This window comes from Typopeltis vanoorti, chromosome 3, assembly GCF_054136105.1.
Source record: "Typopeltis vanoorti isolate ZY-2024b chromosome 3, IOZ_Tvanoo_1.0, whole genome shotgun sequence".
In the NCBI taxonomy this organism is placed as follows: domain Eukaryota; kingdom Metazoa; phylum Arthropoda; class Arachnida; order Uropygi; family Thelyphonidae; genus Typopeltis; species Typopeltis vanoorti.
Genome location: NC_143551.1, coordinates 2,035,271 through 2,520,308, shown reverse-complemented (window position 1 = coordinate 2,520,308; position 485,038 = coordinate 2,035,271). Strand labels below are relative to the sequence as shown.

The window sequence follows — 485,038 nt, the reverse complement described above, 5'->3', positions numbered from 1 at the left end:
TCAGGAGTGGAGTCTAAAAGACGGCTTGTGACCAGTGGAGTGCCACAGGGCTCTGTTCTTGGACCACTGCTTTTCAATTTATTCATCAATGATATAGGAAAGGATTTGAGAGGAAGTGTTCACTTGTTTGCTGATGATGCAAAGTTGGGTAGAGCAATTATGAGTGCACAGGATGTCAAAATTTTACAGGATGATTTGGATAGTTTGGAGGACTGGGCTAGTAAAAATGTATGTCAATTTAATGTGCCAAAGTGAGTGTAAGGTTATGCACTTTGGGGTGAAAAGAATAGCAGCAGTATATCGCATTGGTGGAACTGTACTCCAGGAGATTGATGAGGCCAAGGATTTGGGAGTGTTGGTGGATAGGGAATTGAAGTTTAGGGGGCACATTGCAAAAGTGACTAAAACAGCTCACCAAATCACTTGGCTTCTGTAAAATACTTTAACATGCAGAGACAAACAAGTTGTTGTTCCTCTGTATCGAGCCTTGATAAAACCCCATCTGGACTACTGTGCCCAGTTATGGACACCGGGGTTTCTTCGTGATGGGGAGGAAGTGGAGAGGATCCAGAGATGAGTGACCAAGATGATAGCAGGTCTGTGGAATGAACCTTATGAGAATAGGTTGAAGATTTGTGGGTTGCAGAAATTGGTCGATAGTCAAAGAAGGGGTGATATGATTGAGACATGCAAATCACTGAAGGGTTTCTATAAGATTGATCCAGAAGATATTTTTGAAAATATGACTGGTGGTGGTGGGAGGACTAGGGGCCATGAATGGAAGAGTGTGGTTGACAAGGGTGTTAGAGCTAGGTTTTTACTTGGAGAGTGGTGAATGAGTGGAATAAGCTTCCAGAGTCTGTTGTAGGTGTTACGACCGTGAATGAGTTCAAGGCAAGGTATGATAGATACTGTGTGAATGTCGAATAGTTGTTCTTGACATGATGTTAGGGCCTCCCTCGATGAGTCTATCGACTCCTTGGAGTTGCCCGGAACAATAATAATAATAATAATACTCTATTTCAGTGGTGTTCAACCTGTCGATTGCGGAGCGATTTTTGGTCGATCTCTTGTTTATTCCTCCTTACTTACAAATTTAATTAAAGCTGAAAACATGATATTTTATTTATCATTATTTTGTATTATTTTTTAATTCTCTTTAAGTGTATTGCTATTGTTTATTTATTTTTCGTTAAAATTGGCAAATCAGTAATTTTCTTATAAGTCCGGGTAAATGAATTAATTTGGATCAGTAGAAGTCAAACAGCGAGCCGAGTGAATATGATTATAAGCAAAGCACATCGTATGCGTTTCGTTTATAATCTTGTTTACTCGTAACTACATCACACACTTCCCACTACCCACTGTTAGAATTTCAGTTGTTTCAGTTGCTCTAAATTTATGGTTGGATTTACCATTATTTTGTTTACTAATTGATAAGTTATAAACATTTTTTTATTTTAATAAAATATTTAAAAGTTATTTTTTTTTAATTTAAGGATAATATGGGAAAATTTGAAACAAATTCTCACAAAAGCAGCAACAGAAACCTTAGTAATAAAGCACAAATGGATTAGAAAAAGAGGACTACGAGACTGGAACAAAGAAATAGAAAATATAATAAAAACCAAAAAGGAAAATTACCAGAAATGGCTAAATTCCAAAACAATAGAAGTGGAAATAGAGTATAAAAGAGACAGTGCAATTGCAAAACGAGAAGTAAGGAAAAAAACATACAGAAAAATGGAACAATTTCGTAACAGAACTAGAAAAGGATTTATTTAAGCCAAAACCTATAAAGTAATAAAATACATGAATAAAGAAATAAAAGAAAAGATAAAAATAGAAACAATAGATTTAGAAAAATGGGTGACCTATTTCCAAAATCTCTGGACAGATGAGAACAATGAAATAAAATTTTATAAGACAAAGAATGACGTAATAGAAAATATCACAATGTTAGAACTGAAAAATATAATAAAGAAGATGAAAAATAGGAAAACACCAGGAGAAGACAATATAAATATAGAACTATACAAAAATGCAGGTGAAAAATTTAATGAAAGACTTCTGAAATTTTTTAATATGGTTTGGATGTCTGTAAAAAAGCACTGGTTATCCCAATCTATAAAAAAGGAAATAGACAATTGCAATAATTATAGGGGAATTAGCCTGCTGAATACAGGATATATAAAATATATGCAGGAATATTAAAAGAGAAACTAAGCAGCATTGTAGAAGACAAACTACTAGAAGAACAATGGTTTCTGAAAAGGGTGATCCTGCATAGATCCAATTTTTACTTTAAAATTATTAATGGAAAAGAGAAGAGAATTTCAAAAAGAAACGCACGTGGCCTTTATTGATTATGAAAAAGCCTTTGACAAAATTAGTAGACAAAAATTGTTTAAAATATTAACCGATTTAAACATACCAAACCAACTTTTACAATCTATTCAAGAAATATATACAGGAAATAAAATAGCAGTTAAATTAGAACACATCTCAGAATGGAAAGATGTATCAAGAGGAGTACAACAAGGATGTACCCTCTCACCTCTGCTTTTCAATATATATATAAATGAAATATTAAAAATCTGGAAACAGCATAACCCATTTGGTATACAAATGACCCCGCAAATGAAGATAGATACACTACTATTTGCAGATGATCAAATAGTATTAGCTACATCAGAAGATGACTTACAAAGATCATTAAAAAATCATTAAATGATATCTCAAAGCAATATAATATGACAATATCAATAATGGCATTCACAGGAGAAAACCCAGTAAGAAGTAAGATAGTGATAGATAATAAAATATTTGAACAAGTAAACACTTTCAGATACTTGGGATATGGTCTATCATACAAAGAAGAAAAAGACATAGACACTAAAATATCAAACTTTGTCAAAGTAAATGCCATAATAAATAATATATTTAAGCCATCCCTAGTTCAAAAACACTAGAATCAGGCTATATAATGTCTTCTCAAAACCAACTTTACTATACGGAAGCGAAACATGGACCATGAAAAGGAAAGATGAAAAAAGAATTCAAACAGCAGAAATGAAGTTCCTCCGAAAAGCAGTTGGATATACCAAGTGGGACCACAAAACAAATGAAGAAATCTTACAATCCCTGAAAATAAAACCAATTAATTACTACCTAAGACAGTATAAACAAAAATGGCTAGAACATTTAGATCGAATGGATAACAGTAAACTACCAAAAATATTATACAGATTCAAAATAAGTGGAAAAAGAAGAATCGGTAGACCAAAAAAGAGATGGCATGAGACCAGAACAGGCTACTTGGCCTAAATTCCATGTTAGGAAGAAGAGAAGAAGGATAATCATGAGTGGATCAAAGAAATCTAAGACGTATAATTTTCACAAGGAATGGGAAATGGATTATTTCTTTACTATGGTAAGTGGGAAGTCTTGTTTGATTTGTAATTCATCTGTAGCAATTCCAAAAAAAAAGGTATTGAGAGACATTTTCGATTGCTACATGCAAAATATGATGAAGATTTTCCCCAAAATTCCGAAATATGTGAATCAAAAATTATAAATTTCAAGGCAGTACTTTCTGGACAACAAAATATGATTTCGAAAGTAATAAATAAACCAATATCAGCCACTATTGCATCTTTGATAGTGTGTCATTTATTAGCAAAAGCAAAAAAGCCTTTTACTGATGGAGAGTTAATAAAAGAATCGTTTCTTGCAGCAGCAGAATCTTTATTTTCTGATTTTAAAAATAAATGACATTTCGAATGTTAAAGATTTACAACTTTCCAGAACAACTGTTATGAGAAGAGTTGAAATTTTAAGTGCCGATCTGAATACTCAGTTAATGTCAGACAGTCACCACTGGGTTGTGTTTTCATTACAATTTGATGAATCAAACGACTTCACTGATACTGCTCAGTTAATGGTATTTCAAGATTATTCAAGTAAAGAAGAACTTTTGAAAATTGTACCATTATTGGGAAGGACTAGGGGAGAAGACATTTTTTCGGCATTTGATGAATTTGTGAAATAACAAACTTCCACTTTTTAAAATTGTGTCTATTACTACTGATGGTTCTGCAATGATAGGTAATAAATCAGGCTTCGCTTCATTTCATTATGTAAAAACAACAAATATCCAGATTTTTTAACGTACCACTATTATTCACCAACAAGTACTGTAAACACAAAAGATGTTTTGGATATTGCATTTAAAATTGTAATTTCTGTTCGAGGAAAAGTCCTGCAACTGGTTATTTAAATTACAGGCAGATGATGATAGGGAACTTGTACAATAATGTTCGCTGACTCAGCAGAAGTCAATTTTTAGAAAGATTTGTTGTATTAATTAACGATATAAAAATTTTCATGATGAAAAAGGAGATATTTATCCACAATTGAGTGATAAAAGATGGTTGTTACACTTTATCATTTTTAGTAGATTTCTGTACGAAATTAAGCAATTTAAATTTAGAGTTACAGGGTAGAGATAAAAATTTATTTGACATGTTAAGTTCAATAAAACGTTTCCAACAATACTTACTTTTATTAAAGAAACTGCGAATTATGACATCTCCCATATTAAAATTTTTTGAACAAAATCAAGAAATGCTTCGCTGTGATTTAAAAGAATTTATTCGTGAAATAGAATTAGTTGAGGTAGAAATAAATTCAAGATTTAAAGATTTTAATAAAACTGAAATGATTGTATCTTTTATCAATAATCCATTTCAAGAAAACTTGAACATCACAGAAATTTCAAATAAAATTAGTGGGCTTTTGATATCATGCTGAAGTAGAACTTGAGATAATACACATTCAGAATAGTTTACATTTAAAATCAATAATGAAGTCATTTGGACGTATACACATGAAAAATTTCCAGGGGCGAATGCTGGTCTTGAAATTCATGCTTGCTCTTGTTATCATTCAGGGAGTGAGAGGTATGATTGAAGTCTCACTCCCTGAATGATAACAGGGAGTGAGACTTCAATCATACCTCTCACTCCCTGAATGATAACAAGAGCAGGGAGTGAGAGGTATGATTGAAGTCTCACTCCCTGAATCATACCTCTCACTCCCTGCTCTTGTTATCATTCAGGGAGTGAGAGGTATGATTGAAGTCTCACTCCCTGTTATCATTCAGGGAGTGAGACTTCAATCATACCTCTCACTCCCTGAATGATAACAAGAGCAAGCAGGGAGTGAGAGGTATGATTGAAGTCTGATTAGCAGAATAATGAATTACTGACCATTTAAAACTATATATTTAGATAAGTATGTACATTTAATCATACAAATACAACATTTATTTTACAAATGATATTCTATCTTTTTCAGTTTAGTTGAATACAAATTCTAGCCTGTGGTTCTTTATGAACTGGTCAATAACATCATCCTAAAACGTTGGTGGTAATAACTTAAATTTCCCAAGCAACACGCACACTTGTAAAGGCTGGCTGAAGCTCACTGGCCAGAGCTACTTTGACTGCGTATGGCCTTGTGTTTAAGATGACGTGAAGGGAGCGGAAATGGCTATGCGCATGCATGAAATCACTGCTGCAGCGAGGACCTGGAAGCTCCTACAACCGAGCAAGCCAAGGTAGCTTTTACTGGTTGAGCAAGCATCGGCCTTCGATATACAATGCAAAGCTCAATTATTGCCGTGCAAGCTTAAGACGTCTTCTGTCTACAAAAATAAAAGCCTAAATGGAATGCTTGTAAATGCATGCATATATTAACAAATAAATATTACTTCTTTCTCAATTAATGAGCTTGCACAGCAAGCATGGAGAATTCGCCCCTGAAAATTTCCAGTATTAACAGATATTGCTCGAAAAATTCTGTCGTGTTTCGGATCGACATACTTGTCAGAATCTGCTTTTTCAGGTATGAACTTCATAAAAAATAAATTAAGAAACCAAATTACAAATGATCATTTGGATAACTGTCTGCGATTGGCCACTTCATATCAACCTGACCATGAAAATGCGACATCCAAACAATGCCAAATTTCACATTAACTTTTTTTTTAATCAACCAGCATTTCCTGTAACTTGTGAGTTTGTAATCAATCTGATGTTTTTTCCAACTTTGGTTTTCCAAAATAGAGAAATATTTTATTCCAATATATTTGTTTTATTTGTTCTATTAAAATAATTAAAAGTGATAAATTTTTAAATAAACCAAGTTTTTAGTTTCTTTAAAGTTTTTGGGCTGGGAGAGTGGCTCCTCCGAAGTGAGTGAGTGCATTTAACTGCATAGTTGTGCGTAATCAGATATCAGGTTGGGGGAACGTGATCTATATAAGAGAGTAGATCGCCGAATAACAGTATAGAAAAGTAGCTCGCATAGTAAAAAACGTTGAACACCACTGCTCTATTTGATCACAAAAGAAATGAAGAAATTTGGAAAGAATTAAACCAAGAACCAGTAATAGAAAAAATTAAAAAATATAAACATAAATGGATGGAACACATTCAATGAATGAAAATAGAAAGATTACCAAAACAAGCCATTAGGAAAAAAAAAACCAGGACGTCCTCTTAAATGATTCAACAATGACTTCTAAGGCAGAACAGGCCACGTTAAGCCTAAATCCTTGATATGCATGATGATGAATTTAATTTATATATTTTAGTAACAGGGAGGCTCACGGTGGACAGGAGGACAGTGAGAAAGGTGGATGCTCCAAAAGAATGAATGCATGTGTAGAGAGGAAAGGAAGGAGATGACCTGGAATCAAGAAGAAACAGTTGGTTTTGAAGAGGGTTCTGAAATGAATTAAGGAGAAAGAAATGGTTTGAGTTGAGCATGGAGAAATCACGTAGAATGAGTGGTATCAGTGTGTTACATTCAAAATGGCAACCTCACTTGCAATGAAGTCACCCATCCAGAATCTAACAAAATATACCCCACTAAGAGAGCATACTTGTCCTTTTAACAATTAAGTTCATGTCATAGAAGAATTAATATGATCAATAAGATGAAAGAAATATTTAGTATAAGTTTTGATGGATCTAAAAATTAGAATTGTAAATGCAAAATAAAGAGTATGTGTAAAGACAATTACTAGTGATTTATAACTACACATGTAAGAATGTCAGTACACTGCCTAAGAAAGGGCAAAGGTCGGTCAAATGCCACTCTAGTATTGTAAGCACCTGTGGGTGTTAGTTCGTGGAGAATATCTAGAGGCATGTGTTCCCGAAAATGGAAAGCCCCGTATGGTGGTGTGATGAGGTCACCCAGTCGGGGACGAATCAAAAGGCCGAATATGCAAAATGTAACTCGAAAAGAGGGCACTGGAAAGGGAGAATATATGCAGCAACATAGGTCTGGAACCCCCCCCCCCCCCGATTTGTTTGTTCCGGTTTTTCTCTCCGTGTCCTCCTCTGCTGCCAAATGGGAATCACTATGTGATTCCCACGTGGCAGCAGACCTTGAACAACAGTTTTCCACTACGAAGGATGGAAGGAACCCCGAAAACCTGTGCAGTGTATACAAGTACCTAACATATTCTTTGTCCCTTAAACGTTAGGATGATTGTGAACAGAAGAAATTTTGTGTTTCAGAATGAAAAATGAACTTTGAAGATTAAGCAAATTATAGAACATTTTGAATCTCATTAGACTGACACTCCGAAAATCGTGAATTTGTTAAGAACCAATGTTTTAACCCATACGAAAAGGAAACGATATGTTTTGTGTCTAACGAGACCTGATCAACTGTATATAGTATTTTAACCATTTGAAGGAAACATTCTATGTAATGAGAAATTTGTATATTTGAGAGAGTGAATCCTTAGATGATGTTAACTTATTATTGCTTATATTATATCTGTGTCTTGTATTACTTATGAGTTCATTAAATATGTTTCATTGTTTCATATGTGTGTGTGATCTGACCATGTAGACTGACTCTTGCCACTCAAAAATTACGAACCTGTTTATCTGTATATGCACACGGGGATACCCAAAGTCAGTTAAGAAGAAAGGGCTATGACTGCAAGATAAGAACACCTATGGCCTCTGATTTAGTTGTAACCACATTAGTGGCATCTAATTTCTGTGACCCTTCCTAGGTTAAGATAAGATATACTCTGTACCCTAAGCTCAGGCTGGCGCAGTATATAAATTCGTCTGAGAAAAAAGGGGATGCCTCACACAAGTTAGAGAGTAGGTAATCTAAGGGCCCTACATAGTAATTGATAGACAAAGTTTAGAAAGAAAAAAATAGAATAGCAACATAGAAAAAGCATACATAACAAATGGCGCAGCCAACAGGATGTATTTGATCTTTGAAAGGGAAAGAATTTAATCAGATACAGTGAGTTGGTGTCAGTCACATGCGAACAACAAAAAAAATATATTTTTTTGGATGGGAAATTTTGAAATGTATATTTTGTAGTGTAAGCTAAAAGGATAAATATGTCTCCCAACTAGTACAGAACCAAGTGATCCAGAATTCTTTATGAGCATTAACCGGCAGTGGATTTTTCCTCAGTTTTTGGGGAAAGAAACCAACGAAGTGAGGACCTTTTTTGAGTACATTGAGGAACTTAGAAGGATAGGGTGATGGAGTGACTTCCAGTTGCTTATACTGCTTCGCAGTAAGTTAACTGGAAGTGCGAAAAGCTTTTTCTACTCCTCGCCCCTCCTCAAAGAAACGTTGGATTACCAGAGATTCAAAGGGATCCTTATATGCCAAGGCCAAGAAAGGACCTAATCTCTGGAAACTCCAAAAGATGAACCAGAAGGAAAAAGAAAGCGTCCTAGAATATTACAACAGGTTGCTCACTTTTGCAAATACACTGAGTGTACCTGACGACGAAAAACGCCATCTAGATTGGGCCGTTTTTCAGCACTTCAGGGTCGGTCTGAGACAGGAATTAAGGGAGGAAGCCTTTGCAAAGGGAATAACAAATCTAAAAGAATGTTATGATGCTGTTATTGTAAGAGAACAACTGCTTGGGGACATCTGTCCCTCAGTTGCTATAAGCCATGTGAATGCTGTAAGAAATAATGGAGAGGATGATAGAACCCCCAAGCCTAACCAAAGAAGGAAAAATGTCAGAAGATGCAAGGGAGTACTGGAGAAAATAAAACTGAACAGTATGCAGAGTCACTGTCAATGCCAGCAAATTTGGAGAAGTCTGCTCCTTGGTCAGGCAAGAGGTCAAGAGATTACAACAGGCTGTTATGGAACGACTCGATTCTGTCGACAGTCTAACGCTAGATTGTTCCAGTGACGAGAAACCTCCTGAGTTACAAGAGAGTAATATTACTAATCTCATTCATAAGGAAGTAGAGAAATTATAACTGCTGCTGCTGGACAGAATGGAATCCCTAATGGAAAAACTAACAGAATTGTCAGCCAAATGTGGATCGAACTCTCCTTTGTCTTCGGATGGAGAGGTTAAAAGAGGCTAATAAGGTAGTTGTGAAATTGATGAATGAAGAAATTAATCATGCGATGCAGAGTAAAAAAGGTATTATGGAGGCATCATAAGAGAATTGGTAATAACCAGTTCCATGAGGATTACAAATAACAGGCAAGGCGGGTGACTTGGTTGGTAATGGTAGCAAAAGTGAGGTATGAGCAGCAGTTAGCTAAGGAAGCCAAAAAGAATCCTGCGGAGTTTTTTGATATGTAGCTAGCAAAAAATGATTATGGAAGGATGACATTGATTGGAGAAAATGATATAAAGACCGTTGTTGCAGAAGATATAGTGGAAAATACTTAATGAGCAGTTCGTCAAGGTCTTAAATTCTTGTGAATGTGATTAGTGGAGAGATTGAGAACTGCTGATGATGTTGAGGAGAGACTGACTGTAAGTGAGCAAGGTGTGTGGTGAGTTGAGGAAACTTGATGTTAATAAGGTGGGACTTGATGATATATCACCATGTATTCTGAAGGAATGTGCTAGGGAGTTGATGCTGGCCTTGACATATTTGTTTAATACGAGTCTTGCACTGGGTCAAGTTCCTAAGGAGTGGAAGGAGGGCAAGATTGAGCCTCTTCATAAGGGAGGTAATAGAACTCAAGCATCAAATTATAAACCTATCTGTGTGTGTGTGTGTCAGGTGTTGTGGTTAATGTTGTTGGAGAAGCTTTTGAGAACTAGGATCCAGAATTGGGTTGACAACAATAAGGTGACTGCTTCCTTCGACAAAGGAGAGGGATACACAGTGATTTATAGATTTCGCAAAGTTTTGATGGATTACTGCATGATAAGTTGATGGTCAAACTGGAGCTGATGGGGTTGGATATTGGAATGGTGCATTGGATTTGAGACTGGTTGTCTGATAGGTATCAGCAAGTTGTGTATGGGGGAGCAATATCCAGGAAGGGGAAAGTCACCAGTGGTGTGCCTCAGGGATCTGTTTTGGAACCATACAAACACTTATTGAATTCAAATCTTGACATCACTGCGATGGCAGAACTATTTAATAGTCAGATTCTTCCATCACTCACATATGGATTAGAAACATGGAACATGACAGGAAAGGAAGAAGAGACTCAGAATAACTCAGCTTGCAATAGAACATAGAATTTGTAACATCAGCAGAATGGAACATGTTAAAAACACGTAACTAAAAAAGAGATCAGGCATAAAATATGTGGTAACTGCAGTATACGAAAGCAAGATGAGATGGGCAGGTCACATAGCCAGACTCAGGGATAACAGATGGACATATAGAATACTCAACTGGCAACCAAGAATAAAGAGAAAACCAGGAAGACCATCTACAAGGTGGGAAGATCCATTAGTGAAATCTGTGGGTATAACATGGAAGAGACAGGATCAAGATCGTTGGAGGCATCTTTGTGACCTGCATTCATGGAGAAATCCTGAGTGAAACACAGGCCCATCAAGGTTAATGATATTAGCAAAGATTTGGATGGGGATATTCAGTTGTTTGCAAATGATACAGGGTTGGGATGAACTATGAGAATAGAGAGGATGTTGTGGCCTTACAGGAAGACTTTAATAAATTGAGTGATTGGGCATGAAAATGGGGAATGCAAGTTCAATGTTACAGAGTTGAAGGTTTTAAAATTTGGGAAACAAAGATGGGATGTAGAATTTATGCTTGGTGGGGGTATATTGGCGGAGGAGGAAATAAGAGATTTTGGAGTGATGGTGGATAGGGATCAGAAATTAGGGGGGGACACATTGCCAAAAGTGTGAAGACAACACAGTGACTTCTGGGAATGATGCAGAGGACCCTGACTTGTAGAGGTGGAGATATTCATGTTACATTGTATAGGACTTTGATTGAGTCACACATGGACTACTCTGCCCAGATTTGGTCACGTGGTTTTCAATAGGACAAGGAGATGTTGGAAAGGGTACAGAGGTGACTGACTAAGGTGTTTTTGACCTCTGGAATGTCTAATATGAGAAAAGATTTAGAAGATGCAATTTACAGTCTAGTGGATAGGAGGAAGAGGGAAGATGCAATAGAGACATACAGGTTGGTAGGAGGTTGTTTTTGGGATCAATGTTGGAGAGATTCTACAGAAAACAGTGGGAGATCGGGGGAGAACCAGAGGTCATCCTAGGAAACTATAAAGAAGGTGTGAGAAGCAGGTGTTTTGCATGCAGAGTTGTGAATGATTGGGGTGCCTTGCCTGAGAGTGTGGTGTCTGCAGAGAATTTAAGTATGTTTAAGGTGTAGTATGGTTAGTATGGAAGGCACTCTGAACCAGATCAAAATAAGGTAAATTTCGTGCCATTATTGGCTGCTCAGATCATTGACGTCATTGTGTGATTCGATGAGTATGGAATGTTTGGAATTTTGCTGGGGAACTCATGTCATTGATGTCACATCATGTGTTTTGGTTTGCGTATGGAATTGTGGGTTATTGTTAGAGATATAGGTGTTTGCTAAGATCAGTGACGTCATTGTGTGATTCGGTGATTGACGTCATGAGTATGGATTGTTTGGAATTTCTCTGGGGCTACATCTCTCATTGACGTCATGTTGCATGTTTTTGTTCACATATGGAATTGTGGGTGATGGTTAGAGATAAGATAGAGTATGGAATCCTTGGAATTTCACAGGATGACATCCGTAATTGATGTCACATATGTTTTTCTTCGCATATGGCATTGTGGGTGATATTTAGAGATAAGATAGAGTATGGAATGCTTGGAATTTCGCTGGCAGACATGTCAGTGAGGTGAGATGAGCTTTTTGTTTGCGTGTGGTATTATGGGTAATGATTGAAATTCTGGGAGGATATTTGGTCAAGTGTTGGGGTCTTTGGGTCGAATGTGAAACTATGTGAGAATATTTGGTATAGGTGGCAGCACGAATTTTCCAATATAAGTGTGGTATTTCATTCCTGTTATTGACTATGGAATTTTTAGTTTAGTCAAGAGATACCGTCAGCTATTAGACATTTTCTTAATAATTAATTACAGGCTATCATTGGTATCTCCATCCTGGTTTTTCCCTCAAAGCCCCGTACATTTTTTTTCTTTCATGTTCACATTCTAAAATAATTACTGGCTATCAATGGTGTCCCCTCATCCCCCCCCAAGCACACATTTTTCATATACATAACTCATCCGAATATTTTGATTTGTCTAAAAATTTAGGATCTTAAAGTTCATTACTTTTTTCTAATTAATGTTATGTTTATTACAAAGCAGAATAACTGAGCAAAAAAATAAATAAATTGTGTGAATTCACTGTGACTTCAAAAAAAAAGTGGTCTTACTTAAATTTGCATAACACATCAACGACACCATAAGTTGTTCATTTAAGTTTACACATTTTATTTGATAGAAATATTATTTACAATATTGTGTTTTCTGAATCTAACAGAAAGTAAATAAAGTGAAAAACGAACTCTATTTTTGTTCCTTACTCTTCTTATTGTAACATTTGCACTGTTGTTCAAAGGGGATATTTTCCCACGGTTACAGAAGTGACATTCACGTTATTTTCTACATTGTGATACTCATCTGCGAAAGTTTATTCATTTGCGATCGTGGGATATTGTTACTGTAGTAAAATTAAGGCTTACATTTTTATTTTTTTTAAACCAATATATATATATATTTTTGAGCATTGATATAAGCACAAAATCTTTTGTTATGTTTCCAATAACATGTATAAGTACACAGTATGTTTTCACATATTGGGCAACCAATATCGTTTAAATGAAGAACAGGTCTGCCTATTAACTTCGTTAATGTTTTTGATTTTTCTCTTCCTTTGGTGAACAATATTTGATATTTGCATGTTGATTCTATCATCCAATCTCTTAGTTTGTGCAGAGATAGTGAACCATTGTCCCATTTCAGCTGATGAATATAATTAACCATGAATTCTGCTTTTTAACTTTTTCAGGTGATTCTTTCCAACTACATGGTATTGCCAATGCATGTCTTAAAATAAATCCATCAGAAATACAAATTTCTGTAGGAAATAAACTTGAGCATTCATCCAAAAGGAATTGAGTGTCAATAACACCAGTGATATCTCAAACTTCGTATTTCCCCCTCCACTGTAGATTTATCATTTTTTTTCTTCATACTTCTTACGTTACTTCTTTTGCCAGCACGAATAAATCATTATTTATTATGATTATTATTATTTCACTGGATATTAACTCTGGTAGTATAATTTATGTTAACTTTCTGTTACAAAGTTCCAAACATTTAGAAATTGACACTATAGTGTTATCCTTCATCATGACTCATTTCCACTCTTTTGATCTCTTTGTGGCAGCCGTCTGTGGTGGTAATGAGATATGCATACAAAATGAGATTATAAGCAGTCTTAACTATTTCTTTTGGTTTTTCTGTTCTAATCTGTTGGGCACATCTAATATAGTAACAAATGTGTCACTATTTAAATCATTTTGCACTTTATCCATTAAAAAACCCACAATTAAGTTATTTGCTACGTTCTTTATACATTTCTGTCCAAAGTGACACCATTGAGTTGATGTGGAAATGCGACGTTTTTGTCGTGGGTATGTGTGACTTCCTGTGTGTAGAATTCTGGGTGATGGCTAGAGTATGGAATTCTGACAAGTGAGATGAGGTTTTTTTCCCCCATTCATAACTAAGCAAATTAAGACTTTAACTTAACCACGCTATCGGCCAAGACGTCTGTAGATGTCAAGGTAAATATGGATGCGAAGTGCATATTAAAATTGTAACACCATTGATATTACAATGAAATATATGATGCATAGATGCATACGAAGCATATGAGGATGCCTATTTGATCCATAATAGCCGTAAAGTGGTGCTAGATCCTGAAGGAAGGAATCTTGCAAAGAAATCATTCATTCAGGGTCTAACATACTAAACTACACTGACAAAGAGAAATACCTGCACATCAGCTGAAATTAAAGTGAAACTTCTTCACATATGTATAAAATTGCATTAATTTTATGTACCATGTATCTATTGTGATCTATGTGACCATGTATCTATTGTGATCATACGAAGATCGAATTAGAGATTGTCTTAAAAGAGGAATTTGTTAATATTATTTAAGTCTCACTTTAGCTGTATAGAGTGATTGTGAGTCACCAGATAGAGAGATTAAGTAACAATTCTTAGAAGGTATACAACTGCACGTGTCCAGCGTAACGCCGGAGGCAGTAGTTAATGCTGAAAATACGTCGACGCGAATTCCGTGAATACAAGAGTATAACAGCAAAGGGGAGAGCAAGGGATGAACCCAAAGGGAGAAAAGATACAGGTCGTGTGCAAAGGGAACTCGAACGAAGAATATAAAGGCATGAGCACCATATCGGCACTCTCTCTCTCTTGTCTTATCGTTTTTCCTGGTTCCTGGTTCGGAAGTTAGCCAGTGGTTCGAGTAAGGGGGATGAAGCGTCAGTGCTACGATGTCAGATGGCGAGCTTTCCTGAGAATGTTGTAGGATACCATGCAGAGCTGAAGGTGAAATTTTCCAGTCCTAGCAGAATCGGGCCTCGCTGAGGAGTCCCATCGAGAGGAATAGAGATGTTTCCTGAGATGCAAAGAATCGAGTCCGTGTTTGGCTGTAATTATGAAGATAGCATAGCCCTATGCTGGCGTAAGGACAGCCAAATGACAAGAAGTAACCAGACATATACTGTACGTGGTGCTGAAAGACATCGGAAAAAGTTTAGTAAAGTAGAATTACTCCATTTAGTGTTTAGAATTCCTTAGAAGAGAGAAAATTACTTGTGAATGTAAATTATGAACATTATTCTAAAGAACTTTGTGGACAGACTCTAATTAGATAGTTAGCTTCCTTTTGAGAATAAGAAGAATTGTTTGGAAGAGGTCTTTTGTGTTGTATGTGATTGAGTTGACATAACGAGATTAGGACTGTAGACTAATAGTAACTGAATAACATTAGAATATATGTTTAAATTATCTTATGAATAGCTTGTAGAAGGGAATTTTAGCTTAACACCATATCATTTGCTATCTATTCCCAATTATCAGTCACTGTGTCTTACATGCTTTATAACCTTTGATTTAATTTTAAAGTGTGTTGATCTTTTAACTCGAGTTTCCTTATTTAGCATTGAAACAAAAATTGTATGCCTGAATTTCTTTAGTGTATTTTGCTGATATTCCAATAAACATGATTCATTTGCCTATACCTGAGTCATGCCTGATTACGATTCCGAATTACCACTCATAAAAAATAGAACCTCTTTTGGCGGGAAGGAATTAGAAAGTGTATATAATCATAGATTTAGGTCACGACTGCAGTCTGAATCTATACAGCCATATTAAAGTAAAATATAGTGTAAGAACGCCTCAGAATCTAGTATTGTCTCCCTGAGTAAGGATCTTTTCTGCTATAGGATACTGGCTGGCACAGCATGATATAAATTTCCAGTATCCGAAGAGGAAACAATCCTAGATGTAAGTATATTAGGCCCGATAACTGAAAAAGTAAAATAGCGATTAAAAGATAGAAAGGGAAGATAAAAAATAAGAAAAACAATGACGTAACTGTGGTTAACAAGAAACTTAACAAGTGTCTGAAAGTAGGGTATATTGTTTAAGAAATATGATAACCCTACTTTCGGACAGTTAACTTTAAAGTCATCATAATCATCATCAAATTCCTGCCATGTACCCTCAAGGGTGTACAGGATATGATAGTACTACATGAAAAAAATTACATAATTATTAATTTCCTATCCACAATTTTCCTCCAAATCAGTCTGTTACTTGTCAAGACTCCAACATTATCAGATATTATATTTCTATCGTCTAAAGCACTTTGTATCGTATCAATCCACCTATATCTTGGCCTTCCTCTGGGTCGTTTTGCTGCCACCCTGGCAGAGAACACTTGTTTTGCTAATCTTTCCTCGCCCATTCTGTTTAAGTGACCATACCACCTGAGATTAGCTCAGCTAACGCATTCCTGGATGCTGACAATGTCAAGTTCTTTCCTAATGTCCTCGTTTTTAATATGATATTGCCATTGATGCCATCTGTTCACGCCTATAATCTTTCTCAGGACTCTCATATCTGTGGTCTCTAGTCTTTGGTCAAGTGTTTTACTTCTGACCCAGCTCAGAGATCCATAAGTTAAAACTGGTTTGAACACTGCCTTGTATACAGCTAATTTAGTGTTCCGACTAATTTCTCTCTTATTCCATATGAATTTATTCAATTGACTTCCCACCATACCAGCTTTGCTGATTCTGTTGTCTATTTCTATATTGAATTTACCATCTTCAGTAAAAATCGTGCCTAAATAGCTGAAATGTTTTACTTGTTCCACAGGTTCTCCATTCACAACACAGTTGACATTTTCAATGATTCTGCCTATTTTCATTCTCTTTGTCTTTTTATTACTGACCTTCATACCATATCTATTACAACAGCTATTCAATTTAGTCAGAGAATCTTGCAGACTTGATAGCAGATTTATTTAGAAGTATAACATCATCCGCATAAAGCAAAGAGCTGACATTAACATCTCCAATTTTGATATCATGTTTAATACCACTTTCCTTCATAATGTGATCCATATAGATAATGAATAACAGAGGGGATAATGTACATCCTTGTCTCACACCAGATTTAACATTAAACCATCTTCCTGTACTTCCTTCAATTCTGACTGCTGACTTACAACTCAAATAAAGACTAGGTATTGCTTGGTATAATGCTCCATTCACACCATATAACTGCAGCGTATTGAATAGCTTCTCTCTTGGCACCTTGTCATATGCCTTTTCCAGATCGACAAAACTTAAATACAGATCTTTGTTATATTCCCATGCTTTCTCGACTATTTGTCGTAAAGTGAAGATCTGATCCTGACAGCCTCTATTTGGCCTGAATCCAGCTTGTTCTTCACCAAGCTTTTCTTCCACAATTCTTCTCAACCGTTTCTCAAGTATACTTGCATAGATCTTGCCAGGAACACTCAGTAGAGAAATACCTCTGTAAGTCTCACATTCAGTTTTATTTCCCTTTTTATGTATGGGTACTATGAGAGCTCTACTCCAATCATCGGGAATTCGTCCCTCTGTCCAGGCTTTCTGAACTATGCAGTGCAGCCACTGTAATACTCTTATACCACCATACTTCAGCATTTCTGGTCGAATATCATCTACTCCTGCTGCCTTTCCACATTTCAAGCCTTTGATGGCTTTTTCTACTTTAAGTATGGATATGTATTCCTGACTGCATGCCTGGTCAGTGTTTTTTACCACTGTGCTGTCATCACTGCTTGTTTAATTTAGCAGTTTTTCAAAGTAATTACTCCATACTTCAAGGATATCTTTTTCTCCTGTTTTCATGTCACCTTTTTCATCTCTAATTCCTTTTACAGCACTCTTTCCTCCATTCTTAAGTTTCTTCAACAACCTCCAGAATATTTTGCCACATTCTTGATATTTATTTTCTATATTCTTGCCAAAGTCCTCCCATGACTTTTGTTTAGCTGGTTTTACACAGTGTTTAGCATTCTTGCATTTGTCTCTATATTCTCTAAGAGCCAAAGCTGACTTATTTGCTAGGAACTTTTGGTATGCTTTCTTCTTTTCCTTCACTGCCTCTTTAACTTCCTGTGTCCACCAGGGAGTTCTGATTTTTTTATCCTTACAAACAACCTCACCACATGCCTCTCTGGCAGAATCAATCAATGTTTTCTTCAGAGTTTGCCACTGAATCTCCAAGGTTTGATTCCTGTTCTCAAACTCTTTCATTTTTTCTTCAATAATCTTTGTGTATTTTAGTCTACAGTTCACATCTGAGAGCTGCTCAACTTTTATTCGCTTTAAAACTTTCTTACATGTTATTCTTTTCAATATGAAATTCAATTTTATCCTGCTCAAGATAAATAGTGATCACTTCCAATTTCAAATCCTCTGTACACTCTGGTGTCCTGCACCAGGGAGAAAACATCACTTTCAACAATAACATAGTCAAGGAGACTTTTCTTATTCCTAGCCTCTTCTCTCCATGTGAATTTGTGCACATTTTTATGTTGGAACATGGTGTTAGTAATGACCAGTCCATGTCCTGAGCAGAAATCCAACAGATATTTGCCATTATTATTAGCTTTGCTCTTTTCTCCAAATTTTCCCAAAATATTTTTGTATGTCTGACAATCATTTCCTACTCTGCTATTTAGATCCCCAACAAGGACCAACTTTTCATTTTTCATTGTGTCAGTTGCTTTTTCTAAAGCCTCAAAAAATTCCTCCACTTCTACCTTAGTAGAACCTTCTGTGGTACCATAGGCACAAATAAGTCTCATTGTCCAGTTCCCCATTCTCATATTTGCCCACATTACTCTACTTGAGACTGCCTGCCATTCAAGAAGATTAGCCTCGTATTTTTTGTTGAATACTATGGCTACTCCTTCTTTTCCTTGATTGTCATTGCCTGAATATATCATTTTGTATTTATTGCTCAGAAAGAGCTCACCAGTTTTGGTCTTTTTTTTGTTTCAGTCACCCCTATTATGTCGATCTGGTACTTATCTAATTCCTCAGCTATCTCCATTTCTTTGCCATTCAGGCTTCTTACGTTGATAGTAAGAAGTTGTAGTTTATTTTCAGATTTGTTCCAGTAGCTGACTTTTCGCTGTTCGCCCTGGTTCCCTGGCGAAAACAACGGGGGCCTTGTTTAACCGGGCGACGCCCCAGCCGGCATGAAATGTTGTCATGTTGTACCATCATTCTATATTTTGGTTTAACCAATAAGAATACAATTTGTTCGGCTAAATCCCAAATTGCCAGCCCATCCTCGGTATCCAAGTAGATACCCAACAGGGTGCACCACGAGAAGGTGAGGATTGGACATTAGGTCAGAAGCCCTGGTCGGTTCTCCGCATTCCTTTAAAGTCTATGTGGAGGTCTGCTCTCAGTTATACTGACAGGAGACCTCCACCTAGCCTTTAAAGGAATGCGGAACTTTAAAGTGTTAACCGATTATTAGATATAAAAATAATGGAGTTATATATCAACTTCTAAACAGAATAACAGTAAAAATTTCACTGTAGTGTAATTTAAATATGGAAAACATTCAACACCAAACATTGTCCATTTAAGTTTACAATTTACATATTTTATTTTGCTGAAACATTATTTACAAGTATATTCACAGAAAAATTCGACATTGTGACCTAAATTATCTAGAAATATTTCACAAGATTTAGCTATACTCTTAACATTTTCCAGTAAGTTCAATAAAGAAAATGTTTGTTACTCACTGTTTCTTGATTACATTACATCAAAATATCTGGTGACACAAAAGAGTTTTAAGATCGGACACCATAGGAAGCAGATCCATACATCTGATAAAGTGTTAGCCTAGATATGACACCTGACACCACGTAAATATCCCAAAATAAAGAATCTTTATCGAATTGAATAAAGTCTTGAAAGTCTTTAACAATTGATGAATTTAGATGGTTAGCGATAATTTTCCCATGATACGAATACATGGTAATTCAGTTTCCAAAAATAGTAAATGATTATCAATGTCGTACATTTTTGGTGAAAGTCTCTCAGCTTCTTCACAACTAATAGAGAAAACTTTACTTCCACCAGCTCCTGTGTCATCGACCATTAGTTCCCCATCTTGTCATTTGAGAATATAATGGTTTCCCAGGTCCATTTCATAGTCTACTCTTCTTTATAAATAGGCGAATATATCAGACCACTTCCTTCGTAATTTTTCCCAAGTGGTCCTGGATAACCACTCACAATGTACCAGGGGCGAAAGCTGGTCTGGAAATTCACGCTAGCTCTTGTTATCATTCAGGGAGTGAGAGGTGCGATTGAAGTCTGATTAGCAGAATAATGATTTATTACTTTAAAAATATATATTAAAATATATAGTTTTAAATGGTTTTAAAACTATATATATAGAAATTAATGTAAATTTAATCATACAAATATAACATTTATTTTACAAATGATATTCTATCATTATTTAAGTTTTGGGGATATTAAATCCCACATTGATTTAAAACCGAATAAGAAACTCAAAGATTGGAATCAGAGAGTTTCATGCCGAATATAATATAGTAAACTATAAAAGTATCGGCGACTACTAGCGTAAGCTAAAGCACGTAGTTCAAGTATGTAGTACAAACTAGGGCAACTCATAGCAAAGGTGAAAGTTCTGATCGCTATTCTTAGTATTTCACATAATGTAACACTCATCCCCTAGGAGATGTATGATGTTATATATTATGGTGGGAGGTCACTACCCAGACCGGTTTCCATCTTTATTCAGATCTCATCAGTGAGTAGCTAGACCAAATATAATACTAAGGGTATAGCGAAAAGAAGTTATATACTCTGCTATACGAGTTGTCAAAAAGGTGCACCCATAAATTATTTAAAATAAAGTGCTAATAGGCTTCATTTTGGCGATGTAAAACATTATTTAAATTTAGGGAATATTAAATCCCACATTGTTTTAAAACCGAATAAGAAACACAAAGATTGGAATCAAAAGAGTTTCATGCTGAATAAAGTAACTAAAAAAGTATTGGCGACTACTAGCATAAGCCAAAGCTAAATTCGGTTTTAAAATAATGTGGGATTTAATATCTCCTAAATTTAAATAATGTTTTACATCGCCTAAATGAAGCCTATTGCCTCTTTATTTTAAGTGATATTCTATCTTTTCAAATTTAGCTACTTGAACACAAATTCTACCCTATGGGTCTTTATGAACTCAATAACATCGTTATAAAAAGTTGATTGTAACTTAAATTTCCCAAGCAAGACACACACTTGTAAAGGCTGGCTGAAGCTTACTGGCTAGAGCTACGTTGCCTGCGCATGACCTGTGTTTAAGCAACAGAGTGATATGAAGTGAAATGGCTATGTGCTCACATGAAATCATAGTGCTGCTGTGAGGATGTGGAAGCTTCTACAACTGAGCAAGCCAAGGTAGCTTTGACTAGACGAGCAAGCATCGGCGTGCGATATACAATGCAAAGCTCAATTATTGCCGTGCAAGCTTAAGCCGTCTTCTGTCTACAAAAATAAAAGCCTAAATGGAATGCTTATAAATGCATGCATTTATTAACAAATAAATATTATCTCTTTCTCAATTAATGAGCTTGTGCAGCAAGCATGGAGAATTTGCCACTGCAATGTATGTATCTTCTAAAATAATAATCGGTTTCCATCCTTTTTGAGTTATATGAAGCATTTTGCCTTGTGCTATTTTCCTGAAGAAAGAAAATTTCAAAGACTTTTGTGGCTCACGCATTATTTTATTTTGCCGGACACAAAACACCACAACAAAATACGATAGCTACAGTGGATGAACGATTGCAGTAAGTGAAAAGACACTCAACTGGATTGTTTTTCCTTATAGTACTGTTTAACTTGACCGTTTCTTCAAAAATGTAACGTTTGCACAGGTGACTCATTGACATGTTTTGCGCATGCAGGTGGATATGATGTTCATGTGATTTTATCTTACTTTGTGACATCATAGGGCAAAGATTATCTGGCTCGAATGGTTTTCTATATTATTTGTCCTTATTATGTTAAGTATTTTTTTCCAACAAAAATAAAGTAATTATTTATCATTGTTTCAACTGAACATTAGGTCTGATACTATACTCTTCATATTAAATCTTCACCACTAAAAATTCTGGCTATTAATTTAACATCCTAAGTTTGGGGAAAGAAATTCCACACTGAAAGGATGTAGGATTTCATTCCTATCCAAATCAAAAGAATACTTTGCAGACCACCTACCAGATTTAAACATCCTAGAGTACTGTGTGCGACTACATTTTTTTGTACTCATTGTCTGAAACTTGCAAATTTCTTTTGGTTTTTCTTCTCTTAATGTGGAAATGTAAGACCCAATTCCTAAAGTTTTTTCTGTCCATTTCTTGTTTTTACTTTGTATGAACATTAGGTTAACCTGTCTTCTCATTCTCCAAAATTTGTATTTGTTATCTGCAGAGATCGTTTTTTTTTTCAATACCAAACTTTTTAAGAGTTTAAGTCACGTTTTCGGGTTCAATTATCGGCTGTCTCTCTGTAAAATCACCATATTCTTAGTCGTACTTTACCTCCAAACTAATAAACAAATATACTAGTCTATTGGAGACATCTACAGATATAGCAATAAAATTGTCTCCCTATTTAATTCATTTTGTACTTTATTCATTTCAAAAGACACAATTACATTATTAGCTATCACTTCTGTCTTTTGTTTTGATTCTCCTTGAAGCCTGAATGGTAAAGAAATGGATGAGTACCAGATCGACATAATAGGAGTAGCTAAAACAAAACAAGACAAAAACTGGTACGATTTTTTGAGCAATAAATACAAAATGTTATATTCATGCGATAACAATCAGAAAAAGGACTGGCCATAGTATTCAACACTAAATGCGGTTAATCTTCTTGGATGGCAGGCAATATCAAGTAGAGCAGGAAACTAGGCAGTGAGACTTATTTGTGCCTATCATCCATACATAGATACAAGCCCTTCTATCTTAGTAGAACCTTCTGAGGCTCTATAGAAGAACTGACGCAATGAAAAAAAGAAAAGTTGGTCCTTGTTGGGGGAGCTAATTATCAGAGTAGAAAATGATTGTCAGACATACAATATATTTTGGAAAATATTGGAGCTAAAGAGCAATATTAATAATAATGGCAAATACCTGTTGGTTTTCTGCTGAGGACATGGACTGGCTATTATGAACACAATGTTCCACATTAAAATGTGCATAAATTTACATGGAGAGAAGAGTCAAGGAATAAGAAAAGCCTCATTGATTATGTCATTGTTGAGAGTGATATCTTCCCACTGGTGTAGGATACCAGAGTGTACAGAGGATTTAAAATCGGAAGTGATCACAATTTAGTCTTGAGCATGTTAAAATTGAATTTTAGAAAATTCAATTGAACAAAAATTGAGCAGCTCTCAGATGTGAACTGTAAACTAAAATATACAACCATTATTCAAGAAAAAATTAAAGAGTTTGAGAACCAAACCTTGGAGATTCGGTGGCAAGCCCTTAAGGAAACATTGATTGATTCAGCCAGAGAGGCATGTGGCAAGGTGTCTGCAAGAATAGGAAAATCAGAACTCCATGGTGGACACGGAGTTAAAGAGGCAGTGAAGAGAAAGAAGAAAGCATATCGAAAGTATCAAAATTCATTGGAAGACTTTGGCAAGAACATGGAGAAGAAATATCAGGAAGGTGGTAAAATATTCTGGAGGCTGTTGAAAAACCTTGGAAATGGAGGAAACAGTGTGTAAAAGGAATTAGAGATGATAAAGGTGACATTAAAACTGGTGATAAAGATATCCTTGATGTATGGAGTAATTATTTCGAAAAATTGCTAAATGGAACACAATGACAGCAGAGTCGTAAAACTCCACTGGCAGACAATCAGGAATGCATATCCATACTTGTAGTAGGAATGCCATCAAAAGCCTGAAATGTAGAAAGGCCACTGGAGTAGATGATATTTGATCAGAAAACTGAAGTATGGATGTCTAAACGTTTAACAGTGGCTGCAATGCATAGTTCAGAAGACCTGGACAGAGGGACGAATTCCAGATGATTGGAGGAGAGCTCTCATAGTATCCATATATAAAAAGGGAAATAAAATTGAATGTTAGAATTACAGAGGTATTTACCTACTGAGTTCCTGGTAAGATTTATGCAAGTATACTTGAGAAATGGTTGAAAATGAAGAACAACCTGGATTCAAGACAAATAGAGGGTGTCAGGATCAGATTTTCACTTTACAACAATTAGTTGAGAAATCATGGGAATATAACAAAAAATCTGCATATCTAAGTTTTGTAGACCTTAAAAAGGCATATGACCAAGTGCCAAGAGAAAAGTTATTAAAAATACCAGTTATATATAGGTGTCAATGGGCATTTTATCAAGCAATACTTTGTCTTTATTTCAGTTGTAAGTCATCATCCCCTATGTTATTCATATTTATATGGACCACATCATGAAGGAAAGCAGTATTAAAAGTAATATAAAATTGGAGATATTAATCTCAGCTCTTTCCTTTATGTGGATGGTATTATACTTTAAATTTCAGTAGAACTATTCAATAACTTGTTTGAAGCTGTTGTTGATAACAGAATCAAAAAAGCTGGTAAGGAAAGAACTTGACATTGTTAGCATACAGGAATGAGTTAGCACAGATAATCTCAGGTGGTATGGTCACTTATACAGAATGGGAAAGAAAAGATTAGCAAAGCAAGTGTTTTCTGTCAGGTTGGCAAGAAAAAGACCCAGAGGAAGACCAAGATATAGGTGTAAATTTGAATTGATACAGTAAATATGCTGTCGTAGACAGAAGTATAAGATCTGATAATGTTGAAGTCTTGACATAAACAGATCTATGTCTAAAATAAATTTAACAACATAAAAAACATATATTACTATTACTATTACTATTATTATGGGCAATTCCAGGGAGTCATTAGACTCATCGAGGGAGGCCCCAAATCATATTCATCACAACTATTCGACATTCATACAGTATCTATCATATCTCGCCTTAAACCTCATTCACTGCCACAGCATCCACCAGAGACTCAGGGAGCGCATTCCACTCATTCACTACTCTAAAAGTAAACAACCCAGCTCTAACACCTTTACTAACCACACTTTTGCCCAGTTTCCATGGATGTCCCCTAGTCCTCCCAGAACCACCCTTGTTCTCAAAAATATCCTCTGAATTAATTTTATAGAAACCCTTCAGTAATTTGAATGTCTCAATCATATCTCCCCTCCTCCGCCTATCAACCAATTTTTGCAACCCACAAATCCTCAACCTGTTCTCATTAGGTTCATTCCACAGACCTGCTATCATCTTGGTCACTCGCCTCTGGATCCTCTCCACCTCCACCCGATCAAGAAGAAACCTAGGTGACCAAATCTGAGCACAGTAGTCGAGACGGGGTCTTATCAAGGCTCGATACAGAGGAACAATAACCTGCTTGTCTCTGCATGTCAACGTATTCTTCAGCAACCAAGTGATTTGATGAGCTGATTTGGCCACTTTTGCAATGTGTCCCCTAAATTTCAATTCCTTATCCACCAAGACTCCTAAATCTCGTGCCTCATCAATTTCCTGGAGCAGGGTTCCACCAATGCAGTAAACTGCCGCCAATCTTTTCACCCCAAAATGCATAACCTTACACTTTGCCACATTAAATTGACATCCATTTTCCTTAGCCCAGACCTCCAATCTATCCAAATCATCCTGCAAAGTTTTGACGTCATCTGCATTCACTATTGCCCTACCCAACTTCGCATCATCCGCAAACAAATGAACTGTTCCTCTCAGATCCTTTCCTATATCATTTATGAACAAATTAAATAGCAGTGGTCCAAGAATAGATCCTTGTGGCACACCACTAGTCACAGGCCGTCTTGTGGACTCTACTCCTGAGTAAACCACTCTCTGATATCTCTACATCAACCACCCTCCTATCCATCTCACCAACCCTATGTCCATCCCCATAAGCTGCAATTTACTGATTAGAATTCCATGTGGTATCCTGTCAAAGGCCTTAGCAAGGTCCAGCAGAATCACTAAACCCATACACTTATCCAGTTCAGCTGTCACTGTGTTATAAGACGTGAGCATTCTCGTAGACAGGCTTATACGTTGGTTATGCATTTCTAAATCACTTAGGGAATTGAAACAACGTAGATCCGAATATAAATTAAATTATACTTTAATAAATATTTCCGATATTTTGGCTATGTCACATTGCCATTTTCAAAAGGAACTTACAAAAAGGCAGTTGCACACAGGCACTAACAATAGAGTAACTGAGAATGAAGATATGAAGCTATTGTTCTCCTTGAAGTCCTGATGGTGCCCTCTGGCGAGCTAAGTAGGCGTTCTTGGCCGTTGGGCTGAAGGTCTGCTGATGTATGCCTCACAAATTTGGGGCAGTCGCATACAACCAAATTTGTTGAGGTTTGGAGAGTTTCTTAGGGCAGAGGCTGATTCCATAAATAATCTTTCGTATTTATATTTGCTCTGGTGTATTACTGTAGCTTCCTTCCACCGTATTCTGTGGCGTGTATCCAGAGCATGGTCTGCAATACCAGAATGGCTATACTTGTAAAACCGGATGTAGTCCTTGTGTTCAGAAATTCTGATATTCGCTGTCCTGCCTCTTTGGCCAAAGTACGACAGTTTACAACTGCAAGGGACCTGGTATACACCAGGTAGGTTTAGGGGAAGTGGTTGGTCTCTGGTAGAGCGGATAAGGGATGCCAATTTTTGTAAGGCCTGTAAAAGGAGGTGAGGTCATGTTTTTTTAGAATTTTGGTAATTTTTTCTGAGGTGCCTCGGATGTAGGGAATGGTGATGGATTTAGAGTAATCTTTTTTGTGGAGGGGAGGAGGGGGCTGTGGTTTGTAGGTTTTAATATTTTTTGGATTTTTTTGGGGGGTAGCCATTGGCTGAGAAAGTGTTGAGGATGTGATTTAGTTCAGTGTTAAGGGCTATGTCGTTAGAACAGATTAGTTTAGCCCTGTTGTATAGTGTTTTTACCACTCCATATTGTTGTGAGGGGAAGGGGATTGTTGGTGGATGTATCTGCCTGTATGGGTGGGTTTTCCGTAAACTGAGAAAACCAAAGTTCCATCAGGCTGGCGGGTGACTAGTGTGTCTAGGAAAGGGAGGCAGTTGTTTTCCTCTTTTTCCAGGGTGAACTTGATTCTAGGGTGTTGGTTGTTTAAGTGTGTTAGGAAGGAGAGGAGTGAATCCGGGCCATGTGGCCAAATAGCTAACACATCATCAACGTAGCGAAGCCATATGGTTGGTTTTTGTGGGGCAGAGGCTAAGGCTTTTTCCTCAAAGGTCTCCATAAAGAAATTGGCCAAGGGTGGGGAGAGTGGTGAGCCCATGGCTTTTCCCTCTATTTGTTTGTAGAAGTAAGGTTTTCTATGCTGGCTTTGAAGTGGGCTGAGTTTTTTATGTGTGATGGTGTGTTGCCAGTATAGTGTGTGAGCTCTTTGGCCAAATGTTTAGCTAATTTGTATGTGGGGGAATCAATGCCATCCACTATGGGACGTAATGGCACATTTTCTTTATGTATTTTTGGGAGTCCGTAAATACGGGGGGGGGGTATAGAGTTAAACGGTTTTAATCTGTTGGTAACTTCTACAAGCCAAGAAGTGACTTTCTTAAGGAGCCTGTGAAGTTTTCTAATTTGTGAGTTGGTGGGGTTGTAATTGATATGGAGGTAAGTAGCCCGATCTAATAGAAGAGCATTCAGCTTACTTTTGTAGTTCTTTTGGTTAAGTACTACAGTTGCATTTCCCTTATCCGCTTTGGTGATAACTAAATCTTTATTATTTCTCAATTCCTGTAGGGCTTTAAATTCCTTCTTGGATATATTGATTTTGGGTGGTTTTGCTATGGAAAGGACACATGCTACATCCAGTCTTACACTGTTGGCGATTTGATGTGGAAGGTGGCGGATACCTCTTTCAATCTGGATCATAATATCCTCACTTGGTATTTTTCTAGGAGCAATGGCGAAGTTGTGGCCACGTGAAAGCACGTTGAGAGCTTCAGGCTTCAGGGTGACTGAAGAAAGGTTGATTACGGTGTTGGTAGCAAGTTTTGGATTGACGGTAGAACTTCGTTTCTAATTTATCGAATTTCTTCATCTGTCGGCCTAGTATCTTTTCAAAATCTTTGTCTGCAGCAGTACACGAGATGTCATGTAAAATTGACCACAGTTCGTGATTTAAAGTGCACGAAAGTTCATCTTCGAGGGTACGAATAGCTTCGTTAATTTCGGCTAAGCCTAACCGCGTGGCGGTGATTTGTTCGCGAAGTAACGCGTAGCTAGCGCGGTTGTATATACGGAGCGCTTTTTGCGAAACAAAACGGTGCTTCAATTTTACACAGTTCGGGATTACCTTGTTATACCGGCAGCGTTTCAGGAAAGTCAGACGATTTAATTGTGTAGACAGCTTCAACTTCATTTTACCATATTGGCGGGCCTTCCGTGCGATCGTATCTCCGTGGATGATGTTGATTCTCGTAGACAGGCTTATACGTTGGTTATGCATTTCTAAATCACTTAAGGAATCGAAACAACGTAGATCCGAATATAAATTAAATTATACTTTAATAAATATATCCGATATTTCGGCAATGTCACATTGCCATTTTCAAATGGTCTGCAAGACCATTCTGGTTTTGCAGACCATGCTCTGCATATACGCCACAGAATACGGTGGAAGAAAACTACAGTAATACACCGGAGCAAATATAAATACGAAAGATTATTTATGGAATCAGCCTCTGCCCTAAGAAACTCTCCAAACCTCAACAAATTTGGTTGTATGCGACTGCCCCAAATTTGTGAGGCATACATCAGCAGACCTTCAGCCCAACGGCCAAGATCGCCTACTTAGCCCGCCAGAGGGCACCATCAGGACTTCAAGGAGAACGATAGCTTCATATCTTCATTCTCAGTTACTGTATTGTTAGTGCCTGTGTGCAACTGCCTTTTTGTAAGTTCCTTTTGAAAATGGCAATGGCTTAAATTAAACAAAATGGTCAAGGGCACTGACAATTCTTTAGCTGCTTCACGTACGACATGAGCTGGTATACCATCCAATCCCACAGATGTATTGACTTTGAGGTTCTGTAATAGACTAGTTACCTCTACTTCATTCATCACAATTCCAGTATGAGCATCCAACCGTTGCAGTTTCACATGCCATGGCATTGAGCCAAGCACACACCTAAGCTTGTCATATTTTCCAGCCCGGTAATTCCACATGTACCCTGTTTTAATTGTAAATTCGACTCCTTTAGTCACCTCCCAAGTCATGACCTTATGGTCACTCTCTTCAATTGGTGGCAACATGGTCATGTTGGTTACAGCCACATTATCAGTTGCAATTACTAGGTCCAGCACTCTCTGCCCCCTGTATTTTACACTACATGTTGCCGTAGATAGTTGTCCATTAATAACCGCATAAAATCCAATTCCTTCCTCCCATGTGCCCTCTCCTCTTTCCAGTCAATGTTACCATAATCGAAATCACCCATAATAATTACCCTCCTTCCACTCATTTCTTCTATTTGCTTATGCATACTATCCCCACTATCTATTCCATCACCTGGTCTATAGCAGCACCCAATTGTATATTTTGTTCTGCTAGATTCTATCTCACACCAAACAGCCTCAAATGTGCTTTTTTACCCATCCTGCAGTTCAACTTCTATACTCCTTGGCTGAAGCTCATCAGCTATCATCAATAACACTCCTCCCCCCCTTTTTATTCATCCTGTCACTCCTGAACACGCTATACCAGTCGCATTCAATCCCACTAGCTTTATCAATTTCTGTCAGCCATGTTTCTTGATACCAACAACCTGTGGCCTGGAAGTGCCAACCATGGCCAAAAACTCTTCCTTCTTGTTCCTAATACTCCTGGCATTAGTGTAGATGAATTGCAGAAGCCCATTTGTCCCATTCCTACTTTGATGCCTTATACTAGCTATCCCATTTTGATTTGTTGTCCGTCGTACTCGCTCGGGCATAATATACTCATTCATACACTTAACTGCCTCCCTAAAGTCTGCATATCTACTCCCCCCCCTCTTAATAAATCTAGTTTCCCTGAGTCTGTACATCCACTTCCACATCATTCATCAACACTTTTTCAAGCCTCCGTACACCAATTCCATTCAAATGTAACCCATCCATCTTATATAAGTCCTTTCGCCCATCGAACTCATTCCACACATCCACAAATTTCACACCACTCTCCATGCATAACCCACGCATAAAGTCATTGGCAATTATGGCCCTCCTTCTAAACACTTCGCTGTCATACCGCGATAAGATACTCACCATCCTAACTCTCTCACTCTTCTCTTTTGCTACCTCAAATAACACCCTCACATCCTCTATCATTTCCATTTTGTCCTCTTTCAAATCATTCGTTCCTGCCACGATTATCATCTCTTTCACCCTCTGTTTTTGCAGTCGAATAGATTCGCTGACGTCCTTTATGTTCGCACCCGGCTGGTACGACTTCGTTAAACTCTCAATTATTACACCTCTTAATAGCGAATCCGTATACAGCACTCGCTCCTTCATTTTATTGACGTTTACGAACATTCTATTATTTGCTGTCACAGACTTCCGCCGGTTATTTGTCGGTACGTTCAACACACATTTTTCCATACGCTCCAGTTGTCTTTTAGCTCTGTGTATCGCACCGTTCAAACGGGCAATTTCGCTACTTGCATTTATCTCACCATTTTCATTATCGATCAAATCATCCATTCTTTCTGTATTTCTACACTCATTTACACTTTCAGCTACGCTCTCACACCTATCTGGCACCACTATGCAATTCTCTAGCACACCACCATTATCTACATTCTGACTATCGTTAACGATGTCACTCTCGACACACGAAACGCGCTTGAAATCCTCATTCTCTTTACACTTTCTGCACATATTAACTCCACTATCACTTTCTAACCAGACTCCCACCGCTCTTCGCAAGGCATACACTCACAGACAGAACATTGATAAATTTGTTTATATCAAAACTCTTAAACAAACATGGCGACCTGGCCGCCATTTATTTCTTTATCGGTGCCATGTGTACGCTATCTTATCTTAAAAATAATAATTAAAATAACAGAAAACACGCACAAATTTCACAGACACACCAAGAAACAAAAAGCAAACAATACTACTTAAAATTCTAGTAAAATATCTAATGTTAACACAAAATACTACTAATCTTGGATATTGGTGTCGAGGCTAGCTGGTGAACGCACGTGCAATCGGAGAGTTCCTGAGAGATTTGTGTTTTTTGTTGATTTATTGGTGTTTTGTATTCAATTTAATGGACTTAAGTGTTTAATTTTGGTATATTATTGGAGCTTTATTAGCGTGGTTAGTGTACTAAAGTGTTTTATAACATAATCTATGTCGGGAAGTCGCCGCTAGATGAATTCGTAATGTGTAGTGTTAGTGCAAGCTCCAGATAAGATAAGTATCATTTTCAGTTATCGATACAAATTACTTAATATTGTGTAGTTTTGTTCTGTTTGCCTTGCGTATTTTAGTGCGTCTATTTTTGATGTGTTATAACGTATAATTTGACAAAACACGTTACAGATAAGTATGCCACCTGTGCGAAGGAAAATGGCGGCCAGTAATGAAGGTTCGCCATCGTTATCAAAGAACGGTAGCATAAAAGAAATGAGTCAGTGTACTAGCTGTGAAATGTACGCTTTGCGGAGTGCGGTCGGAGTGTGGTTAGATGATAATAAAGGATTGAATGTGTGTAGAAAATGTAGGGAGAATGCGGAATTGAAGTGTATTTCGGTTCGTGAGTGTGATATTTTTGTCAACCTTCAGAATGAAGGAAATAGGGATATGACAAGAAACGGCAAGGTTGTACATGAAAATTGTGAGCGTGTGAATGTAGAAAGTGTGAATGATAGTATAAATGGTTTCTCAGAGAACAAAAAAGATGAGATAGATGCATTGAGTGAGATCGCGTTGTTGAATAGTGCGATAGAAAGAGCAAAACAGAAGCTAGAGTGCATGAACAAAAGTAGACTGAATGAACCAACCAATAATAAAAGGTATGACAGGAAAAATAGACGTATGAATGTGAACATGAACAAAATGAAGGATAGAGTGCTGTATGGAGACTCGTTAGTACGAGGTGTGTTAGTAGAGGATTTGACAAAATCGTACCAACCTGGTGCGACCATAAAGGACGTAACTGCGTCTATTAGAGAGCAAAAGGAAAGATTGAAAGAAATGATTGTTGTGGCAGGTACGAATGATTTGAAAGGAGATAAAATGGAAATGATAGAAGACTTGAATGAATTGTTTGAGGTAGCAAAAGAAAAGAGTGAGAGAGTTAGAATGATTAGTCTTTTGCCACGGTATGACAGTGAAATGTTTAAAAGGAGGGCTATAATTGCGAATGACTTTATGCGTGGGTTATGTATGACGCGTGGTGTGGAATTTGTGGATGTGTGGAGTGAGTTTGATGGGCGAAAGGATCTATATAAGATGGATGGCTTGCATTTGAATGGTTATGGTGTAAGAAGACTTGAGAAAGTGTTGCTGAATGTAGTGGATGTGCAAATTCAGGGAAACTAGATTTGTTAGGGGGGGGGGAGTAGAGATACAGTCCTTATGGAGGCAGTCGAATGTAAGTGAATATAATATGCCAGAGCAAATAAGGACAACAAATCTGAGTGGGATAGTTAATATAAGGCATCAAGGTAGAGTTGGGGCTAATGGGGGGTCTTAAATTCATGTACACTAATACTAGGAGTATTAGGAACAAGAAGGAAGAGTTTTTGGCCATGGTTGGCACTTCCAGACCACAGGTTATAGGTATTAGTGAAACATGGCTGACTGTAGATGATATAACTAGTGGGATTGAATGTGATGGGTATAGTGTGTTCAGGAATGACAGAGAGAATAAAATGGGGGAGGAGTATTATTGATGATAGCTGATGAGCTCCAGTCAAGGAGAATAGAAGTTGAATTGCAGGATAGAGAAAAGAGCACATTTGAGGCCATTTGGTGTGAGATTGTGGCTAGCAGAACTAAATATACAATTGGGTGCTGCTATAGACCAGGTGTTGGAAAAGATGGTGGCGACAGTATGCACAAGCAAATAGAAGAAATGGGTGGAAGGAGGGTGATTATTATGGGAGATTTCAACTATGGTAGCATTGATTGGAGTGAGGAGATGACACACGGGAGGAAGGAACTGGATTTTATGCGGTTATTAAGGGATAACTATCTGCGACAGCATGTAATGGAAAATACTAGGGGTCAGAGAGTGCTTGACCTAGTAACTACATCTGAGGATTTGGCTGTAACAAATATGACCACATTGCCACCAATCGATGAGAGTGATCATAGGGTCTTAACTTGGGAGGTGGCTAAAGGTGTAGAATTTTCAATTAAGACAGGGTACATGTGGAATTATCGGGCCGGAAAGTATGACAAACTTAGAAGTTTGATTGGTTCAGTGCCATGGCATGTACACCTGCAAGGACTAGAAGTTGATAGTGCATGGGAGGTAGTTAAGAAGTGCTTGCATGAAGCAATGGCTGACTGTATACCTAGAGTCCGAATAATAAATCAAGTAGGGGTTAAATGGATGAATAACACCATTAAGCTTGAGTTGCAAAAAAAGAAACAACTATGGAGGGAATTTAATGAGAATGGTGACCGGCAGGCACATGAATGGTATAACGCGCAGGCCAGAAGGGTGACGAGTGTGGTAAGAAAAGCAAAAAAGGATTACGAAAGAACATTGGCCATGCAGGCTAAAGAGAATCCTAAACAGTTTTTTAGATATGTAGCAAGTAAAAGGAAAAATGTACATGGCAGATTGATTTTAAAGAATGGCGATGGTAGGGAGGTAATTGAATCAGTTGATATAGTTGAGTTACTGAGTGAGCACTTTGCAAAAGTATATCATCCAGGTGGTAACATTGCAGAAACGAATAAACCAGTAGATTATACGGGAATTGTGGTTAATGAAGTGGAGGTGAGTAGACTATTGCATAACCTCAATGTCAATACATCTGTGGGATTGGATGGTATACCAGCTCGTGTTGTACGAGAAGCAGCTAAAGAATTATCAGTACCCTTGACCATTTTGTTTAATTTGAGTCTCGGGTCTGGGTTAGTCCCGAGCGGGTGGAAAGAGGGGAAAATAGTTCCACTGCATAAAGGTGGTTCCAAGACTGCTGTTGTAAATTACCGACCGATTAGCATATCAGGAATCATTGTCAAGGTCTTAGAGAAAATAGTCAAGAGGAAAATACAAGATTGGATAGAAGAAAATGGGATACTGTATCGGGGACAGCATGGTTTTGTGAAGGGTAGGTCATGCCTAAGTAACTTGCTCACGTATTATAACACAGTGACTGCTGAACTGGATAAGGGTAATGGGTTTACGGTGATTCTACTGGACCTTGCCAAGACCGTTGACAGGATTCCACATGGAATTCTAATCAATAAATTGCAGCATATGGGAATGGACATAGGGTTGGTGAGATGGATAGGAGGGTGGTTGACGGAGAGATATCAGAGAGTGGTTTACTCGGGAGTAGAGTCACACAAGACGGCCTGTGACTAGTGGTGTGCCACAAGGATCTGTTCTTGGACCACTGCTGTTTAATTTGTTCATAAATGATATAGGAAATGATCTGAGAGGAACAGTTCATTTGTTTGCGGATGATGCGAAGTTGGGTAGGGCAATAGTGAATGCAGATGACGTCAAAATTTTGCAGGATGATTTGGATAGATTGGAGGTCTGGGCTAAGGAGAATGGATGTCAGTTTAATGTGGCAAAATGTAAGGTTATGCATTTTGGGGTGAAAAGATTGGCGGCAGTTTACTGCATTGGTGGAACCCTGCTCCAGGAAATTGATGAGGCACGAGATTTAGGAGTGTTGGTAGATAAAGGATTGAAATTTAGGGGACACATTGCAAAAGTGACCAAAACAGCTCATCAAATCACTTGGTTGCTGAAGAATACGTTGACAAGCAGAGACAAGCAGGTTATTGTTCCTCTGTATCGAGCCTTGATAAGACCCCATCTAGACTACTGTGCTCAGATTTGGTCACCTAGGTTTCTTCTTGATGGGGAGGAGGTGGAGAGGATCCAGAGGCGAGTGACCAAGATGATAGCAGGTCTGTGGAATGAACCGTATGAGAACAGGTTGAGGATTTGTGGGTTGCAAAAATTGGTTGATAGGCGGAGGAGGGGAGATATGACTGAGACATTCAAATTACTGAAGGGTTTCTATAAAATTAATTCAGAAGATATTTTTGAGAACAGGGCTGGTTGTGGGAGGACTAGGGGATATCCATGGAAACTGGGCAAAAGTGTTGTTAGTAAAGGTGTTAGAGCTGGGTTCTTTACTTTTAGAGTAGTGAATGAGTGGAATGCGCTCGCTGAGTCTGTGGTGGATGCTGTGACAGTGAATGAGTTTAAGGCGAGATATGATAGATACTGTATGAATGTCAAATAGTTGTGATGAATATGATTTGGGGCCTCCCTCGATGAGTCTAATGACTCCCTGGAGTTGCCCGTAATAATAGTAATAATAATAATAATAATCTTTTCAGGAGCTCTCGACAAGCCGACGATCTAATCATTGCGACACCAAGCGACATATCATCATCATCAGATTCCTGCTATGTACCTTCAAGGGATGTACAGGATATGATAGTACTACATGAAAAATTTACATAATTATTCACTTCCTATCTACAATTTTCCTCCAAATTAGACTGTTGCCTGTGAAGACTCCAACATTATCAGTCCTTACATTTCTGTCCTGTAAGGCACTTTTTACCATATCAATCCACCTATATCTTGGTCTTCCTCTGGGTCTTTTTCCTTCCAACCTGACAGAGAACACTTGTTTGGCTAATCTTTCCTCGCCCATTCTGTTTAAATGACCATGCCACCTGAGATTAGCTCTGATAACGCATTCCTGGATGATGACAATATGAAGTTCTTTCGTAATATCCTCGTTTTTAATATTATATTGCCATTGATGCCATCTGTTCATGCCCTAGTTTTTTTTCAGAACCCTTGTATCTGCGGCCTCTAGTCTTTGGTCAACTGTTTTACTTCTAACCCTACTCTCAGATCCATAAGTTAAAATTTCTTTGATCACTGCATTGTATATAACTAATTTAGTGTTTTCACTAATTTCTCTCTTATTCCGTATAAATTTATTCAGTTGACTTTCTACCATACTAGCTTTGTTGATTATTATTATTATTCGACACCTCCTGGGAGCCCAAGGACTCCAACCACTCAATCCAAGAGCGACCCGCAACTACCCCAACACCATCTACCGTCCACAACCACCACCACTGCTACTCGTATTTTCACCATCACAAACATCCATGCCCACAGCGGAACCCGAACCCCCATATCCCCCCCCCCTGTCTGGAGAGCAGACAAGCGAACCACTCGGCCAACCAACTCGGCAGCAGGAATAACAGGATTCTAAATTCCTGTTTCATAACAGGTATAAGTATTCTACACAATTAAGTGCAGAATACTTATACCTTTATACTGTTTAGGGTCATCTCTGTTATCTTTTTTAAAAACTGGGATCACTATTGCTTTTACCCATTCTATTGGCGGATAGAATTATTGTCTATTTCCATGATTAATTTACCATCTTCACTAAAAATTGTGCCGAAGTAGCTGAAATGTTTTATTTGTTCTCTAAATTCTCTATTCACAATGGAGTTGATATTTCCAGTGTTTCTGTCTATTTTCATCGTCTTTGTCTTGTTATTACTGACATTCTTATCTATTACAACAGTTATTCAATTTAGTCAAGGAATCTTGTAGTCTTGTAGCAGATTTATTTGAAGTATACCCACTGAAATATCTAGGAATCGGAATGTTCTTTTCTATTTGCATGAAGAAATAGAATATACAGAATTTTTGGAACAATTGCAACCAGATAAACAAAAGTGTGCGACATAGTAGCGGGAATCAGCTGTTGTGTAGTGCTCTGGAGTATCTTTGGAGATTTTGTGCTCTCTAATTTTAGTGCTATGTATGAATGCCCCTGTTTTAAGTATCAAAGATTAGTGCAGTAGTAGATATAAAGGAATTGGTGATCTCAAGACAGCTGTAAGTACTGTGAATGAAGTTTCCAACGTAAGGATTTTTCTACTTTAAGCAAGCACCCGTGCACTGTGTATTGATATGTCTGCAGCAGAAAGCAAAGATAGTGGTAAAAAATCCGAACAGTAACAGAGTGCTATGAATGTTCATAACTGACAAGCCAACTGAAGTTCAGCAATGTTGTAGCTGCAAGCTGGATGTTATGGGGAAAGAAAAAAGAGACACACAGAGAGAGAGCATTCAGTGCAAGTTTTGCTGCCAGTTGCGCAAAGATTGACATCTTAGCAGTAAAACTTATGATCAACCTCAGCCAGCCATTCTTTTGTCTCCTGTGCCTCCTTCTGTGAAAGTTTCTAAATCTTGGAAAGTGCATGTGCAGCCTAGAATGGCAACTTGTTATGCCTGATAATACTTTCTCACATAAAATCGGTGCACTAGGTAATACTGAGATAGGAGTGTTGGTAGCTTGCTCCACCTTTGCAAGGAGTGCTCTGGTGTTGTACCACTTTACCCCAGTCCTTAAGATACTTTCAGGCGCAAACTTTGTTTGCTCGCACTTGGATAAAGGATTAAACTAAATTTATTATACAAGCTGACTATTGCAAATTTCACCCTACAAAAATCCTCAGGTGTCATCGCTTCAGGCTCATGAATGCATGAAGTGACGGAACAAATCTACTGCACCTAGTCAAAGTGACTGCAATATGCCAGCAAGCAGATCAGCATTCATAATTGGTATGAACATGTCAGAAGGAGGCACTGCCATATCGTGTTTATGAGTACAGCTCGAACTCGCCTAATGTGCAGCGGGAATGAAGAAGAAAATTATGACAACACCTGTAAGAAAAGCGATAGATTAGAGATGACACACGTACAACTAACCATAAAAACGCAGTAGTAATGCAAAAATCAAGGCCTGCTACCAGGCAACTCAGAAATCTAAACAACCATGCGGTCAACAGTAAGCCTTTGCAGAACCTTTGTAGTATGGTAGGCGCTTTGAACAAGATCAAGATAAGATAAGGAACCGTGACGTGATTGGTTGTTCAGATGATGACGTCATTGTGTGTGACGTCATGGCTTCAGTTGTTGTGTTTTGTTTGCGTATAGAATTATGGGTGATGGTAGAGAAAAGGATTCGTGTCGTGATTGGTGGGGCAGTTTGAACAAGATCAAGATAAGATAAGGAATCGTGTCGTGATTGTTTGTTATTATCAGAAGTAGATAAGTGACATCATTTGTTAGTTGTAAATAAGTGACATTATTGTTTTGAATGGAAAAGGGAGATATATTAGTGGATAAGGATTCGTGTCGTGATTGGTGGGGAACTTTGAACAAGATAAAAATAAGATAAGGAATCGTGATGTGTATTTGTGTGTTGTTTTCAGATAAAGATAAGTGACGTAATTTGTTAGTTGTAAATAAGTGATGTAATTGTTATTTGTAAATAAGTGACGTTATTGTTTTGAATGGAAATGGAAAACGAAGATATTAGTGGATACGGATTCGTGTCGTGATTGGTGGGACACTATGAGCAAAATAGGGATAGGGTGAATGGGGGGAAACAACGTCAGTGTCTCGGATGTGTATTGTTATGAGTTGTAGATAAGTAAATGGTTTGCATATAGGTGACATGGGGGATGGATAGTGATAAGATAAATTTTGGAATGTTTAGAATTTTGCTGGGCCCTCCCCTTCTGTCCGGGACATCACACGGTGTGTTGGGTTCGCATAAAGCATTGTGGGTGTATTTTTAGAGATAAGCAATCGTGGCGTTGTGTTTGGAAATTTCTGGGGAACATATGTCTCTCTGTGATATCACATGGTGTTTTGGTTTGCCTATGGAATTGTGGGCAATGTTTTTGAGATAAGATATCTTGGAATTTTCCCAGGGTCACACACATCCTTCATTGTCATCATGTTTTGTCTTTGGTTGTCTATAGATGGCTGTACTAATTTTCCAATACATTTTGGGGTAGTCCTTTCCTGTTAATGAGTGGGAATTCTTAGAGTATAGAGTCGCGATGGCGGCAGTGAATGAATAATTTAATTATATGCTGGAGTCCCTCAAACACACTTTTTTTTTGCTCCAAAGTTTTCACTATGAGTTGGAGGTGACATCACTAAAAGATTATTGCATATGACAACCTCTTTTTCGAATTAACGTTATCATGTTTACAAATGTTTGGGTATTGGTGTTTTTTTTTAGTTTACATGAAGGGAAAAAAACAAACAGCATTTTTAAAAAAATAAATTCAAAATAAACGGAAACGTAAAGGCTTACAATAACTTTTTGTATGTAGTCTAGAAATTCTAACGATAATTTAAATTTACTTAGTTTTTCTTGAATGACTCTTCTTAATGGAAATAGATATTCCAAAATAGTTGAAATTTTATCCACACCACAACACACAAAAACACAAGCTTGAAAGAACGAAATTTCTGTAATAACCTGAAAAGCTATTTGACTTTTATTCCCTTAGATTTTCTGTCCGTTTGGTACACTGTTAATTCCTTCGCATTGGGTCATACTATGTTTTTATTCGCAAGGTGGTGAGTGTAAGCTCAAACTGTCTTTTCCTGACTAATATATCCGCCAGCGATTGGTAATTACCCATCTCTCAATGCATATCTTTTCTGATATCGTTCTTTTTTTTTCAAATGATTGGTTATTTTCTATTTTATTTTTAAAATTCAGTTAACTGCATGTTATAACCAGAATAACTGAGTAAAATAAATAAATAAACTGTGTGTGAATTATTTTCCCACATTGTTAATTTTCATCAGACTTGTTTGTAGATAACTGAGTGACTCATATCTGGTCAGTCCTCGTTCAGAGCTTGGGAACATTAGTTAGACATTTGTAGATAAATAATCACTTCCTTTCATAGACTTATCGCGGTTTCTTCAAAGGTAAATTTTTCCCAGGGTTGTGCATTACTCATGATTTGTGATGTGACTAAATGTTTACACTAGTGTTGGGTAGCAAAGGATTGTAATTTGATCTCATGTGATCGACGAAAACTAAGTCATTCGAATCACTTGCTTTCATAGACGTATCGCGGTTTCTTCAAAGGTAAACTTTTTCCCAGGGTTGTACATGATTTCTGATATGATTAATTGTTTTCAAGGTGATACAGGAATTGATTACACTATTGTTAAGTAGCAAAGGTTTGCAATTTGACCTCATGTGATCGATGAGAACTAAGTTATTCGATGTCACACGTTGTAGTTATTGGTTTTCCGTTGGTTCTCTATTTTTATAAATAGACTAATGGGCTCGGTGCCTCCCATTGTCTTTCTAGCATCTCGAATATCTCTATGCATTCAGAAGTTCGTAGTTCCAAAATGAGTTTTTCTGGAGAAAATGTAAGTTAAATTTATGTCATTTTTATGGCAGTCATTAGAAAATATTAACATTAGTTGAATTTTATTTTTTTTAGTGACTATATTGAGCGAATTTTTTCTATAAGTTTATAAGGTGTTTTTTGCAATGGAAATTAAAAATCATGTTCATGATTTTCAATTTGTTTTGTGTTAAGTGAAATACCATAAGTCATTATATATATATATATATATATATATATATACATAATGATTTATGGTACATTATATATATATATATATATATATATATTTTGCTTGTTATTGATTGGGAAAGATATTGAGGGTGGTTATTTAAGTGAAAGCATTGCATAGTGTCGAAATTGCAAAAACACATTATGATGAGTAACATTTATCTAGAAATTAATTTTTTTTAAGGTCTAAGTTTTTAATATATAAGTTTATAAGGTGGTTTTGCAATGGAATTAAAAACATGTTCATGAAAATACTTCAAACTGGTTTTGTGTTAAGTGAAATGTCCATAAGTCATTATTATTATTATTTTGTTTGTTAGGGTTTTTTGGAAAGATTTTGAGGGCTGATGTTTAATAAAATTGTGTTAGTGAAAGGATCACGTAGTGTCACAAATGCAAAATCACTTTATCATGATTAACATTTATTTATAAAAGAGATTTCTGAATCTAGAAAGTATTTTTTTTATACAGCGATCATCAGTCATTCAGTTTGTTAGTGGCGGCATTGTGCATAATCATACACCGGTTATCGGCGAAGGTGATTTAAAAGATTCATCTCTAAGTGAAAATGAACAACACACACTGGTCATGGCATTAATCCACGTGTTTCTCTTGCTGGTGTGGCTGGAAGCTCTCGTGATCCCCACAATTTTTACATTCTGAATGTGAAACTAAAAGCTCTTCTATCATTACTGACCCCTCACTCTACAGGGATTTTTATACTGTTTCGGTGGGCTGATCATGTAATTCTATCAAATATCAAACTCGTCAAATGGAGTATCAAATTCGATTTTGTGATCTTGAACTCCTCTCACCAGAGTGATTTTTAGAAATGTTGTGATATGCTTAATGAGATCATTCAGCGTTTATCGAGTTTAGGAACTTTTTCTCACATTCGGTTGGGCGTTAGTGCATCCAGTTTAGAAAGCAATATTAACTTACCATTCATGTTGCTTTCTGAATTAACTATCCAAAGGATACTTGATACATTTTATGCTGTCGTCCAATCGAAATGCGAGTTTCTTTTGGCAAATTATCTTACTATTCATATTGTACTTATTAACATTAGTAACAATGGTGGTGGTAGAAAAACAATGTAAAAAGAAGAACGCCGCTTAGCCTGGATGAATTTGTGAAAATTAAAAAGCTATTCTGGAAATTAACAACAAAGACATCTTTGCATGGCCCGAGCACTTGTTTGGGCATCATCAGTCTGTTTCTGCACACACTGATGATGCCCAAACATATAGACAACTGCAGCTAGATTGTAAAAAGATACAAACAAAGAGGGCTTTAACTCTCCGCAAAATTGCAGGGGTTCCGCTCACTTCTTGCAGTATTCTAGAAGCAGGTCTCTTTCAAAAGCATTTGACTCCAGAATACCAAATCGTAATTTTTTCAGCAGATGCTGATTTTTTTGTGGTGTTTCATGGACCAAATGCAAGTAAACAGATCTGTCTTTTATACCACAAGTCTCATTATGATTTTGTGCGTAGTGTGCCAGCTCTGTTTGGGGATAGTTATTATTACCCCAGTTGTTTGAAAAACATACAAACATTCTATCAAATTGCAAATGCATAAATGTAAAAATGTGTGTACCCGCTGCTGCACAAACGCCAGTCATAGTGTGATGGACCTTCTTTTGTGTGAGTCATGCAATAGATTTTTATACGGCAACAAATGTCTGAATTTGCACGTACAAAATAATATTTGTTCAAAAATCCATCATCGCAGACAGTTTCGCCACTTTCTCTACAGATAAAAGCCACATCTTTCCACCTGAAAATTTGTCCCCCACTGCAAATCAGAACACCCAAAACAGATGTGCTTTGTGCAAAAATTGGAGGTTTCAAATAAGCAGGTTACTATGATTTATTTCGGCATTGCTAAAAATTATCGTCATGCTCCAGTATTATGTATAGCTGATTTCGGTAATCATGAATACAAGTTCTAGGATGAAAACTGTGTGGGTCAGTTGCTAGCTGAGTTGTTTTCTGTCAAGAATATCATGAAAAGGGGTCAAGACGGTAGGATCCTGTGGACTGTCAAACTAAAATACGAAAATGTTTGTGTGATTGCACACAATTTTTGTGCTTATGACGGGTATTTTATTTTATTATTATTATTATTATTATTAAACAAGACCTCATGGAGTCAAAGACTCATCTAGGAGGTCCTTTTATCTTACACACACATCTCATCATACCGGGTCTTAAACACATTCAAACTATTTGCAGACACCATGCTCTCAGGCAAGGCATTCCAATCACTCACAACTCTGCACGAAAAAAACCTGCCTCTCACTCCCTTACTCACACCCTCCTTATACAGTTTCCAGGGATGACCTCTGGTTCTCCCCTGATCTCCCACTATTCTCTGTAGAACTTCTCCACCATTGATCCTATAACAACCCCTTACCAACTTGTAGGTCTCTATCATATCTCCCCTCTTCCTTCTCTCCACGAGACTCAAAATAACAGGCGCCTCCGCACCGCCCCAATCAGGGCGAGCCGAGCGCTCGCCAACCCCCAAAACAAGTCTTCTTCACACCGATGACGGGATCAGAATCCACGGGATTGACATCCATCAAATGGTTTTGGAATATCTTTTTTTTTTCAAACAATTTCCAACCCCGTGTAGTGTTTGACAGATGGAAAATACTTGCTATCTATTATGACCCTTTAAACATCATATTTCTTGATAGTTTTTCCTACATTAGTGTCCCTCTAAAAAACTACAGCCATGTTTGATCTCCCAGAAGTTTGTAAGGGTTTCTCTTTCCTCATAAGTTTCACACACCCGATTCTCTGGATTATCGTGGAGTCAATCCCGAAAAATCATATTTCCAGCTGGACTTTATGAACAAAGAAACTCGTACAGAGTTCAAGACTTGGTATGAAAATCGGCTAGACAGTGAATACTGTTTGAAAATGGAACTTTTAGCTTATACGAAGGATGACGTGCATGACAGCTGCAACACTTTTCGCACTCTCTTCATACAGCTCACTCAGATCGATCCGTTTCTCCATGACATTACAATTGCAGGAGTATGTTTGAGAGTATTTCTCCAAAACTTTATAAAACCTAACACTTTGGCCATACTTCCTTCTCAGGGTGACAGGGGGGGAAATGTGCAAAGTCAAAAGGCTTTGGCTTGGCTCAAATGGCAAGAACAACATAACCATACAACATGCACGTTCTGTGTGTGTGGGGGGGTCCACATAGGACCTTATTTTGCCGATGGGAAATGTGGAAGCATTTTATATGAATACTATAGTTGCTTCTACCATGGATGTCAGGAATGCTATAGGCCAATACTTACCAACCATATAGAAATACAAACATGATCACCCTTTTTGAGCAAATAAAGGATTGCAAAAACTATTTTCGTAGCAAAGGATTCAATGTGATCTCAATTTGGGAATGCCAATTTAATACAGAAATTTCTGAAAACACAGCCTTGAAAAACTTTATTGATGCTCTTAATATTCCAGATCCCATTTGACCTCGTAGTGCTCTGCATGATGGCAGAACCGACTGCTACAAAATTCAGTCAGAATGGGAAGTTATTCGCTATTTGGACTTCAATAGCCTTTATCCAAGGGTAATGAAGTACCAGGTATTTCCTATGGGGCATCCCGAAGTTATTCTCGATAATTTCGACTATTCTCCTGGGGTATACTTTGGTATTTGCCATGCAAAAGTGGAAGCACCTACCAATCTCTTTTTACAGCGAACAAAAAATTAATCTTCCCCCTGTGTAGAAAGTGTGCTTCTGAAAAATGGCCCCATTATGCTCTAATACAGATAGATTTAGCACATGCTCACTGTTATAATATAGAATTTTATGGGGTGTGGCATTTTTCTCAAAAATTTGAAGGTGAAGAAAACGTCTTTGCTCACTACATTGATACCTTTCTGAAGCTGAACAGGAAGCATCTGGATGGCCTGAAGGTCAAAACCGACAGTCTTATCTGGATGAGTTTTTGCTAAGAGAAGGTGTTATGTTAAATAGTGAACACATTAGTAAAAATCCTGGTAAACATTCACTTGCTAAGCTTTGTTTGAATTCCCTATGGGGAAGGCTTGGCATGAGAATGTTAAGAACTCAGACCCAGGTGATTTCCTCTTATGAAAATCTCGTAGAATTTTTTTAGATAACAGTCAAGTTATCAAAGATGCAGGTTAGTTTCAGAAGAGCAGAGGATGGTTGCCTACTCTCCTATTGAAGGCACTGAGCCTGAAAATAGGAAAGGGAATGTCGTCATCTCCTCATTTGTAGCTGCCTACAGTAGAATAAAGTTATATGAGGTCATGGAACCTTTGCAAAGATGACTTTTATACACAGATTCGGGTTCTGTCATTTTCAGTGAAAAACCAGGCAAATACTCGCCATCCACTGGTCATTTGGGGAGCTAAGCGACGAACTCAATGGTGACTTTATAGTTGACTTTGTTACCACAGGCCCCAAATCTTATTCCTACAGAATGCAGGGGGGGGGTAAGATTGTGACCAAATGCAAAGGCATTACTTTAAATTCTCGCGCGGCCACTGAGATTAATCTAGAATCTATGATAGCAGCAGTAAGGGGTGAGCCACAAAACATCCAAATTCCTGTACCATTTTCTGTCCATAGAGACAAATGGAACTGTCAACTCAAAATGACATCTGTAACAAAAAGATTTGGATACACTTTTGTGAAGCGCATAGTGTCAACAGACACATGCACTTTTCCCTATGAGTATTTTAAAGGATAATTCCTTACACTCAAATACCCCATAAGCAAAAGATGACATCTATTGGACAGAAAACCAAACAACATTCTACCTGGTAGGTAAAAATCCGTTTCCCAACACGATAATTTGCAGTGTCACCCTTCTCTGGTGCAGTTTTCACATCACTATTATTCCACAATAGCTTTTTTTTTATTTGAATTTAAAAAGAAAAAATTCGTCTTGGTATGATTATATAGTGACTGTGATAAAAAAAAAAATCTTGATGGGGAGATTTTTTGATATTAAAACAAGTATCTATCTGTTTTCACATGATCTTTGATTATATAAAAATAATCATAGTCTAATTATGGTATCATTTTCGCTATTCATACATCCATTTACATGCATTATTTCCGGAGCTACTCAGTCAGGAAAAACAACATTCGTGTTGTCTCTCATAGAACATTGTAATCAACTAATTAAACCACCGGCAGAGTGAATCATTTACTGTTACAGTGAAAATCAGGATAAATTAAAAAAAATTACCAACATAGAATTCGTGAATGGTTTGAAGTTACCTGAATTTGATTCTAATGTGAGAAATTTACTCGTAATCGATGATTTGGTTCACCAGAAGGACAGCACGGAAATAGTTGATGTTTTCAAAAAAAGGTTCACATCACCGTAACCTCAGTGTCATTCTACTGACACAAAATTTATTCTGTAAAGGAACACATTTTCGGACAATATCTCTCAATAGCCATTATGTTATTGCTTTTAAAAATTCCCGAGAGTTAAGTTACTACAATATCATATGTTCAGATTTATAAAGATGCAACATGGGAACCCTGCTCATATTTAATTTTAGACTTTAGACAGGAAACACCTGATATTTTATGCTTAAGGTCATGGATTTTGCCAGGAGAAGAACTCAACAGTGTTTATACCTGAATGGCTGATAGACTCAAATGCTATGAATATCTCATCAAGTACTTATCTCATTCCTCTCCAAAACAAGCAAATGATGCTTTAAAACACTGTACTTCCAGCCAAATCATTACACTCTGTGAAATCTGCAAAAATGTTTTATCTGGAAATATTCCACTAAAAAACCATCAGAAGTTACGCCTACGAAGCAAAAAAAAAAATTATAAGAGCATTAAGCAATAAATCGCTTCCCTTCATTACTAGAAGAAAACTGGTTTTACAGCATGGGGGAGCACTGTTCCCATTATTAGGGAGTATCATTGTTCCTTTATTGAGTTCACTTATTAGGAAATTAATCATATGTTTAAAAAATTTACACTCCTCCAATCACCAGAGGAGCATGAACTGTACACACTAGATGATGAAATGAGTGCCATTTTAAAAATGAGAAATCAAAATCCAGATGAAAAAGTAAAAGCATATTTAGTTGTTTTGCAGAAGTATTTAGGTTTGAAAAACCAATTGGCTCACACAGAAGTAGAGCAACATAGACTGTCACATCGAGAACTTACCCCGAACAAACCGAATACCCAGAACCATTCCTGTCAACCATCAACATCAGCGAGTCCCAGTGGGGAAAATGCTTCCAGTCCACTCCCTGCCCGCAGGAGAGCTTAATGAGCGAGTACCAAATTCGTCTTTTTATCTCCCAGAAAGCTGCTTGGGAATAAGAAACTGGTGTGGAAAAGATGGAAAAAAAAAAATTAAAGAGCTCAGAGTGGTTGATGGCATTAGGAGAGCGATAGAGACAGTAGATGTATTTGACTAAGTGGGGAAGGGATATTTTCAATAAAAGAAGGTCAAAGTTGGGTGATTCTAGGTAAGGTGCTCCTGGCTGGGTGTCAGAGTGGATATATGTGCAAATGCCACCCTTGGTTCAAAAGGAGCTAAACAGTATAGTTTGGAAGGTTGAGATGGATAGTGCTTGGGGGGGGGGTGAGATTTGAGTTTCTGCTAAAAAGAGTAAGTGGGGTTGGTGTACTACAGATGGTAGTGGACACTATTAAGTTTGGAGCTGAGGCCATGGATGTTGGCGATGTGGATATGCAAGGTTCTGTGAGGCATGTATTTGATCATAAGGGTCTTGCATGTTTCCTATGCAGTGCTACTTCAGCAAATTAGCTTCAACATATACTAAACAAGTTTTCTTTATTTTCTGCTGGTGTGCAGGTCACTTTCAGATGTGAAAAGTTCGTCCGTCCTTTATTTTGTTTATGTGTTCGAAACAATGGCATTTGACGATGTTTCTGGGATCAAAGTTGCATTCTCTTGCTAATTTGCTGAAGTATTCATTTAACGATTTACCGTTTTTCTGACGGAAAGTTCAGAATAACAGTTGAGACTCTTGTTTTCTGTGTTGATCAACTCGTGTACTGTTAATGCGATTAGGTTGTGGAGTTCGTCAACGGGCAAGGGTGCACTTGCGATTGGGCACTTGTCGTCGAAAAACTTGAACTTAGTTACGAGTGCTTGGATTTTGGAAGAGAAAGTTTTGATCATCATATTAAGGTGTTTGAGATTTTCAACGTGTTTGCCTAAGATCAGTAGCTGTTTTATAGAAGAAAGGCTGGTTGAGTTCGATCAAACAGAAGAAAGGCTGGTTGAGTTCTATAAAAAGAAATTACATAATATACTTTTTTTTCCTTCGCAACTTTGGTTTTACAACTGTGATACTTCAGGCACTTCATATTGTTATTCGGTTTGTTGACGATCGACGGAGCTGTTCTGATGGGACTCGAAGTACTCTTTCGTTGTTGGCCTTTGGTCCCACCATCTTTACTTCGTATGGTAGGCATAGCATGTACTTTCACGTATTCGTTTTTTCATTGTAAAGAAGATAACTGATTTGATGGACTAAGGGTAATGCTAGATCCTGAATGGAAATTTTGCAAGGAAATTGTTCATTCAGGATTTAACATGCAAAATCTAACTACTTAAGGATATACCTGCACACCAGCAGAAAATAAAGAAAACTTGTTTAGTATATATGAGAATATGTATTCCTTATATGTGATGTATAGAAATTTATTGCTGTCTAAAGGAAAATCAAATTAGAAAATTTATATGAGAGAAATGTTGGCATATTATTGGTCCCATTAAGCTATCTAGTATACTGTAAATCACCAGACAGGTAATAAGTAGCAGTAAAAAGGTCGCATGTGAACCGTACAAGTCGAAAGTAGCACCGGAGGCAATGGCTAATGCGGAAGGTGACAGTAGCACATTTTCCATGAAATCAGCAACCCAAGAGCAAAGGGAGAGTAAGGAATCGACTTAAGGGTCTTGTGGAAAAGACCCAGCAAAAAAGGGGGGGCGCACGAGAGGAGAATATAAGGTGATGAAGCTCTCTTCTTTCTTTTTCCTGGTTCCTGCTTGGTGATGTTTAAAGGGTGGTTCATGAGAGTGAGGAGCGTAGGTGCTGCGATGTCGGACAGCAGGCCTTTTCGGATGCCTAAGAGATTCCACGCAGAGCCGTTCGTGAATTATCGGCCTTCGCAGAATCGTGCCATCGCTGAATGTCCCACCGGAAGGAGCGGAGAAAGTCCCCTTAGACGCGCCAGAAACATGTTCATGTCCGGCAGTAGTTCAAGGACCATGTAGCCACAATGCCAGGTGCAGAGACAGCCTAATTGGTAACCAGAACCAATATGTGATGCGACTAGACCTCCAGAAAGGAATTGGTAACGTAGAGAACTTGATTATGTTTTGGAAGTATTAGAAGAAAGAAAATTGTGTGTAATTATAAGATGTGGACAATTTATTAGAGAACTTTAGTGAGAATACTTATTGAATAGCTAGTTTCCACTGAACAAAAGAGTTGTTCGGAAGCTATTCTCACATTTGAGTATGACTGAGTTTGATAAGGAAATTAAGACTGCAGATAGCCTTTAATTGAATAACACCAGAATGTATAATATGTAATTAATGAGTGGCATGTGGAAAGGATTATAAGCTTACGTGGTATTGGGATTGCTTTCTACCTTATCTAGTTTGATTAATAATTTGGAAACTAAGTGTGTTTGACTAACTTAGAATGTATTAACTTCCTTAGCATGAACTTTATTATGAAAGTGAGATTTTTTTTGAATATATGATTCATCTTAGTTGTACATGTCTTAATATTCCAATAAACATGTTTTATTACTTATGTAATAAAATCAAGCCTGATTCATGCTTGATTACAATATCAAATGACCACTTACAAAACAGAACCTTAGCAGGAATTTAGAAGGAATATAAAGATAGATTACAGGTCACGACTGCCAGTACCAGAAATCTATGCGACCGTAACAAAGTGCATAATGATGTGTGCATGCCTTAAGATCTAGGATTGTTTCCCTGAGCAAGAATCTCTTGTTATAGGATACTGGCTGGCACAGCATAATATAAATTTTGCCAGTATCTGAAAAGGAAATAACCCTAGATAGAAATTTCTTAGGCTAGACAGTAGAATAGATAATAGCGATTATTGAGATAATAAAGATAGAAAAATAGTATAAAGTAATGACATAACAGTACTTCAAGGAATGACATTACAAGTTGTGCAGAAGTAATTGGCTATTTAGTACCCTCTGTTAGTTTTCTGTTTACTACTTATTTTGCACGAATAACACTTACAATAACGATAAGATGTGGGAACGCAAGTTTAATGTAGTTTATTCACCAATGTAGATGATGTAATTGTCATTTAACATCATTCTAAAAATGAACTATCACCTCTGTATATTCTGCATTACTACAGATGCTTCTCTCAATTGGAATCAAATGGCTATAACAGTCTTCACATACAGAAAAATCACATCTCATGATAATTAACTACATTTATTTAGCTAATTAACTTATTTTGCCAATATTTCACATCTAAAGGTGTTATTATAGTTTAGAATTCTAGAAACTTCCACAGCACTTCTCTGAGATTTATAAATGTGAGAGACTATTTCTGGAATCCACCAGAGCACTACAGCATTCTCAAAATCTTAACAAATTTGGCTGCCTCACTTTACTAAAAATCTGGGAGTCTCAATATTAGTAATCTATTATCACTCAACATGATAAATAATCTATGTCTAGGCATCCATATCAGATTAGTGACGATGCTGCACCGGAATGGAGGGTTCCCATCCATGTATTTTGGGAATTGCCAAGCCTTTCAGTAGAATCTTGAAGAGGTTTCACATGATACCCATACATTTTCTTTCCTATCAAAAATATTTCTAATTTCTTACCAATTAAAAAGACATTTGCCTCAATCTCTTGGTGGTGTTTGCTAGACTCCTTGTGAATGTTAATGTAACATACTTTTGAGACATTTTGTGGAAGGAAAAAATTAGTGAACATGTACTACAATAGGTACCTTAAACCTCAAAAGTTAATCTCATATAACAGAGTATCCTGTGGAACAATGCTCACCTTCACCATAGAAGCAGTTTTTCATACATTTTCTATTTCATAATGAAATAGAAAATACATTTCTATGTATTTTCAATGAAAGTTCAGTGGCCCTGGGTATACGTGTCCAAGTTTAAATTTGAATGATCACATCTCTATCCCCTCAAGTTTAGAAGTTCTCATCCTACATAAATAACAGAAATTATCTATTTGATATGTGTAATCCAGTGGTGGACAGTGAAAATTTTAAGTCGGTGCTGCATATAAAAAAAAACACTTTTTTTCCTAATCAGTAACGAATTTATTAATAAATAAATTTACATATTAAAAATTGCTTCATTAAAAATATTTCATCCTCACCACGAACAAACACCAATTATAAAAGTTTCTTATCAATAGCAATGACAAGTGCAAACGAATATCGGCGTTAGATCGCAGTGTGTTTGTTTTGTGTAACGATAATTGAAAAAATATAATTCTTTTCATATTTTCAACAGTGACACTCATCATAATTCAGCCTTGTATCTATAATAAATAAATAATTATATGTTATTTTAACAAAATAAAATAGGATTTGCAAAAAAATAGTTCATCATGAACACGCGTTAATAATAAACATTTCATATCTCACAGAAATAACGAGTGCAGGCATAAGATACACTGCCTAAGCGGCAGTGTATCTAATGACGTAACGTGCAACGACAGCAAACGAATATCAGTGTTAGATCACACTGCATTTGTTTCGTGTAACAATAATTGAAAAAATATTATTATTATTCGTGACACCTCCAAGGAGTCCAAAGAATCATCGTGGGAGGACACCTACTGTAGAACTCTCCGTTTCCACTACTACACAGAACCTCTACTACCAATCACGTACATCAACGCTATCTACTGCCCACAACTACTACCACCACAGCTAGTATTTTTTTTGTCTGTAAATTGAGTGTGTTTCTGAAGGGCTGATTTGTCTGTATGTGGGATGAAAAACCCGAGTTTCCAGGAAAAAAAAAAAACCCTGCTACTTCCATACGAGATCGGCTAAATCACCTTCGATTGAAAAAGTCCATATAAAGATTCCTCCCGTCATGACTAGAATCGAACTAGTCATGACGGGAGGAATTTTGAAAATTTAACAAAATAAAATAAGATTTACAAAAAATAGTTCACCAGGCACACACACACACTAATAATAAACGTTTCATATCTCACAGAAATAAGGTGCGTAAACATTATTTTATTATTATTATTATTATTACGGGCAACTCCAATGAGTCGATGGAGGGAGGCCCTAACATCATGTCAAGAACAACTATTCGACATTCACACAGTATCTATCATACCTAGCCTTGAACTCATTCACGGTCGTAGCACCCACAACAGACTCTGGCAGCTTATTCCACTCATTCACCACTCTCCAAGTAAAAAACCTAGCTCTAACACCCTTGTCAACCACATTCTTACCCAGCTTCCATGCACGGCCCCTAGTCCTCCCACCACCAGTCCTATTTTCAAAAATATCTTCTGGATTAATCTTATAGAAACCCTTCAGTAATTTGAATGTCTCAATCATATCACCTCTCTTCTCCCTATCGACCAATTTCTGTAACCCACAAATCTTCAACCTATTCTCATAAGGTTCATTCCACAGACCTGCTATCATCTTGGTCACTCGTCTCTGGATCCTCTCCACTTCCTCCCCATCACGAAGAAACCCTGGTGCCCATAACCTGGCACAGTAGTCCAGATGGGGTCTTATCAAGGCTCGATACAGAGGAACAACAACTTGTTTGTCTCTGCATGTTAAAGTATTTTTCAGAAGCCAAGTGATTTGATGAGCTGATTTAGCCACTTTTGCAATGTGCCCCCCTAAACTTCAATTCCCTATCCACCAACACTCCCAAATCCCTGGCCTCATCAATCTCCTGGAGTACGGTTCCACCAATGTAATATACTGTTGCTATTCTTTTCACCCCAAAGTGCATAACCTTACACTTTGCTACATTAAATTGACATCCATTTTTCCTAGCCCAGTCCTCCAAACAATCCAAATCATCCTGTAAAATTTTGACATCCTGTGCACTCACAATTGCTCTACCCAATTTTGCATCATCAGCAAACAAGTGAACACTTCCTCTCAGATCCTTACCTATATCATTGATGAATAAATTGAAAAGCAGTGGTCCAAGAACAGAGTCCTGCGGCACACCACTAGTCACAAGCCGTCTTTTAGACTCCACTCCTGAATAAACCATTCTCTGGTATCTCTCCATCAACCACCCTCCTATCCATCTCACCAACCCTATATCCATCCCCATCTGCTCCAGTTTACTGATTAGGGGTTCCATGTGGTATCCTGTCAAAGACCTTGGCAAGGTCCAGTAGAATCACTGTAAACCCATTACCCTTATCCAGTTCAGCAGTCACTGTGTTATAAAACGTGAGCAAGTTACTGAGGCATGATCTACCCTTCACAAAACCATGTTGTCCCCCATACAATATCTCATTTTCATCTATCCAATCCTGTATTCTTTCCATGACTAATTTCTCTAAGACCTTGACAATGATTCCTGATATGCTAATCGGTCGGTAATTTACAACAGCAGTCTTAGAACCAACCTTTATGCAGTGGAACTATTTTCCCCTCTTTCCATCCCCTCGGGACTAACCCAGACCCAAGACTCAAATTAAACAAAATGGTCAAGGTTAGTGACAATTCTTTAGCCGCTTCTTGTATGACACGAGCTGCCATCAAATCCCACAGATGTATTGACATTGAGGTTATGCAATAGACTACTCACCTCCACTTCATTCACCACAATTCCCATATAATCAACCGTTTCATTCGTTTCTGCAATGTCACCACCTGGATGATATATTCTTGCAAAGTGCTCACTCAGTAACTCAACTATATCAACTAATTCAGTTACCTCCCTACCATCGGCATTCTTTAAAATCATTCTGCCATATACATTTTTCCTTTTACTTGCAACATATCGAAAAACTGTTTAGGATTCTCTTTAGCCAATGTTCTTTCGTAATCCTTTTTTGCTTTTCTTACCACACTCGTTACCCTTCTGGCCTGCGCTTTATACCGTTTATGTGCCTGACGGTCACCTTCCTCCTTAAATTCCCTCCATAGTTGTTTCTTTTTTTGCAGCTCAAGCTAAATGGTGTTATTCATCCATTTAATCCCTACTTGATTTATTATTCGGACTCTAGGTATACAGTCAGCCATTGCTTCATGCAAACACTTCTTAACTGCCTCCCATGCACTATCAACTTCTAGTCCTTGCAGTTGTACATGCCATGGCACTGAACCAATCAAACTCCTAAGTTTATCATACTTTCCAGCCTGATAATTCCACATGTACCCTGTCTTAATTGTAAATTCCACACCTTTAGCCACCTCCCAAATCAAGACCCTATGATCACTCTCACCGATTGGTGGCAATGTGGTCATATTTGTTACAGCGAAATCCTCAGATGTAATTACTAGGTCAAGCACTCTCTGATCCCTAGTATTTTTCATTACATGTTGTCGCAGATAGTTATCCCTTAATAACTACATAAAATCCAATTCCTTCCTCCCATGTGTCCTCTCCTCCTTCCAATCAATGTTACCATAGTTGAAATCTCCCATAATAATTATCCTCCTTCCACTCATTTCTTCTATTTGCTTGTGCATACTATCTCCACCATCTCTTCCATCACCTGGTCTATAGCAGCACACAATTGTATATTTTGTTCTGCTAGCCACAATCTCACACCAAATGGCCTCAAATGTGCGCTTTTCTCTATCCTGCAATTCAACTTCTATTCTCCTTGGCTGCAGCTCATCAGCTATCATCAACAATACTCCTCCCCTATTTTATTCTCCCTGTCATTCCTGAACACACTATACCCATCACATTTAATCCCACTAGCTATATCATCTACAGTCAGCCATGATTCACTAATACCAATAACCTGTGGTCTGGAAGTGCCAACCATGGCCAAAAACTCTTCCTTCTTGTTCCTAATACTCCTAGCATTAGTGTACATGAATTTAAGACCCCCATTAGCCCCAACCCTACCTTGATGCCTTATATTAACTATTCCATTCTGATTTGTTGTCCTTATTCGCTCGGGCATATTATACTCATTCATACATTCAACTGCCTCCCTAAGGACTGTATATATACTCCCCCCCCCCTTAATAAATCTAGTTTATCTGATTTTGCGCATCCACTACATTCAGCAACACTTTTTCAAGTCTCCTTACACCGTACCCATTCAAATGCAAGCCATCCATCTTATATAGATCCTTTCGCCCATCGAACGTCCACAAATTCCACACCACTTGTCATACATAACCCATGCATAAAGTCATTTGCAATTATGGCCCTCCTTTTAAACATTTCACTGTCATACCGTGGCAAAAGACTAATCATTCTAACTCTCTCACTCTTTTTTTTTGCTACCTCAAACAATTCATTCAGGTCCTGTATCATTTCCATTTTATCTCCTTTCAAATCATTCGTACCTGGCACAACAATAATTTCTTTCACCCTTTCCTTTTGCTCTCTAATAGACTCAGTTACATCCTTTATGGTTGCACCAGATTGGTACGATTTTGTCAAATCCTCTACTAACGAGTCTCCATACAGCACTCTATCCTTCATTTTGTTCATGTTCACACTCATACGCTTATTTTTCTTATCATACTTTTTATTATTGGCTGGTTCATTCAGTCGACTTTTGCTCATACGCTCTAGCGGCTGTTTTGCCCTTTGTATCGCACCACTCAACAACGTGATCTTACTCATTGCATCTATCTCATCTTTTTTATTCTCTGTAAAACCATTAATTATGCTCTGAATTAATACTATCATTCACACCCCCACAGTTCTCTGGTACAACCTCGCCATTTCTTGTCATATCACTATTTTCTTCATTCTGAAGTTTGACAAATATATCACACTGACGACCCGAAATACACTTTAATTCCTCATTCTTCCTACATTTTCTATACACATTCACTCCTTTATTATCATCTAACCACACTCCGAATGCACTCCACAAAGCGTACATCTCGCAGATAGTACACTGAATCATCTCCTTTATATTACCGTTCTTGAATAAAGATGGCAAACCATCGTTACTGGCCGCTATTTTCCTTCATACGGGAGCCATACTTACTTCTAACGTATTTTATCAAATTATAAAATGAAACGCCAAAAACACACAAACAGACGCACTAAGATAAGCAAGGCAAACAAAACTACGTAATATTCAAGTAATTTTATCAACGATAACTTAAAATAACACTTATCTTATCAGGAGCTTTCAACACACACATACGACTACGAATCCCTCTTGCGGCCTAATACACTGCCGCTTGAGCAGTTACAGTTGGGAATGACGTAACGTGCAATGACAAGAGCAAACGAATATTGGCGTTAGATCGCAGTGCATTTGTTTTGTAATCTAAAGCGTTAATCAAACAATTCCAATTAACTATTCAATCAATGTCAAAACATAAGCTGTAACCTTTAACATGTTGTACTGCATTTATATAATGTTGTAAGCATTGTTATTATTTATAAACACAAACAAAATTGAATTCTTTCATTTTTTCCTTAGGGGTGTTGCAGTGCTTATGTACAGGCTGCCACTGGTGTAATCAAATATGAAATAGTTTAATTTAATTTAGCAACAGTGAAAATAGATGTATCAGTCAGTTGCTGAAGTAGTACATTTTTTGGAGAAAAAGAAATACAAAGATTCATTTCAGATAATTAAAATATTTTATTATTTATATAATTTTATTATATCAAAATTGAATTTTTTATGTGTTTTATAAGAAATAATTTTTTGGATATATGTACAATTTAAATATATAGAAAGGTTTATTTACAATGTGATATCAAATTAGAACTAATCATAATATAGTTAAGAAATTTAAAAACTTAAAAAAAATATTTATAGGCTTGAATGCTTTTTTAACTTTAAAATACTTTAACTGTGCTGACTGAATCAAAGTAGTACATTTTTTGGAGAAAAAGAAATACAAAGATTCATTTCAGATAATTAAAATATTTTATTATTTATATAATTTTATTATATCAAAATTGAATTTTTTGTGTGTTTTATAAGAAATAATTTTTTGGATATATGTACAATTTAAATATATAGAAAGGTTTATTTACAATGTGATATCAAATTAGAACTAATCATAATATAGTTAAGAAATTTAAAAACTTAAAAAAAATATTTATAGGCTTGAATGCTTTTTTAACTTTAAAATACTTTAACTGTGCTGACTGAATCATGCAGCATGGCAAAGAATAGGAAATATCTTTCAGTTGGTGTTAAAATGTCTGTCCACTGTTTCCTGTAAAAAAATAAATAAATAGTTTGAGGAAACAAAGTATAAATTTACTATGCTATATATGTAATTCTATGCCAATGTTTATTTATAATTGTAATACATATTTAATTACCATTATAATTTATACCATTTGGAGATTTCATCATAAAGAACAAAATAATATACAGTGTTTAAACTTATCTATCCAGGATCGAGAAATAATTCTCTGAGTCTGCAGACAAAGTAATTATAAAGGACTAGTGAATATCAATTTGAAAAGGTAATAGACAATATTAACTAGTGGGAAATTGTTTCAGCAAAATGCAGAGATGTGTCTTGTACCTTAATTAGCAAGCAAGAGTTACTAATCAAAAGAAATCAGAGTGGACTGACAGCTATGGGATTTAGCCATCTAAACTGTGTTCCCTAACAGCTAGCCTTATAAGTTATTCACAAAGCAATGCAAAAACTAATTAGGATATGTATCCAGAACATCCTTGACAGGAAGTATTTATTAAGCAAATAGAGCAAGCTTGTTGATATCTGTCAATTCTTTTTATTTTTTTAAGCACTACAAGAAAAAGATTATGTGATTTAGTTAGATTTTAGCATAACACTGGTTAGTTAATATTTCACATATGGGCCTACTGATTTAAAATGCTTGAAATCAATACTGATAACAGGTAGATAAAAAAAAAATAGCATTCAGAGTAAATGAAGGAGTGAAGTGTGACAAGATTCAGGTTTAGAATCCTTGTTATTTAATGTATCAAAATTGGAGATGTTAATGTCAGCTCCTTGCTTTATGCGGATGATGTTATACTTCTAAATAAATCCGCTACAAGTTTGCAAGATTCTCTGACTAAATTGAATAACTGTTGTGATAGATATGGTATGAAGCTAAATAATATATATGAAGCTGTGATAGATATAATGAAAATAGGCAGAAGCATTGAAAATATCAGCTGCATTATGAATGGAGAACCTATAGAACAAGTAAAACATTTCAGCTACTTAGGCACGATTTTTAGTGAAGATGGCAAATTAAATATGGAAATGACAACAGAATCAACAAAGCTGGTATGGTAGGAAGTCAACTGAATAAATTTATATGGAATAAGAGAGAAATTAGTCAAAACACTAAATTAGCTGTATACAAGACAGTGTTCAAACCAATTTTAACTTATGGATCTGAGAAGTGGGTCAGAAGTAAAACACTTGACCAAAGACTAGAGACCACAGATATGAGAGTCCTGAGAAAGATTATAGGCGTGAACAGATGGCATCAATGGCAATATCATATTAAAAACGAGGATATTAGGAAAGAACTTGACATTGGCAGCATCCAGGAACGCGTTAGCAGAGCTAATCTCAGGTGGTATGGTCACTTAAACAGAATGGGCGAGGAAAGATTAGCCAAAAAAGTGTTCTCTGTCAGGTTGGTAGGAAAAAGACCCAGAGGAAGACCAAGATATAGGTGGATTGATACGGTAAAAAGTGCCTTAGAAGATAGATATATAAATATAAGATCAGACAATGTTGTAGCTTTGACAGGTAACAGATTGATTTGGCAGAAAATTGTAGGTAGGAAGTTGGTAATGATGTAAATTTTTCATGTAGTACCATCATATCCTGTACACCCCTTGAGGGTAAATGTCAGGAATTTGATGATGATGATGTTATTTAATGTATTCATCAATTTTCTTTTCCCTTCTGCAGCTTGTCCCACTTAAGTAGGGTCACTGTTTTTAGTGAGTATCCTCCACATCCTCCTATCTTGGGCTGTAACCACATCCAAGTTCATCATCTTCAAGTCCTTTTCCACCAGCTCCCTCCATAAGAGATGGAGGGAGCTGGTGGCTGCCTGCACTTCCTCCTCCCCTGCTCATCCATTTGCATGACCTTTATTCCCACACACTCGTCCTCCCTCCTCATCACATGACCAAACCATCTCAACCTTGCCTCCTGTATCTTCGCTCCTAAGTTTGTAACTTTCACTGTTCTCCCTTATATAGTCATTTCTCAGACAATCCTTTCTGGTCACACTGCACATCCACCTAAGCATTTTCATCTCTGCTACCTCCATCCTGCTGATGTTATTTTTCCTCGAAGCCACATTTTCCACAGCATATGTCATAGCTGGTCTCACTACTGTCCTGTAGATTTTGCCTTTTTATATATATTATATATATATAACCCGATGCCCAACCCAGCAATATGAAAAAACTTCCTACAAAGAGTCTTTGCCCATATTACCATAGAGAATACTTGTGAACAGCATTATACATTATTACAAATATGATATTTTTGCTGCAGTGATGGGGTGGGAAGGAAACAACTAAAGTCATGAAATAATTATATCTTGATACACTGAGAATCTACACTTCTGAATTGTGAAGGTAAGGTTCAAATATAATACAGGCCTGCGATGGAAAAGTTGTCTGAGAAGTAATAATTGATTCTTATAGATTTTTAGGTACTGAATTCAGAAAAAATAGTAAAAAATTCCATCACCCACCAATTTTACCCAATTTCAAATTTTATTGTTTTATTAGTAGTATTTGGATTTAAATTTAGCTCATTGGTATTTATTTGCCTCCATCGGTAGCTCAGATGGCAGAGTGGTGGACTGTAATTAGGGAATTCAGTAATCCATAGGTCGGTGGTTCAAATCTGCCTCGATGGAGGTTTCCCCTTTATAAAGCTTTGGTACTTCCACATTTGGATTACTGTGCTCAGGTCTGGTCACCTGGATTCCTTGGAGATGAGGAGGTTGTGGAAAGGGTTCAGAGGAGAGTGACTAAGTTGGTGAATGATGTAAAAAATGCTCCCTACATTGATAGATTGTGGATTGCAGAGGTTGGTTGATAGGAGGAGAAGAAGGGATATGATAGAAATATTTAAATTACTAAAAGGTTTTTATAAGATTGATGCAGGGGAAATGTTTCAGTTGTGTGATAGTGATGGAAGAACAAGAGGTCATCCCTGGAAAGGAAAAGTGTGGTTAACAAGGGTGTGAGAACGAGGTTTTTCACTTGGAGGGCGGTGAATGAGTGGAATGCATTGCCTGACTCAGTTGTGAGTTCTTCGTCTGTAAATGAATTCAAGAAGAGATATGTTAGATATTGTTTTGATAGTTTGGGTCTCCCGCGATGAGTGTACTGACTCCATGGAGATACCCGTAGTAATAATAATAATAATTTTCATTCTTCTTTATTTACGGCTAATTAGTTGTATAAATGCTTTTTTGAAGTGCCTTTTTATGGTAACTTCTCATTCTTAAGATAGGAGAGGGAGGGAGGAAGGAATGCAGATAAAAGTGCAGGTGGCTACTTTTAATGGCTCTGACCCAAGTATTGTGCGTTTTATCTAGAATGGTAATGCTGAATAGTGATCTTTCCATTTCCTCTGGGTAATCTTCAGCTTGCTGGTCAATTTTTCACTTCCATACATATACAATGATCAAATATTTTTCTTTTAAAGCTGATTGCAATGCTTCATGGTGTGGGTGCTTCACTTTATTTCTTCTTCACGGCCTTCCTCTACAGTGATCTTTTGTCCTAGGTAAACATAGGAGGTTACTATATCAGTTTCCGTTTGTACTGGCTTTTCGGTGATAAATTTATTATACATTTTTTTTAATTGTTTTTATTTTATTTTTATTTTATGAATTTATTATTTATTATAAATATTTATTTTGTCTTGGTTTGTATTTAAACCTTTCTGCATTCAATGCACTGATCATTTGCTGAAGTTCTTCTAAGAGAGCAATGTTATCAGCAAATTGTCGGTGATTTAGTTCTTCCCCCATTAAGCATAATTCCTCTGTTTTTCCAATCCATATTTTAAAAAAAAATTCTTCTAGGGATGCTGTAAATAGTTTAGGTGAAATGGCACATCCCTGTCTAATTCTCTCTTCTTTTTTACATATAGGAAATATCATATTTTTCATATCACTTATCTCCCAGATGAGTCTTTTGGCTCCATGAGGTCTTGGGGTGATAATAATAATAATAATATTTGTTCCTGATTTTGTAGATACAGTTGTATTTTTATATATATGATGACTAAGTATACCAATATAAGTTTTGTCAATTCCTTGAGTTTTAAGGGCTTCGGATACAGCTAACACTGATATTCAATCAAATGCCTTTTCAAAAATGCCAGACCTAAAAGTTTTTGGTATTCATTTGTCTTGTGATAATTAGTGAGATAGAACTCCATTTAATTTTAAAAGGAGAATGCACGAAAACCATACAATTCTGATGATGCCTTTCCCGAAATGGCCTTACTTCACCCCATAAATGGATTTACTTTTCTGGAAAGTCTTACAAACCCAAGGAGTTTGCAAGGCTTGTCCAGAGCTGCTTTTACCTATCCATGCCCACAAATAGTATTTGAACCCAATCTGTTGATTGGAGAGCACATATGCTCACAACTCAGCCAACCAGGCTGCGTTTTCTATAATTTTTTTTTAGAAAAATTAAAGTATAAATATTTAAAATAAAATAGTGATTGGTAAATTTTCATATTTATGTTCCAGTGATGATACCCATGTTCATCGTCCCATAGTGACGCTAGTCTGTAAACGACTAGATTCATTTGGGTAGCATATATAGACCACTAAAAGTGCACCATGATAATATTTAAGTGCTTAATTTTTCTTTAAACCTAATTACAATGGACTACTGGCTAATTTCCTACCCTAGGGTCTGTCGGGCAGTTCCATTCCTTGCATTAAATAAAAATTTGTTCATCATCAAATTCCTGAGATGTACCCTACAAGAAAAAGTTACATTATTACTAACTTCTATCAACAATTTTCCTCAAAATGAATCTGTTATGTCAAGACTCCAATATCAGATCTTATGTTTCTATCTACTAAGGCACTTTTTACTGCATCGATCCTCCTCTGGGTCTTCTTCCTGTCATTCTTGCAAACCTTTTCTCTTTCCTAATATCCTAATTTTAATGACACACTGCCACTGATTACTCCTCTAATCTTTCTCAGAACTCTCATATCTGGTCTCTAGTCTTTGATCAATTTTTATTTCTAACCCAGCTTTCAGATCAATGAGTTAAAATTGGTTTGAATACCGTCTTTATATACAACTTGTGTCTTTCCATAGAAATTTATTCAGGCAACTCCTACCAAATCAATTTTGTTAATTCTCTTGTCGATTTCCATGTTTATTATGTTATCATCACTAAAATTGTGTCTATATAGCTGAAATGCTTTACCGGATCCATAGATTCTCCCATTCAGGATGCAGTTGTATTTCTGTCTTTTTTAATTGCTGATTTTCATACCAATTTTATTACATCAATTTAGTTTAGTAATACTGTAGACCTGTACTGGATTTATTTAGGAGTATAACACCCATTTGCATAAATAAATAACTGAGGTTAATTCTAATTTTGATATCAGGTGTAATACCACTTTCCTTCCTAATGTGATCCATAAAGATAATGAATAACAGTGGAGATAATGTGCATCCATCTCTCTCTCACTCTTTTAACCTTCATTTAATCCATAACAATGATGAAAATTATAAAGTGCAAGCCAGAAGAGTTATAATTGTTGTACAGAAAGCAAAGTCTGAGTACAAAAAGAAATGCAATCTAAAGACAAGACAAAAGAATTCTATCATTATGCTGCAAATAAAAGAAAATGAATGTGAAAGAATAACTACTTACTGCAGATGGTATGTGAATGACAGGTGGAGAAGACATGTGCTATCATCCTGGTGTATGCAACATTGCAACCTCCTCCTCAGGTGTATGAGGAGAAGGTATCAGAGCTGTTGCAATAAGTATTTGGCAATAGGAACTGATGGGATATCAGCACAAATGCTAAAAGATAATTCAGCTGAACTGGCTATTCCTTTGACTACGCTATATAATTTGAGTCTCAGAACAAGAAAGATCCCACCAGAGTGGAAAACAATTTATCATTATCCCATTGCACAAGGGTAGTGCAAAGACTGATGTATCCAGCTGTCAACTTATCGGGATCTTTAAACTTGAGGTGAAGCCAAAGAATCTATACATTGCAATGAACAGCATGGGTTTATTAAGGGAAGGTCATGTTTGTGCGAGTTGCTCACATTATATAATGAAGTTATCATTCAGGGGGAATGGATATACCACGGTACTTTTGGACCTTGGACAGAATACAGCATGGAAGAGTATTGCATAAATTGGAGAATATAGGATTGGATTATAATATATTAGTAGGGATAAGTGGATGGCCAACTGTCATATCAAAAAATAGTATGTAGGGATGTAAGTCTGCAAGATTTAGTGTGAACGGCATACCACAAGGATTAGTTCTAGGGCCACTGTTATTCAATTTATACATTAAGGATATTGGGAAGGATTTGAAATAGACATACAGCTATCTGCTGCTGATGATGAAGATGATACAAAGATATACAGGGTATCAGAAACGTGGCTAATACAGAAGCACCAACAACCACTTATGGCAACCCATTCACTACCATCCAAGCAAAAAAAATCTAGTTCTGACACCCTTGCTAACAATGCTCTTACACAACTTCCACTAGTGATTTCTTGTTCTCTCCCTTCCATCAATATAGTACACGGCTTCAGATCTCATTCCAAAATGCATCACCTTAAACTTAGGCACATTAAATTGACAGCCATTTACATTTGTCCATACTGCTAACTTGTTTAAGTATTCCTGCAGGATCTCTGAATCATCATCATTTACCTTTCCTCTTCCCAGTTTAGTGTCACCAGCAAACAACTGAATATTTTCTGTATTACTGATATACAAATTAAACAACAGAGGACAATGTACTGAGCCCTGTGCTGCACCACTGCTCACTTGTCTACTGGACTGAATCACTCCATAAACCACTCTCTAATCCAAATCACCAGATTCATATCCATCCCTATTTGCTCCAATTGACGCAATAGAGTTCTACACCCTCTGTCCAAAAAGAAACTGAACTTTTCGAAAATAGAAGAAACTAGTGGCGCCACCTGTTGTATCTTTTTGTTGTCGAAAGTGGCAACCTTCATTAGTGTTGTGCCAACTGTTTATGACATTTGTTTCATTAGAAGCCAAGTTATAGTGCCAAGAGTGACAGTGTGTTTTGACGAACAGTCGGAAAATGAGTTTCAAACAGAGAGCTGCCACTGGCTTTTGTGTTAAACTTGGTATAAAAGTTTTACTAAAATGCATCAAATGCTTCAAAAAGCATATGGTGATGAATGCTTATCCCATACAAGTTTATCAGTGGTTTAAGCGATTTTAAAGTGTTTCTGAGACTCTTGAGGATGACAAAATGCGGTGTCCAAAAACTGGACTGAGCGAAGTTAACATCCAAAGAGTGCATGATTTCATTAAAGAAAACCCAAAATCGTCCATGAGATTGATTGAAGATGAATTGGGGATTCCAAAATCAGCTGTGCACAACATTTTGACCAAGAGTTTCGGCCTTCGTAAATTGAATTCGCAATTTGTTCCCCACAAGTTCACCGACGACCAAAAAATGTATCGAATTGAACACTGCAAAAACCTCATTAAACCCCTCGTAAGGGCTCAAACTTTCTTGAAACGATCGTTACTGGTGATGAAATGTGGTGTTTTGAGTATGAGCCCGAAACAAAGCACCAGAAGAGGGGCATCCGAAAAAAAGTCTCCTGGAGAAGTCAAAAGTAAAGACAATGCTGATTTGTTCTATGATTCCAAGGACATTATCCCCAAAGAATTTGTTCTGCCTGGCCAAACGGTCAATGGTGAGTTTTATCTCGAAGTTTTTAAGCGATTGATAGCAAGAATTCGTTGCGTACGGCATGAATATCGTGATGAGGGCTGGTCACTTCTGCACGATAATGCACCATCTCATCGTTCAAACGTGAGACAGTTTTTGAGCAAAAACCAAGTTTGTGTGTTGGATCACTCGTTGATTCACCTGATTTAGCACCCTGTAACTTCTTTCTCTTAACCCTAACTTCATTTGCCAATGAAAGGAAAGCGATAAGACACCATTGAAAACGTTCAAGCAGCAGTAACCACGACCCTCGACAAAAAACGATATAAAAAACTCATTTAACAAATTAATTGACTGTGCCAAATGCTGTATCAAAGATGAGGGAGAGTATACTGATTGAAATAAATGATTTGAATAATTATGGCCTGTGCTTTATTTTCTATCAAAAATTCAGTTTCTTTTTGGACAGAGGGTGTATGTGGAATCTTTTTAACTGTTTTTGCAAAGTCTAGCTATACAACTGAGTAGCCTTATCCAACTCCATTGTCACTTGATTATAAAAAAAATTAAGCAAATTACTAAAGGAAGACCTACCCTTCACACAACCATGCTGTCCCTTATAGACTATCATATTCCTATCCACCCAGTCCTGAATTCTGTCTTTCACCAATTTCTCCAATACCTTAACCACCACCACCCACTCCTGAGATGCTGAATGGCCTATAATTTGCTACTTCTGTCTTGGAGCTTCCTTTATGCAAGAGCTATTTTGCTTTCATTCCATAGGTACCTTCTCAGTACTGAGACTTAAATTGACAAAACTTGGTCAGAGGAGCTGACAATTCCCTTCTACATTCTTGTAATATATGGGCCAATATGCCATCTGTAATATTTTAAGCTCCTCCTCCTTTTAACTTCCATTTCATTTCTTCAACCTCTATTCATGGGCCAATATGCCATGTGCAATGTTTTAAGCTGCTCCTCCTTTTTAATCTCCATTCTGTCAGTCAGTGATTCCAATATTTGGTTTGGTTCTCTGTTCATCAGTAATTCCAATATTTGGTTTGGTTCTGTTAACTCCTCCATCATCATCAACTTTTAAAGTTATCCGTCCAGATTTTTCTAGCGACTTCTATCCAGATGTTGGCTGTTCTTGAAAGGATCACTTCAAACACATTGCTATTATTAATTTTGGGGCATTAATAATAATAATGTTATCTTCACTCACACTACCTGCACTCACCACCTCCAATGGCCATCCATTCCAATCATGGACAACTCTATGAGAGAAAAATTTAGCTTCCCCCTCTTCTTGATGACATTATTAACTTCTGAGGATGTCCTTTCATTCTTTCTCCACCCTCCATAAAATGAAATTTTCCATCTACTGATGTCCTATAGAAACCTTTGAAAAGCTTGTCAGTCTCAGTCATATCAAATCAAATTATATCATCTTTAACACTCTCCAATGTATCAAAATAACACCAGGAGACCAGACCTGTGTACAATAGTCCATATGAGGCCATGTAAAAAGGAAAAATGACTTTCTTATCTTTACATCTCAAGATGTAAAATTAAGGAAGTCATTTTGCCTCATTCCAGCATTGCAATTATCATCTGAGTTGCATTTGTTTGCAATCTTTACTAGACGGCCCTTGTACTTCAACTTCCTATCTAAGTTTCCTAGCCTGATCATTTTCTTCTAGCATAATCCCACCAATATATAGGGTGATTCAAAAAGATGGACTCAATTTCATACGGCAATATTCCCTGAACTATACATCGTATGTAAACGATCTAGATAACTTTAGGACCTCCTCTTTTAAATGTTATGTAGATCATTCACGTACAATGCATAGTTCAGGAAATACAACCGTACGAAATTGAGTCCATCTTTTTAAATCACCCTGTATATTGGTGGGATTATGCCAGAAGAAAATGATCAGGCTAGGAAACTAAGAGTTTTAATAGATAGGAAGTTGAAGTACAAGGGCCATATAGTGAAGACTGCAAATGCAACTCAGATGATCATTGCAATGCTGGAAATATTAGCGTTAGAGAGCTTGCCCAGCACACAGCCGTGCAGCACGTCAGTTGTGAGCAAAATGGCTACTATACAGCATAAAATTTTTTGTGTTCGTGAGCTCATTAAAACTAAGTTGGAGGCTGCGGTGCAGCATGCGTTTCGTCATCATTTCAATATTAAACCTCCAACAAAGAAGCGCATTTGTCATTGGAATTATCAATTGAAGCAAACAGGTTGTATGTGTAAGGGGAAAAGCTCGGGCAGACCACATGCATTAGAGGAGAACATGAGACGAATTCAACAGACTTTTGAGCATAGCCCAAGCAAGTCAACCTGTAGAGTGAGCAGAGAACTTGCAATGCTGCAACCAACTGCCTGGCAAGTGTTGAAGCGCAGTTTACTGTTTAAACCATACCACTTACAGCTGATTCATGCTCTTTGTGCAACCAACATGGTAAAGCGTGTCAAATTTTGTAACTGTATGCTCCAAAACATGGAAGATGACACTTTTCTGCTGCGTTTAATTTTCAGTGACGAGGCGAAGTTCCACCTAAGTGGGAAAGTAAACCGACACAATGTTTGCATATGGGGACTACAAAATCCTTGTGAAACATTGCAACATGAGAGGAACTTCCTGAAAGTTAATGTGTTTTGCGCTTTTATTGAGAACAAAGGTTTATTGACCTTTCTTTTTTTGCTGAAGAGACCGTTACTGGGGTAACATATCTGGACATGCTTGAAAACTGGCTTCTTCCTCAAATGAATGAAGATTCAGAGGACTTCATTTTCGAACAGGATGGAGCTCTACCCCATTGGCACTAGGATGTTCGAGATTTTTTCAATGAATCTCTACCTCAACGATGGATAGGTCGCATCAGGAATGAAGACCTTGTGCTTCACTTCTGGCCCCCAAGATCTCCTGATCTCACACCCTGCGGCTTTTTCTTGTGGGGATGGATTCGTAAAAGAAGCAGTTTATGTATGACCTCTGCCAACAACTTTGGTTGACCTAAAAAACCATATCACAACTGTGGTGAACTCAGTAACGCAGGACATCATTCTTTGGGTATGGGATGAATTCAGCTACTGTCTTGATGTTATCCATGCGGCCAGGGGGGGGGGCACATTGAACATCTATAAACTTTATTGTGAGTATAATCAAATATACTTGACATCATATTTGTCGCTAGTTCTATGTTTGATATATAGACTTACAAAATTGAGTCCATCTTTTTGAATCACCCTGTAATATGATATTGGATATTTCATTACACCAAAGTGCATGTCTTTATATTTACTGACATTGAAATGACAGCCATTTTCACATGCCCACAATTCCAGCTTCAAATCTTTCTGCAGTGTATCAACTGCATTTTCCTGATTGTACTGTTTATGTTTGCATCATGCAAATAGCTGTATGTTGTCAGATCTTTCCCAATATGCAAGTACATCTTGGATAAAAACAAAGAAAAACTTAAGCCAAATTACAAAGCTGTTGTTAGACATTGCAATATGGCTATCTATTGTAAACCTGCACACCATGAGGGTAATACACACATACTCATAACACCTTCAAAAATGGAGCTCTAACAAATTGTTATGAGTAAATAAGAAAATTTCTAAAGAATGGCTGCAAGAAGTAAATGATAAATGACTGAATTTTTATTATTTACTTCACACTTTCATGACAGAATTCTTCACAAGAATATAAGCGCCTCCGTAGCACAATTGGAAGAACGACAGTATGTTGCGCCTTTTGATTGGAAAAGGCCTAAGTTTGATTGTCGTTGTGATGGGAGGAATCTATATATGAATTTTTTTTTTTTCAATCGAAAGTGAGTTAGCCGATCTCATGCGAAGGTAACAAGGTTTTTTCTCCTGGAAACTGGAGAAAAAACCCTGTTTCATTCCGCATACAGATAAATCAGCCCTTCAGAACACATGCAATTTACAGACAAAAAAATACTAGCTGTGGTGGTAGTGGCCAGTAGATGGCGCTGATGTTGATGATTGGTAGTAGAGGTTTGGTGTAGTGGTGGAGATGGAGAGTTGAACAATAGGTGTTCTCCCGCGATGAGTCTTCGGACTCCTTGGAGGTGTCACGAATAATAATAATAAAAAGAATACACCCCACCCCCTCAAAAAAATTATCAAAAAACATTAGGTTAATTTCTGAGCAAATGGACAAAATATTGAAAAGGATACATTTGAACCACTTGCAAAATTATAAATTATGCTCAGCTCCTCTAACAATCTTCATTCAGGTGTATGCCAAATTCAGTGCACAGGAATAAAATAAGTACTCACATAATACCAAGTTTTGGTATGTTGTAAATACTGGATGGATTCAAATTCAAAATCATTTTGAAGGTCCATCCACATACCAGGGAAGCTGGGAAGTTCTGATAAACACCTAGAATAAAAATGAAATTAAAGAAACTGATATAACCACAAGAAAGAACATATATTAAAACTCTTTAACCCCCATGTTTCATCAAATTGTAATAATCTGTTCTTTTTCTTTTAGGATATATAAGAAGACATAAAATTAATTAATTTTTGCTCTTGGTATTTATCAGAACCTTCTCGCACTGCCCCCCCCCACCTCCCGTAATATCAGAAAGGATAACAGAAGAACCCGAATACAGAACTTCAACAATCTCCAAACATAAAAAACCTGGAAAAATAGAAATAAAGATCAATATTTAACCAGTGGTCCAGGGATAATAAACAGAACTTAAAAATAACAGGACTCTAACACTAGGGGTTCTGGCACCACGATGCAATTTTAAGTTGAGCGCCCTTTACTTTTTTTTAAAAATGTACTTAAAACTAAAAGGTTAAAAAAAATCAAAACACATATATTAACCTCCCAAATGGCAAGAGTGTATACATACATCCAGCAAAATCTGGATACGATGTATGCTATCTGTTGAAAGAACATGGATAAGAAATGCAATTTGGCCATCATGTCCAACAGAAAGTACGATAATCCTTCACAAGAAACACAGTTCCTTGTTCTATGCTGGGGAACTGGACCTTTAGTTATATTCGATAGATTAAAAATATAGAAATTATTTTTATTTTTGTTTTCTCCTTTTATTGTACAATTCTTAATGACAGGACAAAATAAGAGATCCTTGCATACTTTCTTGACATAAATTTGCATTACATTGGTGAACCAATTTCATTTTTAATTTTTTGGTGCTAATTTTGTCTAATTGCTTAGTCGACAGTACATTTTACGGTGTTCTGAAAAGTTCTCGTCCCCAACCATAAATGTGAACAGTATTGGCAAGATTTTTTTTTCTAGGTTGGTACATCTGTCATTAGCATCCATGTGAAATTTCAAGTCATTCTATCAATTAGTTTGTTTTATACAGCTGTCTGAAGCAAAAGTGTTGTCTGTATCCCTTGAAATGGATAAAATTGAGTATCATGTTATTATAAAATTCTTTGTAAAAGAAGGTTTCATGCCAAAATAATTCATTTTGGCGTTAAACCAAAGTTTTTCCGAACTTCATAAAAGTTTATGGGCACTCTTCTCCTTCGCTTTCGACAATTAAGAAATGGGCTGCTGAGTTTAAACATGGCCGTACCAGCCTTGAAGATGACTCACGTGAAGGATGTCCAAAAAGTGTAACAACACCAGAAATCATTGATCAAGTACACGATATGGTAATGGATGACTGGCAAGTCAAAGTGCATGAAATTGCTGAGACTATGGCATTTCAAAAGAACATGTAGGATATATTTTGCATGAAGAATTGCAAATGAAAAAGCTTTGTTCAAGATGGGTGCTGTGCTTGCTCGCAGATCAAAAATGCACTCGCATGAAAATCTCTAAACAGTGCTCTTGTTTATTCTTGTTTAAACGAGGAGCATTTTAACAATAATAAAACTGATTTTGTGCATCTATTTATTACTATGGATGAGACTTGGATTCACCATTACACACTAGAATCAAAACAGTGGACAGAAGCCGGTTGTTCAGCGCCAAAGACGGTTCCATCAGTAGGAAAGGTCATGACATCGTGCTTTGTTTATTAATTATCTTGAAAAGGGTAAAACAATAACCGGGGAATATTATTCCGATCTTTTAACCAGACTAGATGAAAAAATTCATGAGAAAAGACCCGGTTTGCAGAAGAAAAAAAATCATCTTTCATCAGGACAATGCACCAGCCCACAAAGGCATTTTGGTAATGGGAAAATTAAGGGATCTGCACTATGAATTGTTGGAACATCCACCCTGTTCCCCAGATTTGGCTCCCTCTGACTTCTGTCTCTTCCCAAAACTAAAACTCTTCCTCGCTGGTCAGTATTTTTCTTCGAATCAAGAGGTGATTGCAGCTGTAGAGGAGTATTTTGTAGATCTTGCTGAGAACCACTACACGGAAGGGATATCAGCACTGGAGCATCGCTGGAATAAATGTATTAGTCTTAAGGCAGATTATGCTGAAAAATAAAAATAAATTTGAAATTATAAATTTGTTTTTTTCCTTGTTAGGCTGAGGACTTTTCAGACCACCCACTTCTTTCTTCTTGAAGAATATAATTTAAGATAATTATTTGAAATATTTTGAAAAAAAAAAAAAAAAAATGGGCTGTCGACGTTCCAAATTATGTTATTTTTATTTTCGTTCAAAATTAAATTTCATAGACTACTTCACATGTTGCCTGAAGTATGCGCTTTTATGACTTTGTTTTATAGATAATAATATGAAAATCTTTAATCATGTCAAATGTGAAGTGTGCATACTGTGAAAAGTATGAAATTAGAAGAAAGTAGATATTTATAACTCGGTTACCATGAGCGGTAGTGGCAGCAGGAGGGGATGGGGGTTAGAATACTTCAAAACAAACATAAAATTGTAATCAATTCCATATAGGACTGTGTGTCAGATAATTTCATCATATATATATATTTGGTAAATAAACACTGGCAAATAAACTAACAACTCAAAGAAAAATGGAGAGGATGATGCTAGGCATCACATTAAAAGATAAGAAACACCTGGATAAGAATTCAGACTCACATCACTGACATCATTCTTCACCATAAGCGACTAAAATGGAAATGGGCCGGACATCTATCCAGGAGAGAAGATGCACGATGGACCACTATAGTAACGAACTGGATTCCAAAAGAAGTTAAACGAGGCCGAGGACGTCCTAAAAGAAGGTGGAGTGATGAACTATCAAAACTTGTTGGGGAAAATTGGTCGACCATTACCAAGAACAGAGAAAGGTGGAAAGAACTGGAGGAGAACTTCGTCCAGCAGTGGACAGAAAAAAGCTGAAGAGAAGAAGAAGATATATTTTATGTTGCTTCCACCAACGAAAGATTATTTTACAACTGGAAAGAAACAGCATTATTATTATTACTGAAATGAGCACCCTACAATAATAATTTGTTTCGTTTTACAACTGCAGGTTCATTTGAAATAGTACTGAATATTATTTTGCGATATTTTAAAATTAGCCTTGAAATTATTATTATTATTATTATTATTATTACGGGTATCTCCATGGAGTCAGTAGACTCATCGCGGGAGACCCAAGCTAGCAAAACAATATCTGTCATATCTCTTCTTGAATTCATTTACAGATGAAGAGCTCACAACAAAGTCAGGCAATGAATTCCACTCATTCACCACCCTCCAGGCAAAAAACCTTGTTCTGACACCTTTGTTAACCACACTCTTCTTTAATTTCCAGAGATGATCTCTTGTTCTTCCATCACTATCACACAGCTGAAACATTTCCCCTGCATCAATCCTATAAAAACCTTTTAGTAATTTGAATGTTTCTATCATATCCCCCTCTTCTTCGCCTATCAACCAATCTCTGCAATCCACAAGCTCTCAATCTATCAATGTAGGGAGCATTTTTTATATCACTCACCAACTTGGTCACTCTTCTCTGAACCCTCTCCACAGCCTCCTCATCTCCAAGGAATCCAGGTGACCAGACCTGAGCACAGTAATCCAAATGTGGAAGTATCAATGCTTTATAAAGGGGAATAATAACCTCTTTATCTCTGGATGTCAGTGTGTTCCTCAACAACAAGTAATCCTATGTGCAATCTTGGACACCTTAGCAATGTGTCCTCTGAACTTCATCTCCTTATCTACCAATACCCCTAAGTCCCTAGCCTCATCAATCTCTTGGAGTACCTTTCCATCGATGTAGTACACAGCTGGTAATCTTTTAATCCCAAAATGCAAGACTTTACACTTTTCCACATTGAACTGACATCCATTTTCTTTTGCCTATTTTACCAGCTTATTTAAATCCTCCTGCAAACTTTCAACATCAGCTTGATTTTTTATTGCACTACACAACTTTGCATCATCAGCAAACAACTGAATATCTCCCTTTAAGCCGTTTCCTATATCATTTATATACAAATTAAACAACATTGGCCCAAGCACAGAGCCCTGAGGCACACCACTGGTCACCTGCCTCATTCTGGACTCGGCTCCTCCATACACCACCTTATGGTATCTCTCCCTGAGCCATTCTCCTATCCATATCACCAATTTAATATCCATTCCCATCTGCTCCAATTTGCGTAACAGTGTTCTATGGGGTATCCTGTCAAAAGCCTTAGCAAAATCCAGAAGTACCACTGTGTAGCCAGTTCCTTTGTCCAACTCTGATGTTATTCTATTATGGATAGTTAATAGATTGCTAAGGCAGGATCTACCTTTAACAAAACCATGTTGGCCTCTATAGAGTATCATATCCTGATCCACCCATTCTTGAATTTTGTCTTTAACCAACTTTTCCAATACTTTTACCACTACTCCTGAGATGGTGATTGGTCTGTAATTCAATACTGCAGTTTTAGAGCCACCCTTATGCAAAGGAACCACTTTGCCTAACTTCCACTCCCTAGGGACCATACCAGAGTTCAAACTTAAATTAAATATCCAGGTAAGAGGGGTTGACAATTCATTTGCACATTCACGCAACACCCGAGCTGATATTCCATCTAAGCCTACCGCAGTGTTTGCATTTAAGTTTCGCAATATATTTAATACCTCTGATTCTTTAGCTTCAATTCTCACATTAGGTATTGCTATAGGTATAGAGATATCCTCACTTGGGTGATAGACTTTTGAGAAGTGATCACTCAGTAACTCGACTATTACATCTGATTTTGTCACCTCAATACCATCAGCACCCACTAAGGTTATCCTTCCGAAGTCATTCTTCCTCTTACTTGCCACATAGCGGAAGAACTCTTTGGGATTACCCTTGATCTCTTTGGCTAAGGTCTTCTCATAATCCGATTTAGCTTTTCTTACTATGCTGGTAACCTTCCTAGCTTGAGCCTTGTACTGCTCATGGGTGTCCTGATCGCCCTTCTCCTTGTAAATTCTCCATAACATTTTCTTTTTTTGTAGTTCAAGCTTGATACTACTGCTCATCCATCTAATGCCTGCCTTGTTTGACCTCCTGACCATGGGGACACAATCTGATATTGCTTTCCTCAGATACCCGCTGATCTTATCCCAAGCACTGCTAACATCTTTCCCTTGCAATATGTTCTGCCATGGGATGGCTGCAAGCTCACTCCGAAGCTTGTTATAATTGCCTATATTGCTAATAATAATATATAAGAATGTAATGCAATTTACCATGTCTTGTTCATATTTCCATACATCATAGTAGTGCAAGGTAAAATAAAAAATAATGTTCAAACCTTATTTATTGCAATAAATTTTATTTCATAGCATTTTTTTTTTCAGAATTGTTTAACACAAGCATGGATATTAATACAAAAATAATTTACACAATATTTTCTGTAACACATCTTCCAAAATGAATATATATATAGACATGCGTATACAACTTGGAATCAACCAAAATGTTGACTTGGAAATGTTTTCCTAATGGAGGAAACTTCAGGTAGTACAACTTCACTCTTCTAAGTCAAGAGGTCATAAACGTTACAAACCCGCTACAGTTAGTCATTCTCATTATTTTTGACGTTCAGCTGATAAAAATAGCAAGAAAATAATCACGTGCATTTTCTTTTCAAAAAAGCACACAAAGTATATTATCAATTGCAACTTCATTCTGAAATCTCCACTCAATGAAAAAGAAAATACTACAAATTTTACTTTTCAAATTGGAAAAGACATTTACCTTTAGTTTAGATATGTAGCAAAGTAGCTATAATTATACTACAATTTTACACTAAAATGTCGAAGTATGCTCCCCAAGTGGTGATTTGCATTTGTAACAATTGTCATGTGAACAGTTTAGAAAATAAATTATTTCAAACATCAGCACGATGAATAGGTGGCACCCCCCCACAAAAAAAAGTGTTTGGCTTTTGGAAGGGGGGGGGGAGACACATCCACTTTTTTTTAATTCAAATTTTTCTTTCTTTCTTAAAATAACTGCATCAAATAATTTCATCATCATCATTAAATTCCTGATATATACCCTCAAGATGTGTACAGGATATGACAGTACTACATGAAAAATTACATCATTACTAACTTCCAATCTACAATTTTCCTCCAAATCGGTCTGTTATCTGTCAAGACTCCAACATTATCAGATCTTATATTTCTATCTTCTAAGGCACTTTTTATTGTATCAATCCACTTATATCTTGGTCTTCCTGTGGGTCTTTTTCCTACCAACCTGGCAGAGAACACTTGTTTTTCTAATCTTTCTTCTCCCATTCTGTTTAATTGACCATACCACCTGAGATTAGCTCTGCTAATGCATTCCTGGATGCTGACAATATCAAGTTCTTTCATAATATCCTCGTTTTAATATGATATTGCCATTGATGCCATCTATTCATGCCCTAATCTTTCTCAGAACTCTCATATCTGTGATCTCTAGTCTTTGGAAATGTTTTACTTCTGACCCAGCTCTCAGATCCAGAAGTTAAAATTGCTTTGAATAATGTCTTCTATACAGCTAATTTAGTGTTGATTTAGTGCTAATTTAGTCAAATAATTTCTAATTTTCAATAATAAAAGTGAAATTTTGATTATTATAAATTAAGAAATTATTTTGACATAAATATTATATCAGATTGTAAAAGAAATACAGGTATCCCTTGATTAATGCGATTAATTAATCCCTCGATGTTACCTTCTATATCAAATATAATGATCAATGGCAAAAATTACAATTCATCCAGATTGATTACTCTATTAATAATTGGTTTTATATGGTACTCTTTTAGGAAAGATAAAAAAATGAATGTACAGTAAATGTTTAATAAATGTTTGTACCAAATTAGTTACGTAATTTTTTATCAAAAAAAGTTATCAAGAGTCATTTGAACAGTTTAGGGTTTTTCTTATCAGCGTAAATTCTACGATAATAAGCAAAATAACTTTCTAGACCTCAGCAAATGAGCATTCTTCAATTAACATCTAGATCCATATCCATTACTTGCTGCTTAAGCGATTCTAAACTGCAAAATATTCCATCCAGTTCTTTGATTGTTATCTCCTTTGGAACCTCATCTTCCCATTCCATTTATTCTTTGTCTTCATATGCACATTGTTGTTCCCTTTCAAGAAGATCGTTGTCAGTGAAACCTTTTGAATTTAAATCCAATAACTCTTTAACATCTTCTGTATTAACACCATCAAAACCAAGGTCTTCAACCACGTTGTTCACAGGATTTTGAAAACCTCCAAAGTCATTAGTGCATTCTGCCAAAGATTTTTCCAAACAGCTCTCATGCAGCTAGAAGACACTTGCTCCTACGAGTCATGAATGTTTTGAATTAAGTGTTTAATGTCAAAAATTTTCCAAAATTCTTGGAGCGTAATCACATTTTCTCCCATTGTTGTTTCTACTGCCTTTGAGAATGTCTTTTTAAGAAAATAGGCTTTTAAAGTTGCAATGATGCCCATGTCCATGGGTTGTAGCAATGATGTCGTATCTGTGTCTCACACAGATCATTAAGAGAATTTGGATGACCAGGTGTGTTGCCTAAAAGCAAAAGTTATTTCTCTTGCAATAAGCTTCAGCTGCTGGACAAAAATAAAAACTTAAACCAATCTTCAACAATTGGAGCTTGTAATACACCCACTCTTAACGCTTAATGGGAAGAATGACGTCATCATGCTCATGACTTTCTTTCTCTTGGCTAGGAAACACTCCTTGAGGCTTACATGTTTTTTCATTGTAAATTTAAAGGCGCATTAATTAAAACTCTTACCACGTATATATATAAAGGGATTGTCGCAATTAATCAAATTCTGCATTAAGCAAGGGATACCTGTATTGGTATTTCTATTTAGGATATAATTGAAAACAAAATAAGACATTGCTGATGTATTATGTACTACTGCTTGAGGCTCTTTAGTGTGACTTCTAAAGAAATGGTCTTTCTTTCTCATTAGCATTGAGAGTAATCTAAGTTTTTAGCCTTTACTTCCAGCTGAGATTATTATCTAGTATTTTTAAGACAAAAGATATTTCCAGCAGCAGTAAAAGTCATCATATTTTGAATTTTTTAAGAAGAAAAAACTAACACTACTTAACTTTATTTTTTTGTTGCATACATGTAAACAGTGTTTATATGGTGAAAATATAGGATAGAATTTCTAAAAATTAGAATAATGTTAACAGACCACTGAACAAATTATTGTAGAGCGCAAAGAAATAGTCCAGAATTAGAAGTATCTGCTTCGGAGGATTTTATTGGCTTACTTCTTTTATCAAATGGTAAAATGAATAGATATTGAATACTGTCAGTGAAAACTTTCAAACCAGTATAAAATTAGATAGACTAGTTATTGATAATTCAGTTCAGGAGTTCCATTCTGAAATAAAAAATTTAGTAAGGCATAAAAATATAAATGTAAATAAACAATAAAAATAAATACTTAAAGAAATGCATAAATTTTTCTTTGATTTGTAAATCCATAGATTAAATTTTGAATTTACTTACCTCAGTGTGAATTAACTACACATTCGCTGTGTGTTTAGCAATCAACAATTCGACGATTTACAAAGTAGAGTTTAAATAAACGTGAGTACCTCACATCCTAACTGGCAAATGCAGGCTGCATGTAAAAAAAAGAAAGTCAGTGGTGTAAGGGTGCCCCTGTAATGCGATGCCCAGGGCAAACAGTCAGTTTGTCTAGTGCTTTCGCCAGCTCTATACTACACATAGCGAAAAACAACTTGCAGTTTTTGCTAAATGTTATTAAAAAGGTGCAGTATTTATTACAATATATTTAGTGCATATCCACATTTAATAAAAGCTAATATTAATATGTGTTTTTATTTAATTTTTTTTCCCTGCTCACTTCAGTGCCCCGATGCGACGCATTGCCTGCTTACCGTGTTAAGCCGGCCCAGTCAGCAGTGACCCATATAATTCTACTTATGTAGTTTTTAAGCTTTCCTTTTCTTTTTAAGTTCTGCAATTTAAGTAGTTCTGATGATGATTCTATATAATGCATGCCAATCATCATGTGACAATGAAAGAAAGTGCAACAATATTGTGTTTTAGTAAACTTGAGTTGCAAAAAAAGAAACAACTGTGGAGGGAATTTAAGGAGAATGGTGACCTGCAGGCACATGAATGGTATAAAGCGCAGGCCAGAAGGGTAACGAGTGTGGTAAGAAAAGCAAAAGCGGATTACAAAAGAAAATTAGCCATGCAAGCTAAAGAGAATCCCAAACAGTTCTTTCAATATGCTGCAAGTAAAAGAAAAACTGTACATGGCAGAATGATTTTAAGGAATGCCGATGGTAGGGAGGTCACTGAATCAGTCGGTATAGCGGAATTACTGAGTGAGCACTTTGCAAGAGTATATCATCCAGGTGGTGACATTGAAAGAATGAAGGAACCATTAGTTTATATGAGAATTGTGATGAATGAAGTGGAGGTGAATAGTCTATTACAGAACCTTAATGCGAATACATCTGTGGGATTTATTGGCACGGGTCTTACGTGAGGCGGCTAAAGAATTATCAGAGCCCTTGACTATGTTGTTTAATCTGAGTCTCGGGTATGGTTTAATCCCAAAGGGGTTGAAAGAGGGGAAATAGTTCAACTGCATAAAGGAGGATCCAAGACTACTGTTGCAAATTACCGACTGACAGATCAGCATATCAGGAGTCACTGTCAAGGTCTTGGAGAAAGCAGTCAAGGGAAAAATACAGGAATGGATTAATGAAAATGGGTTACTGTATGGGGGACAGCATGGTTTTGTGAAGGGTAGATCATGCCTTAGTAACTTGCTCACGTTTTATAACACAGTGACGGCTGAACTGGATAAGGGTAATGGGTTTAGAGTGATACTGCTGGACCTGGCTAAGGCCTTTGACAGGATACCACATGGGATTCTAATCCATAAACTGCAACATATGGGAATGGATATAGAGTTGGTGAGATGGATAGGATTGTGGTTGATGGAGAGATACCAGAGATTAGTTTACTCAGGAGTAGAGTCCAAAAGACAGCCTGTGACTAGTGGTGTGCCACAGGGTTCTGTTCTTGGACCACTGCTGTTTATTTTGTTCATTAATGATATAGGGAAGGATCTGGGAGGAATGGTTCATTTGTTCGCTGATGATGATGCAAAGTTGGGTAGGGCAATATTGAATGCAAAAGATGTCAAAATTTTCCAGGATGATTTGGATAGATTGGAGGTCTGGGCTAAGGAGAATGGATGTCAATTTAATGTGGCAAAATGTAAGGTTATGCATTTTGGGGGGAAAAGATTAGCAGCAGTATATCACATTGGTGGATGGAACTGTACTCCAGGAGATTGATGAGGCCAGGGACTTGGGAGTATTGGTGAATAGGGAGTTGAAGTTTAGGGGGCACATTGCAAAAGTGGCTAATCAGTTCATCAAATCACTTGGATGCTGAAGAATACTTTGACGAACAGAGATAAGCAAGTTATTGTTCCTCTGTATCGAGCCTTGATAAGACCCCATCTTGACTACTGCGCCCAGATTTGGTCACCTAGGTTTCTTCTTGATGGGGAGGAGGTTGAGAGGATCCAGAGGCGAGTGACCCAGATGATAGCAGGTCTATGAAATGAACCTTATGTAAACAGGTTGAAGATTTGTGGGTTGCAGAAATTGGTTGATAGGGGGAAAAGGGGAGATATGATTGAGACATTCAAATTGCCGAAGGGTTTCAATTGGATTAATTCAGGGGATATTTTTGAGAACAGGACTGGTGGTGGAAGAAGGACTAGGGGACATCCATGGAAGTTGGGCAAGAGTGTGGTTAGTAAGGGTGTTAGAGCTGGGTTTTTTTTACTTTTAGAGTGGTGAATGAGTGGAATAAGCTGCCAGAGTCTGTTGTGGGTGCTATGACGGTGAATGAGTTCAAGGCAAAGTATGATAAATACTGTGTGAATGTCGAATAGTTGTGATGGACATGATGTTTAGTGCCTCACTCGATCAGTCTAAGGACTCATTGGAGTCGCCCGTAGTGGTAATAATAATAATAATAAGTAATATTAATAATAATTTAACAAATGCCACAACTGACATGCTAAACTTTGGTCTTCAGTATTTCTTTGATCTTACTAAATGTTTCTTTGACAAACAGTTTTTCTGCCTACTGCATGGTTCGAGTATTTAACCAATGATTTCTGGATAATAAGCAGAACTGCAGAAAACTAAACTCTTAACCTGTAGTAACTGGTGTAGTTCCATTTATTTATGTAGTTCATCATCATCATCATCATCATCAAATTCCTGCCATGTACCCTTAAGGGGTGTACAGGATATGACAGTACTACATGAAAAAATTACATCATTACTAACTTCCTATCTACAATTTTCCTCCAAATCAGTCTTTTACTTATCAAGACTCCAACATTATCAGATCTTATATTTCTATCGTCTAAGGCACTTCGTACCATATCAATCCACCTATATCTTGGTCTTCCTCTGGGTCGTTTTCCTGCCAACCTGGCAGAGAACACTTGTTTTGCTAATCTTTCCTCTCCCATTCTATTTAAGTGACCATACCACCTGAGATTAGCTTTGCTAACGCATTCCTGGATGCTGACAATGTCAAGTTCTTTCCTTCACTGCCCCTTTAACTTCCTGTGTCCACCAGGGAGTTCTGATTTTTTTATCTTTGCACACAACCTCACCACATGCCTCTCTGGCAGAATCAATCAATGTTTCCTTCAGAGTTTGCCACTGAATCTCCAAGGTTTGATTCCTGTTCTCAAACTCTTTCATTTTCTTTTCAATAATCTTTCTGTATTTTAGTCTACAGTTCACATCTGAGAGCTGCTCAACTTTTATTTGCTTTAATACTTTCTTACATGTTATTCTTTTCAATATGAAATTCAATTTTATCCTGCTCAAGACTAAAAAGTGATCACTTCCAATTTCAAATCCTCTGTACACTCTGGTGTCCTGCACCAGGGAGAAAACATTACTATCAATAACATAGTCAATGAGACTTTTCTTATTCCTAGCCTCTTCTCTCCATGTGAATTTGTGCACATTTTTATGTTGGAACATGGTGTTAGTAATAACCAGTCCATCTCCTGAGCAGAAATCCAACAGATATTTACCATTATTATTAGCTTTGCTCTTTTCTCCAAATTTTCCCAAAATATTTTTGTATGTCTCTTAATCATTTCCCACTCTGCTATTTAGATCCCCAACAAGGATCAACTTTTCCTTTTTCATTGTGTCAGTTGCTTTATCTAAAGCCTCAAAAAATTCCTCCACTTCTACCTTAGTAGAACCTTCTGTGGGACCATAGGCACAAGTAAGTCTCATTGTCCAGTTCCCCATTCTCATATTTGCCCACATTACTCTACTTGAGACTGACTGCCATTCAAGAAGATTAGCCTCGTATTTTGTGTTGAATACTATGGCTACTCCTTCTTTTCCTTGATTGTCATTGCCTGAATATAACATTTTGTATTTATTGCTCAGAAAGATCTCACCAGTTTTGGTTTTTTTTGTTTCAGTCACCCCTATTATGTCGATCTGGTACTTATCTAATTCCTCAGCTAGCTCCATTTCTTTGCCATTCAGGCTTCTTACGTTGATAGTACCGATCTTTAACTCTGGTGATGTTGAGTTGGGGTTTGTTTTCAGATTTGTTCCAGTAGCTGACTTTTCGCTGTTCGCCCTGGTTCCCTGGCGAAAACAACGGGGGCCTTGTTTAACCGGGCGACGCCCCAGCCGGCATGAAATTTTGTCATGTTGTACCATCGTTTTTTATTTTGGTTCATTATTATGTAGTTCATTATTATTTAATTTCCATCTTTTCCATCATATTGCACAATCATTTTCAGTTATCGTTTAAGCCAATAAGTATACAATTTGGTTGGCTAAATCGCAGATTGCCAGCCCATCTTCATTTGTTTAGTGTCCAGGTAGATACCCAACAATGGACACCACAAGAAGGTAAGGACTGGACATCAGGTGAGAAGCCCTGGTTGGGTCTCCACATTCCCAAAAGGCCATGTGGAGGGCTCCTCCCAGTTATTAAGCCTTGATGTCAGGTATTTGATATGATAATTATCTTTTCTTCTCCAACAGACCAGGATAGGGTTGACAATAATAGAGCAGCAACTATTGTGCCTCAGTAGATATACATATGTATTTCTGATGACCTTTATATAAAGGTCAAAATGTTAATTGTTATTCTATTTTAAAGTAAGTGCTCTCACAGAAGTTTGTCTCCATAATTCTATACTCTACACAGTGAAAATATTGTGCTGAAGAATCTGGGCTACAAAAATTAACAGTATATGCATTATTAGAAACCCACCTATATATTATTAAACATTTTTTATTTTTTTGTAAAGATTATCATTAGCATAAGAGTTAGCATAATACTAATTAAAACAATCACATTAATGAAAGGATCAAAAATACCTTCAACAGAATGTGAGCAAGCTTTCATCTTAACAGTTAACTTGTAAATACTGCCTGGATTTAATGTCAGCCTATAAGAATAATTAATGTGAAATGTCAGATTTAACGTAAATTAATATAATTATCATAAAACTGTCTTTTTTTTTATTGATAATAAAAAAGACAGTTTTATATCTGTATGAATTTAGATATCACTAGAGGTCTAGTTCATCCTTGTATTTTTTCAAGTTTTATTTTTTATTTTTTAAAAAAAACTTTTAATTTATACCAACTAGTTTGAGAAAGCATTTCATTTTCAACTAAATTATGAAGTCAATAAACACTTTGCATCCAATTTGTAATTTTATTTTCTGCAGAAATTTTTTCTTCTTGTCCTATCTCACACAACATATTAAAAGGATATAACAAATATTAGTATGGATAAAGGAGTATACTAATTTCTGTATGTAATCTTTGAGTCAGTTCCCAGTTTCACTGCTCAAGCACTCTGAAGTTATTACCAAAGGGAGCGAGTCTGAATTATAAGTTTCTCTTATGAATGCCTGGCTTGGTATCTTAAGTTTTATTTTGATTTTTGTAATCACTGGGTATGGGGTGTATGGAGAGGTAGCACCTTAGTATCGACGTCAGCTGCTGATCTCAAGGTCAGGATATTGGGCTCTGGTCCTCACATACACTCAACTCTCACTTATGGCTCCAAGAAGTTGGTAGTGTACACCAGCAGCCACACCCCGGTAAACCGCCTCGGCTGGCAGGCTAAACTAAGTGAGGGTATCAGCAAAATAAAATGCTGTAAATAGGGAATGTCAACCTTTATGTGCACGAAGTCTGGAATGGCCAAGATGGCAGAAGAATCAACATTGACTGATCAAGGGCATGACAGCCAAATGTGCAGCACATTGAGGACACGCTCCTGACATCTAAGGGACTTGTGGCCAGCTGTCGTGAAAGAGATTGGAGCCTCACCATGTATTTATCTGTTGTCAACCATGAAACACATCATGTCACAATATGAAGTTAAAGATGTGATTGAGACCCCTGCAACCATCAGCTCTTATAGCTACAGGGAAGAAGAGCTTGAAACCGGAAATTGCAAGACAAGAACTACCAAGGTAGTGTATGAAGATGATATCCCAAATCCTTTCCAGTGGGTTTTCAGACAAGGGACATCTGAGAACCAGGAGCAATCTCTTGAAAATAGTAACATGGAACGTCAGAACACTCTATGATGCAGGCAAATTAGACAGCTTAATCCAGAAATTAGAAGTGATGAAGGCTGATATTGCAGGTATCAGTGAAGTGAGGTGGACAGATACAGGAATAATAATAAGCAAAAATCACACTATAATCTACTCTGGCAGTGACTTACACCTTAACGGAGTAGTGCTGGTCCTAAGTAATACAATTGCAAAATCTCTACATGGTTATTGGCCCATGAATGACAGAATCATAACAGCAAAAATAACTGCACAACCGTTCAACTTGTATATTATCCAAGCATATGCACCAACCCAAGACCACCCAGATGAAGAGTTGGAACAATTTTATGAAGACATCCAAATTGCAATCTCTAGTGCTAAGTCAGATGATATTATTATAATGATGGGCGACCTAAAGCGGGCTCAGAAAAAATCTTATTTTGCATGGGAAACCAAGGGATTGGAATCAGAAATGAAAGAGGTGAAAGATTAATGCAATTCTGTGAGACTTGTGATGACCTAATAATTGCCAACACACTATTAAACATCCTCCCAGAAGACCATATACATGAAAAAGACTTGGGGACATCTATAGAAATCAAATTGATTAAATAATAATAACCAAAAGATTCTGAAATTCGATAACACAAACAAAAACATATCCTGGAGCAGACATAGAATCGGACCACAACCCAGTGATTGCAAAAATCAAAATAAAACTGAAGATACCAAGCCAACCATTCATAAGAGAAACTTATAATTCAAACTCTCTTAACAATCAAGAAGTTAAAGACTGCTTTATAAAAGAATTCACAAAATCCCTTAACAAGGCTGACATCACAACTCACACAGAAAATAGAATACCAATTGATGAAATTAACATGAACTGGCAAACATTCAAGAATAGCATCAACAAAGCAGCTAAAAATATGCTCCCACAATTGAAAAGGAATAAACCTTGTACATACATACATACATACATCTTCAAGGCCACCTTTCCTAATTGGGTTGTGGGGGAAAAAACAGCTACAAGAGGAACTTCCAATGGTCACGATCCTCTGCCACCAAGCTCCGGTGTTCTGGTGGGATTCCCAAACGTGTCCGCCCAAGGTTTTGGACATAATCTATCCAGCGAGTCCTTGGCCTTCCACATGGCCTCCCACCCTCTGGCTTGGCAAAGAGGGCCTGCTGAGGGAGCCACTCTTGTGGCATTTTGACCAGGTGCCCGTACCAATGTAACTGATCTCTCAACACAGAGAAGCAGCGGTTGAGTATTGAGGGTGTCCTGAATTGCAGAGCTTCTGACTCTGTCGAGTCTTGTCAGTCCCGCAACCCCCTCGAAGGAACCTCATTTCAGCCGCTTGGATTCGTGTCTGCATTCTTTCGGTCATTACCCAACTCTCATGACCATAGGTGAGGATCGGGACATAGACTGTATTGAAGACAGCTAGCTTTGCCTTCTGGCTTAACTCCTGCTTCAATACTACCGAATGGCCAAGCTCCCGCAATATTGAGCTTGCTAAGCCAATTCAAGTATCTAGCTCTACATCCCATTTTCCATCATTCGTGAATATGGACACAAGGTATTTAAACTTCTCCACCTGCCTCATTGGGACTCCACTTACATGTAGAGTGCACTGGGATGGCTGTCTTGAGACCACAAATGTTTCAGTTTTGGCCACACTGATCTTCATTCCGGCGTCAGCACAAACAGCTACAAACCTATCCAGGGCCCGCTGGAGGTCATCTGTCGAAGAGCTAAGCAGAACTAGGTCATCTGCAAAAAGCAGACATCCAATGCTACATCTTCCAATTCTGACACACTCACTGCCTCGGCTGTGCCTATCAATCTTCTTCTTCTTCTGCAGCTTCTCCCACTTAAATGGGGTCACTGTTGATGATGAGTCTCCTCCACATCCTCCCGTCTTGGGCTGTCACCACATCCAAGTTCTTCATCCTCAAATCCTCTTCTACCAGCTCCCTCCATCTCTTCTTTGGCCGCCCACACTTCCTCGTTCCTTGCACATCCATCTGCATGACCCTTCTTCCCACATATTCGTCCTCCCTCCTCATCACATGACCAAACCATCTCAACCGTGCCTCCTGTATCTTCGCTCCTAAGTTCATAACCTTAACTGTTCTCCTCACTTAGTCATTTCTCAGACGATCCTTTCTGGTCACACTGCACATCCACCTAAGCATTCTCATCTCTGCTACTTCCATCCTACTGATATTATTTTTCCTCAGGGCCACAGTTTCTATAGCATACGTCATAGCTGGCCTCACTACTGTCCTATAGATTTTGCCTTTCAGATTGATCGGCACCCTCTTTTCGCATAACACTAAAGCCATCTCTCTCCAGTTCCTCTAACCCGCTTGTATCCTGCATCTGACTTCCTTCTCAGATCCTCCATCTTCTTCCACTTTTGAACCTAAGTATCTAAAGTCCCTCACGTTCCTGATGACATTTCCTTTCAGCTCCAGATCTGTCTCCTGGCTGCCGCCCACTGTGCAACACATATACTCTGTCTTACTTCTGCTCAGTCTCATACTTCTCTCTTCCAGTACTTTTCTCCATCTTTCCAGTTTAGTTCCTGCTTCTTCTCTTGAATCTGCACAGCAAGATGTCATCTGCATACAACACTGTCCAAGGCGCATCTTCTCTCACCTCCTCTGTTACCACCTCCATCACAATATTAAACAGAAACGGAGTTAACGCTGATCCTTGATGCAAGCCAACTGTTACTTGAAACTTTCTGTCTGTCCAAGACAGGTCCGAACACGTCTTCACATTTCTGTACATCTCCTGCACCAACCTGATATATTTCTCCGGAACCTTCTTCTCCCTCAGACACCTCCAGACTTTTTGCCTTGGCACTCTATCGTATGCTTTCTCCAGATCAATAAATGCCAGATGTAGCTCTCGTTGTTTCTCTCAAAACTTTTCCATCATCCACCGTAACCCAAAAATAGCATCTGTTGTTGATCTACCAGGCATGAAGCCAAATTGTTCCTTTGCAATCTCCACCTCGTTCCTCAATCTTCCATCAAGAACCCTTTCTAGGATTTTCATTGTGTGGGACATCAACTTTATTCGACTGTAATTTTTACAGTCTTGTGCATCCCCTTTACCCTTGTAGATGGGGACAAGAGTACTCTCCCTCCATTCCTCGGGTATATTTTCCTGTTGGCAAACTTTCACAAACGGGTCCCACAGCAGGTCAATTCCCTCTTCCCCCAGTGCCTTCCATGCCTCCACTGGAATCCTGTCGGGGTCCACTGATTTTCCATTTCTCATCCTCTTCATGGCCTCCATCACTTCCACTCTACTGATGTTCTGCACCATCCCCTCAGAAGACTGCCCATCTTCTCTGTGAGTCCTTGCATTTTCCTCATTCAAAAGTCCTTCAAAGTATATTCTCCATCTGTTTCTTATGTCCACATCCCTCCATAATACTCTTCCTTCAGCGTCTTTGATCTGCCTCACATGTAAGATGTCCTTTGCTGCTTTATTTCTACATTTCGCTAGTTGGTAAATTTTTCTCTGTCCTTCCTTTGTTTCTAATTGATCATGCAGATCTTGATATGCCATGGCCTGTGCAACAACTTTCTTGGCTTCTTGCTTTCTCTCTCTGTAAACCTCTCTGTCCTCTTCCACTCTTGACTCATCCCACTTCTGCTTTGTCTTCCTCTTAGCTGTCACTGCTTCTTGTACATTATTATTCCACCACCAACCCTCCTTCTGCTCTCTAATCTTTCCAGATGTCTCACCAAGCACCTCGATTGCACAGCTCAGGATTACTTTTGAATTATGTTTCCACCAATCTTGTACACTTTCCAGTCCATTCGAAATCCTCTCTAACACCCTCTCCCTAAAATGATTCCTCACACGCTCTTCTTTTAAGCGAAACCACTTATTTGTCTTCATCCCATGGCTTCCAGAGGTTCTTATCTTTGATCTTATTTTAAAGTCTGCGCACAGCAGTCGGTGTTGCTGTACCACTTGATCTGTTGGAATTACTTTACAATTTGTCACAACCTTTGGATGTTTTCTTCTAGTCAAAATGTAGTCAATTTGTGAACTGTTGTTACCACTCCTAAATGTTATTATTATTATTATTATTAAACAAGACCTCATGGAGTCAAAGACTCATCTAGGAGGTCCTTTTATCTCACACACATCTCATCATACCGGGTCTTAAACACATTCAAACTCCTTGCAGACACCACACTCTCAGGCAAGGCATTCCAATCATTCACAACTCTGCACGAAAAAAACCTGCCTCTCACTCCCCTACTCACACCCTCTTTATACAGTTTCCAGGGATGACCTCTGGTTCTCCCCTGATCTCCCACTATTCGCTGTAGAACTTCTCCACCACTGATCCTATAACAACCCCTTACCAACTTGTAGGTCTCTATCATATCTCCCCTCTTCCTTCTCTCCACTAGACTCTGCAAATTACATCTTTTCAATCTTTCCCCATACTCGACATTCCAGAGGTCAGAAACTACCTTAGTCAGTCGCCTTTGGACCCTTTCCAACATCTCTTCATCCTTCTGAAAACCAGGTGACCAAATCTGGGCACAATAGTCCATGTGTGGCCTAATCAAAGCCTTATACAATGGAACAAGAATCTCCCTACTTCTACACGTCAGTGTCCTCCTCATCATTCCCAGAAGTCTTTGTGTTGTCTTCACAATTTTGGCGATGTGTCCCCTAAATTTTAGATCCTTATCCACTATCACTCCCAGATCTCTTATTTCCTCTACTTTCAACAATATATTCTCACCAAGCATAAATTCTGCATCCCATCTTTGTTTTCCAAATTTTAAAACCTTACATTTTGCAACATTGAACTCACATCCCCATTCCCGTGCCCAATCACTCAATTTATTCAAGTCTTCTTGCAAGGCCACAATATCTTCACTACTCTTTATCGTTCGTCCCAACTTTGCATCATCTGCAAACAATTGAATATCTCCATCCAAATCTTCGCCAATATCATTAATATACAAGTTAAATAGTAATGGCCCTAAAACAGATCCCTGAGGCACTCCACTAGTGACTTTCCTTTTCCTGGATATTGCACCACCATACACAACTTGTTGATACCTATCAGATAGCCAGTCTCCAATCCAATGCACTAATCTAATATCCAACCCCATCTGCTCTAGTTTGACTGTCAACTTATCATGAGGTACTCTATCAAAAGCTTTTGCGAAATCCAAGTATATTACTGTGTATCCTTCTCCTCTGTCCAAGGAAGCAGTCACTTTATTGTAATAAGTAAGTAGATTACTAAAACACGACCTCCCTTTAGCAAATCCATGCTGTCCATCAAAGATTATACCATTGTTGTCAACCCAACTCTGGATCCTAGTTCTCACAAGCTTCTCCAACAACTTAACCACAACACCTGACACACAGATAGGCCTATAGTTTGATGCTTGAGTTCAATCACCTCCTTTATGAAGTGGCACAATCTTGCCCTCCTTCCACTCTTTAGGGACTTGACCAAGTGCAAGACTCAATTATGAAACTCAGTTATGAAATGTTCTTCCCTCTTGTAGAAAAACGAGTTCACAATTGCCAGATCTACTGCAAAGTCCACAACCCTCTCTCCTTCCTGGTTCATCATTCCCACTCCATGGCCACCATGCACCCTTTCACAGTCTCTATTCTGTCTCCCTATGTGTCTGTTCAAGTCTCCTCCAACAATCACCATCTCGTTTTCTTCCAGTTCCCTCATTTCTTCATCTAACACATTCCTGAACTCATCTTTCTCCTCTGCTGTACAGCCAACTTGCGGGACATATAAACATTATACGACCACCCACTCTTCTCCAAGATCCAATTTCATTCGCATGATCCTGTCGTTCCTTCTACCCACTTCCAGTACTTCGCCCTTCATTCTGCCACACACCACAATTCCTACACCATTTCTTCCCTCGTTATTTGCTCCAGAGTAGAACAATTTATATCCATCTCTCAGTTCCTTTGCCTTTATCCCCCTTCCACCTTGTCTCCTGCACACACAAAATGTCCAACTTCCTCATCATGTCTCCCACCTCTCTTCCCCTTCCAGTCATGCTTCCAACATTCAGTGTTCCCACTCGCAACATCCTCTCCACCTGCTGGGATCGCTTCTTTAACCGCACCCGCCCTTGATGCGGAAGCCCTCGTCCACTTCTCGGAGCTGTAGGGCAATGTGGCTGCACGTCACTTAAGAGGTACGCCCTAGCCCTTATATCATTTTCTCTTTGACTGATATCATAGCTAGAGCTGGCAGCGAAGTTTTACGACCGGATGCCCTTCCTGACATCAACCCTCGCCATTTATCCAGGCTTGGGACTGGTACCTATTGAGGCTAGCTTGCCTCCTTCGGTGGCTGCATAAGACGAAATGACTTAGCAAGATAGGAAAGATTCACCCCTAGCCCTCGAATACTCTAATAGCATCAGGGAAAGAATAACATAACAGATGTATATTACATGAAGTAACACATGCTCTCAAAGTATTCCCTCCATCTGTGGAGGATATCCTTCTCGGTTGTTAAAAGTGCACCATCAGAGGCCTTAATTGCCCTTTTTGTGCACGATTTCCTTCCTTGAAGGTGGTGGATGGTCTTCCAGAATACTTTGTTTGCATTTGCATAGGATGAGTCTAATCTTTCTCCAAAGGAATCCCAAGCCTTCTGCTTTGCTGTCTATACTGCCTCAGCATACCGCAAACGCATCTCAGGTGACCTGACCCTAAGCCATGTTAGGTAGGACTCCTTTTTTGCCCAGACAGTTTTTTGGACTTCTTGGTTCCACCAAAGTGTCCTTTTTCTCACTGCCTGTTGCCATGCCAAGCTACTTTCTGCCACAGCATGAGAGTGAAGAGGCAGTGACAGCTGTTCTGAACAGCTTCCACTCCTCCTCAACATCTGCAGTATGCTTGGGAATCTCTTTGAACCTGGAGGAAATAAACCTTGTATAAATAAAAAAATATTAAAGTTGATGGAACAAAGAAAAAGAACAAACCTGAATATAAAAGCATGAATAAAGAAATAAAAAAAGAATGCAGGAAAGTCAAAGAGGAATGGATTAAGAATAAATGCACAGACATAGAAAACCTTGATAGAAAATATACAGAAGCAGAGAAATGTATGAAAAGATCACAGCAATGACAAGCAAGACAAATGCAGTAAATCATGCAAGTGTCATTAGAGACTCAAGAGACCATATTCTAATGGATAAAAAAAGAAATCATGTAAAGATGGATTGAATACACAAGGAAATTATATGAGAAACAAAGAAATAATATTCCCAAACAGATGATTTAGAAGGACCACCCATTTTACTTTGTGAAGCTGAAAATGTCGTCAGAAAACTAAACTCACATAAAGCTGCAGGAATAGATAATATCTTGGCAGAATGGTTGAAGGCTCTCGATGAAGTAGGACTGAAATTTCTAACAAATGATGCAATTAGATATACGAGACTGGATTTCTACCCAAAGATATTAATCACTTGATTTTCGTTCCAATTCCCAAGAAAACAAAAGCTATAAGATGTGAAGAGTTCAGGACAATCAGCCTCATCAGTCAAGTATCAAAAGTCTCCTATATGTTATTCTTGAAAGAAATAAAAGAAAAATAAACATAGAAATAAATGATACACAAAGTGGCTTCAAGGAAAATGTAGGTACAAGAGAAGGTATTTTCAACTTCAGAAACATCATAGAAAGATATCTAGAAAAACAAAAAGATGTACACCTCTGCTTCATAGATTACAAAAAGGCATTCAACAATGTTCAACATGAGCAATTAATTGAAATCCTTTCAAAAATAGGCATGGATGGAAAAGACATTAGGCTAATAACTAATCTTTAATGGGAACAGACTGTATCTCTGAGAATAAATAGAGAGACCTCAGAAGAATTCCCAGTTCAGAAAGGTGTGAGACAAAGCTGTGTCTTGTCTCCAATTCTCTTTAACTTACACAGAAGAAATATTTAATAAAATTCGTAACCTCAAAGGAATCACTATAGGGGCAGAAATATTAATAACCTAAGATATGCATTACAGCTAATACAGCTAGTATTAGCAAACCTAAGAATAAAGTTAAAATCTGAAAGCACTTTTAGAGTCAAAAGGAGATTGAATGTAAAAAACTACAATACAACAATATTCTAAGAAAATATCAACTAGAACTAGATAAAAACCTGAAGGAACTACCAAAACAGAATATAAACATCGAAGAACATTGGTGCAAATTAAAGGAAATAATATTAAAATCAGAAGAAAATACATTAGGGTACAGAGAAAGAGAAAGTAAAAAGGATTGGATCTCGAATGAAGTAAAAAGGTTAAGCAATCAAAGGAAAACCATGAAACTAAAATAGAAATGAATGTAATAGATTAACCAAAGAAACGAGAAAACTAGTTAAAAGAGACAAGAATAACTGGTTAGATGAAAAATGCAAAATGGCAGAGAAGCTATCAAAAGAAAATAACCTCCATGGATTATATAAACAAATAGACTAAATTAGCAAGACACAGACAACAAAAATGATAATGATCAAAAACAAAGAGCGACAACTAATTGAAAGTAAAACAAAAAGAATAGCCAGATGGTAAGAATACTTTAGAGACTTATATAATAAAAACAGCTCCCAGGATATTACTATTCCAGCCAATGAAATGGAAGCGGAAACAGATATCTTTACCAAAGAAATAATAGCACATAGCATATAGAACCTTAAAACTAGGAGAGCCCTGGTATTGATCAAATACATGCAGAGTTCTTAAAAGCAGGAAAGGAACAACTTTTGGAACAATTAAAAACATTATTTGAAAGGATCTACAAAAATGAAGCAGTGCCTACTGATTAGACCAAATCAGTTATAACTCCTAATATACATAAAAGGAGATAAAACGCAATGTGATAATTACAGAGGCATTAGCCTCCTCAATATTCCAAGTAAGGTTTTTACGAAAGTATTCCAAAACCAAATTAAGCCATATATAGAACTAGCACTAGGAGAACAAGCAGGTTTCAAACAGTGGCAGCCGGTAAAAATTTTAAGTAGGGGGCACTGCATATACAAAAAAAAAAAAAAAATTTTTTTTTTTTCCAATTTACATATTAAAAATTGCTTTATTAAAAATATTTCATCCTCACCATGAACAAACACCAATAATAAAAGTTTTGTATCAATAGCAATGACAAGTGCAAACAAATATCAGCGTTAGATCACAGTGCATTTGTTTTATGTAACAATAATTGAAAAAATATAATTCTTTTCATATTTTCAGTAGTGACACTCGTCATAATTCAGCCTTGTATCTATAATAAATAAATAATTATACGTTATTTTAACAAAATAAAATAAGATTTACAAAAAAATAGTTCACCACAAACATGCGCCAATAATAAACATTTCATATCTCACAGAAATAAGGCACGTAAACATACTAAAAATACACTGCCGTTTGAGCGGTTACAGTTGAGAATGACGTAACTTGCAATGACAAGAGCAAACGAATATTGGCGCTAGATCACAGTGCATTTGTTTCGTAATCTAAAGCATTAATCGAACAATTCCAATTATTAACTATTCAATGTCAAAACATAAGCTGTAACCTTTAACATGTTGTACTGCATTTATATAATGTTGTAAGCATTGTTATTATTTATAAACACAAACAAAATTTCATTTTTTCATTTTTTCCTTGGGTGCTGCAGTGTCGCAGTGCTTATGTACGGGCTGCCACTCGTTTCAGACCAGGATGAAGCACAATTGATCAATTATTCACCTTAAGACAGCTAATAGAAAAGACACTAGAGTACAACCAAAGTTGCTACATAAATTTCATCAGGCATTTGATTCAATCCATAGAAGAGAACTATGAAAAACTATGGAAGAATTTGGAATTCCCAACAAAACTATAAGAATAATAAAGAATCTGTATGAGAAATCTGAAAGTGGAATACGAATGGAGGACACCTTAACCAACTGGTTTCACACAGAGAGCGAAGTAAGACAGGGGTGCAATGTGTCCCCAGACCTGTTCAGTCTTACGCCTTAAAAAATGAAGACTCCGGAATTAAAATATATGGGAAAAATGTAACAAATTTAAAATTTGTTGACGACACTGCATTACTTGCAAGCACAGAAGAAAATCTACAGTGAATTTCTGATAAAATAAAGGAAGAATGCATAAAATTTGGATTAAATATAAATACAGACAAAACAAAGATTATGCAAATAGGAAAAAGAAGCACCAATCTGAAAACTGAAATTGATAGTAAGAATCTAGAGCAGGTAGAAAACTTCACCTACCTTGGAGGAGTTATTGAGAACAATGGTGAAATTACAAAAGATATAAACAGACGAATCAGCCAAGCATCCCAAACTTTTGGACGACTTAATAAAATATGGAAGTCAAGACAAACAAGTAACAAAAGTAAGAATCAATGAAACAATGGTCCTCCCAATACTCTTCTATGGAAGTGAATGCTGGAATCTTAAAACGGCTGAAGAGAAAAAAATTATTAACTACTGAAATGGGTTGGCTAAGAAGATTACTTGGAGTTTCTCTGCTGGATAGACAAAGAAACGAAGACATAAGGAAACAACTAAAACAAGAAATAACAATAATAGACAAAATCCAAGAAAGAAGACTGCGATGGTTTGGCCATGTGACCAGAATGGGAACAGAAGGACTACCAGCTAAAGCCCTGAATACAATGATAGAAGGTAAAAGATCTAAAGGGCGATCCAGAATTAGATGGATAGACAAAATAAAAGAGGACCTGAAAACCAACAACAAATCACAACAAGCGACACCAAACTGGACAGAATTATTCAGACTCTCCAGGGACAGACAGATTTCATTCGGCCTCATCATCATCCACATAGATGATGGAAGAGAGACAGAGGAGATATGCATATGACAATTTTCTTCTAGCTGAAAACAAATATGACCTCAAGACTCTTATAAAGGTCCTACCCTCAATGATGAAATTAGAAAAAGATTGAAATTGCAAGGTCAACTTTCAACAATATGAAAAATCTACTGACATCTAGAGAATTAAATCTGTAAACAAGACTAAGAATCTCCAAATGTTACATATGGCCCACGTTATTATACGGAGTAGAGACATGGACACTCTCCAATCTAAGTGCGAAAAACTGGAGGCCTTTGAAATGCTGCGAAGAATTATGAGGATAACATGGAAAGGCAAAAAGACAAAATGAAGCGTTACTAGAGATGATAGGTGTAAACAGGAGCCTGATAAAAGAAATTAAAAAGAGAAAAGTCAGCTATTTTTGACATATTCTGAGATATAACTGCCTACAAAGGATACTTCTCGAAGGAACTGTTCAGGGAAAGAGGAGAGGAAGACAGACTGGAGTGGGTGAAAAATATAGAAGACTGGACCTGTCTCTCATATGAGGAATGCAGCAGAGGTGCAGAAGAGGACATGGTGGAGACACATGATAGTCAATCTCCTGGAGGGAGAAGACACCTGACAGGAGGTCTAGTTCATCCTTGTATTTTTCAAGTTTTCTTTTTTTGAAAAAACCTTTAACTTATACCAGCTAGTTTGAGAGAGCATTTCATTTTCAACTAAATTATGAAGTCAATAAACACTTTGCATCCAATTTATAATTTATTTTCTGCATAAATTTTTTTCTTCTTGTCCTATCTTACACAACATACAAAAAGCTATAACAAATATTAGTATGGATAAAGGAGTATACTAATTTCTGTATGTAGTCTTTGAGTCAGTTCCCAGTTTCACTGCTCAAGCACTCCATAGTTATTACCCAAGGGAGGTCATGTCTGAGCAATTTTCTCATATTTTATAATAATGTTATGGCTGAGTTGGATAAAGGGAATGTATACCACATAAAAGGCTGCTGCATAAACTAAAGAATATGGGATTGGAATATAAATAGCTTGGATAAGTGGGCGGCTGATGGACAGGTATCAGAAAGTGGCATATGGGGAATGTGAATCTGCCAGATTTAAGGTGACTAGTCCTTGGACTATTGTTGTTTAATCTATATTAATGACATTGGAAAGGGACTGACAGATCAGGTTTTTGCTGATGATGCAAAGATAGACAGGGCGATCAGATATGCTACTGATAAACAATATTTACAAGGTGATTTGAATAAGTTGGAAGTGCAGGCAAAGAAGAATTGTTGTCAATTCAATGTCAGTAAATGTAAAGTTATGCACAAAAAAATTTTGCATAATGTGATATCCAAGAGCATATTTTATTGGTTATTATGCTTAGAGGCTAGAGATGTTGGAGTTATTGTTCATGGAAAGTTGAAGTTCAAAAGTCATAACAAAAATTGCAAATACAACCCAGAGTATAATTGGAATGTTGAAATAACTATTGACATGTAAGGATGTGGAAGTCATTTTCCCTCTTTACATGGTATTGATATGAATGCACCCAGATGACTGTGTGCAAATTTGGCCTTCTGGGTAGACAGAAGAAAGAGAGATAATATGATATGAGAAGGTTATGTTCTCATAAACTCTGGTAAATATTCGAAAACTGAACTTTCCTTCTATGTTTGGATATAAAATCTAGATGGATCCATAATATTCCTTATTTCAACATTTCACTTATGCCAAATTGAAGCCTCCCAAACTCTATATTTTAATATTTCAGTTATTATTTAGGGAAAGAAAAAATTTTATTTTCTCCTTCTATTCAAAAAACAGCCTTAAAATCTTCATTTTGGCAATTTAAAATCCATGTTTATTTCTTAGCCGAATATACATATAGAAACTTGGAAAGTTTCAAATAAAGACTACAGAGTTTATTAGAATACAGACTTTGGCACTGAAGGTATTTTTAATGGAAAACCTATGAGAGGTCGGTAAACCTATAGTACACTAGTATTGTGGGTAGGGCAAAGGTTGGTCGATTGGTAGAGCCTCTGCTACTGTTATTTTTTTATGCTTATTTTAAATGTTATCAAATGTCTTCAATTATATCTTGTCTTCTGTGACTTTGTAAAAACTATAGTTATGTCATTTAAACCTTTCCTCTTAACCTTTACTATACTTCTGACTTATGGCCACAAATAATAAAGCTCACGTGTGCAAAACTTACAGAACAAAGAAATCGCCTCTGGCTGGAGCCAATCTCTTTGTCTGAGCTACTGATTTTCCAAATTCTCAACTGAATTTGGAAAATTTATTTAGTTTCTAGCTGCGTCACCAAATTCGTGGGTGGGAGGTAAATCTCCCTCCAAAGAATAACACACAGTAAACCACACGGAACTTTTCTCTCTTAATTCTAAGTAAATCTATCAACTTAAATTTCCTGTTATTCAGTGACAATATCTATTTTTAAGCGTGTGGACAGACTTATGTGTTCATCATACATGTTGTTTATTTTTTAACGGTATAAATTAGAACACAGAATAATAAGTAAATAATTATTTATTAACTTATTGCTGATATTTCACTGGTGTTATAACCAGCATCTTAAGAACACAAAAACACAGTTTGTCACAATACGCGAGACTATAACAACATGGTGTAATCAACGGACTAGTTAAACAAAATTGTAGCAGCAACACAGACTTAGAGTCCTGATCTTGGCGCCCTCTATCTCAAACAAAAAAAAAAAATTGCAGCTATCACACAAGACTAGAGTCCTAAACAGAGAAAAAAACTGGTACTAGTTTTTTCTTAAGATGCCTGTCTCCCAGATTCTAGGCAAATTTACACAGCCATATTTGTTGATTTGAAGTGTGTTTCAGGGCTTCTGTTGCCTCTAAGAACAATCTCTCAGACTTGTAAGAGCTTCTGTACAGTACTTTTGTGGTCTTCCAGTTGATCATGTGTGCAGGGGTATCCAGAGCATGGTCTGCTAGGCACAACTTGCCATAGTGATAATGCCGAATGTATCTTTTGTGTTCGCTGATGCGAATGTTCACAGTTCTTCCCATTTGACCGTAGTAGGCTTGATTACATGAGCAGGGTATTTCATAGACTCCTGGATGTGATAAAGGGGGAATGCTGTCCTTGGGTAAGTGGATAAGGGTTGCTAATTTGCCACACAGTCTGAATGCGGTGCGTAGTTCATGTTTATTAAGAATTCTAGAATTTTTTTCGGATGTGCTTTAATGTATAGGATGGTGACTGTTTTGTTGTAGTTCTCTGTGGTGGATAGTGGGAGGGATTTCTTAGGAGCATTTAGTATTCTGTTTATCTTATGGGGATTATAGCCATTTTTCAATAAGATGTGGCGTAAGTGAGCCAGTGCAGCAGCAAGAGCATTGTCATCGGAACAGATTGCTCTCGCTCTGTGGGTTAGCATTTTTAAAATGCCATATTGTTGAGAAGGGTAATGGTGTGATTGTAATGGTAATGGTGTAAATATCTCCCTGTATGTGGGGGTTTTCTAAAAACTGAAAATGATAAGGAACCATCTGGAAGATATGTGATAAGTGTATCCAGGAAGGGCAGACAGTTATTAGCTTCCAGTTCCATTGTAAAGTGGATTTTTGGATGTTGGCTATTTAAATGCGCTAAGAATGTTTCCAATGTCTCTGGGCCATGTGGCCAAATAGCAAGCACATTGTCAACATAGCGTAGCCAAAGTGTTGGTTTGAGAGTGGCTGTATTGATTGCCAATTTTTCCATGTGTTCTATGTAAAAGTTGGCTGGGGGGGGAGCCAATGGCTGTCCCATCTATTTGTTTGTATATATTTTCCCCTTTCCATGTGAAATATCCTGGATGTATTGTGAATTTGAATAGTTCAAATATATCAGGAGGGAAGTGTGATTTCAGTAGATTGAGGGTGTCTATTAGTGGTACATTTGTGAATAGTGAGGTGATATCAAAGCTTACCATTAAGTCTGAGCTTTTTAGGGTATGGTGTTGTAAGATGCTTTTTATGTGGGCTGAATTTTTGACAAAGGAGGAAGAATTGTTTGTGAGAGTGGCTAGTAGCTTAGCTAAATGTCCAGCCAGTTTGTATGTGGGACTATTTATACTGTCCACAATTGGGCATAAGGGTGTACCTTGTTTGTGAATTTTTGGTGCTCCATAAATCCTAGGTGTTTTAACATGAAAGGGCTTGAGTTTGTTTACTGTGTCTTTGGGCCAGGAAGTGACATTTTTCAATAATTTACGTATCTTATTCTTTTGTGTGTTGGTGGGATTGCGATCTATAATTTTGTATGTTGACTGATCTTGTAACAGTGTGTGAATTTTGTTTTCATATTCTGTTGTGTCCATCACCACGGTTGCATTCCATTTGTCTGCTTTTGTTATGATAATCTGGCTATTATTCTGTAGCTCTTTTACAGCAATGATTTCCTTATGCGGGATATTATTTTTGGGAGGCTTAGACTTGATTAGGATGTTGGCCACATCTAAACGTATGTTGCTGGCTATTGCTGGAGGCAGGTCGTATATTCCCCATTCGATGGACGCCATTATTTCGGCTTTTGGAACTGTTTGGGAGTCATGGCAAAATTGTGCCCTTGACTTAAAGTACTAGTGGCTTTTTTGCTTAAGGTGAGCGATGATAAATTCACGTAGACAAGATCTTGTTGTAATTGCGGATTGGAGATTTTCAAACTTATTTTGGTGCCGGTTTTCGACTATGTTGAATTCTTTTTCCGTTGTGTCAGTGATGTTATCTAGGATCTCCCATAGTTCCGTATTCAGAATATTATATAGTGATTCACATAGTGCGTTGATGGTTGAATTTGATTTTGCTAATTCCAGATGAGTGGCATTAATCTATTCTTGTAATAGTGTTACACTCGCTCGTTTATAAATGCATTGGGCTTTGGCCGAGTGGAACTTGTTTTTGATTATAACACAGTTCGGTATTAAATTGGTGTCTTGGCACCTCTTTAAGAAGGCTAACCTGCAGTTGCTGTGCCAATTTTAACTTCCACTTACCATATTGTCGTGTCTTGCATATGATATCATCTCCGTGAAGAATCCTTAAATGTGTGGACAGACTTATGTGTTCGTCGTACATGTTGTTTATTTTTTAATGGTATAAATTAGTAAACAGAATAATAAGTAAATAATTATTTATTAACTTATTGCTGATATTTCGCTGGTGTTATAACCAGCATCTTCAGAGCACAAAAACACAGTCTGTCACAATATGTGAGATTATAACAATATGGTGTAATCAACGGACTAGTTAAACAAAATTGTAGCAGCAACACAAAGACTTAGAGTCCTGATTTTGGGTCTGTCCATCTGAAAAAAAAAAAAAGTATCAGTTTTTTTCTCTGTTTAGGACTCTAGTCTTATGTGATAGCTGCAATTTTTTTTTTTTTTTTTTTCAGATCGAGGGCGCCAAAATCAGGATTGTGTTTGTGTTGCTGCTACAATTTTGTTTAACTAGTCCGTTGCTTACACCATATTGTTATAGTCTCGCGTATTGTGACAAACTGTGTTTTTGTGCTCTGAAGATGCTGGTTATAACACCAGTGAAATATCAGCAATAAGTTAATAAATAATTATTTACTTATTATTCCGTGTTCTAATTTATACAGTTAAAAAATAAACAACATCTATTTTTAAGGCTCACACAGATTCGAGTTTAATGAGCAGTGCATTGGATTAGAAATCAGGCAAGTCATTTAAACAAGAAAACAATTCATTTAACATCAATGAAATGTACAATGGGTCAATTTTAAGTACTAAGTAAATTAGCTTCTATGCTTCAAATCACAACTAATGACTATGTTTACAATTTAGTTCTTTATCATAATCAATTCTAGTAAGACCACGTGTCTAAAATTTTCTCTCGTTAAACTTGGTTATACTCAGATCAATTTTACATAACATTCTGCAGGTTTAGGCAATAGCTATAACATTAAATACGTGATATGTTTCACCTTAAATTTTAGCCAGACCTTCTCTCACATATAACAAAATACTTCAGATATCAGCATAAGGCCTGAAGTCCTCAAGTATCACTATAAAACAAGTCCCTTAATTAAATCACCATCACAATCTTCTTATTTCTAGCTAAACAAAGGAAAAATCTTACTTTGAACATGTTTGGCCTTTTCTGAATGATCCCTGAAATTACTTCCTTCTATTACCGTCCGACTTTAGTACTGCACTTAGATATCATCTCCGGATTTCAAGAGATCTCCTCTTAATATCGGTGAACATTTGGATCTTGGCAGCATGAAAACTCAACATCTAATTTCTTCTAAAACTTTCTCGGCATTTTCTATCTGGAACACAGGTCTCCGATTGCGATTACAAATTATCTCCCACGATAGTAGCAAAACTCCGTTGCCATAGCGTACATCGTAACTTCAGGTCGGAACCCCACGTGACCTCGAAACTTCTCGCTGCCCTGGGAACGGGATCGACTCAAACTCGTACTCCAAGAAAAAGGCAAGACAAGACCCAGTTTCGACATAGCAAACTGCTATTTATACAGTCCCGATGACCTTCGTTTTTGCTTTTGTCATCGTTCACTGGGTACCGTAATTTTCTGCACCTGACACCCACATCTATCGGTGAAATTAGATGGGAGACTGCCGTGTAATATCGCGCTGCACGTGTACAGTAAGTAGCCTCAGGTCATGACTTAATCTTAATCCTGTCTGGAATTTTTTGTTCACTATGGCATACTTAGACACAATACAATCTCCTTTTCTTACACAAAACTATTGATAATACATTATTCATAATTAAAAAAACAACAACATTATTTCTATTACAATTACACCAAGTTTATTCATTGATATACAAGTATTTTAGCAGGATTAAGTATACTTGTAAAATCTGAATAAAAGGTATCATATTACTAAAATCCCTTTTATTCAAGATTTAACACTACTAATGGCTCATGAAAAAAGTTAAGCAAATTTGAGCATGGTTAGTCATTGGAAGGGGCTCAATCGTTCCATGCTGCTGGCACAGTCTCCCTCGATGAGTCTTTGGACTCCATGGAGGTGTCACATAATAATAATAATAATAATAATAAGGAACTTGTTCACATTTGACTGGAAAAGCTGTAGATTGTATTCCTTGGGAAGCATAGTGGGAGACTGTTTCAGAGTGCAGGAGAGGAGAAACTTGTTCTGTGGGTTTGGAGTTTAACTGTGAGAGGATGTTGATTGGCATCTGAATACATTTGAATGGAGGAATTAATGATGCCAATTCTGATGAATAGTGTGCATAAAAGTATTTATACAGGGTGTCCCAAAATTCACGCAAGAAGTAATTTTGATAGAAAACACAGATTTTTAATTAAAAATTGTAATTTCTTATTGATTCATAAAGTATACAATATAGGGTTATGCATGGAATAGCATATCGGGTAAATGGCCTCCACGGCTTTGCTGGCACATATGCACTCTTTTGTCGAAAATTTCCATGACCATTTTGCATAAATGTGGCTGAATTTCGTTGATACAGCGCTCAATTTCCTCCTTCAAGGCGTGGGTGGTCATGGGCTTGTTGGCATAACCTTAGACTTCAAAAAACCCCAAAGAAAAAAGTCCAACAGCGTTAAGTCACATGATCTGAGCAGCCAATTCTGATCACCAAAACAGGAAATTACACGACCAGGAAATGACTCATGCAGTAATTGAATTGTTTCTTGGGCTGTATGGCATGTGGCACCGTCTTGTTGAACCCACATGTCATCCACATCCATATCTTGCAATTTAGGCACAAAAAACTGGATTATCATATCGCGATAGCGAGCACCATTAATTGTTATTGCCTTACCAGCTGCATTTTCGAAGAAGAATGGACCAATGATGCCTCCAGCTCAAAATCCGCACCAAACAGCATGTTGTGGATGCATTTGTTTCTCAACAATCACTCGTGGATTTTCTGAACCCCAAATGCGACAATTTTGTCGATTAACGAAGCCATCAAGATGAAAATGAGCCTCATCGCTGAAGATGATTTTGTTCGAAAAATAAGCATCCACTTGTTGTTGTTCCATAATCCATTCAACAAACTCTCTTCGCTATGTGTGGTCAGTAGGCTTCAATTCTTGAGTCAATTGAACTTTGAAAGATTTGCATTTTGTAAAAATGCAAACCTTTCGTGAGAATATGCTGTAGAGAGCTTCTCGAAATGCCCAATTCAAGACCACGGTGCCGAATTGATGTTCCTGGACTCTCAGCAACACTCTCACGAACTGCTTTGATGTTTTCTGTTGAACGACGGCCAGAGTGTATAAGATCACTAATTGATCCAGTTTCCTTGAATTTTTTAATTAATCTTTTCACAGTTGATGAAGTTAAATCACTCTTCCGACCATATTTTGTACGAAAATTGCGAACTGTAGCTGCCAAACCTCCATTATTTTTAAAATATTGCTCGACAATGAAAATGCGTTGTTCTTTCGTGTAGCGCTCCATTTTTAATAACCCTGAACTGTCAGCTGTCACGCTGTCTTTTTTTTCTCGTTGGCAACACTTTACAGCACAAATGGCGCTAAATTTAAATCTTGCGTGAATTTTGGGACACCCTGTAGAAGATGCAGACTGCAGACAACTGAAGGCACGTGTGAAAGTGAGTGGAGTGTAGGGGTAATCAGTCAATCAAACTGTTCTTTCTTGTATAGAATTCAGTATTTTTAATGAACTCTTAGAGGCATCATCCCAGATGTGAGAGCAGCATTCGATGATTGGGTGAATTAATGATTTGTATAAGGTTAGGAGCCATTTGGAGTTCAAGTAATGCCTCAAGCAAAAGAAAAAAATTTTGAATGCAGAGGAGGCAATATTTGTGATTGAGGTTAGAGTTATCCTAAGAAAGTAAATCTCATCTTGAATAGAGATTTGTGGTATTGTCGAGGGTAAGATTGGAAGAACAGGGTTCTTTTTTGTGGGAAATAATGCAGAGCTTTATTTTGCTAGCATTGCAGTTGAGTAGGTTAACCATCAATGAATGTTTTGAAGATCCAAATATAAGATAGTAGAGGTTAGAGTTCTGCAGGTTGTGGTGATTGGTGCATTGATTGTGAAGTTTTATCATCTGCAAAAAACTGTGTACTGGATTGTCAGTCAGCTGGAGTAGATCATTTATATATAAAAGGAGGAGGGTGTGCAAAAAGAACAGAGCCTTGTGGGAACCCAACATTAGTTGTATAGTTAAAAAATAAGTGGCCGTCCACCATTATTTTGAGTGATGGTGGATGGCTCTATCAGAAAGTTGGCTACCCAACTGCAGAATTCTGGGGACCAAACTTTTAGGCTCTTCTTTGATAATTACTCTTGTGCACTGACCACTGTTCAATTATGAAAAATAAACAACTGTGAGACAGGATTGCTTGGTAATGAATAGGGTTCTTGCCATTTTAAGGTTTCACCTATTCTCTATAAAAACTAAACTGAAGTTTGGTTTTTTTATGAAAAAGCCATCAGTACAGTGAACTTAATGAAAAGCACTAATAAAAGGCGAATATACTGATGCCTGTGTCTTTTAAGTAGTACAACTAAGGCACCTCTGATGCTGAGGGTTGTATTCTCATAAGCTCTAGTCAATTTTCAAAACTTTCAAATTTTCTATATATATATGTATGCATATATTTGGCAATGAAATATGGATCAATAACTTTGATTAGGCCACATATAGACTACTGCATACAGATTTGGTTGCCTGGTTTTCAGGAGGTTGAGGATGTACTGGAGAAGGTTTACTATGTCAGGTCTATGGAATGTGTGATAAGAGGAGAGATTGAAAGAATGCAACTTACAGAGCCTTGTGAATAGAAGAAGAGGGAATATAATTGAGGCACATAAGTTGGTGAGGGGTTGTTACCAGATTAATGTGGAGAAGACAGTTCAGAGTGGAGGATTACACAGGTAGAACTAGAGGCTATCCATGGAAGCTGTATAAAGAGGGTGTGAGCAGGGAAGTAAGAAGCAGGTTCTTTGCACGGAGAGTGATTGAAATGCATTGTCTGAAAGTGTGACAAGTACACGGCACGGTTTAACGATCTTTTAGCATGAGAGAGTAAAAATCTCCCATGATTAGTCCTTTGACTCCATGAAGGTCAGATAATAATAACTCCTCTTATGCACCAATCACTGTTCACTTATGAAAAAAAAAAAAAACTCTATTAAATAGTAGGATTGCCATTTTAAAGTTTTGCCTGAGCTCTAATAAGAACCAGTTTGAAACAGCTGTTAGTCCAGTGAAACCTTAATAAAAAGGTTGAATAAAAGGTGAATATATGGATGCCTGAGCAGTGCTTGTGTCTTTTAAGTAATGCAAGCTAAGGCAACTCTGATTTGCTGAGGATTATATTCTCATACGATCTCTAATCAATTTTGATAAGACATTTCAAATTTTCTATATATATAGTAAAACCCCTTTTTTACACTTTCCAGGGTACTGATGGAAAAAAGTGTAAATAGCAGGAAATGCAAAAAACATTAAAAAAAGGCTAAAAGATGACTTACTGCTAGTATGTGAGTCTACATACTAGATTACAAAATTTAATAACTGAAAATAAATGAATTTATAATTACGTACATTTATCGATTTAAAAATATCTTTAATTGTTGAATGTTTTTTGCTTTTTCTGCACTCTCATAAGTTCCACCTGCCTCTCCACAGTGTATAAAGGCATTAAATGCCCCATTGTCTCCTGATGCACTTGCAATATACTGCCTCAAAACAGAGATAGCTTCCATTGCTTCTTTACTAGTAGGGAGTAGGTTTTGATCACAGTCTTCTTCAACCACTTCTTCCTCTTCTTCTTCACCAAGGTGGTTGGAAAGGAAGTCTTCTACACTTGGTACCAATGCTCTGATCACACCAGTATCACAACATAGTCTTGAAATGAGGAAGCCTCATCCATCACACACTGGTTGTTGGGCTCTGAAATGTCTTCTTCTTCCTTCTGTAGTTGTTCCTCCTCTTCCACAAACGTAACTCCTGCCTTTGGAAACAGTTGGATATGGTTTCAGTAGTAACATGCAACCACGCTTTGGCCACATAATGCACGGCATGAAGGATTGATATGGTGATTTGTTTTAGGTCCATACCATTATCATGCATAAACACAGCTTTTTCAACAAAGCATTTTTCTATATTTCCATTTAAATGCATGGATGATACCCAGATCTAATGGCTGAAGCTCACTTAGGGGGAAAGAACACTATTCTAATATTTCTGAGCTGCAGATCTTTAGGGTGTGCAGGACATTTGTCTAGCAGTAGTAGTATTTTGCGGTGATTTGCCACCATTTTAGCACCCAGAGCATGCATGGTGGATGTGCAGATGTGATGGTCATCCATGCTGTGATGTTGGCATCATACTTAGTAGGCAGATTTTTCACGATCTTAAAACACCTTGGCTTTTTAAATTTACCAATTACCAGTGGAGGTAATTTTTCAGATCCATCAGCATTGACCATGAGCAAAACAGTTACCCTCTGCTTGCTGAGTTTTCCACTATGACACTTCTCTCCTTTAAAACACAATGAGACAGGTAAAGAGAAGATGCATGAAGAATATAAGACACAGGCCAGAAGAGTGACTAGTGTGGTAAGGAAAGCGAAACTGAAATATGAGAGGAGATTGGCCCTAAGATCCAAAGACAATCCTAGGCAATTTTTTAGCTATGTGCCAGTAAGAGGAGAAATGACTGTGGAAGAATGATATTGTGGGATTAAAATGGGAATAGAGCGACTGATGCAGAGGACATAGTGGAATTGCTCAATGAACACTTTATTGGAGTATTTCATCCTAAAGGAGTCAGTTTTAATGCTAAAGGGATAGGGCTGGTTCGAGGTTTAGAGGTACAGGAGGAGAGTGTGTTTCAGACACTGAGTACTCTGGTTGTCAGTAAAGCTTTGGGACTGGATGGTATTTCACCACGAGTTTTGAGAGAATGTGCTAGAGAACTAACAGTGCCTTTAACCTGGCTTTTCAATGAAAGTTGGCTGCAGGAAAGGTGCCCAGGGAATGGAAGGAAGGTAAGATAGACATTCCAGTCTGTTACCACCCTTATGCCATTGCATAAGGGTAGTAACAGACTGGAAGTGTCTAATTATAGGCCGGTTTGTGTGTCATCAGTAGTTGTTAAGATCTTGGAAAAAGTAGTGAGGGACCGTATAGAGCACTGGGCAGATGAGGTAATGTTATCCGTGAGAGTCAACATGGATTTGAGAAGGGGCGCTCTTGTTTAAGCAATATGCTAGCCTTTTATAATAACGTTACAAGAACATTAGATGAGGGAAAGGCATATACTGCAATTTTCTTAGACATAGCGAAGGCATTTGACAGGGTGCCACATGATAAGCTGATATTTAAGTTGCAGCACATGAGTCTGGATGTCAGATTGGTCAACTGGATTCAGGATTGGCTGTCTGATAGGTATCGGAGAGTTGTGGATGGTGGGTCAGATTCAAGGAGGCAGAGGGTTACAAGTGGGGTTCCACAGGGCTCAGTACTAGGACCTATATTGTTTAACCTTTATATCAATGACATTGCCAGTGGATTGCAAGGGGATATTCAGTTGTTTGCAGATGATGCGAAGCTGGGAAGGATTATTAGTAATAATGCAGATTTGGTAGTCCTGCAAGAGGATTTGAATAAGCTAGATAGATGGGCAAATGAATGGGGCTGTCGGGTTAATGCAGCAAAATGTAAGGTCTTGAGGTTTGGGAAACATCGATAGGATGCTGCATACTCTATGGGAGGAGTTATACTGGAGGAAGTAGGGGAGAAAAGAGATCTGGGGTTGATGATTAATAGAAACCTGAAATTTAGGGGACATATTGCAAAGGTGGTGAAATTGCTGTAATTATGAGAAGGACACTGACCTGCAGAGATAAAAGGATTATCATTCCATTGTATAAGTCTCTGATCAGACCACACTTAGACTATTGTTCTCAGATTTGGTTCCCAGGATTTGAAGGGGATAAATTAACTGCGGAAAGGGTACAGAGACGGATGACAAAGATGGTTTCAGGACTGTACAATTTTGGTTATGAGGATCGGCTGAAGGAATGTGGACTGCAGAGTTTGGTGGATAGAAGGAGAGGTGATATGATTGAGACTTTTAAACTGTTGAGAGGTGGTTACAGGGTTGACACTGGGGAGTTCTTTCGCTTGGTTGAACAGTGGGAAGGAGTGATGACAAGAGGCCATCCCTGGAAGTTACGAAAGGAAACTGTGAGCAAGAGGGTGAGGAGTGGTTTCTTTGCATGGAGGGTGGTTGAACCATGGAATGCATTGCCTGATAGAGTGGTGAGAGCAAGAACGGTCAATGAGTTTAAGGAGTGGTATGATAGACTTTGTGTTTTTTAGGGGGGGGGGACCTCCCCTCGATGAGTCTTGACAGACTTTATGTTCTTAGGAAGGACCTCCCACGATGAGTCTTTTGACTCCATGGAGGCCTGAATAATAATAATAATGTTTTACTTGGCAGAATGTTATAAAAGAGCCCAGTTTCATCAACATTGAAAATATTTTTTGGTTCGTAGTCCTGAATAATAGTCTTTACTTCATATTTCCACTGGTTTACAGTTTCCCCTGCAACACTATTACTTTCTCCACACACTTGATTATACACAATATTGTGACGAGTCTTGAAACGATCAATTCATCCATTTGACACAGTAAAACCATTAATCCCTAACCTTGCAGCAAATTCAAGGGCTTTCGCTCGGAGCATAACCATCGACTGGAATACCCGACACTCTCGTAGAAACAAACCACTCCACCACAAGTTTATCCAATTCATCTTATGTCGATGTCTAGATATACTGTATTTTCGTTTTTTTTTGACATAGCGCCAGATTGCTTTGCATTGAGTTCAATGCTTGACCTGTTTTTTATTATCATGTTCAAAGTGGACACGGAGAGTCCAAGATCTTTTGCTAAATGCACACGTGTTCCGGCATGCCAATCTACATGTCACAGAATTGCCACCATTTCTTCTACCGAAATACATTTTCTGTCTTTCTTCTCCATTTACTAACATGGATAATCCATCACCACAACTTGAAAGCAACTTTCACATGCTAAATAACGTACATTGCGGGAATGTAAATACGGGGTTATACTGTACACACACACACACACACACACACACACACACACACACACACACACACACACACACACACACACACACACACACACACACACACACACACACACACGAGGGACATCCAGAAAGTAAGTTCTGATGGGCTGTCAAGAAACAAAAATATACTTACAAAAAAAAAAAACTTTATTGGAAATTAAAGTGGACATCTTTCACTACTTTTCTACATAATTTCTGCCATTGTTCAGGCACTTATCGTAACAGGGCACCAAGAGTATATATATTTGGCTATGAAATTATGATGCTTCTTTATTACACATATTATATGTGTATTGCCTTACCTTATCTATCCTCTTCGCTCCCTGCAGAGCATAAGGCCTCAACCATTGACTTCTATCTGACTCTATTCAATGATTTTTTTTTTTTTCTTTCCAGGAACATACCAGCTGTCTTGCCTCAGTTTCTAGTTCTCTTCTCCATGTTAACCTCTTTTCTTCTTGCCTTGGGGATTCCATTCTAGTGCAATTTTTGCTTTATCTGGGTTTCTGATTGTGTGACCTATCCAGTTCCATTTTCTTTTAGTGATTTCATTTCTGATGCTGGTTTGACCTGTTCTCTCCCAAAGTTCTGTTTGTTATTTTATTTGGCCAGTATATTCCTAGTATCTTCCTCAAGCATTTGTTTATGTAGACCTGTATTTTATTTATGTTTTCCTTTGTTAGTAACCATGTCTCAGCTCCGTATAGTAAAATTGGTTTAACATTAGTGTTGAAGAGCCTAATTTTGGTTTTTAATTTTATTTCTTTGGACCCCCAAATTTTCTTCATCATATTGAATGCAATCTGTGCTTTCTGGATTCTATTATGTATGTCCTATTTGGTTCCTCCTTGTGTGCTGATCACTGATCCCAGGTAGATAAAGTTATCTACCTGTTCCAGTGTTTCCCCTAATATTTCAAAGACTAATTCTTGTTTGGGGTTTATCTTCATTACTTTAGTCTTGTTGTGGATTGAAAATAAATCATATTTATTTGCTTCCTGGTTTAAATTATTTATTTTCTTTTGGAGGAGTTGATGTTTTTGTGCCAAGTTTTTGTGCATCTGCAAAATCCAGGTCACTGATTTTATTTGACCATCCCCATTGTATGACAATTCTTCCTTCAGATGTTTTCCTCATCACCCAAGAGTATACATACTTGTCTTACTCCTGTGTTTGTTGCAAATGGTTCTGATAGTTTGCCATTATTTATTATTTGGATTTTTCATGAGTTTTCTTTGTTATATTTATGATTTTCTGAGGAATCCCATAGTGCTTCATTAACTTCCACATAGTCTTTCTGTTTATGCTATCAAATGCACGTTCAAAGTCGATGAATCCCAAATATAGACTACTCTGCCACTCTATTGGCTGTTCAACAATATTCTTAATGTTATTATCTGATCAATACAAGATCTGTTTAGCCTGAACCCAGCCTCTTTTCTCAGTTTAGTTTCAATTTCTTGTTTCATTCTTTCTAGCAAAATTCTAGTAAATACTTTACTTACAACATTTAGAAGTGAAATCCCTCTCCAATTTTTACAAAGCGTTATATCTCCCTTTTTTGGCACTTTCACCAGGAGTCCTGTATTCTAGTCTTCTGACCATTCCTCCTTTTCCCATATTTGATTAAATAGCATGTGTAGCATTTCAAAAGTAGTGTTTATATCTGCTTTAAGTAGTTCAGCCTGTATGTTGTCACTCCCAGCTGCTTTATTGTTTTCTTTACTGCCTGAGTTATTTCTAGTTTAGTTATAGTTCCTGTATTTATTTTAAGTATTTCTTCTTCTGGTGTTTCTGGTATTTCTTGCTCTATGTTTTCTATTTCTCCATTTAAAATTTCTTGGAAATGTTCTACCCATCTTTTTTCTATGTCTGCTTCATTTGTGAGCAACTTTCCTTGTTTATTTTTTAGAGGACCTTCTCTTTTAAAACTCTTCCCAGCTAACTTTCTTGTTATCTCAAACAACCTCTTTGGGTAAAATTTACTTGCTGCTTCTTCAGCCTCTTTACATATTTCCTCCAGGAAAACTCTTCTATCTTTCCTTGCACTTTTTTTTACCTGTCCGTTTTTAAGCCTATATCTTTCATTTATCCTATTTCTTTTGTTTTATTCTGTACTTTGCAGAAGTGTATTCCATAAAGCTTTCCTTTCTTCACATAATCTGATGGTTTCTTCAGAAATCCATTATTTGTGATTCCTACTCTGCCTTCCCAGAACTTCTTTGGCGGTACTATTAAATATATTCGTTCTTTTTTCCCAGTTCTCTTCAGTGTCTATTTCCTCATGTTGTTCTACAAGGCTTCCATATTTATTCCTTAATGTTACTTTATATTTGTCTTTTGTATATCCTTGTTTTTCAGTTTGGATACCTCCCTCGATGAGTCTTTTGACTCCTTGGAGGCCTGAATAATAATAATAATAATAATAATAATAATATACTGTACTTAACCCTTTAACTGCTGATTTTATATTCTACTGACATTGTCCCATGTGCTGAATTAATTTTTCAAAAAAATTATAAATAAAATCAATTAAAATTCTTACTGAAGTAAGAAGTCCAGACAGCGTCATACATTCTTGATATACACTTGTTCACTCACAAAAATGGTAATAATAGTGTTTTATAAAATGCATAATCAAGGGGTGTCCACTTGATTATGCAAATTACACACATTAATTTATGTAGAAATTAATTAAAATATATCAAGAGCACTACTATTTACAACACAGTTATTACTAAGCCTACCAAGCACCAGGGTATGAAAATCCTAAAAATTTAGCATGGAATGATATTTTTCAAAACAGGGCTATACACAGAGTCCAAACGTCACATTTGGTGCACATATACCGCTCTCACGATGCTTCTTCTGCTCAAGAGTGGTATTGGAACAGATGTTCCAATATTGTATGGCATCTGTTCATGCCCCTAATCTTTCTCAGGATTCTCATATCTCAAGCCTTTGATCAAGTGTTTTATTTCTAACCCACCTCTCAGATCCATAAGTTAAAATTGGTTTGAACACTGTCTTGTATACAGCTAATTTAGTGTTTTGACTAATTTGGAGGTGTCATGAATAATAATAATACTTTCTTTCTTATTCCATATAATTTATTCACTTGACTTCCTGCCATATCAGCTTTGTTGATTCTGTTGTCTATTTCCATATTTAAATTACCATCTTCACTAAAAATTGTGTCTAAGCAGCTGAAATCTTTTACTTGTTCAACAGTTCTTCGTTCACAATGCAGTTGATATTTTCAATGCTTCTGTCTATTTTTATTGTCTTTGTCTTGTTATTTCTGAACTTCATACCATATCTCTTACATCAGTTATTCATTTTAGTCAGGGAATCTTGCAAACTTGTAGTGGATTTATTTAGAAGTATAACATCATCTGCATAAAGCAAAGAGCTGACATTATATTTCCAATTTTGATATCAGGTTTAATACCACTTTCTTTCATAATGTGATCCAGATAGGTAATGAATAACAGAGGGGATAATGTATACATCCTTGTCTGACACCAGATTTAACATTAAACCATCTTCCTGTACTTCCTTCAATTCTGACTGCTGACTTACAACTCAAATAAAGACTAAGCATTTCTTGATATAATGCCCCAGTGACACCATTTAACTGTAGTGTTTTAAATAGCCTCTCTCTTGGCCTTGTCATATGCTTTTTTCAGATCTACAATACAGATCTTTGTTATATTTCCATGACTTCTCAACTATTTGTCCTAAAGTGAAAATCTGATCCTGACAGCCTCCATCTGGCCTGAATCCAGCTTGTCCTTCCCGAAGCTTCTCTTCCACAATCCTCCTCAAACGTTTCTCAAGTATACTTGCATAAATCTTAAAATGAACACTCAGTAGAGAAATACCTCTGTAATTTTCAGATTCAGTTTTATTTCCCTTTTTATATAGGTACTATGAGAGCTCTACTCCAATCATCTGAAATCGTCCCCCTGTCCTGGCCTTTTGAACTATGCAGTGCAGCCACTTTAAGACTTTTATACTATGCATGAGCATTTCTGGTTGAATATGATCTACTCCAACTGCATTTCCACATTTCAGGCTTTTTCTACTTCAAGTATGGATGTGTATTCCTGAATGAATGCCAGTTGAGTGTTTTTTACTAATGTACTGTCACTGTTTTGTTTAGCAATTTTTCGAAGTAAATACTCCACACATCAACGATATCTTTTTAACTAGTTTTCATGTCACCTTTATCATCTCTAATTCCTTTTACAGCACTCTTTTTTCCATTTCTGAGCTTCTATATTTATTTTCGATATTCTTATCAAAGTCTTCCAATGACTTTTGTTTAGCTAGTTTTACAGCGTTTAGCTTTCTTACATTTGTCTCTGTATTCTCTAAGGGCACAAGCTGACTTATTTGCCAGGAGCTTTTGATATGCTGTCTTCTTTTTCTTCACTGCCTCTTTGATTTCCTGTGTCCACCATGGAGTGAGTGCTGATTTTTCTATCCTTGCAGACAACCTCACCACATGCCTCTCTGCCTGAATCAATCAATGTTTTCTGCAGAATTTGCCACTGCATCTCCAAAGATTGTTTCCTGTTCTAAAACTCTTTCATTTTTTCCTGAATAATGCTTGTGTATTTTAGTCTACAGTTCACAGCTTAGAGTTGCTCCATTTATTCACTTTAAAACATTCTTACATGGTTTTCTTTTCAATATGAAATTCAATTTTATCCTCCTCAAGACTAAACGGTGATCACTTCCAATTTCAAAGTCTCAGTACACTCTAGTATCCTATACCAGACAGAAAACATTACTATCAACAACAATAACATAGTGAATGAGACTTTTCTTATTCTTTGCCTCTTCATGTGAAATTGTGCACATTTTTATGTTGGAACATGGTGTTTATAATAATCAGTCCATGTCCTGAGCAGAAATCCAACAGGTATTTGATATTATTATTAGCTTTGCTCTTTTGTCCAAATTTTCCAAAAACATTTTTGTATGTCTGACAATCATTTCCAACTCTGCTATTTAGATCCCCAACAAGGACTAAGTTTTCATTTTTCATTGTGTCAGCTGCTTTCTTTAAAGCCTCAAAAAATTCCTTCACTTATATCGTAGTAGAACCTTCTGTGGTACCATAGGCACAAATAAGTATAATTGTATTGTTCCTCATTCTGATATTTGCCCACATCACTGTACTTGAAATTGCCAGCCATATAATAAGATTAGCCTTGTATTTAATCGTGAATACTATGGGTATTCTTATAGACAGGCTTATACATTGGTAATACATGACTATAAAATTATTTACTGGAATATTAATTAAAAGAATGTTTAATAAATACCTTGTTAATAATTTGTTTTATTTTTGTATATAGAAGATATTCATAGATATTATTATATCATATTATTAATCCTACCATAGAGATGATCTCTGTTTCTAACAATTATTTTTTAATTTTCGAGAGTACCTATATATGCACAAGGGTTCACTCAAATTGGTGCAATGATCTTAACTCTTTCTTTCAGAATCCAAATAATCACTGACTCAAGACCAAAATACAAAATAAACACATTCAATATAACAAAAACAATATATATACACTTCAAACAAATATTACATAACTAACTACAAAATTAATTGGATCCAAGGCCTTTTTAAAATAGACTAAACACTTTGTTTTCAAAATGACAAAATGTTCATAGCCAGTTTCTCTCTCTCTGTCAAGGCCCTTTTCCGAAGATATATGACTCTATTCTTCATTTTTATAGGATCCTTTACCAACACTTATGTAGCACACATTAATTCTTCCTGACATAATTCTATCTCTTTTCTTCAGTAGAAATAATAGTCAGATCTGGCATCCTTAATACAGAGGAAACTTCCTAATCAGTTTTCTCGAACATTCGTTTAGAACGTAAATAGCAAATTCTTCTTTTATTTACTGAATGCTTATTGACAGTCTTAACTTTTCCAATTAAAAAACACTTACAGTTCTACAATTTCCTTTTTCGGAATCTCCTATAAATCTTTCAATTAGTGTTTCCTCCAATATTCCGTTTAAAATTTTTTCTTTTATTTATTTTCTTTTAAAAAAGCAATATTTCCTTTTATTTATCCACATACTTATTCCACATTAAAACTTCATAGTTTCATGATTCCCTTTTCCGAATATACTATTAATTTTCTTCCGACTGTCAGATAAAAAACGTAAGTTCCTCCGAACCTAAATATCTATCGGCCTGTGTTCTAAATTCCTTCCGAACACTATCTTGTTTACAGCCGTTACTCAGATACCGAACGCTTTCTTGTCAGCTGTCAATCACTCAAAAAACTTCTCAGCGAGCATGCGCACTCCATGAAACTGGTAAGCAAGAAGTTAGGTATAAATAATGGCTGACATGTTGTCTCCGTTAGTGACAAGAGAATGTCTTCATAAAACACAACCTTTGATAATTTTAAATTACAATAAAATTCTTTTACGTAATACAAATATCAAATCTGGTAAGTACATAAATTTTTTGACTTCTTTACATATCACTTTTGACAAAATAATTTCCATAACGGGCACATCACAAGTGCTGACAATGCGTGTTATGAAAACAAAACTAATAAACATTTTAACATAAACAATTCGTAAAAATATTCAGAATTTTAATTATGATTATTTTATAGGGCTAAATGGCCTCGCCTACTCCCGTATATACGGGAATAAAAAGGCGTTAGCTGATTTTTTATTTTTACAACCTCCTATATTTCAGCAATGTCACATTGCCATCTTCATGGGAATATAAAACTATGACACGTGAACGCAGGCACTACAAAGAACAAATGAGACCAAAGAGAGAAAACTAGCATTGTTCCTGGAGTCGAAATGAGGTATGGAAAGTTTTTTAGATCTGAGGCTGATTCCATGAACAATCTTCTTTCATATTTAAATTTGCTGCCGTGTAATAATGTGGCTTTCCTCCAGCGTATTCTGTGGCAGGTATCGAGAGCATGGTCTGCAAGCCCAGAGTGGCTGCATTGGTGAAACGAGATGTAGTCTTTCTGTTCCAAAATTCTGACATTTGCTGTCCTACCTCTTTGGCCAAAGTAGGACAGTTTATAGCTGCAAGGGACCTGGTATACTCCAGGTAGATCTAAGGGAAGTGGCTGGTCTTTGGTGGAGTGGATAAGGGATGCCAATTTCTATATGGTTTGTAACAAGAAGTCAGATCATATTTTTTTAAGATTTTGGTTAACTTTTCAGAGGTGCCGCGGGTATAGGGAATGGTGATGGATTTAGTGTAATCTTTGTTGTGAATGGGAGGGGTGGGGAGTTTTTGGTCGACTGGTTTTAATATTTTTTGAGGTTGTAGCCATTGGCAAAGAAAGTGTTAGGGATGTGGTTTAGTTAAGTGGTTAGAGCATTGTCAGATTCACCAATACAGCCACTCTGGGTTTGCAGGCCATGCTTTGGATACCCACCACACAATATGCCGGAAGAAAGCCACGTTATTACACCGCAGCACTTTAAACATGAAAGATTGTTTATGGAATCAGCTTTAGCTCTAAAAAACTTTCCAAACCTCAACAAATTTGGGTGAATGAGACTGCCCCAAATTTGGGAACTTTTTGAGAACTCATCTTGAGAACTTCAGCTCAACAGAAAAGACAACCTAATATAGTCCACTAGGGGGCACCTTTTAGGACTCTAGGAACAACGCTAGTTCTCTCTCCTGCCTCATTTGCTCTTTGTAGTGCCTGCTTGCACGTGTCATAGTTTTTATGTTCCCATGAAAATGGTGATGTGAGATTGCGAAATATAGGAAGTATTTAAATAAAGAGCCAAGAGGCTATTTTTTTTGGCGACGTAAATTAAGTTAAGGAGATAATAAATACCTCATTATTTCAAAGCTGAATACGAAACTCGAAATCTAAGAGTTTCATGGCAAAGAACTTCCAAAGAAGTCCAAGCGTAAGTCAACACCTGGTAATACAACACTAGGGCAACTCGGAGCAAAGGTGGAGCAAGCTTCGATCACTGTCCTTAATATTTACTCATAATGTTACAACTGTTGTGTCCCAATTTACGATTATTAGGCTTTCAACTATCCTTACATGTGAAACTGTACTTGTCTTTATCCAAATCTTATCTATATATACGATATGATATCACCCAAATACAAATATTCAAGCTTCTTCTCCCCTTAGTGTCCCTAAATATTTATTTTATACTGCTCCTTTCAGGACATTTAGTTTAAGATATAAAATTCAAAAATGTGGATCAATTACCAAAATATGTCTGAATGTGAAACTAATATGCAGTCGTGACCTTTATCTCGTAACTTAACAAAATCCCCCCCCCCGCAAGTGATTAGGTTCATACGTTGTTACAAGTGGTGCATTGAGCGGCAATCTCAGACAACTGTATTTTCAAGGAACAAAAGTTTATTGAACTCTTAAACATGATACAATTCATTCTTTATCAAATAAAACTCAATTCAATACTAAGAATACATATTACAAATTAACACTAGCTAAACACAAGTATTAGGTTTAGATCCTATATAAGAATTGTGATCATATCGCCATAACAGATTCTATACATACAAACATGTATAATTCTAGAACTAGCTGACCTTTTTTGTCTAGCCCCTTAATGATCTGATCACGCTAATAATTCTGTATTTTCTAGGACATATATTCAGTTACTTTAATTTTCTTACTAAGACAATGTGAATTAAATTTATCCTTTCGCTGAGCTAATACACACTTTTGACCTTTAAAACTCTATTAAATAAAATACAATGTACATGCATGAATCTCTAGGCATATGAATACTTATTAATGTATAGTAAAATGCTAATTTTCATTCTAGTCTGACATGTACTAAAGTCCTAGTATAATTCTCATTAATCCCTTCAACTGTTCAGTAATTGAACAATGATTACAGTTACGTATGATTTGAATTGACACGAGTTTTTATAGTACCTTTTGACTTGGGTCTTCTACACTGGTCTCTACATTTTTCCGATTATACCTTCCTAGGATGAACTCTTCTATAACTTATCACTCCTAAGTTCTTTGGGCACTAAGATGGGCTTTCACAATCTTTACCATACATGCTTCAATTAAGGACATACATAGGATCATCTATTCTATGGCTGTGAAACTCACCACGTGGGCACTGACTTCTTATAGATTTTTCCTTCTCTTGTTATGATCACTGGATGATGAAACACACTGACATTATCTTCTTTCTTTTTAACTAAACGGTCCCTCATTTCTTACAATAGGAACACGGAATCGAAATCCTGCACACTTTGTTTCCTTATTGTGATGGACAGAGAAAACTCCTAACTCATCATTCAGGAAAACCGCGCGAGACCTATAAGAAGACTCATGAAGAAAAAAAAAAAAGCTTCGTGGAGGGGGGTTCCTAACCCTTTTATACAATGACTCCTACTGGCACCTTCAATTTCTTTTCTTCCCCCCTTACTGAAGTCAATTTCACTGACCGATTAGAGTGGCGTTTTACTGCCAAAACATCACGCGGTCCGTGTGCACGCGACTGACATGTGATGAAGTCTCAATTCGGGAATTATGACCATGAGCTTTAGTTTTTGTTTAAGCTAACCAATATGTCATCTATACTAAATTAATCCACTTTCCAAAATTTTCTAAGAATTAACTCGAATCTTTAATCTCTTATTTCAAGTGTAAAAACTAGCCTCTCACATACAAAATCCTATGACTAATCTTCTTTGCTTTACTTAACTTTATTTTATCACAACTGTAATAAAATTCCCCTCCATTTTTTTTTTTTTTTAGTTCAACAAACAATTTCAGCTATATTTTTCACTTGGATGCAAGCATATTTTTCTTTCTTTTAATTTTTTGTATTCGTTACTTTCAAAGGCTCTTAACGATATCTGCTTAGGAACAAGCTTGCTTACTTAGTTATCTATACAGGGTTTTTATTTCTTCTTTTGTTATATCATGATAACTGAAATTTTCACATTCTTAAGTTATCAGGTTAGTGTTGCCCAGGTGTTGACTTACGCTTGGACTCGCCGGAAGTTCTTTGGCATGAAACTCTTAGATTTCAATCTTGGAGTTTCGTATTCGGCTTTGAAATAATGAGGGATTTATTATCCCTTTAAATTAATTTACGTCGCCGAAAAAAATAGCCTCTTGGCTCTTTATTGTATTAATAATATATGGGTACACCTTTCTGGCAATTCGTATAGTAAAGTATGTAAGTTCGGTTAACTTAAATATTGGTATTATCCAGGTCTACTTACTCACTGATGAGACCTCAATAAAGGTCGAAACCGGTCTGGGTAGTGACCTTTCCTCATAATGTAAAAACATTAATACATCTCCGAGGAGCTGCATTTCACATTATGAGTAAATATTAAGGACAGTGAACGAAGCTTGCTCCACCTTTGCTCCGAGTTGCCCTGGTGATGTACTACCAGGTGTTGACTTATGCTTGGACTCGCTGGAAGTTCTTCGGCATGAAACTCTTAGATTTCGATCTTCGTATTCGGCTTTGAAATAATGAGAGATTTATTATCCCCTTAACTTAATATAGGAAGTTTTTATTAAAGTTCCTTTTAATTAATATTGCAGTATACGTTGTAAATTCCGGAAAGAATTTAATGGTATTTAAAACTATGGTTACTCCTCCTTTTCCTTGATTATCAGTGCCTGAGTATAATATTTTGCATTTATTGCTCAGAAACCAGTTTTTGTCTTCAGTCACTCCTATTATGTCGATCTGGTACTTATCCAATTCCTCACCTAGCTCATTTCTTTGCCATTTGGGCTTCTTATGTTGATAGTACCTTGAACTCTGGTACTATTGAGTTGGGTGTGTTTTAGGATGTGTTCTAGTAGCTGACTTTTCGCTGTTTGCCCTGGTGAAAACAGGCACACAGCGAAACCTGTTTTCACTGTTTGCCTGTGCGACGCTCCAGCTGGAATGAAATTCTGTCATGTTGTGCCATCATTTTGTATTATGGTTGAAGCCAATAAGAATACAATTTGGTCGGCTAAATCTTAAATTGCCAGTCCATCCTCATTCATTCAGTATCCAGGTAGATACTCAACAGGGTGCACCATGAGAAGGTGAGGACTGAACATTAGGTCAGAAGTCCTGGTCGGTTTTCCACATTCCTTTAAAGGTTATGCAGTAATACAGCTTTGACACTTAAGCACCACTTAGAACATTCTGTGGGACCATAGGCACAAATAAGTCTCATTGTCCAGTTCTCCATTCTGATATTTCCCCACATCACTCTACTTGAAATTGCCTGCCATTCAAGATTAGCCTCGTATTTAGTGTTGAATACTGTGGCTACTTGTTCCTTCCCCTGATTGTCATTGCCTGAATATAACATTTTATATTTATTGCTCAGAAAGATCTCACCAGTTTGTGTATCAGTGACCCTAAAGCAGTCCCAACACTTTTTATCAATTTTTAATAAGTGCATTTTTTAAAAAATATCATCATCATCAAATTCCTGCTGTTACACCCTGATATCTTAAGAATGTAAAATTCTCAGTTATCATGGTGTAACATGAAGAATAAATAAAATAAATTAAAAAACCCTGCATAAAAGATAATAGTTGAATTAATTAAAAGAAAAAGAAAGATTCTTGCATCCAATAAAATATATAAAATATAAAGGTTTCGTTAAACTAACTATCAAAAGAAAGAATATATTAATATTGTGATATGATTTAAATGAGAAAAGCTAAATAAATAAGACAGAAAAGGATTAGTCATAAAAGATGGTATGTGAGAGGCTAGAGATTAAGTTATTAAGTAAATTCATAGAAAAATTTTGGAAAGGGGATTAAATTAGAGGCTAGCAAAGGAAAACAACAGACTATCGCTCAGGGCCGATTCCCGGATTGAGACATCGTTACGGGCTTGCCGATCAAATGACGTTTGGCAGAAAAACGCCACCGTAATTGGTCGGTGAAGTAAAAACAAGTAAGGGCCGGAGAAAGAAAGTTAGAAAAATTGCCGTTAGGAGAACAGGTATAAAAGGGTTGGAAACCCCACCCCACGAGGGCTTTTTTGGTTTTGATTTTGATTCTGTTCCAGGAGAGTCCTTCGCCATACGGATTTCACGGGGTTTTCCTGAGTGGCGAGAATGGAGTTATATCTCCGACGCCACAACACGGAAACAAAAGTGAGCGGAATCTCGGTTCCGTATTTCCTATGTGAGAAGCGAAGAATGCCATAAAGTCGAGGAAAAGAAAGCATAATCTATGTATTCCAACTTCAGTGACAACTACAAAAAAACGGAAAGTAAAGAAATCGATGTCCACATGGTGAGTTGCACAGCCGATATATAGATGATTCAAAGTGTATTCGGAGTTACGAAAAGCTAAGCCAGCGTAAGCCTAGTTCAATGCCAAGAAGAACGTAGGAGAGGCAGATTATCGGCGAGGTTATATCAAGATAGTTCAATCAGAAGAAGGTAAAGGTCCATATGAAAAACCCAAGAAAGAAAGGTACTGTAAAATATATCTAATGTTAACTAAAAATTTGTCTGTGATAAGTATCATTATTCTAATATGGAACTGCTGAAGTGACCAAGAAAAATTTATACTAGGACTTTAGTATCTGACAGAGTATATTAAAAGTAAGCTGGCTAGTGTTAATGTTATGTGAAAAATTAAGTGTCCTGAGAATTTTGCATGTCTATTGTAATGTATTGGAAAGTTAGAAATGCCACAGTTGTGTTTTAGTGCAGAAAAGGGTTTAGTAGATCTACTTAAGTTTGAATAGTTAATTAGTGTGAATTAATCTTATTTGTCCATGTCAAATGAATTTACGTGTTGAATGTGTATGGCGGCATGATTGTAATACTAGTTATGTGTTAGTACAGTAAATGGTTCAGTTAATCTACTTAAGTTTGAATAGTTAAATAGTGTGAATTAATCTTAGTTGTCCATGTTTATGTGTTGAATTGTTATGGCGGCATGATCGTAATACTCATTATAGGATCACTGCCTAATTACTTGTAATAAGCTATTGTTAGTTTGTAAGTATTTAGTTTAGCATTAAATAGAGTAATCATAAAAATTGAATTGTACCATGTTAGGGAATTTAATAAACCTTTGTTCAAATGATAAAAGAGTTGTCTTAAATTGCTGTCCAATGCACCACTTGAAAAATTACGAACCTAATCACGCGGGAAATTAATGTTAAGAAACGAGATAAAGTGTCACGACTGCAACATAGTTGCACTTTCAGACATATCTGAGTTCTTTCTCCTTGTTTTTGTATATAATATCTCAAACTAAATATCCCAAAAGGCGCAGTATAAATACAAATATTAGGGGTACTAAGGGGAGAAATAACTTAGATATTAGTATAAGTTTTGGTGATATCTCGTGCGTAGATAATAGAACATAGATAAGCGGGAATTGTTAGATAGAATAAAGATCGTAAAATGGGACACAACATGAATGGCACAGCCAGTAGGATATAAAGTATAAGGAGGTTAATAGAATAGAATAAGAAGAATAGGTCGTGGGAACACCTGCTGTGTGTTAATATAACAAAAAATTTGCTGTTGTCCATGCTTAAGTTACTGGAGGTTTAAGTCCTACCTTGCATCCAATTTACACTAGTTAACTCTCTAAAATTCTCAACAAAACTTAACTAAATTTCTACCTCTTAGTTGTCTGATCTGCTACCAAAACCAACTTGTTGTAAATAGCTCATAATTAAGATTTAATTAGCTAAATTACATCCTATCAACTGCGCCATTTATGTTGTGACCTATTCTTCTTATTCTATTCTATTCGTTGTAACATTCTCTTAAATTGGATAATTTCTTATCGAATGCTGTCTCCTTCAATTCAGGTTTGACTCCCTGTCTGAATTGTTGGAAAATGGCCCAGTACAAGTGAGGCTTTTCTTCACTAAGGACACTTAGGGTACTAGCTATCGTCAGTAACCTGTTATGGAACTCAGCCACACTTTCCTTTTCCTTCTGAGAGCACCTCTGGAGCTTCCATAAGTTAGGTCCTAAGCTTCCCAGTTTGGAAAACTCAGAAATTAGGACTGACTTAAATCGGGAGTAATCCAGGGTCTCCTTGAGAATGGGGGAAGAATACAGGAAAGCTTTAGCCTTTCCCACCAGTTTACTTTGGAGTAGGACTAGCAACTGAAAATCAGTCCATCCTCCAACTCTTCTATATAACTAAAAAAGTTTAGGATGTCATCAGTCTCTTTGCCCGAAAATTGTGGGAACACCTGCAGTGGGTTAATATAACAAAAAATTCGCTGTTGTCCATGCTTAGGCTACTGGAGGGTTCAGTCCTACTTGCATCCAATTTACACTAGTTAACTCTCTAAAATTCTCAACAAAACTTAACTAAATTTCTACCTCTTAGTTGTCTGATCTGCTACCAAAACCAACTTGTTGTAAATAGCTCATAATTAAGATTTAATTAGCTAAATTACATCCTGTCAACTGCGCCATTTATTCTTGTGTAGAGGCTTAAGTGCTGTGAGGACATCATGTTGGAGGTTTAATGAATTTTTTACAACACTCAAAAAGAATTAAATTAGAATTTAATACCTCCTAAATGCCATCACCATACCCTACATCCGAGGCACTTCGGAAAAAATAGCCAAGATACTAAAAAAGTATAACCTACACATGGCATATAAGCCCTACTGCAAACTTGCTAACCTTATCCGTTCTATGAAAGATCAGCTCCCTCCTCTCTCTCTGCCTGGAGTTTACAAAGTACCCTGTTCCTGTAAGCTTGCGTACTTTGGACAGACAGGCAGATCAGCATCCATCCGCCTGGAGGAACACAAGTCGTACATCGTTAAACACAACTATGGCCATTCAGGCTTGGCTGACCATGTTTTGGACACCACCTACAGAGTATCATGGAAGAAAACCACCATGCTCCACCACAGCAAATTCAAGAAAGAGAGACTTTTCTTAGAAGCAGCAGCAGCTCTCAGAAACCAACCAAATCTTAACAAATACGGTTGCATTAAGCTTCCGAAGATTTGGGAAACACTCATCACCAGAGGTCCCACCTTACATTCCAGGCCACCTACTACCGCCCTTAGAGGGCGCTCCACCTAGATGGGACTTTAGTGTCACCCACGTGGTTGGGCTTAGTATTGTAAGTTTTTGTGTGCATGTTACATTAATTGTTTTTGTAATCCCCGTAGATGTCCTAGTGACTAGAACGAAATATAGGAAGTATTAAATTTTAATTTAATTCTTTTTGAGTGTTGTAAAAAATCCATTAAACCTCCAACATAATGCGCCATTTATGTTGTGACCTATTATTCTTATTCTATTCTATTAACCTCCTTATACTTTATATCCTACCGGCTGCACCATTTATGTTGTGTCCCATTTTACGATTTTTATTCTATTTTATAATTTCCTCTTATCTATGTTCTTCTATTATCTACGCACGAGATATCACCAAAACTTATACTAATATCTAAGTTATTTCTCCCCTTAGTACCCCTAATATTTGTATTTATACTGCACCTTTTGGGATATTTAGTTTGAGATATTATATACAAAAACAAGGAGAAAGAACTCAGATATGTCTGAAAGTGTAACTATGTTGCAGTCGTGACACTTTATCTCGTTTCTTAACATTAATTTCCCGCGTGATTAGGTTCGTAATTTTTCAAGTGGTGCATTGGATAGCAATTTAAGACAACTCTTTTATCATTTGAACAAAGGTTTATTAAATTCCCTAACATGGTACAATTCAATTTTTTGTGATTACTCAATTTAATTCTAAACTTCTAAATGTTAGTTTCTAAAAAAGTTAGAAACTAACATTAGCTTATTACAAGTAATTAGGGTATGATCCTATAATGAGTATTACGATCATGCCGCCATAACAATTCAACACATAAATTCACTTGACATGGACAAATAAGATTAACACAAACTATTTAACTGTTCAAACTTAAGTAGATTAACTAAACCTTTTTCTGCACTAAAACACAACTATGACATTTTAACTTTCCAATACATTACAATAGACATGCAAAATTCTCAGGACACAATTACTTTATTCACACTTCAACTATTCAAACATAAGTAGATTAACTAAACCTTTTACTGCACTAACACATGACTATGGCATTTTAACTTTCCAATACATTACAATAGGCATGCAAAATTCTCAGGACACTTAATTTTTCACATAACATTAACACTAGCCAGCTTACTTTTAATATATTCTGTCAGATACTAAAGTCCTAGTAAAAATTTTCCTTGGTCACTTCAAGTTCCGTATTAGAATAATGATACTTATCACAGACAAATTTTCGTAAACATTAGCCATATTTTAAAGTACCTTTCTTTCTTGGGGTTTTCATATGGGCCATTACCTTCTTCTGATTGAACTATCTTGATATAACCTCACCGATAATCTGCTTCTTCTACGCTCCCTTTGGAGTTGAACTATGCTTAGACACACTCTGAATCATCTATATATCGGCAGTGCAATTCGAAACGTGGACATCGATTTCTTTACAGCTCTCCGTTTTTCGTAGTTGTCACTGAAGTTGGAACACAAAGAATATGCTTTCTTTTCCTCGACTTTATGGCATTCTTCGCTTCTCACATAGGAAATACGGAACCAAAATTCCGCTCACTTTCGTTTCCGTGTTGTGATGTGGAGACTTAACTTCAATCTCGCCATTCAGTAAAACACCGTAAAATCCCTACGAAAGAGCTCGCGAAGGGCTCTCCTGAAACAGAATCAAAACCAAAACCAAAAAAAGCCTCGTGGGGGAGGGTGGATTTTCCAACCGTTTTATACCTGTTCTCCTAACGGCACTTTTTATAACTTCTTTTCTCCGCCCCTTACTTGTTTTTACTTCATTGACCAATTAGGGTGGCGTTTTTCTGCCAAATGTCATTTGATCGCCTGGCCCATAATGATGTCTCAATCCAGGAATTGACCCTAAGCGATTTTCTGTTGTTTTTCTTTGCTAGCCTCTAATTTAATCCCCTTTCCAAAAATTTTCTATGAACTTACTTAATAACTTAATCTCTAGCCTCTCACATACCATCTCTTATGACTAATCCTTTTCTGTCTTATTTATTCAACTTTTCTCATTTAAATCATATCACAATATTAACATATTCTTCCTTTTGTTAGTTAGTTTAACAAAACCTTTATATTTTATATATTTTATTGGATGCAAGAATCTTTCTTTTTCTTTTAATTAATTCAACTATTATCTTTTATGCAGGGTTTTAATTTATTTTATTTATTCTTCATGTTACACCATGATAACTGAGAATTCTATATTCTTAAGATGTCAGGTGTCACACTGCCATGTACCCTCAAGGGGTGCACAGGATATGATAGTACTACATGAAAAATTTAATTCATTACAAACTTCCTATCTACAATTTTCCTCCAAATCAATCTGTTACTTGTCAAGACTCCAACATTATCAGATCTTCTATTTCTATCCTCTAAGGCACTTTGTACCATATCAATCCACCTATATCTTGATCTTCCTCTGGGTCGTTTTGCTGCCAACCTGGCAGAGAACACTTGTTTTGCTAATCTTTCCTCGCCCATTCTGTTTAAGTGACCATACCACCTGAGATTAGCTCGGCTAACACATTCCTGGATGCTGACAATGTCAAGTTCTTTCCTAATATCCTCGTTTTTAATATGATATTGCCATTGATGCCATCTCTTCAAGCCTATAATCTTTCTCAGGACTCTCATATCTGGGGTCTCTAGTCTTTGGTCAAGTATTTTACTTCTGACCCAGCTCTGAGATCCATAAGTTAAAACTGGTTTGAACACCGTCTTGTATACAGCTAATTTAGTGTTCCGACTAATTTCTCTCTTATTCCATATGAATTTATTCAATTGACTTCCCACCATACCAGCTTTGCTGATTCTATTGTCTATTTCTATATTTAATTTACCATCTTCAGTAAAAATCGTGCCTAAGTAGCTGAAATGTTTTACTCATTCCACAGGTTCTCCATTCACAACACAGTTGACATTTTCAACGATTCTACGAATTTTCATTGTCTTTGTCTTTTTATTGCTGACCTTCATAGCATATCTATTACAACAGTTATTCAATTTAGTCATGGAATCTTGCAAACATGTAGCGGATTTATTTAGAAGTATAACATCGTCCACATAAAGCAAAGAGCATACATTAACATCTCCAATTCTGATATCATGTTTAATACTACTTTCCTAATAATGTGATCCATATAGATAATCAGTAACAGAGGAGATAATGTGCATCCTTGTCTGACACCAGATTTAACATTAAACCATCTTCCTGTACTTCCTTCAATTCTAACTGCTGACTTACAACTCAAATAAAGACTAAGTATTGCTTGTCTTTACAATGCCCATTAACACCATATAACTGTAGCATATTGAATAGCTTCTCTCTTGTCACCTTGTCATATGCCTTTTCCAGATTGACAAAACTTAAATACAGATCTTTGTTATATTCCCATGCTTTCTCTACTATATGTCGTAAAGTGAAGATCTGATCCTGACAGCCTCTATTTGGCCTGAATCCAGCTTGTTCTTCACCAAGCTTTTCTTCCACAATTCTTCTCAACTGTTTCTCCAGTATACTTGCATAGATCTTGCCAGGAACACTCAGTAGGGAAATACCTCTGTAATTCTCACATTCAGTTTTATTTCCCTTTTTATATATGGGTACTATTAGAGCTCTACTCGAATCATCAGGAATTCGTCCCTCTGTCCAGGCCTTCTGAACTATGCAGTACAACCACTGTAAGACTTGGTGGTATAAAACTTGGATAAACTGGGGAAAAAAACCCTGCTGTCCATGCTCAAGACCGGCTAACTTGGCTATATCTGAGGAAGGTTCTTAAGCTCCTCACATCACCGATGGGAATCGAACCTAGGACACTCCTTCCCCAGGCATATGTTTGCGAAGTGCATAACCACTTGGCTAACCGCACGGAAATATAATGGTAGCAAGATTACTTCCTTCCTTACTTGGATGCCACATTTATTATTATTATTTAGGATCCAAGGAGTAAAAAGACTCATTGTGGGAGGTTCCTCCTAGGAAACACAAAGTCTATTATACCACTCCTTAAATTCATTCACTGTTCCTGCTCTCACCACCCTATCAGGCAATGCATTCCATGGTTCAACCACCCCCATGCAAAGAAACCATTCCTCACCCTCTTGCTCACAATTTCCTTTCGTAACTTCCAGGGATGGCCTTTTGTCATCACTCCTTCCTGCTGTTCAACCAAGTGAAAGAACTCCCCAGTGTCAACCCTGTAACCACCTCTCAACAGTATAAACGTCTCAATCATATCACCTCTAGTTCTTCTATCCACCAAACTCTGCAGTCCACATTTCGTTAGCCGATCCTCATAACTATCCTTGTACAGTCCTGAAATCACCTTTGTCATCCATCTTTGTATCCTTTCCACAGTTAATTTATCCCCTTCAAATCCTGGGGACCAAATCTGAGAACAATAGTCCAAGTGTGGTCTGATCAGAGACTTATACAACGGAACGATAACCCTCTTATCTCTGCAGGTCAGTGTCCTTCTCATAATTGCAGCAATCCTCTGTGTTACCTTCACCAGCTTTGAAATATCTACCTTGAATTTCAGGTTTCTATTAATCATCAACCACAGATCTGTTGTCTCCCCTACTTCCTCCAGTATATCATCTCCAATAGAGTATGCAGCGTCTGATCAATGTGTCTGAACCCTCAAGACTTTACATTTTGCTGCATTAAACTGACAGCCCGATTCATTTGCCTATCTGTCTAGCTTATTCAAATCCTCTTGCATGACTACCACATCTGCACTATTACTAATAACCCTTCCCATCTTCACACCATCCACAAACAACTGAATATTCTCCTACAATCCACTGACATAAAGGTTAAACAATTATAGGTCCCAGTACTGAACCCTGTGGGACCCCACTCGTAACCCTCTGCCTCCTTGAAACTGCCCCATCAAACACAACTCTCTGATACCTATCGGACAGCCAATCCTGAATCCAGTTTTCTGACTTGATATCCAAACCCATGTGCTGCAACTTAAATATCACCTTATCATGTGGCACCCTGTCAAATGCCTTCATTAAATTAAGAATATGGCAGTATATGCCTTTCCCTCATCTACTGCTCTTGTAACTTGATTATAAAAGGCTAGCATATTACTAAAACAAGAGCGCCCCTTCACAAATCCATGTTGACTTTCACAGATAACATTACCCTCATCTGCCCAATGCTGTATACGGTCCCTCACTACTTTCTCCAAGATCTTAACAACTACTGATGACAAAAAAACCTGGCCTATAATTAGACACTTCCTTACATTTCCTGAGCACCTTTTCCATAGCCAGACTTTCATTGAAAAGCCAGGTCAAAGGAGCTGTCAGTTCCTTAGCACATTCTCTCAAAACCCGTGGTAAAATACCAGCTACAGCTTTACTGACATCCAGAGTACTCAGTATTTGGAACACATTCTCCTCTTGCACCTCGAAACTGCCCTATCCCTCTAGTATTAAAATTTACTCCTCCAGGATGAAATACACCAATAAATTTTTCATTGAACAATTCCACTATGTCCTCTGCATCAGCCACTCTATTCCTATTTTTATCCCACAATGTCATTCTTCCACAATCATCTCTCCTCCTACTGGCCACATAGCTAAAAAATTCCCTAGGATTTTCTCTGGATCTTAGGGCCAATCTCTTCATATTCCAGTTTCGCCTTCCTTACCATACTAGTCACTCTCTTGACCTGTGTCTTATATTCTTCATGCATCTGCTCTTCACCTGTCTCCTTATATCTCTTCCATAGCCTCTTTCTCACATGCAGTTCCTATTTAATATTGTTTTTCATCCACTTTACACCAAATTGTGTCCTCTTCTTCACTTGTGGAATACAGCTTACTATTGTTGCTGCTAACGTCTTAGACTATTATAATCACCTGCCTTATAATTCCACATATGTTCCTGTCTCTTTGAGACTCCTGCATGTCTATTCATTTTCCAAGTCAAAACCATATGGTCACTCTCTCCAACTGATGGGAGAGACGTCATCTCAGTTATTATCAACTCTTCTGATGCTATAACTAAATCCAAAACTCTTGGACCTCTTGTTCCCTCTATTACATGTTGCCTAAGATATTTGTCTCTCAAGAATTCTAGAAATTGCATTCGCTTATTGCTACATGCATCCTCCTCTCCCCAATTTATTCTGCTGTAGTTGAAATCTCCTATAACAATCATTCCTCTTGCACTTGTCAAGCTCAACTGTCTAAATATCTCCTGGTCCCCCACCATCTGTGCTCCTTGGTTTGTATCAACACCCCACTAAATATCCCGTCTTACCTATTTCTACCTCATACCATATGCTTTCAAAATCATTAGTGTCACTGCCTTCCAAAGCCTCCACTCTTAGAGGACATAAGTCGTCATTTTATTTATGTTGGGCCCATACATAAGAGGTTGGCTGGTCAACCTATATTACATTAGTACTGTATATATAGGATGATAACTGGGAAATGAGGAACTTGTTCACGTTGGATTTGAAGGCCTGTACATTGCATTCAGTGTAAACACATGGGAGGGAAGGCTGTTTGATAATATAGCACCGAGGAATGGGAGGAAGAGAAACTTGTTTTATGAGTATGGAGTTTGACTGTGAAGGGATGTGGGGTTGATTATGGATTTGGTAGAGAGGAGAGGAAAATTATTGAGGATAGTTCTTATGAACACTTACCATGGAAATATTTATAGAAGATGCAGGCAGTAGATACTAGATGCCTGCAGGAGAGTGGTTGGAGAGAGCTGGTAAAGGATGAGTCATTATTCAGTCTGAGTGCTTTCTTCTGTATGGCATTGAGTATTTTTAGGGAGCTCTTAGGGGAACCTTCCCAGATGTGCGACAGTACTCGATAAATGGATTGGAGGATTTATAATTTGTACAGAGTTAATGGCTGTTTTGAGATTAAGTAACGTTTTGAATGAAAGAAAAATCCTAATTTTTTGGATAGCGAGAAAGTAATGGTGGTAGTATGTTTATGCCAAGAGAGAGTCCTGATGTCAAAGTAATCTCAAGGAGAGAGATCTCATCTTGCATAGAGATTTGGGTGTTGTCAAAGGTAAGGTTAGGATAATATGGTTTTTTTTGTGGGTCATAAAGCAGAACTGTGTTTTGCAGGTATTGAAATTGAAGTTATCTGAGGCCCCCATTGAAGAATAGCTTGGAGATCAAAATTCAGGTTGAAGAGGTTGCTACTTTGTGAGTTGTGGTGGTTTGTTTGGTGCAAGGTTTATCAAATGAGAAGAAGGAAAGTAGTGCACTTAAAAGTGTTAACAGCATCCTGTCTAGTTAGCTGTACCCTGGCAAGGAAGAAATGTCAGGTTTCTCATGATATGAGATGTAACTTTGAAAACATAATTTATATTATTGCATGTTGGTAAAAATGAAGAGAAAACATTCTGATGATAAACTTATTATGTGGATTATGCAGACTTCTCTAAATATGATAAGTATATGGTGGCCTGGCTAACCAAGGGAAGAGTGCTTCCACTTTCCAACAATAGGCCATGGGGATGAACCCCATTGCATGCATCAATATTTATGAATGTCTCAGTGATAGATGAATTAAATCACCTGGTCTGAGCCTATCAGCAATTTTTCTTCTTCTTTCTCATCTGTCAGATGACTCGTCGAGTCCCCTGCCAAAGATTTGTACATAGGGGACCAATTATTCCATTCAAGATTATATTTGGAATCTCTGAAAAGACATTCTCTGGAGGTGTCCAAACTATCTAGTTGCTTTTTAAGAATTACAGCTATGATATCTTTTCTATAGTTTTTTGTTCATTTGTTTTGTCTTTTGACCAGTGAGTCTTATTTATTTTTCTTAAGCATTTCATTTTGAATGCCCTGATTTTCTGCATTTCTTTCTAATAGAGTGTCCAAGTCTCAGCTCCAGATGTAGCTGTAGGTACAATAATGGTTTTATAGAGTTTTAGCTTGAGGCTTTTTGAAATTCCGTTATTTTTTCATATTTTGGTTAATTTATTCATATTAGACCATCCTTTGTTAAGTTCGCATTTTACTGTTTCTGTGTTGTCAAAGTTGAGAGTAACGTGACTGCCAAGATGTAAACTGCTTTACTTGTTCAAGTATGTGATTTTCTAAGTTTAATGAAATTTTTTCCTCATCTCTTCCTATTTTCATTGTTTTTTCCAATTGCTCTTTAAATTCTGCAAGAATGATAATATCATCTGCATATTTAATGCAGTTGATATTTGCACCATTTATTTGTAGACCTCATTCTTCAGCTATGGATTTGCATGTTTCTTTGAGATAGATAATAAATAATTTTGGTGATATTGGGCAACTCCGCATGATTCCTTATTCTACTTTGAATTTGTCTGTTGCTTTGGTATCTTTATAATAATTCATAATAAAGGTTTATAGGTTCTGAATCTAATAGATTCAGAGAATTTAAGCTGTTTATCATTTTGTTCCTGTCAATGGAATCAAATGCTTGTTTGAAGTCTATAAAACTGCAGGATATAGATAAGTTATATTCCCAGTACTTTTCAACCAGGCTATTAACTGTAAAAATATGGTCTATAGTAGATGTTACTGGTCTGAATCCTGCTTGATCTTCTTCGATTGTCTCATTCATTAAAGCCAGGATTCTATTTTGAATAATGCGTGTGAAGATTATGATGGCAAAATATCTCTAAAGTATGTCTGCAGGATTATCTAATTCTCAGCTCAACCACAATACTAACGAATGACAGGTTTACAGTCTTTCATGGTAAATTCACATAAAAACTAAAAATGAGAGAAACAGAACACGAGGAAAGAAGTCCTTACAATTGGTATCTTAAAAAAATAATAATAATAATAAAGAGGGGTGGGAAAGGAGGGAAGGAGAAATATACAAAACCATTGTGATCCACTTATTCAAAAGCACGAGACCTCAAAACATTCTGATATACATGATAATTACCTGTCTAATTGGTTCTGGTACCCGATAGCGAGAACAGAGCATAACCAACCATACAGCTGTTTCAACTGAGCACCGATGACCAGGAGAAACAAAAACAGGTTTGATAGATTTCTCACAAGCTCGTAAAGCCTGAATAATTGAGATTCAACAATTAATGATAAAACATTAATAGGCATTTTTAAAAGAAGATAATATCTGTTAATTATAAATATTTTTAAACAAGGCTTAAAAAATGTAAATAATACTACACACAAAAATAATATCTAAAATTTTTTTTTCTTAATAAACAAAAACAAATGTAGCTTATAAAAGACTGTGACTGCAAAACTTTTTAAAACACCTAAAGGAAAATTTTAAGATGGGATAAAATCATCTCTTAACCTCCTTACCGGCTGAGTGGATGAAATAGTTAGACCAAATTGCACTTTCTTATCCATGGTAAACAACGGGTATTACAGAATTGTATCCATATTTAGCTGAACATCTATAGAATGTCATGGCCAGTTGGGATATTAATAAAGTATGCCTTGATTCGATATTCAAATACAACAGAAAACAACTGGTTTTTATGTGAATCCCACATACAAAAGTTAGTAAATCTATTGTACTACTATTATGAGTGTCATTAGATAATATAGAAACTCTTAGATAATCCATCCTGCTTTAGACCTGTAAGGCCTCATTTACATTGGGTGATGAAATCATCTACCAACTAAAGATAATCACAAGCATCCATGGCCTGTTGGCTGGAAAGCAAAATGACAATCCACTGAGCCTAGCAATTCTACAAAAGATACTTAACATACGGAAATTTCCTAAACTCTTCTAGTTTCTTCCCTAATTAGTACAGGATATATTAAACCTTTTGAGCATGACAACTTGGCAATGATAAAATCAAACTTATTTTATAATAGTGCACTTCTATATTTCAATACCATCATCAGGAATTAAAATATAAAAAAAGTGTATTCTAAGGCCTAAGCTTAAGGAAAAACAGGTAACAAGGTTGGGGAATGCAGTTAAAACTGACTGGACACAGAAATATGCTTTAGAAAAAGTAAAAAAAAAAAAAAAAAATTATCAGTTATTACAAGGTGCAAAGAGAAAAGCTTTTCAGAAGGGCATGATTTATAGTGTAAATGGAACATAACAACAAAGTAATATATATATATAGGCTAAATTATAAGTCAGAAGGGAGTACAGGAAGATGGTTTGATGTAAAATGAGGTTTAAGATAAGGATATACACTATGAAAGAAATTGGCTTACACTTCATATCAAAACTAGAGATATATAACTTAAGTGCAGTTTAGCGAAGATGGCAAAGTAATTTATTATGTCTATACAAATGCCTCTGTAGCTCAGTCGGTATAGCCCTTTGGTCAGAAAGAGCTATACCGGCTATACAGACAAAACCCTTTGGTCAGAAAGACTTAGGTTCAATTCCGATCAGTGACGTGAGGAACCTTTATCTGGTCTCTTTCAACTAAAGGTGAGTTAACCAGTCTCATATGGGAGTGGAGGGTTTTTTCCCAATGGTAACTCAGGATTTTCATCCCTCAAAACAGGCAAAACAGTCCCGTGAACAGACAGCTACAGTCATAAAATATACTATGGCAAGGAAGGCAATGGGAAACCACCTTGCTCATAATCATCTCCCTAGTATGGTAGCATACAGCTACCCCCCAAACTGGCCATATAGTTGAGGGAATAGGATAGACTACACAAATGCAGGAGTATCAGAAACAAAGGCATTGAGTTTGTTGCTTTATTGAATATGATGTGACCTAAGATTGTTGGCATTAATGAAACCTGGCTATCACAATCAGATATGGTAACTGGATCGAGTGTAATGGGTATACTATTTCTAGGAATGACAGAAGAGATAGGCGAGAAGGACTACTAATGACATCAGATGACTTAAGTTCAGTTAGGGTAGAAATGCAACAAAACAATGATGGTAACAATGTCTCATGTAGCAGTGTGTGAGTCTATTTGGTGTGAAGTGGAGGTTAACAAAATGAAATATATGGTGGAGTGTTGCTACAGACCTGGCAGTTCAGTTGCAGAGGACAAAGAAATGCATTGCCAATTTAGCCTTATGGGTGACTTTAATTTTCCAAACATTGACTGGGTAGAGCAGAAATCTCATGATAAGCATGAAGAGAAATTTACTGAATTGTAGCGAGACAACTTTCTCAACCAGCATGTGAAAGAATGAACTCAAGGTCAAAGAGTGTTCATAACCTCAAAAGGAGTCTCTGTAAGGAATACAATTAGAAGAAACACACGTATAAACCACAGTGAAAATTATTTAATTGTAAATATTTCATCCTAAGTATCTTAGGACATCATCAGTACAGTATTTAAACAAAAATTAGGAATAACATACAGTTAGGAATAACATACAGCCACTTCCATCTTTCGCAAGCCTACATTCTCAGGTCGCTACATTCACAATTCTTCTGTTCATCATCCATCTCAGAAATCTGGCATTATTAAATCACTAGTTTCCAGAGCACACAAATTCTGCTCCTCTGAAGAATCTTTAAACCAGGAATTAGAAGTTATCAAAAATACAGCCATCCTAAATGGATATAATCCCAAAACAACTCAAAAAATCATCAGTCACTTCTGCATACATCAAACCAGACAGGAAGAAGTGCATAGGATTCCCATACCTTATGTTAAAGGCATCTCAGAATGTCTTTCTAAAATTATGAAGAAATACAATTTTGCCACTACTTACAAACCTATCAACCAAATTTACAACTTATTACCTTCTCCTAAGGACAAATTCTCACCCTTGATGTTACCTGGTGTTTATGAGATTCCATGCTCATGCAAATTATCTTACTTTGGACAGACAGGTAGGTCTGTTCAAAAACGCATCTCGGAACATCAAGACCACATTCGTCTTCTTAAACCGCAGAAATCTGGCCTCTCTCAACACGGAATTGAAAATCCAAACCATAGGATCCATTGGGAAAAGGCTAAACTTTTACATAGATCTTTATTTAAACATGAACGTTTATACAAAGAAAGTTCTGAAGCCCTACTACACAGACCAAACCTAAACCGCAATGACGTTCTTACTGTTCCTAAAGTATGGGAAATTATCATACAAAACTGTGTTAAATAATTAACGTTTTTTTTTTTTTTTTTTTGTACTACTTGAGCATGTTATGCACGTTTTCATGAGATTCTATTGTAATCATGCACCCTAACTGTATGTTATTCCTAATTTTTGTTTAAATACTGTACTGATGATGTCCTTAAAGATACTTAGGATGAAATATTTACAATTAAATAATTTTCACTGTGGTTTATACATGTGTTTCTTCTAATTATGAACGCACCACAGGTTTCGTTATTTAAAAATGTAAGGATTACGGCTATTTTATATGAAGGTGATCATGCTGTGCATTCTTGGAAAGTATCTAATTATATTGATGCTCTGATTAGAACATGTTACATGCTGAAATACAAAGCTGGAAATTATGATAAACTTAGGAGAATACTATCTTTGGTCCCATGGTATCAGTTACTGAATGGAAAAAATGTCAGCAATACATAGGAACCATTGAAAAAGTGCTTAAATTAGGCAATATCTGAAGATATCCATTTAAATAATAAATAGGTTGGGAGTGAAATGGATGTGCAACTGTATTAAGTAAGAGATCCACAAGAAGATGATGTGGACAGAATATCGTGAGGAGAGGAGTTATGTAATATGTCAGATATCTCAGACCAGAAAAGTAACGAGCATTGGCAGAAAGCCAAATTTGAGTATTAAAAGAAATTGGCCATGCAAGCTAAAGGCAACTCAAAAGAATTTTATTGTTATGCAGGGATGCTTAAGGATCAAAGCTATATATAACTGACAGAAGATCTCCACATAGCCTTTAAAGGAATGTGGAGAAACGATCAGAGCTTGTGACCTAATGTCCAATCCTCGCCTTCTCGTGGTGAACCCTGTTAGGTATCCACCTGGATTCTGAACAAACGAGGATGGGTTGGCAATTTGGGATTTAGACAACCAAATTGTATTCTTATTAGCTTAAATCAAAATATCAAATGATGGCACAACATGACAGAATTTCATGCTGGATCGGGAGTCGCCCAGTTAAACAAGCCCCAGTTGTTTTTGCCAGGGAACCAGGGCAAACAGTGAAAAGTCAGCTACTGGAACAAATCCTAAAACTCACCCCAACTCAATAACACTAGAATTCAAGGTCAGTACTATCAACATAAGAAGCCTGAATGGCAAAGAAATGGAGCTAGCTGAGGAAATGGATAAGTACCAGGTCGACATAATAGGGGTGACTGAAACAAAAAAGGCAAAAACTGGCGAGATCTTTCTGAGCAATAAATACAAAATGTTTTATTCAGGCAATGACAATCAAGGAAAAGAAGGAGTAGCCATAATATTCAACACCAAATACGAGGCTAATCTTCTTGAATGGCAGGCAGTCTCAAGTAGAGTGATGTGGGCAAATATGAAAATTGGGAACTGGAGAATAAAACTTATTTGTGTCTATGGTCCCACAGAAGGTTCTACTAAGGTAGAAGTGGAGGAATTTTTTGAGGCTTTAGAGAAAGCAACTGACACAATGAAAAATGAAAAGTTGGTCCTTGTTGGGGATCTAAATAGCAGAGTAGGAAATGATTGTCAGACATACAAAAATTTTTGGGAAAATTTGGAGAAAAGAGCAAAGCTAATAATAATGGCAAATACCTGTCGGATTTCTGCTCAGGACATGGAGTAGCTATTACGAACACAATATTCCAACATAAAAATGTGCACAAATTCACATGGGGAGATGAGGCAAGGAATAAGAAAAGTCTCATTGACTACGTTATCGTTTATAGTGATGTTTTCCCACTGGTGCAAGACACTAGAGTGTACAGAGCATTTGAAATAGGAAGTGATCACCATTTACTCTTCAGGAGGTTAAAACTGAATTTCATATCGAAAAGAAGAACATATGAAAAAAATTTTAAAGGAAAAAAAAGTTGAGCATCTCTCAGATCATTCATTTCAAGGAAAAATGAAAAATTTAAAGAGTTTGAGAACAGGAACCAAACCTTGGAGATTCAGTGGCAAGCCCTGAAGAAAACACTGATTGATTCAGTCAGAGAGGCATGTGGTGAGGTTGTCTGTAAGCATAGAAAAACTAGAACTCCATGGTGCACACAGGAAGTTAAAGAGGCAGTGAAAGAAAAGAAGAAAGCATATTAAAAGTTCCTGGCAAATAAGTCAACTTGTGCTCTCAGAGAATACAGAGACAAATGTGTGGATGATTGCACGGCCTTTGAGGACAGAAAGGAATTGTATGCGAGAGACCGCTTGCATTTGAATGAGGAAGGATGTAGAGAGATTGCATCTAGAGAGATTGCTGTTCTGAATGAGTCAGTGTCAATACAGGGAAACTAGAATGCCCAGGGTGGATGCTAGCAGGTGTGGCCTCTTGTGGGAATGGGTACTTCGAAGAAGAGGGGACGACATCAGGTAACATTGAGCCCAGTGGAGTCTAGAAGGGATATGTCGAATATAGAAACAGCGGCATTTTTATGCTTTACACTAATGCCAGGAGTATCCGGAATAAAGGAGAGGAATTGGTGGCGCTGATAGCATCAGCCTGACCAAAGATTATTGGGATCACAGAGACGTGGTTGACAGAAGGGGATAAAATAACAGGATTGAAGTAGCAGGGAATAGCATTTTTTTGCAGGATAGGAAGGGGAAGCGTGGTGGTGGAGTACTACTTATGATAAGTGCCGACTTATGTCCTCTAAGAGTGGAGGCTTTGGAAGGCAGTGGCAATAATGATTCTGAAAGCATATAGTGTGAGGTAGAGGTGGGCAAGACAGGATAGTGGGGTTTTGCTACAAACTAAGGAGCACAGCGGGGGGACCAGGAGATGTTTAGACAGTTGAGCTTTGCAAGTGCAAGAAGAATGATTGTTATGAGAGATTTTAACTACAGCAGTATAAACTGGGGAGAGGAAGATGCATGAAGCAATAAGGGAATGGAATATCTAGAATTCTTGGACAAATGTCTTGGCAACATGTAATAGAGGGAACAAGAGGTTCGAGAGTTTTGGATTTGGTCATAGTATCAGAAAAGTTGATAATAACTGAGATGACATCTCTCACACCAGTAGGAGAGAGTGAATACGTGGTTTTGACTTGGAAGATGAATAGACATGCAGGAGTATCAAAGAAACGGGAACGTATGTGGAATTATAAGGCAGGTGATTATAATAGTCTTAGTCATCAACTTTGGGAAGTTTCATGGAAGGAGGAATTGGAAGGGTGGGATATCATTTGGGAAATTGTGAAGTAATATTTGTTAGCAGCAATAGTAAACTGTATTCCACAAGTGAAAAAGATGACACAATTTGGAGTAAAATCGATGACAAACAATATTAAACAGGAACTGCATGTGAAGAAGCTATGGAAGAGATATAAAGAGACAGGTGAAGAGCAGTTGCATGAAGAATATAAGACACAGGCCAGGAGAGTGACTAGTATGGTAAGGAAGGCAAAACTGGAATATGAGAAGAGATTGGTCCTAAGATCCAAAGAAAATCCTAGGGAATTTTTTAACTATGTGGCCAGTAGGAGTAGAAATGATTGTGGAAGAATGACATTATGTGATAAAAATGGGAATAGTGTGACTGATCAAGAGGACATAGTGGAATTGTTCAATGAACACTTTATTGGTGTATTTCATCCTAGAAGAGTAAATTTTAATACTAGAGAGATAGGGCAGGTTCGAGGTTTAGAGAAGAGTGTGTTCCAAATACTCTACTCTGGATGTCAGTAAAGCTGTGGTATGACTGGATGGTATTTCACCACGAGTTTTGAGAGAATGTGCTAAAGAATTGACAGCTCCTTTGACCTGGCTTTTCAATGAAAGTCTGGCTATGGGAAAGGTACCCAAGGAATGGGAGGAAGATAGTGCCACTACACAAGGGTAGTAGCAGACTGGAAGTGTCTAATTATAGGCCAGTTTGTGTGTCATCAGTAGTTGTTAAAATCTTGGAGAAATTAGTGAGGGACAGTATACAGCATTGGGTAGATGAGGGTAATGTTATCTGTGAGAGTCAACATGGATTTGTTAAGGGGCACTCATGTTTTGGTAATATGTTAGACTTTTATAATAAAGATACAAGATGAGGCACTAGATGAGGGATGATACAAAATAAAGCACTAGATGAGGGAAAAGCATATGATAGGGTACCACAAGATAAACTAATATTTAAGTTGCAGCACATGGGTTTGGATGTCAGGTTGGTCAACTGGATTTAGGATTGGCTGTCCGATAGGTATCAGAGAGTTGTATATGGTGGGTCAGATTCAAGGAGGCAGAGGGTTACAAGTGGGGTCCCACAGGACTCAGTACTAGGACCTATATTGTTTAACCTTTATATCAATGACATTGTCAGAGGATTGCAGGGGGGGGGTTATTCAGTTGTTTGCGGATGATGTGAATCTGGAAAGGGTTATTAGTAAAAGTGCAGATGTATGTGGTAGCCTTGCAAGAGGATTTGAATAAGCAAGGCATTTGGGCAAATGACCAGGGCCAGTTTTATCATTAGGTGAACCTAGGCAATCACCTAGGGGCGCCAGATTTTGCTACATAGTTCGGGGAAAAATTACAACCTTCGAAAAAAATTAGTAAAACCTTGATTAACAATAAAAAACTGAAATAAATCAGGCAGCCTGGTGCTCGCTGATGATCCTACATTATTTTTGTCTTCCTTCTATTTCTTCCACTCCCCTGCTCTTTGTATACTTAACCTCAAGCACAGAGATTTTTCCTCCTTCTGGCATCTGTCCCAATCTGGGCAGGGAAGTTCTGGGGGTATCCCTCAAACTAACAATCATTGGTCGTGACTAACCGACTGTTCTCACTTCTTATCTTCATTCCTTATAGACTTAATTCTACTGATTTTTAGATTAAGCCCTGTTTTTGCAAGCTCTCTGTGGTCTGAGAAGTTGGTGATTACGTCATTCATTTTCTCAGATTCGTCTTGTTAATTCAGTTCAGTTTATTCTAAATCAGTATATGAATGCCGTGGGAATTTAATAGAATTGAAGTGGCAGGGATTCTGATTGGTAGTATTCATGAAATAACACCTCTGATTGGTCTTTCTCTTTGCTCCATTTACTTGTCTTCATCTCTACTCTGACATTCTTCTATTGATTTCAGATTAGTTCAGTCAAGCTTTTTCGTAGGTGGCAGTTGAGTCTGATGGCTAATATTTTTGGTACTTGTGTATCTAACATTCTAACACCGGCTGAAGAATGTTTGTTGCCAAAATAGCTAGTGTTCTCCACAGAGCAGTATTTCTGTAAGTAATATGGTATTAGATGTCCTGTCATACATATGCAAAACAATTTAGAAAATAGTGTTCCAAATGTGTTTATTGCTCTGAGAATTTTTTTTGACACTGCCAGTATCAGTAGCAAGTTCAGAAAGGAGTTTCTCGAAATTAAAACTTACAAAAACTTACACTCGCTCTACGATGACTCAGGAACGATTCACTGGTCTAGCAATAATATCTATAGAGCATTAAATTGCATCTACAATCAATATAGATGATTTAATTCAAAACTTTGCCAAAGCAAAAGCCCGAAAGATTAATTTTTCATAATTTTTGTATTTAAGATGTAATAATTTTATTGCTATACAGATATTATTTAGGAGTATTCATATATGTATTTTATTAATGTTCATGATATTATTTTTATAAATATCCACATGTGTAGGTGTACTGTGCGTATGCTTGTGCAAGTATGACAAAATATATATATAGAGAGAGACAACGTATAGGGGGAGCCTACATTTTCTTTGTCTAGGGGCATCAGATACTCTCGGACTGGCCCTGCAAATGACTGGGGGGGGGTTGGTTAAATGCAGCAAAATATAAGGTCTTGAGGTTTGGGACACATCGATGGGAGGCTGCATACTCTATTGGAGGAGCAATACTGGAGGTAGTAGGGGAGACAAGAGATATGTGGTTGATGATTGATAGAAACCAGAAATTCAGGAGACATATTGCAAAGGTAGTGAAGGTAACACAGAGGATTGCTGCAATAATGAGAAGGACGCTGACCTGCAGAGATAAAAGAATTATCATTCTGTTGTAGAAGACCCTGATCAGACCACAGTTAAGACTATTGTTCTCAGATTTGGTCCCCAGGATCTGAAGGGGATAAATTAACTGTGGAAATGGTACAAAGGTAGATAACAATGGTTTCAGGACTGTACAATGTTAATTATGAGGATCGGCTGAGGGAATGTGGACTGCAGAGTTTGGTGGAATGAAGAAGGAGAGGTGATATTAAGGAGACTTTTAACCTGTTGAGAGGTGGTTACAGGATTGACACTAGGGAGTTCTTTCTCTTGGTTGAACAGTGGGAAGGTGTGATGACGAGGGCCCATCCCTGGAAGTTACGGAAGGAAACTGTGAGAAAGAGGGGTGAGGAATGTTTTCTTTGCATGGAGGGTGGTTGAACCTTGGAATGCATTGCCTGATAGAGTGGTGAGAGCGAGAATGGTCAATGAGTTTTAGACTTTGTTTCCTAGAAGGGACCTCCCACGACGAGTCTTGATAGACTTCGTGACTCCATGAACGCCTGAATAATAATAATAATGAAATGTAAGAATGCTAAACACTATGTAAAACTATCTAAATAAAGGTCATGGGAACACTTTGGCAAGAACAGAGAAAAGAAATATCAGGAAGATGGCAAAATATTCTGGAGCCAGAGGAAAGAGTACTGTAAAAGGAATTAGAGATGATAAAGGTGACATGGAAATTGGAGAAAAAGATATCCTTGAGGTATGGTGTAGTTACTTCGAAAAATTGCTAAATGAAAGAAGCAGTGGCAGCACAGTGGTTAAAAACACTCAACAGGCAGGCAATCAGGAATATATATCCATACTTGAAGTAAAAAAAGCCATCAAAAGCCTGAAATGTGGAAAGGAAGTAGGAGTAGATGATATTTGACCAGAAATGCTCAAGTATAGAGGTCTTTCCCTGCTGAGTGTTCCTGATCAGATTTATGCGAGTATACTTGAGAAATGGTTCAGAAGGATTGTGAAGGGACGCTTGGTAAAGAACAAGCTGGACAAAATGGAAGCTGTCAGGATCAGATTTTGATTTTACGAAAAATACTTGAGAAATTGTGGAAATTTAACAAAGATTTGTATTTAAGTTTTTTAGATCTGGAAAAGGCATATGACAAGATGCCAAGAGGAAAGATATTCAAAACACTACAGTTATATGGTGTCAGTGGGCCATTATATCAAGCAATATTTTGTCTTTATTTGAGTTGTAAATCAGCAGTTAGAATTGAAGGAAGTACAGGAAGATAATTTGATGTTAAATCTGTTGTTAGACAAGGATGTACATTATCCACTCTGTTATTCATTATCTATATGGATCACATTATAAAGGAAAGCGGCATTAAACTTGATATCAAAATTGGAGATGTTAATCTCAGCACTTTATTATTATTATTTGACACCTCCAGTGAGTCCAAAGACTCATCAAGGGAGGGCACCTGCTCTACAATGCTGTCTCCGCCACTCAATCCACCAAATGACCGCAACTACCAACGTCATCTACCGCTGATCACCACCACCACTAGTTTTTCCACAGACAATCACAAACATGCATACCCACGGCAGGATTCGAACCGACAGCCTTTTGGCTGGAGAGCGAATACACTAACCACTCGGCCAGCCTTGATACAGATGATGTTATACCTTAAAATAAATCCAGTACAAGTGAACCCTAAGAGAACCTATAGAACAACCAACATGTAGACAGTAAATTAAATAAGGAAATAGACAACAGAATCAACAAATCCGGTATGGTAAGAAGTCAACTGAATAAATTTATATGCAATAAGAGAGAACTTAGTCAAAAGACTAAATTAGATATAAGACTGTGTTCAATACAGTATATATAGTGTTGAACACTGTATATAAGACAGTGTTCAAACCAATTTTAAGTTATGGATCTGAGAGCTGGGTCAGAAATAAAGCACTTCACCAAAGACCAGAAACAGCAGATATGAGAGTCCTGAGAAAGATTAGGGATGTGAACAGATGGCATCAATGGCAATATCATATTAAAAACGAGGATATTAGGAAAGAACTAGACATTGTCAGCATCCAGGAATGTGTTAGCAGAGCTAATCTCAGGTGGTATAGTCACTTAAACAGAATGGGAGAGGAAAGAGTAGCAAAACAAGTGTTCACTGCTAGGGCTGCAGGAAAAGGACATAGAGGAAAACCAAGATATAGGTGGATTGATACAGTAAAAAGTGCCTTAAAAGACAGAAATATAAGATCTGATAATGTTTGTCTTGACAGATAACAGATTGATTTGGTGGAAAACTGTTGATAGGAAGGTAGTAATGACATAAGTTCTGCATGTAGTACAATCACAACATTCTGTACATCCCTAGGATTCATGTCAGGAATTTGATGATGATGATGGTCTACAAGAAGTATCCTGTATGGGTGCTGCTGGCTAGCCTTAGCAGTTTGCAGAGTAGACTAAGAATTAAGTTTCCCAAATCTTGTAAAGTTTAACACAACCACATTTATTTAGATAAGGATTATTTTTTTTTTAATCTAATACTGATCTGAAAAATTGTCTTTCATGTTTCCATTTACAATGAAGCATACAGTTGTTTTTGTTTTTTCTATCCTAATTCCATTTTCAATTTTTTCCATCCATTTTAAAATCAGCAGCAGATACTGTGCTTCATGAGAGTAAATACAAGCTTGCAAAGTTCAGAAGTAAGTACCTATCTAGGCAACATTACAGGTTATTTCCATTTCAACCACATGTTGAATATAGCTTTTTCATATATTGCTGGAGGACCCTTAAAGGTCTGCCTAAACAAAGTAAAATAAAGAGGAATACAGGGTTAGCATCCTTTCTATATGCATTGTTCAACCAACATGTGGAGATGGGGGAGAATATTTTGAACAAGAGGGTTTTCATTATTATTATTATTATTATTATTATTAAGGCCTCCATGGAGTCAAAAGATTCATCGTGGGCGGTCCTTCCTAAGAAACACAGTCTATCAAGACTCATCGAGGGGAGTTCCCCCCCCCCAGGAAAAACAAAGTCTATCACACCACTCCTTAAACTCATTGACCGTTCTCGCTCTCACCACTCCATCAGGCAAATGCATTCCATGGTTCAACCACAGACCTCACACTCTTGCTCACAGATCCCTTTCGTAACTTCCAGGGATGGCCTCTTGTCATCACTCCTTCCTGCTGTTCAACCAAGCGAAAGAACTTCCTAGTGTCAACCCTGTAACCGCCTCTCAACAGTATAAACGTCTCAATCATATTACCTCTCCTTCTTCTATCCACCAAACTCTGAAGTCCACATTTCCTTAGCAGATTCTCATAATTATCATTGTACAGTCCTGAAACCATCTTCGTTATCCGCATTTGTATCCTTTCCACAGTTAATTTATCCCCTTCAAATCCTGGGGCCCAAATCTGAGAACAATAGTCCTAGTGTGGTCTGATCAGGGTTTTATACAACGGATGATAACTGTTTTATCTCTGCAGGTCAGCATCTTTCTCATTATTGCAGCAATCCTCTGTGTTACCCTCACCACCTTTGCAATGTGTCCCCTAAATTTCAGGTTTCTATCAATCATCAACCCCAGATCTCTTGTCTGGACTACTTCTATCAGTATAACTCCTCCCATAGAGTATGCAGTGTCCCATCGATGTTTCCCAAATCTCAAGACCTTACATTTTGCCACATTAAACCGAAACCCCCATTCATTTGCCCATCTATCAAGCTTATTCAAATCCTCTTGCAGAGCTGCCGCATCTGCACTATTACTAATAATCCTTGCCAGCTTTGCATCATCCGCAAACAACTGAATATCCCCTTGCAATCCACTGACAATGTCATTGATATAAAGGTTAAACAATATAGGTCCCAGTACTGAGCCCTGTGTTGGACCCCACTTGTAACCCTCTGCTTCCCTAAAACTGTCCCACCATACACAAATTTCAAAGACTACTCAGTATTTGAAACACACTCTCCTCCGGTACCTTTAACCTTGAACCTTCCAAATCCCTCTAGCATTAAAACTGACTCCTCCAGGATGAAATACTCCAATAAAGTGTTCATTGAACAATTCCACTATGTCCTCTGCATCAGTCACTCTATTCCCATTTTTATTCCACAATATCATTCTTCCACGGTCATTTCTCCTCCTACTGGCAACATATCTAAAAAATTCCCTAGGATTTTCTTTGGATCTTAGGGTCAATCTCCTCTCATATTCCAGTTTCGTCTTCCTTACCATACTAGTCACTCTTGTGGCCTGTGTCTTATACTCATAATGCATCTTCTATTCACCTGTCTCTTTATATCTCTTCCATAGTCTCTTTTTCGCACGCAATTCCTGTTTAATATTGTTTGTCATATGCTATGAACATTAGCATTAAAAAGACAAAGGCAATGAAAATAGGCAGAAACATTAAAAATATCAACTGCATTATGAATGGACAACCTATGAAACAAGTAAAACATTTCAGCTACTTAGGCACGATATTTAGTGAAGAAGGTAAGTTCAATATGGAAATAGACAACAGAATCGATAAAGCTGGAATGGTAGGAAGTCAACTGAATAAATTTATATGGAATAAGAGAGAAATTAGCCAAAACACCAAATTAGCTGTATACAAGACAGTGTTCAAACCAATTTTAACTTATGGATCTGAGAGCTGGGTTAGAAGTAAAACACTTGACCAAAGGCTAGACACCGCAGATATGAGAATCCTGTGAAAGATTAGGGGCATGAACAGATGGTATCAATGGCAATATCATATTAAAAACGAGGATATTAGGAAAAAACTTGATATTATCAGCATCCTGGAATGCAGTAGCAGAGCTAATCTCAGGTGGTATGGTCACTTAAGTAGAATAGGAGAGGAAAGATTAGCAAAACAAGTGTTCTCTGCCAGGTTGGCAGGAAAAAGATTCAGAGTAAGACCAAGATATAGGTGGATTGATACAGTAAAAAAGGCCTTAAAAGTTAGAAATATAAGACCTGATAATATTGGAGTCTTGACATTTAACAGACTGATTTGGAGGAATATTGTAGATAAGAAGTAGGTAATGATATAAATTTTTCATGTAGTACTATCATATCCTGCACACCCCTTCAGGGTATATATCAGGAATTTGATGATGTTTATATATATACATATATATAAATACACAGATATTTTTTTTTTGATTTATTTTTTACATAGTCTAGAAACCGTGCTCCAGAGACCAAACATGGCACATTTTGTTGTTTAACCTGTCTCACACTGGCAATGAAATTCATCTCCCACTTTCATAGAGACATTTAAACACCAATGACTGCAGCAGAATTTGAACCCACAGCATGACTGGTTGAAGAGTGGTTATTATTATTATTTTGTGACACCTCCAAGGAATCGAAAGACTCATCAGGGGAGGACACCTGCTCTACATCTCCATCATCAACACCAATCCCATCTACTGTTTATCACCACCACCACACTAGTATTTTTAACTAGTGTGGTGGATAAATAATTGTTCTTTTCCTTTTCCATTGTAAACTGTATTCTTGGATGTAGGCTGTTGAGGAGGGAGTCTAATGTGTCTGGGCTATGAGGCCATATCATCTACATATCTTAGCCAGACAGAAGGTTTGAGAGGAGCTGAGTGTATGGCTCGTTTTTCAAAATTTTCCATATAAAATTGACAAGAGGGGGGGGGATCCATGTCAGTTCCCTCTATCTGGTTGTAGATTGTGTTCTTCCAAGAAAAATAACCTGAATTGATGGCAAAGGAAAAGAGATCTAAGATGTCAAAAGAAAAAATATTTTCTACGAGTGCTAAGGTATCAATCAACGAATATTGATAAACAGCGAGGAGATGTCAAAGCTTACCAATGTGTCTGTGTTATTTAAGGTTAGATTTTCTTTCAGGGTTTTAAAATGGGCCGAGTTTTTTATATAGGATGTGGAAAGTCTAGTGAGGGGAGAGTCAGAGAGTTGGCCAGTTTGTAGCAAGGTGCATTAGTGGCATCTACTATAGGTCTTAATGGGGAATTGGGTTTGTGGATTTTTGGTAAACTATATTCAGGTTCGATGGGAACAGAAAGGTTTGAGTTTTTTCGTAATGTCTGTCGGTCAGGGACGATACTTTTTTAAGGAATTTTTTTTACTTGTGTTTTTGTAAGGTCGTGTTCTAGAGGGATGTAGGTAGAGCGATCTCGGAGGATAATCTACATTTATCGATTGTATCCTGCGGCATTACCCTTATCCGTTCTGGTGATGATGATACTTTTTTCTTTCTATAATTTTCCCTGACTAAACTGAATAACTGTTGTAACAGATATTATTACTATTATTATTCAGGCCTTGATGGAGTCAAAAGATTCATCACGGGAGGTCCTTCCTAAGAAACACAAAGTCTATCATACCACTCCTTAAACTCACTGACCATTCTCGCTCTCACCACTCTATCAGGCAATGCATTCCATGGTTCAACCACCCTCCATGCAAAGAAACCATTCCTCACCCTCTTGCTCAAAGATTCCTTTCGTAACTTCCAGGGATGGCCTCTTGTCAACACTCCTTCCCGCTGTTCAACCAAGTGAAAGAACTCCCTAGTGTCAACCCTGTAACCACCTCTCAACATTTTAAAAGTCTCAATCATATCACCTCTCCTTCTTCTATCCACCAAACTCTGTAGACCACATTCCCTCAGCTGATCCTCATAATTATCATTGTACAGTCCTGAAACCATCTTTGTTATCCACCTTTGTACCCTTTGTAAGGAGTGCTTAAGGGTCAAAGCTGTATAACTGAAAGGAGACCTCCACATAGCCTTTAAAGGAATGCGGAGAACCGACCAGGGCTTCTGACCTAATGTCCAATCCTCACCTTCTCGTGGTGCACCCTGTTGGGTATCTACTTTGATACTGAATGAACGAGGATGGGCTGGCAATTTGGGATTTAGCCGACCAAATTGTATTCTTATTGGTTAAACCAAAATAAAAAATGATGGTACAACATGACAAAATTTCATGCCGGCTGGGGCGTCGCCCGGTTAAACAAGGCGCCCGTTGACTGCGCCAGGGAACCAGGGCGAACAGCGAAAAGTCAGCTACTGGAACAAATCTGAAAACAAACCCCAACTCAACATCACCAGAGTTAAAGATCGGTACTATCAACGTAAGAAGCCTGAATGGCAAAGAAATGGAGCTAGCTGAGGAATTAGATAAGTACCAGATCGACATAATAGGGGTGACTGAAACAAAAAAGACCAAAACTGGCGAGATCTTTCTGAGCAATAAATACAAAATGTTATATTCAGGCAATAACAATCAAGGAAAAGAAGGAGTAGCCATAGTATTCAACACAAAATACGAGGCTAATCTTCTTGAATGGCAGTCAGTCTCAAGTAGAGTAATGTGGGCAAATATGAGAATGGGGAACTGGACAATGAGACTTATTCGTGCCTATGGTCCAACAGAAGGTTCTACTAAGGTAGAAGTGGAGGAATATTTTGACGCTTTAGAAAAAGCAACTGGCACAATAAAAAAGGAAAAGTTGGTCCTTGTTGGGGATCTAAATAGCAGAGTAGGAAATGATTGTGAGACATACAAAAATATTTTGGGAAAATTTGGAGAAAAGAGCAAAGCTAATAATAACGGCAAATATCTGTTGGATTTCTGCTCAGGACATGGACTGGTTATTACTAACACCATGTTCCAACATAAAAATGTGCACAAATTCACATGGAGAGAACAGGCTAGGAATAAGAAAAGTCTCATTGACTATGTTATTGTTGATAGTGATGTTTTCTCCCTGGTGCAGGACACCAGAGTGTACAGAGGATTTGAAATTGGAAGTGATCACTATTTAGTCTTGAGCAGGATAAAATTGAATTTCATATCGAAAAGAATAACATGTAAGAAAGTTTTAAAGCGAATAAAAGTTGAGCAGCTCTCAGATGTAAACTGTAGACTAAAATACAGAAATATTATTGAAAAGAAAATGAAAGAGTTTGAGAACAGGAATCAAACCTTGGAGATTCAGTGGCAAACTCTGAAGGAAACATTGATTGATTCTGCCAGAGAGGCATGTGGTGAGGTTGTGTGCAAAGATAAAAAAATCAGAACTCCCTGGTGGACACAGGAAGTTAAAGGGGCAGTGAAGGAAAAGAAGAAAGCATATCAAAAGTTCCTGGCAAATAAGTCAGCTTTTACTCTTACAGAATCCAGAGACAAATGTCAGAAAGCTAAACAGTGTGTAAAACTAGCTAAACAAAAGTCATGGGAGGACTTTGGTGAAATGAAAACAGAAGAATATAGAAAATACATATCAAGAAGGTGGCAAAATATTCTGGAGGTTGTTGAAGAAGCTTAGGAATGGAGGAAAGAGTGCTGTAAAAGGAATTAGAGATGATAAAGGTGAAATGAAAACAGGAGAAAAAGATATCCTTGAAGTATGGAGTAATTACTTTGAAAAACTGCTAAATGAAACAAGCAGTGATGACAGCACAGTGATAAAAAACACTGACCAGGCATGCAGTCAGGAATACATATCCATACTTGAAGTAGAAAAAGCCATCAAAGGCTTGAAATGTGGAAAGGCAGCAGGAGTAGATGATATTCGACCAGAAATGCTGAAGTATGGTGGTATAAGGTCTTACAGTGGCTGCACTGCATAGTTCAGAAAGCCTGGACAGAGGGACGAATTCCCGATGATTGGAGTAGAGCTCTCATAGTACCCATATATAAAAAGGGAAATAAAACTGAACGTGAGAATTACAGAGGTATTTCCCTACTGAGTATTCATGGCAAGATCTATGCAAATATACTTGAGAAACGGTTGAGAAGAATTGTGGAAGAAAAGCTTGTTGAAGAACAAGCTGGATTCAGGCCAAATAGAGGCTGTCAGGATCAGATCTTCACTTTACGACAAATAGTCGAGAAAGCATGGGAATATAACAAAGATCTGTATTTAAGTTTTGTCGATTTGGAAAAGGCATATGACAAGGTGCCAAGAGAGAAGCTATTCAATACGCTGCAGTTATATGGTGTCAATGGGGCATTATATCAAGCAATACTTCGTCTTTATTTGAGTTGTGAGTCAGCAGTTAGAATTGAAGGAAGTACAGGAAGATGGTTTAATGTTAAATCTGGTGTGAGACAAGGATGTACATTATCCCCTCTGTTATTCATTATCTATATGGATCACATTATGAAGGAATGTGGTATTAAACCTGATATCAAAATTGGAGATGTTAATGTCAGCTCTTTGCTTTATGCGGATGATGTTATACTTCTAAATAAATCCGCTACAAGTCTGCAAGATTCTCTGACTAAATTGAATAGCTGTTGTAATAGATATGGTATGAAGGTCAGCAATAAAAAGACAAAGACAATGAAAATAGGCAGAATCATTGAAAATGTCAACTGTGTTGTGAATGGAGAACCTGTGGAACAAGTAAAACATTTCAGCTACTTAGGCACAATTTTTACTGAAGATGGTAAACTAAATATAGAAATAGACAACAGAATCAGCATCAATGGCAATATCATATTAAAAATGAGGTTATTAGGAAAGAACTTGACATTGTCAGCATCCAGGAATGTGTTAGCAGAGGTAATCTCAGGTGGTATGGTCATTTAAATAGAATGGGAGAGGAAAGATTAGCAAAACAAGTGTTCTCTGCCAGGTTTGCAGGAAAACGACCCAGAGGAAGACCAAGATATAGGTGGATTGATATGGTACAAAGTGCCTTAGACGATAGAAATATAAGGTCTGATAATGTTGGAGTCTTGACAAGTAACAGACTTATTTGGAGGAAAATTGTAGATAGGAAGTTAGTAATGATGTAATTTTTTCATGTAGTACTGTCATATCCTGTACACCCCTTGAGGGTACATGGCAGGAATTTGATGATGATGATGATGACCTTTGTACCCTTTCGAGAGTTAATTTATCCCCTTCAAATCCTGGGGACCAAATCTAAGAACAATAGTCCTAGTGTGGTCTGATCAGAGTCTTATACAACGGAATGATAACTGTTTTATCTCTGCAGGTCAGCATCCTTCTCATTATTGCAGCAATCCTCTGTGTTACCTTCACCACCTTTGCAATATGTCCCCTAAATTTCAGGTTTCTATCAATCATCAACCCCAGATCTCTTGTCTGCCCTACTTCTGCCAGTATAACTCCTCCCATAGAATATGCAGTGTCCCATCGATTTTTCCCAAACCTCAAGACCTTACATTTTGCTGCATTAAACCGAAACCCCCATTCATTTACCCATTTATCTAGCTTATTCAAATCCTCTTGCAGGACTGCCGCATCTGCACTATTACTAATAATTCTACCCCAGCTTCGCATCATCTGCAAACAACTGAATATCACCTTGCAATTCACTGACCTGACTTGCAACCCTCTGCTTCCTTGAAACTGACCCACCATACACAACTCTCTGATACCTATCGGACAGCCAATTCTGAATCCAGTTGACCAATCTGACATCCAGACCCATGTGCTGCAACTTAAATATCAGCTTATCATGTGGTACCCTGTCAAATGCCTTTGCTAAGTCCAAGAAAATGGCAATATATGCCTTTCCTTCATCTAAGGTTCTTGTCTCTTTATCATAAAAGACTAGCATATTGCTAAAACAAGAGCACCCCTTCACAAATACATGTTGATTCTCACAGATAACATTATCCTCATCTCCCCATTGCTGTGTATAGTCCTTCACTACTTTCTCTAAGATCTTACTAACTACTGATGACACACAAACAGGCCTATAATTAGACACTTCCAGTCTGCTACTGCCCTTATGCAATGGCACTATCTTACCTTCCTTTCATTCCATGGGCACCTTTCCCACAGCCAGACTTTCATTGAAAAGCCAGGTCAAAGGCACTGTCAGCTCCCTAGTACATTTTCTCAAAACTTGTGGTGAAATACCATCCAGTCCCACAGCTTTACTGACATCCAGAGTACTCAGTATTTGAAACACACTCTCCTCCTGTACTTCTAAACCTTGAACCTGCCCAATCCCTCTAGCATTAAAACTGACTCATCCAGGATGAAATACTCCAATAAAGTGTTCATTGAACAATTCCACTATGTCCTCTGCATCAGTCACTCTATTCCCATTTTATCCCACAACATCATTCTTACACAGTCATTTCTCCAACCACTGGCCACATATCTAAAAAATTCCCTAGGATTTTCTTTGGATCATAGGGCCAATCTCCTCTCATATTCCAGTTTTGTATTCTTTACCATACTAGTCACTTTTGTGGCCTGTGTCTTATACTCATCATGCATCTTCTATTCAGCTGTCTCTTTATATCTCTTCCATAGTCTCTTTTTTGCATGCAATTCCTGTTTAATATTGTTTGTCATATGCTATGAACATCAGCATTAAAAAGACAAAGACAATGAAAATAGGCAGAAACATTGAAAATATCAACTGCATTGTGAATGGAGAACCTATAGAACAAGTAAAACATTTCAGCTACTTAGGCACGATATTTAGTGAAGATGGTAAGTTAAATATGGAAATAGACAACAGAATCAATAAAGCTGGAATGGTAGGAAGTCAACTGAATAAATTTATATGGAATAAGAGAGAAATTAGCCAAAACACTAAATTAGCTGTATATAAGACAGTGTTTAAACCAATTTTAACTTATGCATCTGAGAGCTGGGTTAGAAGTAAAACACTTGACCAAAGACTAGACACCACAGATATGAGAGTCCTGAGAAAGATTAGGAGCATGAATAAATGGTATCAATGGTAATATCATGTTAAAAATGAGGATATTAGGAAAGCATTATCAGCATCCTGGAATGCAGTAGCAGGGCTAATCTCAGGTGGTATGGTCATTTAAGCAGAATGGGAGAGGAAAGATTAGCAAAACAAGTGTTCTCTGCCAGGTTGGCAGGAAAAAGATTCTGAGTAAAACCAAGATATAGGTGGATTGATACAGTAAAAAAGGCCTTAAAAGTTAGAAATATAAGACCTAATAATATTGGAGTCTTGACATTTAACAGAGTGATTTGGAGGAAAATTGTAGATAGGAAGTTGGTAATGATATAAATTTTTCATGTAGTACTATCATATCCTGCACACCACCTGAGGATATATATCAGGAATTTGATGATGATGATATATATATATATATATACACAGGTATTTGTATTTTTTGATTTATTTTTTACATAGTCCAGAAACTCTGCTCTAGAGACCAAACATGGCACATTTTGTTGTTTAACCTGTCTCACACTGGCAATGAAATTCATCTCCCACTTTCATAGAGACATTTACAAACACCAATGCCTGCAGCAGGATTTGAACCCACAGCATGTGTGGTTGAAGAGTGGTTATTATTATTTTGCGACACCTCCAAGGAATCCAAAGACTCATCAGGGGAGGACACCTGCTCTACATCTCTTCATCTCCATCATCAACACCAATCCCATCTACTGTTTATCACCACCACCACACTAGTATTTTTAACTAGTGTGGTGGGTAAATAATTGTTCTTTTCCTTATCCATTGTAAACTGTATTCTTGGATGTAGACTGTTGAGGAAGGAGTCTAATGTGTCTGGGCCATGAGGCCAAATAATGATCATATCATCTACATATCTTAGCCAGACAGAAGGTTTGAGAGGAGCTGAGTGTATGGCTCGTTTTTCAAAATTTTCCATATAAAATGGACAAGGGGGGGGGGAATCCATGTCTGTTCCCTCTATCTGGTTGTAGATTGTGTTCTTCCAAGAAAAATAACCTGAATCGATGGCAAAGGAAAAGAGATCTAAGATGTGAGAAGGAAAAACGTTTTCTAGGAGTGTTAAGGTATCAATTAAGGGAATATTGATAAACAGTGAGGAGATGTGAAAGCTTACCAATATGTTATTTAAGGTTAGATTTTCTATTAGGGTTTTAAAATGGGTCGATTTTTTTCATACAGGATGTTTAAAGTCCAGTGAGGGGAGAGTCAGAGAGATGGGAACAGAAAGGTTTTGAGTTTTTTCGTAATGTCTGGCAGCCAGTGAAGATACTTTTTTAAGTAAGTTTTTAATTTTTTGACTTGTGTTTTTGTAAGGTCGTGTTCTAGTGAGATGTAGGTAGAGCGATCTCAGAGGATAATCTCCATTTATCAATTGTATTCCATGGCATTATCCTTATCTGCTCTGGTGATGACGATACTTTTTTCATTCTATAATTTCCTGAGAACAGTGCGTTGGCCAGACGATAAATTACATCACGAGTTCTGAATTTTCTATCCTTGCACACAACCTCAACATATGCCTCTCTGGCTGAATCAATCAGTGTTTTCTTCAGGGATTGCCACTGAATCTCCAAGGTTTGGTTCCTGCTCTCAAATTCTTTCATTTTTTCATGGATAATATTTGTGTATTTTAGTCTACAGTTCACATCTGAGAGCTGCTCAACTTTTATTCAATTTAAAAGTTTTTATTCACTTGCTCTGAGTGGTATGAATATAGAAAATGAGAGAATGGGTGTGCAAGAGGAGCAGGGAAACGGGGAGGCTCAAGGTGGACAGGGGTACACAGCATGAGAAAGGTGGATGCTCCAAGAGGGGAGTGAGAGCATTTGTAGGCAGGAAAGGAATGGGAAACCAGGCATCAAGAGGAAACAGTTGGAATTGAAAAGGGTTCTAAAATGTAGTAGCCCCAGTCGAGCATGGAGAGATCACATCGAGTGATCTCTCCAACAGCTCATTTCTGTATATCCAGAAATGAACTGTTGTGTTTGTATACAAATGCTAGAAGTATAAGAAACAAGGCAGATGAAATGGTTGCACTAATTGCATTTGTTCACTCAAAGATTGTCGGAATAAGTTAGACATGGTTCTAAGAGGATGATATCCTGGCAGGAAGAGATGGAAGGGTATGATGTGTTTCGTGAGGATAGACGGGGTAAAAAGGGAGGGGGGAGTGTTATTGATGATAGAGAAAGAGTTATGTCCATACAAAGTAGAGATGCAAGATGGAAATAATGCCAGTGGTTTTGAGGCAGTATGGTGCGAGATAGAGGTGAATGGAATCAAATACTTGGTGGGATGTTGTTATAGACCAGGTAATGTGGACGGTGGTGATAGTGAAATGTATAGTGAAATTAGCCAAGCAAATAAGAAAAGGGTGATCATTATGGGTGATTTTAATTATGGCAATATAGACTGGAATGATGAGATAGCAACTGGAAGTAAAGAAAATGAGTTTCTTGAGTTTTTGAGGGATAACTACCTCAGACAGTATGTAACAGAGGGCTGTTAGATCTGAAATAGGCAACTTCAAATTTTACATGACGTCACCATTCCAGAATGTAACAATTAACAAAAAATATATATGCATACTTATCTTTTAGCGCAGCGTAACTATCTTTTTTTTTTGTAACAACATCTTGTATGATAAACTGTGAATTATGTGAATTTAAATTAATGTATCTATATGTCTAGCATGAATGTAAGTCAGCAAAAGGGGCAGATATGAGAGAAATCATTAGTGAAATATTATAAATGAAAGAATGCGTATTATTCAGCAACATAGGGCAAAGATCGTCCTAATACTATAAGAGCAGCGTTAGCCCCGCGGGCATCACATCTGAGAAGACATCATGACACATAAGTTCCCGGAAACAAGAAGTCCCGTATGTTGATCAGTGAAGTCACCCAGCCTGAGACCAATGGGTGAGACGATAAGAGAAATTCAAACTCGGAAAAGTGGCGCTCTAAGGGAGCGCATAAAACCCGTGACATGGAAGTAAATCACCCCGTTTTTTCTTGTTCCTGCATTTCTCTTTGTGTGCTCCAAGAGTTCATCGCAGTTCAGCTCTCATTTTGGAGGGCTGACTTACGAAAGGATCTGGCATGACACCGCAGCAGATTTCGGCAAGATCAACTGTAGGCCGTCAATGAGAGGGCAATCGATGTAAAACCTTAGCAGAGAGATAGCGCCCAACTCAGGCGAGCACGTGTAACCCATGTTGCGACAAGATCGAGACAACCAGAATCGAAACAAAGAAAGAAGGACGGAAGAAAACCAATAAAGAATAGATAAGTACTCTCACTTGTTCTAGCCCCTTTTGGGAATTGACTAACAGTGTTAAGAGAATGCATATTAAAATTTGTAATGGAAGAAAAAGTGTAGAACTAAGATTTATGTAAATGACTATGCTTTTAAAAATGAACTTTAAGAACTTTCAGTTAGATAGCGATTCTGTCGTAATTAATCTGAGAGAGAGAGATTATAAATGTGCTAAAATGCCTAAATGTCCAATTGAGCTGTAATTAAGAATGTATTATATGTTGAGTTTTTGAACTTGCTAATATTTTGAGGTCAATGCATAATTGTTTTAAGAGTGAGAGGGTGAGAGAAAGGTAGAAGATTAAATTAGAATTGATAACTACTTTAACTTGTATGGCATTATATAATGAGTTTAATAAATATTTTGGTTTCTTACTCACATGTGTTTCTGATCATGATGACTGACCCTTCAGAAAACTTCGAACCTGTGATCGTGTGTGTGTGTGTGTATGTGTGTGTGCGGGAATTTTCAATACCCCCAATTAAAAATAGTAGGGCACGACTGCAAATAAAATAAGCCAGAGAACCCAAGGCTTCTAAGAATTCAATTAACATTATTAGTGGCACCTGATATTCTATGATTACCCTAAAGGCTGAGTTTATCACTAACCTTAAGGCCCAGGCTGGTGCAGATAAAAAATAAATTTTGCCTGAGTGACCTTCTCTTATACCTTTTCTTACATAATTTAACCTTAAAAGGTTAAATTACATAAGAAAAGGTATAAGAGAAGCCAGACATAACGTTAAGATTAATATTAACGAAGGTCACATAACAATGGTGCAATCGACTTAACAAAGAGGTACATGCATGCGATAGAATTTGATATAGCAGCTGAAGTAGGAAAGGATAAAGTTAAATATATTGCCTCGATATATCAATATCAGAGATATATGACGCAACAGGGCACACGAGGATTGAAGGTCTTGGATTTGGTCATCTCATCAGAGGATGTAATTATAAATGAGGTGTCAAATCATCCACCAGTTGGTGAGAGTGACCATGAGGTGATTACCTGGGTGGTTGCCAGCAGTGTGAGGACCCATGTGAGAAAAGAGTATATGTGGAACTACAAGAGGGGGGGGGGGTGATTATGAAGAGCTAAGAAGACAGCTTGCAGGTGTAACATGGAATGAGGAGTTAGCTGGAAAAGAGATCAATGCAGCTTGGGGGATTTTCAAAAACTATCTAGTAGATGCAATGTCTAAATGTATTCAAAGGGTGAGAAGGTTAAATAAGGTAGGTGTGAGAGGGATGAATAAAGAGATTAAGCATGCGAAACAGAGAAAAAGGGCATTATGGAAGCAGCATAAGAGAAATGGAAATAACCATTTTCATGAGGTCTACAAAGACCAGGCAAGGAGGGTGACTTGGTTGGTGAGAGTAGCTAAAGAGAGGTATGAACAGCAGTTAGTTAATGAAGCCAAAAAGAATCCTAGGGAGTTCTTTCAATATGCAGCCAGCAAAAGAAAGAATGATTATGGAAGGATGACATTGATTGGAGAAAATGGTATAAAGACAGCTGTTGCAGAATGTGTGGTGGAGATACCTAATAAGCAGTTCATAAAGATTTTTCGATCTTGTGAATGTGACTTCTTCATGGAGAGATTGAGAACAGTTGATGATGGGGAGGAGAGACTGACTGTAAGTGAGCAAGAGGTGTTTGGGGAGTTGAGTAAACTAGATGTAAATAAGGTTGTGGGACTTGATAATATATCACTGTGTATTCTGAAGGAATGTGCCAGGGAGTTGACACCTGCCTTGACATATTTTTTTAATATGAGTGTTGCACTTGGTCAAGTTCCTAAGGAGTGGAAGGAGGGCAAGATTGTGCCACTTCATAAAGGAGGTGATCGAACTCAAGCATCAAACTATAGGCCTATCTGTGTGTCAGGTGTCGTGGTTAAGTTGTTGGAGAAGCTTGTGAGAACTAGGATCCAGAGTTGGGTTGACAACAATGGTATTATCTTTGATGGACAGCATGGATTTGCTAAAGGGAGGTCATATTTCAGTAATCTACTTACTTATTACAATAAAGGGACTGCTTCCTTGGACAGAGGAGAAGGATACACAGTAATATACTTGGAATTCGCAAAGGCTTTTGATAGACTCCCTCATGATGAGTTGATAATCAAACTAGAGCAGATGGGGTTGGATATTAGATTAGTGCATTGGATTGGAGAATGGCTATCTGAGAGGTATCAACAAGTTGTGTATGGGGTGCGATATCCAGGAAAAGGAAAGTCACTAGTGGAGTGCCTCAGAGGTCTGTGTTTTAGAGCCATTAATGTTTAACTTGTATATTAATGATATTGGCGAAGATTTGGATGGAGATATTCAGTTGTTTGCTGATGATGCAAAGTTAGGACGAACCATAAAGAGTAGTGAAGATGTTGTGGCCTTACAAGAAGACTTGAATAAACTGAGTGATTGGGCACGGGAATGGGGATGTGAGTTCAATGTTGCAAAATGTAAGGTTTTAAAATTTGGAAAACAAAGATGGGTTGCAGAATTTATGCTTGGTGAGAATATATTGTTGGAGGTAGAGGAAATAAGAGATCTGGGGATGATAGTGGATAAGGATCTAAAATTTAGGGGACACATCGCCAAATTGTGACAAAGGCAACACAAAGGCTTCTGGGAATGATGCGGAGGACACTGACGTTTAGAAGTAGGGAGATTCTTGTTCTGTTGTATAAGGCTTTGATTAGGCCACACATGGACTATTGTGCCCAGATTTGGTCACCAGGTTTTCAGAAGGATGAAGAGATGTTGGAAAGGGTCCAAAGGCGACTGACTAAGGTAGTTTCTGACCTCTGGAATGACGAGTATGAGGAAAGATTGAGAAGATGTAATTTGCAGAGTCTGCTGGACAGGAGGAAGAGGGGAGATATGATAGAAAGCTACGAGTTGGTAAGGGGTTGTTATAGGATCAATGGTGGAGAAGTTCTACAGAGAATAGTGGGAGATCAGAGGTCATCCCTGGAAACTGTATAAAGAGGGTGTGATTAGGGGAGTGAGAGGCAGGTTTTTTTCGTGCAGAGTTGTGAATGATTGGAATGCCTTGCCTGAGAGTGTGGTGTCTGCAAGGAGTTTGAGTGTGTTTAAGACACGGTATGATGAGATGTGTGTGTGTGATAAAAGGACCTCCCAGATGAGAGTGACTCCATGAGGTCTTGGGGTAATAATAATAATAATAATAATATTAAAACTTTCTTACATATTCTTCTCTTCAATATGAAATTCAATTTTATCCTGCTCAAGACTAAATGGTGATCACTTCCAATTTCAAATACCCTGTACAATCTGGTATCCTGCACCAGTGGGAAAACATCACTATCAACAATAACATAGTTAATGAGACTTTTCTTATTCCTTGCCTCTTCTCTCCATGTGAATTTGTGCACATTTTTGTAGAGCAAGGCTAACATATGGGAAGAAAATTTAAGTGGAAAGGATAATAAACATTTTCATACTAATAAGAATTGCTTCAGTGATGCATTCACTGGAAATATTGGAAGATGACATATCAGAAACATTCTTATAATTCATGGGAAAAAGAAATCAACAGTGGATTATGGTCAGAAAAGACTGCCCAGAGGAAAAATACATCTTCAGCACACTAAGAAGGGGATCACTACTGAGGAAGACATCTGGAGTGTTTAAAGTTTGTTTAGGTTTAGTTGATAAGAATATGAGCATAACAGAATTACTGAAGTTGGAGCAGGAAAACCAGTTGAAGTTGTGAATACTAAAATCTCGAAGAAAGACAGAGATCTGAAAATAATAAATATTTAAAGAAATGAAAAAGTTTTCAGAATACTTGGTGCAGCTAGATACATATTTTTAGAATATAGAGATTTTTAGACAAAGATCAAAAGGAAGGGATTCTAAGTTGAAAACTCTCTGACATGGCATATCATAGTACACATATTAATGTCTCTTTGAGACAAAGAATCAAGGACTTTTTAACTGGGTGAAATGAGAAGCATTTATTGAAGAAGCTCTGACTCCCTCTAGGCATTTCATGCTTCTCCCTGGTAGAATGGTGGAATCAAGCCCATTCCCTAAATGACCTAGAACCTTACTAGAGTATTACCATTAGGTTTGTTTCAGTATAGTGGCCAGTCTGTTGGTTTTTAGTCACTTCAATAAAGAGCTGTTTGAACGAAAAAACTATTGTGAATGCAGCATGTTGGGGGACGAAGATGATACACCATGGGGATTTGATGACAGCAAGGATAAGAAAGGTTATCTTCACTTTTTCAGTGAGGCAGGAGTATACTGTTTATAATAGGAGAGGGGAACTGTCTCCACTTAAGTTGGAGATGCAGGAGGAAATAGTTTCAGTAGTTTTGAAGCAGCTTGCTCTGAGGTGGAGGTAGATAAGACGAGATAATTAGTAGAACATATTTCTATAACCTCTAAAAATGAGAAGAGCAATTATGAAGAAATGTGAGTGAAGATGGTTTAGCAAACAGGAAGTTCATCAAAGATGCTTTTAGTTATGGAAACAGATTTGAATGAATAGTATCCAGCAGCAAGAAATATGAATTTCCGAGAGACAACTATCTTAAGCATTACAGAATAGGAGGACACACAAGGATCAAGAGGATCTGATTACTACATCAGAGAATGCTATTGTGAATGGGATGTTCAATCTGTCTTGATTTGGCAAAAAGCGATCATTAAATAATCACATGTGTGATGACCAAAAATACAGTGTTTTCTGTAAGAATAAAGGCTATTTGAGAAACTGTTAAGAAAGCTTCGGAGATAGCTTGGAGCAACAGTATAGCATAAGGAGTTTGATGAAAAGAAGACAAGAAGACTAACACTTACTAAAATCAAGAAATGTTTAACAGGATCAACTCCTGTGTATGTTGATCCCATACACAGGAGGTTGGTAGATCAACCTATAGTACATTAGTACCGTGTGCGGGTTGGTAAAGAAGGTACCTGTTCACATTGGATTTGAATGACAATATATTGTATTCCTTAGGAAAAACATCACGGGGAAGACTGTTCCATAGTATTAGCTGGTGCTAATACTATGGAACAGTCTTCCATAGACTGTTCCATAGTATTAGAAGACTGTTCCAACAGTCTTCTAATACTAAGGAGAAGAAACATGTTCTGTGGGTTTCAAGGTGCAACTCTGTAGGCATGTTGAGCAGCAGCTGCTGCGTTCCAACAAGCTTAGTACTAAGTGGGGAATTATTGATGCTATTTCGGATGAACATTTATTTTCCATGGAAATATTTGTAGAAAACACATAGTGCAGAGACTGATTGTCTGTGCAAAAGTGGGGGAGAGACTGATTTGGTAAGAGATGGGTCATTAATAAGTCTGATTGCTCTCCTCTGTATTGAGTCAGCATTTTGAGGGAGCTTTGGGGGTGGGGCCCCCAAAATGGGAGCAGTATTCGATGGTTGGGGATTTGTGATTTCTATAAAATTAACAGCTGTTCAGGGGTGAAGTAGCATCTTGAGCGAAAGAGAAATCCTAGTTTTTTAGAAGCTGAGGATGCAATGGTTGTTATATGTTCATGAAAGGAGAGGCTTGATGTCGGGGTAATGCCAAGAAGAGAAATCTCAGATGGTCTGATAATTTGGATGTTGTCAAAAATAATACTGGGAGAAAATGTTACTTTTTTATAAGAAATAAGACAGTACTGGGTTTTATTTGCATTGAAATTGACTAGGTTGTCTGAACCCCCATTGGAGGATGGCTTGGAGGTCTGAATTCAGAATAGTGGTGGTTGCTGTTCTATAGGTTGAGGTGAGATGTGTGGGGTAAGATTTATAAAAAGAAAGGGAGGAGTGCAATGTGCTGTTTCTGCAAAACTGTGTACTGGGTTGGAGGTAAGCTGAAGTAGTTCACTGATATATATATATAGTAGGAAGAGGGCTGGTGAGAGGACAGAACCTTGAGGAACCCCGGTATTAGTTGAATGGTGAGAGGATAAGGAGCCCTCCACCACCATATATAATGTGCGTCCAGACAGAAAGCTGGCAATCCAACTACAGAGGTCTTGAGATAGACCAAACGATGGTAGCTTGCTTAGTAAGCCCTTGTACCAGACCCGGTCAAATGCCTTGGAGATATCAAGTCCAACCACTTGAGATTCGCCAAACTTCTCCATGGCATTTGTCCAGAGATGGGTGACATATGTGAGCAGATCCCCTGTTGATAGGCAGCAACGGAATCCATACTGGTGGTTGTTTATTAGACGGGTAGTTTCAAGGTAGTGTAGTAGTTGGGAATTGATGATTTTTTCCATTACTTTAGACAGGACTGTGGTGAGCAAGATGGGGCAGTAGTTGGATTGCAGTGACTTGTCTCCCTTCTTGGGAATGGGTTGAATATAGGCCAATTTCAAGGCTGTAGGATAGATACCAGTGGAGTAAGACAGTGTATATAAGTGACATAGAACAGGAGACAGTTCTGATGTACAAACCTTCAGGACAATTGGAGAAATGCTATCAAGGCCAGGAGACTTTCTTGTGTCTAATTTGGACATATTTTACTGATCTCTTTCTGAAAAAAGGATATAGTGGGCATTATATGTTGGACATCTGGAATGGTTGGGGACATTTGCCATTGTCAATTATGTGTGCATTGGAAGCAAAGTGTGAGGGCAGGAGATAGGCCTTTTCTGTAGGTGATGATGCAATGGAGCCATCTAGGTATGATAGAGGTGGGAATAGTGTTTGGCAGAAGTTACTACCAGTTGCTTTGGAGAGGGACCAAAAGGCTCGGTTGCCATTTGGACAGTCTGCTAGTTTCCTGCTTTTTGCTCTTTTGAACTCTGTTTTGGAAGCATTGATTGTTTTTTTGCATTTATTTCGGGCTTGTGTATAAGCTCTAAAGGAGGATGGGGGGGGGGGGTTCTTGATTTGAGCCAGTAATGGTATGTTTGGTTTTTCATTTGTACAGCCTTGGTGCATCTTTTGGAAAACCAGGGTTTAGTTGAGGAATGGAAGGTCAGAGTACTGTGGGGAATGTATGATTCCATGCCAGTGAGGATTACTTTCGTTATGAGTTTGGTGCATGTGCCTGAATGCATTCCAAAGATTTGTGAGGTTAAATATGGTAGGTGTAAATATGTAAGAAGAAATGATAGAGACAGTAATCAATTCATTTTTATTTATTCATGTGGGATTCCCCCCCCCTTCTCTCCCATTCTTTTGGGGTAGGGCAGGGGGGGGATGTTGAGCTCTCCTAATGAGAAGAGTAATCAATTATTATAGGAACATAATGAACAGGTAAGGAAGATAACTCAGTAAGCAAAGCAGAAGTGCAGCAGAGCCAGTCAAGATAATCACAGGGAACTCTTTTGATATGTGGACAACAAAAGAATGAGAGTATGACATTAGTTGATAAAACGATAGGTTATCCTCAGCTTCACAGAGTGCACCACAGTAAGATGAGGATTAAATTACATCAGAAGTCCCAGTCAGCTCCATTCCTTAAAGGCTATATGGAGGTCTCTTCCCAGTTATCTGTGTTGGATTCTGAATGAAGAGAAATTTAAATTATTAATACTCTCTTCAGAATCCAACATAATCCACCATGGCAAAGGCTACATTTGTAAATATTATTTAATGTAAATCACTTATTTATAAATTAATATTCATATAACATATATATAAGTTGATTTAATATTTAATTATTTAATCAAGTATGTGTATTAATAAAGAAAAAACTCTGTATTAAAATATTATTAAGTTATTTTATTTATTGCTATGTTAATATTATAGGAGTTTGTATTTAACATTTAACTGGGCATTAATTGAAATGTAAATATTCTTTATTTGTTCCTGTTTGTAGAGGTATAACGTTATGCAATGCCTCAATTTTATTATATTTTGTTTTGTTGTCATGGAAACGTATGTTAGATAGCTTGCATGAATTTGGAACAGAGCGTGAGGGAGAATGTTGAAAGTTTACTGAAAAGGATTTGAGTTAAAGAGAGCATGAGAACAATTTAGCCGGGAAGAAGGGATATATAAGCTAGGAAAACGCTGAAAAAAGAGAGATTATTCTAATTCAGCATTCAGAGGAAGGAAAGAAAAAAGGAGATTGATTCGGGGAATCAGAGTGCGATATTAGCGAGTCGACGAGTCACTCAAGTAGCTAATTAAAGTCTGCTAGTCGTGGAGCGGGTTAGCTAGTAAGTTGCAGAATAACAAATAAAGCAACGGAAGATAGCTAAGTGACTACTGAATGACTAGCTGTACTTTAGTTGAGATTTAATTTCAGGGCCGACTTTTCAAGGACACACGGAAACTTGAAGCATAGCACGGAGTAACTAGAGAATAATTAGAGGCAACAAGATTGAGTTTAACGATAGCCGTGTTAAGAATTATAGTGCCTAAAAGATTAATCGAATGCCGGAGGAATAGGCAACTGTGCATGAAAACTTCAAGTCAGGGAATTATTGTGTGTCACCTTAGTTCATGAGTGATTAGTAGAATACTGAATTGGTCAAGTAATGTACAAGCGTTTTACTTCATGTTAAGAATTTATTTTTGTTATAATTTATGTTAAGAATTAATTTTTACTCCGTGTTAAGAATTATAGTGCCTAAAAGATTAATTGAATGCCGGAGGAATAGGCAACTGTGCATGAAAACTTCAAGTTAGGGAATTATTGTGTGTCACCTTAGTTCATGAGTGATTAGTAGAATACTGAATTGGTCAAGTAATGTACAAGCGTTTTACTTCATGCAAGAACATTTAACCATGTGAATTGTGACCGTTAATTAATTCAGTTATTACTAGGAAGATTTGTTTTAATGAGTGCCGTTAATTCTTTAAAGTGTATAAAGTTATAAAAAGTGTTCGTATATAAGTAGATGAAGAAGGAAGATTACCGGTAAGAATATTCCAACCATTGATATTCCTATGCAGAGATATGTGTGTTTCTTCCTAAAATATCCCTATATTAACAGTAACATTTTTGCGGAGATTAGCTGAAGTGTGGATTTAAAAGTGTATACTTGTGAAAAAGTGTTGCCGCCATTATATTGTATTTGAAACTCAAGTAACTGTGAGATATTTGTGTAAATGGTTACCGAGGAACTTTATGACTTTGAGCTTTACCAAGTGTTTAATTGAATTTTGTGAAGGCTGTGTTTCGGACAACAGATTTACCATTGCTTAAAATTATATGACTGTATTATCAGAAGAGCTAAAATGTTTATAATATCTCATTTAGTGATTTGACTTAAGTGTATAATTTGTGATCCTAAATTAAATGTTTGTTTTTGTTAATCTAAAGTTGTATTTTGCATGAATCTCTTTTACTGCACCATCCATAAAAATATTCGAACCAAAGCGGGAGAGATAAGTAAGTTAAATAAACTCGGCCTGTAAACATAATAACAACATATAAAGGAGAAATAGTTGAGAGTTGGTTTTTCTTCAATTCTTGAACTAATTCAGATATAGAGTGGCGCAGTCTATAAATATAAATTTTCTCTATATTTGGATTAGAAATAAACTAGTTACCTATCAATTGTTTAAGAACATCGTAATAACTAAATATCGGATCCAAAGTATAGGTTAAGACGAAGTAGGATCCAACATCTGACTCTGATCCATAATCAACCTCCAATTTAAAGCTGTACTGTTGAAGAAAAAAAAAATAAAAGAAATTTTGGATTTCTCCAAAATGTCTGATTCAACTCTCTAAACAGCAGTCATATTGTATGCTGGATAAGATGCTAGGAAATTGGAACAAATGGGGAAAAAATAAAGTGGGTCTTTCTTCTGGGGTCATAATGGATTCTGACCACTTTCACAGCCTCCAATAAAGCAAAGTTGTGGTATCTCACTGGGCAATGAAACTCAATTATCACCTAGTGGGTACCTAGATGGTAGAAAAGTTTCTCTACAGTGATTTTGCATTTACTTTAAAGCACATATCATCATATAGTCAGGGTTCGAAGTGAATGCTGGACGTTAGACCATGCCTATGTTAATTCACTTCTAGACTAATGCCTTTTCAGTAGGGGATATATCCATAGCTACTTATGGCCCAACTACATCAGTATGTAGGCACAGGATTTAGTGCTGCAGTACTGACTAGAAATTTGCTATGTCATGACTACAAATCTATGGTAGCCATAAAATTAATTTGATCTGTGTTTTAGCGCTTCTGAATTTTAGTGCTAGATGCTGCAGTCATGCAATTTATTATGGCTATCCTCAGAAAAAAATGTCTTTAGCCACATTTTATATTAGTTCAGCTCCATATGGTTAATTATTCAAAACTTTTATTAGTTCATATTATTTGTTATTTATGCACTGAATCATTGTGATAGGAAAAAATGAGCCGTAATATAAATTGTATTTATTCTTTAAAATAGTGCATAGTCAATGAATCTTGGATTATGCAAAATTTAAAGCAATTAAAAAAGTTACTACAAACCGGACTTACACATCCATACAATTTTCCAGACAACTGTAATGGAAAAGTAACCCCAACTGGAAGTTCAGCCATCTGTAATTGCAAACTGAGTTAGACTAATAGTATTAAGAATTCAACTACTCAACAACAACAGCTTTTTTTTTTTTAATTTTTTTAAAATTATTATTGGATGGGAATTTCTATAAAGTCTGAAGACTTACTCTGAGAGGTCTAGATTATCCCAAACAGCATCAAATTAATTTCATGGCTATTAATTTCAAAAATTTTATACTTGGTTTTACATTCCCAAAAGGGGGATGTTCTTTGCATTATTGGATACATACTAAGACAAGTGATAAGAAGTCATTAACCTCTACATACAAGTAGCTCAGATGTGAATTTATTTCATGAGCAAAACATTGTTTTGCTTCCTCGGGAAAATGATTAAAACCAAATATAAAATTTCTTGGTATCATTAGCATATAATAAACCCAACATAAAAAACCTTCTACATCTACATTCCTACTTTCTACATTTGCCTGTCTGGTTGGCCAAGTGGTTAGCATATCCGCTGTCCAGCCAAAAGGCTGCAGGTTCGAATCCAGCCATAGGCATGGATGTTTGTGATTGTCTGTGAAAATAGTAGCGGTGATTGGCGTAGATGGTAGTTGCAGTTGGTGGATTGAGTGGTGGAGACAGAGCTGTAGAGTCTTCCCTCGATGAGTCTTTGGACTCCCTGGAGGTGTTCAAGTAATAATAATAATAATCTTTCTCTCATCCAGAGGTGTTTTATTAATAAGGTCAAGGACCTTTTGTCTACTTGTCTATGTCTTCTTCTTGGCTTCCCGTATTAGGCAATTGTTTGCCTGTAACGTTTTCAAGGATTTATAAAGTCCTCTGCCCATCTCCTTCTGGGTCATCCTCTTGATCAGTGTCCCTTTGGTTTATATTTCCAGGTAATATTTGGCCATCTGTCCTCATTCATTCATTCTTTCTATGTGGTTTTTCCAGTTCTTTCTACAGTCTGTGATGTCGTCTGTTATGTTAATTATGGATAACTGTTTTCTTATTTCTTCATTTCTTATCTTGTCTATTCTTTTATTGCCTGCGAGTGGTCTTAGGAACTTCATTTCTGCAGCTTCTACTTGTCTTTTATTCTCATTCTCCCCAAGTCTACGTTTCACTGTCATATTTCAGAATTGGTTCGGCTATTATTTTATATAATGAGTTAGCCAATCTCATACGGAGGTAGGAGGGTTTTCTCTCCCGGAAACTCAGGTTTTTCATCCTGCATATAGAGCCCTTCAGAACACACGCAATTTACAGACATAGAATACTAGTTGTAATGGTGGTGGAGGTGGGCGGTAGATGGAGATGATTCATAGTAGAGGTTTGGTGTAGTGGTTGAGACAGTTGTAGGTGTCCTCCCACGATGAGTCTTCGGACTCCTTGGAGGTGTCAGGAATAATAATAATAATAATAATGTTTTATTTGGTTTGTTCTGGACATATGTTTATTGAAGTGTCTGTTCAAAGTTCCAATGACTGCTAGGAATTTTTACTTTTTATATGCAATGTCAATTTCTCCATTGGGGCTTATGTAATTTACTAGATATTTAAATTTGTTCACTTGTTCTATTACTTTGTTGTGGATGACTAGTTTGCATCTTTTAATTTCTTTACCTTGAAAAGCTATTGATTTTTTTTTTTTTTTTTTTTTTTAATCGAGATCTTCAGGTCATACTGTTCTATTGTTTTGTTCAATACATGTACATTTTTCTGTAATTGGTGTTCATTTTTGGCAAAAATAACTTGATTGTCAGCATACAATAGGCTGGTTAATTCTTTATTTCCTATTTTAATTCCTATGATTTTGTTTTTCATTCATTCTCTTGAAATTTTTTCCATATATATATATATATTGAAGAGTATTGGTGATAATCCACTTCCTTGAATGAGACCTCTATTGGTTTTAATTTTTTCGGTTGTTTCATTATTAATTTTAATATAGCTTTCTCCCATTATATTTGCAATTGCTTTGGTGGTTTGATGTGGAGCTTTCAATTCATACAGTGTATTGATTAATTTTGTTCTGTTGATTTGATCATACCCTCATGGGCTCACTTTAGTGAGTATGGGCATGGCAAACCTGAGGTACTTGATGCTGGACCATGCCTTACATCATGAAATATACAAATGTTATATTATCTGTAGACTGGCCCTCTCCCCTTCTTTCTTCTGTTCTTGCTCCTTACCTCCAATGCTATTAGAGTATTCAAGGGATAGGGGTGAATCATTTCTATCTTGCTATGTCATTTCACCTATTGCAGCCACCGAAGGGGACAAGCTAGCCCCAATAGGTGCCAGTCCCGAGCCCGGATAAATAGTGAGGGTTGACATCAGGAAGAGCATCCGGTCATAAAACTGCACTGCCAGCTGCAGCTATGATCAAACGAGTCAAAAAGAAAGTGATACAAGGGCTAGTGCATACCCCTTAAGCGATGCGCAGCCACATCACCATACAGCTGCGAGAAGTGGACGAGTGCTACCGCATCAAGGGCAGGTGCAGTTAAAGAAGCGAGCCCAGCAAGTGGAGAGAATGTTGAGAGTGGGAACGATGAATGTTGGAAGCATGATTGGAAGGGGAAGAGAGGTGGCAGACATGATGAGGAAGATGGACATTTTATGCATGCAGGAGACAAGGTGGAAGGGCGAAGGAACTAGGAGGCAGGTATAAATTGTTCTACTCTGGAGCAAATAAAGAGGGAAGAAATGGCGTTGGAAATGTAGTGTGTGGTAGAATAAAGTGTGAAGCACTGGAAGTGGGTAGGAGGAACGACAAGATCATGCGAATGAAATTGGGTCTTGGAGAAGAGCAACTGGTCATCTTATGTGTATACGCCACATAAGTTGGCTGTATACTGAAATTCAGAAGAGAAAGATGAATTCTGAAACATGCTAGATGAACAAATAAGGAAACCAGAAGAAAAGGAGATGGTGATTGTCGGAGGAGACTTGAACAGACACACTGGGAGACAGAATAGGGACTGTGAAAGAGTGCATGGTGGCCATGGAGTGGAAATGATGAACCAGGAAGGAGAGAGGATTTTGGACTTTGCAGTAGCGTTTCATCTGGCAATTGTGAACTCCTTTTTTTGTAAGCGGGATGAGCATTTGATAACATTTAGAAGTGGCTTTCTAGTCAAAATGTAATTAATCTGTGAACTATTGTTCGCAGATTGATTACATTTTGACTAGAAGAAAACATCTTAAGGCAGTACCAAATTGTAAGGTAATCCCAACAAATCAAGTAGTGCAGCAACACTGGCTGCTGTGCACACACTTTAAAATAAAGTCGAAGATAATGACCTTTGGAAGCCATGGGAAGAAGAAAATTAAGTGGTTTCACTTAAAAGAAGAGAGTGTGAGGAACTGTTTTAGGGATAAGGTGTTAGACAGGATTTCAGATGGACTAGAAAGTGTACAAGATTGGTGGAGACATTCAAAAGCAATTCTAAGCTGTACAACTGAGATGCTTGGTGAAACATCCGGAAAGATTAGAGAGCAGAAAGAGGATCGGTGGTGCAGTAATAATGTACGAGAAGCAGTGATGGCTAAGAGGAAGGCAAAGCAGAAGTGGGACGAGTCAAGAGTGGAAGAGGACAGAGAGAAAAAAGCAAGAAGCCAAGAGAGTTGATGCACAGGCAAAGGCTATGGCATATCAAGACCTTTATGATAAATTAGAAACAAAAGGACAGAGAAAGATTTGATTGGCAAAATGTAGAAACAAGGCATCAAAGGACATCGTACATGTGAGGCAGATCAAAGACTGGAGGAAGGGTATTAAGGAGGGATGTGGATATAAGAAACAGATGGAGAATATACTTTGAAGGGCTTTTGAATGAAGAAAATGCAAGGACTCACAGAGAAGATGGGGAGCCTTATGAAGGGATGGTGCAGAACATTAGTAGAGTGGAAGTGAAGGAAACCATAAAGAGGATGAAGAATGGAAAATCGGTGGGCCCTGACAGGATTCCAGTGGAGATATGGAAGGCACTGGGGGAAGAGGGAATTGACCTGCTGTGGGACTTGTTAATAAAAGTTTGTCAAAAGGAAAATATACCTGAGGAAACGGAGGGAAACTACTTTTGTCCCCATCTACAAGAGTAAAGGGGATGCCCAAGACTGTAAGAATTACAGAGGAATAAAGTTGAAGTCCCACACAATGAAAATCCTAGAGAGGGTTCTTGATGGAACACCGAGGAAGGAGGTGGAGACTGGAAAGGAGCAATTTGGCTCCATGCCTGGTCGATTGATGACAGATGCTATCTTTGGGTTACGACAGATGATGGAAAAGTTTCGAGATTAGCAACGGGAGCTACATCTGGTATTTATTGATCTGAGAAAGTGTATGATAGAGTGCCAAGGCAAGAAGTCTGGAGGTGTCTGAGGGAGAAGAAGGAAAAATATGTCAGGTTGGTGCAGAAGATGTACAGAAATGTGAAGACAACAGTTCTCCCAGGCAGGGAGAGACAGAAAGTTTTCCGGTGACAGTTGGCTTGCATCAAGGGTCAGCATTAAGTCCGTTCCTGTTTAATATTGTGATGGAGGTGGTGATGAAGGAGGTAAGAGAAGAAGCGCCTTGGACTATGCTCTATGTAGATGACACCGTGCTGTGTGCAGAATCAAGAGAAGAAGTGGCAGCTAAACTGGAAAGTTGGAGGAAAGTACGGGAAGAAAGAGGTATGAGACTGAGCAGAAGTAAGACAGAGTATATGTGTTGCAAAGTGGATGGCAGCCAGGAGACAGATCTGGAGCTGGAAGGAAATGTCATCAGGAAGGTCAGTGACTTCAGATACTTAGGTTCAACAATGAAAGAGGATGGTGAGGCTGAGAAGGAAGTGGGATGCAGGATAGAAGAAGAATTGAGGAACTGGAGAGAGATGGATGGAGTGCTATGTGATAAGAGGGTGCCGATCAATCTAAAAGGCAAAATCTGCAGGGCAGTAGTGAGACCAGCTATGACGTATGCTATGGAAATTGTGGCCCTGAGGAAAAATAACATCAGCAGGATGGAGGGGTAGTGGAGATGAGAATGCTTAGGTAGATGTGCAGTGTGACCAGAAAAGATCGTCTGAGAAATGACGATGTAAGGGGAACGGTGAAAGTTACGAACTTAGGAGCAAAGATACAGGAGGCGAGGTTGAGATGGTTTGGTCATGTGATGAGGGAGGGAGGAAGAGTATGGGAAGAAAGGTCATGCAGATGGATGTGCAGGGAAGGAGGAAGCGCAGACGAGATGGAGGGAGATGGTGGAGGAGGACTAGAGGATGAAGAACTTGGATGTGAGCTACAGCCCAAGACAGGAGGTTGTGGGGGAAGACTCAGCACAAACAGTGACACTACTTAAGTGGGAAAAGCTGCAGAAGAAGAAGATTAGATCATATGCTTTCTCATAATCTAGGAAGGCATATATGTTGGCATGCTAAATTCTATTCTTTTTTCTATAATTTGTTTGAGTGTAAATGTGGGATCCGTGCAAGATCTTTCTTTACAAAAGCTGCATTGTTCTTTTCCAATAATTTCCTCTGCCCATGGTGTTAATTTACTTTTATTTATATCTAGATATATCTTATAGCATGTATTTAATACGAATATTCCTCTGTAGTTTCCGCAATCCTTTCTGTTTCCTTTTTGAATATGTTTATGACTATTGCTGTCTTCCATTCTTGTGGAATGTTTCCTTCTTCCCATATTCTCTTCAGAAATTTAATAAATCATAGGAGGAGTGTTATTGATGATAGCTGATGAGCTGAAGCCAAGGAGAATAGAAGGTGAACTGCAGGATGGAGAAAAGAGCACATTTGAGGTTATTTGGTGTTAGATTTAGGCTAGTAGAACAAAATATACAATTGGGTGCTGCTATAGACCAGGTGATGGAAGAGATGGTGGAGATAGTATGCACAAGCAAATAGAAGAAATGAGTGGAAGGAGGGTAATTATTATGGGATTATTCAACTATGGTAACAGTGATTGGAAGGAGGGTAATTATTATGGGAGATTTCAACTATGGTAACATTGATTGGAAGGAGAAGAGGACACATGGGAGGAAGGAATTGGATTTTATGTGGTTATTAAGGGATAACTATCTGCGACAACGTGTAATGGAAAATACTAGGGATCAGAGAGTGCTTGACCTAGTAATTACATCTGAGGATTTGGCTGTAACAAATATGACCACATTGCCACCAATCGGTGAGAGTGATCATAGGGTCTTGATTTGGGAGGTGGCTAAAGGTGTGGAATTTACAATTAAGACAGGGTACATGTAGAATTATCGGGCTGGTAAGTATGACAAGCTTAGGAGTTTGATTGGTTCAGTGCCATGGCATGTAAAACTGCAAGGGCTGGATGTTGATCGTGCATGGGAGGCGGTTAAGAAGTGTTTGCAGGAGGCAATGGCTGACTGTATACCTAGAGTCTGAATAATAAATCAAGTAGGGGTTAAATGGATGAATAACACCATTAAGCTTGAGCTGCAAAAAAAGAAACAACTGTGGAGGGAATTTAAGGAGAAAGGTGACTGTCAGGCACATGAACGGTACAAAGCGTTCATGTGCCTGACAACGGTACAAACGGTACAAAAGCGGATTATGAAAGAACATTAGCCATGCAAGCTAAAGAAAATCGCAAACAGTTTTTTCGATATGTTGCAAATAAAAGAAAAAATGTATACGGCAGAATGATTTTAAGAATGCCGAAGGTAGGGAGGTAACCAAATCAGTTGATATAGTGGAATTACTGAGCAAGCAGTTTGCAAGTGTATATCATCCAGGTGGTGTATATCATCCCATATAAGCTGTTGGTATACGACGTAACAGCTTATACGGGAATTGTGGTGAATGAAATGGAGGTGAATAGTCTGTTACAAAATCTCAATGTCAATATATCTGTGGGATTGTATGGTATACCAGCTCGTGTCGTATGTGAAGTGGCTAAACAATTGTCAGTGCCCTTGATTATTTTTTTTTAATTTGAGTCTCGGGTCTGGGTTAGTCCCAAGTGGGTGGAAAGAGGGGAAAATAGTTCCACTGCATAAAGGAGGTTCCAAGACTGCTGTTGTAAATTACCGACCGATCAGCATATCAGGAATCGTTGTCAAGATCTTGAAGAAAATAGTCAAGAGAAAAATACAGGATTGGATAGATGAAAATGGGATACTGTATAGGGGAGACAGCATGGTTTTGTGAAGGGTAGATCATGCCTCAGTAACTTGCTCACGTTTTATAACACAGTGATGGCTGAACTGGATAAGGGTAATGGATTTACAGTGATTCTACTCTTGCTGAGGCCTTTGACAGGATAGCACATGGAATTAAAATCAGTAAACTGCAGCATATGGGGATGGATATAGGGTTGGTGAGATGGATAGGAGGGTGGTTGATGGAGAGATATCATAGAGTGGTCTATTGAGGAGTAGAGTCCAAAAGACTGCCTGTGACTAGTGGTGTGCCGCAGGGTTCTGTTCTTGGACCACTACTTTTCAATTTGTTCATTAACGATATAGGAAAGGATCTGAGAGGAACTGTTCATTTGTTTGCTGATGATGCAAAGTTGGGTAGAGCAATAGTGAGTACACAGGATGTCAAAATTTTGCAGGATGATTTGGATAGTTTGGAGGGCTGGGCTAAGGAGAATGGATGTCAATTTAATGTGACAAAATGTAAGGTTATGCATTTTGGGGTAAAAAGATTAGCAGCAGTATATCACATTGGTGGAACTGTACTCCAGGAGATTGATTAGACCAGAGATTTGGGAGTGTCGGTGGATAGGGAGTTGAAGTTTAGGAGGTTCATTGGCAAAATTGGCTAAATCAGCTCATCAAATCACTTGGTTGCTGAAAAATACTTTAACAAGCAGAGACAAACAGGTTATTGTTCCTCTGTATCGAGCCTTGATAAGACCCCATCTAGACTACTGTGGCCAGATATGGGCACCAGGGTTTCTTCTGGATGGGGTGGAGGTGAAGAGGATCCAGAGACAGTGACCAAGACGATAGCAGGTCTATGGAATGAACCTTATGAGAACAGGTTGAAGATTTGTGGGTTGCGGAAATTGGTTAATAAGCAGAAAAGGGGTGATATGATTGAGACATTCAAATTACTGAATGGTTTCTATAAGATTAATTCAGAAGATATGTTTGAGAATAGGAGTGGTGGTGAGAGGACTACGGGCCATACATGGAAGATGGGCAACAATGAGGTTAGCAAGGGTGTCAGAGCTAGGTTTTTTACTTGGAGAGTGGTGAATGAGTGGAATAAGTTGCCAGAGTCTGTTGTGGGTGCCATGACTGTAAATGAGTTCACGGCGAAGTATGATAGATACTGTGTAAATGTCGAATAGTTGTTCTTGACATGATGTTAGGGCCTCCCTCGATGAGTCTATGGACTCCTTGGAGTTGCCCATAATAATAATAATAATAATTGAAATGGTTTAGAGCTGTATTTGTATAGTTCTGAATTTATTCCATCTTCTCCTGTAGCTTTTCTATTTTTAAGTTTTTCCAATAGTTTCTTTAGATCATTTAACAGCATTGGTTCTTCTTTATTTATTTCTTGACTTATCATCATCAAATTCCTGCCATGTACCCTCAAGGGGTGTACAGGATATGATAGTACTACATGAAAAAAATTACATCATTACTAACTTCCTATCTAAAATTGTCCTCCAAATCAGTCTGTTACTTGTCAAGGCTTCAACATTATCAGATCTTATATTTCTATCGTCTAAGGCACTTTGTACTGTATCAATCCACCTATATCTTGGTCTTCCTCTGGGTCATTTTGCTGCCAACCTGGCAGAGAACACTTGTTTTGCTAATCTTTCTTCACCCATTCTGTTTAAGTGACCAAACCACCTGAAATTAGCTCTGCTAACACATTCCTGGATGCTGACAATGTCAAGTTCTTTCCTAATATCCTCATTTTTAATTTGATATTGCCATTGATGCCATCTGTTCACGCCTATAATCTTTCTCAGGACTCTCATATCTGCGTTCTCTAGTCTTTGGTCAAGTGTTTTACTTCTGACCCAGCTCTCAGATCCATAAGTTAAAACTGGTTTGAACTCTGTCTTGTATACAGCTAATTTAGTGTTCCGACTAATTTCTCTCTTATTCCACATGAATTTATTCAATTGACTTCCCACCATACCAGCTTTGCTGATTCTGTTGTCTATTTCTATATTTAATTTACTATCTTCAGTAAAAATCGTGCCTAAGTAGCTGAAATGTTTCACTTGTTCCACAGGTTCTCCATTCACAACACAGTTGACATTTTTCAATGATTCTGCCTATTTTCATTGTCTCTGTCTTTTTATTGCTGACCTTCATACCATATCTATTACAACAGCTATTCAATTTAGTCAGAGAATCTTGCAGACTTGTAGTCGATTTATTTAAAAGTATAACATCGTCCGCATAAAGCAAAGAGCTGACATTAACATCTCCAATTCTGATATCATGTTTAATACCACTTTCCTTCATAATGTGATCCATATAGATAATGAATAACAGAGGAGATAATGTACATACTTGTCTCACACCAGATTTAACATTAAACCATCTTCCTGTACTTCCTTCAATTCTAAGTGCTGACTTACAACTCAAATAAAGACTACACAGTACTTGATATAATGCCCAATTGACACCATATAACTGTAGCGTATTGAATAGCTTCTTTCTTGGCACCTTGTTATATGCCTTTTCCAAATCGACAAAACTTAAATACAGATCTTTGTTACATTCCCATGCTTTCTCGACTATTTGTCATAAAGTGAAGATCTGATCCTGACAGTCTCTATTTGGCCTGAATCCAGCTTGTTCTTCACCAAGCTTTTCTTCCGCAATTCTTCTCAACTGTTTCTCAAGTATACTTGCATAGATCTTGCCAGGAACACTCAGTAGGGAAATACCTCTGCAATTCTCACATTCAGTTTTATTTCCCTTTTTATATATGGGTACTATGAGAGCTCTACTCCAATCATTGGGAATTCGTCCCTCTGTCCAGGCTTTCTGAACTATGCAGTGCAGCCACTGTAAGACTTTTCTACCACCATACTTCAGCATTTCTGGTCGAATATCATCTACTCCTGCTGCCTTTCCACATTTCAAGCCTTTGATGGCTTTTTCTACTTCAAGTATGGATATGTATTCCTGACTTCATGCCTGCCAGTGTTTTTTACCACTGCACTATCATCACTGCTTGTTCCATTTAGCAGTTTTTCAAAGTAATTACTCCATACTTTAAGGATATCTTTTTCTCCCATTTTCATGTCACCTTTATCATCTCTAACTCCTTTTACAGCACTCTTTCCTCTATTCCTAAGCTTTTTCTTGACTTATTACTTGTTTTATTTCAATTTGATTATTATTGTTTAGAAGCTGGGTGTAGTGATTGGTCCATTCTTTTATAGAGGGGCCTTCTCAAAAAACTTGTCTATGTATATTGTATATATGACTTCTGCATTATTTCAACCTTAATCTCTCTCCATGGTCTGGCTCCTACTGATGAGACCTCAATAAAGGTTGAAACTGGTCTGGGTAGTGGCCCTTCCCATTATGCATTACACTATACATGCCCGAAAGGGGTTCTGCTTTGCATTATGGGATACATACTAAGGCAAGTGATATGAAGTCATCAGACTCTATATATAAGTAGCTCAGATATAAATATATTTCATGTGCAAAGCATTGTTTTGATTCCTCGGGAAAAGGATTAAAAACAAGTATAAAATTTCTTGGTATCTTTAACGTATACCTATTGAATTAATACTGCAAAATGCTAAACAACTTTGACATGCGTGCCTTTCTTGGCACATAAGATGCCCAAGTGATAATCAGTTTCCCTCCAAGTGTTCTCTGTGATTTATGATGCAAATGTTTCTATTGCAGCAACAATTCTGATATTCAGTTCATCGAAGGAGATCACAGGATTCTGGTAAACAATGTCCTTCATGTATCCCCACAAGAAGAAATAATTGACGTAATATCAGGTGAATGCACAGGCCATGGAATTGGTCCACCATGCTCAACCCACCATGCAGTAAATGCATGTAAAGAAATTCTCAGACAATAAGAGTTGAATGTCGCGGTGCTCCATCTTGCTGGAACACCACACTTGGCTGATGATCTTCCAACTGGGGCAATAGATACAGCTCTAGCATGTCCAGATAGTTCACTGCAGTCACTATTTTTCCCACAACCTTTGGATTCTCTCTTTCGAATATTCAAATGGCATGAGTTTTCTGATCCCCATATTCTGCAGTTATGAGATTTACTCTCCCTGATATGCAAAACTTTGCTTCATCACTAAATATCCATCTCCAAAGGTAATTTTAATCAGCTTTGGCATTTTAACAAAATGTCTTGGACAAACTGGAAACAGCAGGGTTTATCGTTTGGCTGTAAAGCCTCTGCACAATCTGAAGTTTGCAGGCACAGAGTTGACGGCAGTTATGAACTACCCTCTAAACAGTCATTTTTGTATACGTAACTGCAAGAAACTCGTCTAGTTGATTTTTGTGGGCTTCAATTAAATGCTTCCTGGATTCGATCAACATCTTACTGCGAAGTGCTCGGGCTTCCCACTCTTGTTTGATGCTGAACACTACCATTATCTTGAAACTGCTTTAACTGTCATCAGAAAAAGTGTTATCTGAACATAGATGTTTTCCATACTGAGTTCTGTAATGTGTGATAATGGACTTTGTTTCAAAAAACCAATGTGTGCACATTGCTTTCTCTTGAACAGTCTCCATTTTGAAGTATGATGTCATATTATCTCCCAGACATCAATGGGGTGAGCAGAGCATAAGCAAATAAAACTTTTTGAGTTGCACTTTCATATTCTGTAATCAGTTTTATTTTGTTGTTTCTGGCTTGAAAATTATAGACCATGGAAACCCCTGACAATAATTTAGAATCACCTTTTATATTCACTTTTTCTTTAGCTAGCTGAACCTCTAAGGTTTTTAGCTGCATGCACCAGCTTCTTCCATTCCCTTCTGTCTTGAGCTTTTTCATTCATGTTCTCAATTCCCATCTCATCTAAGTCATTTTAGATATTATTCTCCTAATACATCCACGGTCTACCTCTGGGTCGTTTTCCATCAGGCTTTACCTTGAATGATTGTTTAGCCATTCTCTCCACATGTCCAAGCCATCTCAATCTGCTTGCACGAATTTCATCAACTAGAAGTGGGGATCTATAGAGTTCATATCTAGGTTTGAATCCCATGTATGAGGCAAAGAACGTTTATTAGGTGTTTTCATTCAAATAGTGAGTTATTCGATCTCATACGGAGGTGGTGGATTTTTTGGTGGTGCTAGAGCTGCTGAAGCATGTGTCAGTGGACTTGAGCTGCGGTAAAAAAAAAGTGTTTTTTAAACGGTGTACAGTGTGAATCTGTCACAAATTGTGCTACATTTTTTATGACATTTTTTAGAAAATTATGACCAACTGAGGAGTATACTGAGTTCAGTGGAATGGGGTCGGCTGCTGGATGCAAGAATATTGACAGTACATGGAAAACATTTAAACAATATTTAAATGATGCAATATCAGAATGTGTTCCGAGAGTTCGAAGAATAAATAGAGTAGGAGTCAAATGGATGCGTAATCTTATTAAGCAAGAGATTCGTAAGAAAAGGACGATGTGGAAGGAATACCGTTTGCATAAGGATGGCGTCTGTTATGAACATTAAAAGCAGCAGGCTAGAATAGGCACAACTGTTGTACGGAGAGCAAAGTCTGATTATGAAAAGAAACTGGCTCTGTGTGGTAAAGACAACCCACAAGAATTTTATCAATATGCTGCAAGTAAAATAAAGAATAACTCTTCTAAATCCAGATGCTGTGAGGGTTACAGATGCAGAAGAGGTTGTTCAGTTAATGAGTGCCCATTTCGTTAAAAGCCATCAACCTGGTGAACGCAACATTGAACTCACTGTTACCTCTTCACTAGATGAAGAAACGCAGGTGTGTGAGGCCGTAGTAATAGAGTTGTTGCGCAAACTGAATGAGAATTCATCAATAGAGACTGATTGAATATCAGCATGTGTGCTAAAAGAGTGTTCAGCTGAACTGGCCAGGATGTTTAATATGAGTCTCAGAACAGGGAAGATTCCATAGGAATGGAAGGAATGTATGGTAATTCCATTGCACAAGGGTGGTGATGAAAATTTTGGAAAAATTGGTAAGGGCCCGCATTTAGAAATGGGGTTGATAGCGAATATCTACTTTGCAGTGAACAACATGAGTTTACTAAGGGAAGGTCATGTTTTAGCAACTTGCTCACATTCTATAACAATGTTACCATTGAACTAGACAAGAAGAATGTTACACCATGATACTTTTGGATTTTGATATGGCTTCTGACAGAATACAGCATGGCGGACTGCTGCATAAATTGGAGAAAAAGAGTTTGGGTTATAGAATATTAGCATGGATAAGAAGATGGGTGGCTGACAGATATCAAAAAGTGGTATATGGAGGGTGTGAGTCTGCAAGGTTTAAGGTAATAACTGGTGTGCCACAAGGATCAGTGCTTGGTCCACTGTTATTGAATCTGTACATTAATGATATTGAGAAGGATTTGACAAGCGACATACAGCTATTTGCTGATGACAAAGATAGGTAGTGTAATCAGGAATGCTGCTGATATGCAGTATTTGCAGAATGATTTCAATAGGCTGGTATTGTGGGCATGGGAAAATGGGTGTCAGTTCAATGTCAGTAAATGTAAAGTCATTCACTTCGGCATGATTAGATATCCAATGTCGTATTAAATTGATGGGATTAGTAGTCTTATTAAGCAAGAGATTCGGAAGAAAATGATGATGTGGAATGAATACTGTGTGTATAAGGATGATGTGCATTATGAACGTTATAAGTAGCAGGCTAGAATTGTCACAACTGTTGTATGGAAAGCAAAGTATGAGTATGAAAAGAAACTGGCTCTGTGTGCTAAAGACAATCCACAAGAATTCTATTGAGATGATGTAAGTAAACGAAAGAATGAAAATGAAAGAATAATTCTTCTAAATGCAGATGGCATGAGGGTTACAAATGCAGAAGAGGTTGTTCAGCTAATGAGTGCCCATTTTGTCAGAAGCTATCAACCTGTTGCATGCGACAATCACCTCACTGCTACCTCTTCATTGGATGAAGAAACTCAGGTATATGAGGAAGAGGCATTAGAGCTGTTGCACAAGCTGAATAAGAATTCAGCAATGAATAAGTGCTGATTGGATATCAGCACTTGTGCTAAAAGAGTGTTCAGCTGAAGTGGCTATTCCTTAGATGAGGCTGTTTAATACGAGTCTCAGAACAGGGAAGATTCTCCAGGAATGGAAAGAATGTATGGCAATTCCATTGCACAAGGGAGGTGCAAAGATTGATGTATCCAACTATTGACCAATTAGTGTCTCACGAGTGGTGGTGAAAATTTTGTAAAAAATTTTTAGGACTCACATTCAGAAATGGGTTTACAGTGAATCTCTACTTTGCAATGAGCAAAATGAATTTACTAAGAGCAGGTCACACTTTAGCAACTTGCTCACATTCTATAACAATGTAACATTGAACTAGACAAGGGGAAAGGATATACCATGACACTTTTGGATTTTGCTAAAGCTTTTGACTGAATACACCATAGTAGACTGCTGCGTAAATTGGAGAATATGAGTTTGGATTATAGAATATTAGCATGGAAAAGATGGCTGACTGACAGATATCAAAAAGTGGTATATGGGGGATGTGAGTGTGCAAGATTTAAAGTAACCAGTGGTGTACCACAAGGATCAGTGCTTGGTTCACTGTTATTCAATCTACACATTAATGATATTGGAAAGGATTTGATAAGCGACTTACTTTGCATCATCAGCTATTTACTGATGATGCAAATCAGGAATTGTAATCAGGAATGCTTCTGATATGCAGTATTTGCAGCATGATTTCAATAGGCTGGTATTGTGGGCATGGGAAAATGGGTGTCAGTTCAATGTTAGTAAATGTGTAAAAGTCATTCACTTCAGCATGATTAGATATCCAATGTTGTATTAAATTGGTGGGATTAGGCTAGAAGAAACTGATGAGCCTAGGGATCTCGTAAATAGATAGGAAGTTGAAGTTTAAGGGCCATGTGGCAAAGACTGCAAATACAACTGAAAAGATAATTGCAATGCTGAAAAATGAACGTTCACATGTAAAGATAAGGATGTTATTTTTCCTCTTTACAAGGCCTTGATAAGACCTCACTTGAACTATTGTAAGCAGGTCTGGTCTCCTGGTTTCCATTGTGATTCTGGTATATTGGAGAGAGTACAAAGGAGAGTGTTAAAAATGATATCAGGATTGTGGAATACTGATTATGAAGACAGATTGAGAATTCGTAGCCCGCAGACACTAGCAAACAGGAGAAAGAGAGGCGATATGATTGAGACTTACAAACTTCTGAAAGGGTCATACAGGATTTCAATTGATGGAGGGTGGAGAAAGAATGAGAGGGCATCCTTGGAAGCTGAGAATGAAGGCTGCCAAGAAGGGTGTGAGGGCTAGATTTTTCTCTCAGAGGGTGGTGCATGATTGGAATGGATTATCATTGGATGTTGTGAGAGCAAACAGTGTGAATGAATTCAAGAATAAGTATGATAGCTGGTGTGTGTAGTATGGGGCCTCCCTCAATGTGTCTCTGACTCCCTGGAGGTCTCTCTCTTAATAATAATAATAATAATTTTTTTCTCATTAACACAAGTATCCTTTAGTAATGCTGCTTTTAGACTTTAGTTGTTACATTGTGTTATTTTGGATTACCAAGAAGGTGAGGCCAGAGTCAGACGAATGTGCAGTGGACTTTGACAGAAAGAGAAGATAAGTTTTCATTATTTAGTATAGTTAAATACAATTATAATTAAGATGAAAAGCCAAACGGCTATATTTTCTGGTGAAGTTAATTAAATTAAGGGGACAAAAATCCCTTATTATTTTACAGCCAGTATGCAAAACTCTAAGATTGAAAACTACGATCTACGAGTTTCATGCCAAAGAACTATCGGCGAATCCAAGCGTAAGTGTCCACTTGGTAGTATAACACCAAGGCAACTCGAAGCAAAGGTGGAGCAAGATCCCTCACTATCCTTGATATTTTCTCATAATGTGAAAACACAGTTCCTAGGAGATGTAATACTGCTTTACATTATGAGGAGAGGTCACTACCCAGACCAGTTTCAACCTTTTTTTGCAGGGAACAGCATTTTTTAGCAGGATAGGAGGGGAAAACTTGTTGGTGGAGTACTGCTAATGATAAGTGATGACTTATGTCCTCTAAGAGTGGAGGCTTTGGAAGGCAGTGACACTAATGGTTTTGAAAGCATATGGTGTAAGGTAGGTGGGCAAAACAGGATATTTAGTGAGGTGTTGCTACAAGCCAAAGAGTACAGATGGTGGGGTTTTAGGCAGTTTACCTTCAAGTGCAAGAAGAATGATTGTTATGGGAGATTTTAACTACGCCAGTATAATCTGGAAAATGGAAAATGCATGTAGTAATAAGGGAATGGAATTTCTAGAATTCTTGAGGGACAAATGTCTTCGGCAACATGTAATAGAGGGAACAAGAGGTTCAAGAGTTTTAGATTTGGTCATTGCATCAGAAGAGCTGATAATAACTGAGATGACATCTCTTCCCCCAGTTGGAAAGAGAGTGTCCATATGGTTTTGACATGGAAGATGAATAGACATGCAGAAGTATCAAAGAAAAGGGAACATATGTGTTATTATAAGGCAGGTGATCATAATAATCTTAGATATTGACTTGGGACAGTTCCATGGAGGGAGGAATTGGAAGGCTGGGATATCATTAGTGCTTCGGAAATTGTGAAGGAATATTTGTTAGCAGCAATAGTAAGCTGTATTCCATGAGTGAAGAAGCAGACACAATTTGGTGTAAAGTGAATGACAAACAATATCAAACAGGAACTGCAGGTGAAAAAGAGATATAAGGAGAGGGGTGGAAAGCAGATGCATGAAGAATATAACACTCAGGCCAGCAGAATGACTAGTATGGTGAGGAAGGCAAAATTGGAATATGAGAATAGATTGGCACTAAGATCCAAAGAAAATCATAGAGAAATTTTTAGCTATGTGACCAGAAGGAGGAGAAATGAATGTGGAAGAATGAAATTGCGGATAAAAATGGGAATAGAGCGACTGATACAGAGAACATAGTGGGGTTGTTCAATGAGCATTGGAGTATTTCATCCTGGAGAAGAAGGTTTTTATACTAGAGGGGTAGGGCAGCTTCAAGATTTAGAGGTGCAAGAGAAGAATGTTTTCCAAGTACTGAGTACTCTAGATGTCAGTAAAGCAGTGGGATTGGATGGTATTTCACCATGGGTTTTGAGAGAATGTGCTAAAGAACTGAACAGCTCCTTTGACCTGGCTTTTCAATGAAAGTCTGTCCATGGGAAAGGTACCCAAGGAATGGGAGGAAGGTAAGATAATGCCACTATACAAAGGGTAGTAGCAGACGGGAAATTATAGGTCAGTTTGTGTGTCATCAGTAGTTGTTAAGGTCTTGGAGAAATTAGTGAGGGACTATATACAGCATTGTGTTGATGAGGGTAATGTGATCTGTGAGAATCAACATGGATTTGTTAAGGGGCACTGTTGTTTAACTAACATGATTGCCTTTTATAATAAAGTGACAAGAGAATTTGATGAGCAAACGACATACACTGCCTTTTTTTTGGATTTTGCAAAGCATTTGATAGGGTGCCACATTATAAGCTGATATTTAAGTTATAGCACATGGGTTTAGATTGTGGATTAGTCAACTGGATTCAGGATTTGCTGTCTGATAGGCATCATAGAGTTGTGTATGGTGGGACAATATTAAGAAAGCAGAAGGTTACAAGTGGGGTCCCACAGGGCTCAGTACTGGGACCTATATTTGTTTATAGGTCCCAGTACTGTTTATTCATATCAATGATATTGTCAATGGATTGCAAGGGGATATTCAGTTGTTTGCAGATGATGTGAAGATGGGAAGGGTTAGTAGTAACAGTACAGATGTGGTGGCCCTGCAAGAGGATTTGAATAAGCTAGGCAGATGGGCAAATGACTCGGGGGTGTCGGTTAAATGCAGCAAAATGCAAGGTCTTGAGGTTTGGGATTCATCGATGGGAGGCTGCATACTTGATTGGAGGAAGTAGGGGTGACAAGAGATTTGGTGGTGATGATTGATAGAAAACTGAAATTCAGGGGGGCATATTGCATTGGTGGTGAAGGTAATCCAGAGGATTGCTGCAATACTGAGAAGGACACTGGCCTGCAGAGAGAGAGAGAGAGAGAGAGAGAGAAGAGTGATCATCCCGTTGTATAAGACCGTTATCAGACCACACTTAGACTATTGTTCTCAAACTTTATTCTCAGGATTTGAAGGGGATAAATTAACTGTGGAAAGGGTGCAGAAACGGATAACAAAGTTAGTTTCAGGACTGTACAATGTTAATTATGAGGATCGGCTGAGGGAATGTAGACTGCAGAGTTTGGTGAATAGAAGGAGGAGGAGAGGTGATGTGATCGAGACTTTTAAACTGTTGAGAGGTGGTTATAGGGTGGGTATTGGGGAGTTCTTTCACTTGGTGGTGCAGCTAGAAGGAGTGATGACAAGGGGCCATCCCTGGAAAGTAAGAAAGAAATCTGTGGGCAAGAGGGTGAGGAGTGGTTTCTTTGTGTGGAACCATGGAATGCACTGCCTGATAGAGTAGTAAGAGCAAGAACGGTCAATGAGTTCAAGGAGTGGTATGATAGACTTTGTGTTTCCTAGGAAGGACCACCTGCAATGAGTCTCTTGACTCCATGGAGGCGTGAATAATAATAATAATAATAATAATAATAATACAGTTCTTGGTTATGTCTTCTCCATTCTCCTGTTGTGTTATATATATCTCATATAGGTCCATCAACTTTTCTGAGGATTTTATTTTCAAAAAATCTGCAGTGATTTTGCATCTTGGTCTGTTATGATCCCTGTTTCTGTTGCATATGAAACAATAGGTCTAATGATTGTCTTGTATATTTCTGTTTTAATGCTGCCTGATAGAATTTTGGAAGATAATAAATGATGTAGTGAATGATAGGATCTATTGGAGGCATGTATTCTAGCTTTTATTTCTGTACTAATTTTATTATCTTGAATAATCAATGTTCCAAGATATTTGAAGGGGTGGCACTTTTAAATTTATGGTTATCAATGGTAGAATGTTCATTTTGCTCTTGATTGTAATTTCTACATACATTTAAGTATTCAGTTTTATCCTGACTAATTTGTCTTTTAGCAGCAATTTTGACTTTTCTAAATGTTGTTCTAATGTCTTCAGCATTTTCTCCAAAAAGGCATATATCATCTGCATATCCTAATATTACTGTTCTGTTTATGTTATCTTTTACTATTTCTCTAATGCTAAATTAAAGAAAATGGATGAAAAGGCATCTTCTTGTTTCGATCCTATCTTAATATCAAAAGGCTCAGATCTAATTCGATAAGCTAATAGCATGCTTCGGCTGTCAGTGGTGCAAATTTTGATTAGCCATATTATCTTATGAGGTATTCCTAGTTCATCTAATATTCACCAAAGCCTTTCTCTATGAATGCTATCATATGCTTTACTAAGGTCTACAAATGAAACATGGACCTATAGGTTGTATTCCCATCTTTTTAACCAGTATTTGCCTTAGTGGAGAAATAAAGTCAACTATTGATCTGTTTCTTCAAAATCCTGCTTGGTATTTTCTTCAGCATAAGGTAAGATACTTTTTAGAATATTATTAGATAAAATTTTGTAGCCTGCTGACAGTAGCAATATTCCCCTATAATTTTCACATTCATATTTGTTTCCCTTTTTATAAACTGGAATAATTAGCAATTCTTTCCATTCTGCAGGTATCTCTTCTTCATCCCATGTTAAATTTACCAGAATATATAAATATATATATATAGGTAACCAGCGTATAACGCGGTACTTATACAATGCGGACTACAAATTGTGGTATCCCTTGTTCAACGCGGTTTCGATATAACGTGGTCTACAATTCCTAGTAACCTTTTTATTTATTTTTTCATATTTTTCACCGCGGGACTTAAAAATCAAATTTTATCTTCGTTAAATTTGTGTCTACCCGTATCGCGCAAGTAGTTATAAGTATCAAATTTAGTTTTATTGTATCACTAAATAAGGTACTGTACAGAGGGCTTTTGCAGTCTGTGTCATTCTCAACAAATAGTGCAATTAGAGACATATGGAATAAAAATGGCTCTAACTAATAAATCACATGTCCCCTCTCACAGAAACTATGCTGTATAGACTTAAGCAAATCCATATGTTGAACCGAAACACAGTATCTAACTAAAAACTATTGTCCAATTTTTCAATTATTTGACATCGAAAATTATTTCCAATTTTTGATGTCATTATGACAGATCACAAAGGCTAACTTAAAATAAAAGACTACCAAGAATTGAAACATGCCATATAATGAATATGTGAGTTCGCCTGCCACCTCAAACACAAACAAGAAGCCATAAAATTCAACCAAGGGTTGAAATGTTTGTGTGAGTTGAGCCAGTCAGTAATGAGAAGTTCCATCGGAACGATAAATGACACCTTATTGTGAATGTGTTAAAACTAATAGTGAATGTTGTTATGACAGTTTCAGATGTCATGGAATTCGCTTGAAGAGAATTAGCATTTCAACTCAACACTTGTCAGTTGCTTTTGTCTTTGGGTCGCTCGATCTTTTGTTAATACCGCACCAGTCATATGCACGTCTTTATAGCTGCTGTCTTGTGTAAAACAAAATTCAGCTTGTACATATTATAACAATTAAAAAAAAACTTGAATAATTTATAAGCGTATAAAAGGATATCACCTGTAAATCGTTGATGTGCCAGAAAAATTCTCAGACATGCCACCTCTGGCACAAGTGCCATAGGTTTGCCATCTAGGGTTTACTGTATAAAGTGTTTATTGTTGAAAATTGTCTTCGTTTTCTGCCAGGAAAGCACATTTAAAATCATAAGTGTGTTATTCTCAAGCAGAGCAGTTTATTTTCTGGTGAGTTACATACACATATAATGCTTTTTTTTTAATGTAAAAGTTTATTTTTATTGTAATGGCCACTAAAACTGCAACGAAAGGGAAAAAACCAACAGTGAAGAGAAAATTCATGTCTCTCGAAGAAAAAAATTAAAATCTTGGATCGTTGAAAATTGGAGAAAAACCAGGAGTTGCTGCAAGGACTTTGAATTTAAATGAATCAACAATTCGAACAATCAAAAAATGAACATAAAATCCGAGAAAGTGTTATTGCTGGGTCAACGGTAAGTGCAAAGCACGTTACTTGTGTTCGCGATATTCTAATAGATAAAATGGAGAAATCTCTAATGATTTGGATAGAGGATTGCACTCAAAAGAAAATTCCTTTGGATGGACACCTTATTAAGCAAAAAAGCTCTCAAAGTTTATAAACATTTAAAAGAACTTGATCAAGATTCTTCAGAAGAAATCTCTCGGCATGGATTTTCTGCCAGTAAGGGTTGGTTCAAAAACTTTAAAAAGCAGTTTTCTTTGTATAATCTTAAAATCCAGGAAGAATCAGCATCAGCAGATGTTGAAGCTGCCCGGAAGTACCCAGCAGAACTTTTAAAAATGGTTACAGTGCAGACCAGGTGTTCAATGTGGATGAATCTGGATTATATTGGAAAAAAATGCCAAAATGCACCTATAGTTCGAAAAATGAAAGATCAGCTCCTGGATTCAAAGTTTCCAAAGATAGAATTACTCTACTGTTTTGTAGTAATGCATCAGGTGATTACAAGACAAAACCAATGTTTATTAACCGATCTGCAAATCCTTGTGCGATGAAAGGGCTCGACAAGTCCATCCTATCTGTTTATTGGCGGGCCAACAAAAAGGCATGGGTTACAGCTAGCATGTTTGAAAATTGGTTTTACAAGTGTTTTGTACCCGATGTAGAAAGTTACACAAAGAATATAAACTTCAAAATTCTACTAATTTTAGATAACGCACCAGGCCACCCAACAAATTTAAGCCATCCGAATATTAAAATAACTTTTTTTGCCACCTAATACTACTTCACTTATTCAACCACTCGACCAAGGAATAATATCAACATTTAAGTCATATTATATTCGGTGAATATTTCAATTAATTTTGGAAAAAATGGAATCTAATCCAAACATGACACTGCCTCAAGCATGGAAAGAGTTTTCAATATTGAATTGTGTAAAAATTATTTGTCCATTAAGGAATTACAACCCACTACGTTGAATGCTTGCTGGAAAAAAATATGGCCTGAAGCCTTAATGGAACAAAATTTCGTACCTCCAGTGGATGCCAAGCTACGTCGTATAATAAACGTCGCACACATTTTTGGTGGAGAGGGCTTTTGCAATATGGTAGAAAACGAAATTAGTGAATTAATTGATGGAGAAACAGATTTAAATGAGGAGGAACTGGCACAATTAATAGATGGCGTTGAACCAAATGGCGGGGAAAATTCTGCCAAAGATTCTGATTGTGATGAATCAGTTAAAGGATTCAGTTTAAAGAAATTAGCAGAAGGATTGGACTTGGCAAGAAAGTTAGGAAGCTATTTTATGGATAATGATCCCTCAATGCAGTGCTCGGGAAAATTCACGAGACAATTGGATATTTATTTAGTGCCATATTATGAACCTAATAAAAAATTGCAAAATGGTGGAAAGCACAGTCTTATTACTGACTTCTTGATGACTAAACCAGCCGAAGTATACAATGAGAATTATACAAATGATGTCCAAGAGATTTCAAGTGGTGACGACCTCCGGCCACTTAAAGAACATCTACGAAATGTTATTTCTGAAGACAGTGATGTTGATTAAAATATGCGCTTTATTTTATTGTGTCTAAAACATTTATGCATTATGTACAATTTGTAATTTTTATAATTTTATACTATGTATTTGTCATAAAATTTTTCTTTATAATTTTATACTACGTATTTGTCATAGGGGTGCTTAAGGGTCAAAGCTGTATAACTGAGAGGAGACCTCCACATAGACTTTAAAAGAATGCGGAGAACCGAACAGGGCTTCTGATGTCCTAATGTCCAATCCTCACCTTCTCGTGGTGCACCCTGTTGGGTATCTACTTGGATACTGAACGGACGAGGATGGACTGGCAATTTGGGATTTAGCCGACCAAATTGTATTCTTATTGGTTAAACCAAAATAAAAAATGATGGTACAACATGACAAAATTTCATGCCAGCTGGGGCGTCGCCGGGTTAAACAAGGCCCCTGTTGTTTTCGCCAGGAAACCAGGGCGAACAGCGAAAAGTCAGCTACTGGAACAAATCTGAAAACAAACTCCAACTCAACATCACCAGAGTTAAAGATCGGTACTATCAACGTAAGAAGCCTGAATGGCAAAGAAATGGAGCTAGCTGAGGAATTAGATAAGTACCAGATCGACATAATAGGGGTGACTAAAACAAAAAAGACCAAAACTGGTGAGATCTTTCTGAGCAATAAATACAAAATGTTATATTCAGGCAAAGTCAGCTTGTGCTCTTAGAGAATATAGAGACAAATGTAAGAATGCTAAACACTGTGTAAAACTAGCTAAACAAAATTCATGGGAGGACTTTGCCAAGAATATAGAAAATAAATATCAAGAAGGTGGCAAAATATTCTGGAATTTGTTGAAGAAACTTAAGAATGGAGCAAAGAGTGCTGTAAAAGGAATTAGAGATGATAAAGGTGACATGAAAACGGGAGAAAAAGATATCCTTGAAGTATGGAATAATTACTTTGAAAAACTGCTAAATGAAACAAGCAGTGATGACAGCAGAGTGGTAAAAAAAAACTGACCAGGCATGCAGTCAGGAATACATATCCATACTTGAAGTACAAAAAGCCATCAAAGGCCTGAAATGTGGAAAGGCAGCAGGTGTAGATGATATTCGACCAGAAATGCTGAAGTATGGTGGTATAAGAGTCTTACAGTGGCTGCATTTCATAGTTCAGAAAGCCTGGACAGAGGGACGAATTCCCGATGATTGGAGTAGAGCTCTCATAGTACCCATATATAAAAAGGGAAATAAAACTGCATGTGAGAATTACAGAGGTATTTCTCTACTGAGTGTTCCTGGCAAGATCTATGCAAGTATACTTGAGAAACGGTTGAGAAGAATTGTAGAAGAAAAGCTTGGTGAAGCAGAAGCTGGATTCAGGCCAAATAGAGGCTGTCAGGACCAGATCTTCACTTTACGACAAATAGTCGAGAAAAATCATGGGAATATAACAAAGATCTGTATTTAAGTTTTGTCGATTTGGAAAAGGCATATGACAAGGTGCCAAGAGAGAAGATATTCAATACGCTGCAGTTATATGGTGTCAATGGAGCATTATATCAAGCAATACTTAGTCTTTATATGAGTTGTAAGTCAGCAGTTAGAATTGAAGTAAGTACAGGAAGATGGTTTAATGTTAAATCTGGTGTGAGACAAGGATGTACATTATCCCCTCTGTTATTCATTATCTATATGGATCACATTATGAAGGAAAGTGGTATTAAACATGATATCAAAATTGGAGATGTTAATGTCAGCTCTTTGCTTTATGCGGATGATGTTATACGTCTAAATAAATCCGCTACAAGTCTGCAAGATTCTCTGACTAAATTGAATACCTGTTGTAATAGATATGGTATGAAGGTCAGCAATAAAAAGACAAAGAGAATGAAAATAGGCAGAATCATTGAAAATGTCAACTGTGTTGTGAATGGAGAACCTGTGGAACAAGTAAAACATTTCAGCTATTTAGGCATGATTTTTACTGAAGATGGTAAATTAAACATAGAAATAGACAACAGAATCAGGAAAGCTGGTATGGTGGGAAGTCAATTGAATAAATTCATATGGAATAAGAGAGAAATTAGTCGGAACACTAAATTAGCTGTATATATATACAAGACAGTGTTCAAACCAGTTTTAACTTATGCATCTGAGAGCTGGGTCAGAAGTAAAACACTTGACCAAAGACTAGAGACCACAGATATGAGAGTCCTGAGAAAGATTATAGGCGTGAACAGATTGCATCAATGGCAATATCACATTAAAAACGAGGATATTAGGAAAGAACTTGACATTGTCAGCATCCATGAATGTGTTAGCAGAGCTAATCTCAGGTGGTATGGTCACTTAAACAGAATGAGTGAGGAAAGATTAGCAAAACAAGTGTTCTCTGCCAGGTTGGCAGCAAAACGACCCAGAGGAAGACCAAGATATGGGTGGAGTGATACGGTACAAAGTGCTTTAGACAATAGAAATATAAGATCTGATAATGTGGGAGTCTTGACAAGTAACAGACTGGTTTGGAGGAAAATTGTAGATAGGAAATTAATAATGATGTAATTTTTTTTCATGTAGTACTATCATATCCTGTACACCCCTTGAGGGTACATGGCAGGAATTTGATGATGATGATGATGATGATGCATTTGTCATAGTTTATGTTTTCTTAACTTACATGAATTACCTGAATTAAATAAAAATATTGTTTTTGTTGGATATGTCATTGTTGTTTATATAATTTAAAAAAAAAAAAAACATTTCGGAACCTAACTCTACTTTTTCTATATGATCTATGTCTCATATAACGCGATTCATATAACGCAGCATTTCTATGGAACCTAACATCCACGTTATACAAGGGTTATCTGTGTATATATATATACCTGGTGCCTTTGTTTTTGAGCAGCTTTATACTTTCCTCTACTTCAGCTAGGAAAGGTTTAATTATTGTGGTTGACAAGTATGATAAGTATTCTATTTGAAAGAGACACAGTCAGTTCATCACAATATATTCACTATAAATATTATTATTATTATCACCCCAAGACCTCATGGAGTCAAAGACTCATCTGGAAGGTCCTTTTATCATATTAAAAAGATAGGATGACAGTATACAACCATGCTATACTCCATTTTCCATCCGAACACTGTATCTCCAAAGACTGTTTTTAATAAAGCTTTTTTGGTGTCATACAGCTCTCTTATCAAGAGAGGATTGTAATGAGATCAATATCTAATTACAATCTAAATTCTGTTGTAATCCACACAATCAAAAGCTTTCTTATAATCAATAAAACAGATGTGAAACCATTTCATCTCCCTTATTTCTAATTTCTGGCATTTGTAACCAAACACAGCAGTTCATTTTTAGGTCTTTAACCAATCCTATCCAAGCCACTTGTTGGTTGTGATTTCCCCTCCATTCCACTCCGTGCAACTGTAGATTGTATAGATTCTTCAACTTATTGCATTGCCAAATTTTTAGCCTATTGAAATCTCATATTGACAAGTCCCATTATTTTTTTTTTTTAATTATTTTGATTTCCTAGAAAAATTCAAAAATGTTTGCATACAACTCGCTGATCTTATGGTGAGCTTTGATATAGAATCCCTATTTACCATGTACATCTTAAGGAGACATTGTAGCTACTTTCTGAATCATTTCCATGGGATATAGTAAAACTATTCAACTTTGTAATACATTCTGGATACCTTGTTTGTCAAAAGTTCTACAGACAAGTAGAAGAAACTGCCATGGGAAGTCCACTCTCTCCTGCTCTCACCAACTTTTATTTAAAGCATTTAGAACAGGGGTCTTCAACACATGGCTGGTGGGCCACCTGTGGCCCACCAGCCATTTTGAAAAAATAGCTACTTAACATTAAAACACGATTAAATAAAAAATAATTTCAATGAAGCCCGTGGGCCACGAAGCTATACTGCGGTATTTAGAATTGTAAAATGCTTTCCAGATTCACAAGGAACGCTGTGAATTTGATACTTTAAATAGAATCCTATAAAAATAAATATTAAATAGACATGCTTCTTCACCCAATGAATCCTATAAAAATAAATATTAAATAGACATGCTTCTTCAGGCGGTACTTAAGTACTAGTACTAACGTTGCAGGTAGATGGCTGGAGCAGTAGTACGTTCGAGTGCAGTCTAGTGCCTTCCAGATACATCTCAAAGGTTCTCAATACTTAATGTTTTCATATAAATACAAGAGGATCTCATCCACAGTCAGTCAGTCAGTTGCGAACAGAGTGTTATTTGTGTATATACACACGCAGGTTCGTCATGTCAGCCATAGCCTATTGTGGTTTTATACTGCCAGACATTTTTTCATTAGTGAGATATATTCGGTGGATAATAAATGTTACACTGCCATTTTGAATAATTTTTTGGGTTCACCTTGTATCACTATGGTGTCTATGAGTAAAAAACGTAAATCAAGTGATTCTTGTGGGGTTTTAATGAAAAGTGGACCAATTTGTACTTTTTTGTGCCGATCGACGATAAGCCAGTGTGTTTAATTTGTCGTGAGTCAGTGTCAGAATCAAAAGAATACAATATAAAACGACATTATGAGACAAAGCATGCATCCAATTTTGATCACCTTCAAGGGCAGGTTCGTGTAGACAAAGTGAACCATCTCCAAATTGATTTAAAATGCTAGCAGGATAAGTTTAAAAGGCAGAGGGAAGAGAGTGAAGCGTGTGTCAAAGTAAGTTATGTAATAGCTGAAAAAATTGCTAAAAAATCAAAAGCCTTCTTGGATGGCAAGTTTGTGAAAGAGCATGTCATCACTGCTGGGAATATTCTGTGCCCAAATAATAAGGAAGTGTTTAAAAAATTGAGTTTGTCTGGGGTAACTGTAGCACGACGTGTTGAAGAACTTGACAATGACAAGGAACTTTAAAAAAAAAAAAAAACGGTCGTCCAAATTTATGTCATATTCACTTGCTTTAGATGAGAGCACAGATGTGAAGGATACAGCACAACTGGTTATCTTTGTCCATGGAATTGATCACCAATTCAATGTGACAGAAGAACTGCTAGCACGTGTACCTATGAAGGGAACGACGAAAGGCATTGATACTCTTGAAGCTGTCAAGAAAAAGCTCCATCGTTTGAACTCAGATTAACCAACCTCGATGGTGTGGTAACTGATGGTGCCCTTGCTATGGTGGGAAAGAATGAAGGGTTTGTTGTGCTGCTATGGAAAGAACTGGAACTAGAAGGAAAATATTTCATCCATTACCACTGTTTAATCCACCAGGAGAATTTGTGAACAAAAACTATTGGATTTGAGAATATTACAAAAGTTATTGTGACTGTAGTGAACATTATTAGGGAAAGAGGACTGAATCATCGTCAATTCCAAGAGTTTTTGACCTAAGAGTGCCAAGTAAATCACGGCAATGTGGTTTATTATAGTGATGTGCATTGGTTGAGCAGAGGAAAGGTTCTTAAAAGAGTCTTTGACTTAAGGAGCAAAATACAGCAGTTCGTGCAAACCAAGAGGAATCCGATTGCGGAATTTAACGTCCAAAATGGATGACAGACTTTGCCTTTGTGACCGACATCTCGTTGCATGTGAAAGACCTAAATACGTGGCTACAATCCAAAGATCAACTGGTGCACACTCTGTTTGATCACACCAAAGCTTTTGTGGCCAAGCTCAAACTTTGGGAGGCATAACTCGCAAAAAAAAGACAACTCATTTTCAGCTTCTTGCTGAGTCCAACTGTTCTTCTCTTGATGAATATGCTACAAAATGAGCTGTGTTGTGAAGTGAGTTCGAAGAGAGATTTATTAATTTCGTAACCACCAACAGTCTTCTTTAGATTTATTTTCAATGCCATTCAGTGTCAATGCTGCCGAAATGCCGGGCTCAGTACAAATGGAGCTGCTGCTGCTTGACTCCAAAACAACTCTTCTTTGAGAGAAAAATTATTCAATGTGCCCTTGCTTACATTTTACAAAGACTACATTTCTGAGGATGCATTTCCCTAATCTTCGCCGGCATGCTTTGAAGATGTGCGCTTTGTTAAGGAAGCACATACTTATGTGAGCAGTTCTTCTCCAGAATGAGGCATGTGAAGTCCAAGACAAGAACTCAGATTATGGACCAAAATATCGAGAATACTCGGCACGTAGCAACTTCCAACATTGATGCCAACATCGACAAGCTAGTCAAGGAAAAACATTGCCAAGTTGTCCATTGACATTGTAAAAAATGAATGTTTTCTTCATTAAATTATCTTTTTTCAAGTATTGATCGTATTTACTTACACGAACCCGACTCCTATCTATGCTCTTTATGTAAAGTATCAAATGCACAGCGTTCCTTGTGAATCTGGAAAGCATCTTACAATTTTAAATACCGCAGTATAGCTTAGTGGCCCGTGGGCTTCACTGAAATTTTTAAAGCGGCCTGCACTGTGTGAAAGGTTGAAGACCTCTGATCTAGAAGATATTCTTTTCTCATCCATACACCCTCAACCTTGGTTTTAGGTTTGATATATTGACGATATTTTTGCTGTGTGGCCTCACAATAAAGAAACTTACATTTTCAACTACCATAATACTTGGAATCCACATATTAACTTCACTATGGAAATTGAAAGAGAACAAATTATCCTTTCTAGACATTGTCATCCACTCATCATCAGGTGACTTAACTGCATCAATCCACTTTCACTGGATGCTACATTCTTCAGCAATCTGTGCACCATCCTTCTCAAAAGACAGCAATTATAAAATCTTTATTTCGATGTGCTAACACTATTTGTTCAACTCCACATCAATTACAGGAAGACCCCTTAAATATCAAATGATATATGAAATTAAATGGCTTCTCAGAAAGAACTACATATATGTTTGGCTCCTACAAACCTAAACCTAAATTACATGTTAACAGTTATTTAGGTTTAGGTTTGGGGGGGGGGAGTTTCAGGAGGCCAGGAAGAAACTTCTTTTTGCTTCCTAAAAGAAATCTATCATCTTGCCAACACAATGCCCTCAAGAAACTATGCAAAGATAGTGGTATAGTCATTACCAGAATGGATAAAGGAAATACTATTGTCATTTTCAATACCAATGAATACGATAGAAAAATGGACTTTCCCATCATCCCTGCCCTCCCCAATGTGGCATCATTAAAACAATAACCAAGAAAGCCCATAACTTTTATTCCAGTGAGTCATCTCTCTTACAGCAGAACTTAATCGTATACACCAAACCTTATCCAATGGCTACAGTTCCCACAGTATCCAGATCAGTAAAATCTTGATTCAATGGACTTCAGATTTAGCAGATATAATCTGACTAATAAACACAGGTAATGAAATATTAATTAAAAAAATAATAATATGATGGTTAATCAGAAGCAATCAACAGTGTTTATTTATAATTGTGTCTTTGGATACATTCGTGTATATTCCTGATTTTTCGTGTGTAATCTTAATAGTTCGCACATGCATGTGCTTTGGTTCAGTAGCATAGTGTCAGTAGCATTGCTAGCTCAAAACATGTGGTGTTTAGGCTGTTGCTGGAGTAATTTTTAGTATGTCTGGGGTTACAAGAAAATGAGTAAACTTGATGATAGCACAGAAACTTAGGTTAATAAGTTGGAAAGTGGTGCATCTGTTGCTCATGTTTGTGAACTTTTAAGGGGGTGAAAAAGCAAACAATTTCAGACATACACAAAAATAAAGACAAACTTACTTAGTTTTCGTTATATAGTGTTGAGATCTCCAAAAGTGGTGGATAAGAAACATGTGAAGTTGGCCAAACATAAGAATTTAGAAGAAGGAGTTTACAAGTGGTTCGTTCAACAGCGGTCTAGTGGCATTGTTGTTCATGGTGTTGAACTAAGGTCAGCTGCTGAAAAACTGGCATAATACATGGGCATACAGTTCCAGGTGAGTAATAGGTGGCGTTGGTGCTTCTGTAAACATGATGGAATTATGAACAGACAAACATGTGATGAAGCACTGAGCACCGATATTGAAAAAGTTGAGCCCTTCAGAAAATACATCAACGAAGTCATTGAATCTAAGAGTCTTATTTTGTCTCAAGTTTACAATGCAGGTGAAACCGAACTGTTCTATCCTGCTGTTCCTGAAAATACCCTCGCGAATAAACATGAGATTAGAATGCCTTGCTGCAAATTAAGCAAGGAGTGCATTTTCAACCTTACTTTGTGCTAATGCCGATGGCATGCATCACTTCAAGCTGATGGTAGTCAGAAGAGCAAAAAAGCCTCACACTTTTGAACAATGTTATGAACCAGTTGCATGTCATCTATTCCAGCTCAAGGAATGTCTGGTTTACAAGTGACATTTTTTTCTGACTGGTTTTTCAATCACTTTATACCTGAAGTGCAAAACTACCAAGAGGTCCTGAAAATCTCTTCTGAAGATGTAAAAGCTATTTTACTTCTTGATAATGCATCAGCCCATCCTAATGCTGAGAAGTTGGTTAGCGGGAATGGAAGAATAAAACGTATCTTCAAATTATACATTTAGTTTAATCCTTTATCCAAGTATAAGCAAACAAACTTTGCGCCTGAAGTATCTTCAGGACTTCGGAAAAAAAATAACTTCCAAAATGTATCTTCCTTCCTCCAAACATCACTTCTATAATACAGCCTATAGACCAGGGAGTAATTGTTGCCTGCAAGAGGATGTATATGAAAACGTTTCTTGAAGAGGTTATGGTTGTCTTGGAGAACAAAAATGATCCCAAAGAAGATATAAGAGGAGCCAGGACACTTCAAAATTTGTGCATACAACATCAAGTCTGCGATCTTTAATTTTGCTGCTGCTTGGAAGGAGATAAACACTACAACATTGGCTAATGGCTAGACCAAGCTACTGAACGGGAGTGAACCAGAATACAATTTCAGAGATTTTGAAACCTCTGATTTCCGTGAAACTTTGATACGAGCTGGTGATAATGTCAGTGAGAATGACAATGAACAATGGATAGACATCGACAAGGGTGACCCAGGCTATCAAATTCTCAGCCAGGAAGAGATTGCTGAAGATGTTTTATAGGGCGATCAGGAGATTGACAATGAGGAAGAAGAAGCAGTTCCAGCTGGTCTGAAACTATCAGTGGTTAGAGAACACATGGACAACATGATCTCGTTAATAGGTGCATCTTCAGATCCAGAGATGATTGCTTATTATGAACATTTTTGGCAATTTTGATCGTTAATTATTAAGAAACAGTATAAAAGCGGAAAGCAACTGAAACTTGGTGCTTTTTTCAAGCCCAATCCTCGGTAAAATGGTATTTACATAGTTCTCATTAAAATACTGTACCACTCAAAGTATTTTATTTTGAATACTATTCCTATTAGCCCCTAATAGTCCGTTAAATCGAGAGTTTACTGTAATAGCAATAATCAATTATTCTCCCAGTCCTCAACCTTCTCTTCACAAAGATTTTTGTAATGCAATCATCATCCCCTATGTCTGAGGCACTTCAGAAAAAACAGAAAGAATGTACAATCTCTGCATGGATTTCAAGCCCTGCCAAAAGGTTACTACCCCTCATACATTCTACCAGAGATCAGCTCCATTCTGTCTCTCTCTCTCTCTGTGTGTATATATGTGCCTGGAAAACTGGCATACTATAGACAGACAGGAAGATCAGCTAACATCTTCATGGAAGAACACAAAAAATACATCTGCAGTCGTGACTATGGTCAATACAGCCTTGCAGACTATGTTTTAGATATGGCTCATTAAAATCAGTTGTAAAAAGATCACCATGGTACATCACAGTAAATTTAGAACAGAAAGACTTTTTTTAAAATCTGCAACTGCTCTCAGAAATCAGCCTAATTTAAATAAATATGGTTCCATTAAACTTCCAAAAATATGGGAAACACTACTACTTTGAGTTCCTAGTTTACATTACAGGCCACTACAGGTTAGTGGACACCCCACCTAGTTAGGAGTCTAGTCTTTCATCCATTGTGTGTGTGTCTTCTCATATTGTACTCCCTGATGATGTCTCAATGACTGAAATGAAATATTGGAAGAATTAAATAATATTTTTAATTACTAATTATATGAAGAGCCAAAGGCTTCAATTCGGCGAAATGAACTTATTTAAGTTGAGGGATATTACATTCCATATTGTTTCTTAGCCGAATGAGAAACTCAAAGAGTTTCATGCCGTCAGGTGCTGCACTATCCAGGTATTTGCTTACGCTTGGAATCGCCGAACTTTATATAGTTTCTATATTCGGCATGAAACTCTGAGTTTCTCATTCGGCTAAGAAACAATATGGGATATAATATCCCTCAACTTAAATAATATTTTTAATCTTTTCTCAGAGCTGCTCCACTGCATCAAGCCTCTAACATGAATGGAATATTTTTCAAGCTGCTTCAAGTCTCTAAGTGAGATGCTGCAGAGCCTTATGAAATGCTTTTCATTCAATCTATTGTATTTAAACTTTTTTTATCATGTGAGCATTTATTAATAATTATATTTTAATAGTATTAATTATTATACTTTCCTATTTCTGATCATGTCTAGTAAAGTACAGTTCGAGTGTTCCATGATACAATCAGCTCGCACTATAGGCAAACACCATTATAACAAACTGTTGAAAAATTCTGTCCAAAGTCCTACCCCCAGTCCCTCCCTGTAGGCACCTTTTTGTAGTGGAGGAGACCTCCTAGTGATAATACTGGCCCTTTTCATTCTTCCTCATTTTCTTTGCTTTTCTTCCTGCATTCTTTGATCTACTTCTTCTGAATGTTTTTTGCTATCCTTTCTTCCAGGCCACCATCATTGGGATCCAATGTCCTGCTGCCATGTTTGCCATTCAGTGCAACCTGTGGACATCTGGAAAGGGGGATCCTGGTAGTCTTGCACTACTTTAGTCTCTGCTTCGGTAGGTTCAGCAATCCTGGATGGCCCTGCCAGGATCAATCAATCAACTAGTGGGTTTGCCTGCAAGGATCAATGGTGTTGCAGCAAGTCTCTCACCCCCATGGTCCAAGATCGGGATCCAAGGCTTGCTGTGATACTGGCATTCCACTCCCAAGTGCAGTCATTGCTTTCCAGTTGGTGTGTTTTCATGTGTGGCCCCGTGGTGGGTGGGGCACTGACACACACACAAAAAAAAACCTTGAGCATGAATTCTTCATCTTCGAACATTTCAGGGACCCTAACAAAGTTCCACCCAAGTACTGATACCATAGATACAGTATTTGGTAACAGAAGTAAGAAACAAAATATATATGATACTAGTATAAAAATAACAATGTTTTTGATAATCCAAGCAACAGATGAAAAGCCAGTAGGGAAAATGTCAACTTTCTTTTTCACAAGGGTTTAGAAGAGCTAACAAAATCTCCGAATTCTGTTAAAAAATAACGTCTGGTGATATCCTTGTGCAACATTCTGAGAAATTACAGGAAGCAACATTAATGGTTGGAATACCAGTTATTACAGTAACACATCATATATATTGGTGGAGGTGGAGGAAATAAGAGATCTTGGGGTAATAGTAGATAAGGATCTGAAAATTAGGGGACACATTGTCAAAATTGTCAGGACAAATCAAAGAATTCTAGGAATGATGCAGAGGACACTGACTTATAGAAGAAAGGAGATTCTGGTTCCATTGTATAAGGCTTTGATTAGGCAAACATGGACTACTGTGCACAGATTTCATTGCCTGGTTTTCAAAAAGATGAAGAGATGTTGGAAAGGGTCCAGAGGCGACTGACTAAGGCAGTTTCTGATCTCTGGAATCAAATATGAGGAAAGGTTGAGAAGATGCAATTTACAGAGTCTAGTGGATAATAGGAAGAGGGGTGATATGATAGAGACCTATAAGTTAGTAAGGGGTTGTTATAGGATCAATGTTGGAGAGGTTTTACAGAAAATGGTGGGAGATCAGGGCAAACAAGAGGTCATCACTGGAAGCTGTATAAGGAGGGTGTTTTGGAGCCGGGGGGGGGGAGAAGCAAGATTTCTGCATACAAAGTTGTGAATAATTGGAATGCCTTGCCTGAGAGTGTGGTGCCTGCAAAGAATTTGAGCATGTTTAAGGCATGGCATGATGAACTGTGTGTATGACCAAAGGACCTCCTAGATGAGTCTTGATAATAATAATAAAACACTCAATTCTTGTAGAGGAGTGATGTCAGAATAGGTTCTCCTTGATGTTCCTGATGAGAAGGTATGTTCAGAGCTTAAACATCAGGGAGTGACAGGTGCATCATGCATCCTGATACGTGAATGATCACCTGGTTCCAACCAGAAACATCATCTTTACTTTTGATATGCCTAAGCATCCAACATCTGTAAAAGATTTAGTCTACTGTCATGGTTTGATGGAATGGATCAAGAAGAAAGGCTGTGATTGTGAATGAGTCAATGAGAGGACAGTCCAGAGGAATGGTGTACAGTTTGTAGATGCCTGGACTAAATTTTACGGATGAAAGGACTTGTGTCTGTGCTGGATGGATTGCATTTGAATGGTTCTTGAGTTAGATGTTTGGAGGAAGGGTTGTTCGGGTGGAGGTTGGAAGTACAATATCAAGGAAACATGAGTTACAGAAGATGCAGTTAAGTATGCGTATACAGCACCCTTAGAACCAATGAGTGTGAGTACAGAAATAATCTAGCAATTTCTGTGTGTCTCCCAGATTTTGAATCTGAATAGGTTGATAATTACATTATATAAGGGTAATTGTGGGCTCAAGATCTGTTAAAATGCAAGTACAGGAATACCTTGTATAGCGCGGTTTTGAACAATGCGGTTTTTATTATTACACTTTTTATTATTACACTTATCATTATTACACTAACATTGTCAACACTGACCGGCGACTCCTGGGCACTGCAAGTGACAGTCGAGAGCCACATTTATGCAGTAGTTATTCGATTGGCTCTCACGTAGACACGTTCTTTCCCCGCGGCATTTTTTTATTTACGCTAATATTAGTATTTAATATTTTTTTATTATTTAAGTATGAGTGAAAAGAGACAAAACAAAGAAGACACTGTTGGAGTAACAAAAAAATGCAAGTGGTTAACATTAGAGAAGAAACTTGAAGTTATAAAATGTCACGAGAATGGCGCTTCGTTTGCTAAAATAGCATGATTCATTGAATTCTTACTAAGAATTCAATGAATGAGTCATCTGTACGAACAATTATTCAGAGCAAAGAAAAGATTCAACAACATGGAATGAGCACTGCTTTTTATATGTCAAAAGTGATCACGAGAAATCGATCTTCTACAATGGAAAATATGGAACGCCTTCTAATGATCTGGATTGAAGATTGTAATCAGAAAAAGATTCCTTTGAGTCAAATGATAGTCCAGGCAAAAGCAATAAGTCTATATTGACAACATAAAAGAAAATGAAAGCGAAAATGAAGGAGGTACAACCAGTGAAACTTTTATAGCAAGTCGTGGGTGGTTCTACAATTTCAAATAGCGTGTGGGGCTCCATAGTGCAAGTGCTGACACTAAAACTGCAGAATTTTTTCCCAATGAATTGAAGGAGCTTATTGAGAAGGAAGGCTACACAGATGATCAAATTTTTAACGCTGACGAGACTGGCTTGTTCTGGAAAAGAATGCCAACGTGCACATTTCTGCCAGAGAAGGAAAAAACACAAGCTGGGTATAAAGTGTCAAAAGACCGATTGACACTTTTACTAAGAGGTAATGCATCAGGTGATTTAAAATTGAAGCCACTTTAAGTGTACAGAGCGGAAAACCCAAGAGCTCTTAAGGGCTTTACAAAGAACATTTACCTGTTCATTGCCGTTCGAATGAAAAAGCGTAGGTGACTCGTTCAATTTTCGAAGACTAGTTTAAAACTTGTTTTTGCCCTGAAGTTAAAAGCTATTGTAAAAAGAATGATATTCCTTCCAAAATTTTGCTTTTAATGTTATTTAGTTTTAATGCAGGCCATCCAACTCTATTGAATAACTTAGATGAAAATGTCAAGATTCATTTTTTTCCCTCCAAACACAACATCAATGCTGCAGCCAATGGATCAAGGCGTTATCTCCACTTTCAAGGCTTACTATTTAAGACAAACTTTTGCTCAAGATATTAAAGCTGCAGCAGAAGAAGATTCTTGGACTTTGAGTGAATTTTGGAAGAAATTTAACATAAAAGATGCCATTCAAAATATTTATGAATCTTGGCAAGAGGTGACTCAAAGCAACATGAGAGCCGTATGGCATAATATCTTGCCACATTGTTCAAAGGACTTTGTTGCTTTTGCAACACAGAAAGAGGAAATCTCAACAGAAATTGTGCAGATGGGCAAAGATCTTGGTTTTACAAGTTTAGATTGTAACAATGTGAATGAATGTACTGATTCTCATTCAAATGATCTGGATGATGAAACTCTTTTGGAGTTGGAACAACAACGAGCCTATGAAGCAGAAGAAGATGAAGATGACCCCACTGATGTCATGGTTGAAGAATTTTCCTTTGCTGACCTTTCAACTTTTGTGAGAAAAATCGACGAAGCTTCCGACTTTCTCATAAATGCCGACCCGAATTTGGAAAGAAGCATCAAAGTCTCAATAATTCCATCAAATGCTACAGAGATCTAGTACTTGAAGAGACAAAGAAGACAAGGATGGTTCAATGAACACTAAAAGACTACGTTAGTAAAAAGTAAATTACAGTATGCTAAAATTGAAGCAATATTTGTTTTGTTTTGTACAACTTTTATATCAATTTAAAAGGATTTTATTTGTTATTTAGTTAATAAAAATAATTTTTTTTCATTTTTAAAAATTTTTATTATCCTAAATTTTTGTAATAAACAAATTAAATTGAAAACCTTTATAAATAGACCTCGAACAATGCGAGTTTGCATAGCACGGACGCTTATTGGAACCAATTAACAACGCTATACAAGGTATTCCTGTACTCAAGTGCCAGAAGCATCTGAAATAAACAAGAGTTTTTGGCATAGGTTAGCCAAACATTACTGGAATCAGTAGGGCTACTTGGTTGACAGAAGATGATAGAGTCACAGGGATAGAATGTAAGGGGTATTACATATTCAAGAAGAATAAGAGGGTTGAGAGGAGGAGTATTACTGATGATAGCTAAAGAATTACAAAGAGTCTTGCAACTAGCAAAAACAGAAGTTAAGGAAAATTTCAGGACTGAGGAAGACAGTTCAGTTGAGGCTATCTGATGTGAATAGAGGCCAACAGGACAAAATATATTGTTGGATGTTGCAATAGACTGGGGGAAGAAGATGCCATGGATTGGCAGATTAGCACAAGTGAGTGCAGGTTGAGGAATTATTGTAGAGAACTTAAATTTTGGCACACAGACTGGAAATTACATTTATACAGTTACTAAGGAATAATTACCTAAGCAGTATGTGATGGAGAGAACACAGGATTTGCGCATGCTGGATCTAGTAACAGCATAACAAATGTAGCAACTCTGCTTCTTCTTCTGTGAGGAAGAAGTGACCATGAAATCTTGTACCGAAGGTAACTAAATATGTAAAATTTTCATTTAAGAAGGACAAACTTAGGAGGCAGCTAGAAGCATGGCATAAGAAGCTATAAGGAGAAACTATATGAGTGCATGGGAAATCGTCAAGGATTGTTTGAGAGAAGCAGTATTATACTGCATGCCCATGCAGAAGGATGAACCAAGTTGGAATTAAAGAGATGATCAGCAATAGAGAGCAGGAGCTGCAAATAAAAAGAAAGAACGAAAACATTATGGAAAGAATATAAGAATTATCAGAAGAAATTAGATAAGAGACTAAAGGAAATCCTAAAAACCTTTTTACTGAAATTTAGCAAGTAGCAAAAAGAACGATTATGGAAGGATAAACTTAAATCAGTATCAATGGTGGGAAAATGGCAGAAGCAGAAGAAATAGATTACAAAGTCATCATCACTTTACAAGGATGTATTATCCAGGTGAAAATTTTGTAGTTGCCAACGTGACAGAGTCTGACATGAAATTTGGTAGGGCAACATTATTAAAAATCGTTAAATTTGTATAAAATTAAGAAAAACCATTCTACACTCAAAGAACAAAACATTAGAGATACCTACCTACCTAACAGTGTGTCGGTCCTCCTCTAGCACGGATAATAGTCAGTACTCTCTGAGGCATTGATTCCACCAGATACTGGAGAGTTGGCAATGGTAATTCCAGCCATGCTTGTTGCAGAATTGTCCACAATTGCACCTTAGATGTCAGTCTCAGATACATGGATCTGAAGTTTCACTCTATGGCATCCCAGAGATTCAATTAGATTTAAATCTGGGGACCTTGGGAGCCACAATATGGCCCTAAACTAAGATGAGTGTTCCTTGAGCTATGCTGGGTTGTTGCAGCCTGGTGGGGCAACACATTGTCCTGCTAAAACAGACCATCAGCTGCAGGATGCACGAAGGCCATGAAAGTGGATAATCAGCCAGCACATTCAAGTACCTTGCAGCATCTAAGGATTTCTCTAGATTCATTAAGGGGACCTAATCTGTCATGTGAGAAGGTTCCCCAAACCATCACAGAGCCACCACCTCTTTGAACAGAAATGACCTGGCACTATTGGGACATGGCCTCATGCTTAACTGTCAGATTTCAGGGAAAGACAACGTATACTAGAATATTAATTAAAAACTTTAATTAATACTTCCGATATTTCAGTAATGTTACATTACCATCTTCAGGGATCGGAAAATAATGATATGTGCATGCAAGTACTAAACACTAAGCAAATATGGCTGAAGGAAACAACTGAAGTTGGTCCTAGAGTCCTAAAGGTGTCCCCTAGCAGGCTAAATTGGGTTGTCTTTTGGGCTGATGTTCTAAGAACATCGAGTTACTGAAGATGTTCTTAGAACATCAGCCCAACAGCAGCCAAGATTTTAAGAAAAGACAACATATACTAGAGGTACTGATGTATTCTCGATGTATACATCGAGGTACTGAAGATGGTTCTTAGAGTATCAACCCAACAGCCAAGATTTTAGGGAAAGACAATGTATACTAGAGGTACTGAAGTATACTCGATGTGTACATCGAGGTACTGAAAATGTTCTAAAAACATCTGCCCAACAGCCAAGACAACCCAATTTAGCCTACTGGGGGGGAGGGGAGGCACTGTTAGGACTTACTTCAGTTGTTTTCTTCAGTCATATTTGCTTAATGTTTAGTGCCTGCATGTACATATTATTTTGTGATCCCTGAAGATGGTAATGTAACATTACCAAAATATAGGAAGCATTAATTAAAGTTTTTAAGTAATATTCTAGTACACGTTGTCTTCCCTTAAAATCTGACAGTTATGTATTACCGACGTATAAGTTTATCTACAAGAATTATGACCTCATGCTGTCGATGCCACACCCACACCTTCCCGTCAGCTCGGTACAACTGATAAAAGGATTCGTTACTCTGCAGAGGTCCAGTTTAGATTGTCCTAACACCAGGCAAGGCACAATGCCTGATGATGAGCTGTCAATAGTGGTACATGATTAGGGCGTCAGCTCCCATACCCATGGTATGAAGAGTATGCCATTTGCTTGCTGATGCTGCTTGGACTTCCGACATTGAAGTTGGATGTGATTTTTGCTGCCATTGCCCTGCAGTTGGTCTGTTCAATGACATGTGGTCACCCACCACTTGCTCACTGGTATGTCTGTTGATAGTATAGATGTTGTAGACTGTTGATACAGTTGTCCTCGAGAACCCTAGGGTTCTTACCACTTGGGCAGTAGAATTACTCAACTGTCTTGCACAGATAATACATCCACAATCAAAGTCACTAAAATTGTCACATTTACTGATGTTCAGTGATTGTGATACACTGTTGGGAAGCCCCAATATCTGCCTATTTACTGTCTGTGTTCGGGTCTGGGTACATTTCACTCTGCACAAGAGAATGTCAGTGTCAACTTCCCATCACCCCTATCACTAATGTTTTGTCCATTGAGTGTATTTATACATCAGTTCAATCCTTCATTTCCAAGTTGTAAGTTTATGTAAATTTGAAAGAGGCAGATGCATTTTTTACTGTCTGTAACAATTTTTAACTTGATCTCATATTCTCGGTTTAAAAAAGGTGTATATAAAATATCTTCAACAATGTTTTAAGTTGTTGAGAAAGATAAAAAAAAAATGTCAGTTTAAAAAATATATACAATTAACTAACAGGAAATCACAAGAAATAATTAACCACACTTCCCTTCTTGGCTGCAGGTAATCTACTCAGTAGAACACCTGTGCTGTTGAGAACCCACATGCCTTTAGTTTCCATACAAATTTCAATCAGTGCAAATGAGTCAGGGTGTGCTATTTAATCTCCACTTACCTTCAGCCATTAAAAATCCATGCAGATAATTTGTCACAGGCTCCATGTAGGGAGTCATATTACTCTCTCTCTCTTTTTCTTCATATATGACTAGTCAAGGCATATACTTCGATGACAATGCTCGCCTTATACCTCAATATCTTGAAATTTGAAACAATTCATGACTATTATTTCAAATAAATAACTGCTCAAAAATTTCTTCCGTATTTTTCATGTGTGTGGTGAAACTAAGCACTCAGACTATCTACCCTTGATTAGAATTGATGTATATGAACAGGAGGTGCTCTGTATATTGAAACCTCTCAATTTGAATACAGCAGTGGGATTGGACACCATGCCATGCAGTGTGATTATGAGAATGTGCAAGAGAATTAGCAGCGTCTCTGAAGAAGGTGTGCAAGTGTCAGTGATAGCAAGGTTCCAAGGGAGTGAAAAGAGAGCAAGATAATTCTGTTACATAAAGTAAAGATGGTGCCAAGACAGAAGTAGCAAATTACAGACCAATCGGTATCTCAGTAGTGGTGGTTAAAATATTGGAATTTGACATGGGAAAACTATCACATAAATTGGATCAAAGGAGAATGAATATGAAGCTAGTGGCACAGATGAGATGGGGGTTGTTGCAGGCAGATAGGTAGTAGTAGTATTATGGTAAAGAGGAAGGACAATAAGGCTGACTAGTTCCTTTAGGCTCTATACTAGGGCTACTATATATATATATAATGTGTAAGACCCTTGCAGTCAAATCCATGCCTCACAGAACCTTGCATATCCACTTTACCAACACCCATGGTCTCAACTCTGACCCTAATAGTGTCCACTACCATCTGCAGTCCACCAAACCCCACCTGCTCTTTTTAACAGAAACTCAAATCTCACCTTTCCCCAGCACAATCCACCTCAACCTGCCAAACTATACACTATATAGGGTGGCATCTGCACATATACCTGCTCTGACATACCATGTTAGGTGCTCTCTGGCATGAACTGTAACCAGTTAGTAGGTCTGATTCTGATAGAGAATCAGACCTACTAACTGGTAACCTAGAATTGCCCAACTTTGACCTTCTTTCGTTAAAATATCCCTCCCCCAACTCAGTCAAATTCATCTGCTGTCTCTATCGCTCTCCTAATACCACCAACTACTCCAAGCTGTTTAATTTCCTCTCCTTAAAAGTTGATTTTCTCCAGTCCCACTCTCCTAACATTGAAATCATCCTCCTAGGTGATTTTAATGTCCATAACACCAACTGGCTTTCCTCTTCAGTTGTACAGATCCTGCAGGCAGAGATGTTTAAACATTTGCCATCACTAATACCGTAGAATTCTTCCTTACCAATGACTCTTCTAAAATGTTGACAAAAAGAGAATGATTTCAGATTTGTGTTCATCCGGTTCGGATCCATCAAATGTGCACAAAGATGTTTACATGTGTAAGACGTTAGAGAATAGAGATCTGCGAGTTGTCCAACTGTGTCATGCAGACCACAGACAAGACAATACAAAAGAAAAATCAGGTAGATTATTATGTCTGTATACGAATGCCAGGAGTATCAGAAACAAAGGGATAGAGTTTGTTACCTTAGTCAAAATGTTGCGCCCTCATATTGAAGGTATTAGTGAGACTTGGCTATCAGAATCAGACTTACTAACTGGTATTGAGTGACAAGGGTACAGTATTTTTAGGAAGGATAGGAGAGGAGGGGGCGTGCTGCTAATGATTATTGGATGACTTGAATCCAGTTAGAGTTGAGACCTGTGATTGCAGTAATACTACTAACGATATTTCATGCGGCAGTGAGTTTGAAGCCATCTGGTGTGGAATCTAACAAGACTAATTAGATAGTGGGGTGTTACATAACTGGTGGATCAGTTGCTAGTGATAAAGAAATGCATCACCAAATAGAAAAGATGAGCACGAAAAGAGTAATCATAATGGGAGACTTTAATTATTCAAATATTGATTGGGTAGCAGTAGAATCTCATGAGAAGAAAGAAAATGCATTTATTGAGCTGGTGTGGGACTACTTCCTCAAACAGCATGTGACAGAAGGAACTCGAGGGCAAAGAGCGTTAGATTTTATTATAGTGTCAGAGGGCATTTCAGTTAAAGATGTAACTATTCTGCCTCCGGTTGGTGACAGTAATCATGCAGTACTCACTTGGGAAGTGTCTAAGTTTAAGAATGTTCCATTCAGAAAAGGTTACAGGCTGAACTACAAAGCAGGAAATTATGACCAACTGAGGAATATACTGTGTTCAGTGGAATGGAATCGGTTGCTGGATGGAAATAATATTAACAGTGCATGGGAAAAGTACTTAAAAAAAAACAAAAAAGATGCAATATCAGAATGTGTCCTGAGAGTTGGAAGAATAAATGGAGTAGGAGTCAAATGGACGTTTAATCTTATTAGGCAAGAGATTCGTAAGAAAAGGATGACGTGGAAGGAATACCGTTTGCATAAGGATGATGTCCATTATGAACGTTATAAGCAGCAGGCTAGAATAGTCACAACTGTTGTACAGAAAGCAAAGTCTGAGTAAGAAAAGAAACTGGCTCTGCATGCTAAAGAGAATCCACAAGAATTCTATCGTGAATATGAAAGAATAACTCTTATAAATCCAATGGTGTGAGAGTTACAGATGCAGAAGAGGTTGTTCAGTTAATTAGTACCCATTTTGTTAAAAACTATCAACCTGGTAAACACAACATTGAGCTCACTGTTACATCGTCCCTAGATGAAGAAACACAGGTGTGTGAGGCTGAGGTTTTAGAGCTGTTGCACAAATTGAATAAGAATTCAGCAATAGGGACTGGTGGAATATCAGCACGTGTGCTAAATGAGTATTCAGTTGAACTGGCCATTCTTTTGACAAGGCTGTTTAATATGAGTCTCAGAACAGGGAAGATTCTGCAGGAATGGAAGGAATGTATGGTAATTCCATTGCACAAGGGTGGTGCAAAGATCAATGTATCTAACTATCGACCAATTAGTATCTCAGGAGTGGTGGTGAAGATTTTGGAAAAATTTGTCAGGGCTCGCATTCAGAAATGGGTTGACAGTGAATTTCTACTTTGACATGAAAAACATGGGTTTTACAAATGAAGGTCATGTTTTAGCAACTTGCTCACATTCTATAACAATGTTAGCATTGAACTAGAGAAAGGGAATGGACACACCATAATACTTTTGGATTTTGTTAAGGCTTTTGACAGAATACAGCATGGTAGACTGTTGCATAAACTGGAGAAAATGGTTTGGGTTATACAATATTAGCATGAATAAGAGGATGGAGGGCTGACAGATATCAAAAAGTGGTATACAGGGGGATCTGACTCTGCAAGGTTTAAGAGAATTATAACAATAACAAGATCTAGTTAGAAAGATACGGGAGGAGCATGGGGCAACTCTGAGGTTTACCAGTGCCACCATCTCTTTACATGGCAGATAGCTATAAAGATTTAAAACAACTTGGGCTTACGCAGAAGGATATAAAAGTTCTTTCCTTGAGGGCCCTACAGGGGACACTGGTGGCATGGCGTTGCCACCAGAGAATGTCTACAATGATAACTAGAACAGGCATAGGGTAAAACACTTGTAAAGGCTTAGGCCTATATCAAGTTTGGACGAGATGTCTGGACATGATGTAAGGATAGTACTGCCCATAACCAATACAAAGATTTAAAAAAAATAATAAAATTAAATTAAAAAAAAACCATGTGGTGTACCCTAAGGGTCAGTGCTAGGTCCACTGTTATTCAATCTGTACATTAATGATATTGGGAAGGATTTGACAAGCGACACAGCTATTTGTTGATGATGCAAAGATAGGTAGGGTAATCAGGAATGCTGCTGATATGCAGTACTTGCAGAATAATTTGAATAGGGTGGAATTGTGGGCATGGGGAAATGGGTGTTAGTTCAATGTGAGTAAATGTAAAGTCATTAGATATCCAATGTCTTATTATAATGGTGGGATTTGACTAGAAGAAACTGATGAGGCTAGGGATCTTGGAGTGTTAATAGATAAGAAGTTGAAGTTTAGGGGCCATGTGGTAAAGATTGGAAATACAACTCAAAAGATAATTGCAATGCTGAAATTAACATTCACAAGTAAAGATAAGGATGTTATTTTTCCTCTTTACAAGGCCTTGATAAGACCTATGGAGTATTCTGCACAGGTCTGGTCTCCTGGTTTCTGTTGGGATTGTGATATATTGGAGAGAGTACAAAGGAGAGTGTTAAAATCATATCATCATCGTCATCATCGTCAAATTCCTGCCATGTACTCTCAAGGGGTATACAGGATATGACAGTATTACATGAAAAATTTTACATCATTACTAACTTCCTATCTACAATTTTCCTCCAACTCAGTCTATTACTTGTCAAGACTCCAACATTACCAGATCTTATATTTCTATTGTCTAAGGCACTTTGAACCGTATCAATCCACCTATATCTTGGTCTTCGTCTGGGTCGTTTTCCTGCCAACTTGGCAGAGAACACTTGTTTTACTAATCTTTCCTCGCTCATTCTGCTTAAGTGACCCTACCACCTGAGATTAGCTCTGCTAATGCATTCCTGGATGCTGACAATGTCAAGTTCTTTCCTAATATTCTCGTTTTTAATATGATATTGCCATTGATGCCATCTGTTCACGCCCTTAATCTTTCTCAGGACTCTCATATCTGCGGTCTCTAGTCTTTGGTCAAGTGTTTTACTTCTGACCTAGCTCTCAGATCCATAAGTTAAAACTAGTTTGAACACTGTCTTGTATATATATACAGCTAATTTAGTGTTCCAACTAATTTCTCTCTTATTCCATATGAATTTATTCAGTTGACTTCCTACCATACCAGCTTTGTTGATTCTGTTGTCTATTTCCATATTCATTTTACCATCTTCACTAAAAATCGTGCCTAAGTAGCTGAAATATTTTACTTGTTCCACAGGTTCTCCATTCACAACACAGTTGACATTTTCAATGATTCTGCCTATTTTCATTGTTTTTGTCTTTTTATTGCTGACCTTCATACCATATCTATTACAACAGTTATTCAATTTAGTCAGAGAATCTTGCAGACTTGTAGTGGATTTATTTAAAAATATAACATCTTCTGCATAAAGCAAAGAGCTGACATTAACATCTCCAATTTTGATAGCATGTTTAATACCACTTTCCTTCATAATGTGATCCATATAGATAATGAATAACAGAGGGGATAATGTACATCTTTGTCTCACACCAGATTTAACATTAAAACATCTTCCTGTACTTCCTTGAATTCTAACTGTTGACTTACAACTCAAATAAAGACTAAGTATTGCTTGATATAATTCCCCATTGACACCATATAACTGTAGCGTATTGAATAGCTTCTCTCTTGGCACCTTGTCATATGCCTTTTCCAAATCGATAAAACTTAAATGCAGATCTTTGTTATTTCATATGATTTCTCCACTATTTCTTGTAAAGTGAAGATCTGATCCTGACAGCCTCTACTTGACCTGAATCCAGCTTGTTCTTCACCAAGCTTTTCTTCCACAATTCTTCTCAAGTATACTTGCATATATCTTACCAGGAACACTCAATAGGGATATACCTTTGTAATTCTCACATTCAGTTTTATTTCTCTTTTTACATATAGGTACTATGAGAGCTCTATTCCAATCATTGGGAATTCGTCCCTCTGTCCAGGCATTCTGAACTATGCAGTGCAGCCACTGTAAGACTTTTATACCACCATACTTCAGCATTTCTGGTCGAATATCATCTACTTCTGCTGCCTTTCCGCACTTCAAGCCTTTGATGGCTTTTTCTACTTGAAGTATGGATATGTATTCCTGACTGCATGCCTGGTCAGTGTTTTTTTATCACTGTGCTGTCATCACTGCTTGTTTCATTTAGCAAATTTTCAAAGTAATTTCTCCATACTTCAATGATATCTTTTTCACTCTTTCTTCCATTCCTAAACTTCCTCCAGAATATTTTGCCACCTTCTTGATATTTATTTTCTAAGTTCTTGCTAAAGACCTCCCATGACTTTTGTTTAGCTAGTTTTACACACTGTTTAGCTTTCTTACATTTGTCTCTGTATTCTGTAAGAGTACAAGCTGACTTATTTGCCAGGAACTTTTGATGTGCTTTCTTCTTTTCCTTCACTGCCTCTATAACCTCCTGTGTCCACCATGGAGTTCTAATTTTTCTATCCGTGTAGACAACTTCACCACATGCCTCTCTAGGTGAATCAATCAGAGTTTTCTTCAAGGCTTGCTACTGAATCTCCAAGGTTTGGTTCCTGTTCTCAAACTCTTTCATTTTTCCTTCAATAATCTTTGTGTATTTTAGTCTACAGTTCACATCTGAGAGCTGCTCAACTTTTATTCGCTTTAAAACTTTATTACATGTCATTCTTTTGAATATGAAATTCAATTTTTCCTACTCAAGACAAAATAATGATCACTTCCAATTTCAAATCCTCTGTACACTCTGGTGTCCTGCACCAGGGAGAAAACATCACTATCAACAATAACATAGTCAATGAGACTTTTCTTATTCCTTGCCTCTTCTCCCATGTGAATTTGTGCATATTTTTATGTTGGAACATGGTGTTAGTAATAACCAGTCCATGTCCTGAGCAGAAATCCAACAGATATTTGCCATTATTATTAGCTTTGCTCTTTTCTCCAAATTTTCCCAAAACATTTTTGTATGTCTGACAATCGCTTCCTACTCTGTTATTTAGATCCCCAACAAGGACCAATATGTCTGACAATCGCTTCCTACTCTGTTATTTAGATCCCCAACAAGGACCAACTTTTCATTTTTCATTGTGTCAGAAGCTTCTCTAGAGCCTCAAAAAATTCCTCCACTTCTATCTTAGTAGAACCTTCTGTGGGACCATAGGCACAAATAAGTCTCATTGTCCAGTTCCCCATTCTGATATCTGCCTAAATCACTCTACTTGACACTGCCTGCCATTCAAGAAAATGAGCCTCATATTTTGTGTTGTATACTATGGCTACTACTTCTTTTCCTTGATTGTCATTGCCTGAATATAACATTTTGTATTTATTGCTCAGAAAGATCTCACAGTTTTTGTCTTTTTTGTTTCAGTCATCCCTATTATGTCGATCTGTTATTTATCTAATTCCTTCGCTAGCTCCATTTCTTTGCCATTCAGGCTTCTTATGTTGATAGTACTGATCTTTAACTCTGGTGATGTTGAGTTGGGGTGTGTTTTCAGATTTGTTCCAGTAGCTGACTTTTTGCTGTTCGCCCTGGTTCCCTGGCGAAAACAACGGGGGCCCTTGTTTAACCGGACGATGCCCCAGCCGGCATGAAATTTTGTCATGTTGTACCATCATTTTGTATTTTGGTTTAACCAATAGAAATACAATTTGGTCGGCTAAATCCCAAATTGCCAGCCCATCCTCATTTGTTCAGTATCCAGGTAGATACCCAACAGGGTGAACCACGAGAAGGTGAGGATTGGACATTAGGTCAGAAGCACTGGTCGGTTCTACGGATTCCTTTAAAGGTTATGTGGAGGTCTCCTCTCAGTTATACAGCTTTGATCCTTAAGGACTGCAGGTATATGATATCAGGATTGTGGAATACTGATTATGAAGACAGATTGAGAATTTGTAGACTGCAGACACTAGCAAATAGGAGAAAGAGGGGTGATATGATCGTGACTTACAAATTTCTGAAAGGGTCACACAGGATTTCAATTGATAGAATTTTTCAATTTATGGAGGGTGGGGAAAGAACGAGGGAGCATCCTTCGAAGCTGAGAATGACGGCCACCAAGAAGGGTGTGAAGGCTACATTTTTCTCTCAGAGCGTAGTGTGGGATTGGAATGGATTGCCTTTGGATGTTATGAGTGCAAGCAGTGTGAATGAATTCAAGAATAAATATGATAGCTGGTGTGTAATATGTGGTCTCCCTCGATGAGTCTCTGATTCCCTGGAGGTCTCTCTTAATAATAATAATAATAATAAATATGCAGTGAATGTAGCGAGCTCATTCTGACCACAACCTAGTGCTCATCTCCTCCCCCATGCAACAACGCTTACACAGTCACACCCATGAGTAGTTTGGCATTATAACAGTGCGAAATGGGACAGCCTCTGAGACTACTATACTTCATTATGATTGGACTATTGTTTCTGGTTTTCCAATCCAAACATATGCGCTGAACATATCACCAAAGTAATCCTCACTGGCATGAAAACATACATTCTCCACACTTCTCTGAACTGACGTCCCCCTATCTAAACCCTGGTTTTCCAAAAGATGTACCAAGGTTGTACAAATGAAAAATCGGACATACCACAACTTGCTCAAATCAAGAACTCTATCCTCCTTCAATGCCTATACTGACGCCTGAAACAGATGCAAGAAAATTATCAATGCTTCCAAAATAGAATTTGAACGGGCAAAAAGCAGGAAACTTGCAGCCTGTCCAAACGGCAACCATGCCTTTCGGTCTCTCACCAAAGCAACTTTTGCCCTAAACTATTCCCACCCCTATCATACCCATATGGCTCAATTGCAAAATCTCCTGGCTTCACACTTTGTCTCCAATGCACACATAACTGACAATGGCAAATGCCCCCCCCCCCCAATCATTCCAACTGCCCAACATACAATGCCCCCTGTATCCTTTTGCAAAGAGATCATAAATCTGTTGTCTAAATTAGACACAAAAAAGGTTCCTGGCCATGATCGCATTTCTCCAATTGTCCTGAAGGTCTGTGCAACAGAATTGGCTCCTATCCTATGCTGTCTGTACATACTCTCTAACTCCACTGGTATATATCCCAACGACTGGATATTGGCCTATATTCATTCAATATCCAGTCTTTGGGATATATACCAGTGGATATATCTATTCCTAAAAATTATAAATCGCTGCCATCTAACTACCGTCCTATCTCACTCACCTCAGTCCTATCTAAAATGATGGAGAAAACCATTAATTCTCAACTCCTACTCTACCTTGAAGGTACCCAGCTATTAAACGACCACCAGTACAGGTGATCTGCTTTCATATATCACCCATCTCTGGACAAATGCCATGGAGAAATTTGGTGAATCCCAAGTGGTTGCAGTTGATATCTCTAAAGCCTTTGACTGGGTCTGGCACAAAGGCTTATTAAACAAACTCCCAACATTTGGACTGTCTCAGAACTTCTGCAGATGGATTGCCAGCTTTCTGTCTGGACGTACACTATGTGCGATGGTAGATGGCTCCCTATCCTCTCACCATCCAACTAATGCTGGAGTCCCACAAGGTTCAGTTCTCTCACCGACCCTCTTCCTTCTGTATATCAATGACCTACTTCAGTTGACCTCCAACCCAATACACAGTTTTGCAGATGAGAGCTCATTGCACTCCTCCCTTTCATTTGATATTAGATGTTACTTTACCTCTAAACAGCTGTTAACATTATACAAATCACAAATCTGCCCAGCTATCGAATTCTGTTCTCACATTTGGAGTGGGTCTCCTAAATGCTCCCTCAAAATGCTTGACTCAATACAGAGGAGAAAATTGATCGATTGGTAGAGCCTTTGCCAGTAATGGCTCAGCAAAAAGTTAAACAAGTTTGAGTGCGGTAATAGTTGAAAGGAATTCAATCGTTCGATGCTGTTGGCACACTCTCCCTCGATGAGTCTTTGGACTCCCTGGAGGTGTCACATAATAATAATAATAAACCTTACCCTATACAACTCATTTTAACCCACAGAACATCAACCACAATTTCTCTTAATTCTGACCTCCAAGCCATCCTTCAACGGGGCTCAGATAACCTCATCAACTTCAAAGCTAGTAAAACGCAGTACTGTCTTATTTCCCACAAAAAAAGAACCATTTTCCCCCAGTATTATTTTTGATATTTCAGAAATTCAATCACCTTCTTTTTACAATGCCCAGACTATTTGCCTAAACATTTCACAATCAGTATTCTCTGCAATCCTTGGCCTATACCAGCATCCTATCAGATATATTATTATTATTATTATTACCACAAGACCTCATGGAGTCAAAGACTCATCTGGGAGGTCCTTTTATCACACACACATCTCATCATACCGAGCCTTAAACACACTCAAACTCCTTGCAGACACCACACTCTCAGGCAAGGCATTCCAATCGTTCACAACACTGCACGAAAAAAACCTGCCTCTCACACCCTCTTTATACAGTTTCCAGGGATGACCTCTGGTTCTCCCCTGATCCCCCACTATTGATCTTATAACAACCCCTTACCAACTTGTAACTCTCTATCATATCTCACCTCTTCCCACTCTCCACTAGACTCTGCAAATTACATCTTCTCAATCTTTCCTCATACTCAACATTCCAGTGGTCAGAAACACTACCTTAGTCAGTCACCTTTGGACCCTTTCCAACATCTCTTCATCCTTCTGAAAACCTGCTGACCAAATCTGGTCACAATAGTCCATGTATGGACTAATCAAATCCTTATACAACGGAATAAGAATCTCCCTACTTCTACACGTCAGTGTCCTCCGCATCATTCCCAGAAGCCTTTGTGTTGTCTTCACAATTTTGGCAATGTGTCTCCTAAATATACTAGCTAATTAATTTTAACTTCACATGCACAGATTCAAAATCTGCACATATACTATCAATATTCTTATTATAAGCTTTAATTGTATAGAGATGAACAAAGAACAGAATTATCATCATCATCAATTTCCTGCAATGTACCCTCAAGGGGTGTACAGGATATGATAGTACTACATGAAAAAAATTACATCATTATTAATTTCCTATTTACAATTTTCCTCCAAATCAGTCTGTTACTTGTCAACACTCCAACATTATCAGATCTTATATTTCTATCGTCTAAAGCACTTTGTACCGTATCAATCCACCTATATCTTGGTCTTCCTCTGGGTCGTTTTGCTGCCAACCTGGCAGAGAACACTTGTTTTGCTAATCTTTCTTCGCCCATTCTGTTTAAGTGACCATACCACCTGAGATTAGCTCTGCTAACACATTCATGGATGCTGACAATGTCAAGTTCTTCCCTAATATTCTCGTTTTTAATATGATACTGCCATTGATGCCATTTGTTCACGCCTATAATCTATCTCAGGACTCTCATATCTGCGGTCTCTAGTCTTTGGTCAAGTGTTTTACTTCTGACCCAGCTCTCAGATCCATAAGTTAAAACTGGTTTGAACACTATCTTGTATACAGCTAATTTAGTGTTCCGACTAATTTCTCTCTTATTCCATATGAATTTATTCAATTGACTTCCCATCATACCAGCTTTGCTGATTCTGTTGTCTATTTCTATATTTAATTTACCATCTTCAGTAAAAATCGTGCCTAAATAGCTGAAATGTTTTACTTGTTCCACAGGTTCTCCATTCACAACACAGTTGACATTTTCAATGATTCTGCCTATTTTCATTGTCTTTGTCTTTTTATTGCTGACCTTCATACCATATCTATTACAACAGCTATTCAATTTAGTCAGAAAATCTTGCAGACTTGTAGCGGATTTATTTAGAAGTATAACATCATCCACATAAAGCAAAGAGCTGACATTAACATCTCCAATTTTGATAGCATGTTTAATACCACTTTCGTTCATAATATGATCCATATAGATAATGAATAACAGAGGGGATAATGTACATCCTTGTCTCACACCAGATTTAACATTAAACCATCTTCATGTACTTCCTTCAATTCTAACTGCTGACTTACAACTCAAATAAAGACTATGTATTGCTTAATATAATGCCCCATTGACATCATATAACTGCAGCGTATTGAATAGCTTCTCTCTTGGCACCCTGTCATATGCCTTTTCCAGATCGACAAAACTTAAATACAGATCTTTGTTATATTCCCATGCTTTCTCGACTATTTGTCGTAAAGTGAAGATCTGATCCTGACAGCCTCTATTTGGCCTGAATCCAGCTTGTTCTTCACCAAGCTTTTCTTCCACAATTCTTCTCAACCATTTCTCAAGTATACTTGCATAGATCTTGCCAGGAACACTCGGTAGGGAAATACCTCTGTAATTCTCACATGCAGTTTTATTTCCCCTTTTATATATGGGTACTATGAGAGCTTTACTCCAATCATCGGGAATTCGTCCCCCCTTGTCCAGGTTTTCTGAACTATGCAGTACAGCCACTGTAAGACTCTTATACCACCATACTGCAGCATTTCTGGTCGAATATCATCTACACCTGCTGCCTTTCCACATTTCAAGCCTTTGATGGCTTTTTCTACTTCAAGTATGGATATGTATTCCTGACTGCATGCTTGGTCAGTGTTTCTTACCACCATGCTGTCATCACTGCTTGTTTCATTTAGCAGTTTTTCAAAGTAATTACTCCATACTTCAAGGATATATTTTTCTCCTGTTTTCATGTTACCTTTATCATCTCCAACTCCTTTTACAGCATGCTTTCCTCCATTTCTAAGCTTCTTCAACAACCTCCAGAATATATTGCCACCTTCTTGATATTTATTTTCTATATTCTTGCCAAAGTCCTCCCATGATTTTTGTTTAGCTAGTTTTACACAGTTTTTAGCATTCTTTCATTTCTCTCTGTATTCTCTAAGAGTACAAGCTGACTTATTTGACAGCAACTTTTGGTATGATTTCTTCTTTTCCTTCACTGCCTCTTTAACTTCCTGTGTCCACCAGGGAGTTCTGATTTTTTTATCCTTACAGACAACCTCACCACATGCCTCTCTGGCAGAATCAATCAATGTTTTCTTCAGAGTTTGCCACTGAATCTCCAAGGTTTGATTCCTGTTCTCAAACTCTTTCATTTTTTCTTCAATAATTTTTGTGTATTTTAGTCTACAGCTCACATCTGAGAGCTGCTCAACTTTTATTCGCTTTAAAACTTTCTTACATGTTATTCTTTTCAATATGAAATTCAATTTTTCCTTTTTAAGACTAAATAGTGATCACTTCCAATTTCAAATCCTCTGTACACTCTGGTGTCCTGCACCAGGGAGAAAACATCACTATCAACAATAACATAGTCAATGAGACTTTTCTTATTCCTAGCCTGTTCTCTCCATGTGAATTTGTGCACATTTTTATGTTGGAACATGGTGTTAGTAATAACCAGTCCATGCCCTGAGCAGAAATCCAACAGATATTTGCCATTATTATTAGCTTTGCTCTTTTCTCCAAATTTTCCCAAAATATTTTTGTACGTCTCACAATCATTTCCTACTCTGCTATTTAGATCCCTAACAAGGACCAACTTTTCCTTTTTCATTGTGTCAGTTGCTTTTTCTAAAGCCTCAAAAAATTCCTTCACTTCTACCTTAGTAGAACCTTCTGTGGGACCATAGGCACAAATAAGTCTCATTGTCCAGTTCCCCATTCTCATATTTGTCCACATTACTCTACTTGAGACTGATTGCCATTCAAGAAGATTAGACTCTTATTTTGTGTTGAATACTATGGCTACTCCTTCTTTTCCTTGATTGTCATTGCCTGAATATAACATTTTGTATTTATTGCTCAGAAAGATCTCACCAGTTTTGGTCTTTTTTGTTTCAGTCACCCCTATTATGTCGATCTGGTACTTATCTAATTCCTCAGCTAGCTCCATTTCTTTGCCATTCAGGCTTCTTACGTTGATAGTACCGATCTTTAACTCTGGTGATGTTGAGTTGGGGTTTATTTTCAGATTTGTTCCAGTAGCTGACTTTTCGCTGTTCGCTCTGGTTACCTGGCGAAAACAACGGGGGCCTTGTTTAACGGGGCGACGCCCCAGCCGGCATGAAATTTTGTCATGTTGTACCATCATTCTATATTTTGGTTTAACCAATAAGAATACAATTTGGTCGGCTAAATCCCAAATTGCCAGCCCATCCTCATCCGTTCAGTATCCAAGTAGATACCCAACAGGGTGCACCACGAGAAGGTGAGGATTGGACATTAGGTCAGAAGCCCTGTTCGGTTCTCCGCATTCCTTTAAAGGCTATGTGGAGGTCTCCTCTCAGTTATACAGCTTTGACCCTTAAGCACCCCGAACAGAATTATTATTATTATTATTACTACAACCATGCTCTGAACTCTTTCAATGCATTCTACTCACCAACCACTCTCCACACAAAGAACCTGCTCCTTATGTCCTTGCTCATGCCCTCCTCATACACTTTCCATTCTAAGAAAAACTTCCACATGAACGAATAATGGAACACATATAGACCACAGTAATAACTTTAATTAAATAAAGGTATAAATATTTCGTACTGAAAGTAACAGTACATCCTTAGTGTAGAACAAACAGTTCAAGGAATGGAATACAAAGTACAGAACAGTAGGTGGATCACCAAATAAATTGTTGCCGCATGCCAGAAGATACTAAAATATTATTAAATAATTCTTTAAAGATAATTATTTCATTGATGGTTGCATAAAATAAGAGTCTCCCAAACTTTTGGGAGAGAGAGAGAGACAGTCATTTTGATTTAAATTCGGCCGATGTAAGAGGGCTTCGCAACTTTCTTTAAAAAGGCGTTCATATTTAAACCTGCATCTGTAGAAAAGACAAGCTTTATCCCACTGGATATTATGATTAGTGTCAATGCTATGTTGTGCTAGACCAGACTTATGAGGTTTCATGTATTCGATATAATATTGAAGTTCCTTCATTCTTTTTTCTACAAAACGTCCTGTTTGTCCAAAATAGGATAAATTGCATTCACACGGTATCTGGTACACAAGCCAATTATAGAGGTGGCAGTTTGTCTTTTGTAGATGGAAACAAGTGAAAAATTCTGTTGATAGGAAAATATGTGGGAATAAGATGGTAAATAAGAAAGTTGCGAAGCCCTCTTACATCGGCCGAATTTAAATCCAAATGACTGTCTCTCTCTCCCAAAAGTTTGGGAGACTCTTATTTTATGCAACCATCAATGAAATAATTATCTTTAAAGAATTATTTAATAATATTTTAGTAATTAATCTTCTGGCATGCGGTAACGATTTATTTGTGCTCCACTGACTGTTCTGTACTTTGTATTCCATTCCTTCAACTATTTGTTCTAGACTGAGGATGTACTGTTACTTTCAGTACGAAATATTTGTACCTTTATTTAATTAAAGTTATTACTGTGGTCTATACGTGTTCCACAGGTGCCTCTAAAGATTCCACATGAACTAAGTAACAACCCCTTACTAACTTAAATGTTTCAATCATATCACTTTCCTCCTATTCACAAGACTTTGCAAATGATATTCCCTTGATATGTCTTCATATGTCACATCACAAAAGCCCATTATCACCTTAGTCAGTCAGTCTTCTCTGGATCCTTTTTAATATCTCCTCATCACCACCATGAGGAGATATTAAAATAAGGGACCAAAAGTGCACACACACACACAATATGAAGCCTAATCAAGGCCTTATACAATGGAGCCATACCCTTTTTTATTTCAGCATGTTAATGTCGTCTGCATAACTGCTGATGTGATGACTTCACAACTTGTGCAGTGTGACCTCTAAACTTCAGATCCTTGTACAACCACTCCCAGGTCTACACTTGTCTCCTCAACTCCCTGCAAAATTTCTCCCCAATTTATATTACATTTTTTCCTCCCAAATTTCAGAACCTTATACTTTGCAACATTGCACTGATAGTTCTACACACACACACACACACACACACACACACACACACACACACACACACACACACACACACTGTCCAATCATGCAATCTATCCTAGTCTTCCTGTAAGGCCACAATACCTGCTTGATTCCTCATCACTCTCCAAAGTTTTGAACCATTTACAAACAGCTGTATATCTCCAGTTAGACCCATTCCAATATCATTAATATACAAGTTAAATAACAATAGCCCCAAAACAGACCCCTACAGCACATCAGTCACATCAGTGACTTTCCTTTACTGAGATAACCTTCCATACACAACTTATTAATCTAGCATCCAATCTCATCTGCTTCAGTTTAGTTCCCAACTTGTGATGTGGCAATTTATCAAAAGCCTTTGCAAAATTGAAGTCTATCACTGTATATGCATCACCCTTATCCAGTATATTTGTCACCTTTCCACTTTGTTATAGTACATTAGTAATATTTAAAAAACTTTCACAGCTCACAAATATAACAAAAAAATATATATATAGAATTTATTCAAAACTCCAATACATTTCATCCAATGTTGTGTAGACATCATCAGGGAGACAGATCATTAACTATGTTATTATGTTAAAGTAGTTAACTTAATAATGTAGTTAATTATGTTAACAATGTAATATTACTATACAATACAATCTAATATTACTAAATCACTTAAGGAATTGACAACATACAATAAGAATATAAATGTGACGTTGTCGAAATATCAGAAATATTTATTAAAGTGAAATGTAATTTATATTCTTATTGTACGTTGTCAATTCCTTAAGTGATTTTAGTAATGCATAACCAACGTATAAGCTTGTCTATGAGAATTACCATCATCCACGGAGATTCCATCGCACGGAAGGCCTGCCAATGCGGTAAAATGAAGTTGAAGTTATCAAGACAACTAGATCATCAGACTTTCCTAAAATGCTGCCAGGATAATCAGGTAATCCCAAATTGTGTAAAATTCAAGCACCGTTTTGTTTAACAAAAAGCTTTCCGTATCTATAACCACGCCAGCTATGCTTTGCTTCGGAAACAAATTGCCGGCACGCGGTTTCTCTTAGCTGACATTAACAAAGCTATTCATGCACTTGAAGAAGAGTTTCGTGGACTTTAAATCACGAGCTTTGGTCAATTTTACATGACGTCTCGTGTACCGCAGCAGACAAAGAATTTGTGAAAATACGGGGTCGACAGATCAAAAAATTCGAAAAATTAAAAAAGAACTCTACCGTCAATCCAAAACTTCCTACCAACACCGTAATCAACCTTTCTTCAGTCACCCTGAAGCACTTAACGCGCTTTCACGTGGCCACAACTTTGCCATTGCTCCCAGAAAAATACCTAGTGAGAATATTATGATCCAGATCGAACGTGGAATCAGCCACCTTCCGAATCAAATCGCCAACAGTATAAGACTGGATGTAGCTTGTGTCCTCTCCAAAGCAAGACCACCAAAAACCAACATATCCAATAAGGAGTATAAAGCTCTGCAGGAAATGAGGAATAATAAAGAAATAGTTATCAACAAAGCGGATAAGGGAAATGCAACTGTAGTATTCAACCAAACGGACTACACAGGTAAGCTTAATGCTCTTCTATTAGATTGGGGTACTTGCCTCCCTATTGAATCCCACCAACTCACAAATCAGAAAACTTCACAGGCTCCTTAAAGTCACTTCTTAGCCTGTAGAAGTTACTAACAGATTAAAACCGTTTAACTCTAAACATCCTGTATTTATGGACTCCCAAAAATACATAAAGAAAATGTGCCGTTACGTCCCATTGTGGATGTCATTGATTCCCCCACATACAAATTAGCTAACTATTTGGCCAAAGCTCTCACACCCTATACTGGCAACACACCATCACACATAAAAAACTCAGCCCACTTCAAAGCCAGCATAGAAAAACCTTATACTCCAACATACTGACATAATGGTCAGCTTTGATGTCTCCTCCTTATTCACAAATCTCCCATTCAAGGAAACTTTAGAGCTAATCCAAGCTAAATTTTCTCCCGATATCTCAGTCCTATTTCAGTTCACAACGAACGCATGTTATTTCGTTTGGCAGGGAAAATTCTACAAACAAATAGAGGGGACAGCCATGGGTTCACCACTCTCCCCATCCTTGGCCAATTTCTTTATGGATACCTTTGAAGAAAAAGCCTTAGCCTCTGCCCCACAAAAACCAACCATATGGCTTTGCTATGCTGATGATGTGTTTGCTATTTGGCCACATGACTCTGATACACTCCTCTCCTTCTTAACACACTTAAACAACCAACAACCGCCAGAATCAAGTTTACTCTGGAAAAAGAGGAAAACAACACCTCCCTTTCCTAGACACACAAATCACCCGCCAGCCTGATGGAACCTTGGATTTCTCGATTTATCGAAAACCCACCCATACAGGCAGGTACATTCACAAACAATCCCACCACCCCTCACAACAATATGGAGTGGCGAAAACACTATACAACAGGGCTAAACTAATCTGTTCTAACGACAAGGCCCTAAACACTGAACTAAATCACATCCTCAACACTTTCTCAGCCAATGGCTACCCTACCCACCCCATAAAATCCAAAAAATATTGAAACCAACAAACCACAACCCCCTCCCCCATCACAACAAGGATTACTCTAAATCCATCACCATTCCCTACATCTGAGGAATTTTGGAAAAAATCACCAAAATCTTAAAAAAACATGACTTGACCTCCTGTTACAGACAATACAGAAAATTGGCATCCCTTATCCGCTCCACTAAAGACCAACCACTTCCCCTGGACCTACCTGGTGTATACCAGGTCCCTGCAGCTAAACTGTCTTACTTTGGCCAAACAGGCAGGACAGTGAATATCAGAAATTCGGAACACAAGGACTACATTCGGTTTCACAAATATAGAAGCTGTTACGTCATTGTTTTATTTGTAGCAGAGGAATGGCGAACTGGCTACATTCATATGCCAGTAACCCCTCATATTTTACCTCTATTGTTCTCCTTGTGACTACTGAGATCTGGCTTCTAAATTAACTTTCTGGGGCCGTTTCTCTTTTCAAGCTCTGACGAAATTTATTTGTTTATGCTGCGCCAGTCAGAACTCTAGGATAGAAATTCTTATCCGAAGAAACTTTCCCAGAATTTACGTAATACCTTATATAGATTAAGTAGTTAGGTAGATTGAGTTCTCAGTATACAATCATTGCCTTGATAATCTTAAATTCCCCTTTTTTCTCTCTAAACATAGGTTCGATATTTTTGTGAGTGGTAAAATCCAATCTCTTACTCAGGCAACCTCAGGTATACATGGGAAAACATATTTATTATTTATCTAAGAACATTACAATTTAAACAACACATATAATCAAGCAAATCAAGGTTAATACTAAAATACAAGTAAAGCAGGGTAATAATGATCAAACAGACAGGCTATTCAAACATACTTATGAGAATCTTATGTTCATCTATATCACAAACATGGATGTCAGTATTAGACTAGATTACTACTACTAACGACCCATACACATTAAACTTGGTCTAGATAACTTATGAACGTAGACTACCAGTCAAATTTGATTAACATAACACAGGAAATTGTCTCCAGATTTTCTCTCTTTTCTTTTCTAAACTCTGTCCATTTTACACCTTCGTAACCAATAGATAACACATAAAAAAGAAGATTTGTACATTACCACCTTGTTAAATGATTTCTCGATCCTTCCATCTGTTCTTTGTTATAGATTGTCCCTCTGTACGATGGATTGCCACCACGTGGGAGTCCTGTGCTTGTCCTGAATTAGCCACTTGTTTCTTCTGGGATTACGAACTTTTTGCGTTGCCGTTTCTAACACGATTTACCTTCAAAGGAATCCTTTGCTGCTTTCTCATCACTTAGATCCACACCGATGGTCTAAAACTCGAACACTGCCGTCATCTCGTGCTATATTTTCTTTGATTTGCATCGCTCAGCAACCAGAAACACACTGTCACTTTGCCATCTTCACACGTCTTGTCGGGTATCAGGCATGCTGATCCGCTCGGGAATTTCGAGCAGGAGACCCACGGGGAGGGTACACACGAGCAGAGAATACCATAGGAACCAGGAGAAAAATGTAAAAAAAAGCAAAAAGAAAAAAAGTCGTCTCTCTCAACGATGTGAATCCATTTTAAACCCCCTTATAGTACCCTCTTTCCGCACTCCAAACTTGTCTACAACGGTCTCCCATTTGCTGTCACCGAGTGACACCACCTCCTTGCTGTACGTGCATTGCTTTTTTCGGGGAACGCGAATTTATTGCACCTTCCGTGGCATACCCATTGCTCGTTATGTGATCTTCGGTGGTCAAACTGCAACCTTTGAACTTTCGTTTGCACAATGATACACGACTTTATACATGACATATTTTAACATTGATGTTTTTGACAAATTAAGATTCCATCTATTTTAGACAATAACCTTAAACACAATACAATTTAACTTTTAGTTTCTCCTTCGATTTCATTTTAATTTAAGATTCAACCTCTTCTTTTATATTTTAATTACTTTTTTAAGCAAAGTTAATATCTGCATCTTAACATATTACATCTGTTTTACCAAGAGTACAAGTGTGCTTTTGCTTGATATTGTTCTCTCGTTAAATCTTGAATGGAGCAGCTCTATTCTTGATAGAGCCATCATTCAAGATCTAACAAAGGCCCCATTCCTTTTTCTAAATATTTTCCCTAGAAAAATTTTCCAACTTCTGGCTTTCCCTCTCCTCTCTGGAGATGACTCTTCCATCTTGATCTCGCAAAATTAGACTAGCGCCTGGCCCAGGATGCATGTTCTGTGCTCTGAGTGGACACGTGACGCATGTTGTGGACATTGCCTTGCTCGCCGTGACTTCCTTGAGGCACATCTGGGTCATGTGTCATTTTGTTCTGAGCCTTCTCAGATTTACCATTATTACTGACTTGGCTATCTTCAACCGCCTCGTCGTTGGATTTTCCTTGTTTCACCCTAGCCAGTTGTTCATTCTCTGATCCTTCAGCTTGATCTATACCTCCGGCATCAGATTTCTGGTTCTCATGTGATAAGGCAAGCTCTTTTGAATTTGGCTGAGTGCAATCCATGTGGTTCTCTTTGTTCTCTGTCAACTTAACATTCTCTATGTTCTGGAGCCTACTTTACTCTGATCTCTAAGGCTCTGGTATGTTGCCTTAGTATTTTCTTTCCCAGAGAAACTGATCCTTTCACTGCAATAATCGCATGAGAAACCATGTTTCCCTAGGAAGTCCTCCCCTAAAATTAATCCTACTCGAGAGAGTGAGTTCTTGGGCAGAATTAAGAAGTTATGTCAAGCATACACGCCAAATGCTGACAATCCTATTCTTAGTCTTACTGCTTTGGTGGCGTGAGTTGCGTGGGGGGGATATCCCTAAAAGATTGACAGATTCTCTCAGCCTCTTGATTCTTCCACTCACACAAGCCCCCAATTCTTTGAGTCATGCCTCAGAAATAATGGAAACTTGGGAATCGGTGTCAAAGAGTGCTTTGAGATCCTTCCTGCAAATTCTTCCACTTACTGTCATCTCAGGCAACCGTCCTTTGCCTTGCTGCCCATTTCTATCAGGTTGTCTAGCACAAAGGCGGGAAGTTGCTTCAGGCTGATACCTTGCACTTGTTTCCTGGTGATACAAAGCAGTCATGGGCAATATGCCCCAACTTGTTGCAGTTGTAGCACCTAGGAGGTTCTTGGAGATAGCCTCTTCTACTTTCTCCATCCAGGGACAAAGGAGAGCTATTTTCACACCTGGCAGACAGCTCAGTCAACTTTCTCATCATTGTGTTATTCCTTTCTAACATAGGCTGTTGCAATCTTTCTACCTCTCTCTGAACTATTTTTGTTATACACTCTTCTCGGGAAGAAAAAGATTCATGATTCTTGGGAGATTCCAACATCAACTGATTAATCACTGAGTCAAGACATTTTATAAGCGGTTGTTGAAACTTCTCTACCTCCTGTCTGATCAAGGAGTGAACCTTGCTAAATTCACAGGCAGCAACACTACTGATTGACTCAGTCTTATTTCTTCCATTAACTCCCTGAACCTTCTGTTTCTCCTTCCTGTCCATTCCCTCCCTTGCTGGGTTGGAATTTCTACCCACATCTGTACTTTCCTTGATCATATTAACTGGACTTGCTACAGCTGCGGGACAAATATCCCCTAGCAGTTGTTCCCTTTCTTTCACAGCCTCGAAACAATTCCTCAGAGTAGTTATCCCTTTCCTGAATGCTGTTTCCCTCAGTTCTGGCCTTAGGCCAACTCTAAAATGCTGGAATATGGCCCATTCCAAGTGATCTTTCTCCTCGTCAGGCACATTTATAGTACTAGCAAATGAGAGTAGCCTGTTGTCAAAGTCAGAGGCACATTCTCCTTCCTTTTGCACTATCTTTTGGAGCTTCCTCCCACACTTTTCACCCTTGAAAACTGGGAAATGAGGATTTCCCTAAACCTCCGGTAATCCAAAGTCTCTCTTAGGAGTGGCGAGGAATAAAAGAAACTCTTTGCTCTTTCAACTAGTTTACTGCAAAGCAGAATAAGCAGCTGGAAGTCACTCCATCGCCAAATCTTCCTAAGCTCTTCTATGTAGTAAAAAAAAAAAGGCCCTCACATCATCAGATTCCTCTCCAGAGAACTGAGGAAAAATCTGCTGGGGGTTTATACTTCTAAAAAATTCTGGGTCGCTCAGATCCGAACTAGATGGAAGAGACATTCTTGTACGCTTGGCTTATACTCTTATATAAAGATTAAACTTCAAAGTTCCCTCCCTTTTTCTTTTTCCAAAATGTCCTGATTGCTGAGTATGAGACTGAAGACCAACTCACGGTATTTGATCCAGTTCTATTATTTCTTTGGATCAAACACATCCTGTCATCTGCGCCATTGTTACGTCGTTGTTTTCTTGTGCTTACTGAGATCTGGCTTCTAAACTGACTTTCTTGGGCTGTTTCTCTCTTCGAGCTCTGATGAAATTTATTTGTTTATGCTGCGCCAGTCAGAACTCTAGGATAGAAATTCTTATCCGAAGAAACTTTCCCAGAATTTACGTAATACCTTATATAGATTAAGTAGTTAGGTAGATTGAGTTCTCAGTATACAATCATTGCCTTGATAATCTTAAATTCCCCTTTTTTCTCTCTAAACATAGGTTCGATATTTTTGTGAGTGGTAAAATTCAATCTCTTACATAGAGAAACTCAGGTATACATGGGAAAACATATTTATTATTTATCTAAGAACATTACAATTTAAACAACACATATAATCAAGCAAATCAAGGTTAATACTAAAATACAAGTAAAGCAGGGTAATAATGATCAAACAGACAGGCTATTCAAACATACTTATGAGAATCTTATGTTCATCTATATCACAAACAGGGATGTCGGTATTAGACCAGATTACTGCTACTAACAACCCATACACATTAAACTTGGTCTAGACAACTTATGAACGTAGACTACCAGTCCAATTTGATTAACATAACACAGGAAATTGTCTCAAGATTTTCTCTCTTTTCTTTTCTAAACTCTGTCCATTTTACACCTTCGTCACCAATAGATAACACATAAAAAAGATTCGTACATTACCACCTTGTTAGATGATTTTTCGATCCTTCCATCTGTTCTTTGTTATAGATTGTCCCTCTGTACGATGGATTGCCGCCACGTGGGAGTCCTGTGCTCGTCCTGAATTAGCCACTTGTTTCTTCTGGGGTTACGAACTTTTTGCGTTGCCGTTTCTAACATGATTTACCTTCAAAGGAATCCTTTGCTGCTTTCTCATCACTTAGATCCACACCGATGGTCTAAAACTTGAACACTGCCATCATCTCGTGCTATATTTTCTTCGATTCGCATCGCTCAGCAACCAGAAACACGCTGTCACTTTGCCGTCTTCACACGTCTTGTTGGGTATCAGGCATGCTGATCCGCTTGAGAACTTCGAGCAGGAGACTACAGGGAGGGTAGACGTGACCAGGGAACACCACAGGAACCAGGAGAAAAACGTAAAAAAAAAAGCAAAAAGCAAAAAAAAGTCGTCTCTCTCAACGCTCTCCCATTTGTTGTCACTGAGTGATGTCACCTCCTTGCTGCACACGCATCGCTTTTTTTCGGGGAACGCGAATTTTTTGCGCCTTCTATGAATGCCTACTCATTTCTCGTTACATCATCTTTGGTGGTCAAACTGCAACCTTTGAACTTTCGTTTGCACGATGATACACGACTTTATACATGACATATTTTAACATTGATGTTTTTGACAAATTAAGATTCCATCTATTTTAGACAATAACCTTAAACACAGTACAATTTAACATTTAGTTTCTCCTTCGATTTCATTTTAATTTAAGATTCAACCTCTTCTTTTATATTTTAATTAATTTTTTAAGCAAAGTTAATATCTGCATCTTCACATATTACGTCTGTTTTTCCAAGAGTACAAGTGTGCTTTTGCTTGATATTGTTCTCTTGTTAAATCTTGAATGGAGCAGCTCTATTCTTGATAGAGACATCATTCAAGATCTAACACCACCCTGGTCTTGCAGATCATGCTCTGGATACTCGCCACAGAATATGGTGGAAGAAAGGTACAATAATACACCATAGAAAGTTCAAATTCGAAAGACTATTCATGGAATCAGCCTCAGCCCTAAGAAACTCTCCAAACCTCAACAAATTTGGTTGCATGAGACTGTCCCAAATTTGGGAGGTTTACATCAGCAGACCTTCAGCCCAACGGTCAAGAACACCTACATAGCCTGCTAGAGGGCACTATCAGGACTTTTAAAAGAACAATAGCTTCATGACTTTATTCTCAGTTACTGTGTTGTAGTGCCAACATGCACGTGCCTTTTTTGTAAGTTTCTTTTGAAGATGGCAACTTGACGTTGCTGAAATATCGGAAATATTTATTAAAGTGAAATTTAATTTATATTCTTATTGTATGTTGTCAATTCCTTAAGTGATTTAGTAATGCACAACCAACGTATAAGCTTGTCTACGAGAATTACAATCTAATATTTTCCTGAAAAGGCAACTTAAAATTGTATCAGCATAACAATGTTTGAGTGTGTTTAAGACACGGTATGATGAGATGTGTGTGTGATAAAAGGTCCTCCCAGATGAGTCTTTGACTCCATGAGGTCTTGGGAAATAATAATAATGTAGTAATACAACAACAAAATTTATGGTCACTTGGCTATGCTACTAATTATATATTGGATTTTATCCTTTATCCAAGTGTTAGCAAACAATGTTTGTGCCTGAAGTACTTTCAGGACTGGAACAACTCGTGATAAAGGTGGTATAAGTTCTCATCGCTTGCCTTAGTATCTCCCATAATGCAAAGCACATCTCCTTATGGACATGTATAATGTTATGCATTAAGGGAAGGGCCACAACCAGACTGGTATCGACGTTCATTGAGGTCTCATGAGTGGGAGCCAGAAGCCAGATACTTCCACCTTAGTATCACCAGAGGTGGTGATACTAAGGTGGAAGTAATGGAGAAGTCATATTTACCTATACGAGTTGCCAAAGGGTGTCACACCCTATTAATAAAATTCTCTGGATTAGAGATAAGTTTATGGAAGTTTTTTCACTTGTCTATGCTACTAATTATATATCGGGTTTTATCCTTTATCCAAGTGTTAGCAAACAAAGTTTGCGCCTGAAGTACTTTCAGGACTGGGGCAACTCGTGGTAAAGGTGGTATAAGTTCTCCTTGCTTGCCTTAGTATCTCCCATAATGCAAAGCACATCTCCTTGTGGACATGTATAATGATATGCATTACGGGAAGGGCCACTACCCAGACCAGTTTACTAGCAGCTGCACATCTTTTTACATGTGCACCTGCTAGTAACATCCATACATAGTTCAGAGTCAGACTTTTCAAGCCAACTTTTCCTCCTGATTATCCTTCATTCCATTTACTTCTCGATACCATTCTCCCCAATGATTATGACTTTCTAACATCTTTTTTCCATTAAGTAGAGTAATGCTAATCTGCTCTGCACACAAATTAGTAAGTCAGTGATGAGTCTGTGTCTTCAAAACCTTCACTCTTTCCAGTATAATTAGAAAATGCTCAGTTTTAAATACAAACTTTAAAAACTTTGATTTTTTACAGTACTTTTCTTAAGACTTTCCTTTTCCAGTAGGATATTATTACAATAGGTTTTTTAGTTAATGTTCTTGTAAAAAAAATAGTCACTCTGCTTTGCTAGGGACAGGCTTTAATCATCTATTTTTGTTTAAATTTTTAAAATAAAATTCATACTGTAATCAGAAAGCCTTTCATTTGCCTTATTTCATATGAAATAAATGAATACAACAGCGAGTTTCTTTAGTATGGTAATTATGGAGAAGTTACAAAATCAGTTTACCTCATTTTTGATCTCTGAATACTCAGGTAGACCGTCAATAAACAAAAAATTTTTGCTAGTTCCCACACAAGGAATATCAAGCAGTACTCCCAAATGGCAAGCATAACCAAATCCTTATTCAGAATAAATAAATAAATAAAAATAATAATAATAATAAATATCATCAATGTCAAAATTAAAAAAAAAAAAAAAAAATCAGTTCAGAAATAGTACACCTGAAAATACAAGCCAATGGGAATGGCAACAGATAACTAAATAAATAAAAACTAATTAGCTATCTAATTGACAGTAGAGAATGGACTGAGTCTATAGTTGGTCAATAAATTAATACTTGTAGATGTGATTAAAATATTATTTGTTTTAAAATAACTTCTTCTAACAAATATAAGTAAACAGAATTTCTAAATCTTTCATGTCAATCAGAAGAAAATTGAAATGATGGAATATACGAAGGTTTAACATCTTCAGAATGGACAATTAAGTAAATACCTGGTTGGCTAAGTCATTAGTGTATCTGCTTGCTAAACCAACAGGCTGAGGTTCAAATCCTACTGTTGGCATGGATGTTTGTGATTGTCTTTAGGTGGAAGATAAATTTCATCAACCAAGTTTGGTCTCTAGAGCAGGGTTTTCAGACTATATAAAATCAATTAATTTTAATTTATTAATTTCAATTTAACTTATTAATTCTAATAATAATTATCAATTAATTATTATAATTTTATTATATTCTATTGTTCCCTCCAAAATCGCCTCTATTCCCTTCAATATACCCTATTCTTCCTACAGGTTTAAATCTGGAAGAAAGCAAGTTCAGAAGCCTTCAGGTACCAACCCTACTACTGGACTATCCATTACCAGGTTAGTAACCTGACATCGAGAACACTCATTTTCTTCTAAGCTAATAGAGAAAGATATTCAAAATGAATTACCATTAGGAAAAAGAACTAAAGAGATTCAATGATGACTTCTAAGGCCGGAACAGGCCACTCTAGACCACTCTTCTATAACTAAATAATTAAAAACTAATTAGCTATCTAACTGACAGTAGAGAATGGACTGAGTCTATAGGTGGTCAATAAATTAATACTTGTAGATGTGATTAAGATGAACTGTTCCTCTCAGATCCTTCCCCATATCGTTAATGAACAAATTGAACAGCAGTGGTCCAAGAACAGAACCCTGCTGCACACCACTAGTTACAGGCCATCTTTTGGACTCTACTCCTGAATAAACTAATCGCTGATATCTCTCCATCAACCACACACCTATCCATCTCACCAACCCTATATCCATTCCCATATGTTGCAGTTTACGGATTAGAATTCCATGTGGTATCCTGTCAAAGGCCTTAGCCAGGTCCAGCAGTATCACTCTAAACCCATTACCCTTATCCAGTTCAGCTGTCTCTGTGTTATAAAACTTGAGCAAGTTACTGAGGCATGATCTACCCTTCACAAAGCCATGCTGTCCCTCATACAGTATCTCATTTTCGTCAATCCATTCCTGTATTTTTCCCTTGACTACTTTCTCCAAGACTTTGACAATGACTCCTGATATGCTGATTGGTCGGTAATTTGCAACAGTAGTCTTGGATCCTCCTTTATGCAGTGGAACTGTTTTCCCCTCTTTCCACCCCTTTGGGACTAAACCAGACCCGAGACTCAGATTAAACAATATGGTCAAGGGCACTGACTATTCTTTAGTTGCTTCACGTAAGACCCATGCTGGTATATCGTCCAATCCCACAGACATATTCACATTAAGGCTCTGTAATAGACCATTCACCTCTACCTCATTCATCACAATTCCCGTATAAACTAACGGTTCCTTCATTCTTTCAATGTCACCACCTGGATGATATACTCTTGCAAAGTGCTCGCTCAGTAATTCCACTACATCGACTGATTTAGTGACCTCCTTACCATCGGCAATCCTTAAAATCATTCTGCCGTGTACAGTTTTTTTTTTTTGCTTGCAGAATATTGAAAGAACTGTTTGGGATTCTCTTTAGCTTGCATAGCTAGTTTCCTTTCATAATCCACATTTGCTTTTTTTTTACCACACTCGTTACCCTTCTGACCTGCGCTTTATACCGTTCATGTGCCTGCAGGTCACCTTTCTGTTTAAATTCCCTCCACAGTTGTTTCTTTTTTTGCAGCTCAAGCTTAATGGTGTTATTCATCCATTTAACCCCTACTTGTTTTACTATTCAGATCCTAGGTATACAATCAGCCATAACCTCCTGTAAATGCTCCTTGATCACTTCCCATGCTCTATCGACATCTAGCCCTTGCAGTTACCTAATCCTTATGTATAGTCAGCATTCATCAAAAATTTAACTGCCGCAGACCTAGGATATAACATGTGATACTACAGAACATGACAACAACAGCTAGCAATGTTCCAACATGCATAGTAACAAATTTGCCATTTGTATTTTGGGTTTATCAATTATATGTTGCAGTTGTGAAGTTATAAAAACACATTTAATATGTGCAATTAATTGTTAATAGGCTTTTGTTGTGTAAAACTTTTAAGTACCACTACCCCCGATGAAAGTCGTATGATTTACAAAACTTTATTATTATTATTATTATTATTTGATACCTCCAGGGAGTCCAAAGACTCATCGAGGGAGAGTGTGCCAAGAGCATCAAATGACTGATCCTCTTCCAACTACTACTAACCATGCTCAAACTTGCTTAACTTTTTGTGTGAGCTATTAGTAGCAAAGGCTCTACCAATCGACCAAACTTTGCTGGAAGGTTGGGTTTTACTTGTTGGGTTTTAATTGCTTATTTTTATTAAACTCTTTAATTACATAATAATGTGGTCTCAATACTGAAAACTTTCCACAAAAGCTATGACTATGCCAGAAGTAGACCATCAGGGTAGTGATACCGTTGATCCTTGCAAGAAAGCCCACTAGCCAATTGATAATATGACCAGGCCATCCAGTAATGCCTGTATTGCCAAAGCAGACACCAAAGTAGGCCAAGCCCAACAAGATCTTCCGTTCCTGGTTCCACAGGTTGCAACACATGCCAAAAATATGGCAACAGGAAATCTAGAATTGTGAGGGTGGATGTAAGCAAGGATGGCCTCTTATGGAAATAGTAAGTAGATGGGAACATATGGTATTATGAAATGGAGCCTGGAGGGAATAATAAAAGATATAGAAATACTGACAATGCGGTTATGTTTCTTTATAGAAATTCCAGGAGTATGAAGAATAAAAGACATGAAATAATGGCACTGATAGCCTCAACAAGACGAAATATTAGTGATATCAGCAAAACATGGTTGATAGAAGAAGACATATAGACAGAATAGAAGGAGAAAGGTACAGAGCATTTCAAGAGGACAGGAATCACAAAGACAGTGGTGGAGTGCTGCTTATGATAAGTAATGAGCTGTGTCCTCTCAGAGGAGAGAATCTGAAGAAAATGGAATTAATGGTTTTGAGATTATATGGCATGAGGTGGGGTGGGCAGAACAGGATATTTAGTGGGAAATTGCTATAGGCCAGCAGAGTTTAGACAGTTAAGTTTGGCAAGTGCAAAACAAGTGATCATTATGGGAGATTTTAACAAAATTAGTATAAAGTGGGAAGAAGAAACAGCATATAGAAGAAAGGAAATGGAATGAGATCAAAGAAATTCTTGAGGGACATATGCCTCAGGCAACATGTAGTAGAAGGAACATGAGGATCAAGAGTTTTAGATTTGGACCGAGCATCAGAGCACCTGATTGTAACTGAAATGTCATCCCTGTCCCCCAGTTGGAGAGAGTTCTTCACTACCACATCAGGCACAGGTAGGTGGTTTATCTTTGAGTGATATTTCTGCCATAATTTTTTTGACAGGTGCGTTTTCATTGAATGGGACCATTTTTTAAGTTGTCTCTGGAGCAAGGCCACCATAGGTCTTGTGATTAATGTGCTCAACAGAGACGCATTTGCGATCATAAAGTTCAGGTATGGTGAAATTATCAGATGGTGGAACAGAGACATACATGTTTCAGTTGCTGTTGGCACTTTTTTAATTGTTACTTTTTCAGCATAAGAGGATCGTAGAACAGCTGTAATGGTGGCCAGCTTTCTTTTTGCATCCTGATATGTTATGTTTTGTTCTGTTTTAATTTTTTGTATCTCTTTTTCATCTTTCCATTTCTGACATGCACGAGACTAAGCTGGATGATCTCCCTGACAATTGATACATTTAGCATTTTTTGCACAGCAAGATTTGTTATCATGTTCTTTACTACCACATCAGGCACAGGTAGTAGAACCATGACAGGCAGTTTGGGCATGTCCATATCTTTGACATTTAAAGCATCTCAGCAAGTTAGGGATGTACATGCTAACAGGACAACTGAGATACCCTGCTTTTACAGATATATACTAGGAGGCCTAGGTGTATCAAAAGTAAGGATGATATTCTTGGTTGAGACCAGGTGACCATCCCTATGTATCAAGATGTGCCTCACACCCGTCACTCCTTGATCTTTAAGCTCTGAACATATCTCCTCATCAGGAACATCAAGGAGATCCCATTCTGATATCACTACCTCTACAGTAATTGAGTGTTCTGTGAGGTGTTACTGCAATTTGTATTCTACCCATTATTACTGCTCTCAGTAGTTTCTAGGAATGTTGTTTACACAGTGTTCCATGAAGATATCACCAGAACGCAATTTCTTGACAGTTGTGGGAGGTCCTGCCAGTCCTTCTAAACCTTTCTGGATAAAGAAGGGTGACATTTTCCAAATTGGTTTTTCACCTGTTGCATGTATGATTAAAAGGGTTGGTGCATTTATGTTGGTATCTGATATCTTTTGTTTCTTGCTTCTGTTTCCATATGCTGTATCTATGGTATCAGTACTTGGTTGGGACTTTGTTAGGGTCCCTGAAACATTTGAGGATGAAGGATTCATATTTAAGGAGTTTTTAGTTCTCTTCCTTTCCTAGACACACTCGTCACATGAATGTGTCTTCCCTCAGGCTGTCTCTTCTTCTCAGTCTACCGCAAACCTCCACACACAGGCCAGTACATACACAAAAATTCTGACCACCACCCAAGATGAAAACTAGGTGTCATAAGCACCCTTAAACACAGAGCTCAAACTATTTGTTCAAATGAGCAAGCTCTAAACCAGGAATACGAGATCATCAACCATGCATTTATAAAAAAATGGATTCAGTAAATTACTATTCACACAATCTTCCACAGAGAAAATCCTCCACTAAAAACAAAAAAGATTTCAAGAATGTTATTGCCATACCATATGTTAGAGGCATTTTGGAAAAAATAGAACATTACAGAAATACAACATCAAAACCACCTTCAAACCCCCGACAAAATTAAGACACCTACTCAGTTCTTCCAAAGATCCTCTTCCACACCTAGCCCACCCAGTGGTTTACAAAATACAATGCACATGTAACCAACCATACACAGGGGAAACAGGGTGAACCATCCCAATTAAGAAGGACGAACACAAACGACACATTAAATACCTCCATTTTGGAAAAACTGGCCTTTCAGACCACGAACTCCAGACATACCACAGAATGGATTGGAAAGATATCAAGTCCCTACACTGTACGAAAACCTGGTGCGAGAGGAAATTTAAAGAAGCATATGAAATACTCAAACACAATCCTAATCTGAACAAAAATGACGGTTAGACCGTCATTTTTGTTCAGACATTTTGTCTAACCACTGGTCAAACTGGTAGCAAATGGTCCTCCACATTCCAAGAATGTGGAGGACCATTTGCTACCAAGTCTTCTTGGTGAAGTTTTTTTTATTTTTTTTTTTTATTTTTTATTTTTTTTATTCAATAGCAACCTGAACTGTACAAGTCCAGAAGAAAATCTTAGTAAGGGAGGACTTTAGCAGGGTTTAGTGTAGTGTTTTTTTTTTACCACTTTTTTTTACCATCAGGCTAAGTAAAAGATCTGTTAACAGTGTAGATTCAATTTACCTTTGTAGAATGCAAGTGCATGTAGCTTGTTTTCATATACACATGTATTTTTCTGATGATGACCTCAATACAGGGGTCAAAACGTCAATTGTTATTTTATTAATAATAAATAAAATAATACTTTTCCTTTCTTTTAGGCTTACACGGTGATATCCAAATACATTTTTGAAAATTATGGAGACAACTACCGTGTTTGAGTAAAACTTTAGTTTAATATGAACCAAAATCCACACTCTACGTTTCGACCTTTATATCAAAGGCATCTTCTGGAGCATATATACAGAGAAACAAGCTGCACTACAATCTACATGGTTTGCTAAAGTTACTGACCAACCATTACAACAATTATTGGCATGACCTCTGGTTAAAAAAAAAAAAAAAACTTACTACATCAACGCTACAGTCCTATTATTAATATCTATTGGTTGTAGTTTTACATTGGGAGCAACAACAAGTCTATATATATATATTTTAACATCATGATTATACTTATAAATCTCAACCAGTTGGTGAAAAAAAAAAAACCTTACTACATCAACGCTAGAGTCCTATTATTAATATTACCTATCAGTTGTAATTTTACATTGGGAGCAACAAGTCTATATATATATTAACATCATGATTATATATATACATTTCAACCAGTTGGTATGGAATGGTTTCCAATGCTAGCTGCAGGTTGCTTAGAGTCCTGAAGTATGCTGGATACTAAATGTTAGGTGGACTGAATATGTGCCATCCAGATTCTTGGAATTTTCATGCCACCATTATTGTTGATATTTGGGTGGTTTATCAGAATTTCACAGGCTTCCTTAAATTTTCTTTCATACCAGGTTTTTGTATGATGTAAAGAGCAGGTATTTTTCCAGTCAATTTGGTGTAAGGTGTTGAGAGTGTGATCTGAGAGGCCTGCTTCACCAAAATGGTTATATTTAATATGTCTTATGTGTTCTTTCTTACGTATAGGGATTGTACGTCCTGTTTCACCAATGTATGGTAAGTTACAGGTGCAGTGGATGCAATAAACTCCAGGATGTGCCAAAGGAAGGAGCAGATCCTTAGAGGAGTTGAATATGTTTTAAGTTTTGTAGGGGATTTAAAGGTGGCACTGAGATTGTAGTGGTGTAGGATTCTTTTGATTTTTTCCGATAACCCTTTAATGTATGGGAATGGCTATGGTTTTACTGTAATCTAGATTCTTTTTTGATGATGTTTTATGAAGTATTTTATTGATAGTATTATTGTTATAGCCATTATTTATAATTTATTTATTTAGCATATGGCTCACACATGAAAAGTTACATTACATTAATCCTTAATATATATGGACATAGTAATAGACATATGTACAATAAGAAGACATAATACAGTCATAAAAGAGACACTCAAGAATAATCAAGAATAAGCTACAACTGAATGTCTAGGTTGATTATCCAGTCGACTGCACTTGGTGTAGCATGGATGAAGTCTGACAGGTTTCCACTGTATGCACATAGGGCACATTCTGCTATAATATGATTAATTGTCTGGTGGGGTGATCCACAGTCACACCTGGGTGAGGCAATCATGCCCAATTTGTAAAGGTGGTGTGCACATCTGCCAAGGTTGGTGCGGATTCAGTTAAGGGCAGACCAAGTTTTCCGAGGTAGGTTAAAACCCAAAGGTATCTGTGTTGGGTCCAATCATTTATGGAAGATCCGTGTTGAAGTGTTATACCAGGACTCTTTCCACTTCTCCTTCATGTTGAAGCTTGTCTCTGCAAGATTTTTTGCTGTTAAGATTAGAGAGTGCCTTGACTTTAGCCTGTTTATTTCTAGGGGTGGGATGTCTTCATGGATTGGAAGATTTTGGATTTCCATGATTTTGCTGTATTCATGTAGAAGAAAGTAAGTTGGATCTGTGGATGTGTGGAGGCAGGATGTTGCTTAGCAAGATTTTTTGCTGTTAAGATTGGAGGGTGCCTTGACTTTAGCCTGTTTATTTCTAGGGGTGGGATGTCTTCATGGATTGGAAGATTTTGGATTTCCATGATTTTGCTGTATTCATGTAGAAGAAAGTTGGATCTGCAGAGGTGTGGAGGCAGGATGTTGCTTAGCACTGGGAGCCAGTAGGTTGGGGTTGATTTTACAGTTCCAGAAATAAGGTGCATAGTGGTGTTAAGCTAGGCATCAACCAAATATACATGGCTGCTGTTCAGCCATATGGGTGAGCAGTATTCAGCTGTAGAGTAAACAAGGCCAAGAGCAGTGCAGCTAGCGTTGTTGCTGAGGCACCCCAAGTTGTTCCACATAGTTTTTGCAGTATATTGTTTCTTGTTTTTAGCTTGGATGCTGTGTTAATGAGATGTGATTTAAAAGATAGTGTTCTATCTAGAGTGACGCCCAGATATTTCGGGAATCTGTTGTAGTGTAGCAGTTTGTGGTTGAAGTAGATCATGAGTTCTTTGTTAGCCTGGTTATTGTTCAGGTGGAAGCATGAAACTTGTGTTTTGCTAGGATTTGGGCGTAATCTCCGTTTGCTGAAGTATTCATCTAGGACTGCAAGGTCGTCTGTTAGTGTATCTTCCATTGTAGTAAAATTGGTGTGTCTGGTGGCTGGAGCAATGTCATCAGCATAGCAAAACTTCTTAGAGGCTGTATGAGGCATATTAGCGATGTATAAGTTAAAAAGGAGGGGAGCCAGAACTGACTCTTGTGGTAATCCATTATCCAGTGTTCTTTGTTTACTTTTGTTCTCGTCCATACACACTTGGAACAGGCAGTTGCTTAGCATGTTATTGATTCTGTTGCTAGAGGAGGGGAGCTTACTACTGAAGTCAGTTCTTGAATAAGATATCTAGAATGTTCACAGTCTTTTTCTTTTTTTCATCATAAATGGCCTTGTAGCAGCTGATGTTCTCACTAACTGCATAGTAAACCTTTGTAAACCATTGAATATTAAGATCTTGTTCCTGATTTTGTGTCATTGAAGCAAGCTTTTTGTGAATGGGACTCTAGTAAATCAACTGCATCATTTTTACTGATGTCCAATTGCAGTGCATTACCACTGTCCACTTTGTTTACATGCGAGGAAGAAACTAGTTCCCGAATTATTAATTATCCTGATGAGAAGCCTTGGGAGCTCGTTCGTAAATATGGAATGCCGTAAGTCGGGTCGTCCATAACCTGAGGACAGCCTGTACCTATCAGACATCAATCTCCAATTCAATGCACTAGTCTAATGTCCAACCTCATTTGCTCTAGTCTGACTATCTAGTAATCATGTGGTAATCTATCTACTGTGTATCCATCTCCCATGTCCAATGTTGCTGTCACCTTACTGTAATTAGTAAGTCAATTACTAAAACATGACCTCCCTTTAGCAAATCTGTACTGTTCATAAAAGATAATACCATTGTTGCCAACCCAATTCTGGATCCTGATTCTCACCAGCCTTTCCAACACTTTGACCACAACAACCATGAGGATGACATCCTCATGAAACCATGTCTCACTTATTCCATCAATTTTTGGGTGAATGGATTCAATCAATGCAACTGTTTCATTTCCCTTGTTTCTGATACTTTTAGCAATTGTATACAAACATAACAGCTCATTCCTGGATCTATAACAAGTTTTACTGATACCACTTATTAGATGTGACTTCATCCTTTTCTAAAGCCATTTATTTTTCTTCTTACTCATCCCAGATCCTTCCTCAAATCAAACTGTTTTTCCCCTACAGTTAATGTCATCCCCTTCCTTTTTTGTCTATGCATGCATTCACATCCTCTTGAAGCATCACCCTTTCTCACGTTGTGTCCACTGTCTGCCTTGAACCTCCCCGTTTCCCTGTTTGTCTTGCACTCTTGTTCTCTCATCCTTTACACTCATGCCACCCATTTCTTTATTCATAAGCACCACTTCAATCTCTCCTTACTTACTCTCCTGGTTCTTACTTGTTCAGATTCATTCTCTGCACCTCATTACTCTCCCTTCCAATAGCAGCGTTTCCAAATAACTCACACCAAAACCATTCAAATGCAGTCCATCACTTTTATACAGTTCAATTCTTCCTTCAATCTCATTCCAAACATTAACAAACTGCATTCCTTTCTTTTTACACATTTCTGCTAACTTATCACTCATAATTCTTGCTCTCTGCCTCATTTCATCACTGTCATACCTGAACAACGCACTGACTACCTTTCCTAACATACTATTATTTTTTATCCTTCTAAACAACCTCCTGATATCCAATCTTACATTCTCGTTATTCCCAATCAAGCCATTTATCCCTTCTACCACTACCAACTCCTTTGCTCACTTACTCTTCTTTATCCAATGCCTCAATCACTATATTCATTTGACCTCTTGGTAAAATGAATACTGACATCATTTGTTTTATCTTCTTCACTCTTCCATACATATCTCCAATTCTCTTCATTTCAATCTGCATCTGCTTCATCTTTACCAACTCAGCTATCAAATCTTGCATCCTCTGTTCACTATCAATGGAATGGATGACATATCACCATATATTTTTAAGGAATGTGCAAAGGAGTCAGCCATGCCCTTGAACTGGTTATTTGATGAAAGGCTTGTAGTGAGTAAGGTTCCTAAGGAGTGAAAAGGTAAAATAGTACCTCTCCACAAGCACGGTTCTAGAAAGAAGTTTCCAATTTACCTATTTCTATTCCTATTTACCTATTTTTATATATCCAATTTACATGCTTTCTGTTTCTAACAACTGAAAAAACTGGTTAGAAACAGAATACACGATTAGGTTGATGGACATAAGATTCTCTATGATGATCAGCATGGTATGTGAAGGGCAGGTTTTGTTTTAGTAATCAGCTTACATTTTATTACAAGGTGTGAAATATGTTGGATAAGAGAGATTCATATACAAAGATTTTCTTGGACTTTGAAAATACTTTTGATAGATTATCACATAGTAGATTGGTGCAGAAGATGGAATCAGATAACAGATTGGTTAGATGCATTAAAAACTGGAAATCTGAGAGATACCAACAAGTTGTGTATGATGGAGCAGCGTCTCAGAAAAGGAAGGTGACCAGTGGCATGCTTCAGGGTTCTGTTCTTGGGCTCCTGCTGTTAAACTTATTTGTTAATGATATTTTGTGTGGACTGACTGGGGATCTTCAAATGTTTGCCAATTCTACCTAATGCAAAGTTAGGTAGAATTATCAGGAGTAGTGCTGATGTTAATTCTCTACAGGAAGATTCAAATAGACTTTCCGCTTGGACAAATGAGTGTGGTTGCAGTTCAATATTAATAAGTGCAAGGTGTTACATTTTGGGATATACAGAAATATAAGACTATGTACTGTATTGGTGGAACTATACTTCTGGAAGTGGATGAGATTTAAGATTTTGGAGGGATTGTAGACAATGGACTAAGTATTGAGGGCACATCATAAGTGTTGCAAGACTGAACATTGTATGGCAATGACAAAAAATACACTGGCTGGATGGATAAAGAGGTAGTGGTGGTGCCTCAATATTAAGTATTGGTCAGACCACACTGGGACTATTGTGCTCAAATATGATCAACTAGTTTTCATTGTGATGTGGAAACACTAAAGAGGGTCAAAAGAGAAATGACCAAAGTGATACAGGATTCTGGAGTGTTGGTTATAAAGAGCATTGGAGGGAGTATAAATTACAGAGGTTGGTGTATAGCAAGAAAAGAGGAGATATGATAGAAATTTTCAAGTTAAGAGATTCTATCAGATTAATACAAAAGGAATTATAAAAAGAGTCGATGTTAGAAGGGAAGAATGAGAGGCCATCCCTAGGAGTAGTATAAAGATGTGGTGAAGAAGAGTGTGAGGAGTAGATTTTTTATGTGGAGAGTTGTTATACTCTTTTTCAGGTTATCTTGGAAGTAAAGAAATATATTACAGGCCGTACTGCTTCCAAAGGTAGTAGGATATAAGTTCTCTGTTACTATTGCAACAGTGAAGTGTGTTGTGTTTGTAACTAAGCACATGCATAGATAATCCCCTAAAAGCTGTCATTGCCTGAATCACACCATTCTACGTATAACATTACATCATCATCATCATCAAATTCCTGCCATGTACCCTCAAGGGGTGTACAGGATATGACAGTACTACATGAAAAAATTACATCATTACTAACTTCCTATCTACAATTTTCCTCCAAATAAGTCTGTTACTTGTCAAGACTCCAACATTATCAGACCTTATATTTCTATCGTCTAAGGCACTTTGTACCGTATCAATCCACCTATATCTTGGTCTTCCTCTGGGTCGTTTTCCTGCAAACATGGCAGAGAACACTTGTTTTGCTAATCTTTCCTCTCCCATTCTATTTAAATGACCATACCACCTGAGATTAGCTCTGCTAACACATTCCTGGATGCTGACAATGTCAAGTTCTTTCCTAATAACCTCATTTTTAATATGATATTGCCATTGATGCCATCTGTTCACGCCTATAATCTTTCTCGGGACTCTCATATCTGCGGTCTCTAGTCTTTGGTCAAGTGTTTTACTTCTGACCCAGCTCTCAGATCCATAAGTTAAAACTGGTTTGAACATTGTCTTGTATACAGCTAATTTAGTGTTCCGGCTAATTTCTCTCTTACTCCACATTCAATTTATTCCATTGACTTCCCACCATACCAGCTTTGCTGATTCTGTTGTCTATTTCTATATTTAATTTACCATCTTCAGTAAAAATCGTGCCTAAATAGCTGAAATGTTTTACTTGTTCCACAGGTTCTCCATTCACAACACAGTTGACATTTTCAATGATTCTGCCTATTTTCATTGTCTTTGTCTTTTTATTGCTGACCTTCATACCATATCTACTACAACAGCTATTCAATTTAGTCAGAGAATCTTGCAGACTTGTAGCGGATTTATTTAGAAGTATAACATCATCCGCATAAAGCAAAGAGCTGACATTAACATCTCCAATTTTGATATCAGGTTTAATACCACTTTCATTCATAATGTGATCCATATAGATAATGAATAATAGAGGGGATAATGTACATACTTGTCTCACACCAGATTTAACATTAAACCATCTTCCTGTACTTCCTTCAATTCTAAATGCTGACTTACAACTCAAATAAAGACTAAGTATTGCTTGATATAATGCCCCATCGACACCATATAACTGCAGCGTATTGAATAGCTTCTCTCTTGGCACCTTGTCATATGCCTTTTCCAAATCGACAAAACTTAAATACAGATCTTTGTTATATTCCCATGCTTTCTCGACTATTTGTCGTAAAGTGAAGATCTGATCCTGACAGCCTCTATTTTGCCTGAATCCAGCTTGTTCTTCACCAAGCTTTTCTTCCACAATTCTTCTCAACCGTTTCTCAAGTATACTTGCATAGATCTTGCCATGAACACTCAGTAGTCATATACCTCTGAAATTCTAACATTCAGTTTTATTTCCCTTTTTATATATGGGTACTATGAGAGCTCTACTCCAATCATCGGGAATTCGTCCATCTGTCCAGGCTTTCTGAACTATGCAGTGCAGCCACTGTAAGACTTTTCTACCACCATACTTCAGCATTTCTGGTCGAATATCATCTACTCCTGCTGCCTTTCCACATTTCAAGCCGTTGATGGCTTTTCCTACTTCAAGTATGGATATGTATTCCTGACTGCATGCCTGGTCAGTGTTTTTTATCAGTGTGCTGTCATCACTGCTTGTTTTATTTAGCAGTTTTTCAAAGTAATTACTCCATACTTCAAGGATATCTTTTTCTCCTGTTTTCATGTCACCTTTATCATCTCTAACTCCTTTTAGCACTCTTTCCTCCATTCCTAAGCTTCTTCAACATCCTCCAGAATATTTTGCCCACCTTCTTGATATTTATTTTCTATATTCTTGCCAAAATCCTCCCATGACTTTTGTTTAGCTAGTTTTATACAGTGTTTAGCTTTCTTACATTTGTTTCTGTATTCCGTAAGAGTAAAAGCTGACTTATTTGCAAGGAACTTTAGATATGCTTTCTTCTTTTCCTTCACTGCCTCTTTAACTTCCTGCATCCACCAGGGAGTTCTGATTTTTTTATCCTTGCACACAACCTCACCACATGCTTCTCTGGCAGAATCAATCAATGTTTTTTTCAGAGTTTGCCACTGAATCTCCAAGGTTTGATTCCTGTTCTCAAACTCTTTCATTTTCTTTTCAATAATCTTTCTGCATTTTAGTCTACAGTTCACATCTGAGAGCTGCTCAACTTTTATTCGCTTTAATTTTTGGCTCAACTTTTATTCGCCCATTGTTTCTGGTGGCGCTAGTGTTCTTGGTAAATGTGGCGGTCGAGTTTAGCTAGTCTAGAAAACGTGTTTTTAAAGTTAAATATAGTGTAGCTTTTTGTCACAAATTGTGCTGCAATTGTGCATCGGTTAGAAACAAGTGTCCTTCAGTGGTATTATTGTTTAGAACTGTGTTGTATATATTGTGTTTTCACTGCCGTTTGTTTCACTATATCAACGTGTAAAGATGGCGTCCAACAAGAAACGTACGTCAGCGGCACGCAGGACTTCTACTACTACACGAAAGGCTGGCTCAGCGTTAGATTTTTCGCAATGGATGCGTTGCGGAAACTGCTATATGTATGCACCGAAAAATGTGAAGGATCTGTGGTCGGTCTGGCAAAATGAGAAGAACGAAAATGTCAACGTATGTGAGAAGTGTCGGGATAGGCTGGAGCGTTTAGGAATGGAAGCTGACATCGGGACCTTAGCGGAAGAACTTCGGCGGGAGTTTATGAAAATGAAAAATGACCTTCATCTTCTTCATGAGGAAGTGGAAGTGATCGGTAAGGAGATACTGGAAGTTAAAGCTGAGTTTAATGTGTTAAACAGAGAAATTAGGACTATAGAGATTACTTTAGCTGCAGTAACTAGAACAGGATTACATATGGGTGAGTCTTTGGTGAATGATTCAGTAATAAATAGTATGGGAGTGATTGGGAGTCAACATAATAAAACCACAAGTGGCCTAGAAGAAATGAGATGTAGTGAGAGTGAGGGGGTAAGTAATAGAGAGTTGAGTAATGAAGCTGGGAGAGTCATGCTGAATAGTGTAGAGAATGAGTCCATGAGTGTGGACTTGAATGAAGTTAAGAGTGGTAAAATATATGGTGATTCTATGATTAAGGGTATGGAGAGTGGTATGCATGAGGAGTGCTTGGCTGATGGGACAATAGAAAGAGTGGCTTTAGCAATAAAGAGAGGGCATGAAGCAGACAAGATGATAGTTATGGTGGGTACGAATGACCTGAGAGGTAGTAAAAATCGGGTAGGAAAAGATTTAAGAACATTATTAGATATTGTGAAGAGGAAAAGTGTCAATGGGAGAATAGTGTGTGTGCTGCCTCGTTTTGACAATTACGAGTTAAGTAGACGAGCAATGATAATGAATGATATGATTGCAAGTATGTGCAGAAAAAGAGGTCTGGAGTTTGTTGATGTTTGGAGTGTGTTTGAAGGAAAAAGGCAGTTGTATGCTAGAGATGGACTGCATCTTAACATGGAAGGACATAAGCGATTGAAGAAGTTATTGTTTTCTGAACAGGTTGATGTTATTGGGCAGGGAAACTAATATTGAAAAGGTTGAGTGTAAGAGAGAGAAACTTTAGCAATGATTGTGTATTTATTGATCCTTATAGGCTGAATAAATTGCAGAAGAGAGGGGATAAAAATCGGCATAGGACTACGGTAGTTAGTGACTTATATATCAGTTCTAAAGCCGGTACAAGATCTAGAGGGAATCTGCAATTTTTGTATACCGATGCAAGAAGCATTTGAAATAAGAGAGAAGAATTTTTGGCATTAGTCAGTGAAATCTCACCAAAAGTTGTAGGCATTAGTGAAACTTGGCTGTCAGCAGAAGATGTGGTCACTGGAATTGAATGTGATGGGTACAGTATTTTCAGGGAGGATAGAGAAGATAGAACAGGAGGAGGAGTACTGTTGATGATAGCTGATGTGTTGCAGCCAAAGAAAGTAGTATATCATGATGATAGACATGTGAATGAGAGTTCATTTGAGGCAGTCTGGTGCGAAATAGTGACCAACGCAACCAAATAAACAGTTGGATGCTGCTATAGGCCAGGGAGTACAGAGGGAGATATTGAATTCATGCATCAGCAAATTAGTGCAATGAGTGAAGGCTTGGTGATTATTATGGGGGATTTTAATTACGGTGATATAAATTGGAAGGAGGAAATATCACGTAGCAAAAAGGAAATGGAATTCATACATCTTCTACGAGATAATTACTTGAAACAGCACGTAACTGAAGGGACACGTGGTGTGAGAGTGTTGGACCTGGTTATTGGTTCAGAGGTTATATGCATAAGTAAGGTGTCCTCGTTACCTCCAGTTGGTGAAAGCGATCATGTGGTATTGATTTGGGAGGTTGCAAAATCTGTGGATTTTTCAATTAAGAAGGGGTGTGTATGGAACTACAGGTTAGGCAATTATAACAAGCTTCGGAGTGAGCTTGCAGCCATCCCATGGCAGAACATATTGCAAGGGAAAGATGTTAGCAGTGCTTGGGATAAAATCAGCGGGTATCTGAGGAAAGCAATATCAGATTGTGTCCCCATGGTTAGGAGGTCAAACAAGGCAGGCATTAGATGGATGAGCAGTAGTATCAAGCTTGAACTGCAAAAAAAGAAACTGTTATGGAGAATTTACAAGGAGAAAGGCGATCAGGACACCCATGAGCAGTACAAGGCTCAAGCTAGGAAGGTTACCATCATAGTAAGAAAAGCTAAATCAGATTACGAGAAGACCTTAGCCAAAGAGATCAAGGGTAATCCCAAAGAGTTCTTCCGCTATGTGGCAAGTAAGAGGAAGAATGACTTCGGAAGGATAACCTTAGTGGGTGCTGATGGTATTGAGGTGACAAAATCAGATGTAATAGTCGAGTTACTGAGTGATCACTTTTCAAAAGTCTATCACCCAAGTGAGGATATCTCTATACCTACAGCAATACCTAATGTGAGAATTGAAGCTAAAGAATCAGAGGTATTAAATATATTGCAAAACTTAAATGCAAACACTGCGGTAGGCTTAGATGGAATATCAGCTCGGGTGTTGCGTGAATGTGCAAATGAATTGTCAACCCCTCTCACCTGGATATTTAACTTAAGTTTGAACTCTGGTATGGTCCCTAGGGAGTGGAAGTTAGGCAAAGTGGTTCCTTTGCATAAGGGTGGCTCTAAAACTGCAGTATTGAATTACAGACCAATCACCATCTCAGGAGTAGTGGTAAAAGTATTGGAAAAGTTGGTTAAAGACAAAATTCAAGAATGGGTGGATCAGGATATGATACTCTATAGAGGCCAACATGGTTTTGTTAAAGGTAGATCCTGCCTTAGCAATCTATTAACTATTCATAATAGAATAACATCTGAGTTGGACAAAGGAACTGGCTACACAGTGATACTTCTGGATTTTGCTAAGGCTTTTGACGGGATACCCCATAGAACACTGTTACGCAAACTGGAGCAGATGGGAATGGATATTAAATTGGTGATATGGATAGGAGAATTGCTCAGGGAGAGATACCATAAGGTGGTGTATGGAGGAGCCGAGTCCAGAATGAGGCAGGTGACCAGTGGTGTGCCTCAGGGTTCTGTGCTTGGGCCAATGTTGTTTAATTTGTATATAAATGATATAGGAAACGGCTTAAAGGGAGATATCCAGTTGTTTGCTGATGATGCAAAGTTGTGTAGTGCAATAAAAAAATCAAGCTGATGTTGAAAGTTTGCAGGAGGATTTAAATAAGCTGGTAAAATGGGCAAAAGAAAATGGATGTCAGTTTAATGTGGAAAAGTGTAAAGTCATGCATTTAGGGATTAAAAGATTACCAGCTGTGTACTACATCGATGGAAAGGTACTCCAAGAGATTGATGAGGCTAGGGACTTAGGGGTATTGGTAGATAGGGAAATGAAGTTCAGAGGACACATTGCTAAGGTGTCCAAGATTGCACATAGGATTACTTGGTTGTTGAGGAACACACTGACATCCAGAGATAAAGAGGTTATTATTCCCCTTTATAAAGCATTGATACTTCCACATTTGGATTACTGTGCTCAGGTCTGGTCACCTGGATTCCTTGGAGATGAGGAGGCTGTGGAGAGGGTTCAGAGAAGAGTGACCAAGTTGGTGAGTGATGTAAAAAATGCTCCCTACATTGATAGATTGAGAGCTTGTGGATTGCAGAGATTGGTTGATAGGCGAAGAAGAGGGGATATGATAGAAACATTCAAATTACTAAAAGGTTTTTATAGGATTGATGCAGTGGAAATGTTTCAGCTGTGTGATAGTGATGGAAGAACAAGAGGTCATCTCTGGAAATTAAAGAAGAGTGTGGTTAACAAAGGTGTCAGAACAAGGTTTTTTGCCTGGAGGGTGGTGAATGAGTGGAATTCATTGCCTGACTTAGTTGTGAGCTCTTCGTCTGTAAATGAATTCAAGAAGAGATATGACAGATATTGTTTTGCTTGTTTGTGTCTCCCACGATGAGTCTACTGACTCCATGGAGATACCCGTAATAATAATAATAATAATAATATGAAATTCAAATTTATCCTGTTCAAGACTAAATAGTGATCACTTCCAATTTCAAATCCTCTGTACACTCTGGTGTCCTGCACCAGGGAGAAAACATCACTATCAACAATAACATAGTCAATGAGACTTTTCTTATTCCTAGCCTCTTCTCTCCATGTGAATTTGTGCACATTTTTATGTTGGCACATGGTGTTAGTAATAACCAGTCCATGTCCTGAGCAGAAATCCAACAGATATTTGCCATTATTATTAGCTTTGCTCTTTTCCCAAATTTTCCCAAAATATTTTTGTATGTCTCACAATCATTTCCTACTCTGCTATTTAGATCCCCAACAAGGACCAACTTTTCATTTTTCATTGTTTCAGTTGCTTTTTCTAAAGCGCCAAAAAATTCCTCCACTTCTACCTTAGTAGAACCTTCTGTGGGACCATAGGCACAAATAAGTCTCATTGTCCAGTTCCCCATTCTCATATCTGCCCACATTACTCTACTTGAGACTGACTGCCATTCAAGAAGATTAGCCTCGTATTTTGTGTTGAATAGTATGGCTACTCCTTCTTTTCCTTGATTGTCATTGCCTGAATATAACATTTTGTATTTATTGCTCAGAAAGATCTCACCAGTTTTGGTATTTTATGTTTCAGCCACCCCTATTATGTCAGAACTTATCTGGAACTTATCTAATTCCTCAGCTAGCTCCATTTCTTTGCCATTCAGGCTTCTTACGTTGATAGTACTGATCTTTAACTCTGGTGATGTTGAGTTGGGGTTTGTGTTCAGATTTGTTCCAGTAGCTGACTTTTTGCTGTTCGCCCTTGTTCCCTGGCTAAAACAACGGGGGCCTTGTTTAACCGGGCGACGTCCCAGCCGGCATGAAATTTTGTCATGTTGTACCAGCATTTTTTATTTTGGTTTAACCAATAAGAATACAATTTGGTCGGCTAAATCCCAAATTGCCAGCCCATCCTCGTTCATTCAGTATCAAAGTAGATACCCAACAGGGTGCACCACGAGAAGGTGAGGATTGGACATTAGGTCAGAAGCCCTGGACCGTTCTCCGCATTCCTTTAAAGGCTATGTGGAGGTCTCCTCTCAGTTATACAGCTTTGACCCTTAAGCACCCCCTATAACATTACATTATAATTGCAAATTTGAAATTGCACGCCCAAGATGACTCTCTATACAATTGTGTGCATTTGGATTTTCTGGAATTAACCTTTAGGTTGTAACAAAGTAGATGTCGTATAGTTTATTATAAACGGGCTTAAGATAAGTAGTGATTGTTTACATTATGAAGTGAACTTCGCTCGTCAGAACACACATTTCCGAACATGACATATTTTATTACAATAATATATACAAAAACACTCTTATCCCTTCATTAATTTAATGAGGAAGCTCCTCAACACCACTATGGTTGTGAGTAGTATCTTCACTAAAGATTCAGAGCTGTCATCCACTGTGAACACATGTTTTCCACCACCTCATCTATCATTCCATCAAGGGACCAGAATTTTTCTTCTCCTTCAATAACATGTAACATGGATTATGCAACTTTTCCATGTGCACTCAGTAATTTTTTTAAATCCTTCCATGACCAGTCTTTCAGCATCTGAAATTTTGAAAGTTGTATTTTTAGCTGCAACATGCCCCTTAATTTGTGCCCAGGTGAGTTCTATGGGTTTCAGTTCACAATGGTATGGTGGAAGATGAATAATTGTGTGTCCTTTCTGTTCACCGATACTGTTAATGCGATATTTTTGAAACTGACTCTTGACATTTACCACCAAGTTCAATAGTTCTGTTTTCATCACATCAGAAGTAAAACCGATTCCTTTTTCCTTCGGCCACTTCTGAATGTCCTTTTTGCATGTAGCCTGAGATGGCACATTTTCCATTACAATAATGCTGTAAGGCTCAATGTTTGGCAAAAACATGTTTGTGAACCATAGTGCTTTCCATCCATTTCCTTATGATAATCGGCTTGTGATTTTTGCGCTTGTAAGATTTCAAGCCCCCCCCCCCCGGTAAAATTCGTCTTCACTGCCAGTGTGCGTTATGATTATACGAGATCCCTTTCCACTCCTTGCTTTCAGGCCTATCATTAAGCCCAACAAACATGCTTGAGAGAGCACTTTTTACTGTCATGTCATGGAGAACTTTAGTGCAGGTGTGACCGGCATTCACCTAGGTTTCTTCTGTAGAATAAATTTTTTATCCCTCACAATGATGATATTTCCTGATAGATCGCAAATACTGGCAATGCCATAAAATTATATCTTCCCTTTCAAGAAATGCTGATGATTGCTTTCTTGTGGCATAAACAAAATCAAGGTCCTTTAACAACTGATAAGGTGTTGTTAATGAAATGGGAGGGAGATCTTCATCATTATTTACAGCAATCATTACCTTATATATCGTAGGAATTTTGTTCTTTCTGAAGAAATGGTGCACTTTCATGAATTGCTGACAGCATAAAGTCATTGTATTTCACCGAGCGTGTGAGTAGTCCTAATACACTAGGCCTCTTCTTACCCGGCATATGCAGTTGTCCAGTCGTGGTCAGTTCCTTCTTCATGTGGTATACTGCCGTCTTGCTTACACCTGTCAATTCTGCTGTTTGCTTCATAATAGTGATCACTGTTTCATCAAGATTTCTCGTCTGTAAACCAGCATAAATATTTAGTATGATGAGCTTTTCAGAGCTTCTCAGAGGTTTGCCTTTAGGATGCATCACTAATTTAGGACAACCATGCTGTTGGTAAGGGTAACAAAAGTGAAGTATGAGCAGCACTTAGCTAATGAAGCCTAAAAAGAATCCTAGGGAGTTCTTTCAATATGTAGCCAGCAAAAAAAAAAAAGAATGATTATGGAAAGAAGACAATGATTGGAGAAAATGGTATAAACACAACTACTGGGGAAGATATAGTGGAGATATTTAATGAGCAGTTCATAGAAGTCTTTCATTCTTGTGAATGGGACATCATGGAGAGTTTGAGAGCAGTTGATAATGGGGAGAAGAGACTGACTGTAAGTGAGCAAGAGGTGTATGGGGAATTAAGCAAACTTGAGGTTAATAATGCTTAGACGTGATAATATATCACCGCGTATTCTGAAGGATTGTGTCAGTGAGTTGACATCTGCCTTGACATATTTTTTTTAATATGAGTCTTGCACTGGGTCCAGTTCCAAAGGAGTGGAAGGAGGGAAAGGTTGTGCCGCTTCATAAGGGAGTGATAGAAATCGGGCATCAAATTAATCACAACACATGACACACAGATAGGCCTAAGTTGCTGGAGAATCTGATGAGAACTAGGATCCAGAATTGGGTTGACAACAATGGTATTATCTTTGATGGACAGCATGGATTTGCTAAAGGGAGGTCATGTTTTAGTAATCTACTTACTTATTACAATAAGGTGATGACTTCCTTGAACAGAGGAGAGGTATACACAGTAGTATACTTAGATTTCACAAAGCCTTTTGATAGAGTACCAGATGATAAGTTGATAGTCAAACTAGAATGGATGGGGGTGAATATTGGATTAGCGTACTGGATCAGAGACTGGCTATCTGAGAGGTATCAGCAAATTGTGTATGTATGGGGAAGCAATGTCTAGGAAGAGGAAAGTCACTAGTGTTGTGCCTCAGGAATCTGCTTTAGGGCCATTGCTGTTTAACTTGGATGTTAATGATATTGGCAAAGATTTGAATAGGAATATTCAGTTGTTTGCAAATGATGCAAAGTGGGAATGAACTATGAAGAGTAGAGAAGATACTGTGGACTTACAAGAAGACTTGAATAAATTGAACAAATGGGCACAGAAATGAGGATGCGAGTTCAATGTTGCAAAATGTAAGGTTTTTAAAATTTGGAAAAGAAAGATAGATAGGATATAGAATTTATGCCTGGTGGAGATATATTGTTGGAGGTGGAGGAAATAAGAGATCTTGGGGTGATAGTGGAAAAGGATGTGAAATTTAGGGTGCACATTGCCAAAATTGTGAGGACAACACCAAGAATTTTGGGAATGATGTGAAGGACAGTGACTTATAGAAGTAAGGAGATTCTTGTTCCATTTTTATAAGGCTTTGATTAAGCCACACATACTGTGCCCAAATTTGGTCGCCCAGTTTTCAAAAGGACAAAAAGATGCTGGAAAGGGGCCAGAGGTGATTTACTAAGGTAGTTTCTGATCTCTAGAATATCGAATGTGAAGAAAGGTTGAGAAGATTTAATTTACAGAGTCTAGTGGATAGAAGGAAGGGGAGACATATGATAGACCTCTCAACAGTTTAAAAGTATGAATCATATCTCCCCCCCCCTTCCTCCTATCTACCAAACTCTGCAGTCCACATTCCCTCATCCAATCCTCATTAAGATTATACGGTCCTGAAACCATATTTGTTATTTGCCTCTGTACACTTTCCACAGTTAATTTATCCCCTTCAAATCCTGGGGACCAAATTTAAGAACAATAGTCTAAGTGTGGTCTGATCAGGGTCTTATACAATGGAACGATAACTCTTTTATCTCTGCAGGTCAGATTCCTTCTCAGTACTGCAGCAATCCTCTGGGTTACCTACACCACCTTTGCATATGTTCCCTGAATTTCAGGTTTTTATCAATCATCACTCCCAGATCCCTTGTGTACCCTACTTCCACCAGTGCAGTTCCTACAACAGAGCATGTTGCCTCTCAATGTATCCCAAACTTCAAGACTTAATATTTAGCTGTATTAAGCTGATACCTGCCTTCATTTGCCCATCTGTCTAGTTTATTCAAATCCTGTTGTTGCAAGGCTACCACATCTGCACTATTACTAATAATCCTTCGCAGCTTTACATCATCTGCAAACAACTGAATATTCCCCTGCAATTCATTGATATAAAGGTTAAACAATACAGGTCTCAGTACTGAGCCCTGTGGGACCCCACTTGTTACCTTCTGTCTCCTTGATATTGCCCCACTATACACAACTCTCTAATACCTGTTAGACAGCCAATCCTGAATAGTTGACTAACCTGACATCTAAACCCATATGCTGCAACTTAAATATCAGCTTATCATGTGGCACCCTGTCAAATGCCTTTGCAAATCTCACATTAGTCAGCCTTTCACGTATTGTTTAAATTTCTCATCTCAAATAAATCAACTCATTTTTCATACCTTCCACTTCCTAAGAATTTATGATCAATTTTTAAAATGGTCTGGCAATTATTATTGATTTGCCAAAGATATGGGTGAAAAAAACAGTGGCCAAAACAGAAATTATTTACTTTTCATATAAAGCAAAATTACCTTTAGGATGCAATGTTCCATTTCCATCGACAAATATAACCTGTAATAGATATTAGTCAAACTTTAATGATAATAATAATATATTAAGTATCATATAATAATAATATAATTAAGTACCATATTATATATATTAAGAAGGATATTGAAATTAAAAAATATATATATAGAGAGTGCTTGAAAAAATTCAATAAATAAATAAAAGTTCTTATCAACATGGATTAAGTATTGTAATATATTTAAAAATGGTTAATGGTAAAAAAAAAAAAAAAGGTAAGGAAAATTAGAATTTAATATAAACTCCTATATATGTCTCTCATTGTAACATAAGGATCATTTGGTAAGAGTGGAAAAGACTGCTTACAACAATCAAATCATGACATACAAGAATCTGTCATACAGAATGAATATACTTCCTTCTATCTCAATCACAGCTGAGTGAACTGGAAAAAGCACTATTAAAGTGCCAGAGAACCAAGTACAGCTCTGTAGTTCAAGATTATCTTAAAATTGTCATGGGCAGTTTATGGTGATTACTTCCCAAAACTTTGAGATAGGCATGCATGCTAATCGATAAAGTTTATGGCAATGATGCAGAGTTTTGCAAGTTAAAGGGAATAGATGATCGAATTTAAATCTATTAGGGGAAAAAAATCTTAGTTTCATTCCAGTGAATTCTATGTCTAGCAACTATGGCATGAGAAGAAAAGCTGGAATTCTAAAAATCGTATGTAGTCTTTGTGTTGTTGAATTCTGATCTTAGCAGAACAGCCAGTCTGCCAAAGTAGCAAAGTTAGCAGGAATAAAGATACTGATAAACTATTTAAGGATGGAGATCATAACTTATACTTGGTAGATAGTCAGAAAGAAAATAACTTCCATGATGATCCACTACTTTCATTAACTGCCTTCCTATTGCTAACCTTTTGCACCTCCATTAACACCTTTTCAGCATAACAATTTAGGACATTAGTGACATTGTTAAAATAATGAAAGTAACTGATTTGCATTGTTGAATAATGGTTAGTATGATCTAGCAGCAATGAGCCTTTATTATTATTATTAAGAGAGAGACCTCCAGGGAGTCTGGGACTCACTGAGGGGGGGGGGCACATACTACATACACCGGCTATACTTCTTATTCTTGAATTCATTCACACTGCTTGCACACACAACATCCAATGGCAACCCATTACATTCACAAACCACCCTATGAGAGAACAATCTAGTGTTAAATTTGTGATCTTTGTAAACTTCATAAGAGAATTTACTTGATCACAATTTAGCAAGTAGAAACCTTAATAAGAAAATCGTGTCCAAGGTGAAGAAAAGCCTCACCTGGATTGGGCCATCTTCCAGCAGTTCAGACAGGGAGTCAAAGCAGAATTAAAAGAGACTGCATTTAACAAAAGTGTTGACCAATCTATGTGACTGCTACAATGCTGTCAAAGAACGTGAACAAATGCTTGGAGACCTCCGTCCTGCAGCTGTTCCAGGTCTAGTCAATGTAGTCGAAGAGAAAGGAAATCCAGAAAAGAAGCATGAACAAAACAAAGAAAATAGGGAAAAGAGAGAAAGACCTAAGGTGAGAGAAGGGATAGAAGAGAGTGATAGACTATTGATAAATAAATTGACAGGGTCCTATGTTGATACAGATAATATCAAGGCCTTGATCAGACAAGAAATAGGAATTCTCCAAAAGCCTATTATGGATCAGTTGGATGAGGTGATGATACAACTGGGAACTTTGTCTGTAAGGACCCCAGAGCCTAGTCATAGCAGAACTGAAGAAACCACTAAGTTAATACGAGAAGAAGTTGAGCGTCTACAAAGACCCCTTCTTGATCGGTTGGATTCAGTAATGCAGAGGCTATCAGAAATCACCTCCCAACAAGCAACAGTAAATCCTCCGAGTCAAGGGAGAACTATTGATCTGAGCAATGGTAGAGAACCCCCAAGGTGCTTCAAGTGACAAGATTGGACACTTTGCTCGTGACTGTTATGTAAATAGGAAACGCTTCCATAAGGGCCATAATGGAGAGTTAAACTCGCACACTTATACGAGCAGAGTATGGAATAAAGGGCAAGAAAAGAAGGAGCAGCCTAATGAATTGATGGTGATAGCCAGTGCATATGGAAAACAGTGTAAAGCCTTGCTGGACACTGGAGCCCAGTTATTCATCATGTCTGAGGATTTCTTTATGACAATACAGCCCTATATTAAGGATAATATCGCCCATCTCAGGCGACATGTGAGAATATCAGGTGTTACGACCTCCAGCACTCATGCTTCAAGATCGGTGAATCTCAAGATATACCTACCAGAATTCAAGTTGTGTGTTTGGCAAGAGTTTCTGGTCCTGTCAGAGTCCTCTCTCCAACACGTTAAACTGATTCTGGGTAATGATTTCCTGTCAAGGTATAAATTTAGGTGTGATTATATAAGGAGGGAGACATACCTGCTAGAAGGGAAGCAGATCAAAGGAAAAGGCCACAATCCTCGTCTAGGAGAAAGCCTTAATATAAATGCCCCTGCAAGTAAGAAGAATAATGTTAGATGTCAAGGATAGCAGGAGAATCCAGTCTCAGACAGACAGTTCTCCAGGTACACTCAGTTTGGAGAGTACATTGGGGCAAGTATACCAAATAAACGAATGTCAACCAGGGTGGGGGAAAGGAACTATGAGAACCAGAATCAAGACAGGATACGAGAACAAACCAGGTATAACCTTAGGCCCCCGACAAAATGGTAAGGTAGACCACAGGAAGGGAGATTATCCCCAGAGTGAACATACCTCTGATGAACAGAGTTCTGATGAAAGGATCTTAACCTGGGATGCATCTCGGACAGCTAACCAAGGTGCGAAAGAAGGCAGAAGTAGGGCAAATAGGAGAAAGAAACTTAAAAAGAAAAAACACAGTCAGAATAAAGCACATAGCAGAATTCAGTGCCTACAATTTACCAGGTGTTCCTTCAATAAGCAGCAAGTTCCTGAATGAATGAGGAGAGAAGGAATAGAAAGTTGGTCAGCTGACAGGAAGGAATCCAAGGGGAAGAATTACACCAATAGAGAGCTAAACGACAATGCTGTCAAATACAAGGGCACACTTTACTTCTATAATCTGGGGAATCCACAGCTTGAAGAGTGGATAAGGAGCAGGCAATCCTCGACAAAAATTGGAACCCCGGATGTAAGAAAAAATTTTTTAAAACTTTTTTTAGGAGAGAGGGAACCTTTGCTAAATTTGTGATCTTTGTAAACTTCATAGGAGAATTTACTTGATCACAATAAGAAAAATGTGCTTACATCTAAGTATAAAATGAAATAAATATATTGAAAAGAATAATTGTTAACTCGTATAAGAACATTGATTGTATAATATTAGAAAAATGAGATTATTAATTTACAGTATTTAGTTATAAGAATTTTGCATGTAAAAGGCTTGCTTGTTATACATTTGAAACAAGAGATTGTAAGTTATGCTAATTCTTAGAAAAAATGGGTGAGCTGATAGAGTTTGATAAAGCTGACTCATAGGGTTACCTAGAACCGAAGTAAAGTCCAAGGTCACGGTTCCTGATTTAGACACTGGCGCGGGTCAGTCATGTGCACAGATCTGTTCACACTCTCCTTATACAGTTTTCAGCAATGGCCTCTTGTTCTACACCTCTCCCATTCTATGAAAAATCTCCTGTATGTCAACCTGATAACAATCCCTGGCTAGTTTATCATATCTCAATCATATCCCCCCATCCTCCTCACGATGCTTTGCAATTTACTTTCACTCAATCTGTCCTCATACTTCACATTCCAAAGCCTACTCTGTGATAAGTCTTAGACTTGATAATATATCTTCTTTGGATCCTTCCTAACATATCCTCATCACCATGAAAACCTGGTGAACAAATCTGTGCACATTAATCCATATGAGGCCTGATCAAGGCCTTATACAATGGCATCATAACCTCTTTGTTTTTGCATGTCAAGAGTCCTCTGCATCGCTGCCATTATCCGATGTGGCGTCTTCTCTTGTGTAGTGTGGCCCACCCCTGTTCACCACCACTCCCAGATCTTTCATCTCCTCTACCATTAAAGTTCCCCACAAGCTGCATACGTAGTATCCCATCACTTCTTACTAAATTTCAAAATCTTACACTTTATAACATTAAACTGACAGTTCTACTTACCTGCCTATTCATGCAATCTATTCAAGTCCTCCTGTAAGGCCATAACATCTACTTTACTCAGCACTGCTCTTCCCAATTTTGCGTTGTCTGCAAACAACTGTATATATCGCTAGTTAATCCCATCCCATCATTAATATACAAATTGAACAGCAGTGATCCCAAAACTGACCCATGCAACACACCACTAGTGACCTTCCTTTTTCAGGATACTGCACCGCCATATACCATTTTCTGATACCTATCCGACAGAAAGTCACCAATCCAACTCATAACTCTGTAATCCAATCCCATCTGTTTCAATTTATTTAACAGTTTGTCGTGTGACAGTCTATCAAAAGCTTTTGCAAAATCCAAGTTCACCTGTACAAGGTGACAAATACCTTGTACAGGTGAACTTGGATTTTGCAAAAGCTTTTGATAGACTGTCACACGACAAACTGTTAAATAAATTGAAACAGATGGGATTGGATTATCATTATCATTCTACCATTTTCATTCATTATTATCTTACCATAATCATTCTTCCTTCTACTTGCCACATATCTAAAAACCTCTCTAAGGTTTTTCTTAGCATGATTTGCCAATTTCTGCTCATATTTCAATTTTGTTTTCCTTACTAATCAAAGTCACTCTCCTGGCTTGTTCTTTATATTCTTCATGCAACTGATTATTACTATTATTCATCTTGTACTGCCTCCAATGTACCTCCTCCTTCCAGATTTCATGCTTAAGCCCCTCAATTCATCCATTTTACACCTGCCTTATTCAGCCTTCTGGCCTTCAGAATATAGTCACACATTGATGCCGTTTTGTATTTCTTTGTGAGTTCCCAAGCAGCGACTATTTCCTTACCACTCACAACTCCTCATTCCATGCAATAGCACCAAGCTGTCTCTTAAGCTTGTCATAATCACCAGCCTTGTACTTCCACATATATCCTTTCCTCACAGAAGTCTGCATATGGCTAGCCACAACCCAAGTAATCTCTTCACAATCACTCTCACAAGCTGGAGAAAACTCTTAAACCCCACTCACAATTACATCCTCTCATGAAATGATCAGATCTAAAACTCTCGATCCTCGTGTGCACTTTTTTACATTCTGCCTGAGATACTTATCTCTCAAGAACAGGAGAAATTAATTTTCTTATTCTGAAATGTGATCTCTTCTTTCCAATCTATATACTGCCATAATTAAAATCAAGCCATAATAATTACTATTACTATTATTACGGGCAACTCCGGGGAGTCATTAGACTCATTGAGGGAGGCCCCAAATCATATTCATCACAACTATTCGACATTCATACAGTATCTATCATACCTCGCCTTAAACTCATTCACTGTCACAGCATCCACCACAGACTCAGGGAGTGCATTCCACTCATTCACCACTCTAAAAGTAAAGAACCCAGCTCTAACACCTTTACTAACCACACTTTTGCCCAGTTTCCATGGATGTCCCCTAGTCCTCCCACAACCAGCCCTGTTCTCAAAAATATCTTCTGAATTAATTTTATAGAAACCCTTCAGTAATTTGAATGTCTCAATCATATCTCCCTCCTCCGCCTATCAACCAATTTTTGCAACCCACAAATCCTCAACCTGTTCTCATGCGGTTCATTCCACAGACCTGCTATCATCTTGGTCACTCGCCTCTGGATCCTCTCCACCTCCTCCCCATCAAGAAGAAACCTAGGTGACCAAATCTGAGCACAGTAGTCGAGATGGGGTCTTATCAAGGCTCGATACAGAGGAACAATAACCTGCTTGTCTCTGCTTGTCAACGTATTCTTCAGCAACCAAGTGATCTGTTGAGCTGATTTGGCCACTTTTGCAATGTGTCCCCTAAATTTCAGTTCCTTATCCACCAACACTCCTAAATCTCGTGCCTCATCAATTTCCTGGAGCACGGTTCCACCAATGCAGTAAACTGCTGCAAATCTTTTTCCCCCAAAATGCATAACCTTACATTTTGCCACATTAAATTGACATCCATTCTCCTTAGCCCAGACCTCCAATCTATCCAAATCATCCTGCAAAATTTTGACATCTTTTGCTTTCAATATTGCCCTACCCAACTTTGGATCATCATCAGCGAACAAATGAACCGTTCCTCTCAGATCCTTTCCTATATCATTTATGAACAAATTAAACAGCAGTGGTCCAAGAACAGATCCTTGTGGCACTTTCTTCCTTTTTTCCCTTCCAAGATGAATAGTACAAGATGAATAATTACCCTTCCTTTATTCACTAATCCAAGTTGTTTATACATGCTTTATATTACTGTCTTTGTTTTCCAGCCTGGTTGGCCAAGTGGTTAGCCTACCTGCTCTCCAACCAACAGGTCATGGGTTAGAATCCTGCATGGGCATGAATGTTTGTGATTGTCTTTAAGTGGAAAATGAGGTTCATCACCTGGTGTAAGTCTGCCTGCCCCACTAACTGGAGATCTGAAGTGGCTAAAAAATCTCCATGTTTTTGTTTTTTCTCTAGATTAGGGTTTCCAGACAATATAAAAATAAATAAAAAGTTCCAAAAATATATATAAAATGGGGGGGGGGGGTCCAGGCCACTCACAATACACACATACTATAGGTTTAGTAATAACCATTTGTGGGTGGTAATATTATATAACAAAAAAAAATAATAATAAAATTCCATGAAGATAAGGATAAGAAGATGGCCAATGGATAGACATCAATTTATCGGATGATGCAAAACTGGTAAGGTCAATATATAATAAAATTAATGTATTGGTAATACTGCAGGATAATTTCAACAGCCTCATCAATTTCACTTCCCTAATAAGTCACTTCCCTAGTATGGTAGCTATGCTACCATACTAGGGAAGTGACTATGGGCAAGGTGATTTCTCACTGCCTTCCTTGCTGTGCTATGTCCTATAGCTGTATTCTGTTTGTTCATGGGTCTGGTTTGCTGTTTGCAGGATGAAAAACCCCAGATTAAACTGGGTGAAAAACCCTACTGTCCAAGACCGGCTAACTTGGCTATGGCCGAGGAAGATCCTTAAGCTCCTCACGTATCCAACGGGAATCGAATCTAGGACACTCCTTCCCCAGGCATATCGATGTGAAGAGCACAGCCATAAGAACAAATCTTATGGGCCGTGTGGCTAACCACACGGCCCCATAATATTGTCATATTGTCATAATATTGTCTGTTAAAACTTTGTCTTCTCTTATGACAAAGTTTTAACAGACGAATTAGATCTCATCTTTCAAAACTTGAACAAACAATGGTTATCTGAAAAAATTGATAAAAAAGATTCTTTTCTCCAACCCCTCCCAACAGCAAACCCAAGAAACTCACTACAGGTCTTCCATTTCCATTCCTTTTGCTGGCACAGTTTCACAGAATTCATATTTACGAATTTAGGGACATAAAACACACAGTTGAAATGATTATTTTACTTATTATTAATAAAATAACAATTGACGTTTCAACCCCTGTATTGAGGTCATCATCAGAAAGATGTGTATATCAAAACCAGCTACATGCTCTTGCACTCTACAAAGGTAAATTGAATCTACACTGTTAATTGATCTTTTACTTGCCTGAAGTCTAGTGGTAAAAAAAAAAAAAAAAAAAAAAAAAAACTACAATAAACCCTGCTAAAGTCCTCCCATACTAAGATTTTCTTCTGGATTTACACAGTCCAGGTTTCTATACTAAGATTTTTTCTTCTGGACTTGTAGAATTCAGGTTGCTATTGAATGTTAAAAAAAAAAACTTCACCAAATCTTCTTGTATTCAGATTTTTCTTTGGCTTGCTCATTGCTATAATGGTTGCAAATGGGTCCTCCCATTGTTGGAATTGTTAGACTGTCATTTTTGTTCAGGTTAGGATTGTGTTTGAGCATTTAACATGCTTCTTTAAATTTTCTCTTGAACCAGGTTGGTGTGGTGTAGTGACTTAGTACTTTTCCAATAAATTACATTGTATGTCTGGAGTGCGGGGTCTGAAAGGCCGGTTTTAAAATGGAGGTATTTAATATGTTTTTTGTGTTTGTCCTTCCTAATTGGGATGATTCACAATGTTTTCCCTATGTATGGTAGGTTACATGTGCATTGTATTTTGTAAACCCCTGGGTGGGCTAGGTGTAGAAGAGGATCTTTGGAAGAACTGAGCAGGTGTCTTAATTTTGTCGGGGGTTTGAAGGTGGTTTTGATGTTGTATTTCTGTAGTGTTCTATTTTTTCCAAAATGCCTCTAACATAAGGTATGGCAATAACATTCTTGAAATCTTTTTTGTTTTTAGTGGAGGATTTTCTCTGTGGAAGATTGTGTGAATAGTAATTTACTGTATCCATTTTTTATAAATGTATGGTTGATGATCTCGTATTCCTGGTTTAGAGCTTGCTCGTTCGAACAAATAGTTTGAGCTCTGTGTTTAAGGGTGCTTACGACATCTAGTTTTTGTGTTGGGTGGTGGTAAGAATTTTTTGTGTATGTACTGGCCTGTGTGTGTGTGTAGGTTTGCAGTACTGAGAAGAAGAGACAGCCTGAGGGAAGACGTGTGACGAGTGTGACTAGGAAAGGAAGAGAGTTTTTTTTTTTCAATTTCAATGGTAAATTGGATACATTTGTGTTGTTTGTTCAGGTGGTTAAGGAATGTATTTAGTGCTATGCAGCCTTGGGGCCAAATGGTGAAAATATTATCGACGTATCTGAGCCAAATTTTGGGATTTAGGCATGCTGACTGTAGAGTTCATTGTTCAAAGTCTTCCATATAAAATTTAGCTATTGGAGGGGGGGGGGAAGGTGGTGAGCCCATGGCTGTACCTTCTTTTCGAAGGTAAAAATTGTTTTGCCAACGAAATGGAGTACACGGGCAAAGAGGGCCATGATGTCGTGTGGAAATATGTTCTGTAGGAACATAATAGTATCACTGACCGGGACAGTGGTGAAAAGGGCAGTCATGTTAAAACTGACTAATAAATCTTGGTCATTGAGTGTAATGTTTTTAATTTTGTTTATGAAATGTTGTGTATTTTTTATGTAGGAATGGGGAATGACCTACCAATTCCTTGAGTGTGGTCACTAATTTTTTGGCTAAGTGGTAATTCAGGCTGTTGATTCATTCAACAACTGGATGTAGTGGTGTATTTGTTTTGTGTATTTTTGGCAGGCCATAAATTCTGGGTGCATAGGCAAAATGAGGGATTAGTTTTTTGGATGTTTCTTCTGGACATGTGTTAACGGATTTAATTAATTCAGTTGTTTTCTTTTTGATGCGATTCATGGGGTTGTAGTTTACCATTTGGTAGGTATTGTAGTCCTATACCAAATGGTTCATTTTTTCTATGTAGGTTATCCGATCTAAAACAACAGTAGCATTCCCTTTATCTGCTTTTATAATTATAAAAAAAGTCCACGCGGTTAGCCTAGTGGCTTTGCGCTTCGCAACCATATGCCTGGGGAAGGAGTGTCCTAGGTTCGATTCCCGTCCACGACGTGAGGAGCTTAAGGATCTTCCTCAGCCATAGCCAAGTTAGCCGGTCGTGGGCGTGGGCAGCAGGGTTTTTTCCGCCAGTTTATCTGGGGTTTTTCATCCTGCAAGCAGGCAAACCGGCCCCGTGAACAACAGGTTACAGTCATAAATACTTACGGCAAGGAAGGCAACGGGAAACCACCTTGCTCATAATCATCTCTCCCTAGAATGGTAGCATATAGCTACCCTCCCCTGGCCGTATGGCAGATGGGAACCAGAAGATAATTATAATGTCCTTCATATTTTTTAGGGATTTGACAGTCAGTTTTTCCGTTTTGTTTAGGTTGCTGCTTAGTTTTTTTGTTTGAGTTTAGTATGCAAGATGTTTAAGCCTAAATCCCAAAATGTGGCTCAGATATGTTGATGATATTTTTGTCATTTGGTCCCCACGGCCGCAAAGCACTAAATACATTCCTTAGCCACCTGAACAACAACACAAACGTATCCAATTCACCACTGAAATTGAAAAAGACAACTCTCTTCCTTTCCTAGACACTTGTCACATATCTTCCACCTCAGGCTGTCTCTCTCCTTCTCGATCTACCGCAAACCTACACACACACACAGGCCAGTACATACACAAAATTCTTACCACCACCCAATACAAAAACTAGGCATCGTAAGCACCCTCAAACAGAGAGCTCAAACTATTTGTTCAAATGAGCAAGCTCTAAACAAGGAAAACAAGATTATAAACCATACATTTATAAAAAATGGATACAGTAAAAAAACTATTCACACGATCCTCCACAGAGACACCACTAAAAACAAAAGAGATTTCAAGAATGCTATTGCCATACCTTATGTTAGAGGCATTTTGTAAAAAATAGACAGAACACTACACAAATACAACATCAAAACCACATTCAAACCCCCGACCAAATTAAGACACCTACTGTTCTTCCAAAGATCCTCTTCTACACCTAGCCCACCAAGGGGTTTACAAAATACAACGAACATGTAACCTACCTTACCATAGGGGAAACAGGGCAAACTATCCCAATTAGGAAGGACGCACACAAATGACACATGAAATACCTCCATTTTGGAAAAACTGGCCTGTCATGATGATGCACTCCAGACATACCACAGAATTGATTGGAAAGGTACCAAGCCCTACACTGCACCAAAACCTGGTTCAAGAGGAAATTTAAAGAAGCATGTAAAATGCTCAAACGCAATCCTAACCTGAACAAAAATGGTCTAACCATTCCATTGTGAAGGATCCATTTGCAACCATTATAGCAACAAACAAGCCAAAGAAAAATCTCAATACAAGAGGATTTGGTGAAGTTTTTTTTTTTTTTTTTTTTAAATATTCAATAGCAACCTGAACTCTACAAGTCCAGAAGAAAATCATAATATAGAGACCTGAACTGTACAAATCCAAAAGAAAATCTTAGTACGGGGGAAAATCTTACTACAATAAACACTGCTGAAAACTTTAGCAGGGTTTATTGTAGTTCCTGTTTTTTTTTTACCACTAGAGATCAGGCTAAGTAAAAGATCAATTAACAGTGTAAATTCAATTTACCTTTGTAGAGTGCAAGAGCATGTATTTTTCTGGTAATGACCTCAATACTGGGGTCGAAAAGCCAATTTTTATTTTATTAATAATAAGTAAAATAATCATTTCAAGACATTCAAGTGTTTTGTGTCCCTAAATTCTTAAATATGAATGGTGATCACTGTGTAATCTTAAAAAAAAAGAGAGTTTCACAGAAAATTGCAAAACTGCTAAGACCTCACGAGATACGAGTGGCCTTCAAACCAAGTTCGCAACTTGTTACCACCACCAAAGGACAACATTGCTTTCTATACACATCCTGGAGTTTACAACATTCCTTGTGCTTGTGGTTTAAATTATTATTATTATTCGTGACACCTCCAAGGAGTCCAAAGACTCATCGCGGGAGGACACCTACTGTACCTCTCCATCTCCATCACTACACTGAACTTCTACTACCAATCATCTACACTTTACTCTTACACTTGGATAAAGGATTAAACTAAATTAATTATAATCATCTACATCAACGGCATCTACCGCCCACCACCACCACAACTAGTATTTTTTTGTCTGTAAATTGCATGTGTTCTGAAGGGCCAATTTGTCTGTATGTGGAATGAAAAACCTGAGTTTCCAGGAGAAGAAACCCTGCTACCTCCATATGAGATCGGCTAACTCACTTTCGATTGAAAAAGTCCATATAAAGATTCCTCCTGTCAAGAAGAGAATCGAACTTAGGCCTTTTCCAATCGAAGGGCATTACATAGAACAAACTTCTAGAAGTTTAGAGATAAGACAAAAAGAACACATTGGGATGTTAACAACAACGGAAAGGACAATTCAAATTTAGCTCTCCATTTTTCTAATACCAATCACAACATTGAATGGGTTAAAAGTACTATGCCGTACATAGAAGATTTTCATAATTGCAACATCAAAGAAGCTGCAGTAGTGATCTGTTCAAGAGGCAGCCTTAATAGAAACCAAGGGATGATCCTTGGTGATATATCGAAAGTACGCATAAGATCACTCAACACATCGGAATTCAACATTACAGCCAATTATAGAACGCACCAATATAACAATGACTGCCAACATACACGCTCCATGTGTTTGGTATAACGTTTCATTTGAATTTCGATAATCAGGGAAACGGGGAGGCTCAGGGTGGACATGGGGGTACACAGTGTGAGAAAGGTGGATGCTCCAAGAGGAGGTGAGCGCATGTGTAGGCAGGAAAGGAATGGGATGACCAGGGATCAAGAGGAAACAGTTGGAATTGAAAAGGGTTCTAAAATGAAGAAGCAGGAAGGGAAATGGCCCCAGTCAAGCATGGAGAGATCACATCGAATGAGTGGTATCAGTGGAACTAGCCATAGATCCAGAAATGAGATGTAGTGTTTGTATACAAATGCTAGAAGTATAAGAAACAAGGCAGATGAAATGGTTTGCACTAATTGCGTCTGTTCATCCAAAGATTGTCGGAATAAGTGAGATATGGTTCTAAGAGGATGACATCCTGACAGGAAGAGATGGAATGGTATGATGTGTTTCGTGAGGATAGAAGGGGTACAAAAGAAGGGGGAGTGCTCTTGATGATAGAGAAAGAGTTATGTCCATACAAAGTAGAGATGCAAGACGGAAATAGTACCAGTGGTTTTGAGGCAGTATGGTGTGAGATAGAGGTGAATGGAATCAAATACTTGGTGGGATGTTGTTATAGACCAGGTAATGTGGATGGTGGTGATAGTGAAATGTATAGTCAAATTAGCCAAGCAAATAAGAAAAGGGTGATCATTATGGGTGATTTTAATTATGGCAATATAGACTGGAATGATTAGATAGCAACTGGAAGTTAAGAAAATGAGTTTCTTGAGTTTTCGAGGGATAACTACCTCAGACAGTATGTAACAGAGGGCACACGAGGATTGAGGGTCTAGGATTTGGTCATCTAATCAGAGGATGTAATTATAAATGAGGTGTCAAATCAGCACCAATCGGTGAGAGTGACCAAGAGGTGATTACCTGGGTGGTTGCCAGCAGTGTGAGGACCCCTGTGAGAAAAGGGTATATGTGGAACTACAAAGTGGGGGGGGGGGGGTTATGAAGAGCTCAAGAGACAGCTTGCAGGTGTAATGTGGAATGAGGAGTTAGCTGGAAAAGAGATCAATGCAGCTTGGGGGATTTTAAAAAAATATTTAGTAGATGCAATGTCTAAATGTATTCCAAGGGTGAGAAGATTAAATAAGGTAGGTGTGAGATGGATGAATAAAGAAATTAAGCATGCGATACAGAGAAAAAAGGCATTGTGGAGGCAGCATAAGAGAAGTGGAAATAACCAATTTCACGAGCTCTACAAAGACCAGGTAAGAAGGGTGACGTGGTTGGTGAGAGTAGCTAAAGAGAGGTATGAACAGCAGTTAGCAAATCAAGCCAAAAAGAATCCTAGGGAATTCTTTGGATATGTAGCCAGCAAAAGAAAGAATGATTATGGAAGGATGACATTGATTGGAGAAAATGATATAAAGACAGCTGATGCAGAATGTGTGGTGGAGATACTAAACGAGCAGTTCATAAAGATTTTTCAATCTTGTGAATGTGACTTCATGGAGAGATTGAGAGTAGTAGATGATGAGGAGGAGAGATTGACTGTAAGTGAGCAAGAGGTGTTTGGGGAGTTCAGTAAACTAGATGTAAATAAGGCTGTGGGACTTGATAATATATCACCACGTATTCTGAAGGAATGTGCCAGGGAGTTGACACCTGTCTTGACATTTTTTTTTAATCCGAGTCTTGCACTTGGTCAAGTTCCTAAGGAGTGGAAGGAGGGCAAGATTGTGCCACTTCATAAAGGAAGTGATCGAACTTAAACATCAAACTATAGGCCTATCTGTGTGTCAGTTGTTGGAGAAGTTTGTGAGAACTAGGATCCAGAGTTGGGTTGACAACAATGGTATTATCTTTGATGGACAGCATGGATTTGCTAAAGGGAGGTCATGTTTTAGTAATCTACTTACTTATTACAATCAAGTGACTGCTTCCTTGGACAGAGGAGAAGGATACACAGTAATATACTTGGATTGCGCAAAGGCTTTTGATAGAGTACCTCCTGATAAGTTGAGAGTCAAACTAGAGCAGATAGGGTTGGATAATAGATTAGTGCATTGGATTGTAGACTGGCTATCTGATAGGTATCAACAAGTTGTGTATGGGGTGTGATATCCAGGTAAAGGAAAGTCACTAGTGGAGTGCCTCAGGGGTCTGTTTTAGGGCCATTCCTGTTTAACTTGTATATTAATGATATTGGCAAAGATTTGGATGGAGATATTCAGTTGTTTGCAGATAATGCAAAGTTGGGATGAACCATAAAGAGTAGTGAAGATGTTGTGGCCTTACAAGAAGACTTGAATAAATTGAGTGATTGGGCATGGAAATGGGGATGTGAGTTCAATGTTGCAAAATGTAAGGTTTTAAAATTTGGAAAACAAAGATGGGATACAGAATTTATGCTTGGTGAGAATATATTGTTGGAGGTAGAGGAAATAAGAGATCTGGGGTGATAGTGGATAAGGATCTAAAATTTAGGGGACACATCGCCAAAATTGTGACAAAGGCTTCTGCAAATGATGCGGAGGACACTGATGTGTAGAAGTACGGAGATTCTTGTTCCGTTGTATAAAGCTTTGATTAGTCAGTCCACAGATGGATTACTGTGCCCAGATTCGGTCACCGGGTTTTCAGAAGGATGAAGAGATGTTGGAAAGGGACCAAAGGTGACTGGCTAAGGTAGTTTCTGACCTCTGGAATGTCGAGTATGAGGAAAGATTGAGAAGATGTAATTTGCAGAGTCTGGTGGACAGGAGGAAGAGGGGAGATATGATAGAGACCTACAAGTTGGTAAGGGGTTGTTATAGGATCAATGGTGGAGAAGTTCTACAGAGAATAGTGGGAGATCAGGAGAGAACCAGAGGTCATCCCTGGAAACTGTATAAAGAGGGTGTGAGAGGAAGGTTTTTTTCGTGCAGAGTTGTGAATGATTGGAATGTCTTGCCTGAGAGTGTGATGTCTACAAGGAGTTTGAGTGTGCTTAAGACAGGGTATGATGAGATGTGTGATAAAAGATCCTTCCAGATGAGTCTTTGACTCCATGAGGTCTTGGGGTAATAATATTTAGCATTCGGTTATGTTTTAACCTGATACTTTAGCTTGTTTCTGTTCTCTTTTTAGCTGTTTTGTTGCTTTTTGTGTGCCCAGACGAAGCTAACAGTCAAGTCGGCGAAACTAGTAGGCTACATCTCTGTACACATCTCCGACCAATTAAAACCCAGTTTTATGTGTTTCCTTGTATAATATTCAGTTGTCGAAAATAACATTATCAAGAATATAATTTATAGGATAATTTGTTGTCGACGTTACTCACTAAATGATGTTTTATTGGATTGATGATAGAATATAAGAAAACAACGGGGGGGGGGGGGGGTGATCATTGGGTTCTGTATAAGTTAGAAGGCCTGAGGACTAGATTTTTATGCTTTTGAGTTCTTTGTATAATGAGAAATCAGGAGCATCCATAATTACAGAATCATATGTACCACATTAAAAAATTATTTATTTTACAGATATTTTGTCTAAAGTATCGAGCAGATGGGCAGAGAACAACAGTGAGGAATTTAAATAAAAGAAACAGAGCAAATGCATTATATTAGAATCCCTCTATATGCATAGTAATGTACATATTTATTAGTTAAAAACTATTGGGTGGAAAATATCAGATAATTTTAGTTTAAAAATGAAACTTTAGAATACAAATTTATTTAATACACTTAAGAATAACAATTTCCTACACCTTAGTAATGGTAAGTCAGTCATTATAATCGAGATTAGGTTGATGAACTGGAATGATTACCAAAAAATATACTAAATTTACTCAGGAACAAATTGGCTATCATATCATCCTCAAACAGAAGGAGAACTGAATGTACTAACATGTTGCCACAAATTCATGATTTCATCCAAACAAATTCCCTATCTAGACTTCATGCACAACATTGAAAAGAACATCAGTCATCTTTCTAGTGAACAAGCTTCAAAATGTTACAGATTGCTGTTAACAAAATGTAACAAAGTAGCCAAAATATGTATGATGCACAACCATCAGAACTGAATATTCAACAGTCAGAATTAAAAAAGTTCTGAAATGCAATATCCATGTAGTGGTCACCAGAAATGATAAAGGAAACACTACTGCTGTCTAAGATTCCAAATCCTATGATCAGAAAATGAAATTACTTCTTCATATCCTTTCTTTCAGTGTTACACAGTGATCAGCATTCATTTCAGGAAAATTATGGAGACTACAACCGTGTTAGAAATAATTACTTTAGTTTCCCAATATTTCGACCTTCAGATAAGGGTTGTCACCTGGAAGACACACACACACACACACAAAGACAAGTTATATTACATTTCAAATAGTATGCCAGAGTGACAATGATTTGATCAACCATTATTCTACTGGCCTGACCTCTAGTGGGAAAAAAAAAACTACATAAAAGCTTTATTCTGTTTATAACATCAGAGAACAAGTTCGTATAGATAGTTTTAATACATCAAAAGTGGTGGACTAATCCATTATTTAACAAGAGTGTTGTTGTTCTATTAGAGTTAAGATCACAGATTTACAGTCCTAATTATAAGAACTCTTAAAACAAAAAGTTATACAACAGGTGCCTTTCCAATCAATTCTATGTGGAGTGTTCAGGATATGATTGGAAAGGCCAGATTTACCATAGTTATTAAATTTAATGTGATGTTTATGTTCTTTTTTTGGGTAGGAATTGTGCATCCTGTTTCACCTATATAGGGCATATTACAGGTGCAATGAATGTGTTATACTACAGGGTGGGCCAGCATAGGAAGTGGATCCTTATATGAGTTGAATAAGTTTGTTACTTTTGCAGGAGGTTTACAAGTGGCATTAAGGTTGTATTTCTGTAGTATGCTATTTATTTTATCTGATATCTCTATCAATGCTTCAAAACAGAGTTCGAAAAGGCAAAAAGCAGGAAACTTAGCCTATCCAAATGGCAGCTGAGCCTTTTAGCCACTTGCCATTCATATTCTTGGGATTTTTAGAACACCATTATTGTTAAGATTAAGGTGGTTGATAAGAATTTCAACGGCCTTCTTAAATTTAAGCTCATACCACATTTTGGTGTGATGTAGACCAGATCTTCTTAAACTGTGGGTCAATGTAAACTGTGGGTCACGACAACCACATTCGGTTCATGTAACCGAATGTGGGTGTCGTGAAAAATTTGCCAACAGTAAAAGGTTTCTGAATGCGCAACGACCAAAAATTAATTCAGATTCGAGGCTACTGTATTGTAATACTTTATGTAAATGATGAAATTATATGCATAACAAAGAACTGATTTAAAATAAATTTCTTTATGATTTAATATCAGTAAATCTTTGATTTGTATACCTATTTTATATATTATTTTTATTATTATTACAGGCAACTCCAAGGAGTCGGCAGACTCATCGAGGGAGACCCTAACATCATGTCAAGAACAACTATTCGTCTTTCACACAGTATCTAGCATACCTCGCCTTAAACTCATTCATGGTCATAGTACCCACAACAGACTCTGGCAGCTTATTCCACTCATTTACCACTCACCAAGTAAAGAACCTAGCTCTAACCCCTTGTTAACCACATTTTTGCCCAGTTTCCATGTATGGACCCTAGTCCTCCCCCTCCCCCCCCCCACCAGCCCTATTCTCAAAAAAATATCTTCTGGATTAATCTTATGGAAACCCTTCAGTAATTTGAATGTCTCAATCATATCACCCCTTTTCCACCTATCAACCAATTTTTGCAACCCACAAATCTTCAATCTCTTCTCATAAGGTTCATTCCACAGACCTGCCACCATCTTGGTCACTCGTCTCTGTATCCTCTCCACCTCCTCCCCATCAAGAAGAAACCCTGGCACCCATATCTGGGCACAGTAGTCTAGATGGAGTCTTATCAGGGTTCGATATAGAGGAACAATAACTTGTTTGTCTCTGCTCATTAAAGAATTTTTCAGTAACCAAGCGATTTGATGAGCTGTTTTAGCCACTTTTGCAATGTGTCCCCCTAAACTTCAACTCCCTATCCACCAACACTCCCAAATCCCTGGTCTCATCAATCTCCTGGAGTACGGTTCCACCAATGTGATATACTGCTGCTAATCTTTTCACTCCAAAATGCATCACCTTACACTTTGCCACATTACATTGACATCCATTTTCCTTAGCCCAGTCTTCCAAACTATCCAAATCATCCTGCAAAATTTTCACAACCTGTGCACTAACAATTGCTCTACCCAACTTTGCATCATCAGCAAACAAGTGAACACTTCCTCTCCGATCCTTTCCTATATCGTTAATGAACAAATTGAAAAGTAGTGGTCCAAGAACAGAATGCTGCGGCACACCACTAGTCACAAGCTGTCTTTTGGACTCCACTCCTGAATAAACCACTCTCTGGTATCTCTCCATCAACCACCCTCCTATCCATCTCACCAACCCTATATCCATCCCCATCTGCTCCAGTTTAATCATTAGAGTTCCATGTGGTATCCTATCAAAGGCCTTGGAAAGGTCCAGTAGAATCACTGAAACCCCATTACCCTTATCCAGTTCAGTCATTACTGTGTTATAAAACGTGAGCAAATTACTGAGGCATGATCTACCCTTCACAAAACCATGTTGTCCGCCATACAGTATCCCATTTTCATCTAGCCAATCCTGTATACTTCTCTTGACTAGTTTCTTAAAGACCTTGACAATGATTCCTGATATGCTGATCAGTCGGTAATTTACAACAGCAGTCTTGGAACCTCCTTTATTGCAGTGGAACTATTTTCCCCTCTTTCCACCCCCTCGGGACTAACCCAGACCCAAGACTCAGATTAAACAGAATTGTCAAGGGTACTGACAATTCTTCAGCCGCTTCACATACGACACGAGCTGGTATACCATCCAATCCCACAGATGTATTGACATTGAGGTTATGCAATAGACTACTCACCTCCACCTCATTCATCACAATTCCCATATAAACTTTTGGTTCATTCATTTCTGCAATGTCACCACCTGGACGATATACTCTTGCAAAGTGCTCGCTCAGTAATTCAACTATATATCAACTGATTCAGTTACCTCCCTACCATCAGCATTCTTTAAAATCATTCTTCATATACATTTTTTCATCTACTTGCAACACATAAAAAAAAAACTGTTTAGGATTGTCATTAGCCTGCATGGCCAATGTTCTTTCGTAATCCTTTTTTGCTTTTCTTACCACACTCGTTACCCTTCTGGCCTGGGCTTAATACTGTTCATGTGTCTGCTGGTCACCTTTCTCCTTAAATTCCATCCATAGTTGTTTCTTTTTTTGCAGCTCAAGCTTAATGGTGTTATTCATCCATTTAACTCCTACTTGATTTATTATTCGGACTCTAGGTATACAGTCAGCCATTGCTTCATGCAAACGCTTCTTAACCGCCTCCCATGCACTGTCAACTTCTAGCCCTTGCAGTTTTACATGCCATGGCACTGTACCAATTAATCTCCTAAGCTTGTCATACTTACCAGCCCGATAGTTCCACATGTACCCTGTCTTAATTGTAAATTCCACACCTTTAGCCACCTCCCAAGTCAAGACCCTATGATCGTTCTCACCTATTGGTGGCAACGTGGTCATATTTGTTACAGCCAAATCCTCAGATGTAATTACTAGGTCAAGCACTCTCTGATCCCTAGTATTTTCCATTACATGTTGTCGCAGATAGTTATCCCTTAATAACTGCATAAAATCCAATTCCTTCCTCCCATGTGTCCTCTCCTCCTTCCAATCAATGTTACCATAGTTGAAATCACCCATAATAATTACCCTGCTTCCACTCATTTCTTCTATTTGCTTATGCATACTATCTCCACCATCTATTCCATCACCTGGTCTATAGCAGCACCCAACTGTATATTTTGTTCTGCTAGTTTCAATCTCACACCATATAGCCTCAAATGTGCTCTTATCTCTATCCTGCAGATTCCACTTCTATTCTCCTTGGCTGTAGCTCATCCGCTATCATCAATAACACACCTCCCACCATTTTATTCTACCTGTCTCTCCTGAACACACCATACCCCTCACATTCAATCCCACTAGCTGTGTCATCTTCTGTCAGCCATCTTTCACTAATGCCAATAACCTATGGTCTGGAAGTGCCAACCAAGGCCAAAAATTCTTCCTTCCTATACCTATAATATACCTATATACCTGGGGTCGCGTAAAAATTTCTCTTATGAAAAGGGGTCACGAGTGTAAAAAGTTTAAGAAGTGCTGATGTAGACAACAGGTGCCTTTCCATTCAATGCTATGTAGTAAAAACACACTTACTAACCACAGTGATAAGTTTTAATATGTAAATACTTCATCCCAAGTATCTTGGGACATCTGCAGTACAGCAATTCAAACAATACTAGGAATAACATACAGTTAGAGTGCATGATTACAATGGAATCTCAATATGCATGCAGTAGCGTGTTATAGAATTAAATTAAAATATAACTGAAAAAAAGAGAACAGATTCTGCACCTCTGAAGAATCTCTAAACCAAGAACTAGAAATAATCAAAAACACAGCCATACTAAATGGATACAATCTTAAAACAACCCAAAAAATCATCAGTCACTTCCCCACACATCAACCTTAACAACAAGCCCATAGGATTCCCATACCTTATGTCAAAGGCATGTCCAAACGTCTTTCAAAAATTATGAAGAAATACAATGTTGCCACTACCTACAAACCCATCAACCAGATCTATAATTTGTTAACTTTGCCTAAAGTCAAACTCTCTTTGCGTGTATGAAGTCCCATGCTCCTGCAAGTTGTCTTACTTTGGACAGACAGGTAGATCTGTTCAGAAACGCATTTCATAACATCAAGACCACATTCGTCTTTTAAAACTGCAGAAATCTGGCCTCGCTCAACACGGAGTTGAAAACCTAAACCACAGAATCCATTGGGAAAAGACAAAACTTTTACATAGATCTTTATATAAACATGAACATTTATATAAAGAAAGTGCTGAAGCCCTACTACACAGACCAAATTTAAACTGCAATGATGTTCTTGCTATTCCTAAAGTATTGGAAATTGTCATACAAAATTGTGTAAAATAATCTCTTTATACAGGGTGTCCCAAAATTCACGCAAGAAGTAATTTTGATAGAAAACACAGGTTTTTAATTAAAAATTGTAATTTCTTATTGATTCATAAAGTATACAGTATAGGGTTATGCATGGAATAGCATATCGGGTAAATGGCCTCCACGGCTTAGCTGGCACATACGCACTCTTTTGTCGAAATTTTCCATGACCGTTTTGCATAAATGTGGCTGAATTTTGTTGATACAGCACTCAATTTCCTCCTTCAAGGCGTGGGTGGTCGTGGGCTTGTTGGCATAAACCTTAGACTTCAAAAAAACCCAAAGAAAAAAGTCCAACGGCATTAAGTCACATGATCTGGGGGGCCAATTCTGATCACCAAAACGGGAAATTACGCGATCAGGAAATGACTCATGCAGTAATTGAATTGTTTCTCGGGCTGTATGGCATGTGGCACCGTCTTGTTGAAACCGCATGTCGTCCACATCCATATCTTGCAATTTAGGCACAAAAAACTGGATGATTATCATGCCGCGATAGCAAGCACCATTAACTGTTATTGCCTTACCAGCCGCATTTTCGAAGAAGAATGAACCGATGATGCCTCCAGCCCAAAATCCGCACCAAACAGTGACACGTTGCGGATGCATTTGTTTCTCAACAATCACTCGTGGATTTTCTGAACCCCAAATGCGACAATTTTGTCGATTAACGAAGCCATCAAGATGAAAATGAGCCTCGTCGCTGAAGATGATTTTGTTCGAAAAATAAGCATCCACTTGTTGTTGTTCCATAATCCATTCAACGAACGCTCTTCGCTGTGTGTGGTCAGTAGGCTTCAGTTCTTGAGTCAATTGAACTTTGTAAGCATAAAGATGCAAATCTTTCATGAGAATATGCTGTAGAGAGCTTCTCGAAATGCCCAATTCAAGACCACGGTGCCGAATTGATGTTCCTGGACTCTCAGCAACACTCTCACGAACTGCTTTGATGTTTTCTGTTGAACGACTTGTTGAAGGACGGCCAGAGTGTATAAGATCACTAATTGATCCAGTTTGCTTGAATTTTTTAATTAATCTTTTCACAGTTGATGAAGTTAAATCACTATTCCGACCATATTTTGTACGAAAATTGCGAACTGTAGCTGCCAAATCTTCATTATTTTTAAAATATTGCTCAACAATGAAAATGCATTGTTCTTTCGTGTAGCGCTCCATTTTTAATAACCCTGAACTGTCAGCTGTCACGCTGTCTTTATTTTCTCGTTGGCAACACTTTACCGCACAAATGGTGCTAAATTTAAATCTTGCGTGAATTTTGGGACACCCTGTATATGTTATCTTTTTTTTTTTTCAGTTATATTTTAATTTAATTCTGTAACAAGCTACTGCATGCATATTGAGATTTCTTTGTAATCATGCACCCTAACTGTATGTTATTCCTAGTATTGCTTGAATTACTGTACTGAGGATGTCCCAAGATACTTGGGATGAAATATTTACATATTAAAACTTATCACTGTGGTTAGTATGTGTGTTTTTTAGTGATGAATTCACCACAGGTTTCATTGTATAAAAAAGTCTTATTCCTTCACGGGGGAACTGACAGCACAGAAGACCAACTTACTAGGCAAACTTCAATTGAAACAGGATAAGCTACATGCTAGAATCTCTTTTTTAAAAAAGTGCAGACGTGATAAACTCATTCCAACATTTGAAAAACTAAAAGAAGTCATAAAATCTCCAGGTGTTCATAAAACCTCTCAGAAGACAAGCCATTCCTTACTACTTAATCAGTTATGAGTTTCTAAACATGAATTGGCAACAAATAAGTTAAAAATTACGGAACTAGAAGCAGAATTATCAAATAGAACTGCTACAATTGATTATCAGTATCTCAAAAAATTTGGGGATAAAAGCATTTGATAAAAGTAATATTAATCTACATAAAAAAATACCTTAACTTGCTAAATCGATCTAAGAAGATTACTAACAAATTACCAACGGAAAAATGGGTGGTCAACTTATCTAACTGTCCACTAACAACAGATGAATTAAATGTTCTAGCAAGAGGTCATAAATTTGCAATTTCACGTAAATGTTTTCCATATTTAGATTTTATACATAACATTGAGAGAAACATCGGCCATCTTTCCAGTATTTAAGCCAACAGACTTCATTTCGAAGTCCGAAAAAATAATCTATGATGCCAAACCTTCAGACTTAAATATCCCACCATCAGAATTGAAAGCTCTTACCTCCTTAAAACATAATAAAAACATAATCATCACTAGAGCTGACAAAGAAAATACCACTATGGTTCTAGATACCAATTCATATGACTGAAAAATGAATTTCCTACTCCAAGATCGAAATAATTACGCCAAACTGGATTATGATCCTACAAAAAGATAACTCAGGAAACTAAATAAGTTATTTGATCAAACCTCTTCCTTAGATGAAGAAACAATTAAAAAACTCAAGACATACCATGCTAGACCTCCTAGAATATATGGCTTACCTAAGCTTCAAATGAATAACGTTCTACTCAGACCCATCGTAGATTCCATTAGCAGTCTGACTTATAAGTTATCAAGATTCTTATTTAACCATCTCCATCCTCGCATAGGTCACTCAGCCTCATCAATTAAAAATTCCACAGAGTTTCATGCAAAAATAAGACATTCAACTGTTAAAAACTGACATGTTAATTAGCTTCGACATTGTCTTACTCTTCACTAACATTCCCCATAAAGAAACAGTAGAGTTATTAACTCAAAAATTTCCGTCTGATATTGTTGAATTATTCAAATTTGCTATTACATCTGGTTACTTCACTTGGAAAGGTAAAATTTACAAGCAAGAAGAAGGAACAGCAATGGAGTCTTCCTTATCGCCAAACTTAGCAAACCTGTTTCTAGAATACCTTGAAGAAAAAATTTTCACGTTTGAACCCAAACCAAAAATTTGGCTACGATACGTCGATGACGTCTTTGCAATCTGGGATCATTCCGAACAAGAATTACACCTGTTTATAGATAAAATAAACCTTCTTCACCCTCGCATCAACTTTATGGTAGAAAAAGAATCTCCACAGGGTATCTCCTTTCTGGATTTACACATTCAAAGAAAAGAAGATGGTTCCATTGCCACGTTTGTCTATTGCAAGCCTACATTTTCAGGTCGCTAAATTCACAATTCTACCGCTCATCATCCATCTCAAAAATTTCACATCATTAATCATTAGTTACCAGAGCACACAGATTCTGCAGCTCTGAAGAATCTCTAAACCAAGAACTAGAAATAATCCAAAAATACAGCCAGCCATATCAATGACATTGTCCGTGGATTGCAAGGGGATATTCAGTTGTTAGCAGATTATGCGAAGCTGGGAAGGGTTATTAGTAATAGTGCAGATGTGGTAGCCCTGCAAGAGGATTTGAATAAGCTAGATAGATCGGCAAATGAATGGGGGTGTCAGTTTAATGCAGCAAAATGTAAGGTCTTGAGGTTTGGGACACATCGATGGGAAGCTGCATAGTCTATGGTAGGAGTTAAACTGGAGGAAGTAGAGGAGACAAGAGATCTGGGGTTGATGATTGATAGAAACCTGAAATTTAGGAGACATATCGCAAAGGTAGTGAACGTAACACAGAGGATTGCTGCAATAATGAGAAGGATGCTGACCTGCAGAGATAAAATGGTTATCATTCCATTGTATAAGACTCTGATCAGCCTACATTTAGACTACTGTTCTCAGATCTGGTCCCCAGGATTTGAAGGTGATAAATTAACTGTGGAAAGGGTAAAAAGGTGGATAACAAAGATGGTGTCAGGACTGTACAATGTTAGGTATGAGGATCAGCTGAGGGAGTGCGGATCGCAGAGTTTGGTGGATAGAAGGAGAGGTGATATGATTGAGACTTTTAAACTGTTGAGTGGTGGTTACAGGGTTGACACTGAGGGGTTCTTTTGCTTGGTTGAACAGCAGGAAGGAGTTTCCTAGGAGGGATCTCGCTCGATGAGTCTTGATAGACTTTTGTTTCTTAGAAAGAACCTCCCACGATGAGTCTTTTGACTCCATGGAGGCCTGAATAATAATAATAATAATAATACTAAATGGATACAATCTTAAAACAACTCAAAAAATTATCAGTCACTCCCCACACATCAACCTAGACAAGAAGAAGCCCATAGGATTCCCATATCTTATGTCAAAGGCATCTCCGAACATCTTTCAAAAATTATGAAGAAATACAATCTTGCCACTACCTACAAACCCATCAACCAGATCTATAACTTGTTGCCTTCGCCTAAAGACAAACTCTCACCTCTGATGTTACCTGGCGTGTATGAGGTCTCATGCTGCTGCAAATTGTCCTACTTTGGACAGACAGGTAGATCTGTTCAGAAACGCATTTCGGAACATCAAGACCACATTCATCTTTTCAAACCGCAGAAATCTGGCCTCGCTCATCATGGAGTTGAAAACCCAAACCATAGGATCCACTGGGAAAAGACAAAACTTTTACACAGATCTTTATATAAACATGAACGTTTATATAAAGAAAGTGCTGAAGCCCTACTACACAGACCAAATTTAAACCACAATGATGTTCTTCCTATTCCTAAATTATGGGAAATTGTCATACAAAATTGTGCAAAATAATCTCTTTATATGTTTTATTTATTTATTTTTTTTTTTTTCCGGTTATATTTTAATTTAATTCTATAACACACTACTGCACACATATTGAGTACTGAGGATGTCCCAAGATACTTGGGATGAAATATTTACGTATTAAAACTTATCACTGTGGTTAGTACGCGTGTTTTTTAGTGAGGAATTCACCACAAGTTTCATTGTATATATTAAAAAAAAAAAATTCTATGTATGTTCAGGAGATGATTAGCAAACCCAAATTTTCCATAGTCATTAAATTTAATATGGCATTTATGTTCTTTTTTGGATAGGAATTGTGCATCCTGTTTAACCTATATAGGGCAAATTACAGGTGCAATGAATGCGTTATACTACAGGGTGGGCCAGCAGAGGAAGTGGATCCTTATATGAGTTGAATAAGTTCGTTACTTTTGCAGGAGGTTTACAAGTGGGATTAAACTTGTATTTCTGTAGTATGCTATTTATTTTATCTGATGCTTCCATCAATCTCTATCAATGCTTCCAAAACAGAGTTCAAAAGGGCAAAAAGCAGGAAACTAGTAGCTTCCTTTTAGCCAAGAGACTACAAGGCAGCTGAGCCTTTTAGTCTCTTGCCAAAGCATTTGGTCATAACTTCTGCCCAAAACTATTCCCACCCCACTCCTATCATACCTAGATAGCTCTATTGCATCATTACCTACAGAAAGGCCAATCTCCTGTCACACTTTGATAGATAGCTGACAATGATAAATGTTCTGCCACCAACCAGTCCAGATGCCAAACATACAATGCCCTCCTATATTCTTTTGCCAGAAAGAGATCAGAAAAATATTGTGCAAATTAGACACAAAAAAAGTCTCCTTGCCCTGATGGCATTCCTCCAATTGTCCTGAAGGTTTGTGAACTAGAACTAACTCTTTCCTATGCAGTCATACCTCAGTTAATGTTACCTCTGGTAACGAAGCCTTGATATAACGAAGCCCGCAATTTCAAGCCCCAATTTACGTAAAAATATTAAAATTTTAAGGTCGATGCCCGGCAATCATCCAATTGGTGAACGACGGCGACTTGTCACATACTCCCAAGCTGTGGGTGTGTCTGTTTTAACAGTTTCGTGCATCATCCGCATAATTTAGTCATTGCTTACAATTCGTAGGGGTGTGTTTCAGTGTGGGCATTGCAATAAAATATATGTGTTCTCTCTGATAGCGTTATTGTAGATTTTGTAAATATCAATATTTAGTTAAAATGTCAGAATCAAGAAAAAGAAAAGCAATTTTGTTAGAGAATAAATTAAATATTGTACAACATGTTGAAAGAGGTAAAAGAAAATCCAATGTGGCACATTCTTTAGGATTAGCACAGTCAACTTTAACAACATACTTAGTCAATCAGAAAAAATAAAACAGTGAAAAACAGTTAGGAGAAGATTTAGTTGTAGTTGACCACGAAACTAACACATTGTTATCTCTGTAAATTTAGAAGATCCAGGTGAATGGGGAAATATTGATGAAAAATTACGAGTTGTTTTAATTAAAATGGGGCCTGTTCAAAAGAAAAATATAATATATCCCAGAGATATATGGTCGTAAATTTGGCGACACGTATCATAAAAGAAAAATGGAAAACGGGGAGCTCATGCCAAGAACATGGCTCATTTATTCTGAAACTAAATTATGTTTTTTGCTTTTGTTGCAAGCTTTTCGCACCTACTAAATCAAGTAGTCTTGTAGAAGGTTATAATGATTGGAGAAATGTAAGCACAACTTTACATAGACATGAGACTATTTTAACTCGCATGAAAAATTTCTTAAAATGGAAGGAACTTGATAAAAATTTAAAAAACAAAACTATTATTGATTGCCAGACTCAAAGCATATGTCAAATGGAAAAGAAATACTGGACGAGTGTTTTAGAATGTTTGATTGAAATTATAAAATTCCTTGGTAGCCAAAATTTAGCTATTCGCGGATCATCTGATAAATTATATTACAGGAATAATGGCAATTTTTTAAAATTAGTCAAACTGTTTGGAAAGTTTGATCCCGTTATGGAAAAATCATGTTGAAAGAGCCCTACAACGAAACAATAGAGTACACAGTTTGAGTAAAGACAGTCAAAATGAAATATTGTTAACTTTAAGTAACGCAATCAGGGATAGAATTTTATTATCAATTCGAAAATCGACATATTATTCCATAATTTTAAACTGTACACCTAATGCAAGTAACACAGAACAAATGACCATTATTATTCGCTTTGTTTCCTGTGACAATGGAATTGCCAAAATCAAGGAAAACTTTTTCAGGTTTTGCAGATATATCAGATTCTACAAGACATGGTTTATGTGCAACAATAATGGAACAAATGGAAAAATAGAACATTCCCATTGAAGACGTGCGAGGTCAAGAGTATGACAATGGGGCAGATATAAAAGGGAAAAAATTTGGGCTCCAAAATTTGCTTCTGAACAAAAATCCTTCCTCGAGCTTTTTACGTGCCTGTGCTGCTCATACTCTAAATTTAATCATTAATGATGCAGCCAAAGTGAATGCAGATACAATTAGTTTCTTTGCAATTATTCAAGATATATACAATTTCTTTTCATTCTCTTACAAACATTGGGCAAACCTTTTAAAGTTCGTAAAAAAATTAACATTGAAACAGCCATCAGAAACGCGATGGGAAAGTAAAATTAATGTAATCTGCCCTCTATGATATTAGTTAGGAGAAATTTACGATGCACTTTTTAAAATCTTAAATAATGAAAATTTTCATAAAGAAACTCAGCATGAAGCACAAACATTATGTGCTAAAATAAAGGACTATAAATTTATTTGATCTCTTATAACTTGGCATGATTTATTTAACAGAATAAACCCTGTGAGTAAAATGCTGCAAAACAAAAATATGAACATTACACTTGCTTTAGAATCTATCGAAAACTTATAAATATCCTTACAAGAGTATCATTCAGATACAAATTTTAAAGAATCGTTCAGATACAAATTTTAAAGTTCTAAAAACTGCAAAAGAACTTAGTGAAGAGATGGATGGAGAACAAGAATTTAAAACTGGTACGGAAGTTCGACGACGAAAGAAGACACGACAATTTGACTACAAGAATCATGACGAAATGCCACAATCGCCAGAAGATAAATTTTGAGTGAATGTGTTTTATACACTTCTAGACGTTGCTTCATTAATAGAACCTTTTGAACAACTAAAAACATATAATTTCAATTTCTTGTATAGATTACTACAAATTAATAATGAAGATTTACAAAAAAATTGCGATGATTTAGAGATTCTCTTGAAGGACAGCGACGTTAAAGACGTAAATGCAATAGAACTATATGACAAGTTATGTGCTTTCCGGGATATTTTTCGGAAGGATAATTTAAATATTCAAAACCCTTTCGATATTCTTAATTTTATCGAAATTTAACATCCGTTACGGTTTTTAATTGCTCGTTTTCTTTTTTACTGATTTTTTAACATTCATTCGCCTCTCTTCCACACCATCCTTCTCTTTCGAACTATACAGCATGAAGTCTAAAAGACTGCACTTGAGGAGGCACTACTGGAAGATTATGTCCAAGGCTAAGAATGCTAACAGCTGTTTTATTGAATCTTTTTTGATGAAAGGTTCATGACAACTTGAAGAGGCAGACTTAGTGGCTAAGGAAAAGGTCTCTGAAGACTGTCATACTTATTTATGTTTTTACTTTATTTTTTGAAATCCTTTTGTGTCAAATTCCGTTTTGCATGCATTTTTACAATTTTAATATTATATCCCTGATGATGTCTCTATGAGAGAGACTAAATATAGGAACTATCAAAACTATTAAAAGTTTCATCTTTTATTGAGGTCTCTTCAGTGGGAGCCAGGCCCAGAGTTGGATACCAGGCAGAAGCAATAGCAAGGTCATCTTTACCTATAGGAGTTCCCAAAAGGTTAGCGCCTTTTTTTTTTATTAAATTACTCTGGATTTATAGAAAGATGTTGAAAGTTTTTTTTTTTTTAAATAAAACTTTCAACATCAATCACCCTGTTCATCCTTCCTCCTGAAAAACAGCCCTTGTGCACTGTCATTCCCAGCAATTTTAATAATGAAATATCCATATATTGCCACTCTTCATTCCTTCGCCACGTCTCATTTTCTACTTGCTTTCATTCTATTATTTTATATCCTTTCATTTGTATCCACTAAATGTTTACTCCCAAGCACTATGCCTCATCCCACTTCTCATCTTAATTAACTCATTCTTCAAATCTTTGATTCCTTTCACATTATTTTTAAGTGGTACTTGTGCCATAGAGACCTATGAATAAAAAATGATTTTATTCCTTTCACTCTACACTCACTCTGTTGCAGTCCAGCAACTGTTGCCTATTTTGTATCAACAATCTCACTTGCTTTTGTTCTTTCAGTGTCTTTTGTACTCACAGCTATATTCTCAGCACGTATTTTCTCACGTGCCCTTCTGGCTAATACCATATAATCTTATGCTCCTCACTGCCTTCCACTTTTTACCTAACCCTTTGTCATTGTTCCTTAACCTCATTTCCTTATACCTAACAGTCCAAAATACTGCACTTTGATTTTTTTTTTTAAATCAAAATTTCAAGATTAATTATTATAACCTTAATAGATTAAAACAAAAGTACCTGTGGAAAATAACAGGGTGCAACAGCTTTCATTTTATTCACTATTTCTACAAGGCAAGGAACTTCTCTAAAGGCAAGAAATGAAGAAATATATGGTACATCAACATCAACTATTTGGCAATCCTCATACACTACCTAAGGGATTTAAAAAAGAAGAGAGAAATGACAAAACAAGACTTTATTTCAAATAAAAAAAAAAAAAGAACACTAATTTTAAAAAATCTCAGAAATATCTGAACTAAAAGGGTGCGAAATGTATAGAAGTGTTAACAATTTTTCTGAATTTAAATGTCACATGCATTAATAAGAAAGGTTAGAAAAATTCAATACATGCCAAAAATGAATTTGAATATACTTTTTGTTGTTTATAATGGACTACATGTACACCTCTCTCCCAAAGACAGAGGCAGCCAGAGTACAGAGTGATGGTTTTCATGGGATGGCATTAAGAGTGGAGAACTATTATGTTTTTATACCAATGTAAGGAGTATTATCATGTTGGAGGTTTAATGGATTTTTTACAACACTCAGAAAGAATTAAATTAGAATTTAATACTCCTATATTTCGTCCTAGTCACTAGGACATCTATGGGGATTACAAAAACAATTAATGTAACATGCACACAAAAACTTACAATACTAAGCCCAACCACGTGGGTGACACTAAAGTCCTATCTAGGTGGAGCGCCCTCTATGGGCGGTAGTAGGTGGCCTGGAATGTAAGGTGGGACCTCTGGTGATGAGTGTTTCCCAAATCTTTGGAAGCTTAATGCAACCGTATTTGTTAAGATTTGGTTGGTTTCTGAGAGCTGCTGCTGCTTCTAAGAAAAGTCTCTCTTTCTTGAATTTGCTGTGGTGGAGCATGGTGGTTTTCTTCCGTGATACTCTGTAGGTGGTGTACAAAACATGGTCAGCCAAGCCTGAATGGCCATAGTTGTGTTTAACGATGTACGACTTGTGTTCCTCCAGGCTGATGGATGCTGATCTGCCTGTCTGTCCAAAGTACGCAAGCTTACAGGAACAGGGTACTTTGTAAACTCCAGGCAGAGAGAGAGAGGGGGGAGCTGATCTTTCATAGAACGGATAAGGGTAGCAAGTTTGCGGTAGGGCTTATAAGCTGTGTGTAGGTTATACTTATTTAGTATCTTGGATATTTTTTCCGAAGTGCCTCGGATGTAGGGTATGGTGATGGCATTTTTAAATTCTTGTTGACGTGAGGGACGGGGAATGGGGGAGGAATTAATTTTTTTTTTGATACTGTGTTCACTGTAGCCATTGGAGAGGAAAGTTCTGTGTATGTGGTTAAGCTCAGTAGTGAGGGCAGTTCCACTGGAACGAAGATTGTGGGCTCTCTTGGTAAGGGTTTTAATGATGCCATATTGTTGTGAGGGGTGGTGGTGTGAGAGTTTGTGAATGTATCTGCCTGTGTGTGTGGGTTTTCTGTATACAGTGAAGGCAAGTGTATCATTGGGCAGGCGCGTGACTAAGGTGTCTAGGAAGGGTAAACAATTGTTCTTTTCCTTTTCCATAGTAAACTGGATTCTTGGATGTAGGCTATTGAGATGACAGAGGAAGGAGTCTAACGTGTCTGGGCCATGAGGCCAAATGGAGAACACATCATCTACATATCTTAGCCAGATAGAAGGTTTGAGTGGGGCTGAGTCTATGGCTCGTTTTTCGAAATCTTCCATATAGAAATTGGCAAGGGGGGGTGAGAGGGGGGAACCCATGGCGGTTCCTTCTATCTAAGCCTCTACACAAGTAAGGAGTATTAGGAATAAGGAGCTGAGCTCATAGCATTGATCAATTCAGTATGCTCAAAGATAACTGGCATAAGTGAAACCTGGTTGTACAAGGACAGTATACTGTCAGGACTAGAAATGTAGGTATATAGAATCCTTTCCTTTAGTGTTACACGGTGATCAGCCTTCATTTAAGACAAATTATGGACTCTATAACCATGATAGAAATAATAATTTTAATTTTCTGACGTTTCGATCTTCATATTAAGATCATCATCTGGAGTATACACATATAAATACAGAGCAAGCTATATTATATTTCACACAGTATGCTAAAGAGACAATGATTTGATCAACGGTTATTCTACTGGCCTGACCTCGAGTGAAAAATTAGATTAAATTAAATTAAAATGAATGGAATAAAATAAAATAACTACATCAAAGCTATATTCTATTTAAGACAGCATCAGGGAAAATTTTTTTCCTATAGATAGTTTTATAACAACAAAAATGGTGTCCTAGTTTAACATGAGAATTGTTATATTAGATTTAAGGTCCTGGATCACCTATAGTCCTATTTATAATTAACTCTTAGGGAGAAAGGTTATGTGGGTAGAATACGTGCCTTCCATATTCTTGGGATTTTCAGACCATCATTATTATTATTATTCAAGAAGCTTATTCCATGTCAAAGAAAACTAAAACCAGACGTTCTTGTTTCAGAAATACATCTCTTATACAAGTTTCTAAATGAACCAAATGGTGTAACTTTGAACAATGTCTACGGAAGTGACAGTGTATTGGAGAGAAGATCATTGCTTTCTAAATACCAGAGAAGTTTGGTATTAACTATTTTCTTTAATATCTTACAAAGACAGCTGTTCAGAGCAATAGGTTGATAATTATTTGATTGTGTTGGATCCTTCCCTTGTTTTGGGATAGCAGTGAAAACTGACTTATGCTAAGAATCCAGAAAGTTTGAGAGTAGTGGATAAAGAGGAGGAGAAACTGACTGTGAGTGAGCAAGAAGTATATGGGGAATTGAGCAAACTCTATGTTAATAAAGCTGTGGGACTTTATATAATATTACCACATATTTTGAAGGAATGTGCAAGGAAGTTGACATCTGTCTTAGCATATTTGTTTATTATGAATCCTACATTGAGTAAAGTTCCGAAGGAGTGAAATGAATCCAAGACTATACCACTTCATAAGGTGAGTGAACTCGAGCATCAAATTATAGGCCAATCCGTATGTCAGACGTTGTGATTAAAGTATTGAAGAGACTAGTGAGAACCAAAATCCAGAATTGGGTTGACCACAGTGGTAATATCTTTGAATAACAGTAAGGATTAGCTAAAGGGAGATCATGTTTTAATAATCTACTTGCTCATTACAATAAGGTGACAGCTGCACTGGATAATGGAGATGAATGCATAGTGGTATACTTAGATTTTGCAAAGGATTTTGACAGATTATCACATAAGTTGATAGTCAAAATAGAGTGGATAGGGTTGGATATTAGACTAGTGCATAGGATTGGAGATTGGCTAATAGGTGTCAGCAAGTTGTGTATGGGGGGAGAGGGGGGGGCAATATCCCTGAAGAGGAAAGTCACTAATGGTGTGTCTCGGGGGGTCTGCTTTAGGACCATTACTGTTTAACCTGTATGTTAATGATATAGGAGAAGATTTGAATGGGGATAATTAGTTGTATGAAGATGATGCAAAGTTGGGATGAACTATGAGGAGTAGAGCAGATGTTGTGGCCTTACAAAACTTCAGTAGATTGAGTGAATAGGCACAGGAGGGGAGATGCCAATTCAATGTTGGAAAATGTAAGGTTTTAAAATTTGGGAAACAAAGATGGGATGTAGAATTTATGCTTGGTGAGGATATATTGTTGGAGATTGAGGAGATTGGCTATCTGATAGGTGTCAGTAAGTTGTGTATGAGGGGAGCAATATCCTTGAAGAGGAAAGTCACTAAACGTCACTAATGTGACTTAGAAGAGCAGGTAAAAAACTGCAGTCTATTGAGATTCATCCTCTGACTAGAGGATATATCTCCACCCAAGAGTGGAATGCCAAAATTAATTATAGACTCTAATATACTTAAGGACTAGTAGTAAGACAGATAAGATATATAAGCTGGAATAAACTAGGTTAAAATGGACTCAATGATCATGTGCTTGTCAAATTGAATACAGTGGAACCTCGGTTGTCGAATGGATCTCATCTCTAACAAATCGGTTCCAGAACATATTTTCTGAACCAAAAAGCACCGATTTCCGAACAGAATCTTGGTTCCCGAACAGGCAAACCAGCAACTACTTGATCCAGAGGAGTGAGATGTATGGTGGGAGAGCATCACTTATGCCGCAGCCTCCTCTCAATTCGGACACCCGCTTGAATTTGCAGTGCCTTTTCTTGATTTTCTTGATAATTTAATAAATTATTATTAAATAAGCCACCACAGGACTGAAGAAGGATAGTGATAGCAGTAAAGCGAAAAGAAAAATTGTTAGAACCACGATAGAGGTGAAAAATAAATCTTATCGAAACATGAAAATGGCGCTCGTGTCTCGGATCTTGCTATGCAGTTCGGCATGGCGATATCAATGATCTGTACAATACTCAAAAATAAAGAGGCGATCAAGGGAGCTGATGTTGCAAAAGGAGTGAAAGTTCTTACTAAACAAAGATCTCAGACGAATGAAGACTACGATGGAAAAATTGTTGCTGATTTGGTTAAATGAGAAAGAGGTGATAGTGTTTCTTAGGCTGTAATCTGTGAAAAAGATAGGTGATTGCATGATGACCTGTTTAAAAAACCCTGGTACGAATGGTGCTAATAGTAACGCTTAGGTAACGAGGCAATTTTTTATTCAGTGGATCCATGAAGTATTTGCCCCAAATGTGAGAAAATACCTTCAAGAAAAAAATTTACCATTAAAATGCCTTCTTGTGACGGACAACGCTCCTGCTCACCAGGATTGGAGGACGAGTTTGATTTTTATCACAGTGAAGCTCCTGTCCCATAACACGACTCCTCTAATCCAGTCCATGGACCAGCAGGTCATTTCGAACTTTAAGAAACTCTACACCAAAGCAGTGTTTCAAAGTGACCTCTGACATAGAATTAACACTCAGAGAATTCTGTAAAAATAACTTCAATATCCTCCATTGCTTAATATTCTTGACAAAGCCTGGGTGCAAGTGACTTACAGGATCATAAACTTGGCCTGGAGGAAATTGTGGCCAGACTTGTGTAGCAGACACAGAGATATTGAGAGCTTTTGAGGCTGAGTATGTTGCTGCTGTCAATGATGTTGTGTCTCTGGGCAAAAGCATGGAGTTGGAAGTTGGCAATGCTGATGTGGAGGATTAAGGAATGAGCTCACCATGGAAGAAGTGGAACACCTTCAGAAGGAGCAGCAAAAGACGGTGGTTGAAGAAATGTCTTCAAAGACAGAGGAAGGAAGGGAGGACCACTAGTTCTTTGATCAAGGAAATGTGTGAGAAATGGGGTGAGGTGCAAAGTTTTATGGAAAGATGTCACCCTTTTTAGTCTATATTTTATCTATTTATTGCTTTTATTCTTTTTATGCAAGATTTTATGTAATTTCATTATTTTTGTATACGATTTTATGCATGAAGTACTGTTGTAAAGGTTTAAATAAGCAATCATCTGGGGTTTGGGAATGGATTATTCCATTTTACATTAATTCTTATGGGAAAATGGTTTCAGTTTTCAAACAAATCAGTTTCTGAACAGCCTTCAGGAAAGAATTATGTTTGACAACCGAGATGCCACTATAATTCAGAAAAGAAAGGTGAAAGTTTGACCGACCAAATCTGCAGTAGCCCTGACCTGGCATTAGCAAAGTGTCAGAAGACAGGGTCACAAAAGATTGCAGCATGGTGGCTGTTCTTCTAAATGCAACATCAAGACATACCTATGTCATCTGTGAACAATTCGGTGACCACATGTCACTAATACCCAGATAGATAAGATATTATATAAGCTAGAATAAGCTAGGTTAAAAATGGGATCACTGTTCATGTACTTGGCAAACTGAATAATTTCAGAAAAGAAAGGTGTAAGGTAGACTGGCCAAATCCACAGCAACCTTAACTTGGTGTTAGAAAGATGTCAGACTATCGCTGCAAACATATGGCTGAAGTTATATAAGGGACCACAGTTAGCATGATGCATGGCCACATCATGCCTCAAGAACATTGAGAATCGAATGCCTTTAGGTTCTATTTAGGGATATTTAGGTATATCTTTAGGGACTGTGACTGAATGCCTCTAAGTCAGAATTCCACCATTCCAGTGTGAACCTGAATGGTGCGGTGTAGGAATCATGGGCCATATAGTCTCAACGGCTGCCTTGATGCTTCTGTTCTAGTGGTCTCATTGATAGAGTCATTGCACTCTAACAGTAAGAAACCAACTCCAGCTAGCACTTTCTTTCAATGCACAAGGTCCCAGGAAGAAAAACGCTAGTTAAACATTGTCTGGAGAGGAAAAAGCCACGAACACTGCAGCAACCCAGATATCTTGGAGTTAAGCTGGATCGTACCTTGTCATAGAATGTACATTGCCAGGAACTAAAAGGAAAAATCTATGCAAGAAATAACATCATAAGAAAAATGATCGGCACGACGTGGAGAGCTCAACCAGAGATACGTACTTCGCTCAACAGCTTTGGCATTGGGTTTTGCTGCAAGAGAGTACGCTGCCCCAGTGTGGGAGGCATCTGCCCATGCGAAACACGTGGATGTGGCTTTAAATGATACTATTAGGATCATAACTGGATGCCTAAAACCGACCCCAGTCAACAAGCTGTATCCCTTAGCAGGCATAGTGCCACCAGGCATAAGACATCAAGTGGGGGGTGAGATGGAGAAAAAAAAAGTAGATGACGGATGAAAGACATCCAATGTACGGCCTATTCATCACGGCTTCTCGACTCAAATCGAGGCATAGTTTTATGCAAAGAACTAAATCATTGATCCATAAACCTGAGGAGCGACAAGCATCGCTCCTCAGGTTTATGGATCAATGGAGGGAATCGGTTCAACTTCGAGAAGCCCCCCCCATAATTAAGGAAGCGTTAACCAAGGGATATCACCTACCCAACAGCACCTGGAGGACTCTGAACCATCTTAGAGTGGGAGTGTCCAGATGCAGAAGTAACCTAATGGAATGGAGTTATCCAGATGATGACAGCTGTGACTGCGGAGACGTCCAAACTGACGAACATCTTTTATGTTGCTCAGATCTAATCGATGTGTGCTCCACGGATGACATTCTGACGGTCAATGACAAGCCGATATAAGCCACTGTTTTTTTAGATGGAGAGGATATGATTGGTGTTCCGGACTCGGAAAGTAAAGTAAAGTAACGCACAAGGTGCGAATATTATCATTGCAGTGGCTAGACACTATTCTAACTTAGAGGCAATCAGTCATAGTCCCTCATCAAGAACCAAAAGGAATTGGTTCTCAATGCATGTGAAATATGATGTGGCCCATGTGTCTAGCTAACTATATAACTTCAGCCATATGTTTGCAGTGATGGAGTCCAATATCTGACTAATGCCATGTCAGGGCTGTCGAGGATTCAGCCAGTCTACCTTGCACTGTTCTTTTCTGAAACTTTTCAATTTGCCAAGCACATGATCACTGATTCCATTTTTAACTTAGCTTATTCTAGCTTATATAATATGTGATCTATTTTACTACCAGTCCATAAGCCAATTTTACAGTCTATAATGAGTTTCAATAAATCACAGTATGGTAGTTGCTCTTCTAAGTATCAGATCTGTACCTAGGTCATCTGCAGACAATTTGGTGCCCATACATAACTAAATGATGTGGCACGGGAAGCAGTGGCTACATTGTCTCGACAGCTGCCTTGATGCCTTGGTTCTAGTGGCCTCATCACCAGAGTGATCACAACATAATAGTAGGAAAGCAACTCGAAATAGCACTGCAAGCCACAAACAGACTTGTTGCAGTGGCTAGAGAGGATTCTGACTTAGAGGTTTACAGTCATAGTTCTACATCAACAACATAAAGGGTCAGTTTTGAATATACATGAAGCATGATTTGAGTAAAGTTAAAAACTAAGGCCTCTTATATACAGCGTGATTCAGAACTCTTGGGCCAAACTTTAAGGGGTGATAGAACACACCTAAACTAGCACTTTTCGTCATACAATGCATAGTCTAAATTCAAGCAGTGAAGCGCTAGGGGGGTTAGCAACTACTGTGTCAGGAAATGAAGAAACACAAGAATGACAGAGGAGATTTGAAACAACTGCAGAAATTACAGAACATAAATTAAAGAATTTTATTGAACAAATTACAGAAACTGCTCAAAAAAGCGACCGCCAACATTAATGCAGGCTTCACACCTTTGACGTAGTGATTGGCGTACATTGGCAAAAACACCAGGCATTTCTCGTACAGCAGCAATAGAGATCCTGGCAAAAAGGTCCTCATTGGAATCGATGGCTATCGTAGATCAGGCTTTTCATATGGGCCTATTGGAAAAAGTCCAGACATGAGAGATCGGGTGATTGTGGTGGCCAAGCGATGGGACCACCCCGACCAATCCATCGTCTTGGAAATGTTGCATCCAAGGCATTCCACATACCCACGCTGAAATGGGGTGGTGCTCTGTCGTGTTGGAACTGTAAAAATAATCATAATTTAAAATTCTAAATATTTTTAAGTATTGTTTATGTTAGTATGTTTATTAGTTTTAGTTTCATAACATGCATTGTTGACACTTGCGATGATGTGCCTGTTATTGATGTTATTTTGTTAAAATGATATGTAAAGCAGTTAAAATTTTATGTACTTACCGGATTTGAATAGTTGTGTTACTTTAAAGAATTTTATTGTAATTTAAAATATTAAGTTTTGTGTTTTTTCTGAAGACATCCTTGCTATGCTAACGGAGACAACGTGTCAGCCATTATATTTAGTTTCTTGCTTGCCACTTTCGTGGAGTGCACATGATCGCCGAGAAGTTTGATGTGTGATTGACAGCTGACAAGGAAAGCGTTCGGTATCAGAGTAATGGGTGTAAACAAGACAGCGCTCGGAAAGAAATTAGAACACAGGCAGGCAGATATTGAGATTCGGAGGAACTTAAATTTTTATGTGACAGTCAGAGGAAAATCAATAGTATATTCCGAAAAAGGAATCGTCGAACTATAAAGTTTCAAAGTGGAATAAGTATTGATAAATAAAAGAAAATATTGCTATAGATGTTTTAAAAGGAATATTCGAGGAAACGCTAATTGGAAGATTAGTAGTGGATTCCGAAAAGGGAATCGTAGAACTGTGAATTTTTTAAAGTGGAAGAGTTAAGACTGTCAATAAGCATTATTAGTGAATAAAAGAAGAAATTGCTATTTACGTTCTAAAGGAATGTTTGAGAAAACTCTGATTAGGAAGTTTCATCTGTATTAAGGACACCGGATCTAACTATTATTTCTACTAAAAAGAGACAGAATTAAGTCAGGAAGAATTAATGTGTGTGCTACATGAGTGATGAGAAAGGATCCTGTGAAAATGAAGAATAAAGTCATATATCTTCGGAAAAGGGCCTTGACAGAGGAGAGAGAAACTGGTTATGACCATTTTGTCATTGTGAAAACAAAGTGTTTAGTCTAGTCTTAAGTGTAAGTTTATTTTAAAAGGCCTTGGATCCAATTAAATTTGTAGTTAGTTATGTAATATTGTTTGAAGTGTATATATATATTGTTTTTATTTTGTATTTTGGTCACGAGTTAGTGATTTTTGGATTCTGAAAGAAATAGTAAAAAGGAGGTCGTTGCACCTATCGGAGTGAACCCTTGTGCAATAAATAAATATACTAAAAGCACTCGAAAAATAAAAAATAATTGTTAGAAAAAGAGATTAAATAAAATAAATAAATATCCTATATTTAAACAATGGTGCAACCGGTAGGATTAATATTATGATAATATCCTCTATATAACCATCTCTAAATATAAACATATCTCTTTCTATTAACAAGAACCACATACGTGTTTGAATGTTTGCTGGAACAGGGTTCAGTAATTCTGGCAAGACCTCTTGTAAAAATAAGAGGTACGTTTGTAAAACTCGAGGAAGCTTGGAAATGCCAAAGCACTTCACATCGTTTTTTTACAGAGATGATGTCCCATGAAAATGTTACAAAAATAACCTTGTTTGTCTCTATATATTTTATGCTAAATATTAATGTAAATAACCCTATGGGAATTGACTGTATTTACTGCTTTAGCAAAATTTTCTAGAATGTCAAAAACAAAGGCAATGCTTTGCCACCGAAACTTTGTATAATAGCTCTACATAAGGCATAAGAAAGTTGTTTACGATTTAAGTGTATGAGAAAGTTGCTTATGAGCTCTGCGTATAAACACCTTCAAAGTCAGTGTCTAAGAGATCGGCAAGCTTCAGACAAGTTTCCGCTGTCCGAAAGATAGGATTAAAGGAGTGCACAGAGGTGAAGAAAGAATGGGTCGGTCTTAACAGAAGATCGAGGAGTCATGCTGAATTCTTCAGGGGTTACAACACTTCATGCAAAGTCCTGAAGAACGCAAAATAAAAAGGGACTGAGCCGAACATCAGAGTGTGGCAGTTACTGGAGTCAGCAGTTAGAGGCAGAAATACTGGGAGCAGGATCCAGAGGACCAGACGTTATGGCGAGCCCATGCCAGAGGAGAAGATTAGGAATGACAAGAGAACAGCGAATGTAAATACCCAAGCCAAGTGTTGGTCGGATATCATCTTTTTGCTATGGGAGGTCAAATGAAGCCAATAGCCGCAGAGCGAACTTCAAGTGCCGGAGAATTTGCCCGTATGCTGAAACCTTTTGCCTGAGCTATTCGAGTACCACAGATTGCAGTCAAAAAGCCCGCCAATTCCCCAACGAGATGCCGCTGAAGCAAGACACTCCAGAAGGAAGCCTAAGACCCAAGATGAAAGAAAAGGTATAGGGACTTTATTGCAAGAACCTTTGATTGAACAAACTTACAGAGCCTCTCTGTTTGTTCCATCTTTTATTGTACATTTCCTTTATAATCTAGGAGATAATATTATAGATGGACTGATAAGAATTAAGTTTATAGTAATAAAAGTGTCCATAAGAGAGTCATTTGGCATAAGATTTGTGAAATAACTTGGCATAGTTTGCTAACTTCTTAGTGAGTAAATTTAGAGTTTCAATAATTTGATTTAATAAGCATAGAAGTAATTGAGTGATTATATTGTATAGTTATTTAGTATTGAAAGGGGAAATTTGTTTCTTTATGCTGAAAGTCTAAAGGATAAGTAGAGAGAGTAACCTCCCTATCGTTTAATTAATGTACTTTGATATTAATGTAAATAAATATGTTTTATTTATATGTCAATAGAGTGTGCCATCTGATTCTTTAAATTACAATGCACTGTTCCCAAATAAACTCGGACTTGTGAGCGGGAAACAGCTAAGGCATTAAAAGCATAGTTTAAATACTTGAGAACCACGACTGTTTATGTAAACTTTAGTGAAGGAATTTATGCTAGTAAGAGAGAGATCTACCAGATGCATTACTGAGTCTTATGCTGATACAGAAATGCTGGTGGCGCAGTCTTAACAAATAAATTTTCCAGTGTTCATAGGCATACAACTAGTAAATACGAAAGGTGGATAAACATAGTACGCAATAGAATAAGTAAGAGAGGTTACAAAAGCAAAAGCGCACTGCTAATACCCCCATATACAATAATGCATTAGACGTCATTCGTTACACATTCTCCCATTCAGTCGTGCTGGCAGAAGGCATGGGGCAATCAAATGGTCATGTAGTATTCCAGCCCAAACATTTATGGAGAAATGCCACTAGTAGGAATGTGGACGTGTGGCATGCGGATTTCTGCTCACCCACACATGATAATTGTGGGTATTAAAAATGCCCTCATGTGTAAATGTGCATTCGTCAGTGAATAAGACATGCATCAAAGTCCGGCTGCACTTCAGTCTGCTGCAGGAACCACTGTGCAAAATCCACACGAGGCCAGTAATCTGCAGGTGTCAAAGCATGCACCCTCTGTGCACGGTAGGGGGTGTAATCGTTCGTCTTGTAGAACTCACCACACTGTCAATTGGGACACACATACAGCATGAGAAATTGCTCTCATGCTACATTCAGGACGATCTGCAACCCTATGTAGAATTTCCTCTGTAGCACGTGCCGTCCTCACACTCCTTGCATGCCCTGTATCCTGCATGCTGCTGACAAAGGATCCCATTTCGCACAGATACCGGTGCAATCGCTGAAAGGTTTTAAGATCGGGCGAGCGTCTGGTCGGAAAGCACTCTCGGTAGTCTTTGGGATTCTCTCGCATTCCCGTCCACAGCTCCGTAAATGAAATGCAGGTCAGCCTTCTCCTGATTTGTGAAAGAATCCATCCTTTTTGCACTCCACGGTACAAATAACGATAACTGCAAAACCCACGCTTATAAGTGTTCACTGGAAAGCACCCTCTAGCGCTTCACCACTTGAGTTCAAACCATGCATTGTATGGTTTGAACACACACCTAAAGAAGCACTTTTCTGACGAAAAGTGCTTGTTTAGGCATGTTCTATCATTCCTTAAAGTTTGGCCTAAGAGTTCTGAATCACCTTGTATAACTTCAACCACACGTATGTAAAAATGGAGTCTGATACCCTGCTAACATCAGGTTAGGGCTGCCATGGATTTGGTTAGCCAAACTTCCACCTTTTACTGAAAATATGCCAAACACATGATCACTGATCTTTTTAGAAAAAGGTGGAAGTTTATTCCACCTTACACCTGCTTATTCTACCTTACATCAAACTTAACCTACCTTTTTTCTAATGCCATGACCTCAAACCTATTTAGGATCACATTTGCAACATATCACTGGTGGAATCCATCATTGTGGCAGGTCGTACCATCAAATCCACCAAGTCAATCCAACGAGACCACCATCGTTAGGGCTATTGCGGTTTAACCTGTATGTTAATTATAGTGGGAAGATTTGCATGGGTATACTCAGTTGATTGCAGATGTGCAAAATTGAGAAGAATTATGAGGAGTAGATCAGATGTTTGATCTTAAAAGACTTTAATAGATTGAGTGAATGGGCACATGAGTAAAGATATTAGTGAAATGTAAGTTTGAAAATTTGGAAAAGATGGGATGAAGAATTTACACTTGGGGGATATATTGTTGGAGGTGGAGGAAATAAGAGATCTTGGAGTGATGGTGGGTAAGGATCTAAAATTAAGAGGTCGCATTGCAAAAATTGTGAGGACAACACAACAAATTCTGTCAATGATGGAGAGGACACTGACTTGTAGACGTAACGAGATTATGGTTGCATTCTGTAAGGCCATGATTAGCCCACGTATGGACTACTGTGCATAGATTTGGTCACTTTGTTTACAAAAGGATGAAACGATATTGGAAAAGGTAAAATTAAGGTAGTTTCTGGTCTCTGGAATGTTGAGTATGAAGAAAGGTTGAGAGGATGAAATTTGCAGAGTCTAGAGGACTCTGAGAGTTGAGAGGAGGAAGAGGGCTGATATGATAGCAACATAGAAGTTGGTAAGAGTTTGTTGTAGGATTAACATTGAAGAGGTTTCAATAAAATGATGAGAGATAGGGAAAAACAAGAGGCATCCCTGGAAGCTATATAAGCAGGTTTTTGCATGGAGAGTTGTGAGTGATTAGAATGCAATGCCCAAGAGTGTGGTATCTGCAGAGAATCTGAAAGTATTTAAGGCACAGATGATGAACTGTATAACAAAGGGACCTCCCACTATGAGTCTTTAACTTAAATGGAGTTCTTGTGATAATAATAACAGCTGCTTTAATATTGGTACATCTTGACATACTTAGAGAAAAATTAAACATAGAAGCTAAAACTTATGTGAAATAAATTTATTAACTGTAAAATTTTTGCCAATGTACTATAAGCATCCTCGATAAATTGAAAAAGGAACACAATATAAAATTTCAATTAAAGAATCATTTTCAAAAAAACAGCATTATAGCGTTAACAGGACAACAAAATGATCACTAAAATTCCCAATTATATTAAAAATACAATAACATAATAATCAAGAATTTGCATAAAATGATGTAATAATATTTTCCATAAAGGAGATAATCATTATTACAATTTTATGCAAATTCTTGATTATTATGTTGTATATTATATTATATTATAGTCCAACCACAGAAGAGAGAGCTATCATTGGCAGACTGCCAAGAAGAGTCAATTCATGTTGAAGGGGAGAAAGAAATAAGGCGATGTACGAATTGGTCACCAACATGCAAAATCAACATGCGTTATACGTAAAGGTTTTCCAACTGTTATACAATCAAAATAGTTACCACTTTAAAAACTACAATATTCATAAAAGAGAAGTTAATTTTCCGACGTGTAATAATAAACACTAACGCCACAATACGGATTGATTACCCTATTATCTGAATGGATTCTCCTTCTTTTCACATGAGCAGAAGTCTCTCATATCTGCGAGTGTACCATAGTATGTTGCTATCATATCACCCTCTTCCTCCTCTCAACTACACTCTGCAAATTGCATCCTCTCAACCTTTCTTCATAACTCAACATTCCAAAAGAAAGACCAGAAACTACCTTAGTCTATTGCAGAGTTTTCCAAATTGGGTTCTGCAGAAAGTGAATAAGTGTTCTGTGAAAAATTATCAAAATTAATATTAACATGAGCCTGGAATGGTTTTAAATGCTGCGACTCTAACCAAGGTGTTCCGTTAAAATTTCAGGAATTTGTGAAGTGTTCCGTCGTAGGAAAAATTTGGGAAACGCTGGTCTATTGCCTCTTTACCTTTTCCAATATCTCTTCATCCTTTTGTAAACAAAGTGACCAAATATGTGCACAGTAGTCCATACGTGAGTTAATCATGGCCTTCTAGAATTCAACCAGAATCTCATTATGTCTACAAGTCAGTGTCCTCTGCATCATTGCCAGAATTTGTTGTGTTGTCCTCACAATTTTTGCAATCTGACCTCCATATCCTTACCCACCATCACCCCAAGATCTCTTATTTCCTCCACCTCCAACAATAAGTTGTCCTGATTGGCCGAGTGGTTAGCGTATCTGCTCTCCAGCCAGAAGGCTGCAGGTTTGAATCCCACCGTGGGTATATGATGTTTGCGGATTGTCTGTGAAAATACTTGAGGTGATTGGCGATAGATGGTGTTGATGATGCGGTTTGCTGTATGGTAGGTGAACTCCCTCGATGAGTCTTTGGACTCCTCAGAGATGTCACGTAATAATCATCACCATCATCATGATTATTATTAGTACAGAGGAGTCAGTTTTAATGCTAGAGGGATTGGGAAGGTTCTAGGTTTAGAGGAGCGTGTGTTTCAAATACTGAGTACTCTGGATGTCAGTAAAGCTGTGGGACTGGATGGTATTTCACCACGAGTTTTGAGAGAATGTGCTAAGGAACTGACAGTGCCTTTGACCTGGCTTTTCAATGAAAGTCTGGCTGCAGGAAAGGTGCCAATGGAATGGAAGGAAGGTAAGATAGTGCCATTGCATAAGGTTGGTAGCAGACTGGAAGTGTCTAATTATAGGCCAGTTTGTGTGTAATCAGTAGTTAGTAAGATCTTGGAGAAAGTAGTGAAGGACCGTATACAGCATTGGGTAGATGAGGGTAATGTTATCTGTGAGGGTCAACATGGATTTCTGAAGGTGCACTCTTGTTTTAGCAATATGCTAGCCTTTTATGATAAAGTTACAAGAGCATTTGATGAGGGAAAGGCATATACTGCCATTTTCTTAGACTTAGCGAAGGCATTTGACAGGGTGCCACATGATAAGCTGATATTTAAGTTGCAGCACATGGGTCTGGATGTCAGCTTGGTCAACTGGATTCAGGATTGGCTGTCCGATAGTCTCAGAGAGTTGTGTATGGTGGGGCAGTTTCAAGGAAGCAGAGGGTTAAAAGTGGGGTCCAACAGAGCTCAGTACTGGGACCTATATTGTTTAACCTTTATATCAATGACATTGTCAGTGGATTGCAAGGGGATATTCAGTTGTTTGCAGATGATGCGAAGCTGGAGAAGGATTATTCGTAATAGTGCAGATGCGGCAGCCCTGCAAGAGGATTTGAATAAGCTAGATAGATGGGCAAATGAATGGGGGTTTAAGTTTAATGCAGCAAAATGTAAGGTCTTGAGGTTTGGGAAACATCGATGGGACACTGCATACTCTATGGGAGGAGTTATACTAGAGGAAGTAGGGGAGACAAGAGATCTGGGGTTGATGATTGATAGAAACCTGAAATTTAGGGGACATATTGCAAAGGTGGTGAAGGTAACACAGAGGATTGCTGCAATAATGAGAAGGACGCTGACCTGCAGAGATAAAACAGTTATCATTCCGTTGTATAAGACCCTGATCAGACCACACTTGGACTATTGTTCTCAGATTTGGTCCCCAGGATTTGAAGGGGATAAATTAACTGTGGAAAGGGTACAAAGGCGGATAACAAAGATGGTTTCAGGACTGTACAATGATAGTTATAAGGATCGGCTGAAGGAATGCGGACTGCAGAGTTTGGCTGATAGAAGAAGGAGAGGTGATATGATTGAGACTTTTAAACTGTTGAGAGGTGGTTACAGGGTTGACACTGGGGAGTTCTTTCGCTTGGTCGAACAGAGAGACAGAGTGATGACAAGAGGCCATCCCTGGAAGTTACAAAAGGAAACTGTGAGCAAGAGGGTGAGGAGTGGTTTTTTTGCATGGAGGGTGGTTGAACCATGGAATGCATTGCCTGATGGAGTGGTGAGAGCGAGAACGGTCAATGAGTTTATGGAGTGGTATGATAGATTTTGTGATTCTTAGGGGGGGGGGGACCTCCTACGATGAGTCTTTTGACTCCATGGAGGCCCGAATAACAATAATCATCATCATGCATATCAAGGATTTAGGCTTAGTGTGGCCTGTTCCGGCCTTAGAAGTCATTGTTGAATCTTTTAAGAGGACGTCCTGGTTTTTGTTTTTCCTAATGGCTTGTACTTGTCATGTAATAATAATAATTATTATTATATTATTGTAATTTTTTTTAATAATTGGGAAGTTTACTGATTTTTTTCCAACGGATTAAAACAAGAATTTGGTTTAATCTTTTATCCAAAGGTAAGCAAACAATGTTTGCACATGAAGTATCTTTGCAACTGAATTCATGACAAGAATATAATTTCTTGGCATCTTTAATTTATACACAGTCTTGTGATAAATATTATTACATCTACACCCCCCCACCCATGCTGCCCACAGAATTGTGCAAGCCTGGTTCCATTAGTTGGGCTGCGTGCAGCCAACATTCACATGTTTATCAGTAGAGAGAGAGAGAGTGTTGTCTAGTTGTATGGGTTAACATGCAGTGGGGGGGGGGGGAATTATGATAACCATGTAGCTGTAATACCACTTCACAAGGTTGGAATGCAGCCACTTTTATTTTCAATATGCTAAAATTACTTAGGTTCAGTAGAATATTTGTGTATTGGACTATTAACCATAAGAATGACACAGAAGACATATCTGACTACCAAAGAACAGATCAACAATGCTGCATTAGGATGCAACAGATTGTGGGGGTTGTGAAGACATGCTTATGGCATAATCCTGTGAGAACATAGAAAGTGAAGATGTGAAGGATGAACGTTTCGCAGAGAACGATGTCACATGTATTAATTGATGACCTGGGGTGAAAGCCTATCATCATTCTATTGGACACTTCCTAATACTATACATTATATGACAGAGGGTGATAAAATCAAAAGCACTTCTCTGAAGGTTTGCAAACAACAGACACGGAGATATCCTTTTCAAAGATGAGAAGATTTTCACCATTGAAGAGTCGTTTAACTCAAAACAATTCGATATATCCCCCCAGATGGTCACACAGCACATGCTATAGAACCCAGGATTCAGAGGGGTCATCATCTCCCATATTTCTGCAAGAAACAGGTCAAAACCTATGCCAGAGTGTATCAAGACACTGTGATGGAATCTGTAATACAGCATCTGAACAACAACTTGTTTCACAATAAGCAATGAACCCTCCAACTCAGCCCCTGCATACAAGGTAAGAACCACATAGGTGGTTGGAGGCAAATGTGCCTGACCACATATCACCATCTGATTAGCCATCTGGAAGTTCCAATCTGAATCCGTTGGACTTCAAATTTGGTCAGACCTTGGAGAATAGCCTGCAAGAAATGATACATCAGCACTGCCAGCCTCAAGGTAGATGTGGAGCAAGCAGTGGCAGTGTTTCCATTTGATTTTGTGTGTGCCACCATCAGTATGGGCCTAACAGACTTTGGGTGTGTGTGTGAAGGCAAAAGGGGAACTTTCCAAACATTGAATGCTGCTATATGTACGTTATACATGTGGTTTGTATATGCTGAGAGCTGTAAATGATTTACTGATAGATTAAAGGTTTATGCACCATGTTGTAATAACAGTATTTATTGCTAGATTAGGTAGTATAACCAAGTGAAAAAAAACCTTCGGTATCTATCTTTAATCAACAGTATTTTAATAATAAGGTATGAACCCTTTTGACTGAACGTATATGGGAAATACGGGGGTGGTCTGAAAAGTTCTCGGCCTAACAATGAAAAAAAAAATTTATAATTTCAAAATTATTTTCATTTTTCAACATAATCTCCTTTAAGAATAATACATTTATTCCAGTGATGCTCTAGTGCCATTATTCCATCCCTGTAGTGGTTCTCAGTAAGATCTGCAAAATACCCCTCCACAACTGCAATCACCTCTTGATTCGAAGAAAAACGCAAACCAACGAGGAAGAGTTTTAGTTTTGGGAAGAGATAGAAGTCAGAGGTAACTAAATCTTGGGAATAGGGTGGATGTTCCAACAATTCATAGTGCAGATCCCATAATTTTCCCATTGCCAAAACACCTTTGTGGGAAGGCGCACTGTCCTGATGAAAGATGATTTTTTCTTCTGCATATCCGCTCTTTTCTCACGAATTTTTTCATCTAGTCTGGTTAAAAGATCGGAATAATATTCCTTGGTTATTGTTTTACCCTTTTCAAGATAATTAATAAACAAAATGCCTTTAGCATCCCAAAACACTGATGCCATGATCTTTCTTGCTGATGGAACAGACTTTGTCTTCTTTGGTGCTGAACAACCAGCTTCTGTCCACTGTTTTGACTGCTCTTTGGATTCTGGTGTGTAATGGTGAATCCAAGTCTCATCCATAGTAATAAATCGACATGCACTGTTCAGAGAGCTCCATGCGAGTGGATTTTTGATCTGCTGTGAGCAAGCATGGTATCCATCTTGCGCAAAGCTTTTTCATTTGCAATTCTTCATGCAAAATATATCCTACACATTCTTTTGAAATGCCTATAGTCTCAGCAATTTCATGCACTTTGACTCGCCAGTCATCCAACAGCATATCATGCACTTGATCAATGATTTCTAGTGTTGTTACACTTTTTGGACATCCTTAACAAGGATCACCTTCAAGGCTGGTACGGCCATGTTTAAACTCAGCAGCCTATTTCTTAATTGTCGAAAACGAAGGAGAAGCGTGCCTATAAACTTTTATGAACTTCAAATGAATTTCTTTTGGTGTTAAACCTTCTTTTACAAAGAATTTTGTAACTACATGATACTCAATTTTATCCATTTCAAGGGATACAGACAACACTTTTGCTTCAGACAGCTGTATAAAAACAAACTACTTGATAGAATGACTTGCAATTTCACGTGGATGCTTATGACAGATGTACCAACTTAGAAAAAAAAAAAAAAATCTTGCCAATAGTGTTGCCATCTATGGTTGAGGCCAAGAGCTTTTCAGACCATCCTTGTATATGACTTAGGCATTACTTCAGACTTGGGATCTTTTTTTCGGTCCGACTCCCACTGATAATGTTCATCTTTGGGATTGCTTGCTTCCTAGGGAGTAGAGAGAGAGACTGCTCGGTGGTGGGTTTTTGTCTGTCACTGAGTGGAGCCACTGCTGAGTTCCTGTCCTAGAGTGATTCAGGTCAGGAGCAATGTGTTTGTAGATCACTCAAAGTTTTTGGAGAGGTATCCCAGCACTTTAACATACCCTCAATAAAGGTCGAAACTGATCTGGTAGTGGTCCTTTCCATAATGCACAGCATTATACACATCTGAAAGGTTGTGAGATTTGCATTATGGGATACTAAGGCAACTGATGTGAAGTCATTAGCCTCTATATACAAGTAGCCCAATTGTGAAGATACTTCATATGCAAACATTGTTTGCTTACACTTGGACAAAGAATTAAACCAATAATATAATTTCTTGGCATCTCCAATTTGAAGTCCGATAAAAAAATTGACAATCATTTGTATTATGCATATTTACAATATACACTAGATGTAGGAAGTAGTGAATGACATCCTCCCTTGCCACAAAAATCACTGAATGTAATAATAATCTCTAATAAATTCAAAATGATTTCAAACAGTCACTCATCATACAGTCCTCTGATTAGCAGGCAAGTCAAAAAAATACTTATGGAAACTCTTCAGTTTTCATAAGCACAGAATCTGATTAACAAATAAATCGAAAAGTTAAATGTATGCCCATCTGTTGCAGATTATTTAATTTTGCTAAGTAAAAAGAGCCAGCAGATTGTATGATTTCTTACCTCCAAATCTGGTAAACGAAGTACAACAAGTGCAGCACAGGCTCTCTGTTCTCCCTTTGCATATGAAACATCAACCCCTCCCACATATCTTAAGATATCATTTTCATTGTCTTTCATCACTAATATTTCCTTTTCGTCATGCAAAGTTAAATTCTCAATGTCATCTGACAGCACACTGATTTCTGACTGTGAAACATCAATTCTGCTTTCTGATCCCATGTCTTCAGCAACGGTTTTCTTTTTTTGCCATCTTTCAGTGTCATAGCAGATTAATTTTTCCTTCAATTTTTCCTGCTCTCTAGAGATAGAAAAAAAAAAAAAATTAAAAAAAATAATAAAATAAAAAAAATAATAAATAAATAAATAAATAAATAAATAAAAAAATATATATATATATAAATAAACACACACATTACTTGGGAAGAAGTCAGTGGACATCACAGTGTGAGGAACAAACAGCCACGGCATCCAGTTTAAGATCTAGGACATCCTTTCGCTGCTATGACTGCAGAAATCCTATGGGATAAACTTTCCACAAGCATACAATAGCAATCAATGTTAGATCATTTTTCCTGTAAGTACGTAATAATGAGGTCACTTGACCTCACCAAATGTTCCCCTTCATCCCACAGATGTTCACTAGGATTGAAATAAGAGCTCTGTAGAAGCAAGTCAAGTATGGCAATGTTCGTGTCCACAAACCACGCAGTTACAGCAGCAGCCTTATGACACAGCACAATGTCCTGCTGAAAGAGATAATGGTCAGTTCATTAGAAATGCCACAAAGTAGGATGCAGTGCATTGTCCAGAATGTTTAGATACCTCTCAGAGTTCAATTTTTGTGGCACTACAAGAGGTCTGAGGCCAAACCAGGAAAAACAGGACCATACTATCACACCGACACTTCCAAATTTCATAGTTGGGGTTACACACTATGGTAAGAGATGTTCACCAGGCATCAGCCACACCCATACCTGTCCATCTGCTCTGTAGAGGGTGCAGTGTGATTCATCCCTCCATAACACAAGCTTTCCAAGCTTCCACGTCCCAGTGTACACGCTCTTTGTATCACCGAAGATGTGGTTCGGATAATTTTGGCGTTGCATATTGCAGCCCTAACATGGAAAGCCATTTTGTGAGCAATGGTTCTGAATGTTTTTGTGCAGATTCTGGTTTCAGTCGATGCCCAGAACTCTGCATTCAACACACACCTAGTGACTGGTGGTTGTTATATATTATCCTTCGTAGCATCCTACAGTCATGTTCAGTGAGCATGGAGGGTCATCGAGTGTAGTGCAGGAAGCACTAACAGTGGACTCCCTGTGCTTCCATCTTAGTATGGTATCACTGATTGTTGACCTGGTATGGCTCAATCTGTCAACATTTTGCCAAACATATAGGCCTGCAACATTGATATCACAATGCCTCTTTCAAACTGTATCAATTCCCTTCTTGCAGGCATTTCAACCCGACACAGTTGCACTGACTTGGGAGCATCATATTCCTACAATTTATACTGCTACAAGCATGTGTCTCATTACATGGCATGATGCACCTTGCTCAAGAGGGTGTCTGTTTTTTTTCTTGCCAAGCAGTGAATATTTTTATAACAAAGATTCAAATTTTCACTACAGTAAATTTGTTTTTACAAAAATTCATAATACAAAATTCTTCATGTTGTAAATTTATGGACTGAATACTTACAAACTGCAAGTATTATTTGCAAGATCTTGGCATCAAATTATTATTTTCATGACCACCATGGAGTCATAAGACTCAGTGTGGGATGTCAATCCAGGCCAACAAAAAGTATATCATACCACTTCTTAAATTCATTCACCATTTGCACTTTCACTCCTAAGCTATTCAAATATTGCAATCTAAAATTAACTTCTATCCTGTTTCATCTTTAAAATGCTTCACACTTATCTGGCATCAACTCTGCAACCAAGAAGTAAACATATGATACCCTCCCCCCTCCCCCAAAAAAGTGATAAAACTTGACTATTGTCTGATTGTTCTCACATTAGTTCTCTCAAAGAAGTCTGGAGGGACAATAGACAGTTTGGCTATGGCAATTAAGCAAAGTGAACATGTGGATGAGATGATTGTGATATGGGATACAAATAAGTTGAGAGATCTCATGAACAGAGTAGCAAGAGATCTGAGGTTTGAGAAGAAGAAGAAGAAGAAGAGTAGCAATAATAAATGACATAATAACTAGAATGAGTAGTCGAAAGAGAGGATTAGATTATGCAGATGCCTGGAGTATATTGGATGATAGATAAGAACTGTATGCAAGAGATGGGCTGTATTTGGACATGAGAGGATGCAGGCATCTAGAGAGACTTCTGTTTTGGGGCAAGTGAGAATATCAGGGCAGGGAGGATGGTGATAGCCTCTTGTACAGATAGCCCTTTGGGAGATTGAAGAAAGGGAATGAAATGGGGACATTAACAGCCTCAACCTAGTCAAAGATAGTTGGGATCACTAAAACATAAGAGGATGTCCTGACAGGAATAGAAGTAGAAGGATATAGCACATTTCAGCAAGATAGGAAGGATAAATGGGATGATGGAGTATTACTTGTGATAAGCAATGAGTAGTGTCCTCTCACAGTGAAACTGGGATATGGTACTAATGGTTTTCAAAGCATATGGTGTGCAGTGGACATCAGGATATTTTATGGGATATTACTATAGATCACGAAACACAGAGGGATAAGAGAAGATGTTCAGACAGTTAAGTATGGCAAGTGCAAAATGAGTGATTTTAACTGCAGTAGTGATGGGAGATTTTAACTGCAGCAGTATGAAAACCGGTGAAGTCAAATTACACGCTTGGTTTTGATTTAGATATCTATATGTGGTATTAATATTTATATTTATCTTTTTCTTATAATTAGATAATGGATTCTGAAACTAAGGATGAAGCAAAAAAAAAAAAAGTTTACACCTCTGAATCACACAATTGTAACAAATTAGGACATCTATCTAAAATTGTTTAAGTAGAACTAAGTTTAGTCCTAGAGGAAATAAATCTCAGTGTTGGAAATAAATTCAAATGTTGCAATGAAATATTCCAATCAAGTACATTCATTGGAATGACATGATTTCAACACAACTAATATATAAAAAATGCAACAGTCAGAAAAACGGTAAAAAAACTATTTATTAAAGGAGAAAAATATTATGAAAACTTTTAAGGATTCAAATCATTAACCTTGGGAGGTAGCAAACAAAGATGGAATTTTGATGGTCATGATTATGTGTGTGAATGTAAATTGAAAGCAGAATGTGTGCACACAACTAATGAGAAAGGAGATAGAAGGAATAAAGACTGAATCGAGGAGGGCGAATGAAGATATTAGGAAGATGGAGAGGTTGGCTAGTGCAAAAAGAACGAGAGTAGGTGTAAGATAACAGCGTCAGACAGCAAGAGAGAGAGGAAGGAAAAATAATGGGAGAGACAAAGGAAGAGTGGAAAATGCAGAAAGTCAAGAAAGTATGGAAGCAAGGGATATGGAAATGGGAGGAAGAGTGCGAGAGAAAGAAAGAAGAGAGAGAGAGAGAGAGAGATTGAATGATGTAAAAGTCAGGGTTGCCAGTGAGAGAAGGATGAATGAATCTGTTTGTAGTGTCATGTATGGAGATTTGATGATTCGAGGTGTACAGAGTAGAGTGCATGCCTGGTGAAATGCTAGTGTGGGGCACTGGCAGTGAAGAGAGATGAAAGTGTGGAGATGATAGTGATGGTTGGGACAAATCACCTGAGAGGAAGCATCAATCGCATAGCATGAGATTTGAGGTTGATGTTAGACATAGTGCAGCAGAAATGTGTCCAAGTTAAAATAGTGAGCATGCTGCCCCAGTATGATAATGTGGAGGAGAAGAGCAGGAATGGAATGATTGCAATAACGTGCAGGAAAAGAGGTCTGGAATATGTGGATGCATGGAGTACATTAGAGGATAGATGAAAGATGTATGCAAGAGATGGATTGCATTTGAATGCAGAAGGGCACAGGCATTTGTAGAGATTGTTTTCTGTGTGAGTGAGTGTGTTGGGACAGGGAAACTAGAATTGCACAGGTGGAATGTTGCAGGGATGGCCTTGTGGGGATAACGGTTTGAGAAATGAGGAAGTGTACACTATATTACAGAGCCAGGTGGAGTATGAGAGGAGTAATAATGGCTATAAGAATACTGGCAACCCAATGGTTTTTCTTTATACAAATGCTATAACCATTAGAAATTAAAAAGAATGAGTTTGCAACATTGACTTATCCTCTCCAAAGCCTGTTCTTATAAGTGAAACTTGGTTTTAACTGAGGAGAATGACCTAACAGTGATAAAAATCGAAGACTATAGCATCTTTTGGCAGGATAGAGAGGGTAAAAATTATGGTGGTGCTACTCTTGATAAGAGATCAACTGTGCCTTCTCAGGATGGAGAATCAAAGTGGAGATAACACTAATGGCTTTGAGAATATAATGTGTGAGATAGACATTTATAAGAAAAGATGTTTAGTAGGATGTTGCTACAAACCAGAGAATGGTCTGTAGCAACAGACAATTTCCTGCTCATCACCTTGAATGGTTGAGAGCAGGAAATGTTTAGGTAAATTGGTTTGGCAAGTGCAAAGCGAGAGATCATTATGGGAGACTTCAACTATAATGAAATAAACTGGACAAAAAAGACAGCATGGAGCAATAAGGAACTGAATTTTTGGATTTCTTGTGGGACAAAGGTCTTCTTAGGTAGCATGTAGTGGACAGAACATGAGGATCAAGAGTTCTAGATCTGGTCACAGCATTTGAAGATCTGATTGTGACTGAGATATCATACTTTCCCTGGTTGGTGAGAGTGATCATGAGGTTCTGACTTGAAGAATGAATAGGCATATAGAGGTATCAAGGCAGAAGGAATTTATGTGGGATTTTATAAGGCAGGCAACTATCATAGACTAAGAAAACAACTTGTGGCAGTACTATGAATGAAAGAATTTGAAGGAAGAGGGAGTTACATGGCATGATGCACCTTGCCCATACACCTATGGGCAAGGTGCATCATGCCATGTAACTAGTCACGTGCTTGTAGCTGGTATAAATTGTAGGAATATGATGCTTCCAAGTCAGAGGAACTGTATCAGGTTAAAATTGCTGCCAGAAGGGAACTAAAGTTTGAAAGAAGTGTGGTGATAGGATGACATGTTGCTGGCCTATCTATTCAGCAACTTGAAAAACAGTCATCCAGGTCAATAATCAGGAATATCAAACTGAGATAGAAGCGCAGGGACTCGACTGCAAGAGCTACCCATAGTGGATGACCACCACACTCACAGAACATGACTGTAGCGTCCTATGAAGGATAATATGTAAAAACCGCCATTCGCCAGCTGACGCATTGAATTATGACTGATTGAAACACAAATCTACACAAAAATATTCAGAGCCTCACAACATGGGGTTTACATTTTGCTGCATTAATCGGACACCCCCATTTATTTGCTCATCTGTCCAATTTATTCAAATCCTCTTGCAGGGCTGCCACATCTGCACTATTACTTATAAGCCTTCCCAGCTTCACATCATCTGCAAACAACTGAATATCTCCCTGCAATCCATTAACAATGTCATTGATATAAAAGATAAATAATACAGGTCCCAGTACTGAGCCCTGTGGGAACTTGTAACCTTCTGCCCCCAACTCTCTGATGCCTATCAGACAGTCAATCCTGAATCCAGTTGACTAACCCGAAATCTAAACCCATGTGCTGCAACTTAAATATCAGGTTATCATGTGGCACCTTGTCAAATGCCTTTGCAAAATCCAAAAATATGGCAGTATATGCCTTTCCCTCATCAACTGCTCGTCACTTGATTATAAAAGGCAATCATATTATTATTATTATTGTTCCGGGAAGCTCCAAGGAGTCAACAGACTCATCGAGGGAGGCCCTAACATCATGTCAAGAACAACTATTCAACATTCACACAGTATCTATCATACCTTGCCTTGAACTCATTCACGGTCGTAGCAGCCACAACAGACTCTGGAAGCTTATTCCACTCATTCACCACTCTGCAAGTAAAAAAACTAGCTCTAACACCCTTGTCAACCACGTTCTTGCCCACCTTCCATGCATGGCCCTTAGTCCTCCCACCACCAGTCATATTTTCAAAAATATCTTCTGGATCAATCTTATAAAAACCCTTCAGTAATTTGAATGTCTCAATCATATCACCCCTCCTTCGCCTATCGCCCAATTTCTGCAACCCACAAATCTTCAACCTATTCTCATAATGTTCATTCCACAGACCTGCTATCATCTTGGTCACTCGTCTCTGGACCCTCTCCACTTCCTCCCCATCACGAAGAAACCCTGGTGTCCATAACTGGGCACAGAAGTCCAGATGACGTCTTATCAAGGCTCAATACAGGAACAACAACTTGTTTGTCTCTGCATCTTAAAGTATTTTTCAGAAGCCAAGTGATTTGGTGAGCTGTTTTAGTCACTTTTGCAATGTGCCGACCCAAACTTCAACTCCCTATCCACCAACACTCCCAAATCCCTGGCCTCATCAATCTCCTGGAGTACAATTCCACCAATGCGATATACTGCTGCTATTCTTCTCACCACAAAGTGCATAACCTTACACTTTGCCACATTAAATTGACATCCATTTTTCCTAGCCCAGTCCTCCAAACTATCCAAATCATCCTGTAAAATTTTGACATCCTGTGCAATTACAATTGCTCTACCCAACTTTGCATCATCAGCAAACAAGTGAACACTTCCTCTCAAATCCTTTCCAATATCATTGATGAACAAATTGAAAAGCAGTGGTCCAAGCAGAGCCCTGCGGCACTCCACTAGTCACAAGACGTCTTTCAGACTCCACTCCTGAATAAACCACTCTCTGGTATCTCTCCTTCAACCACCCTCCTATCCATCTCACCAACCCTATATCTATCCCCATCTGCTCCAGTTTACTGATTAGGGTTCCATGTGGTATCCTATCAAAGGCCTTGGCAAGGTCCAGTAGTATCACTGTAAACCCATTACCCCTATCCAGTTCAGCCGTCACTGTGTTATAAAACATCCTGTTTTATAACATTAATACTGTTTTATGATTTATCATACAATAGCACAGGTCTAAAGGGAGTGGAAAGAATATAAAAATGTACCAAAGCACAAAAGTATGGGTGTGGCTATAAATTATAGGCCAAATTATATTTGTATATCTGGAATTGTGTTTAAGGTATTGCAGAGGTCAGTCAGAGCTAGGATACAGAAAAGAGTTAATAACAGCAGTATTCTCAGTGATTACCAGCATAGATTTGTTAAACGGAATGTGGGTTAAACGGGTGTGGCTATAAATTATAGGCCAAATTATATTTGTACATCTGGAATTGTGTTTAAGGTATTGCAGAGGTCAGTCAGAGCTAGGATACAGAAAAGAGTTAATAACAGCAGTATTCTCGGTGATTACCAGCATAGATTTGTTAAACGGAATTCAACATCATTCCTTTCCTCACAAGTACTCTCAAGGGGCTCTCGGGCTACTATGACAGCACTACATGATTAAGTTTACATTATTATTAATCTCCTAATAACAATATTTCTTCATATTAATGTATTATTTGTCAGCACTATTAATTTCTGACCAATACACCTGCACTGAACAAGTCAGAGAAATCATCCACAGTGGCATGAAGGCATTCACCTTTCATTCCATCCAAAATTCCTGTCCACTTTCCTAGCCCTGATTCAACAGAAGATGTGGAAAAAATCTCAGCTTACCACAGGTGAAACATGGAACATTGAAACATGGAAACTCTGCAACCTCATTTACAAAACAGGAGTATGGCCTAAAGATTTCACAGAGAGAGAGTATTCTTATACCAATTGAAAAGAAAAGCAATCCTGCTAAGTGCAGTGACTACAGAACTATAAGCATACTCTCACATGGCTCCAAAGTACTGCTAAGAATATTAAATCAAAGATTGTATAATAGAGTGGAGTATTTTCTGGGGGATGATCAATTTGGATTTAGAAACGACAGAGGAACTAGAGATGCAATTGGAGTAATGAGGACCATATGCAAAAGGAATACAGAAGTAAATAAAGAAGTTTATATTTGTTTCATCGACCTTGAAAAAGCATTTGACATGGTGAAATGGGAAAATCTGATGGAAATATTATGCAAAATAGGTTTAGATTGGAGAGACTGAAGGTTAATAGCTGAATTATATATGAACCAGACAGCCATAATAAGACAAAAGTAGGAAAAACTAAAAAATGTGTGATTGGCAGAGGGGTGTAAGACAGGGATGCTGCCTGTCACAGACGCTCTTCAATATATTTGCAGAAGAAATGATAAAAGAAGCATTTTATGAAGAGGGAAGAGGAATCACTATTGGAGGAAGAACAATACAAAATATTGGATTTGCAGATGATCAAGCAATATTAGCTAATACCGAAGATGAACTACAGCACCTAATGCAAAAATTTGAAAATATATGCAAGAAATACGGTATGAAAATTAATGCAAAGAAAACAAAAGTGATGAGAGTCTCCAGGAAATCAGGAAGTATCAAGGTGATGATGAATGGAGAAAGTGTAGAGCAAGTGAGACAATACAAATACCTTGGTAGTATAATACAAGAAAATGGAAAATGTGACATGGAACTAAAAGAATTAACAAAGGAAAATATGCCTTTTATAACAAGAAAAATTTGTTTATTAATAAAATGAATAAAAATCTAAAGAAAAGGCTTATTAAGTGCTATATTTGGAGTATGACCTTATATGGATCAGAAACATGGACAATTAGGAAAAAAGAAGCTAAAATCTTGGAGGCATTTGAAATGTGGTTATGGAGAAGAATGGAGAAAATAAAGTGGACTGAAAAAATCACCAATGAAGAAGTATTACAAAGAGTTGAAGAAGAAAGAAATTTACTAAAGACCATAAGAAGAAGAAGAAAGCATAACTGGATAGGACATGTATTAAGAGGAGACAGCCTACTGAAAAGAATGATAGAAGGGAAAATTGACGGAAAGTGACCAAGAGGAAGAAGACGACTAATGATGCCTGATGATATAATGGGAACAAGAAGATATCAGGAAATGAAGGAGGAAGCAAGAGACAGAGGAAATTGGGGGAAGAGAATCTGCTGAGTTATACCATTGGACCTATCAAGAGACAGAACACTAATGATGACCACAGGTGGTTTGCATCAAGAACCCAAGCTTCATAGTCAGCCTATGGGGAAGCACACAATAAATGTAAATCAATTATCAGCAAAAAAAAAAAAAAAGTCTTGTCCAAACAGCAGCCGTGCCTTCTGATCGCTTGCAAAAGCCATTAGATGCAACTTCTGCTCACCTTGGCTCCCACCTCTCTCTCATCCAGATGGCACCACTGTTTGAGTACCCAAAGAAAGAGCCAACTGCCTAACATCACTCTTTTTCTCTAACTAATGCATAGAACAAAAGCAAATGACCCCCTTGCATATCAGCAACTGAGCACCATATGCCTCCTGTGGCCTTTTAGCAAAAAGACATAAGAAGATATTAGACAACTTGAACATGGTCCCCACCTGGTCCCAATCACATCTCTCCTACTCTACTCAAATGTTGTGATCCAGATGCTAACACCTATCCTCTACTGTCTCTTCAATCTTCTATACTCAGCTGGCACTTATCCCATCTCATGTAAACCAAGATATATCCAACCCACTGCAAAAAAGGGAGACAAAAGCTTACCATCCAACTAGCGACAATTGCCATCATCTCAATCCTTTCCAAAATAATGGAGAAAGTTATCAATGGTCAACTTCTTCACTACCTAGAAGTTCACCAGTTAATCAGCAACCACCAGTATGGATTCTGCCATTCCATGCACAACTGATATCTTCGCCTACATCCCTCACCATGAAAAGTTTTGGAGATACATGCTGTTGCTCTTGACATTCCCAAGGCTTTCAATCATGTTTGGAATCAAGGCATGTTTTGCAAACTCCCTTCCTTCAGTCAACCTGCTATCCTCTGTAACTGGATAGCTAGCTTTCTCTCTGGTTGTTCATTGCTGTCCATCATGACATGCAGTGTCATGATGGACAGCAATATCTGAGATAACAGAGCCCTGAGTGCCTCAGGGCTCTGTTATCTCACCTACTGTCTTTCTCTTATACATAAATGACCTACTCTTGATCACTACAAATCCTATGCATAGCTCTGCTGATGACAGCACTCTGCATTGATCCTACTCTTTTGACAAACCACGTAGTTCCCAGACATCCCCTTACATCAAGATCATCTGCAACCAGTGCCTTAAACATTGGTCTCCACACCACCCTTCAGTGGGGAAGGATAACCTAGTGACATTCAATGCCACCTAAATGCAGTCCTGCCTTTTCTCTCACAAAAACAGATCTCAGCACAACTTCTCTCATCCTCAGTAATACATATATCACCAGATAGGATGAACTCCCTCTCCTTGGACTGACATTTACTTCCGACCTCTCTTGGCACAAACACATCACATCAACAGCTCCCTTAGCTTCTAAAAAAACTAGGCATTATTATCCACTCAAAAAGCTAATTGCCGGCCAGGTTGGCCAAGTAGTCAGCATATCCGTTCTACACCCAAAAGGCTGCGGGTTCGAATCCAGCTGTAGGTATGGATGTTTGTGATTGTCTGTGAAAATAATAGTGGTGATGGTGGGTGGTAGATAGCATTGGTGTAGATGATGATGGTAGTTGCGGTTTGTTGTAGTTGGTGGATTGAGTGTGGAAACAGAGTTGTAGAGTAGGTGCCCTCCATCGATGAGTCCTTGGTCTCCCTGGAGGTGCTACATAATAATAATTACATCCACCCAGCTACTAACCCTATACATATCCCAAATCCACCTATCCTTAGAATACTGTTCATACATTTAGGGTAAGGTACCTAAAAACCTTCTTAAAAATTTTAGATACTGTCCAATTTGGCTCACAGATGACCCTTCACTCACAGGTTCACTTCAACCTCTATCCCACAGATGCAATGTTTCAGCTTTGCCTCTCTTCTACAGGTACTTCCATGGTCACTGTTCCAGTGAACTGTCAAACATCATTCCTCCATTTGCTGTTAGGTCTGTAAAACAAGTGCAGCAGATGTCCAACATCCCTTTACAGTACACCTGCAAACTCATCGAACCTGCTTCTCTCTTCCTCATTTATTCCATCTACTTCTGTCCTCTGAAACAGCTTTCCCCATGTTATGTTTCCCAACAATTTCAACTTATAGCTCTTTAAGAAGAATATCAATAGGCTTATTCTTTCTCAATCCATATCTGCACTTCACACATGGCACTGATGTGCTATAAGTTCTTGTACCTCTTGTGTGTGAGATATATATATATATATATATATAACACTCTAATATTATCATATCTAACATTCCATTCTTCTAAAGCACTTATGAAACAATCCACCTAGACCTTGATTTCCTCTGGTTCTTTTTCCTGCCAACTTTAACATCAAATACAGTCATCCCTTGACTTACATCCGGATTCCGTTCCATCCGGCATGACGTAAGTTGAGTTGGACGTAAGTCGTTACATTATATCAACAGAGTTATATGGGTTAGGGACTTAACTACCTCTTCCTATTTCTCTTTTCCTTCTTCCTTTTCTCCTCTTCTGCAACAGTTGTTCCTCCAGTTTGACCAATTCTTCGTTGGTAATAAGTATACCATCATTTTAATTTTTAAACCTTATTATAAAACTTTACTGTGTGTTATGACCACTATAAAACAGGAGCATAATCACCCAAATCTTCCTCCACAATCACATCTTCATTACCTTCTCTGTGCGAATGATCAGGCTGTGGCTCTTCTAGTGTAACCTTTGTTTATTTTTTTATGAAAATATCCAATATACTTTGCTTATTCCTCTTCTTCTTTTCATCATACATTTGTTTATAGCAAGTATATGTATCATTTACTTTACTTTCTACTAATAAGTAGCATTCAACATTGGGGTCCATGTCTTCAGTCTTTTTGAAAACATCGCTAACTGCAGAGAACATTTCTGAAAGGCCGTTTACTGTAAATTGTTTAACTACCTCTTCCTGTTTCTCTTTTACCTCTTCCTTTTCTCGTTTTTCCTCTTCTGCAACAGTTGTTCCTCCAGTTCGACCAATTCTTCGTTAGTCAACTCTTCAGGGGAACTTTCCATGAGTTGAATTATGTCGTCATCATTCACTTCGAGATTCAGATTGTTTGCTAGGCCCACTATTATAAACTTCCAAAATCACGCACAAACTTTTTTAATGTCTTTTTCCATATGCCACTCATACATTGAGAGGTGACGTCATCCCAAGCCAGCAATATTTTTAATAGCATGATAAATATCGAATGCTTTCCAGAATTGCATGAGAGTCTGGTCGTTTCCTTCAGTAGCAGAAATAGCTTGTAAAAAAGTTCTCTGTAGACAATAACCCTTAAACACTACAAGAACTCCCTGATCCATCAGTTGGATCAATGAAGTAGTGTTTGGAGGGAGAAACATGACCTTGAACTTGGTGAAGGTCGCCGCTATAAGAGGAATGACCTAGAGCATTATCTAGAATTAATAAAAATTTTAAATTCTACATTTTTCTTTCACACAATAGCTTTTAATTTCACTTGCATAACAGTTGATTAAGGCATCCTCAAACAGTTTTTGAGTCATTCACGACTTCTTATTGCTCCGATAATGAACTGGGAGTATGCTTCCTAATGTTTCTGAAGATTCGGTGGATTCTCGCTGTGACATAACACAAATGGTTTCAGTTTATTACCCTCTATATAGCCATATTACCCTCTAACAGAATCGTAACATGGGCTTTTAAGAGGTTTGAAATCAGGCATAGATTTTAGCTTTTTGTGGATGAATGTCAGCTTGGGCATTTTTTTCTGAAACAAGGTCTCATCCATATTAAATATTTTCTGGGGCAAATAATTTTCCTCCGTAATAATTTTATCCAATTTCTCCACAAATTCCTTGGCAGCCTTCTCTGCCAAGGAGTTTGTGGAGAAATTGGATAAATTTTCCATAAATTCACCATACATTTTCACATTATGCAGCGCAAAACACTGCTTGAATCTCATGAAGCAACCGGAACGGTTGAATTCATAGTTGTAATTGGGTTCTGTTTTCTCCTTCAACATATTGAACAGACTTAGTGCCTGAGTGGTTATGGTCATAGTGCTAAGGGATATGCGCGTTTGGTACAGGTCCTCTATCCATGATGCAAGTAGCTTTTCTACATTACCGATAGGATCTGTCGTTGCTTCGTCCCTATCGTCGATTTAATGGAAGCAGATCCTTTCACAGCCTCTACAATTTTATTCTTCTTTCTTTTTCAAAATGGTCATCACTGTAGAATGAGACCATCCGAAGTCATGTGAAATCACATTGATGGGGTTACCAGCTTCATGTTGCTTTATAACTTGCAACTTCGTTTCAAGATCAATTGCTAGTCTTTTTTTCTGTGATTCTTTGATAGTTTTTTGATTGTGCGTGTAGGGCCATGTTGTACAAAATATTTAACGATAAATACACAAATAACCCATTTCTCATACACAAAATCATCAGAGGAACTGTTGAATACATGTGCGGACTGCCAAGGGAGGTTGCTGCTGAAAGCACTGTTGCCACTGTGCATGTTTTACCTTATGCTCGCTTGTGTCTTGTTCCGAAGTATAGCCAAAAATCTTATTTATTCCCTTACGGGATCACGGACGTATCTTCGAAAGGACGTAACTCGAACAGACGTAAGTCGAGGGATGACTGTACCTGTTTTGCTAACCTTTATTCTTCCATTCTGTTTAAGTGACCATACCACCTTAGATTAGCACAGCTCACACATACCTGAATGAAAATGATGTCAAGTTTCATTTTTAATGTGATACTGCCACTGAAGGCATCTGTTTCAGGCCCCTTTCTCAGAACAGTCATATCTGTGGTCTCTAATCTTTGATCAAATGCTTATTTCTAACTCAACACAAAGATTAATAACTTAAAATTCATTTCTACACTCTCTTGTATACTGTCAGTTTGGTGGTGGTGGGGGGGGGGGGGGGGGTTGGCTAATTTCTCTCTTATCCCATATAAATTTATTCAGTTTACTCACCACTATACCAGCTTTTCCTAATTCTGTTGTATATTTCCACATTTAATTTGCCATCTTCACTAAAAACTGTGGCTAAATAGCTGAAATAATTTATTTGTTCTATAGGTTATCCACTGAGAATGCAGCTGAAGTTTTCTATATTTTTGCATGATTTCATAATTTTTGGTCTTTTTTAATGTCGATTTTCGTGATAATTTGTCACCGGTGTTATTCAATTGAGAAAGAGAATCTTGGAAACTTGCAATGGATGTGCTTAGGAGTACATCATCATCTTCATAAAGAAAAGAGCTAAGTTTGATATTTCCACTATTGTAATCAGGTTTAATGCCACTTTCTTTCATAAAGTGATCAATATAATATCACATGATAAACTGTAATATAAAATGTTCCATTACCTCATATAAGTCTATCTATCTATCTCAATGGCTTTAATGTGTCTGCATGGTTAGACTAGTGGCTGTGCGCTTCGCAACCATAGGACTGGGGAAGGAGTGTTCCAGGTTCGATTCCCGTCGAAGACGTGAGGAATTTGAGGATCTTCCTCAGCTATAGCCAAGTTAGCGGGTCTTGGGCATGGACAGCAGGGTTTTTTCCGCCAGTTTATCTGGCGTTTTTCATCCTGCAAGCAGGCAAACCGGTCCCGTGAACACACATGGATCTACAGCCATAAATATTTAACCCCCCATGAGGGGTCTCAACTCACCCCAATAGGGATGGGGAGAAAAAGGGGAGGAAACTCCATACGAATAAATAAATAAATAAATGGCTTTAACAGATCTTTAAAGCCCACAATCCTCCAAGCATGCTTGGATTTCGTAACAGAAATATGAGGATAGAATGGTCACTCCTATGCTTCGAAGTTGTTAGATCTTCAATGAGGAGTCTTTCAACAAAAGAATCATTCGTTCAAGATTTAACAAGAAACAAAATTCTGAGCTAGAAATACTTATACTATTAGTTAACAAAGCAAAATATAAAAGAAAACCTGTTAGAATTACCTTAGAAAGAAGTAAAGTAGAGGAGAAAATTGTATGTCTAAGTAGAATTATATTGTTCAAAGTTATTGATGTCAAAATTATACTCTATGTAAGAATGTATGTCTAAGTGCAAACAATGGTCCAAAGGTCGCTAGCTAGCTGCCTATGATGACATAATGCCCGAAGTGAAAGCGTTCGTGGAAGGCGAGCTGAACTCGAGTTTGGCGAAAAGAGCACTCTTCAAGGAGCAGAAGTGTGACACAATCACGTAGGGGCAAATAGGATAGCGCAATGAGAGATCATCCGATACGAAAAGAGGGTGCTATAAAGAAGAATAAAAAGCAAGTTCGTGTGGATTTTGACCCCCGTTTTTCTGTTCCTGTTTCTCATGTGGATAAGCAGAGTGCTGACTGATCGACAGTACCGGAAGTAATCTCCTTCCCAGTTGCTAGCCGAAGGAGTCAGGCATGCTATACGTGAGCTGACGGCAGACATCAACTAGGGCCATCGGTAAGAGTTTACCGATGCGAGACAGCGGGAAAATTCCCCTCTGAAAGACAGCCGAGATGATGACAGCGATCCGGTAGATGAGTGTTTGTAAGGCAAAGTGCAGGCAATGACCATTTATGTCGATCAGTGTAACCTCCACGTGGACGCGAGTCGATAAAGCAGAAAGACATAACTACAAAGGACGGACAAAAGAAGCGCAATATCCTCTCAGGACACTGGTAATGTACAGAATTTTCCTTATTCATGTAACAATTAGTATTGGAGCAAAGAGAGAACATGTTAGTTTGCTAGTGAATTAGAATTTTGATATGACGTACCTTTGATGTGTGGAAGTTTATTTGTGTGCAATTTGGTATTTAATAAACATGTTTTTTCTATGTAACTCTGAGTTTGTCTGAGCATGAGACTGATTTTACCACTCGTTAATGTTCGAACCTGTGAATAAGGGGAAATTAAAGAAAGTATAGAAAGTTTTAGGCCAAGACTACAAATGTTGAATTTCCTATAGGCACTTAATACTTTAACAAGATTAGGTAATACTTGAACTCTGGGAAGGTTTCTTTGTACAAGAATTCTTCTGTACTAGGACTCTGGATGGCGCAGCTATATCAAACAAATTTTGTCAGAGTTCCGAAAGGAGAACCGGACCCAGAGAGATAGGTTAGAGATTTCGAGCTTGGTAGGTGCAGAAGGGATAAGGATAGAGAAAATAAACGAAAAGTAACGACATAAAGTATTCCTGGCTATATCCCTGTGTGTGTTCATGGGGCCAGTTTGCCTGCTTGCGGGATGAAAAACGCCAGATAAACTGGCGGAAAAAACCCTGCTGTCCACGCCCAAGACCAGCTAACTTGGCTATGGCTGAGGAAGATCCTTCAGCTCCTCACGTCGTCGATGAGAATCGAACCTAGGACACTCCTTCCCCAGTCATATGGTTGCAAAGCGCAAAGCCACTAGGCTAACTGTGCAGATACCTTTATATAGTAGTGTTTTGAAATATTTTTCTCTAGGAACCTTGTCATATGTCTTTTCCAGATCTACAAAACTTAATATATAATATATATACATAATTTCTCAGCTATTTTGTCATAAGATGAAAATCTGATCTTGACAACCACAAGCACAAGCTGGCCTGAATCCTGTCTTGTTCTTCTCCATTTTTCTCTACTATTTTTGTCAGACTCTATTCAAGTATGTTTGCATAAATCTTGCCTAAAACACTTTTAGCTTTATTCTCTTTTTTATACATAGGAACTATGAGATCTTTACTTAAATCTTCTGGAATTTAACAATCTAGCCAGATCCAATGAAAAGTTTTTCAGTGTGGCACTGACTTGTAGAAGTAGGAAGATTCTTGTTCCATTGTATAAGACTCTGATTAGGCCACACATGGACTATTGTGCCAGATTTGGTCACCTGGTTTTCAGAAGGACGAAGAGATGTTGGAAAGGATCCAAAGGTGACTGACTAAGGTAGTTTCTAACCTCTGGAATGTCAAGTATGAGGAAAGATTGAGAAGATGTAATTTGCAGAGTCTGGTGGACAGGAGGAAGAGGGGAGATATGATAGAGACCTACAAGTTGTTCTACAGAAAATAGTGGGAGATCGGGGAAGAACCAGAGTTCATCCCTGGAAACTGTATAAAGAGGGTGTGAGTAGGAGAGTGAAAAGCAGGTTTTTTCGTGCAGAGTTGTAAATGATTGGAATGCCTTGCCTGAGAGTGTGGTGTCTGCAAGGAATTTGAGTGTGTTTAAGACACAGTATGATGAACTGTGTGTGTGTATGTGTGTGTGTGTGTGAGATAAAAGGACCTCCCAGATGAGTCTTTGACTCAAAAGGTCTTGGGGTAATAATAATAGTAATAATAATAATAATAATAATAATAATAATAATAATAATATTCTAACTGAAGTATTTCCATGACTTTTTTTGAGCTACTTTTACCCATAGCATAGCTCCTTACATTTTCCCCTGTATTCTTCAAGGGCATCTGCCAACTTATTTGTCAGGAATTTCAGTTTGCTTTCTTCTTTTTCTCGACTGCTTCTTTAACTTCTTGTGTCCACCATGGTATTCTTATTTTTCTATCCTTGCAGACAACTTCACCATATGCCTCACAAGCTGAATCAGTCAATGTTTTCTTCAGAGCTTGCCAATGAGACTCCAAGGTTTGGTTCTTGTTTTTGAACTGTTTCATTTTTCATTCAATAATGTTTGTACAGTTCAGTCTACAGTTTAAATGTAAAATTTGCTCAATTTTAATAATTTTTAAAAACTGTGACACATTGTTCTTTTCAATGTGTTCATTTTTATCCCACTTAGAACTAAGTGATGGCTGCTTCCAATTTCAAATCATTTTGTATTCTGAACTGGCCCATGGTATTAGTAATGACTAGTTTGTATTCTGAGCAGAAATCCAGCAGATACATATCATTATTATCATCACTGCCCTTTTCTCCAAATTTTTCCAAAATGTTGCAAAATTCCCCCTGGTGGGATTCATTTCATACTTTATATCTCCAAGCTCTAAGGAGTCTTCTGGGGACCATAGGCACAAATAAGTTTCATTGTCCATTTCCCCATTTCAAAGTCTGCCCATATAATGCTACTTTCAACAGCCTTCCAATCCAAAAAGTTTATCCTCATGTTTGATGTTGAATGCTATCGTTACTTCCTTTGTTACTGCCCAAATATAACAGCCTATACTTATATTTAATAAGATTTCACCTGTTGTTCTCTTCTTTGTCTCATTAATGCCAATTATGTTCATGTTATACTTTCAGTTTTTCTGCAAGTTCAATTTTCTTTCCATTGATACTGCTTATATTGATGTTATTATCTTCAATTCATCTGACACTGGATTGTTGTTCTTCTTTTAGATGTTAACTCCAAATATGTTCCTGTAGCTGACTTTTCATTGTTTGCCATGGTTCCTTGACAAAAACAATGGGGGGGGGGATATGAAATCTCATCATGTTGCACCATTACATAAAAGGAAGTAATGTTTTACAAATCTGCTTATGTACTATAACAAGATTACAACTGCATTGGACAGGGGAGATGCATATGCAGTGATTTATTTATATTTTGCAAAGGCTTTTGATAGATTGCCACACAACAAGCTGGTAACTAAACTGAAAAGGATAGCACTGGATAACAGACTAGTGAGTTCAGTACATAACTGGCTGCCAGACTGATATCAGCAAGATGTATATGGGAATGCAGTATCCCAAAAGTGTGCTGTATGATCTGCTTTGGGGCCCACTGTTGTTCAACTTGTATATTAATGATACTGAGAGATTAATGACTCTTCATTGATCTCTCAAAATGTGGAAGATCAATGAGGAGTCAGGCAGACACTGTGGCCTTACAAGAGGACTTGAATAGATTGTATGTGGATAAATAAGTAGGAGTATTCATTCAAAGTTGCAAAGTCTAAGTTTCTGAAATTTGGTAACCAACTATAGGATGCAAAGGACACACTTGGTGGGGAAACAATGAAGGAAGTAGAAAAGATGAGAGATCTGGGAGTGGTGGTGGTGGCCAAGCGTGAGGTTCAGCAGTAACACTGCACAAGTTGTGATGTTATCATATTGGATTATGATGCAGAAGACCATCATATGCACAATAATCCATATGAGGCCTTGAAGAGGTCTCACATGGATTATTGTGCACAGATTTGGTCACCTGCTTTTCATATTAATAGGGGTGTGTTAGAGAGTCCAAAGAAAATTCACAAAGGTGGTAACTGATCTTTGGAATGCGGGTATAAAGACATATTGAGGGAATGCAATTTGCAAAATTTTGTGAACAGGAGGAGAAGCGATATAACTGAGACATATAAGTTGGTCAGGGATAGTGCTCTGGAAATGGTGGAGTGCCGATTTGTGAATACCAGTTAGGTAAAGAGAATATAAACATGTGTCTATGGATCTGACCCTGATGACCATGACTGTGTAAGTGAATGTCAGGCAAAAGCAGGATGTGTGGAGAGAGAGAGAAGATAGCACTGCTAAGAAAGGAGACAGAAGGAATGAAAACTGAGTTCAGTAGAGTTAATGAAGAGATTAAAAGACTGGAGAAGTTAGCTAGCCCAAAGAGAATGAGAACAGGTATGAGAGAGGAGCATGAGTGAAAGAAAGAGAGAAAGGAAGAGAAGTAGGAGAGAAAATTGAAGAGACCAAGAAAGAGAGAAAAATTGAAGAAAATTGAGGGGGGTGTGGGAGCAAGGGATAAAGAAAAAAAAGAAAGGAGGGAAAGCTGGAAAGAAAAGAGAGATTGGATGCAGAGGATCAGAAAGAACAATGAATTATTTATTTCATATCCAAACAAGTGGTACAACATTATTTACAACAAATTAGGGTAGATTACAAACGAGAACAGCTTAGATTTGATAGGTGAATTATACAGGGAATAATAAGTAAAATATGAAAAAAGAAGCTGTACATCAGTTATATACAATAAATAAAGTCAGATGTTCCTCCAGTATCTTGTGCAATCAATTGCTCTTTCTGTGCAGGATATAAGGTCCTCTTTTGTGCAAGGTGATTGAAGAAAGGGACAGAAGGTGTTCCATGGACAGGGTTGTCCCACACTCACAGTTATCTGGTCCAGTGAGGTAGCCCCATTGGATGAGGTTTTGTTTGCAGCGTTCTGTTGTTCGAAGTCTGTTGAGGCTTTTCCAAGTATTCCAGTCGAAGTGGGCACCACATGGAAGATGTTCAGCTGTTGGAATACCAGTATTATTCTCAAGGTATAGTGTAAGCTGTTGTTGAAGTCTTGCCTCCAGAGGGTTTTTAGGTGGTTCAACAGTTGCTAGGAAGCTATGTCAGGATCTTAGTCTTTGGGGCACTGTGGTCTAGCCGAATAGTGAGTGGCGTTCATCATTCGTTTCTCTGCTTCTTTCATCAGCTGAGAATGCAGATCTTCGAATTGAAGAGGATGCAATATTAGCCAAAGTATACATTTCTTTTAGTGGTGTTGTTTCAGGCATCCTGTAAATTAAGAGGCAGCTTTCATTCAATGCTGGGTCCAGTGTTTCAGCATGGCAGGGATCTGGACCATACTAGGCAGGCATATTCAGCAGAAGAATAGCAAAGGGCCAAGGCAGAAGATCTCATTGTGCTAGGGTCTGCATCCCATTTGGAGGAGGTAAGCTTTCTTAGTATGTTGTTTCTTTCATTCACTTTTGTCTTCATTTTTTCAGTGTGCTTTATATGAAAGTGGGCAATCAAGAGTTCACACCGAGGTAGATTGGGTTCCAGGAATGTTTTAATTCAGAGCCTTCCCAAGAAATCTGTAGCTTCCTGTTCGCTTCCTTATGGTTAAGGTGGAAAAGGCCAGTCTGGGTTTTCAAGAGGTTTGGTTTTAATTGATTGCTGCTATAATATGTGGTTAGACTATTTAAGGCAAGTGACAGAGTAGTTTCAATGAACATGAAATTTTTTGATTGAGTAGCTATGGCAAGGTCATCAGCATAGATAAAATATCTAGTTCCTGGAAAGATGGGGAGATCATTGACGTAAATGTTGAAAAGTAATGATGACAACACACTTCCCTGGGGGAGGCCATTTTGGGGGGGGGGGATTCCAATGGTTCTTCCTATCCCCAGGTCCACAAAAAAGCATCTGTTTTCCAAGAGTAATTGGATCAGGAGAACAAGTGATAGTCTCTAGTTATACTGTATATTTTATTTCTGAGTGTGAGATGATTTATGGTATCATCATAAATCATATATGCTGCAGTTAGGTATACTGTGGCTAGTTTTTACTCATAACTATTTTCTATATATTGCATGAGGTTGAGAATTTGTGATGTACAGGATTTGCCTGGTCTAAAACCAGCCTGCTCAGTAATAAGATGGGGTTCAATTAGGGGTTGTAGTCTATTAAAAATTAATCATTCATTGAGTTTGAAGAGGTTGCCGAGTAGTGATATAGGTCTGTAATTTTTTGCTTTGGTTGGAGTTTTCTCTGGTTTCAGAAAGGCCACCACTTTAGCATGTCGCCAGATAGTTGGTATCCTTGGGTTATGAGGCAGGTGTTGTATAGTTTTAATAACTACTCTTTACTTCTGGATCCAAAATGTTTAATTTGTTCATTACAGATATCATCAAGCCCTGCAGATTTTGTAGGTTTTAATAGGTTTATGGCAGCACTGAGTTCAGTGATGGTGAAATCTGAGTTAATCATATTTTGTTCCTCACTTGGGGGTCTAGGTATCGTATTTTTGGGTGCTTTTTAAGGAATTTTCCATTCAGCAGCAGCTGGTGAGCAATTTGATTAGGTGTTACCTGTGGATGCTCATATTGCTTAGTGAAATCCTTCCTAATTCTGTTTATAAAGGTTCCATGCCTTTCTGCTACTATGGGTCATATCAAGGGCTTCTATTTCTTTTTTCCATGAGGAACGCCTTTCTTCTGTTATCTTGGAGCATAATTTTTCTATTGCTTGGATAGTCTCCTCTGAGAAGCAGTTGGTGTTATAAAGTTGTAAGTATTTAGCATACTGGGCTTGAATGTCACTGGAAAGGTCTGGAATATAGTTGTGCGGCATCCTCAGGGAATGTGTTTTGTGGAGATTTTCATCAGTATTTTTATGAATCCAGGATACTCTTGAGGGTTTGGAGGGACTGGTTCTATGGAGCGGTCAAGATCTTCCATGAAACCCTTCCAATTAGCTTTTTTGAAATTAAATTGTCGTCTGTACTTCCTTCAATTCTAACTGCTGACTTACAACTCAAATAAAGACCAAGTATTGCTTGATATAATGCCCCATTGACACCACTACATATAACTGTAGCGTATTGAATAGCTTCTTTCTTGGCACCTTGTTATATGCCTTTTCCAGATTGACAAAACTTAAATACAGATCTTTGTTACATTCCCATGCTTTCTCGACTATTTGTCGTAAAGTGAAGATCTGGTCCTGACAGCCTCTATTTGGCCTGAATCCAGCTTCTGCTTCACCAAGCTTTTCTTCTACAATTCTTCTCAACCGTTTCTCAAGTATACTTGCATAGATCTTGCCATGAACACTCAGTAGTCAAATACCTCTGAAATTCTAACATTCAGTTTTATTTCCCTTTTTATATATGGGTACTATTAGAGCTCTACTCCAATCATTGGGAATTCGTCCCGCTGTCCAGGCTTTCTGAACTATGCAGTGCAGCCACTGTAAGACTCTTATACCACCATACTTCAGCATTTCTGGTCGAATATCATCTACTCCTGCTGCCTTTCTACATTTCAAGTCTTTGATGGCTTTTTCTACTTCAAGCATGAATATGTATTCCTGACTGCATGCCTGGTCAGTGTTTTTTTACCACTGTGCTGTCATCACTGCTTGTTTCATTTAGCAGTTTTTCAAAGTAATTACTCCATACTTCAAGGATATCTTTTAATCCCGTTTTCATGTCATCTTTATCATCTCTAACTTCTTTTACAGCACTCTTTCCTCCATTTCTAAGCTTCTTCAACAACCTCCAGAATATCTTACCACCTTCTTGATATTTATTTTCTATGTTCTTGACAAAGTCCTCTCATGACTTTCTTTTAGCTAGTTTTACACAGTGCTTCGCTTTCTTACATTTGTCTCTGTATTCTCTAAGAGCAAAAAGCTGACTTATTTGCCAGGAACTTTTGATATGCTTTCTTCTTTTCCTTCACTGCCTCTTTAACTTCCTGTATCCACTATGGAGTTCTGATTTTTCTATCCTTGCAGACAACCTCACTGCATGCCTCTCTGGCTGAATCAATCAGGGTTTTCTTCAAGGCCTGCCATTGAATCTCGAAGGTTTGGTTCCTCCTCTCAAACGCTTTCATTTTTTTTTCAATAATCTTTGTGTATTTTAGTCTACAGCTCACATCTGAGAGCTGTTCAACTTTTATTCACTTTAAAACTTTCTTACATGTTATTCTTTTTAATGTGAAATTCAATTTTATCCTGCTTAAGACTAAATAGTGATCACTTCCAATTTCAAATCCTCTGTACACTCTTGTGTCATGCACAAGGGAGAAAACCTCACTATCTACAATAACATAGTCAATGAGACTTTTCTTATTCCTTGCCTCTTCTCTCCATGTGAATTTGTGCACATTTTTATGTTGGAACATAGTGTTAGTAATAACCAGTCCATGTCCTGAGCAGGAATCCAACAGGTATTTGCCATTATTATTAGCTTTGCTCTTTTCTCCAAATTTTCCCAAAATATTTTTGTATGTCTGACAATCATTTCTTACTCTGCTATTTAGATCCCCAACAAAGACCAACTTTTCCTTTTTCATTGTGTCAGTTGCTTTTTCTAAAGCCTCAAAAAATTCCTCCACTTCTACCTTAGTAGAACTTTCTGTGGGACCATAGGCACAAATAAGTCTCATTGTCCAGTTCTCCATTCTCATATTTGCCCATATTACTCTACTTGAGACCGACTGCCATTCAAGAAGATTAGCCTCGTATTTTGTGTTGAATACTATGGCTACTCCTTCTTCTTGATTATCATTGCCTGAATATAACATTTTGTATTTATTGCTGAGAAAGATCTCACCAGTTTTTGTCTTTTTAGTTTCCGTCACCCCTATTATGTCGATCTGGTACTTATCTAATTCTTCAGCTAGCTCCATTTCTTTGCCATTCAGGCTTCTTATGTTGATAGTACCAATCTTTAACTCTGGTAATGTTGAGTTGGGGTGTGCTTTCAGATTGTGCAAGATGGACTAACCCAGTTTTTTTTTTCTTTTCTAATTTTGAGTTTATAACATTAAACTATGCCAAAATGCTATGTTAATAAAGTAAAAGCGCAATACGTCAAGTTTCTCAAGTCAAAAGTTACACCAAATTACAACAGTGGACTAAAGCGTGTTGGTCAACATTTGAAAAGTACTGAGGTTAGTTCACTTTTGTGCTCAATGCCTCAATTAGGGGATATGTTCCGAATAAAGAGTATGCTAGATGTGTTTTTGCCTCATATTTTGAGTGAATGTGCTGTGAAAGTGATAATGCCATTAACCTTGCTGTTTAATGAGTTTTGCAATATAGTAAGTTCCTGGAGAGAATAAGATAGTGCCATTACATAAGGATGATGCTAGGAATGGAGTTATCAAACCATTTCTTCCTTGATTCTTAAAATTTTGTAGACATTAGTAAGGACTCACGTACACTATTGGGAAGATGAGGACAATGTTATTATTATTACGTGACACTTCTAAGGAGTCCAAAGACTCATCAAGGGAGGGCACCTACTCTACAACTCGTTGTCTCCACCACTCAATCCACCAACCCGCATCATCTACACCAGTGCCATCTACTGTTTCCCCAATACCACTAGTATTTTCACAGACCATCACAAACAGCCATGCCCACTGTGAGATTTGAACCCGCAGTCTTTTGGCTGGAGAGAGCAGATACGCTAACCCCTTGGCCAACCAGGCCGGGTGTAGACCAGCATGAATTTTTTTAAAGAGATGCTCTTGTTTTAGTAATCGTATTGCCTTTTACAACATAGTAACAAAAACATTGGATAAGGGTAAGGCATACACTGTCATTTTTTTTTATTTTGAAAATGCTCTTGACAGGATGCGATATGACAAACTGAAATAGATGGGTTTGGATATGAGGTTAGTTAGTGGATTGGTTTTGGAACCTGGCTTTCTGAGAGATGTATATGGGGGAGCAATATCGAGAGTAGGAAAGATACAATTATAGTGGCACAGGGTTCAGTACAGGGATGATTACTTTCAGTTTTTACGTCAATAATATTGTTACTGTATTGGGAGATATTCAGATTTGAAGAGGATTTGAATAAGTGCAAAGGTGGGCAAATTAATAGATAGATCAGTTTAATTCAACTAAATGTAATGTTCTGAAATTTGGAAATCACAGATGGGGATGCTTCACACTCACCTGGTGGAGTGATACTGGAAGAAGTAAAGGAAGCAAGGTATTCTGAGGTGTTTGTAGACAGAAAAATGAAGTTCAGAGGGCATATTGCAAAGATTGTGATGACATATCAGAAAATTGCTGCACTATTGAGGAATTCTCATCACAAGAAATAAAATGGTGGTGGTACCATTGTATAAATCTTTGATTAGAATGCATCTGGACGTCTGTGTTCAGTTCTGGTCACAGGGAATTGAAGGGGATGAAATAACCTCACATTGGATGCAGAGAGAGAGAGAGAGAGAGAGAGAGATAACAAAAATGATACTAGAACTGTACATAGTCAGTTATGAGGCTAGACTGAAGGCATGCAAACTATAGAGTTTTGTCAACAGAAGATCAAAATGGGATATGACAGAGATTTAAGCTGTTGGAAACTTATTATTGGATTGACACCAGAGAAATTTTTCATGTGGTAGAACAAGTGGAAGGAACAAGGAGAGCTGTATGAGCACAGAATGCATTGTGCAAGAAGGTAGTAAATAAACATGCAAATGGTAAATAAGTTCAAAGAGTGGTATGACAGACTGCATGTCATCTAGCATTGCCCTTCCATAATGAGATATGACTGCATGGAAGTCAGGAAAATAATAATAATTTTGTTCCACTGGTGTTGTTTATACTGTAAGGCATTATCATAAATAACCACCTAACCACCTAATGGTATCGTCTAGTTTATATCTGATGGTTTTTCTGACAAGAAAATTTCAAAATTATTTTGTTTCTTTCAAAGAAACAATTATCATGTTGGAGGCTTAATTAATGCATTGTATACAGCACTCGGAAAGGATTAAAACAGATTTTAATACTTCCTATATTTCATTTCAGTAACTGAGATCTCTTCAGGGATTAAAAAAACTGATGTAACATATACCCAAATACCACACAATACTAAGCTAACTACCCGGGTGACTCTAAAGTCCTATCTAGGTGGTGCGACCTCTATGGGCGATTGTAGGTGACCTAGAATGTAAGGTGAGATCTCTGATGACTAATGTTTCCCAAATCTTCGGAAGTTTAATGCAACCATATTTATTTAGATTCGGTTGATTTCTGAGAGCTGCTGCAGATTCCAAAAATAGTCTCTTTTCTGAATTTACTATGGTGGAGCATGCTGGTTTTTTTCCTAGAGATCCTGTGGGTTGTATCCAAGACATGGTCAGCCAGGCCTGACTGACCATAGTCATGGTTGCAGATGTATGACTTGTGTTCTTCTAAGCAGATAGTTGCAGATCTATCTGTCTGTCCAAAGTACGCCAGCTTACAGGAACAGGGTACTTTATAAACTCCATGCACTGAGAGAGGAGGGAGCTGATCTTTTGTAGAAAGAAGATGGGTAGCAAGTTTGCAGTGGGGCTTAAATGCTGTGTGAAGGTTGTACTTTTTTAAAGTCTTGGCTATTTTTTCTGATGTGCCATGGATGTAGGGTATGGTGATGGCATTTCAGAACTCATTCTGAAGAGGATGGCAGGGGAATGGGGGGAGGAACTGATTATTTTTTTTAATACTATAATCGCTGTAGCCATTGGAGAGAAAGGTGTTGTATATGTGGTCAAGTTCAGTTGAAAGGGCAGTTCCATGGAACAAAGATTGTGGGCTTTCTTTGTTAGAGTTTTAATAATGCTATAATGTGGAGTGGGATGGTGGTGGAAGAGTTTGTGAATGTATCTGACTGTGTGCATAGGTTTTCTATATACAGTGAAGAAAAGTGTACCATTAGGAAGGCGTGTAACTAGCGTCCAGGAAAGGTAGACTATTGTTATTTTTCTTTTTTTTTTTTCCTTAACAATAGTCTACATTATAGCAAATAACAATTATAGAAATTATAGTTATAGAAAATAATAATAGTCTATGCTTCCTATTTCCTACTATGGTCAGTGAGGCCTGGCTGACCATGTCTTGGATACAACCCACAGGATCTCTTGGAAAAAAACCACCATGCTCCACCACAGTAAATTCAAAAAAGAGAGACTATTTTTAGAATCTGCAGCAGTTCTCAGAAATGAACCAAATCTAAATAAATATGGTTGCATTAAACTTCCGACGATTTGGGAAACATCAATAATCAGAGATCCCACCTTACATTCTAGGCCACCTACAATCGCCCATAGAGGGTGCACCTAGATAGGACTTTAGAGTCACCCACATTGTTAGCTTAGTATTGTGTGGTATTTATGTATATGTTACATTAGTTTTTTGTAAGATGTCTCAGTGACTGAGACGAAATATAGGAAGTATTAAAATCTGTTTTAATCATTTCCAAGTGCTGTATACCAGCGTTTTCCAAATTTTTCCTACAACAGAACACTTCACAAATTCTGAAAATTTAACGGAACATCTTGGTTCGAGTCAAGTATCATCGGTCTCGTATTCAATGTAAAGCTAAGCGCACACTATCACCAAATCAGGCTGTATCGCATCGCATTAACCTTGCTTGTGACTGCACGTTTCCTAGAATAGATACTTCCATACTTCACTCGCTCTTGGAGGTGTCGACAACCATGTGTGGCTGGCAGCCAGCGCGCTGGCCTAATAGCACAATCCACATGCAAAATGAGGAGAACCTGATTTTCAAACATGTTTGAACTTGTTGCAGCATTTAAAACCATTCCAGGCTCATATTAATTTTGATAATTTTTCACGGAACACAATTTGGGAACCCTTGCTGTATTCAATCCATTAAGCCTCCAAGATGATGTCCTCACAGCACTTAAGCCTCAACATATGGAGAGAAGCAATTAGTTATACTTCAGTTCATGCAATTGCTTTATTAGCATTAAAAGTAAAGTAAATGAACATATTTTTAGCCTAGTTATTCAAGTAACAGGAAAATAATAAGTTTAAGTTTCTAAAATAATCTTGTAAGAAAAAAAAAAAAAACTAGAAGCTTCTTACACTCTCCAAATCTCTAACATGTCTTCATTGATTGAGCCAGCTGATGATGATGATGCAACATTATCTTCAATTATATTCTTATCCATTTTCACTGTTGATAATATAATGTATACTCCCAACAATCAACTATCTTGGCTGCTAAAACAGAACACTAGTTATTTAACCTTAAATATGAAAAACACATTATGGAGAATTTTTCTTAAAAATATCTTCAAGAAAACAGAAAGAAAAAATAAATAAATAAATGAACTCGACATCTTATAAAAACTTAAAAATATCAATAACTTTATATATATATATATATATATATATAAAGATCCTCATGAATTTTTCTTTCTTAGAGATCAAAAATCAGTAATGGACTATTTCATTGCCAATAATAAACTACCAATTTATTATTATTATTTTTTTTTTTAAACAGTGTAAGCGTGAATGGGGGTTAAAATCCAAGTCACACCTCCTTGTGGTGCCCCTGGAGACCCTGGGTAAATTCCCAGTAGGCTAACGTGGCTGGTAAAACATATTAGGGCCAATCACCCAATATGTGGATATTAAATGATTATTACAAAAGGAAACGCGATAACATCAGCTACTTCCACACAGACTTGTGCCTCAACTGCTGATACAGTTACTATGCATACCAAGGAGTCAAAGCCTTCCAGGAAGTTCTTGGTTGAATAAAGGTACAAGAAAGTGTGATCAAATTAAATTATGAAAATCTAATCTCATCTTCTCAACATATAACCCACGGACACTCAAGAAAACTGGAAAACTTTTTGAGCTACTTAGAGGAGCAGAAAAAGTCAACATAGACATTATATGTATACAAAAACATATATGGAGAACTGACAATCATTAAGTGAATGAAACATCATCAGCTGACAACAAATGGAGATTTATTTATAACTCAGCAAACAATGATGGTACTGGAGGGGTTGGAATAATGCTCAAGAAAAAAAGTAACATCAATTGAAAAAAAGTGTCTGAAAGAATTCTCCTCATAACCATAAGTACCAACCCAAAACTGACAATTATATCCACATATGCTCCTACAGAAGATGAAGCCACCTATTACAGAGATCTTTCTGAAATTGTCATGAACATCCCAGTTCACAATGTCACACTCATTGGTGGTAATTTTAATGCCCAAATTGGTAAAGACATTGCCAATACTACTAAAAACATCTTATCACGAAACCACAAATAACAATGGACATTCTCTTATGAACTTCTGCAATAGCCATAACATGGTAATCACCCAAACTGAAAGGAAGACTATGGACCTGGGAACATCCAAATGGTTCTCAATACCAAATAGACCATGTACTAATCAATGGAAAGTGGATCAGATCAATCAAGAACTGTCGAGCATATAATATAACACGGTTGAACTAAACTCTGACCACAGAATAATCAGTGCCCACATTAAACTTTCACTAAAAGCCTCTAAAAATAACAAGCCTAAAAAGAAACAATACAACTGGGACAAACTAAATAACCCACAAATTGCAGCATCTTTGCACAGCACATTAGAAGACAATATGGAAAACATTCTTAAAGATCCAGTTAATGAAAAGTATAAGGGTATCATTGAAGCAATAAACATAACATCCAACAAAATTCTCAGAAACAGCAACAAAAAAGACTCGAGAAAAATGGATTACCCCTGAAAGTGAAAAATATAGATGAAAGAAATAAAGCAAGGAAACTCTACTGCTTAAACAGGAATGAAATAAATAAAGATAAACTAGACATTTTAAATAACAAGGTCAATGAACTAATGACCAGAGTCAAAGAAAATCAAATAAATAAATACTGTGAGGAACTTCAAAATTATAATCAAACTGGGGATACTAGACTTTTCAAATGATTAATTATATCTGTCACCATAAGACAAAAAGAAGTGGAAATATTGTCACACATGACAAAAATGGTAGACAGCTATCAGTAAATTCGAACTTGATGAAAGAATGGAGAAACTACTTTCAAGAATTACTGAATGCTGATAATCCCCAACATTCAAGTCAACTAGTGGACCTGCATCTAACCACCACTCTACCAATAAATTGTGAAGACTTCACTGAAAAGGAACTAAAAATATCAATAGATCAAACCAAAGCAGGAAAGTCCCCAGGGATGGACAGAATTAGAGAAGACGCTTTCAAAAATGCTGGGTATAATACATATTCCAAACTCCTTGCCATAAATCAAGCTTTAAACACTGGAATAAACTTTCAACAATGGAAACAGGGCCTTATTGTCCCATTATTATTATCATCATCAGGCAAACATTCCCAGGAGTGTTTGCCTGAAGGGACGATAGAAAATGTGGCTATGACAATTAAGAGGGGTGAAAGGATGGATGAAATGAATGTGATGGTGGGCATGAATGACTTGAGAGGCAATGTGAATCGGACAGCGAGAGATCTGAGATTCTTGCTTGAGGTTGTGCAAAAGAAACACAGAGAGGAAATATTGTGTGTGTGTGTGTGTGTGTGTGTGTGTGTGTGTGTGTGTGTGTGTGTGTGTGTGTGTGTGTGTGTGTGTGTGTGTGTGTGTGTGTGTGTGTGTGTGTGTGTGTTGCCTAGGTATGATAGTGACAAGCTGAGCAGAAAAGCATAATAGCCAGAATGTGTCAGAAGAGAGGACTGGAATACGTGGATGCTTGGAGAACATTTGCGGACAGAAGAGAACTGTATGTGAGAGACTGCTTGCACTTGAATGAAGAAGGACGAAGGCATCTGGAGAGATTGCTGTTTTCTGAACCAGTCAGTGTGTCAATGCAGGGAAAATAGAATTCCCAGGGTGGATGGTAGCAGAGGTTGCCTCTTGTGGGAAGCAGGACAACATCAGGTAACACTAATCCAGTGGGGTCGAGAGGGGATAATGATAGGTATAAAAGAAATGACATTTTTATGCTTTATACTAATGCCAGGAGTATTCGAAATAAAGGAGATGAATTGGTGACACGGATGGCATCAGCCTGGCCAAAGATTATTGGGATCTCTGAGATGTGGTTGACGGAGGATGATATAATAACACGAATTGAAGTAGCACGATAAAGCATTTTTCAGCAGGATAGGAAAAGAAAATGTGGTGGTGGAGTACTGCTTATGATGAGTGATGACTTATGTCCTCTAAGAGTGGAGACTTTGGAAGGCAGTGACATTGATGGTTTTGAAAGCATATGGTGTGAGGTAGAAGTGGCCAAGACAGGATATTTAGGGGGATGTTACTACAAACCAACAAAGTACAGAGGGTGGGGAGCAGGAGATGTTTAGGCAGTTGAGCTTGGCAAGTGCAAGAAGAATGATTGGTACACAATAAATAACGGAAAAAACTCACGTAGAAAGATTATTTATTAGTATAATTTTCGCCTGTGTGTCACAGGCATCTTCAGTACATTAAGCTCAAAATTAAACACTAACTGACAATTCCAAAAAAGCGGCACCTAAGTAGTAGCTGGTGTAAGATAACTAAAAAGGTCAATAACTTTCCTAAAAAAAAAAAAAAAATTAATACAATAAAAAGTTAGGAAAGATTAGCTGATTTGTAAAGTACTATCTCCCATAAAGGGGATAGACGTAAGCCGTCGGATCTGTTTAAGTTAGGAGAATGAAGTAGAGTTTCACATGTTTCTTTATAAAGGCGTTCCATGAGAAACTGACTTTTGTGAAGAACTCTTGTCTTTCTCCAATGAACTCTGTGTCTAGTGAAGATGGCATGTTCAGAAAGTCCAGACTTTTCAGGTTTAAAGTATTCAATATAAGATTGGTGTTCTTCTAGCCGAATAGAGGCAGATCTTCCCGTTTGTCCGAAATAAGATAATCCACAAAGAGCACGGAATCTGGTAGACACCTGGATGATTAAGATGTGGAAGCTTGTCCTTAGGAGAAGTGAGAAAGGTGGAGATTTTTCTAAACGGTCGAAAGGCAACAAAAATATTCAGTGGTTTTAAAACTTTTGCTATACGTTCACTGATGCCTTGTACATAAGGGATAGTAATGTGCGTTATTTCCTCTGTGTTTGAAGAGGAAGACATATTAAAACTACTCAAAGTTATTTTAATGAAGCAATCCTTATAACCATTAGATAGAAAGCAAGAAGTTATGTATTGTAGTTCTTTCTGTAAAAGATCGTCTGTAGAACAAAAGGAGTGGGCCCGATGAACCAGTGTTTTAATAGTTCCTGCCTTTTGACAATTCCTTTTTGGAATTGTCAGTTAGTGTTTAATTTTGAGCTTAATGTACTGAAGATGCCTGTGACACACAGGCGAAAATTATACTAATAAATAATCTTTCTACGTGAGTTTTTTCCGTTATTTATTGTGTACCGATATGCCTACTCATGGTTTACCTCTTTTAAAACTTAAGAAGAATGATTGTTATAGCAGATTTTAATTCCAGCAGTATAAGCTGGGAAGAGGAAAATGCATGTACAGTAGTAATAAGGGGTTGGAATTTCTAGAATTATTGAGGGACAAATGTCTTAGGCAACATGTAATAGAGGGAACAAGAAGTTCAAGAGTTCTGAATTTGGTCATAGCATCAAAAGAGCTGATAATAAGTGAGATAACATCTCTCCCACTAGTTGGAGAGACTGACCACGTGGTTTGGACTTGGAAGATCAATAGGCATGCAGATGTATAAAAGAAAAGGGAACACACATGGAATTATAAGGCAGGTGATTATAATAGTCTTAGGTATCAAGTAGGGGCAGTTCCATGGAGGGCAGAACTGGAAGGCCAGGATAGTGCTTGGAAAATTGTGAAGGAATATTTGTTAGCAGCAATAGTAAGCTGTATTCCATGGGTGAAGAAGCAGATACCATTTGGTGTAAAGTAGATGACAAACAATATCAAACAGGAACTGCAGCTGAAAAAAGATTATGGAAGAGATATAAGGAGAGGAGTGGAGGGCAGATACACGAAGAATATGAGACACAGGCCAGGAGAGTGACTAGTATGGCGAGGAATATGAGAAGAGATTGGCACTAAGATCCAAAGAAAATCCTAGGGAATTTGTTAGCTATGTAGCCAGAGTAGGAGAAGAAATGATTCTGGAAGAATGACATTGCGAGATATAAATGGGAATAGAGTGACTGATGCAGAGGACTTAGTGGAGAAGAAGGTTTTAATACTAGAGGGATAGGGCAGGTTCAGGGTTTAGAGGTGCAAGAGGAGAGTGTGTTCAAAATACTGAGTACTCTGGATATCAGTAAACCTGTGAGACTGGATGGCATTTCACCATGGGTTTTGAGAGAATGTGCTAAAGAACTTACAGCTCCGTTGACCTAGCTCTTCAATAAAGTCTGGCTGCAGGAAAGGTACCCAAGGAATGGAAGGAAGGTGACATAATGCTGCTGCACAAGGGTGGTAGCAGACTGGAAGTGTCTAATTATAGGCCATTTTGTGTGTCATCAGTAGTTGTTAAGGTCTTGGAGAAATATATGAGGGACTACATACAGTGTTGGGCAGAGGAGGATAATGTTATCTGTGAGAATCAACATGGATTTGTTAAGGGGCACTCTTGCTTTAGTAATATGATTGCCTTTTATAATAAAGTGACAAGAGCAGTTGATGAGAGAAAGGCATATGCTGCTATTTTTTTTGGATTTTGCAAAGGCGTTTGACAGGGTGCCACATGATAAGCTGATATTTAAGTTAAAGCACATGGGTTTAAATATCGAATTAGTCAAATGGATCATTAGTGAAATCCTTCTCAACCGATTCTCAAGTATACTTGCATATATCTTACCAGGAACTCAGTAGAGAAATACCTCTGTAATTCTCACATTCAGTTTTATTTCCCTTTATATATATGGATACTATGAGAGTTCTACTCCAATCATCCAGAATTCATTGTTCTGTCCAGGCCATGTGAACTATTCAGTGCAGCCACTGTAAGAATTTTATTATTATTCGTGATACCTCCAAGGAGTCTGAAGATTCATCATGGAAGATTCATCGCCACCACCACAGCTAGTGTTTTTTTTGTCTGTAAATTGCGTGTTCTGAAGGGCCGATTTATCTGTATGCAGGATGAAAAACCCAGAGTTTCCGGGAGAAAAAACCCTGCTACCTCTGTAGGAGATCAGCTAACTCACCTTTGATTGAAAAAGTCAATATAAAGATTCCTCCCCTCATGACAAGACTCGAGCTGATGCCTTTTCCAATTGAAGGGTGCAACATACCGTCGTTCTTCCAATTACGCTACGGAGAGCGCCAGAGGAACATGCTTTTTCAACGTCCAAGTAATCCTTTGAGCTATTTTACCAACTTTTGTAATATGTCTTCTGAAATTCATGCCTAAGGAATACAATACAATAACCAACTTTTATACCTCCATAATTGAGCATTTCTGATCGAATATCATCTACTCTTGCTGCCTTTCCACATTTCAGGCTTTTGATGGCTTTTTCTACTTCAAGTATGGATATGTATTCCTGACTGCATGCCTGGTCAGTGTTTTTTACCACTGTCCTGTCATCACTACTTGATGTGAAGCTGGGAAGGGTTATCAGTAATAGTGCAGATGTGGCAGCCCTGTAAGAGGATTTGAATAAACTAGGCAGATGGGCAAATGAATGGGGAATGTTGGTTTAATACAGCAAACTGTAAAGTCTTGAAGTTTGGGATCCATCGATAGCAGGATGCATACTCAATTGGAGGAGCTGTACTGGAGGAAATAGGGGAGACAAGAGACCTGGGGATGATGATTGATAAAAAACTGAAATTCAGGGAACATACTGCAAAGGTAGTGAAGGTAACTTAGAAGATTGCTGCAATACCGAGAAGGATGCTGACTTGCAGAGAGGAAAGAGTTATCATTCCGTTGTATAAGAACCTGATCATACCACACTTAGACTATTGTTCTCAAATTTGTTCCCCAGGATTTGAAGGGGATAAATTAACTGTGGAAAGGGTACAGACAGGGCCGGCGGAAGCGGGCATTCAGAGCATGCGGGTGCTGCCGCTGGGGTACACACACGCCCGGATCGCTACAGGGTCGCTTAGAAATTGCATGCAGGCGGCAAAGACCCTAGCGCCGCCACTGGGTACAGAGGCAGATAACAAAGATGGTTTCAGGACTGTACAATGTCAGTTATGAGGATTGACTGAGAGAACTGCAGAGTTTGGTGGATAGAAGAAGGAGAGGTGACATGATCGAGACTTTTAAACTGTTGAGAAGCAGTTACAGGGTAGATAGACACTGGGGAGTTCATTCGCTTGGTGGAACGGCAGGAAGGAGTGATGACAAGGGTCCATCCCTGGAAGTTATGAAAGGAAGCTGTGAGCAAGAGGGTGAGGAGTTGTTTCTTTGCACTGAGGGTGGTTGAATCATGGAATGCATTGCCTGAGAGAGTGGTAAGAGCAAGAACAGTCCACGAGTTCAAGGAGTGGTATGATGAACTTTGTGTTTCCTAAGAAGGGCCTCCCACGATGAGTCTTTTGACTCCATGGAGGCCTGAATATCAATAATAAATCATTCATTAGTCTACATAGGTTATAATATCGATTCAGTTCATTGTTTAGTTAATAGGAAATATTATTACAAATACCAAATAATATCCTAAAAGTTATCATAAGTATACATGAAAATAATCAAATACAAATAAGATTAAATCATGAGCTATCATATACAACAGAGATAAACCAAGGAGCCCGACATGGATGTTCTCCTCTTAGCAACTCTTTTTAATATTTACCTAAACAAAATAATAATAAAATGGAATAAAAATTTCCATTAAGGTATTAAACTTTCTCCTACTGTGAAATTAAACACTCTCCTTTTTGCCGATGACCATATAATAATTACAAATTCTGAAGATAACTTATAGAAAGCTATTCTAAATCTAAATGAGATAGCCAAAGATTATAGCATGATAATATCAACAGAAAAATCAAAAACTATGGCCCTTAACCACCTTACCGGCCATTATGGATCAAATATGCATCCTCATACGCTTCGTATCCATCATATATTTCAATGTAATGTCAATGGTAGTACAATTTTAATATGCACTTTGCATCCATGATAACCTTGACATCTATAGACGTCATGTCCGGTAGCGTGGTTAAAGGACAAGATCCAGTAAGAACTAAAATAGTAAGAGATAACAAGATTTTAGAACAGGTGAATTCGTTTAACTATCTAGGTTGTATGATTACATATGAAAATGAAAAAGATATAAACCTAAAAATTGCAAAATATTTAAAAATAGCAGGTGTAATTAACTCTATATTTAAACCAAACCTAGTTCAAAAACAAACCAGACTAAAAGTATACAATACATTAACCCAACCAGTCCTAATGTATGGAAGTGAAATCTGAACAATAAAACAAAAAGACAAACAACGATTATTAACAGCTGAATGAAGTTTATGAGAAAAACCAAAGTATACTCTATTTAATCACAAAAGAAACAAAGAAATTATGAAAGAATTAAACCAGGAATCAGTAATAGAAAAAAATTAAAAATATAAACATAGATAGATGGAACATGTTCAAAGAATAATATAATGATTTAGTTTAATCCTTTATCCAAGTGTGAGCAAACAAAATTTGCGCCTGAAAGTATCTTCAAGATTGGGGTAAGGTGGTACAACACCAGGGAAACTCGTTGCAAAGGTGAAGCAAGCTACCAACACTCCTGTCTCAGTATCTCCTATAATGCAAAACACATCTCCTTGCGGATATGTCTAATGTTATGCATTAAGGGAAGGGCCACTACCCAGACTAGTTTCGACCTTTATTGAGGTCTCTTCAGTGGGAGCCAGGCCCAAGTTGAGATACCAGGCAGAAGCATTAGCAGGTCATCTCTACCTGTAGGAATTGCCAAATGGTGTGCCACCCTTTTTTAATAAATTACTCTGGATTTAGAGAAAGATGTTGAAAGTTTATTTTTCACTTGGTTAGAGTAAAATAATTTGGTTTAATCCTTTATCCAAGTAGACATATCCGCAAGGAGATGTGTTTTGCATTATAGGAGATACCGAGACAGGAGTGTTGGTAGCTTGCTTCACCTTTGCAACGAGTTGTCCTGGTGTTGTACCACCTTACCCCAGTCCTGAAGATACTTTCAGGCACAAACTTTGTTTGCTCACACTTGGATAAAGGATTAAACTAAATTATTATACTCTAACCAAGTGAAAAATAAACTTTCAACATCTTTCTCTAAATTCAGAGTAATTTATTAAAAAAGGGTGGCACACCATTTGGCAATTCCTATAGGTAGAGATGACCTGCTAATGCTTCTGCCTGGTATCTCAGCTTGGGCCTGGCTCCCACTGAAGAGACCTCAATAATCTCAACTTGGGCCTAGCTCCCACTGAAGAGACCTCAATAAAGGTCAAAACTAGTCTGGGTAGTGGCCCTTCCCTTAATGCATAACATTAGACATATCTGCAAGGAGATGTGTTTTGCATTATAGGAGATTATAGGAGATACTGAGACAAGCGTGTTGGTAGCTTGCTTCACCTTTGCAACGAGTTTCCCTGGTGTTGTACCACCTTACCCCAGTCCTGAAGATACTTTCAGGTGCAAACTTTGTTTGCTCACACTTGGATAAAGGATTAAACTAAATTATTATACTCTAACCAAGTGAAAAATAAACTTTCAAAAAAAATGAAAACAGAAGGATTACAAATCAAGCCTTAAAGTACAAGTCATTAGGAAAAAGAAAACCAGGACGTCTTCTTAAAAGATTCACAATGATTTCTAAGGCCAGAACAGGCCACTCTAGGCCTAAATCCTTGATAGGCATGATGATGATGATGATGATAATCTCCATGGAGTCTGGAGACTCATTGAGAGAGAGAGAGAGATCCAAACTACTATACACATAAAACCTATGATACTTCTCCTTAAACTCATTCACTGTCAGGGAACTCAACTAATTCTGACAATCCATTCCACTCATTCACCTCTCTCCATGCAAAACATCTGGTCCACACACCCCTACTCTACTAATCACACTCTTACACAACTTCCACAGATGGCCCCTAGTTCTCTATTTGTCACATATTATTATTATTATTATTTGACGCCTCCAGGGAGTCCAAAGATTCATCGAGGGAGGGCACCTGCTCTACAGCTCTGTCTCCACCACTCAATCCTCCAAATGGATTGAGTGGTTTATCTACTGCCAACCACCACTAGTATTTCCACAGACAATCACAAACATCCATGCTCACGACAGGATTCGAACCCGCATATTGAAAAATTTCCTTTGAAATTTTATAAATCTCCTTCAATATATTAAAAGATTCTATTAGCAACTGTGTAGCTCAGTGGAAGTGGTGTTTGCACTCCTTAGTACTAAACCGCCTGAAGATAGACTTCGAGTTCAAGTCTAGTCACTGACCAGAGAAACTTTTACTTAGCCTTTGGCGGCCTGGTTGGCCGAGTGGTTAGCGTATCCGCTCTCAGGCTAAAAGGCAGCAGGTTCGAATCCCAACATGGGCATGGATGTTTGTTAAAAGGCTGCACATTCGAATCCTGCCATGAGCATGGATGTTTATTATTGTCTGTGAAAATACTAGTGGTGGTCGGCGACAGATGGCATTATCGTAGATGATGAAAGTAGTTGCGGTTCATTGTAGTTGACGGATTGAGTGGTGGAGACGGAGAGTTGTGGAGTAGATACCCTACCTCGATGAGTCTTTGGAATCCCTGGAGGTGTCATGTAATAATAATAATAATAATATATCCCCTCTTTATTGATATCAAGTAAACTTTTTACCCCACACACCTTCAACCTACCCTCATAGCGAGCATTCCACAGACCAATCACCAGATCAGTCACTCATCAATGAATCTTCTCTATCCCTTCCTAGTCTCCAAGAAAGTCAGGTGACCAAATCTATGCACAGTAGTCAAGATGTGGCTGAATCATAGCGTTATAAAGAGGGATAATAACTTCCTTATCATTCCATATCAGTCCGAATAATAAATCAATTAGGGGTTAAATGGATGAATAACACTATTAAGCTTGAGCTGAAAAAAAAGAAACAATTGTGGAGGAATTTTAAGGAGAAGGGTGACCATCAGGCGCAGGAACAGTATAAAGCTCAGGCCAGGATGGTAACAAGGGTGGTAAGAAAAGCAAAAGCAGATTACGAAAGGAAATTGGCCACGCAGGCTAAAGAGAATCCCAAACAGTTTTTTCAATATGTTGCAAGTAAAAGGAAAAATGCTCATGGTAGAATGATCTTAAAAAATGCTGAGGGTAGGGAGGTAACCGAATCAGTTGATATTGTGGAATTACTGAGCGAGCACTTTGCAAGAGTATATCACCCAGGTGGTGACTTTGCAGGAATGGAAGAACCAACAGCTTATACTGGAATTGTGATGAATGAAGTAGAGGTAACTAGTCTATTACAGAACCTCAATGTCAATACATCTGTGGAATTGGATGGTATACCAGCTCGTGTCGTACGTGAAGCGGCCAAAGAATTGTCAGTGCCCTTGACCATTTTGTTTAATTTGAGCCTGAGGACTGGGTCAGTCCCAAGGGGGTGGAAAGAGGGGAAAATAGTTCCACTGCACAAAGGTGGTTCCAAGGCTGCTGTTGAAAATTACCGGCCAATCAGCATAACAGGAATCATTATCAAGGTCTTAGAGAAAATAGTCAAGAGGAAAATACAAGATTGGATAGAAGAAAATGGGATACTGTATCGGGGACAGCATGGTTTTGTGAAGGGTAGGTCATGCCTCAGTAACTTGCTCACATATTATAACACAGTGACGGCTGAACTGGATAAGGGTAATGGGTTTACGGTGATTCTACTGGACCTTGCCAAGGCCTTTGACAGGATACCACATGGAATTCTAATCAGTAAATTGAGGCATATGGGGATGGACATAGGGTTGGTGAGATGGATAGGAGGGTGGTTGACGGAGAGATATCAGAGAGTGGTTTACTCAGGAGTAGAGTCCACAAGACGGCCTGTGACTAGTGGTGTGCCACAAGGATCTGTTCTTGGACCACTGCTGTTTAATTTGTTCATAAATGATACAGGAAAGGATCTGAGAGGAACAGTTCATTTGTTTGCGGATGATGCAAAGTTGGGTAGGGCAATAGTGAATGCAGATGACGTCAAATTTTTGCAGGATGATTTGGATAGATTGGAGGTCTGGGCTAAGGAGAATGGATGTCAGTTTAATGTGGCAAAATGTAAGGTTATGCATTTTGGGGTGAAAAGATTGGAGGCAGTTTACTGCATTGGTGGAACCGTGCTCCAGGAAATTGATGAGGCACGAGATTTAGGAGTGTTGGTAGATAAGGAATTGAAATTTAGGGGACACATTGCAAAAGTGGCCAAATCAGCTCATCAAATCACTTGGTTGCTGAAGAATACGTTGACAAGCAGAGACAAGCAGGTTATTGTTCCTCTGTATCGAGCCTTGATAAGACCCCATCTAGACTACTGTGCTCAGATTTGGTCACCTAGGTTTCTTCTTGATGGGGAGGAGGTGGAGAAGATCCAGAGGCGAGTGACCAAGATGATAGCAGGTCTGTGGAATGAACCGTATGAGAACAGGTTGAGGATTTGTGGGTTGCAAAAATTGGTTGATAGGCGAAGGAGGGGAGATATGATTGAGACATTCAAATTACTGAAAGGTTTCTATAAAATTAATTCAGAAGATATTTTTGAGAACAGGGCTGGTTGTGGGAGGACTAGGGGACATCCATGGAAACTGGGCAAAAGTGTGGTTAGTAAAGGTGTTAGAGCTGGGTTCTTTACTTTTAGAGTAGTGAATGAGTGGAATGCGCTCCCTGAGTCTGTGGTGGATGCTGTGACAGTGAATGAGTTTAAGGCGAGGTATGATAGGTACTGTATGAATGTCAAATAGTTGTGATGAACATGATTTGGGGCCTCCCTCGATGAGTCTAATGACTCCCTGGAGTTGCCCGTAATAATAGTAATAATAATAGTAATAGTAATTACTTGTTAACATGTTTTGTCAACGTCCAAGTAATCCTTTGAGCTATTTTACCAACTTTTGTAATATGTCCTCTGAAATTCATGCCTAAGGAATATATACAATAATCAACTTGGGTAAATTAAAAAAATAATAATAACTGCATTTTTATAAAATTACATTGATTACTAGGGAGAGGGGGAAATTGAAACAAATAAAATAAAATAAAACAATGAAAGAAGAGCTACCAGTAGTAGTAGTAGTAGGATAAGAAGGGAAATAAATCTGAAATTAATTACAATAAAGTAACAGGAAAAATTCTACAGGAGAAAAATAGAAAAGAAAACAATAACTTTGGAATAGTAATATCAAGAATATAACTGAAAACTGAACATGGCACACACAGAACAGTTTTCCTCAAGAAAACTGAAAGACAAAATAGAACATAAAAGGAAAACAGCACAGCATAGAGATAGATAAGAAAACTTCATGCTTCATGGGAAAAGTTAGAATATGTATAATAGTAAATTTGAAAAAATATCTGATTAGAATAAGTATCCATAAACACTGTACCCATTCTGTCTCTGATCAGAGAAAAAAAAAAGGTGATGCAGTCTTACTCTTGGAGGTTACTGACATGTCAAATTCTTAGTCGAGAAAGGGTTTATGTTGAACTACAAAACTGGTGATTATGAGAAAGGAGACAGTTTGGACATTTTTTTTTTTTATCCCACACCCAAAAGGCTATAGCAAACAGATGCCATGTGAGGGCAGGGTTAGGAATAGAGTAATCTGTTGATGTTCTTCTTAAACTGTTAAAGATTGCAATCCTTGGAAAATGCTTCATGGCAGAAGACTGTTCTACAGAATGGAGATGGAAGTAAAATGAATGACTAGGAGTAGCAAGTTCAGTGAGTATGCTATAAAAAGATGCTGAGCAGCTGTAGCACAAGTTCCTGGCAGAAATAGGTAGAATGATGGATTCTAGTTTGGCTGAACAATGGCCTTGGAAATATCTGTAGAAGAGACACAATGCAGAAATTGATCTTCTATGAGGAAAGTGGTTGAAGAGAGTCTGTAAGAGAAATGTCATTTATCAACTAAACTGCCCTTTTCTGAGTAGCATCGAAAATTTTCAGGGGAGTCTTAAGTGCAATGCCTCTATACACGAAAACAGTATTCTGATGTTGGTTGGATTTGGTATTTATATAGGGGTAAGTAACTGTTCAGCAGAGAACTACCATCTTGGCCAGTAAAGGATGCCAAGTTTCTTGGAAGCTGATGATGCTATAGAAGTGATATGATTGTGCCAGGAAAGGTTTGGATTAAGTCGGTCTGAGAAGAGTTCGTCTTGACTGTTGAGCTGAGCTGAGCATTATCAAAAGTAGACAAAGAAGATCTTTTATGATAGATTTAGTTTAATCCTTTATCCCAGTGAGAGCAAACAAAGTTTGCACCTGAAAATATCTTCAGGACTAAATATAGTGTTGTACTATCTTATCCAGTAAGTAGTGCAACACCAAGGCAACTCGTGGCAAAGGTGGAGCAAGCTACCAGGCACTTCTAACCCAGTATCTCCCATAATGCAAAACACATTTCCTATGTGGATATGTATACTGTTATGCATTAAAGGGATTGGCCATCTACCCAGACTAGTTTCGACCTTTATTGAGGTCTCTTCAGTGGGAGCCAGGCCCAGAGCTGGAGATACCAGGCAGAAGCAGTAGCAAGTCATCTGTGCCTATGGGAGTTGCCAAAAGGTTTATCACCTTTTTTAAAAATTACTCTGGATTTAGAGAAAGATGTTGAAAATTTATTTATCACTAGGTTAGACTATAATAGATTTAGTTTAATCCTTTATCCCAGTGAGAGCAAACAAAGTTTGCACCTGAAAATATCTTCAGGACTAAATATAGTGTTTCTCCCATAATCTCCCATAAAAGATCTTTCATCAAGATCTTTTATGGGAGAACTAAATTTGACTAGGTTTGCTTTCTCATAATCAAGGATACTATAGAGATCAGTGTTCAGTTCAGGGCACTTATTATAAATGATCTTCAAACTTTAGATGTTTGAGCACTGCAATGCTTGTCGTATGAGTATGACAAGTAGAATATGCTGATGTTAGTGCCATGGCATAAGAAGCTACATGAAAGAATGTTGATAATGCATGGAGTGGTAAAGGATTGTTTGAAGGAAGCAATATCAGATCATTCTGCAAGATTGCTACATCATCTTTATATACTATAGCTCTTCCCAAGTTAACATCATCAGCAAACAACTGAATATCACTCTAAATTGATATACAGTATACAACAATGGACAAAGAACAGAGCCTTGTAGAACACCACTAGTCTTATTTTACCTTTGACTCTGCTCCACCATACACTACTCTCTGATGCCTATCTGACACCCTCCCTCTTATCCATCTCAACAATCCTGTATCCATTCCCATTTGTTTTAGTTTACTTAACAGATTTGTATGCAGCATTTTGTCTAATGCTTTTGCAAAATCCAATAATATAACAGTATAAGCATGACCTTTATCCAACTTTAATGTTACTTTATCATAGAAACAAAGTAAATTGCTAAGGTAAAACATCCTCCCCCTTAAGAAGCCATGTTGACCTCTAAAAAGTATCAGATTATTTTATGCAGCAGAACTCTCATACCTTCCTTCCATGATCTTAGAACTACATCTAAGCTGAGATTTAAATTAAAAAGCATGGTTAATGGCAAGGCAAGTTCTCTTGAGTAATCATGCAACACTGCACTGAAATCCCATATAATCCTATGGAAGAATTCACATTGAGATTTTTTAATATCTCAAGCTAGATTCCTAAGTTTTTCTACTTCAAAGATCATATCCACACCTGTCTCATCAGCTACTACACCTTCATTCTGATGATAAAGCTTCACAAAACAATCAATCAGTAATTCAACTATTTCTTCTGGTTCTGTTACCTTCCTACCAACAGCATTCAAAGATAGCCTTCCATAAACATTTTTCTTTTTAAGCAAAACATAGTGAAAGAATTCCTTTGAATTTACTTCGGATGTTTAGATGTTCAGCCAATTTCATTTCAAAATGTGATTCAGCCTCTTCTACCATGCATGTCACTTTTCTTGCCTGTAGCATGTACTGTTCATGGACTTGTTGGTCACATATCAGCTTATGTTCCTTCCACAACAACTTCTTTTTTCACAACTCATGCTTAATCTATTTAACTTCAACCTTTCTTAACATTAGGAATGCAGTCTGGCATTGCTACCTTGAAATACCTATTAAATATTTCTCATGCATCACTGCCATCTTTTCCTTGCAGTATATCATACTACAACATTACTCCAAGTTGTCCTCTAAGCTTAACAAAATCAGCAGAATTGTAATTCCACAAATATCTGTTCTTAACCTAGGATCCAATATGATTACATACCTCCCAAGATAATGCCAAATGACAAATCTCCAATTGGAGACAAAATGACAACCTTGGATAAAGACAATTTCTCAGATGATATCACCAAATCTGGCACACTTGATCTGAGGGTTCCCTAGTAAACCTTTTACCTCCAAAAATTGTCTCCGAGGAGCAAATTTCAATTCCCTTCTTCCACAGGACATCTCATTCCAATCTATATCCCCATTATGTCATCTAAATCTACCCTTTCACCCGTAAGCCTATAATAACAGCAACCTACAATAACACATAGCCCTATTGACCATTATCTCACACCAAACAGATTAAAATACACTTCCAACAAACCTCAAACTTAGTTGGTAGTAACTTTGCAGCTATCCTTAACAACACCACACCAAACAGATTAAAATACACTTCCAACAAACCTCAAACTTAGTTGGTAGTAACTTTGCAGCTATCCTTAACAACACCCCACCATCCACTTTTTTTTTTCTTCCTATCTTCTCTAAAAATATAATAGCCCTTGCCTATTCCTGAAACTATATGAACTTTTGTCAACCAAGTTTCACCGATACAAGTAATATGTGACCAAAATGTACTAGTTAATGATACAAATTCTTCGCGCTTATTTCTGATGCTTCTAGTATTTGTATGCATACACCTAAGACAGATTTTGAGTTATGAATCTGACTTACGTTAGATTCATAACTCAAATGAACACTTGAACAAAGATTAGCGACCACAGACGTGAAAGATCTGAAGTGAATATAATATTAAAAAGGTGCTTAAAGTTGTTGGCATTCAAGAATGTGTATTAGGTGGTATTTTGTACAGGTGGTATTTTATTATTACTATATGGTTCCTTAACCACGAAAGAAACCCATTCGTACCATGGTTGAGTTAAGGATTTTTTCATTTATTTTTATTGCTTTTATATATGATGAGTCTTCGGACTCCTTGGAGGTATCAGGAATAATAATAATAATATATATTTAACAATCTAGAAGCGCTGCTCTAAAGACCAAAGATATAACTTTTTTCAAGCCACTCCACACTTCCAATAAGCAGGGCGTATCATGTACCTATTTTATAAATTACAAATAACTGTAAAAATATAATTACAAATAACTGTAAAAATATAATTACAAATAACTGACAATGTCCAAATGTTCAGGAGAAATTTTCTCCTCCAAAAATTCTTGGTTTTTATTATAAATCGTCCGCGGACTCTTCGTGACTAACCTGCAATGCTTTTATGTCACTTTATATCCAGAATTGCCAAGAAATTAATTATTTTAATAGTAAGCACATGGCTGACTGAGCATATTACTCTACATATGCTTTCACTAAGTAAATACTGCTGAGCTACCAGTCACAAGATTGATGCAATTGAAGAGTAGAACTTTCACCGACCACTGAACATGTGGTCAGAGCTGGCGCTAGGCTCTTTGTCGCCCGTATGCAATTTCTATTTAAGCGCCACTGTGACGATCCGGGCGTGTGTGGGTAAGAAGTGTCCTAGGTTCGATTCCCGTCGGTGACGTGAGGAGCTGAAGGATCTTCCTCAGCCATATCCAAGTTAGCCAGTCTTGGGCGTGGACAGCAGGGTTTTTTCCCCAGTTTACTCTGGGGTTTTCATCCCGCAATGCAGGCAAACTGGTCTTGAGAACTCAACACTACAGGCCATAGGATACACCGGGGCATAAGGCTGACCACCTTATCCTGTAAACGGAGTGAGGTCCGATGATCAATGGACCCTCGACACCGCAAGGTAAAAGAGGGTATAAGGAAGAAGAAGAAGATTATTTGAAATTTCTTAAATAAATTTTGACAGAACAGCTACACGTTGTTAGTCGATCTCTGGCACGGGCAAGCAGGTTTTTCCTCCCGGAAACTCGGGTTTTTCGTCCTGTAAACTCAAGAAAATCGACCGTAGAACCCACATTATTTCAGACATTAAAAATATATATATTGTGTTAGGGTTAGGGACCACGAGATGGCGGCACATTTGAGCCGTCTCTCTTCACTGCGTACCGCTTAATTAGTGATAGCCTTGGGCCATCTGTCTCTGATTGGGTACCAGTGGAGATTGAACTGCCCATTCAGTCTCCAAAAGTTAGATAGGGCTAAATGGCCTCGCCTACTCGCGTATACGGGAATAAAAAGGCGTTAGCTGTTTTTTTTTTTTTTTTTTTTTTTTTAGCTACACGTTGGTTCGCTAAATGTAACGAACCGAGGGTGTTGACTAGGCAGGATAATCGTTAAAAACCCGAATTTTCAAAAAATTCTCAAAAGTTAAAGCAAAATTTGATAAAGCTACTTCACTTTAATCGTTGAATATAATGATACAGGGATTATAACCTTCTCACCGATCCGAACCGCTAACAAAATTAAAATGAATTTTAATTAAAGTTAAAATTTATTTGAACTAAAATTTAAAAAAATTCTTGCATTTTAGAAGTTACTAAATTCTTAGTAACTTGTAAAAATTGTTTAATATTTTTTATAAGTGGAACTATCTTTTAGGAAAATAAAAGAAACTCAAGATAAATGAGAAAATAAAAGAATTCAGAAATAATTAGAACATTTAATATAAGTATTCAAAAAATAACATCTTTACAGAATAACAGAAAATAAATTAAATTACATAAATATACTTGAAATTTTATTAATTAAAATTTTAGGGGTTTTGATTTCATATTCACAAATTAGAAATAATGGTCTTAACGTCTAATTCCGCACATATATCATTTTCAATAGCTATTAACGCCAAACTAACAAGCCTTTTTTGTGACATACTTGTTCTTAAGTAGGTTTTAATCAATTTCAACATGGAAAAGGAAAGTTCACCGCTCGTACACTAACAGGTAAGGTTAACAGTATTCTTAAAGCAATTGAAAAGTTAGGGAAAGTTAAATTATTGGACACAGTAAAATTAAGAATATCGAAAGGGTTTTGAATATTTAAATTATCCTTCCTAAAAATATCCCGGAAAGCACATAACTCATCATATAGTTCTGTTGCATTTACGTCTTTATTATCGCCGTCCTTCAAGAGAATTTCTAATTCGTCACAATTTTTTTGTAAAACTTCGTTATTAATTTGTAGTAACCTATACAAGAAATTGAAATTATCATAATATGTTTTTAGTTTCAAAACGTTCTATTAACGAACACATTGCAACGTCTAGAAGTGCATAAAACACATTCACTCTAAATTTATCTTCTGGCGATTGTGGCGTTTCGTCGTGATGCTCGTAGTCAAATTGTCGTGTCTTCTTTCGTCGTCAAACTTCCGTTCCAGTTTTAAATTCTTGTTCTCCATCCACCTCTTCCCTCAGTTCTTTTGCCATTTTAGAACTTCTTTAAAATTTGTATCTGATCGATACTCTTGTAAGAATATTTTTAAGTTTTCGATAGATTCTAAAGCAAGTGTAATGTTCATATTCTTGTTTGAAGCATTTTACTCACAGGGTTTATTCTGTTAAATAAATCACGCCAAATTATAAGAGAGCAAATAAATTTGTAGTCCTTTATTTTAGTATAATGTTTGTGCTTCATGCTGAGTTTCTTTATTAAAATTTTCATTATTTAAAATTTCAAAAAGTGCATTAAATTTCTCCTAATTGATATCGTAGAGGGCGGATTGCATTAATTTCACTTTCTCATCGCGTTTCTGATGGCTGTTTCAAAGTTAATTTTTTTACGAACTTTAAAAGGATTGCCCAATGTTTGTAAGAGAATGAAAAGAAATTGTATATTTCTTGAATAATTGCAAATAAACTAATTGTATCTGCATTCACTTTGGCTGCATCGTTGATGATTAAATTTAGAGTATGAGCAGCACACGCACTTAAAAAGCTCGAGGATTTTTGTTCAAAAGCAAATTTCGGACCCATATTTTTTACCTTTCATATTTGCCCCATTGTCATACTCTTCACCTCGAATGTCTTCAATGGGAATGTTCCATTATTGTTGCACATAAACCGCGTCCTGTGGAATCTGATATATCTGCAAAACCTAAAAAGTTATCCCTGATCTTGACAATTCCATTGTCACAGGAAACAAAGCGAATAATAATGGTCATTTGTTCTGTGTTACTTGCATTAGGTGTGCAGTTTAAAATTATGGAATAATATGTCGATTTTCGAATTGATAATAAAATTCTATCCCTGATTGCGTTACTTAAAGTTAACAATATTTCATTTTGACTGTCTTTACTCAAACTGTGTACTCTATTGTTTCGTTGTAGGGCCCTTTCAACATGATTTTCCATAACGGAATCAAACTTCGCAAACAGTTCGACTAATTTTTAAAAATTGCCGTTATTCCTTTCATATAATTTATCAGATGATCCGCAAAAAGCTAAATTTTGGCTACCAAGGAATTTTATCATTTCAATCAAGCGTTCTAAAACACTCGTCCAATGTTTCTTTTGCAGTTCATACATGCTTTGAGTCTGACAATCAATAGTAGTTCTGTTTTTTAAATTTTTATCAAGTTCCTTCCATTTTAAGAAAATTTTCATGTGAGTTAAACTAGTCTCATGTCTATGCAAAGTTGTACTTACATTTCTCCAATCGTTATAACCTTCTACAAGAATACTTGATTCAGTAGGTGCGAAACGTTTGCAACAAAATCAAAAAACAGAATTTAAAGTTTCGAAATATATGAGCCATGTTCTTGGCAAGAGCTCCCCGTTTTCCATTTTTCTATTATAATACGTGTAGCCAAATTTACGACCATATGCATCTCTGGGATATATTATATTTTTCTTTTGAACACGTCCCATTTCAATTAAAACAACTCGTAATTTTTCATCAGTATTTCCCCATTCACCTGGATCTTCTAAATTTACAGAGATTAACAATGTGTTAGTTTCGTGGTCAACTACAACTAAATCTTCTCCTAATGTTTTTCACTTAAATCATGAGTTTTGTTATCTTGTTCAATAGTTGCAATAGTACCTTCATGAAAACTGGATGATGTGCACGATTCCCCAACTAGGATTTCTGATGTATCGAGTTGGTTACAATCTGCATCAGAATATTTTAATATTTTAACAAATTTATTAAGAGCCCCAGTTTGTTTCTTAATATCTGCTTCTTTTGCAGCATGACGTTCACCTTTTTTTTAAATTTTGATTTCATTTCTATTTTACACCCACAAGAAATTATTACTCAACACGACACACTGACGAAATAATAGTCTGCAATGCGCTACTTTCAGTAGCCAACTGAGATGCGTACCATATCACTGGTTAACTAGCAGCAAATGTTTTGTACGAAAATTCGTTTCTGCGCATAAAAACCGTTCACCGTTTCACTTTAGATAGATTGCAGTAGACACAACATTCTGTAGGCAAGCATTTAGTCCTCTCGCTGCAAAATTGTAAACAGCTGGCTGATCAAAGAGGCGGCAAGATACAATTAGTTTTTAAATTTTTATTCGGTGTATCCGGCCTTATTTATTTTAATATTGATCATTCTAAGAATTTTTTGTTTTTATGATAAAAATTTTGTTTCTTAAAAATGAACTTATGAACCGTGTCTCTGCGGCGGCGCCCCCTTCGTAGTGACGCCCGAATGCAACGCGTGTCCGCTTCCGTCGGCCCTCCATGTGGTGCTAGGGACAACACGGTATGGGGCATCATATTAATCTCATACCAGCTCGTGGCCATGCATGGGAGTGGTTCGTGTCTTAAGGTGGCAATGCAACGTTGGTCAAGTAGTCTAATTCAGTGGTTCACAACCTTTGTGAGACCGCGGCCCGTTAAATTCTTTTTTTTTAAGACGAGGGCACGGTCTCAACAAATTTACTTGTAAATACCTTTCCGATTTTTTTAAAGTTCATACATTCACTAACATAAATATTAATAATTAATTATGGCATAATCATAAAGAGTATTAGTACACATGTTGACAAATATAAATTACATTTAAATTAGTTATCAATCACCGGGCTAATGAAATCTTGTAGCATATTTAGTTTCCACAGGCCAACATCATTAATTTGTGCTGATTTTCATTGACATATTCTGGTCACCAAAAAGTTATGTTATTCAGTGTAAAATGATTATTGTATTATTAAATTGATTTTAATGATGTTAGTTTGAAAAAAAAAAACCCGGTAGTGAGAAAAATATTGATGCAATTGTAACTCACCATAGAAGTCACTGAGCAGGGGATGCAGCAGAAGGATGTCAACTTGTCGGTGAAACACTTATTATCACATACACATGTCAAATATTTATATATGGAAAGTACGTAATTTAATAAATAAAGATGTATGAATCTCTCAATTCTAAACGCTACTTCCAACACTGGTTAATATTTTGACACAGCAATTATCTTCTTCTTTGAGTGCCATCACTTTGACACAGCAATTATCTTCTTCTTTGAGTGCCATCTCCTATCGGAGGTCGGCGACCACCTTGGCAAATTTTGAGCGATTATCAGCTATTCTGAGCAGTCTCTCAGAGTTCATACCAGTCCACTGTCTGATATCTGCCAGCCAAGATTTTCTTCGTCTTCCTTGTCCTCTTCTTCCATTTATCTTCCCTTTTATAATCAATTGAAGTATCTTATATTTTTCATTACGAAGTAGGTGACCAAGATATGCAGTTTTCCTTCTTTTATGGTATCTAAAAGTTCACGTGATTTCCCCATTTGTTCCAGTACTTCCTGATTGGACGTTTTTGCTGTCCATGGGATTTTTAACATTCGTCTGTATAATCACATCTCAAAGGCTTCAAGTCTTTTTATTGATCTTGTCTTCAAGGTCCAAGTTTCTGCACCGTACAGCAGTACAGACCATACATAGCATTTAACCATGAGTACTCTAAGTTCTAAATTTAAACTGCGGTTACACAGTGTTGATTTCATCAAGAGAAAATTTTTTCTTGCCATTTCAATTCTAACTTTTATTTCCATTTCTGAATTTCAATCTTTATTTAACCAGCATCCGAGATATTTAAACTTTGCCACTCTTTCTATTTGTTTCCTATTTAAAGAAAGTGCTAAATTAAGAATTGGTTTCTTACTTATGACTATGGATTTAGTTTTGGTGATATTTATTTTTAATCCCATTTTTTCACTCTCTGCATTTATTAGTTCCAAAAGACTTTGAAGATCCTGAATATTGTCAGCCAGAAGAGCTGTATCATCGGCATATCGGATGTTACTGATGATTTCACCATTTACACTAATCCCTTCCTTTCTTCCTTCCAAGACTTTTTGAAATATGGCTTCTGAGTTAGATGTTAAAAAGAAGAGGTGACAGCACACATCCTTGCCTTACTCCTCGTTTGATGTTAATGGAGTCTGTAATAATGTCATCAATTTGAACAGATGCCTTTTGGTTCCAATATAAGTTTTCAATTATCCTGATGTCTTTACCATCGAAATCCAATTTTTTTGAATAGTACAATCATTTTAGCATGTTGGACTTTGTCAAATGCTTTCTCGAAGTTAATGAAGCAAACGAATATTACCTTGTTTTGGTCAATACATTTTTGAAATAAGATCTGAGAACAGAAAAGGGCGTCTCTTGTTCCCAAGCCGTTTCTAAAGCCGAATTAGGTATCACTGATGGTGTCTTCACATTTTCTGTATATTCTTTTTTGAATTATTTTCAGAAACATTTTGAGAACGTGACTCATTAGGCTGATCATTCTATAGTCATTACAACTTTTCGCATTTACTTTTTTAGGTAGCATGATGAAGGTCGACTGTAACCAGTCTTGAGGGGTTATGCCTATATCGTAGATCTTATTAAATAGCTTTACTAATATGTTAATGTTGTCACCTTCAAATGCATGGGCCTTCCATATGTTCATAAGTATTTTATGGGTTCTGTCTGTTATCAGTAAAGAGTTCGTCTATATATTTCACCCATTCTTGTATTTTGTCATCCTTTTTGGATATAATTTCTCCCTTTTTGTTTCGAAGGATACAGAATTGTTTTTTCTTATATATACCTGAGGTCTCTTTCATCTTTTTGTGTAGATTAAAATTGTCATGTTTTTCCTGTAGAATTTCTATTTATGTACATTTTTCATTCATCCAGATTTCTTTTGCTTTTTTGATCTTGTGTTTAATAATTTTTTGAACCTCTGTATATTTTGTTGGATTATGATTTTTATATGATCTGCGTTGATCCATGAGAGAAAGAATTTCATCAGTCATCCAATCTTTCTTTTTTACTGCTCTATTAGGACATAATTGGTACATTTCTCTATTAAGACAGATTTCAATTTGTCCCACGATTCATCAACCCTCATGATGTCATCATTCTTGATAAGTGTGATCATCACTCTTGATTCAGATCTTGACTCAATTTGCTTCTTATCTCTGTGTTTTTTAATTTTCCCAAATCAAACCTTTTTTGTTGATGTTTCTTAAGCATAGCTTTCAGTCTAAGTTGTAACTCTGCCACCAGTAGGTTATGATCAGAACCAATATCTGCACTAGGATAGGTTTTTGTACTCTTTATAGAACTTCGAAATCGTTAATTAATTAGTAAGTAATCAATTTGGTTTCTGACTATATTCCCGTTATTATCCTGTGGTGATCGCCAAGTATACAATCTTCGAGGTGGTAGCTTAAACCATGTGTTTGTAATTATTAGCTTCTCTTCCTGGCAGAATTGAGAAAGACGGTCACCTCTCTCATTTCTTGTGCCCAGTCCATGTTCGCCAACTACATCTCCACTTCTACCTTTCCCAACTTTAGCATTGAAATCACCCATGACTATGTTAATTTCATGCTTTTTTTGTGTTTTTCATTAGTTCTTTTAATTGATCATAAAATTGTCTGTCTATTATGATGGCCTTGGCGATTTGCGGGGTATGTTTTTGTTCAAGGGCGTGAACTGCTATTTCGATTTTCCCTGAAATTTGTATTCTATTTTTCTTTTTTGATGTTGCGTTTTTTAATGTTTAAATGTTCTGGAATAGGGATGTTACAGTCACGGACGTGTTCGTGTAGTCTTGCCCATAAAGACCTGATGGTAGAACCTTTAGGTGATATCACAGTCTTTTTGGCAGGGATCCCTGCCAAAAAAGCTGTTATATCACCTACACAAAAACGATAGCCATAAAATGTGACTAGAACTCAATCAACGTCCACCGACCTTACATAATCTCCGAATGTTGGAAGCTTCACAACATAAAAATTAGGTCACAACTCCGACCAATAGGCGATAATACAAACACTTCAAAGGCAGAAACACCAAGCCCACATGACATAGCATCCACTTTTTCCATGAGTTCAGAGGACGACCCACACGGTCGAAACGGCTCGCACCGCGTCAACCCCATTCTCGGTCCCCTTTTCCCATAAACCCTTCCCCTTCCTCTAAAAAACAGTTGCTATTTTCAGCCCCCTTTTTAATCCCACCCAACAAAAAAGTGCTCCGCCCACCCTTAAAAATAATATATGTATATATTATATAAAAACCCATGTTTTTTTTTTTAAATTAATTCTCCCACATTGCCTAAGTCACCTCCCCCCCACTCCCCTTTCAACGTCATAAGAGCAGAAGTATACACACCGCAGAAAGAAGACAGGCAACAACAACATCCAAGAAAAGGTATGTGCGAATTTTCTTCTATTATGCTACATATATTTGTCTCTTAAAATACATCTGCAATGCCCTAAGAATTCTTGAGTAAAAAGCCAATGACATTAAAACAGGGCTCTCTTAAACAAAAGCAGGCAAAATAGCCATAAAAATAATTAGTTTATTTTATTTCAACTGAGTTTTGAAAGTGAGACTTTTGTTGCTGTTTTCTGTCTGTTAACTAATTAATTCAGGGATGAACTGAAGTGATAGCCAAACGGAGACAATCAGAAAGTTGCAGGCGGTTCCTCTGTTTTGTTGTAAGCACATGGCAGAAAATGCAGTTTCACAAATATATGTAGTGGAAAAACAAAGAAGATATCTCATTTCAATTTCATCTAAATTTGGATATTCATTTTTCATTCCTATCCAGAATTTCGAATTACTCATAGAATTAAAAGTACTTTCCAGTCCTTTGTTCGATGATAATTTAGTAAGTTGAAGGGTTTCTTCATGGGAAAGTGCTGTCTCTTTGAGTTCAACAAAGGCGTTCACAATCCACATATTTTGCCTCTGGGGATTTTCACGTTCGAGATAATACTTTTCAAACGACAACAACAACATATTTAAGTGGGATGCAATAATATCTGAAACTGAATTCTTTGAATAGAAATCATCTGCTTCCATAATATAATCGGAGTACAACTGAAACATTATTTCTTTCTGCAATCATATTAAACCAGAATTTGAGTTTCTTTTTGAATGATTCGATCTTGTTCCAAGCATTAAATATCGTGGTATCTGGACCTTGAAGTTTTAAATTCACCTTGTTTATATGAAAAAATATGTCGCTGAGATATGCCAGCCTGGCTACCCATTTTTTATTCTGGAAATAATGGGACAGGTCACTTTTCTTATCAATTAGAAACAGCTCAACTTTCTTTCCGAGTTCATATAACCTCTTCAGAACTTTACCGCGAACGAACTTCCGAAAGGGAAAAGAAGATTTTGATGATCAGAGCCCATTTCATCGTACAATACTTTTAACAGTCTTGTATTTAATCTCTTTATATAATTAAAAATTTTAACAAATTGAGACAAGGCTTCATCAAACTCAGTTGCCATTTTTAGAGGCCAGGTTTTACCTATGAATGTAGCAATGCATTGGCAATAACTTATTGCCCGCCATAGCCTTAATTTTAGTGATTAAATCTAAATTTCTACCTGTAAGACAGGCAGCAGCCAATTTTTTCATTCGAGGTCTCTCTTCAATGAAACCATTTTAATTCACTGCTGGTAGTGTGTATAGGTAATTCAGAAACACTTAAAATGTTTATCTTTATGTCGCTTTCATCATGATCAATCTATCGCACAATATGTAAGTAAAATGCTGTTGTTCTGAATATCTGCAGATTCGTCCATTTGTAATGCAAACAATTTCGATGTTTTAATTTTTTCAATGAGCTGCGTTTCTGTATCTTCTGCCATATCAGATATCTGCTTTTCAATTGTATCATTCGACAATGCGATGTGTTTCATTTTATTCTTGCCGCCAACTGGCCTAATACTTCATTACGAACAGCAATCAAAGAAGGCTTAATGAGTTTAATACGGTTTTTTACATTTAGCTATCTGTAACAATATTAAATAGGATGCTGTCAGAAAAGAGGTGTCAATGGTTGAAGCTTGAAAAATAACTTTCTTTTCTATTTTAAGTACGTATCTTTTACGCATAAAGAACTCAATGGGTTTGTTGACTAGATAAGAATGTTTTGTGTTGAGATGTCAGATGAGTCGCGATGGCTTCATAGCTTCATTTCCCAGAAGAGTAGCACAAATGACACATTGAGGTCGTGGCAATTGGTCAGTGTGAGGGCATTGTAAGAAACCAAATTTTAAATAGCTGTCCATGTACTTAAGTGTGAATGCAGACTTATTAATCTGTGTGCTGGTAGTTTTTCCCTCCTTTTGTTCATCCTGGAGATCGCTCTGAAGGCTTGAGGTGGATGACTCACTATATGTTACTAGAGTCACTAATAAAGTCACTAAAAAAACAACTAAGAATTAAAGTCCGAAATCTTGTGTAAGTACTACTCTTCCTCTTCTATTGCCTCTTAATATCAGAGGGGCTCGATCACTATTTAAACAAGAGAAGATGTGGAAACTAATGTTAGTGTTTAACATCCGGCTCTTGTTTCTGCAAGAAAAACTTCTTTCACTACAGAGATATGCAGGAACTGAGCCAAAAGTATTCCGTTACTCATATTGCAGCACAGGAAACAGCGCTAACGTTTGGGTACTTATGGGGTACAATATGTCATTTCTTCCTCCTTCGAGCCTTTCATAACATCCAGAAGGATGTAGAAGGGAGTATTCTCGCCATCGATTGAAAGCACTGCGGTTAGACCACTGGTTTGTAAACATCTATACCCCGGTAGACTCAACATCAAGAACCAGATTCTTCCGATCATATGAAACCTACCTTCATGGCGCACACCTTACCATTTTGGTGGGAAGACAAATATACAAGAATTTGTATAGCTAGCTGCAGACATCTGGAAATGCACTTATTAAATGCCAAGTTTACAGACGTTTCGATGACTTATAACTACTATCGGGATAACGCATGAATAAGCCAAGGAATCGGCAAAAAGCTCGATCGCTTTTATCTGTCGATCGAGCTTTTTGCCGATTCCTTGGCTGCGAGTTGTATCCAGAGTGAAGACCATAACGCACATAAACATCACTGCAAAATCTCGGACCACAAACTGGTAGAATATACCACCAGACTTCCTGTCCCTGTTCTCGGCTAAGCTTCACCAACCGGAGTAATGCTGATTGGGACAGGTGGGCACAACTCAAAGCTACCATCGAACAAAACATGATTAAATGGAGCAAGAACATACCTTTCTTCGCAGATCTCGACTCCGTGATATCTACAAGGAAAGAAGCTGATTTGTAGTCAGCCAACACCAACGCTTCCCAAACGAAAACATGAGCTGTGGTATCAATCTCGACATAGATATAGAGAAACAGAAACAAGTGAAGGAAACGAACTTTAAGATTAGGATCTATCTGAGCTCAGAAGTTAATAATTTTGCCACAGTCTACAACAAATGCTATATCAATTTCCTATAGGTGTGAACCTGTGAACCATTGCAAATATCAATCAAGGTAGGTGCCTGAACAACGCTACACCTGATATCTTGAAAGACTGCTGGGGATACGACATTAAACTCTAAGAAGTTAATAGTATTCCAACAGGATTACTCCTGTTGGAATACTGACGCTTTCCCTGTGTACATTCTAGCCGGGTTAGCCCGACCATTAATAGCAGCAGAAGTAACATTAGCCTTCAAGCAACGTCCAACCAAGAAAGCGCCTGAAGTCGACAGACTGGACACAGAATGTTATCGTGAAGCCCGGGATTTCACCCTTCTCATTTTCGTGACTCTATTAAACACCAAAAATGCTCCGCGAGACTTCATGGAATGCCATACTACCTTCTTATCCAAAGCGAATAGAGATCTCGCCTACAACAAAAATTGGAGCCCTATCAGTCTGACGAACATTGATTGTAAGATACTCGCCAGTGTTCTGAACAACAGACTGAAGATGGGGATGAGGTATATCATCAATATGACACAAGTGCATAGGGTTCCCAATGGAATGTCTAGTTAAGAAGTACGCAATGGCATTGCTGCCCATTGAATTGAATTGAGCGTCCGTCATTCCTCTCTGTTCAAAATCCTACAGAAAGTCTGGATAGGCAGTAATAACTTTCCATCATTGAAACAGACTACAATAGCTTCCCCTGTCTTGTTCTCAATGGACATTTATCGGATACCATTAATATTAAGCGAAGGGCTAAAGAAGGATGGCTTCTCAGTTCGCTACTTTTCGCACTAGTTCTTGAGCCATTCATCCAGGCAATTGACAACTCTGGTGCTGTTAGAAGGATTACTCTACCTATTACCATGGGATAATCATCCACATAATCCTTTCAGGGATTTGTAGCATGTTCCGGTCTCTTTCCATCTGTTTCTTGGTCGTCACTGACATCTATATTTTCCAAATGGGTGGTATCTGAGTATTGTTTAGGTGGTCTTGAACTGTCCATTCTTTCGATATGTTCAGTTACCTTCTTTCAGTATCGTATAATTTGTGCAATACAGAGCTCAATTCGAGTTCTTTATGTATTTCTCTTTCCCCCCCCCCCCCAAAAAAAAAAACGTGTAGCCTGCTATCCTCTACAGGAAACTTATTTCTCCGGTTTTTATACTTTTTTATTCTGCAGTTTCATGGTCCATTTTATGTTTTCAAGTCTGTTGCAGCATCTATTAATATTTTTATTACAATTATTCCATTCTATATCTACTGTATATCATCATTTTCTCTGTTCTAGTTTTCCATATATTCTTTGCGAATAAAGTATGTTGATACGTTTATCATCCAAGAGTTGAACTCTAAAAGATTTCTGAATATTAAAAAAAGATTCCTTTTGGCATCCATTTGGTTATTTTTGAAATAGCTTGACGGTTGTTCTTAAATTCTTTGTAAAAGACAATTATCAGATTCTATTTCTGCCCTTATTAAGTTATTAAATGTGGGAAAATCACTGGTTGTAGTCATTTCTATTCCATGTAGTATCATCATTTATTCCTATATTTGTACCTAGTGGAATGATCCCTACTCTAGCAATGAAATCTCCCATTATTAAAAGATAATCATTTTTCTTATTTTGTATATTTTGTTATCTTATTCTCTTTTTTCCATTGGGGCACAAACACCAAGAATATTCAGGAAGCCACAAGGGCGTCCCTCAAGGGCTCACTTTTGTGAGTACAAGAGTGGCATACCCGAGGTACCTGATGCTGGACCATGCCTTATTCATATAATACATATCTGTTATATTATCTGTAGATTGGTCTCTACTATTCTTCTTCTTTCTGTCCTTCTTGCTCCCCCCTCCAATCTTTCCTATTTTACTTTTCTACATCTCTTGCAATTTGTTTAGCCTTACCTAGTAGGTTAAACAAATACAGCAGAAGGCAATGGCAAACCATTTCTGTATATATTTTGCCAATAAAATCTTATGGACAGAAGTTATTGTGATTTAGTGCTGGAAGATGGGATACCCAAGTTAGAAGGCACTGAAACGGCTATCGGGGAAGGGCAGAGAGGAAGTTCGAATGAAGTTAACAAGAATGATGAAGCTAGATCAAAGCTTTCTGGAAGTTCAACTTTTGTTAGAGTTACTCTCAGAAGAAGATGCCTCCGCTTTACTGATTTACATAATAGGAACATGGAATGTAAGAAGCATTTACAAGAAAATCTGGAACTGGTGAAGAAAGAAATGAGAACTCGAGTTAAGATGTTAGGAAACAGTGAACTGAGATGGATAGAAATGGACCCACTTTGATACCGATGATTTCATGATGTATGATCTAGACATGAAAACCTTCGACGAAATGGAGAAGCATTCATAGTTAGAAGAGAGTACAAAAAATACATTTTGTGTTACAACCTGTCCGATAGAATAATTCTAATCAGAATAAAGGCATACCCAGTGAATATTACACTCATACAGGTGTATGGACCCGCTACAGATTCAAGTGAAGATGAGGTAGAAGAATTTTCTTTCGATATTAGGTGACTGGAGTGCAAAAGTGGGTAAAAAAAAAGAACGAGGCCTCACGGGAAAATTTGGTTTAGGACGGAGGAATGAAGCAGGAGAAAGGATGTTGAAGTTATATGTGAAAAACAGTTGTTTTATTGCAAACACTTTCTTCCAACATAAAAGAAGATTATACCCATGGAATTCACATAATGGAGAACACAGAATTGAGATAGATTATATTGTTGCCAGCAGAAGGTGGATGAGTGCTATTCAAGCAAGGAAAACACTATCTGGTGTTGACTGCGGGACAGATAATGAATTATTGATAGCTGAAGTTAAACTGAAATTAAGGGCTTTATTCAAATCAAATCTGATTCAAATAGCTCCTATTCAAGTATTTTCCTGTAGTATTCATATAGTACAGGAAAAAGAAAATGAAAGTGCAAGGAAATTGAGGAAACAATATATTATGGGTAGAACAAGTTATCTCTTTAGAAAAATAAATGATGTTACTGAGAAGTTTATCCTTAGATTAGGCGTTGTAAAAAGTAATGTGTATAAATGTTAGATGGAAGAAGAAGCAGTGAAATAAAGATTAGCTGCCAAAAGGAAAAGCTCCTGGAGCTGATGATGTGTTAGTGGAATTATCGAGAACAGCTGGGGATGAAATAGTGAATATATTGTCTGAAATTTTTTAACAGACTTGGAAGAAAATATACTAGCCTAGAGATTAAAAAATCAATATTCATCCCAATTCAAAAAAAAAAAAAAACCAAATTGCAAAGATTGGGATAATTATAAAACCATTGCTTTAATTTCACAAGCAAAGTTATGCTAAAAGTGATCAAACAAAGGTTGGGGCCATGTTAAAAAACGTTTAATTTTCTTGAACAAAAAGCTCTGGAAAGACTTTTAATGGGATTATATTGATCAAGTGCATATAATAAACAACTATGTTATACCAACTAGTTTCACCAACTAAGGCTGTTGGCATCTTTAGGGTACATAACTGATGAAAGGCACTAAAAAGAAAAAAACTGTTACAAACTATAATCAACCGATTCCAATTATATTAGGTTTAATATAATTGGAATCGGTTGATTATAATTCCTTCTTGAGAAATGAAAAGCTAACCCCGATTTTTCTTCTCTGTTATTATTGATCACCAATGTGTTCTTTTTGCCTAATTTCAAGGCTCCTTGAAGTTTGGCCGATGTAATTCAAGCCGCACGAGCATGGTATGTTATAAACTCCAGCATATTTGGAGAAAGGATGGCTATCTTTTGGAGATCTTAAGAATTGTCTAATCGTTTCTGTGGGTTTAAAGGCCACTCTTATTTTATGTGGTCTAAGGAGTCTAGCAATCTTATTGGAAACCGTCCAATAAGTCGGGGTTCAGAGAAAAGTATCTTGTGGACGAGACTTCGAGGAAATCCATTCATGGTAAGGTGGTGGATATCAGGGATAGTTCTTCCTGGAGGTCTTGTTGATCTGTTATAAGGAGAGAGGCACGGTTCTTCAACATGTGTACAATACTAAGTTTCTGAGAAATGTGGTGTGAGGAAGTGAAATGTGAATAACGTCCTGTATTGGTAGGTTTGGGTAAACTGAGAGGTTGATACCACCATTCGGAAGCTTCTTAATTAAAGTGTCCAGAAATCATAATTGGTTATCTTCTTCAAGTTCTAGAGTGAATTTGATTGTGTGGTGTAGAGAGTTGATTTTGTTAAGAAAGTCGAACAGGTCGTTTTTTGTGTGGTTCCAAACGATAAAGATATCGTCCACGTATCTCCAGCATACTCTGGGTTTAGGGTCTATTTGAGTTAAGATTTTACTTTCAAAATCTTCCAGATCATCACAAGATGGAGAGAGGGGGCTACCCATTGCAAGGCCAGTCAGTTGTTGATATATGGTTTTATTCCATAAAAAAATGTCTGATGTTAAACAATGATGGAACAGAGAAGTAATGTCTTGTGGGAGCAAACTTCCTAAAATGTTGATGACTTCCTCCACAGGGATGTTAGTGAATAAAGATGTAACATCCAGGCTGGCGAGTAAATCCGTATTGGAGATAGAGATGTTGTTCAGTTTCTCAACGAAATGTTGCGAATTTCGTATATAAGTGTCCGAATTATGGATGTGAGGTTTGAGGAGGCCTGCCAGGTGTTTAGATAACAGATAAGTTGGCGAATTGATTCCATCCACAATCGGGCGTATTGGTATTCCATTTTTGTGTACCTTAGGAGCACCATATAGTCTTGGTGTTAGTGGATGCATGGATTTCAATCTTCGTTTTAAGTCTATAGACCAGTTCTCCATATGACGTATTAAATCGTTGGTATCATTGTGGTTCTTTACTGTTGGGTCTGTGACTAGGACACGGTAGGTTGATGTATCCGACAATAAGCTGTTAATCTTATCTTCGTAATCACTGGTGTTTAAAATCACTGTTGAATTTCCCTATCTGCCTTCAATATGATAATGTCTTTCTTTTTCTTCAAACTATACAATGTTCTTTTTCCAGAATAGTGATGTTTTTTGTTAGGAGGTCTGGAAGATGAGAAAATGATACTACTCTTTACAATTTATAATAGAGGGAGATAAAAGAGAAATCATTGAAATATATGATTTACTGGAGTCTAGAATCAGAAATGTTGGCGAATATGAAGGTGAAATTAAAAGAACAATAGTTGTAGGGGAAAAAAGCTATGTTAAACTTGACAAAAATTATGGAAGATAAAGGTGTAGGTAAGGCCATGGAAATTAGAACTGTCAAAGTATTGGAATTTCTAGTAGTAATGTATGGATGTGAAAGCTGGATTGTTAAGAAGAATGGCAGAAAGTGAATTGATTCATTTGAATGGGTGTCGAGGAGACCATTAAGAATCACATGGACTGCAAAAATCAGCAGAATGATCAATAAGAAGGTTTTAGAGAATATTAACATAGCATGTTCCTTGAAGGCGATGATCGCAAAACAGAAATCGATGTGTTTTGGTCATATTATTCGAGCTGATAAATCATTGGAAGAGACAGAAATGTTGGGGAAGATTGTGGTAATGAGAAGAAGAAGAGGAAGACCACAAAAGAGTTGGATGGACAGCATAAAATAACCTACCAACTTGAACTTACAATTACTGAAAGAAAGAACAAGAGACCGAGCGAGATGGATAGCATTCAGTCACAGGATCACAAAATCGAAAACGGCTCGATGGCGCATAACAACGTAAGTAGTTCCAGAATTTTCTCTCCCCACTATTGTAATGTATCATATAAATTCTTCTTCTTCTTCTTCTTCTTCTTCTTCCTAACATGGATTTTAGGCCAGGTGGCCTGTTAGAGTCACATGCCATCTCTTTCTTGGTCTTCCGATTCTTCTTTTCCAACTTATTTTGTATCTGTATAATATTTTTGTTAGTCTGCTGTTGTTCCTTCGATTTAAATGTTCTGTTCATTTTTGTTTATGCTGTTGTTCCTTCGATTTAAATGTTCTGTTCATTTTTGTTTATACTGTCTTGTGTAGTAATGAATCGGTTTTATCTTCAGGGATTGTAAATTTTTTTCGTTTGTTTCATGGTCTCACTTGGTATATCCAGCTGTATTTCTGAGAAATTTCATTTCTGCTGTTTCAATTCGTTTTTCATCTTTCCTTTTTATTGTCCATGTTTTGCTTCCGTATAGTAGAGTTGGTTTTGACAACACATTATATAGTGTGTTTTTGTATTAGGGATGGCTTAAATATATTATATATTATGCCATTTACTTTGACAAAGTTTGACATTTTGGTGTCTATGTCATTTTCTTCTTCGTATGATAAATCACATCCCTAGAATCTGAAAGTATTTATTTGTTCTAATATTTTATTATCTATCACTATTTTAATTCTTATTGGGTTTTTCCTTTGGATGGTATTATTTTTGTTTTTTCTTCAGATATTGTTATATTATCATATATTATTGAACTGATAATAAAATAAAAATAATTACCTAACGCCTTTTTATTTTGATTTGTAAATAAAAATCAGAGGCCTGTGTAGCTCCATGGAAGTGACGCTGGATCGCTCGAAGTTTGACTTCAGTTCAAGTCTAGTCTCCTACTGGAGGAACATTTTCTAAGCCTTTCTTGACAAAGTTTGATATTTCGGTATCTAATGTCATTTTCTTCTTCGTATGATAAATCACATCCCTACAATCTGAAAGTAGTTACTTGTTCTAATATTTTATTACCTATCACTATTTTAATTCTTATTGGGTTTTCTCCTTTGGGTGCCATTATTATTATTATTTTTTATTTACACCCTTCTATATTTATACATGCAATTATCTGTTTCATCTGTCTGAACAGATAATTGCACCTTTCTGTTTTTTTCTTTGTTTCTGTTAATACTGCTAATTTGATATTTCTTTCTATTAGGTTTTTTTTTCTAGATTTTGATTGTGATAGATATTCGTTGCAATCCAAGATTATAGATATTCTTGTTTATTTCATTCTATTTCCTTTCCTAATACTCCTTTTATCCGTTAACCTGTCCAAGTCATTTTCCAAGGTCCTTGTCAGTCCTTGTCAGTTACTTCCTTTTTAATACATTGGAGTGAGAAAGGATTCAGCTGGGTTAGTCATCGTCCATCTGCAATCTAGTTTGGTAGTGAGGCTTCCACTTTGGGCCTCCAAACTTGTCCTAAGTCTCCCTTCCATCGTTTTTAATTAACTAAGCTTCCCACTGGGGTTAGTACCCAATCTTCTACTTGGTTGATAAAGTTACAGGGTTCACCTCGTGGAGGCAAGTTTGGACTGAGCTTAACCTATTTGACAGGATATATTGCACATCTATCCCATTTGAACCCCATCACCCCGGATGAAATCAAAATAATAGTATTTGCAGATGACGTTGTTTGTAGTGTCATGGACAACGACTTCATATTTAGCCTCCTAAATATTCAAAATGTCGGTGCTCACATCCAATCCCGAAAAAAAAACAAAATCAAAACGTAGGATTTCTGCGAGTCAACTAACATCCTTATAGATCTTGTCCCTACAGAATACCTCTCAATATCTTGGAGGTTCCATTTGCAGCACAGCCTGCACATGACATCGGAAACCTTAATGTCAAACAGTCGAAACTCTCAAGGATTTGTGAAACGAATAGCAGTCGCTTTCTCCAGTGCTGCAGTGATCAAAACTATCTTGTGTCCACCATACCAGTACGTCGTCAACATTATCACCATAAGTGTGGATCAAGAAACTGACTATATAGGAAACCCTTCGGATGTTCCGAAGCCTGTAGCCTTGGTTGCACATATTTTGGTCCGAGGCACCAGACAAGTGGGGAAATGAGAGGCCTCCTCGTGGCGTGCCTTGGACACTTCGGGTGACTAACTGGTCAATACGCTGTTCCCCCCATCTCGGGATAGTACCCCGGGATGGGTTAGTTTCCTAGCTTGCAATAATCAAGAAAATAGCGGGTCTGACTCTTATTTGTTCGATCCAGGAAGATCTAACAAATAAGATTGAAGATTCAGTCTGAAGTTCGGAACTTGTTCGATGACTTGCCTGTCTTCCGTCCCTTCAATGTTTCAAAACGCCGTAGACCTACGTAGAAGTAGCGTATTCTTGCTGTCCATGATGTTCGTTTAGTGGCGGTAGGTGTTAGGAACTCCTCTGAACTCCATCGCACTGTAGTGCGATTATTCAAGATAGCAATTCGCCTCAACCGGATGTTTAGAAAAACGCTGCACTCCAACTCCAACAGCAGAAGTAAAGGCGGGATTGTATTCAGGGCAGATACAATGATGAATGTCCGAAATTGCCAATATGCTGGAACATTGATGACTAGTATAAAATAGTTTATTATAATTCTTGCAGGTCTACGGCGTTTAGAAACGTTGAAGGGACGAGAGACTACTCTTCAACCTTTCTAAAAAAGTATGATGAGGCAGCACATCAGTCAAAGCCTCATTTAACTGATGTGCTGCCTCATTATACTTTTCGTGATATTAAAATTCAGCGAAGACTAGCAGGCTACAGACAGCTTCTTAATGAGCTTACAGAACTTTCTACGATTAGCAGGATGGGTAATATATCTATACCTCCCATCCTCCCTGTTAATTGATTTTCAATTAACAGTTTCAGAGGCTCTGATTTCCAAGTTAGCATCAGTTTTATACCATCAACCTTTAGCAAAATATAATCATACAACTGCTAAAATTCATTATTCGTGCTCATCTTAATGGGCATGATATCTTTGTGGTGTCACATTAAACTCTGAATGTTATCTTATCATTCAGAACAACAGTGCTTCCTACTTTGGGGCGTTTCTATGGAAACACTTGCCTCTTTCAGCTAGACAATGCACTGTGTCATAAGACTGCTAATTCTAACTGTGTGGTTTTTGGTCATTAACCTCACTACATTTGACTGGCCTCCACAGAGACCTGATCTCAACACTATTGAACAATTGTTGGTTGAACTAGAGCGTTGGGTGAGGTCAAGGGACCTTCCCACAACAGTTGAGCACCTCATTACATGCCTATAGGAAGAAGAGTTCCAAATTCCAACTAATCGCTATGGTACGGTTGTGGTTTGCCCTGTAGGATTGCAGCATTCATCGCAGCAAAAGGAGTTCCTACATCTCATTAATTTGGGCTTAATGCATGCTTCTTCCACACACTTTGGTCTCCTTCATTCCATGCTGAGTATTTATGCATTTTCAGATTGCCAAAGAGAATTTCATATTACGTGACAAAGGGTTGTTAACTTATCTTTTTTTAACTCCGCGATTTGGTGGCAAGCGAAGAATCGTCAAAAGTGAATTCGAAAAATCGTATCCGCAAAAAGAACGTAGAAGGTCGATGTGGGGAGGGATATTCAGAAGGAAATAGCTTCATACCTGTGGAAACAAGGGATAAACGTTACTCGAAAGTCACTGGTATATTCTGAAGTCTCAATTTCTATAGTATGGAACATGAGAATCGCATGCTTCAGTTTATATCGCAGAGTACCATTTCAAAATTTGAAGAGCTCTCAGAAATCTGGTTCATGATTTTTTCTTGGAATTTAAAAACTTCCGTGAGAGGGTGGAAGATTAGTGCTTTCTGGAAATATTTTGTGATAATTAGCTAATTCTTTTGCATTAATCTATTTATATATAATAATGTTAATTTTATATGTAATATTTGTTTGATTAATAGTAAGGGTGGTGTGCTTAATTTTGCTATTTCCAAAGATTTATTATTGGTTTCCTTGCACAGTATTTTGCGAATCATGTTCCCGATGCACAAAACAATGGTGGGTGATTTTAAAATGCGTCATTATGTTCACTGCAGTGTATGCGAAATGTATGCTCGTCACAAAGCCAGAGATTTATGGAAGGAGAAGGAGACTGGAGAGCGTGTTCGCCGCTAGCTATTGAGACTAGTGTGAAAACAAGCAAGAACACTGATATCGATGAACGGAGAGGCGAAAATATATTAAGCGATTGGAATAGTTAGTGTTACAAGCGCTATTCGTGACTACACGTATGACATGTTGATAACTGAAATGAATGGTCGGATGGTAATGCAAAAGATAACACCTACGAAGAACTCGCTAGAGAACAAAATATAAGTGTGCTATCTTTTGCTCTACCATTTGAGCAGTTGAATGACTGGTTGGAGAAACGCCTGACACATAGTATGACACAGAGCAGAAAGAAAAGACAGATAATGCACAGTATGAAACAATGATAGTGTGAGTATAAGGAGTAGTTTTTGTGTATGGGGATTCATTAATAAGAAATGCTTGAGGAGAGTATGAGGTTATCGTGTTTTTTTTCTGGTACTAAGATTACGGATGATACTGATGCTGAAAGGATGAAGCTAGTAAAGGTCAAGGAAATGTTTGTTTTCATCACAAATGATTAAGCAGGTGACAAGTTTTGGGAAACGAGAAGACACGACTGAGTTGTATTGCATGTGAAAAGAAGTCAGAAAGTAAAAATTGTGTCTATTGTCACAGAATGATAGAGGCGAGCTAAGATCGAAAATGAGCCAGATAGATTGTACAGGAGCAATGGTGTGGAGAGAGTTTGATGAATGGAATGATTTAAATAAGTTGTATTGCTTGCAGTCGAATGAATTTGGTGTTTGGAGTTTCAGAGATTGCTGTTCAATGAATGTTTGGAACTGCAGAGTCAGGGAAACTAGAATGTTCAGGAGGATGCAAGTGAGCATAGAGGTCCAGGCAAATTGGATATTAGTAAGTGGGAGAGTAATAGCTTATTTAAGAAGTTCCAAACAAATATGTAGAAATTTATATTCCTTACATTTTTAAAGGCTATCAGTATGTTCATTAGCAGTACAAGGCACTGGCAAGAAGGATGATATATATGGTAAGGAAGGCCAAAGCTAATTATGAGAGAGACAACGTGCCTAAAGAATGTTCAAAGCCTTTTGAACATTTCTTTGAACCTTTCCACGTAAAAGGAAGAATAACTAATGATGCAAAGTTGGGTAGAGCAATTGTGAGTGCACAGGATGTCAAAATTTTACAGGATGATTTGGATAGTTTGGAGGACTGGGCTAGGAAAAATGGATGTCAATTTAATGTGGCAAAGTGTAAGGTTATGCACTTTGGGGTGAAAAGAATAGCAGCATTATATCGCATTGGTGGAACCATACTCCAGGAGATTGATGAGGCCAGGGATTTAGGAGTGTTGGTGGATAGGAAGTTGAAGTTTAGGGGGCACATTGCAAAAGTAACTAAAACAGCTCACCAAATCACTTGGCTTCTGAAAAATACTTTAACATGCAGAGACGAACAAGTTGTTGTTGTTCCTCTGTATCGAGCCTTGATAAGACCCCATCTGGACTTCTGTGCCCAGTTATGGGCACCAGGGTTTCTTCGTGATGGGGAGGAAGTGGAGAGGGTCCAGAGACGAGTGACCAAGATGATAGCAGGCCTGTGGAATGAACCTTATGAGAATAGGTTGAAGATTTGTGGGTTGCAGAAATTGGACGATAGGCGAAGGAGGGGTGATATGATTGAGACATTCAAATTACTGAAGGGTTTTTATAAGATTGATCCAGAAGATATTTTTGAAAATATGACTGGTGGTGGGAGGACTAGGGGCCATGCATGGAAGCTGGGCAAGAGCGTGGTTGACAAGGGTGTCAGAGCTAGGTTCTTTACTTGGAGAGTGGTAAATGAGTGGAATAAGCTTCCAGAGTCTGTTGTGGGTGCTACGACCGTGAATGAGTTCAAGGCAAGGTATGATAGATACTGTGTGAATGTTGAATAGTTGTTACAGACATGATGTTAGGGCCTCCCTCGATGAGTCTGTCGACTCCTTGTAGTTTCCCGGAACAACAACAACAACAATAATAATAATAATAATAATAATAATAATAATAATAATAATAATAATAATAATAATAATAATAATAACTATGAAGAGATGACTTTATAAAGTGCTGATGGAAGAGAAGTAACTGAAACCAAACCAAAGAGTTGAATTACAAATTGAGCATTTAGCAGAGGTTTACCATCTAAGTGGTACCCTTCCAATACCAGATGTGATATTGACTGATAGGCGAATTGAGGTTGAAAAAAATGGAGGTGCTTAAAATATTGCAGAACCTCAATACGACGTGGGCATGGGATTAGATGGCATATTGGTCCATGTATTACACGCGAGTGCAAGAAAATTATCAGTTCTTTACTCAATGTCTTTTATTTAAGGCTTAGCACTGGGAAGATGCAGTTGGAGTGGAAAGAGGGCAAAATATCTCACTGCATAAAGCAGTATCTAAGACATAACTGACAAATTATAGGCCATAAACTTCTCACGAGTAGTTTCTAAGGTATAGGAGAAATCGGTGAAAGGCAGTATTCAGAACTAGATGGATTGGTATATGATAATCTATAACAGCAGCCTGTGTAGCTCAGTAGAAGTAGTGTTTGTATTCTATGGCGCTTGACTGCACGAAGAAAGGATTTGGTGGTTCAAATCTAGTCGCCAACTAGATGAAATTTTTCTAAGCCTTTTTTCTCTGGTTCCTGAGTTAGTCGATTTCTGGTACGGGCTTGCGGGTTTTGTCTCCCGGAAACTCGGGTTTTTCATCCCTTAAACTCAAGAAAATCGACCGTTGAACCCACACTATTTTCCGACATTAAAAAAAATGTGTTAGGGATCACGAGATGGCGGCACTAGCTTGCCGCCATCTTCACTGCGTACCGATGATTCAGTGATAGCGTTGGGCCAGCTATCTCTCTGATTGGCTACCAGTGGAGATTGAACTACCCACTCAGTCTCCAAACGTTAGATAGGGTTAGTTCACTCATTTTTTTCGTTTTTAAACTCTTTCCATTTCATCTTTAAATTTTGTCTTATCTGTTAATCAATTCGCTTCTTCATTTTCAGCAGCAACACTATTTCTTATATATAAAATGAAACCCACTAAAGACTGTAACAATTTATTAGCTAAAAACAAATCCATATAGGAATCTTGTAGAGATTTACTAGTAGAAATTTTACAACGAATATCTTGTAGAGATATTCGTTGTAAAATTTTGTCCCACACAACTGTTAAAATTTCTGTTTCTGGTTTGTCAAAATGTTCAGCCAATGATGTGCTCTCTAATTTAGAAATAGGTTTTTCATGAGGAGAAATGGATAGTTCAAGTAATGCGGCTTTGATTAGTTTATTTCGTTCAAGGCCACGTTTCTAAGCCAATATAGCGTCAGCTCTTGCGGCCCACCTCGTTTCACTTAGTCTTTTAACTGATAAAGATATTTTTCTAAATGTTTAAGGAGTAGACCCCATCTTCTTGTTGAAGATGAAAAGCAATTATATACATGTTGAATAAAACAACAATATTGCGCTGCTTTCGGACAAGATTCCGCGGCATATTTGCCAATTAAATTTAAGGAATGACTAGAGCGCGGTATATAATGCAGAGGGACGATGTTTTTTCAGCCTAGCTTGTAAACCTGTATAGATACTTTTCATATTGGCAGCGTTATTATAGCTTTGCCCTCTGCATATTTTTATATCCAAAGATGATTCTTCTGTTTTTTAACACCACCTCTTCTAAATATAAGGAATTATGTTGTGTAATTCTGATGAACTCGATAAATGTTTCTCTAATGTCACAATTTGTGGCAACGTACCTAAATATCATAGCTAGTTAGTCATTATGGGCAATGTCTGGCGTTGAATTGAGTATTATTGCAAAATATGCAGCTTCCTTAATTTCTGATATTAATATTTCTCTTGTATTTTTGCTATTAACGCTATGAATTCATCACAAGTGTGGTAAGAAAGAGAACTTGATCTGCCAGAACCACAGTTGGCGTACATTTTCATGTGATGTTTTAAAAAAAAATCATCTAATTCACTTAAATAATGTAAATACGATAAATAATTTCCGCAAGAATCAGAAAAAATATCATTTATATTTCCTCAAAATGCTAGCCCTAGTTTACTCGGTAACTTAATGGTAGCTATTATTCTTGTTAAAACCTCTTTCTCCAATAATTTTCTTCAGATTGTATTTGTTTGATCACTTCAGAATCAATTCGACTATTTACAGAACTTGATTTTCTTTTGCGATATGTGCACATCGCTCGTATATGCTCAGTAGAATGCTCGTGTTCACATAAGGTTCGTGTTATATTTCCCCAGTCATTAAAACCCTTCATTAAGCTATTATTTGACTTAGAAAACAATCTACAAACAAAACAGCAAATTGCTTTGCTGGTTTCTGAAAAAATTAGCCACTCTCGTTTCTCCTTTGTTCCATTCGCCTTTTTACAGTAAAAATGTGATTCATTTACATTTCTGACATATATTCTATTGCACACTGTGTATTCGTTTTTTAAATTTTCGATTTTACCAACATTCTGGGGCATATTTATTAAAATATGCTCGATAAACTGTTCATTAATAGTAAGTGGCCACACTGCTATATCGGTAGGATAAGAGATAGCTTGTTTGCTAGTAAGTACAGACTCCGATTGAAAATTTTCTTCAGAATCCTCTTGATTTGTTTAATTTACTTCTGTCTCTCCTTTCTATGTTTTCCACATCATTTTGATGTTATATATTTACACTTTCATCTCCTCCTGATAATGAATACCAGTGTTCAGTTTTCATTCCGAAATTCTTCATTTTCAGAACGCATGAAAGACAAAATTGCCCCCTTTTGACTATTAAGCTGTTTTTCACTTTCTCTGAGTCATTTTCTTTTACTACCTCCGGATACAAATTTTCTTGGTATCATTATGTATATATTAATCTATCAAAACCGAAATAAATATTTATTAAATCCAAAATAAACATATAAATAAAATAAACAATTATGTTAAAAGCTAAAAAAATACAAAATTAGAAACAATAGTATCTTGGTTTTGTTAAAATAAACGAGTAACAGTAAAATAAGAATAATAAATTAATTGAAAAATATATTCTTACCGACTGCGACAACTATTTTAACCATAAAAAAATCATCTAACACCTTTTATTCCCTTATAGGGAGTAGGCGAGGCCTTTATACCCTATCTAGCTTTTTGAGACTGAGTGGGCAGTTGAATCTCCACCGGTAGCCAATCAGAGATAGCTGGCCTACGTCTATCACTAATTATAGCAGCGACTGCTGAAGAGGCTGGCAAAAAGTTCTGCCATCTCTTGGTATCTAAATAAGATATGTTACTGTCTGAAATAATGTAGGTACTACAGTCGATTTTCTTCAGTTTACGGGATAAAAAACACGAGTTTCCGGAATCAAAAACCCGCTTGTACGTGTCAGAGATCGACTAACTCGGGAATCGATCGATGAAAGGCTTAGAAAAAGTTTCTCCAGTCGACGACTAGAACTTAAGTCTGACTTCGAGCGACCAAGCATAGAGGACGCAATCGTCACTTCCACTGAGATACACAGGCCTTTCCTTAACCATTTTTATATACAGTATACTGCTTTGCAAATACTAGCCAAATAACGGTAACTAAACTATCAGTTTAATTACCGTTAATTGGAATTTCTTTTACTGTTCTACAATATTTAACTCTTTTTGGAGCACAATTTATTTGTTGTGTCTCTTCACAAAAATAAAAACGAATTTCACATGTAAACAATAAATATTAATATTAAAAAAACTTGGAAATATTAAACCAGCAAAGTTGTAAGTCATTTTATATAAATAAATGATTAATTTATATCGATGGATTATAAATAATTATGGAACGTCCACGATACTTTATATTTAATATTAAATTTTCTAAATAGTTTAAAATCTTTTAATATAATTCTAAATATATATATTATTTACACTTTTAAATATTCCATGTAATTGAATCATAACTAATTTAAAGAATGGTGTAATTAAAAAATTTCTGTGAAAGATTTCAATTGCAGTTTATTATTATTATTATTATTATTATTATTATTATTATTATTATTATTATTATTATTATTATTATCATTATTATTATTATTATTATTATTATTATTATTATTATTATTATTATTACTTTAACGGTGTCTCCATGGAGTCAAACGACTCATCGCGGGAGACCAGACATTGCCACACTAACCATTATTTACACAATACCTGTCATACCTCTCCTTAAATTCATTCAAAGTTGAAGCATTCACAACCACCTCTGGCAAAGCATTCCACCCATTCACAACCCTCCAAGTAAAAAATCTAGTCTTAACACCTTTGTTAAGCACATTCTTACACAATCTCCAGGGATGGCCCTCGTTCTCTCACATCCTACACTGGTCTTAAGAATATTATCAGTATCAATTCTGTAAAATCCCTTTAACAATTTAAATACCTCTATCATATCTCCTCTCCTACGTCTATCAGCTAGTTTTTGGAGCCCAAAGATCTCCAATCTATTCTCATAGGGAACATCCCACAGACCTGCAACAATCTTTGTAACTCGTCTCTGAATCCTCTCCACCACTTCTGCATCACCAAGAAATCCTGGCGACCAGATCTATTCACAATAGTCGAAATGCGGCCTTATTAATGCCTTATAGAGTGGAACAATAACTTCCCTATCCCCGCTTGTTAGTGTGTTCCTCAACAACCATGTAATTTGGTGTGATGTTTTGGCAATCTTTGCAATATGCCCTTTAAACTTAAGTTCTCTGTCCACATTCCTACAATAAGTCCCAAGTCTCTTGTCTCATCAACTTCCTGCAGTTCAGTTCCGTTAATATAGTAAACAGCCTGTGATGTCATCCTCCAGAAGTGCATCACCTTACACTTAGCCACGTTGAACTGACAACCATTTACCTCCGTCCATACCGTCAGCCTATTTAAGTCAATCTGTAAAATATCTACATCATTTGAATTGATTATCGCTCTTCCCAATTTTGCATCATCAGCAAACAAGTGGATATTTCCATTCAAGGTATTTCCAATATCATTGATGTACAAATTAAACAATAGAGGACCAAGAACTGAGCCCTGAGGTACATCACTAGTCACTTGCCTTTTCCTGCACTCAGCTCCTCCGTAATCCACTCTTTCATATCTGTCCAACAGCCATCCTTTAATCCAAATCACCATCTTCGGATCCAAACCCATTTGCTCTCATTTATGTAACAGAGTTCCATGTGGAATCATGTCAAAAGCCTTTGCAAAGTCAAGCAGTATCACTGAGTAAGGATTTCCTTTATCCAACTCCACTGTTACTTTATTATAGAAAGTAAGCAATTACTTAGGCAAGACCTACCCTTCACAAAACCATGTTGCCCCTTATAAAGTATCATATTGCTGTCCACCCAGTCCTGAAGTCTAATTTTAACCAATTTCTCCAAAATCTTAACCACCACTCCAGATATATTGATTGGTGTATAATTTGCAATCTCAGTCTTAGAGCCTCCCTTGTGCAATGAAACTATTTTATTACTATTATTACTATCAGCAACTCCAGGGAGTCATTAGACTCATCGAGGGAGGCCCCAAATCATATTCATCACAACTATTCGACATTCATAGAGTATCTATCATACCTCGCCTTAAACTCATTCACTGTCACAGCATCCACCACAGACTCAGGGAGCGCATTCCACTCATTCACCACTCTAAAAGTAAAGAACCCAGCTCTAACACCTTTACTAACCACACTTTTGCCCAGTTTCCATGGATGTCCCCTAGTCCTCCCACAACCAGCCCTGTTCTCAAAAATATCTTCTGAATTAATTTTATAGAAACCCTTCAGTAATTTGAATGTCTCAATCATATCTCCCTCCTCCGCCTATCAACCAATTTTTGCAACTCACAAATCCTCAACCTGTTCTCATACAGTTCATTCCACAGACCTGCTATCATCTTGGTCACTCGCCTCTGGATCCTCTCCACCTCCTTCCCATCAAGAAGAAACCTAGGTGACCAAATCTGAGCACAGTATTCGAGATGGGGTCTTATCAAGGCTCGATACAGAGGAACAATAACCTGCTTGTCTCTGCTTGTCAACGTATTCTTCAGCAACCAAGTGATCTGTTGAGCTGATTTGGCCACTTTTGCAATGTGTCCCCTAAATTTCAGTTCCTTATCCACCAACACTCCTAAATCTCGTGCCTCATCAATTTCCTGGAGCACGGTTCCACCAATGCAGTAAACTGCTGCAAATCTTTTCCCCCCAAAATGCATAACCTTACATTTTGCCACATTAAATTGACATCCATTCTCCTTAGCTCAGACCTCCAATCTATCCAAATCATCCTGCAATATTTTGACGTCATCTGCATTCACTATTACCCTACCCAACTTCGCATCATCCGAAAACAAATGAACTGTTCCTCTCAGATCCTTTCATATATCATTTATGAATAAATTAAACAGCAGTGGTCCAAGAACAGATCGTTGTGGCACACCACTAGTCACAGGCCATCTTGTGGACTTTACTACTGAGGAAATCACTTTCTGATATCTCTCCGTCAACCACCCTCCTATCCATCTCATCTCACCAACCCTATGTCCATTCCCATATGCTGCAATTTACTGATTAGAATTCCATGTGGTATCCTGTCAAAGGCCTTAGCAAGGTCCAGTAGAATCACTGTAAACCTATTACCCTTATCCAGTTCAGCCGTCACTGTGTTATAATACGTGAGCAAGTTACTGAGGCATGACCTACCCTTCACAAAACCATGCTGTCCCCGATACAGTATCCCATTTTCTTCTTGTATTTTCCTCTTGACTATTTTCTCTAAGACCTTGATAATGATTCCTGTTATGCTGATTGGCCGGTAATTTTCAACAGCAGCCTTGGAACCACCTTTGTGTAGTGGAACTATTTTCCCCTATTTCCACCCCCTTGCGACTGACCCAGTCCTGAGGCTCAAATTAAACAAAATGGTCAAGGGCACTGACAATTCTTTGGCCGCTTCACGTACGACACGAGCTGGTATACCATCCAATCCCACAGATGTATTGACATTGAGGTTCTGTAATAGACTAGTTACCTCTACTTCATTCATCACAATTCCAGTATAAGCTGTTGGTTCTTCCATTCCTACAAAGTCACCACCTGGATGATATACTCTTGCAAAGTGCTCGCTCAGTAATTCCACAATATCGACTGATTCGGTTACCTCCCTTCTCTCAGCATTTTTTAAGATCATTCTACCATGAGCATTTTCCCTTTTACTTCAACATATTGAAAAAACTGTTTAGGATTCTCTTTAGCCTGCGTGGCCAATTCCCTTTCGTAATTTGCTTTTGCTTTTCTTACCACCCTTGTTACCATCCTTTTCCCCTCTTTCCACTCTGTTGGCACTTTACCAGAATTGAGGCTTAAATTAAACATTCTGGTTAGAGGAGTAGCCAATTCTCTTGCACATTCTCGTAACAAATGGGCCGATATGCCAACTAAACCAATGGCAGTCTTAGCATTAAGGTTCTTTAATATATTAAGCACCTCAATTTCATCTATCTCTTTACTCTCATCAGTCAATGGCACATCTGACACTGCACTATCACTATGAAGATGGTACACTTTTGCGAAATGATCACTAAGTAACTCAACTATTTGATTAGCTCCAGTAATTTCCCTACCATCAACACCTTTTAAAGTAATCTTTCCATGGATATTCGTCCTTTTACTAGCCACATAGCAAAAGAGCCCTTTAGGGTTTCTTTTGGATTCATCAGTTAGCTTCCTGTCATAATTAGCTTTGGCTTTCCTTACCATACAGGTTACTCTCTTTGCCTGTACCTTATATAGCTCATTGGAACGCTCATCACCTTTTTCTTTATACTTCCTCCACAACCTTTTCTTTATCTGCAACTCCTGTTTAATAGTATTATTCATCCATTTTACTCCTACTTGATTTCTCCTTCTGATTTGGGAATACAGTCTGATACAGCTTTCTTCAAATACTGCTTGAGAATCTCGCACGCACTATCAATATCTCTCCCATTGAATTTCTCATGCCATAGTACAGCTGAAAGCTGACTTCTCAGCTTGCCATAATCACCAGCCTTGTAATTCCACATATACCCATTCTTAATAGAATATTCAGCACGTCTTCCAATCTCCCAGATCAAGACCACATGATCGCTTTCCCCAAGTGGAGAAATTGTAACTAAATTACTTATTGATATGTTCTCCGATGTTATGACCAGATCTAACACTCTAGAATCTCTTGTCCCTTCCATCACATGCTGTCTCAGGTAATTTTTATTATTATTATTATTATTATTATTATTATTATTATTATTATTATTATTATTATTATTATTATTATTATTATTATTATTTTAACGATGGCTCCATGGAGTCAAAAGACTCATCGCGGGAGACCAGACATTGCCACACTAACCATTATTTACACAATACCTGTCATACCTCTCCTTAAATTCATTCACAGTTGAAGCATTCACAACCAGTTCTGGCAAAGCATTCCACCCATTCACAACCCTCCAAGTAAAAAATCTAGTCCTAACACCCTTGTTAACCACACTCTTACACAATCTCCAGGGATGGCCCCTCGTTCTCTCATATCCTGCATTGGTCTTAAGAATATCATCAGTATCAATCCTGTAAAATCCCTTTAACAATTTAAATACCTCTATCATATCTCCTCTCCTACGTCTATCAGCTAGTTTTTGGAGCCCACAGATCATCAATATATCCTCATAGGGAACATCCCACAGACCTGCAACAATCTTTGTAACCCGCCTCTGTATCCTCTCTACCACTTCCGCATCACCAAGAAATCCTGGCGACCAGATCTGTGCACAATAGTCCAAATGCGGCCTTATTAATGCCTTATAGAGTGGATTAATAACTTCCCTATCCCTGCTTGTTAGTGTGTTCCTCAACAACCATGTAATTTGATGTGATGTTTTGGCAATCTTAGCAATATGCCGTTTAAACTTAAGTTCTCTGTCCACAATAACTCCCAAGTCTCTTGTCTCATCAACTTCCTGCAGTTCAGTTCCGTTAATATAGTAAACAGAATGCGATGTCATCCTCCCGAAGTGCATCACCTTACACTTAGCCACGTTGAACTGACAGCCATTTACCTCAGTCCATAGCGTCAGCCTATTTAAGTCATCCTGTAAAATATCCACATCATTTGAATTGATTATCGCTCTTCCCAATTTTGCATCATCAGCAAACAAGTGGATATTTCCATTCAAGGTATTTCCAATATCATTGATGTACAAATTAAACAATAGAGGACCAAGAACTGAGCCCTGAGGTACACCACTAGTCACTTGCCTTTTCCTGGACTCAGCTCCTCCGTAATCCACTCTTTCATATCTGTCCGCCAGCCAACCTTTAATCCAAATCACCATCTTCGGATCCAAACCCATTTGCTCTCATTTATGTAACAGAGTTCCATGTGGAATCCTGTCAAAAGCCTTTGCAAAGTCAAGCAGTATCACTGAGTAAGGATTTCCTTTATCCAACTCCACTGTTACTTTATTATAGAACGTAAGCAAATTACTTAGGCAAGACCTACCTTTCAAAAAACCATGTTGCCCCTTATTAGGTATCATATTGCTGTCCACCCAGTCCTGAATTCTAATTTTAACTAATATCTCCAAAATCTTTACCACCACTCCAGATATATTGATTGGTCTATAATTTGGAACATCAGTCTTAGAGCCTTCCTTGTGCAATGGCACTATTTTCCCCTCTTTCCACTCTATTGGCACTTTACCAGAACTGAGGCTTAAATTTAACATCCTGGTTAGAGGAGGTGCTAATTCTCTTGCACATTCTCGTAACACATGGGCCGATAGGCGATCTAACCCAATGGCAGTGATAGCATTAAGGTTCTTTAATATATTAAGCACCTCAATTTCATCTATTTCTATACTCTCATCAGTCAATGGCACATCTGACACTGCACTATCACTACGAAGATGGTATACTTTTGCGAAATGATCACTATGATCACTAAGCAACTCAACTATTTGATTAGCTTCAGTAATTTCCTTACCATCAACACTTTAAAGTAATCGTACCATGGATATTCTTCCTTTTAGTAGCCACATAGCGAAAGAACTCTTTAGGGTTTCTTTTGGATTCATCAGCTAGCTTCCTCTCATAATTAGCTTTGGCTTTCCTTACCATACAGGTTACTCTCTTTGCCTGTACCTTATATTGCTCATTGGAACGCTCATCACCTTTTTCTTTTTTACTTCCTCCACAACCTTTTCCTTATCTGCAACTCCTGTTTAATAGTATTATTCATCCATTTTACTCCTACTTGATTTCTCTTTCTGACTCTGGGAATACAGTCTGATACAGCTTTCTTCAAATACTCCTGGAGAATCTCGCACGCACTATCAATATCTCTCCCATTGAATTTCTCATGCCATAGTACAGCTGAAAGCTGACTTCTCAGCTTGCCATAATCACCAGCCTTGTAATTCCACATATACCCATTCTTAATAGAATATTCAGCACGTCTTCCAATCTCCCAGATCAAGACCACATGATCGCTTTCCCCAAGTGGAGAAATTGTAACTAAATTACTTATTGATATGTTCTCCGATGTTATGACCAGATCTAACACTCTAGAATCTCTTGTCCCTTCCATCACATGCTGTCTCAGGTAATTTTTATTATTATTATTATTATTATTATTATTATTATTATTATTATTATTTTAACGATGGCTCCATGGAGTCAAAAGACTCATCGCGGGAGACCAGACATTGCCACACTAACCATTATTTACACAATACCTGTCATACCTCTCCTTAAATTCATTCACAGTTGAAGCATTCACAACCAGTTCTGGCAAAGCATTCCACCCATTCACAACCCTCCAAGTAAAAAATCTAGTCCTAACACCCTTGTTAACCACACTCTTACACAATCTCCAGGGATGGCCCCTCGTTCTCTCATATCCTGCATTGGTCTTAAGAATATCATCAGTATCAATCCTGTAAAATCCCTTTAACAATTTAAATACCTCTATCATATCTCCTCTCCTACGTCTATCAGCTAGTTTTTGGAGCCCATAGATCATCAATCTATCCTCATAGGGAACATCCCACAGACCTGCAACAATCTTTGTAACCCGCCTCTGTATCCTCTCTACCACTTCCGCATCACCAAGAAATCCTGGCGACCAGATCTGTGCACAATAGTCCAAATGCGGCCTTATTAATGCCTTATAGAGTGGATTAATAACTTCCCTATCCCTGCTTGTTAGTGTGTTCCTCAACAACCATGTAATTTGATGTGATGTTTTGGCAATCTTAGCAATATGCCGTTTAAACTTAAGTTCTCTGTCCACAATAACTCCCAAGTCTCTTGTTTCATCAACTTCCTGCAGTTCAGTTCCGTTAATATAGTAAACAGAATGCGATGTCATCCTCCCGAAGTGCATCACCTTACACTTAGCCACGTTGAACTGACAGCCATTTACCTCAGTCCAAAGCGTCAGCCTATTTAAGTCATCCTGTAAAATATCCACATCATTTGAATTGATTATCGCTCTTCCCAATTTTGCATCATCAGCAAACAAGTGGATATTTCCATTCAAGGTATTTCCAATATCATTGATGTACAAATTAAACAATAGAGGACCAAGAACTGAGCCCTGAGGTACACCACTAGTCACTTGCCTTTTCCTGGACTCAGCTCCTCCGTAATCCACTCTTTCATATTTGTCCGCCAGCCAACCTTTAATCCAAATCACCATCTTCGGATCCAAACCCATTTGCTCTCATTTATGTAACAGAGTTCCATGTGGAATCCTGTCAAAAGCCTTTGCAAAGTCAAGCAGTATCACTGAGTAATGATTTCCTTTATCCAACTCCACTGTTACTTTATTATAGAACGTAAGCAAATTACTTAGGCAAGACCTACCTTTCAAAAAACCATGTTGCCCCTTATTAGGTATCATATTGCTGTCCACCCAGTCCTGAATTCTAATTTTAACTAATATCTCCAAAATCTTTACCACCACTCCAGATATATTGATTGGTCTATAATTTGGAACATCAGTCTTAGAGCCTTCCTTGTGCAATGGAACTATTTTCCCCTCTTTCCACTCTATTGGCACTTTACCAGAACTGAGGCTTAAATTTAACATCCTGGTTAGAGGAGGTGCTAATTCTCTTGCACATTCTCGTAACACATGGGCCGATAGGCGATCTAACCCAATGGCAGTGATAGCATTAAGGTTCTTTAATATATTAAGCACCTCAATTTCATCTATTTCTATACTCTCATCAGTCAATGGCACATCTGACACTGCACTATCACTACGAAGATGGTATACTTTTGCGAAATGATCACTATGATCACTAAGCAACTCAACTATTTGATTAGCTTCAGTAATTTCCTTACCATCAACACTTTTTAAAGTAATCGTACCATGGATATTCTTCCTTTTAGTAGCCACATAGCGAAAGAACTCTTTAGGGTTTCTTTTGGATTCATCAGCTAGCTTCCTCTCATAATTAGCTTTGGCTTTCCTTACCATACAGGTTACTCTCTTTGCCTGTACCTTATATTGCTCATTGGAACGCTCATCACCTTTTTCTTTATACTTCCTCCACAACCTTTTCCTTATCTGCAACTCCTGTTTAATAGTATTATTCATCCATTTTACTCCTACTTGATTTCTCTTTCTGACTCTGGGAATACAGTCTGATACAGCTTTCTTCAAATACTCCTTGAGAATCTCCCACGCACATCAATATCTCTCCCATTGAATTTCTCATGCCATAGTACAGCTGAAAGCTGAATTCTCAGCTTGCCATAATCACCAGCCTTGTAATTCCACATATACCCATTCTTAATAGAATATTCAGCACGTCTTATGATATGTACATATAGAATATATATATGTAATCTGAATGTATATAGATGATTTGGATTAATAAAATATTAGCTCAATGGACTAGAGTAATGAACCGGAAATCCAAAGACACTGGTTCGACTCCAGGTGGCCGCCCTGCAAAATGTTTTCATTTTTCAAGTGTTAAAACAAAAAAGTTATTATTTCTATTATTATTTTATAAATCACTGTCAAAACTTCCCAGATTCTGAGAAATTACGAGAAACGTTTTTCCAATGAACTATCGATTTTGTTCATAGTTAAAATGTATTGTTTATGGACGTAATAAAAATTTAAACTTTAAAAGAAATTATAACAAAACATGGCAACAATAATTAAACACACTAAAAACAATAAAACAGATCAACAACCACAATAAATAATAAGAACATGAAAGAATCACCCGCTATTTACGTACAAACGCAGTGACCGGGCCAGACTAAACTAGCCCGAAGATAAGCCATGCCCCCGGTAAACAAACACGATCGCTAGTGCTCTTGCTTCATACATTCCCTGCGTTCTACACGTATAAAATAGGGACAGCCGTAGCTTTCCCTAGAGACCGTACTAAGTCGCATTATACAATACTGCCACAAAATATTACAGTAATTTTTTTATTAAACAAAAAAACGTGTTGGAAATAGATCAAAAAATAATAATTACAAGGAACATATTTTTTTAAAACTACAATTATCGGGCTAGTTATACAAATATAGATGGGGCCTGGCCCGTATGGCCCTATCTAAAAAAAATCAGGTAACGCCTTTTTATTCCCATATACAGGGAGTAGACGAGGCCATTTACCCCTATCTAACTTTTGGAGACTGAGTGGGCAGTTCAATCTCCACTGGTACCAATCAGAGATAGATGGCCAAAGGCTATCACTAATTAAGCGGTACACAGTGAAGAGAGACGGCTCAAATGTGCCGCCAACTCGTGCTCCCTAACCCTAACACAATATATTTAATGTCTGATATAATGTGGGTTCTACGGTCGATTTTCTTGAGTTTACGGGAGGAAAAACCCGAGTTTCCTGGAGGAAAAACCCGCTTTCCCGTGCCAGAGATCGACTAACTCGGGAACCCGTCGAAAAAAGGCTTAGAAAAATTTCCTCTAGTCGCCGACTAGACTCGAAACCAAGCTTTCCTTCGTGTGGCCAAGCGCGGTGGTATGCAAACGCCACATCCACTGAGCTACACAGGCTCCAGCCCCTATATATATAATGTAGAAAGCTAACATCCAATTTTTTACTCGACATTTAACTCTAAAATAACTAGAATCTTGATGAAAAAAAATGAACTGAAAAATCAGTTTAATTTATAAATAATAATAAACTTTAAAATCAAATGTTCTGTTTATGTGATATAGAAACTGCTCTTACCCAACTAATTAAAACAAATAGTAGCAGCACGCAAAAAAAAAACTTCTGTTGTCTCAGGAATGTGTTTCAAAATGATCACAAGTTCAATACTCAGCGGTCTGTTCTCTCCTAACAGGATTCTGGGAAATCACAGGGTGAAATATTCTTAAGAACGTTATGACTTAAACTGACCATATATTTAATCTCTGGATTAAACTGCGAAGTTACTCAGTGGTTGGTCAACACAACTCAAACAAAATAATTAGCAAAAAAATTGATAGTGACATTGATCTTCCAAAGTGATACAATACGAAGTGAAGAAAGTATGAAAGTATTTCTTATTTTGCGCTGGCATTAAAAATTATATTTATGCGATAAAAACAAGCAGCAAAAAATGAATATAACTCACGGGTATTTAGCATGATATAACGTACATTCCGGTTACCGAGCAAACGGCAAGCAACTGCGTTTCTAGCTGTAGGCAACTGAACGTATACCTACTACGCACGCAGGTAATCTAGTTAAGTATTCTTTTCAGCGTGAAGGATTATTGCCCCTTCTAATGGACATGACGGTCAAACTGCAGTTCTTTTCCATGTTCTTTCAACAGGCGGACAGAATATTATCCATGTTTGTTGCACATGTATATACGTCCAGCAAAGAAATGGTACGCATACATAGATGAATTTTATGGAATACAGGAGTTCCTGTTATTATATTCTAAGGAAAGAGCAATGTATTTCAAATGTAAGGAAGGCTTCACAAATTTTTCAGTGGCCTCTAGTTTTATATTATGAATTTAATATTCAAAAATAAGTATTTTATTTTGCAACTATAACTACGCTGTTTTATATTGTTCTTTGTGCGGAGTAAGGTTTAAAATGTGGCCCCTCATAGAGAGTGAGGCACCCAGCTTGCGTCTCATGGTAAATGCGGCCCTGTGAGTTGTGTTGAAGGTGCTAGAGAGAGAGAGAGAGAGAGAGAGAGAGAGAGAGAGAGAGAGAGAGAGAGAGAGAGAGAGAGAGATTGTCCAGAAGTAGGAACAGAAATGGGTTGAAAACAGGAGTATTATCTGTGGTGATACCATAAGTTTGTTAAAGGGAGATCATGTTTTACTAACTTACTTATATACTATAACAAGGTTACAAATACATTGGAGACGGGAGATGCATATACTCCAACAGTCGTGTACTTGGATTTTGCGAACGTTTTTGACAGACTGCTGCATAACAAGCTGTTAAACAATGGGAATGGATAATAGACATCTGAGTTGGATCAGTGACTGGCTGTCAGACAGGACCAGAAAGTTTGATATGTTGGGTGCAGTAACCCAAAAGAGGAAGATTACTAGTGGTGTGCTGCAGGGCTGTTTTGGGACTATTGTTGTTCAATTTGAATAGTAATAATATTCGGATGCGTTTAACTGTTGATATGCAGATGATGAAAAGTTAGGAGTGGTGGTGTGGAAGGACTGAAATTCAGGAGTCACATTGCACATGTTGTTAAGAAGTCACATCAGATAATGGAAATGATACAGAGGACACTGATATGCATAAATAAAGAGGTTATTATGCTATTCTATAAGGCATGGATTAGACCTCATATAGATTATTGTGCATAGATTATTTGGTCAGCAGGTTTTTGTGGTGATGAGGATATCTTAGAAAGTGTCCAGAGAAGATTCACAAAGGTGGTCTGTGGTTTTCGGAATGTGGAATACGAGAAGAGATTGAGACAATATAAATTGCAAAGCCTCTTGAGTAGTAGTAGGAGGAGGGATATAATTGAGGCATATGAATTTGCCAGGGGTTGTTATCAGGTGGATATGAAGAGATTTTTCATAGAATGAGAGAGGAGTAGATCAATAGGCCATCCTCTGAAACTGTATAAAGAGGGTGTGAGCAGAGGAGCGAGGAACAGGTTCTTTGTATGGAGAGTGGTTGGTGAGTGGAATGCATTGTCTGAGTGCATGGTGAAGAGTGGCGCACCCAGAAGGGGGGGCCCTTTCCCATAAAGAAAAAAGAAAAGAAACACTAGAACATTTTCCCAAAATCGTTTCCTAATTAAAATTCATTTTTTAATTTATGCTGTGTCGTGTCTTCTATTTTTATTCTACTTAAAATACCAGTCGTTGCAGCTCCTCATTCATAGGGCATAGTGTGCATTCTCAAATCGTCTACTCAACCCCCCCCCCCCCCCAAGATTAAATCCTTAGTGTGCTACTGGTGGTGAATGCGGACAAGCTGAATCAGTTTATGGAATGGTTAGATAAACATTGTGTGCGATAGTGTGTACCTCCCGATATGAGTTTCTGACTCCATGGAGGTCATTTCTCAATCATAGATTTCGTAGCTTCCCAACACAGCAAAAAAAAAAACAAAAAACCAATACATAATAACCAACTGGTGTCATCCTCAGATAAGCTTCGAGGATGACCAAATGCATGTAATGTATGTATCACATGAAAACCAATGTATGTAATGTATGTATTATATGTAAACAAATGTACGTAATTTAAATATCACATGTAAACAAATGTACGTAATTTAAATATCACATATAAACAAATGTAAGTAATGTATCATATGTAATCAAATGTATGTAATGTAATAAAAAATTCTTTTAAATGTAAATCATGAGTTTACACTGTATGTTTATGAGAATAAGGAAATATAATATTTAGATTGCATATGTGTAAATACTGTTGTATAATCACACCTTTTCAAACTTGGAAAAAAAAATAAAACAGTAAACTACAACATGTAATATTATACAACTTATGTAACTCTGAACAATATAAATTATTATTAGGATTGTTATTTAAAAAAAAAACTGTTATCATCATTACTATTTAAATCTCATTATATGTAGCACAAAGTGCTGAACCTTGTAAAATAATATACTGAATAGATGATCATTGTACATATGTAAATATTTGAAAGAAAGAATTATTATACTCTTACACCACTGTTATATCATTATTATAAATGTTAAAACAATCTTTGTCAAAACGTTTTAATTTTTAAATTTAGGAGTACAAAAACCAAGAACTTATGTTATAATCTCTTTGTCAATAAACAGTTCTAATATCTAATTATGTGACATGGAGTCCAAAGACTCATCGAGGGAGAGTGTGCCAACAGCATTGATTGAACTCCTTCCAACTACTAACGGCGCTCAAACTTGCTTAACTTTTTGCTGCGCCTCTACCAATCGACCAACCATTAATAATAATAATAATAATAAATCAACAACCAACCAACCAACCAACCATTGTCCTGTTGAACATCTTTTGAACCAAGACTACATCAGCTAGTCGATGAAAAAAAAAGATACTAATTTTTTTTTTTTAGCTGATAAGTTCTCTCTTGTTTTAATATATAACGTTTGTACGTAGTACTAGTACGAGATTGGGTCTGTGATTTCTTCTGTGCGTGTGTTGGAATATTACTTTAAATACAAACAAACAGAAACACTTCACCGTAAGTGGCGCTATAGGTATGCGAAGTTTTACGGTAATCGTCTGGAGCTAAGAATTGAAGAAGTTTTGTTTATTATTATTCTCTTTTTTAACTTTACGTAAATTAAATTGTATAATCGATACTAAAGGAGTTGGTATGTGTTGTTAAATACCTACATGTCTATGTATACATATTCTAAAGAAAAAGAAATATGGGCGATGCACCTGAAAAAGCAAAAGACGAGAAGTCGGAAGATCCCAAGAAGACAATACACATGTACCCTGTAATACGAGTGAGTGTCATGTAATATATGTGAGAGGAACTTTCACTTATCTGTCCAGTATTTAGCGCTTTGTTTAGAATAAATAAACCCTTTCTCAGTGATGCACGATGCTTTTTCATAGTGAATATTTTACATTAACAGAAGAAATTGCGAGGGCGCATATTAAGTTTATTATTGATACATTAGGAGTTAATGAGCATGTAGAGAAACGTCTCATTAAACCAGCAGTATTTCTGTTGATCCTTCAACTCATTGACATCTGACATTCACCATAGCTCACTCAGCCAGCAATTTGTCTGTTATATTAAACACTCAACTCTATATATAAATTCCAGCGATAGCCTCTTGTTCTCTTCTATATATATATATATATATATATTTTTTTTTTTTTTTTTCATTTGTAGCATGGAATGCATTTTATGGAAGGATGGTGGAAGTACAGACATTGAATGAGTTTAAGTATGGATATGATATACTTTGTTTTGTCAAAAGCAGAACTCCCATAATGAGCCTCATGACCCCAATGGAAGGCCTGAATATTAATGTGGTATCATCCCTTCCCTATTCATCCCTATCACTAATCTGCAATTTGCATTTCATAATGACTCGTCATAACCAGCATTCCAGAGTCCCTGATATTGCTTTAGTCACTTGTCTCTGAACCAATTTCAATTTCCTCATTATAGGAGAAAACTGCGGCTAGACTAGACTAGATCAAGGTTACAAATATGCTTATTTGTAATCTTGATACTCCATGTGTGATCTGATTCAGCCATTTCATTTTTACTTGGCAATGTATGGACTATTATTAGTGTATCATAGCTGCCTTGTGCAGTGTGCAATACAATCTTTACAACACTTGCAACATGCAGTCTGAACTTTAGACCTTTGCCAACCATCACCACCAAAATCCCATTCATCTTGAGTGCTTGGTTTGGATGTGTTCCATCAAGGGTGTATTCCAAGGAGTTCCATGGATGATCTGGAAGACATGCAACTGTAAATTATTATTATTATTCATGACACCTCCAAGGAGTCAGGAGACTCATCGCAGGAGGACACCTACTATACAACTGCCTCCACCTCTACACTGACCCTCTACTACCAATCAATACCATATACAGCCCACCACAACTAGTATTTTTTATCTGTAAATTGCGTGTGTTCTGAAGGGCCGATTTGTCTGTATGTGGGATGAAAAACCAGAGTTTCTGGGAGAAAAAACCCTGCTACTTCTGTATGAGTTCAGCTAACTCACCTTCGATTGAAAAAGTCCACATAAAGATTCCTCCCATCAAATTAGAACAGGTCGAGTGATTATTATGAGGAGAATTCAACTATGGAGATATAAACTGGAAGGATCATAACAGAAAGGAAATGGAATTTATATACCTACTGAGAGATGATTGCTTCAGGCAGCATGTGATGGACAGGACTAGGAGTGTAAGAGTATTGGACTTGATCATAGGATCAGAAGAGCTATCCATAACGAAGGTGGCCACTCTGATTGGGGAAAGTGACCATGTGGTCTTGACTTGGGGATTGTTAAACATGAGGAATATTCTGCCAGAAAGGGGTATATATTGAACTAGAAGGCAGGTGATTATGACAGTCTTAGGAGGAAGCTTAAAACACTTCAGGGTAAGGATGTTAGTAGTGTTTAAACCTAAGGTAAGGATTGTATACCTAATGTAAGGAGGGTTAATCAGGTAGGAATTAGATGGATGAGTAATATCATTAAGCATGAGCTGAAGAAGAAGAAAATGCTGTGGAGGGTAATATAAGAAGAAAGGTGACTAGCATGGCAAGCAAGGCAGAATCAGATTACTAGTAGAATCCCACCGAGCAGACCAAAGGAAATTATTATTATTATTATTATTACGGGTATCTCCATGGAGTCAGTAGACTCATCGCGGGAGACCCAAACTAGCAAAACAATATCTGTCATATCTCTTCTTGAATTCATTTACAGACGAAGAGCTCACAACTAAGTCAGGCAATGAATTCCACTCATTCACCACCCTCCAGGCAAAAAACCTTGTTCTGACACCTTTGTTAACCACACTCTTCTTTAATTTCCAGAGATGACCTCTTGTTCTTCCATCACTTTCACACAGCTGAAACATTTCCCCTGCATCAATCCTATAAAAACCTTTTAGTAATTTGAATGTTTCTATCATATCCCCTCTTCTTCGCCTATCAACCAATCTCTGCAATCCACAAGCTCTCAATCTATCAATGTAGGGAGCATTTTTTTATATCACTCACCAACTTGGTCACTTGGGGGAAATTCAAAAAAATTCAAATCCTAAAGAGTTATGGCAAATAAGAGGAAGAATGACTATGGAAGAGTAACCTTAATGAGTGTTGATGGTTACAAGGTGACAGAAGCAGAGAAAATAGTTGAGTTATTGAGTGACCACTTTGCAAGGGTATATCATCCAAGTGAGGTTACTGCTTTCACATATATGACAGACACTAATGTGGGAACAGAGTTGGATGAATTGAAAATTCTTAGGATATTACAGAGTCTCACTGAAAATACAGCTGTGGGTTTAGATTGGGATATCAGCTCAGTCTTGCGAGAATGTGCAAGGGAACTGGCAGTGTCTCTGACATTGCCAGTTCCCTAAATGCTCTTTAAGTTTCAGCTTTGGTAGAGTTCCAAGGGAATGGAAATAGGGCAGAATAATTCCCTTGTGTAAGGATGGTTCTAAGACTGCAGTAGCAAATTATAGACCAATCAGTATCACGTGTGATGGTAAAAGTACTGGAAAAGGTCAAAAAAAAATTCAAGAATGGGTGGATAAAAATTGTTGCTCTATGAAGAGTAGTATGACTTTTTCAAGGGTAGGTCATGCCTTAGTAATTTACTAACTTTTTAGTAAATTAGTAGAGTAACAGCTCAGTTGGATAAAGAAATGGTTACACTGTGATTCTACTGGATTTTACAAATGCATGTGACAGAATACTGCATGGAATTGTGTTATGCAAATTAGAACAAATGGTAATGGACAAGATACTCTTAAGTAGATAAGAGGGTGGCAGCTGGACAGATATCCAAAAGTGGTATATGAAGGATCAAAATCGAGGCAAAAACAGTGACTAGTGATGTGCTGCAAGGTTCAGTGCTGGGACCATTGCAGTTTACTTTGTATATACAGGGTGTTCGGGATAAATTTGACATATTTATAATTAATTATATTTTTCCGTAAGTTACATGTATTAACACACACTTCTCTTCATTTAAAAGTTTGGACCCTTCTTCATTCATATACAAGATGTCAGAAAGGATGGATAGCTGGAACCCACCTGAATCATGGAAGAGAATAACTTGTATCATGATGATTCGTGCCCGCTATCAAAATAAGGATATTACGACTGCTGCCCAATGCTCCCTGAATACAGTAAAAACAATCAGGCATGAACTAGAGACTTGCAATGGTGACTACGAGAATGTAGCAAGAAGAAAGATCCCTAGCAGACGATCTGATTGCGTTCGTACAGCAGAATTCCTCGCAAATCTGCAGGAACAGGTGTTGAAGAACCCTGGCATTGGAATTCGGGCTTTGTTCGTGGAGTTGCTAACTGTAGTCAAGCCCTGGATAACAAGGGTAGCCAATGGTAGGCCGTATGTATGGCAGCAGGATTCGGCCCCTTGCCACACCTCTGGGAAAAGTCAAAAATGGTTGTCTGAAAATTTCTACGACTTCACCAGTCCAAATGTTTGGCCTCCAAACTCCCCAGACCTTAACCCCATGGATTATTTTGTATGGGGCGCAGTTGAAAAAGACACCAATCGCACTTCCAGTAATACAAAAGCCCAGTTAATGGATAAAATTAAAACAGTTTTTGCGGCTCTTCCCAGGGAGACTGTAGCATCAGCTTGTTCGAGGTTCCGAAGCAGAATTGAAGCTGTGATCGATGCTAATGGTGGTTATTTTGAGTAAATCTTGTTGATAGTATTGTAATTAACTCTGCCTGTAATGTTTTTTTGTCAATTCATTAAATTTAATAGATACAAAGAAGATTTTCTTTTTCCTTACGAAACTGTCAAATTTATCCCGAACACCCTGTAAATGATATTGGAAAGGAAATATTCAGTTGTTTGCTGATGATGTAAAATTAGGTTAAGTAATAGTTAACCAAGGCGATGTGTAGAGCTTGCAGGCCAATTTAAATAGGTTGTTAGTATGGGCAAAAGATAATGGGTTTTACATTTCTCCACATTGAACTAAGTTCAAATTAAAGTTATGTATTTTGGGATAAATAGATTATAAGCTGTGTACCACAGAGTGGTCTATGGAACATTCTCTTTGAGGATAGATTGAGAGGGTGTGAATTGCAGAAGTTGGTCGATAAGAGAAAAAAAAGGGAATATGATAGAAACATTTAAGTTGCTTAAAGGGTTTTATAGATTGATGCAGCAGAAATGTTTCAGCACTTGGCTATAGGGACCAGAACAAGGGGTCATCCCTGGAAGTTGAATAAAGGAATGGTTAGTAGGGATGTGAGGACTAGATTTTTTGCTTGGAGAGTTGTGAATTAAGTGGGATGGGTTGCCAGAATCAGTTGTGCTTTGTCTGCTAATGATTATGTTAGATTGTGTGGATAGTTTGGGTCTCCTGCAATGAGTTTTGAACTCCATGGAGGTGCCTGTATAATAATAATTCAGTCAATCAAAGGTGTATCAACATTCCATCAGTGCATTAAACTACAACACTTTGTACTTAGTAACATTAAAGCAGCAAATCATACTCATTCATCCAAGCTAAATATCTTTAAATCTTCTTGAAGGGACTGACTTGGGATTAGCACAACTCCTTATACCTTCTTGAAATTTGCATCACCAGTAAGCAGCTGAATAAATTCTGTCAATCAACATGAAACATCCTTAACAAACAGGTTGAATATTAATGTTTAAAGAGCAGAATGTTATAGCATCCCACTGGATATCTTTCTTTTCTAAGAGATCCCCTCCCCACCCAGACAGCCACCTCTCATATTACTAATCTATTTCTCTTCTACCCTTGAACACCAACTTCTCATTTGGCAGTTTCTCAAATGCCTTTGCAAAGATCACAGAAATTGCTGGTCACTCCTATTCTGCCTTTTCATAAAATACAAGCACACAAAAGTAAAATGGTGGTTGAATTTCATTGCTTAGCGTGTGACCACTGACCTTATTGGAGGCCAGAAGTGACTCAAAGTTTCATGCTTGGTCTCTAGAGCAACGTTTCTGGGTTATTTAAAACTTTTTAAAAATACAGTCTGCGCGGTTAGCCTTTGGCTATGCACTTCGCAACCATTGTGTGTTGATGGTAGTAGTGTTGTGTGTAGCTTTAGAATTTACGTAGTGGAGATGGTGAGTTGTATGTAGTTAAAGGATTAAATACCAGGAGAGATGGTGATGAGACATATTTAATTCATAGTCACATAATTATAGTAATACAACGACAGACATCAAAGCTGATCTATAAATTTAAAGATCTCTCATAGTGGCATGAGAGATCTTTTGCCCTTCTCATCTCCCATTTTGCCCTTCCTCTCCCCTTTGGGATCATTTCAGTTGCAATTTTCATTAAACAGTCAGATTAAGGTTTACTCTTCACATTATTTTTATTTATATGGGCACTCCATGGAGTCAAAAGACTCATTGCAGGAAACCCACTCTATCCATTAACACAATAACTATCATACATCTCCTATTCACTGTGGGGGGGGGCTCACAACCACCTCTGGAAATCCATTCTACTCATTCACCACTCTCCAAGTAAAGAACCTAGTCTGCATACCCTAATGCACACCCAAGTGTGACCCCTTGTTTTCCCCTTACTCTCCATATATTGAAAACTTTCTTGTGTCTGTCTTATAGAATTCCTTTAGTAACTTATAAGTTTCTAATATATCCTCTCTCTTCCACCTGTCAGCTAAACTTCACAACCCCCCCCCCACACACACACACTCAGTCTATCCTCATAGGGAACATTCCACTGACCTGTCACCAGCTTGTTCAGTTGTCTCTGTGTCTTCTCCACCACTTCCCAATCTCCAAGAAACATTGCAAAAAAATGTCATTCACAGCGATTTGTCATCCAAACTCACACATCACTTCTGACCTCTGTTCTTAGTTAATTCACTGAGTCAGTTTTAATTCATTGACAGTAAATTAACATGAATACCACAGATAATATTGTCATTAATTATTTTGTTATCATTAACATAAATGTCATCAATAATTGTGTTACATCCACTGCAGTGGTGACTTTGCTACCGTTGCTATCTACTGGTTCTGTAATTATATTTTCTCTTGCACAAGATATCAGAACTCAATTGTATTTCATTTTGGTTAAATGGCCAGTCTCCTGTCATTGCTTCAACACGTTGCTTGACTAATTTCATCGTGCATCCATTTCATTCCCAAGCATATTGCCTGTTTTAAATATGACTAATTCCCATGTTCTGTCAATCTTTTCCACCAATGGACAAGGAATAGTTTCTTCACTTTCCAACCTGCATACTGTGAAAATCTCATTATTATTATTATGGGTATCTCCATGGAGTCAGCAGACTCATCGCGGGAGACCCAAACTAGCAAAACAATATGTCATATCTCTTCTTGAATTCATTTACAAACGAAGAGCTCACAACTAAGTCAGGCAATGAATTCCACTCATTCACCACCCTCCAGGCAAAAAACCTTGTTCTGACACCTTTGTTAACCACACTCTTCTTTAACTTCCAGGGATGACCTCTTGTTCTTCCATCACTATCCCACAGCTGAAACATTTCCTCTGCATCAATCCTATAAAAACCTTTCAGTAATTTAAATGTTTCTATCATATCCCCCCCCCCCTCTTCTTCGCCTATCAACCAATCTCTGCAATCCACAAGCTCTCAATCTATCAATGTAGGGAGCATTTTTTACATCACTCACCAACTTGGTCACTCTTCTCTGAACCCTCTCCACAGCCTCGTCATCTCCAAGGAATCCAGGTGACCAGACCTGAGCACAGTAATCCAAATGTGGAAGTATCAACACTTTATAAAGGGGAATAATAACCTCTTTATTTCTGGATGTCAGTGTGTTTGTCAACAACCAAGTAATCCTATGTGCAATCTTGGACACCTTAGCAATGGGTCCTCTGAACTTCATCTCCCTATCTACCAACACCCCTAAGTCCCTAGCCTCATCAATCTCTTGGAGTACTCTTCCATCAATGTAGTACACAGCTGGTAAACTTTTAATCCCAAAATGCATGACTTTACACTTTTCCACATTGAACTGATATACATTATCTTTTGCCCATTTTACCAGCTTATTTAAATCATCCTGCAAACTTTCAACACATCAGCTTGATTTTTTATTGCGCTACCCAACTTTGCATCATCAGCAAACAACGGAATATCTCCCTTTAAGCCATTTCCTATATCATTTATATACAAATTAAACAACAGTGGCCCAAGCACAGAGCCCTGAGGCACACCACTGGTCACCTGCCTCATTCTGGACTCGGCTCCTCCATTCACCACCTTATGGTATCTCTCCCTGAGCAATTCTCCTATCCATATCACCAATTTAGTATCCATTCCCATCTGCTCCAATTTGCGTAACAGTGTTCTATGGGGTATCCTGTCAAAAGCCTTAGCAAAATCCAGAGGTACCATTGCGTAGCCAGTTCCTTTGTCCAACTCAGATGTCATTCTATTATGAAAGGTTAATAGATTGCTAAGGCAGGACTACCTTTAACAAAACCATGTTGGCCTTTATAGAGTATCATATCCTGATCCACCCATTCTTGAATTTTGTCTTTAACCAACTTTTCCAATACTTTTACCACTACTCCTGAGATGGTGATTGGTCTGTAATTAACTACCGCAGTTTTAGAGCCACCCTTATGCAAAGGAACCACTTTACCTAACTTCCACTCCCTAGGGACCATACCAGAATTCAAACTTAAATTAAATATCCAAGTAAGAGGGGTTGACAATTCATTTGCACATTCACGCAACACCCGAGCTGATATTCCATCTAAGCCTACAGCAGCGTTTGCATTTAAATTTTGCAATATATTAAATACCTCTGATTCATCATCATCATCATCATCAAATTCCTGCCATATACCCTCAAGGGGTGTACAGGATATGATAGTACTACATGAAAAAAATTACACCATTATTAATTTCCTATCTACAATTTTCCTCCAAATCAGTCTGTTACTTGTCAACACTCCAACATTATCAGATCTTATATTTCTATCGTCTAAAGCACTTTGTACCGTATCAATCCACCTATATCTAGGTCTTCCTCTGGGTCGTTTTGCTGCCAACCTGGCAGAGAACACTTGTTTTACTAATCTTTCCTCACCCATTCTGTTTAAGTCAGTGTTCCCAAACTTCTGGATGTCAGGGGCCCCCTTTGCAAAAATTAAAATATTTCACGGCCCCCCTCGAAAAAAAATCGTAATAGAGAGATATATTATTATAATATTTATTGTATTTATATTCAATACAAAACATACACAGTGAATATTGCAAAAACCAAATGCATATATTACATTTTTTGCCTCTTACCGGTTGGTTCTGAAGACGATGCGGGCTGTTCTGGAAAATATGAAATACTGTCATTTTTTTTTGAGCCTGTTTCTGCGTCTTCTGATTGTTCGCGGGATTTTTTTAAAATTTTTTTATCAGCCACTTATCCATCTCAGGGTTAAATTTTTTAACGTAGAATAGATCAAATAATATCACCACTTATCAATACTGGCACACCACAGACTGATAACATGAAATTAGTGAATATTACCTGAATAAGGGAATCTCCGGACCAGGAACATTTTTCTCTTTTGTGACTTTTCTCCCTTTATGGTAATTAAGCCTAACGTGAAACAGACAGCAAAGGCAGGTTATTAAAACGTGCATATGATTGGTGCGGTATTAACAAAAGATCGCACAACCGAAAGATAAAAGCATAGCTGACAATTGAGTTGAAATGCTAACTCTCTTCAACTGAATTCCATATGTGAAACTGCCATAACATTCATTATATATATATATATATATTACTTAGTTTTAAAACTTTTACGAATTTTAACACGTTCGGTTGAATTTTATTGCTGCCTTGGGAAATCGAACTCGCACACATCTAATTAATAACAATATTTTTTAGTTAGATACTGTGTTTGCCCATGCAACATATGGTTTTGTTTCAGTCTATACAGCATAGTTTCTGTATGAGGGGACATGTGATTTATTAATTAGTGTGTTTTTATCCCAGTTGTCTCTAATTGCACTATTTGTTGAGAAATATATTACACAGACTTCTCATACCTTATTCACTGGCATAATAAAAGTACTTGTTTTTATTGCCTGTGCAGTATAGCGGTTGTTAGGGAGGGGTGTTGTTTACCAATGCAAGCGAATTACTATCTCTCCACATGAACTTGTTTAAGCTTTTTTTCATGTGTGAAGTATATGCGAAATTTTTGTTGGTAACAGAAAACTATTTCAGATGACAGTGATAATATAAAACGAGTTTTGATATGTATATAAAGTCAATATCAACAGTCCCTGATTACGAACGGTGATGAAAGGGACAGGAAGATTTGGAGGCTTCCCTGGAGAGCATTCGAAGTAAATACAATTAACCACTGCCTTGAAATGAAACATATCAATAAGCAATATTTACTTATATTCATTAAGCGCCGAAATACGCAGGAAGCAAAGTTTGTGAACCAACACCAATGTGTGAATTTTTCCATTAAAATATAAAAAATAACAAAAAAGAAATAATAAATAATAAAAGTTTAATACATTTCTTTTAAAATAAAAAAAATCTACTTAGTCTTAAAACATTTTAAATTTGTTTTCATTATATCATGGCCCCCCTCAACAAAACCTATGGCCCCCAAGGGGGCTGCGGCTCACAGTTTGGGAAGTGCTGGTTTAAGTGACCATACCACCTGAGATTAGCTCTGCTAACACATTCCTGGATGCTGACAATGTCAAGTTCTTTCCTAATATCCTCGTTTTTAATATGATACTGCCATTGATGCCATCTGTTCACGCCTATAATCTTTCTCAGGACTCTCATATCTGTGGTCTCTAGTCTTTGGTCAAGTGTTTTACTTCTGACCCAGCTCTCAGATCCATAAGTTAAAACTGGTTTGAACACTGTCTTGTATACAGCTAATTTAGTGTTCCGACTAATTTCTCTCTTATTCCATATGAATTTATTCAATTGACTTCCCACGATACCAGCTTTGCTGATTCTGTTGTTTATTTCTATGTTTAATTTACCATCTTCAGTAAAAATCGTGCCTAAATAGCTGAAATGTTTTACTTGTTCCACAGGTTCTCCATTCACAACACAGTTGACATTTTCAATGATTCTGCCTATTTTCATTGTCTTTGTCTTTTTATTGCTGACCTTCATAGCATATCTATTACAACAGCTATTCAATTTAGTCAGAGAATCTTGCAGACTTGTAGCGGATTTATTTAGAAGTATAACATCATCCGCATAAAGCAAAGAGCTGACATTAACATCTCCAATTTTGATATCATGTTTAATACCACTTTCCTTCATAATGTGATCCATATAGATAATGAATAACAGAGGGGATAATGTACATCCTTTGTCTCACACCAGATTTAACATTAAACCATCTTCCTGTACTTTCTTCAATTCTAACTGCTGACTTACAACTCAAATAAAGACTAAGTATTGCTTGATATAATGCCCCATTGATACCATATAACCGCAGCGTATTGAATAGCTTCTCTCTTGGCACCTTGTCATATGCCTTTTCCAGATCGACAAAACTTAAATATAGATCTTTGTTATATTCCCATGCTTTCTCGACTATTTGTTGTAAAGTGAAGATCTGATCCTGACAGCCTCTATTTGGCCTGAATCCAGCTTGTTCTTCACCAAGCTTTTCTTCCACAATTCTTCTCAACCGTTTCTCAAGTATACTTGCATAGATCTTGCCAGGAACACCTCTGATTCTTTAGCTTCAATTCTCACATTAGTTATTGCTATAGGTATAGAGATATCCTCACTTGGGTGATAGACTTTTGAAAAGTGATCACTCAGTAACTCGACTATTACATCTGATTTTGTCACCTCAATACCATCAGCACCCACTAAAGTTATCCTTCCGAAGTCATTCTTCCTCTTACTTGCTACATAGTGGAAGAACTCTTTGGGATTACCCTTGATCTCTTTGGCTAAGGTCTTCTCATAATCTGATTTAGCTTTTCTTACTATGCTGGTAACCTACCTAGCTTGAGTCTTGTACTGCTCATGGGTGTACTGATCGCCTTTCTCGTTGTAAATTCTCCATAACATTTTCTTTTTTTGCAGATCAAGCTTGATACTACTGCTCATCCATCTAATGCCTGCCTTGTTTGACCTCCTGACCATGGGGACACAATCTGATATTGCTTTCCTCAGATACCCACTGATTTTATCCCATGCACTGCTAACATCTTTCCCCTGCAATATGTTCTGCCATGGGATGGCTGCAAGCTCACTCCGAAGCTTGTTATAATTGCCTAACCTGTAGTTCCATATATACCCCTTCTTAACAGAAAAATCCACAAATTTTGCAACCTCCCAAGTCAATACTACATGATCGCTTTCACCAATTGGAGGTAACGAGGACACCTTACTTATGCATATAACCTCTGAGCCAATAACCAGGTCCAACACTCTCACACCACGTGTTCCTTCAGTTATGTGCTGTTTCAAGTAATTATCTCTTAGAAGATGTATGAACTCCATTTCCTTTTTGCTACGTGATATTTCCTCCTTCCAAATGATATCACCGTAATTAAAATCCCCCATAATAAACACTAAGCCTGCACTCATTGCACTAATTTGCTGATGCATGAATTCAATATCTCTCTCTGTACTCCCTGGCCTATAGCAGCATCCAACTGTATATTTGGTTGCATTGGTCACTATTTTGCACCAGACCGCCTCAAATGAACTCTTATTCACATGTCTATCATCTTGATATACTACTTTCTTTGGCTGCAACACATCAGCTATCATCAACAGTACTCCTCCCCCTGTTCTATCTTCTCTATCCTCCCTGAAAATACTGTACCCATCACATTCAATTCCAGTGACCACAACTTCTGCTGACAGCCAAGTTTCACTAATGCCTACAACTTTTGGTGAGATTGCACTGACTAATGCCAAAAATTCTTCTCTCTTATTTCAAATGCTTCTTGCATCGGTATACAAAAATTGCAGATTCCCTCTAGATCTTGTACCAGCTTTAGAACTGATATATAAGTCACTAACTTCCGTAGTCCCATGCCGATTTTTATCCCCTCTCTTCTGCAATTTATTCTGCATATAAGGATCAATAAATATACAATCAGTGCGAAAGTTTCTCTCTCTTACACTCAACCTTTTCAATATTAGGTTCCCTGCCCAATAACTTCAACTTGTTCAGAAAACAGTAACTTATTCAATCGCTTATGTCCTTCCATGTTAAGATGCATTCTATCTCTAGCATACAACTGCCTTTTTCCTTCAAACACACTCCAGACATCAACAAATTCCAGACCTCTTTTTTTGCTCATTCTTGCAGTCATATCATTCATTATCATCGCTCATCTAATTAACTCGTAATTGTCAAGACGAAGCAGCACACACACAGTATCCTCCCATTGACACTTTTCTTCTTCACAATATCTAACAATGTTCTTAAATCTTTTCCTACCCGATTTATACCACCTCTCAGGTCATTCGTACCCACCATAACTATCATCTTGTCTGCTTCATGCCCTCTCTTTATTGCTAAAGCCAATCTTTCTATTGTCCCACCAGCCAAGCACTCCTCATGCATACCACGCTCCATACCCTTAATCATAGAATCACCATATATCTTACCACTATTATGATATTATGATACAAATGTTATATGAATATCTGTAGCTGATAGATCATTAGAAAAGTTGAGTGCTTGGTTTCCAGAGTAGAATGGTTGGTTTACCTTTTATGGGTTGGACTGTCATTAAAAATGAAATGAATACTAATAATAAAATTCCATACATAATACAGATTTATTGCTCTGAATAAATAAATAAACTGTTATGGGAAGTGCAGATTTGGTACACTATATAACATCACTACATTTTAGAAAGGTGAGAGATGAATTTCTTTGTGTGAGACATTTGCCCACTTATTGGAACCTTGAAATGGCTTGAAAAAAGTTCCATGTTTGGTGTCATAAGCAGAGTTTCTGTATTATTTAAAACACACACAAAAATTAGTGATCACAATGAGTCTCTGACTCCTTGGTTAATAATAATATATATACTGTATGTATATATAATTCCACTCATGGTCCTAATATACCATAGATTTACAACCTTTCATGGGTGGGAGTAACTTTTTTTTTTCATGCATTTGACATCTGTAGACACTATATGGTCACTCCTGTACCTCACAGGGTTTTTGGGGGGGGGGTCACACTTTCTGCTAGAAGAAATGGTAGGGTCGCAGATGCTCTTTCCATACAGTAGGACAATAACAAACATCCATTCCCATGGTGGGATTCGAACCTCCAGCCTCTTGGCTGGAGAGTGGATACGCTAACCACTTGGCCAACCAGGCTGGCAGGAGTCACATAAATAAATAAAAATATTATTATTATTATTATTGGCACCTACTTTACAACTCTCCCTACTTAATCCACCAACTACAGCAAACTGCATCGTGTACATGAGCACCATCTACTGCCCACCATTACCACTAGTATTTTCACAGACGATCACAAACATCCATTACCACAGTAGGATTCAAACTCATAGCTTTTTTGGCCAGTGAGTGGATGCACTAACCACCTGGCCAACCAGGCTGGTATATATATATATATCAAACCATCCTTTTGTATTTGCTTCAGTTCTAACTGCTGTCTTACAACTTAAATATATACTATGAAATGGTTTGTATAATGTTCCATTTACCTCATATAACTAGTGTTTTGAAAAGCTTTTTTCCCAGCCCCTTGTCATATTCCTTTACCAGATCTACAAAAACTGAAATACAGACCCTTGTCTTACTCCCATAATTTTTGAACTATTTGTCGTAAAGTGAATATCTGATTCTGACAACTTCTGTTTGGCCTGAACCTAGCTTGTTCTTCACCCAGTTTCTCTTCCATAATTTTTCTTGGTCTCTTTTCAAGTATTCTTGCATAAATCTTACCTTGAACACTTAATAGAGAAATTCCTCTGTAATTCGCACATTCAGCTTTATTCCCTTTTTAATTGGTGGAAACTATTAGAGCCCGAATCCAGTCATCTGGAATTTGACCTTCTGATGAGGCCCTCTGAATTACAACATGTGTAGCTACTGCAAAATTTTTATACCTCCATCTTTGAGCATTTCTGGGCAAATATTATCCACTCCAGCTGCCTTTATACATTCAAGTTTTTGATGGCTTTTTCTTCCTGAAGTATTGATATGTACTCCTGTTTGCATTTCTCTTGAAAATTTTCTGCTACCGTTCTGTCACTGCTTGTCTCATTTAAGTCTTTCAAAGTAATTACTGCCTTATCTTTAGTTTTCATGTCACCTTTATCCTCTTTGATTCCTTTTACAGTACGCTTTCATCTATTTGTAAGCTTTTTCAGTAGCCTCCAGAATATTTTGTCATCTTCATGATATTTATCTTCCATATTCTTACTGAAATCTTCCCATGACTTGTTTAGCTATTTTCACACACAGTTTATCTCTCTTACGTTTTCTTTTATATTCTTTTAGATCATCTGCTAGTTAGCTTATTTGCTAGGAAGTTTCTATAAGCTTTCTTCTTTTTGAGGACTGTTTCTTTAACTTCTTGTGTCGAACATGGGATTCTTATTTTTCTACCATTATTTTTCTACCTCTGCAACACGTGCATTTGCACAGGGCAGCCAAAATGAAAGTGATTAAAATGAAGATGTGGAATAAATAATAATAATAATAATAATATTGCGTAAGATCGCAGTTTTTATAATAAGTTGACCAGTGACTTATTATGCCCACGATGCTGTTTCTATTTCCGACAATCCGTCGAACAATGACACTTACGTAATGCTCTTTGGTAATCGAAGCTATGTGAGTCATTCTTCACTTATTCTCTTTCCCTCTCGCCTCTTCTCTCTATTCCTTGCATATGCAACAATGGAGTCTGCAATAAAACTGCATTTAAAAGTTCATTATGCGATATTATATTTCCATCTTGTGCTTGTTAACTTACCATGAATCGAATTTCCCACTGTTAGCTGATGTTAAATTCTGAATGAGAAGAATTATAATATAATAGTATCTCATTCAGAGTTTAACATAATCTGCCATTCCCAAGGCCAATTTTGTTCATCAGAATAAATGTTCAAATATTACCTACTGTTGTGTGTCACTATTTTGTATAATATATTGTAATATATTTGTAAAAACTTGTAGTTGTTAGTTGTATTAATCATGCTAATTCTTAGTATTGGGTATGCATACATTGTGAACTAAACACGGGAACTTAATCTGAATATATGAATTACTGCCTAAGGCAAGACACGTGTACTAGAAAATGAGTCATATACAGAGTAATTGAAATTTTCACTAGGTCCTTCTCTTAGAATAACAGCCGTCAATACTGTAATCTCCAGAATGAGTTTTTGAGCATGTATTAAGGAAAGTTGATTTTGCTCAGTGTTAGTGACTGTTACAGTGATAAGATTTTTTTTGAGTTTTATGTAAATTAGTAGTTAGTACAATTTTCAACCTCCAAAAAAAAAAAAAAAAAAAAAATCAGCTAACGCCTTTTTATTCCCGTATATACGGGAGTAGGCGAGGCCATTTAGCCCTATCTAACTTTTGGAGACTGAGTGGGCAGTTCAATCTCCACTGGTACCCAATCAGAGACAGATGGCCCAAGGCTATCACTAATTAAGCGGTACGCAGTGAAGAGAGACGGCTCAAATGTGCCGCCATCTCGTGGTCTCTAACCCTAACACAATATATTTAATGTCTGAAATAATGTGGGTTCTACGGTCGATTTTCTTGAGTTTACAGGACGAAAAACCCGAGTTTCCGGGAGGAAAAACCTGCTTGCCCGTGCCAGAGATCGACTAACTCGGGAACCGGTCGAAAAAAGGCTTAGAAAAATTTCCTCTAGTCGCCGACTAGACTCAAAACCAAGACTTCCTTCGTGCGGCCTAGCGCGGTGGTGTGCAAACGCCACATCCACTGAGCTACACAGGCTCTATTTTTTGTTTTTTTTAAAAAATCAGCTAACGCCTTTTTATTCCCGTATATACGGGAGTAGGCGAGGCCATTTAGCCCTATCTAACTTTTGGAGACTGAGTGGGCAGTTCAATCTCCATTTTCAACCTCCATTAATTACTAAATAATACCATACGAATAATAATATTTTATTGTAGGGTTTAAAACAATTTTAATATTCAAATAGATTACAATGTCCGATAAAAGGAAAAAACTATCAGGTGCAGAATATCGCAAACGGAAACTGGAAAAAGAACGTGATATTCAAAAACATAGCAGGACTTTACTTAAATATCTAAAAACTGAATCAGCTGATGTAGGGCAGGAGGAAATAAGTAAGTGTACTGAAACCAATGATTCTGAGCTCATGGCAAGTACTTCTAACTCGGATCCCAGTAACATAGACATTGCAAGGAATCTCAAAAATGAGACTGATATGACAATTTCCGAACTTGATAGGTACACTGATCCAGCTAGATGGAATTCTTCTTTAAGCGATGCCGAAAGACTGGAAATCATAAAAAAGGGCCCATCAGAGAAACCAAACAGTGATTTCATTTTTTTGCGCAGCTCTAATGGTAGGAAAGTTTCATTAAATTTTTACACCAGGGTACTAAGCAATGGAGAACATATTGATCGATCATAGTTAGTGTATTCAAAAGAAAAAGATTCTGTATTTTGTTTCTGCTGTAAGTTTTCCTGTAATATAATGTCATTCACTACTGATGGGTATAATGATTGGGATTATTTGTATGTGTATCTTAATGAACACGAGAAATCCAAAAACCATTTGGAGTCCCATAAAAAGTGGATTGAATTATCGTCCAGGTTTAAATTAGAACAGACAATTGATTCAATGCAGCAAAGTTATTAAATTCAGAAATTCGGCACTGGAGGAGCATAATAGAACGCCTAATTGCTGTTGTCCAGTTCTTGGGTCAACAATGTTTACCATTTCGTGGAACATCTGATATGACCCTAATAATGGAAATTTTTTTACAGCTTGTTGAACTGATTTCCAGATTTGACAGTGCTATGTCTGAACATTTAATGAGAGTAGCTTGTGGTTCAGCCCAACATTATCTTGGGAAAAATATTCAAAATGAATTGATTGCTCTCCTCTCTGGAACCATAAAAAAACAAATAATTTCTATGGTTGAGAAAGCTAAATATTACAGCATAGTTGCAGACTGTACTCCCGATGTAAGCCACATTGAACAATTAACATTAACTGTAAGATTTGTTAATACGAATCCAACTGATATCAACATTCATGAACATTTTCTTGGTTTCATTCCTGTAGAAGCCACTACAGGTTCAGCATTAACCGAATGTATCGTAAGAAAATTATCAGACATGAATATTCCAATCACAAACATGTGTGGCCAGGGTTATAACAATGGATTGAACATGAAAGGAAAGTATTCAGGAGTTTAACAATGCATTAGGGACTTGAACCCAAAAGCTTTTTATATCCCTTGCTGTTCTCATTCTCTCAACTTGGTGGTCAATGATGCCTCAGTGTCATCTAGAGAAGGGATCTCATTTTTTGAAACGGTTCAGAAATTGTATGCGTTTTTCTCAGCGTCGACGCTGCATTGGGGAATCCTTGAGACACATATTACAACCCTAACGCCCAAGCCATTAAGTACAACTCGCTGGGAATCTAGAATCTACGCTATTCGTCCTTTAAGATACTATATTGAGGAGTTTTATTATGCACTGATAGAAATTGCTGATGATGAGTCAGTAGACAAAATGGCGAGACACGAAGCTGAAACCCTTGCTCTAAAACTTAGAGACTTTAAATTTTTATATTGTCTGGTTATATGGCACTATGTTTTAAATGAAATGAATGTTGCAAGTAAACTGTTGCAAAGCATAAAGATGGAATTGTCTAGCGCCATAACAACATTGGGTAATGTTCTCAAAAGTCTTAAGAATCTCAGAAATGATAAATCATTTCAAAATTTTCTTGTCCATGCTACAACATTAGCTGAGAAAGTCGAAGCTGAGGCTGATTTGAAACAAACATTCGAAAGTACCAGATTGTGTCAGCAGAAAAAGCAGCATGATTATGAAGCAAGAGATGAACCTATTTTAGATCTCAAAACAAAATTCAAAGTTGAGATTTTCATTTTTATTATTGATGTTGCAACTAATTCTATTGAAGAAAGGTTCAAGCAATTGGAACATCACAGTTCACATTTTTCATTTTTATATAACATCTCTAAATTAAAATCTGAGACGACAAATGAGCTCTTAGACAATTGTAAAAACCTAGAAGCCATTTTAACACATGAAGAAAATAGAGACATCGATGCAATTGAGCTATGTGATGAACTGAAAGTAGTGTTCAAATTAATACCAGAAAATACGCTGCCAATTGAAGTTTTTCGTTTTATTGTTGAAAATAACTTTGCTCCAAATGTCGCTGTTGCCCTAAGAATATTACTGACATTGCCTGTGAGCGTAGTTTCTCAAAACTGAATCTTATTAAAACTTACTTATGCTCAACAATAGCCGAAACTAGATTGGAAGGTCTTGCCATGATTTCAATTGAACATGAAATCAGTCAGAAATTAGACTATGCAGACCTAATTTCTGATTTTGCAAATATGAAAGCAAGAAAAATGTATTTTTAATCAGTAGATACTAAAAACAATATAAATTCTAATTGAAATAATGTGAAAATAGTGCTAAAACTATAACGTATACATTCTGTAGCTAAGTGTAACTCAACAGTTCACCATTGTACAAGTGAAGATCATTCCATATATGTAAGTAATAAATTATTACTACATTTCATTTAATTGTCAATTGATGAAGTCGATGGTTTATTTTATGAATATGCAGTATTTTAATCACTTTATCAGTGCATTATTATTAATGGTACTATATTTAAAATTAATGGTCATGAAGCTAATGTTGAACATAATGGTTTTCAAAATTGCAAAAGTTAATTTGAGGTTGGTGCTGGGGCGGCAAGTAATGGATTGCACGGGGCGGCAAAAATTGTAGAGCCAGCCCTGACTTCACCACATGCCTCCCTAGCTGAATCAATCAATGTTTTCTTCAGACTTTGCAAATGAGACTCCAAAGTTTTGTTCTTGTTTTAGAACTGTTTCATCCTTTCTTCAATAATATATGTATAGTTGAGTCTACAGTTTATCTGTAAAAGTTGCTCATCTTTCAATTCTTTGATTTATTTTTATTTATTTATTTTTTTACATACTGTTCTTTTCAATGTAATATTCAGTTTTATCATACTTAAAACTAAGTGATGGTCACTTCAAATCATCTGTACACTCTTGTATCTTTAAGCAGTATGAAGATATCAATATGAATAATAACACTGTTGATGAAGGTTTTCTTATTTCTTGTGTCTTCTCTCCACACGAACTTGTGCACATCTTTATGCTTGAACATGGTGTTAGTAATAACTAGTCCATATTCTGAGCAGAAATCCAGCAGATACTTAACATTATAATTAGCCTTGCCCTTTTCTCCATATTTTCCCAGAACATTTCTATATGCCTGGTGAGATGCACTTCCAACTCTGTTGTTTATATCTCCAACAAGTACCACATTTTTCCATTTTCTTTGTCAGCTGCCTGCTCTAATAATTCAAAAAATTCCTGCACTTCTTAAGAACCTTCTATGGGACAAATAAGTGTCATTATCCCTTTTTTTATTTTTTTGTTGATTTACTAAGTGTTTTCTTAGATTTATTGGTGTATTATTATAGTTTTTTTTTATAGGGTATTTATTGCACTATAGCATTTAATAACATAATTGAACAGATATTATTAGTTTTTACTACTCTTAAGAATAGCACCAGAAACTTGTCACAACAGGACAGTGTCTGAAGCACAAGTTGAAGTTATTACTACTGAGAAAACCCTTGTTTCAATGAGCCAAAGATTTTTTAGACAATTTCAGTTTCAACTTACTAAACTGTCATGCTAAATCATCAGTCTAACAGATGGGAATCTTTGAAAAAGCACTTAAACGAGGCGGTATCTGAATGTATTCCTCGTTTTCAAAGAATAAATAGGTTGGGAGTGAAATGGATGTGCAACCTTAAGCAAGAGATCCACAAGAAGAAGATGATGTGGAAAGATTATCACAAGAATAACAGTGAGAGGATTTATGAAATATATGAGGTGTGGCTATTAAATAACGAGACTGGTTGCAAAAATGTGGTTTATTATTATAATTGTACAACTTAATTGTTATCCCCTTTAATATACTCCCCTCTTCTACCTATACACTGTTGCATACGAATTTTCCATTGTTGGAAACAGTGCTGCAAATCATCAGGTGTTATCTGCTTCAGTAGCTCTGCTGTTTTTTTCCTTTACCTCATCCACTGACTGAAAATGGGTGCCCTTCAATGCAGATTTCAACTTTGGAAAAGGTAAAAGTCGCATGGAGATAAGTTCGGTGAGTAAGGTGGATGGTCCAATACTGGGATCTTCTTATCAGCTGGAGCGTTGTCCTGATGGAGAATCCAAGCGTTGTTCTTCCACAGATTGGGTCTCTTCTTCCTCACTCATTCAGCTTGGCCAGAACCTCAAGGTAATAATGTTGGTTAACTGTCTGACAAGGAATTTGACGTTAGACATTATTCCACCAAAGCGACTTCACACGTGTTTCTTTTATAACTACCTACAGACTAACAAGCGACAGTGAACAGTGCTTATCTCAACTGCTTCTAGAACCTTCAAGGTCATTCATGGTGCAAGTGCATCCCACTGCTACGAGTAAGTTCAGGATTCACAGTGCACCTTGTTTCATTATTTAATAACTACACCTTGTATAAAGCACAGGCCAGAAAGTATTGTGCAGAAAGTTAAATCGGAGTTTTTTTTTCCTAGTGTTATGTCACGCTTTGTGCATAGTTCGCTGATGAATGATACATGATGATGTGACTTTGGAAGACTCCCAACTGACTTGTCACAGAACCTGACATTGAACCTGTGGCCTCTTGGCTCAAGAGTGGATACTGTAACCACTTGGCCAGCCAGGCTGATGGAAAGCTAAATAGGAATATGAAAAGAAATTGGCTATGCAGGCTAAAGGCAATCCAAAAGAATTTTAACACCACAAACTAAAGAAAGAATGGATGTGGAAGAATAACTTTACTGAATGCAGATGGTACTGTAGTGTCAGAAGCTAATGGGATTTTTCAGTTAATGAGTGCTCACTTTCCTAAGATCAACCAGGTGTATGTAACACATTGCACAGTGCTCTGCTGTGAATGGAATGATACTACAGGAATGTAGGATAGTTTCATTATACAAGGGCTGTGCAAAAATTGATGTCTTAACTACACTACTACACCAGACATACTGAATATTTTAGAAAAGTTGGTAAAAACTCATATACGTTCGTCTTGCACTCTACCCATATGGGTAGAGTGCAAGACGAACACAGTGTGAGAAAGATTGATGCTCCAAGAGGATATGGATGCATGCATAGACAAAAATTAAAGGGAAGGGGATGACATTAGCTGTAGGGGGAAAATAGTTTGATTTGAAGAAGCTCCTGGGATGAGTAAAAAGAAAAAGAAATAGCTTGAGGAAAGTATGAAGTCACATCTAACGAGTGGTATCAGTAAAACTTGTTATAGATCCAGGAATAAGCTGTATTGTTTGTATATAAATGCTAAAAGTATCAGAAACAAGGGAAATGAAAAGCTTGCATTGATTGAGTTTGTTTACCCAAACATTGATGGAATAAATGAGACATAGTTTAATGAGGATAACATCCTGACAGGAATAGAAATGGAAAGGTATGAAGTATTTCATGAAGATAGAAAGGGTAAATGGGAGGTAGAGTACCATTGATGATAGAGAAAGAGTTATGTCCATACAAGGTAGAGAGATGCAAGGGGATAATAGGTTGTGATGGTTTTGAGCAGTATGGTATGAGATAGAGGTGAATAGAATGAAATACTTCATTGGATGTTTCTTTAGACCTGGTAATGTGGAGGGTAGTAACTACAAAATGTATAAGCAAATTAGCCAAGCAAATGTGAAAAGGATGATCATTATGTGTGATTTTAATTTTGGAAATATAGATTAAGGCAGCGTTTCTCAACCTTTCTAAGGCCAAGGACCAGTAAAATGCTGAAAACAATTCTATGGACCACAAAGTTACAGAGGTGTAGCTGGGGGAGGGGGGCGATCCGCCCAGGGCGGCACTTTTTTGCATTTAAGAAATCTTGCCTTACTGTCTATAAAACAGCAACTGAGTAATGAAATATACTTTGACAATGCTCATAGACGATTTTGCGAACAGAAGCAAGAAAAATAACATTTTAGAATGTTGGAATTAAAGTTTTACTTCAAAAATAAACATAGTGTTTTTAATTTATTTCCCTATATGTCATTTTGACTTTTTATAATTTTTTTAAAAACCTAAGTAGGAATTGCCAACATTTCGGAAAAACTGTGCCATTTATAACATAATAAATCCAAAAGCATGTTTTGAATACATATGGAAACATAATTAATTAAATTGGAAGTAAACAATTAAAAGTGTCTCACCATTGAACAAAGTTTTAATTTTTATTAAACAAATAAATAATATGATCTAATTATGTTACTACTTACTTTTAGTGAGATGGTTGAGCTTCTCGGCCCTTGCAGAGTTGCTGGATATCTGGCTCAATATTGGTCAAATTCAGTCGAAGATCGACACACACACAAAGACAATTTCTGTTTGTTTTTATTTGAAGAAGTGATGAAAATCCTTTCTCGCAAAGATAGGTTGTAGAGAACTGCATGACGATTTTCAATGCTTCTTCAGATAATTCGGGAAATTCGCTTCTCATTGAAGGCAAGATCCAAGATCACGGAATTGCATTTTAAGTCCATTGTCACTTGAAAGCTCAATTAACTGTTCTTTTTTCGATAACGAAAGGTCATTCTCGTGACTGCAAGCCTGAAATGGATCGCGAACCCACAGAAATTTCTTATATAAAAGTTATTTGGAAAATATGTTTCAAAATTCCGTTTCAGATTTTTGAGGTGGTTCATAAACCTTTCCAGAAACTCAGAATCAACAAAAATATAATTTTCCACTAAAAGGGATTCCAATGTTGGAAAAGGTGCAAGTTGTCTGTCTTTTACATAATTAATCCATAAAACCAGTTTTTTCTCAAATGCCTTTATTTTGTCGTAGGCATCAAGAACAGGTAAAGAATTTCCCTGAACGGAGAGATTTAGTTCATTTAATTTCAAAAAAATGTCTGACAGATAGGATAGTGTTGATAACCATGGTTCGTCAACAAGGAGTGATGCAAAATCAGAATTACGTTCATTTACAAATAATAAAACTTTGTGCCTTAATTGAAATAACCTTGTTAGTACTTTGCCCCTGGAAAGCCAGCGAATTTCAGAATGAAGCAAAAGTTGTATATATTCACTGCCCATTTCATCGCAGAGTACTGAAAGTAACTAGTTATTTAACGGTCGAGCTTTAATAAAATTAACTAGCTTTACAGCGTTATATAGCATAGTTTTAAATTCTGGTGGCATTCCTTTGGAGGCTAACGCTTCCATATGTATGAAACAATGTACCTAATTCATATTCGGAGCTACTTCCTTGACCATAGAAATAAACCCACTATTCCTGCCTGTAAAGGCACGAGTCCCATCCGAACAGAAGCCTATACATTTTTCCCACTGGATCCCTTTGTGTATTATGTAATTATTGAGAGTGTGAAATATTTCTTCTCCAGTTGTTCAGGATGGCAAAGTTCTACAAAACAGAATATCATCATGAATGTCGTTATCATGCACATCTCTTACGTAGCATATTAACCGTGCATCACTTGTAACATCAGTAGTGTTGTCTATTTTGTAACGCATAATAAGGGGTTCTTCTTAACTCTTTCGATTAATTGAGATTCTACTTCACCTACCATATCATTAATTCTGCGACCGACAGTGTCATTTGAAAGAGAAATCAAATCAACATCTTTTAGTAACTTGTTGCCAAACATCGTTTCTGCCACATCTTTTATAGCTGGAAGTAGCAAATTTTCCCTGATAGAATGAGGTTTCCCTGTTTTCACTATGTGCAAACTTAAGAGATAGGATACTTCCAGTGCCTTGCTATTAATGGAACCCATGGCCAAAACTGTATCTTTCCCATGATTTAATGTCCCTAAGCATTGCTGAAAAAAATTCAATTGGCTTATTTTTCACTTCACAATGTTTAGTGTTTCTATATGTCGTTGGAGTTTTGCAGGTTTCATGCACTCGTTCGACAACACTTCATAACACAAAACACATTGAGGTTTCTGTTCACTTTCATCTCCACACCAAGTAAACCCGAATTCCAAATATAAACTGTTATATTTCGTACTGTATTTTTTCTTTGAACTACTTGTTTCTTCTTCTTTAATAGTGTGAGATTTACTTGCCATTACAACAGTTGAATCACAAGTAAGGTTAGCATCACATGTTTAATTTGCCCTTCTTTTCAAAGTCCTAGTTCTAAGCCACTTTTCCATTATTAAAAAACGTTTCTGAAAAATATATAAATATATAATACTGGGGTTAACTCAGGACACACTTTATCCAAGTATCACTTAGCACTTCTCAAGATATACTGAGCCTTGGTTGAAGGAAGGAAACCTTCAATAATTAAAATCGATAAACAACAAGCCATTGGTTGAAATGCGGATAACACATGTTCACTTCAAATCTAAAAAAACAGCAAGGGAAGGCAGAAGCAATAAAACTATATTATTGTTCACTTCACCCCTCTTTTATTATTGTCATTCTGCCGCTACAAATTTAGCAGCAGAATAACGAATAATAAAAAGGGTGAAGTGAACAACAATATGTTTTATTGCTTCCCCCTTTGAACATTCTGACAATATTTGTTGTTTTTTTAAGTCTCCATTTGATATCAATAATTTTTACTTATTCAATTTTAATTTGTTCAGATAATTAAAAAATATACATTTATTTAATTAATTTAAGTCTGCCTGGGGACCACCTGTCCCATCATCGCGGACCACAGGTTGAGAAACACTGGATTAAGGTGATGAGATAGCAACCAGAAGTAAAGGAAATAAGTTTCTTGAGTGTTTGATGGACAACTACATCAGGTATGTGACAAAGGGCACACAAGGATTGAGAGTCTTGGATTTGATTAGCTCATCAGAGGATGTTATAAGTGAGGTGGCAAATCTCCTTCCATTGTGCAAGAGTGACCACGAAATGATTACTTGGGTGGTTGCCAACCATTTCAGGGCTGCTGTGAGGAAAGGGCATATGTGGAACTACAAGGTTGCTGATTATGAGAAGCTCAGGAGGCAGCTGTAACATGGAGAGGCTAATATGAGAATAGGAATGCAATTTGGACAGGGAATTGGGATGAGCCAGAGATTTTGGAGACATGCCGTAAGGAGAGCGAATTCTGAAAGCAGTAATAAATGCATGCGGATGGTCAGCATCAGAATGGAAAGGCCTGGAATACATTGGGGTTGAGCCAGGGGAGTATGAGGGTGGTCTGAAAAGTTCTCAGCCTAACAATGAAAAAATGAATTTATAATTTTGAAATTATTTCTATTTTTCAAAATAATCTCCCTTAAGACTAATACATTTATTCCAGTGATGCTCCAGTGTTATTATCCCATCCCTGTAGTGGTTTGCAGTAAGATCTGCAAAATACCCCTCTACAGCTGCAATCACCTCTTGATTCGAAGAAAACGCTGACCAGCGAGGAAGAGATGGAAGTCAGAGGGAGTCAAATCTGGGGAATAGGGTGGATGCTCCAACAATTCATAATGCAGATCCCTTAATTTTCCCATTGCCAAAACACCTGTGTGGGCAGGTGCATTGTCCTGATGAAAGATGCTTTTTTCCTTCCACAAACTGGGTCTTTTCTCATGAATTTTTTTATCTAGTCTGGTTAAAAGATCGGAATAATATTCCTCCGATTATTGTTTTATCCTTTTCAAGATAATTAATAAACAAAATGCCTTTAGCATCCCAAAAAATTGATGCCATAACCTTTCCTTCTAATGGAACCGACTTTGTCTTCTTTGGTGCCGAACTGGCTTCTGTTCACTGTTTTGACTGCTGTTTGGATTCTGGTGTGTAATGGTGAATCCATGTCTCATCCATAGTAATAAATCGATGCACAAAATCAATTTTATTCTTGTTAAAATGCTCCAAGCACTATTCAGAGATTTTCATGCGAGCTTGTTTTTGATCTGCTGTGAGCAAGCACGGCAACCATCTTGCACTTTTTCATTTGCAATTCTTCATGCAAAATATATCCTACACGTTCTTTTGAAATGCCTGTAGTCTCAGCAATTTCATGCACTTTGACTCGCCAGTCATCCAATACATATCGTGCACTTGATCAATCATTTCTGGTGGTGTTACACTTTTTGGACATCCTTCATGTGGATCATCTTCAAGGCTGGTATGCCCACTTTTAAACTTGGTAGTCCATTTCTTAATTGTAGAAAACAAAGGAGAAGAGTGTCCATAAACTTTTATGAACTTCGAATGAATTTCTTTTGGCGTTAAGCCTTCTTTTACAAAGAATTTTATAACTGCACGATATTCAATTGTATCCATTTCAAGGGATACACACAAAGACAATTTCTGTTTGTTTTTATTTGAAGAAGTGATGAAAATCCTTTCTCACAAGATTTTCACAAGATAGGTTGTAGAGAACTGCATGATGATTTTCAATGCTTCTTCAGACAAAACTTTTGCTTTGGACAGCTGTATAAAACAAACTAATTGATAGAATGATTTGCAATTTCACATGTATGTTTATGACAGATGTACCAACTTAGAAAGAAACATCTTGGCAATAGTGTTGCCATCTATAGTCTAGGCCGAGAACCTTTCAGACCACCCTCTTATATGATATAAATAAAAAACAACATAAATTTATACAACATAAATAAAAAAATTCATTTTTTTATTTATGTTGTGTCATTTCTTCAATTTCTATACTATTTATGAATTAGCGGTCACATAAGGTGGGAATACCCTATAGCACTCGGGAATCACAGCCAGTGTGAACGCAAGGCGAACGATGTAATGCTCAGGCAGACCAAGCGCTACTTCGTTTGCCTGAGCCGGGCCAGAGGAGATAACGGGTATCGTGTATTGGTGATCACTGCAGATGCTCAGTCATAGGTCATATGCAATGTGTAGTGTGTATTCTTAAATTGTCTATTCAACTCCCCCCCCCAAGATTAAATTCTGTCTGCACCACTGGTCTATCATGGTGTATTCTATCAAAAGACATAGCAAAATCCAAAAAGTATTTGGTGTATCCATTCCTCCTTGTCTAGTTCAATGGCAACATTGTTATAGAATGCGAACAAGTTGCTAAAACATGACCTTCCCTTAGTAAACCTATGTTGCTAATTGCAAAGTAGATTCATTGTTAACCCATTAAGTGTAAGTTTAAAATGGCATGAAAAACACACAAGAAACATAATGCTAATAAGAGCAGCTCATCAAGAACAAGAAGGCTAGCCTCTAACGAGGTTATTCGAGATATGGAGGAGGTTATTGAAAATGTATTAACCTCCAAAATAGCATAATTAAAGCAGATCATCAGAGACAACGCAAGAATTACAAGAAGTTGAGAGGTGTTTAAATGAACATAGGGAGTGAAAGAAAATCAAGGAGCAAAATAAGAAAGAACAAAGCACGGAAACAGGTAAGTCAGGAAGTAACAGTGATCAGGTAATTAACGTTGTTTGTAAAAATAAGGATGTTATTTGGTATGGTGACTCTCAATTGATGAGCGAGTGATAACTTCGAGTTTTCTCAGGGCAAAAATTAGGAATATACAGGAAGCAATTCAAAAACAAAAAAGAAAATAAACGAGATTGTGATTGTAGTAGGTACTAATGACTTAACTAGCAATAAGTTCACTATGAGAGAAGACATGAAAGATTTGTTGGAAGAGGCAAAAGTGAGAAAGTGAAAATCGTCATATTACCTCGATATGATAAAAATGTATTAAGAAGAGCTATGATGGAAAACGATTCAATGCATAGGCTGTGTAGATGGAATGGATGCAAGATTTTGGATGTGTGGAGTGAGTTTGAGGGAAGATTGAATTTGTATAAGAGGGATGGCCTTCACCTAAATGCATTTGGTATCAGGAGTCTTGAAAAACTAATAACTGGTATGAGACCTAACACAGAGAGTCAGGGAAACTAAATTGTAAAGGGCTGAATGGTGAGAATTGAGTGTAAGAGCAACAATGTTATATTATTATTATTTAGGCCTCCATGGAGTCAAAAGACTCATCGTGGGAGGTCCTTTCTAGGAAACAGTCTGTCAAGACACATTGTGGGAGGTCCCTCCTAGGAAACACAAACTCTATCATACCACTCCTTAAACTCATTGACCGTTCTCGCTCTCACCACTCTATCAGGAAATGCATTACACGGTTCAACCACACTCCATGCAAAGAAACCACTCATCACCCTCTTGCTCACAGTTTCCTTTCGTAACTTCCAGGATGCCCCCTGTCATCACTCCTTCCCGCTGTTCAACCAAGCGAAAGAGCTCCCCGGTGTCAACCCTGTAACCATCTTTCAACAGTTTCAATCATTTCAACTCTCCTTCTTCTATCCACCAAACTCTGCAGTCCACATTCCCTCAGCCGATCCTCATAACTAACATTGTACAGTCCTGAAAACATCTTTGTTATTCTCCTTTGTACTCTTTCCACAGTTAATTTATCCCCTTCAAATCCTGGGGACCAAATCTGAGAACAATAGTTTAAGTGGTCTGATCAGGGTCTTATACAACGGAATGATAACTCTTTTATCTCTGCAGGTCAGTGTCCTTTTCATTATTGCAGCAATCCACTGTGTTACCTTCACCATCTTTGCAATATGTCCCTTGAATTTCAGGTTTCTATCAATCATTAACCCCAGATCTCTTGTCTCCCCTACCTTTTCGAATAGAGTATGCAGCATCCTATCAATGTGTCCCAAACCTCAAGACCTTACATTTTGCTGCATTAAACCGACACCCCCATTCATTTCCCCATCTGTCTTGCTTATTCAAATCCTCTTGCAGGGCTGCCACATCTGCACTATTACTAATAACCCTTCCCAGCTTCGCATCATCCGCAAACAACTGAATATCCCCTTGCAATCCACTGACAATGTCATTGATATAAAGGTTAAACAATATAGGTCCCAGTACTGAGCTCTGTTGGACCCCACTTGAAAACCTCTGCCTCCTTGAAACTGCCGTACCATACACAACTCTCTGATGCCTATCAGACAGCAAATCCTGAATCCAGTTGACCAACCTGACATGCAACCCATGTGCTGCAACTTAAATATCAGCTTATCATGTGGCACCCTGTCAAATGCCTTTGCTAAATCCAAGAAAATGGCAGTATATGCCTTTCCTTCATCTACTGCTCTTGTAACTTTATTATAAAAAGCTAGCATATTACTAAAACAAGAGCACCCCTTCACAAATCCATGTTGACTCTCACAAATAACATTACTCTTATCTGCCCAATGCTGGATACGGTCCCTAACTAATTTCTCCAAGATCTTAACTACTACTGATTACACACAAACTGGCCTATAATTATACACTTCCAGTCTGCTATCACCCTTATGCAATGGCACTATCTTGCATTTTCTTTCCATTCCCTGGGCACCTTTCCCATAGTGAGACTTTCATTGAAAAGCCAGGTCAAAGGAGCTGTCAGTACTTTAGCACATTCTCTCAAAACTCGTGGTGAAATACCATCCAGTCCCACAGCTTTACTGACATCCAGAGCACTCAGTATTTGGAACAGACTCTCCTCCTGCACCTCTAAACCTCGAACCTGCCCTATCCGTCTAGTATTTTACTCCTCCAGAATGAAATATTCCAATAAAGTGTTCATTGAACAATTCCACTATGTCCTCTGCATCAGTCACTCTATTCCCATTTTTATCCCACATTGTCATTCTTCCATAATCATTTCTCCTCCTACTGGTCACCACATAGCCAAAAAATTCCCTAGAATTTTCTTTGGATCTTAGGGCCAATCTCTTCTCATATTCCAGTTTTGCCTTCCTTACCATACTAGTCACTCGCGTATAACTGTGTTAATGACGGGAATGGCCTTTATCATGGAAATATTATTATTATTATTATTATTTTATTATTATTTGTCACCTCCAGGGAGTCCAAAGACTCATCGAGGGAGGGCATCCACTCTACAACTCTGCTTCCACTACTCGCAATTCACCAACTGACTGCAACTACACCGACGTCATCTATCACCGACCACCCCTGGTATTTCCACAGACAATCACAAACATCCATGGCGGGATTCGAACCAGCAGCCTCTTGACTGGAGAGCGGAAATGCTAACCACTCGGCCAGCCAGGCTGGCCAAAACTTTGCATCGGCCGGGAATCGAACGCGGGCCGCCCACCTGGCAGGCGAGCATTCTACCACTGAACCACCCGATGCACATCTTGACGAGGAGAGATTGATTTCGACTTTGTGTTTGTCCTGTTTGGATCATCAAACATGTGCAAAGATGTCTACATGTATAAGATAGTAGACATGAATCTGCAAGTTGTCCAACTGTGTCATGCAGGCTGCAGACAAGAATATACAACAGAACTTGCAAGTAAATTATTGTCTGTACATGAATGCTAGGTATCAGAAACAAAGGGGTAGAGTTTTTTGCCTTGGTCAGTATGTTGGGACCTCAGATTATAGCATTACTGAGACCTGCCTATCAGAATCAGACATACTAATTGGTATCGAGTGTAAAATGTATAGTATTGTTGGATTCTGAATAAATAGAGATTTGAGTAATTAATATTTGCTTCAGAATCCAACATGATCTTCCATCACATAAGCTAAACTTGTAATTATTTAATGTAAAGAAGATTATCAGAGAATACCGATAATCTTCTTTCTTCATCTACTTATACGCAAACACTTTTTATAACTGTAAACACTTTAAACAATAAACGGCACTCATTAAAATAAATCTTCTAAGCAATAACTGAATTAATTAACGGTTACAATACACATAATCTAATGTTCTTGCATGAAGTACTACTGATCACTCATGAATTAAGGTAACACACAATAATTCCTTAACTTGAAGTTTTATATGCACAGTTGTCCATTCCTCCGGCATTCAATTAATCCTTTAGGCACTATAATTCTAAACACAGCTATCGTTAAACTTCAACTTTATAGCCTCTACTTATTCTCTAGTTACTCCGTGCTATGCTTCAAGATTCCGTGTGTCCTTGAAAGGTTGGCCCTGAAATTAAATCTCAACTATAGTATCGCTAGTCATTCAGTAGTCACTCAGCTCTCTTCCGTAGCTATAATTGTTATTCTACAGCTTATTAGCTAACTGCTTCTCGACTAGTAGACTTTAATTAGCTGCTTGAGTGACTTGCCGACTCACTATTATCGCACTCTGATTTACTGAATCAATCTCCTTTTTGATTCCCTCTCCGAATGCTAAAGTAGAATATCCTCTTATTCCAACCGAATGCCAATCCTCTCTTTTTTTATATTTTCAGCGTTCTTCCTTTTATATCCCCTCTTCCCGCCTAAATTGTTCTCGTGCTCTCTTTAACTCAAATCCTTTTTAGTAAACTTTCAACATTCTCTCTCACGCTCTGTTCCAAACTCGTGCAAGCTATCTAACATACGTTTCCATGAAAACAAAACATAATAAAATTGAGGTATTGCATAACGCTAAACCTCTACAAGTAGGAACAAATAAAGAATATTTACATTTCAATTAATGCGCAGTTAAAATGTTGAATACAAATTCTTATAATATTAACATAGTAATAAATAAAATAAACTTAATAATATTTTAATACAGAGTCTTTTCACTATTAATACATATCCTTGATTAAATAATTAAATAAACTTAAAGGTAGTTATATGAATATTAATTTATAAACAAGTGATTTATATTAAATAATTACAAGTTTAGCTTATGTGATGGAAGATCATGTTGGATTCTGAAGCAAATATTATTTACTCAAATCTCTATATATTCAGAATCCAACAGTATTTTTAGGAAGGATAGAGAGGAGGGGGCATGCTGCTAATGATATTGGATGACTTGAATCCAGTTAGAGTTGAGATCTATGATTGTAGTACTACTAACAGTATTCCATGTGGCTGTTGTGATATTGAATCCATCTGGTGTGAGGTGGAATCTAACAATTACATAGTGCGGTATTGTTACTGACCTGGTGGATCGGTTGTCAGTGATGAAGAAATGCATCACTAAATAGATGAGCATGAAAAGAGTAATCATAATGGGAGACTTGAATTATCCAAATATTATTTGGGTAGCAGTAGAATCTCATGAGAAGAATGGAAATGAATTGACTAAGTTTATGAATGTTCCATTCAGAAAAGATTACATGCTGAACTACAAAGCAAGAAATTATGACCAACTGAGTTCATTTGAATGGGATCAGTTGCTGGATGGGAAGAATATCAACAGTGTATGGGAAGCATTTAAACAATACTTATATGATGCAATATGAGAATGTGTCCCGAGAGTTCGAAGAAGAAATAGGATAGGATTCAAATGGATGTGCAATCTTTTTAAGCAAGAAAAGGATGATGTGGAAGGAATTCTGTGTGAATAAGGATGATGTCTGCTATGAAAATTATAAGCAGAAAACTAGTATAGTCACAACTGCTGTACAGAAAGCAAAGTCTTAGTATGAAAAGAAACTGGCTCTGCGTGCTAAAGACAACCCACAATAATTCTATCGATATGCTACAAATAAAAAAAAGAATGAATATGAAAGAATAATTCTTCTAAATGCTGATGGCATGAGGGTCACAGATGCAAGAGGTTGTTCAAGTAATGAGTGCCCATTTTGTTAAAAGCATACGCTCAGCCTGGTGTACGCAACATTGAGCTCGCTGCTACCACTTCACTGGATGAAGAAACTCAGGCATATGAGGATGAGGTATTAGAGCTGTTGCACAAACTGAATAAGAATTCAGCAATAGGGACTGATGGCATATCAGCACATTTGCTAAAAGAGTATTCATTTAACTGGCTATTCCTTTAACCAGGCTGTTTAATATGAGCCTCAGATCAGGGAAGATTCCACAGGAATGGACAATGTATGGTAATTGCATTTATGTTCATAATGTCACCTATTATTATCAGGTATTCTGACGAACTTTCTGTGGTAGAAAACCATCTGTTTAATTCATCTAGACATTTTGTCGTGCTTAAATTGGGTAGTCTGTATACTGCATTTAACATCAAGGAGTTCTCTTTTAACTTCAATACATATCTTTTCTGCATATTCTGATTTATAGTTTATTTCTATTACATCTAGTTTATGTTTGGTAAATATTATTATATCACCACCTTGTTTAGTTTGCAGTGTTTGTGTTGTTGATGGTTGCCTCTTCAGTTGTTTTGGATACTTCTGTAAGTATTTAAAATATATATTATTATTATTATTATTATTACGGGGAACTCCTAGGAGTTCTTAGACTCATTGAGGGAGGCCCTAAACATCATGTCAAGAACAACTATTCAACATCCACACAGTATCTATCATACTTTGCCTTGAACTCATTCACAGTCATGGCACTCACAACAGACTCTGGCAGCTTATTCCACTCATTCACCACTCTCCAAGTAAAAAACCTAGTTCTAACACCCTTGCTAACCACCCTCTTGCCCAGTTTCCACGGATGGCCCCTAGTCCTCCCACCACCAGTCCTGTTCTCAAAAATATCATCTGAATTAATCTTATAGAAACCCTTCAGTAATTTGAATGTCTCAATCATATCACCCCTCCTTCGCCTATCAACCAATTTCTGCAACCCACATATCTTCAACCTGTTCTCATAAGGTTCATTCCATAGACCTGCTATCATCTTGGTCACTCGCCTCTGGATCCTCTCCACCTCCTCCCCATCAAGTAGAAACCCTGGTGCCCAGATCTGGGCACAGTAGCAAGATGGGGTTTTATCAAGGCTCGATACAGAGGAACAATAACTTGCTTGTCTCTGCTCGTCAAAGTATTCTTCAACCCAACCTTCAACTCCCTATCCACCAATACTCCCAAATCCCTGGCCTCGTCAATCTCCTGGAGTACAGTTCCACCAATGTGGTATACTGCTGCTAATCTTTTCACCCCAAAATGCATAACCTTACACTTGCCACATTAAATTGACATCCATTCTCCTTAGCCCAGTCCTCCAATCTATCCAAATCATCCTGCAAAATTTTGACATCATGTGCATTCACTATTGCTTTACTCAACTTTGCATCATCATCAGCAAACAAATGAACACTTCCTCTCAGATCCTTTCCTATATCGTTAATAAACAAATTAAACAGTAGTGGTCCAAGAACAGAACCCTGTGGCACACCACTAGTCACAGGCTTTTTGGACTCTACTCCTGAATAAACTACTCTCTGATATCTCTGCATCAACCACCCTCCTATCCATCTCACCAACCCTATATCCATCCCCATATGCTGCAGTTTACTGATTAGAATTCCATGTGGTATCCTGTCAAAGGCCTTAGCAAGGTCCAGCAGTATCACTGTAAACCAATTACCCTTATCCAGTTCACCCATCACTGTGTTATAAAACGTGAGCAAGTTACTGAGGCATGATCTACCCTTCAAAAAACCATGCTGCCCTTCATACAGTATCCCATTTTCATCTATGCATCCCTGTATTTTTCTCTTGACTATTTTTTCCAAAACCTTGACAATGACTCTTGATATGCCGATCGGTCGGTAATTTGGAACAGCAGTCTTGGAACCTCCTTTATGCAGTGGAACTATTTTCCCCTCTTTTCGTCCCGTCGGGACTAACCCAGACCCGAAACTCAAATTAAACAAAATGGTCAAGGGTACTGACAGTTCTTTAGCCGCTGCACTTAAGACCCGAGCTGGTATATCATCCAATCCCACAGATGTATTCACATTAAGGTTTTGTAGTATACTATTCACCTCCATTTCATTCAGCTCGATTCCCGTATAAGCTATTGGTTCCTTCATTCCTGCAATATCACCACCTGGATGATATACTCTTGCAAAGTGCTTGCTCAGTAATTCCACTATATCAACTGATTTAGTTACCTCCCTACCATCGGCATTCCTTAAAATCATTCTGCCGTATACATTTTTATTTTAATTGCAGCATATCGAAAAAACTGTTTGGGATTCTCTTTAGCTTGCTTGGCTAATTTCCTTTCATAATCCACTTTTCCTTTTCTTACCACACTCGTTACCCTTCTGGCCTGTGCTTTAAACTGTTCATGGGCCTGCAGGTCACCTTTCTCCTTAAATTCACTCCACAGTTGTTTCTTTTTTTGCAGCTCAAGCTTAATGGTGTTATTCATCCACTTAACCCCTACTTGATTTACTATCCGGACTCTAGGTATACAGTCAGCCATTACCTCCTTCAAATGCTCCTTTACGAGGGGCGAATGCTGGTCTTGAAATTCATGCTTGCTCTTGTTATCATTAAGTGAATGAGAGGTGTGATTTAAGTCTGATTAGCGGAATAATGAATTACTGACCATTTAAAACTATGTACAGGTAACCCTCATATAACGCGGATGTTAGGTTCCGCAGAAATGGCACATTAATGAATTGCTGACCATTTAAAACTATGTACAGGTAACCCTCATATAACGCAGATGTTTGGTTCTGCAGAAATGCCACGTTATATAAATTGCGTTATGCGAGTCTCAGATCACATAGAAAAAGTAGGGTTATGTTCTGAAATCGTTTTTTTTTTTTTTTAATCATATAAACAACAATGACATATCCAACAAAAAAAATATTTTTATTTAATTCAGGTAATTCATGTAAGTTAAGAAAACATATAAACTATGAAACAAATACATAATATAAAAGTATAAAAATTACAAATTGTACTTAAACTTCATTGCACATAATGCATAAATATTTTATGCAAAATAAAATAGTGCATATTTTAATCTTTCATAGCATGAGGATTGGTTAATAAACACTGGTTTTGTCATGTAATCACCTGATGTATTACTACAAAACAGTAGAGTATATCTAACTTTGGAAACTTTGAATCCAGGAACTGATCTTTCATTTTTCAAAATATAGGTGCGTTTTTGCACTTTTTTCCAATATAACCAGATTCATCTGCATTGAATACCTGGTCTGCACTATAAATGTTTATAAACTTTGAGAGTTTTTTGTTTAATAAGATTTCCATCCATAGGATGGAAATTTCTTTTAAGGTGCAATCTTCTATCGAAATCATTAGAGATTTCTCCATTTTTCCATTAGAATATCGTGTACACAAGCAACATTCTTTGCACTTATCGTTAACCAGCAATAAACACTTTCTCAGGTTTTATGTTCATTTTGTTTGATTGTTCGAATTGTTGATTCATTTAAATTCAAAGTTCCTGCAAAAACTCCTGGTTTTTCTCCATTTTTCAACCAATCCAAGATTTTGAATATTTTTCTTCGAGAGAAATTAATTTTGTTTTCAATGTTGGTTTTTCCCTTTCGTTGCAATTTGTGGCCATTACTATAAAAGTAATTTTTTACCAAACAAGCAAGCATTAAATATTGTATGTAACTCACCAGATAATAAAGTGCTCAGCTTTGAGATGAACACACATGATTTTTAATGCACTTTCCTGACAGAAACAAGGACAATTTTCAACAATAAACATTTTATATGGTAAACAATTGAGGTACATGCGTGCTAAAAGGTATTTCCTCTAATATAAATTCACTGCTTATAATTACATGTGGGATACAGGCAGACACAAATTTAACGAAGATAAAATTTGATTTTTAAGTTGCGCGGTGAAAAACACGAAAAGGATAAAGGGTTACTACAATTTATAGACCGTGTTGTATAAGTATCGCGTTCAACAAGGGTTACTACAATTTGTAGACCATGTTGTATAAGTACCGCGTTCAACAAGGGTTACTACAATTTTAGACCGCGTTATATCGAAACCGCGTTGTATAAGTACTGCGTTATACGAGGGTTACCTGTATTTAGAAATTTATGTACATTTAATCATACAAATACAACATTTATTTTGTAAATGATATTCTATCTTTTTCAATTTAGCTACTTGAATACAAATTCTACCCTACAGTTCTTCTTTATGAACTGGTCAATAACATCGTCATAAAAAAGTTGGTTGTAACTTAATTTTCCCAAGCAACACGCACACTTGTAAAGGCTGGATGAAGCTCGCTGGCTAGAGTACTTTGACTGCATATGGCCCGTGTTTAAGCAACAAGGTGAGATGACATGGAGGGAGTGGAAATGGCTATGTGCACGCATGAAATCAGAGTGCTGAAGCGAGGACCTGGATGCTCCCACAACCAAGCAAGCCAAGGTAGCTTGACTAACGTCGGCCTTCCATACACAATGCAAAGCTCAATTATTGCCGTGCAAGCTTAAAACGTCTTCTGTCTACAAAAAATAAAAGCCTAAATGTATGCATTTATTAACAGATAAATATTACTTTTCTCAATTAATGAGCTTGCACAGCAAGAATGGAGAATTCACCACTGTCCTTTACCGCTTCCCATGCACTATCAACCTCCATCCCTTGCAGTTTTACATGCCATGGCACTGAATCAAGCAATATCCTAAGCTTGTCATACTTACCAGCCCAGTAATTCCACATGTACCCTGTCTTAATTGAAACTTCCATGCATTTAGTCACCTCCCAGGTGGTGTATTTGACTGTATTGAATATGATCACGTTGCCACCAATTGGTGGCAACGTGATCATATTCAATACAGTCAAATTCTCAGATGCAATTACTAGGTCAAGCACTTTCGAACCCCTAGTATATTCCATTACATGCTGTCTCAGGTAGTTATCCGTTAATAACTGCATAAAATTCAATTCCTTCCTCCCATGTGTCCTCTCCTCCTTCCAATCAATGTTACCATAGTTGAAATCCTCCGTAATAATTACCCTCCCTCCCTCCATTCATTGCGTCTATTTGCTTATGCATACTATCTCCATCATCTATTCCATCACCTGGTCTATAGCAGCACCCAACTGTATAGTTTGTTCTGCTAGTCTCGATCTCACACCAAATAGCCTCAAACGTGCTCTTTTCACTATCCTGCAGTTCAACTTCTATTCTCTTGGCTGCAGTTCATCAGCTGTCATCAATAACACTGCTTCCCCCATTTTTTTCTCTCTGTCCCTCCTGAATACACTATACTCTTCACATTCTATCCCACTAGCTATATCATCTTCTGTCAGCCATGTCTCACTAATGCCAATAACCTGTGGCCAGGAAGAGCCAACCAATGCCAAAAATTCTTCCTTCTTGTTCCTAATACTCCTGGCATTAGTATACATGAAGTACAGATGCTCGTTAGTTCCTCCCCCCCCCACCTTGATGCCTTATACTAACTATCCCATTCTGATTTGTTGTCCTTCGTACTACCTCGGGCATATTATACACATTCTTACACTCAACTGCCTCACTGATGTCTGCATACCTACCCCCCCACCCCTAATAGCTCTAGTTTCTCTGATTCTGCACATCCACTTTCACTTCATTCTGCAACACTTTTTCCAGTCTCCGCACACTAAGTTCAGATGCAAACCATCCATCTTGTATAAGTCCTTTCACCCATCAAACTCACTCCATACGTCCACACCACTCCTTCTGCGTAACCTGCATATATCTATGTTGTCTATATCTTCCTTCAGATAAGCTTGCAGGGTCAGCCAGTATTTTTGAATGTTCCTGATGTTAATATGAAGAATAGATATTTTTTTGGGGGAAGTAACTTGTTTCCATTCTGTTATCGAGTTTAGAAGGTGACAACTGCCATGTTATGGAGTAATTAGATCTGCATGATGGCCTGCGTTCTTGGTAGGTTGGTAGGTCGTTCCCTTCTTTAAGGCATCGATGTTCCTTTTAATGTGGCAGCCTGTTGAGATCTACAGATTTTATTTGGATTGGCTTTGCATCTTGTGTCTTTTTAATGAATATTTTGGTGTCTCTTATTCATATAAACTGGTAGTTTTTTCTGTTTTTACTTTCCTTGTATGGTGGTATAGTTTTTGATAATATATGTATTCGCACAGGTGGATTGGGGCATTGTCGTGAATTCCATTCAGATCCTTGGCTACTGGTTTTTTTTAATCCTGCTAGCTTTTATGAGGTTAATTTTTGTTGGGCCATTCAGGCCATTACTGAGTCACACCACAATGGGGGGGGGGGAGGTCAGGGAAAACCTTCTCTTTTCCTTTTTTTGAGATAATTGCTGAATCGACTGGATATCTTTTGGTTTTGTGGGAGTGCCAATTTTCTGGCTTAATTGAATTACCTTGTCTTTTAAATGTTCAGTAGCAATTTCTGGGAGATTATTTTCATTCTGTTGTTTTTGTTGTTTTAAAGAATTTAGTTCTTGCCACAGTCTGTTGTCTCTTTAATTAAGTTATGCTGTCTTTCCTTTAGCACTTTAATGCTATTTTAAATTTCTCTAACAGTCTGCAATACATCATATACAGAACAATTATTAAATTTAATAAATTTCTTACATTGGTTGAGTTTTTCAGTAATTTGTGTGGTATATTTTTCAAATAGTTCTCTAACAAATATGATTAAACACTCCTTTTAGGTTTTGTAATCTATTTTCTAGTAATACATTCAAAGTGGGCTCGGTTGAGTTTCCATTATTGTACTCCATGTTTTTCATTTCCTCTCCTGTGTTAGCTGTTTACTGCCTGCTGTTGTTTGCTGCATTAGCTGTTTACTACCTGCTTTTCTTTGTTGTGTTGGCTATTTCTTACCTGCTGTTGAAGACGGCATTCCTTTGTTTTCTGTAATGTGGGCACTTCGCTCATCACGCTTCGCATTTGATTTTTACTGCTAAGTGGCTTCGGACAATCCTGAACAGAGAAATTGCATATTTTTCTGGCAGTTCCTGCATGCTATGTAGTTTTCTTTCCCTATTGTCTTCTTGGCATTTATAGCACTTCATCTTTCTACTAGTTTTGGCAATTGGTGTGACTGCTAAAATGGCGACTTCTTTTGTTCTCCTGTTGCTTTGTTGACTACCGTATGCTTCAAGCTTTTAAAATTTATAACTTATTACTTAACAGATCCTTTCAATTTTATCAGTATTTTTGGCTTGACGAACGGAATTCATTGATGCACTTTGAATTTTAATCCACAAGTAAAAACTCTACTTCACAAATATGGGAGCGTCAAAATAGCATGCTAGCTACCAGTTACTGCTAACTGCCTTGGACACCCGAGTACTGTCTCCATTCTGCAAAGGCAATCTGTCTGCAATAATTTCTCCTTCTACTGACCATATAGTGGAAAAATCCATGGGATTCTCTTTAGATTACAGTGTTAGTCGCCTCTCATGGTCTAAAATTTCTCTCCTTATTACACTAGTCGCCTTCTTTGCCTAAGCCTTACGTACCTTATGCAAATGTTCTCCAATCTTTTCTGAATCTACAATTCCTGTTTGATTTCCCTGTTCATTCCTTTTACTTCAAATCACTTTATCTTATTTACATGAATCTGACATTGATGTTAACAATTTTTCCTTAACTGTCTCTTACATGCTACTACTGATCTTTTTTCGTTGAAATTCTTTCATCCATTGTATTGATCCAGGCTAGTTTCTGAGTTTGTTAAAGTTTCCTGCTTTATAATTCCACATAAATTTCTTCCACCTTAATACCTCTGCATGCCAATTCATCCCCCAAGTTAGGGCTGTGGTCCCTCTTACCAAGTGGGGACAAGTGTGAATGATCATCCTAACATTTAGGTACTGTTATGCTATGATCTGATCGTCATGTTCCATTCACCACATGCGGCCTAAAATAGTTCTCTCAAGAAGTCCAAAAATTCAAGTTTCTTATTACTATACTGCTTCTTCTTATCAGTTTATATTGCTATAGTCAATTTATAATTCCACATAAATTTCTTCCACCTTAATACTTCTGCATGCCAATTCATCCCCCAAGTTAGGGCTGTGGTCCCTCTTACCAAGTGTGAATGATCATCTTAACATTTAGGTACTGTCATGCTATGATCTGATCGTCATGTTCCATTCACCACTTGCGGCCTAAAATAGTTGTCTCTCAAGAAGTCCAAAAATTCAAGTTTCTTATTACTATACTGCTTCCTCTTACCAGTTTATGTTGCTATAGTCAAAGTCCTGTGTAATGATTGCTTTCTTTGCACTTGCCAGACTAATTTGCTTAAACATTTCTTGCTCATCTGTATTTTTACTGTATAGTAAAGTCCCACTAAATATCTAGTCATATCCACTTCTATCTCAATGAACTCTTAATGCCATTAGTTTAATTTCCACTCTGATTTCTCTATCCTGAGGGAAAACAATTCATTCTTCTCTGATTACGTGTAACACACCACGATATTTATCTTTCCTGTCCTGCCAAAATATGCTATATCCATCAATTTCTATCCTGTCTGAACATCCTTTTCTGGTCAACTGAGTATCACTGATACTAACATCCTCATAGAGACTGTGTCAGCCAGTGCCACATGCCAATTCCATTTATTCCTAATGGTCTCACACATTTCTATACAGAAAACTCAGTGCATTGCAATGTAATACACACCCTCTCATTTCTCAAGCCACTATCCCCACATGTGGTCATCACTACTACCTTCCTCCTTTGCAACTCTAGCTCCCTGTACTGCTGTTTTCTGGGCAAGTAAGCAAGCTAGCTCAAAGCTATTAGTTTCATTTCCCCTAAAAATTCTCTATCCTGAGAGAGAGAGAGAGAGAGAGAACACAATCCTCAGAGCAGGGAAAGTAAACATGCTATATCTTACTTTACCAGAAAACAGCAGTCTGTCTTTCCAAATTGCCTGCATCCTTCTTTCTACAGTTCCTTAGTATTCTCAAATATATTCTAAGCATTCTTGTATTCCAGATGCTGCTTCCTACACATTATTGCTATCATCTCATTATTATTACTGTTCTTCTCCACTCTGCATTATCATACTGAGTCTCTAACATTAAGAATTATCTACACTTTATCACAAAAAAAGTATATTTAATATACTGCCAGATATTTCAGTTTGAAATTAACAAACTATCATCAGTAGCTAGACAGAAAACAGTTTTTTACAAGGTAGAATACAAACAATTGATCATTCAAAATTAGAACGAGCTGTGTGATGTTGCGTTGTTAATCACAATGTCATTCAAAAAACTTTAATTTATAAAATCATACTAAAGATATCATTAGACAGATGTAGTATCTAGAAGGTCTTCATTAAAAAATAAAAATAAATAAAAATTAAAAAATAGTAATAATAAATAAATTAATTAATGTATTATTTGGATCAAACTTTCCCACATTTTTGACATAGATAGGCAGTCATTACAATTCAGGTTAGGGCAGTGAAATAAGGCCTCAGCACTCTCTTTGAATAGACGTTTGAATTTATGCCAACATCTGTGTAGAAGTCGAGTTTTGGACGAGAGAATATTGTGGTTTGTCTCTATTCCATGTTGCACCAATCCAGACTCATCGGATTTGTTGCGAAGAATATAAGATTGATGTTCTTGTATTCTTTTTTTGTATGAGCGTCCAGTTTGTCCAAAGTAAGAAAGATGGCTTGTCACATGGAACTTGGTATACACCAGGAAGAGACATAGTTGAGTGTTTATCTTTAGATGAGGGAGAAATAGGTGGATATTTTATTAATAGGAATATAAGTAGCGGTTAGATCATATTAGGCAAGAACTCCTCTTCACACCTGAATCTTCAAATTTCCACATATTATTATTAAGAGAGACCTCTAGGGAGCAGGGACTGATTGAGGGAGGCTACACACACACACACACACACCAGCTATCATATTTGTTCTTGAATTCCTTCACACTGCTTACGCACAACATCCAATGGCAATCCATTCCAATCATGCACCATCCTACAAGAGAAAAATTTATATCTCATCCCCTTTTTAGTGGCGCCCTCCATGAAATAAAACATTTCATCAACTGAAATCCTGTATGATCCTTTCAGAAGTTTGTAAGTCTTAATCATATTACCCCTTCTTTCTCCTGTTTGCTAGTGTCTGCAGCCTACAAATTCTCAGTCTGTCTTCATAGTCAGTTTTCCACACTACTGTTTCATAATCACAGTGGAAACCAAGAGACCACATCTGCACACAATAATCTGTGGTCTTATCAAGGCCTATTAAAGAGGCAAAATGAGATCGTTATCTTTACATGTCAAAGTTTCTTCAGTATTGCAGTTATCTTTTGAGTTGTAGTTGTAATCTTCAGTATATGGCTCCAAATTTCAACTTATCAACTACTACTCCAAGATCCCTAGCCAGAACAGTTTCTTCTAGCATAATCCCACCAGTATAATATGACATTGGATAGCAATCATGCCAAAGTGCATGACTTTACATTTACTGACATCCATTTTGCCATGTCCACAATTCCAGCCTATTCAATTCATTTTGCAAGTACTGTATATTACAGCCACATTTCTGATTACTCTGCCTATCTTTGCGTCATTAGCAAATGGCTGTATAGCACCTATCAATTCCTTACCAGTATCATTAATGTACAGATTGAATAACAGTAAACCAAGGACAAATCTTGTGGCACACCACTGATAACCTTAAATCTTGCAGACTCACATCCACCATATACCACTTTTTGATATCCGTCAGTCAGCCATTCGCTTATTCACACTAATATTTTATAATCTAAACCCTTATTCTCCAGTTTATGCAACAGTCTCCCATACTGTATTTTGTCAAAAAGCTTTAGCAAAGTCTCAAGTATCGTGGTGTATCCATTTCACTTGTTTAGTTCTATTAACATCATTATAGAATGTGAGCAAGTTTCTAAAACATGACCTTCCCTTAGTAAACTGATGCTGTTCATTGCAGAGTAAAGATTCTCTGACAACCCATTTCTGAATGTAAGCACTGTCCAACTTTTCCAAAATCTTTACCACCATTCCAGAAATACTGATTGGTCGATAGTTAGATCCATTGGTTTTTGCATCACCCCTTGTGCAATGGAAATATCATACATTCTTTCCATTCCTCTGGAATCTTCTCTGTTCTGAGATTCAAATTATATACCCTAGTTAAAGGTATATCAATCCCTATTGCAACATCTCTAATACCTCGTCCTCATACAACTGGGTTTCTTCATCCAATGATGAAGTAGCAGTGAGCTCAATGCTGCATACACCAGGTTGATAGCTTTTAGCAAAATGAGCACTCATTGGTTGGACATCCTCTTCTGTATCAGTCACTCTCACACCATCTACATTCAGTAGTTATTTTTTCATATTCATTCTTGTAGCATATTGCTAGAATCAGTTGTGACTCTTCTGGCCCGCTACTTATAATTTTCATAACCGATACCATCCTTATGCACAAGGTCTTCCTTCCGCATCATCTTTTCTTACGAATCTGTTGCTTAATAGGATTATACATCCATTTAACTCTTATCCTATTTATTCTTTGAACTCTCGGAACACATTCTGATATTGGATCAGTTAAGTATTTTTTAAATGCACTGTTGATATTCTTCCCATCTAGCAACAACTGATACCATTGTGCTGAATTCAGTATACTCCTCAGCTGGTTATAATTTCCTGCTTTGTAGTTCAGCATGTAAACTTTTCTGAATGGAACATTCATAAACTTGCCAGTTCCCAAGTGAGTGCCACATGATCACCGTCACTTACTTAAGTAAGAATAGTTATGTCTTTAACTGGAACACCCTCTGACACTGTAATTAAATCTTACACTCTTTGACCTCGAGTTTCCTCTGTCACATGCTGCTTGAGGAAGGTTGTCTTGCAACACATAAATTCAGTTTCATTCTTATGAGATTTTACTGGTACCCAGTCAATGTTTGGATCATTAAATTGCCCCATTATGCTTACTGTTTTCATGTCCATTATCTTTATTTGGTGATGCATTTCTTCATCATTAGCAACCATCCACCAATTCTGTAACAACATCCCACTATGTATTTGATCTTGTTAGATTCCACTTCAAACCAGATGGCTTCAAACTCACTCCCATGTGAAAATTTGTTACTAGTGTTACAATCATAGGTCTCAACACTAATTGGATTCAAGTTATCCGATATCATTAGCAGCACGTCTCCTCCTCTTCTATCCTGTCTATCCTACCTAAAAAAAACTGTGTGTACCCTTTACACTTAAAAACAAATTAGTATGTCTGATTCTGATAGCCAGGTCTCACTAATGCCTATAATCTGAGGTACCAACATATTGACCAATGCAACAAACTCTAACCCTTTTTTTTTGATACTCCAACATTCGTATGCAGGCATAATAAGCTACCTGCATGTTCTTTTGTATACTCTTGTCTGTAGTCTGCATGACACAGTTGGGCAACTTGCAGATCTCTGTTCTTCTCTAGTGCCTTATATATGCAGACATCTTTGCACACGTTTGATGGGTCTGAACTGAACAATTATAAAATTGAAATCGTTCTGTCCTCATAATCATTTCCATGATAATGCTCATTTGCATCATTAACAGTTTCATAACATTGTCGTCTTACACGCATATTGTCACCATCCCTCCCATTATACTTTCCATGACTAAACTGTATCTCTCTATATTAGGTCTCATATCACTCACGCCTTAAAACTTCATTCATTCATCTTTCATTGCCATAGCTTTTTCTGTTTTCACCTTCTCTCTTTCTCATCTCTTGCTCCTGCATTCTCGACTTTCCCCAGTTTCTTCTCTCTTCCATTCTTTCGCCTTCTTCTATCCCTCTCATTCTTTTTGCACCACCTGATGTCTGTAGTTTCTTAATTTCTTCATTCACCCACGTTAATTCTGTCTTCATTCCTTTTTCATTAGTTGTGTTTCTCTCTCCATACATGCTGCTTTCACCCAACATATAATGTGCAGAATCATACTTTAATCTCTTTAATAACTTTAATTTCTTTACCAAGTGAATGGCTCTAAAGCAAGCATGAGATTCTCTGATCTGCAGAATGTGAAGAATCTGTATACAGTTTTTCATATGAAGACAAGTTAGTATCATATGGCAGTGACAGGTTTCCTGCTGTGAACTTCAGTTTTTCATCTTGCATTTCCAAAGTAGCTCTACAGAATACTATTTCTGTGCAGCCTCTTCCTGTTAGTTGCTTATGTAACTTAACTCTTAGTATGTGATTTCTGTATCTGACTATTTATTTCTGTTTTCAGCAATCAGATATGACAGAAGAAATGAGGGTCGAGACTATGGAATTATGTGTAACAGCTTGTGAAAAACATTCTACGAATAATGAAGTAAGTTTATATGTGAATTATATATGTGCATTATATATTATATGAATGTAGGATTTTTCCCCTCCCATTTTCTTTCAAGTTTTCATTATCTTCTATCTACTTTTCAACATTTACGTCAGTCATCTCCCCATCTTTCCAGGAACTAGAAATTTTATCTATGCTGATGACCTTGCCATAGCTACTCAATCAAAAAATTTCAAGTTCATTGAAACTACTCTATTACTTGCCCTAAATAGTCTAACCACATATTATAGCAGCAATCAACTAAAACCAAACCCTCTTGAAAACCCAGACTGGCCTTTTCCACATTAACAATAAGGAAGCCAACAGGAAGCTACAGATTTCTTGGGAAGGCTCTAATATAGAACATTCCTGGAACCGTATCTACCTTGGTGTGACTCTTGATCACACCCTCTCATATAAAACCCACATAGAAAAAACAAGGTAAAAGTGAATGAAAGAAACAATATACTAAGAAAGCTTACCTTCTCCAAATGGGGTGCAGACCCTAGCACACTGAGATCTTCTGCCTTGGCCCTTTTCTATTCTTCTGCTGAATATGCCTACCCAATATGGTCCAGATCCTGCCATGCTGAAAAACTTGATCCAGCATTGAGTGAAAGCTGCCACTTAATTATAGGATGCCTGAAACCAACACCGCTAAAAGACCTGTATACTTTGGCTGGTATTGCACCCCCCCTTCAATTTGAAGATCTGCATTCTCAGCTGACGAAAGAAGCAGACAAACGAATGATGAACGCCACCCACTGTTCGGCCAGACCGTAGTGCCCCAAAGACGAAGATCCCGACATAACTTCCTGGCAACTGTTGAACCACCTAAAAACCCTCTGGAGACAAGACTTCAACAACAGCTTACACTATACCTTGAAAATAATACTGGTATTCCAACAGCCGAACATCTTCCATGTGGTGCCCATTTGGACTGGAATACTTGGAAAAGCCGCAACAGACTTCGAACGAAAGGATGCTGCAAACAAAACCTCATCAAATGGGGCTACCTCACTGGCCCAGATAACTGTGAGTATGGGACAACTAAGTCCATATAACACCTTCTTTCTTGTCCCTTTCTTCCATCACCTTGCACAAAAGAGGACCTTATATCCTTCACAGAAAGAGCAGTTGATTGTGCAAGATACTGGAGGAACATCTGACCATATTTATTGTATATAAGTTATGTATAGTTTCCTTTTTTTCATATTTAATTATTATTCCCTGTATAATTCACCTACCAAATTTAAGGTGTTCGCATTTGTAATGTATCCTAATTTGTTGTAAATAATGTACCACTTACTACTGTACCACTTGTGTTTGGATACGAAATAAATATATTATCTTCTATTAATCACATTGTATGGAAGTGCCACAACATAGACAAGGTGATTACAACAGCAGCAGTCTTAAATCTCTCTCTCTCTGTATAATATTATTATTATTACATGACTCCTCCAGGGAGTACCAAGACTCATCAAGGGAGGGTACCTATGCCACAACTCTCCGTTTCTACCACTCATCCACAATTACAGCAAACCTTATCATCTACACCAATGCCATCTACTGGCTACTACCAGTACTAGTATTTACACAGACAATCACATATGAAATGGGTTATTTACTTGATGAGAAAGAGAATGTCCCTGCATGCCCTATGTATCTCTCCTCTAAGTTTTGATTTGATATTGACTAAGGCAATAAACTCTAACCCTTTGTTTCTGATACTTCAACATTCGTATACAGACATAATAAGCTACCTGCATGTTCTTTTGTATACTCATGTATACAAAAGAACTTGTGTTTTCCTTGTGTAAATTATATTGCTTAGAACGAAATAGGCAACAGGTTATGATGTATTGGCAGCTTATTGCTTCTTTTTTTTTTTACTCCTCTTTCTAAATGATGTAACTGCTTATGGAGAAAAAGAAAACTTTATTTATGGGAATATGAACTAGGCCAAACTATCAGAGCTGCCAGACATTCTTTGATTATTATTATTATATGGTTATTTCCATGGAGTCTGAAGACTCATTGTGGGAGATGCACACAAACTTTTATACACAAAACCCTACCATATCTCTCCTTAAACTCATTTCACTGTCAGGGCACTCACAACTAATTCTGGCAATCCATTCCACTCATTCACCACTCTCTGCATAAAAAATCCAGTCCATAATAACTGCACTCTTATACAATTTTTATGGATGATCTCTAGTTCTCTGACTTATCATGTATTGAAAAATTTCCTTTGTGACAATTTTATAAAACCACTTTAATATAAGTTTCTATCATGTCCCCTCTTTTCTGCCTATCAACTAAACTTTGTAACCTGCACACTTTCAGCCTGTCCTCATAGGGAGCATTCCACAGATCTGTCACCAGCTTGGTCACTCCCTCTCTACCACCTTGGGATCCCCAAGAAACCTAGCTGACCAAATCTGTGATTTGGCAACAATATATCTCACCCTCTTTCCACTCCCTTGGAACTTTGCCATTGCTAATTCTTTTGCATGTTCACATGGTACAAGAGCTGACATGCCATCATGCCAATAATGCCATCCAGTCCCATTGATGTATTCACATTGATATTTTTCATTATGCCGAATGCCTCCTGTTCATCTACCCTATTTTTGACGTACTCTTTGACATCAGCAACTGCAAAATCTCCACCTGGAAAACCTCTTTTGGATTTACTTTAGCTTGCTTAGCTAATTTTCTCTCATCTGATTTGGCTTTTCTGACCACGCTAGTCACCTTTTTTGCCAATTTGTACTTCTCACGAGTATGTTGATCACCTTTTCCTTTATATTCCCTCAACAGTGTTATTTTGTTTTTTTTTTCAGTTCCTTCCTTTTATCTTGACTTGTCCACTTAATTCATCTTGACCTTGGGTATTCAGTCTGCTACTGCTTCTCTAAAACAATACCTAACCATTCCCATGCTTCTCAATCCACTACTCCAAAATGACTCCTAAGTCTATCATAATAATCAGCTTGATAATTCAGCATAAATCCTTTCTTGACAGAGAATTGCACATGTTTGGACTTTCCAGAACAAGACTTCATGGTCACTCTCCCCAATTTTAGGTAGTGTGTGTACCTTGTTTATGGATATATTTTCTGATGCTCTTACCATATCCACTACTCTCAAACCACTGCTCACTTCTATAAACTGTTGTTTCAGCTAATTATTCCTTAGCAAATATATAAATTCCACTTGCATCTCACAATGTCACCTCTCCTTCTTTTAATCTGTCCCCCATAGTTGAAGGTTCCCATAAAAAATTGTTCAGCCTGCACTCACTGTGTTAATGTCCTGAGCATGTCATCTGCATCTTCCTTTTGAACACCCTGATCTATAGCAGCAGTCAACAATATATTTTGTCCTATTGGCCTCTATCTCTCATCAAATAGCCATCTCCCCCCCAGACTAAAATTCTGTTTAACTTATAATTTTGTTTTTTGTAATTCTTATCATCAGCAATATCCCATTCTCCTGTCTTATTCCCATGGTATTTACATGGGGGGGGGGAGAAATCTCACCCCTCAAGGAGTAGTCACGACTCACTGAGGTAGGCTATACATCACCAAAACTAAGAGAAAAATCTAGCTCTTACCCCTTTTCTTAACCATGGACAAACTTAACTTCCACAAATGCCTCCCATGTTCTCTCCACACCTTCTGTATAATGAAAATTTCATCAGACAATATCCTGTAACACCCATTCAGCAGTTTATAGACCTCTATAATATCAGGTCTCTTTCTTTTAACCAGACTCTGTATTTCATACTTGCAATCTTTTCTCATACAATCTTTATTAACTACCCAGGAGACTAATGTGTGCAATATGCATATATTAGTCCAGGCTCGGTCTTATCGAGGCTTTGTAAAGAGGCAAAGTGACTTTCTTTATCCTTGCATATCAAGGTTTGCTTCAACATCGCAATCATTCTCTGAGCTGTATTTACATTTTTTGCAACATGACCTTTGAACTTCAACTTGAAATCCTATCCACTATAATGTCAAGATCAGTTTCTTGTAGCATAACCTTGCTAATTTAATATGCCATTGGAAATCTAATCAGGCCCAAATATTTAGCCTATTTAAGTCATTCTGTAAGTGTTGGATATCAGTAGCATCCCTGATTGCCATGCCTATCTTTGTATCATCAGCAAACAATTGAGCATTACCCATTAGATCCTTCTTAATGTCATTAATGTATAGATTGAACAACAGTGGTCCAAGGATTGAACTGTGTGGTACACCACTGATTACCTTAAATCAGGCAGATTCACACCTACCATATATAACTTTTTGATATCTGTTTGTCAGCCATCCACTGATCCAAGTCAAGAGTTCATATTCTAATCCCATATTCTACAGTTTATGCATGAGCCTTTCGTTTGGTATCTTATCAAATGCCTTAGCAAAATCCAACAGTATCATAGTGTATCTATTCCCTTTATCCAACTTGGCTGTAACATTGTTATAAAATATGAGCAAGTTGCTAAAACATGACCTTCCGTTAGTAAACTCATTCTGCTCCTTGTACAGTGTGGCATGTTTGTCTACCCATTTCTGTATGTGAGTTCTTACCAACTTCTCTAAAATCTTCACTACCACACCAAAGATACTGATACGTCAATAGTTAGAAGCATCAGTTTTTGCATCATCCTTGTGCAATGGAATACTATCACACATTCTTTCCATTCCTGTGGTACCTTTCCTGAGCTGAGACTCAAGTTATACAAACATTTCAAAGGTCTAGCAATTCAGCTGGGCTAGCCTTTAACATACATTCTGATATTCCATCTCCTATTACACATTCTTATTCAGGTTATCAATGAAACTCAGACAGATGAGGATGGATGTTCACAATATCATCGACATGCTCCTTCAGATGGTGGCCAAATTGCTACCATGCATAATAGCCAAGAAACTTTTGAAATTGATAATCGCCATATAGTGCCTTATAATTCAGTTTTGTTGTGAACTTTTAATGCACACATAAATGATGAAATTTGCAGTTCTGTGAAATCCGTCAAATATGTATGCAAGTATATCAACAAGGGCTCAGACCAAGCTATATTTTGTTTGCAAAATGACCGTAGCGAAGTAGATCTATACCAAACCAGACGATACATCAATACCTCTGAAGCCATTTGGATGATTTTATCTTTGGTTCATCCTGAAAATGGTCAAAGAGTGTACTTTACAGAAAGTAACGCATAGTGGAGTCACCAACAGACACAACATTAACAGCCTTTTTTAAGCTGTACATCAGAGATAATTTTGTCCAAACACTGACCTCTAACGAGATACCTACATACTACATGTGGCATCAAAACAAATTGCAGCGAAGACAGGGTGCCAATGTGGATGGTTATCCAAGTGTGAAAAAGAGCGATGCTCTAGGTCATGTTTATAGTGTACATCTCAATAATGCTAAATGCTTTTATTTACAAATGTTCTTGATATGTGTGTGAAAGGATCAAAATCATTCAGCGACCTAAGAACAGTAAATGGTGTACATCTCACATATTAGGCTTTGAATTTCATAGAAGAGACAATCAGGCCAGTGATTCTCACTGGTCTGATTGTCTCAGCGATGCAATAATTTCAAACCTATAATGTTGGTTCAACATGACCGAACCTCTATTGCTATGGTCAACTTACAAAAATCATTTTTTGATTGTACTCATTCTCAGAATCAGTTTAATGAAGCAATATATATGATGAGGCATTACTGAGACTTGAATCAATTGTTAAGTCAGTAAGTGAAAAAAAGTGTTAAAGATTTCGGTCTTCAGATACTAAACAATCCTTTGTCTCTAGATACAGATTTAACCCGGGAAACCTCATACAATTTCATTGAATTTCGGGATTCAGTACTAACAATAACTAACTTCAGATTAAGAAGTTTTTCACGTTTTAACAAGTTGTGAAAATCAATCAGGGAAACTGTTTTTCTTGGATGCTCTAGGTCACATATATGGGCAACCCGCGGGCGGATCCAGCTCTAATCTGTTTCAGTGAAGTTTGTCTGATTCATGGTGGGAGAAAACATGGTGTGTTCTAACTCACATTAAGCTGACGTCATATGACTTGCGCAAAACACACTGTTTTCTCCAACCAAGGTCTCTTTTTCACTTTGACTAGCGGCGTGTGTGAACGTGTCAGTTCAGTACTTGCGTTGGTGTTGTGCTTTGTTCAGTGCCTGCATGATGTTATGTTCTGTTCGGTGCCTGTGTTGATGTTGTGTTCTGTTCAGTGCCTGCGGTGTAGAAGACAGTTTTGTGTGACAGTTCTGAATATCGCTTATAAATTTGGGACAATGTCAGGAGTTATTGCAAAACAAAGAAAAGTAGATGCAGAGAATCGTCAATTTCAAGACAACTGGACGGAGGATTATTATTTTATTCTGAATAAAGGTTTGCCTGTATGTTTGCTGTGCAACGAATCCATATCCGTCAACAAAGAATACAACTTGAAGAGACACTTTACTTCGAGATATGCGGATCAGCAAAAAATTGATGGGCAACTACTGAAAGATGAAATATAGAAGTTGAAGAACTTGGATACCCAGCAGCAAATGTTCAACAAGCAAAGAACCTAGCACCACAGCATTGTCAAAGCCAACTTTGTGGAAGCGAAAAAATTGCTAAGCATTCTAAGTCATTTGGTGAAGGAGAATTTATCAAAGAATGTCTGCTGGATGTTGCAAGTATAATATGTCCTGAAAAGAAAAAAAACTTAGAGAATATTCATTTGTCAAGACATACCGTTGTCCGACGGATAGAAATTATGGCTGATGATATCAGAAAACGTTTAAAAGAGAAGATTGCTAGATCGGAAGCATTTTCAATTGCTTTGGATGACAGCACTGTTGCCTCCGATACAGCACAACTAGCAATATTTATTCAAGGAGTTGATGCAGATTTCAACATCACAGAAGAATTATTGGCGCCTTGGCCATTAAAAGGAACAACTACCGGTGAAGATATATTTGAAACAGTCAGCACAGTCTTCGAGAGATTTGGGCTTAAATGGAGTTCACTATCTGGCATATGCACTGATGGAGCCCCTGCAATGGTTGGTGCACAGAAGGGATTTATTGGAATAGTTCATGAAAGAGCAATAGAACTACAGATCCATCTTGAAAATTTAACAAATTTTCACTGCATTATCCACCAACAAAATCTGTGTGCAAAATCGATTAAATTCACAAATATCATGGAAGTTGTAGTAGCCAGTATTAACTTAATTAAGTCACATGCACTTAATCACCGCCAATTTAAGGAGTATTTGGCAGACCTATTTTCAGATTAGGAAAATGTGTCTTATTATTGTGAAGTGAGGTGGTTGAGTAAAGGTAAAATGTTAAAACGATTTTGTAATCTGAGACAAGACATTGCAGATTTTATGGACATAAAAGGAAACAATTAACCAAGTAAAAGATGATGAGCGGGTGTGTGATTTAGCATTCCTTGTAGATGTCACCGGATACCTAAACGAACTGAATCTTAAATTGCAAAAACAAGGACATATGGTTCATGAACTGCATGGACATGTCAAAGCTTTTTGTAATAATAAACTAAGATTGTTGGAAAGTCAGATAAGAGCTAAAAATTGTTATCATTTTCCTACTCTAGCAACTCAAAAAAATATCCCTTATAATTGTTATGGAGATGAACTGAAGGCACTAATGGAGCAATTTGATACAAGGTTTGCCGACTTCAAAAAAAAACAAAGCTTCCACATTCACTATATTTGCTTGTCCGATGGATGCAGATGTAAATAATGTGCCAGAAAACTTACAGATGGAACTTATTGAGCTTCAGGCGGATTTAGTGCTAAAATCACAATTTAACAACATTGATTTGACGGATTTTTATAAATTTTATTTGGTGGAACAAAAATATACAAATTTCCATGTTTCCATGCCTTTTCAAGAAAAATCATTTGTCTTTTTGGCAGCTCATATATGTGTGAACAGTTTTTTCGAGGATGAAATACAATAAATCAAAAATTCAGACAAGAATAACAGACGAAAACCTCGAAAATTCTATGCGATTATCCTTAAGTAATATTAACGTCAATATTGATAGTCTTGTAGTTGAAGTACAAGGCCAATCTTCAAATTAAATTGTTATGTCATTCATTATATTATAAATAAATGAAATATGAAGTAGCAACTTGTTTTAATTCATTTAATATTAATTTATTTTATTTAGTAATTTGGTCCGGCCCTTGACTCAAAGACAATGATAATTTGGCCCCTGAACTAGAAAAGGTTGCCCATGCCTGCTCTAGGTACTACTGGGAAAAACATTTTATTTTTGCTAAATTTTTATTATCTAAGTTGAGAAGCCAAGGTAAAATTTCTCTGGCATCCTCAGGTATAGCAACTACTCTGTTGCAATGTGGTCGAACTGCTCATTTTACTTTCAAAGTACCACTTACAAATGTGACTAATGATACATCTATGTATGCTATATCCAGAGCTGGCGCTAGGGTCTTTGGTGCCTGCATGCAATTTCTATCTAAGCGCCCCTGTAACGATCCAGGAGAGTGTGGTTCTTTTACGATAATAAAAATTTTAATTATTTGAAATTTCTGAAATAAATTTTGACGGAACAGCCACACGTTGGTTCGTTAAATGTAACGAACCAGGGGTGTTGGCTAGGCAGAATAATCATTAAAAACCCGAATATTCAAAAAATTCTCAAAAGTTAAAGGAAATTTTGATAAATCCACTTCACTTTAATCATTGAATATAATGATACAGGGATGATAGCCTTCTCACCGACCCGAATCGCTAACAAAATTAAATAAATTTTAATTAAAGTTAAAATTTATTTGAACTAAAGTTTAAAAAATTCTTGCATTTTAGAAGTTACTAAATTCTTAGTAACTTGTAAAAATTGTTTAATATTTCTTATAAGTGGAACTATCTTTTAGGAAAATAAAAGAAACTCAAGATAAATGAGAAAATAAAAGAATTCAGAAATAATTAGAACATTTAATATAAGTATTCAAAAAATAATATCTTTACAGAATAACAGAAAATAAATTAAATTACATAAATATACTTGAAATTTTATTAATTAAAATTTTAGGGGATTTGATTTCATATTCACAAAATTAGAAATAATGGTCTTAACGTCTAATTCCACACATATATCATTTTCAATAGCTACTAACGCCAAACTAACAAGCCTTTTTTGTGACATACTTGTTCTTAAGTAGGTTTTAATCAATTTCAACTTGGAAAAGGAACGTTCACTGCTCGTACACTAACAGGTAAGGTTAAGAGTATTCTTAAAGCAATTGAAAAGTTAGGGAAAGATAAATTATTGGACACAATAAAATTAAGAATATCGAAAGGGCTTTTGAATATTTAAATTATCCTTCCGAAAAATATCCCAGAAAGCACATAACTCGTCATATAGTTCAATTGCATTTACGTCTTTATTGTTGCAGTCCTTCCAGAGAATCTAAATCGTCACAATGTTTTCGAAAATCTTCGTTATTAATTTGTAGTAATCTATACAAGAAATTGAAATTATCATATGTTTTTAGTTGTTCAAAACGTTCTATTAACGAACACATTGCAACGTCTATAAGTGTATAAAACACATTCACTCTAAATTTATCTTCTGACTATTGTGGCGTTTTTTCATGATGCTCGTAGTCAAATTGTCGTGTCTTCTTTCGTCGTCGAACTTCCATACCAGTTTTAAATTCTTGTTCTCCATCCACCTCTTCACTCAGTTCTTTTGCCGTTTTTAGAACTTCTTTAAAATTTGTATCTGATCGATACTTTTGTAAGAATATTTTTAAGTTTTTGATGGATTCTAAAGCAAGTGTAATGTTCATATTTTTGTTTTGAAGCATTTTACTCACAGGGTTTATTCTGTTAAGTAAATCATGCCAAGTTATAAAAGAGCAAATAAATTTGTAGTCCTTTATTTTAGCACTTAATGTTTGTGCTGCATGCTGAGTTTCTTTATTAAAATTTTCATTATTTAAAATTTCAAAAAGTGCATCATAAATTTCTCTTAACTGATATCGTAGAGGGCGGATTGCATTAATTTTACTTTCCCATCGCGTTTCTGATGGCTGTTTCAATGTTAGTTTTTTTACGAACTTTAAAAGGATTGCCCAACGTTTGTAAGAGAATGAAAAGAAATTTTATATTTCTTGAATAATTGCAAAGAAACTAATTATATCTGCATTCACTTGGGCTGCATCATTAATGATTAAATTTAGACTGTGAGCAGCACATGGCACGTAAAATGCTCAAGGATTTTTGTTCAAAAGCAAATTTTGGAGCTCATATTTGTCCCATTTTCATATCCTTGACCTGGCATGTCTTCAATGTGAATGTTCCATTATTGTTCCACATAAACCACGTCCATTCGAATCTGATCTGCAAAACCTAAAACGTTTTCTCTGATCTTGACAATTCCATTGTCACAGGAAACAAAGCGAATAATAATGGTCATTTGTTGTTTTACTTGCATCAGGTGAGCAGTCTAAAATTATGGAATAATATTTAGATTTTCGAAATTATAATAAAATTGTATCCCTGATTGCGTTACTTAAAGTTTCCAATATTTCATTTTGACTGTCTTTACTCAAATAATGTACCCTATTGTATTCGTTGTAGGGCCCTTTCAACATGAGTTTCCATAACAAGATCAAACATAGCAAACAATTCGACTAATTTTAAAAAATTGCCATTACTCCTTTCATATAATTTATTAGATGATCCACAAAAAGCTAAATTTTGACTACCAAGGAATTTTATAATTTCAATCAAGCATTCTAAAACACTTGTGCAATGTTTCTTTTCCATTTCATACATGCTTTGAGTCTGGCAATCAATAGTAGTTCTGTTTTTTAAATTTTTATCAAGTTCCTTCCATTTTAAGAAAATTTTCATGTGAGTTAAAACTAGTCTCATGTCTAAGTAAAGTTGTACTTACATTTCTCTAATCGTTATAACCTTCTACAAGACTCAGTAGGTGATTCAGTTGATTTAGTAGGTGCGAGAAGTTTGCAACAAAAGCAAAAAACAGAATGTAAAGTTTCGAAATAAATGAGCCATGTTCTTGGCACGAGCTCCCGTTTTCCATTTTTCTATTATAATACGTGTCACCAAATTTATGACCATATGTATCTCTGGGATATATTATATTTTTCTTTTGAACAGGCCCTGTTTCAATTAAAACAGCTCGTAATTTTTCATCAATATTTCCCCATTCACCCGGATCTTCTAAATTTACAAAGACTAGCAATGTGTTAGTTTCGTGGTCAACTACAACTAAATCTTGTTGTAGTTGACTAAATCCTAATTAATTTTCACTTAAATCATGTTCAATTATCTTGTTCAATAGTTGCAATAGTACTTTCGTGAAAACTGGATGATGTGCACGGTTCTTCAACTCTGATTTCTGATGTATCGAGTTGGTTACAATCTGCATCAGAATATTTTAATATTTTAACAAATTTATTAAGAGCCCCACTTTGTTTCTTAATATCTGCTTCTTTCGCAGCGTGACGCTTACGATTTTGTGCACCGAATAACTTTTTTTTAAATTTTTGATTCCATTTCTATTTTATACCCACAAGAAATTATTACACAACACAACACAGAGACGAAATAATAGTCGGCACTGTGCTACTGTCAGTAGCCTACTGAGATGCGTACCATGTGACTGGTTAACTAGCAACAAATGCTTTGTACGAAAATTTGTTTTTGCACATAAAAACCGTTCATCGTTTCACTTTAGATAGATTGCAATAGACACAACATTCTGCAGGCAAGCATTTAGCCTGCTCTAGCTGCAAATTGTAAACAGCCAGCTGATCAAAGGGGCGGCAGCATACATTTTTTCAAAATTGTTATTCGGTGTATCCGGCCTTATTTATTTTAATATTGATCATTCTAAGAATTTTTGTTTTTATGATAAAAATTTTGTTTCTTAAAAATTAACTTATGAACCGCTCCCTGGCGGCGGCGCCCGCATGCCCGCTTCCACCGGCCCTGGTTATATCAAAACAAAGTAATTTGTCGAAATTATTACAAAAGATTTCTTTGATTGTTTGGGATGAATGTACAATGTCCTACAAAACATTGGTTAAAGCGGTCGACAGATTTCTCTCAAAACTAATATGCGTGTTCACCTACATGGAAACTCTAATGCACATTCTTTCTCCTCAAAATTGTTAAAAGTTGGCAATGGTGAAATATAGCAAAGAGATGGAAAAAATTATATTAACATGCCTAAATATTGGGAAAATATTTATATATATATATACATGCAAGGAAGAAGGTTTCTGTATATTTTCTTTGAACTGCCTGTTTCTACTACTTGAATAGTATCAGATATACTCGCCGTTACAATACGTGTATCACAATTAGGGTTAGCATTACCTGTTTCATTTGCTCTTGTTTTCAAAGTCCTAGTCCTAAGCCACTTTTCCATTATTAAAATGTTTCTGAAAAATATGTAAATACTGGGTTGACTCACGACACACTTTGTCCATGTATCATTTAGCACTTCTGAAGTGCTAAATGATACTGAGCCTTGATTGAAGGAGTAAAACCTTCAGTAATAAAAATCAATAAACAACAAGCAATTGGTTGAAATGTGGATAACACATGTTCACTTGAAATCTGACAAAACAGTAAGGGAAGGTGGACGCAATAAAACTATATTGTTGTTAACTTCAGCTCTTTATTATTTGTCATTTTGCCGCTACAAATTATTGTAGTGCCAGAATGATGAGTAATAAAAGAGGGGTGAAGTGAACAACAATCTAGTTTTATTGGTTCTGCCTTTGAACATTCTGACTCTATTTGTTGTTTTTTTTGTCTCCATTTGATTTCAATAATTTTTACTTGTTCAATTTTAGTTTGTTTTTGTTAACTAAAAAATATATATTTATTTAATTAAGTTTGCCTGCAAACCACCTGTGCTATCGTCATGGACCACAGGTTAAGAAACACTGCTCTATAAGGAAGATATGAGCAAGGGACTGAGGAGCAGGTTCTTTACAAGGAGAGTAGTTGGTGTGGAAACTGTGAATGGGTTTTAAGGCACAGTGTGCCACTCTTTTTGCATGAGAGTTTGGACCTTCTGCATGGAGTGTTTTTATCTTCTTGGAGGCCTGATGTTGATAATAATAAATCCATAAAAGCAACAATATCCAACAATATAAAATTTAACCACAGCTGTATTTAACTATAGGAAGCTAATATTGAAAAGAGTTTGTGAAAAACAGCACTTTTTTATTTTAGTCTTACAAGTGTTCCTAAAACATCAGCTGCATTGTTGATGAAATCAGCATTGCACTGGACATAGTTAAAGTCTTTCTGAAGAAAGTAATATCAAGAGTAACCTTAGAGTTTGCATGGGAATTAAATGGATGAATAACACTTTAAAGCAGAAGCTTCATAAAAAGATAATGTTTGTAGATTTGATAGCATGAAAAGAGTGGTGATGAGGAGCTCTGTAAAAAGTGGGCTAGGAGAGTGATGACCATGATGAGGAAGTGAAATCTGATTATGAGAAAGAAGTTAGTTGAACTGACCAAAAATATCTGTGACAATTTCATTTCTATTTATAAAAGGAAGAATGACCGTGGAAGAATAATCTTAGTGAATAATAAGTTTAGTTTAATCCTTTATCCAAGTGTGAGCAAACAAAGTTTGCGCCTGAAAGTATCTTCAGGACTGGGGTAAGGTCGTGCAACACCAGGCAACTCGTTGCAAAGGTGGAGAAAGCTCTCATCAATCCTATCTCAGTATCTCCCATAATGCAAAGCACATCTCCTTGCGAATATGTGTAATGCTATGCATTAAGGCAAGGGCCACTACCCATACCAGTTTCGACCTTTATTGAGGTCTCGTCAGTGAGAGCCAGGCCCAGTAGTGGAGATACAAAGGCAGAAGCAATGAGAGGTCATCCTAACCTATAGGAGTTGCCAAACTCTCAAAATCTTAGTGAATGCAAATAGTAGAAAAGGCAGAATATAGGAAAGTATTAGATGCACAAGAAATAGCTGCATTTTAAGCATTCCCTTTAGTAAGGTATACGCTGGGCAGACCCATTAGCTCTGTGGATGCCATTGGTGGAGAATGAATGAAACATTTGAGATAGATGAGTTAGAAGTGTTAAAGTTATTGTAAGAGCTTGATTTGAATATCACATAGGGATTGAATGGTGCTGATGGAATGTGCAAAAGAGTTAGCACCAAATCACACCTTGCTGTTCATCTTTGATCTCAGCATGTGCATGATTCCTAATGAATGGAAGGAGAGCAAGATAATTCCATTATACAAGGGTGGAGCTAAGTAGATAATATATTCATAGTTAATGATACACCATTTAGTATCTTGCTGTCACAGTTCTAGGATTCTGTTGAAGGTTAATCTTACTTTAGCAGTCTGCTCATGTTCTCTAATAGTGACAGCTGAGTTCGATAAGGGGAATGGGTATACCATGATGGTTTACTTTGCAAAGATATTTGATGGGATTCCATATGTGAGGTTGTGATACAGATTCATCAGGTTCTATAAAATAAACTTGTGATGTGAATAGGACAATGTCTGGCTGTCTATCAGAAAGTGATGTGTGGAAGTGCTGAGTCCAAGAGGAGTGCAATTTTTTTCATCTTGAAAAACAGGCAAACTGGCCAGAAGAAGAAATGCAATTTACATTCATAACGCACTGGCCTCATAGTCTCAGTTTCTTTGCCCATAATTCCAAACAATAACATCAGCCAATGTTAAGTAACTCCGCCAATGGGATCCTTAGTGGTCTCATGCCAGTCCCAAGCCTGGACAAAGGAGGAGGGTCGGTCAGATGAGTGTCAATGCTCTGACTGTAAAGAAAAAACACGATTGTTATCTGATGCCTATAGGATGAATGGGTAAAACATGCCGGCTCGGACGTCACCCGGATAAACAAGGCCCGCGATACCAATCGAGCAATCGGGGTTGGATCGAAAAGTGGGATACCGAAAGGAAACAGAAACTAACAGAACCGTTATCAGTAGAAACATGGAATGTGCGGACACTCTGGATGTCAGGAAAATTAGAACTACTTTGTGAAGAAATGAAGAGATATTAGTGGGATATACTAGGATTGGCAGAGGTGCGATGAACATCATCTGGAGAGATCAATGGATGCGAAGTAATATGGTCAGGAAATAACACCAAGCAAGAAGCAGGAGTTGGCAAAAGAGCTCGAGAGGCACTGTTAGGCTACAAACCAGTCAATGACTGAATCATAGTAGCAAGATTTCAGGCAAAACCATTCAACATATCAATAGTCCAGATATATGCACCCACATCTGACAGTGCAGATGAGGATATTGACTTATTCTACAAAGATCTGACAGAAACAATAGAAATGATACCAAAGCAAGATGTGCTAATTATTGAAGGAGATTGGAATGCCAAAGTTGGAATAGATAATGATGGCTGGGAAAGAATGCAACAATATTATTATTATTATTATTATTAAACAAGACCTCATGGAGTCAAAGACTCATCTAGGAGGTCCTTTTATCTCACACACATCTCATCATACCGGGTCTTAAACACATTCAAACTCCCTGCAGACACCACACTCTCAGGCAAGGCATTCCAATCATTCACAACTCTGCACGAAAAAAACCTGCCTCTCACTCCCCTACTCACACCCTCTTTATACAGTTTCCAGGTATGACCTCTGGTTCTCCCCTGATCTCCCACTATTCTCTGTAGAACTTCTCCACCATTGATCCTATAACAACCCCTTACCAACTTGTAGGTCTCTATCATATCTCCCCTCTTCCTTCTCTCCACTAGACTCTGCAAATTACATCTTTTCAATCTTTCCTCATACTCGACATTCCAGAGGTCAGAGACTACCTTAGTCAGTCGCCTTTGGACCCTTTCCAACATCTCTTCATATAGAACAGTACTATGGAGAGCATGAAACAAGGGAGGTATACAAAATGATCAGAACCATTAATAGAAAGTGGCAACCAAAACAGACCACAATTAAAGATGAAAAAGGCAAAGTATTGATGAATAAAGAAAAAATTGTACAGCAGTGGACAAGATACTGTAGTGAGTTATATGAAGAAAAACTAGATTTAGAGAAAGTTGGGAAACTGACTGAAGAATTGAAGCAGATATCACTACCAGCTAATGAGCATGATATGGACATTTTAAGAGGAGAGGTAGAAAAAGCAATAGGACGGCTAAAACACAACAAGAGTCCTGGTAACAATAACATCACTGGAGAAATGATTAAATATGGTGGTGAAAGTATGGTTACAGAAATGCACCAACTGTGTAATATGGTATGGAAAGAAGGGAAAATGCCAGAGGAGTGGGTGAAATCAACATTACTGACATTACACACTGTAATGTCAGTAATATTATTTATTACTGACATTATAATATTAATCTATGAAAAATTAAAGAACAATTGCCTTTTCAAGTCATCTTGGTAAAGTGATGATGATATTAACAGAAAGATTGGGAACACAATTGGAAGCAGACCTTGCAGATGAGCAAGCAGGATTTAGGAAGGATAGAACTACAATTCAACAGATTTAATGACAATGAGGTTAATAGCAGAGAAAGCTAGGAGAAGAAACAAACATATACTTGCTTTGTTGATTTTCAGAAAGCATTTGACAGTATTGACCAGAAAGTGACATTAGCAGTTCTGGAATCCTATGGAATTGATAAAAAAATTAATAGCTATATTAAAAGATGTTTATCAGAATGCAGTTACAGCAGTTAGAATAGGTGATGATTTGGAGAAATGGTTTAGAACAAGCAGAGGTACTATACAGGGGGGGATCCAATATCACCAAGCATTTTCATCGCACATTTAGAAAGAGCAGTGGACAAACTGAAGGAAGATGCAAAAGGAATATCTGTACACGGAATGAGAATTAACAATCTGAGATTTGCAGATGACATTGTTATTATTGAAGAAGACGAAAGAGGACTGTTAAATGAGGAAGGGAAGAGATTTGGGCTTGTTATGAACTTGGAAAAAACAAAGACAATGATATTTGGTGAGAAGTACATGAAACAAAAGATACAAATGGATGGAATTGATATAAAAAATGTAGAACAATTCACATATTTGGGAAGTAAACTGACATATGACTTGGACTGTAAAAAAGAAATAAAGATCAGGATTTCAAAGGGAAGAACAAATCTGAAGGCCATGGATAACATCTGGAAAAGTAAAGTGATCAGCCTGCAAACAAAACTAAGAGTACTGGAAACATGCATCTTTAGTGGTGTACTGTATGGATCTGAAACATTGGTAATAAATAAGGAATCAAGAAAAAGAATTTTGGCATTTGAAAGAACTTATTACAGGAAGATTCTAAGAATAGGATGGGTACAGAAAATCACAAATGAAGAGCTCTATCAGAAGATACAACCAAAAGAGAATCTAATGCAGGAGATTATAAAACGGAAGCTGCAATTATTTGAACACATCTGTAGAATGAGTGAGGACCGGAAGATAAAGACATTTATGTTTGGTATTTTGGATGGTTTAAACAGAAGAGGTAGACCATACAGAGAATGGATAGACAATATAAAAGACTGGTGTGGAATGGGTGTACAAAAACTGCGACACTGTGCACTGGACAAAGAAAGGTGGAAGAAGATAGTGGAGGCATCAGACACCAACAGGCAGTGAACTCATGGTTCGTGATGATGATGAATGTTAAGTTGTATATGGTCAAATGATAATGAATATCAGTTTGCCATTGCTATGGAGACAGTATTATATTAATAGGAATTTGCTGCAAATAGTGAAGCTAGAGACTTGGGAGCTGTTGTGGACATTGAGTTAAAGTTTACTGGTTACATTTGCCAAAGTGGTTATCTCATTACATCAGATAACTTTGCTTTTAAAGAGATCACAGACTTCAAGAATGTGCAAGGGCATTTTTCTACCACTTTTTTATGACCATGTCTGGATAGTTGTCAGTTAAATAGAAGACAGTTGCAAAGATTCATTGCAAGTAACTAAGATTATAATTGGTCTATGAAAGTGCACGAGGAAAAATTGAGGGCATGTTATCTGCTCGGGATCATTCCTGGAAGCTGGCTGATGGTGTGGTTAAGAAGCTTTTGAGATCCAGGTTTTTTTCATAGTGTGTAGTTAGTTTGTTTGGATAATTTATGTCACTCATTTAGTGCCCATCAGGGAACAGTGCATTTCATCATCCCCAGAAACTGAACTGATTATTGCTTTCATGAGTTTCTACCTTAACCCTTTCTGCCCTAGTGATTCCAATTGGAATCACTAATTGTCTTGGCTTTCGTAGCCCATATTACGTGGCAAATGATTCCAATTGGTATTGTACGTTGTAGTTCCATTTCTTTAATATAATAACAGGTATGTATTATACATATAAATCTTACCAATCTCGGTTTTTATGACTTAGTAGAATAATATGCATATATTGGATTATAGAGTATACGCTCAGAAGTCAAATATTTGCTACTAGAATATAATGATTCCATATGGAATCATTATATTCTAGTAGCAAATATTTGACTTCTGGAATCAGTCAGTCAGAATTCCTATCCTGAAATGTATTTTTCATCAAAATACTTGATATTCTTGCTTTTTTAGACCTAAAGACAAAATAAATAGAAAGAAAATTTTTTTTCACTTGAAAAAAAAATTCAGGTCAGAAAGGGTTAACTGGACTCAAATCATCTAATACCTTTAGTAGTACCCTCTCCTATTCTATCTTTTCTGTCCTTCCTAAAAATACTATTTTTTTTTTTTTATCTGAGCTCTGACCAGAAATGTTTGCCTTTTGATTAGTTTTTAAATTAAGTATCATTTAAGCTTTATTTGAACTACTGGTTCTCATCAGAGACTATGCAGAAACCTAATAAAAGGCAAACATGAGCTTCTGGACAGAGCCCATCTTTTAAGTAATGCATACCAAGACAACTCTGACCCAAGGTATTCTCTTAAGCTGTCTGGTAAATTTTGAAACTGTTCTTTCCATATTTGTCTATAAAATATGAATGGTTCTACAGTATTCTCCATTTTTAGTATCTTGCTTATGCCAAATTGGAGTCTTTTGGATCTATACCATAATAGTTAATAATTTGATTGCAATTTAAATCTGTTCCACATATGTTCAATTCATTGTAGCAAAACATCGTTATAAGAATCTCTCCCATTATAACAAACTGCCAGAAAGTCCTGACCAAATCCTCATAAGCATTATTGCTGTTTTATAAGAAATTCATTGTATTAAACTATTACTCTAGTATTATGAGTTTGCTTTGACATTATAGGCAGAAATGAAACATTTTTGAAATATGTAGACATGCTTTATGTATTAATTAAATTAAGGGGATATTAGATCCCACATTGTTTTAAAACCGAATAAGAAACTCAAAGATTGGAATCAGAGAGTTTCATGCTGAATATAGTATAAAAAACTATAAAAGTATCGGCGAATACTAGTGTGAGCTAAATGCAAGTAGTCCTAGAACGTAGTACAAACATGGGCAACTCGTTGCAAAGGTGGGGAAAGAGTATAGCTCAAAGAACTTATATACTCTGCTATACGAGTTGTCCAAAAGGTGCACCCATTACGTTACTTAAAGATAAAGAGCCAAAAGGCTTCATTTCGGCGATATAAACATTAATTAAATTAAGGGAATATTAGCTATATTATACTAGATATCTGCAACGAGTTGCCCGTGTTTGTACTACGTTCTAGGACTACTTGCATTTAGCTCATGCTAGTATTCACCGATACTTTTATAGTTTTTTATACTATATTCGGCTTAAAACTCTCCGATTCCAATCTTTGAGTTTCTTATTCGGTTTTAAAACAATGTGGGATCTAATATCCCCTTAATTTAATTAATGTTTATATATTGCCGAAATGAAGCCTGTTGGCTCTTTATCTTTATATATATTTTTAAAAAAAAAATGGTTTATGTACTTAAAAAGTGTGAATTAATGACGAATTTTTTCATTTTCAGAAAGCTGCTAGACTTATTAAAGAAACGATGGATAAAAAATATGGTACTGCCTGGCACGTCGTTGTTGGTGAAGCCTTTGGTCTAGAAGTTACACATGAAGTAAAAAGTCTTTTGTATATGTTCTTTGCTGGTAACTTGGCGATTTGTGTTTGGAAATGTTCTTGATGTAATTTTATTTTTAAGAGTTGGATATTTCTTTTAATTGCCATGTATTAATGCTCATTGCAAAAAGTTCCTATTTAAGTTTTACTATATGAGCTTCTTATTGAAATACTTTGCAGTGAATTTCACAAATTTTGAAAAGTTGTTAGGACAAGTTATGCATAATATTTCTTTTAAAAATTTGAAATCTGACACTGACATTGATACCCAAAAGAGTATTATCTAGAACAATGTTTATCATTATACATTTTTCATTCTTGAAAACTGGATATCGACTGCTGAATGAGTGGACTAGAAGTTCAGATGTGGATTATGTTATGAACATAGCCCAAGACATGTGTAAAAAAAAAAAAAAGTAGTTGTTAGATTATAGGTGAACAAGTAAATAACAGAAAAAAGTTAGTTTCCTCATCCCTTCTGTTGATTATGGAATTATTAGATGTGTAGCAGACTCATGAATTAATCTATGTGTTTGGAGACAGTTGGCCAGTTTCTCTTCTTATTTGAAGGTTGTTTATAATAAGTACAGTCATCTCCCACTGTAGCAAAGTTGTGCTCAAAGTGAAAACGTTCTGCTCATAATAAAAACAACCTTCCGTTATAAACTATTCCTAAGTTTTTGTAGTGGGTTGGACTGTCCATCTGTAAAATAAAAATTATAAAAAAAGGAAATATTTTCTAAAATTGAGGTAACAAAATGATGCTGCAGTGAGTTTTATAATTTCAAAAAGGACTATATAAATGTGAAATATAATGGCCTGTAATTTTTTATAATGTGAGATAGTGATTTTCCACCTTGAGGAACATACATCTACATTTTGGTGCAGGTACTCGTGCATACCAACACAAGAAAATAAACTTTAAAAATTGATCATATATATTTCTTTTAACTTTTGTAAGAATGTGTATTACTTCTCTGGTACATTATAAGCAATGTGTTTTAGAAATATTGCTGAATCAAAAGAAAAAATTACTTCTCTTCTGTTAGTCTCATTTCTGATTAACTAATAATACCATATATGTGCAATGTTAATTTCAAATAATCCTAAGAAAGTTGCATTTGTGGAAATTACTGTGAATTGGTTGAATTTGTTCTTTTTATTCAGAACTGAAATAATTGTTTAGTGTACTACCTGTGTAAAGTAAAATCCCCCTCCCCATTCATTTTGACTCATATCGATGTAGTCATTCAGCTAGTACATATAGAATTTGCTTATTAACTGCAATATTAATATAAAATATATATACATAAACCTGTCATATGGTTTTAAGCAATGGAAATTGGCACTAGTCTGTTTATAAGTAAGCCATATGTATTTGCTTGCTTAACCATATGCTGCATTTAATTTTAAGTGGCAGGGATTTTAATATATTGTAACAGTCCACTTATAAATGCATAATCTTTTTAATGGTCCATGTATTTTCCCAGTAATTTCCACGAGAATTACTTTTTAATGGTACGTTAAAGCTGTAGACATTCCAAAATATCAGTGTACTTGGGGAGTTAAAAAAGTTTATTTCAGCTAAGTTTTTCTCAGTTTGAAATCATTCACTGTTTTATAATTAGACTGCAAGAGCTTCTCATCTGTATCTTATTAATATCTGTACATATTTAAAAATTTATTTAATATTATTTATTAAGATTCTGTTGTTTGTTATGATAAATCACCTTAAAGTAAGCCTGTGATATATAATTTATGATCATTTTTGTTATTTAAATTTTATTTGTGCAAACCCAATGAAATATTGTACATTATTTTGAAATAAATTTTATATTTTTAATATATTTTATTAAAAAATAAAAAGGTTATAATTGGCCTTGTATCACAATAATTGTGTGAATTTAGTTTGGTAAAAAATCAAGAAGAAAACCAAGAACAAGATGGATAGATACCATTAGTCAACATAGCAACATCATATTGACTTCTCCAGTTTGGTCAGTACAATATGATGTAGCTGTGTTGACCAATGGTATCTATCCATCTTGTTTTTGGACTGACAGGATTAGAGGCAAAAAAAATCCAGGAGACCAAGACTCAATTTCGATTGTAGAGCAATAGGAAGAAGAAGAAGCCACCTACATTCTCCATTATACTTGGCCTGTAGTTAATATTGCCTCCGTGGAGTACAAATCTTCAGTTTTCATGTCACCTGTATTGTTTTTGTTTCCTTTTATAGTACTCTTTCCTTCATTTTAAGCTTTTTCAATAGCCCCCAAAACATTTTGCCACTTTCATGATATTTAGCTTCTATATTCTTACTGAAGTCATTCCATGACTTTTGTTTAGCTACTTTCACACTTTCTCTTCTTTGCTAGGAACTTTCGGTATGCTTTCTTCTTTTCCAGAACTGCATCCACCATGGGAGTTGTTATTTTTCTATTCTTAAGGCAACTTCACCACATACCTCCCTAGCTGAATCAATTAATGTCTTCTTCAGCATTTCCTACTGACTCCCAAGGTTTGGTTCTTGTTTTCAAACTGTTTCATTCTTTCTTCAATAATATTACTTGTATAGTCGAGTGTATAATTTACCTTTAAAATCTGCTCAATTTTAATTATTTTTAAAACTTTCTTATCTGCTGTTCTTTTCACTGTAATATCCATTTTTATCACTAAGTAATGGTCACTTCTAATTTCAAATTCTCTGTACATTTTTGTATTTTGAACCACCATGAATATATCATTTTAATGACTAAATCAATCAGGCTTTCTTATTTCATGTGTCTTTTCTTGATGTGAATTTATGCACATCTTTATGTTGGAATATGGTGTTAGTGATTAGTCCTGAATAGAAACCCAGCAAATACTTGCCATTATTTTTAGTTTTGCCCTTTTCTTCAAATGTTCCCAATACATACCTATATGCCTATTGGGGTTCATTTTACTGTTGTTTAGATCTACAACAAAGACTACGTTTTTATCGTCTTTGTCATCTGCCTGTTCTAATGACTGAAAAAATTCTTTCACCTCTTCCTTAGAAGAACCTTCTGTGGGACCGTAGGCACAAATAGGTTTCATTGTCTATTTCCCCATTTTGAAGTGTGCCCACATCACTCTACTTGAGTGCCTTCCAATCAAGCAGTTTATCTTCATGTTCGGTGTTGAATGCTATCAGTACTCCTTCCTCTCCTGGATCATTATTGCCTGAACATCCTATACTTATTATATAATAAGATCTTACCTGTTTTCATCTTCTTTGTTTCAGGAATGTCAATTATGTCTATAAGGTGCTTTTCCAATTTTTCTGCAGTCCAGTTTATTTTTTATTAATACTCCTTATATTGATGGTTCCTGTTTTCCATTCTTCTGACTTTGAGTTTATTCTTTCACAGTTCATCCTGGTTGCCTGATGTAAACAGCTGGGACTACCTAGCACTGACCTTGAGCTTCCCATGTAGAACACACACAAAGTTTGACATCTTTACAAAGCTCTTAGAATATACTGCTTTACTATTGGCAAGGTATTGCCTTAATACTATACCTTCTAGAATATTCCCTTATTTGGCATAGAGCACATACAAATTCCCATTAGGATTATTTACATATAACATCTATTTACAAGTCACAATTCTTACTGGGCCTGACCTTGGTAAACTTTATGTAAAAATATTTAGACTTCTTATAGCTACATAAATATTTTTACACCAGCACCGGGTCACAAAAGCTAAATGCTGGGTTGCCTAAAAAACTGTCGAAAACCTAGGTGTTTCGTTTTTTCACGAAACTCTAAAATACAAGTTTAATCAGGACTAATGAATAAATAATTTAATTAATAGAGACGAAAAATATGAGTTCCATGTCAGTCGGATGAAATTTTAGCTGTTATCAAGAACCATATGCTAGGACTGTAGGCAAGTCTGAAGGAATATTTCCCCCCCCCCCCCAATCAACAGCAACAAAGCATGGATAAGGAACCCTTTTACAGGTAACACAGAATTGCTAGGTTCAGATATTGAATCTATAATTGAACTGTTGTGTGATACGGCACTCAAAGACATCTTCAACACAATACTACTGATGGATTTTTGGCTGTCTTGCTGTCAGGAGTACCCGGTTTTAGCAGAAAAAGCGATAAAATTTCTAATGCCTTTTGTCACAACCTATAAGTGCAAAACTGGTTTTTCTAAAAAATAAATATAGAAACCGATTAGAAGTCGAACCGGATTTAAGAATAAAGTTATCTTTTCCTCCAAACGTGAAGTTACTAGCCAACAAACAACAGCATCACACTTCTCATTAATAAATTACTTGGCTTAGTTTAATTTCTTTATATTTTTGTAAGAGTAATCTTTATTATAATAATAATAAAATGAAATTAGCCATAAAAATTTTAGTGGGTCATGAAGATGAAATATTAAAATAACCGGGCTACGGAAAAAAAAGTTTGGGAAACCTTGGTGTAGGATATATATTGCATGAAGAATTGCAAATGCAAAAGCTTTGCGCAAGAGTGCCGTGCTTGCTCACAGCAGATCAAAAAGCAATCGCATGAAAATCTCTGGAGCATATTAACAAGAATAAAACTGATTTTGTGCGTCTATTTATTACTATGGATGAGACTTGGATTTACCATTACATACCAGTGGACAGCAGCCGGTTGTTCAGTACCAAAGACAAAGTCGGTTCCATCAGCAAGAAAGGTCATGGCATTGGTGTTTTGGGATGCTTAAGGCATTTTGTTTATTAATTATGTTGAAAAGGGTAAAACAATAACCAGGGAATATTATTCTGATCTTTTAACCAGACTAGACGAAAAAAATTTGTGAGAAAAGACCCGGTTTGCAGAAGAAAAAAATCATTTTTCATCAGGACAATGCACCTGCCCACAAAGGTGTTTTAGCAATGGGAAAATTAAGGGATCTGCACTATGAATTATTGGAACATCCACCCTATTTCCCAGATTTGGCTCCCTCTGACTTCTATCTCTTCCAAAACTAAAACTCTTCCTCACTGGTCAGCATTTTTCTTCAAATCAAGAAGTGATTGCAGCTGTAGACTTTGCAAATCTTACTGAGAACCACTACAGGGATGGGATAATGGTGCTGGAGCATTGCTGGAATAAATGTATCAGTCTTAAGGGAGATTATGTTGAAAAATAAAAAAATTTTGAAATTATAAATTTGTTTTTTCATTGTTAGGCTGAGAACTTTTCAGATCAGCCTCGTACGGAGGTATATAAGTTTTGCAGCGACTACATTGCATTCAGAGGGCCTGGTCAGAAGGTCGAATTCCCAGTGATTGGAGTAAAGCTCTCATAGTACCTATCTATAAAAAAGGAATTAAAACAATGTGGGAATTACAGAGGAATTTCTCTATTATTAAGTGCAGACTCGCCAGATTAAAACCCCATTGAGAATTTGTGGGAAATTATGAAGAAACATCTTCACGAAATTGTCTGAAGAGACAAAAATGACCACCAGGACATCTGTGAATAAGGAGGAGACATCAAAACTGACCATTAAGTCAGTGTGGTGGAGTGTGAAGTCTTGTATACTTGACTTAAAATGGGCTGAGTTTTTGATATGTGATGAGTTATTGCCAGTAGTACAGGAAAGCATTTTGGCTAATTGTTTAGCTAATTTGTAGGTGGATGATTCTATACCATCTACAATTGGGTGTAGAGGTATGTCTTCTTCTTTATGGATTTTTGGCAGTCCATAAATACAGGTGAAGGGGGTAGGTCTGGAATTGTAGGTTTTTTTTTAATAAATTAAAGATACCAAGAAATTATATACTTGATTTAATCCTGTATTGTAGTAGGGCAGAGCTAGTGCACTTATAAATGGGTAGTTTTAACTTAACACAATTGGGAATCACTTTAATATTCCTACATTGTTTAACACTTTCATTGCCAAGCTGAAAATTGGAATTTCGTTTGGTGGCCAACTTTTTTTTATTTTTTTATTTAGTTAATGACGTCCATGCGATAACGCGTTAATCGGCCGTTTGGTGAGAACTCGTATTGCGCGATTGGCAATGAACGTGTTAAGGAAGGCTAGCCTGTTGAGCTCTCTCTCATTATTTTCAGTTTCAACTTACCGAACTTATTGGCCTGGCATGTGACTACATCTCTGTATTTAGGCTTATATTGACGATTCTCCAGCATCATACATTTTTTTAAGGCAATTAAACAACGAATTGGTTAATAAACTTATTTACTATCCTATATTTCAGTGAAGTCAAACTGGCGTCATCATCAGGGAAAAATACACTTGTATTAGACACGTGCACACTTCAGTAACAAAGATGAAGAAACTGGAGACCCAGAGTCCTACAATTGTGCGACCTATTGGCTTCGGTTGGAAGTCGTTGGGCTGACACATATGAGGGGATATCTGATACAACGATATTTGTTTAGATTGGGGTAGTTGGTAAGAGCTGCAGCTGATTCCTTTCTTTTTATGGACAAACAGACAGGACAGCCAGCATCCATATAACAGAGCACCAAAATTACATCTGATTTCACCACTACAACCACTCAGGATTAGCAGACCATGTCCTTGATTCCCAGCACAGAATCCGTTGGAAAAAAGTCACTTTACTCCACTGAAGTAAATTCAAGTTTGAGAGATTTTTCCTGGAATCAGCTGCAGCTCTTACCAACTACCCCAACCTAAACAAATATGGTTGTATCATACTTTCCCCCTCATATAGGAAACCCTCATCCACAGACAGTCGGCCAAGAACTACCAACTGAAGCCAATAGGTGGTGTAATTGTAAGACTAGGTCTTTGGTATCTCTCTCTCCGGCTTCATCTTTGTTACTGAAGTGTGCCTAATACAAGTGTTTTTCCCTGATGATGCTGATTTGACTTCACTAAATATAGGATAGTAAGTAAATAAGTTTATTTATTAACCAATGTTTTTAATTTCCTTAAAAAATATGCAATGCTCTAAAATCAACATATAAACACTAGCCTTTCCCTTTTCTCCAGATTTTCCCCGAATATGTCTGTGTGCATGGTTAGTTTCATTTTTGCCATAGGAGAAACCTTTTGTGTGACTTTAAGCTCAAATAAGTTTCATTCTCCATTTTGAAATTTGTCCACATAAATCTACTTGACATTGCCTTCCCATCAAGAAGTTTATCTTCATGTTTGGTGTTGAATGTTATCCTTTCTGCTTCTGTACCTTGATCATTATTGCCTGAATGTAACATTCTATACTTAATATTTAGCAAGATCTCACTTGTTTTTGAAATATATTATGTCCAGGCAATGCTGTTTCAGTTCTGCAAGTTCAATTTCCTTTACATTAATACTCCTTATATTGATGGTTCCTATCTTTAGTTCTTTTAGATGTTCGGTTTGTTCCAATACATGAATTTTCATTGTCCACCTTGGTTACCTGAAAAAAAAAATGTTTAACTGGTTGACACAACCAACTGGTAAAATCTCATCATATTAAACTCTCACGTTATTTCTAGTTTAAGCCAATAGAAAGAGTACAATTTAGTTGGCTATGTTTGAAATTGCCAGTCCATCTTTTTTAATTTAGTAACCGACTGACCTGAAACACACCCTAACTCACATCACCGAGTTCAAGATCAGTACTATCAACATAAGCCTGAATGGCAAAGAAATGGAACTAGCTGAGGAATTGGATAAGTACCAGATCAACATAATAGGGATGACTGAAACAAAAAAAGACAAAATCTGGTGAGACTTTTCTGAGCAATAAATACAAAATGTTATATTCAGGCAATGACAATCGGGAAAAAGATGTAGCTATAGTATCGAACACAAAATATGAGGCTAATCTTCTTGAACAACAAGCAATATCAAGTAGAGTGATGTGGACAAATATCAGATTGGGGAACTGGACAATGAGATTTATTTGTGCCTATGGTCCCCACAGAAAGTTCTACTAAGGTAGAAGTGGAGGAATTTTTTGAGGCTTTAGAGAAAGCAACTGACACAGTGTAAAAGGAAAAGTTGATCCTTGTCGGGGATCTAAATAGCAGAGTAGGAAATGATTGTCAGGCATACAAAAATATTTTGGGAAAATTTGGAGAAGAGAGCAAAGCTAATAATAATGGCAAATACCTGTTGGATTTCTGCTCAGCACATGTACTGGTTATTACTAAAACAATGTTCCAACATAAAAATGTGCACATCACATGGAGAGAAGAGGCAAGGAATAAGGAAAGTCTCATTGACTACATTATTGTTGATAATGATGTTTTATCCCTGGTGCAGGACACCAGAGTGTAGAGAGGATTTGAAATTGGAAGTGATCACCATTTGGTCTTGAGCAGAATAAAATTGAATTTTATATTGAAAAGAAGAACATGTAATAAAGTTTTAAAGCGAATAAAAGTTCAGCAGCTCTCAGATGTGAACTGTAGACTAAAATACACAAACATTATTCAAGAAAAAATAAGAGTTTGAGAACAGGAACCAAATCATGGAGATTCAGTGGCAAATCCTGAAGAAAGCATTGATTGATTCAGCCAGAGAGGGATGTGGGGAGGTTGTCTGTAAGGATAGAAAAATAAGAACTCCATGGTGGACATATGAATTTAAAGAGGTAGCAAAGGAAAAGAATAAAGCATATCAAAAGTTCATGGCAAATAAGTCCACTTGTGTTCTCTTAGAGAATACAGAGGCAAATGTAAGCAAACTAAATATGGTGTAAAACTAGCTAAACAAAAGTCATGGGAAGACTTTGGTAAGAACATAGAAAATAAATATCAAGAGGGTGGCAAGATATTCTGGAAGTTGTTGAAGCTCAGAAATGGAGGAAAGAGTGCTGTAAAAGGAATTAGAGATGATAAAGGTGACACGAAAACTGGAGGAAAAAAATATATCCTTTATGTACGGAGTAATTACCTAGATAAATTGCTAAATGAAACAATCGGTGACAGCAGAGAAAGTAAAAAACAGCCAACAGGCATGAAGTCAGAAATACAGGGTGTTTCGAAAAGAATGTCCTGATTTGAAAATTGTATATCTCTGTTTTCATTAATTTTCATTATTTGTTAAAAATAAAGACAATATTATAGTACCGCCTAATATATATATAATGTTATATAATATACAATTTTCAAATCGAGAATACTTGAAGTAGAAAAAGCTGTTGAAAGGCAGCAGGAGCAGATGATATTTAACCAGAAATGCTCAAGTATGGAGTCTTACAGTGGCTCTATTGCACAGCTCAGAAGGACTAGACAGAGGGATGAATTCCAGATGATTGGAGTAGAGCTCTCATAGTACCCATATATAAAATAAAAAGAGAAATAAAACAATGTGAGAATTACAGAGGTATTTCCCTACTGAGTGTTCCTGGCAAGATTTATTTAAGTAAACTTGAGAAATGGTTGTGCCTTAGAAGATAGAAATATAAGATCTGATAATGTTGGAGTCTTGACATGTAAATATTGATTTGGAGGAAAATTGTAGATAAGAAACCAGTAATGGATGTAATTTTTTCGTGTAGTACTATCACATCCTGTATACCCCTTGAGGGGGCATATCAGGAATTTGATGATGACTGATACCTACTAATGGGGTGCATGACATGAAAGTGAGGATTGAACAGTAGGTCAAGCTCCCTAATTTTAATTATACGTAATCTTATACTTTGTGCCTTTAGCATGTTTCAGTCATAAGCAGTCTTGAGTACAAAAGGGCAGGTCTCATTCAGGGTATTTAGTATCCTTTTCTTCTCAAGACACTACTCATCTTGCTTTGAAGGGCTTGCCGACCTTTATGGAGATCCTATGATATCTAAGTTTGTATTAATCATTCTCATGTTTGGAGTTGCATGAGGAATTTCCCTAGAAATCACTAAGTGTTTAGAAGAGGGCATTATGTTAAGATGTTAAGTAGATGATCACTGTTCACAGATTCATTACAATCACAAGCTTCCTACATTCTTCTGGATCTGTAAACACATACTGATTAACATTAAATTCACAGTCTAGTTTCATTTATGTATTGAACCAGTTTTTATTATGCACTTCATTCCACCTGCCCTTATCTTCCTCACAACTTCAACTGTTCATGTGCAAGAAGCACATCAGTATCAGTAGGCACCTTCTGTCTTCCTAACTACTTATCCATTTGTGGTACTGATGTGGTATAGATTTTGTAACTTTGCATCTGGTGGTGGGAGGAGGAAGCTGGGATAATAAAAAAAAATTAATGATAACAATAGCAATGTCATGGAAGAATCCTGGAATATAAGAATGAAGTGAATTTAACTGTAAAAAGATAGGCAGCCTTGGTTTTCCGTGGTTCTTGGCTTTTTTTTTTTTAGAAACTTGTAAGTTTGCACATGAAGTATCTTCATGACTGGGCTTCTATATACAAGTAGCCCAGTCATGAAATTACTTCATATGCAAACTTTGTATGTACCAGTTTTATTATGATACTAAGGCAGCTGATGACTTCACATCCATTGCCTTAGTATCCCAAAAGCACACCTTTCATATGTTTATAATTCTATGAGAGGAGCTACTACCAGACCAATTTCGACCTCTGAGGTGCAAAAGTAAAGGGTGTTCATCATAGGCCTAGAGTAGTTACTAGAGGGGTGCAAGAGAGCCTGGTATTATTAGGAGAAAGAAAAGACAGACAGAATGAGATTAAAGATGCTAAGCAATTATTTCTCTCTCGGATCTCCTCATGTCTGAGGACTTGTGACCTTTCTGATGATGCTTTGCCATTTCTTTCTTTCCTGTGCTTCTCTTCTTGATATTTGGTCAATCCACCTGTAGGGTGATTTTCTTCTTTTTCTTGTCCCACATGGTTTACCCTGGGTAATTATTTCTTCCAGGCAGTTGCCTTCCTTTCTACATGTGTGTCCAAAATATTGCACTATTCTCTTGTCAATTATGTTTATCAGTCTTGTGTGGATATTCAGTTCTAGGATACTTTTGTTTGTTCGTTTTTCTGTCCAAGACACTCTTAACAATCTTCTCCAGCACCAGAGCTTGAATGCCTCAATTCTTCTTCTGTCATCATCCAAGATTCAGAAGCACAGAGAAAGATCGAATAAACTAAGGTTTCTACAAGCTTAATTTTGGTCTTTTTGGAGATGTGCCTGTCTTTCCAGATCTTAGTTAAATCAGTTATCGCTTTCTTAGCTAGTGCTGTTCTTCTTAACTCTTTTTTACATCCATCTTTTTTTGTTATTATCACTCCAAGATAATTGAAATTGTCGACAATTTCAATTCCTTCTGCATTGTTTAAAACCATTATTTTGGTTTTGTCTTGATTTATTTGTATACCATGGCTTAAATTTTCCCATTCTAATTGATTTAGGATGGATTTTAATTCCTGTTCATTTGTTGCTATTATCACTGTGTCATGTGTGCATCGTAGGTTAGTGATTGTTCGGCCACCTAATTTAATGCCTCCATTCCACTTTTCTAGAGATCTTTTCATTATAGTTTTGCTGTAAAGGTTGAATAGTAATCGTGAGCATATGCATCCATGTCTTGAACCTTTTTCAAATTGGAATGCAGGGGACACTGAGTTTCAATTTTTACTGTTGCTTGATTTTGTTGATATAAGCTCTTTATGAAGGTTAATAGATGGTTTGGTATTCCTGATTCTTGCATGATGTCCCATAAAATATCCCATCTCATACAGTCAAAGGCCTTGGAGTAATCTATAAAGCATAGATAAAGGGTTGAATTCCCTTGCTTTTTCGATTATTTGTCTCATGTTAAATATATGATTCTAGTTCCTCGCTTGTTCTCCTGACATCTGATGGTCTATAAAACTTTGTAATCTTTCCTTAATAATGTGCAGTAAAATCTTGCTGGTATGTGAGATAAGGGCAATGGTGCGGTAGTTTTCACATTTGTTGTGATTACCTTTCTTGTAGATTGGGATAATGGTGGAACTAGTCGAGTCATTTGGCCATCTTCCAGAATCTGTTATATAAATCATGTATCCAGTGACTGCATTCTCTCCAAGGTTTTTCAGCCAGTATTGAATCAGGACCGGAGGCTTCGTTATTCCTTAATTTTTTGATTGTTCTACTTCACTTTTGAGGATTTCTGTTTCCATGTTTTCCATAGCTCTATCTTCTTGTTGAATAGCTGGGTCCTTGTAAAGCTCGTTGCAATTCTTTCCATCTTCTAGCTGTGTCATTTAAGATCTTGCCATTTTCCTTTGTAAATATATTAAGTTATATTCTTGGTTTAATCCTTTATTGAAGCGTAAGCAAACAAAGTGTGCACGTGAAGTAACTCCACAACTGGGCAACTTGTATATAGAAGCTAATGACTTAACATCACTTTCAAGATAGAGAAAAGGTCTCAGCTTTTTTTTATATATCATCATATAGTCAAAAGGCTATCAGTTTTCCTTTTTCACCAATCTCATGCAAATGAACAACCAAATGACCAACTGAAGCTAAAGTGCAAAGATGGCTGATACCCAGGTGTTTAGCCTTGAGTTGGTCTCCTCTGCTTGGGATTGCTCTCCAGTCATCCCTATAATTGACCATAAGATCACATTGAACTAAGTGGATGGAACCATTCAAAAAAAAAAAAATCCTCTTATAGCAAAAATAGACAGAATTTTATCTCCCCCTGTGAATATTACGTAATATGGGTGGTCTACACTACTTAGCCAAAAATTTGATCTCCTAGAATGCTTCTTTATAAATACAAAAATCGTCTGACCGAACAATAAAATTTCCACAATACAATATTATAAAGCATTTGTATGTCACTGCTGGTTTCAAATCCATGTTTCTTCCTAACCTTCCATAAATGGTATTTTAATTCATTAATTATAAAAATCTAAATTCTCTTTCCATTGCTAACAGGTGCTGGGTACTGGGAAAAAAAAACTGTTCTGTTGTAAGTAATGGAATACCCAGCACGTTACATAATCTGTTCCAAATATGCAGGGTAGCTGTAGAATGCATGTTCTACTGTTTCCAATTGGTAACAGATGTCACAGATTGGATCTCCAATGTTAAAGTACCTTCACTTGATGTTACTGACCAGAAGGTGACCATATGTAATTCTCTAAGCAAGATCTCTCCTTTTAGGGTATCCTTGGAACTTCAATAAGTTATAAAACAAAGTGTTGTTGCCGGTACCCAACTGCAGAATTTCATGGCAAAAGAGATTAACTGAAGTCTCATCAGTGCGAGTCAGATGCAGAAGAGATACCAAGGTTGAAGTAATACAAGTATCGAAAAAGTGTATCACCTTATTATTATTATTATAATACTCTGAATCATAGACAGATGTTGAAAGTTTTTCACTTGGTTAAACTATAAATTAAAGATGTCAAGAAATTATATTCTTGGTTTAATTGGAAAGGGTTAAACCAAAGATCAAAACTGATCTGAGTATTGGCTCATCTCATAATGCACAGTATTATACATGTCTGAAAGGTGTGCACTGCAGGATAATAAGATAACTGATGTGATGTCATTAGCCTCTATATACTCAAGTAGCCTAGTCATGAAGATACTTTACACACAATTAATTATTATCTGAGACCTCCAGGGAGTAAAGAACTCATTGAGGAAAGTTATAAATCACCCAAACCAGCTATCATAACACTAATTACAGGTATAGACCATATTGGTCTGTTCCGGTCTCATTATCCATCAAATATCCTTTTTTTGAGGTCTACCTTGCCTTCTCTTTCCAATTGGCTTAGCTATCATACCTTCCCTTAAATTCATTCACACTAGATGCACTCACTACTACCTCTAAAGGCGAACTATTCCACTCACTGCTCTGTAAGAGAGAAACATAGCTCTTGTTCCTTTCTTGACTGTGAACAAACTTAACTTCCATGTAACAAAAAATTTCATCCTATATCCTATAACACCAATTCAAAAATTTATAGACCTTTATCATATCACCCCTCTTTCTCCTGTTAACCATACTTGCAAACTGTCCTCATAATCTAAATCCCATAATCCAGATATAATCTTTGTAACTCTTCTTTGTACCCTTTCCACAGCTTCTTTATCCCCTTGGAATCCAGGAGACCAAATCTGCCCATAACAATGCAGGTGTGGTCTTATCAAAGCCTTATAAAGAGACAAAATGACTTCCTTATCCTTACATGTCAAGGTCCCCTTCAACATTGCAATTATCCTCTCCTCTGAGTTGTATTCGGAAAATTTTGCTATGTGACCTTTGAACTTTAAATTCCTATCCACTAATATGTCAAGATCCCTTCCCTCTTCAGTTTCTTGTAGCATAACCCTGCTAATATGCCGCTGAAACTAATCATGCCAAAGTGCATAAATTAACACATACTAACATTAAACTTACAGCCATTTTCGTTTGCCCAAATTTCCAGTCTATTCTAATCATTTTGCAATGGCTGAATATCAGTAGCACCCCTGATTGCCCTGCCTATCATCGACAAACAATTGCACATCTGATGCTAGATCCTGATGTCATTAATGTATAGATTGAACAATAATGGCCCAAGGACTGAACCCTGAGGTACACCACTGGTCACCTTAAATCTGGCAGATTCACACCCACTGGATAAAGAATTAAACCAAGTATATAATTTTTTGGCATCTTTAATTTATAGTTTAACCAAGTGGAAAAACTTTCAATATCTGTCTCTGATCTCAAGTATTTTAATAAAACCATGATACAGCATTTCACTACTTGTATATGGGAAATGTATGACTTGCATCACTTCAACCTTGGTACCTCTTCTGGGTCGCACTAGGTAGTGACCCTTCTCATAATACAAAGCATTATATGAGGTGTGACAATTTAATTTCCTGCAATGCACCTGTAAAAAACCTATGTTCAGAACCATACATTAGTGGCTACTGTCACCTTCGAAGTAATCCCCTTGTGCACTTATACACTAGTTTAGACTGTGTTCCCATTTTTGGAAACAGGCCTGGAACTCTTTCCAGGATACTCGAGTTCCTTTATCACATTATGCTGGATATCAGTGATGTCAGAAAATCTTCGTCCTTTTAGCGCAGTCTTTAATTTTGGAAACAGCCAGAAATCACAAGGAGCTAAGTCAGGTGAATAAGCAGGATGACCTAATTCGGTAATTGATTTTTTGGCCAGCTCTATCATGATGAGCACACTGTCGTGATGGATGATCCACTTGTTAGTCCACAATTCAGGTCTTTTTCTCTGAACAGAATCTTGTTATATTTTCAGCACCTCTAAACAGCATTGTTGGTTGACGATTTGTCCCTAATTCAATGAATTCATAGTGGACTATTCCCTTGTGATCAAAGAAACACACCAGCATGGTCTTGAACTGCGAATGTGACATGCGTGCTTTTTTTCAAGAATGGCGAACTTGGAGGTTTTCCATTGCATGCTCTGGTGTTTTGTTTCGGGATCATGCTGGAAGCACCGTGTTTCGCCACCCGTAATTACTCTTGGAAATGTGCTTGTTTGCAGAAAGATCAGTCACAACTTGAATCTGCCAGTGCTTCTGTTCATCAATCAAGATCCAAGTACAAACTTCGCAGAAATCTTTCGCATACCCAATTCTTCAGTTAAAATTACCCCAACTGTTTCTCGATTCATTTACAATTCATCAGCCATTAATTGCAAACTTAATCGTCCATCAGATTGTACAAAATCTTGCACTCTGTTCATATTTGCATCCGTCATTTTTGTTTTGGCTGCTCACTTCTGGAGTCATCATTCACCTTTGAATCTCTTATGCCACTCAAAGACACTTGACTTTCTCAGAGCATCCACACCATAGGCCACTTTCAACAGCTCTAATGTTTCAGTAGCATTTTGCCAATTTTCACACAAAATTTGATGCTAACACACTGCTCCAAATTTCGATCATACATTTTTATGTCAAAGTTTACACATAGATCTCTATTGTTTTTGCAATAGCCAACTAGCAAATGGCTCTATCGGCTTGAGGTTTACGTATGCATTAGTTAAAAGATGTACAAACACGTCTCCAACCAAATCAGCAAATGGGCGACACTATGCAGCTGTTCTGGCAATTAAATTATTACACCTCTTACATGTTAGCAAAGATGTGTCTTTGCATCATGGGATGGTAAGGCAGTTGATGTGAAGTCATTAGCTTCTATATACAAGTAGTTCGGTGGTGAATATACTTCACGGATAAAGGATTAAACCAAGAATACCTAACTCCATGGAGTCTAGAGACATTGTGGAAGACCCAAACTAACTATTATACACACAAAACCTATCATATCTCTCCTTAAATTCACTGTCAGAGAATTCACACCTAATTCTGGCAATCCATTCCACTCATTCACCACATGAAAATTCTAGTCCACCTAAATATTAATTTTTATTCCATAATATGTATTACAACTCAATGATTTTATTACATTACATATATAAGTAATGAACAGTGTTATCTAATATATAATAAAAAAATTGCATGTATAATTTAATAGGAAAACTGGCTATTGTTTGAATAGTATATTCATCATTGTTTATGAAAATGCCATATTAATTCTAAACGGATACTGAATTGAACAATTTCACAATCAAGCATAAGTAATTTCAATGCAATTAAAACAAATTAATAGCAACATTTATCTGAAAAGTAATTTATTTTTCATTTTTTCTGCTAGAATGGCTTTTTTTTTTTTTAAATAGATCTCTGAAAAGAATCATGGATTCAGAATGAGTGAGAGTTGATGTTTGTTTAGACTTGAAATTAAAAATACCAAGAAATTATATTCTTGGTTTAATCCTTTATCCAAGTGTAAGCAAACAAAGTTTACACTTGAAGTATTTTCAGGACTGGAGCAACTCGTATATATAGAAGCTAATTACTTCACTTTCCTTAGTATCCCATAATGTTTAGACTTCTTAAGATCATCAATAAACCACCATATTCCTCATAATTTGTAGTTGAGTGTAAATGTGTTATAGTAAACATTTTTCTTAAAATTTATTTTTATAAAATTAAGAATGATAGTCAAATAAAAACAGTTACAGAAATAACATGATCACCAGAAAAGATGAGCAGCTAAAATGGAGAATCATGTTCTATTTCAAATTAATATTTTGATATTCTGCATTTCTATTCTGAGCTTATTAAAAATTGTGTGTGTGTGTGTATATATATATATATATATATATATAAAAAAAAACATTTAAATGCATTAGATTGAAAATTCAATGTAAAATAGTACTTCTTATGCAGGCAAATGACATTTAGCAGGCACTTTTGCCTGCGAAATATACCAGGACATACACTCCAAAACATTCATTTAATGACTACACACCATCATCCCTCGATAATGTGAAATCTGATTTCACCATAAAAGAATGTTACAACTGTATCAAGCAATTTATCACCTAATACTGCAATTATTTTGATTGCATGTCGCAGCACCCTTCCTCGTGCTCATTTTTTTCTGGTGGTGAATTTCTGATTGAATCAAAAAATTCATCTGATTGTTATTACATCAAAAGTTTGCAGTAAATAAAACTATGGGATGCAAATTTGAACATTCTTCTTAATATTAAGCATCTGTATTGCTTGTGCCATAGCACAATAATAATCATGCACAGTACTTCTAACAGGCCTTTAAAGCCCATAACCATAATTTTAGGATAAGGTGGTTAAGTCATACCCCAACTTATGGTGTTTCACACTTGCAGCCATTTTTGAATTGCCACGTACCCTGAAGTCACAGCTCTTTAGTGACATGATGTTACTATGCAAAAGGTGTCGCTGTCTCACTATTGTCAGTGTAGTATTAGACATGTCTTTGTGTTGTGCTCTCTGATCAATATTTACCACTTTTTAATTTTATTATAATATTTTTGTTGTGATTAAACTTAATGTAATGGTAGATAAAAATGAAAAGAAAAGTTGTAAGGCTATTACATTAGATTCAAAGATTAAATTTAGTGACGAAGGTGTATTGCAATCTGAGATAGGCTGAAAACTAGGCTTCCCTCACACTACCGTTAACACTGATTAAAAACAAACAAAAAAAAAATTATTGTTGAAGTTAAAACTGCTACTCCAGAGAACACTACTTTAATTAGGAAAAGTGCCTTGTTGATGATATGGAAAAACTCTTAACCGTCTGGCAACTTGTTTGATCATAGATGATCAAACAAGTTGTTACTTCCCTTAAACCAAATCATTATTCAAAATGAAGCCCAAAGCCTTTTCAGTGGCATTGAAGGCTAAGAAAGGTGAGGAAGTGAAAGATGTTCAAATTGGAGTAAGCCATAGATGGTTTCATAGGTTCAAGAAGAGGTCAAATTTACATAACATCAAAGTGCAAGGAGAGGCAGATACTGCTGTTGCCGAAAAATTTCCATGGAACTCAGCAAAGATCATTAACAACAGTGACTATAACAAAGATCAATTTTTAATGTAGATGAAACAGGACTCTACTGGAAGAAGAAAGATATCGAGGACATTCATTACAAGAGGTGAAACCATGCACGGCTTCAAGCCAGCTAAAGATAGGCTACCCCTTCTGGTACCTTAAAACTAAAGCCTATGTTAATTTACCATTCAGAAAGCTAAAGCTTTGAAAAACTATGTTAAAACTGTCAATCTAGTAGTTAAGTTGTTGTACATTATTCATAAATTAACAGTATTACAACACCAAACGAACTAAATTATAAAAAGATGTTTATTAACTGGCTTATATTTTGCCAGATGTCAAACCAGCATCTTCAGAGCACAAAACAACATGTTATAGCTTATATATTTTGCCAGATGTCAAACCAGCATCTTCAGAGCACAAAACAACATGTTATAGCTTATATACGCAACAATAAGAAAGAAAGACGGTTCAAATTGTAATGGTGCCAAAGATCTGAAGTAAGTCCTAATTTGGCATCCTCTAATGTAAAAAAGTATTATGGTTGTGTAGAAGTGGATCTTAAGATAAGTCTCCCAAATGTTTGGCAAATTAATACAATCATACTTCTTCAAGTTAGCAGAATGCTTCATAGCCATGGCTGACTAAAAATAATTTTTCTGACCTGTAAACTTCTATATATACTAGTTTTTCTATTCTAATCCTGTGTGAAGGTGTCCAAAACGTGGTCTGCCAATCCAGATTGCCATAATGATGGAAACAAATGTATTTCCTATGTTCTTCAAGACAGATGTTAACAGATCTTCCTGTCTGTTCATAGTAGGCCAAGTCACAGTGAACTTCATACATTCCAGAATATGCTACAGCAGGGGTTGGCAACCTTTTCAAGACTCGCGGCCACATTCAAATTTATTTTTAATAATCGGGCTGCAAGCATTTAATTAATAGAAAATAGTGAGTGAAAAAAAATACTTAAGTTATCAATTTTTATTATATCAATCTTAAAGCATATAATTTCATGTACGAGATATGAAACAATGAAAATGAAACTCAATGAAAAATTATCATGTAAAAACAAAATAATATAGTTTATGCATCACAATGTGTGTGTCTCTCTGCTCAATGTGACTTTTGTGATTGTTTTCCCTCAGCCAAATTATCTAGATCTACTTGATAACCTAAGGTGAAAATTCAAATCGGAGAATGCAAATGTTCATCAGTCAGTTGAGAAGAAAATTTCTTTTTTTTCCTCTAAAACTCATGGCAGAAAATGCTTATTTGCAAATGTATGTGCTTCCAAATGCAACTATCATCTTCTTTGAGAAAATGATTAAATCTTCAATTTTTTTTTGTAAGCATCAGTAAAATTTTTGGATATTTTCTAACAAAAATGCATTCTTTAATGTTTCATTGTGTTGTAATTTCAAAACTTTCATCTATAATTGGTTTAGTACGTCATCAATGTCAACATTAAAAGGGTGCAAAAATAATTGCATTTCGATGCTATTTTTATGAAAATCCACAAATCTTGTTGAAAATTACGTTTGTAAATCTTCAATAATACCAACAAAAGTTTCATTTTGTGTTTGCCATCCAACTGTAGATGCAGATTTGCAACAAATATATTCATGTAGATTTTCTTCAACAGACATAGTTTGTTTGCCTTTAAGATTTTATGTCAGAAAACAGTTCTGCTTGTAATTTACCTTGACCCTGCAGGATCAAATTAAGTTCATTAAGGCTTATGTCTACTATAAATGCAAGAGACAATCCATTTTTTATCCGATAGTTGTGGGACAGTATTTTCGTGTTTATGAAAATATCTATTTCTTCATGTAAATTAAAAAATCTTTTTAGCACAGCACCTATACTTAACCATCCAACAGTTGAGTAGTAGATAACATCTTTTCTTGATAAAATTTTAT

General features: G+C 37.2%; 2 protein-coding genes across 12 annotated transcripts; one reads left to right on the top strand and one right to left on the bottom strand.

Moving 5' to 3' along the window:
• Positions 1-57,007: 57,007 nt before the first annotated feature.
• LOC150107864 (endonuclease V-like) lies at positions 57,008-356,763 on the bottom strand. Of its 11 annotated transcripts, none has more exons than XM_090415386.1 (11): positions 356,577-356,762; positions 346,921-347,089; positions 338,990-339,127; positions 310,508-310,805; positions 290,000-290,134; positions 259,228-259,267; positions 235,341-235,453; positions 167,891-167,953; positions 133,232-133,360; positions 82,889-82,959; positions 57,008-57,262 (listed from the first exon to the last, which is right to left on the bottom strand). In XM_090415386.1, the coding sequence occupies exons 3-10, from the start codon at positions 339,073-339,075 to the stop codon at positions 82,918-82,920; spliced, it is 906 nt and encodes a 301-aa protein (XP_090271512.1). In that variant the 5' UTR covers positions 339,076-339,127; positions 346,921-347,089; positions 356,577-356,762; the 3' UTR covers positions 57,008-57,262; positions 82,889-82,917. The 11 variants fall into 11 exon arrangements, with proteins under 11 accessions (XP_090271512.1, XP_090271513.1, XP_090271515.1 ...); XM_090415387.1 differs by having other exon boundaries at positions 338,990-339,124; XM_090415389.1 differs by lacking the exon at positions 356,577-356,762 and adding an exon at positions 355,760-355,977.
• Positions 356,764-397,692: 40,929 nt separating this feature from the next.
• LOC150107863 (dynein axonemal light chain 4) lies at positions 397,693-466,568 on the top strand. The gene is made up of 3 exons (XM_090415385.1): positions 397,693-397,935; positions 444,511-444,594; positions 464,668-466,568. The coding sequence occupies exons 1-3, from the start codon at positions 397,855-397,857 to the stop codon at positions 464,830-464,832; spliced, it is 330 nt and encodes a 109-aa protein (XP_090271511.1). The 5' UTR covers positions 397,693-397,854; the 3' UTR covers positions 464,833-466,568.
• The last annotated feature ends 18,470 nt before the right edge of the window (positions 466,569-485,038 follow it).

Bases quoted from the DNA above. Each gene is read 5' to 3' on its own strand.
- LOC150107864 (XM_090415386.1), bottom strand. From the start codon at position 339,075: ATGGATAAGAATATAATTGAAGATAATGTTGCATCATCATCATCAGCT. The intron at 167,954-235,340 runs GTAAACTGATTT...TTGCAATTACAG, and splicing joins ATTCAGAGATCAAAAATGAG to ATGGCTGAACTTCCAGTTGG. The intron at 133,361-167,890 runs GTAAGTCCGGTT...TCAATTATTCAG, and splicing joins CTGGAAAATTGTATGGATGT to GCTTTACGAGCTTGTGAGAA.
- LOC150107863 (XM_090415385.1), top strand. From the start codon at position 397,855: ATGGGCGATGCACCTGAAAAAGCAAAAGACGAGAAGTCGGAAGATCCC. The intron at 397,936-444,510 runs GTGAGTGTCATG...TTCTGTTTTCAG, and splicing joins ACATGTACCCTGTAATACGA to CAATCAGATATGACAGAAGA. The intron at 444,595-464,667 runs GTAAGTTTATAT...TTTCATTTTCAG, and splicing joins AACATTCTACGAATAATGAA to AAAGCTGCTAGACTTATTAA.